The sequence below is a fragment of the Crinia signifera genome, chromosome 7 (assembly GCF_055691185.1).
Source record: "Crinia signifera chromosome 7, ASM5569118v1, whole genome shotgun sequence".
Classification (NCBI taxonomy): domain Eukaryota; kingdom Metazoa; phylum Chordata; class Amphibia; order Anura; family Myobatrachidae; genus Crinia; species Crinia signifera.
The window spans coordinates 71,431,514-72,008,229 of NC_139223.1; the positions used below are offsets into that span (position 1 = coordinate 71,431,514).

The following is a 576,716-nucleotide window of genomic DNA, read 5'->3' on the forward strand; positions in this document are numbered from 1 at the left end:
TTGCTATGGGCAACCAATCAGATTCTATATTTTATCTTCTAGAAGGTGCCAAATAATAAGAAGTAGATACTGATTGGTTGCCCATAGCAACATCCCATCTGAAAGAGAACTTCCATTTTAGTAAATTAACCCCTATATTTTTACGAAGTGGATATCTGCCACTGGTTGTGTTTTTCAAACATTGCCTTAGTTAATAATACCATATCCCACGACAGACATTTAGCACTCGCCAAGCTGAATCTAAATGGGTGTTCACATGGGGCGATTTTGCTCGGGATCGAATCAGGATGCAATTGAATAGCAAGCAAAATGCATTCAATTTAGACTATATAGTATAGATCTGTATTATAAAGTCTTGCCTGCACAGTCTATTTTCTGTTTGATTTCAATGCCATAGAGCCACGCATTGGGATTGAATCGGCATCGAATGCTGCTGAAAACCATTCAATGTCCATTCGATTTTGATTTGATTTTGCTTAAATATTATAAAAATATAATAATAAATTATTATAAAATTGAATAGAAATATAGACCAAATCGAACCGTGTGTACCGGGCTTAAATTTCATAGAATCTGGCACACGTGGCTACATTTTAAATATTTGAATGCTGCTGTTAGTTAATTGTGAACTATTTCCCACCTGGGAATACATTTTTTTAGAGAGTTTGTTGGCTCTTGGGTGATTTATGCAGGCTGTTCCATATGACTCTTGCCCAGGCTATATTGTAGTTATTGCAATATTTGGTTATATTCCCCATCATGATCTTTAATGTCCTGTAAGTCTATATAATAGTCCAGTGGTTCCTAAACTTTTTTGAATCATGGTACCCTGGAGTATCAGAATTGTTTTCATGACACCTCTAGGCCAATTGGGAAATGTAGGAAAAAAAAGTAAATTGTGTTTTTATGTCATCCTTAGGCTCAGTTACATGGCGAGGAAAAGGATTGCTTCTGTTTGTCCACAACCCGAGACACCCCTTGTCCGAAGACCCCCCATGGTGCTAAGGCACACAGTTTGGGAACCACTGTAATAGAATATTACAGTGTGAGGTGTCAATGACCTGCAACCCATAATAATTTATTGTTTACTTTTTAATGTTTTGTCCAAATTATGTTGTTACAAACAAATATTGTACTACAAGAAATTTGCACAGCAAATAGTAGTCTTATGTTTGTATTCAACTTCCTGTCCTGTTTGCAACAATGTTACCATACACTTTGCTTTATCCATGTTCTTCTCTTTGATTTCCTATTGTTTGTATGGTTTTGCAAAAGTGTGCCGACCCCTTCATCCAATCTCATAACTGCATTTTACATTTCATTTTGTTTTATTTCTTTATGTACAACATCAGGAAGATGATTTCCATTAGATTTAGGTGTATTATTATGGTTACAGTTTATTTTTATCTGTTGAAAATCTATGTAAGAGCCCTAGGAGGCCCTAGTTCTGAAAATATGAAACCAGTGCTTGCACTGTAATGTATCAGTTTACACTCAGAATAATTTATCTTGTTCTGCCAACTAGCAAATATCTGTTGATCTAGATTTGCAAAGCTATTGGGCCAGGAGCAATACATACAGTACAGTATATACCGTGTCAGTTAATATATTTTTTTAAATAGGCTGTGACTTCTAATCAGTGATGGAACTTCTGGGTTGTGGGCCCAGGTGCAAAAAAATATAATTTGGGTGTCCCCCCTCCTCCACCTCAACCCAACTTCATAATACGCAACATGACAGTGGGTGACAGGGACAGGGACAGGAAGAGGTTGTCAGGGAGCGGCAGGGGTATACAATAGGTAAATGAAAGAGGGTGACAGGGGCAGCAGGGGGCCCCTTAGTCCGTAGTTCCGCCTCTGCTCCTTATGGTCTTATAGTCAAAATAGAACTAATGGAAGATTTTCTACACTTTTATAGGCAAAGCTAATTGTCTGTGACATTGATGCCTTTATGTAAAAATATGTGATATTTGTATTTATGGAGGATAGCATTTTATTATTATAACTGTTTGAGCTTTGCCATAAAGTATTAATCCCCACTTTTTTTTGTAATGGTTAGCTTTACATTTTTTGTTCTCATCCGTTTATGTGTTAATGACAGCAAAACAATGTAGAAGTTTTGCGAGCACTTGTGATTTACTGGTTAATCTTCTATCATGAATGAATGGGTTGGATACATGGCCCTGACATACAAGATGCCGACAGTCTCAAAATACTGACAGCGGAATCCTGAATGAGAAAGTCAGAATATACAAAACCCCCATGTTTTTGGTTTACCAACTAATGTCTCTCTACACGGTAATTTATACATAGGTTCTCTGTCAGGTTCTTTTGAATCTTTTGCAACATTTAGCTCAAGATTATAGAGTATATTTACTAAACAGTGGGTTTTCATAACCACTGATTCTAATTAATGAATATAAAATGCCATTAGTGATAAATTCTAAAAAGGTCTTGTTTTGCATTGATTGCATTTAAAAGGGGGGTGGTTACAGCACTAAGGTATAGTGTGCGAAGGGGCTGCTTGGGTGGAGTTGTCTAGTCTCCTAAACTGGAATAATTAGTGGATGTGGCCACCATTCACCTTCTATATCAATGGATATTTCAAGCAGTAATTGTGTTGTAAAAAAAAATTTTGTACACATTTTTGTAATTTTTTTGACATTTTTGTTAAAATATTATTGAAATAATTAAAACATTGACAACACAATTACTGATTGAAATATCCATTGATATAGAAGGTGAGTGATGAGTAAATCCACAAATTATTGCATTTATTGCAGTTGGTGATTTAGATTAAGTGGATAATGGGTTTTAAAATCCGCTTTTTTACCCCTACAACTTTCCACCTTACCTTGCCTGAATTAGCCAGGCATAAAATATTTGAAAATCATTTTTATTTTGTAAAGAGGCATTTGCAATACTACTTACAGTATTTATTCAGCCCCTATAGAAAAAAAAATCCAGCAGCATTCTCTTCATAAATAGCCACATGCCCAATACATATACCTATGAGGCAGTTTCTAGGACTCATTAAGTTGTGTCATACAATTGTGAGACAGAAAGCCCCACTTTGGTTTATGTCCCCCTTTCAGCTTTCAACATACAGTGGTTGTCACTGCACTGCTTACACGATCTATTGATAATAATACAGTCCCATTTGGGACCAAGCTTTAGTCTATTCCAGTGCTTCCCAAACTGTGTACTGCAGCTCCCTGGGGTGCCGCAGCACTGTCACAGGGGTGCTGCGGCTGGTGGCTTTACCACGCAGCCTGACAGCCGCATATCTTCTCCTCTCATCATCTCCGGCATCCTTGTCCCCAGACCTCCAAGCTCCTGGTGCCCCCTGGCCCAACAGCTTAGGAGGCCCGGCCGTTGCCCAGCTATCCGACGTCCTGGCGTCCCAACAGGCGGCAATGCAGAGGTCTCCAGGCAAGATGCGGCCCAGCGGAGGCCCCCTCAGTCCGCGTCATCTCCAGCTTCCTGGTCCCCGGACCTCTGTGCTCCCAGCACCCCAAGGATGGCGCATCACCCTCTCTTTTCCCATGTGTCACTCTCTCTTTCCATGACTCTGTCTGTTCCCATGCCTTTCTTTCCATCCCCATGTCCCACTCTTATCTTCCCCATGCCTCTCCCTCCCTTAACATGTCTCTCCCCCTTCCCTTTTCTTTTTACATATGTGTATCTTTTTCTTATCCCATGTGTATCCTTCACCTCATGCCGCTCTCTTTCTGATTCCCCATGCATCTCTCTATTTTCCCATGTACCACTCTCTCCATTCCCAATCCATTATCTCTTCCCATGCCTCTCTCTCCTTCTTTTCTCTTCTTTCTAATGCCTATCTCTCTCCCTACCCCTCTCTCCCTACATGTGTCTTTCTATACCCATGCCTCTTTATTTTCTCTATGCTTCTCCTTCTCCTTCCCATATCTTTCCTACCCCATGCCCCCATGCCTCCCTCTCACTTCTAAGCCTTTATCTCTCTTCCCATGCCTCTGTTCTTACTCTCTCTCCTTCCCAATGCTTCTCTCTCCTTACATCTCTCTCCCCATGCCTCTTCATCTCATTCTCTATGCTTCTCCTTCCCATTTTTTCCTCGCCCATGCCTTGCTCTCTCTTTTAATGCATCCCTGTCTCATTCCCTATGCCATTCCCTCTCATACACTATTCTACCCCATGCCTCTCTCCCCATGCAACACCCTCTCCCCATGCATCTCTCTTTTTTACTGTGTGTCACTCTCTCTTCCAATGACTGTCTATTCTAATGCCTCTATTTCTATCCCCAACTCCTCCATTCCTCTGCCTCACTTCCCATGTCTCTATCTCCTTCTTACATGTGTGTCTCTCTTCCCACTGCCTCTCCCTCTACTACCCTCTACTGTGTCACTCTCTCCATTCCTTTCTTTCCATGCATCTCTCTCTCCTTCCCAATGCCTTTCTACCTCTATGTGCATTTCTCTTTAAAAATACCTCTTCATCCTCCATCTCTACGCCTCTCCTTCTTCTTTTTGTATCTCCATTACCTCATGTCTCCCTCTCTCTTCCCATGAAGGGGGGGGGGGGGGGGTTGCGACTATTTTCTTATTTGCCCTAGGCACCATCAGCCCAAGCTATGACTCTAGTCCATGGATCTTCAAACTGCGGCCCTCCAGATGTTGTGGAACTACATGTCCCAGCATGCCCTGACAGTTTTAGCATGCTCTTATAGGAAAAAATGTGGCAATGCATGTTGGAACATGTAGTTTCACAACATCTGGAGGGCCACAGTTTGAAGACCCATGCTCTAGTCATATATGCATATAGTGGTTATAATGGGTGCAGAGATTATTTTATTTATTAACAGTTATTTATACAGTATAACCCACACATATTACGCAGCACTTTACAGAGATAATATTTGAACATTCACATCAGTCCCTGCCAGTGGAGCTGACAATCTATATTCCTTACCACATGTACACGCACACAAAGACATTCTAGGGTTAATTTGTTGGGAGCCAATTAACCTAGCAGTATATTTTTGGATTGTGGGAGAAAACCAGAGTACCTGGAGAAATCCCACGGAAGCACGGGCAGAATATATAAACTCTGCACAGTTAGGGCCATGGTAGGAATTGATCTCATGACCTCAGCGCTGTGAGACAGTAACGCTAACCATTACACCATCCTTTCTGCCCGAGAGAGAACCTAACTATTTTTTTAAAATGACTAGAATTGGCTATATGTTCGGTACTTGTGTAGTATCACGGCGCCGATTGCATCGCAGACCATATGGTATGCGATGCAACGAGATTTCCCCCGATGTCATACAATGTTAAATGCACCCACACGCCACCCCCAGTATGAACGTGAACCCGAAGCATGGCGAGCGCAGCGAGCCCGCGAGGGGCGGCGGTACCCGTCCCCCTGACCTTTTCATACCCCCACTATCCACGTCGGCGTGGAGTTGACTTTATATAGTGCGGCGAGCGCAGCGAGCCACTGAGCCCGAATCGTGGCAATTGCAGTGAGCCCTGCGAGGGGACGCGGAATACATGTGAAGTAATGCGCGGCCCCTCGCGGGGCTCGCAGCGCTCGCCAAGCTTTGGGCACAGTGGCTCTCTGCACTCGCCGCACTATATAAAATCAACTCCACACCTAGTGGGGGTATGAAAAAGGTTGTGCGCTCGCCACGCTTCGGGTTGGCGTTCATACTGGGGGTGGCGTGTGGGTGCATTTAACATTGTAAGCACCCATTACGGTGCTTATAAGCACCCATTAGGGTGCTTATACAATTTAAAATCGTATAGGGGGCTTATACAATTTTAAATCTCATTGCATTGCATCGGTGTGTATGGGGTGTATGGCATGCGATGCGATTAAAAGTCGTGCGACTTAAAATGGGGGGCGCCATGATAATACACAAGTACCATATGCTCTGTTCTTGATGCTTAATGTATAGCTTATGTGCATGTACTCTTTTATAAAGTGCATAGACATTCTTTGAACAATAATAATAAAAATAAAAATCCTAACAATATTGAGTGAAAGTAAAACAAAATACTATTCACAGTTCAAGAATTTCTGGAAAATTAGCAGACCAACATGTACAATAAAGAAAATAACACGTTTCTCATCTAAAATGTCATTAAACGAGAGCCTGGTGGACCTAATTTAAACTAGGAATGCTAATGAAGCTCAATGGTATTTTTCCCTTTGGCGTGCTTAGTAATGACAGTATTTTACCTACGCAAAATAAATGGAAATAAAAGAACATTTACAAAAAGATAGAAACACTGCTATGCACATAATAATTTATGTTACAGTTTTATTTTCCACGGTGCAATAATGCATCTAAATGAATATTAATTTTTATAATTATGTAGATGGGTATAGTGTATTTTAATGCTTGGCTGGTCAAGGTTTATTTGAAATTCAAATCCACTTGGACTCATCTTTTCTTAGCCAGGAAAGATCATCCTGCTTCACCTTTGTGCTACTTTCTATTCCCACATGAGACATTTCATTAAAAAAAAGAAACTTTCTGAAAAAGTATCAGTGTGAAGTGCAGGCTTCATAGACGCTTAATGCAAGATACTGCAAGTATCAGTGCATAACTTAGAATTAGTGAATGGGTGAGTAGATGTGTTTACTTCAAAGCCAGTACCATAATTTTATGATATATTGGCAGCTATGTGTTACTGATATATTATATTTTTAGTGATAACATACAGTACAGTAAATGGCTTTTTACAATTTTTTATTTTTCAAGTCAAATAACTCCTTTATTCCCATGGGAAAATTTACCTGTATTCATTGCCAGGGGTTTTGCCAACAAGGTCCATACAGCTGCATTATAGCCCTCGTTAACGAGGTCCTCCCTTAACTGTACATGTTCAAATGAGGGAGGGAGTTGTTAATGATGCGCAGGAGCATGCATTATTGGTTAACCACAAGTCTCTGCATCTGGGGCATTAAAGGGCCCGCTGGGACTTGTAGTTCTACAACAAGATCTTTACACTCAGACACCGTACACAGTAAAATGTAATAACCTACATCAGGGCCGGTGCAAACCCTCTCTGCGCCCCAGGCAATCCCCCTCCGACACCCGCCCCCCCCTTTCCCCCTCCGCCCTCTGTGGGGGGGGGGTTCAGCTCAACACGCACTACACGCGGCACACGATACTGCGGCGGCGGGGTTTGGGGGGTGTCGGGTGCCTGATGCCCGCTGGCCCAGCCTCCACATCCCGCCAACCGCCGTACACGCCTCACCGCTACCTGCGGACATCCTCCTCTCCCGCCGGGTACCTCTGCTGCGTTCCCCGGACGTGACTTCCTGCTTCAGCCTTCATGTTGCCCGGCTCCCGCGTCATCCCTACACGCGCTCCGGGGGGGAACTCTGGGGGTGCGGTCGATACTGCGGCGGGCGCCCGCACCCCCAGTGTACAGGGGTGTGTTTTCTATGGTACCTCTGCGGTACTGAGCCGCCGAGGAGAGGTACCATACTCTCCTCGGCGTCTCAGTACCGCCCTCCAGTGGCCGGCGCCCTAGGCAAATGCCTAGAGCTGCCTAGTGGTGGCGCCGGCACTGACCTACATACATACAAAATACATATATACTTACTTATCTGGACACGTAGGTCTGTTTCCTTGTACATCATAATCCATTTGGTACTTGTGGAAAATAAAATCCAATACAACCTCCTTCCAGTGTAGATTATGTCCTCTTCGGTCCATGCATACAAGGGGTTAAAAAAAAAGCAAAACCCCCAAACCCAGCGGATCACTACTCTTTTTCCTCCCTGTATTTTTGGAACCAGTCCAAGAGCCTGGTGCTGGTTTTTGAAATATGGGGAACCCCTTTTTAATTTTCCCACCTTATTTCTGGAATCAGGACTGTCTAAAAAAAACTGGGGCTGATTATGCTCCTCGGGGGGCCACCCAAGACAGTAGGAAGGTCGACATACATTAGGTTGACCATTAAAGGTTGACGAGGCTTAGGTCGGCACATGGAATTGTTCGACAAGCCTACGGTTGACAGGGTCGGAAGTTCGAAACAAGCATTAGTTTGAAAATGAGAATTTCGACAGTCAAAAGGTTGACATGATTTTTTCATGTTTTTTTCTTGTCTATGACAACGTACGTCGACATGTACACCTTATAAGAAGACCGTGTTCCGTCACATGGCTTCCTGCGCTCGCCAGGCTTCGGGCTCACTATTTTATTCTCACGCCTTAGTGGAAGGTAGGGTATGAAATTCTGCTTGTCTTTGAAAAATGTCAAAGCCACGCCCCCAAACAGGTCAGTCCATCTGTGGCTCCGCCCCCTTTCGATCCTGGAGATGGTCCCACCTACCTGTCTCACTGAGCTGGCTGCCCTCTCCCGGAGAGGTAGTCAGAAGGTTGGCAAGTATGTTATAAACACAAAATACTCAAAATGACAATCAGAATGAAATCAATGCTAACTGAATACAAATCGATACATTCACCCTTAATTGTGCTACAGGCACATAGTACAGGGATACAATACAAGTGACAAGTATACAGAAATACATAATAAAACTTTAGTGTAGTGTTTATGAAAGCTGAAAGCTGCAATAAATTCAAGCTGCACTTCCACCTGATAAACAGACTCATGTACTGTGTCATTACAATCTACAAGATTATTTTGTTTTGTCTTGACATTTAAAGCTATTGCATATGGAAACTTATGCTCATATCAATGAATGCAAACACACAAATAGCAAAGGGGTACAATACAGGTGATGAAAATAAATAAATACATAATGGAACTCCGCTTTTATGAAAGTTAAAAGCTACAATTATCACAAGTTGCACTTTCACCTGATAGGAAGGCTGCTGTACTGTGTTATTACAGTCTACAAAAATAATTTAGTTAATGTTGGCCTTGATATGTGTATGGCAGTTCCTACCAATATTAGCGAATGCAAAATCGTTATTTTCTAGTATGAAACTGCAGTATTCAAGCAAAGTGGTTTTTCTGAACATACAGGGTGAGATTTAATGGGATGAGAGATTCAGAAAGAGAGAGATTTGGTGAGAAATCTCCAGTTTTTTTAAAGCGGCAATCATTTACACTGCAAAATCAAACTGGTTATTAAGTGGAAGGAGATAACGCACCAGCCAATCAGCAGTGTTTGAAATATGACAATTAGGAGTTAATTGGCTGGTGCTTTATCTCCTTCCACTTTATCTACTGTACAATTTATTTCCAGTTTATCTCTCCACCATGCTTAATACATCTACCTTAGTGAATCTGCTACTGACGAACCCCCTGCAGCCTCCTCCCCTACACTGTTCATTGAGCACAGTGAGGACTGTGCCACTTAGCCAGATAAAGAGCTGACAAGTGCCTGTGCTCACAGCCTGGCAGCAGATCAAGAGCAGCCACTGCGCTTGCTCCTGATTGGCTGCCAATCCACTAATTCCAATTGGCTAGAGGATTTTTTAAATTCTATCAACAAGGCTTCCTTCCGGTTAAGCAGCACGGTCCTCGATTGCTGTGCTTTACAGAACTGCGCAGCGTGACCTCTGACGTTATCACGCTGCGCAGAGCCACGCTGTCCGGGACGGGAGAAGCCGGGCAGCTGCTGAGCACCCGATCAGACGCTGCCCGGCATTAGACTGCGCATGCGCAGTCTAATCCCGAATCGCGGGATTGGCCACCCTAATTACTAGCATTGCACTGTGGAGGGTGGGGCTATGATGATGTGGTTCAGCATGAATCGTGTCATCTTGGGGGGTTTGCAGCACACTGTGTTCATTGTGGGAAACTTGCCTGCCTTTCCAGGAGTGTAGACAAGTATGACTTGGAAGCTTCTATAAGAAGTCACATAGGAATTCATCACTTCATCTTGCACTCATCTATGTCATCTGCTCCTAATGCTCTGGTGAGTATCAACAGCATTGGGGGGTGGGGGGTAGTGATGCGATGGTGGCAGCGGGGCATGTGCAATTCATCGATCACTTATTGCCAACACAGAGGATTTCATCATTCACTAACAACATAAGGAAACAAAATCTTTTTATCCTATATGATTTATTTCAGTGACTGGAACAAGGACATAACATTGTTAACAAGAGAAAAGCATAAGTCATTTGTTTCATACTAGACTGAACACAGAGGTTACATTTTGCTGCGCAAGAATGAAATGTAATGCACTGATTCAACGCCTCTATTAAAAACCTTCTTGGTAAATGTTGTACGTATCAAAATGTGTGAGATGGACTATGACAGCAGAAAACATAACGTATTATCATGGCGGAGACTATAAAACACAAATATTATTGGTGTTCCAAGAATGGTCTCTGACTGCTAGAACATGCAGTAAAAAATGCATTTATTTATTAACAGTTGTTTATATAGTGCACAAATACTACTCAGTCCATTTACAGCGAATAAAAGCCACAGGGAAATTTACTATTTTAAACTTTAGTGAAGAGCCTGGCACCGGTATTCATTCTTGGCCAAAAATGTGTCTTAGCCTCTGGGTGACTACGATGAACTCAGATTAGAACACCTGCATCTCTGTGTGTAACTGAGTCAGTATAGGAAGCACAATGGAATTTACCTTGTGAAAAAGCAGGGTCTGCTACATCATATCAGATTTAGACTCAGGCAGGGGTTAAAGTGAGGGGGAACGGGGTGGAACTTCCTCCACCTCTAATGGTAGGGGGAACTGAGTTCCCCCTCTACCACAGCCCTGAACAGTATTTCCAACAGAAAAGCCTGTGCCAGCGGCTTCTTTTCCTGGTGATTTTAATGGGTTAGTTTGGTCCGACTTGGATTCCCCATTTTTGGACACCTACCCTGCAAACTTGCTACTACTTGGGCCACCAGCTGAAACAACACTTTGGGATACCACCACCTGCATACTAAGGATTACAATTTTGCACAATCGTTGAGGATTCCCTATAATCCAACTGGGGCTAACACCCATCCTCCAGCATGATTACAATCCAGCAAGGTTTATGGACCCCTATATCATCCAGCTCTATGATGGACTAACCCAAGGAAACTAAATACGTGCAAGTGCTGTCAATAAAGGGACTCTAAATGGGACATCAGACCATATAAGTATAAAAACCCACACCTTTTAATATTTTTTTTTATTTTTTTTGTGTGTTATATACATTGCAATGACGTGTCCTATATATGTTTTTTAATACCTTACCAAGAGCATTATGCATATTATTAATTAATGAATACATTTTCTATATATTTCTTACCAATTTAACCAATTGATCCATTCTTATAGCGCTGCACCCTCACCTTTTGTTACAGCATATGTGAAGTCATGCCACCACCACCGCTGAAAAGAAAAAGAGCCACTAAGAGGAGCAGGCTCTGTGCATGCCAAAGATAGGGTGAGAGGGGGCTGGAGGGACCCAGAGTTGGGGAAACTGCTGGAGCGACACAGGGCATGTAACTGCTGAGTGAAATGGACAGTGCAAATTCCCTGGCACTGGTCTAGGCTCTGTCTATAAGGAGTGTGTGTGTGTGTGTGTGTGTGTGTGTGTGTGTGGGGGGGGGGGGGGGGGAGGAAGCGGTGGAAGGGAAGGAGTTCTACCACCTCTCCAGGACTACGTTAAGCCCTGAACTCAGGGGTAGATGTATGACAATACGGAGGAAAAGCAGGAAGCAATTCCATCAAGATGTATTGGTCATAGGAGGATGGGGCGAAAACTCCCTGGCTAGGCAATACATGTTAGTCCACACCAAGCATCAGCCTAGTCTTTTCTGTTGGCCATCTTGAGTGCTCAGGTCACTAGCAGTCTGAACATTGTATTATTCAGCTCTCCCACCAGATTCACTATTATAGACACTGCTCATCAGTGTAAGGCTCCAGCAGGCAGTAATAATGTGCAAGTATAAACACATGCCGTCTATTGATTTTTCGCTGGCCGACACAACAGTCATCCTTATTATCTGTACTTGCACCAACACCAAGATAAACACCAGGAACAAGTTTACCTTCCCCATTTGCTTGACTCAGAATTTCATGATGCTTTTGACACAAGTCAGGGCCATCACATTGTCTCCGCCCATTTCCAGCCTTGGAACTCCATATTTAACAAAAAAGACTAAGCCTACTAAATTCCATTCTGTGGTTCATAATATAATAGACATAAGCAAAAATGCAACAAAAGAACATCTATCTGAAAGACCGTATACAGTATAAAGATTTTTATAATTATATCTCTGTTACTCCCCAATTATTCATAATCATTATTATATTCCCGGATTCATTTCAAGCATGTATAGTATTTTGTGGTGGAATTATAAGAACTGTTTGATTATAAGACATATATACTGTATATACTGGATATGCTAACTGGAGATGCTCATAATTTTACCTTTGATCTCTTAGAAACATTCAAACAAACCATAGTTGATTAAACGCACCAAGGACTTCATGGATTTCTTCTCTGGCCAATTCATTATTTTCCCCATTCACATGCTTCACTCGCTCAGAAGGAAAGAACCTTGATGGAAATGAATTGAATGTGGTGTCAGCATTCCTGCATCTGAACTCATCAGTAGAGTGGTGAGTTACCTTATTGCAGTTCATGGGTATCTAGCTTCAGTATCAATTATGGTGATCAAAAACATGATCTATGTTTCAAATACATGAACCTAGATCATCTTGTCAACAGAAAACTATTTAGGCTGTATTTTTAAAGTTATCCAAATAAAATACACTGCTCCGAGTACAACTTAACTTTCCACAAACCTATGCACTGTAACTAATGCCCCTTTCCCACTGCAGCTAAAAAACGGTAAATTGCCGATTTTCAGTGCAATTTACCGTTTAAGGCTGCAGTGGGAAAGTGCCAGAGTTGAAATACCGTTTAAAGCTAAATGGTATTTCAACCCGTTTTAAAGCAGAGTCCTACACGGCTAAATAACGTTTAAGAGGCAGTGGGAATGCCTCTTAAACGTTATTTAGCCTCCAGGCAGTCCCATTGCCTGATTAGACCTAGTAGTTCTCACTTTGTGCATGTGTAATGAGTGCACGTGCATAATAAAGAGCCGCTCATTACATATGCGCATATGTAATGAGTGGCTCATTAGTATGCACGTGCATTCATTACATATGCGCAAAGTGAGAACTATTAGTTCTCATCAGGCACAGGGACTGCCAGTAGCCTGCATGGACCCCCGCTGCCTCCCCACTGCCCTTCATCCCCGTGCAGGTAAGTACAAGGGGAGGGGAGGTGGGGGCACAGGGCAGGTACGGGGGTTAGGCACTCTTTACACTTGGGGTGGGGGGGGAGGGATTAGGCACTCTTTACACTGGGGGGGGGGGTTAGGCACTCCACATTTTACACGGTTCACTGCAATGGGAATGGTACTTAAATGGTATTTAAAACAGTAATCTGCTGCAGTGGGAATGCTAATACCGTTTTAAATACCATTTAAGATTACCAGTACTTTAAACTGGTCTGCAGTGGGAAGGCAGCAAAATCTACCTATAAAAACATAAATATAAACCATGTCGTTAAAAATATAGAAAAATAAAAAATAAATATCAAATAAAATAGAAGATACAAATAAAAATGAAACGAATTGCACATATTATACAAATATACAGTATGATAGTGTTAGTGTATGTAAACCCAAAGTCAAAAGTGAATGCCAATTGGTCTGATTTAGCGTTGCATGCAAAGGCACTCTGTGGGTGGACTTTACTACTTTTAACAACTGTACAAGTGTTTGTACCTTCATACACAATGCTGAGCAACTACAGGTGATTTATGGTGATACGCATCTCAGCTGCATCTCTACTGGAATGTAACCGGCTGGCAAATGATCATTTGCATATAGGGCCCAATTCAGGTTGGCTCGCAAAAGCAAAATCGTTTTCTAATGGGCAGAATAATGTACACTTCAGGTGGAGCAGATGAAACATGCAGATATTTGGTGGGAAATCTATATTTCAGAGTAAAAATAAAGTAGCCAGTATTTACTCTGCACAGAAACAAATGATCTAACCCAAATGTAACTCTCTCTTCACATGTTACATAATCCCCACCTGCAGTGCACATACAGTAGTTTTGTCCAACAACAAAACCAACCTGAATCACCCCCATAATAGTATGAGTGTGTTGTGTACATGTCGCAGGTGTTCATGTGGAGTTCTAGGCTATTCCGAGGCGGAACGTGGGGCAGATGCAGAGATTCATCTGATTTCAGAGTAATCACTTGCACATAGCATAGGGTTGGAGTAATTTGGCAGAGATTCTGGTTGACTCGCTAAGCAGCATTATTTCACTGCTTAGCGAGCCATGTAATGATGCCTGCTGGGAGTGCGTATGCCCGGCCCTCGCCACCCAGTGAATTTTCTTGCTGAACAAACATCCATTCGCAGGGTAGCCTGCAGACCCGGAATCATTTGATGACCATGGAATGATTTCTACAGTGCTTGCAAATCATAGTCAGTCTGGGCTGACTTAGATTTGCAGAGTCCTGGTCCAAGAACTGGGCAGGTGAGCCGCCCGACCCCAAAAGGCAGACGCTTAGCATTTTTTTAGGTGCACCCATAGTTTTGGTGGGTATGCCCAGGAAATGCAGGACGTTCGCATGCCCTGCCCACCTACAACCTACCCCCCATAAGTGAATATGCGCGTGTCGACAAAAATGAGGGCCCAAGAGTATGGCGGTTATTCAATCTGTGCCAATATTTCCTGACTGGGAAAATATTGGTACTCCACTATTCAATGCTGCCGTTAATGTTAGCATTGAAGGCTGTCAGATCCGATTTTTTTTAAAGTCGGATCTGTTTTGTTGGAAACAGATAAGGACTGTCGAATTCACAGCTGTTTTCTTGCAATCCACGACCGTTTCCAACAAATTACAGACTTTCCGACATTCGATAGTCATAACATTGAATTCCAACTGTCGAGTTAAGGGACATACACATGGAGCGATGTTGTGCTCTTTTCTAAGCGATCTAACTAGATCCCTTAGAAAGTAAGCACAGATCGCTCTGTGGGTATGCGATGGCGATGTGCTGCCCCGCATGTCGCTATTGCTGCTAGTTAAGTCAGTGCATGTAGTCAATATCGAGTCAAATTACTTAGCAGGTGACTGCAAATCACTCTGTGTGTACAGGATAAGCGATAGCAATCTAGTTTATCCTGAAACACTACCCTGCCTTTTTCTCTCTCTCTCATAATTACATTGTGTTTTGATTAATACTGATTTAATCTGTATGTGAATGTTACTCAGTAAATTTGAATATACTCTGAGGCCTACACAGGGAGATTTCAGGGCATTTTCTAGATAGATTGCTTAGAAAATGCCCCCCATCACTCCGTGTGTAGGGATTATACAGTAAAAAATGCGCGACCCTGCATGGTGCTATCTCACCAGAGAACACTGGCCCTGACAGATCACTCAGCACTGACACATCACTGTGTGCTGAGCAATCTTGCTGAGCGTCTCAAAACGCTAAATAAATCTCCCTGTGTGTAGGCCTCTTTACTTTCCACATAATGCGTGCAGTGTTTCTTGACAGGAATATACCAAATAAATATATAAACATATTATAACTGGGCTGATTATTAAAATGTTTACAAGCTTTTAATTATAATATGGTTTTAAATGATTAGACTAATAGTACATTTGCTTATGGAATATGAGAGGTCAATAATATGATATTAGAAGGAGGGTACTTATGTAGTATCTGGGCTGCCGATTTTTTGATTGTATGCCTTAAGTTAAGGCATACAATCAGATGCGATGCGATGCGATATCGCATCGCATCGCATCCGATATCGCATCCGATATCGGATGCGATGACCCGATTTTTCCATAGGAATCAATGTTAAAATGATTCCTATGGAAAAATGGGTCCTTTTCATACCCCTACTATCCAAGTGGGCATGGAGTTGGATATAAACCTGTGGCGAGCGTAGCGAGCCACCGAGCCCGAAGCGTGGCGAGCGAAGCGAGCCCCGCGAGGGGACGGTATTCGTCCCCTCGCGGGGCTCGCTTCGCTCGCCACGCTTCGGGCTCGGTGGCTCGCTACGCTCGCCACAGGTTTATATCCAACTCCATGCCCACTTGGATAGTAGGGGTATGAAAAGGACCCATTTTTCCCATTGAATTCCATGTTAAAATGGACTCAGTCCATTTTAACATTGATTCCTATGGAAAAATCGGGTCATCGCATCGCATCGCATCGAATCGCATGGTCGCATGCGATGCGATGCGATCTCCCGATCCGACCCGATTTAGAAATCGGCAGCCCAGATACTACATAAGTACCAGAAGGAGTAGTGAGTGAAATACTGTACAGTATATACTCCAAAGAATAAGGAAGAGGAAAGAAACATTTCTCTTTTACAGCTGTGGACCGGTAGGGGGTACTTGAAAATAATATTGGTAATGGCAGAAGAAGGAGTCTCCAGATAAAGGTAGAAGCCTCCGGTTGCCATGGAGATAAACCATGATTTGTCACTTCCGGTTCCATCTGCAGTGTCATCAGCATCTCATTGTGCTTTTGTCCAACCAGCAATCCACTGGGGCCTACAAGTGCTGCTCTCAGACATTAGCGTTTATCTGCCCCGCACTGACATGGGTGGAGGAAGCAGCAGCATGCGTTAGCGGGAACCACAGAGACAGTACACAGCCAGCGGCCAGACACAGAGGGACCCGTTTCCTGAGCTCACACTACTCCTCTGCTACTCCTTAAAATAAGGACATGCCTAAGGATACGCATAGGGCTCACTTCCAATCCGTAATTACTGTGGATATTTTAAATTTGAGTCGAGGGGGTACTCATAAATGAAAGGCCAAATCAAGGGGTACAGGAGAGAAAAAAGGTTGGGAATCGCTACTATACATAATCATAATAAATCTTAAGCTGGTTGTAGATGGAGATGATCTGGGTTTATTTTGGAGAATGGACCAACAAGCTTGTTCTAGTTTCAGAGATGGACACCCCAGATGGAGATTGCGGAAATCCATATTTGTGGTCCTACTATGCAGTATGTACAATATGACTTAGTAGGCTGGCACTTATACTTGTCTTAGGGGTTCAGTATGAGTTACCAACAACTGAATTACCAAAAACCACATGGCCGACAATGTTATACAGACAATGTGTAAATACTGATGGTCAATATCCCAACAGGTACATCATGCTGACAGTTAAAATACCGACATACAATATACTGACATAATCAGAATTCCGAACACGTTAAAATGCTGACACAGTTATAATGTCGACATGGATACCATATAAGAAAACCACGTTCCCTCGCATGGCTCGCTGTGCTCCCATGCTACAGGCACTATTACAGTATATGCCCACTGGGATGGTAAATGATGAACATGATGGTTTTTGTTAAAAATCATGAAAAACTGAATTCGGTATTATTTGTGTCTCTATTTTGGCTGTCAGCTTTGTGGTTCATCTGTGCTTTATACCTGTTGTGTCAGTATTTTGATGTTGTCGGCATTTCGATTGTCTGTGCTTAGTACCTGTCGGTAGTCTGTCTGTTGGCATTTGGTTGTGGGGACTCTATCAATGGGTATTTCACCTGTCGGTAAATTAGCTACATACCTCTTTTAGATAGCTATATTTACTAATGTGCAGGATTTCTCTAATGGAGATGTTTGCCATAGCAACCAATCAGATTCTACTTAACATTTAACTAGCATCTTCTAGAATGTAATAGCTAACATCTGATTGGTTGATATGTGCAACATCTTTACTTCCAAAAATGCACACTTTAGTAAATATACCACATAGTATTCAGAGTAAGTGCACTGAGCCTTACAAAAGCTACACGAATATGAGAATGAATAGGAAACAACGGAGCTGTCTGTGGTCCTGAAGGTAACATTACATTGAGACAAATAATGAGCCATTTTATTAATCCAATCATCTCTGTAGATTTTAAGAACTCAGCAGCAAATGCAGGCATCTGACATCCGCTGACACCAGCTGCCCGCCCCCCTCACCCTCGCCGGTTATGGTATAAAACATAGACTGACTCATGATAGACAGTCATATGGTCGACCACTAATTGTCGACGGTCAAAAGGTCGACAGGGTCTAAAAGTCAACATGAAAAGGTCGACATGGAAAAAGGTCGACATGTGTTTTCATGTTTTTAGGGTGTCTATATCGACATAGGTCGACATGGACACTGTCTAAGTGTACCGCGTCCCCTCACATGGCTCTTTGCGCTCGCCATGCTTCGGGCTCGGTGCCACGCTGCGCTCGGCACACTATTTTATTCTCCCTCCATGCCCTAGTGGATGGTAGGGCATGAAATACCGCCTGTCGGCACATGTCGGCTGAAAATTTTGTATAAAAGGCATGTCTATCCTTTTCATGTCGACCATTTCCATGTCGACATTTGACCATGTCGACCTTTAGACCCTGTCAACCTATTGTATGTCAACATTTTAACCCTGTCGACCTTTTGAATGTCGACCATTAGTGGTCGACCATATGACTGTCTATCATGAGTCAGTGTATGATCAGTCCGGATACCACCCTCGCCACGGGCGCGTTTTCATGGGAACGCTCAGTGTTTACATGGGACTCCCATGAAATGCTGGGTGTTCCCATGGATGCAGCCCCGTGCCGCCGCCCCACGCTCCCACCCACACTGCTAGGTGTGAACGGGATGGCAAATTAGTACTTTGCTGCGCCCGCTCGCACAAAGCGGCTGCACAAGCGCATAAAAGTTTATGCGCAGTCGCTCATCATAACTCCCCTGTGCGAACACGCAGGGGAGCGTGGGGATCAGAATAACCTCCCATGTCCGAAAGCCTAGGTCACTCCTGGGTTTTTGTTGAAAAAATAGTATAAGTTTTCATTTGTATGTGATGATGGTGCTGATTCATACCTGCTCGTAGCGACCGCTGCCAATGAACCAGAATACAGTACAGTACGTACTTCCGTTTGCGTTGTTGTTGCCTTGTTTCCTATTCTTGTGTTTCTGAGGAATGGTACTTGTACAGTGCTCAGTCTCACACTACATTGAAGTGCTTGTCTGCAACATTGAATTGGCCACTATAATTACAAATTAGAAGTCAGCATTGTGCAACACATGCCATCAGCTATATATAATGTGTGAGACCGACCATATATCAGCTCATCAGTATCATTAACTGCGGTCTACTTGCAGCTCAGTCAATGCCATAGTAACTAATTGCAATGGCTGTTACTGAGCTGTGGCCAGGCTATTTTAACTCATAACTAACAAGACTGATTTTGTTATTCCATGAACAGTGACATGCAGTGAGGCAGAGCAGAAGCGGCAATGAGTGTGGTGACACTCTGTGGGCATCTGCATAAGAAAAGGGGGTGTGATCCCATTTAAAAGAACATGGCTTCACTGGGGACCCTTTCCAGCACTCCAGGACGCTATCCAGCATCCATGGAAATGCTGGCTGCCCTCTGAGATGGGGCAGTCTGTAGTTTCTGGCTCTCCATCTGTGACAGAAGCCAAGTGCTGCAGGAGAATATCACACTGCAGCATCCAACTCCTGTCACTGCAGAAGAGCATACAATTTGGTGTCACCCATTCCAAGGGTGTCACCTGGGTGCTGGCCACACCCACGCGGCAGGCTTGTGATGCTACTGAGGAAGAGCCTTTCCTGTCATACTGAAGAATATTCAATAATTTTGACTGTAAAAAGTATATGAAAACTGAACAGAATATATTATAAATATCTTCTTTGTAATGAATTGTTCTAATCATTTTTATAGACAAAACTCTGGAGTAAAAAGTCTATGGGCGGTATTTAATGTGAATACCGGCGAGGTGCAGCGAATCCTGTTTAGGATTTGCTGCACATTCGCCACGTTCCGGAGCCTCGCCGGCTCCGGTATTCAACGAGTCAGGGGCTCGCTGCCCCTGACCGGCGAATATGAGCTCCTGCGGCGAATGCCGCAGGGAGCCTGAGGACGGTGGCAGGCAGGGAGATGGAGGACTCCCTGCCTGCCCCAGAGCTTATGTGGGGGGGAGGTGGGCTCCCCGGGTGCCAGGGAGCACAGGCTGCCCCCCGGGGGTGCCAGCAGGGGACCGGGTATATTCACTACACCCGATCGTGCATATGTAACGATCGGGTGCAGTGAATATATGAATATCTAATGAGCGGCTCGGCTCCGGTGCCCCCTGCTGGCTGCTGTGTAAAAAAAAAAAATATATATATATATTTTTTTAAATTAAATATATATTCATGTGCTTACAGCACATGAATAAAAATAGCATGCCCCTCCTCAGAATAAAATTCCTGATACCAAATGTAAAAAACAAAACACTTTATTTTAAAAGTTCACATTCCACTTCACCATAAAAAGATAGCGATTGCTACTCGGTGAATCATGGCAAAAAAAAAACCTTCAAATGTATTCGCCATCTGGTCATTGAATAGGGTGATTCACCGTTTTAGTCAAAAATTCGCCAAACAGCACAAATTTGCCATAAAAACATGGCGAATCAGGCTCATTGAATACAGCCCTATGACAGGTGAGGCAGTTTCTCCACTGCCTACCTTTTACTTATACCTCTGATCAAAACTCAACAAACTTATACTGTAGTGCTGCACCTGTGTATAATAATCAACCCAAGCTCACATATTGGGCCTGATTTGTTGGCTTGGTAAGCAGTGAAAATCACTGCTTCCCGAACAACGAGACGCCAATGTAGCATGGCAGAACACCCGAACATCCGTTAAGGTGGTGGTACAGTACCAATAGCGCTCTCTCTTTTCATTCATATATATATATTTATATATATACACATATATATTTATATATATATATATATACAGGTTGAGTATCCCGTATCCAAAATGCTCGGGACCAGGAGAATTTTGGATAACGGATTATTCCGTATTTCGGAATATTTTAATATTTCAATGATGTATTTTGAAGTATCTTGCATTTATGCTGTATAAACACATAATATACACACAAATATATTTTATTACCACATAAAATACACACAAACATATTTTAATTGTTCAAAAAACAAGGTTTCAAAACGTGAAACAAAATGTGTGTACTATCTCAGCACTGAATTTGAATGCCAAGCAATCATTGTCTTGCACATATATAGTGCCAGTTACATATCATGTCCCCAGTGATGCTGTTACATATGTCCCCAGTGAGTTTTTAGCAAAAAAATTTTTTTTCACTTTCTGGAATGTCCGTATTTCGGAATAATTCGGATAACGGATATTCGGATACGGGATACTCGACCTGTATATATATATATATATATATATATATATATATATATATATATATATATATATATAGGGCAATACGGTCCGGCACTCGCTCCTCTCTGTCAGCTGCCCCGGTGCCCGACAAGCGGAGATTGTGTAGAAGTAAAGAATCAGGCTGGCACTCGAGGGTCTTGGGTAGAAATACAGTGTATTCACAGCAAATAAGCTCCAACGTTTCGGGGGCTGCGCCCCTTTGTCAAGGTGTGTGATTAACAAATAACACTAAGATCTTACCTTAAATAAGAAGTGGTGTGAGAGAGAGGCAGCGTGGGACGCTGTTCTCCGGCTGCCGTGGCGTGGGGGTGGAAGCGGAAGTGACACGCCGGATAGCTGACGCTGCCGGATGTGTCAGAAAGTCGGAGCTTGGAACGCAAGCTCTGGCGTAGTCATGGAGACCACAATCAACTAACCTGGAAATTCCAGCGGCACCATCGCTACTAGCGGCTCACGCTGCCTGTGAACAAAAAATGCATACATGAGTGACACGTATTACAACGCATAATCAACAATTACAAATCTCGTGCACAGAATTAAATATACTGGAAGTGTCAGCGGGGACCGCTGTCTAAAATAGTGACAATGTGCGTTATAAAAAGTCTGCAAACTGATTCACTGGTTGACCACCACATCTACCTCCAAGTCAGCTCTATATGAGCGGTCTGGGTCAGGAGTGGTCCAGAACGCAACGGGGATGTGGGCGGTCAGGGTAAATTGGCTCTGATACCGTGCTCAGAGGGTCATGAGGGGGGGTTACAATCGACACACATTCTTAAGTGTCACGGGTCCCTGCTTGCAAGGATGGGGAAGCAATGGGGAGTCGACTGGCGTTATAGTCAATGTCATCAAAATGTAGTCAGGGAGTTATCCTGTCTGGTTAAGGGGCACACCCCATCACAGTAAAAAAGTCTCCACGATGGAGAAAAGGAAACATAATTGGTTAAAGATAAACTGACACTAGTGGGCTAAGGGGCTAAGGAATGCCCATGCGCCAACTGGCCGTAGGACTCCCTAGGATATCCTGCGTCTGTGTTGCGTGAGATGCCTAGGTCAGGGCCTATTGGGTGGTCTCCGGAGCACTAAACCGAGGGTACTACTGGGGGTGCTGGACCAGATCCCCTGTGCATATCTAGTGGCACAAAGGATGCATGCTACATAGTCAGAACACGTTAATACACAATCGGAAGAAATTTTAAAGGGACAGAAAGAATGAGCGGAGAGAAGAAAAAGCACACAAATGGCCCTCATATGAGGGATGGGCCTAGGTTAGAGATTGGAGAAATTAGAGGTCGGGGACTATATCGGCCCGATACTCCTGTATAGGTTTAGAATCAAGATTCCATAATGTACAGCACCAGAAACAGTTACAAGGACAACCCAAGGTGGTAAAGAGAAGAAGAGGCCCACTGATAGAGTCTATACAGGCCCTGGGTAAGTGTGTCCACTAGGGATGTGAGTGCCACATATTGTTATATATTAAGAGGCACATTTATAAGAACAGTAGGGGTAAGTGGGGAAGATCCCTGTGAGTTTCTAGATAGGCTTAAATACACCTTCTACATAATAATATACATAAGAAAAAAAGTGAAAGGGACAGTGAGATTCAAGCGGAGAAGAAGAGAAAAGCACACAATGATAGGGAATTCCCTGTTGGAACTCTGCTGATGATTATACAGATTGATGTAATGCACTTGGTGTTAAAGACGCGGGAGTCCCAATTGGCTATCTTCAGCGTATTATTTACGTCCTATAGATGTTGCCTCTTCGTGATTATTTTTACAGAAAGACGCTTAGTGGAAGCCTATCATTGAGTCCCATTGGCTTCACTGAGTCCAGGCGGTGGATCCATCTTGTTTCCAGACGTAACAGTTTCCCCTCTCTGTCTCCTCTGCGTAGGCCCTCAGGTATGTGGTCTATCGCCATATGTTTCAAGTCGCTGAGTTTGTGCTTTTTTTGGGCGAAATGCTTCGCCACGGGTTGCTCGTTCCCTTTGCCGGTGAGGGCCTGGCTTATGGCTGAGCGGTGTAGCGCCATCCTCTCTTTCATTGACCTTATTGTCTTTCCCACGTAGGTGAGTTTGCAGGGGCAGGTGATGACGTACACAATGTGTGTAGAGGTGCATGACAGGACATGCCTTATGGGGAACTGCTTCTCCGTCCTTGGGTGCACAAAGTGGGTGCCAGTGATCATGTGTTGGCACGTGGTGCATTTGATGCACCTGTAGCATCCCGTTGCTCGGCTTAAGAAGTTGCTGGTGGTACTGTTGGCTGCTTGGAAGCCCGTGATGTCATTGTGTACTAAAGTATCCTTTATGCTCTTGCCTTTGGTATAGCACAGCATTGGTCTTTTGTTTTGGAACCCAGGTAAGCTTTTGTCCGTCTTTACAATGGGCCATAATTGTTATGATATCCGGGAGTCCTCGCCAACCCTAACTCCGTTGTCATCGAATGGGATTGATGGCTGCGTGCTGGTGCTAGGCTTCGCCTATAATAGCCGCGTTCGACAGAGCCCGTTAGTCAGGCTCCGCCCCCGATGCCACCAGGTCTTGAGAGTTGACAACGCTGCCACCAATGTCAAAGATGAACAAGGGGATGACTAACTAACCCAAGAAGGCGAGGTCACCCTTGCTCTATAGCAAACTGGGTAAACGTAACAATACGTAGAGATGTAACACAAACCTAAACCAAACAGGTGTAACAATACACAGAGGTGTTTCATAAGAATCAGATACAAGTAAGGGGTAGTCTGGGGATAAACCCCACTTATCTGTGCTCCGAGGAGACAACGGCAGCGGGAACCAGGGTACGGACAGCTAGGACAACACACGGACACCAGGAGGACAAGAGGCAGAACGGAGGACACGGCTGGGAATGAACGACAGGACACAGGACGACTGGACACAGGAACCAGGAGCAGTGAGTAAGCGGGAACCAGGAACACTTGAGACCCTGAGGTGCAAAAGCTATAACCGGCGTCTGTCCTGGGCAGACGCCGGCTCTTTATTCAAAATCCCCGCTGACGCTGACGTGCGCCGCACTGCCGGGCGCATGACCTCAGCGCGCCGGCACGCCGACGGAGACGCTCGGGGACGTTGCCTGGCAACGCCCCGATGCCTGCTGACGATGCCGTGGGGACGGAAGCCAGGGGCGTTGCTGTGCGACGCCGCTAACGTCTCCCCCGGCACTCGTCTACACTGTCTGTCCCGGCCGGTCCGGGACAGAAGTGTAACAGTACCCCCCCCTTGAGGAGGGGTCACCGAACCCTTAGAACCCGGTTTCCAGGGAAATTTTCTAAAGAACTCCGCTCTTAGTCGGGGCGCATGCAAAAACTTTTCTGGGACCCAAGATCTTTCCTCATCTCCAAACCCCTTCCAGTGGACAAGAAACTTGAGCTGACCCCTGACTACCTTGGAATCCAAGATATGTTCCACCACATACTCCTTATGCCCTCGAACCAAGACAGGTCTTTGAGTACGTGTAGAGCTGGATGGAAGGGTTCCGATGACAGGTTTGAGCAGGGAACAATGAAAGACATTATTGATGCGCAGAGACCTGGGAAGCTGAAGTCTGAATGCCACCGGGTTAATTTGTCCGATAATCGGAAATGGACCGATAAACCTGGGACCCAACTTGGGACATTGCTGTCGAAGTCTAATATGACGTGTGGATAACCATACTCTCTGACCCACTTTAAAGAGACACGGTCTCCTGTGCCTATCAAAGAAAATCTTAGACCGGGCTGAGGATTGTCTAAGGGCTATGTATACATTCTTCCAGGCTTTCCTAAAAAACGAGACAGTGGACGAGGATCTTGACGGATCAACCGGGGGCATGAATGAACTACATTTGGGGTGCAAACCTGAGTTGCAGAAAAAAGGAGAGCTCTTGATGGCTGAATGATAAGAGTTATTGTATGCGAACTCTGCTAATGGAATAAGCTCAGCCCAATTGTCCTGGCACTTAGAAACGAAACAGCGGAGGTATTGTTCCAAAGCCTGGTTGACCCTCTCGGTCTGTCCATTCGATTGCGGGTGATAGCCAGAGGAGAGACTGACCTGAATCCCTAAGGCTGCACAAAACTGTCTCCAAAACCTGGCGACGAACTGGGAACCTCTATCTGAGACAATATCGACCGGGAGTCCGTGAAGCCTAAAGATGTTGGTGATGAATAAATTTGCTAGGATTTTAGCAGTAGGAAGCCCATGTAATGGAGTAAAGTGAGCCATTTTGGAAAATCTATCCACAGTAACCCAGATGGTGGTGAACTTGCTAGACGGAGGCAGGTCAACTATAAAGTCCATAGAAATATGGGACCATGGTTTCTTGGGAATGGACAAGGGGAACAGCGGCCCAATAGGAGACTGTCGAGACGATTTGTGTCGCGCACAGACCAGACATGAGGCCACAAATTTGTCGACATCTTGCCTCATAGAGGGCCACCAAACAGTCCTGGCTAACTGTTCAAAAGTTTTGGCAATACCCGGATGCCCGGAGCTCTTTGCCGAGTGAAAGTCCCTGAGAACCGCCTGCCGTAATTTCTGGGGAATAAATAAACGGTCCTGTGGGGTCTGTTGAGGAGCCGACGCTTGAGCAGCAATGACTAAGGTGGCTAAATCTTGGGTCAGGCCCGCCATGATTACTGAGCAAGGGACAATGGGAGATGCTTTCACCTCAGACCCCTGGAAAGTCTCAAAACTGCGGGAGAGGGCATCCGCCTTCACGTTCTTAGATCCCGGCCTAAAGGTGATGATAAACCGGAATCTGGTGAAGAACAGTGCCCACCGAGCCTGTCGTGGGTTGAGGCGTTTGGCGGACTCAATATAAGAGAGATTCTTGTGATCGGTGATCACGGTGATGGTATGCTGAGCTCCCTCAAGCCAGTGACGCCACTCCTCAAACGCCCATTTGATGGCCAATAACTCACGATTGCCTACATCATAATTTCTCTCGGCTGGAGAGAATTTGCGGGAGAAGTAAGCGCATGGATGAATCTTTAGATCCAATGGACCCTTCTGAGACAGGACTGCTCCAGCACCCACATCAGAGGCGTCGACTTCGATTAAAAAGGGAAGCCTGGGGTCTGGGTGGTGCAGAATTGGAGCTGAGCAAAACGCTTTCTTTAATTTTATGAAAGAATCCATCGCCCGTTGAGACCATTGTCCTGGGTCAGCCCCTTTCCGAGTCAAGTCCACTATGGGTGCCACGATGTCCGAAAAGGAGCGGATAAATTTGCGATAGTAGTTAGAAAAACCAAGAAATCGCTGAATGGCCTTGAGCGTGGTTGGGCGAGCCCAGGATTGAATGGCCTGAACCTTCGATGGATCCATGGAGAAACCTTGAGGGGAAATAATATACCCTAAAAAAGTCACTTGTGACACTTCGAATTACAAATTTTTCAACTTGGCATATAGATGATTCTCCCGTAGCTTCTGCAACACCAGGCGGACGTGCTGCCGATGCTCAGGAAGAGATTTGGAAAAAATGAGAATGTCGTCCAAGTAAACTACGGCAAAACCCCCTAAAAACGGTCGAAGGACTTCGTTGATAAAGTCTTGGAAGACTGCCGGGGCGTTAGCTAGACCAAAAGGCATCACAAGATACTCAAAATGCCCCGAGTGGGTATTAAACGCGGTCTTCCATTCATCACCACTTTTAATTCTGATTAAGTTGTAGGCCCCCCTGAGGTCTATTTTGGAAAAAATCACTGCCTCCCGAATCTGGTCAAATAATACGGAGATGAGGGGTAATGGGTAGGAATTTTTTACCGTAATCTTGTTAAGGGCTCTGTAATCAATACAGGGCCGTAAAGACCCATCTTTCTTCTCAACAAAGAAAAACCCCGCCCCCACCGGTGACTTAGAGGGCCGAATGAACCCCTTTTCAAGGCTTTCTTTAATGTAGAGGTCCACGGCTTGGGACTCAGGTGCGGATAACGCATATAAACGACCCTTAGGAAGTCTGGCATTAGGCACTAAATCAATGGCACAATCAAAGGGAGGCAAGGTGTTGGCTTCTTTTTTAGAAAAAACATCTGAAAAATCACGGTACTGAAGAGGGAGAGCTTGAAAATCGGGGTGCATCACACAGAGAGGGAGAGTGAGACAAACATCCGAACAGGACCCTCCCCACCGAGTGATCTCACCAGTTTCCCAATTAAATTCAGGGTTGTGTCTTTTCAACCAGGGCAGCCCCAGGACTATAGGAGTGAGAGGACAGTGAAAAATAAGAAAGGTGATATCTTCGGAGTGAAGGGCCCCCACCGACAGCCGAAGGGAGGGAGTCCTAAAAGATATACCGCCTTTAGACAGTGGACAGCCATCTAACCCACAAACAGAAACGGGATTTTCCAGGGGTATGGGCATAAGGCCCAATTGTTGCACCAGGCCTTCATCAATAAAGTTACCGGCCGCCCCACAATCCACAAAGGCAGATCCGTTCCAAGAACGGTCGGTAACAGAGACTGATACCTGAATTAATACAGAATCTGAGGGAGAAAAGCTCGACAGGCCCAAGTGAACCCCCCAAGTATCACTTAGGCCCTGTCTTTTCCCGCCTTCAGCGGACAAGCAACAGCAAGATGACCGGGACCCCCACAATACAAACAGAGGCCCTTGAGACGTCGGCGGTTTTTTTCGGATGAAGATAGTCGAGTGGCCCCCAACTGCATAGGCTCGTCTCCGGGTACCTCGGTAGACTCGTCTACAGATGAGGAAGGCAACACTCCAGACCGTCTTTCTCTCTGCCGCTCCCGAAATCTCCTATCCACTTTAATGGCTAACTGCATGATCCCATCAATATCTTTGGGAGTGGGGTACTGTACTAATGCATCCTTAAGGGATTCGGATAACCCAATCCGAAACTGACTACGAAGCGCTGGGTCGTTCCAGCCAGAATCAATAGCCCAACGTCTGAACTTAGTACAGTATGCCTCAGCTGTGTCCTGCCCCTGACGCAGGGCCCTAAGATTAGACTCGGCCGAGGCCGCCCGGTCCGGGTCATCATATAATAACCCCATTGCTGAGAAGAATGCATCCACAGAAGAGAGAGCCTCAGCACCATCTGGAAGGCCGAAGGCCACAGACTGAGGATCTCCCTGCAGGAGTGAAATAACCATTCCAACCCGTTGAGCCTCAGAACCAGAAGATCCTGGGCGCAATTTGAAATAAAGCCTACATGACTGTTTAAAATTAAAAAACAAAGACCGGTCACCTGAAAAACGGTCAGGGAGATTTAACCTGGGCTCCAGACTCCCACCGGAGGAGGAGCTAGACTGAGACCGTTGCTCATGTGAGTTTACCCGTAGGGTGAGCTCTTGCAATTTCTGCGTCAGTGTGTGCATCTGTCCTGCAAGAGAGTGGGCAGCAGCCTGCTGTGACAGATCCATGATTGGGTTTCCCCACGACTACCGAACCTCTGAGCTGTAGGGGCAACAACAGTCTCAGAGTATGGTCTGGCCGGTTATAATGTTATGATATCCGGGAGTCCTCGCCAACCCTAACTCCGTTGTCATCGAATGGGATTGATGGCTGCGTGCTAGTGCTAGGCTTCGCCTATAATAGCCGCGTTCGACAGAGCCCGTTAGTCAGGCTCCGCCCCCGATGCCACCAGGTCTTGAGAGTTGACAACGCTGCCACCAATGTCAAAGATGAACAAGGGGATGACTAACTAACCCAAGAAGGCGAGGTCACCCTTGCTCTATAGCAAACTGGGTAAACGTAACAATACGTAGAGATGTAACACAAACCTAAACCAAACAGGTGTAACAATACACAGAGGTGTTTCATAAGAATCAGATACAAGTAAGGGGTAGTCTGGGGATAAACCCCACTTATCTGTGCTCCGAGGAGACAACGGCAGCGGGAACCAGGGTACGGACAGCTAGGACAACACACGGATACCAGGAGGACAAGAGGCAGAACGGAGGACACGGCTGGGAATGAACGACAGGACACAGGACGACTGGACACAGGAACCAGGAGCAGTGAGTAAGCGGGAACCAGGAACACTTGAGACCCTGAGGTGCAAAAGCTATAACCGGCGTCTGTCCTGGGCAGACGCCGGCTCTTTATTCAAAATCCCCGCTGACGTGCGCCGCACTGCCGGGCGCATGACCTCAGCGCGCCGGCACGCCGACGGAGACGCTCGGGGACGTTGCCTGGCAACGCCCCGATGCCTGCTGACGATGCCGTGGGGACGGAAGCCAGGGGCGTTGCTGTGCGACGCCGCTAACGTCTCCCCCGGCACTCGTCTACACTGTCTGTCCCGGCCGGTCCGGGACAGAAGTGTAACAATAATGCACGAGTGGCCCTTGGCAAAATGGCACTGGATAAATTGTACCTGGTGACAAAGGGTAGAACTTCTTGTTGGGTTGTATCTTTGTGGCGTTTACCTTCCAAAAGATCTTTGCGTTCTAGACCCAGCACCTCCAGCTTTTGTTGCTTCAGGACCTTGGGGTCGTACCCTCTCTGCTGAAATTTGTCAATAAAGTCATCCAGCACGGCAGGTAAAGTTGCTCTATCACTGGTGATCCTGGCCGCTCTCACCATTTGGGACTTGGGAAGCCCCCTCTTTAGGGACCTGGGGTGGAAACTATTCGCCCTCAACAGAGTGTTTCTGTCCGTCGGTTTCGTGTAGACTGTTGTGGATAACACTCCATTGTCGTTATTAATCAGGACGTCAAGATAGCTAATTTTCTTATCGGAAACCGCGTACGTGAGCTTGATAGGGGACTCTCGAGCATTGATGTCATCAATGAGCTTCATCAGGATTGTCTCTCCCCCCGTCCAGATCATAAATAAGTCATCTATGTATCTGGTAAACATGACCACATGTTTCTTGATGTTGGGGTCACTCTGGAACATTGTTCTTTCTTGCTCGAACATATAAACGTTGGCGAACGATGGAGACACACAGCTCCCCATCGCACACCAGGTCAAGGGTATCCATGTTGTTTTGGGTTAAGAACTCGCGCAAAACCTCCAGACCCTCCTGTTGCGGGATGCTGGTGTAGAGGCTGGTGACATCCATGGTCACCAGCAGAGCCCCTCCAGGAAGGTGGGGGACCAGGTTGAGCCTGTTCAGAAAGTCCGTGGTGTCCCTGATGTGGGAGGGCTGTTTTATGATGAGGGGTTGTACAATGCTATCCAGGAATTGTGATATCGGTTGATATATGGATTGATATGCACTGATGATGGGGCGTCCAGGGGGGTTTTGCAGGGATTTGTGGATTTTGGGGACCATAAAAAAGATGGGAACTGCCGGATGGGGTTGTGTGAGGGAGGCCCTGAGTTTGTCAGAAATCAGGCCGGCTTGGTTTGCTTCTTTCAGGATATCATCCAGTTCCTTCTTGAAGGAGGTGGTGGGGTCACTGTGCAGTTTGACATATACAGCTTGGTCTTCTAATTGTCTGTAGGCTTCTTGGATGTAATCAGCCGTGTTGAGGACCACCACTCCACCCCCCTTATCCGCCGTGCGGAAGACCACATCCCTGTAAAGACCCATGTTTTTTAACGCCTTGAATTCCTCTCTGGTGAGGTTGCAATGAGTCGGGGTTGCAGGGGCCGTGTATCGGCTGACTGATTCTCCCATGAGTCGTAAGTATGCGTTAATGGAGGGGTTAACTGATATAGGGTCAAAGGTAGATTTGGAGTGGGTTTGTATGAAGTCCTGATGTGGATCTGTGCTGGATACTCTGGGGGTGTGTTGAAAATGTTCTTGGAGACGTAATTTTCTCCCGAATCTGTGCAGATCGCCCTTCCAGGTCAAATCATCGTAGGGAGTGGTGGGTACAAATGAAAGACCCATGTTCAGGACTTTCAGTTCAGTGTCCGTGAAGGTTCGGTTGGAAAGATTATATACTAGCGATTCTGTTTGCCCCTTACTCTTGGCGATTCTCGCGTTTTGGCCCCCCCTGCGGGTGGTCGACCTCCCCTTTTGATACCTGTGGTGGTGTTGACTGTTGCGGGGGTCCCTAAAGGGACGGCAGTATCCGGGGTGTCTGGGGTATCAGAGTCTATCTGAAAGTCACTGTCACTTTGGGATCTGTTGGGTTGCTTACGGGAACTGGCGCTTCTGGAGCGCCTAAACGGCCCACCTCTGCCTTGTTGGAAGGGCTGAGTGTTCGTGGAACCGCCTGACAGCCACCTATATACAGAGTTGTGCTCATAATCCTCCTTGACTGTGGTGAGTTTGTTCCTCTTGAATTTTATGAGGTCTCGTTGGTAATCGGCACACTGTTCTTGCAGTTTGGATAACCAGTCGGTGCTGGTGTCTGACAGGAGGGTGTTTTTGTGCTCCATCTCATACAAATTGAGGCGCTCTTTGGTACGCTTGAGCTCATGTCCTGCCTGCCTCCGAGCAACCCGTGGCGAAGCATTTCGCCCAAAAAAAGCACAAACTCAGCGACTTGAAACATATGGCGATAGACCACATACCTGAGGGCCTACGCAGAGGAGACAGAGAGGGGAAACTGTTACGTCTGGAAACAAGATGGATCCACCGCCTGGACTCAGTGAAGCCAATGGGACTCAATGATAGGCTTCCACTAAGCGTCTTTCTGTAAAAATAATCACGAAGAGGCAACATCTATAGGACGTAAATAATACGCTGAAGATAGCCAATTGGGACTCCCGCGTCTTTAACACCAAGTGCATTACATCAATCTGTATAATCATCAGCAGAGTTCCAACAGGGAATTCCCTATCATTGTGTGCTTTTCTCTTCTTCTCCGCTTGAATCTCACTGTCCCTTTCACTTTTTTTCTTATGTATATTATTATGTAGAAGGTGTATTTAAGCCTATCTAGAAACTCACAGGGATCTTCCCCACTTACCCCTACTGTTCTTATAAATGTGCCTCTTAATATATAACAATATGTGGCACTCACATCCCTAGTGGACACACTTACCCAGGGCCTGTATAGACTCTATCAGTGGGCCTCTTCTTCTCTTTACCACCTTGGGTTGTCCTTGTAACTGTTTCTGGTGCTGTACATTATGGAATCTTGATTCTAAACCTATACAGGAGTATCGGGCCGATATAGTCCCCGACCTCTAATTTCTCCAATCTCTAACCTAGGCCCATCCCTCATATGAGGGCCATTTGTGTGCTTTTTCTTCTCTCCGCTCATTCTTTCTGTCCCTTTAAAATTTCTTCCGATTGTGTATTAACGTGTTCTGACTATGTAGCATGCATCCTTTGTGCCACTAGATATGCACAGGGGATCTGGTCCAGCACCCCCAGTAGTACCCTCGGTTTAGTGCTCCGGAGACCACCCAATAGGCCCTGACCTAGGCATCTCACGCAACACAGACGCAGGATATCCTAGGGAGTCCTACGGCCAGTTGGCGCATGGGCATTCCTTAGCCCCTTAGCCCACTAGTGTCAGTTTATCTTTAACCAATTATGTTTCCTTTTCTCCATCGTGGAGACTTTTTTACTGTGATGGGGTGTGCCCCTTAACCAGACAGGATAACTCCCTGACTACATTTTGATGACATTGACTATAACGCCAGTCGACTCCCCATTGCTTCCCCATCCTTGCAAGCAGGGACCCGTGACACTTAAGAATGTGTGTCGATTGTAACCCCCCCTCATGACCCTCTGAGCACGGTATCAGAGCCAATTTACCCTGACCGCCCACATCCCCGTTGCCATCTGGACCACTCCTGACCCAGACCGCTCATATAGAGCTGACTTGGAGGTAGATGTGGTGGTCAACCAGTGAATCAGTTTGCAGACTTTTTATAACGCACATTGTCACTATTTTAGACAGCGGTCCCCGCTGACACTTCCAGTATATTTAATTCTGTGCACGAGATTTGTAATTGTTGATTATGCGTTGTAATACGTGTCACTCATGTATGCATTTTTTGTTCACAGGCAGCGTGAGCCGCTAGTAGCGATGGTGCCGCTGGAATTTCCAGGTTAGTTGATTGTGGTCTCCATGACTACGCCAGAGCTTGCGTTCCAAGCTCCGACTTTCTGACACATCCGGCAGCGTCAGCTATCCGGCGTGTCACTTCCGCTTCCACCCCCACGCCACGGCAGCCGGAGAACAGCGTCCCACGCTGCCTCTCTCTCACACCACTTCTTATTTAAGGTAAGATCTTAGTGTTATTTGTTAATCACACACCTTGACAAAGGGGCGCAGCCCCCGAAACGTTGGAGCTTATTTGCTGTGAATACACTGTTTTTCTACCCAAGACCCTCGAGTGCCAGCCTGATTCTTTACTTCTATATATATATATATATATATATATATATATATATATATATATATATATATATATATATATATATATATATATATATATATATGTCTGTTACTCTATTGGAAAGACCAAAATCCTGTTGGACTATAAATATAAACATTTTATTGTGTTCATTATATTGCCCATGGGGCATTCTTTTATTAAAGTATGTTTTTTATTTAATTGTGTGTAATCACTCTTAGCGCACTCTGAATTTGTTCTTTCTATTTCTAATACTCTTTCGGGTTCTGTCTAACAGGGGATCCTCATACTGTGTGCGCAGTTTGGGTCATTGTGTGTTTGCTCATATATATATATAAAGGAACGCATCAACGCATCAATATGCATAGGTCTTCAATTAACAAAGCCTTGATCAAAGTGGACAACAGTACACCCCCCGTTGCGAGGCATTTTGCTCAGATGGGGCATTGTATTAAGGACTTCCGCTTTTTGCCATTTGATTACATTCCCCCATTGAGACGTGGTGGGGATAGGCATGCCCTATTGCTACAAAGAGAAAGTTACTGGACTTACACATTGCAGTCTATGGCGCCATTAGGTTTGAATGAAGAGCTCAATCTAGCTATATTTTTATAGTTTTGGTCCCAGCTGTCGCACACTGTCCATACATGACCTGGCAAATTTTTGCAAATTTTTGTATGTTTTTGTATATATATGTGTATCTATATTCCTGCTGCCCTGTTATTCTGATTTTCTAATCTGTTTCTTATAATTTCTTTTTTTTTTTGGTGTAGTGTTATGTGTTTTTGATTAGTTGTTACATGATATTATAGATAATGCCATTGATCCTGTACTTTTGAGTTAACCAGTGGCGTTGATTGCTCAATTTTTGGATATTATACCATAGGTCTGGCCATGATACTTATAGCGCTATTTGTTTACCATGCAAGTCGCGCTGTCATGGGAACACATGACGCGCTTCCGGCATCAGGGAACTTTCCTGCAGTCCCTGGGCGCGCGGCAGCTAAACATTGGTTCCGCCTGAGAAGGTTACTTCCGGGACGCCGATGTAAGGCAGCAGCGTGGAGCGGGATGGCAGGGGGAGGACTCTGATGCCGGTCTTGATTGCTACATGTAACACAGGTGAGATTGCATTACTTATAAGGTACCTAGATTCATTGCTGGTTTGTGCCCTCTGAGAAAGGTTGATTACCGAAACGGCCCGTCAGGGCTACACTGTGAATTGAAGTGTCTGCTGTCTTCAGCTACTGCCACATTCATGATGAGTATATGAATCTTATCCTCATGTTTCAATAAAAAGGAACTGTTTTTTGCATAGTATTTGCAAGGGTGTGCTGGCCCTGTCTGTCAAAGGATTGGTGAATTGCCTAACCGATGATTGATACATGCTATTGGATTTATGCCTTGCACCCCGGTTATCACACTACCAAGAGAGTGCGTTTCCCTTCTACACCCCATATATATATATATATATATATATATATATATATATATATATGTATATATATATATATATATATATATGTGTGTGTGGACAGAATAACCCTTTCACTGCGCTAAAAAGCAACAGGCTGCACCTCTATAATTCCCACTGTTAGTGGGGGAAGAGAAACCAAATGCAAAGAGAATGTATAGAGTGCGCCAATACAAACGCTACCACCAGCCTAAGGTACAGTTAATAGACAGCTGGAATAGTTTTAAACCATTTTTACCTGATCTGGAGTGTCTGCCTGCTGCCTTTTGTCTGCACATGAGGATTTTCTTTCCCGAGAGAGTGCAAGAAAATAGATAACAAAACCAGTTGAATATATACTTTATACCCCCTTGTATAACTATCTACATTCATTATGTGTTTTCATTCCCATAGCATGTCTCTGCAAACCCCATACTGTTTGAGCCCTAATATTGGCTATATAAGAGATGGTGTTACGTTATCTGTTACTCTGTATGTGGCAATTCCTTTTACCAATAAAGCTTTCCTATTGTTTACTTATGCCAAGGGAATAGTCTTTCTGTAATCTATATCTGTGGAAACCATACATCAGTAATTAGATTATCAGGACAGAAAAAGCAGAATGTTGTTCAATATAAGCAAACTTTTTTTTCCCACAAACCACAGGAGATCTAGTTAGGTGTAGTGTCCCCTCCTTTGTACCAAATCCGTCCAATCAGGGTGGATCGCTCGGTCTGATTTAATCATCTTGATTTGGAAATATGTATTGAATTCCAATGCCTTAAGATCATAGGAAACAGAAGAAAGCAAAGCACACCACTACAGCCTGAGGCTGTTCTGGAGGCACAACATCACTAGAGCTACCCGGAGAGCTGAGGGAGAAGGTAATGACTTTTGGCTAAGTCAAGATAAAACTCTGCCAGAGGTTCTTGTGTAATACATTGCTTTGTATCCTTTGTTGACATATTTACATTCCATTTACTGTGTGGATTGCATTATTTCCTGTGTAGAGATATCAGTACTGCCCTGTGTGGGCTCATCAACCCTCCTTTGTGGATCTCTTGTGGGCAGATGCCAAGGACTATTTACATGAGCCCAGTGTATCGTCTTTTTTTGATCATCAGAATCTCCACAGAGGCTGGGTAAGTATACTTACCCTCTCCCTATACCTCCCTACTCGAGGCCTAATCCTAGCTCTCTCCGTCAGTGCCTAACTCTAACAATCCCCCCACTTGCAGCCTACTCCTGACCCTTCACCCTTAGTGCCTGACACTAATCCCCCTTTTTAGTGCCTATCTCTTACCCTCCTTCCCCACAAACAACTCCACCCCCATGGCCTAATCTTAACAGTCCCCTGCATTATTACGATTGGAGTGCTGATTGGGTTGCCGACTGTTGGGATGACAGCTGTCGGGATTCCAGCATCGGCATATACAGTGTTGTGGGGATTCCACTGACAGTGTCATGGCTGCCAATCTGGAGTTCCGCTCCAGGATTTTCCCTTGGAGCATCCTGATCACAGTATGATAACTTTATCACTCTGCCAGTAATTTTTTGTGTGGGCTCCACAACCATCCAGTGTGAATCTCCTGCATGGAGCGGCCAGTACTGCCCTGTGTACACAACCATATAGGGCCTTATTCTAGTTCAATCTAAAGCCCCGTACACACGGGGGAGATATATTGCTAGCAATATATTGCTGAGCAATATATGTGTACACACCTTTAGAGGCAAATTCCTTCTCAAATGGACAAAAACCATGTGCACTGCAAGTGGAGCAGATATAACATGTGCAGATAGAATTAGATTTAGGTGGGGTTTTTCTTCAAAGTGAGATCTATATTGCAGTGTAGAAATAAAGCAGCCAGTATTTTCCCATCCAGTGTGGATCATTTGCGGGGTGCTGTCAGTACTGCCCTGTGTGGGCTCCACAACCATCCAGGGTGGATCGCCTGTGTGAAGCGGCCAGTACTGCCCTGTGTGGGCTCTACAACCATCCAGTGTGGATCTCCTGCATGGAGTGGCGGCTGCCCTATGTTGGCTCCACAACCATCCAGTGTGTATCTCCTGCATGGAGCGGCCAGTACTACACTATGTGGGCTCCACAACCATCCAGTGTGCATATCCTATGTGGAGCAACCATTACTGCCCTGTATGGGCTCCACAACCATCCAGTGGGCATATCATGCATTGAGCAGTCAGTAAGGCCCTGTGTGGGCTCCACAACCATCCAGTGGGCATAGCATGCATTGAGCAGTCAGTACTGCCCTGTGTGGGCTCCACAACCATCCAGTGGGCATATCCTGCGTGGAGCAGCCAGTACTGCCCTGTGTGGGCTCCTCAACCATCCAGTGTGCATATCCTGCGTGGAGTAGCTAGTTCTGCCAGAGCTGGCTTAAAGGTGCCCCGGGAAACTACTGTAAATTGTGATGTCATCCCCCAATAAAATTGATGCACTAAGTGACCTTATATAAATCAGTTTGATATCCAAATCATGTCCAATCAACTGAACCACAGGTGGACTCCAATTAAGCTGTAGGAACATCTTGAGGATGATCAGTGGAAACAGGATGCACCTGAGCTAAATTTTGACCTTAATGACAAAGCCTGTGAATACTTATGTACATGTGATTTCTTCGTCTTTTATTTTTAATAAATTAGCAAAAATCGCAAAACAACTTTTGTCTTGTTGTGATTATGGGGCATTGGGGCAGATGTACAGATGGGTCAGGTCCACTCTTGGCAGGGGATGGCGCTGGCGTCGCCAGCCGCCATCCCCCGCCAGCGCCATGGCGATGGTGAGAAGGGGACGCGCGCGCACGAGAGGCGCGCGCGTCCCCTTCCGACGGCGCTTCCATCCGTTCCCCCGGGTCCCCGCCGGCTTGCCGGCGGTAACCCGGGGTCCCCGCCGCCTGCCCGCATCCCCCCCTAACCCCCCCTAACCCTGTCCGTCTCCCTGAGGCGGAGACGGACAGGGTTTCCGTCGCGCTGGCGACGGAGACTGAGACGCGCGTGAGCGAGCGCTCACGTGATCGGCCCTTGTTCTTGTGACGTACGTTTCGCAGGAGGCTTGTTCACACGGCAGCAGTATGCTCCAGTGCCCAGACTGGCAAACACAGAAAATTCTCGGGATTGCCGCTAACTGCGCTGCTTAGTGCTGGGCAGCACCATTGATCTTAGCACTGAACTCAGCTTTAGCCGCTGCCTGGCTCCGGCTGCCTGGCCCCGCCTTCTCCACCCCTGCTGTGTGCAATGTAACCTTGTAATGTCACGCCACACACAGCAGGGTTGCTGGGGGCAGGGCCGGACAGCAGCTGATATAGTGTTCAGCAGCGCTGCCCGTCCCGGAACACTTAGCGGTGGGGAGCGCTCCCTAAAAATAAAACCACCACCTAAGGGGTTAATAATATAATTAAATGTATCACAATTGGATTAAACAGTAGCACAGTTAGCAAACAGCTACATTTTCGTGAAATCCTTCTTTATAATAAATGCTTGTTTGTTCTTTCAATATTAGTTAATAGAAGTAACACATTATTCTTTTATTCTTTTTGAAGGAACCTCTTGAAGCAAACAGTCTATAATTTCTCTCTCCGTCAGTAATTCCTATGCATCTCTTAATAAATTTTCCATTGTTCACATGGTAACCTGGAGTTTTATTGTTGTCTGCTGTCACTCTGTCTTGATTAAACAGCTCACATTGCCTGCTAGCTTTGGGAAGAATTATCATTACAGCAATGGTAACTTCAGGGTGAAAAATCGTTCGTGCAGGGCCTGGATCCAGGAGTCAATTTATATGTGATTTCTGCAGATGGCTTCATTGGTCTTGGCTTGTTGCTCTATTTCTAGTATAGGACCATTTAGCAATGTATTACTATATACACAAGTATCTTACTAATGCAACAATAATTTCTAGTGCATGCAGATACAAGAATGACACACATTTGCTCTTTATCTCCTAAAATAATGTGAATCAGGGATAAAACACTCAATGCGCCCCATAGAGAAACTCTGTTGGAGCAGATATCAGTATGTCAGATCATGTTATGTTTTTCAATCTTTATCTGCCCAGTTTTTGCACCCATCTGGCCTCACTGTACTATAATATCAGTTTATTATCCTTAGCTGGGGATGCAGTTACGATCCTGATGGTCAGGATGCCATCAGCGGCTTCCCAATGGTCAGAATCCCAAAGGATCCCAACAATAAGTACTGGGGTTAGGGTTAGGAGCGATAGACTAAGTGAGCGGTGCTCTCTGATTGCTCCTCCTCTCTGGATCTGACCCTGGCACTGTGGCACATAAAACCTAATTTCTATACTTTTTTGTTAAAGGAGCGTGGCCACACCTCCATAACTAGTTTAAACCCCACCCTCTTTTATCTTTTCATTGCAGGGGCTTAGGAAAGCTCTGCTCTGGGGGTGGTGGGGGTGGGGGTGGTCATGTAATGTCAAGTGGTCCTGAATGTCACTTTGTTCCTAATTACAAAATGTCACCATTATCCATGTCAACATTATGAACAAATCAGTGTTTGAGTTGGGCTGTGGTGTGAATTAAATTGCATTGTCTAGATACACACTATCAACCAACAGACATGTTGTTGACATGTTGAGAATGTTGTCATTATGTCATGGTCGACTTTGTGACTGTTGACAAATAAAATGTCAACATTGAGACCACTGAAATGCTAATCTACAGTATTGCGCCCCTTCTGCATACCTCTGCTGCAACACATATTTGCTTATCACTATCTCCATCAGCATTGGTGAAAGCGAGATCACCTCCACCGACCAAACGCGCTGCCTCAGTGTCTTCATTGATTCCTCCCTCTCTTTCACCCCCCACATTCGTTCTCTCCCACAGTCTTGCCGCTTTCACCTCCGCAACATCTAGCGCATCAGACCATTCCTTTCCGCTGATGCAACCAAAATTCTCATTCACTCTCTTGTCATCTCCCGCCTTGACTACTGCAACATCCTTCTCTCCGGGCTACCTCTCGCCCGCCTCGCCCCTCTCCAATCCATTCTTAACGCCGCTGCTAGGCTCATCTTTCTCTCCCGCCGCTCTACCTCCACCTCCCCCCCTCTGTCTATCTCTTCACTGGCTCCCCATTCCTTTCCAAGTTCTCTTTAACCTCCTCACCACCACCTACAAGGCTCTCTCCTCCTCCACCGCTCCTTACCTCTCTTCGCTGATCTCTATCCACACTCCCTCCCGTCCTCTTCGCTCCGCCGCCAACCGCCGCCTGACCTCTCACCTAATCACCTCCTCCCACTCCCGTGTCCAACACTTCTCTTGCGCTGCCCCCCTGCACTGGAACAACCTCCCGCCACCCATCAGGCTTTCTGATTCCCTTACCTCCTTCAAGCGCTCCCTCAAAACCCACTTCTTCCGACTAGCCTATCCCTCCTCCTCCTAACCTCTTTCGCTCCTCCTATCCTGCCTACTCTACCCCTCCATCTGTTCCCATCCTTTCCTACTTATCCTATTGTTTTTTGTTCGTCCACCCACCTACTTTAGTCTGTTAACTCTTTAGGAGTAGGGCCCTCCTTCCTCACGTACTCACCCTATCTCTTTACCTCACCAGTGCTCCTGCCCTGTTCTTCCCTTCCTCTTCTTCATCTTCAATCTCCTCGACAATTTCAACACCTACTTCAGAACTGATGCTGATTTTAGTTCTACCAGCCATACACCTATTTATGCTGTATTTTATCAACAGACCCTGTACGTTACCTTGTCATTTGTTTTTTGTTTGCTATGTACGGCGCTGCGGACACTTTGTGGCGCCTTATAAATAAACAAACTACTACTACTACTATCTGTCACTCTACTGCAAGCTGGTCATTCTTGTTTGACCTCTATCATTAAAAAAACTTTTTCTACCGAAGAACTAACACTCACTGGATTTGTTTTCTGCACACAATTCTATGTGAAGAGGCTGCTGGGCCTAATTCAAACCTGGGGCCAAATATAAAGAGTGTAAGAATCAGAAAGTGAGAGATTTGGGGGGATTTTACCCATTTTTTTTAAAGTGGCAATCAGTTACATTGAAAAACTAGGTTGATTTTGTTGATTTCTCACACCCTATTACATTAGCCCCGTGATCACAGGGTAAATTTGATCTCAAAATGGGAAAACCATGTTGCACTGTAGGTGGAGCATATGTAACATGTGCAGAGACTTGGGTGGGGTGCAGGGCCGGATTAAGTATTATGTATATACACAGACACACAGACACACAGACACACACACACACACACACACACACACACACACACTGACTCACACTCACATACTCACCCACATACGGAGCAGCAGCCTTGCAGCAGCACACGCCGGCTGCTCAGTTAGTGTCTCACAGGGTAGTGAAGGGAAATCCCACGAGATACTGACTGAGCCGTCAACATGTGTTTCTGAGAGACACGTTAGGGCAGGGTTGGGCAATTGCGGCCCTCCAGATGTTGAGGAACTACATATCCCAGGATGCTTTGCATTCGTTTTGCTATGTGGCCATGCTGAAACTAATGCAAGGCATGCTGGGATGTGTAGTTCCTCAACATCTGGAGGGCCGCAATTGCCCAGCCCTGCGTTAGGGGCCAGGGCCTGATTAAGAGCTCCAGCCACCCTAGGCTAATACTGAAGTGGCTAAATAGAAGAAAAAAAAGCAACCTAATTAACCATTTAACTGACAATTACCCCCTAAAAATTTGTGAATTAGGTGAAGAGCATGAATTTAACCTTATCTGAAATGATTTTAGTTTTAAAAAAAACTTCGGTTGGGAACTTCGTGACCTTCGGAACATCACAACATCCATTTTTTACCAGCAGGGACAGCCCAGGTACACGGGGGTGGGTAGTGGTTGTTAATTTACACTTCCCCAGCGGCTGCAGGGGTCCTGCCCTGTTGACTGATCAGCAATGATTGGCAGCAAGACAAATGCTGGGGGAGGGCACAGGGAGGCAGAGGGACCTTCCGGTACCTCTGAGAGTGTGCTGCCTGTCCCTGGGGGACCCCACAGACTGCTTTTTATAAAGCAGTCTGTGGGGGCCCCTAATGTGAGGGGGCCCCCGGGACGACTGCCCCTGTCGCCCCTTGTATAATCCGGCCCTGGTGGACGGTGTTGAAACTGAAATCTAAATTGTACTGTAAAAATAAAGTAGCTAGTATTTACCCTGCACAGAAACAAAATAACCCACCCAAATCAGTATCCAGGGATTTACAAACCACCACATCTGACCCCAACAGTTGGTCAAAGTTACGTACAGATGGGGCAGGCCTCTTCTTTGCTGGCAGGTCACCAGAACGTCACCGCTGGCGATCCGCCAGCAGCCTGGCTCACCATCTGACTGAGACGTGTGTGCATCTCACGCGCGTCTCAATCTCCGCTTCAGGAAGGCGGACGGGGTTAGGGGTGGGGGTTGCGGGCAGGCTTCGGTGACCCGGGGGAAGCACTGGAAGCGCCGTCGGAAGGGGACGCACGCGTCCCCTTCTCGCTATAGATATGGCGCTGGCGGGGGATGGCGGCTGGAGTCGCCATCCCCTGCAAAGATGGGACCTGCCCCATCTGTATATAACATTCTATTTATCTGTGCGTAGGTTGTTATTGCTGTTTCCGTGTGTAAAAGTGGAACCGATTATTATTCTGCATTATTCTGCCTAAAAAGAATACAGTTAGCCAGGATTACCCTGAATGTGAGCCCCCTCTCAGACTAAGGTAAAGTCCACAGAAAAAAGACAACATTGCGTTTACAAATGAAGAAAACAAAACATAGATTCCGCAGTTAATGCCGATTTAGTGGGTTTATCCATTCCTGAATTCCAATTTTTCGGGTGCAGGAAAAAGGCCACTTAATTAAAGTCTTTATTTGCACTGCTGGGATTTTTGCAGATAATTAGTTGTGGGGAAAAACTATCTGTTTTAAAAAATCAGTTGCTGGCACTGCAGTTGAAAGATCCCAGCCATAATAGGAGGTTCTACCATGCTGACTTTTCTAGTGCTACAAATAACAAAGAGAAAATGTGGGGCCTACACATGTAGCGATTTAATTTCCTACGTGATCTGACGTAATTTGACTAGATCGCTTAGAAAATTGCTCCGTGTGTAAGAGCCAAAGCAATAGCGATGCATGGCCCCAGAGGACACTGGCCCTGACAGATTGCTCAGCACACATCGATGACACATTGCTGTGCAACGCTGTGTGCTGAGCGATTTGAGCTATTTAGCATTGCTCTGCAACATCGTTCCGTGTCTACTTCAGAACAATGATAATAAACTTATAAATAAACGTGTACAAAAATTTTGCCCAGAAAATATAGACCCTAACTCAAGCTCAGAGAGTTTCCGCATTCAGGTGTACACACATGTACAAAATACAGAATATAGTAGATTGCATACCCTAATTCTAAACATAATGGCCCTTATTCTGATCGGTGCGGCCGGATCCGATTATGCGGCCAGGACCGTGCGTGCGAAACCCCGCCTTCCCTACGGATCGCCAACTCCGTCCGTATGCGGTAAGAAGCTGGCCGAACGGACCGCACGTGTATTTTTCACGGAATACGCCTCCTCCATCTAAGGGAACCTCCCCCATCATTCGATGGTCGAATGCAGGACCGAGTGCTCCACCAGCTCCCGCAACCTCAGACCACACGGACATTTTTCCGTGCAAAAGCAGGGATCTGGGCAGGCAGCTGACATCCGGCGATGTCATATGTCCGCCCCCTACACGTGCGTCACGACCGCATTACCATACGTACGCCCAGCGTTTGCATGGGAACGCCCATGAAACGCGGGGCGTATGCATATGGTAATGAGCCCAAATAGCCCTTCGCGCCCCTCTCCACCCCCTGTTCGGAGTGTTCACTTATCATGCGGGATTTGGCCGTACGCCCCGCTCGCACATGCGCAGAGACGCCTCTGCACATGGGCAGACACAAAACATCGGCGGGCCAAACGCACGCGGATATATCCGCACCGACCAGAATATGGTGCAATTTTTTTAGACAATGTCGGAATTCGCATGCGAAAACAAGTGGGATATTTAGTAATGAAAATGTTTAATTTTTAGACGTGCAATTCTTAGTACTGATGTGAGATTTTTTTAGACATGAAAGTGTGCAGTATTTAGTAAAACAAAAAATGGTGTGGAGTTCCCCTCCTGAGCATAACCAGTCGAAGGCTCATTGAGCCAGACCTGGTTCCAAAATACGGGGGACGAAAAGCTTAGGGGTCCCCCATATTTATTAAACCAGCCCTGGACTTGGACTGTTACTGGTTCAAACAATACGGGGGAACAAAAAACTGGGGTTCCCCCCTATTTTGGAATCAGCACCAGGCTCCAACAGCCCGCGGTGTCATATCACAGCCGGGTACAGTTTTACGTAAGGTTCCCCCAGCCGTACCATGTGCACTGTGGACATTATTTTTGAACATTATTTTAACAGGTGAACTACAAGTCCAAGGGGGCCCATTAATTCCCTGCTAGCTAGGACTTGTGGTTCGCCAAGTCCCAGCATGCAGGGGAGGCCTGTTGGGACTTGTAGTTTGATTGTAAAAAGCATTGGTTTTTAATGTAATTTTACACTTATCAGCCAGGCGTCTACTGCCTTGGGACGCCGGGGACAGCCCCGGGCTTCAGCCCTGGACAGGTGAAGCCTGGGGGGGACTCCTTTATTGGGGTGTCCCCACTTTCCCAGGTACCCCATCCAGGGCTGACTAGCCACGGTGCGCATGGTACAGCCGGGAGAACTTATGTAAAAAGTGTCCCCCGGATGTGGCATGACACCACTGTCTGTTGCTGGTTCCAAAATACAAGGGACCCCCAGTTTTTTGTCCATCGGATTTTGAGTCTGGGGCTGGTTTCAGAAATACGGGTGACGCCTACGCTTTTTGTCCCCCCGTATTTTTGGAACTAGGTCTGACTCAATGAGCTCGGGACTGGCTCTGTAAGACAGAACCATGCACAGATCTCACAGATCTGTGCATGGTTCTGTCAAATTTGCCTGTCAGAACTACTTAAAAAGTGAAGAAATGGAATGGTGCACTAAGCAGCTCTGAGATACTTCCAAAATAAAATGTGACACCTCACACTTCCACGTACAATACCAAAAACTGAACTTGGTGTGTCTCTGAGCGCTGATACTCTAGCAGTTGGATGTTTTCCAATTTTCGGGATAGTTAGACCCAAAAAGAGAGAAAAAGATACAAAAGGATAGTGAAGTATTGTTAAAACATTAAATCTACAATTCCAGTATATCATAAGGTAACCCGTACCCTTGAAGGTGGTCTACAAGGAAAGTAGAATATTGAAGCATTTGGAATAACACTGATGTCATCATAGGCAACAGCTCACATGCTCCCAATGTGTAAATAAAATAAATCACATAATAGTGCAGCATATTTTTTAATAAAAATAAAATATTAAAAACATCAAGGTCTCAATGCAGACCGGACTCTCACCAAGTGGGGTGGTCCACTTAAGAAGTAGACATAAAGGCACAAGATGTAGATGTTACAAACACAGGCGTCCCCGCAGTCCTTATGGTCCCTCAAGGTGGAGTACCTCTTCTGCATCAACTGACCGACCGATCGACCGACCGAACAGTTTCGATGGTGCAATTTTTACGGCAATGTGCATCCTTTTAAATGTGCGATTTTTGGAAAACATGCAAATTTTGCTGGGTTTTTATTGCGAAAAATTAGCAAAAGTTGAAAATTCGCACTCTATTACATCTCGCCCCTTATATCTTCTTCAAACCTGACATCTTCCACTTTAATGATCACTTGATTCAAGGATTCTCCAGACTATGCTATTCACTTTGCAGCCCCTTCATATACTTTACCTCAGTAAAAAAGGTGGGAATGTTACCCTCTTCCCCATCCTACATTTTATATCCACTTTGAGCAATGGTTATTATATGTAATCAGTCGAGACTTTGGGGTTTAATTACTAATATGGGCGTTCTATTGAAGATGGGATGTTGCCATGGGCAACTAAACAGATTATATCTATTATCTTCTAAATAAGAAGTAGATTCTGATTGGTTGCTATGGGCAACATCCTATCTTCAACAGAACTCCCATTTTAGTAAATGAACCCCTCTCAATCACTTACTATCTATATCAGTGGTCCTCAAACTATTTTGCTCTGGAACCCCAGCAGACAATAAAAATAAGATGACATGGGACATGGGACAGGGGGTGACACAGGGGGCATGAGTCGGGTTGAACCTCTGTTGTATGATGATAACATTGATAACATTGGTTAGAGGGTTTCCTAGATACCCTGAATACATTTCTTCAGAGGTTTCCTTTTGCAGAGAAATGACCATACAGGTAAAAAAGCCTGATTGTGGTGAAACGCGTCCTAGGACAGGTTCAAAGAGCTCCAAATCTCACTGACTAGATGCTGACACATGCAGGTAATTGATCAGTGCCAGTAAGCAGTTGCGACTGACTGTAAGCCCTTCAGTAGAGCTGTCTCTAGAAACCATCCACCGATCAGCTGCCCTTGTCCACCCCGGGAGCAGAACATATATTGATTCATACGCTGATTTATGCCACATGCTGCATAGCGCACACCAGTAGTTGGTAGAGGCACTAAGCCTGCTTTTAGAGCTGATTCTGCAAGCTCCCAGTGAGATGGAGATCACCCACTTGTAGAAACAACCCTGTACCGGTGGAGCTGCTTCAGTCCGGGCCCCCCACCGAGAGCAGAGAGATCCTATCAGCCATCCACTACACAGGACCCAGGTACACAGCACACCTCTATTAATGCCCCAGCATGCATGAAACAAATGTCAGGGAAAAGACAGGTGTGCCAAGCCCAGAGGCGTAGGGAGGGCGGAGCCACCGGAGCTCATGCTCCGGGCGCAGATTGGTGGAATGGCGCCGCCGGCCCGCCCCCCCTCCGCAAATGATCCCCTGCAAGTATAACTTACTACACTAATGGCGGGCAGTGTGTGCCGGCAGCTGCCCTGCCCGGCGCCTAGCTGCTGGTCCTACTCAGCGTACCTACAGCCTGATGTCTGTTGCTGGACGCTGCTTGAGATCAGACAGGGCTGCAGGTCCGAGCACAGCACACAGACACAGGCATGACGCTGGTGGTGCAGGCTGCTTGTGTTCTCCGGGGCTGCAGACAGAGGATCAGAGGCTCACAGTCCCGGGGAAGCAGCTCGCATCTGGCACTTCTAACCTGCCAGCTCCGACAGCCAGCGTCTCCCTCCGTAACTGTAAAGTATTAACTTTAACCTTTGACTTGTGCACACACATCAGCGGACCCCCGTTATTGCCGCTGATGAGTGCACACGGATGGGAGGGAGGAGGGGGAGTGAGGGGAGGAAGCTACAAATCTCTGTCCCTTAATTAAAGTAAGCATTCCCCCAAATACAGAAGTAAGAGACACAGGATAATGTGGTGGTGTTATCATCACTAGGCTGCCTAGACATTACAGTGTCTTATATAGCGCAGTAGATTGCGTTACAGTGTCTTATATTGTGCAGCAGATTCTGTTACAGTGTCTTATATAGCGCAGCAGATTCCGTTACAGTGTCTTATATAGAGCAGCAGATTCCTTCAGTGTCTTATATAGCGCAGCAGATTCCGTTACAGCGTCTTATATAGCGCAGCAGATTCCGTTACAGTGTCTTATATAGCGCAGCAGATTCCGTTACAGCGTCTTATATAGCGCAGCAGATTCCATTTCAGCGTCTTATATAGCGCAGCAGATTCCGTTACAGTGTCTTATATAGCGCAGCAGATTCCGTTACAGTGTCTTATATAGCGCAGCAGATTCCGTTAGTGTCTTATATAGCGCAGCAGATTCCGTTACAGTGTCTTATATAGCACAGCAGATTCCGTTACAGTGTCTTATATAGCACAGCAGATTCCGTTACAGTGTCTTATACAGCGCAGCAGATTCCGTTACAGCATATTATATAGCGCAGCAGATTCCGTTACAGTGTCTTATATAGCGCAGCAGATTCCGTTACAGTGTCTTATATAGCGCAGCAGATTCCGTTACAGTGTCTTATATAGTGCAGCAGATTCCGTTACAGCGTCTTATATATTTCAAATGTAACATGTCACCACATGTTAGCCACGCCCCCAATTAATTACCGGGAGGAGAGGGGGGGGGCACGAAATATGCCCTTGCTCCGGGCACCATGGCACCTAGCTACACCGCTGGCCAAGCCACCTTGCTGGAGTGTTTTTTGACGTCAGCCCGGATGTGCCTGTTATTCTATGCAGTGCTGAGTAAGCCTGCGATGACTTGTGCCCTATCATTCGATGAGACTGGTATGAAGGATTTCGGACATATTAGCACAAGTGCGAACATATGTGCACTTGTACACATCCATTCGCATAGTGTGCACTTTAATTCGCCTCCTCTAGCATCCTCAAAAACTGTCTTTCATATGGGGGCAGCCATTTTCCGAATGTCACTTTTTTTTATAAGCAGCAGGAGCCGGGAGAGCCAGGACCCACAAGACAGAATCGCCGGCGGCAGGGGCAGATGGCAGCGGCTAATTATAGCCCCGCAGCCCCCCCCGGCGCCCACACCTTCTCAGCGCCTCACTTTCACCACGGGGGCACTGCTTGGGCATTATTTTGGTTCACTCGCAGAGGCAAATTCCTTTCAAATGGACAAAACCATGTGCACTGCAGGTGGGCTAGATGTAACATGTGCAGAGAGAATTAGATTTGGGTGAGTTATATTGTTTCTGTATAGGGAAAATACTGACGGCTTTATTTCTACACTGCAATATACCCCACCCAAATCTAATTCTATCGGCCCATGTTACATCTGGCCCCCTGCAGTGCACATGGTTTTGTCCATTTGAGAAGGAATTTGCCTCTGCGAGTGAACGAGAATAAGGCCCTTTGTCTCAACAGCTTCTCACTTTCCAGAGTGCTACAAAACAATAGGTAGCTGCTTCATCACTTCTCAATCATTACTATTTACCTGACTGTTTTGTTTATTACCTATGTGATCTTAATACCTATTCTTAATAAACACTTGGGCAATGCTGGCCCCATATGCTGAGGCTATTGTAAGTGATATTGGCTGACTCTACAGTATATGACAATCGGAAAAGTATGCCATAAATCTATCACCATTACAGTACCGAAGTGTCCCTTAATGTTGCCTTTCAGTCTTCCTCTTTACAAGTTCAAAATGTTTTCAAGAACTTCTTTTTGAAATGCTGCCATCTCCAACTCTATTCATGTCTGTGCTATTTGACTGTTTCTATCAGATCATCTCTGTCCCTTCTGTCCTCCAAGTCTTGCCTGAGCAATTTTGTTATGCAGCGCATATACTATTTTAAAATCTCTTCTTTGATTTGATCCTATTTTATGAATGTATTTTTCCATATACAGTCTCCAGAACTGTTCAGAGTGTTCAAGGTGCAGTCACACATAAAGTGGAATTATAAACCGCCCCATCCTGCTATCAGGGCAGTCTCAACTAGGAATCAAGGTGGGATCTACCTCTGTGCAGCTGCATGAAAGGCCTGACAGCTGGGAGAAGATGCTCAGAAGAGGCTCACTGGCAGCTATGATTGTGCTATCAGGGGGGGGGGGGGTATCCAGAACAAAATGACATTGGGGCACCATAAAAAGTTATTTTGAAAGTACTGTAGCTGTGGCCTACAACAAGGGGTAGGATCTGGTAGGTGATAATGAGTGTCTGTGAGCAGAGGTTAAATTGGGGGTATGGGACGGGGTGGAATTGAGGGGCAGATTTATTAAGCTCGGTGAAGTGATATACTGTCTGGTTTTTATCACCGGCCAATCAGCTCCTACCTGTGAAGTTACAGGGTTGGTTTGAAAAATTACAGGAACGAACCGATTGCCCGGTAATAAAAACCAGACACTTTATCACTTCACCGAGCTTAATAAATCTACCCCTGAGTTCCACCATCTGTAATGCAATGTGGAACTAGTCCCATCTCCATCACGGCCCTGTAGATGATGGCTCTGCTCATCCTCCAATCACAGCAGTGGAATGGCTCCAAACACTGATTAGTCAATCTGAAGCTTTCCACTAATCAATGTTAAGGAGGCTACAAAGAGAGATGTGTAGGGGCAAATGGTAGTGTAAGTAATATTGCTGGGGTCTGATTTATAAAGGTAGGAAGGATGTTTTCAGAACTGGGGCATGAGGACAATAGAAGATGGAGATTTGGGGTATGTGAGAGAGAGTGAGGTGTCAAATCTGGGTATTATTTTAAGTAAGGAGTAATAGTAGGTTTGGGACATGAATTTCAAAGAGGGAGTGAGAAGGCAGATTTGCGGCATTGAGTTTGCTGAAGGGTTCCAGATTGTTGAATTAAGGAGAATTGGGTCAGAGATCAGAGGAATATTTTTAATGATGTGTGTGTGTGTGTGTGTGTGTGTGTGTGTGTGTGTGGGGGGGGGGGGGTCCTATATGGTGTAATTTTTTTTTTTTTTTAACTGAATGATGGTTGAAATCTGAGGTCTTGCTTTTAATGGTGTGGGGGGGGGGGATTGGGTGATCAGACATTTAGTCTAATTTTACATCTGCTTATTACTATGTATTAAGATCACTGCTACTGTACTGTATGTTCTCTGTATTCAGCAGAGGTTACCAGAAAAGCCCCTGCTTTGTAATGGTGCCCAGACAATGATTGCATGTGTTTTGAACTTTTTAGCTCAAAACCCATTGCATGAAGTACAAATTGCACTATGTTCACTGTGGTTAGTGTTACCCGAACATCTCAAAGTACAGAAAAATCTGTGACGGTCCTTTTTGTACTACTGTAGATCACATCGCATTTCGTTCTAATCGCACGCGATGCAATGCAATGCAATCTAGTACGGAATGCATTCAGTACTAAACGTACTGTGTGTGGGCATCATACGATGGACTGGAGGTGGCTTTATTTGTTTAAAGCTCTATGATAAATAGCTTTTGATATATTTCAATGGCTAATGAAATCCAAGCCTATGTGATCAACCAATGCCTGCAAGCTTTGTGTCATTTTTCTGTTTCAGTTTGCTGGTACAAAAGCCTTGGGCCACTGGTATGTGGTTGAAAGGTCGACAGGCCAAATGCGGCCCCATGAAAAAGGTCGACATGATTTGGCTTGACATGTTCAAAAAGTTGACACAACTAAAAAATAGTTGATACAACTAAAAGGTCGAGATGGGAAAGGGTCGACATGAGTTTTCATGATTTATTTTCAAAAACTGACATGATCATACCTTACTATCCCAGTGGGCATAGAGGGAGAATATAACAGTGTTCTGAGCGCAGCGAGGCAATGCTCCTGAAGCATAGTGATAGCAGCAAGTCATGCAAGGGGTGTGGTAGACTAACATGGTGTCCATGTAGACATCTGTCGACATAGACACAAATACATTTCAAACACTCATGTTGACCTTTTCCCATGTCGACCTTTTCGATGCAGACCTTTTGCCTGTGTCAACTTTTTAAAGATGTCAACCGAAACCAAGTTGACTTTTGGCCTGTCGACCAATAGTGTTCGACCTGTTTACTGTCGACCTAAATACTGTTGAGAAAACGATCCATGCCCATGCCACTTGCTTGTGTTTGCAACCCAGGCTGAAAGTTACAGACCCGGATATGTCTGCTGCTAATACCTTTGGCTATGCAACCAAACAGAATGCTAGTTGTAAACATATGCACAGCAGAGCATTGCGCTAATGCTGAGCAGCACATCCCATCTAATTAAGTTGCCCCATAAGAGCCCTTCCTTTTGATATACTGTAACATTCTTCCCTGCTGCCTCTTTACTGAGTGAGTGAACTACCTCTGCTATTCTCCAATTAACAATGTTTAGTTAATGGCACTGCAGGCACGGCTCTTCTGGGCTTTTAATGTGTTTTTGCTATCTATACCCAATGTCTGATATACTTTTATTTTGAGAGTTCAATGAATGCGAGTTTGACTGGGCAATCTTTTATTAAGTATATTATCTTTACATATGTTGCTCTGTTGCTACTCTCCTTTACTCTTTACATGTTTATTTTATTCACCTCTGATTCTATTTTTCTAGTGGTTTCAGGTTGTACGCAGGATGATTCTTAAGCTGCACACTACACAATGGGGTTATTCTAATGTAATTGGTCGTTGGCACGGGGGACCGATTGTTCGCATGGGCATAGGTTTTTATGCGCATGTGCAGCTGCTGTGTGCCAACTCCCACATGCTCACACACAGAAGTCTGTCTGTGTGGGGGGCGTGGGGGGGCATGGAGGGGAGCGGGGAGGTGGGCCGGGGAATTTGCCTCTGGGAACACCCCCATGGCAATTCCCCAATGACGCGGGTGTGTGTGTGGGGGGGGGGGGAGGGGCAGCTGAGGTCACTGGATGTCAGCTGCCTGCCTTGTCCTCGCACATGGCGCTGCAAATCAGAGACAACATAGAGGTGTCTCAGATCGGCGAGCGCTGAAGAAATCATTCGATGATCGCCAACCATCGAATGATTTCCCCCCTGCACCCAAGGCTGCAGATGTATGATTATGCAAATCCAGGAGATTTCTACGCTGCTCGCTAAGCAGTGAATGAATGCTGCTTAGTGAGCGGTACTGAATCAGGCCCTCTCATAGTAGTGAAGTACCTGCAGGATATAGAGATGTAAGTTTTCTGTTTTCTCTCATTTGTACAATGCCCTATATGTGTAGTAATAATAATAATAACACTGGTTTCACTTATCTTTCCACCAACTGCCGGTACATGTGTGACTGAGCCTCAGATAAAAGGCTTCCTGCATCAGCAACAGGCCCTTCCTGAATTGTATTGACACGCAGTCGCTTGTTGTGACCCAAATGATAATAACTGACACAAGCCTAGGGAATATGCTTCCTCGTGCCACCAAATCCAATCCTCCTGCTGCATGTAAATATTTCCTAACATTGCTGTGATATGACAAGGTGCCTCTGGTGATACTGCTCTGAGCATACTACTCCATCTTTATTTGGTTTAATCAGGCCTCCTCCTATCCTAAAATAAACCGGTCCGTCCTTATGTCTTTCCGAAATGAGAGAAAAATAGAATCTGTTCCCCCAGTCACTCCTATACCAGATTTTCTCCATTTTCCTTCCATTCTTCAGTTTAAATTTAGAAATGATGAAACACTTGGTGGTGAATCACATGTATCTGTGCAGATATTTATATTCTCATTGGAATAAGAGTTTGCATTTTGGTTCCTGGCAAATGTCTGTTTATTCTAAATGCTCAGCTTTGTGTGCAATCATGTGACCCTTGCTTGTTGTGCATGATCTTCACAGCTGGTAGCTTACTAGTGGGCACCAGCCAAATGGCTGTCAGAGGGCTAATCATATCTACATGAGAAATATGCAACCTGTATCTCTGAGACCAGCACTCATTCCACAGACTCAATGAACTACAATGACAATCAGCTCTTCCGTGTGCATGCTGAGAGTTGTAGTCCACTAACAGCTTGCCAAAATATGCTCTGATGTCACGCTCCTCGGAATTATTTAAGGTTCAAGAGGAATGCAATGAGATAAAGACAATTTAGTTAATTGGTTTCTAATGTATGTATTTAAATGAAATGCATGGGTCATTATTTCTATATATTAAAGATTTATTTATCACTTGAAGCATGATTGTGTGTGTGTGTCCATTTATAGAAGTGTACATGAGATGCAGAAGGTCATGCTGAGATTTGTAGTTCCACAGCAGAGAAGTCAGGTTAACTGTATCATGCACAGCCTAAGTTGTGGACTCATCAGTCTGACAGCAACAGAACAGCCTCTGCACAAAAGCAGTAGAGTGAATTTGCTATTTGTTTTTCTGAACACAGTATCTTTCCATTTAAAACTTTTTAGATCAGTGTTTGCCTGACTGGCTGCATGCAGCACCGAGCCTCAGAATAACGGGATCACCTTGCACTCATTTCTAACACATCCCTCCTCATCTCTTGCAAGCACTCCCTCCTTACTCACAGTCCATGTCATCCCTCCCTCAGTCTGTACTCCTCCTATATCTCCTTCTCCCCCTCCCTCCTCCTCCCTCTCCCTCCATCCCTCTCTCTCCCTCTCTCCCTCTCTTTACACTACTCTAACAATCCAGAAACCCCTCTGCTTTCCTCGATTCCACAAGTGCACATCAGTTAGTGCTGCACAGCTACAGGGAGAAAAGATCACTGCCAGGGGGGAGAGGAGACCTCTGCCAGGGGGGAGAGGAGACCTCTGCCAGGGGGGATAGGAGACCTCTGCCAGGGGGGAGAGGGCTGGCACACCTCGCAGGTGAGGACTGCACTCAACAGCTGCAGCACTGATGACGGACCTGGGCTGATGGGCTGAGGGATCCTGTCTCTTACTCCTCATGGTTCTCTTTGGATCTTCCATACCAAGCTAAAGGAAGGCAGCCCCTTATCATGAGAGGAATGAGGGTAATATTCTATTACTTCCTAGCGGATCTCTTTACTTTGCTGTGTTGCGCACAAGGGAAAAGTGGAGCTCACTTTGGAAGCACTGAAGTGGTTTCCGACGTCAACCTGTCCAACCATGGAGATCTGGAGACCTCAGAGCCTCCTCAGACTGCTGAAGGCTGCAGGGGCTATTTTGATGTCATGGGGCAATGGGACCCTCCGTTCAACTGCAGTTCGGGGGATTTTCTGTACTGCTGTGGTACTTGTGGCTTTAGGTACTGCTGTAAGTTCAAGCAGGCAAAGCTGGATCAGAGTGTCTGCACAAACTATGACAGACCCATTTGGCTACTACCTGGAAAGACTCCCCCAAAGATTGATGACCCCATGCACGACCCCACCAGGGACAAAACGAATTTGATTGTCTACATCATATGTGGAGTAGTAGCTGTAATGGTCCTTGTTGGGATATTCACCAAACTTGGGCTGGAAAAAGCGCACAGACCTCAGAGGGAAAACATGTCAAGGTAGGTCAGCCCTGAGGAGGTAACCTATATTGAAAATAAAATATGTCATATATTGTACATAACCAACAGGTGTACCACCCCCGACACGAGGCAACACCAGCTCTGTGACCAGCTCTATAACCACAGTCCATCACTAGCTCTATGACATACTCTAGGTATCTCAATCACTATACCCTAGACAAATAGCTTAATGTCTATACTACATCACTACCTCCGTGACCATATTCCATCACAAGGTCCTTGCCCATACTCCAGCACAGTGTCTCCATGACAAAGGATACTCCACCACTACCTCTATGACCTTACTCCATCCCTTGTTACCATCCTTCATCACTAGCTCCTCGACCAAACTCCTTCACTACTTCCATGACAATCCTCCAGCACTGGCGTCTAGACAAAGGCTACTCCATCACTAGCTCTATGACCTCAATCCATCACAACTCCTGTAACCATTCTTCATCACTAGCTCCAAACTCCATCACTACTCCCATCACCATCCTTCAGCACTGGCTCCCATGAAAAATGCTACTCCCACACTATCTCTATGACCTTACTCCATCACTACCTCCATGACCATTTTCATCTCTAGCTCCTCAACCAAACTCCATCACTACTTTCATGACCACCCTCGAGCACTGGCTTCACGATGCTACTCCATCAATATCTCTATGACCTTACTTCATCACTACCTCCGTGATCATACCTAATTACTAGCTCCTTGGTCAAACTCCATCACTACTTTCATGACCATACTCCACCACTGGCTGGCTCCATGACATTGGCTACGCCATCATCAACTCTATAACCATACCCCGTCACTACCTCCATGATCATACCTTATCACTAGCTCCGTGACCAAATCCACCACTAGTTCCCTGGCCATGGTCCATCACTGGCTCCATGATATAAGCTACTCCATCACTACCTGTATGACCCATGTTCAATTGATGCGTATATCGCCTGTGCTGTCACCAATTACAGGAACACCAGATAAGCGCAATCGCAGCGAGCAAATCCACATATTTCATTTGTATATCCTGCGTATAAGAGGTCACAGTAGGATGGAGCTATGACCTGTACATAGAATACCTGTCTGATGCCAGGTGTGGTAATGTCATGTTCCCATCACTACTACTGTACCGATGCATTAGCCTCATAGCACAGCTGTGATATACACATTTATATCACCCACACAGTGGCAACCTGCATTTCATGATCTACTGAATCTTCTACAGAGCGCATCTTGGAATGTTTGTGTGGAGTCAGGAAGGTGCCTTGTGCTTGGAGGTGGGAGGTGCAGGATGCACCTGCTCGGAGTGTACAGTATGTATGTATGTAGGTTACCCAGCCGTTCTGTCACTGCGCAGCGAGACTGTCTTCTCTCTCATGGGGTTAATCCTCTGTCCCTTCAGTGGCTTCATTACAATAATAAAGGATTTATAAAGAAAGAGTCATTGTAGGAGATGGAGATGGTACCCTGGCATTTATACGTGCTGCTGGCTGGCTTATGGTTTCTAGGTTATCGTTCTGCAGGGTGATGAGGAGGGGGAGAGAAGGGCGAGAGACCGCTGAGCAGGTGGCACCGGGCATTAATAAATCGCATGCAAGCGATCTAGTCCAGCAGTGACAAAATGATAACGGGAATAGGTGAGCTGCATAATGGAGAGAAAGCTGAAATAAAAAGAAATCACACTGGGGAAAAGGAACTACAAGCCCAAAGTGAGCCTGTCTGTTCCGGCGTTCCGGCGTCCGGCCGTTCCGGTATTTACCCAATCCCCGGAGACTGAGGGAAGAGATAGAGAAAGAGATTTGCGTGGGCAGTGTGGGCAGGTTGTCAGTTTGGGACAAAAGCCCATTTTTTCGCCATCATTTCAACATTCAGATCGTGTCAGCTTTTGTGTGAAGACATAACATATTTTTAACTTCTGTGTTCTCTGTGATTCATTATGCTAATCTCAGCCACATGATAGCAGATGGAATCATGGATGGAGATAAATACCTTTTACTTTTCTTATTGATTATCTATCTATCTATCTATCTATCTATCTATCTATCTATCTATCTATCTATCTATCTATCTATCTATCTAACTATCTATACCTATCTACAGTATATATCTATCTATCTATACCTATCTACAGTATATATCTATCTATCTATATCTATCTATCTATCTATCTATCTATCTATCTATCTATCTATCTATCTATCTATCTATCTATCATCTATTAACATGAACATATATAAAACATTTATTAAATAGACATTCATAGGACAGATGTGTTCTATAATAGCAGCTGAAAGCTAGCACCACACTAGAACTATAAATCATACACCATATACTGTATATAGCCATCCTGCACTGGAGATTGTAGTGGTGTATCTGTCACACATGTGACTACAGCAGATCAGCATACAGTACACAGCTACAGTATACTCCTACTGTATGCTAGTGCATTGCTCCATATAATTAGCTGTCCTGTCATCTACAAATAAGTAACACTGTTTCCTGAGCTATAGGTGTCTGTAGTAAACTGTAATTGAATTATTTATTGCATTGCAGGTGTGGATTATCTACAAGATGTTTTTTCTCATTCTTTCCACATCAATTAAAATATTGATTTCGCTTTCAGATTGTTTATGTTTATCCTCTGGGAATCGTTTCCTTTCAGACATTTTGATAAATGCCCTTTCTTTCCAGCGTGGATGTTGCCATTCAGTGGTTGCAACTGGAGAGGAGAGGAATATGTTTGGTGTGAGTGGTTCTCTGTGGAATAGGAAAAGAAAAACGTTTATATAGATGTGAAGTGCATGGAGTGAGATTTTCTATCCATAATTCCCCTTTCCATGCAACGTAGTGCTTCCATGTACTGTGCATTCCATTTAGGAAAGTATGAAAAGTACTATACAGATGGAACAGCTCTCATTTGAGCTGCTCCTGGCGATTCTATTGCCAATCGCCATCCGCCGTCATCTGTCAGATGGGGGCCCGCGCATGAGACACTCACGCGCCCCGTTCTGTCAGAGCCCTTCGCCCATGTCCCCTGCTCCTTGCCTGTCCACAGCAGCCTGCCTCCGCTCCCTGCCCATCTCCCTGAGGCAGAGACGCAAGGGAAGCTGTTGATCGCCGCTCCCGTTTTGCTGACAGGAAAGCGTGAGCGAGTGATACACCCATGCGTCCCAGTCAGTCCGCTGACGGCAGCTCCATCTGTAAGCAGGTTTGCAATTACATTTTATGGAATCATGAATGCCAACAAATGTGGTGTTACAAGGAGGTAGGGCGACCAATTGGATTAGGCATGTCCAAACTCTCGCCCTCCAGCTGTTGTGAAACTACAAGTCCCATCATGCCTTACCACAGTTTTGCAATTAGGGAATGCTAAAACAATTGCAAGGCATGATGGGAAGTGTAGTTTCACAACAGCTGGAGGGCCATAGTTTGGACATGCCTGCATTAGGTTGACCACTAAAGGTCGCCAGGGGCAGAAGGTCGACACAAGCATTAGGTCTACAATTGAAAGGTTGACAGTCCAAAGGTCGTCATGAGTTTTTCACGTTTTTTTCTTTTGAGCCGACTTGTATCGACAGGTGGTAATTCATACCCTTCCATCCACTAGGTCAGGCATGTCCAAACTATGGCCCTCCAGCTGTTGTGAAACTACAAGTCCCATCATGCCTTGCCATGCCACAGTTTTGCTAATAGGGAATGCTAAAACTATGGCAAGGCATGCTGGGATGTGTAGTTTCACAACAGCTGGAGGGCCACAATTTGGACATGCCTGCACTAGGGCATGGAGGGAGAGAATAGAAAAGTGTGCCAAGTACAGCAAGGCACCGTACCCAAGGCATGGTGGGCACAGCGAGCCATGCAAGGGGATGCAATACACTGATGCGGTGTCCATGTCTACTTATGTCGAAAGTCGGAACAATTAAAAAAAAAACCTCATGTCGACCTTTTCACTGAGGACCTTCAAACCCTGTCGACCTATTTCATGTGTCGACCTAAGCCCTGTAGACCTTTAGTGGTTGACCTAATGTTTGTCGACCTTCATAGTGTCGATCCTAAGATCCATACTCTAATACAGGATTAACTGCAATCTATTGGTAAGAGCTGCAGGTAAGAAGTCCTTATTGTGGCTACGTAATGGAAATCAGTCATTAGAGAAACTCCTGATAAACTCAGCAGTATATAATCCGTGGCTTCTACCAGCAGGTGTGCTACTTCCCCATTCATGTTCACTGGTGGGGCAGCTGAGGTTGTTGGCATCATTAATGACCAGACATTGTAACAGAACACATTTATATAGTATTGACGCACTTATTTTTGAGCCAATATTGCAATTTGTTTTTACAAGTAAAATATGTCTCATGGTTTCAGATTTTTGTGAAAAATAATGTGCGTACTTAGCCATTTAACTGACTGAATGGTGATTGCAGATAGTATAGATTTCATGTGTTTATATGTAGCAAATGTAGTTATATATAATAAATAAAGGCTATAAAACTATAACAACAGTCACAGTAGATATAATGACTGTACAACTTTTCTAAGTTTACTTTAACATACGTGTATCCTGAACAAGAAATAAAGTACTGTGCATAGTTGCCTGCCCTCCTGCATTCTGCAGTAGACTCCATGAAATAACAGCAATCTCCCTCTCTGCCTCATTAGTCTAGCAATCTCCCTCATTTCACCTAGCCCACATTACACTGTTACGTTTTTAGGGAAAAAAGGAGTGAGAGATAGATACATTTACATTGAATAGTCAGCACCATTTGCCAGCTCTTAATAACTGCTTTGGGGCTCATATACATTTGGATATAAGTAATTTTAAATTGCAGTCCCATGATTCTAGGTGCCACGTTCAGAATCTCTTTTCACAATCTCTCCATATATGGAAATAGACACACCCTTAGGGTGAAGCATGACACGCCCCCTCAATGGGGCACTTTGCAAAAATTCTATTACCAACTACAATCTCCCTGAAATTAGTTTTCAAATTTAGGCAAGTATGGTACTGTATACTACAGCATTCTAAAGCCAGTAATATGATCACCTAAATCCCATTTAGTGGCAGGTGTATTATCAGATATTATAATACAGACGTTTAACAGGTTCATCTAAAGCCCCTTTCACATTGCAGTTTTAACACGGCATGTTGCCGATTTTTAACTGCTTTAAAACGGTACCAGCTGCTATATGAAAGCTCCACAATCAATTTATCGGTTACAAAATACCGGTATTTTGAAACGTGTTAAAAGCAGGATCCTACACGTTTCTGAGCCGTTTTCCCTGCAGTCTGAACAGTTCAGAAACTGTATTTGCTACAAATGATAACCACACATGATCCCCGCCCATAAGCAGGAAAAAAAACATTTAAAATTACATTGTATGGCTTTCTATGGGTGAATCAGGTTGAATCTGAAGGTACAAAAATGGTATTGAAACTGCAATATACCTTTACAACATGCAATATGAAAGGGGTTTAACTGGCTTTTGACCAGTTTTAAGACACGTTTGCAAAAACGGGTTGAAAGCAGGTTTTTGCAATGTGAAACCAGCTTAAGATATTGTACCATGTAGACACATGTAAGATATTGTACTATGTAGACACCCATGTAGACACTCACTGATCTGTTTTATCAGACGCTGCCTCTTTTAGTATTTTGCTAAATGTGAAGATTGTTACCTGTCTAACCTATCTCTACATTGTTCCCATTACAAGTTGATAGTGAAATTCTGAATGTGAAATATCTTAAAGTAAAAAACCAGAAGAGGATACAAATGACCTCTTAATTTGAAACATCCATTGTTTTTAAGATGTTAAGACATCATTTGCTAACACATACATCATTCAATGTTACCGGTCTGTATCCAAACAGTTAATGAATATACTATTTTAAGAGCAGGCAAATGAATCTAAATGTCCACTAAGTAAATAGTAATATTTTAAATAATTTGTCATAAGCAATAAAGGAAAAATGAACTCTGTCCGCAAAACATCTGAAAAATTGCAGCAAGTATATATAAAATTGAAGGGGTAAAATGCAATAATTGAATAAATTATACTCACTAAGAATATAGCATATTGTTAATTAAGTAAATAAATACATTTAGCCAAACTGCTGTGGGTGTCTCCATAACATCTAGCTGTACTGTGTGTTATAGGATCAGATCGTGGTCAGATGTTTGGTAAGCTGTGGGTTATAAAAGGACACGCTGATGGAAAGTCTACTAGAATTAGTTCATTTATATGTGTAAGAGATAGTTAAAGGAGATTCTAAAATCAATAGACATTCCCACAGACATGTCTCTCCATAAGCCACATTTAGTGGTGCTTTTATGTTCGTGATGAAGTTCCCTAGGTGCCTTTATTACAGTTTTTCAGAAACAGACGCCCACTTATACCATGAACTGCTACTATAGAGCTAAACAATCTTGTCTGCATTAATGAATAGTGTTTTTTTTTTTTAATGAAATCTCTTTATAAAACATGTTCAGGTATAACACATTGCCATGTTTATACATAGTTACTGATGTGCAGTTGAAGAACAATTATTAAATGTTTGGTAAACAAAAGAAAAAGGTAGGAAATGCAGCGGGGCATACCACTGTTATTACTGCATTACCACTTATGATAATATCTTCTTACCATGCTCCCCCTCGACCTTAGCCAGAGCCCTCTGGACCTTTCAGAAGCCATTTGACCCAAGGCTTTTCTATCAGAATTTCAGAATCCTCATTGCTACTTGAGATTGTTTAGCTCCTTTCCTCCCTATTCCTCAGCTTTTGACTTGGGCTGTGAGGCAAACAACAAAGAAGCCACAGGAACAATTGTTGCATGTAGAAAACACTGGTGCTCTCACTAAGGGGCAGATGGGTTGTTGGGAAAATATGTTCATGCGTGGTGAAGCTCTTAGGGCTATAGGGCTTGTTGGCAAAAAACGTTTATGTATGGTGGAGCTCTCACTAGGTGTAGAGGGCTTGTTAGGAAAATACATTTATGTATAGTGGAGCTCTCACTAAGGATAGAGGACCTGTTAGGAAAATACATTTATGTATGGTGGAGCTCTCACTAGGGGTAGAGGAGCTGTTAGGAAAATACATTGATGTATGGTGGAGCTCTCACTAAGGATAGAGGACCTGTTAGGGAAATACAGTATGTTATGTATGGTGTAGCTCACACTAGGGGTAGAGGGCTTGTTGGGAAAATATGTTTATGTATGGTGGAGCTCACACTAGGGGTAGAGGGCTTGTTGGGAAAAAATGTTTATATATGGTGGAGCTCACACTAGGGGTAGAGGACTTGTTGGGAAAATACTTTTATGTATGGTGGAGCTCTCACTAAGGGTAGAGAACTTGTTGGGAAAATACTTTTATGTATGGTGGAGCTCTCACTAGGGGTAGAGGAGCTGTTAGGAAAATACATTGATGTATGGTGGAGCTCTCACTAAGGATAGAGGACCTGTTAGGAAAATACAGTATGTTATGTATGGTGTAGCTCACACTAGGGGTAGAGGGCTTGTTGGGAAAATATGTTTATGTATGGTGGAGCTCACACTAGGGGTAGAGGGCTTGTTGGGAAAAAATGTTTATATATGGTGGAGCTCACACTAGGGGTAGAGGACTTGTTGGGAAAATACTTTTATGTATGGTGGAGCTCTCACTAAGGGTAGAGAACTTGTTGGGAAAATACTTTTATGTATGGTGGAGCTCTCACTAGGGGTAGAGGACTTGTTGGGAAAATACGTTTATGTATGGTGAAGCTCTCACTAGGGGTAGAAGACCTGTTAGGAAAGTATGTTTATGTATGGTGGAGCTCACAATAGGGGTAGAGGACCTGTTAGTAAAATACATTTATGTATGGTGGAGCTCTCACCAGGGGTAGAGGACCTGTTAGGAAAATACATTTATGTATGGTGGAGCTCTCACTAAGGGTAGAGGACCTGTTAGGAAAATACATTTATGTATGGTGGAGCTCTCATTAAGGGTAGAGGACCTGTTAGGAAAATACATTTATGTATGGTGGAGCTCTCACTAGGGGTAGAGGACCTGTTAGAAAAATACATTTATGTATGGTGGAGCTCTCACTAGGGGTAGAGGACCTGTTAGGAAAATACGTTTATGTATGGTGGAGCTCTCAGTAGGGGTAGAGGGCTTGTTAGGAAAATACGTTTATGCATGGTGGAGCTCACACTAGGGCTATAGGGCTTGTTGGCAAAATACGTTTATGTATGGTGGATCTCTCACTAAGGGTAGAGGACCTGTTAGGAAAATACGTTTATGTTTGGTGGAGCTCTCATTAGGGGTAGAGGGCTTTTTAGGAATATACGTTTATGTATGGTGGAGCTCTCACTAAGGGTAGAGGACCTGTTAGGAAAATACATTTATGTATGATGGAGCTCTCACTAGGGGTAGAGGACCTGTTAGGAAAATACATTTATGTATGGTGGAGCTCTCATTAGGGGTAGAGGGCTTGTTAGGAAAATACGTTTATGCATGGTGGAGTTCTCACTGGGGGTAGAGGCCTTGTTAGGAAAATATTTGTCTGCATAGTTGTGCTGCTTTAAGTACAGACTTATAAACTAAGCCAATGAGGCAGATGCCCATAGTATTACTATTGAGGGATCAGAAGGCAAAAACAGCTGATTTAATTTTTGTATATGTAGTGTACTGTATATTAGTAATGGTATCAGAATCCCAGCAGTCGGGATGCAGACAGACAGAAGGCTGACAGCAGCACCTGGATGTTAAGATTTGGATTACTGTTTTAACCCTAACTCTAACCCTCATCTTAATCTCAACCATCCCCTCCCACAGTGTAATCATAAATATCCCCTCACACAGCCTAACCCTAACCTTCCTTCTAGTGCTTTTCCCTAAACATAACCGAAACCCTAATAATTACTGTGGGGTTTCTGACCATCGGGATGCAGTTGTCAGCAAACTCTACAAGGATCCTTACGACATCACGTATATTGATTTTCACTGTTAAATCACTAACTTAAACAACTTTATCCTCTAAGAGCTTTAAATTACCAATTATTAATTATATGTTGGCAATATTGCCTTGTGCGAAAATACCAGCGTTCTACAACTAATCTTTTACCCTTGCTTTGCTTCAGTATTGACATTGCAGTGGTTTGTTGCTCAATATATTTGAAATGCTGGTTAATGCCAGTTTGGAAACCCATAGAAATATTACTTGGAGAATTGTAATTAGATAAAGCTGCTCTGAAGCCAGAATTGTCCTTGTTGCTCAGCCCAAGTGCTAAACAGACAAATATCCAAATGGGAACTCCTGTTACTATCCTCTGTCTTTATTCCCTAATTTATTTGCTGAATTGGCCGATATGTAGGCTGCCCTATGGTAATATATGGCCAAATCCTATAGGGCGCAACATGTAGGTTATGTTAATAACTTCCATGTATTTGTCTTTGAACACCCCAGTTGGTAAACCTGGGAAATTACAAGCCAATCATCATACTCTGGATTCTATGCTGACCCTGAATAATATTGAAATCATAAATAGAATTACCTAGCTGGTAATTAGTACTGTATACAGTATATTTCTTTCTATTATTTTATATGGTAATTGCTTAATTTAAATGTAATGGTTTACTGCAGCCAATGGATTCGACCAGAGCTATCCAATTGGCACTTAACGGGGATTATGCTTTGGGTGCTCTAAGCGTAATACATTATATGTATCCCTTGGAGCCGATGTAGCAAATGGGAACGGGATCCCAGGCACAGTAACAGGTCACTTTTCTCTCGATAAAAATGAGCTTTATTCGGATAGCCTGGGGGGAAGAAAAACTTAACTGGGCTAAAACCCTACCACTGGCCCTGGCTCTAATCGGGAGGGAGGGGAGTAGGGGGGGATTAGGTGGCAGAGAGAAATGAGTTTCATCACCTCTCCAGGACCACTTTAAGACGTGTTATCAATTATAACAATATTAAATTTATGGGGTGTATACGATAGAGGCTGTGCTATTTTTCAGCAGGAACCAGCAGGAACTCAATTCCTGAACCTCTAATTAAATATGACATCAACAGGAACTGGGTTCCTGAACCTGTTCTGAGCCAAAATGTTTTATCTTAGTCACCTGTGAGTACCTTTGTTTCTAAATACAATTTATACATCTCTCTCAATCTCTTTCTCTCTCTCTTTATTTATTTAATCAATCCAGCCCCAAACCTGGAGTTCCTGGACCTATTGTTCCAGAAAAATAGTACTGAGTAGAGGCGATAGGCGATTTTGATTATGCGAGTTCCCCTTAAGGTGCATGGAGTCAGTTTTGGCTGCATGCACTTTTGATTTTGACTATGTCCTATTTGGTGTATGGCCAAATACATTATAGACAACATAGTCAAAATTGCCATGCCTGCACAGTTTAATTTGTCGGCCAATAGCGACGCAGCGGGGCCTTACATCGCTATCGGCCATGGGAGAAACACGTGATTTTGGCTAACTACAAAAACTAGACAATTTTCACTATATAGTCAAAATTGTATGCCAAATCGCACTGTAGATGTAGATTGCACTTATACATTTTATTGACATTTTATTTTTACTTTTTAAAGTATTAACATTAATTAACATTAAAAGATTGATAGTTGAAATCACACACTTTTTTTATTATTTATTTCATTTATCATCTATCTTAATAAACTACTTCTGCATTCTTCAGGATTTCAGCGCAGTGCTTATGCAGCACATATACACAGTACACTGATATGTAGTCATGTAAATCACTAGGAAAAGTCCTTCAACACAGCTGTGTGTTCACTGACCCAGTGGGAATGTGCAGGTTCCATGTGCAATTTCCCAAATAGCATACATCAGCTGCATAGCAAATGTGTGCGTCTCTATCCCATTACTGTTATGTTTGATACGTGTAGCTGGCATAGATGCAGCCTGTTCTGTTTATATAGCGCCAGAAATTCTGCACAAAACAATGCATTATTAAACAAAAACCTTGCTTAATAGACCACATAAACCATAAATGTGATCTTTAATGTAGAAGCAGCGGGGAAGTCTGCCAGTCAGTGCATTGGTGAGCTCTTTAGCTGCCTCCATAGGGGTGACTAATTCACAAAGCTCAGCTTACTTCGTACATATATTAAATACAGTTTACGTACTGTATAATATACTGAACATACATTTCTCCCTAAAACAAGTCATAGAGAAATGAATGAAATAAAAGGGATTCTAAGATGCACTACAGAAAGCAGTTGTCATTTGGGACTTGCTTGGATCACTCTGATAATATCGATCTACTCACTCACAGTTGTTAGTGTGTTATCTGTGGCAAATTATATCACAGGGTTTCCGACTGAAATTCCAATTTAAGATGTCCTAAGAATGCTGATTAAGCCAGTGTCAATCAATGGCGAGTGCGTGTTTTCGTTACAGCATAAAAAGGGAAGTGTTTGTGTGTGTGTCTATATATATATATATATATATATATATATATATATATATATGGTAGAGGGGGTTTTGATCGGCACTCCACTCCTATGGTGTTTTTTGAGTCCTGGGTGCCTTCCTGGGTACAAATAGATACGTAGTAGCGGGGGTTTGGCGGCACTCGCAGGTTTTTGAAAAGAAGACACAACGCCTGTTGTTCGCTTAACGTTTCAATTCACCAATAGAATTTTCATCAGAAGCAATAAACATAAGACATGAACATACCTTTATAGACACCCATCACCGTCACCCTCTGTGCAAACAAATCCATGTGCACTGCAGGTGAAGCAGGTGTAAAACCCCACCAAAATCTAATTATCTCTGCACAAGTAACACCTGCCTCACCTGCAGTGCACATGGTTTTGTCCATCTAAGAAATATTTTGTCAGAAAGACTGAACTAGAATAAGGGCCTCAGTTCCTGCTGGAGCCTGCTGAAAAATAGCCCTGTATATATATATATATATATATATATATATATATATATATATATATATATATATATACATGTAGTATTGCCCGGCACAGCCTCCTTCTTGTTTAGCGTCCTGGGTGCCTGCACTGAGTGTTAGATGCAGAATCCAAGTTAGAGCGCGGCACTCCAAATAAACTGAATGGCGGTGGGTAAAAGATAGCTCTTTAATATGGCATAATATGGCGCTCTAACTCGGATTCTATATATATATATATATATATATATATATATATATATATATATATCTATATCAGATCATGATGACGATTTTTTAATAACATTGAAAACGTTTGATCTCGAAAACTACCTGCGTTCTTCATTATTAATGACTCCGAGTGCCGCTACTCCCTCGCTGCACATTCAGGACCTCCGAGTCCTTACTTGAGGGCATCGGGGCACGGTAAACCAACAGAAAGGAGTGCTGTCCTTTTGCTACCAGTCTATATATATATATATATATATATATATATATATATATATATATATATAGTCCAAATAATGCACGTCACTCCAGGTCTTGTTCAGTCAAAAAACGTAGTTTACTGGTTTGCCTACGGCGTTTCGGGCTAGGCCCGTCTTCAGGACATACTCAGGACGAGTATGTCCTGAAGACGGGCCTAGCCCGAAACGCCGTAGGCAAACCAGTAAACTACGTTTTTTGACTGAACAAGACCTGGAGTGACGTGCATTATTTGGACTGTACATGTGGCTGAGGGGTAACCCTTAGCAACTGGACGGGCACCCGGGCAAGGTGTTACACACTATTTTGGTGGGCAGTGCCGGATCTTTTGGATTGTTATATATATATATATATGGAATAAGAAAAATAGAGTGCAAGTCCTTAGCTGTTATACAGTATGATGTCTTCATACGGAACCAATCAGTCCCAAAAGGTGATAAAATCAAATGCAGTTAAGATCACTGTTCTGTGACGGCAGCTCTCAACAAACACCTGGATTCGTGGGTCAATGGCAGATCTAATAAAACAAATAGGAGTGCTCCATAGTGTGTGTATCGGAATGAAACAATCTTTATTCTTTTAAAACCACTCACAATAAAGGGTAGTGCATCACGTACCAATAAAAGCGGTTCACACAACAGACTATATCACAGACACGGCGGTCCGGTTGGAGCGGTTACACTCCACACACTAGGCTCCTATGCTTTCGTCCCCAAGAGTAAAAGATTCCTGTCAAGGGGATATTCGAAAGAAATGGTCCAACATTGTTTGCAGAAGGCAACACTGAAATATTGGAACCCTCATGAGATCAGAGATAATGACCTACAAAGCCCCAGAATGGACCATGTTAGCTCAGTTTATCATACATCCAACTCTACTCAAGCTATGTATAAACGACACCAGAGCGGCACGTCCGGCGATTAAAACACATGGTCATGCTAGCTCTGTTGTGATGTAGAGGGGAGTGCGCGGATACTGCAAGGGTTCACACACACCTTAGTGACATTTCCGGGAGTTGGCACGCATCATGCTTGCTCAGTACCTTCTGATCCTTGGTGGTTGTTGGTTATTTGTGTCTTGACATCGGCCGAAACGTCGACTGGTGATGTATAAATAAACCTTTTTAATTTTTCGATAAATACAGATGGAATTCAGATATTAGGCGTTCCTCATATGGGCATAGAAAGGATCTGAAGGTGATGGGGAAGAAATAGTGTACAAAAAGCTACTTCCCTTAGTGGTCGAATGATATTCTTTTATGGCGATGTTCCTCAGTTCTCCGCCAGGTTTTATTTGAATATATGGAAAATAGTATATACAGAAAATGTGTTATATCCTTGCCTCTTAAAACCTAGATATATCTGACAGCTCTTTAAGTGATTCTCACGCGTACCAAACTCACTATGAATAGTGGTTAAACAAACGTATCAAGGTATCTTTCTACTGGGTGACACGCACCCGTACTCACGATGTTGTCTGCTTGTGTAACGCTCATAAAGGTTTCTTTTCTCTCTTAATTCTCCAAAAAACTTTTTATTGGTACACACAAAAATGCAGACACAATTAAAAATATTCCTCCAAATATAAGACTGTTTGAACCACAAAATTTGAGCAGATGGTGATAATGCACAATCAACACTCAGATGGTATTCCGGTCCCAAATGGCAGTGGACTCGCACATATACACTCACCTGATATCAGTTGTGGTCCTCCAGTCCTTGCACACTGAAATCTGCGACTCAGATTTGAGTGTGCAAGGACTAATATCTGAATTCTATCTGTATTTATCGTTCTTGTATTTAGTGGGGTACTTTAGGGTAAGACCCCAAGGAATTCAGAAGGGTGAACTTCAAACTCACCAGGCGCTACGTTTACCTTCATTCCCATTTTTTCACTTTTTAATTTTTCATCCAATGGTGAGGGCCCTGATTGGACCTTAATTGGCCCGGCTTGGATATATATATGTTTATTTATTTACAGTTTCTTATACAGCACAGCATATTCCGTTGCGCTTTACAATTGGAAACAACAGTGATTCAACAAACTGGGTAGAAACAAACCGACATGGAGGTAGGAGGGCTCTGTTCATATATATAGACAAAGTATAGGGGTTCAGCGACTAAAGGTGTTTTCACAGTGTATGCCATTATAAGGGAATATTATGTCCATAGACCAGATAAAAGTGTGGACAATACATTGTAAAATGTAAAACAAGGCATTTGTTTATCAGAAATATTAAAAAAAGACATAAAAAGAGACTTGTTTAGCAGGAAGCAGGAGATCACCCAACGTGTTTTGTCTACGGACGTCTTCCTGCCTTTAGACTTAAGGAGGGCTGCAGTTTCCTGGGTACTGCTCGTCATAAATTATTTGCAGGTTATTAGTTTGACTTGCACTGTACAAGTGTTTGTGTACAATTACTGTAAATAAATGATGTACTCATAAGCACACAAACACAGGTACAGAGCAAAATACACACCTTTTCATAACTTTAATATTAAAGTACACAAAAGGATCTCTTAATAAAGATCTACACACAAATATTATTAAAATAAAATAAACTTCCATGCACCTCTCTGGTGCAATGCATACCTTCCTTCAGCTGCATCACACTGAGTGACTGACTGAAGTCTGGGCATGCTCACTGCAGAGTATTGCTTCTGGGCTGCACAGACAGCAGCCCATAGAAGCACTGTAGCTCTGGCGATTTGCACAGAATAGCAGCCCAAGAAGGGTGGAGTTTCCAGCTCTTGGCTCTGTGTATGATGAGCAGCAGCATCTTCCAATAGTAGGAATCTACTACATGCTGAACTCCTTCCCCACAGGGTTGGGCTGTTGCTGTGTCTGTCTTGCCGCTACATGGAGCCTGGGGAGAGGAGGTTACCAGTGTGACAGAGACACAGACAGACAGCACCAGAGCTCCTGAGGTGTGTGTGTGTGTGGGGGTGCCCACGGGGGGAAGCACCAGAGCTCTGGTGCTGCCTGTCTGTGTCACTGGTGTTGGGATTTTGACTGGAGGGCCTGTGTATGTAGATAATTGGGCATGACAGAAAACATAATAGTTTGTTTTAACACTTGTCATTGTTGGAAGTGCGGCACTTCTGCCACATTTACGGCATCCCTGAGTCCAGAGTGGGTGGAAGGGCGGGGCACACACTAAAAATGCTGCACCCATCTTTTTAATACTTACACCTCTGGAGTCCCGTGGCAGTGCTCAAAACAAGGCATGATGGGACTTGTAGTTTCACAACAGCTGGAGGGCAATAGTTTGAACATGACTGATGTAAGGCATCCTTTGGTAGTAGGCATGCTAATTTAAATCTGGCAGCATGCAAACAGCAGCAAGCCTAAAAGCATCACATTTTTTCACATAGGATGGATTATAGGATGGCATTACTATCCCCATGTACAGGACAATTAAAACTAATTATGCTTGACTGAGTACAATAATTTTGTGTTCAGCTAAAAATGTTAAATACTCTTTTCAATTACACTTAAGAAAGAATATTTTTATATTGTAATTTCTAATTTTAAACCTAATACTGGACTGATTTTATTTATTTATTTTGTTAGCGATATTAATATTAACAAAGTTTTCATGTACTGTATCCCGGATAGGTTTCAGTGTATCTGGTTGTAAGTATACTTGACATTAACATATACTGCATTTGCAGAGCTATTTGCTATTTTAGATGCATCCATTTCAGCATGTACAGTAGGTATAAATATGGTATAGTAAGAGCTTATTTATTACACACATATTTGTTTAACTCAGCTACAGCCCCCTTGGGTCTGGCTGCTCAATGCTGAATGACACATCTCTGCTTTGCAGCTGCAAGGCTTTATAACTAAATGACAAACATTTCCTTTTAATGTGTGCAATCAAACTCTATACTGCGATATGATCATCTCCAAATATTTGATGTACAAAGGCCCCAATTAAATGAAAATACAATTACTGTATAATATAATTAAATGTCAAACATATTAAATCTTAAACGTAGACAGTCTGATGTTCTAGTGTTGTTAATATATAACTTCCTGGCAGTGGCGTAACTAGCAATTTTGCTCTCCCCAGCCAAGAAAATTTCTGGTGCCCCTCCACCCCCATACATTTATTATAATTTTTTTTACCAAAATTCTCGTTGCCAGGGGGTTCGTCCTCATTGACAGGAGTTACAACATATGCTAACCAGTAGGATCTCCATTTGTCCAGTATGGACTCCAAGGTGGCAGTCATTTTTGGAGGGACCTTTTCAGAAGATTTCATATGGACATTCGGACCCATAGGAATCTGCAGAGACCATGTGCACTCACAGCGCCGGCTCCCCCATGCCCCCGCTTGGGCTGCAGCACCATTGTTATGCCACTGCTCCCTTGATTTTCCAGGAGTCCCCTACAAGGCATGTAGGCTAGGTAATGAATGTCTGTAATTCATATGGAAAATACATTGTGCCTGTATTTTTGCAATGCATCAGTGTTAAATGACAGGTCAACAAGTTTTGGGGTTTATTCTAATCCATACGTCGTTTTACCCATGGAAACGTCAGCGGCTATCAGCTGCCCGCCCGCTTCCCACACAGGGTGCTCGCAGATCTAAGACACCAGAGAGGTGTCGTAGATCTGCGTGCGCTTGCAAAATCATTTGATGGTCGACGACAATGGAATGTTTTTGTCACCGCATGCAAGGCTGCAAATGGATGTTTACGCTAAATATCCATTCGCATGCATGCAGGGAAATCGACATGCAGGGGGAGGAGAGCGGGCGTTCATGCGGGCCGCGCACAAATGACACGCAAAGCTGTGAATTTCGCAGCTTTGAATGTCAACCAGAATGACCTCCTTTGTTTCAACAGGTAACATCTGTTCTTAATTTTCAAGCAATCATTCCTTCTGACTGATAGGATAGGCTGCATGCCATGTATCATTCTTGCCTACTTTTGAAAACTATGAAGGAGATAACAGTAAGTTGTGCCGTGCGAAGTGCGGCGTGGCATTGAGGGTGTGTGTCGCATTCTGCTTAAAGGGTGTGTGTCTAGCCCCACATACTGTCTATACTTAAATGCTTGTTAGTGTGAGATATTTCTATATAACATTAGTAACAATATATTTTTGGGAAGGTTTGCAACTTTTGATACTAACACTGTCTGCAATATGGGGTTTCTTATTTGCAACTATATATTTGCTGTGATATTCATTTTGACCTTGTGTGGATTCATCCCTAAGCATATACGTATGTTTTCAGTGTATTCAACATTGTTTTATTGAGAAAACTTGACTGCATCTTGTAAGCATTACCTGTATTTATTGGATGTGCTGTTTTCCATACCATGATAGCATTATCCAAGTCAGTATGGCCACCAGATACTCTAATTAAACAATTAAAGTATCTAGAGTTAAATACAGAAAAATGACTAGCAAAGAAAAAAAACCTTACCCTTACAGCTAACAGCAGCATGCTATGAGTAAGTGCAAACCAGAGCTGATACCAAAGACCCGGTGTGATCATGTGCTGTCTCTCTCTCCTGTCAGGGGTTTACACAAGGGGTGATAATGAGAGACAATAGCTGGGACTCTGGAGCAGCTACAGAAAATTACAGTGATCACAGCAAATCACTCTGGTTGTAAAGAATTTCCATAGTGGCATCCCTGACAGAATCTGATGATTCTGTGAAATTAGGAGGTCTATGCAGCAGGAGATTTATGACAAAAATGGAAGCCTACTGCAAGATGTGGGAGGGTAATATATAAGATGTGAAAAACAATAAAAAAAGGTATATGCAAAGAGAACTCACAGTGATATTACATATGCGCACATGCGCATAAGGGTCTGTTGGCCTTGATACATACAGAAAAGGCTTTGTAAAATGAGCAGGGGGGAGGGAGAGAGGCACTTAGCAGGGAGAGTTAGGGTTCCTGGTACAAAGGTTAGATTAGGCACTTATGGGGAGGGTTAGGCTGCAGAAACTGAGTTTTAGGCATATGCTGCAGTATGGGAGTGTTAGGGTAAGGGGGGCAGGTGGATGGTACTGTAAGTGTATGCAGTCATTGTGGCAAGTTGATGCTCTACAGTACATTGGACAAATATGTTGGTAATGCTTGATAAATAGACTGCAATGATACAAGCTTTGTAGCTAATTAAAAATGTACTTTATTAGTTTAAAACTGCTATGAAAATGTAATAACTAATCATATGGTGGACACAGCTCTTCAAAAATGACCAGAAGAATAGTAATACTGTTAGCCCAATGATCTAGTACGGGACATATAGAGATTGAGAGACAATATGACACCAATGCTTGTATGATCACTATACGAAAAATATTCAAAGGACATTTTTGCCTTAAAAACTTGTCATCACAGTAGCGGCAGACAATAGTAAGCTTTGGAAACAAAGTGTGAGACCTTTGAGGAAATCCTATAACAAGCCACAGTCAGGAAAAAAAGATTGTATGTTTCATATGTAGTTAGCAATGACTCATTGTTTGTTTGCTCTGACACTGGAACAGCTCCAGATTTCCAGGTCCTCAGTAGATAGAATTTATTTGCAAACTGCATTTACCAAGCATGACTTTTTGAACATTTAAACAAGGCCCAATTAGGGCTGAATATGTTTTATTTATTTATATAATACAAATACAGTGAGAGCCAGGATCATGGAGAGCTGCTGTAGGTTGCCAGTGGGAGACGAGCTGAGCACAGAGGAGATGTGATTTCTTTATAGAACTGAGAGTCAGGGATTTATATTATATTCGAGTTTGCTATTATTTGATTATGATTGCATGCAAGACTTTACAGAAGGTGGGGAAAATACAATACGGCCGGAATAGTTATTGCAAAACCAGGGTGTTATTAACCGTTGCATCCATGAAACTTCTATAAATGTCCAAATTCTGCAGATTAGTTATATCATTCAGTCAGCACTAGGGATGCCAATCCCGGGACATTTTTTCAATCCTGGGATACGGGATTGAAAAATGCTCAATCCCGGGATTCCCGGGATTGGCATCCCTATCTGGGATTATAATCCCATAGACATCCCCACACCGGCCGACCTGCACAATTACTTACATTAGCGAGCGAGCGGGCTGGCGGCCGGAAATGGGTTTGGAGGTGCACGGTGCCTCCCAGCAAGTGCACCTCCTCAGCAGACAGCAGGTGGGCGGGCGGACGGACGGAAGAGAAGAAGAGGCGGGCAGAAGAGAAGAGTGGGCGGCGAGTGATGACGGTGTGGCCTACGCAGCGTGACCTCTACTGGCACGCTACGCAGGCCGCACGCCGGGGTCGGCATTCAGGAACAGCCGGGCAGCATCTGAGCGGGTGCTCAGACGCTGCCCGGCATTAGACTGCGCATGCGCAGTCTAATTCCGAAATCCCGGGATTGGATACTCCAATCCCGGGATTGAAATCCCGGACTTTTTGAGGCCAAATCCCGGGATCCCGCCGATCCCGGGATTGGCCACCCTAGTCAGCACGTCATGCCTCTGTATAAAAAAATACATATTTTCTATTATAAGTAGATTGTAAAAAATGTTTTAGCAGCATGGGTGTCAAGAGGGGGGCAGAGTACAAGGGCCACTGCCAAAGTGGATGCCACCAGTTCAGCAGTTCTGTATAGTACATCTACAAAGAAGGATTGAATCTTCAGGCTTTACCACACCTTCAAATACTTGGCCACACCCTCTCACGGCAGCAAGATTTACTAAAACAAATTCTATAAAGTTCTCAAAGACCGCAATGACAGCTAACATACTGCAGTTAAAGATATCATGAAATCAAGTCAAGGTACAGTAAAAAGTGGGCACACATGCTTAATGTAATACTGTGATAAATGAACTTATATTGGTGACGGCTGCGGCAGCAGCAGCAGCATCAGCCATGAAGACTGTTTGTCCCCTTGTGGTCCCCATCCCTGCGCGCCTCATCAGTTAGACACAGAGCACATTGGCTGGGTGCCAGACTGTGGGGCAGATATATTAAGCTCGTGGAATGATAAAGTGTCTAGTTTTTAATCACCGGCCAATCAGCTCCTAACTGTGAAGTTACAGGCTTGGTTTGAAAAATGGCAGGTAGAAACTGATTGGCCGGGGATAAAAACCAGACACTTTATCACTTCAAGAGCTTAATAAATCTACCCCTGAGTGAGGGAAGCCTACGGCCTGCTATATTGTGGAGACAACAAGTGTGTGCGTCCCGTGCTGTAGTGAGAAAACCGAGCTCCGCAGTGTAGTCACAGGACAGCGCTATAAGACACGCGTCATGAGCTCCAACTTCAACCCAGTGGGGGGAGAGCTGTCAATCACCGCCGAGAGTTCCCTGCGTATAGCGCGCCACAGGGCTAGCCCTGCTGTGCTGCCCTCACAGACTCCAGCTCCAGTCAGCACAGCTGTGTAGACTTCAAAACTACTTCAAAGAGACCTCCATTACCCTTCAGCATCCACTGCAGCTACAAGGATATTATAAGTACCATACACCTGTGCCTGTAATTATCTCTTACATCTGTACCTGAATACTATATACTACATACCATACAAAGCACATGCCCATTCTCACAAGCCTTCCCAATGATTCAAATCTCTTCTAATTTCCTACCAAAAAGACCATGCACTTCAGTGTAGACTCCACACCCATCACAGTAATCCGGGCAGTCTGTCTTCTTTTCTTCTCTACTTTATGTGTAAAATAAAAAAATATACAATGAAGAACAAAAACCCTAACAGAAATAAATATATAAGGTTGGAAATTGGATGACCTTTACAATATATTTAATAATAGTTAAGAAATACACATAAATGACACATAAATAAAAAATTGCAATAAAAACAATATAAGGTATTAAGAGCCCACTTCCACACTAGAGCAGCATTAGTGTGAGAGTCCGTTCCTAGTAAAGCCCAGAGAAATATGTTAGGATGAAGACATAGGGCCTTTTTGGTTCATTCTTTCTGACAAAATCCTTCTTAGATGGACAAAACCATATGCACTGCAGGTGAGGCAGATGTAACATGTGCAGAGAGAATTAGATTTGGGTGGGGTTTTACTTCAAAGTGAGATCTATATTGCAGTGTAAAAATAAAGCAGTCAGTATTTTCCCTGCACAGAAACAAAATTACTCACCCAAATCTAATTCTCTCTGCACATGTTACATCTGCCCCCCCTGCAGTGCACATGGTTTTGTCCATCTAAGAAGGATTTTGTCAGAAAGAATGAACCAAAATAAGGCCCATAGTTACCGCTCCTGCTTAAATTTGGTGGATACGATGGTAGGAGTGTCCATATGGTCGGTCCAATGATGGCAGAAATTATCGGAATCCACTGGAGATGGATATAGGACAACTGATTTAAGTCCTGAGTATCCAAAGGATGGTATTTGGTGAGCTGTGGTTTAGAAAGTTGTTGTTGTCCCAATGGTGGAATGAGGGACCAAGTATAGCTGGATCCTGTTGGGCTGGTTCGGACTGTACTCCAAGGTAGTTGGTGATGGCAAGTGGGTTACAGCACCTCTGATGCGTCTCGCTGCGCTCGGCAGCTTTATCAAAGGTATATTAAATATTGTCAGTAGTTGCGAGTGAGGCTGGAATTTTAGCGGATATTTTGCACATCTCTTACAGCAACGTTGGCACTCAAAGGTTTATATAGCAATTTAATTGATGATGTTTTGGGTCTGCATTTGCACATACTGAACATTGTAAATACATTTTATTTAGAGTGTATGAATACATATATATCATCAGCGGCCAATGATTTGGTGCATCAAACATATATTTTACCTATTCATTTTCTAAGAAATATATAGATCAGTTAGGTAAGGCAAAACATGGCTGCCTCCAATGTGTAGAGATTGTAGGTACAAGTCTAAAATAAGAGAATTTTCTTTAAGCATCGCCTTCGTTTATTTTCTATAAATACAATTATTTCAAAGTAGCTGAAAAATTTGCAGAGGAAATATTTGTTCTATGAAAAGCCATCACTTGATTTTCTTGTGCAAATTTCAGAGAAACGAGTCTGACCTTTATGCAAACACAAATAATGGGCTTTCTTAAAGTAGATTCAGAATGCACCTTCTGTACTATGCTATAGCATAGAACTGCGTATCCAGTAGTACAACATGTTACTGCCCATTGTGTACTATAAACTAAATAGTCCAGTTTTTACATGACTGTGGATAGTGATATGTTTATGTGCATTATCTTATGATATGGATCACATAATGTTATAATCCTTTGTGTTCACTAGTAATATTTCTATTAGCTATATGACCGGCCATTGACCCTTGACATGTAGGGGGAAATTTACTAAGCTGTGTATTCTACTTCACATGTGATGTTGCCATGGACAACCAATCAGAATCTACTTCTTATTTATTTAGCACCCTCTAGAAGATAGTAGACAGGAACTGATTGGTTGCCCATAGCAACATCACATGTTGTATATGTATATACCAGTGGTTCTCAAACTCAGGACCGTACATGGTTCACATTTTCTAGATCACTTAGCTGGGGCACAGGTGCTCTAATTACTGACTGACACATTGTGAAAGTTCCACAGGTGGAGCTAATTATTTCACTTGTGATTCTTTGAGGAGACCTGCAAATCATGCACTGTGTGGGGTCTTGAGGACTGAGTTTGAGAACCTGTGGTATATACCATTAGAACTGCCAGGAAATGATCTAACAGACAGGTAAAGGTACAATTATGGGTTCTTATACATTCCAGGCTCTCCCTTCTCACCAACATGAAGTTGGCCTCGAAAGTGTCACCCCTCTCTCCTAACACAAACACCTTAAAAGTATGTTGTGTTGACAAGCAGGATCTTGGCTAACTTGCATTGAAACAGAAAGATAGAGAAGGTGAGCCAATCTAACACTCAGATAGGGATAAATACCATATCCCACATACCACTGGTGTAACTTGTAAGTGGTTGGCCCAGGAGCAAAAATATAATTCGGGCCTCCCTCCCTCCTCCACTCCAACTCTTGTTCACAATATGCAACACAGCAGTGGGTGACAGGGAGAGGCAGATGGTGACAGTATAATGCAGGGGGATGCAGAGGGTGACAGTGGAAAGCAGCAGTGTAAGAAGGTCTGAGGGAACTGGTGGTTGAGAGGGAGAGGCAAAAAATGACAGCATAAGGCAATGGGAAGCAGAGGTTGACTGCAGAAAGCAGGGGAAAGGCCAGACAGAGGTTAATAGTGGCAGGCATGGGGAGGGAAATGGGGATGGGAAGCAGTGGGTTACAGGGAGAGGATAACAAGGAGAGGCAGTGGGTGGCAGAGGTACAAGCACAATGTCCTCCATGGTGCAGAGAACAGGGGGCCTGTACCTTGGTGGGAGCAGGAACACAGTGGTCTCTACTCTGTGTGTGACCCTTTGTGCTTTCCAAGTATGAGCTGCCATTAATGTACATACAGCAATGAATGGGAAAATAAAATGTTTATGAACTAGAGGCAGTAGATGTCTGACACAGAAATGGTCAGGCCTGCAGCCCTAATGTAAGGGGCAGGTCTCTCAGGCAGTGAGATCCACCCTGCTCTCTGCACTGGGTCATTCATCTCACATTGCTCAAAATGGTCTGCTGGGGGCCCAGGGGATAACTCATTGCTTGTCTGGGCAGAAGTGGGCCCCTTAGTCCTCAAGGGCCCTGGTGCACCTGCTGTACCAATGGTAGTTCCTCCTCTGCCACATACAGTTGTACAGTTTGTACAATTGTTGGGTGCCAATCTGGAATTGGGTAGTGCTCCACCTTCTTGTGTCTGCCTGCAAACTAGATTGTTGATGACACTGCAGAACAATATATAATTGAAATAAGCCTCAAGAAACAAACCAAGGAAAATGTTTTTTTTAAGGCTGCCACAGTAATTAAAAAAAAAATATATATATATATATATATTATTGTGCTTTAATTGCTACTTCATGGACAGAAATATAATATTCCAAGAAGTATCCCAGGTACAGTAATATATATATATATATATATATATATATATATATATATATATATATATATAAATATACAGGACCTGCACTCTCACCCACATATATGGTAACCGCTAGGGTGCCGTATAAATAGCAGTGTCCCAATGGACAGTACTATGTAAATACAGTAGCTCCCGTGAGGGAAAACAGCACTCACCAGACTTCAAACAATAACGGTGTAAAGGAACACGTGGTCCCAGGTTTAATAATTCTTACTTGGAGCCTGCCGACGTTTCGGTCCAACACGGACCATTATCAAGGCAGAAGGTGTCCAAACATGTCAACATCAAGCAGCAGTGCATCAGCAAGGGGTAACAGGGACAGGGAGCCTCTGACCGGGTCCCTGTTATATAGGGGAGTGAGTGTACTCCCACCGCTAATTGCGCTCCATTGCGTGGAGCGCATGACGTCACTTCCGGTTAAAACCGGAAGTGCGCGGCCGCAATGTATTGCGGCAATACGGTGCCGTTCTAAGGCACTAGGGATAGCGGTCAGCTATAGTACAGCTGCCGCTGGAGTGGTAAAGGCTGGCCAGGACAACTGGGACTAAGAGAATGAGTCCGGTGGTAATGCATCATCCGGACACGTGACACTCTAGCACCAATCAGCAGCCGCGATTGTGCAGAGGTCACATGTCCGGATGATGCATTACCACCGGACTCATTCTCTTAGTCCCAGTTGTCCTGGCCAGCCTTTACCACTCCAGCGGCAGCTGTACTATAGCTGACCGCTATCCCTAGTGCCTTAGAACGGCACCGTATTGCCGCAATACATTGCGGCCGCGCACTTCCGGTTTTAACCGGAAGTGACGTCATGCGCTCCACGCAATGGAGCGCAATTAGCGGTGGGAGTACACTCACTCCCCTATATAACAGGGACCCGGTCAGAGGCTCCCTGTCCCTGTTACCCCTTGCTGATGCACTGCTGCTTGATGTTGACATGTTTGGACACCTTCTGCCTTGATAATGGTCCGTGTTGGACCGAAACGTCGGCAGGCTCCAAGTAAGAATTATTAAACCTGGGACCACGTGTTCCTTTACACCGTTATTGTTTGAAGTCTGGTGAGTGCTGTTTTCCCTCACGGGAGCTACTGTATATATATATATATATATATATATACAGATGCAAGTCGGCGGCACCCGGAGGCAATGAAGACAAGACACTGCAGTTAGTGATCAAACGTTTTCGATGTATTGATTTCACATCGTCATCACCCTGATGACGATGTGAAATCAATACATCAAAAACATTTGATCACTAACTGCAGTGTCTTGTTTTCATTGCCTCCGGGTGCCGCCGACTTGCATCTGTACATGGGGAGACTCATTCTAGTCTCTTAGGACGGGCACCGGAGCCCAGTATCTGAACTTACGAGGTGTGCTACTCCCCTCCTGCAACATATATATATATATATATATGTCTAATGTTCGTGAGTCTCTGAAACACTGCCATCTGCTGGCAGAGAGTGAAAGTACATCTCTTTATCACACAGGCATAAACACAGAAGCTGGCAGACTAGCTTTCAAAGCTTTTGCTTCGAGGGGGCTTACTATTGTTTAATTTTACCGGGCATGTCCAAACTGTGGCCCTCCAGCTGTTGTGAAACTACACATCCCAGCATGCATTCCCATAGTTTTAGCATTCCCTAATAGCAAAACTGTGGCGAGGCATGGTGGGACTTGTAGTTTCATAACAGCTGGAGGGCCATAGTTTGGATAGGCCTGGTTTATACTATTGTTAAATTGTTTGCTAAACCACTACAACATACTGCACCTTAGATACCTTACAGTAAAAGAAAAATGCGTAGTCTTCCATAAAAATACAGATGGAGCCCCTCTCATTCAATGTCCCCACTGGCGAATGCTGGCTGAGAGGGACATTAGACTGGGTTGCGCAAGCGTCTCACACGCACGCGTGTCCCAGTCACTTGGCGGCTGGGTCGTGGGACCCTGCCCATCTCTGCTTCAGGGAGACGGGCAGGGTTAGGGGGTGCGGGGGTGGGGGCAACCGACGGGGACCAGCGGCGAGGCGGCACGGACTGACGGATGGTGGGGCCTGGCTTCTGTCACCAGTCCCCACAAGCATGAGGCCGGCTCCATCTGTATTTGCTATAATAATGTAACCTATTCAGCTATATGTAGTTAAAACATTCTTCAGTCAAGCTAAAAAAGGCTCCAAAAGGACAAATATTGGTCAAGGGGCAAGATGTTTTAAGCCTAGTGAAGTGATAAAGTGGAAGGTGAAGGCCCATACAGTACACACTAGAAGATTATCTTTCCAGTCTGGCTGATTGGAATGAAAATGACAATCAACCATTTGCTCCCAAATGCTGGAAAATGTTCAAAGCAGTCTTCTGCATTAACTGATTTAAACATTTTTTTCTGAATGACCATTTTTGTCTGTTTTCCATGATTAGGAGCAAATGCTCAATTGTCATAATTGTCATTTGCAGTACTCCCCAAAATATCCAGATTTTCATTCCAACCAGCCAGATTGGAAACATAAACTTCTGGTGTGCTTGGGGCTTAATAATGCACCAGCCAATCAGCTCCTAATTGTCTTATTTTTTAACCCAGCCTGTAACACAAAAATTTTGAACTGATTGGCTGGTGCGTTATCGCCTTCCACTTTATCCCCTACAAATCGTTAATGTTTTTATTGCAACAATTTGTAGTTACATTTTAGTTAAATAAAATGCACTTTATGTTGCTGCTTCCCTTGGAAAGTCCATGCACATAGATTTCCACAGCTATGCTTACTATGTTACTATGAACAAAACCTTAGTTACCCTGACCAAGCACATTTTCAGTTAATACTGTCACCTGATGTAAAGGTTAAGCTGGCTATACAGCTAGAGATTTATTGTCCGATCTGGCTGGTCGAAAAAAAAATATGGTAATGGATAAGAGCAAATGACAGTTGACCATTTGCTTCGAAATTCTGTTTTTTGTTCCAACCAGCCAGATATGACAATAAATCTGTAGATGTATGGCCACCTTTAGTTGATAAATCTTTATAAATTCCACATACAGTACTATGCTCTCACTCTAGGTTGCTAGGGAACTATGTGGACACAAATGTATGTGAAAATAAAAGATTTATATACTATCTAGCGAAACCAAAGCAAAGCAAAAGCCTTGTCCTTGTTGTGATGTGATGGTGGCTTACATGAATTTAAAGGCCAACAGCAAGCAGTAGAAAGAAAATACATACCGGTATTTGGAACATTATCTGCAATAGTTACATACAGTGCTTTCAATAGATATTGATAATGATTATGGAGAATAAAGCAGGGGCAAATTTAATGCAACAGATTAGGGGCCAGCTTCTCTACGCTTCAATAGTGATAAAATGGAGAGTGATAAACAGCCAGCCAATCAGCTCCTACAGTACCTGCCATGTCACAGAGTGTTTGAAAAATGTCAGACAGGAGCTGATATGCTGGCTGTTTATCACTCTCCATTTTATCACTTTTGAAGCTTAGAGAATCTGGCCCTAGGACCTTAACATGCCTCTGGATCACATGACTCAAAAAGGGTTGTGGTCTTAGATTTGTTTGTGTGAGTTAAGTGGGCGTGACTTGGTTGCACAACCCTATTTTATTCATTTTGGGGAAGTGTCCAGTACTCCCTGGGCAGCTGGGAAGTCCCCGGCTCAACTCCCTGCACTTCACAGAGCATTAGCAGCGGGAGGGGTTACCACCACCTGTCCAGCATTACTGAGGACAGTCCGGGAATTTAGACCAGAGTCTGGAGGTGTGGCGTTCCCGGACCATACAATGTCCTAGAATTGACAACTAGTAACTGCCTATTCCCGGACATCGCATAGTCCAAGAATGCTATCCCTCTAGACCAGTGGTTCCAAACCCTGGTCCTCAAATACCCCCAACAGTGCAAGTTTTGCAGGTCTCCACACAGAATCAGTGAAATAATTAGCTCCACCTGTGGATCTTTTAAAATGTGCCTGAACAATCTGTGCACCTGCTGGGTGACATGGAAAACGTGCACTGTTGGGGGTACTTGAGGACCAGAGTTGGGAACCACTGCTCTAGACTCTTGACACCGTTCTTAATTACTGGACTGTCCGGAGTAATGCCGGATGGGTGGTAACTCTCCCCACCCACAGGACAATGTCCAAATAGCGGGACTGTTCCACTGCAATCAGGACAGCTGGGGGTATGGATGATGCTTTTTAAATTCTGACTGCTACAAGGTGCTTCAAATATACAATATCTACCAAAACATATTTAATCTACAAAGACCAAAAGGCCTGATTTGGAGTACAGCACATGAGAGGGGCTGCACGCAAGCTCTTCTTGTGGGAAAAGAAAATAATGTATTTGCAGAAGCGCTTCAATGAGGGAGCAACGTCAGCCCCTCAGACAGGGGCATGTGCAGGGAGGGTGATCAGTAAGCTCACTCACCCCCTGCTCAGGCTGAATTGACTACTTCTTATGCAGTGGCCTCACTGGCCCCACTGCTGCTAAATTAGGGAGAGAGGCCGCAGTTTGTTTGTCGAAGATAGGAACTTTTCTCTCCGTAACAGTATCCAGTGGAATAGCTGAGAATAATACACAATAACGTGTTTGAATAGCTGTAGCTGCATTCAGCTGGGAATCCTGGTAACACTTATATTATGCCAAATAATATATGTTCCTTATACTGTATATTTAAAATAAATGGAGTCAGTAAGCTATTGCTTACATATACTGTCCTAGGCATACTGTAGGCAAACAAGGCAAATGCCTAGGACATTTACATTAAAAAGGGGCTGGTAGTAATATAAATGGCCACCTTCCCTGGAGGAGGGCTGCTGTGCATGCCCATCCACAGCAGCCCCTCCCATGCGTCTTTGCCAAGAGAATGAGCTTGCAATGAAATCCTACATCCAGCTCAGTCTTTAATATCTGCAGAGTCCAAGGCTGGGTGAGGGCATTAAATGCACAGTGGTTAGATTGGTTTGAAATAATATGTGGCATTATGTGTATAATAATATATAATAATAATAATAATAATAATAATAATAATAATAATAAGCAAAACAGTATGTTGTAATTTCTGGAAGTGACCTCATGTGGGGGCACCAAATCAACAATGGGCAAAGCCGGGAAATAACAGTAGGCGGGATTCTTACATCACTATACCTAAACACACCAGTTACAGGCAAGCCAAAAGCATCGGAAGGCTGGCAACGAACACACATGGGGGAGTGCGATGCTGTGTTCAGTGGATAGATCATTGATTAATCCAGCAGTTCTCAAACTGTGGGTCCTGACCCCAAAGTGGGTCCCGACCTTCTCAGCATGGGGTCACGACTCCATGTTGCTGACCATCAGGCTGATGACTTTTCTAATCTCAGTCAGTGATTCAAGCAGTCTGAAAAGTCTTTTGAATTGTCTGTTATTTTAGACTCCTCACACATCATTTTGTGCCTCCACCATGCTGCCATGTATGTGCTGTCTGCTGATACGTGTGATGTGATGAGCTCCTGCAGTCACTTTCTGGGGTCCTGTAATTAATTGTAATGTCTTATGGGGTCCCAGAGAAAAATAGTTTGAGGACCCTTGGATTAATCCAGTGGCCTTTGTTAATACCATCATCACCATCAGTTATGGCAGCCAAGCAATAAAGCAACATGGCACTTACCAAGCAGTGAAAATCTAAGCTTCATGTAAATTGTCACCTAACACATATGTAGCATATGTGGACACTAACCAGTCTTGCAAAGACCTATGGTCACCTACCAGTCCTGCCAGGTCCTATGGCCACATACCAGAACTGTTAGGCCCTATGGCCACATACCAGAACTGCAAGGCCCTATTGTCACTTACTACTTCTGCCAGGTCCTATGGTTACCTAACAGTCCTGCCAGGCCCTTTGGTCACATACCAGAACTGCAAGGCCGTATGGTCACTTACTAGTCCTGCCAGGCCCTATGGTCACTCACTAGTCCTAGCAGGCCGTATAGTCACTTACTAGTGCTGCCAGTCCCTATGGTCATTTACCAATGCTGCCAGGCCCTATGGTCACTTACTAGTCCTGCCAGGCCCTACAGTCACTTACCAGTCCTGCCAGGCCCTATGGTCACTGACTATTTATCAGAGGACTGCACATGCAAATAGTTCACAGTGCGCATGTGCGAGCCCTCCATGCGGCCACAGCTAATGACGGCTTGTGATCATAGGCCATACACTGGCTGATTGGTCAGCTGGCCGATGTTTGTGGGTGGCACCCCAGCGTTTTCTGGGAGTGCTGCATAAAAACAAACATCCGCCCGCAAGTTGGGAGGTGAGGACCAGTGATGTAGGGAAACTATCTGGTTCTCCCCCACCGATGACAAATAAAACATTCCACAAAAAATCAATGATCATGAATCATTGTCCATAATAAAGCTCCCAAGGAAGCAGCACACATATGAATCAGGCCCACTGTGCTCTGACTTTAGTCAATAAAACTTTTTTTTTGAAAAAAAGTTTTGGATGTGTTACATAACTCAACCAATAGAGTAACCCATAAAAAATCTTAAAAGCTCCAATGTCATTCCCTTGTACCAGATTTTTACTGCATCATTACCATAGAAACGAGCTGTGCAGCAATAAGTTTTAAATGAACCTTATATAAATGCTTACTTTTTATTCTATTGGGGAAAGAACAATTGCACATGTCTTCATTTAAGTTAAGTGCCATGTATAGTATCTAGTTATAGTAAGGAACAAACTACTTTAAAGTAAATGGTCTGATTAAAACAACATCCCTATCAATGTTCAGGCATCAGTGGGGAAACTTGGGCTGAAATGTAATAGGTGGCGATTTTTGGTCACGTTTAAAAATTGCAACAAATCACACCTTTGAAAATCAAATTTTTTGCTGCGAATGTAATGAGATGCGAATTCATGGCAAAAAAGTGCGATATGGTGCAATTTAGTGTGATTTTTAGACTTGAAAATGTGCGCATTTTCAGTCATGAAAAAGTGTGCATTTTCCAACATGCGATTTTGTGTAGAAAAAAAATTCTGGTGCGAATGGGGAGCGCTGTGTCTCTGTCAAGCAGGGGGAAAGTCTCCGGCACGTAGAGGGGAGCACTGTGTCTCCGGCGGGTGGGGGGTGGCAGGAGTCACTCATCTGCTGTACGGATCAACACAAATTCTGTGGTGACATCCTCCCACTGCAAGCAAACAGGGGAACGTCTGTGTTTTCTGGGGCCCACCCAGCATTTTCTATGGGCATGCCCACTATTTTATAAACAATTATACTGTATATATATATATATATATATATATATATATATATATATATATATATATAACAAAAGAATGACCCCACGTGCGCCCTTAGATATAAGCAGCTACTCTATAAACCCCCCCTGTTAGTGGGAGGCAAAAATGGGAAATAGACACAGGAAATATAGAGCGCTATCACCACCTTGTACAATTCACACCAATATTACTGGTATATAATACAGTGACCCAATACAATTAAAACCAGAATGCTTTATTAGAAGATCGACATCTGGACATTGTTTCCATTTCGGAATACGACATCAATAACCCGACGCGTTTCGTCTTGAAAAAGACTTCATCAGGGGTTTTACACTAAGTATAATATAGGAACGTTTCAAATGCGTATGCACTGTCCGAAACCTTCTATTAAACACCTGCAGGGTGTAATAGGTAGAAAGCTGTTGGCTGTCGCAACTTGCCCAACCTTTGGGTAAATTCTGGATCTCAGAAATCCAATAATAAGATGGAAGTGTCCACGAATATATAGGGTGCCTGCGGCCTTCTTGGTGCACCTATTTTTGGTGTGTATATATGATGTCTTAATCAATACAGGACCATCCCATTTCTGAAGTGCTGACGACCAAATCTGAGTTGTACTGACATTCAAATCCACAATATCGGATGCTCAGTCGAGAGGTAGATAAAATGCGTGTGGGTGTAAGCTGTGAACAGCTCAGTTTCTGGTAGTGGCAGAAAAGTGCAAACTGAACTGGCTGCAGGTCTATATATATATATATATATATATATATATATATATATATATATATTAGTTTACATTTGTATCCTGTAGAGGTTTGTGGAGAAGAAACACAAAATGCCTACAATAATGCATACATTTTCTTATACTAAACCTAGATTATAATCACATGTTTAATTACGATTCTTACATTTGTTTTCAAAACTATCCCCATGAAAACAGCAGTTACGGTCTTCAGATAAACTGGCTTGGAGTAAGGGACACCTTTATTTCAACACAGCAATATAATGGCAGCAACCAACGTCATATTTATAACACTTTAATCTAAAAGAGCATGGGCTATATACTGAAGATCTGAAGCGGAACTTCGATCATCATCATTGGTGCTCCGCCTCATGACCTGAGCTCAGAACTCTATTGGTGGATGTCACGTTACATCTGGCCACAACCCTGAGCATGACAGAGGAGCATGGACTTCTGTACTCTGGTGTGCAAAGAGTAGAATGTGAGGAGATGGGTTAGGATGGGGCTTAGTTTTAATTTGAGGATGCCAAAGACCAGCAAGCAGGCAGAGCATTAGAAGGCTGGACACCCACAGCGCCAGAAAAAGCTGGCAATCCATAAGGAACTAAGCCCCACGTCACCGGATAATACATCAGGCAAAATATATAAAATATAGCAGCTTCGATAACCCTCCTGCCCCGTAACGCCGCCACTCTAGTACCCGCATCACGACTGTCATACATGAAAAGAAGCGCCATCCCCTGCCATAACACATGAGGATAATGCATATTCCCCTGATTTCCGCTTCATTCATCTACCCCTGAATGTGGGAACAATGTATTTTAAACTTGCGCATTTCATCCTTACAGACTTGTTCAGGGGTAAATCAATATGTAAGGTCGGCTTTAACAGACTGTTCATACATCCGTTTGTGAATAGACTGAAGTCAAATACAATCAAATTATGAGAAGGCAAGAATAATCACATGGTGATGTTAAACTTCCTATCCTTATGGATCTTCAGAATAGTGTACAGGATAGGATTAATGGGGAATTTTTGAAAAAGTACCTCATATACCTGTTAGTCCAAAACTCATGAGAGATCTAAGTGAGTGTGATTGCTAGCTTGGGTACATTTACTAACTGAGTTATTCAATAAATGAGTGACGGTTTTAATGCATGCAGTAGTCAAAGGAGGGTAAAATTTGGATTCAATCTGAGGATGGCATAAATAACTGACAACATTGTCATTATTATTACAAGCATGATGCTACAAATGTTCACCTAATCGCAATTTGTGGTTCATTTTGAGTAAATCAATTTGCCATTGAAATAGTGTGGTAGGAAAGAAGGATGTTCGTTTTCTGAGGTTCTTCAAATGCAAACAATGGATGAGATGAGAGACTAAAAATACATTTTTCTTTTTGGCATCAATTTGCCTTTCAGCTTAACTGCTCCATCTAGTCCAGGCATGTCCAACGTTGGCCCTCCAGATGTTGTGAAACTACACATCCCAGCATGCTTTGCCACAGTTTTGCTATTAGAGAATGCTAAAACTAGTGCAAAGCATGCTGGGATGTGTAGTTTCAAAACATCTGGAGGGCCAACGTTGGACATGCCTGATCTAGTCCTTGTTGTTCTTCACAAAGTTGTACAAAAAGGACTAGGTGTGTGATTAACCCTAAAGGAGATGTAGTGCGCTACTGCGCTCATCTGAGTCCATGATAGCAAAGTAACTGTCACTCTGGGGGTTATTCTAGTCCATTCTTTCTGACAAAATCCTTCTTAGATGGACAAAACCATGTGCACTGCGGGTGGGGCAGATGTAACTTGTGCAGAGAGAATTAGATTTGGGTGGGGTTTTTCTTCAAAGTGAGATCTATATTGAAGTGTAAAATCATGCAGTCAGTATTTTCCCTGCACAGAAACAAAATAACTCACCCAAATCTAATTCTCTCTGCACATGTTACATCTGCCCCCCTGCAGTGCACATGGTTTTGTCCATCTAAGAAGGATTTTGTCAGAAAGAATGAACTAGAATAAACCCCTCTATGACAAAATGATTGTCAGACATGTCTCTTTTCCTTCACCAACCACTGTGTCTATGGTCCTCTATATTTTGTGTTTATTTGTGCTTCTTAAAAAGAGATGAACAGCACATCTTAAGACTCCATTGTGCTTTGAAATCTTTGCCTGAAAGAAACCATGCGGATAGATTAGAACTGCCTTGTGTCTTGTTGATGTGCTCAGTCTTGCCATGGTGTCTTGTCTTCCATAACCTCACCATTGTAACAGAGTTTAGTTGCTCACTAAGTTTATGCTTCCTACACATCTGTTTCCACGATACCCATAGAGGGAGAATAAATTAGTGTGCCAAGCGTAATGAGGTACCGGGCCCGCTACATGGCGAGCGCAGTGAGCCTGCAGGGGGGAGGGGGGGCGATCCATGCCCCCCCCTAGTCGGGATTTTGGCGGTCGGTATTCCGGCGTCGGGGTTTTGAATGCCGGGATTCTGACTGCCGGGATTTCGTATGTATTCCCCTGGAAGAATTGATGCTGTTTTGACGGCAATGGGTGGTCTCACCAAATATTGCTATGATCTAGATTTCTCTTCTGTTTATTCCCTTTGCATTTTGTTAGTTTTGTGTGTACACACACTTTTGTATGTGTGTGTATGTATATATATATATATATATATTTTGACGAGAATAAATCTCGAAAGAGCTTGATGAAACCTGCGTGCTGCCTGTGATACATACTGTATACTTATGCCGCCCTGGACACAGGTTTGAGCTGAGGAAGGCACCAGGTGCAGATACCTTTATTCAAGCAAAGGAGTGCCGGCTATTTTCCTATATATATATATATATATATATATATATATATATATATATATATATATATATATATATATATATATATATATATATATATATATATATATAAGTTGTAACACTGTAGGGCAGGGGTGGCCAGATTTTTGTGTCCCGGAATCTACTTTTAGTTCACATATTTAGCGGAGATCTACTATTGTCAATGGGCCTGATTCGGAGGTGTCCATATACTGATATTTTGTTTTGCTATTCCGCATGCATGAAAGTGCCGGAAACCCTTACTGCAGACCCGTAAATCTAACTGTACGATGGCGGGCACAGTTGCACATGGCATTGCTGCCAGTAGAGATGGTAACTGTATATTTTTGCAGATATGAATATAAAAGTATCAACAACTATACATACATACATATATACGTATGTACATATGTAGCATCCACCTCTGAACCAGGCTCACAGGCCCGATGCTTCTTATGTTTTCTACAACAGGTTTTGTTTTGCTGACCGCTCTTACACACATACAGTAGGCCCTTATTGTAATCGCCACCTTCCTCTGCATGTTCGCGCTGGGAATCGATGGTGAGCGACTGCGCATGCACATATACCAATATGCGCACGTACAGCCACTCGGTGAGAGTGGGCTCGGCGAACTACTTGTTTGCCGTTCCATTGGCACCTAGCAGTGCGGGCAGTGGGCATATCAAACTTCCCCCCAACATCAGTTACATCTCTGACAGCTGAGACGGAATACCCATCTTGCTATATTCCCCTATTCATTCTGGTCCTGCTCCTTCCCCCATGCTCTTAGTGTGTATCTACCATTTAAATTTTTTATTGTCAATTAATTGTTATTAAATATCTTGTATACTCTATCATCAAACAAGCGCCACTTCTCTTTTCTTGTTGCTCTTGTTTCATTGGGATTGACAACCCTATTGTCAAGTGGCAGCTCTTAGCGGAACACCCCCGGTAGCGCCTGTCTGTGCACCTTAGGGAGCACACACCGAACCCTTTCCGGGCAGGAGCACTGTCTGCGGCCTTGTCTAAGATCCATCTGGCTGCAGCCCTGGCTGTGATGGCAGAGATTTCCGGCCGAGGACTGCTGGAGCCCGCCCCCACTCCCCTATCGATGTTGCTGCCCCAAGGAAACTTAATGGTGCCCCCCAAGAGGACCCTCAAGGGAGGAGGTAACTGCTCTCGTAATGGGGGTTGGGGGGGGGGGCAGCAGATATGGACCTCAGCCCAAAGTTGGCCCAACAACAGGTTTTGTTTTGCTGGCCGTTCATACACACATACAGAGTTGCTTCAAATCTGCAACCTCTTAAACCCCCCTGCCCCCCCCCAAAAAAAATACAGTAAACTTGTGTATTATATATATATACTGCACAAGAATACAAGCAATTGTTTTATTTAAAACCATAAATGAGGGGGGATTTTATTAATGACAACTCGCCTTCTGTGATAGATAAATCATCATTGGCTGATGACCAGGAGAGGAGCATTTAAAAGTCGGCAACCCTGACATACATACATACATACATACATACACAAACATACATACATACATACATATATATATATATATATACATACATACATACATACATAGGCGTGCGCACGGGGGGTGCCGGGGGGTGCACAGGCACCTAGTAATGACCGGAATCCACCGTGCGATTGCAGTACCTCCTAGTGACAGACAGCCACAGCCTGCGCACCTCGCTCCAGTTCCCCCTGCCCTGTCTTGCTGAGTGACAGCTGAGACGCCCGGCGCCGCATAGCAAGGCAGCCAAGGGACGACTCAGCTCTCCAGTGTGGTATTAGGAAGGAGCCTGCGGCTCAGTGATTGGCTGAGCCGCAGGTTGTGCAGGGTTCAAAGAGGCGGGATCCCAGGGCCCTGCATGCAGAGTGTTGCTGTGGAGCCTGCTGGCTGGGGGCTGCTTGCAGGATAGACAAAGGGTTTCTGCTCTCCTGCTGTTTATTTGTCAGCCTGCCACCTGCACAAGTAAGGCAGACTTTCTTCAATATACTGTATATGGTTATATTTATTTTTATGTATATATATATATATATATGTATATATATATATATATATATATATATATATAAATATAATGTGTGTTCACATATATGTAGAATGTGTGTGTGTATGTGTGTGTTTATATGTATGTATGTATGTATGTATGTATGTGTGTGTATACGTATATGTGTGTGTATATATATATATTTTATTCTTATGGTGTTTTAGATCTGCGGGTGCCCTGTGCGGGAAGCTGCCTGCATGTGCATCACAGGAGCATTAGCATGGGAATGCCCATGAAATGCTGGGCATTCCAATGGGTGCAGGCCACCAACCCCATGCCCGTTCTCCTAGGTGTGAACGTGCCTGCTCACACCAAGTGTCTGCACATGCACATAAATGTGCGTGTGCAGATGCTAAACATCGCTTGTATTGCAAAAAAAACTAAATTACCCCCAAAGTCTGATGCCTCCAGGCAAAGCAAGTCCTGTAACAGTGGTGGCTTCCCTGAGTGGTGGATGGTGTGCAAATCCGCAACAAGAGGACATTGCGGTTCTCCCCTTAAGCAGCTATCCATCTGCAGTGTATAAGATGCTAACCTCCAGTGTACCCACCAACGTCATAGGGGTATGGGCCAATGAAGGTAACAGGCCTTAGGTTGACAAATTCGACAGTCAAAAGGTCAACATGAGGTTATTATTTTTTTTCTTTTGTCCCGAATGTTGACAGTCGCCATGGACGCCGTCAAAGTGTACCATGTCCCCTCATGTGGCTTGCTGCACTTGGAAGACTTTTATATCCTCCACCCTGTAGTGAGAGGCAGGGTATAAAATGCCTCCTGTCGGCTCAAAAAAAAAAGTTAAACCTAATGATTGTCGACCTTCCGACCCTGTCAACCTTAGCCATGTTGACCTAATTCAGGTGTTGACCCAAGGCCTGTCTAGCTTCAGGGATCAACCTAATGTATTTTAACAAGAAGAGAGAAATCCCGCACCAGATTTTAGTAGATAGGTCTTGGACTGTCTGTTCTCCAAAGAGATATATTCTTTTTGTTCTTATGGGATTGATACCCTTTAATAGTATTTGCTCATGGAGGTGCTACCCTTAACTTTGAATGAACTAAACAATCACACAAGAAAAAGTATTGCTGGGTGCACTAAGACATCAATTTTTTTGATAATTATAAAATAAAACTTTTAATGATTTTGCTAATAAGGTGAAATATTAAAATGTTAGCGACAGATGTGAGAAAGATAAAGAAATTGGAATAAGTGTATTAAAACAGTATATATATATATATATATATATATATATATATATATAAACAGACCATAAGTCTAGGCTGCACACACAGGTCAATACCAGGAGTGCTGAAGCTCTTATTATTAGGCATATAAAGTGCATATCGGATAAAGTAGCAAAAAGACTTTAAAAATAAAGGATGACACGTCTACTTAGCATGACTGTGACAAGACATCTTCACCACGTAAGTCCTCCCACAACCAGTCATGACACCCGACAGGCTGTTTCGGTGTTCACTGCACCTTAGTCATGGGTTAACCCTCTGCACCTTGAGGACGGGGAGTATCCCCGAAACGTTGGCATATCTTGCACATTTTATGATGTTTGCATAAAAAAGTTTTTAACCACAGCCTACGAGTGCCGCCTTTCTACCTGCTTTCTATATATATATATATATATATATATATATATATATATATACAGACGGGTGCTCACAGGGGAGCGATGGCCGGCACTCACGGAGTCTCTTCAAGGAAATCAATCGGCAACACAGCAGTGTTATGTCAACGTTTCGGAGGTTTTATTATACCTCTTTCGTCAGGTATAATAAAACCTCAGAAACGTTGACATAACACTGCTGTGTTGCCGATTGATTTCCTTGAAGAGACTCCGTTAGTGCCGGCCATCGCTCCCCTGTGAGCACCCGTCTGTATACATTCCTCGGCAGGGTCACCTGGAGCAATTGCCTTTTGTTTGTGCTGAGTGCCGGATCATACCCCCCCTCGATATATATATATAAATATATATATATATACACACACACACACACATACTACATATATGTGAACACACATTATATTTATATTGATCTGTGCAGTTTAGTTTGCATTGCTGCCCAATAGGCAGTGATGGACACGCCCAGTAGGCGGTGATGGACACGCCCAGTAGGCGGTGATGGACACGCCCATCAAATAGGGCACCCCCTAAGAAAATAGGCTGCGCACGCCTATGCATACATAGCATCCACCTCTGAACCAGGCTCATGGGCCCTATGCTTCCCACAATAGATTTTGTTTTGCTGACCGCTCTTACACACATAGGGCCATATTCTGCTTGCCTCGCTCGGACACCAATTAATTTGCAGAGTGTATCTTAGCCCACTGCGCATGCGTACCATTCGCAAGGCGCATGTGTAGGTTTGGACAACCGTGCACACTCGCGACCTTACGAGTAGAAATACGCTAGTGAACAAACTCGTGCAGAGTAGTCGTAATGTGGGCGTATGGATTGGCGTGGTCACAAAACTGGGCACAACTGGGCGGTAACTGGGGCATATATAGTGGGGTGGTGACTACATGTGCTGGTCAATGGGTTTGCTCCACTGTGAGAGCGCTAGGACTGATTGAGCTTAAAATCATTCGCTCTGTAAAAGTAAGTTTCACGCCTCGCAGGCCAGCCGCTTCTCTGCCCCACATTCGCAGGGACAATTGCTAAAACACCTGCACACAATATGCACCCATGCAGCATACAAGTTTCTCTACTATTAGTTATATAATCACATATATAAGAATGGTAGATGCTATATGTGATTTGATTACTAATAGTATTACTAATACTGGCCATAGTTACCTTCAAATTAATTGGTTATTGGTTTCATATTGATAGATGTTATTTTGTATTTGAATTGCTTTGATACCTTTATGTTTATTTTTGGATTACATTTGATTTCTATTTTAGCACAGTCTGTCTTTTTCTCTCTTTGTGTTCCTTCTATATGTGGCCCAAGTACCCGCATCTGACTGCTGCCTGAACAGAATATTTGTGATTGCTCATAATTTGTTACACTGTAGTCCGACAGCGCGCAGCCATTTTCTTCTGTTATAGGATCTATTAGTCAGCCAGAAACTGATAACCAGGACACAAGCACGGAACCACTCGGGTATTGTATCATATTAACGGAGCCGGCGGCGGCTGTACTCCAGCAGCATCAGCCTGCAGCCACTGTACCACCCATATCAGACAATTGCACCCCACACACTACATCCAGGAGTCGCTCAGGATGTACTTGGTGCTGTGAGGAGCCTCTGTGCTGGTACAGAGTGGTAAGCCCAGCATTACAATCTGTGGGTGTGGGGCCAGACTGATATATAGCAGCTGCAGAGGGCTCTTCACAGCACTCCGGCGACGTCATGACATCAGGGGCACTACCGGGAGCTGGCGTTCTGAAACGTCAGATGTTCAAGTTCACGTGTATTTTGTTAATTTGGCCGTGATCTACCAGCGGATGCCCCAAGATCTACTGGTAGATCAGGATCTGCCTTTTGGCCAGGTCTGCTGTAGGGGAATTTGGATGCCTTTTCCTGGGGTAGAAGGCAGCCAACAGCAGCTGAGTAATCACACAAGTCCAGTCTTTGTGGTACAACTGGCCGCAACCAGTTTTATTTCAGCAGAAAACAAAATAAACATAAAAGAAAATACCTTGCCTGTCCGGCACTAACTATACACAGGGTGCTCCTAACTGCCACTAAAGAAAAATACAAAGTTTCCCAGTCAACACTGGGTGGCTCACTTGTAAAAGGCAGGTTTGCTTCTCACACAGAGACTCTGCAATCTCCCAGGCAATCCTCTCACACTGTTCACTCTGGCAGCCTTTTTACAGCTTGCTTGCTGATTAACCCTCTGTGAGGCAAAACACCTGTTTCTAAAAGGTGTAGGACAAGAACCTGGGACAAATATACCTGCCCTCAAACACTACTCCAGTGTTCTTGTCACAATATATATATATATATATATATATATATATATATATATATATATATATATATATATATATATATATTGGAATATACATTTATTATTTATTTATTATTTATTTATTAACAGTTTCTTATGTAGCGCATACATATTCTGCAGCGCTTTACAGATGTTATAGTACATGTTGAGTATACCTAATCCGAAATGATCGGGACCACGAGCACTTTGGATAGGGGATATTAACAGTTTTTGGATATTTTTTTTTAAACATACTTACCTGGTCCCCTGGGGTCCACGGTGGCCTTCAGGATCTTCTTCAACGGTCCCAGGGGTGCATTGCGCAAGTTTGCAGGCGCGCCCATGCACTCGAGCAATGCACCCCTGGGAGAGGAGATGCCGCAGTAGAGGTTCTTGAAGCCTGCCGTGGATACTGGTGGATGTGGTAAAGAGCAAAAAAAAAAGGGGGGGGGGAGAGAACAAACAAAAATAGAAATATTCTGAAAAAATACACTTTTTGGAATATTTCGGTTATTGGATATTCGTATACAGGATATTTTTATTTATTCCAGTGTTGTGTTATAAGTCAGTATTGTCCAATTGTATTACATGTGTGCGGATAGTGTATCAGTAACATTTTCAGTTGTTTCTGTTGCCATATTTAGGAACTGGGCACAATATGAATCCACATGTCATAAAACTCTTACAGCAGATAATCCAAAACTGGCCACATATCATTCCAAGAGAACGTTGACCTCAGCTGGAAAGGCCTTTGCTGTGGCAGCTTTGCATTACTCCATAAATTGCCATGCTCAGAACAGCCAGGCATTGATGTGTTAAAAATAGCATTTTCCAGCAGAACCGTTTCCATAGTGTTATCTTTTTCAGCGACCACACAGTGGAAGACGTAAAACAACCCCTCTCACTATGCTCTTGTTTCCATTGTTCCTTTTTCTGCCAGACTCTGTCTTGCCAATCTCAACTGTTTTGCCATTTAGCTAGCACGTACTGGGAATTGTTCATAATACAGTTGCAGGTCCAAATAAAGGTTAGAATAAAGCCCATACAAATAACAGGAATCCCGCAGGAGGACTGGCAGATTCTTCTTGTTTCTAGCCTTGTTTTAAATGCATCTATTTTCCTGCCCATGGGATTAAATGTAGAATTAAAACAGCACCTAAATATCTGAAAAGTGTGCAATATACACATAACAAATGTTCGTGGAACTCAGGGGCAGATGCTTTAAAACCAGTAAAGTGATGAAGTGGTGATAAAGTGGAAGGTGATAATGCACCAGCCAATCAGCTGTATTTGAAAAATGTCAGTTAGTAGTTGATTGGCAGGTGCTATATCACTTTCCACTTTATCACCACTTTATTACCACTTCATCACTTTACCAGACTTAATACATCGGCCCCAGCATTCAGAAGACTAGACGAGGAGCATGAATGTATTCTTGATCAACATATAAGGTCCCAAGCCTTAAAAAAGCAATAACTAACAGGCTTTAAATAGATTCAGAATCCTCATTTAAAGTGCACAAGTCCTGGAAGAGTGGACAAGAGCACTGATCGTATACCCTGCACTTTGATTCCAGAGGTCCTCATCATCAGTACCTACAACCTAAGTAGGTTACCTGTAGACACAAGTTTCCCAGGTCAAGTGTCTAGCTAAAAATGCCCCTAACTAACCCCATGTACACATATCTTGCATGCCATGGGGTTTGGTACTTAGTGAACATAATCCTAAATAACTAGTACCTTATAAGAACAGCAACACCCATCATTCAGGGAAAGTAGCATAATGATGCATTAGGAAGCAAAGCTGAGGAAAAAATTGCATCAAAGAAATTGTGCCGTATGCAGCAAAAGACTGAGAGCCCAGATACAATTTCCAAAAAATGCTCAAAATTCTTTTAAATGTCAAGTGTGCAATGGCCTGGTTATACTTTCAGTACGCATACTTTTACTGGAGGGAACTATAATTGTACATAATATCTTTTATGTTTTTGTTGCATTCACATGTTATTGACATCAACAAGTCACTCAGGTATTTTCCCTATTGTGGCGTGACAAGCGCAATAAAGCAGTCTGTATCTTTCTGTATGAATAAGTATTGATCGGTAAAGCAGCTACTGAACACCCGAGAGAAAATCAAGGAATTTGTGCTTCTCCATTTTATATTGCAAATGTTTGGAGAATGGAAAGTTACAATACAGTATGCCTCCTGCCATTGCTGGATTGGGGGGGTAAAGGGGTTGCTTTTTTCTCTCAGGGTGCCCCCAGCCAGAGCACTGTTGCAGCTGACTGGCTGGTGGAGGAGGCTGGAGACAAGCAGCACCAGAGCCAGGGAGGAGCAGCAGTTGCTCCGGTCACAGGGCCCCGCTGGCCATCCTGCCAGAACACCACCATCAGAAATGACCAGGCATAAAAACAGAGATAACACGCAGAGCTGTGTGTGCTGTGGGTCCCTGATGAGCTTTCATAAGACAGAAGGTGATATGCTTCGAACACTCTCCGGTATCTGTCCTGGGAAGACAATGATGGCCTGGTTCTGTGCATGGAGCATGATGTGGCTGGTTCCTGATTTTGCTGTACTAAGTGTTGATTTTCAGCCTTTGGACATATTGTCATATTCATCTGTGCAGTGCTGCCACTCTATTCATCTGTGCATACTGTCATGCCTTACCCCCACCACACTACTATGCACCAGAAACACAGTGCTCTCCACCTAATTCGCATTTTAGTTTACATAAAACCCATATCATTTTGTATCAGGCATGGTGGACTGTACTGCCAGTAGCGTATTTATCATGGGTGAAGGGTGTGTGGTGTACACAAGCCCCTGGATCCATGGTGGCACCACACTGCACACTCTGCACCCATCTTTTCAATACTTACCCCTCTGGAGTCCTGCATCGGTGGCAGTAGCGCTGCACAAATCACTACTTGTGTGTCTGATTAACATCCTGATGTGCATAAGATGCATTTAACAGGAACAAATATAAAAATGACATGTACTGTACATGAGATATTTTGACAGATCACAGTATATTTTTATTTGTTACAAATGTGCTCTCATTTTGCACTTGTTAGTGAATTGCCAAACAGAACTCACAGAAAAAAAACCCAGCCCTAACTGTGTAAGACTTCATAGAGATGTTTTGAGTGAGACTTGTGTGTCTAATTGGGCTACCACTACATCCTGGGCTGCTATTGTTATACTATAGGATGCATTCTGGTTGGTTTGAAAAAATATGATGCTTCCTGTTCTAAAAATACAATGAGAAGTCGGATCCGATTTGCATTTGGGGCTTTAAAGATGCACACCATTACATTGGTGAGTTTCGCCAAAAAGGCAGACATTCTAATGTCTGACTTCGAGCAACTTTTTCTTGGTTGCTAAAATCGTCTCCCATTACATCCCGGTCAATGTATAAAAGTATGCTGGGTAAAAAAAAAAACGAATACCAAAAAGCAATTAGATTTCTTTCCAGACTGTCACCTCACACGTGTTTAAATTACAATGATGTAAACCTGTGTGTCCTTTAATAAAAAAAAGTATCCAACCATTTCTTGAAAATATTAACTTTATCTTCAAATACAGCCTCCCGTGGTAATGGATTCCATATCTGTACTCTATTTAATGCAAAAGACCATTCTTTCTTATGATCTCAAAGGAGTGTTTTTTATGATCTATACAGACAGTGGGCTTAAAAGATCCCCTGCCATTTCTTTGTACTGACCTTGAATTTATACATAGTAATCAGTCACCCCAGATGTCCACACAAAATACAAGGCAACTTAATTTATCCATTTGCAATTATAGCTGAAATAATAATGGCACACATTAAATGTGGGCACATTCATCCAATTACGTACATTTCTACATCACATTTTTCTAACATATTCGTTATTTTTGTGAATTTTTTACGTAAAACTAAATTGATTATAGTTATACCACATTATAGTTATGATGGTTTTTTTTCTGTATGACACTGGCGCTAAATTGAGTATCTTCTGACTGGCCATGTAGCCAACATTGACAATTCTATATAAAAGAAAGGAAGAGAGGGAAGGGAATAACACTCTGCTGTTAGCACATGTCAAACCAAAGAAAATCCACCAAAGTATTCCTTATATCCAGGTATAATAAAAAATAAGGGTATTCATTATAATGTGTATAGTGTAGTTATTTCACCTGTAATAGAATTCGTTAGTAAAAATCAGTGATCATGTCACATATCCACACCTCAAAATAAAGGAAGAATAATACGAAATGAAAACCTCTAAAATTCCTAAAACTATTTGAGTTAAAAATCAATATAAACTTGTGGGGACCAATCTTTTAAAGAAAATACTACTTGTCTGATAAAGACTTCCATTCTGTAAAGGCAATTGACATAGGGGGGTTTCCACCCCAATTCTTAAAGTGTGTGTGCTATCACTATGATAGCTTCGCAGACTGGAGAAGCGCCCTAGAGAAAGCAGCAATTTAATAGATAAGAACCAGCAGAGTGCTGAAAGGTATCAAGTGACAATATATGTCTGGCCAGACTTAAAAAAAATTGGACCCCTGTGGCCCCACTAACACTGCATTAAGTTATTGTTTGCTTACAACTATACTGTGAACTGACACTATTAATGGACCACTGACTATTGTGTTACTAACTTACCAACAATTAAAACTAACTTTTGTACTGAGGTGAAGTACTAATTATATGTTAAAACCCAGGAACTAACAATAACTCTAAAAGGAAGTTTAACAACTAATTTGATGCTACAGCTGAAGGGCCTAACGACATAATATTAGTCATCGTCCCTCAATATATAAGATTTTATACATGTATTTTTAATTGATCGGATATTATTTATCTATACTGGCCAGTATACAGTAAATACATTTCAGTGATTAAAAATTGTTTTGGACGCCTATTCTTTTGTTTATTGTATCTGCTAGGGCTGAGCATCACTTAATAAACAGCTACAGGAGACATAGGCGTGGTCATTTTATTTCTTTGAAGTTTTGCATTAAATAGTTGATTGAGCACCTGATCACCTTTATCCCATTACTAGCATCTCTGAAGTAACAATTTTTAATGATTTATTGAATTCATTCTTTAGCAATCTTTAAATATTGCTAGGTCAATAATTCAGCGTTCCATTAATTTTAATGTATGCACCACATGTGTATGTGCCAATGATCATAACAGACTCATTTAATTGATTAAAAAAGCACAGTATGTGGAGTTTTGCATTTCTAGACCAATGGACTAAATATATATATATTTATTTATTATTATTATTATTATTTATTACCAGTTTCTTATATAGCGCATACATATTATATTCCGCAGCGCTTTACAGAGACTATTTGAACATTCACATCAGTCCCTGCCCCAGTGGAGCTTACAATCTATATTCCCTACCACATGTACATGCACACACAGACATTCTAGGGTTAAATTGATGGGAGCCCATTAGCCTACCAGTATATTTTTGAATTGTGGGAGGAAACCGGAGTACCCGGAGGAAACCCACGCAAGTATCGGGAGAATATACAAACTCCGCACAGTTAGGTTCATGGTGGGAATCAAACCCATGAACTCCGTGCTGTGAGGCAGTAATGCTAACCATTACACCATCCGTACTGTATTACATTGGCACCTCTTGCAATGGGAAAACATTTGTGTGTGTATTTCCATGTGTCCGTAGTCCCCAGCAATGTTAATTGCTTTTAATTATACTGATAGAAATTTGGAAGTCTTTAATTTAATGGTCAATTTATTTGTTAATACTGTGCAACTATGTTGAACACTGAAATAAAAGCTTCCATTTCAATTACTTTAAAACAATAGCTATCCACTTTCAATATAAAACCATAGTCTTAGTTAGCAAATAAATTAACTCCTTGATTAAAGACTTCAAATGTCTATTGATGCTGGGAGAAAAACAATTAGCACTCTTATGGAGCTTTACTTGCATGGACATAAAGTATAGGATCATTTGTAAGTCATATGACAAATGCAGAAGGGTTTCCTCTGTGTGACACTATACTATAGCTATACTGTGTAGTTATTAATGGAAAGGACCAAAGAATAAAAGTTTCACATGCATTTTAATTTGCCAAATGGAGCTATTAGAACTATGGAAAACACATTGAAATGAATGGGCCGATTATTTTCAACATACAGTACTTTACAGGTACATACTTATTTTTTATCTGATTGGTGTTGAACTCATCTTAAGTGTATGGAAACAATGGAATTTTTTTTTTTGCCAATTTCCAATATCACTAAACTAAGCTACATTATACTAATGCTGATTTGAGTAAATATGGAAGATTTTCCAAGATAAATTGGTGGTGTATAGGTCAATCAGCTTTTAATATAGTCAGTAATTATATAATCAGTCTATGTTAACTAATGATTTATATAATTGTTTCTGAAAATAGACTTTTAGCAGATGTTCCATCCCCATTCCTTTCTTATATCCCTTTCACATCATAAATACCAGGTAGCACCCACGATATGGACACAGGTCTGTACCGGGAGAGACCCAGAATTTGCAATGTTAGTCCCCCACAGCAACATCAAAAACATTGCATTACGGAGCAGCAGAACCTCAAGGGGGCTGGGTAGGAGGCAGCACTTGGAGCTGACACTGTCTCCAAGCTTTGCCGCCTCCATAATTTCAATGGCACCCAGTTCGCTCGACCCGGATTACCAATTCAAAATGCATAGAAACCTGGGATAAACCCTAATTTCATCCTGGGTCGGAATGCCGGGTTGCTGGACCCAGGAGATTAAAAAAAAAAAACACCTTTCACACCGCACAGAGTCTCAGGTCGACTCAGCAACAGCCTGGGATTGACCCGGGTTATTTTTGAGATGTGAAAGGACTATTAGTGTGGATGATACCAATAATTGACCTTTTTCTTGATTTTATATTGTGAATTTTTTTAATGAGATTGTAAAATTATCTAGGGTTTCTTCACACATGGAAAAAGGTGCTGTGTATGCATTTAAGCAGAGTAGCTCTTGCTGTATAAAAAATGTGAACAAATAGCTGTTGTGCTTGACAGCTAAGGGATTTGCCCTGCGTTCAAGTAAAGTTGTAAGAGTTGTTATTGTCATTTGGGAAAAAACATAAAAATGCGGAAAGGCTATATATGATAACTGATGAGATAATGCTGTAGCCTTACCTGGAGTTCAACCATGCAGTGTCATTTTTTTAAACTCACTGAAGATGGCATAACTGGAATAATATTAGCTGAATACTGTATGTCTATACAAAGACACAGAAAAACAGTGTCTTCACTTGGAGACAGAAGTTTCATGGATTAGATTCCAAACAGACCCCTACTGTATCTGTCTGGGAATTGTATAATCTTCCTAGATACAGTATGTATGGGTTTTCTGTATGTACTCCCGTGTTCTCCCCTAGTCCAAAAACTAACTGGAAGAACAAATGTGTCCTCTTGCACTGTGCTGTAATGGGGCCAAACAGCCCTTTCAGCCCACCAGATCCCTTTGCAGCTTTTCAACCCGCAAATTCGTCATAGATGTACTGCGATGCAACTAAGATGCATCAGGAAACTGCACAGATTAATTTGAAATGCGGTACTTGTGTATACAACTTTAATATCGTGTCACATCGCATGCCATTATAATGGCATGTGATGTGATGCGACGTGATCATGCCCGATTTGGGCTTATTCCCATGTTAAATGCCCCCCCAGACCCAATTTTTAATTGTATACCCACCCTGATGGGTAATGACTATGTTAAATGCCCCCCCATTGTTAACGCCATCCCACTATCAACGCCAACCCGAAGCATGGCGAGCGCAGTGAGTCCGCGAGGGGCCGTGGTATGCGTCCTCCGACCTTTTCATACCCCACTATCCACGTTGGTGTGGAGTTGATTTCATATAGTGTGGCAAGCATAGCGAGCCACCGAGACTGAAGCATGGCGAGCGCAGCGAGCCCCTCAAGGGGACACAGAATATATGTGAAGTCATCTGCGCTCGCCACCCTTCGGGCTCGGTGGCTCGCTGCGCTCGCCACACTATATAAAATCAGCTCCACACTGACATACAGTAGTTACATAGTAGGTGAGGCTGAATAAAGACTTGAGTCCATTTAGTTCAACCTATGTTTATAGTAGCTAATCCTTTGTTGTATCGTATGTTCTGATATTTTAAAGTCAGATTATTACTTATTCATACCCGTGGATGTTTTTAACCAATAAATGTTTATCCAACCTTATTTTAAACGTATTTATAGTGTCTGCCGACACCACTTCTTCAGGAAGAGAGTTCCAAAGTTTGACTGTTCTGACTGTAAAGAATTTTTTTCTTCTAGATGAACAAAATCTTTTTTCTTCTAATCTAAACTTGTGCCCTCTCGTCCTAGATTCCTGTCTAGCAGAAAAAAGGGTGTTTGACAGTTCCTTATATTGGCCCCTGAGCATGTCCCCCCTTAAACGTCTCTTCTCTAGTGTAAATAGTCCTAGCTTGCTTAATCTCTCCTCGTAGCTTAAAGTCTCCATTCCCCTAATAAGCTTAGTTGCTCTTCTTTGGATTTTTTCTAATTCTATGATGTCCTTTTTATAGTGTGGGACCCAAAATTGTACTCCGTATTCGAGGTGCGGTCTAACCAATGATTTGTACAGAGGCATAATTACTTTTGAATCCCTAGTTTCCATGCCCCTTTTAATACATTCTAGAGTTTTATTGGCCTTTTTAGTTGCTATATTACATGGATAGTGGGGGTATGAAAAGGTCGGAGGACACATACCGCGGCCCCTTGCGGACTCGCTGCGCTCGCCACTCTTCGGGTTGACGTTGATAGTGGGGTGGCGTTAACAATGGGGGGGCATTTAACATAGTCATTACCCATCAGGGTGGGTGTACAATCAAAAATCGGATCTGGGGGGGCATTTAACATAGGAATCAGGCATCTGGGTGCCTGTACGATTAAAAATCGGGTCCAATCGCGTTGCATCGCATGCGATGCGACATGATTTTTTGGTTGTACAATGCCCTACGATGGAAAATGTGGGCGCCGTGATAATACACAAGTACCGAAATGCAATACTTAAATATCTGTGTGCAACTGAGTCTGAGAGACAGATGCACTAAGCCTTGTAGAGAGATTAAGTACAAGCCAATCATCTCCTAACTGCCATGTTAAAGGATGTGTTTGAAGATCTGATTGGTTTGTAGTTTATATATCGCTACTTTATCACTCTTCAAGACTTAGTACATCTGCCCCTCAGACTCAGTCGCACATAGGGGTTTCCTTGTAGCTGTTTCAGGGACCCAAGCAGCTGCACTTGTGGACCATGTCCCCTTTAGCAGATGACCTGCACCAGGCCCCTTTAACGAACCTGTGCCCATGTAATTAGTACTCCCCATCTCAGTGCTCCGGGAGAAAGCATGTATCTGGGTTCTGCTAGGATGGGGTTGGTAGTAAATATGAGCTGAGGGGGGCACCAACAAATATCTCGCCTAGGGGCTCCTGGTATGATCTTAAGCCCCTAGTTACTTGCCTCCTAACTGCAAGATTTGGAACTGAGACTAGACATGTAGTTTTGTGGTTTGCAAGCCATTGTACTAAACAAAATCTCTTTGTATAAATGGGCACATTGCGCTCTCTCATGCATTAGTTAAACATTTATAAGACTAGATTGCATTATGCCTTGTAAAAAAAATAAAATGGAAGTGTATAATAAAGTGATTGGTGCATTGTGGCTGATCAGTGTGTCTATATGGATTTAAGAGGTTACACGTCTTAGGAAGTTCATTATAAAGTTTTATTAATTTTCAATTGTGCACAAAAACTTATTTAGATAAGAAAATAGTGAGGTAATGAGTACGTTTCTGGAATCAGGAAAATAACCTTTTTTAAAATTAGCATTTTGGATATTTAATACATAAAATGATATTCTTTATTTAGTACTGTTTGCACTGAATGGTCTGAAAGACAAGTCCCAAAAATATTGATGATGATTATCAGTTTGAATTGTTCCATTTGGTTGCGCGGAGAACGTATTGTGTGAAGGTAGCAAATAAAGGGTCATTGAACACGTTCCCAAAATAAAGTAGACTTCAGAAAAAGACACATTTACACCTAGACTAAGCTCAGCGGGAATGAGGAGTATATTTAATTGGTTTTAAATTTTAATTGATGTAACCTCATTGTATATAAATGAGATGCATTTCTTAGTAATGATGATGTTTAAATAGGACCCTTTTAATATCAGACAATTACTGACTTTTAATTAATGTATGCTTGGATATGCTTTACCTGATGTCGTTTATTTTCTAGAAATGTTGACATAAAGGGATAGAAATAGATCCACGCATCTCAAATAGGAGTACAATAGTCATGATTGTTACTGAATCCTGCGATTCTTTGATTTATATTTTCTCTTTTTGAAAGCACAAACATATACAGTAGTATATGTATTTTAGTGACGGGCAGAGGACAGACATAATAACTTATGGTTGGCGTCAGTATGCTGAGATTGAAAAATGTCCACAGTATAACCCGAAAAGTATTTTGTTTTTCGAGAATTCTATAATCAGGTGTATTGGTTGGTTGGGGGGGGGGGGGGGGGGGACTGATTACAAGTTGGAGTTTGAGGAATGCTAACCATCTGTATGTGCTAAATATTTTGTGACCATGCCCTCTTGTATAGCCATGCCCCCTCTAGAGCCAAAGCACACAATCCCTTTTTGCAGCACTGCCTATGGTTTGAAAAACGTAACTCTCCCAAAAGAAGCTTCTAGAATAGATCTATTTCATAGATGTTACAAAAAAACAGTACTGTAGTGTACCATTGTTAAACTGGTACTGTATGTGCAGTGTGTGGGTGACTCTCTCTCTGTGCCAGTGATTGATGCAAATTAGTAAAAAAAAAAAAAAAGATATAATAATAGGATTTACACCGTGTGTATTATAGATTTCTCTTTTTGGGGAAATTGGGATCAATCGGTGGCATAGAGTATCGGTACATTCCTTCAAGCAGCACATTCTGTAACACGTTTTTAAATAAGTGCATTTAATCACATTTTTATTTCAATAGTTTATCTGAGATATAGACTTCATTATCCTTTACTTTTTATTCTTTATATTTTATGTTTTGTAAAAACTACATTTTAAATAAATCTATCATCAAGATGGGGATAATGATTGGCATATTAAAAGCATGATAATACACTGTATGGCATGCAGGGTCAGACAGAGGCTGTCCAACAGTCCTGGCATTAAACTGTGCACAAGGATGAAAAGGATGTGTGGTCCCGGCTTACAGGGTACAACCCCATGTCTCTATATGTACAGCAGAAAGCTGGAATGTGGGGCTACTCAGTCAGTCACTGTCTTTGTGATCTAGGCTACTGCCATCTACTGCCATCCCAGTCTAGTCCATCAGGCCATTGGCCATTCTGGCATTTGTCAGAAAGGCCAGATGGGCAGTCCAGCACTGATAGCATGTCATCATGTTCTAAATGTGATTGTTTTGCCCATATGATGATAAGCACAACATCATGGCAAATCATTATATGGGTGGTGAAATTATATTTTTGCTTGTTTCTTTATTTACCTTAAATTACGCTGAGTTTGCCATTAAATCAGCATTAGGCCCATTAACTATATCACACATTTAATTTACATTGTTCCCTTTCCAATCATCTAATACACAGGTTCTCAAACTCAGACCCCCCACAGTGCAAGTTTGACAGGTCTCCTCACAGAATCACAAGTAAAATAATTACCTCCACATGTGTCAATGGGTAGTGAATGCACCTGTGCACCTGCCGGGTAACCAGGGAAACGTGAACTGCGTGGGGTCCTGAGGACCGAGTTTTAGAACCTCTGAACTTAAGGGTGCCATTTAAAAGAAATAATGGTACTTTATCTATACATTTTGTATATGATTAAATTCCTGAATAGGCAACAAAATCCATAAATACTATTACAGTAGATAATTTCTTACAAACAACATATTTTAAGATGTAAATCTGTGGGGTACACTCAAAAGATGAGACGTTGGACACACTGATTGATTGGTAATAGGGAACAAGATGAGACGTTGGACACACTGAATGATTGGTAATAGGTAACAAGATGAGACGTTGGACACACTGAATGACTGGTAATAGGGAACAAGCTGAGATGTTGGACACACTGAATGATTAGTAATAGGGAACAAGCTGAGATGTTGGACACACCGAATGATTGGTAATAGGGAACAAGATGAGACGTTGGACACACTGAATGAATGGTAATAGGGAACAAGATGAGACGTTGAACACACTAAATGATTGGTAATAGGGAACAAGATGAGACGTTGGACACACTGAATGATTGGTAATAGGGAACAAGATGAGACGTTGTACACACTGAATGATTAGTAATAGGGAACAAGATGAGACGTTGTACACACTGATTGATTGGTAATAGGGAACAAGATGAGATGTTGGACACACTGAATGATTGGTAATAAGGAACAAGATGAGACGTTGGACACACTGAATAAATGGTAATAGGTAACAAGATGAGACGTTGGACACACTGAATGATTGGTAATAGGGAACAAGATGAGACGTTGGACACACTGAATGATTGGTAATAGGGAACAAGATGAGACGTTTTACACACCGAATGATTGGTAATAGGGAACAAGATGAGACGTTGGACACACTGAATGATTAGTAATAGGGAACAAGATGAGACGTTGGACACACTGAATGACTGGTAATAGGGAACAAGATGAGACGTTGGACACACTGATTGATTGGTAATAGGGAACAAGATGAGACGTTGGACACACTGATTGGTAATAGGGAACAAGATGAGACGTTGGACACACTGAATGACTGGTAATAGGGAACAAGATGAGACGTTGGACACACTGAATGATTGGTAATAGGGAACAAGATGAGACGTTGGACACACTGAATGATTGGTAATAGGGAACAAGATAAGACATTGGACACACTGAATGATTGGTAATAGGGAACAAGATGAGACGTTGGACACACTGAATGATTAGTAATAGGGAACAAGATGAGATGTTGGACACACGGAATGAATGGTAATAGGGAACAAGATGAGACATTGGACACACTGAACGAATAGTAATAGGCAACAAGCTGAGATGTTGGACACACTGAATGATTGGTAATAGGGAACAAGATGAGATGTTGGACACACTGAATGACTGGTAATAGGGAACAAGATGAGACGTTGGACACACTTAATGACTGGTAATAGGGAACAAGATGAGACGTTGGACACACTGAATGATTGGTAATAGGGAACAAGATGAGACATTGGACACACTGAATGATTAGTAATAGGGAACAAGCTGAGATGTTGGACACACTGAATGACTGGTAATAGGGAACAAGATGAGACATTGGACACACTGAATGAGTGGTAATAGGGAACAAGCTGAGATGTTGGACACACTGAATGACTGGTAATAGGGAACAAGATGAGATGTTGGACACACTGAATGACTGGTAATAGGGAACAAGCTGAGATGTTGGACACACTGAATCATAGGGAACAAGCTGAATAACTTTTTTAACTGCTGCTTTTTTATTTTGAAACACTGCACAAATTAAGATCCTTTGTGGATATTACTTTAACTTCTTATTGAAAAGTGCTATCATTTAGTCTCATTCTGAATGATTGACTCTCAATCGCAATATATTCATTTTTTCAAATGAATTTAGGGCCCGGTTCAGACCAGCTTGATAGGCTAAGAATATTCGTATGAATGCCTCCCCGCCAAACACACGGCCACCGCCTGAATCCCTACGCTGCGCTGCGAGCGGATGGGTACGTTTACTGCGCAGTGGAACGATCATTTGATGGTTACTCACCATTGAATGATTTTTCCTTTGTTCGTTGTGAAAATTACCCCAGGACTTACCTTTCATGCAAACGCTTTCTGACGAATTGGGGGCAAGCGATGATGTAATGAGACATTATCGGCCCACCCTGAGCCTGCCTGCATCTGGTGGGGTCCGCCTAGTGTTTCTATGGGCATGCCCACCCTTTTTGTGGGCATACCTATGAAATGCCGGTTGGCCACCGAATACCCCCTGCCTGTCAATCAGACAGTAACACCCCGGCGAATGAAAAATTCACCGAAGGTGCTCGCTGCGTGGGTTTGCACATGTGCACTGATAACTGGCATTTCTTTCTTTCCTTCTTTCTTTCCTAAAATTCGATCTGATCTTAGTTATTGTCAGCATGTTTTTTTTGCTCTGTGCAAACAATTGAACCACTTCAAAAGAAAGTTGTTTCCATTTTCCAGTTAATTCATAAAAGACGTGCACCTTGCATTGGGCACGGAGACAATGCTTTTCTTCTGTAAATGAATAACTTGTCATCTTCTCCCTCTCAAATGGTTTTATTTACAGTGTTACAACCTACTCTACATCTAACTGCGCACTGATTAGGCATGCATAATGGCAAAACTGCTCTGATTGGGCTTTCTCTGTATATTTCTCACAGGTAGTTAGTACTGAATGAATAGAGACAACTTCCTTTTTTCAGTTAATGAGAGACAAAGCGTTCTTGTTTTTAATGTTTGATTCTAGTTCAGTACTTACAGTTTTACCTACTTATTATAAATCTATCTATCTATCTATCTATCTATCTATCTATCTATCTATCTATCTATCTATCTATCTATCTATCTATCTATCCCACTCTAGATCTGGACACCTGTAGAACTATGATTGTCTGAACTTTACACTGAAAATTTATCTGAAATTTCTCTTTTAAAGCATAATTTTGGGTAAATTAGGGTTATGACTTTAAATACAATGATGTCTATTAGTTATATTAGTATTTTCAGAAGGTATGTTATATATGTAGCATTGTATGTATGTATGTACTGTATGCACACTGTTCCCTTAGAGCTATGAGGAGTAGGTCACAAAATGTATAGTTTTTAAGGGGCACAGCAGGGGCAAACACAGGATTTTCAGAAGGGGGTTTCCAGAGAGGGGCGGAGCAAAGCACAGAGATGGGCACTTAGGTGACCCAGTATATGCCGGGTCATATTTATTATATAAATAATAATAATAATATACATACATTATACACAGGGGGCATTGGGCTGAATGAAGGGGTCCTGATACATAACATCCAGGGTGGTAGAGGATGTGTAATACGCAGAGGAGGGGTGTATAGTGGGAGTGGGCTTATTATTCATAATTTTCTGGTGGGAGGACAGCTTGCTTGACTGCAGAAATCTCCAGTTCCTGGAACTAGATTTCTTAGCTTTTAATGGAATTAAAAACTAGAGAATTCCTCCTACCAAATGGTATTGGGGACTAGGGGATCAGATTTCAGGAGGCAGAGCAATCAGACAACGAGTATATAAAACTACATACCAGGTGTGTTGAGCTGGAGCAGTAACCAGCTGCTGGAAGACTGATATCTCTGGTTCTGGAAACAGTAGAGACAAGTTACTAGTGTCCATCAAAGGGGGAGAGTCCCAGCTTTTGGAATATATCCTCAGAAAAACTCTAAGTCAGACAGAACCTGAAATATCTGACTGGGAAGAGCAATTAACAGGCTTGGATGGGGACCACTGCTTTGAAGTCAGATATCTCCGGTTCCCCAGGGCCGATTTTTAAAATTCTTGTACCCATGGAAAGAGGGGACCATCAGCTTTCAGAGTAAGTCCCTTAGATTCCTAGTAGGGTTTCTGGGTACTCAGAAACCCTCCCTGCATTCACTACTGCACAAAACTAGCCCTGTCTCTGCATAATGATAGTTGTGGTAGGTGATTTGGGAAATGAGTTCCACCATCTCTCCAAGACCACTTTAAGCACTGAATATACCTAATATAATTAATGATATGATCTAATTTAATTTAATTAATACAGTATCTAATATACCTTTCCTGATGAACAAGCTGTGATGATAACAAGCATCATCACTGTGATGAGATAAGTGCCAGCATTTAACAGTGGGTGGGATAAAAGGTATTGGCGACAGCTTTTAAATGTTTTACTTAACTTTTCTGTTGGGTCACTGATAAAAGTTTGATCTCTGAATGCATATTTAACAAATAAAGCAGGAGGGGGGGGCACATGCAATTGGCTTTTACAGACCCCCTCCTCACAAGTAGGTTGCTTGGTTCCTCACCTCAACAAGCTGCTGAACATACAAATTTCTTTTGCCAACGTGGTATCTGCACAGAAAATAGCAAATACTCTTTCATGGTAGAATATTTACTTACATCTGTGCTGGTGCCTTGTTTCTGTAGACATTGCCATATTAATCGAGTCACTATCAGCTTGGGGACCTAGAAGAGTCAGTAGTGGGAGCAGTATATGTGATACAGGGCACTCTGTGACTCATGAGCCCATGTGCAATGCATACACTGTATCTATTGTATATAGCTACTGTCTCTAGGTTACATACCCACCACAATAAAAATTGTTCCAAATTGCCAATGCACTCAATCTATCTAATATGAACCCCTTTATCTCAAACACTCTACTTAGCAACAGATTCACATGTAGTGTGTCAACATCTCATTCTGTGATACAACACCTCTTTTGAAATTGTCTACAGTTGTGGTTGCATCCTCTCTCCCGTCAATCGTCACTTCCTGCATTCTCTCTCACTAGAAGTCTCGGGAATTGGTACCTCCGAAATGCCAGAACTAGTTAATAGTTTTGAGAAAATATTAATTGTTGATACTTGAATTATATCATAAGATGATCAAAAATGATGTATTTCATGTCTGCCACACTGATCAGTATTACATGGTATTACAGTATTACAGTTATGCTCTCTGTATAATGTATTGATTACTGAAGCTCTCTCTCTTTATTATATAGGGGTCACCGATTTCCTCTGTATTATATGAAGGGCACTGATGCTGTCTGTAAAATATAGGGGTCACAGATGATGTCTGTATTATATGACAGTTACTGATACTCTCTTATATGGCAGTCACTGATAGGCTCTTATATGGCAGTCACTGATATGCTCTTATATGGCAGTCACTGATATGCTCTTATATGGCAGTCACTGATGCTCTCTGTATTATATGGCAGTCCCTGATGCTGTCTTTGTTATATGGCAGTCACTGATACTCTCTTATATGGAAGTCACTGATGCTGTCTGTATTAAATGGTAGTCACTGATGCTACCTGTATTATATGGCAGTCACTGATGCTCTCTGTAGTATATAGGGGTCACTGATGCTCTCTGTATTATATTGCTGAAACTGATTCTCTCTTATTTGGCAAGCACTGGTGCTCCCTGTATTATATGGCCACACTGATGCACTCTTCTATGGCAAGTACAGATGCTTTCTCTACTATATGACAAGTACTGATGATATCTGTGTTAAATGGTAGTCACTGATGCACTCTTATATGGCAAGCACTGATGCTCCCTGTATTATATGGTAGTCCCTGAAGAAACAGCTGCCCACCGTGTGACCAGCCCAGCTAGGATACTTACATCAGTTAAAAGTAAGTAGCCTCTCCCCCACGTGACTCCACTCAACCAGCCCTCACCAACAGATTCTGCTCTAACCTCCACTGCGGTCTTCCCCAGCTCCTATCCTGTTGGGTGAGTGCCGCTGCTGCCTTACACTGACACCGGCTTCAGCAGCTGTCCATCCGCCCGTACACCCGGCTGCCTGTCCGCCTGTACACCTGCCCGCCTGTGCCAAACATCCCAGACACTGACACCGGCAGCTTCCACTGCCTTTCAGCCAGTGCCAACCTTCCCAGTCACTGATGCTCTCTGTATTACATGGTGTCACTGATGCTCCCTGTACTATATGGCAGTCACTGATGCTCCCTGTATTATATGATGTCATTGATGCTCCCTGTATTATACAGCAGTCATTGATGCTCCCTGTATTATATGATGTCACTGATACTCCCTGTATTATATGGTGTCACTGATACTCCCTGTTTTATATGGCAGTCACTGATGCTCCCTGTATTTTATGGTAGTCACTGATGCTCCCTTTATTGTATGGCAGTCACTGATGCTCCCTGTACTATATGGCAGTCACTGATGCTCCCTGTATTATATGATGTCATTGATGCTACCTGTATTATATGGCAATCATTGATGCTCCCTGTATTATATGATGTCACTGATACTCCCTGTATTATATGGTGTCACTGATACTCCCTGTATTATATGGCAGTCACTGATGCTCCCTGTATTATATGGTGTCACTGATGCTCCCTGTATTATATGGTAGTCACTGATGCTCCCTGTATTGTATGGCAGTCACTGATGCTCCCTGTACTGTATGGCAGTCACTGATGCTCCCTGTATTATATGGAGTAACTGATGCTCCCTGTATTATATGGTGTCACTGATGCTCCCTGTATTATATGGTGTCACTGATGCTCCCTGTATTATATGGCAGTCACTGATGCTCCCTGTACTATATGGCAGTCACTGATACTCCCTGTATTATATGGCAGTCACTGATGCTACCTGTATTATACGGCAGTCATTGATGATCCCTGTATTATATGATGTCATTGATGCTCTCTGTATTATATGGCAGTCACTGATGCTCCCTGTATTATATGGTAGTCACTGATGCTCCCTGTATTATATGATGTCATTGATGCTCTCTGTATTATATGACAGTCACTGATGCTCCCTGTATTATATGATGTCATTAATGCTCTCTGTATTATATGACAGTCACTGATGCTCCCTGTATCATATGTTCACAATGATGCACTCATGTTTGACAAGCACTGATGCTCCCTGTATTGTATGGTAGTCACTGATACTCTCTGTATTATACAGTATGTCTGTCATTGATGCTCTGTTTTACAAGGTGGTCACTGATGCTCTCTGTATTATGTGTCAGTTACTGATGCTCTCTGTATTATTTAGTAGTCACTGATGCTCTCTGTATTTTATATGGGTCACAGATGCCCTCTGTATTATATGGTGTGCGCTCTCTGTATTATATGGCAGTCACTGATGCTCCCTGTATTATATGATGTCATTAATGCTCTCTGTATTATATGACAGTCACTGATGCTCCCTGTATCATATGTTCACAATGATGCACTCATGTTTGACAAGCACTGATGCTCCCTGTATTGTATGGTAGTCACTGATACTCTCTGTATTATACAGTATGTCTGTCATTGATGCTCTGTTTTACAAGGTGGTCACTGATGCTCTCTGTATTATGTGTCAGTTACTGATGCTCTCTGTATTATTTAGTAGTCACTGATGCTCTCTGTATTTTATATGGGTCACAGATGCCCTCTGTATTATATGGTGTGCGCTCTCTGTATTATATGGCAGTCACTGATGCTCCCTGTATTATATGGCTGCCACTGATGCACTCTTACATGGCAAGTATTGATGTTCCCTGTATTATATGGCCACACTAATGCACTCTTATAAGGCAAGACTAATGCTCTCTGTATTATATGGTCACGCTGATGCACTCTTATATTGCAAGCACTGATGCTCCATGTTGTAAATGCTAGTTATTGGTGCTTTCTGTTTCATGTGATGGTAACTGATGCACTCTGTGCTAAATTGTGGGCACTATGATGTTTGCTAGAGTATATGGCAGTCACCCTGATATTCTCTGTATTTTATAGTGGTCCCTGATGTGACCAACTCCTGGAACAGGAGGTTGGCTGAGGTGGTATACCTGTCAGACCATAGCACGGTGTCCTAAAACAAGCTGCTGTGTTATATCACTGATGCTCTCTGTATTATGTAGCCACTGTGGTGCTGTCATTTTGTCTGCATTGTACGGTGGCCACTGTGATGTTCTCTGTGATGTTGTCTGAATTATTGCAATTCTCCCTGCAATGCTTTATGTATTGTATTGTGGGCACCATGACTCCTGCATTATATGCATAAAAGTAGAAGATGACTTGACGACTATGGATTGAGGTGGGGAGTGTTAGGCTGAGATGAGGCTTTGCAAAGCGTAGTTTCGCCTCTCGTCACACCAGTGATAATGTCCTGCTTTTGTCACAGCACTGCATTAGGAATTTGTGTCAAATGCATCTCTTCCTAACTCAAAGTTCATAAATCCATCTTGTATTCTATTATCTGTTTCTTCATGCCTGGGAGATCAAAAACAGATTGTTTATGCATTTATTTCATTTTATACAGTAGCATATTTTAACCACTAGTCAATTGATTTAATACATTCTGTAATGTAGCAATTCATGATTGACAAATAGATTTGTGAATTGGATGAGATTTTCCAAATTATATATTTACAAAGGAGAATCAAGGTGCATAAAGGGATTCGGTATGAAAACCCGATGGTCAAAATCCCGACGGTCAAAATCTTGACAGCTATTAACAGACGGTCAAAATCCCGAAATTTAAAATCCCGACAAGGTCAAAATGCCGACATAAAGAATGTAGACAGGTGAAAAAGTCAACATAATTTTCGGTCGACAGGTCGCGAGGTCGACATGAGTTTTTCACAGGTTTTTTTACCCGAATGTGGACACAGTCGACATGGACACAGTTGGAAGTGAACCGCAGCCCCTCGCATCGCTCGCTTCGCTCGCCATGCTTCGGACACACTATTTTTTTTCCCCACCCCAGTGGATGGTAGGGCATGAAATACTGCCTGTCGGCACATGTCGGGTAAAAAAACAGTGAAAAAACCCTTGTCGACCTCGCGACCTGTCGACCGAAAGTCATGTTGACTTTTTCACCTGTCTACATTCTATATGTCGGTATTTTGACCTTGTCGGGATTTTGACCGTCGGTCCATGGTTGTCGGTATTTTGACCGTCGGTATTTTGACCATCGGGATTTTGACTGCATCCCGCATAAAGAACACGTCCAAATAAGTAAGGACCAACTTATTCACATATCTATAGCCTTATAAATGATATTACAGCAATTTTGTACATATACCTCCAGATTGTTCTATGGGAATCTGTGTACTTTTGTGATTGTAATGTTGTCACAAATTGGACTTACTGTACAAACCTGTATGTGCACTAAGTGATTCCACTTCATAGCTGGACATAACAAATAGTTATTGGACATGTTTTCTAGCTACAAGAAGTACTTAGCCAGGGCTAGTGCAAGGGTTCTTGGCACCCTAGGCATACTTCTGCCCCCCCCCCCCAATTACCCCTTTCCCGGTCAGTCAGATGAAAGTGCTCCAGCCATCTACCAATCAGCTTACTGAAAACTATTCACTGTCTGGCTGCAGGCTGGGAAGCAGGAAGAGAATGCTGCCTGTTTGCTCTGATTGTATGTGATTCACAATCAGAGCGACCAGTCACCATTCTCTACTGCCTCCCAAAAGCTCACAACCCAATCTGCCCAAATTTAAAGGGTCCTAGAATTGGGGGGCCCTAGGGCTTCTACCCTTTGAGCCCATACATTAAGATGGCTCTGAGAATGTATCAGGAATGCTGATATCGCTGAGGATGCAATGCGGGCAATCCAATTAGCAGCATCTCTAGCGTAAATATGAGGGGTGTGCTCATGTTTGTCTTGTGGGGGAGGGGAGCGGAGAAGTTACATTTAGGCATTAGGGGTGTACTTAGGTTTAGGCTGGGGGGAGGTTAGGATAAGGTGGTGGGCAATGCGAGCTAGGGGGGAGGGTTAGGATAAGGAGAGGGAGTGTTAGGCTGGGAGAAGGTAGATGTACATACTGGACCACTGTCGGGATACCCTCCTTCAGGATGCTGGTCATCAGTATATATTCCATAGACACTGATAAAAGAAAAGTATGGTTCCATGGGTTTAGGAGGCAGCATCGGCTAAACAGTGTTGGAAAAACAAATTAATTTATACAGAAATATATATAGAAATAAAACACTATATAATGTAGCTCAGTGTCCTAACATAAATCATTACACATGCCATTTTCTTAGTGTTCTAGATATCCAAAGAACCCAAGCCTACTATACGCATGCAGTTTAGTATGCGTCAGGCATAGGCGCAATACAGCACCAGTGGGCTGGGCAATATAATTGGATTTGCATCAGAAAATGAGAGCGGCTGGTGAGGGACTTATGGGTGGGTGGCTGCAGCCTGATTGATGCACTCAATTACTCCACCCCCGCCCACCTCCTGAAATCCGTGGCAACTGGAAAGGTCTTTATAACATGCCGGTGGAAAAGTGGGACCCGCGACTCTGCTTCATTCAGATATTAAATAAATAAGGGGTGCCCTCTAGCAGCCGGCGCTTCAGGCAGCTGCCTAAAGCTGCCTAGTGTTAGCACCGGCCCTGTAAGTAGCGTGTTTTGGAATTGGTGCCGCTGGGACATGGGTGCCACCATCTTGCCCAGAGTAAGCGGATCACATCCAATTCCAGCACTGAATTTGAGCACATGACTCTGAGCAGAATCTCTAGCAGGCTCCAATCTCAGGCTATCCCTGCTCATCTCTCATTGCCTGGGCAACTTCTGCCGAAACTTACCGCAGATTTTAGAGTTTGGCTCCACAGTATTGCTACCATCTGCTACTGTGTCTCTTTAAATTCTAGCATGTCCTGATGTGTTCTTTATTCATCCCTGTATTTAATAGCTGTGCACTTCAATCCCAGCCTGTCCCTGTTGTAGTCAGTGGCGTGTGGTGAGGTGAGGCAGGTGAGGCACAGCCTTTCCTTTCCTCTCATACTAACATACATGTATATGCTGGAGTTTTGAATTGACCTGCTCCTGTTATTATTCAATCTGAGTCTCTTGTACTATACAACTGCCTCTCAGCTGAGAGCTATCCACAGCTATTACCTGAGCATTACATTTAATTTCACTCAGTGGCGGCTCTTACCATTTAGGAGGACGGGGGCTGCCGCAATGCAAGCCCCCTCCTCCGCTGTCGCTGCCAATGCCCCCGTTGCGATTCCCACGCCGCCCCGGCCGCCAGTCCTCTGCACGGGGCCAGTGGATGCACAGTAACTTCATACATGCTGAGCATGCGCTGGCTCAAGCCTCCATGAGGCTTAATCCAGTTCCCGGGTATGGCGCCTGTGTAGTATCGTCTGTGGTACTGCGCATGCGCAGAGCCCGATTTAGGGGCTACCACACATTTGTGCAGAGAGAGGCATCCTGGAGGGAGGGCACACCTCCCAATGGGACTGCCTTGAGTGACTGGCAGGTCAGACTTCCAATAGGAAGTCACTGCCAGTCACATTGAAGCCACATTGGCTTCACTTTAGGCAGAGACAGTGGAGGATTTTGCCTGAGGGGGCTGCAGCCCTGCTTTCACTTATTCAACTATGTATTGCTTTTTAAAATATAATGCAGTCTTCAATACCTGCAGTATCCAGTCTCCCTTGTTGTATTCTTCCTATTGGGCTGTACTTCCCTCCGTGCTACATCTGGACGTACTCACCAGTCTTCTAAGAACTGTTCATACTCCTGGGCATTCTACATTACTATTATGTGATCCACTCCAGTGCTACAGCCTGAATGCCCACAAGCACCCATGCTCTCTTCTGTATACCAGATGTTCTACTAGAGGCGGATTTAGATCCCATGGGGTCCTAAGAAAGATAATGTTTCAGGGACCCCCTAGAGGATCTATATACATATATTACAAAAATCTGCTTTTGTAAGCATCTGCTTCCACATGCCCCATTTGCTTCTGCAATGCCCTATAGAAGCCTATGGGCTTCTTCTGCAACCCACCGCTGCCCCACCCCCACAGACCCCCACTGCCCCCCCCCCCCTCCACACCTGTCTCTGGGCTCATGGTGGAGCTAGCCAATGGCAGTATGGGGCAGGCTGAGAAAGCCACTAACCGACTTTTCAGGCACAGAAATTTGGAGCGTATTTGGAGCCCCATACAGCCCGGTCACTGCCAGCTTAATAGCGTATCTGTCTCGGAATCTGGGCTAATTGCTATTGCCATCGTGGACACCCAGCACCTGGAGCGCACTGCCAAAATAAGGGAGATTGCACCCTGATAAGGAGGGTAACCATACATGCTCTGAAAAAGGGATTGTGTCCATTTATATCCAGAGGAGACATATTCTGTGACTTGTAACTATGGCCCTTATTCTGCTCGGTGCGGCCGGATCCGATTATGCGGCCAGGACCGTGCGTGCGAAACCCCGCCTTCCATACGGATCGCCAACTCCGTCCGTACGCGGTAAGAAGCTGGCCGAACGGACCGCACATGTATTTTTCATGGAATACGCCTCCCCCATTCGATGGTCCACCAGCTCCCGCAACCTCAGACCACACGTACATTTTTCCGTGCAAAAGCAGGGATCTGGGCGGGCAGCTGACATCCGGCGATGTCATATGTCCGCCCCCTACACGTGCGTCACGGCCGCATTACCATACGTACGCCCAGCGTTTGCATGGGAACGCCCATGAAACGCGGGGCGTATGCATATGGTAATGAGCCCAAATAGCCCTTCACGCCCCTCTCCACCCCCTGTTCGGAGTGTTCACATTTCATGCGGGATTTGGCCGTACACCCCGCTCGCACATGCGCAGAGACGCCTCTGCACATGCGCAGACACAAAACATCGGCGGCACGAATGCACGCGGATATTACCGCACCGATCAGATTAAGAGCCTATATTACTACTGCCTCATTACAAATCAAGCAATAAGAGACATTGAATATAAGCCGTATAAGCCTCACAAAGAGATATCATATCATTGCCTCTTTATTTTAACTATTTGTGTTATATTTTGTATGTCCATTTGATTGAAGTGCACTTCTGTAATTAAGAATTATTTGTTAAAAATCTCTTTATTAAAAAGAGAGAAATTATTATCTTATAAAGTGTTGTAATTATTATTAGAGTAAAGCTGCGACTTCCAAGATCTTTATTGTCACCATCCTCTACATATTTCTAAACAAAAGAGGTAAACAATTCCTCTGGATAGATTGCTGCAACTAAACTGTAAACAAATAAACCAAATTATTGCCACCAGTGATAGAGCCAGCGCTACTGTGTGACCTAGAGGGCGAGATTCACAAAACTAAAAATGCCGTAAAAAAAACAGTTTTCGGGTTTTTTACCACATTTTCATATGCAGCAAAGCCCCGCTGGGGGTTCGCTGTGACGGGTTATGCCAGTTCTTTGTGGCATAACCCCATGGAAGCTTATGGGCTTCCTTTTGCGTCCCCCGCCGCGCCCCCCCCCCCCCCACTGCCGATCCGCGCTGCCCTCCCTCACCTGTGTCCAGGCAGCCTCCTGCTGTGCTGCCCGGAACAGTGATCTCCTCCTCCCTGCACAGCTTCCGGGTGCAGGGAGGAGGAAATGAGCCCTCACACAGCCGGGTAAGGGTTCATGGAGGGAGGGGGACCCGCAGCACATCTCCGGCCATCGCTTTTGCATTAATAATCGCATATGTTACTGCATATGCGATTATTAAAAAAGCGAATGCCGGCGATGTGCTGCGGGAGTTATTAGAGAATCCCGCCCAATGTCACTTGCTTTTTTCAGGCATAGAGAGAGTGTGTGAATACTTATGGTGATTGCCGGGCCCTGCCTGCACCTGTTATATTAAATACATGATAACATGTATTGTATGTTTGTATGTGTTTAGTGATCCCCTGCACTAGATGGTTGTCACCATGGTTTTGTACAGTATAAAGCACTATATAGTATAGAATACAACGGACACATGTAACCCCAGCTGGTTGCCTGGGATGGTTCCTCTGCAGCAAGATGTGCTTCACATGGATTTTCCATACACTGTACAGAATATTATACTACTAAACAAGCATCTAATTTCCCATATCTGCATTGGGTCCTTATATGGCTCGTCTCCCACAATGTAACCTTCGTAGTGCGCCCAACATGGCTGCCTCACCTGGTACACTTGTGGATTGGATGAAAAATACTCTACACTGTAATCACCCCATTTTGTGTAATTTCTGCTAGGGATAACCTATTCAAAGCAGAATAATCTTCGTAGTGCGCCCAAGATGGCTGACTCACCTGGCACCTTGTTAGGGTAGAATACACAACTTATATTATAAAATTATTATTATTATTATCCAAAATGACTGCATATTCACTGCATTGTACCCATACTTGCGTACGCTCCCGGAATGGCCGGGAAGCTCCCGATAATCGGGTCCCCCTCCCAGCCCCCTGGAAAGTGGGCAATTCTATCGCATCACCCTGCATCCCCCGCACTCTCCTTGCCCAGTGCACCAAATACTGCGGTTCATAGGTCTGCGGCAAGGGGGTGGGGCTAAAATGACATGAATTGCGCCATTATAGCCCCTCCCTCAATCTGGAGAGCCGCAAATTGCTGCCTTTGACTGCCAAGGGGGCGGGCTTGGTGATGTCAACCTTGACCCGCCCCCCTGACATGTACTTTCTGATCCCCTCTCTGGCCTGAGAGGCGAATAAAGAAGTAGGCAAGTATGATTGTGCCTATTGTGCTCTCAAGGCTTTCTTTCTGTCTGTGTGACTTATCTATTGCTGTACTACCCCACATTGAGTCCTGTTGGAGAAAGTGCACTATATAAATAATCCTACTAATTGCTCATATTGCTGTTTCTAATATCCTTTGTGCATGAGAACACACCTATATTTAGCACTATAGTTACAATCTACTGGAGTCCAATAGATATTTATAAGCTTAATTGGTTATATTGCTGATTCTATATCATTTAATACTGTAATAAATCTTAAACCCATTGTTTCTCTACATTAACATTAATCCAACATAGCATCACATTACAGAACAGCATTACACAACATGCTCCACACGGTCAATGACTGAGATTAGCAGCGTGTTCTGGGAAATTTATACTTGCACCATCTGTGGTACTGAGAGCATTTAAAGTAAAATGACTGAACAAAAATGATTATACACCAAGTGAACATATTATCATGGTTCTAACAAATATATCATGTTCTAGCACGAACATAGCTAATAATGTTTTCTACATAGCTTCTGGTTTAATATGTATATTGGCCCTGATTCATAGATATACTGAATGCCATTTTTTTCATACTGTAGTTGAGCAATTATCTTCAGTCTGCTCCTGCATCTAAGTTGCACAGCGCATGTGCAGCAATGGTCTTGTGATGCTGGTCGCAAAGTGATTGACAGGCAGGGACTATATGTCAGAGACAGTCTGCACTTTTGGGCAATGGTGGCAAAAGTGCAGACATGCTGTGACCATATTGAGGACTGGAGCTTATTTGAGGCTGGGACTCGATCCCGTACGCTCTTGCAATGTGTCTGGTGTCTCACTTCCTGCAGCCATACTGCATGACAGCAGAGATACACCTCTGAAGCAAGACTCGTTTCATTTGATACACAGGACAAATATTGTGACACATCAAAAGTGTACTTAGGCACAAATATATTAAAAACCTAATGCGACTAAACCATTAATTGATTACCATGGACAGAGCAATATTAAGGGTTCCATCCTAGGCTGATACATTTGTACCGCTTACCACCCCCCTTCCTCCCCAATTCACCATCCTTCCTTTCTCAACCCCAACCTTGGGGGTTTCAGTGTTACACTAAATCCTGTATATACAGAAGGAGTGCCTCTCATACAGCGCCGGGAATCACCAGAATGCCCCTGCTGGCGATCGCCGGTGGAGAGGCGCTCCATCTGACTGGGACGCATAAGTCTCACTCGCAAGCGAGTCCCAGTCACTTGCCAGCGGGGAGAGCGGAAACCCTGCCCATTTCATCTTCAGGGAGATTGCAGGGTTAGAGGGGGGTGTGGGGAGGCGGCGGGGACTAGCAGGGACCGGCGGGGAGTTGGCGGGAGGTGGCGGAGAGCTCTGTCGGAACGGGGCACACGAGCGTCTCATGCACGCACACCCCCTTCCGACAGATGGGGGGGCTGGCGGAGGCTGGCAGCTGGCGATTCTATCCCGCTCCATAAGTGGCAGTAACACATTTTGAGTAATAATGAACAATGGTCATCAATGGATGATATCCTCCCTGTACCCTCCAGTGGCCCTTGTTGCAATATAATTACAGAATTAAGTGCAAATCACCACTTTAAAGAGACATGCTTGGAGTCTGAGAAAGCAACTGTGAGCAAATGATAGTAAGTGCAGCCCAGTCGTATACAGCTCCTGTGGTGCAAGAGGCTCATCCTCCTCCTCCAAGTGGAGGATATCACAGAGGAAATGAGATTCATCAGTTTCTGTAGAGGGCTCACACCAAACTACTGGGACAATTCAACTAGTAACTACACTCCAAATTTTTGATTATTATGGCTTTGCACGTTCCCAGTTCTTATGCTATGTCATTGAAATAAATTGGGTGTAATTATTTTTGGCTCTTGTGTAGTTTTCCGGGTTGAGTACGCTCGTTAAACTATCTAAAATAAACTAACTTAACTCCATGCCAACGTGGATAGTTCATACCCCCACTATCCACGTTGGCATGGAGTTGATTTTAGATAGCTGGCGCCGTGAAACTACACAAGTACCTTATTTTTTTTAGGAGTATTTAAAAAAAATACACAAATCATATAGTACCCTAAAAAAAAATCTTCAAATACATACTTTAAAAGAGTATAGATATCTATGATTGTCCCAAAAAAAATGATAGAACAACTTTTTTTTTGTAAAATAAATGTATTTTTAGTCATTTAAAGCCACCCATAACTCTGTTATACCTGTCTGGCATATTTCAATATATTATAATAACCAAATAATGATGTGTTATTATTGGCCCTATTCCGCTAAGGAAAAACTACCTATTTCATCATTTTAGGGGTGTTTCTGAACCTAGCACCCAATTTAGAGTTGATCGCTAATGTTAGAATTTGAAGTGGACTGCGAGGACTAAGCCAACATCCAGACAGAAACGCATTTGGTAAAAATTATGAGAATTGTGTAAGGAATTCACAAACCATTGGAAGAATTTTCTGTCTGTGCAAATGTAAGTAAGTCTGAGGATTCCACTAATGTGAGACTGAGACAGGCTGTAAGTGGTCATGGCTGACACCACAGACCCTCTTTAAAAAATTACTGGGCACGCCTTCTTTTTTTCCACCACACCTAAAAAAAAGTCATGTTATCACCCCTAAATGTCGGCTTTCTGTCAGTCAAATTGCAAGAGGATAAATATTACAATCCAAAGGCAATTTTTGTTGCTAATTTTGATTAAATCAGTACACATGCAGTGCACATGGTTTTGCCCATTTTCCAAACAAATTTGTACTGCAATCAGATCTGAATAAGGGCCATAGTGCAAATCTCACCGTGCTATGCCGCTCCTGGTCCCGATTCGATCCAGATGCGCAGCCCCTCTGCATCGGAATCCAATGCAGAAATAGACTGTGCAGAAAAGTCTATTTCTACTATCTCGGTACAAGGACCATGCAGCTCACTATAGCATAGCACCCGCCACCACCCTGCCACGCCATTCCTCCCTCCCAGCTGAAGCCTGCACTCCACTGCCAATATTTGGATTGACCCGTGTGGCAACAGCATTAGCCAGCAAGCAGCCCACTTTCTAAACTTCACTTCTACCCACTGATATCCATGATAGCATTGAGTCCACAGTAATGTGTGCAAAGTAATCATTTTGGAACAGGGGAAACCTTTTTTTTATGTCTTTATCTGTCACTAAATATTCATTAAAACTGTCACCTTTTGTAATAAACTCTAGAACTTTGCAAACTCTTTCCATTAGTAAATAACAAATCTGAATATTGTGAGAGAAGCAGGGATTTACTGCTGCTAATCAGCTAGCAGAGGTCTTAAATTACAGATGTTACACTGCAGATAATGATCACCGCCTTGACTATTAGCCACAAAGGGGTTTGATCTCCCCCTGGAGAATTATTGTGGGATTTTTAAGCAGCAATTATTTATTTCACTTTGGCAGCTGGAAATGTGTAAATCCGGTTTATGAACATGTTACATTTAATAGACATCATTTTGATGTTTTTAAAATGTCAAGGGATATTACTGTAGGATAATTCTGTGGGGTAGAGGAGTTTGGCATTCTGAACCAGTAATAACACAGGAATACAATGTGAGTTACCTTATGTTTCTTAGCAGAGTGACTTATTTTTAGTGTATAACTACATTTACTATACAACTGTGCTGATTACTGGTTCCGGATGATAGATCTACAGTGTCTAGATAGACAGTCAATTGGTCTACCCCCAAAAGGTGGACATGCAATAGGTTGACAGGGTGAAAAGGTCGACCTGAAAACGGTAAACACATAACAAGGTCTACATGAGTTTTTCATGATTTTTTTTAAACCTACTTCTTCTTACTTCACCATCAATGTCGGGATATAGGGAGAATAAAATAGAGCCTGATGTATGGCTAGCCACGCGAGGGTATACATTAAACAAATTGGGGGTCCATGTCGACAGCTGTTTACATTGACACAAAAAATTCAGTTGAAATCATGTTGAGCTTTCATATGTTTAACTTTTTCATGTCGACACACACAACCTTTGACCATGTCGACCTTTCCCATACCAACCGTTCCTATTTTGACATTTTGACCCTATTGACCTTTTGCATATAAATTTTTAAGGATAGACCTATGGACTGTATCTAGACACTGTCTATCTAATAATCCACACACCTGTGTCAGGATTCTTGGTTTTGAGGACCCAGTTGTGACCAAGTGACTTGGAGACTTACTATACTGATTCCGGAGAAGCTGGAATCAACTCTGGATGATGTCTTTGGACGAGAGCAATAAAGAATGTCTCTTGGCAAAGCAACTGACAAATGCCTTCTTGGCTATTTAACAATTCATATTTTGGGTAGGTAATCACGCTCAAATTCAATCTGTACTAAATGACTATGTGCGGTAAGGAGCAGCTTAGTATCGGGGTTCTCCAGTCCCCAATGGGGCTTACAATTTGAAATGTGATAATACTAAGGGCTCTACTTTTGTTCTAATGGGTATGATGGGTGGAGAGAGGTATAAAAGGAAAGGAGATGCATGTGTGGTAAAAATAGAAAGTTTTTATTCTAAATGAGTAAGATTATGTTATAGCACATCCTGGGTTTGTCAACAGGAATAGGCCAGCGGGGTATCACTCTAGCGCACCCCTCTAAAAGGGGCTTAAGGGTGTCTTTTAGGGATCCCTTTAAGCAAAGGCCCCTTACCTGGGACCTATGTTGCGGTACTGGTCACTGAGGCTGGGCATTTGGACCATCATGCTTAGCTATTTTTGGATGTGGTAACAATGTATTTTTCCATCCTCAAATTATGCTGCATTCTGTTACACTTGTATTCCAACATTGGTGTGTCCATGCTCTTTTCCCTTTGATGGGACTTTGAACTATGCTGCTTATAAAGACTTTGATTTTTTGGAATCTTTGAAAATTGGATATGCAGGCTTCTTTTTTTACATATATATATATATATATATATATATATATATATATTTATAAATACAGAAAAGATCAGGGTGCGCTAAGGTAAATTGTACAACTTTCTTATTAAAACATAAATATTTAATAAAAAGCCTCTGTATGTATCTAGTAAAATTGAGGGGGCACTATACCATCTCATTGATCACAGCAAAGTTCCACAGCTTACCAGGTTAACCAAATGAATGTTCTCCCAGTTGTGAGATTGTCCCATCACCTAGATCAGTAGTAGCCAACTCCAGTCCTCGAGAGCTATCAACAGTTCACTTTTTTTAGAGCATCTTGCTGTGGCACAGGTGCACCCAAAGGTGGAGCTAATTCCTTCACTTATGTTTCTGTGTGGATACCTGGAAAACGTTAACTGTTGGTAGCTCTCGAGGAATGGAGTTGGCTATCCCTGACCTAGATTAACTTCTGTGTGTTTTCTCTCCATCGCAAATTGGAGCTTTCCTTGTATTTTACCTTTAACCACCCATCAATGAGGTCATTATGATACATGTGGCTATTTAATATTTACTTCATATGCCAATTGTCCTGATGAAGTCTCAGTTCTGTATATAAATTGTGAATTTACTCCAGAAATTGAGAATGGAAAAAAACTAAACTGTGAATTAACCTGTATGTAATACTGAAACATGTTTTAATAAAACGGTATTATGCTTTTTTATACAAGAAGTATTATGTGGGGAAAAAATATATATAGGGGCCCAGCACTCTCTAATGCAAAGTCTTACTGCTCCTCCTACTGCTGCCAGCCTGTGTCACTGCAAAGCTGAGTACCATTATTAACTTTCAGCAACACAATAACAGAATGTTTGTTATCTTTACCCTTGTATAAATTACATAATGTGAATTTTTGACAGAGGTAGGTGATAGATGAAAAAACCATGACACATTATAATAATTTGCTTTATTTTAGTGGATAAACTGAGGTGTTATAGGCCCTTATTTAGATCTGATCGCCGTACAAATTTGTTCTCAAAATGGGCAAAACCATGTGCACTGCAGGTGGGGCAGATGTAACATGTGCAGACAGAGTTAGATTTGGGGGGCGGGGGGTTATCTTGTTTCTGTGCAGGATAAATACTGGCTGCATTATTTTTACACTGCAATTTAGAATTCAGTTTCAACACACCCCACCCAAATGTAACTCTCTCTGCACGTTGCATCTGCCCCACCTGCAGTGCACATTGTTTTGCCCACTTTGAGAACAAATTTGTACTGCGATCAGATCTGAATAAGGGCCATAGTGTAATTAGCTATTTGATGGTCACAAATACCCTAATGCTTAACAATAAAAAATCCTCTCCTGGGACTCTGATATTAGGAAGGTTTGAAGGTATGCAGTGTTTGAGTGTTTTGGTGTTTTAAATGAAGATTTCTTCTAGAGATAAATGAGATTGTGGTGAGATTTCAGGCATATTAGGTTTTGCAGTGATCCAGGCATTTTGCAGAGGTACATATTTTCCACAATACAACCTGAGTTCCACTTTCTCTTCTTGCACATTTGCATCTTGAGGAATTTATTGCCTATAAATAGAACTGGGAGAAAGTCGGTCAGTTCCTTCTGCTGTGAGGTGTCATTGAGGTAGCCCTAAAGCATTAAAGGAAAAATTCTGATATTGGAATGTGAAACAGTTTTGCTCATCTTCCTACCATCGTCCCGGTTCCTTATTAATGTTTGACTGCATAGTGCCATTTCTATTGTTCTGTGTGATGGATGCAATTATCAGTATATTTTCTTACTAGTATGCCCGCTCAAAGCAAAAGCTTCGAAAGCTAGTCTGCTATCTTCTGTGTTTGTGCATGTGTGAGAAAGAGATGCAGTTTCACTCTCTGCCAGCAGATGGCAGTGTTTTGGAGACTCATGGACACTAGACATATATAGATGATTTTGTCTACAATGTAATAGAACATGCTTCAATATGATTATAAACCCTTTGAGTGCCAAGTGAATTTGTCAAAATGGGTGTGAACATTGCCAAATAAACATTTTTATTGATCAAAATGACCTGTAATGTTTACCTTATATATAGGGAAAATAATCTTTTTTTACACAACATTTTTTATTTGAATTTATATAACAAATGTGAGCATCGCTGTCATTTTTAGTGGATATTATGTACATCGCTCATAGAGATGTTGGCACTCAAAGGGTTAAAAATTATGGTAAATACAGTAGCATAGATACTGTGCTCATAAATGCATATGTCAAGCTGCCTTATATATTTTACTCCATTATTGTCTACAAATGTTCTGTAAAATAAAAATGTCAAGAATATTTATCTATTGTGACCTCAGATTTTGCTTTTAGGCTAGTGAAAGCAGTTTTCTGATTGATTGTTGCTTGTAATACTTGTTATGGAACTGATGGATACTTCCTGTTGAATAAAATAATTTAACACAATCAGCTGAGAGATCGGCAACAGTATGCTGCACATAGGCCCCTTATTCAGATCTGATCGCAGTACAAATTTGTTCTCAAAATGGGCAAAACCATGTGCACTGCAGGTGGGGCAGATGTAACATGTATAGAGAGAGATAGATTTGTGTGAATTATTTTGTTTCTGTGAAGGGTAAATACTGGCTGCATAATTTTTACACTGCAATTTAGATTTCAGTTTCAACACACCCCACCCAAATTATTATTATTATTATTATTATTATTATTATTATTATTATTAACAGTTTATTATATAGCGCATACATATTCCGCAGCACTTTACAGAGAATATTTGAACATTCACATCAGTCCCTGCCCTAGTGGAGCTTACAATCTATATTCCCTACCACATATACATGCACACAGACATTCTAGGGTTAATTTTGTTGGGAGCCACTTAGCCTACCAGTATATGTATTTTTGATTGTGGGAGGTAACCAGAGTACCCGGAGGAAACCCAGGCAAGTACAGGGAGAATATACGAACTCCGCACAGTTAGGGCCATGGTGGGAATAGAACCCATGACCACAGCACTGTGAGGCAGTAATGCTAACCATTACACCATCCGCACTGCAACAAATGTAACACTCTGCACATGTTACATTGTTTTGCCAATTTTGAGAACAAATGTGTACTGCGATGAGATCTGAATAAGGGCCATAGTCCAAGTGAACATGATATAAGTGTGTTTGAATAGTTGATCATGTGACTTACAGCCACCCATGTGATGACCTCTCTAGTCATGTACGCCCCACTGCAAAATTTGATTGTGTTAATTCATGAACTTCTTGCCAAGTAAATATATCTCCAAGGCTGATATTCTATTTACTTTGTGATGAAAATTGTCTGATATTATATGTAATGTCACTGTCACGCATCCTATAAACTTAGTGTTTGGGGATTAAAGGCCATTTGCAAAATTCAGATAAGTGCAGAATCTTGAGTGCCTGGGGTGGATGCTACTAACCCCTAAAAGACCAGTCCTTTCTATAAAATGGTCTGATTCATTGTGACTCATGTGTCAAGTTGCGTTCAGTTTTATTAAATCATGAAATGTGGCTTATTGAAATAACTTAATACAATATGACAGATGCATTGTTTTTATGTCAGAAGTACAAAAAAAATCCAACTTGTTTCCCTATAAAATTGGGTCAGGACAAATTACTAGAATCATTGCACAAGTAATAATCATTAGACAATGCTTACATGTCAGTACAAGAAAACTATCTCCACTGTTGTTGCCAGTGATTTACACTTTTTAAATATCAGTATTTGGGGGAGATCTACTAAGCCTTGAAAAGGGACAATGTGTAGAGAGATAAAGGGCTGATTCAGTCCTGATAGCATGGCTGCAATTTTTGCAGATGGACAAAACCATGCTGCTCTGCAAGTGGGACAAATATAATATGTGCAGAGACATCTGGAGATTTTAGGGAGTTATTTTGTTTTTGTGCAGGGTAAATACTGCCTGCTTTATTCTTACTCTGCAGTTTAGTTTTCAGTTTGAACACCCCCACCCAAATCTCTGCACCTGTTACATTTACCCTATTTACAGTGCAACAGGTCTGCATTAGGCCTAAAGTACCAGCCAATCAGCTTTGAAATGCCACACTACAGGCTGTGCTTGATAAACGACAGGTGCTGATTGGATGGTATGTTTATCCTTTCCAGTTTGTAAGGCTTAGTATACTACATTTGCAATCACTTATATAAAATATTGGTACCCTAAGTGGATGATCCAATATACAAGAGAAAAACTGTGGCACTCTAAGGTCTTGTATGAAGATGTATTGAATATTAAGGTAACAATTACCAGGACCACCAAGAGAAATCCTGGGTACTACAACTTCCTGGGGCCCCCACGGACGGAGCTCCCTGCACACTCTGTTGACCCTTGTAATTTCTACTTACCTAAATGCTCATTGCTATGGGCTTCATGCTTGATGCCAGGGGTTAACATGCTCTACCGGGGGTTAACATGCTCGTAGCCATGGGTTTACATGCTCTGCCTGGAGTTACATGCTCTGCCAGGGGTTAACATGCTCGTTGCCATGGGTTTACATGCTCTGCCTGGAGTTACAGGCTCTGCCAGGGGTTAACATGCTCGTTGCCATGGGTTTACATGCTCTGCCTGTAGTAACATGCTCTGCCAGGGGTTAACATGCTCGTTGCCATGGGTTTCCATGCTCTGCCTGGAGTTACAGGCTCTGCCAGGGGTTAACATTCTCTACCAGGGGTTAACATGCTCTTTGTCATGGGTTACATGCTCTGTCATGGGTTACATGCTCTGCCAGGGATTAACCTGCTCTGCCATGGGTTACATGTTCTGTCCGGGGTTACATGCTCTGCCAGGGGTTAACATGCTCTTTGCCATGGACCAGCAATGGGGACCGGGGAGGTGGCGGATGGCAGCGGGGAGCGAGCATCTTGTGCACGCACGTCCCTTTCCAACAGATGGCGGGGCCTGGCAGCTGATGGGGGATGGCAATTCTATTGCCAGTCCCTCCAAGCATGAGGCGGCTCCATCTGTATGTGATATGATTATTACCTTTCCATGCTTCTATAAGACAAAAATTACAGCTTGGACTTCTCAATTATTAGGACCTGTGCCTTAAAAATGTATTGCTAATGTAGCTAGCATAGTTACACTTTGGAGGAAAAAGAAAGTAGACAGGCAAATATAGGTGAATACAATTATTATAAATGTGTGTGTGTGTGGAATGGGAGGGGGGGGGGAAATCTTTTTTTGGTAGGGGGTGCAACATTTCTATTTACGCCACTGATACCACTGTGTAGTCACAGTTTGAATTTATTATCCACTCCAATTATGTGTGTGTGTGTGTGTGTGTGTGTGTGTGTGTGTGTGTGTCTCATATTATACTAGATAGGTATACAAGGAGAATAAAATCTAAAAATGAGCAGAATTTGCTTTCAAACCACAGTTCATCACCTTTGTTAAGATGAAACCAAGGCAAAACTGTAAGATGTGTTTAGTTGTCCACTAAAAGGCAGTCAAAAAGTTAACAATGATTTTCAAATCACCTAGTATACCGTGACATTGCAGTTGCTATGTAATGTGTCCATTGCTTTTGGCTTGATATTTTCACAACAATACTAATATGAGTGTACATCTTACTCCTGTCCACAGGGCTCTTGCTGATGTGATGCGACAACCGGGCCATTGCTCGGGAGACCACATGGAGAGAGATGCAAACCTCGTGGTTCATATGCAGCACTATGACACCATGCAGTCTCGACCATCTGCAAATAACTTACGTGAGTTTTATTACATGGCTATAAAGACGCAGCTGGATGTGTAATCAGATAACCACTTTTGGAAAGTTTGTCATGTGGTTTAATTTCTCTCTAATTGGCAATTATCTAATTGCATGGTCAGAATTGCACTTGGGCTTCTGCGACGCAATGCTATTTTGTCACTTTTACCCTGTTGGCTTTGTGGCCATAGAGTTGACTGAGGTCACCTTCACGTTGAGACTTGTTGTCAGGTTTTTGGGCTCTTTACTCTTGAATGGATTTTTTACACATCTGTATGTTTTCTTCTTGTGCCTTTTAACCTTGCCAGCTTTTTAAAGTCCTGCTGGGTTTGTATTCAATTAGGAATTGTAGCTGGTAGTTACTCTACAAGCTGCTTTTTCTGTTTGTTGAAGGTGAAGCACTATGAATAGCAATGAGTTTAACCCTACTTGGTTTTCTTGCTGTTATTTAGTTGACATTGGTGATTTTAAATTTTATTTACCAATCATTCACCCTTCTTTTATTCTTAAGATTATTTTAAATGTATACATTTTAGTGAATCAGTAATTGCTTGCAAAAAAACAACAACCCATCACCATGAATGATTGTTTTACTTATTTAAGATGACGTCAATATATCATCCCCAACAGTTATTACAGTCATTATTTTCAGTCATTTACCTCTTTCATTCTGTTTGCTTTTCTCGCTTAAAGTATTTACCTAATACCAGAAGCTTACCCACTCTGCCTTATTTCCCAGGGCACTGTTTTGAAGAAGACGGACCATAATTGTTTTTATTTATTTTTTAATTCAGTAAAAACCTGAATGGGTGTAACCCATATGCTCTTAAAGTATTATGTCTTACTGAAAGGGATTATGGGATACATACAATAGGGGGAATTTACTAAGATGAGCGTTCTAGTTCACATGAGATGTTGCTTTGGCAACCAATGGGATACTACCTATTTTCTTCTAGAAGGTGCTAAATGAATAAGAAGTTGATTCTGATTGGTTGCCCATGGCAACTTCCCATGTGAAATACAACTCCCATCTTAGTAATTTCTTCCCAGTATTGTTTCATAGTAAGTGAAGAGTGAAATGATTTGGAGTATGGCTCGTTCTAGATTTCAGAGCTAGGACATGGTTGTATTGTGAACATTGCACTATAAGGGTTTGTATGTTCTCCTTGTGGTTGTTTGTTTCCATTCACAGCCCAAAAACATTACCATTAGGCTAATTGGAATTGATGAAATAGACCCTCATGTCTGTGTAATTAATAGAGAATTCACTTAGGGGGTATTCAATGTTGGGTCATGGCTGTCGAGCTGGCCCGATAGCCATGACCCTGTCCCGTTCTCGGTCTGCTCGACCGAGAATTTGCAGGCGGGTATCAATGTCTCGCCTGCCACATGACGAGAAGGGGGCGTGGCTGCGAGTTGTGACTGGAAAGAGGCGAGCTGCAGCCGGGAGCTTGTGACTTCCTGGCCGTTCATGGGATCTCAGCAGAACGAGCCTGACTGCTTGTGAAGTCGGGCTCGTTCTGCCGAGATCCCATGTTGAATGCTGTCGGGGAAGACAGCATTGAGTAGGGCCGCACAGCCATATCCCCTGTTGGGAAATGGCTGAGGGAGATTGAATATCCCCCTTAAACTCCACAAATGGCAATAAATCATCATGTACTGTACAGTATTTAAAGTTCTGCATCTTCAATGTTTCAAATAAATGGCTTTCTATATATACTGTATATAGTGTTTTCTTCTGTTCTGTGTAGTTCTGTATTACATGTAAAACTAATTTATGACTTAAACATCAGTCTTTCACTTATCCTGGCATTTGATTATTGGATGGATGAATGAATGATTGAAAGAGTTGATGTTGCCTATAGCAATTAATGAGATTCTGTCTATTATTTTCTAAATGCAGTACAGAAAATATAGACAGAATCTCATTGGTTGATATGGGCAACATCACCTCATTTCATTTGTGGAAGCTAAAGTAAATTTACCCCTTAGGGGTTATTTACTTAAAATGGCAGTTCTATTAAAGTTAGGATGTTGTTATGGGCAACCAATCCGAATTAACTTTTTATTTATTAGCACCTTCTTGAAGATAATAGAGATAATCTTATTGGTTGCACATAGCAACATCACATCTTCAATCAAACTCCCATATTTTGGGATTTAAAACAATAATCTTCAATTTGTTTAAAGGTGAAGCGAAATGTGTGTGTGTGTATATATATACAGTATGTGTATATATATATATATATATATATATATATATATATATATATATAGAGGAATGGAAGAGGCGGCACTCAAATGGGATTTTTCAAAAGTGTATTGTGGCAAAAGAAAGGACCAACGTTTCGGGGTCTTAATCACCCCTTTATCAAGGTGCAAGTGGGTGCACCTTGACAAAGGGGTGATTAAGACCCCAAAACGTTGGTCCTTTCTTTTGCCACAATACACTTTTGAAAAATCCCATTTGAGTGCCGCCTCTTCCATTCCTCTACCTACCTGTCCTGGAAGGCATCGGGGTATTCGGACCCAGCTGCGGGAGTGCCAGGCCTTCTCCATTATCTATCTATCTATCTATCTATCTATCTATCTATCTATCTATCTATATATATATATCCTTTTTACTGACTGAAATTAATATACAGATGAAAATGATGTTTTATTATAATTTTTAAATCATTTGTATTAAATATTCCTGTTACAGAATCATTACTGTATTCTATTATTGGTCTGGTGGAGGACACTCTTACGTAGGGCGCACTGGGAAAATTTCTTTGTTCTATCTGTCCTTATCCCCTACTAACAGAGGGGACTTCCCTAGTTGCTGCCCATTCCAACCTATAAATCTATAGCGCATTGAAGGGGTACTTTTCTTGTATACCTGTATATATGTATGTGATGAGAGGGGGTATCTTTAGGGTGCGATTTGCAATTCGCCACGCCCACTCGCACAAAGCGGTTGCACATACGCATAAAAGTTATGTGCATACGCAGTTGCTAAACATCGCTCCCCTGTGTGAGTGTGCAGAGGAGTGAATGAATTAGAATGAGGGCTAAAGTGAAGGATGAATTGTTCTGTATAAAATACTGAATCTACAAGTTTTTTTATGAAACAGAGACTTTTAAAATAAATACTATTTTTATGAGCTTTTTATCTGCTTACTTGACTCATAAACCTGGACTACATACTAAGGCAGGGGTTCCCAATCTTTTTTGATTCACGGCACCCTAGAGAATCCAAATTTTTTCCACGGCACCCCTAGGTCCAAAAAAAATTAATTAGATTGGGTTTATATGCGATTCTTAGCGGCAGTTATGTGGTAAAGGGCAGGATTTGCTTCTGTTTGTACACATTCTATGATTGGCAGCCACCAGCACTGGTTTTGCTCATAAATAATTAACCATTAATAATTTGAGTTGGTCCTGGACCACCAACCCGCGGCACCCCTGCATGTGTCCCGAGGCACCCCTGGGAGCCACGGCACACAGTTTGAGAACCACTGTACTAAGGCATTGTATGTCTAATTAACAGACCCTTACATGCGCACAGAATCTATACCCTGGTGGGACTCCCGACTGGTGGCCCTGGGCAGGATGCAGGAAGTCCCCAAAAATTGGAACGTTCCAACGGAAAGCGGGATAAAAGAATATTGAAAACAGGCGCTCCATAGTGCATGTAAATGTTTTTTAAACAAGTTTATTGGATGCACAAACAAACAGGAAAGGATAGGATTACGTACCAGAATGGGCAGTATAAAAACCGCACACATACAACCTGAAAGTTGTTGGAGCCGGTTACACTCGGAGCTCCTTTGTTATAGTGATGTCGCTAGGCCACGCCCCGACGAGCTTCGTCATTGGCTTCATCAGATGGCTATCAGGGGGCTCCACTATGGTCTGTGACTAACCTGATTATTGATTTTACACACAGTCAAGGATATTGAAAATCACAAGAGGATATTTGCAATATTGGAGTAATACATTAACCAAAAAGTATATATTTTCGCAAAACTCAAAAAGATCATTTATCTGTCAGTTGCTCCAAAACCGCCCAATATTTATAAAGAGTGGCGATTATAATTTTTGTTTCATGTATTTGTATGTCACTGTATATGTGCTGTAAGTTATTTTTATTCTTTATCTAAGATATAATTAAAAGTTACATTTTAAAGAAATTCTGAATAAGTTGTGCCCCCAAAACCAGAGAGTACTTTTCTGTCTGTCCTTGTACGGCTCCACTATGGAGCCTGTTTTCAATATTCTTCTAGATTAGTGGTTCCCAACCTGGGGTACTAGTACCCCTGGGGGTACACTGCAGACCAGTTGGGGGTACTTGAAAATAACATTGGTAATGGCGGAAGAAGGAAAAGTCTTTTGATGGTGGCAGAAGACTCCCATTGCCATGGAGATGAACCACGTTGTGTCACTTTTGGTTCTGTCTGCAGCATCATTAGTGTCTCCTTGTACTTTTGCCTGACCAGCAATCCACTAGGAGCTACCTACGCTGCCCTCAAACATCAGCAATCATCTGCCCTGTGTCAGGTGTCGAGAAAGCAGTGGCATTAATCCTACAGGCATTAGTGGGAACCCTGATTGACAGTACACAGCCAGCGGCCAGACACAGAGGATTCCTGACTGAATACTTCTTAATATAAGGACACGCATTAGTACACACATACTGCCCACTTCCACTACACTCGTAAGTACTGTGGATATTTCAAATTGAGATGAGGGGGTACTCATAAATTAAAAGTCTAATCAAGGGGTACGGGAGATAAAAAAGGTTGGGAACCACTGTTCTAGATTACACACTGAAAGGTGGAAAACAGAGCTGCCGGATCAAATAAAGGAGATCTGAGCACGGAATGGGATCATTCGTCAGACTGCATTTAGGTCTACAGTCATTAGGTCGACCCCACTAGGTCGACTGGCAGGAAGGTCGACCTGACTTAAGGTCGACATGGGCCAACGTCGACATGACTTGAGGTCGAATTTGCATAAAGGTCGACATGATGAAGGTCGACTGGTCATAAGGTCGACATGGGTTTTTCACTGATTTTTGATCCGAATGTCGACACAGTCGACATGGACACAGTTGGCAATGAGAAACGGACCCTCGCATCGCTCGCTTCGCTCGCGATGCTTCGGGCACGGTGCCTCGCTGCGCTCGGCACACTATTTTATTCTCCCACCACGCCCTAGTGGATGGTAGGGCATGAAATACCGCCTGTCGGCACATGTCGGCTCAAAAAACAGTGAAAAACCCATGTCGACCTTATGACCAGTCGACCTTCCTCATGTCGACCTTTATGCAAATTCGACCTTACGTCATGTCGACCTTGGCCCATATCGACCTTAAGTCAGGTCGACCTTCCTGCCAGTCGACCTAGTGGGGTCGACCTAATGACTGTAGACCTAAGTTCATTCTAATAGATGACCGCATCCCCTGAGCACTGGAACTTTGACACAGGTTATTGAACTGTGATTGCACAATTGGGGACGTTAGCTCCTATTTTATTGATATTTACATTTATTGCGCACCGTATACTTTATATATATATATATATATATATATATATATATATATATATATATATATATATATATATAGTCTGTTGGATGCGCGGCACTGGGGTCATAGATCAAATAAGACAAAGCGTAGCCCGATAAAAGGTTGACGTTTCAGCCACTTTATTGTGGCTTTTTTCAAAACAGCTTACATATAAAAACCGTGTACACTCACCTCTATATGTAGAGTTCTATCAATGCTCTGTGCAACGACAGCCGCCATGTTTAAACGCCCATTCTTGGCGCGTCTGTGTGACGTCACTGTCAGGGAGGCGTGTTGTCTAGGTAACGCGTCCTCTGTGGACAATCATGTTAATAAAGTTAATTTAAAAGTGTCAGAAAAAAAAGGTTCAAAAATTACATTTAAAACTTGCTGGAAAGTGGTAAAAAAATGCTGAAAAAATCATATGCCCGCTGTCGTTCCAAGATCAGTGATGCGTGTAAAACATATTAACTACAATCTGGTGATAAACAGTGAAACAAAACATTCCAGCGGGTGAACTCATAATCTAATACTGTGCATTAAAGAAACAATACTCGTGATACTTGTACATTAATGTTAATTGATTTTTCTGTGTGACATATCAATGCTACTCTATCCAGCCTATTGAACTCGGCTACTGAATAGATGTGAACAACATGATAATGGACCGGTCTCTGTGTCTCTTGTCAGGATATCCCCGTTATTTTTTATTTTTTATTTTTATTTCTTATTTAATTTCAGGGGACCGGCCATGGCAAACAAACAGTTACTGCACAGTTCTAAATGCTAATTATTATTCAACCGCAGTGCATTGGATGGATTTTACAGGAAACTATGTAGTCCTAATTGTTCATTTAGACCCTTAGGTGTCAGGGTATCTAATCTAAAGATCCACCGTGTCTCCAACTGCATTAATTTTCTACCCCGATCCCCTCCTCTAGTTAGCGGTGGGATGTGGTCTATGATGATGTGTCTCAAAGTCGCCAGTGGGTGGTTGGCACGGGCGAAATGGCGAGCCACCGGTTGGTCACTTGTGCCCTTCTTGATGGCGGCCCTTATGGCCGACCGGTGGTTCGCCATCCTCTCTTTGAACTGGGTCTCCGTTTTCCCTATATATACCAGTGAGCACGGGCACATTATGGCATATATGACATATCTCGATGTACATGAAAGATGGTGTCTAATGGGAATTCTCACCCCCGAGTGTGGGTGAGGGAAGGACGTCCCCGTCTGCATGAAACCACATGTCGTGCAGTTGGGGCATTTGTAGCAACCCTTTTTACTTTTACCCAAAAATGTAGTTGGAGTATTCTTGCCTAATTCCGAGATGTCTCTCTTTACTAGGAAGTCATTTAAATTCCTTCCTCTTCTGTAGGCTGGTAAAAGAGTTGTGTTCTCTAAGTTAAGGGCTGGGTCCGACTGTACTATGGGCCAAGCTTTTTTAACCTTTTTAATCCTACCAGAAGATTCGTTGGTGTAAAGGTTTACCCATATTAATTTGTTCTTCTTGCTAGAGGGGCCTTTGGGGCGGAGCAATTCTTCCCTTGATTTAAGTGCTGCCTTTTGGCGCTGTTTCTGTAAATTGGCTGGGTCGTACCCTCTGTCTAAGAACTTATTGGTCACTGACTATTCTCAATACTCTAAGAAACTGACTGTAAGGTAACGACATTTTACAGTGTGCTGGGTGGGCACTAGAAGCCATGACCAGGTTATTACGGTCAGTCGATTTTCTGAATAGCCCTGTTTGGATGGTATCTTGGTTCTTGGTAATCTTCACGTCCAGGAAGTTAATAGAGTTATGTTCTATTTGGTAGGTGAATTTGATAGGACTTGTTGTGCCATTATGTGTGTCCACTAGGTTTCTAAAGAGGTCCTCTGGCCCGGTCCAGAAGATCAAGATATCGTCAATGAACCTGTGGTACCGTAGAATATGGCATTCAATCGAGGGATCGCTAAAAAATAGGTCCTTCTCGACTTCAAACATATAGGCGTTTGCCAACGAAGGGGCCACATTGGACCCCATGGCCACGCCCTCTACTTGTAAGTAATATTCACCGTCACAAAAAAAATAGTTCTTACTCAAGACTAACTCCAGTAGTTCCATAAAAAAGTCCAAATCCGGTCCTGTGTACTTAATGTGGTTTGTGAGTAGCCTGCGGATAGCCTGCAACCCCGCCTGATGCGGGATGCAGGTATACAGGCTACTCACGTCCACGGTAATAAGCAGGCATTCCGGTGGCAGCTGTCCCAGTTCTTGTAAGGAGACCAGCAGGGAGGACGTATCTTTGAGAAATGTGGGGGCAGATTGAATGATAGGCTGTAGAAATCCATCCAGGTAGACCGAAATCGGCTGGAATATTGATCCCCTTGCCGAAATAATCGGTCTACCTGGTGGTCTGGTAGGGTGCTTGTGCACTTTCGGTATAGTATAGAGTAGTGGCTTTATGGGGAAATCCACCGTCAGATGTGATTTACACAATTCTGTGATGTGTCCCTCTTGGACTCCTCTCTTGAGTGTCTCGTCCAGTGCTTTTTTAAAGGCAGGCGTGGGGTCTCTTTGTAATTTAAGGTACGTCTTGGGATCTGCCAACTGGCGATGCAGTTCTTCTCGGTAGTCCGTCAGATTCTGTACCACTATTGAACCTCCTTTGTCAGACTGACGTATAACGATATCATCGTAGGAGGCTAGTTTCTTCAGTGCTTCATGTTCGCTTCTGGACATGTTATTGTACATCCCTTTAGTTTCCCCTCTAGGGGTCTGGATCTCTGTTTCTATAATACGTGAGAATGTTTTCAGAGAAGCATTTGTACTGGGCGGATCGAAGGTGGAGCGCGGCTTGAATTTGGCCATGTGTGTTGGGACCATAGCAGGATTAGTTTTTTGAGCTTCTTCCTTGAAGTGCTCTCTAAGTCTGAGCTTCCTGTTTAATTGATATAGTTCGACTTTATTCTGGAGTGGGTCAGCGGTGAGGGAAGGTATGAAGGCTAGGCCCTTTTGAAGGACTTTGGTTTCTGTAAGTTGACGTGACGACAGGTTAAATATTATATCCTCGACTGTCTCGGAGGTCTTCTTGATTGCCGAAAGTGCGAACATGAAGCACTGAAGAAACTAGCCTCCTACGATGATATCGTTATACGTCAGTCTGACAAAGGAGGTTCAATAGTGGTACAGAATCTGACGGACTACCGAGAAGAACTGCATCGCCAGTTGGCAGATCCCAAGACGTACCTTAAATTACAAAGAGACCCCACGCCTGCCTTTAAAAAAGCACTGGACGAGACACTCAAGAGAGGAGTCCAAGAGGGACACATCACAGAATTGTGTAAATCACATCTGACGGTGGATTTCCCCATAAAGCCACTACTCTATACTATACCGAAAGTGCACAAGCACCCTACCAGACCACCAGGTAGACCGATTATTTCGGCAAGGGGATCAATATTCCAGCCGATTTCGGTCTACCTGGATGGGTTTCTACAGCCTATCATTCAATCTGCCCCCACATTTCTCAAAGATACGACCTCCCTGCTGGTCTCCTTACAAGAACTGGGACAGCTGCCACCGGAATGCCTGCTTATTACCGTGGACGTGAGTAGCCTGTATACCTGCATCCCGCATCAGGCGGGGTTGCAGGCTATCCGCAGGCTACTCACAAACCACATTAAGTACACAGGACCGGATTTGGACTTTTTTATGGAACTACTGGAGTTAGTCTTGAGTAAACTCTATTTTTTTTGTGACGGTGAATATTACTTACAAGTAGAGGGCGTGGCCATGGGGTCCAATGTGGCCCCTTCGTTGGCAAACGCCTATATGTTTGAAGTCGAGAAGGACCTATTTTTTAGCGATCCCTCGATTGAATGCCATATTCTACGGTACCACAGGTTCATTGACGATATCTTGATCTTCTGGACCGGGCCAGAGGACCTCTTTAGAAACCTAGTGGACACACATAATGGCACAACAAGTCCTATCAAATTCACCTACCAAATAGAACATAACTCTATTAACTTCCTGGACGTTAAGATTACCAAGAACCAAGATACCATCCAAACAGGGCTATTCAGAAAATCGACTGACCGTAATAACCTGGTCATGGCTTCTAGTGCCCACCCAGCACACTGTAAAATGTCGTTACCTTACAGTCAGTTTCTTAGAGTATTGAGAATAGTCAGTGACCCTATAGAGGCCGCTGAAGAACTCAAGCTAATGACCAATAAGTTCTTAGACAGAGGGTACGACCCAGCCAATTTACAGAAACAGCGCCAAAAGGCAGCACTTAAATCAAGGGAAGAATTGCTCCGCCCCAAAGGCCCCTCTAGCAAGAAGAACAAATTAATATGGGTAAACCTTTACACCAACGAATCTTCTGGTAGGATTAAAAAGGTTAAAAAAGCTTGGCCCATAGTACAGTCGGACCCAGCCCTTAACTTAGAGAACACAACTCTTTTACCAGCCTACAGAAGAGGAAGGAATTTAAATGACTTCCTAGTAAAGAGAGACATCTCGGAATTAGGCAAGAATACTCCAACTACATTTTTGGGTAAAAGTAAAAAGGGTTGCTACAAATGCCCCAACTGCACGACATGTGGTTTCATGCAGACGGGGACGTCCTTCCCTCACCCACACTCGGGGGTGAGAATTCCCATTAGACACCATCTTTCATGTACATCAAGATATGTCATATATGCCATAATGTGCCCGTGCTCACTGGTATATATAGGGAAAACGGAGACCCAGTTCAAAGAGAGGATGGCGAACCACCGGTCGGCCATAAGGGCCGCCATCAAGAAGGGCACAAGTGACCAACCGGTGGCTCGCCATTTCGCCCGTGCCAACCACCCACTGGCGACTTTGAGACACATCATCATAGACCACATCCCACCGCTAACTAGAGGAGGGGATCGGGGTAGAAAATTAATGCAGTTGGAGACACGGTGGATCTTTAGATTAGATACCCTGACACCTAAGGGTCTAAATGAACAATTAGGACTACATAGTTTCCTGTAAAATCCATCCAATGCACTGCGGTTGAATAATAATTAGCATTTAGAACTGTGCAGTAACTGTTTGTTTGCCATGGCCGGTCCCCTGAAATTAAATAAGAAATAAAAATAAAAAATAAAAAATAACGGGGATATCCTGACAAGAGACACAGAGACCGGTCCATTATCATGTTGTTCACATCCATTCAGTAGCAGAGTTCAATAGGCTGGATAGAGTAGCATTGATATGTCACACAGAAAAATCAATTAACATTAATGTACAAGTATCACGAGTATTGTTTCTTTAATGCACAGTATTAGATAATGAGTTCACCCGCTGGAATGTTTTGTTTCACTGTTTATCACCAGATTGTAGTTAATATGTTTTACACGCATCACTGATCTTGGAACGACAGCGGGCATATGATTTTTTCAGCATTTTTTTACCACTTTCCAGCAAGTTTTAAATGTAATTTTTGAACCTTTTTTTTCTGACACTTTTAAATTAACTTTATTAACATGATTGTCCACAGAGGACGCGTTACCTAGACAACACGCCTCCCTGACAGTGACGTCACACCGACGCGCCAAGAATGGGCGTTTAAACATGGCGGCTGTCGTTGCACAGAGCATTGATAGAACTCTACATATAGAGGTGAGTGTACACGGTTTTTATATGTAAGCTGTTTTGAAAAAAGCCACAATAAAGTGGCTGAAACGTCAACCTTTTATCGGGCTACGCTTTGTCTTATTTGATCTATGACCCCAGTGCCGCGCATCCAACAGACTATATGCCGCGGTGTCATTTGGACACCTTACAGCGAGGACACGGGGCACGTTACAGCCAGTAAGGAGTTGAGTGCCGGTATCCATCTGTTTCATTATATATATATATATATATATATATATATATATATATATTTATATAGACACACACAAATACAGGGGACCCAGCACTCTCAGCACAACAAACTAACTCACCTTAACATTCAAATTCTATATATATATATATATATATTTTTATATATATATATATATATATATATATATATATATATGTGTATATATATTGTATATATTGTATATAATATTGGGTCCTGATCTGTACAGAAATGATTAAAATGCTACTTTTGTGTCTAACAATAGCGTAATAGTACACCGGCAGGAGAGAATTGTTTTAAAAGGCATTGTGCAGATCATTTATTACACAGACAGAGGTCATACATTATGTCCGGCTTTACTGAAAATGACTTGAGACAGGAAATGCATCTAACAGCCTCATTTCATTAAGCCTTTTCCTGACTGATATATATATATGGCTTACAGCAAGTGATAAACATAGCAAGGCGCTGCTTGGATTTATTATAAATCGCATGCTTCTCTGCTACAGGCACTGACTTCTTACCTGTTATCTGCAGTGAAACAATCTGCTAAAACTGAATTTGGGTAAATGTCAGTTTGAACAGATCAGTGTCCCTTGTAAGAGGTGTTATTAACAATTCACTACAGAACACCGAGAAAGAGATAACTACAATATATTCATGACTTATATCTGTAACTCCCAGCCTCCCAAGTCTGTGATTATTGTCAATTGTTCTACTCAGAAGATTCACTCCATTGCTGTACAGGCTGTGAACACTGGAGGCTCTTGTGAAACAAACTCATGACATGTCTCAACTAGAAAATGTAGAGTATAATAAAATGCACTATGATGGGAAGTCTAGGCAAAGTGTGAAAGTGAAGTCTCCCTTGTACTCATATGGCAAACTTCCATTTATATCATAGGTTATGCAAAAAGCAATATTATTATATTCATAAATTAAAGACTGGTAATGGACTATTTAGGACAAAATAATTCTGTTAAAATGTTCTTTACACACAGTATGGAAAAGGCCTCTTACTCTCAGATTATTTAACTTGTCAGTTTTGGAAGTAATAACTTTAGTACTTAATATTGAGACATATGGATTAAGCCAGGAAAAGTGATAATGTGGTGATAATACGATGATAAAGTGGACGGTGATAACGCACCAGCCAATCAACTCCACAACTGTCACACATCTGATTGGCTGGTGCGTTATCACTTCCACTTTACAGTATCACTGTTTTATCACCTCTTTATCACCTTACCAGGCTCCATTAGTTTATTTTACAACTGGAATCCATGTATTAATATCAAGGTTGCCTACTTTTAAAGTGTCCTCTCCAAGAGAAGCTCGGAGAGGATACGGGCAGCACTTTGGGGGCGGGACCGTAATGTATTTATAATCAAGGGGCGGGATTAAATGGTACAATTTGCATTAGCCCCACCCCCTCATGGAAAATACACAAATTACTGGAAATTAACGCGGCCACGGGTGAGATGCGGGGGGCTGCCGGTATTTGGGAGGGTAAGCCCTGATTAATATATGGGGCATATGTAATAGAGCCGATCCCGGACATTTTTATCAAACCGACCTGGTTAAAAAATTTCCCAGATTGTCCGGTATATCACCCCTTCAACAAATTTGCACCCTATTATATATACACTATTCATACTATTTGTACACAAGTGTTATATGCACAAGTTATTAATAATAGTCACATTGCCATATAAAAAAAAAACAAAAATAAACCCTCAAATAGATATATTTTTAATTCATTAAACGTGACCAAATAGGAATTTCAATTGAATAGATAGCTGGTACATCAGATAGTATAGAAAAAAATCGCAACATAGTAGTACACAAAATCTTTATGCATGAGCTTAGCCCCATTAGGTAATACCACATTTACCGGCTCTGTCCCTATTGAGAAAGCATCCCTTGAGAGGGATTCTGTGTTTCCTCCCTGCAGTGTCCATAGTTACAAAATTCACGGCTATAAGCAGTTTAAAAAACTGAAGTTAAGTTATAGACTAAATACCTCTTTGCTGTATATATACCAATAGGCGCCGATTCTGTGGGTGCTCAAGGGCTTGAGCACCCATGGAAATTCATGAGCACCCACTGGCTGCCCCCTTCCCCCCCACCGAGTCCCGCTGATAGCCTTAGTACTACTACTGCAGCTGCTGAATTTGATCAATGAATCATCATTCTATAGAACAAAAATATCTTTAGCAACAACTATATGTGCAATATTTCTCATCCTGAGCCTCAGGATGAGAAATGATGCACAGATAACTGTTGCTAAAAATATTTTTGTTCTATGGAATCTGGCTTTATGACTAATAACAGGAATTATTTTGTGGCCATGCCCCCCCCCCCCCCCATTACGCCATTCCCCTATAGTTTTAGCTTGAACACCCACCAGCAAAAACATAAATTGTCACCTATGTATATACCCAGAGGCGTAACTCTGGGAGGCAATGGAGTCATGTGCCGCCGGGCTCCTGCTCCCAAGGGGGCACCTCTTATGCCCTGCAAGTTTGAATTAGTTAATTGAAAGCTGTTGATATCACTTCTGTGGCTGACTCCCCCTCCAAACATCATTTTTGCAAGTGTCACATCTTGTATTAGAACGGTCACCTGTCTTACTGGTGACAGACACCTTACTGATTGAGGTATTTGGGGGGCACCAATATTTATCGTGCCTCCGGGCAACTGGGACAAACTTATGCCACTGTATATACCTGCTGTATATATACCCCTGCAACTTGCAGCAGTAAGAAATAATACATTTTCTCTGGCCAAGATCCTGACGGTCAGAAACCAGGTGGATCGGACGATAAGCTGTGGGAGTAGCGGGGTTATGGTGTGTACACACGGTGAGTTTCCCTTGCTATTCGACTTACTGTAAGATTCAAGTACTATGCAATCTTTGCTATCTCTGTAATTTTTACATACAATTCATACAATCTACATTCGATTTGCACTATATAGTCATTGCTGCCCTGTCTATCTGGGTTTCGATTTGTGCTGTCACGGGAGCGCGCATCGGGATCGAAAGGTAAAAAACCTGTGCGATCTGCATACGATCCCAATGTGATTTGGACTATATAGTCAAAATCTCATGCTGATTGTACCCATGTGTATACACTTTTAGTCTGTGAAATAGAGAATTCCTGCACCAGGATACTTTTTTTTATTGTAATAACAAGGGGGTTTATTCTAGTTCATTCTTTCTGACAAAATCCTTCTTAGATGGACAAAACCATGTGCACTACAGGGGGGCAGATGTAACATGTGCAGATAGAATTAGATTTGGGTGAGTTATTTTGTTTCTGTGCAGGGAAAATACTGACTGCTTTATTTTACACTGCAATATAGATCTCACTTTGAAGAAAAACCCCACCCAAATCTAATTCTCTCTGCACAAGTTGCATCTGCCCCACCTGCAGTGCACATGGTTTTGTCCATCTAAGAAGGATTTTGTCAGAAAGAATGAACTAGAATAACCCCCTAGGACAGATAAATATTTTGTGTGTGTGTATATATATATATATATATATATATATATATATATATATATATATTCATGGTGTTCCCCATTTCAGAGAAACGACATCTGCACACCAATGGGAAAGATTTAAGAATATATTTCAAAAGTCCAGTTTCAGACAGTTCTTAAAACACATGGCAACATATTTGCAAAAAAATGAGTAAAGCAGTGGGTCACTTATCCTTAGCGGGACAACAGCATGCTACCCGTGGACCTCCACGCTGGTCTCATAACCAACCGGCTCGACAGCCTGTTTCGGTGTGTTACCACCTTCTTCAAGAGCAAGGTGCTCTTGAAACAGGCTGTCGAGCCGGTTGGTTATAACACACCGAAACAGGCTGTCGAGCCGGTTGGTTATGAGACCAGCGTGGAGGTCCACGGGTAGCATGCTGTTGTCCCGCTAAGGATAAGTGACCCACTGCTTTACTCATTTTTTTGCAAATATGTTGCCATGTGTTTTAAGAACTGTCTGAAACTGGACTTTTGAAATATATTCTTAAATCTTTCCCATTGGTGTGCAGATGTCGTTTCTCTGAAATGGGGAACACCATGAATATTTACTTATTATGAGATCTGGCACCCAGCCAATTAATTTGAAAGTGGAGTGCGGTTTTTCTCTGTGCATCTGTCTATATATATATATATATATATATATATATATATATATATATACACAGGCAGAAGGTGCGGCACTTGGGTACAAAAGATGCTGGAGACGTAGAGAGTCTGGCAACGTTTCAGTTTATAACTGTTTTCAAGCAATGAGACATGACTGAAACATACATTTAAATACCTGTATCGACGCCGCCTCATGCCGTGTGGGAACGCCAGCCTCCGTGCAGTGACACCCCAGTGGACGCTGTCGCGCTGCCGATGACGGATTCAGTATTGAATCCCGGCGGTCGGGATCCCGGCGTTCAGAATCCCGACGCCGGAATCCCGACAGCCGAAATGCCGACAAGGGGGGGACGTGGATCGCCCCCCCTTGCGGGCTCGCTGCACTCGCCACGCAGCGGGCCCGCTGCGCTCGCCACGCAGCGGGCCCGGTGCCTCGCTACGCTCGGCACACTAATTTATTCTCCCTCCAGGGGTGTCGTGGACACCCCAGGAGGGAGAATGTGTCGGCATTTCGGCGGTCGGGATTCCGGCGTCGGGATTCTGAACGCCGGTATCCCAACCTCCGGGATTTTAACTGCATCCCCCGATGACGTCATGTCGTCAGCGTGCTCACCTCCTCAGGAGGCGCGTCAGAGTTGCTAAGCAACGGCTGATGTACAAGTGGACATACTAAAAGATAAAGAAAAATACAACATAAACACTGTGCATTAAAGTGTCATATAAAAATACACCAATAAAAACATAGACAAATCACATACTGTACATAGCAGCTGTCCCAATAGGGACTATACTATATGAAACTGTTCACAAAGCTGACCGGCATCCCTGTGGTTAATGAAAACAACTATAAGATATATAATCATTAAGCCCTTTTGGCTGAATAACATCTAACCTGGCTATCCACCGGTTTTCACATTGGATTAATTTGAGCCCTCGATTACCTCCTCTGATGGAGGGAAAACACATTTACTAAATATAATGTTAGTAGCAGTAGCCTATTACTATAAGGAACATCACTGTTCAGAAATTGCAACTTAAATAACCAACAAAAGGAATATGATGAATTCACCTAAATAAATTGAAACACTTGTGTCAAAGTGCACTAAAGGCCCATACACACGGGGCGATTTTGAGCTGAAAGCCGCTCAAAACACCAAGTTAGAGCAGATTTCAGTTCAAAGCCGCCCAGTGTGTACAGCCCGGCGGTGAGCATTGATGCGTGCTTTAGTATGACCATCGGGAAAGCCGCTCATCTACTGATACGCTGCTTTAGGAAGGCTTTGCATAGTGCTGCACTATAGAAAGCCGTACGCCCCCCCCCCCCCCCCCCCCGCACGCGCTGACCGTGCCAGGCAGGGAGAAAGCTGCTCAGTGTGTATATATTGAGCTGCTTTCCCCCCAGCGATAACAGTGGTCATCGCTGTCCAAATACGCTGAGCATAATCGCCCAGTGTGTATGGACCTTTAGAAGTGAAATAACATAATCTTTCTTATTTATTCAAATAAACTCTCAGTGAATGGTATAATAAACTAATAACACCTTACCAGCGCCTGGTGTGTGTATAATAATAATGCACCTTCATTTTGTGTGTAAAAGAGCATTGTGGTTTGTTTGTGTAATCAACACCTTAAACCATACCTCCCAACTTTGGCTGAGCTGGAGGCGGGACGTAGTTGCTGTGGGGGCGTGGCCTATTTTTGGGGTGTGGCCTATACTTGCAGCTCTCCCGTGAGGCCACACCCCCATTTTGCCGCTATGGGGGCATGACCCAGAGGCTCTTTGAGCCTCTAGCCATGCCCCCAGCCCCCTGGCTGCGGGAATAGACGCTGTGCAGCCCAACAGCCCCCCCTCACCACGGGACACTGTCGGCCGCGGGAGAGACAGCGGGACAGGCCCTGATAATCGGGACTGTCCTGCTGAAATCGGGACTGTTGGGAGGTATGCCTTAAACCATAGAGAACATTATTTAGCATATTTAAACAATCAATAGTTTATAGATACATATATATTATAACATATTAAGGGACAGAGTACAGTACTGCTATATACAGTATATGCAAAATCTGACATCCAAAAACATAAAATATACAGTCTCATTACAAGTGGGACTTGGCAACACCATCATATTCTAATCTGCAAATTGAATTGATCATCCCTAAGGGAAATAATCTACCAACAATAAATAACACACAGAGATTGGTTTTAAATATTTATCATTATAATATCTTTTTTCTTACTTTATTGTATGTGATTTTATTATATATTTCGCTTGATCAGCCCTAATATAGGGCACTTTCTGAAGAATAAAAGAAAGGATAACACATCCCTAAATCTACTACATTATGGCCCTTATTCAGATCCGATCGCAGTACAAATTTGTTTGGAAAATGGGCAAAACCATGTGCACTGCAGGTGGGGCAGATGTAACATGTGCCGAGAGAGTTAAATTTGGGTGGAGTGTGTTGAAACTGAAATCTAAATTGCAGTGTAAAAATAATGCAGCCAGTATTTACCCTGCACAGAAACAAAACAACTCACCCAAATCTAACTCTCTCTGCACATGTTACATCTGTCCCACCAGCAGTGTACATGGTTTTGCCCATATTCCAAACAAATTTGTACTGCGAACAGATCTGAATAAAGGCCAATATGTGATATGAAACTCAAGGATTCATTTTAATAATCTATAAATAAAGAATATATATTTTAATATATTTTAATAAAAGATTTAAGAAATATACTTTTTCTGTGGAGGGAGAAGTGCATCCCCTTCGATTATGGTTAGCCTAAGGGAAGAGGAGATTTAGGTTCAGCTGTAGGATGGGTGGGTAAGGGTCAGTATAAGGTGTAGGGTTAAAATACTTAACGCAATCCATCGGGATCCCCATGTCAGTATTCCGACTAGGATTTTTTACATAGAAATACTGTGTAAAATAAAAAAAATTCTCTACAATTGTATCACACTAAGTAAATCTTTGCAGTAGCATCCTCAGCAAATAAAAAAAGTAGTAAAATCAGCAGGAAAAGCATTATGATTGAATACATTATCACATGAATTTGTCATTTAATAAAGAATGATGCCGAAGAAGGGACAGTTAACATGTATCAATTCTGTAATGCTAAATTGAGTATTTAGGTTTTTGCAATGATAAAAACAACTGCACATGTTCATTAGTTTCTTAATGTCATAATGTTTACAAAACACCAAGCAAAATGTTCTACACCATATTACAAACAAAAAGACTGTTGTCTGCATAAACTGCCACAGACACAGTATAATAACTCATGTGACGGTGGCCCTTTTTCCTGTATTATTGCATGTATAAACATTATTTTTAGTTGTAATATATAAATGTTAGGCAACAAAAAATATAAAATAATGTTTATTTGTTTTCCAGTATCTTATTGTTAAAATACATTACATAATTGCCAACACATGTATTTGTCCAAAGAGGGATGTATTTTATTTTACACAATTAAGAATTTATTGGGGGGGGGGGGGGGGGGGGGGGGGGGGGATTTACTAAGATGTGTATTCTACGTCACATGTGATGTTGCTATTTAAAAAATAAATAAGTAGATTCTGATTGGTTGCCCTTAGCAACATCACATGTGAAGTAGAATACACATCTTGGTAAATTTCCCCATTGTCTCAAACAGATTTATTACAAAGACCTTATTTAAACTCTTACATCTACTCTCCACTGCACAGCTAATGTGAGTAGCTGGTTTTTAGGTAAATATATTTCACCCAAATGCTAGCTGGAAAATATAAACATTGTCAAAACTACAAGCGGTCTTGTTGGACAGCACTCTTTAACAAATAACTGTAACAGTAAATATTAAGTATCACTTGGATGTATATATGGGGGATAGCAGTAGAAACTGTTGATATAACACTAAGATTAATTAAAATTAAATTAAAATAATGCTAATGTTTTGTGCATATAGTAATGCAACATATTACAGGGTACTTAGAAAGTGTGTGCCTTATGTATTCAGGGAAGTGGTCCTGGAGAGGTGCTGGAACTCATTTCCCTCTGCCACCTAATTTCTCCCCACTCCTCCCCGATTAGCAGAGCCGAATTTCCCATTAGGCACGTGAGGCACCGGCCTAGGGGCGGCACATGTTTGGGGGCGGCACTTGGATGCCTGTGATAGTACTGTCAGCCCAAAATGTACCAATAACTGCAAAATATCCACTGTACTGTACTATATTCCATCTTAAATAGAGTGTAAATGGATAGGACATGCAGATACTGCCCCCTATAAACTGTCCTACTTAGTAAACATTATTGTTGTGCCTAGGGGCGCCCTCATCCCTAAATCCGCCCCTGCGATTAGGCAGAGCCAGGGCCAGTGGTAGGGTTTTTGGCACCCCCTCTGCGAACTATAATGCTTTTCTGCTAAAATTACTGTGCAGGTCTGTGGGGGATGTGGAACTAGTTCTACCTCACCAATACAGTTGGTGGAACTCAGTTCCACCCCGTTCCCCACACACACACTTTAACCCCCCTATTTGTTGTAAAGTACTGTGTTCCTTACACCTGGGGCAAATAGATGATTTAAAAGTTAGTCAGGTGTTTTGGAAAATCAAAACTCCAGTGTATTCCATGGAAGGAATTAACAAGATTGATTAAAGGAGTTTAGTGGATATAACTAGACCTAGGAAGATTAAGTGCTTGAGAGATACGTCCAATTAAAGTTATTATTTTCTGTTTGAGTCATCTCCCAGGACTGAACATAATGGACTACATGATGTACTACTGTATGTTTCACAAGTACAGCAAAGTATTGTATTATATTGAAGGAAGATATTATTTTTAGCTTTATATATCTTATTATACAAGAGTTTTATGTATTTTGGCATTAAAAATAAAACAAATACAATATCTAGAGCAAAACATCACCCTCTTGCACTTGTGCCATGTATCTGTTGACCTTATGTTGTTGATTTAGACATTCTCTGTATACCACATAGCATTTCCTTCCTTAGGAGCATTTCATCTTCCCTTTAATATGTAAGTAACCCTTGGGTAAAGCAGAGCAGACTTTAAAAATGACTTGCCTACCTTGCATAAACATCAATTCGCAGCCTTGGGTGCGGGGGCTAAATCATTCAATGGTCACTGACCAACAAATGATTTGGAAGGTACATGCAAAACTAAGACACTCACGTGAACGTGCGCGGGAGAGTATAAACCAGGATAAGGGCCTATATGTGTGACACAATTTAGCCATATTATTAGTTTTATGGCTAAACAGCAATGTTGATTAGGCTGAATGGTCTTTGCTTCTTTTTCACTAATGATTTGCTACTGTTTGGTTAATTTTGTCGTACTTTCTAATAATTTTGTGCAATTTTATCCATTTTATTGCATATCTTACAAAAATGAACATGCATGTTTAGATAGAACTCACACTTCAGGAATGGCCTATAGCGGTACTCAGTAGTGCGCCACCAGACAGTGGGATCTTTTGCACGGTTTTAGCAAAGCTTAGTAAGGACACATCTGTATACCAACACTCCTCCATTAATGTTAACAGTCATGGCATAATTAACACCAAATAGCATCCAACTACTACCAGCTGAATACTTATGAGGCAGGGAAACAAAAATAAGGTAGATGCCTGGGAGTGCGACTAGAACAGGGTCAGACTAGGACTAAAAGTGAGTCTTGGTATTTAAAGCACACAGACTCACCACAGCGGCAGTAGAATGGTCAATCTAAAAATATCACACCCCTGATTATAATGATAGTTGTGGAGAGAAGTACAGTGGGTGATGAATTACCATGAAAACAGGTGGGTACTCTCATGAATTATCGGATAGCTTTAGCCTAAACTAGTAAGTCTGGCCACTGTGGTCTCCTGCTATGGTCTGTGATGTAAATCCTAGTGCTGCTCTCCAAAAGCCACACTTGCCAACTTCCTCCCTCAAAAAGGGATTAGCCAGGTCGGCACAGCAGGGGGGAATGGTTCAGGGTTAGGGGGCGGTCTTGGGAAATGGAGATGCAATTGTATAATCACTGCTACCGCTGCCCACTATACAATGCCACCATCAATTGCATTGCAAAGGCGTAGCTATAATAATGCAATTAAGCTCAAATCACATCATCACCCCAACCCCTAATCCTCCATCAGCATGTAGCTGCAGGGGTGAGTAGAGGTTAGTAGGGAGTGCAGTATGGACAATCAAGATGCAGGAGACTTGCTCAGTTTTCTGGGCGGCCGGGAGTGCCACCCTTTCTTCAGAAACCTTCTGACCATTCATGGAGTGTAGGAAGGATAGTCCAAGCTATACATTGCTGACCAGTCGACTTGAATGTGCCCTTGATTTTATGAAATGTATTTCCTTTTAATACAGTTTTTCTGTTTAAAGACACTTGCAAACATTGTGATTCAATATTTATTGAGCAGTAATATATTAAGATGTAAACAGCATTTGTATATGTTTAGTGATGTGGAGATTAAGTCTATAATGAGATATTTCTAGGTGTATTGATGCATACTGGAAAGATTATTATGTGGAAATGATATGTCAGTTTATTTACTTGGAAATTAAAGCAAGCAAAGTTTCTGTTGTTGTGGTAGAGTGTGAATTACTTATTTCTCAAAGTGTTTAATAAAACCATTTTGCTGCTCAGTGTGTATAATATCATTGACTTGGTTAAATAGATTTGGTCTAGCGTATATATTATATATAATCGTTTGCATTGACAGATACCAAATGAAATAGTTGATTTTAAAAATAGCAATTTGATCAATTATTTATTTCCGATCGGGTTATTACATTTAGAAAATAAGGGGCAGACAGTTGACCAATATCAACATCATCAATTATTTAGATCCATCTACTTTATTGCATTTTGGAAATATGTGGGGAATAGTTGAATGCATGATCAAATCAACGTAAGTTTTCATTTTGGAAGCTATGCATTGTGCTTATTCATTGGAAAAATAGATTTATCACAGACGTCAATACAATATAATATCACATTATCACATATAATGGTCATTTCCCGTCAATAGATATAATACTTGTTTAGCAGTAACCTTTAAACAATGCATCTCTCTCTCTCTCTAGCACAACATGTATTCCTATAATTTTCTACAAGAAATTTTAGTTATTAGATTTTCTAAGTATTCATGCAATGCAATAAAAAGATCTTAATATATTAAAGATACATTTACACTGTAATAATCTTTTTCAATCCTATTCTGTGTTTGGTGAGCATTACAGCGCACTTACACGAAGAGGAGGTGTACAGTGATTAATCAGTAAATGATACATTTATTGTGAGCCTTCTCTTGCATCCTCTCTCTGTCCTTATATCCTCTGTCCTCAGCAATGCTCTCTTCAACACAATTAAGGAAGAGCAGATGTTGACAAATGAGTGGTCATCTATAATGTACAGTCTTGGGTTGAGTTCACTGACAACAGTCTGAAACACTGGTCACAGTAGAGTCTTCACTTTACCTATTGTCTCCCAACACAATCTTTATTTATTCTCAGTACATCTTGTTTATAGCAACGCACTCCTCAGTGCATTGATACACTTGGGTTTGAAGGTGGAAGTGCAGTTACCAGCATTTTATATATAAAGAAATGGAGTGTCTAATTGGTTCTTTCGGTTGAATAGACCTTCAAAGGGAATCAGGGTTATAACAAAGCATTGTTCTTATTATCCCTATGGACACAGGATCCAAGGTAAATATAAGACCATTTTTCGCTTTTGGGAAGATTCATTTCAGCATAGAGGTCATGAAACTGCACATACTAACTGACCATTCCCATTGAATCCAGCATTTTACTGCAGAAGGATCTGTTCCTGGAGGGAAGTCTGGATTAAACTTAAGGGAAGGTGAAGGGAAATGAATGTGGATATAAATGCAGTAACTCTCAGTATATCTGTCGAGAAAGGTGGTGAGATAGAGATGAGAGAATCTGGGAAAAGTAAATATATTTTTATAATGTTAATCATGCCTATCCATGAAAAATGACTGCAAAACCATTGCACTGGTGAATTGTTTAATGGCGGCAGTTGTTAACGCTATACAGAGTGGATTAGCAGACAAATAACTGGGGGCCTTATTTTGGTTCATTCTTTCTGACAAAATCCTTCTTAGATGGGCAAAACCATGTGCACTGCAGGGGGGCAGATGTAACATGTGCAGAGAGAATTAGATTTGGGTGAGTAATTTTGTTTCTGTGCAGGGAAAATACTGGCTGCTTTATTTTTACACTGCAATATAGATCTCACTTTGAAGTAAAACCCCACCCAAATCTAATTCTCTCTGCACATGTTACATCTGTCCCACCTGCAGTGCACATGGTTTGCCCATCTAAGAAGGATTTTGTCAGAAAGAATGAACCAAAATAAGGCCCTGGGTCTGAGCACAAAGCCTGTGGTGGTACTAGTTCTAGATGCTCACGAGTGGAACGTTGAATGGGCAGACTTGTTCAGTCCCACAGATGGCCGATAGTGGACTAAATGCCATATACTCTGAAAAAAGGACAGATTCTCTTTGTCTCTCAATGTACAGTATGCTGCACGTCACATAGTACAGGCTACAGAAGCAGAAAGCCTGTTGATACCCCAATTTTATCTGCTGAGAACATGGACAAGCACCTGCAGCTTTCCCAGGAACCCAAAGACGGAACAGTAAATTAATGGCAATGGGTCAGGTGGTCTGATGAATCACGTTTCAGTGACACCCTGCAGATGATATGGAGACAACAGGAAAAAAGCACAGCTCCTTCTGGGTCTACCATAAAATCCTCAGCTACTGGAAAAGGCAGTTAGTTGCATTTAGCATAATGTGCTCACAAATTTATGCCTAGAGGTATTTAAGAGATATTTAGGGCAAAAGGGTGGTTAACAAAGTACTAACCTAGTGGTGATAATAATTTAGCCACTCAGTGTACATTCTTTGGTGCCCGATTGAACACACCAATATCTGGATTGGCCCATAAAGCCCTTGCCAAAGCTTCCTTGCAAGGTATGAAAGTAAGAGAGGTACAGTAGCATTTCTTAATACACTGATCCAGCTTCACTGAGGCACCTCAGAATCATTGTTTCATTACTGAGGGCAGAGAAATCACAAGGGGGGGGGGGGGGTCAGGCTGCACCTGGGTGTTACCCTTTCAGGTAGTGGCACCAAAATGCAGACTCTTCCACAATGATTGGCAACTGTGACATTATCAGGGCTGCACATCTGGCACCGCATGAAACGCCAGGGGGGCTGATAAACTCGTGGGCTGAATCCGATTGGGGCACAAAGAGAGCCGCTGGACTCATGCATCCAGGAGAGATGGGGGCATAACACTTGGCCATGCTCCTCACTCCTGCACACCAGGATCAGCATGTCCCCGGCATGTGTGCATGTCCCCGGCATGTGCTCCACAGGATCAGCATGTCCCTGGCATTTGGGCATGTCTCCGGTGTGCGGGTGTGCATGCCCGGTGTCTGCACACATGCGACTTCAGTGTGCACATGCACAAGTTCAGCGTATGCCTACCAGGGCTGATTCCCTGGCCAAGTCCGTGCCTGCTCTGGGGGCACCTCACGCAACCCCAGGAGGAAGTAATCACAGGCTTTCTGTGAGAATATGCCCCTTTTTGTGATATCAGCGGGCCTTCCACAAGGCCACTCCTCCTGCTTGGAAACCTACACCCCCTTTTTTAACATGCAGAGTGTATCTTGGCTGGACCAGGTATCACTGACCCCAGTGCCACTACTGACTGGGGAATACACTTAATATTGTAATATATTGGAATTGCTTATTTAAAGTGGAATATAGGAGGGAAATGTAATAGGATGGGAGATTCAGAAAGTAAGAGATTTGGTAAGAAATCTGCTCTTTTTTTAAAGCGGCAAAACCAGTTTGATTTTGCAGTGTAAATGATTGCCGCTTTAAAAAAAAATGGAGATTTCTTACCAAATCTCTCACTTTCTGAATCTCTCATCCTATTAAATTTCACCCCAAGAAAGTAAAAGAAAAAAAAATAACATTTAATAAGATTTTATTGAAATATATTATTATAATAGTATATATACATAGTAGGACCATGAGTCTGAAGCTGCACGCACAGTACCAAAGATAGGGGAGTGCTGAAGCTCACAAAAATGGTATAATACAAAAATGCATTAAAGAGCCAGCAGCATCAAAGTGAAAAAGCGTTTTTATTTAGGCATATAAAGTGCAAATCGGTTCATTAAAAAGGGAGCGTCTACTTAGCATAATGATGGGGTCACAGACATCCTCAGAACGCAATCCCTTAGAAAGTCAGTCATGCCGCTCGACAGGCTGTTTCGGTGCCAGAATGCACCTTAGTCATGAGCAAATGACAGAATGCAGACAAGCACTAATATACCCCCATGGACAATCAGAATAAACAAGCTCACCTGTAAGAAGCCGCGAAGTAGCACACCAACATGCCGCCCAGCCGGAAGTAACTGACGGTCGTCATGGCAACGCCAGACGCACAATCGACAGATGGAACTTCCGTCCAGTTACCCCAGCAACCTCAGACGCCGGCGGGCAGGCAGAAGGCGGCTAGCCGCGCTTAGGATGACGTAAGCGCACTGTATCATGGCAACATAGGATACAAATTGTGCCATGTACATAGCGCAAAAGTCATAAATAAGTACATGCATCCAGTGCCCGGTAACCACATACCATAGTGTCCTAATAGAAACCTTAGACAGCACTAATTTACTTGTGATGCTAATACGAAAAAATGACAACTATAAAGAGTCTAAAACAGGATCGAGTTTTTTTGGAAAAAGAGACTGATAGTCCAACAGCAGGGGCATATTAAGCGCGTGTCAAGCATATATAAAAGAAAAAGAAAAGAAGCAGACAAAGACATACATAAAAAGGACAAAGACCAGCAAAGAAAAAAATATAGCAATACAATTTCACATACACAAAGACAATACCAGTACAGGAGAAACATGTAAAGACAGCATGTATAGAAGTCATACTAAAAATGACAAAACTAGGAATGAACCACCACAATCAGGTATAAATTGCTACAAAAAGCAATGGAGTGATTGATATTCATTGAGCCCGTTAGGAGTAGTACATTTAAGGCGGTGTATCCACAAGCACTCTCGCTGGAGAAGAAGTTTATCCCGGTCCCCTCCACGTCTAAGGGGCGGGATATGGTCAATTGGCATCAGTCGCAGGTCACGCATTGAATGTTTCATAAGAGCAAAATGTCGGGCAACTGGAGGTGTATTGCAGTCTATTTTCAAGAACGCCTTCTTAATTGATGACCGATGTACGGCAACACGTTCCTTTAGTAATCTAATGGTTTTGCCCACATAAACCATCTGGCAGGGGCAGACGATGGCATAGATCACATAGCGACTGTCGCAGTTTAAATGATGTCTGATCTCATATGCCTGTCCAGTTTTGGGATCTGCAAATTTGTCACCCAACATTAGAAACTGACAGTTCACACAACCATGACATTTTGTGACCCCATTTTTTGTTTGTAACCAGGTACGATGTTTAATAGGTCCAATATCTGATGGAGCCAATACATCTCTCAAATTTCGACTCCTCTTGTAGCAGAAGAGTGGAGCTTGTGAGCAACAATGTCCAATGACTGTATCCGATTGCACAATATGCCAATGTTTCATAACGGTTTTTCGGATGTGTGCTGAGGCAATTGAGTATGTACTCGAAAAAATGAGTCTATTATTATTCAAACTCTTAGCACGTTTGTCAAATGCTTGGTCCCGCGAAGTCTCCAAACACTGTGCCACCGCCTCAGAAACTTCTTTGGCATCATAACCACGCTGTAAAAACCGTGTACTCATCTCTGAAAGGGCTTGTGGAAGGGTCTCAATGTCCGAGGTAATACGTACCACTCTTAACAGTTGGGATAGTGGTAGACCCCTTTTAAGGGGTAAGGGGTGAAAGGAATCAGCCGCTAATAGGGAATTTTTGTCTGTAGCTTTCCTAAAGATGGAAGTCTTTATCCCCTCTGTAGTACGCGTCACACATACGTCTAAGTAGCTGATGTTGGTTTCGCTAAACGAAACCGTAAACCTGATTGTGGTGTTCAAAGCATTCAGGACGTCAATGAACTCAGTCAGAGCCTGCTCACCCCCAGTCCACACCAAAAACAGATCATCAATATAACGAACGTAAAAGTGTATAAATTTTGAATAAGTGGAATTTGCCATGATATGTTGTTTCTCATATAAACTCATAAATAAATTAGCATAAGAGGGCGCCATGTTTGAACCCATAGCGGTCCCTCTTAGCTGTAAATAAAAAGAATTCTGAAAAAGAAAATAATTCTTCTTCAAAATCATATCCATAAGCAATAACAAAAATTCAATAGGTGGACCAGTGTAGTGTGGACTGGAGGCAAGCAAGGCCCGGACAGAGTCCATCCCGTCCTCGTGTGCAATATTGGTATATAAGCTTGCTATATCCAGAGTCACCAGCAGGCTAGACTCTGGGAAAGTGCCAAGTGCTTCAAGTTTTTTTATAAAATCATTGGAGTCCTTCAAAAAATAATCAATGTTTTGAACAACAGGCTGTAACCAAAAATCAACAAACTGTGACAGAGGCTGAAATAAGGAACCAACTGAAGAAATAATGGGTCTACCCGGTGGTTTAACTAAAGTTTTATGAACCTTGGGTAGAACATAAATCAAAGGGGTCCTAGGATGGGTCTGAGTCAAAAATTCTGATGTCGATTGGTCAATATAACCATTAGTAAGGCCTAATTTAATGGCCGCATCGATCTCTTTTTTGTAAGAGTAGGTGGGATCATATGTTAATAACCTATAACATCCCGTGTCAGCTAATTGTCTTTCAATCTCGGTGACATAGTCACATCTATTCAATAGTACGATACCGCCCCCTTTATCAGAGGGACGGATCACTAAAGAGATATTATCTCTTAGAGCATTGACCGCCATGTTCTCCTCTTTAGACAAATTGGAAAAAGATATTTTTTGAGTGTCGATGTAATTAGACACATCCCTCCTGACCAATCGTATAAAAGTTTCAATCGAAGGGTTAATACCCGGAGGATCGAAAGTACTGACTGGTTTAAATCTCTTAGGTGGCAACTCAGATTCCGGTTTTTTAGAAAAATAATCCCTTAGTTTGAGTAAACGATGGAATTTAAATAATTCTGTTTCAAATTCAAATGAGGATTGTCTGTAAGTTCTTACAAAAGACAACCCTTTTGATAAAACAGTCATCTCTATGGGCGTGGGATTATAATCTGACAAATTAAATATGATTAAATCCTTATTTTCCGCGTGGGGTTTCTTCGGACGCCGTTTGGCTCCTCCCCTTCTGCACGGTTTTGTGATTTTTTTGAGCCTGAGTTCTTTTTCTTTGCAGTGCCTTTCCCTAAAAAAGAATTGGCACGAGAGTAATCAGAATCACTCGCCGATGTTTCAATCTCAGAAAAATCCTGATTGGCACGGCCCCGTCTAGCTCTGCTGGTGTTCCGCCAGGGTGGTCTAGAATCACCACCCTGTAACCAACTATACACACGCTGCTCTTTATAGTCTTCCTTAACGGTCTTGTATTTGCCCTTTTTAAAGGCTAAGAGTTCTGAGTGAAAAAGGGTCAGGTTGTTCTCAATCTTAGACACCCAATCCGTGTCTGTATCAGACTTAAGGACATCCAGACCCGTTGTCTCACAAGTTGAAATTTCTCTATCCAAGGATTCCAAATCGTTGTTAACTTGTTCAATGACCAAAATCATAAGTTGTAGCGAACAGTCATTCAATATCTGACACCATTTTTTGCAGAAGCCAGGATCTGACCTGCCGATCGTCGGCTGGTTCCTAATGCGAAAACCCCTAGGCACTAATTTCTCTTTAAAATATTGCGATAGTGTCAATCCATGGAGATGCAACTCCACACGTCGCCTTTTTAATTTGATTAGATCAGAAAAAACTTCTGTAGGGCTGTCGACATCAAAGGCCAATGCAGAGGTGTCATCAAACAGTATTCGTGTGATTTCCTTGGCATCAAAACGTTTAGTTTCCGTGAGATCACTATTGATGCTAGTCAAATCCTCCATAAGTATAGTCAGAGTCCACAGCAACCAAAAAAAAAATTTCAACAAATGAAAAAAAATACAAAAACATGAAATACAAAAAATGGTGGTGCCAGCCAACATAAGGGTTAATGTAGTAGGACCATGAGTCTGAAGCTGCACGCACAGTACCAAAGATAGGGGAGTGCTGAAGCTCACAAAAATGGTATAATACAAAAATGCATTAAAGAGCCAGCAGCATCAAAGTGAAAAAGCGTTTTTATTTAGGCATATAAAGTGCAAATCGGTTCATTAAAAAGGGAGCGTCTACTTAGCATAATGATGGGGTCACAGACATCCTCAGAACGCAATCCCTTAGAAAGTCAGTCATGCCGCTCGACAGGCTGTTTCGGTGCCAGAATGCACCTTAGTCATGAGCAAATGACAGAATGCAGACAAGCACTAATATACCCCCATGGACAATCAGAATAAACAAGCTCACCTGTAAGAAGCCGCGAAGTAGCACACCAACATGCCGCCCAGCCGGAAGTAACTGACGGTCGTCATGGCAACGCCAGACGCACAATCGACAGATGGAACTTCCGTCCAGTTACCCCAGCAACCTCAGACGCCGGCGGGCAGGCAGAAGGCGGCTAGCCGCGCTTAGGATGACGTAAGCGCACTGTATCATGGCAACATAGGATACAAATTGTGCCATGTACATAGCGCAAAAGTCATAAATAAGTACATGCATCCAGTGCCCGGTAACCACATACCATAGTGTCCTAATAGAAACCTTAGACAGCACTAATTTACTTGTGATGCTAATACGAAAAAATGACAACTATAAAGAGTCTAAAACAGGATCGAGTTTTTTTGGAAAAAGAGACTGATAGTCCAACAGCAGGGGCATATTAAGCGCGTGTCAAGCATATATAAAAGAAAAAGAAAAGAAGCAGACAAAGACATACATAAAAAGGACAAAGACCAGCAAAGAAAAAAATATAGCAATACAATTTCACATACACAAAGACAATACCAGTACAGGAGAAACATGTAAAGACAGCATGTATAGAAGTCATACTAAAAATGACAAAACTAGGAATGAACCACCACAATCAGGTATAAATTGCTACAAAAAGCAATGGAGTGATTGATATTCATTGAGCCCGTTAGGAGTAGTACATTTAAGGCGGTGTATCCACAAGCACTCTCGCTGGAGAAGAAGTTTATCCCGGTCCCCTCCACGTCTAAGGGGCGGGATATGGTCAATTGGCATCAGTCGCAGGTCACGCATTGAATGTTTCATAAGAGCAAAATGTCGGGCAACTGGAGGTGTATTGCAGTCTATTTTCAAGAACGCCTTCTTAATTGATGACCGATGTACGGCAACACGTTCCTTTAGTAATCTAATGGTTTTGCCCACATAAACCATCTGGCAGGGGCAGACGATGGCATAGATCACATAGCGACTGTCGCAGTTTAAATGATGTCTGATCTCATATGCCTGTCCAGTTTTGGGATCTGCAAATTTGTCACCCAACATTAGAAACTGACAGTTCACACAACCATGACATTTTGTGACCCCATTTTTTGTTTGTAACCAGGTACGATGTTTAATAGGTCCAATATCTGATGGAGCCAATACATCTCTCAAATTTCGACTCCTCTTGTAGCAGAAGAGTGGAGCTTGTGAGCAACAATGTCCAATGACTGTATCCGATTGCACAATATGCCAATGTTTCATAACGGTTTTTCGGATGTGTGCTGAGGCAATTGAGTATGTACTCGAAAAAATGAGTCTATTATTATTCAAACTCTTAGCACGTTTGTCAAATGCTTGGTCCCGCGAAGTCTCCAAACACTGTGCCACCGCCTCAGAAACTTCTTTGGCATCATAACCACGCTGTAAAAACCGTGTACTCATCTCTGAAAGGGCTTGTGGAAGGGTCTCAATGTCCGAGGTAATACGTACCACTCTTAACAGTTGGGATAGTGGTAGACCCCTTTTAAGGGGTAAGGGGTGAAAGGAATCAGCCGCTAATAGGGAATTTTTGTCTGTAGCTTTCCTAAAGATGGAAGTCTTTATCCCCTCTGTAGTACGCGTCACACATACGTCTAAGTAGCTGATGTTGGTTTCGCTAAACGAAACCGTAAACCTGATTGTGGTGTTCAAAGCATCAGGACGTCAATGAACTCAGTCAGAGCCTGCTCACCCCCAGTCCACACCAAAAACAGATCATCAATATAACGAACGTAAAAGTGTATAAATTTTGAATAAGTGGAATTTGCCATGATATGTTGTTTCTCATATAAACTCATAAATAAATTAGCATAAGAGGGCGCCATGTTTGAACCCATAGCGGTCCCTCTTAGCTGTAAATAAAAAGAATTCTGAAAAAGAAAAAGAAAAAGAAAAAGAAAAGAAAAGGAAAGAAAAGAGAAAGAAAAGAAGAAAAAGAAAAAGAAATATATGAGAAACAACATATCATGGCAAATTCCACTTATTCAAAATTTATACACTTTTACGGGACCAAGCATTTGACAAACGTGCTAAGAGTTTGAATAATAATAGACTCATTTTTTCGAGTACATACTCAATTGCCTCAGCACACATCCGAAAAACCGTTATGAAACATTGGCATATTGTGCAATCGGATACAGTCATTGGACATTGTTGCTCACAAGCTCCACTCTTCTGCTACAAGAGGAGTCGAAATTTGAGAGATGTATTGGCTCCATCAGATATTGGACCTATTAAACATCGTACCTGGTTACAAACAAAAAATGGGGTCACAAAATGTCATGGTTGTGTGAACTGTCAGTTTCTAATGTTGGGTGACAAATTTGCAGATCCCAAAACTGGACAGGCATATGAGATCAGACATCATTTAAACTGCGACAGTCGCTATGTGATCTATGCCATCGTCTGCCCCTGCCAGATGGTTTATGTGGGCAAAACCATTAGATTACTAAAGGAACGTGTTGCCGTACATCGGTCATCAATTAAGAAGGCGTTCTTGAAAATAGACTGCAATACACCTCCAGTTGCCCGACATTTTGCTCTTATGAAACATTCAATGCGTGACCTGCGACTGATGCCAATTGACCATATCCCGCCCCTTAGACGTGGAGGGGACCGGGATAAACTTCTTCTCCAGCGAGAGTGCTTGTGGATACACCGCCTTAAATGTACTACTCCTAACGGGCTCAATGAATATCAATCACTCCATTGCTTTTTGTAGCAATTTATACCTGATTGTGGTGGTTCATTCCTAGTTTTGTCATTTTTAGTATGACTTCTATACATGCTGTCTTTACATGTTTCTCCTGTACTGGTATTGTCTTTGTGTATGTGAAATTGTATTGCTATATTTTTTTCTTTGCTGGTCTTTGTCCTTTTTATGTATGTCTTTGTCTGCTTCTTTTCTTTTTCTTTTATATATGCTTGACACGCGCTTAATATGCCCCTGCTGTTGGACTATCAGTCTCTTTTTCCAAAAAAACTCGATCCTGTTTTAGACTCTTTATAGTTGTCATTTTTTCGTATTAGCATCACAAGTAAATTAGTGCTGTCTAAGGTTTCTATTAGGACACTATGGTATGTGGTTACCGGGCACTGGATGCATGTACTTATTTATGACTTTTGCGCTATGTACATGGCACAATTTGTATCCTATGTTGCCATGATACAGTGCGCTTACGTCATCCTAAGCGCGGCTAGCCGCCTTCTGCCTGCCCGCCGGCGTCTGAGGTTGCTGGGGTAACTGGACGGAAGTTCCATCTGTCGATTGTGCGTCTGGCGTTGCCATGACGACCGTCAGTTACTTCCGGCTGGGCGGCATGTTGGTGTGCTACTTCGCGGCTTCTTACAGGTGAGCTTGTTTATTCTGATTGTCCATGGGGGTATATTAGTGCTTGTCTGCATTCTGTCATTTGCTCATGACTAAGGTGCATTCTGGCACCGAAACAGCCTGTCGAGCGGCATGACTGACTTTCTAAGGGATTGCGTTCTGAGGATGTCTGTGACCCCATCATTATGCTAAGTAGACGCTCCCTTTTTAATGAACCGATTTGCACTTTATATGCCTAAATAAAAACGCTTTTTCACTTTGATGCTGCTGGCTCTTTAATGCATTTTTGTATTATACCATTTTTGTGAGCTTCAGCACTCCCCTATCTTTGGTACTGTGCGTGCAGCTTCAGACTCATGGTCCTACTACATTAACCCTTATGTTGGCTGGCACCACCATTTTTTGTATTTCATGTTTTTGTATTTTTTTTCATTTGTTGAAATTTTTTTTTGGTTGCTGTGGACTCTGACTATACTTATGGAGGATTTGACTAGCATCAATAGTGATCTCACGGAAACTAAACGTTTTGATGCCAAGGAAATCACACGAATACTGTTTGATGACACCTCTGCATTGGCCTTTGATGTCGACAGCCCTACAGAAGTTTTTTCTGATCTAATCAAATTAAAAAGGCGACGTGTGGAGTTGCATCTCCATGGATTGACACTATCGCAATATTTTAAAGAGAAATTAGTGCCTAGGGGTTTTCGCATTAGGAACCAGCCGACGATCGGCAGGTCAGATCCTGGCTTCTGCAAAAAATGGTGTCAGATATTGAATGACTGTTCGCTACAACTTATGATTTTGGTCATTGAACAAGTTAACAACGATTTGGAATCCTTGGATAGAGAAATTTCAACTTGTGAGACAACGGGTCTGGATGTCCTTAAGTCTGATACAGACACGGATTGGGTGTCTAAGATTGAGAACAACCTGACCCTTTTTCACTCAGAACTCTTAGCCTTTAAAAAGGGCAAATACAAGACCGTTAAGGAAGACTATAAAGAGCAGCGTGTGTATAGTTGGTTACAGGGTGGTGATTCTAGACCACCCTGGCGGAACACCAGCAGAGCTAGACGGGGCCGTGCCAATCAGGATTTTTCTGAGATTGAAACATCGGCGAGTGATTCTGATTACTCTCGTGCCAATTCTTTTTTAGGGAAAGGCACTGCAAAGAAAAAGAACTCAGGCTCAAAAAAATCACAAAACCGTGCAGAAGGGGAGGAGCCAAACGGCGTCCGAAGAAACCCCACGCGGAAAATAAGGATTTAATCATATTTAATTTGTCAGATTATAATCCCACGCCCATAGAGATGACTGTTTTATCAAAAGGGTTGTCTTTTGTAAGAACTTACAGACAATCCTCATTTGAATTTGAAACAGAATTATTTAAATTCCATCGTTTACTCAAACTAAGGGATTATTTTTCTAAAAAACCGGAATCTGAGTTGCCACCTAAGAGATTTAAACCAGTCAGTACTTTCGATCCTCCGGGTATTAACCCTTCGATTGAAACTTTTATACGATTGGTCAGGAGGGATGTGTCTAATTACATCGACACTCAAAAAATATCTTTTTCCAATTTGTCTAAAGAGGAGAACATGGCGGTCAATGCTCTAAGAGATAATATCTCTTTAGTGATCCGTCCCTCTGATAAAGGGGGCGGTATCGTACTATTGAATAGATGTGACTATGTCACCGAGATTGAAAGACAATTAGCTGACACGGGATGTTATAGGTTATTAACATATGATCCCACCTACTCTTACAAAAAAGAGATCGATGCGGCCATTAAATTAGGCCTTACTAATGGTTATATTGACCAATCGACATCAGAATTTTTGACTCAGACCCATCCTAGGACCCCTTTGATTTATGTTCTACCCAAGGTTCATAAAACTTTAGTTAAACCACCGGGTAGACCCATTATTTCTTCAGTTGGTTCCTTATTTCAGCCTCTGTCACAGTTTGTTGATTTTTGGTTACAGCCTGTTGTTCAAAACATTGATTATTTTTTGAAGGACTCCAATGATTTTATAAAAAAACTTGAAGCACTTGGCACTTTCCCAGAGTCTAGCCTGCTGGTGACTCTGGATATAGCAAGCTTATATACCAATATTGCACACGAGGACGGGATGGACTCTGTCCGGGCCTTGCTTGCCTCCAGTCCACACTACACTGGTCCACCTATTGAATTTTTGTTATTGCTTATGGATATGATTTTGAAGAAGAATTATTTTCTTTTTCAGAATTCTTTTTATTTACAGCTAAGAGGGACCGCTATGGGTTCAAACATGGCGCCCTCTTATGCTAATTTATTTATGAGTTTATATGAGAAACAACATATCATGGCAAATTCCACTTATTCAAAATTTATACACTTTTACGTTCGTTATATTGATGATCTGTTTTTGGTGTGGACTGGGGGTGAGCAGGCTCTGACTGAGTTCATTGACGTCCTGAATGCTTTGAACACCACAATCAGGTTTACGGTTTCGTTTAGCGAAACCAACATCAGCTACTTAGACGTATGTGTGACGCGTACTACAGAGGGGATAAAGACTTCCATCTTTAGGAAAGCTACAGACAAAAATTCCCTATTAGCGGCTGATTCCTTTCACCCCTTACCCCTTAAAAGGGGTCTACCACTATCCCAACTGTTAAGAGTGGTACGTATTACCTCGGACATTGAGACCCTTCCACAAGCCCTTTCAGAGATGAGTACACGGTTTTTACAGCGTGGTTATGATGCCAAAGAAGTTTCTGAGGCGGTGGCACAGTGTTTGGAGACTTCGCGGGACCAAGCATTTGACAAACGTGCTAAGAGTTTGAATAATAATAGACTCATTTTTTCGAGTACATACTCAATTGCCTCAGCACACATCCGAAAAACCGTTATGAAACATTGGCATATTGTGCAATCGGATACAGTCATTGGACATTGTTGCTCACAAGCTCCACTCTTCTGCTACAAGAGGAGTCGAAATTTGAGAGATGTATTGGCTCCATCAGATATTGGACCTATTAAACATCGTACCTGGTTACAAACAAAAAATGGGGTCACAAAATGTCATGGTTGTGTGAACTGTCAGTTTCTAATGTTGGGTGACAAATTTGCAGATCCCAAAACTGGACAGGCATATGAGATCAGACATCATTTAAACTGCGACAGTCGCTATGTGATCTATGCCATCGTCTGCCCCTGCCAGATGGTTTATGTGGGCAAAACCATTAGATTACTAAAGGAACGTGTTGCCGTACATCGGTCATCAATTAAGAAGGCGTTCTTGAAAATAGACTGCAATACACCTCCAGTTGCCCGACATTTTGCTCTTATGAAACATTCAATGCGTGACCTGCGACTGATGCCAATTGACCATATCCCGCCCCTTAGACGTGGAGGGGACCGGGATAAACTTCTTCTCCAGCGAGAGTGCTTGTGGATACACCGCCTTAAATGTACTACTCCTAACGGGCTCAATGAATATCAATCACTCCATTGCTTTTTGTAGCAATTTATACCTGATTGTGGTGGTTCATTCCTAGTTTTGTCATTTTTAGTATGACTTCTATACATGCTGTCTTTACATGTTTCTCCTGTACTGGTATTGTCTTTGTGTATGTGAAATTGTATTGCTATATTTTTTTCTTTGCTGGTCTTTGTCCTTTTTATGTATGTCTTTGTCTGCTTCTTTTCTTTTTCTTTTATATATGCTTGACACGCGCTTAATATGCCCCTGCTGTTGGACTATCAGTCTCTTTTTCCAAAAAAACTCGATCCTGTTTTAGACTCTTTATAGTTGTCATTTTTTCGTATTAGCATCACAAGTAAATTAGTGCTGTCTAAGGTTTCTATTAGGACACTATGGTATGTGGTTACCGGGCACTGGATGCATGTACTTATTTATGACTTTTGCGCTATGTACATGGCACAATTTGTATCCTATGTTGCCATGATACAGTGCGCTTACGTCATCCTAAGCGCGGCTAGCCGCCTTCTGCCTGCCCGCCGGCGTCTGAGGTTGCTGGGGTAACTGGACGGAAGTTCCATCTGTCGATTGTGCGTCTGGCGTTGCCATGACGACCGTCAGTTACTTCCGGCTGGGCGGCATGTTGGTGTGCTACTTCGCGGCTTCTTACAGGTGAGCTTGTTTATTCTGATTGTCCATGGGGGTATATTAGTGCTTGTCTGCATTCTGTCATTTGCTCATGACTAAGGTGCATTCTGGCACCGAAACAGCCTGTCGAGCGGCATGACTGACTTTCTAAGGGATTGCGTTCTGAGGATGTCTGTGACCCCATCATTATGCTAAGTAGACGCTCCCTTTTTAATGAACCGATTTGCACTTTATATGCCTAAATAAAAACGCTTTTTCACTTTGATGCTGCTGGCTCTTTAATGCATTTTAGTATATATACATACATACATTGCCATCTCACAGAACTACTGTATAAAAAGATTTCTAGATACTTTTTTATTCTTACTTTGTAATACACAATTTTTCCTGTTGAACACTGCTGTAGTGACATTTTAACTTACAGATTATATATGACATATATGACTTATCACCGTTTATGTGAATATTAACCATTTAACAACATTATGTGTTTATTGTGATAACAAATATCATATAAATCTAAAACTGGTACAGTTCAAAAAATGTGACGTAACCTAAAGCAACCAATCAGGTTCAACCTCTATTTTTCATACGTGTTTGTTACAGTAGTATATATTTCTGCTGACAAGGCAGTTTGTGCATGTTGCTGCGTCAGTGATTTGTGTAATGAGATGGATAGACTTCAGCAGCATCGAGTGAACAGCAGTTTTGGCATGCAAGCAAAGGTAAAATAGTATATATGCCCTATACAATTAACCCAAAATATAGTCTCTACAGTAGCGTCACATTTTCTTTATGTAGCATTTTGACAGGGCAATCACTTTGGTATGACAAGCCCATTTACTGTGCTTTTGTGATTCACCAATCTTCAGAATCCCACAGTGTCCTGGCTAGCACTCACAATATCCTGAAATCCCTTACAGACACTGCCCTAAGCTACTCGTCAGTCTCTAGCTACAGTTACAACTTGAAATGAAACCTGTATAATATTTTCCTATATATTAAAAGGCTAAAGCACATCCTTACCTCTATGGGGGGAATTCAAGTATTATGAACACTGGTGACCACTTGATGGCGCCTGACAAAGCAATTAATGTGTTGCTTCGTTAGGACATGCATGTCCACCATAGCTGACATTCCTGTTAAGTTGTTCTGACATTTTGATAAGGTGGTACTGTAGATGTTGATAAATTAATTACATGAGCATCAAAATGTGATTAAAATGTATTCATATATTCATACAGATGTGTCGTCACAAACCTGTCCTCAAGTATTTCTGTTTGGCGCACCACAATAAATGTGTCTAAGCCACGCAGTACATATATCCTGTATATTACCAGTGGATTTGCATGCTATAGCATGCAGAGATCAAGGACTGATATGACTGAAGCCTCATGCACACACTAGAGGATACAGGTTGAGTATCCCGTATCCGAATATCCGTTATCTGAATTATTCCGATAACCATACATTCCAGAAAGTGAAAAATATTTTTTTTCTTTTGTTAAAAACTCACTGGGGACATTTGTAACAGCACTACTGAGGAGATGATATGTAACTGGCACTACTGGGGACATCTGTAACAGCACTACTGAGGACATGATATGTAACTGGCACTACTGGGGACATCTGTAACAGCACTACTGAGGACATGATATGTAACTGGCACTACTGGGGACATCTGTAACAGCACTACTGAGGACATGATATGTAACTGGCACTACTGGGGACATTTGTAACAGCACTACTGGGGACATGATATGTAACTGGCACTACTGGGGACATTTGTAACAGCACTACTGGGGACATGATATGTAACTGGCACTATATATGTACAAGAAAATGATTGCAAATTCAATATCTGAGAAAGTACACAAATTTTGTTTCATGTTTTGAAACCTTGTTTTTTGATCAAATAATATATATTTGTGTGTATTTCGTGTGGTTGATGTATTTATACAACATAATTGCAAGATACTTCAAAATACATCATTGAAATATTAAAATATTCCGAAATATGGAATAATCCATTACCTAAAATTCTCCTGTCCCGAGCATTTTGGATACGGGATACTCAACCTGTATTGTGAAATGATATCGCTCAGAAAGGGGCTTCTGGGTAATATCTTTTACTATATCGTCTACTTTGTACACACAATATCGGTAAGGATGAGTGCTCCCGTGCATCGTTAATGACCGTTGATGCCTGCTGAACATGCAGGTTAATTTGGCTATATAGCCAAACAACCTGCATGTTTAGTGGGTCCCGGTGATGTCTGAACAATATCGTTTACCAATATCATTCAGTGTGTACCCTCTATATCGGCCACCAGAAAACACAGCTGATATTGTTAACTATATCAGCCATGGCCAGGGTTGTCTAGTGTGTATGGGGCTTGAGACAAGCAATGAGTATTACCAAGATTGGAGAAAATTTGAGCTGCCATGATTATAAGAATTTTTGGACCCTCAGTAGACTATAATCCTTTTTTGTACAGTATGTGTCTGTAATGGGAAAATAAAATGCTATGCCACATAAAAATATGCCTAACCCTTTGATTTCCAAGGGAATTTGTCAAAATATTTGTGAAAATTGCCACGGAAATTTTTTTTATTCATAATGACCTGTATTGTTTACCTTATATGGGAAATATCATTTTTTTTTACCCATTTTTCATTTAATGGCATATTTAATGGATATTTTGCGCATCTCTCACAGAGATGTTGGCACTCAAAGGGTTAACTCCAACAGTACAAAACCAGATATCCATAGCGCAGCGTCTAAGTGACCCCATGCCCCTCACACAATATAGCACATAAATGCAAAGCGAATAAGGAGACATACTTTATGTATACAATTATATAAGGACATCATTTAATAAAGGCAGCACGGACAGTGTTAATGGTTAGCATTACTGCCTTACAGCAAACATCAATGGTGCAGTCCCTATCTGTGCGGAGTCTGTACATTCTTTCCGTGCTGGCGTTTGTTTCCTCCGGGTACTTGGGTTTCCTACAACAATCCAAAAAAATACTGGTAGGCTAATTGGCTCCCAACAAAAAATAAACCCTTGAATGAATATGTTTTGTTTGCATTTGGTAAGGAATATAGATTATAAGCTCCTCGGGGCAGGGACTGATGTGACTGTTCAAATATTCTCTGTAAATCGCTGCGGAATATGTGTACTGTATGCTATATAAATAACTGGTAATAAATAATAATAATAATTTCAATACTAAATGATCAAACTGAGTATTCAAAATATTTTTTTTTTCTTTATTTACAGTTTTCTTCTGCAGCACTTTACAGAGAATATTTAAACATTTACATCAGTCCCTGCCCCAATAGAGCTTACAATCTATATTCCCTACCACATGTACATGCAGATATATTCTAGGTTTAATTTTGTTAGAAGCCACATATATTTTTGGATTGTGGGAGGAAACAGGAGTGCCCAGAGGAAACCCACGCATTTATGGGGAGAATATAAAAACTCTGCACAGTTAGGGCCATAGCTGGAATTGAACCCATGACTTCAGTGCTGTGAGGCAATATAATACAATGGGAAATTCATAAAAGGATAACTCATATATAAACAGTAATATAAGTTCAGATTCTGAACTAAAATACAAAATGTTCTCAATGTGCGCAAACCTGTAGGAAAATACAACATGGCATTTTTCTTATCTTGCAGGAAATACATTTCTTAATATTTGATGCAGTGATGAAAACATAGTACAGAATTAGATTTGAAATATCTAAAATCGTGTTTGCTAAGCTTTTGTCTTTTGTGTACACAATCAATAGATCAAAGGCATTTCATTTTGAAACAGCTCAACAAATTGATGGAATATATTTAAATCAGAATCATCCAGCTTATACACGAAAATAATTAGGTCTCCGTAAAGAGTTCAGCTAAAGGTGACACATTAGTGCTGAAGTCGCTCTCCTTGGTGCTGAAATACGTCTGTCACTTTTGATTAATTCTTCAAGCTCACTAGTAATTTAGAGAAAGTGATATTACCAAAGCAATTGTAGCTTTGTGTGCTCAACAATTGCATAATTATTACAGAACAATCTTAAATGACTTTAAATATGTCAAACCTGTCATGCTTAGATAATAGGATATACTTTTGTGGAAAATAGCTTTAACTTTCTGGCTCTTTAGGCCAACACCATCCAGTTTGTCAGTGGATATCCATTACTCTTCTACAAATTGGATGCTTGGGTCCATAGTTCACACCACTGTGCAGTGATATATAGAATCCATCAAGATATCTAGATCCAGAGTATTAATGATTAGGCTTGTTGGATCTGACTCCTCAAAATGAACCTTGGATTCACCAAAGTTGGTCTGTGTTATATAAGGAACTATAAATTGACAAGCTTTAAGGGTAGGATAAGAAATATAAATGAATACAGTCCTTAACCCTGGCGTCCGATGACTTATTTGCAAACTGTTTTATTAATGGAAACCTAACTAAGAAATAAAGTTTTATATCTAAATTGGTCCCAATTGAAAATTGAATTCTGATGTCAAACAGACTCTGAGGCAGATGTGAAGAGAGTTAGAAATGGGAAAGCGCTATCCTGATGGTGTTGGAAAGAGGCTAAGTGTTGTAAAGAAAAAAGAATTAGTCAAATACTGAAAGGTAAAAATGAAATAAATATTTATTAATTAATGGGTTTAAAGATATTATGTGTGAGCCAGACTTTGTAATACCGACAGGTGGGGGGGGGGGGTTGTTTTGCTGCGGGGGATACTGGTCGGCAGTACTGGGTGGTGTTGCAGCCTTGTTACCCTAGGGGTAATGGGTACCCTTGGTGGGTGTAAGTGGTGTTTCTACACACCTATTAGGGGTCCCCAATTGATGGGAATCTTCCTACACAGGTGTCGCCCGGGGAGAGTTCCCAATGGGTTTTCAGTTAGTCTGTACTAGACTACTTTAGCTACCGTGGGTCCTGAGCCCAGGACCTACGGCCTCCCCTGACGATCTGTGTGGGAAGTGAGCAGTTTGAATGTGGCAGTCTGGCTGGGTGTAATGCGCAGAGAGGTGCCTCAGACGGGCTTCAGGCGATTCCAGCTGGAACCCCCTTACAATCACATAGGTGGATGACCTATGCCCTCTCTGCTTCTACACTTGAAGCAGTGTCCGTGGTGTGTCCTCACCGTGTAACGCTGGCGGCGTCCCGCATGTCAGCGTGTGTGCGCAATCACTCACGGTTTGCTGGGCGTCTGTGGAGGATGACTGTCTGGGGTTTTCTCCGTCCGGAGCGGGTCCCAGGGCTCTCCTCGCACCCTCTGTGTTAGGATGTCTTCCGGGTCTCCGCTCTCGCGAGACTACGGGTGTGTGATGCTCGTGTGATTGTAAGGGGGTTCCAGCTGGAATCGCCTGAAGCCTGTCTGAGGCACCTCTCTGCGCATTACACCCAGCCAGACTGCCACATTCAAACTGCTCACTTCCCACACAGATCGTCAGGGGAGGCCGTAGGTCCTGGGCTCAGGACCCACGGTAGCTAAAGTAGTCTAGTACAGACTAACTGAAAACCCATTGGGAACTCTCCCCGGGCGACACCTGTGTAGGAAGATTCCCATCAATTGGGGACCCCTAATAGGTGTGTAGAAACACCACTTACACCCACCAAGGGTACCCATTACCCCTAGGGTAACAAGGCTGCAACACCACCCAGTACTGCCGACCAGTATCCCCCGCAGCAAAACAACCCCCCCCCCACCTGTCGGTATTACAAAGTCTGGCTCACACATAATATCTTTAAACCCATTAATTAATAAATATTTATTTCATTTTTACCTTTCAGTATTTGACTAATTCTTTTTTCTTCAGAACACTCAGCCTCTTTCCAACACCATCAGGATAGCGCTTTCCCATTTCTAACTCTCTTCACTATAAGCTATAAGGGACAGGGATACCCTTAGGGATAAGCAGCACCTGAGTCTAGCATAGGACACCACACAGGCAGAGCGCAGTGTTAAAAACCATTTTCCATCTGAGGCAGATGTATTAAGCCTGGTAAAGTGATAAAGAGGTGATAAAGCGGTGATAAAGTGGAAGGTGATAACGCACCTGCTAATCAACTCCTAACAGTAATTTTTCAAACACAGCAGATTGGCTTGTGCGTTATCACCTTCCACTGTATCAACACTTTATCACCACTTTATCACTCTGCCACAGAATAATGGAAGTTTAGTTACTGATAAAGAGGATCTGTTGTCTAACATTATTTTAAAGGGTACAGATTGTACCTTATGAGATTGCAAAGTGTTTTATTGTCCATGTTGCTTTTATCAAAATGCATAACAAATGTTAGTTAAAATGGATATGGGTCATTAGGTTGAACCACTTAAGGTTTCTTTGTCACGAATGTCAACATAGTCAACATGGACACTGTCAAAGTGTATTGCTGCGCTCAACACACTATTCTATTCTCCCTCCAATCCCTAGTAGATGATAGGGCATGAAATACTGTCTGTTGGCACGTCGGGTCAAAAAAAACGTGAAAAACTCATGCCGACCTTTTGACTGTTGACTTTGCCATTGGCGATCTAATGCTTGTGTCATCCTTCCAACCCCGTCGACCTATTTCTGGTGTCGACCTAAGCCCTGTCAACCATCAGTGGTCAACCCAATGCATGTCGACCTAAAGTGGTTCAACCTAGCAATGGCGTGCGGTGGAGTGAGGCAGGTGAGGCACAGCCTTTCCTGTCATACTAACAGAGTTTTGAGTTTATAAAGTATGTCAAAAATACAAAGATTCCACAAAATAAATCTTATTTTTATTATTCTAATAATTTTTATAGTCAAAACGCTGGAGTAAAAAGTCTATGGCAGGTGAGGCAGTGCCTCATCTGGCTACCTTTTCTGCACCTCTCTTATCAAAACTCAGCGAATCTCCAGCAGTATATACTGTTTATAGTGCCGGAATGTACCCCATGGCTCATATATTGTGTGCAAATCTGATTCTGGTACTTGCCAGGACCAACTTATCCATTTACTTCACCGCACGTCCCTGCAACCTAGTGACCGTATCATGTTAAAATTGCCACTTTCACATACATTATATTATATCTTAGTAGTATAGGTACCATATACCAGTATAAGTAAATCCAGTAGGGTCAGGATGGCCTTTAGGTTTCTAAATGAATACACAATTGCCGGCATACTGTAGTTTAGAAATTTATTTAATCTTCACTGGGATTGCAATAAAGAGAATGCTTAGTAAATATCTTACATAGAATCTATATTCTTTCTGCATCCATGCACATATTCAAATTTATTTTATTTCATTTCATTTGGCCTGAAAAGTGCATTTTAAAAAGTGGATTTTCATTGTTAAATTACATTACTTGATTTATTTTTATTTGTAGAACTACTGTGATGTATTATATACTGCAGGCCATGTTTCTCGAACTTCCACCCCATACTTAAGGATTTTAATAAGGGTTTAAAATAAGCAGAGTAATTAAAAAGAGTTAGTTTACAGGCTTTACAAATATTAAAAAAGTTTCCCGCAGAACAGAGCACAACCAGTTTCAAGCCATGTAAAAGGAATAATTTTAAATATTTTAGAGACAATTTCGGATTACATAATCAATATATAATATAACTTATGTTATTCTGCATCATTTGTTTCTATGTTGACCTATGTTATGAAATGTTTTCTGCCAGCAAAACTCATAGCACCACCTACAGGTTGCTAAAAGTTATTGCAGACAAATTACTATGCTTTTTTGTTATTTAAACTTTTTGTAAAAATATAAAACACATACTAATTAATATACCCAAAGCTTAAATTAAAAACAACATTACTTTGCTGACGTTATAAGATTATTTACACCCAGCCTCCAATAATTAAAACTTGTTTCTATGAAGTCCCTGGAAAATAGTGCAATTTTTTTATATTCTTATCGTATCAGATTATCTCATAAATAGATAATAGCTTATACCATTTTCAGACTGCAAATGCTGGGTCGCACCTGGGATTAGTACATGGGTCCCATCCCCGGAGCGACACGGCATTTGCTGTTCGAAAGCTCCGCGTCCAACCCGGATTATAGTGGGTGGAGCTGAGCGGTGCCACGTCACAGGAGGCTTGGGAGGAGGCAGCACTTGGAGCTGACAGCACTGCCTCCTACATACAGTGAACGGGACCCGGGTCGCTCACCCCAGGCACCCGTTTACACTGCACTTGACATGCATCAGAGTCGTGTTCAACCCTGGTCATACCTGGTCATGTTGCTCAACCCGAGGTGGCCCTTTCAGACCGCACCTCAACCCATGTTGGGGCTGCAAGGAGACGGCAATAATCCGAGTCTAGAGTGCGGTCTGAAAGCGGTATAAATGTCCAAGATGGAAAATTAAATCAAAATTGATTATTGAGTTTTCTCAGTTTATATATATATATATATATATATATATATATATATATATATATATATATATATATATATATGAAGGAAAAGAGGGGTTTCAGAGGGCGCTTCAAAACCAATACCAAGGTATAGGACACTTATAGTGATTATTCGATTGCATTTTCGCCCCTGATGAAGTCATGACCATGACGAAACGCGTTGGGACTTGTCATCATTCAAACTGAACAATTAATATGAGCTGTATTCATTATTCATCACATGTATTTGTATGATACCTGATTACAGGTTTTTATGTCTGTACATTTTATTAAATATTAATTAGCAATTTTAAATTATTTTATCTTCTGAAGCGCCCTCTGAAACCCCTCTTTTCCTTCCTATCTATCTTTCGGGTCCTGTCTAACAGAGGACCCCTCAGAGGAGCTGCTCGCACATTCTGAGCACAGGAAGGGGATCCCCCATTGTTATATATATAATGTACTCCTCCCTTTGTGGTATACCAAACATTCGTTCCATTTTGGTTATATTAAAATAAATTTAATATAAAGTAATGCTTTATTCATAATGCAACTTGGTTGTCAAGGACACCATAACATAATAACACTGAACACTTGTGGATTATTGGTGCTGCTGTGAGTAGTGTGTAATTATCACATCATTATTGTTACTAACATACTATTTGGTACATTATTAAACTATTAAATAACATTTTCAAATACAAAAATAACACAGAATAGATACAAACATAAGTATTATGTTAGTAATTAGAAAAATGGGAGCATCATATAATTAACTGTGATTTGCAATTCATAATTGTGTTTTCTTCACCCCAGGATTGGAAAAGTGTTGAGAGTACTATAATATTTGCTATTGTTTTGTTGCTTAGCAAGAAATAGCATTTTATTTATAATTATTTATCAAAAGAAAGAACCGACTGTATTTAATACAGTTTTTTTTAAAGCTCAGCACTGATTATAGATGTAGATACTATAAGCATTGCTTGCAGAATATGAGAATATAAAGTGGATTTTTTAATTTTCTATCTCAAAACACAGCACTATTGGACAGATCTCTCTAATACCACTTTCACACATGCGACCTAACAATTACCCAGCATTTAGAGTGTCGGGTCATTTTGCCGGGAACAGTCTCATCCCCTTTCACACTGGGCAGCAAATTACCGGGTTAAACATCAACTCGGTAATTTGCTGAATTACACAGGTATTTCTTAAGTGTGAAAAGGTCAACCTTGGTCACAAATCCCGGGTCGCCAATCCTGGTAAAGATTAAGGCCGGCAACCCGGGATTTAAGACCAGGGTTGACCCTTTTTACACTGAACAAATTACCGGGTAACTGCTTTACCCGGTAATTTGATGTTCAGTGTGAAAGGGGTATTACAAGAAAATTTCAAAGTGTATTTTGGTTTAAATTAGTCTGAAATGCTGACTGGGAGCTAATTGTGGTTTGTACAGCCTACAGCTTCTGAGTATATTTTAAATGGTAAAAACATTCAACTTCATTTCTGTCAATAGTCTCAGCTCAGGTGGTCCTATGGTACATGATAATACCAACCACTTGGGGCATATATTTATGTATTTCTAAATTGAGAGCCAACTCACCTTGAGGGGCAAATTTATTAAGCTCAGTGAAGTGATAAAGTGTCTGGTTTTTATCACCGGCCAATCAGATCCTAACTGTGAAGTTACAGGCTTGGTTTGAAAAATAACAGATATGAGCTGATTGGCCGGTGATAAAAACGAGACACTTTATCACTTCACTGAGCTTAATAAATCGACCCCTGATTTACCTCTATTATGGCACTACAATAATCAGCAACTACTGTACAGAGAATGGTAGTTGCTCAAATCAACACATCATCACATGTGCATGAGGTTAATCTAGTCCAGAAAAAACTAATAATAAACACCATAAATATCCACACTGTATACTATGTATTGCCTGGGCTGATATAATTATAGGGCATAGTGAGAGGTGATTTGTTCTCCCCATCTAATGTCATGTGTTTATTAAATACAGGAGTGGACATACAGTACTGAAGCTGAAAAGACCCATTTGCGTTGGCTGTTCATTTTAAGTTCATTTGATTGGCTGCCAAGGTGCATTTAATGCAGAGAACGTTTAGCTTCTGTCATTCAAAAGATTCTCCTATTGTACTCAATAAATGCAGTGTCAGTAGATCAATGTACCTTACCAGCAATTACTTTTAATTACATGTTGGCCTATTAAACCTATTTCCTTTGAGTATGAACTGTATGATGTATTTCTTCTGGTATACTAAAGGCCACATATAGACGTAGAATACAGTAGCTTTACAATTCCATGTAATTACTTTTAATTTAATAATAACCTGGAGATGTTGACCCTTATTGATGTAGGTGAAAACCTACAGTATATATAAACTCCTTTGTGGTTTCTAAGCTGCCAATTGCTGAGCTATATATTTATTTAGATATGGATTGCATTATTTGTTATCTGAGACTCAGCCTATTTTTCAACACTCCATTATTCCTAAATTACTTTGAAATATTAGAGCAACTGTCCATCTCCCTACAATTCTAGGGGCATTTAAGCAGGGATGGGTGGTGGTCACATAAGCAGAGCAGACAGTCGGAATTCTCTTCCTGCCTCCCAGCATGCAGCGAGACAGTGGATGACTGTCAGCATGCTGATTGCTGGATGGCTGAAGCTATCCACCAATTAGCGTTCTCACAGTCATTTACTTTATGGAATCATGTGGAGAGATGGCACAAGGCTTTAGGAGGGGAATATTATGGTTTTAAATCGTTTTTTTATGAATGGGTGTGTAGAAGCCTCAGGACATTGCTTTGCCCAGTTCCTACAATGCTGCTAAGTGCCCTAAATTAGGTGTAAGTAAGGTGCCGGAGGTCATAATACTGGTGACGGAATCCCAATATCAGTGGAGATACCTATGCTGGAATCCTGGCACCCACTTTCCCGATCATAAGTACTCAGGGTTTTGTAGCACCCTACCCTGTGGGATGGGGGAAGGTAAGCCAGGAGTGGCTGCGCCAGGGGTGGGGTTGGGTTAGACTGCAGGTAGGGAGGGTTAGAATTAGGCAGAAAGGGTAAGTATACTTGCCTAGCCATTTGCTGGCCATGCATAGTGATCTCCTCTCAATATAGTACTGTACATTTCTGAATGGATGTAACATCCCAATGAAGCAGTAAACTGATATTAAATATATATATATATATATATATATATATATATATATATATATATATATATATATATATATACAGTATATATATATCAGTGTTTGAAAGCCATGCAGAACCTCTATAGAGTTCTGCATTTAGAAAGATTTGCTGGGTGGCTTTGAAACATTGTCTATTTTACTTTTTATTTTTTATTTGATTTTAAACTTATCTCTGCATCCTAAAGGCTGGCTACAAAGGCTACACTATGTGATTTGGGCACGATTTCACCGATTCGGATGAATCGGGCCGTGAAATCGGCCCAAATCGCACTTGCAGACACCCCGTCCGATCCGATGCACGGTCCCGTGCGCATCGGATCGGGGTCGGGAGGTCGGACGAGCTGCACATAAGATTTGCTAAATCTTATGTGCAGCCCAGCCCCGGAGCCGTGCGGGGGATGACAGCGGGCGAGGGGATGCCGGCTATAGAGAGCCGAGCAGGAGGAGGCTGCATAGGAAGCCAGGGCAGGAGGAGGGTGACAGCGGGAGCAGCGCGCTGGGCAGGGAGGATGATGCTGGCTGCCGGGCAGCAGCGGGAGCCGGGAGGAACACACTAACTTGAAAAAAAAAAAAAGCCCATACAGATGACTAGCAAGCCATTGATTGGCTGAGACCTCTCTCAGCCAATCAGCGATTGGCTGAGAGAGGTCTCAGCCAATCAATGGCTTGCTAGTCATTCTGTATGGGCTTTTTTTTTCAAGTTATCTGTGTTCCTCCCAGCTCCCGCCACTGCCCGGCAGCCAGCGTCATCCTCCCTGCCCAGCGCGCTGCTCCCGCTGTCACCCTGCTCCTGCCCTGCTCCCTATGCAGCCTCCCCCTGCTCGGCTCTCTATTAGCCGGCATCCCCCGCCCGCTGATGACCCCCCCGCACGGCTCCCTCCTCCTGCAGCTCCCCGGGGACCGCATATGATAAATCCATGCGATTTATCATATGCAAACCTTGGCACATCAAGTGCCTAATCGTGTGTCCCCGTCCCGGGGAGCTGCAGGGTGAAATCAGGTCTGACTTGTCCTTAGGACAAGTCGGACTAATGTATGGGGGCCTTTAGAAGACAAGTGTTGTAGTTTTTCATAGAGTTCAGAAAAAAACTTTAATCTTGCAGCTGTCTCATGCACTCCAATATACTGTAGAACAATCTCATCAATCTCAGCAATGATGAATTTAACAATGTAATCCTGTATACTGTCAGCAAAACTCTCTCCCATGGAGAAAAGATGTCTATTAACAACCACCAGCACCCAAGTTTCTGTTCCCGGTGCTTGATTTGTGTTACATGATAGTAAGGGAACATGGCCTCACAACCCACATCTCCAATTTTATTACTTTGGGGATCCTGGAGATGTGGACTGTTTGTGTGCAGTGCCGGCTCCTACACTGTGACAGTGCAGTTCTCGGAAGGTGACATCCGGGTGCAGTCGGTACCCGCATTGTGATGAGAACTACTGTAGAATATCTGAGATTCTGCAAAATGCAAATATGCTATTTTTGTAATAATATTTTATTTTTCAAGAAGAACCCTTTTGAGATATGTTGACCAAGCATTTTTTAATTAGCCATTGATTTATCAAGGTTTGAAAAGCTGTCTCTAATATGAAATTATTTTGTAATCTGGGCTGGTTGAAATTTGATTTACTGATCAGGATAGGTAAATTTGAGAACGACAACAATTTGCCTTTTGAAACACAAATTTTTAAAATCCGGCATGATTAAGAAACTGGCAGCCAATTTCTGCTACAAAATTCTAAGGAGAAATAATCAGATGCATGGCCTATGTGATTCCAAAACCAGTGCTCACTGCTGAAAATGCAATAGTTGTAAACTTTATTGCCTTGCCACTTTAATAATGGTGAAGTAGTTGCCGCAGGAAGTATTTTTGGGGCTAGCTTGGAGCTAATATATAGAGGAATATGTATTGGTTGTTTTGGTTATTAAAATGAAAGCTGTGTACTGTACAGTATATGTGTGCTGATATTACTACATCTTATAGTGTGTATACATGGTAAGATTTGGCTTCCGATGTTCCCGATATAGTGAACATCGGAAGCTATATCGCATGCACATCGCATGCTTTTTTAGAGCTTGCGAGCCCGATGCGCTACCGATGCACGCTCCCGTGTGAGTGCAAATCGGCAGCCAGATAGAGAGGGCAGGCAAGACTATATAGTGCAGATCTGCACTATATAGTCTAAATTGTGCCACTCATTTATGCCGTGCAATGCGAGTCCCGATACAATCTGATTGCATCGGGACTCGCATCTCACGGCAGGATCTGCCGTGTGTACACAACATTAGTTACAACCAGCGGAGGCTCCAGAGGGGGGTGGGGGGCTGCAGTACAGTTCAAAATTCAAATAGGGGAGCCACACCAACTGCCAAGGGGCAGTTAGAGGGGGAAGAGGATAAGATGAGGGTCATTGAACCTGAAAGTGTAGTTGCAGTAGCGGTGTCAGCGTTGTGTGGCTGATGGGTGCAGCCTGATTGCGCTTGGACCTTGCCACATACAGTAGTTGTTGAGATCCACTCTCCTATTGTCCACCTGTCTATCTGTGCCCCACTTTGTACCCTGCCCATTTATGCCCCCATCCATCTCTGCCCACTCTCTGTCTGCCTACTCTCTGTCCCTCTATCTGACTATTCCCCCTCTGCCATCTGTACATCTATCCTTTTATGCCCCATATGATTCTATGTCTTTCCATGCTCCCTTCCTCTAATCCATCCATTTATTCCCCCATATGGTTCTCGGTCAGTGGGTCTGTCCATCTGCCCAAATATGCCCCCATATGGTGCTCTGTACATCCGCCTGTCTATGCCCCCTGTCTCTCCTGCTCACTCCTCCTTCCTTTCTGTTTCCCCTCTCTTTCCCTTACACTGTGGGGGTGATTCAGTCCCACTCATAGGGGGCTGAATTCAGTCCCCCTCCCCCCGGCCAATGGTGGGGGTCTGCACATGCCCAAATATGCACATGTGTAAACCCCCTGAGAGAGCACCTTCCACAAGTTTCTTACTCGCCGAGGAGATCGCTCTTGGTTGGGTAGGAAAGGGCAGGCGGGGAGAGTAAACAGGGGAAAATTCAGCATTTTATGGTCCCGCCCACAGAAACACAGGTATGTTGATGCCTGCTTGGCCAGGATCAAAGTCAGCTTAGACTGACTTCTATCTGCAACTATCAAATTATTTTTCTCCTATGCGGCCGCATGTGAGTGGATGGTAATAGGGTGGTGGGCACCACTTACCTGCTTGCAAGGCTGCGTATATACGGCCTAACATACAGGTATGAATCAGGCTCTATATCTCTTGCTTCTCTTTCTCTCTCCATGACACTGTCTCTCTCTACCCCTCCCTCTGACATGGTCTCTCTCCCTGACACCCTGTCTCTTGTGGACACCCTTGACTCCTTTTTCACTCTCTGAAACTCTCTCTTGCTCCCCTCTTTCACTTTTCCTCCCTCCCTGACACTCTCATTCCCAGCTCATACCCCTCTCTCTCTTTTGCTCCCCTCCCTTCTGACTTCCTCTCTCTGTCTTCCTGATGCCCTCTCGCTCTTTCTCTCCTCTCATTACTTTATCTTGTTTTCTCCCTGACACCTCTCTCTCATTACCCATTTTTCCATGAAACCCTCTCTATTTCTCTCTAACTCCTCTCTCTTTATCTATCTCTCATCCCATGACACCCTCTTTATCTTTCTTTTCTGTCTTTCTCCTGCCCCCCTAAGGGGCATTGTAGTGACAAAGGGATGGGGGGCACCCTTTATACATTTTGATAAAGTGCTTTAGTTACGCTCCTTCATATATACTTACTTTTAAATTGTCCTCTCTTGGAGAAGCATGGAGAGGACAAGTACAGAAGGGGGCAGTGAAGGGAGCAGGACTGGAGCACGTACATCATTACACCCCACCTACCCATGACAAAGTGTCTAAATAAGACAAGTAACATAGAATCATGTCACTAATCCCCTTCCCCTCTGCATTTCATCTCTCCAGGTTCCATGGAGGGACATAATGGGGATTCCAGCCAGGAGGTCTTGCCCCTTACCCACATGGGCATGCCCCATTACCCAGGAGGACAAGCCCCTCTTTAATGCCATGCAGACATCAAATACAACTTGCATTAGTGGTCACTATTACTAGTGATGCCTCTGGAAGTTGTGTCTACCATATTATTCCCAATTCTGCTCAAGCTAGTTTTGCCCCCACTGTTCAAGCAAGAAATGACATTCAAATTGCACAGGTTCTATTATTATACATGTCTTCACTGTTTACTCAGAGCCCAAAACTTTCATTTTCCTTTTGTCTGCTACTGTATGTCAAGGAAGTTTCTACAGACAAGTCTGTTCACCTAAACAGTTACCATTGTGCACCTAAACTGGGCACCTAAACAGTTATCATTGTGCACCTAAACAGTTATCATTGTGCACCTAAACTGTTCACCTAAACAGTTATCATTGTGCACCTAAACTGTGCACCTAAACAGTTATCATTGGGAGTACATTATTTCGGAAGTCTATAAATCTATACCTGGATCTGTTTTACAGTATATGCCCCCTGTCTATGAATGTGGAAGCAGTCCTTTTTTCTCGCTGAGCCAATCATGATGGTAGTATCATGGTTGCAAAGCGATGTGAAGAATCAAGCAGCCTTTTACTATTGTTTGTAGGTTGTGTAGTTTTTGTTTTATTGATGTCTAATTTCAAATGCATGTTTTTAAACAAAACAAAAAAGCTATAGGCCTACGTATGTATGCCGGAAAAGTGGTCAGAACCAACCTAGGGGTATCTTGACATACTTGCAACTTTGCAAATCAGGCCTTATGCTTTCAGTCACAAATATCTATAATCTTCTGGTACAATAGTTGATTGTTACTACACTAAATACCTTATTCAGCTTCTTATCAATGTCAATTGTTTATTGTAAATCTATTCAATCTGTAACTGGTAGAAGTTTATTCATACCTGTAAATTTCCCTGGCTCATATTTTCTATTGCAATCAAGTTGAGAATGACTGAGCATGCACAAGGACATTCATCTTGCATTGTTTAGTTACTCTAGTTTACCTTTTATTCTTTCAACAGTATTTTTTGTAATAAAAGTGGATTGTTATTATTATATTTGTTATATAGGATACAATTGGCCTGATTCATAGATCATGGTAAATGCATTTGCTGCAAAGATTAGTTTAAACTTTTTGAAGCTCTATAACACAACTGTATGAACCGGAAACTGTTAAAAGCGTTAAATTGATGTCTAGCCTATGTTCTTTAGTTATCATCAAATCTTTGGAGTAAGACAGTGGCCAAGCTCACCTTTTGAATTCACTGACAGAACACATTTTCAGTAAGATATCAAAGAATTTACCAACATGCAATATGATGAACAGGGACAGCTTTTCAGGAGTGACACCATCAGGGGCAGAATTTTGGGAGGCAATGGAGTCACCTGCCTCCAACCTCCTGCTCCCAAGGGGGCACCTCCCCTCCCCTGCTGGTTCAAATCAGTTAATTGAAAGCTTCCTTCTGTAGTTGAGTTTTGAAATATATATGTGTTCTCTCTCTATATCTATCTATCTATCTATCTATCTATCTATCTATCTATCTATCTATCTATCTATCTATCTATCTATCTATCTATCTATCTATCTATGTGTGTGTATAAAACACATTTTTCAGAACAGACACATGTTGTATTATATAAGGTTGTGTGTGTGTGTGTGTGTGGGGGGGGGCACCAATATATAGCTTTCCTCCGGGCAACTGTGACAAACTTACGCCACTGGACACCACTGTCATCACACGGGACATCAAGCTACAGTGTGGTCCCATATGTAGTATTGTAGCTCCACTGGTCTCATCTTTCCTAGAGTACTACATATATTATGGAAATACTGCAGAACTGCTGTAGAGAAAAGGCATGACTGTTCCTTTAGACATTGCAGCAATATTACGGTGGGGATTATTAGATAGACAGTGTCTAAGCTGACGATTGGGCGACAGGCAGAAGGTCAACAAATGAGAGGGTCATCAAAATGTTGACATAGGGAAAAGGTCAACATGTTAAATGTCGACACAAGATTACATTTTTGGGTGTCTATGTTGATATAGGTCAACATGGACACCATATTAATGTACCACATCCCCTCGCATACCTTGTTGTGCTCACTATACTTTGGCACAGTGCCTTGCTGCACTCGGCACACTCATAGGCGTGCGCACGGGGGTGCCAGGGGTGCACAGGCACCTCCTGTGACCCCCACACGTATGCTGCAAGGTCCGACATCACAGAAAACCTTTTTTTTTTCCGGGAGCCGGCTGCACGGGAGACGTGTGAGGACCCTGGCTGCCTGTAGGGAGAGCTGAAGTGCACAGAGCAGACAGCTCCTCTCAGGCATTACATACTGAGCAGCGCTGGCCGAGTGGCCGGGTGAGGAGGAGTGAGGGCTTCCTGGTGACTGGTGTTTGAAATGTGTTTGAAATGTTCTGCAGGTGAGCTGGAAGAGGGGGGTTTGTATGTTATACAGTATGAGCAGGCTATGACTTTGTTTTAGAGGGGGAGGGGGATGGTACAAAACGATGTAACTATATTGGCCTAATAATGATGGCTGCTTTTTTTGTTATGTCATAAAGGTGTGTGTTTATCAGCTTTTTGTAAGTATACTGTGTGTGTGTGCATAGGGGGATGTGTATATATATACTATGTGTGTGGGAGGAGGCTCTGTACTACAGTACATTGTGTGTGTGTATGTGTGCATGCTGTGCCTGTATGTATACTATGTGTGTATATATGTGTGGGCTGTGTATATCTGTATATGTATACTGTGTGTGTGTGTGTGTGTGTGTGTATATATTTTGTGTGCATACTGTAGGGGGCTATATCTATATATATCTATATATATATCTATATCTATATATATATATATATATATATATATATATATATATGTATATATATATATATATATATATATATATATATATATGTATACTGTGTGTGTGTGTGTGTGTGTGTGTGTGTGTGTGTGGGGGGCTCTGTATAGGTATACCACATCTGTATGTGTGCTGGCTGTGTGTGTATGTGGGTGCGCAAAGGGGGGCTGTGCATATGTATTTAGTTAGCCCAATATGAATTAGTAAGCTGGCGGTTTCTGTATTAGCCTGTAAATGGCCAGTTAGTCCAATTAACAATAGGTAGCTCTCTCACAACTCCTATAGGTAAATGGATGTTCACATGCAATAGCCAGTTAATAGTGTTTAGTACTTGAAGACTTTTTGTAACTTGCCAAGCTCCAGATGTAGCTCCCGGGTTTCAGCTGCAGATACTTCTGAGGAAGCCGCTGAATCAAAAGGCAGGGAAATGCGTAAAGGAGCCACTCATCGGTAACGGTACCCTTCATTGCTACAAGTAAGCCTCTGACTGACTGCCATAACCGCGGGAGTGTGGACGAGTCCGCCTGGCTGCACTGCACTGCGAATCTGCAGCTGAAACCCGGGAGCTACATCTGGAGCTTGGCAAGTTACAAAAAGTCTTCAAGTACTAAACACTATTAACTGGCTATTGCATGTGAACATCCATTTACCTATAGGAGTTGTGAAAGAGCTACCTATTGTAAATTGGACTAACTGGCCATTTACAGGCTAATACAAAAAGTCCTCAAGTACTAACACTACTAACTGGCTATTGCATGTGAAACATCCATTAACCTATAGGAGTTGTGAGAGAGCTACCTATTGTTAATTGGACTAACTGGCCATTTACAGGCTAATACAGAAACCGCCAGCTTACTAATTCATATTGGGCTAAGTAAATACATTCAGTACCCCTAAAGGAACCTTTCCTTAAACACATTACCCCCTTTTTTTAGTTTTATTTTAAAACTGTATGATTGTATTTTGTGTACCACCGGCCGGTGATTAAATGTCATATTATAAACTATACTAATTTTTTAATAAATTTTGTTATATTCATAAAATACTTGGATCAGCGCTGTCGCTAATTTTCTCTAGTTGTCTTTCTTGCATTTCAAGGGGAGGAGTATCCCCTTGATAGTGACAGCCGCAGATCCAAGATTGTTATATATTACAGACTTGCGCTCTGACAAATTGTTTTTTTTCTAGGGCTGTGCATATGTATACTATGTGTGGGGGGTGGCTCTATATGTGTGTGTGTGCGTGCGCATGCATATTGGGCTGTGTATATGTATACTATGTGTGGGGGAGCTCTGTATGTATGTGTGTGTGTGCGCATGCATAGAGGGCTGTGTATATGTATGCTATGTGTGGGGGGCTCTGTATGTATGTGTGTGTGTGTGTGTGCATGCATAGAGGGCTGTGTATATGTATACTATGTGTGCGGGCGGGCATTTGCCCCTGGGTACTTGGGGTACAAGTGCCCCGGGCCCCCCGCAGCCTCCTTCCCTTTTGAGCCGCTGACCGGATGCTGCCTGCCGCTGACAAGTAAAGTAGCTTCAGTGTGCGGCGTGCAGCATCCGGCCAGCGGCTCAAAAGGGAAGGCTGTGGCTCCGGTGGGCATCCTATAAGAAGAGCACCCAGCGCTACCCGGAATCGAAGATTCACGGGAGCGCTGGTGTGCAGTGCGCACCCCCAGCAATGAGCATGAAATTTCCCTTGTCAATGAGAATTTAACCACCCCCTTCCCAGGGAGCATGAAACCCATGGTAAGGAACATGTGACTCCTGGCAAAGAACATTTCACACCCCTTCTCCCCCATAGCATAATCTGTAATGGCCATCACAGTCTGAGGCGTAACGTGTAAGGGGCATCACAGTGTGAGGCGTAATGGACAGCACAGTGTGAGGCGTAACGTGTAATGGGAATTACATGTACAATGTGTAATGGGCATTATGGAATGTGATATACTATGTAATGGCTGTAATATGCATTACGGTGTAAATTTTTGCCACGCGTCTTCAACATGCACAGTCCCTATTATCCCTGTTTTACTAACATTTTTTATGCCCTGACATAATGTGGAATGGGCATTACTGCGTGTGGTATGTGTGATGGGCATTATTGTGCGTGGCATTATGTTTAATGGGCATTAGTGTGTTACATTATGTGTAACACACTTATGATGGACACGCCCAGTAGGTAGTGATGGACATGCCCCTCCAATGGTGCACCCCCTAAGAAAACAAGCTGCGCACGCCTATGGGCACACTATTCTTTTCTCCCTCTATACCCACCGGGATAGTAAAGTATAAACATGTCAATTTTGTGGTAAAAGTGGAGAGAAAACTACTATCCACAATAAGGAAAATATAAAAGCAAAAAAACAAAACAGAACAGCCAGCCTGTGTTGTTTTAAGTAAATTATGTAAAAAATACTATATATATATATATATATATATATATATATATATATATATATATATATATATCATAATGCCCCTGCCCTCAAACACGGTTTACCGTGATCACAAATGCTTAGCGCTGCGCTCACTTATTCCATACAACTATAAAACCGAAACGTTATATTATACTGGTCTCATTTAGTCAGTTGTATGGAATAAGTGAGTGCCGCCAATAGATGCCTGTTTTATCAATTAATATACTAACTGTATATGCTGTATATAATTTTTTTTTCAAAATGTCACATTCACGCCTTTGCAGAAAATGTACTGATAAAAAAAGCATAACTAAAAACCTCAATGTTAAATGGAATATGTTTCCAGTAACAAATTATATATATCTTTTTTACATAATGCTGAAAAGCTATTTATTTGGATATACTGTATTTATAAAACATAACAAGCACAATTATTGTAAAAGTGTATAACAGTATAACTGCTTATATTCTACATTTCAGCGTCGTGCTGCTCTGTAATCATTCCCATGGAAATTATCAATTTGAGTTCAGTAAAAATAAATACAGTAGTTGCTGACTTTAGGTGAAAGCTTATCAAATATTTATATTAAATATTCAATTTTCTGACAATTAATATTTATTGTTAAATATAAATATCGTGTTATAGGGACTTTGGCCCTTATTTTGGTTCACTCACAAAGACATTCCTTCTTAAATGGACAAAACCATGTGCACTGCAGGGGGGCAGATGTAACATATGCAGAGATATTTAGATTTTGGTGAGATATTTTGTTTCTGTACAGGGTAAATACTGGCTGCTGTATTTTTACACTGCAATATAGATCTCACTTTGAAGTAAAACCCCACCCAAATCTAATTCTCTCTGCACAAGTTACATCTGCCCCACCTGCAGCGCACATGGTTTTGTCCATTTGAGAAGGAATTTGCCTTTGCGAGTGAATCAGAATAAGGGCCTTTATCTCCAAAATACAAGGAATCATTCCTCTTTCCAATAAATATGCATGAATACAAGGGCGGTTTAGGGGTAGAGCAGTTTAGGTGAAAGATGGGTACACACTGTGCCAACACAATGGTTGACAGAACCAAGGGGCCAATCCAGGTAAGCATATACCCTTACCAATTGGTAACATGTGGGAGGTTATTTGAATTTGCCCATCCAGCTTTGAATTCAATCCTTGCAGCAAGTGTATGACCTGCCCGTACACACAGCCATATTACCTGATATAGCTTTAGTTGCATCGTCCATCAGCTTGATGCACATGATATGTCTGCAAACCACATTATTCACAGACATATTCGCTGATATATCACTTAGTGTGTACCCAGCTTTACAGTTAGGCCACCCTTAGCTTTCGGAGTACTGTTCGGGCTGTAATAGTGAAAATGCCATTGTGTTTGTCAATGTAACGGACATATGGACATTCCGCTGTTGATATTTTCAATATATACCTTACATATCATATGAAATCCTAAAGCACCCCAGTCCTGTGGTATCGGACTCACTATGAGTAACACTTTTGGATACCATATTTAATATTACAGTACTTCAGTATTGGAGCAGTTGCTCTGATATAAAGCTTTCTCCACAATTCCTATGACTAACAATTCTGCTGCTAATTATTAGTAGTGGAATTTTACATACACTGGCGAAACAACAAAGGCCATGACTGTGCCCAGTCACTGTCTGCCTGCGAGCCCCGCAGCTTCCATTCACCCTTGCTAAGAATGGCCACTGATAACATAACTACCCCCTCTTCCCACTAGGCTTCATAAGGGAAGATGTAAGGGGGGGGGGGCTACCTAACCCACTCTCAGTGCAGCTATTTGTGAGTATTAGGGGGCAGATGCCAATGCTGGGAAGTGAATATCCCATCAGTGACCTTTGATGGAGTCAGGTAGTGCGTATCCCCCTCTTTCCCTGACACTCTATCTTCCTCTTCTCCCTCACTGATGACACTGTCTTTCCCTGACACCATCTCTCCCTTCCTCTCTCTCTCTCAGTCTCGCTATATCTTTATCCCTGCCAATCTCTCTCTCTCTTTCTCTGGGCCAGATGTACAAAGCTTGAAAAGTGATAAAATATAGAGAGTGATAAACCACCAACCAATCAGCTCATAAATGTCACAGACTGTGTTTGAAAAATGACAGGTAGAAGCAGATTGGTTAATCGATTATCACTCTCCATTTTATCACTTTTCAAGGCTTAGTACATCTCACCCACTGACACATGCAAACTCTATTTCTCTATCTCCCTTTCTTTCCTTCTTACTCTCTTGCTTCCCTCTCTTCTCTGATACTTTCCTGTCACTCTTTCTCTACCTCTCTCTTGCTCCTCTGCCTTCTCTCTCTGTGACACCCTCTTTCCTGTTCTTCCCTCTCCTCCCTATTTTTTCTTTCCCTCCAACACTCTCTCTCATGCCCCTCTCTCTTTTTCTCATTCTTTCATTTTCCATGAAACTCTTTCTCTCTTTTTCTCACCCTGATGCCCCCTCTATCTTCTTGTTCTTCTCTTTCTCTTCCCCTCTCTACACTGACACCATTTGTCTCTTATACCCCTTTTACACCAAGGAATAACCCAGGTTGGACCCAGGTCGGACCCAGGTCAGCGTTGGTGTAAAAGGGGTCAACCCAGGTCCAGTAACACTGGTCTCCTACCCAGGTCCTGACCAGGGTTGAACACTGGTTGGACCTGGGTCGTGGGCGGTGTAAATGGTCTATGAAGCTGGGTCCAACCCTGGAAACTCCCATGTTCAAAGACCAGGGTCCGACCAGGGATTTTGGTGTAAAAGGGGTATTACTCTCCTCAATCTATCTCTCCTGCTCTCCTAAAGAGCATTGTAGTGACAAAAGCAGTGGGGGCATTGAAATTTGATTATGGAGACCCTCAAATTCTAGTTCTAGTTACTTAGTGTGCATGCATGTTTGGAGTTCACATAAGTGTGTAGTGTCATGTAGTGGATCTCTCTGTGTAACTCAAACCTCCTTCCCATAGGAATAGGAGAGCATATGGGATTACAATGCTCTTTGAAAATGGCATACTGTAGATTCCTACAGGAAACTTTTTTGATTTAGACATTTGATGGATACTAGGCAGCCACATCTGGTTGCTAATAATCAATGGGCCCATTACTGAAAATATTTGGAAACTAGTGTTTCTGCATTTACAATGGGCCCATTAGTGATGAATAAGTCCGTTAGTAACCTGTGAATGATTAGTGGAATCTTAACAACATAAACTGTAGGGGGTACTTTTGACCCAGATTTGGGAGACTGCCCAACATAAAAAATAAATAAAAAAAAAACAATACTTAGGAATTTATTTGCATATTTGCACCTGATTGATAAGAAAATTGCAAATAGGGACACATACTGTACCTGTAGGTCTATAATGCCCAAACTGAATTCCAAATCTTTCTTCTTGTGAGTAATTACGTCTCTCTCTCTATTTATGACATGGCTACACAGTTATTTTTACATAGATATTATTGATTATATATACACACAGTAAAATTCACATTTTCAGTATTTAAGCATTTTTATTTCTCCTCACTAACTGTATTTGTACTGTTGAATATATGATTTTTTTTCTTAGCCTCGTTAAATAGTTCCATTTATCAGAGTTTATCTCTGAGATATATTTCCATTTTCTCATAGTTTGCTGTTTTTACATGTTCTGACAGGGAAAATACTTTCTACTAATGTTTAATGTTGCCATGGAAACCACTCAAATACTTATTTTAATGGCACAAGTCTAAACATCCCCAAACTAACATAAAGTATAGCTAGATAATGCATTTCCTGTTGCTAGGGAAATTTTCTTTTGGGGAAAAGAGACTAAATAAAATTAGATTTAAAAACAAAACACTTATTAATTCTATGACTACTTTGTGTGTCAGATTGTCAATAACAGGATTTATGTATACTGTATTGACAAATTAGGGTAAATCAGTAATTTTAATTGAATATAGATTAAGTAATGTGGTTAGGTGCATACTTGCCTATTCTGCCCAGGTGGTTTAGTGGTGGCATAGTCAGCAGGTACAGTAGATGGACAGATCAAGAGTGTAGTTGGTAGGTAGATGGATTAATTGGGGGCATGTCCACATGAGTACATTATCGGGACTCCGCCCAGCCATACACAGTGCAAACAGACACTGTATCATGGAGCTACAATGTCTTAGTTCCATGTTAATCACATCATTAGGTTCCCCATGGTCTGGGAAGTTGCAGGGGCGGGGGGGGGGGGGGGGGGGAATGGGGGGGGGGTCAGGGGGACTTGTTCCTGGGTTTGAGAAGGGCTCCTGATTTTTGGGAGACTCTCGATCTTGATCCGAGAGAGTAGGCAAACTACTGTCCCTGTCTAGGGCCTCCTGTGTATACGCCTCTCTGCCCTCATGAGTTATTTTCTAATGCAACCCTTTGGAGGTACAGGCTTGTGGACAGAACTTACTGTGCATTTATGGACACATATAAATCAGCTTCACATTTTTTATGGCATTGGGATATTACAGGGAATACCTGTAAAGTAGTATCATCAAAGTAAGTATTGGATATTGAGTTTTACTTATGTGCGACCACCCGCAGTGCACTTGGTTTTGTCCATCTAAGAAGGATTTTGTCAGAAAAAGCGAACCCCCAAAGTGCCCATTGGTGTTACACCAAACACTTCTAAACCTTTATTTTGATGTCATTATTCCAGCACATACAGATAGTATCCACTTCCATCAAAGACCCCTCTCTTCTTGCCCCCTGGAGTCTTTGGAGTGTAGGTTCCACAATTTTTGGACTATTTTACTTACCTGGGGTTTCAGATTCCTTATAATATGGCATCCTAGCACACATAATTTTACCCCTGCTATTCAAGCTACTGTATATCTGCTGTGCTGGAAGGCTGGAGACATCTCTCTCTATTATATACGAGGAAGGATATGTTATCTGACAGACTTTACAGCTCAGATTTATACACCAAACTTCCTGGGAATGGTAGTTGCAGAGGTCTACATCAGCTATATCAATCCCTATCCACTAAGATAAAAGGCCAAGTTCATAGATGTTTAAATTGATGTGAGTGACTGATGCTCCTTCTATGTTGCCATAATGTGGTTGGTGGTATTGATTAATGCAGGGGGTTCTCTGTGGGGCAAATCCGAAATAAGATGAAAAACAAGAAGTTTTTTGTGTATTTAGGGCCTGATTCATGGGCAGTGGGCAGCATTAAGCCACTCGCTGCTTAACGATTGGCTTAACGCCGCCCACCGCCCAGCCTAATGTCTGCCCTCCGCTACCGAATCCCCTTGGTACTATGCGAGGGTATGTACACAACATATATCCTTACATGACGCCGAAGGGGAGAGAAATCATTTGATGAACTGAACTGACTTTTATTTCCATTGTAGTCTGCCGAAGATGGTGCAGGCAGTGATGCCATGTGACAACAGCCGCCCACCCCGAGCAGGGAACACCATGCCTTCATTCCCAGGGGAATGCCCAGGGTTTTCATGGGGACAACCATAATAAGCTGGGCACTCCCCTGCAGCTGACCCCTGCCTGCCTCCTTCCCCTACCCGTGCGAACGCATCGGCAAGTGTCATACTTGCCGAAGGCGTTCGCACAGGGGGTATGTGCATATGCAGACCCCCCACCATCGGAAAGTGGTCGAATTCGTCCCCTTCGGAGCCATACTGAATCACCCCATCAGTTTTAACATACTCCAGTCTCAACATAACATTTCTGATGGTATTGCATGCTCTATCTGATGACTATTTGACAGATATTTTGTTCGTTTTGTTGCGCTCTCATCATGTATCATTGTGTTGCATATATATATATATATATATATATATATATATATATATATATATATATATATATATATATATATATATATATATAGCGATGTAGATGGCGCGGCACTCGTGACTGTTTCAAAGGAAACCAGATAGGAGCCAATAGCTTATCAACGTTTCAAATTTTATTTGTCATCCTGATGACAAATAAAATTTGAAACGTTGATAAGCTATTGGCTCCTATCTGGTTTCCTTTGAAACAGTCACGAGTGCCGCGCCATCTACATCGCTATACTGCAAACTTCTGCCGCGGGGGCACCGACGTCTCTACTACCTGTTGTTGGGAGTGCCGGACCACATATGCATAACCCCTGCTGACTGGTTGTTATATCCTGAGCTCTCTAATAATTTTTGCATATCTGGCAATTTTCTTGGCATTTCTATTGGAATCATCCTACCTTTATGACTGCTGAAATCACATTGGAATGTTTCTAAGACATCACAATGAGAATTGTATATAGAACTTGCATAGATTCCACCTGTTTCTACACGATCGCTGATATCACATCGGAATAGACTCTGGAATACTGAGTGGCAAATTATTGTTTCTATGACATATATGGTCATTGCTGATTACAATATCCGCCCCTGATGAAGTCATGTTTTGACGAAACGCGTTGGGCTAACTGTGATCAAGACCTCTTGAATTAAACAACAATCATCCCTGTTCATCAATTGTATTCTTGAGATACCCTTAACAAAAGGGCTCTTTTTTATACTTGTACTTTTTATATTTTATATTAAATACTGATTGTTGGAATCTACTTCTGTTGTATTCTAGCGCACTCTGATACCCCCTTGTTTTTCCATATATATATATATATATATATATATATATATATATATATATATATATATATATATATATATATATATATATATATATATATATATTTATATATATATATATATATATGTGTGATGTTTCAATAAAAAACAGTATTAAAATATATTTTATATAGAAAACCATGCACAAATGAATGATGCTCTTGTATGCCTCTTTTTCAGTACATTACATAAACAGACAAAACTCCGTAGGGAATATACACATACAAAGGTCAAACGCTTTCCAAATCAGTCATATTAGATGGAGATAGAAAGCATCCTACAGTGCACGGTCTATTATGTAACTAAGAATCCCAGTATAGGCATTTGGCTGTACACTGATGATGAACCATACCTGTCTGCCCATATGACTGTTCTACAGCTGCTCTTGCTGAACAGATGCTTTCACTACCCTGGTTATTGACTAGGGCCAATTCATCCTTCTGACTGTCCCTGCACATGAAAACCTTATTGCTCCCAACGCCATATTGCATATAAGCTTACTGTCTTAGGTGCACTAAAATATCCTAGCAATGTCAATTATTCAAGTAAATGACATAAGAGATGTTCCTGTAGCCAGGTATAAAAGATAACAATGGTTGGAAAATAGAAAGGTTATACAGAAAGGCTATTGTAGTAGTGTTTTATTATCTCGTATCTACAGTATATTTCATTCTAAAAATTTACAGAGTTATGGGCTTATAACTGGCTTATTGCTCTGCAGCCGCTAGATGGCTCCCAACTGAGGAATTAAATTGTTGCTCCATTCTGGGGCAAACAGCAGCCAGTGCCAGAATTTCAGCTCGCAGCTCCAGGTGTTGCAAACTAGAATGAGTGAAAAGGGACCCGTTGGGGCACCCAACTGGCACTTTTTCACATTACACTCAGAACTTTTGTTAGGTTTAGCTGTTTAATGCAACTGGCACTTTTTCACATTACACTCAGAACTTTTGTTAGGTTTAGCTGTTTAATGCAACTGAACCCGGTCGTTTGAATTGGCCTTGTAATCTCCCATCACTTTAAGTGGAAGAGGGGACGAGCAGCCAGCGCAATCAACAATATAATCTCACAATAGAGTTATTTAGAGTGCCAGAGAGAAGAACAAACTACAGTTTGCCAGCATACAACATGCAAATATTACTGATCAACTCATCTGTACAGTGTAGTTACATTTCATAGGTTTGATACTGCATTACACGGAAAGTGGCTGTACAGTAGTTGTGGGCAGCCACAGAAGCCAAATTTGCTACCTTCTTCTAATGCAAGATTCACTTCTGTCCATATGTGAGGGTATGCAAGAGGAAAGCCATGGTGCCCAGTGCTCTTAGGCCAACCTTCACAATTGTCACCAATAGTATTGGCAATTGCACCAATCCCATGCTAGGTCAGATACAAACAAGTAACTATGACTAGAAACATTATCTACACAGTGCTTCCTAGCCATTTGATCTAAAACAATTAAATAGGTACAGTAGTACATTACCATACTTACCTACTCGCCTGTAAGAGCTAGGAGACAATAGATTTTCCAGGCAGTAATCACGGAAGAGAGGCCAGATCTCCGGTATCCTGCCTGCTTCCCAATATAGTGGGCAGGATGAGTAATTTGGCATATTGGTGCGGCATAGTGGGGGTGGACTTAATGATGTAAATTTCATAATTAAGCCCCGTCCCCTCATTGCTGGCCCACAAATCACTACATTTTGAGGGTGGGGCCTAATGATTGATAGCTCTGCCCCCTAACCTCCCACCCCACAAAGGTGCAAGGCAGCGTCTCCTTCCCAGGCTTCTCCAAGAAAGGAGACTGTAAAAGTAGCAATTATGTATTAACTAACCAATTAAATCAGTGGTGTCTATTGATTGCAATGTAAAGCCACCATCCAGTGTTCCATTATTGTTTTGATCATTTGCAGTTATGCTTAGTAAGTATATATGCATTGGTAGCAACCAGTTGGCCATGCCTGACTTTAGCAGCAGTACCCTTCCAAGTTGACACAGAAAGGGTTTACAGACTTCTTGCTCATCCAAAAGTTTGTGCACATTGCTGCATTCAGTAATTGTTTTCAAAGGCAATTTTCCAGGCACAAAGGCTTGAGATTTCCAGTGTAATTATTTTCATTGTGTTCTTTTTAATTGAGTAATATTCCCTTATGCTAAATTTTTATACTGTATTGACATTTTTATACAGTAATTTACCATTTTACTGAGTGGTAAAATTTATACTTCATTATCATAGGGATAAAATGTATTATATATCATAAAGCACTTACATTTTACCTTTTATATTGCAACAAAAGGGTAATGGACAAGAACTTGGAGAGCGGGTGGTTTAGTGAGTTACAAATGGCGACAGTCCAGACACGGGATACACACAGTTCAGCTGCTGGGGGAGATGTGCAAAGAAGGCCTTTGCAAAAATGTGAACCTCTGTGTGTGGATGTTATACTTTTTGTTTATATATATGTGTGCGTGTGTCTAGCGTCTGTTTGTGTCTCTGAAACGCTTGGCAGCGAGTGAAACTACATCTCTTTCTCTCTCACGCATGCACAAACACAGAGGCAATCACAAGGTAGTAGACTAGCTTAAAAGCATTTGCTTCAAGCGGACTTACTAGTTTAAGATATACATCCTAAGGGGATTTAAGTAAAATACATTCTTAAAAAAACCAGGGGAGGCACCCTTTGTACCTTGACAACTAATGTAATAAGGTATTGTAGAGGGATGTAGTTAATATGACAACAGTCGGGATCTGGGTGGTCAGGATGCCAACGCCAAGATCCCGACTTCCGACATTACTGCCAGCCAGAATCTTGGGGAGTATTCTTCCCCATAGAGGGTGAATAGAACCTTGTGTCAAGCAAAGTCAACCACCATGACCGCAGCATGGTGAATGCAGCAACCCCGCAAGTGGCCCTGTTGCGTTCCCCTGCTGCCAGCATTCCAGTGGCCAGGATCCTGCTGTTGGGATTCTGCCAGCCAGGATCCCAACTGCTGGGAAATCATACTGAACCCATTGTGGGACCATATATTTATTAAGTGAGATTTTTTCCCAATCTTTGGTGTAGTATTGCAGGTCAACGATGTCTAGTTCGACCCCCAAAAGGTCAACATGTATAAGATTGACATCTGAAAAGAGTCAATTCAAGAAAAAGGTCAACATAGAATAGATTGACACATAACAAGTTAACATGAGTTTTTCAAAGAATTTTGTGTCAATATTGACACTTGACCATGTGGACCCACAATTAGTGTTCCACGTTACTGGACTCTACATACTTTACAAATCCCACTCGGAGTACACGTGGATGAGTATGAAAACGTTCCCCCAAAAATTATCTAAACCTGTTGGAGTTTAGTATTCTTTATTGGATTGATTGTCTCGAGAGTGCTGTCCAGCCACCACTATATATTTATATATTTTCCTAGCGGAAGTTTAGAGGGCGCTCTAAGGAATCAATAATTGTTTAAGAAACAAATTTAAGAAAATATGGTATTCCCCTACATATAAAAATCCTCAATGCGTACATACATTTATTTCATAATGCTCAATTCAATATTATGAAATGCATGTATGCACGCATTGAGCGATAATTTTGATGTGTTGCATTATGTTTTCCTAATGTTGGCAACCTCTGCTGCCAGTACAGGCAGGTCATCGGTCATCGGAGATCGCGGTCGGAGGAAGGTGCTGCATGGTAGGTCTTCTGTTTGTATGTAACACTATTTAGATCACAAATGTTTTTTGTCACATTGTTGTGCTTGGTCCTGACCAAGGGCGGATGCCCGAAACGGCATAGACCGTTAAGCACATAATAAACCCACGTTTGTTTGCTAGGCAAAACCCGGAATGACGCCTATTATTCTGCTGCTATCTATGGGTGAAACATTTCTTACCAAGGAGGGCACCCAGGCAAGGTATCAAGTGAGTGCGAGGAGTACCGGACATACAGTGAATATGTGTGCATATATATATATATATATATATATATATATATTGACCATATGCTGTCAACATATATTTTTGGGTAGTCCGCCACACCAATGTTACAGTGAGCAGATCTCCTGTATCCCGCCCACTTCCTGGTGAAGAACATTTTACGGGGAATTGTGGTGCATTATGGAGGAGGGGAGGGGGGGGGGGGGGGCTAAGGATGCAAATTAATTATTGGACCATTTTTCATCTGCCAAGTAACACAGTGGCATGTTTTTGGGCTGAGGAGCAGCCTGGGAGAGCATATGCTGTATACACTATATAATTACTGGGTCTTGTTTGGAGAAGATCACATGATTCCATTTGTTTGAGGCAGCAGCAGCCTACATTATAGTAATACCCAGCAACCAATCATCAAATAGATACGATTATTCAATGAAAGTTAGACAAAGAAAATTAAATGTCTCTGCTGAGGTGTTGCATATACTGTGTATTCTTCTCATTTCTACATCACACATGCTATATAGTTAAAAACAGAAACCCTGGTCTACCTACAGCATGTTATAATAATACTAATTATATATAAATATATATATATATATATATATATATAAATATATATTCAGATACATACACACACGCACTTGAACATTTATAATCTTACCGAGTGCTGTTCATACTAGCAGAGTGCTCTGGGTTACCTTATACGCCTGCAGTGTTGTTGCAAGTGGATGTCTACTTTCTGTGGATTTCAGCCAATGCAGTCTGGGCACCAATCCAGGCGTCATTTAAATAGTGTGAAGTTACTTTTATTCCTCTATCATTTTGCTTTTGCGAACTAGTTTGTCCCCTGGAGAAGAATCTGACTTGTCTGTGTTGCTCTTTTCTGGGAACTTAGCTAATTGCTATGTGTCATCACTATTACCACTGGTGACTTATCCCCTGTGTGTGATTCAAGCCACAGTGCAAATTATTAATATATGAATAACTCTTACTTAAGCACTAACTAAATTGAGCAGTATGTTTCTTTTTTAACAGTCTACTGTAGCACTCCATTATGCCAAGCAGTATAATGTGGCTGTGGGAATAAATGCAAATAGCGGCAGGTACTGTAGTATAAAAATACAGCCTTTTTATTTTTTGCCTCTTTTAATAATTAAACAGATTTAACCAACTTGACTGAACAACCGCTTTTATCTGTTTTCTGTCATTTGGGAACAAATTGCTGATTGTCATTTGCTCAACATGGACAATGGGGTGATTCAGGTTGATTTTTTTAAAACCAAACTCCTTCTTAAATGGACAAAACCATGTGCACTGCAGGGGGGCTGATGTAACATGGGCAGAGAGAGTTACATTTGGGTGAATTATTTTATTTCTGTGCAGAGTAAATACTGGCTACTAATTTTACACTGTATTTTAGATTTCAGTTTGAACATAGCCCACCCAAATGTAACTCTCTCTGCACATATTACATCTGCCCCACCTGCAGTGCATATGGTTTTGTCCATTTGAGAAGGAATTTGCCTTTTAAAATGAACCAGAATAAGGGCCTAAGCCCATTGTTCTAATAGGTGATATAGATCAATTGGCAAGTAATTTGTATATTGCCTGTCAGAAAGGAAAGAAAATCCCCATTGTGAACCATAAATATGATGAATATGATGATCTACAGAGCTGCCATATAAATGAAATAAACAGTGCCCCATTATAAATATAAATCAATAGCACTCCTATAGTAAATTAATATATCAGAATTAGGGCTTTATTCTTTCACCGCTCCCCCGCGCGTTTGCACCAGGGATCGATGTTTTGCGTCTGCGCATGCATATTTATGCTCATGTGCAGGCGCTGGGTGTGAGTGGTGCTAGTGCTTGTCGTCCCGTTTGCACCTTCCAGTGCGGGCATGGGGTGGCAGTGATGGGCTACGCCCATAGAAACGCCCAGTGTTTCATCGACATTCCCATGCAAATGGTGCCGTGATGCAGGTGCCAGGGGCAGTCAACTGCCTGCCCTCTTCCAGTACAGGGAAGATGCAAAGCTAAGACACCAGAGATTCTTAATTTTGCGTGCACCTTCCAAATAATTCAGTGGTCAACGACCATCAAATAATATGGCCCCTGCACCCAAGGCTGCGAATGGGTGTTTATGCAAAACATCCATTCCCAGCCGTGCGGCGGAACTCGGCGAGCAAGGGGGGGCAGGCGGCAGGTTACATCCACATGCAACACAGCATTGCGTGTGGACCAGAATAAAGCCCATTGTCTGTTTTTTGAGGCTTCAAATTATAGGGGGTAAGTGTGAGCAACTATTATTTCACAGCATCTTCCTAACTATAATATATTATATTACTTTACCAAGGGAATGGTTGTATATTACTGTATACTTTAGTCTCTAGGAAATGGACTTAGAACCTGATTCAATTGTAAAGCGCAACGGAATTTGCTGCGCTAAATAAGAAACTGTTAATAATAATAATAATTCAGACCTGCTCGCTACACTGCATATATTCACTGCCTATTGAGCAGGTTAACATCACCCTGCCAAACGCATGCCCCCCCACGAGCAAATCCCCGCACTAGCATGTGAGTGGGTGTGTACGCTTACACATCCAAACGCATGTGGACGCATGGAGGAAAAATCATTCAATGGCCGCACACTATAAAACTAAGTCTAGACCTTATCCTTTATCCTGGATGGAGATGGGGGTGGGTGGATGCTGCCCACATCAAGAAGGCATTAACACATTTGCGTTTGCAGGGGTACGCCCAGCATATCTATGGGCATCAGTGGCGTAAGTTCATCCCAGTTACCCGGAGGCAAGATAAATATTGATGCCCCCCATGTGCATGTGTATGTATGTATGTATGTATGTATGTATGTATGTGTGATATCTATATTATGTTTAAATGTGATGTCTATGGTCCTGCTAGGAGAGGGAGTCAGCCACAGAACCGATATTGACAGCTTTCAATTAACTGATTCAAACTTGCAAGGGAGGAGAGGTGCCACCTTGGGAGCAGGAGCCCGGCGGCAGATGACTCCATTGCCTCCCAGAGTTACGCCTCTGATGGGCATGCCAATAAAACACTAGGCGTTCCCCTGCCTGCCCCCTGCCTGAAACTCGCAAAAGGCATTTGCTACCAAACATGGGCTGGGGTAGCATATCCAGACCTGAATCCAATTAGCCCCCTTTGTAATGTACAATACTTCCCAGACAATGACCTTTTATGCAAGGGCATAACTACCATAGGTGCAGGGGTTGCAGCTGCTATGGGGCCCAGAGCTGAAGGGGGCCCATCTTTACTGTGTGAGTAATATGTTTTACATACATTTATCACCATTAGTTGCTAAATAGGGGCCCTTACAAACTTTTGCTATGGGGCCTATGAATATATATATACACCTCTGCTTTTATGCATTATAGTCATCAGCCAGGAGTCTCTATTTTATTTATTAGTAATTATGCTATTAAATCAGCATTGAATAGAAAAAAATACTTTCTATACTTAACGCTACTGTTAACTAGCCACTAGAATTGTCAATATAATAACTGCTGGAGAATTTGGTCTGTACTGTATGGTTGACAAAGGCTTCTGTGGTGACTGTACTAATATAATACTGTATGTGGCATCACTGTTCATGTGTGCAGTGACTGGTAGATTCCCTGAAATTGAATAAAAAATTCTAGAATTGGATATCCCATTTTTGCGATGTGGTAAATGGAAAACCGCCAATTTTATACCGGCTTTTTAAGTCTCCTTTTAACTACAGAATAGACCCTGGGCCAAATTCTCTAAGCTTTAAAAATGATAAAATGGAGAGTGATAAACAGCCAGCCAATCAGCTCCAGTCTGACATTTTTCAAACACAGTCTGTGACATGGCAGGTAGGAGCTGATTGGCTGGTGGTTTATCACTCTCCATTTTATCACTTTTGAAGCTTAGAGAATTTCGCCCCTAGTGAGTTGATAAAACCATATCAGTTGTACCAACTGTTTATTACTCTGAATTTATTCTGTTATATTGTTTATTCTTTGAAATGCTTTTTCAAAAAAACTAAAATAAGGACTAGTAAAACATGTTCCATTAATTAAGGGATGTGAAAATAATAGTTTTGTTTGAAGACCAAACACATATCTTCAACAGTGTAATACAGTATATCCGTATAGCATACTGCTTACAATGGAATGGCAGTGATGATACAAACTAGAGAATAATGGTTCAACATATTTTTCAGCTTCCAAAATCTCTGTTAATTAGTTTACATCACAAATTGCCTTTTTTTTTCCAAATAAAATGTCACATGTTAGAAAAACAGCATGAGTTCTGTAAGTGTTCACTTCTTCTATCATTTCCTCTTGTCAAACAAATTATATTTTGAGCCCGTGTGCCGGCTTAATATGGAACGTGACATTCTCAGTATCTCTGTATAATTTTCAAAATGAAGGTTTGTGAAGTAAATTATCTCAGACGGAACGCAAAGGGCAAGCAGGACGATATTTATTGCTTCAAGCCGAAGGCTACAAACCTGCATGCTGATAACAGTAGTAAAGCCAATCTTTCTGTAGTAAGTGTCGAGGGCTGTCAAGCAGTGTGTACTTAACTTATTACTGATAAGTTTGGCTAAAATTGTATTAAAGGGATTTTCAGCCATTCAAAGCTATCAAGATCATATTTGTATTCCAGCACAGGCCACAATGCAAGATTGCACAGAAGGTTTTTCTCACAGATTCCCGTCTGTGTAAGGTGTTGGACACATAATACAGGGCATTACTGAAAAGTTGCAAATACATAAAGGTAAGGTGACCAATGTTTTGACAATGAAAAGGAGGACACAGATCAATTATCTCCCACTTGACAGTCTGGGGACCAGCTGGAACCGAAGCAGCAGTACTGTGATAGGTCCGTGTAAGAAATGTTAAGGGCAATATCAAAAAGGGGGACATAACGGAGGATACTTTACGAGGGAGGACAGAACTTACAAAAGGAGGATTGTACTCCCTAAAAGAGGACGGTTGGTCACCTTAATAAAGGGAACATGAGGAGCATCATGTCTAACTCTTAGGGCTAAAAATGTGTGTCTCCTTCCCAATGACAGCCCCAGGATTTATAGGCTGCATTTACCAATAAAAGGATGGTTGATATGTATTTAAAATGGAATAATGAATAATACAATCAATACATAAACAGCGGCTGTCTTAATTATAGTGAGTAGCAGCATTTCGCTCCCCCTTGGCAACAAGCAATTCACTCCCCCTTGGCAATGAGCACTTAACTCCCCCTTGGCAATGAGCATGTATTCCCCCTTGGCAACAAGAATAAAAAACTCTTGGCATTAAGAATGAAGCACCTGGCATCAAGCAAGCACCCCCTAGCAAAAAAACATGTAGGTAAGTGGCACTTATATGGCAAATATGCAATGGGCATCATGGTGTGTGGTATAATGTCTAATGGGCATTATGATGTGTGGCACTATGTGTAATGTGTAGCATGTCTAAGGGACACTACTGTATGGTGTAATGTGAATTGGTACTATTATGTGGCCATGCCCTAAACAGTGGCAGCCTTGTGGGGGCATATATAATGGATTAAGGGGAAAATGCAGTAAAACAGCACCGATTTCGTCGGCCAGAGTATCGTCACCCTTTGGGTGGTGATACCCTATAGAATTCTATGGGCTTCTTTTCACCGCCCGCCGCAACCCCGCCGCCTCCCCATCCCCCCTCCCCCTCCCTTGGGCTTACCTTCTTGCAGCTCCTCCTGGACCTCGGAAGGTAAGCCTTCCTCCCCCTAGCAACGCAGCCGAACGTCCTTCCGGCTGCAGGGGGGAGGAAGGAGGTGCCGGGGATAGCCTGTTTAGCTGTCCCCGGTGTAAAGGCAGCAGGAGACGTCAGGGAGGAGATGGAGACCCCCCGCACACTACAGTACAGGTATCGCGGGGGGTCTCCGTTACCACACCGCAATGCCAGCCGCATATGTTAGTACATATGCGCTGGCATTGCGGAGGGCGGTGAAGGACGGTGATGTATTTGAATACATCTTGCCCAGTATGTGTAACTGGCAGAACAGCGGGTGCATACAGTATATCTAACTGGCAGCACTGTGGGAGCATATCTGTAACTGGCACCATGGGGGCATACAGTATGTGTTAGAAAGGCCACACCTACTTTTCCAAGAACTCGCACACAGTAGTAGGCCTGGAGCCCTGTCCTGTATCTCTTATTAACACGCAGCTCCCCTTTACTTATTGTATTGTCCCATGACAAGCATAGTGAGTTTATTTAACAAGCTGCATTATTATTGCACTTGGATGAATAGATGATTGCAGTGTATTCTGCTCATCTTCAGATTAGTGTTTGCATGGACAACTGCATACAACCACTTCCAGTGGAATTGTCATTACTAATGTTATTGTGTAGGTTTGAACCAAATGCAGCCATGTACATTGTGCACACAGTGATTTACATGAATTGTACACATGCCTTCTGCTACTAAAACCAAAAACTTACCGCTAGTGACGACCGAAGGCATATATATAAAGTTATAAACACACATATAGTTTTCACTGCTATGTATCCTTTGGGTCGTGTTAACAGCACATGTTCATATCTTTCACAGGTTTACTGACTGACTGATTTTTTTCTTAAATAACCCTTCCTACATACATTATGTATCATTTGTATTGGAATGTACTTACCCCCACTGGAAAACAAATGTAATAGATTTACCATGTCTGGAACACAAAACGAATAGATTTACTCCCTCTATTGCATAATTCGATTGCATTTGATGTACCCCTTCTGGAGTACATATTAACCCTTTGAGTGCCAACATCTCTGTTAGAGATGTGCAAAATATGTTCTAAAAAATGCCAGCGTCGCTCACATTTGTCCTATAAATTAAAATAAAAGGATACATTACAGGTCTATGGCCCTTATTCTGATTGACGCGTACTTTACCGCATACTTTCGGATGGCGTCTTTACGGCGTCTGCGCATGCGTGGAGAACGCAACGCGCATGTGCCAGGCCTTGACTCCGTACCAGTTCGGCCAAATCCCGTCCCAAACTGTTCCCCGCAATCAGTCGGGAAATATGGGCGTATTATGGGCGTCATGCGGAATGACACATAGGCGTAGATTCAAAGTGGGCAAAACGGGGCGGAAACATGGGCGGACACGGGGGAGTACACTTATGTTGGGGGGCGTACATTCGGATACCACTCCGAATGCACGCGATCAAAAAGGGAAGAAATGTGCGGTGTCCACAAGTGTACTATTGCTTTGCGGACACCACTCGTTCATGCGGTTGGCGAACGGACCGCCTAATGACTACAAGCATTAACACCTGAACCCAATAGAATCGACTCCTTTACTCATTACTCACTAATAGGACGCTTGTCAGTGCTTTAATTGAAACCATTGCTGCTTCAAGGAAACCGTACTAATCCCCCACATATGCTGTACTTGTCACACACTTTAAAACTGCTAACAATGGACATGACTGAATATTAATACTAGCAATACACATGTGTATTCGACATGTACTCATGAAACCACACATTTTTGGTAAAGTAAACAAATTTATTTCTATACATGTCACAGTCAATGCCACTGTGATGCAATGACCAAAAAATAAAAAATCCCAAACAAAAACAACATGGCAGGAATGTACAAAAATAAATAAGAATACAAAACAAATATAATTGCACACAGATGGACTCCAGCACCTCCTATGTGCCACTGCACATGCAGCCAGTGGGAAATGAGGAGGCTGCTGGCCCTTCGACAGCAGGCCAACCTGCACCTGACCATTCTACAGCAGGGCAACCTACACCTGGCCCTTCTGCAGCAGGCCAACCTGCAGCTGGCTCATATGCACCATCAGCAGAATCATTTGGAACATAACCGGGGACTTCACAAGATAGTACCATGGCCATCACTTCAAGTACAGCTGACAGTAATGGCAGGCAAAAGAGGGCAACAGGGGCACCAAAAAGGACATATGAAGCAAGGGCTCATCTGGTTACCCTCAGCACGTGATTGGACACAAGAAGCTGACACACACAGCACAATGGAAGATTTGGGACCACATAACGGTGGAGATTAATGCAGCCACAAGTTCATTTGCGACCACGTTTGGCCTTGGGAGGCTCCTTGGCCTGTGCAGCAGCTCTTCTGGCACGGGCAGATGCTGGGGCAGGTGGAGCAGATGATGTTGAGGGGTTGGCTGGTCTACCCCTCCTGCCAGCAGGGAGTGTTGCCGGTGGTAATGCACCAGAAACGGATGACATTAGGACCCTGTTGCTGGTAACCAGCTCCACCATAAGCTCATTATGGTGGAGGAGGAGATCATTTTGGCGGGTGGCTTGCTCGGCCAGCACCTGAGCACTTGCAGCCATGGCCTGATGTGACTCAGCCATGGCCTGCATGCTCGCAGCGATGGCCTGCTGGGTGCTGACCAAGCTTGCCAGGATCTCCTCGGTCCTATGCATCCGTTCTGATGCCAACTCTCCCTGCTGGTTGATGTCCCCAAGCATGTTGGCCAAGGCGGCCAAATCGGCTTGGGCCGATGGCTGCTGCTGCACAGGCCTACCCCTGGGGCCAGGTGGCACGGACTCCTCCACCTCCTGAGCAGAGTCGTCACCAAGCGGTGGGTTGTCTGTGGAAAAAGATAAACAAAATTAGGACACATTCTAAGATAATTACTTGCACAAGTTTATGGCATGACCAATATTTACCTTCAATAAAAGACGCAAACACTTCAGCTGGGGCCTCGCTATCCATCGTGCTCACCCCCCTGATCTCCTCAACTGATATACAGCTCTCGGCCATCAACTCCAGGGGGGTGAGCTCTAGCCCTGATGGCATGGGCCCGGCCCCAGATGTCTGGCTGTGTTCCCACCGCTTGGTCATCTTCCTCTTCAGGTTGGTTTTGAAGTCCTGCCACCTGCAATGTAAGTTGACATATTAATACATGTCACTCCAGATGTTAGCTGTTGCAGCCATTGCTCTGTGCTACATATTACGACATGTGATTAATGTCCAATAGATAATATTACATGCAACTATGATATCAACCGTTACAATACACATTCACAATCACCCTACTCTAACTCTCAACGAAATAACATGTCAATAATGTCTGTGTATCGTAACAACCTCACGGGCCATTTGCAAAATCCATCTAAGCATGAATTCAATCATTACTTGCCTATTACTGGGCACATGTATCACAAAACAACTTGCCTCTTCTTCACATGGTCCGTCTCACGAACTTGTGGCGCAACTTCATTAATCTCTGCCGTTATCTGTTCCCAAATCTTCCATCTGCGTGTGTGTGTCAGCTTCTCCGATGGACACTCAATCCAATCACGTGCTCGGGGAACCAGGATGGCAAGCTCCTGTGCTTCATATGCCTTATTTCTTGTAGTTGGTTCCTCTGTTGCCCTCGCTGTCCCCTTGCCACGTCCATGGCCACGCCCCCTGGCACGTGTCGCTGCACTTGAAGTGCTGGCCATGGTACTACCTTGTGAAGTCCCCGGTTGTGTTCCAAACGATTCTGCTGATGGTGCATATGAGCCAGCTGCAGGTTGGCCTGCTGCAGAAGGGCCAGGTGTAGGTTGCCCTGCTGTAGAATGGTCAGGTGCAGGTTGCCCTGCTGTAGAAGGGCCAGCAGCCTCCTCATTACCCACTGGCCGCATGTGCAGTGGCACATAGGTGGTGCTGGAGTCCATCTGGTCAAATAGTTGCTGCAGGTCTGGGTCCACCTCTGGTTGTGATCCAGACATGTTAGCAACAACATTGTCACCTTCTAATACACCTTTATATACTGTTTGTGTATCCTGTTTGGCGGACATCAGCGGCAGCTGCGTTCCGTGCGTGTGCGTACGTCGCTGTTTTTTCGCGCCGCATACGGTGGCGGAAATTCCATTGTGTAAAACCTGGCGAAACTTCGACATGAAATACTGGTCACCAATTCTAACATTGCATAGAATCTTCTGATACACCTGTGACTATTGCACAATACACATGCTATTTGCTAGCATGACATGACATTTGGTTCATGACTACTGTGGTATTGTGGAGTTTGATTGCAAGCTAAAAGTAGCCCAATCCCTTAGAAAATCCAGCCCACAAATCATGCAATACTCATCACTACTGTTATAGACCACACATGTGAGAGGCCTATAAATAGTGAGTTGCTGCTAGAATCATTTGTCAGCAGATCTGGACTTGTCAGGGTCTAAGGTAAGCTCTTCCATGGTACAGCTATGCGTTGCTAAGCTATAGCACGCGTTGCTTGGCGGAGCGAGGCGTCATTGGATTTGCTAAGTGCATACACACTGTGTTTTATATATATCAGATTTGTTCATTGCCATACATCAGCACTACTGTTTTGAAGGCATGCGAATTTGTCACCATTTGTGTTGGCGCAGAGACGCTGTTCATGTCAAGATGAACAATAAAGTTATTAACACAAATAACTGTGATAAACCAATGCCACCACCTGATTGGTTGATAGATCCCATTGTTAACATGGCGGAGACAAGAAGGGCAGACCCCTTTACACATGCGGAGCTGAGGGTTCTGGTCTCCGTCATGGAGACAAGGCTGGGCCGTGCGGGGCCCTTTATCACTAACCGCCATAAGCGGAGGGCCTATGCTGCGGCAGGGCGCCGTATTTACGCCCGCACTCGGGTGCGGAGGTCCCTCGGGCAGCTCGAGAGGCGGTGGTCGGACCTCCGCAGGCGCCAGCCCCAGCTGTTGCAGCAAATCAGGGGCGAAATTGCTGATTGTGAGTATTTTAGCTATGAAATTTCGCACTTACAACATAGCATATATAAACAATAACAGGTGTCTCATGATAAGTGGGTGTCCATGGGTTTAAAAGTCCATAGACTGTTATGTGTGCTTCTTCCTGGTTAACATGCAGTCATGTGGCTTTTATATGTAATGACATAGCATTGAGGATTCTGATGCATACAATGTGCCAGATCTAATATGTGTTACACATTGATAAATGCCAGGGTTGTAATGTTTGAACAAATTACTAACAATCACATAATAATTTAAATGTCACATTTTTGAGTCCATTAACAGTAAGGAGCTACTTGCCTGCATCGTTTGCCATCATTATCACCCTTCCATGTATGTCTTGTTATGGATTTATACATGTGCCCCAATGACCCGACATTGACCATGATTTTTTTTTCTACCACACAGCACGAGCCCGAGCACGACAGGCCCGTGAAGAGGCCGAGGCAGCCCTGGCCCAGGAGGAGGCCCAAGACCCTGAGGAGGAGGTGGCGGCAAGGGTGGAGGAGGAGGAAGTGGAGGAGAAGGAAATGTTGGAGGAGATGGTGGAGGAGATGGTGGAGGAGGTGGTGGAGGAGGAGGAGGTGCCTGAGGAGGTGGTGGTGGAGGAGGTGGAAGAGGAGTTGGTGGCAGAGGAGGAGGTGTTGGTGGCGGAGGAGGAGGTGGAGGAGGAGGTGGTGGTGGTGGAGGAGGAGGTGGAGGAGGAGGAGGTGGAGGAGGAGGAGGAGGTGGAGGAGGTGCTTGTGGCGGAGGAGGTGGACGTGGTCATGGTGGCAGAGGAGCTGGCGGAGGAGGGGGCTGAGGAGGCCACGGTTGCCCCAGAGGATTCCGATTCCGAGGGGGAGGAGGCGTGCCAAGCCCCGGAGTCCCAGCAGATCGGTATGTTTACATAATGCATCATTCTTGAAGTAGTTGTACTGGTATTTGTTATGTAGCACTGGTGATTAAAAATTTTGTTCCAATACTATTCATATAGACCCCAAAGTGGGTAGCTACAGATACAGGTACGGGTTAGATGGGGTGTCCAAGGCATCCCTTTCATCCAGGACACCTCTCAATTACACAGGTTTGTGGGATGGGTTGGAGCTCCATTTTGACTGCCACATAACCGTTGTAGTTAAACAGGATCCTGGAGTAAAGGGATGAGTGGATCATTTGTGGATTAAATTCACCTGCTGCAATCGTAGATTATGACCCATCAAATAGTGGAATCTATATTGTTGGTGAATGTTATTTATAAACTCTAGGATGTATGCTATAAATGGAGTATGGCCCGGCCTACCTTGGAATGGAGTCAGAAGTTGCCAGTGTCCCAGGAGCCTCCTCTACCTAAACACCCCCTGTAGTTCAGATTGTTTTTTTGCCCTCACAGAATTGTAGGTTGGTTTAGACTGAATTATGATTTTGAGGATGTGTACTGTGCATTCCTGACATTTGCATAACTCCCATGCCACGAACCATCACTGAACTTAGACTGAGCAGATTGTGACAAGTTCTTATTGACGGAGGCCATGACATGCTTGTCATTGGTTAGTCATGGGTGGGTTGTGACTGAGAAGAAACACTATGACTGTTATGTCTTCTGCAGAGTAAAGGGTAGAGGCAAAAAAAGACAGTATGTAGTAAATAAGTTTGCATGTATGTATATATGTATGTGTCATATCTATTTATCTATGTGTGTCTCTATCTCTCTACATAGATAGATATATATATATATATATATATATATATATATATATATATATATATACACACACATGTCACCTAGCATTTGTGCAATTTATGTCGCAGTATGTGAAATGTATGCATGAATAACATGACTAATTTTTGCCCCTTTGACATGCCCACAGATGACACCACACCGGCAGATGAGGGGGTGCGTGGGGCCCTCCTGCGGGCGGAGCACCATTTGAGGCTACTGCTAGCCGACCTGCAGGACCTCAGAGATCTCCTGATTTAATTTATTATTTGATATTTTTTTATTTATATGTTAATTGTGTTTTCAAATAAATTGTTTATGCAAGTTCACAGTTGTTGGTTTTCTTTGCACATTAAACAGTATATGTGTAGATTGTTTATAATCTTTTACACAGGGTCTAATACAAACCATTGCACTTAAATTGCTGTAAGGGTTAATGTGTGCAATGCATGTGTTAGGCATGCTTGTAAGGATATATTGGAATCTAATTGATTCCAATTCCAAATAAGCAGTTTTTTATGAGGATAGGTAATTGAATAAGTGGGTCATGTGATGTATTGCAGAAGATACTTAATAGTGGGTTGTTTGGCGTAAATACTCCGCTTACGGGCGGTAGCACCGCTTGGCTCCCGGTCGGATGCGGTATTTCCGAGCATACTCTGTAATACTCTGTAATACCGTGCAGAATCGGAGTGTTTCTCCCGCACACGCATGGTTTGTATGTCGTCCGTAAACACGCCCTGTTCTTAAAGAGTGAGTCCGTCCGAATGCGGAGGACACGTGGGCGTTTCTACGGACGATGGCCGCATGCGGCAAAACACCGTGGCGTGCGGACCGCTCCGTAAGAATGCGGGAATATCCGCACCGATCAGAATAAGGGCCATTGTGATGATTCAAAATATTTGCTTGGCAATTTTCCACTTGGCACTTAAAGGGTTAGTTAGTGGACATAAAACTTTTAACCCATTAGTAACACTTCTGATGATTCATCGGTACTCTTTACCTAGAAGGGCGCCCATCGCGACCATCGAATGCACTAAAAATCGGGTGCGACGCGATGCCCGCGATGGCCGCGATTTCCCATAGGGACCAATGTTAAAAATGAGATTGGACCCGATTTTAGTGTTCAATGCCTCAATGCCCGCGATTTTTACATAGGAAACAATGTTAAATGGGCCACAGAGCCCTAATAGTCACCGTGAAGTCTGAAATGGCCCCCACAATTGTTAACGCCACCCCACGATCAACGTGAACCCGAAGCGTGGCGAGCGCAGCGAGCCCGCGAGGGGCGGCGGTACGCGTCCTCCGACCTTTTCATGCCCTACTATCCACGTCGGCGTGGAGTTGAGAATAGAATAGTGTGGCGAGCGCAGCGAGCCACCGAGGCCCGAAGCGTGGCGAGCGCAGCGAGCCCCGCGAGGGGACGCAGATACCTTCACAGTTATACACGTCCCCTCGCGGGCTTCACAGGTGTCCGTGGCGAAAAGCGGACACCTGTGAAGCCCGCGAGGGGACGCGTTTACCTGTGAAGGTATCCGCGTCCCCTCGCGGGGCTCGCTGCCCTCGCCACGCTTCGGGCTCGGTGGCTCGCTGCGCTCGCCACACTATTCTATTCTCAACTCCACGCCGACGTGGATAGTAGTGCATGAAAAGGTCGGAGGACGCGTACCGCCGCCCCTCGCGGGCTCGCTGCGCTCGCCACGCTTCGGGTTCACGTTGATCGTGGGGTGACGTTAACAATTGTGGGGGCCATTTCAGAGTTCACGGTGACTATTAGGGCTCTGTGGCCCATTTAACATTGATTCCTATGGGCAAATCGCGGGCATTGAGGCATTTAACATAAAAATCGCGGTCAATCACCGTTTTTAACATTGATCCCTATGGGAAAATCGCGGTCATCGCGGGCACCCGTTTTTAATGTACCCGCGATTTACCCGTGATGGCCGCGATTTTTTACCCCCGACGCCCGCGATTCCAATCGCGGGCGCCCTTCTAGGTAAAGAGTACCGATTCATCCTGTGTATTTCATGTGCTAAAATAATATATACTGTATTGCTCTGAAGATCTCAACTGTATTCCATCTGTCAACAAAGCTTCCCATGTTTTACTCTCACATCTCTACATTAGTGTCCTTGATGTTAGATCCTTTCTTTGCTGAGAGACAACTTTATTGTAGTGTCAAGGGATGGCCTTGAATCTCTGTGTACATCATGAATTAAAAGCTTCCACTGTTAGTGTGCATTGACCTTGGTTACTTTTGCACACAGAGGAATTCTGTGAACTCTGCTGCAGGTAAAGCAATATAATTAACACTGTAATCCCACTTAGACATCCTACATAAACAGGAAAATGAATCCAAGCCCCACCCTTTTGTTGCGGATTAATTACAACCGCAGTTATCTGCTGACTGACCAATAACTGCCAATGTCACTGAAGGTGCAGTATCTAAATATGTTACACATATGTAAATTGCAATATTTTACATCCAGTTAGGATGTAGTCTTCTCTGTGCTCCCCTATGCATGCTATCCTAAAATATGAATCAGAAGCATAAATTGTATTTAATTAAGTTATTTTTCACCTTGATCAGCAAAAGTCAGCAATGCACTTGTTCAATAACTCATTATCCTCACATGGGACCAGCATAGGCGAATCTAGAATTATGGTAATGTGTGGTCCCAGATCTAGACATAACAGCAGGGGGACCTTTGCGCGGCATAGCCGCACTGCAAAAAGGGGTGCGGCCTCATGGGAAGGAGGCATGGCATCACAAAAGGGGTGTGGTATTACACTTTAGACCATACACAGTAATGCCCATTACACATTTTAGCAAACTCTGTAATACCCATTACACATAAAGCCACAAGCCATAATGCCAATTACACATTGTGCCACTCACCATAATGCCCATTACACATTGTGCCACACATCATGATGCCCATTACATACTATATAACAAACTGTAATGCCCATTACATATTTGCCACATAAGTGCTGCTTACCTACGTGCTCATTGCTAGGGGATTCTTGCTTGATGACACCATACTACCCATTACACATGATGCCGCACACCATAGTACCCATTACACATGATGCCGCACACCATAGTACCCATTGCACATGATGCCGCGCACGATAGTACCCATTACACATGATGCTGCATACATAATGTCCCTTACACATGATACTGCACACATAATGCCGCTTACACATGATGCTGCACACCTTAATGCCCCTTACACATTAAGCCACACATTATGCATAATGCCCCCACATACCGCCACTTGTAGCGTCCCTTAAGCAATGCCCCCAAAAGTGCCACTTACTGTAAATTTTTATATGAGCCTTCGCTGCTGCTGCTGCAGGGAGAGATGGAGAGCGGTGCAGCTGCTTCTATGGGGAGAGGAGCAAAGCGCAGTGCAGAGCACGCTCCCCCTCCCCTCCTGGTGTCCCCTCTAGCTGAGTGGACATTTGAAATATTGTGCACGCTGTTGTTGTGCGTGACGTTTGGGGAGCGCGCCGGCACCACATGATTAAAGGGGGGGGGGGGGGGGCTGAGGTGAAAGCGGGGAGAAGAATTGGAGTGGAAGCTGCAGGGGTGACAGTCATTGACAGCTGGGCAGAGAGCAGGGGGCTGCCCGGGTGTATTCAGAGCACTGCAGGTCACGGCTGTTTGAAATAATACCCCTTTCACAAAAGAAAATGCAGGGATTTACCCGGGAATATGGTCCCAGGATCATGCAGGGACATTCCCAGGCTGACCCCTTATACACCAGCCTAGTCACTGCATTTTCAGGTGTGAGGGGGAGAGACAACCACTCCCCTCTCCCTACCCCCCTTTAACCAACCAGCTATATCTTCGTAACCAACTGACCCATTTACATGAGACCAGTATCATATTAAAGAACTTTTGAGTTGGCTTCGACTGATTTTGGTCCCGTGAAACTGGGCTGTTTGGTTCCAGAGAAATCTGCCCTCAAAAAACATAAACAGTCATAAAATTACATTTAAGAAATGAAAAAAAAAAAAAAAAACGGTTTAACCTCAATATCCCTGGAACCAATTAACCCATATGGATCCAGCCTGGTATCAGATTGAAGGCCCAGCGATTTGGGTTCGACTGAGATCAACCTCGAGCTTCAGTGATGCGGAAGGGGGAACTGGCAGCCGTTGAACTGGGTGGGGGTCGGAATTAGCGGGTCCCATGTTATCCTATAGGGAAAACGTTCCAGCTTTGCCTGGCAGTATCTCCGGTTTCCAGGGGGCTAGAGACACGGGGCTGGGCTCGTTGGTCCTGTACACCCCCGGACTACCCCCTAGATTCGCCTATGGGGACCAGATTCTCTAAGCTTGAAAAGTGATAAAATAGAGATTGATAAACCACCAACCAATCAGCTGTCATGGTGCAGGCTTTGTTTGAAAAATTACAGGTAGGAGCTGATTGGCTGGTTAGAATGTGAAGGCAGATAAGAACCACTTGGCCCATCTAGTCTGCCCCTTTTTTTAAACATGTTACCTCAAACCATATTTGATCCTTATTTTTTTGTAAGGATATCAATATGCTTATCCCAAGCATGTTTAAATTGTACTACTGTATTTGCGTCTACCACCTCTGTTGGGAGGCTATTCCACTTATCTACTACTCTTTCTGTGAAAAAATTCCTCTGAATCTTCCTCCCTCTAGTTTCAGTGCATGTCCTCATGTTCTGTTGCTCCTCTTCCTGTGAAGAATGTCTCCCACCTGTACCTTGTTAAAGCCCTTAATATATTTGAACGTTTCTATCATGTCCCCCCTTTCCCTTCTCTGCTCTAAAGTATACATATTAAGATCTTTTAGTCTTTCCTGGTACGTTTTGTGATGTAGGCCATGCACCATTTTAGTTGCTCTTCTTTGTACAGTCTCTAATGTATTTATATCCTTCTGGAGATATGGCCTCCAGAACTGAACACAATACTCTAGGTGAGGTCGTACCAATGACCTATACAGTGGCATTATTACTTCTTTCTTTCTACTGCTGATACCTCTCCCTATGCAACCAAGCATCTGACTTGCCTTCTTCATTGCTTTGTTACATTGCCTACCTGCTTTTAAGTCCCCTGAAATAGTGACACCTAGATCCCTCTCTTCCTCAGTAGTTTCCATTATAGTGCCATTTATACTATATTGAGTCTTTGGATTTCTGAGACCCAAGTGCATGATTTTGCATTTTTTGGCATTAAACTGTAGTTGCCGTTCTCTTGACCATTTCTCTAATCTGCCTAGATCCTCAATCATTTGATGTGGTTGTTCATCACTCTCCGCTTTATCACTTTTTGCAGCTTATTACATCTCGCCCATGGAACTGTACAGTACTTGTGCTTTAAAGCATTTAACAAAGTTGTCTGTTTATAATGTACACATGGAGTTCCTCTGAGCTGGTGCAGGCTGGTGGAGACCTGACGGGGACCAGAATCCCTGCATATGTCCTCTTCAGGAAGATGGACAGGGTTAATGGGGAGTGTGGGCAGCTACGGGGAGGACGGGGGAGCAGCAGGCACTGTTATAATAGGGCATGTGAGCGTTTTGAGCGCGCGGCCCCCTTCTGGCAAATGGTGGCTATTGTTGATAGAATCACCAGGGGCAGCTTTAATGAGAGCTGCTTCATCTGTAGTAAAAAGTTCCCATTCTGGAATCTCCAGGAGGAGAGGAACAACATCTCCATTAATTATCCTTCTAAGATGCAGTCTGAAACTCCCTTACATGTAAACAGTAATCATATTTATTTGACATGGTCCGCCCTACGTGAAATCATGTTAGACACTTTATCATCAATTTATTCAGGATCAGTATGCCTTTCAGATATTGTAACATCTGCTAAAGCCAGGATCTCATATGAACAATTTCCTAATTCTAAACATTTATTTGATTTAGTTAATTTTGTAACACATGTGCTTTCTATCAGCTTTGTCCTGGTTATCAGCGAGTCCCTGAATATTATATGTACTGTACAAAATAGTGGTCTATTAACAAATAAGGGCCTGATTTGAATGTATATGCAAAAGGCACAGCTCTTTAGACGCAGCTTCTATTTAAAAATAATGCCAACTGCACATGCGCCGCAGTCTTGAACACATTGGGGCAGATCTATTAAGCTCTAAGAAGAGATAAACGCGAGGGTGATAAAAAGTAATAATTGCAATGCCCCGAAATTAGGGGGCGTGGCTTGCCGTGGGAGGGGTCGTGGCCTATAATCGCATCGTGCTACAAGGCCACGCCCCCATTTTATGCTGTGGGGGCATGGGCAAGCCCCCAGCCCCTCTGGATGCGGGGGATAGACACTGTGCGCACAGCGTCTATTTTCCGCTCGCCAGAGCCGAATTTCCCATTAGGCTCGTGAGGCACGTGCCTAGGGGCAGCACGTGTTTGGGGGCGGCACTTGGATGCCTCTGATGGTACTTTTAGCCAAAAATGTACCAATAACTGCAAAATATCCACTGTACTGTACCATATTCCATCTTAAATAGAGTGTAAATGGATAGGACCTGCAGATACTGCCCCTGTAAACTGTTCTACTTAGTAATTATGTATTCATAATAAAAGAACATGTCACAGTTAGTTTTTTTTTTATAAATCCATTATATTGGCTATTATCAAATGAGGGATTATAAGTAATCAATAAACATAATACAATTAGGCGGGGGGGGGAACATTATTGTTGTGCCTAGGGGCGTCCTCATCCCTAAATTCGCCCCTGCCGCTCGCCAGCAACTTACGGGGGACTCCCAACTGCCCCCCCACCCGCGGGACACTGCCGGTGGCGGGAGGGATGCGGGAACGTCCCCGAAAACCAGGGTTGAATCAGTCCCAATTAGAACACTTGGTTGGTCACTAATGATAATTATCATAAATAACCAAAGCAAGCATCTGCTGACTTTATGTAAAGTGCACATTTAAAATAATATCTTCATGGCATCTCAGCATGGTTAGATCACACACTTTTCACAAGACTAAGCCTTTTATCAGTACATAAACTAATTTAAATGAAAAGCTGCAGTGAATTTTCAGTAACTTCACAATGTTCCCAATTCAAACCAGAAGAGGAACCGACGACAAATTCATATCTGCACTTGTCAAATATGTTTACATTCTGTTATAAATCAACGGGAGTGTTTACTTTCTGATTTGGGAGCCACTCCACAGGTAAATGTAATTTGAATGGCCTCCTGTCTAAAGCACACGGACAAAATACCATTTTAGCTGCACAGCTGTCAGCCACCTGATAAATTAATCTGACATTACTGTCACACCAATGTGCTATGGCTGAGATTAAACCTCTTCATCCCTTCTAAATGTTACAAGAAGTTACTAGGAGTGTTTGCTAAGAGATTAGAACAGTTGAAACCAATATGAATTATTACACGGCCAACAGTGTAATCAGATCTTCCTATTATTACTTTCAAACTGGCATGTTAGTGTGTATGTATGTATGTATGTATGTATGTATATATAGATAGATAGATAGATAGATAGTATATATATATATATATATATATATATATATATATACAGTATAGATATAAAATATGGTTTACAAGAGCATATGCGTCTATTGTACATTATGTTCTCTCTCTCTCTCTCTCTCTCTCTCTCTCTCTCTCTCTCTCTGTATGTCTGGTAAAGAACAGCCCTTAATGCAGTCACAAATGAAAAGCATGAATAAAGTGAGAAAAGCAGAAAGCAGCGACATTCTGTAGTTGTCCAAAAAAGTCAGCAAATGTATTTAAAGCGACATGTACGATGCTGTCAGTGTTTCAGAGCCAACCGGCTTCTTTTTCAAGACATACAGGTTCAATTGAGGCATACACATTGTAGCTATTGACCTGTACGTCTTGAGAAAAAGCCAGTTGGCTCTGAAACGTCAACAGCATTTATTGTACATGTCGCTTTATATACATTTTGCTGACTTTCTGAAAACTACTGAATGTCCCTGCTTTCTTGTGATTTATTATACAGATGGGACCATTCTCTCCCTAGCTGGCAGCGCCAGATTTCAGGGGATACGGTCATTAGGTCTACAGCGACAAGGTCGACAAGCATTGGGTAGACACCAATAGGTCCACAGGCAACAAGGTCGACATGGGTCAAGGTCGACATGTGTCTAGGTCGACATGGGTCTAGGTCAACAGGTCATTAGGTTGACACAAGCATTAGGTCGACATGGGCAAGGTCAACAATCAAAAGGTCGACATGGGGTTTGTCACTGTTATTTGAGCCGACATGTGCCGTCAGGCAGTATTTCATGCCCTACCATCCACTAGGGCGTGGTGGGAGAATAAAATAGTGTGCCCGAAGCATCATGAGTGAAGCGAGCGATGCGAGGGGATGCGGTGCACTTCAAATTGTGTCCATGTCGACTGTGTTGACATCCGGGTAAAAAAAACAGTGAAAAACCCCATGTCGACCTTGCCCAAGTCGACCTAATGCTTGTGTCGACCTGATGCCCTGTCGACCTAGACCCAAGTCAACCTTGCTGCCTGTTGACCTAGTAGTGTCGACCCAATGCTTGTCGACCTAGTTGTTGTAGACCTAACAACCCACACCCGATTTCAGTATCTGGTGGCTGCTGGCAAAGGGTAGGCCGGTGGACGTGCGAGCATCTCAAATCCAAGCCGGCGGATGGTGCATGCTTGCGTCGGAGATGCTCGCGCCCCCCATTCTCGGCAATCCCATTCGGGGGCATCCCATCTCACAGTACATAAAGTCTCTGCAGGTCTCTGAACTAGATCCCGATCGCATTGCACGCAAATCGGACAGAAATCGCACGCGATTTGAATGCATGCGATGCAATGTGATCTAGTTCAAAACACATGCTAATAATTGTACCGTGTATGGGCACCTTAAGATTAGTCATCAGCCTTATGGTCAGAAACATGGAGTCGTGACCCCATGCTGAGATGGTTGGGACCCACTTTGGGGTCAGGACCCACAGTTTGAGAACCGCTGGTCTAGTGCAATGATTCCCAGGCTTTCATGAATCCTGATAACCTATAGTATCAGCATTTAATTTCATGGTGCCCATAGATCAAAAGTTTTTAATTGAGAAGTTCAGCAAAAATGATTAAATTACAGTATGTTTACGTTACATATAATATGAATTATCTGGTGGTGGAAAGGTTTGCGCATAGTTTTATATTGACCGCTAGCAGCACTGGATTTTGCTTATCATATGGACCAGAAATAATGTGATTTGGTCTTGGACCACCAATCCAGATGCACCCCCTACAAGTGCCATGCAGCACTACAGGGTATGAGAGCATGTCAGGTGTCACAGCACCCAGTTAGGAAACCATTAGTCTACAACTCTTTTCAAGTATTTACATCCCATTTAACTTGAGAGTGTAAATACTCCTTTGCAATATTTAGAACTGTAGTAAAATCAACCGCGTTACCTATTCAAAAGGGGCACGGCTCCAAAACACAACTTTTTTTCATCACTCCAGGGGCGTGTCCAGCATACCCGGACATGCCCGCTGCCACCAGAGATTGGGTTGTCTGCAGTGCCAGCTCATCATCTGCGACAGGAGCCAAGTGCTGCAGGAGAATATCACACTGTAGCACCTGGCTCCTCTCACCACAGAAGAACCGGCACCTTGATGTCACTGCTTGAGACTAGTGATGTCACTGATTGGTCCCAGAGTCTTAAAGATGTGTTGGGCACTCATTATACTAGTACAATTATAAATTCAAATTCAAATGTTCCATATGGTAATTGTTTTCAAATTGCCATAAATATATATATTTTTTTGAACAATTACTTGCTTCTGGAATAGTGAATGCACAGTAGGATAAACCTCTTGATTTAATTGAACACTAAACAACTTGTGGCATTATAGCTGTCATTGTCTGGCTAGCAGGGCATGCTGGGATTTATAGTTATATACAACAGGCAACTGACTGATTGTGTAATGCTTACAACATTATGTATAAAAAAGATGTGATTGTTTTAATAGTACTTCGGTAACAGAAAGGACACAGTTACAGTGCTAAGAATTTTATGTAAAATTTAGAGCAGGCACGATTACAACTGTGCATAATTACCGTATCATTATTTTTGACATCTTAAAACCCTTGGGCGACTGTTGGTAATAAAGTTTAACTAATAATAGCATTGAAATTCATTGATGACATTTGTACTAGGAGCAGCCAATGAACTTACTAGTGTAGGTTTCAACAAATCCCTAAGCATTGACTAAGCATTGACTTAGCATTGATTTCATTAATAAACCTAGAAATAAATAATTAAGGGGGCGGACTAACAATGACATTAGGCTGTGTCATAAAATCACTATTTTATCTTATTGTCTAAATTGATGCCCACCGTGATTCCACAATTATGCAAATGGTTTCGCAGAGCATCTGTCCAGAGGCAAACTGTTAAATGAGATTGGACCAATGTGGTTGCAATGCTACATGCAATACATACAGTATCGGATTATAATACATGAGACTTATAAGTCCCGGTGCATCATCATGATACTTCATGTCTAGAGGCGCCAATATACATCTTGCCTCCGGGCAACTGGGACGAACTTACGCCACTGGCACATGGGCTCAGCAAACACAAGTTCTGCCACTTAGACAATGCAATGCAACATAGACATAGTTACAGAAACTAGAGGTTTTCCTTTTAAAATATGTCTGATTTAAAAGTACTGTCTAAGGGGCAGATTTATTAAGCTTGGAGAAGAGATAAACTGGAGATAAAGCGGAGAAAAGGTAAAAGGAGATAAAGCACCAGCCAATCAGCTGTGTTTGAAAAAGACAGTTGGGAGTTGATTGGCTGGTGCTTTATCTCCTTTTAGCTTTTCTCTGCTTTATCTCCAGTTTATCTCTTCTCCAAGCTTAATAAATCTGCCCCTAAATCACCTAATTGCACTGGTTCCTGAATGTTACAATGTAAAATACCACTAATGCTGTGTACACACGGGTCTATATGATTGCTGGGGATATATTGCTAGCAATATATCCCCAGCAATCATATTACTAGTGTCTCCTTTTCATCAGCGATGAAAAGGAGACACTGCTACGGGGCGGAGGCGGAGCGCAGCAGCAGGTGACGGGAGGAGGGAGGGAGCAGCGTTGCAGGGCATGGGAGAACAGCGCTGATTTCTCCGGTGCTGACCTCCTGCCCGGCGATCGCTGGGGGAAGCCGCTGGTCGCAGGAGCATGCTCCTGCGACCAGCGACCATGAAGGGCTGGCCGCAGGAGCGCGCTCCCAGCCATCTATCGCTGGCTGCACATGAAATCACTGGCAATATGGTCGCTGAGTGACCATTTTGCCAGTGATTTCATACATAATTGCACCCGTGTGTATGCACCTTAAGTGCTTGATCTTAATTAGCATTGAATCGATCAAGCTGGAGAAACTGTATGCAAATGGTGACAATAGGCGTAAAATAATGCATACGCTTCCACTGCGGAATCAGGCATATCGAGGTACATAGGGATGTGCAGATGGGTGGGAATAACGCTATTCTTCACAGGTTCTTATTAAGTGAATTATACCCATGTTGAGGACAAGTTAACTCTGTACCAGCCTAGAAAACTCTGCACTTCAGATGAACCAGCTGCTTATAGATCACAGCATTTTATATTAGACACTTGCATTGCAGAACTTGGCTCAACCCAGCCTAGTAACAGATTTATTTGTGAGAGCTCTTCTCTTTTATCTCAACAGAAAAAAAATTGCACTTACTCACTATGGTGACTGAGAATTAGCATTTTGAATAAATGTTTTAGTGTCTCCATAAAATTATCTATGTAAATGTAATTTTTTTTTTGCACCCTGGTATACAACACTCCTTTCCAGTTCTCCGTGCTGAAATATCTGCCAGCGGACAGTAACAATTGATGCATAAAAAGAAATAAAGGTGTCCAATAGATTTTCTTTTCAGGTGATTTAAATTAAATGGTTGGTACAAAGCAGAATATCTGTATCATTAGAATGGCATCTTCACTGTAATCATCTACAAAGGCTTCTTGATTGTTATTTCTTTAAAATTAAAATGAATTATTTCTAAACTGTGTGTCTCTTGCCAAGCACTTGATAGCACAATGCTCATTTCTCTGCATACATTAGTGGTAAACACAAAGTACTAGCAGATCACAGCGCTAATACTGGCTCTAGATCACTTGTAACAGGATGGGTGTTATTATGATTCAATCTACAATGTCATCATCTCATTCCAGCACTAAGCTTTACAAATGTACCTGCCTGAAATAGATATTGTATCTATCTGTATAAACAGCATACGGTACATGCATTGCTATAGCCTGTCAAGACTCTGAGATTTTTTGCAGGTCTTAATGCTGTTATTTCTTGGGCAACACATGTTTTTTGAGCAGCTTTGGGGTGTTTGCCGGGCCTGATTAAAGGTTTAACCCCTTCCTGACAGAGCTAGTTTTGGCGTTCCTGACAGAGCCATTTTTTTCAAATCTGACATGTCTCACTTAAGTGGGGATAACTTTTTTTTGCTTTTACTTATCCCAGTGATTTTGAGATTGTTTTTTCGTGACACATTGTACTTCAAATTAGTGGTAAATTTGGGTCGATACAGTCTGTGTTTTTTTGTGAAAAATACCAAAATGTCGTGAAAAAATGGAAAATTTAGCGATTTGCAAATTGTTAAATTTTCTGCTTGTGAGACAAATAATCATACCACTCAAAATAGTTAATAACTAACATAGACCATATGTCTACTTTATATTTCCATCATTATTTCAACTTCCTTTTAATTTTTTTGGACACTAGGAGGCTTACAATATGAATAGCAAATTCTCAAATTTTCAAGAAAATTTCAAACACTGATTTTTTTAGGGACCAGTTCAGTTCTGATGTGACTTTGAGGGACTTGTATGTGAGACACCCCCATAAATGATGCCATTTCAAAAACTGCACCCCTCACAGTATTCAAAACAGCATTTTGGAAGTTTGTTAACCCTTTAGGTGTTTCACAGGAATTAAAACAAAGTGTAGGTGAAATTTCAAAATTTCTTTTTTTTTGCAGATTTGCAATTTTAATACATTTTTCTAAGGAACACAGTACATTTTACTAGAGAAATGTGACTAAAAATTGATTCCCCCAATTCTTTTGTTTTCATAAATATCCTATATGTGGCCCTAGTGTGCACGTTGACCAAACCACAGGCTTCATAATAGAAGGAGCACCTACTTGATTTTGGAGACTCCTTTTTCTGAGATTATTTTTTAGGCACCATGTAGGTTTCTAGGCACCATAAGATGCTAAAATTTAGGAACCCCCCCACAAGTGACCCCATTTTGCAAACTACACCCCTCAGGGAATTCATCTAGGGGTATAGTGTACATTTCAAACCCCCAGGGGTTTCACCAATTGTGGTACAACTGGGCATTGAAAATGAAAAATTAAATTTTTTACACAAAAATGCAGTTCTGGCTCAAAATTTTTAATTTTCACAAGGAATGAAGGAGAAAAAGCACCCCAAAATCTGTGCCCCAATTTCTCCCGAGTACGGCAATGCCTCACATGTGACCAAAAAATACCAGTTGGGTGCATGGCAGGACTCCGAAGGGAAGGAGTGATTTTTGGATTTTGCAGCTCAGATTCTGGTGGAATTTTGGTGGGTGCTATGTCGCATTAGCAAGACCCCCCAAGCACCAATACAGTGGAACCCCCCCACAAGTCACCCCATTTTGCAAACTACACCCCTCAGGGAATTCATCTAGGGGTATAGTGTACATTTCAAACCCCCAGGGGTTTCACCAATTTTGATACAAGTGGGCATTGAAAATGAAAAATTAAATTTTTTTACACAAAAATGCAGTTCTGGCTCAAAATTTTTAATTTTCAGAAGGTATGAAGGAGAAAAAGCACCCCAAAATCTGTGCCCCAATTTCTCCTGAGTACGGCAATGCCTCACATGTGACCAAAAAATACCAGTTGGGTGCATGGCAGGACTCAGAAGGGAAGGAGTGATTTTTGGATTTTGCAGCACAGATTTTGGTGGAATGAATGGTGGGTGCTATGTTGCACCAATACAGTGGAACCCCCCCACAAGTCACCCCATTTTGCAAAGTACACCCCTCAGGGAATTCATCTAGGGGTATAGTGTACATTTCAAACCCCCAGGGGTTTCACCAATTTTGATACAAGTGGGCAGTGAACATGAAAAATTACATTTTTTTACACAAAAATGCAGTTCTGGCTCAAAATTTTTCATTTTCAGAAGGTATGAAGGAGAAAAAACACCCCAAAATCTGTGCCCCAATTTCTCCCGAGTACGGCAATGCCTGACATGTGACCAAAAAATACCAGTTGGGTGCATGGCAGGACTCAGAAGGGAAGGAGTGATTTTTGGATTTTGCAGCTCAGATTCTGGTGGAATTTTGGTGGGTGCTATGTGGCATTAGCAAGACCCCCCAAGCACCAATACAGTGGAACCCCCCCACAAGTCACCCCATTTTGCAAACTACACCCCTCAGGGAATTCATCTAGGGGTAGAGTGTACATTTCAAACCCCCAGGGGTTTCACCAATTTTGATACAAGTGGGCAGTGAACATGAAAAATTACATTTTTTTACACAAAAATGCAGTTCTGGCTCAAAATTTTTCATTTTCAGAAGGTATGAAGGAGAAAAAGCACCCCAAAATCTGTGCCCCAATTTCTCCCGAGTACGGCAATGCCTGACATGTGACCAAAAAATACCAGTTGGGTGCATGGCAGGACTCAGAAGGGAAGGAGTGATTTTTGGATTTTGCAGCTCAGATTCTGGTGGAATTTTGGTGGGTGCTATGTGGCATTAGCAAGACCCCCCAAGCACCAATACAGTGGAACCCCCCCACAAGTCACCCCATTTTGCAAACTACACCCCTCAGGGAATTCATCTAGGGGTAGAGTGTACATTTCAAACCCCCAGGGGTTTCACCAATTTTGATACAAGTGGGCAGTGAACATGAAAAATTACATTTTTTTACACAAAAATGCAGTTCTGGCTCAAAATTTTTCATTTTCAGAAGGTATGAAGGAGAAAAAGCACCCCAAAATCTGTGCCCCAATTTCTCCCGAGTACGGCAATGCCTGACATGTGACCAAAAAATACCAGTTGGGTGCATGGCAGGACTCAGAAGGGAAGGAGTGATTTTTTGGATTTTGCAGCTCAGATTCTGGTGGAATTTTGGTGGGTGCTATGTGGCATTAGCAAGACCCCCCAAGCACCAATACAGTGGAACCCCCCCACAAGTCACCCCATTTTGCAAACTACACCCCTCAGGGAATTCATCTAGGGGTAGAGTGTACATTTCAAACCCCCAGGGGTTTCACCAATTTTGATACAAGTGGGCAGTGAACATGAAAAATTACATTTTTTTACACAAAAATGCAGTTCTGGCTCAAAATTTTTCATTTTCAGAAGGTATGAAGGAGAAAAAGCACCCCAAAATCTGTGCCCCAATTTCTCCCGAGTACGGCAATGCCTGACATGTGACCAAAAAATACCAGTTGGGTGCATGGCAGGACTCAGAAGGGAAGGAGTGATTTTTGGATTTTGCAGCTCAGATTCTGGTGGAATTTTGGTGGGTGCTATGTGGCATTAGCAAGACCCCCCAAGCACCAATACAGTGGAACCCCCCCACAAGTCACCCCATTTTGCAAACTACACCCCTCAGGGAATTCATCTAGGGGTAGAGTGTACATTTCAAACCCCCAGGGGTTTCACCAATTTTGATACAAGTGGGCAGTGAACATGAAAAATTACATTTTTTTACACAAAAATGCAGTTCTGGCTCAAAATTTTTAATTTTCAGAAGGTATGAAGGAGAAAAAGCACCCCAAAATCTGTGCCCCAATTTCTCCCGAGTACGGCAATGCCTGACATGTGACCAAAAAATACCAGTTGGGTGCATGGCAGGACTCAGAACGGAAGGAGTGATTTTTTGGATTTTGCAGCTCAGATTCTGGTGGAATGAATGGTGGGTGCTATGTTGCACCAATACAGTGGAACCCCCCCACAAGTCACCCCATTTTGCGAAGTACACCCCTCAGGGAATTCATCTAGGGGTAGAGTGTACATTTCAAACCCCCAGGGGTTTCACCAATTTTGATACAAGTGGGCAGTGAACATGAAAAATTACATTTTTTTACACAAAAATGCAGTTCTGGCTCAAAATTTTTAATTTTCAGAAGGTATGAAGGAGAAAAAGCACCCCAAAATCTGTGCCCCAATTTCTCCCGAGTACGGCAATGCCTGACATGTGACCAAAAAATACCAGTTGGGTGCATGGCAGGACTCAGAACGGAAGGAGTGATTTTTTGGATTTTGCAGCTCAGATTCTGGTGGAATGAATGGTGGGTGCTATGTTGCACCAATACAGTGGAACCCCCCCACAAGTCACCCCATTTTGCGAAGTACACCCCTCAGGGAATTCATCTAGGGGTAGAGTGTACATTTCAAACCCCCAGGGGTTTCACCAATTTTGATACAAGTGGGCAGTGAACATGAAAAATTACATTTTTTTACACAAAAATGCAGTTCTGGCTCAAAATTTTTAATTTTCAGAAGGTATGAAGGAGAAAAAGCACCCCAAAATCTGTGCCCCAATTTCTCCCGAGTACGGCAATGCCTGACATGTGACCAAAAAATACCAGTTGGGTGCATGGCAGGACTCAGAACGGAAGGAGTGATTTTTTGGATTTTGCAGCTCAGATTCTGGTGGAATGAATGGTGGGTGCTATGTTGCACCAATACAGTGGAACCCCCCCACAAGTCACCCCATTTTGCGAAGTACACCCCTCAGGGAATTCATCTAGGGGTAGAGTGTACATTTCAAACCCCCAGGGGTTTCACCAATTTTGATACAAGTGGGCAGTGAACATGAAAAATTACATTTTTTTACACAAAAATGCAGTTCTGGCTCAAAATTTTTAATTTTCAGAAGGTATGAAGGAGAAAAAGCACCCCAAAATCTGTGCCCCAATTTCTCCCGAGTACGGCAATGCCTGACATGTGACCAAAAAATACCAGTTGGGTGCATGGCAGGACTCAGAAGGGAAGGAGTGATTTTTGGATTTTGCGGCTCAGATTCTGGTGGAATGAATGGTGGGTGCTATGTGGCATTAGCAAGACCCCCGAAGCACGGTGAAATTATGAACCTAATATTCCATAGATGTGTGGTATAATTTAAAACACTCCTTTATACATAGGCCGGGTTTGTCGGGGCAAGTGTCACACTGGAAAATAGTTTGCTTTCTTATTCCCTTTTTATAGCAAACTTTGCACCTTTTTTGTGTCCTGCCCTTTTTTCCAGTGGAGGGGATTTCATCAGGAAAATGCTGCCCTGGTACAATACGGGGGCCAGTACTAGAAGTACTGGGGCCCTCTGCCTGCTGGTTCCCAAATATTAGGCCCTTTATGACTTCCTCTTGAAAGTGCATAAATGTCCCCCTCTGGCCGGTAGAACGGAATAGCACGTAAGCGTTATACAGTGCCATCTGGATGATATACACGGCCACCTTCTTGTACCAGATTTTTGTTTTCCGCAGGGCACTGTACGGCTTCAGTACCTGATCTGAAAGATCCACTCCGCCCATGTACCTATTGTAATCCAGGATACAATTAGGTTTTGAGGTGTGGGTACTGGTACCTCGTACAGGGACGGAGGTGGTACTGTCTCCGTGAATTGTTGTCAGTATAAGGACATCCCTCTTGTCCTTATATTTGACCAACAACATATTTTCGTTGCATATTCCCCTGCTTTCACCCCTTCTCATTACTTGGGCAATGTGCGTTTTTGGGAGGCCTCTTTGGTTCTTGCGCACAGTACCGCAAGCTGCTGTACCTCTTGAACCAAGGGCCTTAAACAGGGGGATGCTAGTGTAAAAGTTATCCACATAGAGGTGATAACCTTTATCCAGGAAGGGGTGCACTAAATCCCAGACAATTTTCCCACTAACACCTACGAGGGAGGGGGGGCATTCTGGCGGTTCAATTCTTGAATCCTTCCCTTCATAAACCCTAAACCTGTGGGTGTACCCTGAGGTGCTTTCACACAGTTTATACATTTTTATGCCATACCTTGCCCTCTTACTGGGAAGGTACTGGCGGAATTTAACCCTTCCTTTAAAATGTATAAGGGACTCGTCGATACAAATAAATTTTTCAGGGATGTACACCTCTTCAAATTTGGCACTGAAATGATCAATGACCGGCCTGACTTTGAATAGCCGGTCAAAGGTGGGATCATCTCTGGGTGGGCACTGTGCATTATCGGTGTAATGTATGAATTTAAGAATTGTCTCAAATCGAGTCCGGGGCATGGCCATACGGTAAAATGGAGTACTGTACAGAACATCTGTACTCCAATATTGCCTAATTTCTGGCTTTTTTACTATGCCCATATGAAACACCAGACCCCAAAACGTCATCATCTCTACTGCATCTACAGGGGTCCACCTAGCAAATGATGACGTGGGGTTTTGAGCAATAAACTGCTGGGCATATAAATTAGTTTGGTCCACCATTAAATTTATAAAATCATCAGAGAAAAATAATTTGAAAAAGTCAATTTCTCTGAGACCTGTGGAATCAAATTGGATTCCTGGCATGGCCAAAAACTCAGGAACCTGGGGCTCAAAATTGTCTGGTGGTGGGGTCCATACTAGATCAATTATTGGGGGGGGAATCTCAGCTGATCTACGGGGGCGTCTTTGAGGGGGTCCCTCATCAGCAGAGGAGGAAGAGGAGCTTAAGGCAAATCCTTCAAATTCCCCGCTTGCATCACTGGCTGTGTCAGAGTCAAAAGCAAGCATGGCATATGCCTCCTCCACTGAATACATTCTCCTGGATGATTGGGAGGACATTTGGGAGGACATTTGGGAGGACATTTGGGATGCCATTTTTATTTTTGTGTTACCGGTAGTGAAATGTTTCAACACGTGTATAGTGTAGGGGGGGGCACAAACTTTATTTCAATCCGGGGGGTATGTAGTGTGTAGTGTGTATGTAGTGCAGAAAAAAAAAAAAATACTTTATACCAATAAAAAAAAAAAAAAATGAAGGTGTTAAAAAAAAAAAAAATGAAGGGGTTAAAAAAAAAAAAAAGGAAGGGGTTAAAAAAAAAAAAGGTCCTGCGCCAAAAATTGAGCACAGATGTTGGTCAGTAACGTCTGTCACTGAACAGCGCTCAAAGGCAACAGGAATTTGATCAAAAAAAAAAAAAAAAATAGATCAACCCTGTGCCGAAAAAGATGATCAGTGATGTACGTCACTGATCAGCGCACAGCGGCCACAGGACACCCACAAAATCACAGTGTGTGTAAAAAAAAAAATTAAAAAAATACCCCACAGCACACACACAAAAAAAAAAGGTGATCAGTGATGCGACACTGATTACCAGTGAGGTGCAGCAGGTGCACAACCTTTGGTGCAACTGACAGGTATATATAAAAAAAAAAAAACCTCTGTACCCCCAAAAAAGTTGCTGATCACCTCAGATATAGTGATCAGCACAAAAGGCGGGGACAGCAGACACAAAATTTAGCACTCTCTATCACTATCTCTCTCTATCTCTCTATCTCTCACTATCTATCACTATCTATCACTCTATGACACTGCAGCAGCAGCACTGACAGGTATATCTATATATTAAAAAAAACCTGCGCCCCCAAAAAGTTGCTGATCAGTTAATTTATACTGATCAGCACAAAAGGAGGGGGCAGCAGTCAGTTATATAAAAAATATATAGCACAATCTGTCACTATCTCTCTCTATCTCTCTCTATCTCTCTCTCTCTATCTCTCTCTATCTCTCTATAACTATCACACTGCAGCAGCACAAAATATAGCACTCTGTCAGTAGGCCTCTCTCTCTATCTCTCTCTCTCTCTCTCTCTCTCTCTATCTATAACTATATCACACTGCAGCAGCACAAAATATAGCACTCTCTGACACTATCTCTCTCTCTATCTCTCTCTATCTCTCTCTATCTCTCTCTATCTCTCTCTCTCTATCTCTCTCTATCTCTCTCTATCTATCTCTCTATCTCTCTATCTCTCTATCTATCTAGCTAGTACACTGCAGCAGCACAATTTCACAGGAAGGCACAATTATTGAACAGGATCCAGGAAGCAATCAGCAGCGATCAGGTAAGTATTGCAGCAAGTATTCTGGTCAGTATGGCGGCAGGGGGGTACGGTGACCGCACTGCACGCTTTCCAGACCGGAATGGCGTCTGCAGTGCAGTCACCGTTAGTTTAAATCCCCCTCCTTGGCTGTGATTGGTCCGTCGGACCGACGGACCAATCACGGCCTTTGGGGGCGGGCGGGGTGAGGTGGGGTGACACCAGTGTCACCCTTACACCCCGCGGTGATTGGTGCTGTACTTTACAGCACCAATCACCTCTGATCCCGTGTCACCGGCGAACGTTATTCGCCGGTGACACAGGAAAACGCTGTGAATGGCTGTTCACACTGAACAGCCAATCACAGCGATCGCCGACGGGGGGGCGGCATCGCAGCCCCCCCGGGGCATGCACGGACATGTCTGCTGTCAGGGACAGCAGACATGTTGAAACTGTCACCGCGTCTATAGACGCGGTGACAGTTTAAATCCATGACGTACATTTACGCCATGTGTCGGGAAGTGCTTCCCGACCATGACGTAAATGTACGTCAAATGTCGGGAAGGGGTTAAGGTACCGTAGGTTAATACACATAGGCAAATGCAGGGGGGTTTCTGGTTGCACAGAAACCCCCCTCCTCTTGGCAAGTGCCTTAAATTGTGACAACAATAGCACTGGTATATAATATGATCAATAGAGCTGCCACCACATCATGCAGTGTAAGGGACAAAGCAGAGCTGCTGCACATGCCCTGTGGGAGCAGCTTCTTCTACCAAGTTTGCTATGAGGGTGTGTGTGTGTGTGTGTGTGTGTATGTGCATCTGAGCTTTCAAAAATTGCAATAGACCAGAGAGTAGCTGCCAGGAGGAAGAGACAGGAGCCTTAACGGTACTTATGTAATATCTGGGCTCCCGTTTTTCTTATGAGGCCGCGTCCCCTCGCGGGGCTCGCTGCGCTCGCCACGCTTCGGGCACGGTGGCTCGCTGCGCTCGCCACACTATATAAAATCAACTCCATGCGTAGTTGGATAGTAGGGGTATGAAAAAATGGGGTGCATTTAACATGGGAGCCTAGATAATACATAAGTACCGCCTTAACATGAGGTGGGAGAATATGAGCTTGGAAAGTGCAGTACTGGTTCTTTTACTGTATGTCTCTGTGTGTATTTATTTATTATATGTTTAACCACTTATCTTATTTAAATGTTTGAAACAGCCTATACTATAGACCATCTGTTCTGTTAAATATTAATACTGTATCCAGTGTATAAAAAGTCTAATTTTCAGGGCTGTTACCACTCCCTCAGACTCCCGTACTTACTCCAATGTGCTGAAGATTTGGATTACATTTGGAAACCCTCTAAAAATCCTGTGTTTGTCACTGAGCTCCCCTTGTAATGCTGCTAAAAACATGTGTCTGGCTGTCACTTTAAGAACAATTGGTTCCATATAAGTGGCCACGAGAAATCTTTAAAATTTTAAATTGAATATTCCATTTACATCATCTAAGAACCAAAAAGGGTGTTATACTTTTTTTAAACCAAGTTTACATTAAATAGATCTCAACTAGTGACAGAAGGGGGCTTCAATGTGGCCCCTGATTGGAAAAAAAAGCAGCCATTTTTTTACTTGCTTAAATAAACCTTGCCAGCAAAGCCTTCTTTGTTTAGTAAGTTACAATGCAGTATCTAATGTTTATCTATCTTATTTACACATTTAACTTATCTGTTACAAAGTTAGTGAGACTATGCACGCAAATAAATAAAAATAAACCCTTCAATCTAGGAATGGCCATTGGTCATCAAAGGATTTGCAACTATTGGTGGTCCAGGGTCAATTGCAAGTGGGTTACCGACAATGGAAGTGCCAGATGTGTTAGATCTGTACATGTGCAGCACTAAGGGGGGTATTCAATCTCCGCCGCTATTTCCAATGGGGAAATAGCCGTGGGCGCCTATTCAATGCTGTCTTGTCCGATACAGCATTGAAGAGGCAGATCGACAGAATGGGTCCGACTTTAAAAGCTGTCGGGCCCGTTTTGTCGATTGCGGCCGTGCATTGTCGTGATCACAGCCAAATCTCGACAATCCACGGCCATTTATGGGGACATGCCCCCTTTCGCCGATCCCAAAGTGGGTCATTGAATCCCACCTGGCAATATGCTGTCGAGCAAAATAAAAATGGGCCAGGGTCACGGCTGTTGGGACAGATCGACAGTAGTGACCCGGGATTGAATACTCCCATAAGCTGGCCCATAAGTGATGACGCAACCATCAATGGTAGAGCCACAAATAACCATCAATACTTCAATCTCATTCCCCTGCAGTGCCCTCTACAGGACTCTGCCTTTTGTTTTGTTCCTGTTTTGATGTAAGATGCACCCCTCACATATCCTGGATACAGGTTGTCCTTGACTCACTGGTTTGCTTGCTCCACACATCGTGCATCGAAGACACATATGCCACTGGCATCTGTGCAATCATATTGATCTCTATTCTGGTTGACTCGCAAGGCTGCAAATTTTGCCCAATTTGCATACTTTAACCCCTTTGTTTCCCATATTATATAATACTGCAAAAGATGCTGCTATTGATACTGCAATTTACCATTATCTTGATCCTCAAACTTATTAAGGTGATGCAGTGTTTAAAAACTAGTTTAAATATATTTAGAGGGATCTATCCATGTGTGATAATCACATCTACCTTCACTCTGTTTGCTGTTTATGCTTTAACCAATGCAATTGAACATTTATAACCTGAATTATCCATGCCTGGTTTATGCTTTGCCTTGAGCCATGTTTTGAAGAGCAGAAGCATTTTAAAAACCTGATGTCCAATGCAAGTCAGAATGTGGCCGCATCACAGGATATTTAGCAATCTGAGGGTGTGCCACATCTGACATAAGCCGCCAAGAGCATCTACAACTTATTCTGCATAGTGTGCATCTTGGTCACCAACAGTGGAATGGGCGTTTCTTGGTGGAAATTGGAGAAGCATCACATAAGTGTATCATAGTGTGTAGACAAAGTTGCGAACAGGACCAGACTGACCATCTGATACTTTTAGTAAATGTCAGCAGGACTGATGGCCAGGAGGACTAATGAAGCTGTGAGAAGGTTTGACTGAACAGCTCCACCTTCCATTGCTCTGCTTGGCTGGCATGGGTACACGGTTGGTTCGTTCACTGTTAAGTGAAAAAGCTGCACCTTACTAAGCAGTGAAACACATAAGTTGACTACACCCCAGGATCAGCAATCTAACCTGCTACTAAACAGTGACTGAACCAGCCCACTGCCATCTGCTCCACCAGCCTTGCACCACCTGATCTATCACTGGCCAGCGGACAATACCTCCACCTTTGCAAAGCCTACCAGAACCTAAGCTCCATTCATCAGGTATTTCAACTACCTACTGGTGTTATTTACCCCACAAATTATAGGGAACTTTCATGAGCAAATTACCGGATTAAAAACCATAAAGGAAGTTGGGAATGCTTACTACTTTGCTCCAGATACTTACAGGGGAGCAACATAAGGGCAAAATAGGAATGGACACTAGTCTAACATTCACTTTATTTTGGACTCTGACCATATGGCTGAATATTAATGTTATTAATTGAATTTGATATTATTATTATTATTATTAATAAATTGTTATTTTTTATCTGAATGATACCGAGTATTTATGCCAATATTAATCGCAGTTACCTATTTTTTTTCTGTGTCCAATATATGAGGAGTCCCCCCCCCTTCCCACACACACACACACACACTTATGTATTTCTTGTAACAGCAGCTTGGCACACAGCTCCACACACTGAGCGCACTTTTATGATATCTTGATATAATTTTCCTAGCAGTTTTAGCTACCCTGCCTGTCTAAATCACAATATTGTCTTTTTTAGATACTAATAAGCAACAATATATGTAAATTAAAAGCTTTTATATGATAATTTAGAGTACAGGTGTTTCCCTGAAAATATTATCTGATGACAAGTTGCACACATTAATTTAGCAGTGTGTGTGGGGTTATTTAGGGCCTTATTCTGGTTGGTGCGGCCGGGCCGTACGCGTACGTTCCGGGGTTTTTCATGATCTGCGCATGCGTACAATCGCCAATGCGCAGGCGCGAACACTCCACAACGCTTACGGACGGGTCTCTCCGTGCGAAAAAACCTGTACGCGAGAGTACGGGCATTGGGGGCGGCATAGGGGCGTGTTGAGGGGAGCGGCCGAAATAATGAGGGAAAATGGGCGTAAATATGGGCGCACACGGGGGTGTGCACCAAAAATGAACGGTGCTACTACCGCACGATCGGCTAAAGCACCGTTCATTTCGGACACAAAACAGGCGCCCGCCAACCGCCAGCTCAGACCACCCCTACAGATACCGCATGCCTGCGTGCGCCTGGGTTTGCTAATTAACGCTGATTACTACTCAAACACAAACACCTGAATGTAATAAGCAATGCTGCAGTCTATTAAGTCCAAACCATGATTTCACTACCTGCAAGCCACACACAGCACTCAAACACATTGGAAGCTTATCTTTCTATACTTCTCTACATTTAAAGGTTTGTTTAATTTAAGGTAAGAATCTTTTTAAGACCTGCTTATATATGCTAAGGTAGGTATTTGTTAAACAGTTATACACATTCACTACGTGCTTTCATAGACTTTACACAGTAGCACACTCAATCTACACAAGTCGACATGTGTCAACGTGTTCACTCTAATACAAACATAGGTTTTGTATTTACTGTATGATACAATAACATAAACCACATCTAACACCTACAAAGGATGTTTCAGCAATGTTTTAAGCCCATGCCCACTATTTTGCACATTAATTAATTCAATCAATTAATTAATTTTCATAATTATAGTTGAAAGGCAAGATTTGCAGGTCCATACATGTGAAGGGTATGCCAGCGTACACGGACGTACACTCACTCTCACGAGCGGTGACAAGCTGAGTTTTCCATTGAAAACAATAGCGACCCGTCCGTGCAAGCTGGCGTACGCTCAGATTTCCGCAAGAAGTCGGCGGGAAGACGGACGAGAGACGTCCGTAAACGGTGGCGTACGCTCTGTTGTACGCCAGTTGTCGGAGTCTAAGGGCTGATCCGTCCGTGTACGTTGGCGTACGCTCAATTGTACGCCACTCCCCTTCGACGTTGTTTCTGGCCGTACGTATGCGGCTGAGTTGTGGGTGGACTTAACCTCAACGGCCGCGTACGGAGAGCGTACGCTAATATGGAACGTACGCACGTTTGGCCGCACCGATCAGAATAACCTCCTTAATGTGTGCCGACGATCAGAAATACCGGCGCACATCTATTAAATTTGTCAATTTTTCGACCACATTAATGCCCGTGTAGATTCACCTTTTTTAAAATCTGCATTGTCAAACTGTTTTTGCCAAAATACACGTGGATACGACAATCTGCCGGAATTAAATTCCGACTGTCGAATTAACATTGAATCGGGCGATATTCCAGCTGTTAGAAACGTTCCGCCAGTCGGAACCAACATTGAAAATGTACAACAGTTTCTAAAAGTGAAAATATGTGATGTTGCCCATAGCAACCAATCAGATTCTGTCTATCATTTTCTAGGACAGTGATGGTTAACCTTGACACGCCAGCTGTTGTTGAACTACACATACCAGCAAACCCTACATCATTTTTAGCATGGCCAAATAGCAAAACTGTAGCAGAGCATGCTGGGATGTGTAGTTCAACAACAGCTGGAGTGCCAAGGTTAGCCATAACTGTTCTAGGATCTAATAGAAAAGAATATAACAGAATACCGTGGCACTCTGGATGAATTAGCAGCACCTGGGGTGCCCTGCTGTCAATAATATTATCTAATGGGCTTCACATGAAGAACTCAGATGGCACGCTATGGTTTTTTTAGTAATACTTGTAATAAATTAGTAAAGCATATATTATATGAGACATTAAAGAGCAACGTTTCATGGCCCCAATGTCCATTTCATCAGGATATAGGGTGCATGGAAAAAAGTGCAAGTTCATTGAAAGTGACAAACAAGTGCTGGCTTACCTGATATAAATAGTGAGAGGATGTATGCGAGCGCAGGGGGAACGCCAATATTGCCACGCGACAGGCTGTTCGTGTGTTCGCCACTTCTAAGTCCCGTGGTGTAGGCATTACTCTGTCCTACGGCTCACAGCTGCTTCCAGGTTCTGTGACAAGCACGTCCATCCGTCATGCATTGTGATACGCCCCCCCCCCCCCACCGCTAGGGATCGCACGGTTTACTGAAAAACTGTGCCACGCTGTCTAATTTTTTCGTGTGAACCCCATTGGATAGAAAAATAATAGATGGAATCTATTGGAATCCGATTTTTTGCTATTGGCAACATCACCTCTTTCGGTTATTTCTGTGGAAACTTATTATATAATCAAATGACCTTTAGCATAAAACTCTTACAGGCTCAGAGCTTATGTGGATACCTTAGTACTGTATGTAACTTGTAACATAGTATTAATTATAATGAAGTTATGTATGCATTAGTATTAAATAATGTACAGATGGAGCAGCTCCCGTTGGAGCTGTTCCTGGTGATCGAATCGCCAATTGTCAGCAACCGTCAGCCGCCGGAGGGGAGGGGGGGTGCGCGTATGAGGCGCTTGCGTGCCCTGTTCCGATGTTCCTGCTCATTAAATATTCACTGCGCTGATAACCAGCTCAGTGCTCACTGCTACCTGAGTCCTATATACCAGTTCAGAGCCATTCACATTGCTTAAAAAACGTCTCTGAACCATGTAGGACTCTGCTTTTTACCTGTTTGCAAGTACCGGTTATTTGTAACCGGTAAATGCAGACTGGCATTTTCACCCTGCAGCTCTAACCATTTTAAAAGGCTAAAAAATCATCAATATACCGGTTAAGAGCTGCAATGTGAAAGGGGTATAACTTATTGTGTAAGGGTTGAGGCTGTGATGGTGACTTAAATATGCCCTCTGTCCTTGACAATATGAAAGTACTGATGTGTTTTTGCTGTGGGACAAGCTCTTGCCAGTTGAGTGCGATGACATATGTAATCTTACTCTTGCTGCATATTATATTCAATATTCATAGAACTGCCATTGCAGATACAAAATGTTAAGAACATTTTTTATTATTTTTGTTTGAACTGTTATCTGTAGAGAATTTACCAATATTTTTCCTTTACAATTGCTGAGGAACTTAGCAGGCCCTGTCCATCAATGAATTGTGATACCATACTCTATTTGACCTTAAGGAAGGGTACCCACAGGCAACATGCTTGCATTTTTTAATGCTAGTAAAAATTTGAGGGAATCTGCATGTCAAATGCAAAAGTGTTTGACATGTGTTCGCTACTAGCCTTTTTTCTAGCAGAAGGTCACTATAGATTTCTCCAACGTGTCTACTCATGATAAGCATTGACTAGAATATGATGCTGTCAGAAAATCTAAGTGCAATGAAACTGACTTCTGGTTAGACACACACACTATAGTTATAAAATAAAAAATAGTTCTAATTATAGCATAATACACAGATATTTTTATTTTGGTGTAAAAAAGAATATTAAATTGTTCCAGAAAATAAATCACAAAATTTTCTAAGCAACCTATTTGCTCTCTGTGGGGTATATTTACTGAAGGTCAATGATGGTCAATTTTAGGTCGGTGTTGGTCAATTTAAAATCAACCTTAATAGATTTGCCAACATTTAAAAATTTAAAAAAATGTATCTGTTTGTAAATGTGGGTTTTAGCCCTAGAAACTCAACATTAATTGGGGCGGGGTTGTATTTAATTAGGTGCCTGACTTTTTTACAGTCAAAAAATCGTTGTTTTTTAGTTCAAATTTACATTCGACCCTTTCAATTAAAGTGCCTAATTTTTGACTGTAAAAAAAATGGTTAACCAATGTAAAAACATTTAGAAACAAAACACACTAAAAATGTAAAATACACCAACTACAAAATATATACTCTAATAACTACATGTAAACTATCCCCATACTAACTGCAAGGCCTCAAAAAAGCTGGAGGTAGCGTTAGTAAAAAAGAACAAAGCAGTTGTTCTTGTATCATTTACAGTATAATAAACCACAAGAACAAAGTTCAACAAAAAGCACAGAAATTTGAGCAGGTCTTTACCTATGAAGGGAAAATCTCCAACTGACTGGAAATTACAATTATATAAAATATGGTACAGGGAATCACAACATTCTTAATGCATAGCAAATACAGTATCCTCAAAAGGATATCTACATTTGAGTCAACAGAAGGGATGTCAAATCAATGTTATAGAAATTGCAAAGAGATTGGGCACTTTCCTCCATATATTGATAGTTGAAGCTTACAAGCTTAGACTTCATTGAGTGAGCAGATCACTTAAATGGATGTTTCTGATAATCCTTTGTTTACGTGCTGCTGAACAAATCATTAAACTCCCAGAGTAAACCAATAGGAAGATGAAGGACACATCTGTGTTTTTTTTTTTAGCTATCGACCTAGTGGCGCTTAAACCTGGGGTCTTAACAGGGATGGTTGTAGGCCCTGGTCAAATCAATACTCTGGGGAACCTAACCCCCCACACCTGGGAATAAATAAATAAAAATCATAACTTACCCCTGTGATCGGAAGGAGATAATGCACCAGCCAATGAAATCTCAACTCATTTTTCAAACACAGCTGTTTGACTAGTGCGTTATGTCCTTCCACATTATCTCCACTTTATCTCTTCACCAGGCTTAATTCATCTGCCCCAATGTTCTCTAACTGCCTTTCAAGAAGCTTTGGAGGTACTAGCCCACTGCTGTTAGAAGGGGCCCCTAGAATTGGGGTGTCCTACTGAACAGCTGCCCAGTGTACCTATACATTAAGATGGCCTTGTGAGGAGTGAGCTGTACTGGCCATAGCTAGTCGGAGCTGATGCATAAGATAAAGGGGTCTTTATATACTTGTCTTCATTTTCTTTACTCCTTCTAAGTCAGCTTTAATAAATAAGAAGTTTATGGGGCTGAATTTAAAGGCCCCCATCCCATAGTGGGAGATATCGCATTCGGTACTGTGCATGCGGTTCTGGAGCACATTCAATACATCATCTGTGGCCCTTTTGTATATGATGTATGGCATTTAATTACAGCAAGAGCTGTGGGCTGCCAAATACAGTATATTCATGGAAGTCAGTCTCACCAATGATTGCGAGGCTCACGGGAACATGCCTTGCATTGCAATTGCAGGAAAAGGACCTATGATATGACACTTTTCATGCAATCCATTTTTTCCATGTTTTTTAGGGGTTAACAAACAGATGTCACATTTTTGCCGGCCACCTTTGGGTGGCGATACCCTATAGAAGCCTATGGGCTTCTTATCACCGTCCGCTGCAGACGCCGACCCCACTCTAACGAGTCCCCGGCATACAGTACCTCTGTCAAACTCATCCTCCCCCTAGCAACACAGCTAGAGGTCCTTCCAGCTGCAGGTAGAAGGAGGAGGTGGCCAGGATACCGTGACCTGCTTTCCTGCCCAAGGATGTGATGGAGACACACCACATCACAGGTATCGCAGGGGGCCTCTGTCACCGCTTTGCGATGCTAGTCGCATATGTTAGCACATATGCCATAGCATCGCTGCGGTGGTGCGGCGAGGGGCGGCAATGTATTTTAATACATCCTGCCCACTGTCTGGCTGCAGGCTGGGAAGCAGGAAGAGAATGCTGCCTGGTCGCTATGATTGTGTGTAATTCATAATCAGGGAGACCAGGCAGCATTCTCTACTGCCTCCCATGAAGCTCAGGAGGCAGATGCCCACAACCCAATCCGCCACAGCTCGCAGGCCCCTAGAATCGAGGGGCCCTTGGGCAGCTGCCCATTAAACCTGTACATTAAGATGGCCCTGCCTTATCCCTGCGTTTCTGCCTAGTCAGCTGGTTAATACCACCCTGGAAGTGCACCAGTTTGTATTGGCAGTAAACTAAGTTGTAGACAACTACAGATATTTTCACCATCATCCTGCCTGTGATATTTCTCAATTGGGAGCCGTATGCCACAATTTGTATGCACATTTGTGGGTGTGTATGAATAGTCACACAATCCATAAGGAACATTTTTAACAGTTATGATTATTAGCAATTTCTTATATCAAAATCAGAATCAGCATTATGGGTCAGGTATACTCCTGTATGCTAGGAACTTGCTTTCAGCCAAGAATCGACATAAAATGGTAAACACACAAAATACATACATCTCAAGTACACAGTGCAATAAAAAAAAAACTAAAACTCTCTTTTTCAGTCACAAAAAGAGAGATATATCTGCCTTCCGGCAGCCGTATAATACATCACAATTACTTAGTCCGGATATTCTAACCAATGTTTAACAGATGAACCACTTGAGAAAGAAAGCATTTTAGACTTCTAGTAAAGCATATTTTGTTGTGCTTTATAATTCAAAAACATTAAGCATTCACACAGATGACTACAGGTGACTGGGTGTAAATAGTCACTGCCATGATATGTGTGCAATGTTGGGAGAAACCTCATCTGTATATGACCTGGGTGCAGGTGAGCTGGCCCCCTATGCCTCTGGGTCCCATAGTAATGGCACGCCCTGCATTCACTACTGTATACCAAATCAACCTACTTTATCAATTCCTTTGGAACCAGTGCTATCATCATAGTTGCCTACCCTCCTGCATTTTGCAGGAGACTCCCTGAAATAACAGCAATCTCCCTATCTCCCTCATTAGTCTAACAATCTTCCTCATTTCACCTAGCCCACATTACACTGTTACATTTTTTTGGGAAAAAAGAATGAGAGATAGATACATTTACATTGAATCATCAGCACCATTCCCCAGCACTATAACAAGTATAGTATCTCCTACTAACTGCTTTGGGGCTCATCTACATTTGGACATAAGTCATTTTAAAAGATTTCTCTCAGATGTAGCAGTACACATCTACGTTTCTAGGTGCCACGTTCACAAGCTCTTTTCACAATCTCTCCGTATATGGAACTAGACACACCTTTTGGGTGGAACATGACGAGCCCCTTCAATGGGGCGCCGTGCAAAATTCTACTACCAACTATTATTTTCCTAAAACTAGTTTTCAAAAGTATGGATATCATGGACACATGAATGTTAAGTTTGAAGCAGTTGAAGATTTTTTGATATCATATAATAGTGTTGTTAAACAGTGTGCCATACTCCTGCTATAGATGCCATAGCACTGTATGATGGCGCTGCACAAACCTGTCCCTTATCCAGTCATGCACATCCGTTATCATTTCACAGGATGTTACTCTAATTAATGGGTGATTTTTTGATTAAATCCACTTTGTTTGAGCTGTGAAGGTGAAAGCTATTTTAATTATAACCATGATTAATGCAGATTAACCTAGAGGGATTCAAAAGAACCAAATTAGGTGAACCTCATCTCAAGAAAACACACAAATAAACACACAAGACACAAACATACACTTATACACATTTCCTTCATTCCCATTAACATTACTCCAGCTGTTTTTATGTACGATTAAATGAAAAGATTGTAAGGTATGACTCATGTTTCTGCCATGCTAGGAAACGTTGCTATTCCACATTTATCTGGATCTTTAGAAACAATGACTAAACTGTACACTTTGTCTGTGTTTATGTGACATTATGCTCTTTTGTAAAAAGACTTTAAATATCAGTGGCATCTCATTAATATCCCCTGACTGTTGTGACACACTGATGATTAAGGCAAGCTGGGTCTCCTTGGTGGCTTTTGCAAGTCACTTGAGTCTCATAGCTGCATGTAGGAGGCACGCAGGTTGCTAAATGTATTCATTAGCAGTTATGTTATGTCATTTATACCTGGATAAGGACTAAATGAAATGACAACAGACTTGCACCATTTCTAAAACTATGATTCACAAAGGGGCAGGGTCGGATTGGTCCACAGGGGTACAAGGGAAACCCTGGGTGGGCTCCACTGCCTGGAGGTCAACTTAGGGCCTGATTCTAGTTTACTTGCAAAAGCAAATTCTCTCTATATCTATATTGCAGTGTAAAAATAAAGCAGCTAGTATATTTGCCTATGGGCTTCCCTGGTAAAATCCATCACTGTGCTAAAGAAGCCAGATGCAGTCTGTGAGACTGGATTGGCTTTACTGTGACTGGCAGTGACTTCTTATTTGAAGTCCTACCTGTCAGTCGACCACATATCAGGCAGTCCCATTAGAAGTTGTTCCCTTTCTCCGGGACTGCCAATTCAGGCTGCTATAGGCAGAGAGCTGGTTTCCTGTAGGATGCCTCTCCCTGCCTTGCAGTCCAATTTGGCTTTTATGGGCTGCAGCCGAAGCAGCCCATAGTAGCTGGGGGCATGCACCAGGCCTGATTCCTGTCATCTGATATTGGACTATTAGGACCCCCTAAGTGGGGTTATAGCATGCAGAAGCGCAGAAAGAGGGCATCACCTGACTTGCACATTCATGCCCAAGCTAGTATTCACGGGAAAGACTACAACTAGCACCCCCATCTGCAATTTTACAGGCCATTTTGAAAAATTATAGCCATGAGCTTATTGGTTGGTACTTTATCTCCCTTCACGGCTTACATCTGATCTTTTGAGAGGAAAACAGACATTCTATAGCCACAGACAATATCTGAGTTCCTGAGTTCCCACACTATGGGCTAAAGCAGCAGTGAGGAAGTTGAAAAAGCATTGCTACAAGCTACCCCGTCTGCTGCTGCTGCTCCAGCTTTCACCTCTATTTCCTACACAGCGCTGACCACTGCCTCCCCAGCCCTGAGCAGAAGCCAAGTTTACAATAGGTCCTGATGTAGTCTTCTGCTTTTGTCTATAGATGCTCTATGACCCAGAACAATTATATGAAGAACTAAGGTAGGCCATACTATCTAGTCAATAGGTTAACAAATGCTGTAAAGTCTACAGTATGTTTATAATATATTTATTTGAGAACCAGGTGTGGAGGGTGCGGGGCACATCAGATGACATGATCTGAAAGGTTGACAGAGCTTCTTTACCTCCTTGTGGACGACAGAGCCTTGTTCTCTAGATCCTGGAGCGATGGGGCAAACGCTATTGTGTCGAATCTAGTGTTCTATTATAGTAACAATCGCACATAGTCAAAATCACACACTGGGCCTTATTCAGATCTGAGCTCAGTACAAATTTGTTTGGAAAATGGATAAAAATGGATAAAACCATGTGCACTGCAGGTGGGGCAGATGTAACATGTATATAGAGAGTTAAATTTGGATGGGGTGTGCTGAAACTGAAATCTTAATTGCAGTGTAAAAATAATGCAGCCAGTAATTACCCTGCACAGAAACAAAATAACTCACACAAATCTAACTCTCTCTATACATGTTACATCTGCCCCACCTGTAGTGCACCTAGTTTTGCCCATTTTCCAAACAAATTTGTACTGAGCTCAGATCTGAATAAGGCCCAGTGTGTATAGTCAATATCGGTGGTTTCTAGACTTCAAGGGAAATGGCATTGTCAAAATCGTACATAGCCAAAATCTCACTGCATGTATGCACCTTTTGCATGGCAATATGACATACTTGGGGGTGGGGGGCAAGGGGTGTCATGGGTTTGTAGACACATGACAATGCCCCTTCCAACTTCCCAGCACCCCCAGAGTGACACCAGTAATGAAAACGATGAAATGGACAAGTAATATTTGTGGCTAAATCCCCCAAAACACCAGTTTTCGGGGGTTAACCGCAAATATTAAGTATCACCTAAATGTATTAAAGGGGAACCGCAGCAGGAATCTCCGATCCCTGCTGCTATCTCCCTTGCAGCACCGCCGGCCGCATCCTCCATAGGTTCAGGCAGCCCGGCTTCGCACCCCTGGGCTATCGCCATTCTGGGATGGCGATAGCCCGTTGTAGCCTATGGCTACACATTGCACTGCCCGAGCGGCAGTGCGGTCAGTGGGGTCGTCCAGCGCACTACCGCGCATGCGCAGACCCCCCCCCCGGCTTCCGGGTCAGGGCTTCGCAGGGACGGGCTCCTTTCGGAGCCCTGTCCCTGCGCCCTTATAATGATACATCCCAGTGGTATAGCTCGACACTGCAATGCAATGTCCGGCGATGTAATCGCGCTGGCATCGCTCTATATTGATAAATGCGCCCCAAATCTATAGTAAAAGGTATTGCTGGTATTGCTAGAGGCAGGGAGGTGTGGTCATAAAGGTGGGCACAGCATTAGGCTGTTAAGTTACGAAGCGCGTTGACGTCATTCATTTCTTCCGTGGAGTCTCCAGTCTGTCTCCAGCCGGCATGCATCTAACACGCTGAAAAGCTGCGCTGATCCAGACCAGCCAAAATACCGACTAGCAGTACGGACGCTCCCCTCCATTTGCGGTGACTACACTCTGACCGGCTTCCATCCTCCGGCTCCCCGCTCCTAACAACCAAGTGGGTGAAATATATGCCGGCATCAGTGGGTGCGCACAAAAGCACACCAGCCAGCCATTTGTCATATGACGGGGCACACTCTGTGAGTATAAAAGGATCTACTTACCATACTTGCTTCATCCGGTGATTGATTTCCTGGCCACCAAAACTGTTTTTTGCGTGTCAGCATACATGCTAAAAGAACTGGCTACAAATATATACCGGCTTAAATTGTACTAACACAGAGACTTCAACCGCTTATTCCACTGCTATTATAAAGAAAGCTTACCGTACACTGGTACATTTAAACCTATCTGCTACTGGAGACTCCATACCTTTAAGTGCTATTCTTAATATTAAAGCGCTATTAAGAGCTCTACAATTTATTTTATTTTATTTTATTGTATGTACTATGTATTATTGGTGTAAAATGTCATTATATTTTTGCTACCTTTTATAAAAATGTTATAATATACAGTGTGTCCGGCTTCATCATTTTTGATTGGCAGATCCTAACCACATAACTCTACAGCAGCGCAAAGCATCAAATTCTGTTTCTAGTTTTCTTGTCTTTTTTGGTGAGCTCAGGTGAACTCACTAGATGCTTGCAGCGGAAGCGGTACATCTGTCAGAATTAACTTAGGTCTACAGTCATTAGGTCGACCCCACTAGGTCGACTTGCAGGAAGGTCGACCTAACTTAAGGTCGACATGGGCCAAGGTCGATATGACTTAAGGTAGCATTTGGATAAAGGTCGACATGAGGAAGGTCGACTGGTCATAAGGTCGACATGGGTTTTTCACTGGTTTTTTATCCGAATGTCGACACAGTCGACATGGACACAGTTGGCAATGAGAATCGGACCCTCGCATCGCTCGCTTCGCTCGCAATGCTTCAGGCACGGTGCCTCGCTGCGCTCGGCACACTATTTTATTCTCCCGCCACGCCCTAGTGGATGGTAGGGCATGAAATACCGCCTGTCGGCACATGTCGGCTCAAAAAACAGTGAAAAACCCATGTCGAGCTTATGACCAGTCGACCTTCCTTATGTCTACCTTTATGCAAATTCGACCTTAAGTCATGTCGACCTTGGCCTATGTCGACCTTAAGTCAGGTCGACCTTCCTGCCAGTCGACCTAGTGGGGTCGACCTAATGACTGTAGACCTAAGTTCATTCTAATAGATGACCGCTTCCCCTTGCAGCAGCTGGTTTTAATTTATACTAGTATACCACTATTGGTGTTTTACCATTCAATGTATAAAGCGCCAGGATTGTGTGGCTCGGGAGTGGCTCATAACCTCTCCTGAACTACACACCTCCCCACAGCATTAGGGTGTGCCTGTGCACCCCTAACACTCAATGTGCGCACACCTATGTGTGTACATTACATACGAGTTGGGATCATTTGGTCTACAGCATGATGGTCGACAGTCATTAGGTCGACACCATTATGTCGACATGGGGAAAGGTTGACATGGGTCTAGGTCGATATGGGAAAAGGTCAACATGATTCTAGGTTGAAAGGTCATTAGTTCGACAGGTCATTAGTTCAACAGGTCATTAGTTCGACATGGACACAGTTTAAAGTGCACTGCATCCTCTCGTATCGCTCGCTGTGCTCGCAATGCATCGGGCACGGTGCCTCGCTACGCTCCGCACACTATTTTATTCTCCCACCACGCCCTAGTGGATGGTTGGGCATGAACTACCGCCTGTCGGCACATGTCAGCTCAAAAGATAGTGAAAAACCCCATGTTGACCTTTTGACTGTCAGTGTCGACCTAGACACTGTCGAACTAATGACCTGTCGAACTAATGAGATTTTGACCTAGAACCATGTCGACCTTTTCCTTTGTCAACCTAGACACATGTCGACCCTTTCCTATGTCGACCTAATGGTGTCGACCTAATGACTGTCAACCATCATGCTGTAGACCAAATGACCGCATACTGTATGTGAATCTAGAAATCAATGTTGATGCCGCTGACAGTAAAACATTATATTATGAAGATACCTTTAAATGGATCTGGAGCAACATAAAAGTATATAGGATAACTGAATAGTTAATGTGTAGCTACAGTATTTGTTCCAAAATTATCTGCAGTGAAATGTTATTACACAACTGCTGGAATAGGTTATTCATCTTCTTCCAGATTATGTGCTAGAACAATCAAAGCAAAGGAACAGCATAATATAAGTAGAAGTTGGTAATGATTCACTTAATGAGTGACCTTCTTTTTACAGAAGAGAACAAACTATATTTTTTGAATATTATTATGTGGAAAATCCTAATATAAAGCAGAAAATATTATCCTATCAAATAAAAGGCCAATGCTGCTCCTCAACTCTATAGGGGGATTCAAGTGAATTTAATAGATGGCACCCGAAGGAGCAATTTAGGTGTTTGGCCATGCTCTGCCGCCGATGCTGACATTACTGTGATGCTGTTCCGTCATATTGAAATGTAATGCTTAGAGCAGTTTCCATTCTGAATCCTTTTTTCTTTAGCTGCATATTATTCATTTTGTCCTATGGATAGTGTGATGTCACTACATATAACATCAGCTATGCAAATTGTATGTGCTGGAGTCTATGCCTCTAAACACTGCTCTAACATAAACTGACTGGTAATGGAACCCACCAATTTTGGATTACAATCAGAGCAGCCCTGAGCAATGTACAAATATTTTAAATGATGGCCCCTAAATTGCAGCCAATCATGTGAGCGAGAATTTTGTTGACACTCTGGGTACCTACCTGGAGCAATGACAGGTTAGACATTAGCCTATATGACCTTTGCCAAAGGCTAGTTCAGGTTGAGTATCCCTTATCTAAATATCCATTATCCAAATAATTCCAAAAACCATAGTTTCCATAATGTACTTTTTGTTGTTGCTAAAAGCACTACTGGGGACATCTGTAACTGGCCCTACTGGGGACATGATGTGTAACTGGCACTACTGGGGACATGATATGTAACTGCGCACTGCTGGGGACATGATATATTACTGGCACTGCTGGGGACATGATATGTAACTGGCACTACTGGGGACATGATATGTAACTGGCACTCCTGGGGACATGATATGTAACTGGCACTCCTGGGGACATGATATGTAACTGGCACTACTGAGGACATGATATGTAACTGGCACTGCTGGGGACATGATATGTAACTGGCACTGCTGGGGACATGATATGTAACTGGCACTACTGGGGACATCTGTAACTGGCACTACTGGGGACATGATATGTAACTGGCACTGCTGGGGACATGATATGTAACTGGTACTGCTGGGGACATGATATGAAACTGGCACTGCTGGGGACATAATATGTAACTGCATCTACTGGGGACATGATATGTAACTGGCACTACTAGAGACATGATATGTAACTGGCACTACTGGGGACATGGTATGTAACTGGCACAGCTAGGGGCATGATAAGTAACTGGCACTACTGAGGACATGATATATAACTGGCACTACTAGGGAGATGATATGTACCTGGCACTACTAGGGACATGATATGTAACTGGCACTACTAGGGACATGATATGCAACTGGCACGACTGGGGACATGATATGCAACTGGCACGACTGGGGACATGATATGTAAGTGGCACTGCTAGTGACATGATATGTAACTGGCACTACTGGGGAGATGATATGTAACTGGCACTACTAGGGACATGATATGTAACTGGCACTACTAGGGACATGATATGCAACTGGCACGACTGGGGACATGATATGTAAGTGGCACTACTAGTGACATAATATGTAACTGGCATTCATATTCAGTACCTGAGATAGTACACAAACTTTGTTTCATGTTTTGAAACCTTGTTTCATGCACAATTAAAATATATGTGTGTGTATTTCATGTGTTTTATACGTTTATACAATATAAATGCAAGATACCTCATTGAAATATAAAAATATTCTGAAATACGGAATAATTAATTATCTTCTGCTCCTAAATATTTTGGATAAGGGATACTCAACCTTTACTGATTACAGATGTTACATTTTATGTCTTGAGATCATTTATTGGTATTGGTAACTTTGGAAAGCTGATTAACATGTACCAGTATAGCACCCAATTAGACAGCTTCAAAACTGAACTAGAAATGTGAAAGTTAGAATGTGATTGATTGTTGTTGCCAATTTATCATTAAAATCATCTTATTGTAGTATTTTCTCATATAGCAGCAGCAGATATACTAAGCATTGGAGAGAGATAAAGTAAAGAAATATAAAGTACCATCTAGTTAGCTCATAACTGTCTTGTTATAGGTTGTGCTTGAAAAATGACAGTTAAGAGTAGATTGGCTGGTACTAGGGTGGCCAATCCTGGGATCGGCAGGATCCTAGCTGGGATCCGAGCCGCAGGGTTGCTTCCCAGTTCCCGCCCGTACCTCCTGCCGTGCTGATGCTGCTGCCGCCACCCGCCTGGAGGCACCGGACCCCAGCACCGCTGCTCTCTGCCACGCTCCTGTCTGACCATGAAAGTAAATATGTGGGTCGGCTGGTATGGGGGTGACGGGGCAGGTTTTTTTAGGTATGACAATCCCGGGAACCCGGGAATCCTGGGATTGAGCATTTTTCAATCCCAGGTCCCACGATTGAAAAAATGCATCCCTAGCTGGTACTACAGTATGGGCCCGATTCTGGATCACACGCAGTGATCCTAATTTGGCCCCTGCCCCGATGGTCAAGGTTTGGTTATGCGCATTTATGCGCATGTGCAAACCCTGACTGCAAACAGCCACGGCAAGTTACTTTGCGGGGCGGGCTCTCTGACGCTCGGTAAGTTATGATCTTCGCAGTTTACAGAGCCAACCAGAATCAGTCTCTATATTACTCTACAAGGCTTAGTACATCTCCCTGTAAAAGTCTTTTGAGATGTCAGAGAGAGAACAGATAATAATGTGCTACTGCAATGTTTGTCAAATCTTTCTCGTTCCTTTGCATGGTGAAGGATATTTATGACGAACTAGTGGTGAGGATACCAGCAATGACTCCCTGATGAATAATACAATGGGCCTTATTCTGGTTGACTTTCAAAGCTGCACATTTGGCAGCTTTGCAAGTCATTGAAATGCCGCCCACATGGCTGCCTGCCCCCACGCATGCCGAGTTCCCCAACATGAATGCAAAAGCATCCATTCACAGCTTGTGTGCAGGGAGGAAACCATTCGATGGTCACCGACCATCGATTGATTTCTATAGCGTTTGCAGATTAAATTTGCTTCAAGAATTGGTATTAGATTAGCCTTGTCTATCTGCTCGGCATATCATCTGTTCTGCCTGTAGTGCTGACAGGAACCGTGGAAGGAAAAAAGAGGAAATATTTATTTTATTTTATCAAGAAGAGTTGTTTTGATTAATGCTGCAGATGGCTTCAGTAATTGACAGCTGGGACCATGGTCCCTTATGTATAACAGAAAGTCCACCACAAGTTAAGAAATAATTGTTTAGTTGTGAAATAATGTTTGGGAGGTTCACTGACTCGATGACAAAGATTATAACATCAAACCCATCTTCCACTATTACTCCTCATTCCAACGGTCCCATACCACCAGAAGCTACCAGAAGCCAATGGCTGCTTTAGTATCGATTAATATTACTTCTGCCTTACAAGACCATAACTTACTTTCCCAGTAACCATCTATAGTTATTATTCTATTACCATATTATGTATCAGTTTCCCCACACTTAGATAGTAAGTTTCTTATTGCAAACCCATCTGTATCATCTATTTGATTTGGTGCCAGATGGCACTTTGACAGTTGGAATTCCAGCTAGTACACCGATATCGGAATCCCGACTGTAAAATGCCCAACAGTCAGGATCCCGACTTACAGGGCTATTCTCCCTTGTGGTGGTCCACCAAGCCCACAGTGTGGGGAGCACGGCAAGCTCACAAGGAGCTTCTCTGCCCTCACCCCCTGGTCCGATCCTAACTATTGGAGCCGAATACCACACCCATTTCATGTTCCTGTAGTTAATGTATTTATATTACAAAACTCAATTTTGAATGCTGTGTAATATACTGTACAATTATTTTTAAATTAATTCTAATATTTTACTAATTTTTCTATACCTAAGGCCAAAGGGAAACAAACAAATGTTTCCTTAGAAAATGGTGACATTCATTTAACGAATCCATGCATAATACACAGGTTGTGACTCACTAGTTTACAATGGTGAAAAGCATAAAACTATAAAAAAAAAGTCAGTTGGCAGAAGCTGCATACTGTATTTAGTGTCACTTTTTCCTAGAACACTAAGAGGCTAATGGCAAGGATTAGTAACACCAGTAATACGCCAGTTTGTGTAGCATAGCTTTCATATAGTTGGCTACACATGCTCAGAAAGCAACCACAGATCGGCATACACTTTGTATGTACATTTACTGATGATCAGAGTGGCAGAGGAGGGGAGTGAAAGAACGATTGCAAGAACTCAAGCAAATGTCATTAAGGGTTTGCTCACTCAAGTGTTGGTCATGCAGACCATATAATACCCTTTTCAGACCGCCAAAGCAACCCGGTTTTATACCGCCTCAACCTGGGTTGACCAAAATTGTCCATTGCTGTGCAGGGTGAAAGGGTAACGCAGGCCAAGTGACCTGGGTACCATTCACAGCTCCACGCGCTGCCTCCTATCCACACCTCCAATGATGCGCCGCTGCTCTGATCCACCCATGCCTGACGTCAGCCACCCAACTTATTAACAGGTCACTGTGGTAGCTAAAACATCGCAAATGCTGGGTCGCTCCTGGGACGGATCAGTGTCTAAATCCCAGATGTCACCTGGCATTTGCAGTGTGAAAGGGGTATAACTGACTGTGCATGATGAGGGTGGGGCTGGATTTTCAGGAAACTAGGCTCTCTGGTGGCTGCATATTTGGATGGGGAACTCCAGGTAGGGGTTAAATTGTGGGGGGGGGGGAAGTGGTGGAAAGACATTCCACCACCTGTGATAATGAGATGAAAATAGATTATCCTCCACCTTGGCCCTGCACAGTAACAGAAATTCTTTGGTGCCAAAAATGCAAGCGCTGTCCCTGGCTCTGCCTGAAGCGGGAAATGAGGGGGAGGGAGAGGAATTAGGTGGCATATGGATATGAGTTCAACCACCTCTCCAGGACCACTTTATGCTCTGTCTCCAGTGACATGTAGTCGGTGCCATTATGCCTTCTGTCCTCTTCATTTCACTAGGAAGTGTTAGGTACTGTAAGTGTCAGGACATTTTACTATTCTATCAGTCTGACAGCCTGAAAATGTGTAAGTCTTTCAGATGTTCTAGAAGAGTAAATAAGTATGACTAGTATGGGGCAGTAATTAGTAATCTAATGTAGAGGCAAACACATCTCAAGATATTGTATGTACAGCTTTTCATACTGTATTTGCTGAAATATCCTAGAGCTGCTAATGCCATCTGAAGATACATAGAGATTTCTACAGTATATTGTTTAATTGACCGATGTTCCTAAACAGGACTATGGTACATGCCTGTAAAATAATATATTCCTATATTAAATACCCTTGCTACATACTGTAATTGTGAGTTATGCATGCAATAGTAGTACTTAACACATGTATATATTGGGTGCAAGGGGATTAGAAAAGTTGGGAGTAGGACAGGGATTGGAGGTAGAGGGGCATATAGGGACAGGCTTTTAACTAGTCCCTTTATAATAGGGATGTGCGATTTCAGATTGAGGGAATACGGACACGCCCCAATCGGAACTGCTTTCCGAGCCTGTCTGGGAATTCCCGCCCAGACTCAGAGTGCGAGATCCCGGCGTCAGATCCTTGCGAAATCTGGACCCTTTAAGGGGTGGGGGGGGGGGGGGGGTGTGCGAACGCCATCTTCACTCCAGGCATGGAGAGTGAAGAGGCAGCGCTATCTGGCCACCTGTCTGATTGATTGACTGCCTGCATGCCTGCCTGCCCGCTGTCCCGCCATCCTGCTGTCCAGTCCAGTGATTCTGCTATATAGTCCAGTCCAGTGATACCGCTGTATAGTCCAGTCCAGTGATAATGCTGTATATAGTCCAGTTATAAAGCTGTATATAGTCCAGTCCAGTGATAGTGCTGTATATAGTCCAGTGATAGTGCTGTATATAGTCCAGTCCAGTGATAGTACTGTATATAGTCCAGTTATAGTGCTGTATATAGTCCAGTCCAGTGATAGTGCTATATATGGTATAGCCCAGTGAAAGTGATATATAGTCCAGTGCAGTGATAGTGCTGTATAGTCCAGTCCAGTGATAGTGCTGCAGCATTAGTCCAGTCCAGTGGTACTGTGGCATAAGTCCAGTCCAGTGATATTGCTGTCAAAGTCTAGTGGCACTGCCATTAAAGTCTATTGGTACTGCCGATAAAGTCCAGTGGTACTGCTGCATATGTCTAGTCCAGTGATAATGCTGCATAAGCACAGTCCAGAAACATTGCCGTTAAAGTCTATTGCTACTGCTGCATAAGTCCAGTCCAGTGGTACTGTTGCATAAGTCCAGTCCAGTGATACTGCTGTCAAAGTCTAGTGGCACTGCCATTAAAGTGTATTGGTACTGCCGATAAAGTCCAGTAGTACTGCTGCATAAGTCCAGTCCAGTGATAATGCTGCATATGTCCAGTCCAGAAACATTGCCGTTAAAGTCCATTGGTACTGCTGCATAAGTCCAATCCAGTGATTTTGCTGCATAAGTCCAGTCCATTGGCACTGCCGTTAAAGTCCATTGGTACTTTGCATAAGTCCAGGCCAGTGATACTGCTGCATAAGTCCAGTCCAGTGGTACTGTGGCATAAGTCCAGTCCAGTGGTACTGCCGTCAAAGTCCAGTGGTACTGCTGATAAAGGCCATTGGTACTGCTGCATAAGTCCAGTCCAGTGAATCTGCTGCATAAGGCAAGTCTAGTGATACTGCCATCAAAGTCCAGTGGCACTGCTGTTAAAGTCTATTGGTACTGCTGATTATGTCCAGTGGTAATGCTGCATAAGTCCAGTCCATTGGCACTGCCATTAAAGTACATTGGTACTGCTGCATAAGTCCAGTCCAGTGATACTGCTGCATAAGTACAGTCCAGATACACTGCTGTTAATGTCCATTGCTACTGCTGCATAAATCCAGTCCAGTGATATTACTACACAAGTCCAGTCCATTGGCACTGCTGTTAAAGTCCAATGCTACTGCTGCATAAGTCCAGTCCAGTGATACTGCAGCATAAATCCAGTCCAGTGGATACTGCTGCATAAGTCTAGTCCAGTGGTACTGCTGTCAAAGTCCAGTGGTACTGCTGTTAAAGTTTAGTGATACTGCTGATAAAGTCCATTGGTACTGCTGCATAAGTCCAGTCCAGTGATACTGCTGCATAAGAACTCCACTCTCTATGTGATGCAGAGGATAGAGAAGAGCAGCAAAAGGCCATTCAAGCATACACAGCCACCTATTGCATAGGCAAAGGAGCAGGGATGCACCTGACTCAAGCACAGTGGAGGCTGATTTACGTGTTGTGCAAGGTTCTCCAGCTATTTGAACTTGTTACATGTGAAGTTAGTTCCGACACTGCCAGCTTGAGTCAGGTGAGTTCCCTGATCAGGCTGTCGCAGAAGCAGCTGGAGAATGTAAAGGAGGAGCTAAAGCATTGCGATTCCACAAAGTATGTAGCTCTTGTAGATGAAGCCCTTCATACGCATTGCCAGGATACAAGGGTGGTCAGTCTATTAAAGTCAGAGGAATACATTCTGGCCACTGTGCTCGATCCTTGGTTTAAAGCGTATATTGTGTCTCTGTTTCCAGCAGACACAAATCTACAGTGGTGCAAAGACCTACTGGTCTGGAGATTGTCATATGAAGCGGACCATAACACGGCAACAGCTCCTCCTTCATTTTCTCCCACACCTGTGGCTGCGAGAAAACAGCACAAATTTCCTACCCGACCATCTGGCGGTGATGCAGGGCAGGCAAGAGAGAGTTTGGACATCTGGTCCGGACTGTAGGACCTGCCAACGATTGCTGACATGTCTACTGTTGCTGCATATGATGCTGTCACCATTGAAAAAATGGTGGAGGTTTACATTGGTGACAGCATCCAAGTAGGCATGTCAGACAGTCTGTACCTGTACTGGCAGGAAAAATGAAGACCAGCAATGGCCTCCAGAGACTACATTCTGCCTCTGTAGAGCCGGTTTGTACAGGAAGAGAGATGAACTGCTTCTTTTTTTTGTGGGGGCCCAAACAAACCAATCATTTCAGCGGCAGTCGTGTAGCAGACCTGTCACTGAAATGATTGGTTTGTTAAAGACAGTGTGCATGTCCTATTTACGCCACATAAGTGTGGATGGGAGGGCCTAAAGAAAATTCCATCTTGCACCTCTTTTCTTTGCATTATGTGCTCTTTGGGGCCTAGTTTCTCAAACTGCCATCTTGTCTGCTGCAGTGCCACTCCTAGATGGGCCATGTGTTTGTGCTGCCCACTTGTGTCCCTTAGCATAGTTATCCAGCTACCTCTGTGCAACCTTTTGGCCTAAAAACAACATTGTGAGGTGTTCAGGATAGACTGGAAATGAGTGGAAATTAATGTTATTGAGGTTAATAATAGCGTAGGAGCAAAAAAAAAAACTTTTTAGTGTTTTTTTTTATGTTAAAAGAAAAAAACAGATCCAAAACACAAAACACGAAACACAGAAGGGTGGTGATTTGGAACAGACCCAAAACCAAAAACACAAAACACAAAAAGTGCCCTGCGCACTAGAGCACACTGTCCAAACTATGACCCTTCAGCTGTTGTAAAACTACAAGTCCCATCATGCCTTGGCACAGTTTTGCTCTTAGTGAATGCTAGAACTATGGCAAGGCATGCTGAGATGTGTAGTTTCACAACAGCTAGAGGGCCACAGTTTGGACATGTCTGCTTTAAACAGAAAGTATTATCTATCCCCACCTCTGTGTTCTTATTTTATAAAAAGATTTTAAAATTCCTCATTGATAACCGCAATGTATTGTCATATAGATATGTGTATGGCCCTGTATAACTAGGTGCATAACCCTGAAACGCTGACTGCCATTTGCAGGTATGATATACTCTAGGTCCATCTCTACATTAACCCCACGGTTACTAACAAGGATTTCATTATGTAGCAAGTATAACTCAGCTTCTCACATTTCCTAACCTTATAGCGACCCTGGGAGATATTCATCTGTCAATGCAGGCATGATGCGTGACATCTCACAGTTAGGAGGAACAAGCCGAGGCACCGTCAAAAATATATTTTAAAAACACCACAGCCGACAGACGTAGAAATCTGAAGGTCTTTTGGGTCTTTTATACGAGCTAACCCGTAAAGAAGAAATATTATCAGGCTCTCGACTGTTTTTGATTAGGATACTTACCCTACTAACAGTATCTGCCACCTGCGTCTTCATTTATAATTCATTTGGCATTTTACTATGTTAGCAAATAAATGCAGACAAGGCAAAGCAAATGATTTGATTATTCACAAAAGACAGTGGTGTGTTTTAAAAGAAAGAAAACAGATATTAAAGCCATTACACGAATAAACACAACAGATCAGGAATACATGGCTCATTAACGTGTAAGTAACATACCATGCATAATCCACTCCAACAACAGCCCTCGGGCTTGATGATTTTTGGGGGGATTGATTGGAAATTGTGGTCTGTTTGTCATTATCTTTAATTATATTAAATATGTTTATTGGTGCATTAGAATGATGTTACACCTGTATTTTAGAAGCAGGACACTCTATTAATGTACCTCAGAGAAGCATAGGAGCATTTGCAGGTGCATTTTTTTATGCTTTTTTGAATAGGAAAACATTAACTTGCTATATCTATTGCACAGGCAGGCAGACTTGTGGGCTCGGGGATCTACTCAAAAAGCTTTTATTGCTTGCCAATAGGCACATTTATGCGCACTCACTTATGGGCGTGGTGTGCCAAAATGAGCGTGGCCTTGCTGCATGGGGTGTGGGGGCTTGTCTCACTGAATTGACATATTTTCCTCCACACATTGGACATATTTATAATGGATGCAGAGTATTTAGTACACACATCCCCCTGGGTCTAGAGGGCCCCACACCATTAAACTCTACTCCCATATAATTATGCTTATCCCTGTAGTCCCAGGGCAGAAAGTGCTGCAGACAGAAATTAGTGGGAAAATGTTGAGGTGGCCATTGTTCTGGTGATTTGCGCATGCACAGCACAAATATCCCTGGGAGTAAGGTGCAAAGAGCCTGTGGCCACTGCCAGAGTAGGGGGAGCTGTATGGAGCCTGCATACTGGGGATATCCTTAATGTGACCCCCTGCATCCACAGGTAAAAAACATACACAATGTCCCCTACATGAAAAACCCAAACATATTATTCGCCACAGGAAAAAAACATACACATTACAGTAAAAAAAAAACAAAAAAACACACACATTCTCTCCCACAGAAAAAACCTTTCCATTACAGAAAGAAAAAAACTGTCCACCACAAAATAATTAAACATAGAGTACATTGCCCCACCACATAAAATCTGATCTGACCTGTCAGAGAGAGGAGCTCACTGCCAGTGCCTACCCTCAGCCATGGCTGTCAGCAGCCTCATTATAGACTCCAGAGCATGGCTGCCATCAAGCCTGCCAGTCTTGATCCATCCAGGGTCCTGGAATCACTTATAATACTGCTCCTAGCTGCCTTGCATGGCTCTTAATTTGACTATGGCATCAGCAGAATGGAGGCTGTCACATGTGACAGCTTCAGCCCAATAAAAATTTGCCTAATTTCTATTGGCTATTTCTGTCACAGTGACAGCCTACAGAGACAGACACAGCTTCAGTCTGGCACAAGTAGCATTCATGTCCTATTCTTATTGGCTGCTGTAGAATATCCATTGAAATCGACTGGTTGAGTGTCCTCTTTAACCAGCCAATTATTATTGACACTTTGGCAGTCATATTCTTATTGGCTGCTGTAAAATATCCATCACAATTGACTGTCTGAGTGTCCTCTGTTAATAAGCCAATAATGATTGACATTATTGGCTCGGCTTGTTCCTCCTAACTGTGAGATGTCACGCATCATGCCTGCATTGTTATATTGCCAGAATATGCCCTTTCTCTACTTAAACTGCCACAGTAATCACACTCAGCATCTCTAGCCTTGACCTCTTTAATACATTGCAAGACTCAGCTTACTCTCTATGTCCACACTGCATCTGTGGCACCACTTGGTAAATTAATCAAAAAGGATTGTAGAATTTGGAGTGCAATAAATTTAGGAAGGTGCTGCCCACTATAACATGTATGAAAGGGGGTACACCACCTCCCAGAAGATGAACAAGAACAGCAAATGATGTTAAGTGTGGTGCACCCTTCCTAAAAGATGATCACAAAAACAAACAATGTAAATTTAACAGAGGTTATTTCTTACATTAAAAACAGTTAAGCAGAAGAAATGATGCAATACTTCTATGGAACGTTTCTTCAAGTCCTGGGTACAAACAATAAATATAAGATGGATATCTCACCATTTACAAGTCTGCAGCACCACCGCAGTAAGCTTGTTCTAGTCTGCTCCCAGGATCAGAAAGTGCAAGTGCGTCCCAAAGAAATGCGTCCAGTAAAAGTGTCCAAGTGCCAAAGTGCCTTGTATGAGAAGTGCAGTGACGTGGATGTTAGCAGCAACGCATTTCGGAGATCCAAACTGTCTCCTTTTTCAAGCTGAGTGTACATAGGAAAGACCACCAGGAATCTGAAACTAAGATCAGCAGAACATGTGTACAATGTACGGAAGGGATTGTTGACACATCCCCTTTCGGAACACTTCACCAAAAAACATCAAAAATGCGAAGGAGCACTAATAAGATTCTTGGGAATTCAGCATATAACCACCAATTGGAAGAACAGAGATCTAGAAATAAAGATAGAAATTGAAATTGAAATTAATTTTATTTTAATTTTTTTAATCCTAAATCCACCTACGGTATACAAGTACAGACATTAAATCGCAGGGTTAGAAGGGATAGATAGATAGATAGATAGATAGGAAGTATGTTTTGGTGTCTGTCTGTCTCTCTCTCTCTCTCTATCTATCTATCTATCTATCTGTCTGTCTGTCTGTCTGTCTGTCTGTCTGTCTGTCTATCTATCTATCTATCTAGGAAGTTTATCTATCATCTCTCTCTAGGGGTTTTTTATCTCTCACTCTCTCTCTTTAAGGAGTGTCTCTAACAATCAATATATCTAGTATTTGGTATTACAAATTAAAACAGGACTGAGTCAGAAATTGTGTAACAATTACTTTAGTTTTACTACTTAAAAAACATTACTTAGCTGAGTGTCCTCACATAAGGCTTTATTCTAGTTCACTCTTTCTGACGAAATCCTTCTTAGATGGACAAAACCATGTGCACTGCAGGTGGGGCAGATGTTACTTGTGCAGAGAGAATTAGATTTGTGTGCGGTTTAACTTCATAGTGAGATCTATATTGCAGTGTAAAAATAAAGGGTACTTGTGTAATATCTGGGCGCCCGATGCGATTGATTATATGCCTTAACTTAAGGCATACAATCAGATGCGATGGACGCGATTTTTGTGGTAAAATCGTGTCGATCGCATCGCATCACGACCAAATCGCATGCGATGCGATCAACGCGATTTTCCATAGGATTCAATGTTAAAATGGTCCTGTTCATTTCCCCACTATCCAAGTGGGCATAGAGTTGATTTTATATAGCGTGGCGAGCGAAGCGAGCCACCGAGCCCAGAGCGGATTACTTAAAATGTATTCCGCGTCCTCTCATGATTTTTCCGACCCGATCAAAAATCGGGCGCCCAGATATTACACAAGTACCAAATAAAGCAGCCAGTATTTACCCTGCACAGAAACAAAGTGTACAGATGACATTAACTGCAGTTGTGTGTAAATGTAAATATTTCAATGCCCTTTATAAAAGGAGTACTGCACCACTTAAGTCATACACACACACACACACACACACACACATATATATCATATAGTGTCACTGGCTTTGATTCCTGTGATACACAGTATTCTGATTTCTGAGAGAATCTACATCTCTGTTGCTGTAAAATGATATATATGAATTCACCATCTGAATGACATCCAGTCACTAACGAATATTTTAGAGACCAGCTGTTATCCTAGACCCTTTGTGAACTAGATGTATTTCTGCCCCTGATGAAGTCCTGAAGGATGAAACGCGTAGGGTAACGGAGTGTTTCTATATGTGGCATGAATAATGGAAAAATACACTTGAAGAAATCAATAAGCTGTTTTACTGAATAAACGTATTTGTTTTTATGATTGATGTATAATATATATATATATATATATATATATATATACATATATATATATATATATATATAATAAAACCACTAAAAAGAGGATATTGGAGATAGAATCTGTAGCGCACCTCTATTCTATATCTATCCATCTTCTCTTTTTAGTACCTTTGTTAACAATAAGGTTCTGCAGAGGTGCTGCTTCATCTAGAAAGCGCAATATTAAAAGGCCACACCATATATATATATATATATATATATATATATATATATATATATATATATACATATATATATATATATATATATATATCTTGCTCATAATATACTAGTTTAATTCTCATAAGGGTACATTTTCTAAGATGGGAGTTCTATTAAATATGTCATTTTGCGAAAAGCAACAAATTGGAATCTACTTGTTATTTATTTAGCACCTTATATAAGATAATAAATACAATCTGATTGGTTACACATAGCAACATCTCATCTTCAATAGAACTCGTATCTTATAAAATGTACCCATTTGTCATATATAGGGGCCTTTTAAACCTTTGTTATCATGTCAGTAATTGTTTTTGTCTAAGTTGTATGTTTCAGTTTTATGTGTGTTATGTTTTAACTATTGGCTGGTATTAACTTACTGTACTTATCTTTCTAGATTGTCAGGCTGATAGCTCTGATAGTTGTATTGTACATCATTTAAACTTATTATTAAAAATAGATTCCTAACTGTGATAGATACAAGTTAGAGTCAAATTCCCACCGTCAAATAGGTGATAAAAAGGCCAAAATCAGATGTGAAGGAACAACGTATAACGTTATTAACATGCATGTGGAGTTTATAGAAAATGTAATGTTTTAATGAGCATCGTCATGTAAAGAGCTAGGAGTTTAAAGTTATGATAGTCCGTTTCTAACACATTCAAGATATTAATAACAGAATAAAGTCGGGATATATTAATATACATCGCAGCGATGCCGCCACGATGCCCTTTGGCCCATATTCAATGCAATGGTTAAATAGCTGGGATCACCAAATACAAGCGATCCTCGCTGTTTAACCCTACACGCTGGCCGCTCACCTTGTTCTACTTTCTGGGGGAATCCTCGCTGTAAGTGGACGTTGAGGATTCCCCCAAACAGCGAGGCTCGTGGCTAATGAAGGGAGCCCACTGCATTTAGCCACAAGTCTCGCTGATTTAGCGGCTGCATACGCCGATTCCCCCTCGCTCCAAAAAATAGAGTATGTATGTATGCCAGGGGTCAGTTGAATACTGACCCTGGGAGCTATGACAGCGAGCAGGCAGCCCTGCAAGCTGTGACTTTGAGCAAGCAAGCAAGCTGTGACAGTGAGCAGGAAGCCCTGCGAGCTGTCACAGCTCGTCCGCAGCATTGAATACTGGCCTTTTAGTGCCAGTGTTGCTGTGAGAGATCCTCTAAATATCTGCTAAAAATGCTAGCGTCACTCACAGCGACAGTTCTTTATTTGGGTGCAATATTTGACTAATTGATTGACTTTGATTTATTTGTATTTATTTATACTAAAAGAACAGTCGCTGTGAGCGGCGCTGGCATTTTTAGCAGATATTTAGAGGATCTCTCACAGCAACATTGGCACTCAGAGGGTTAAATATGTCATAAAGAACTGATACTGTAGCAGCATAGGGCATACAGTATATTGATACCGCGACCCACAACCAGTATCTGATCTTATAGGATCCCTTTATAATCATATTATTCCATTCATATATATTCTTCATCGCAGGACTTGATCTTACTTGGAATACATCATGAATGCATCTGCAAGGCTAATCTTACCCTGTAATTGCTCCTAACACACCATGCCAGTCTGCAAATAACCGTACTGGTTCCTTATTCCCTCCAGAATTCCATTCAACCTCCACATTCTCACATACAGGGCCTGATTCAGAGTTGAATGGGAATGCTAAATCTTTCTCAAATAAACAAAACTATGTGCACTGCAGGTGGGGCAGATGTAATGTGCACATAGAGTTACAATCGGGTGAGTTATTTTGTTTCTGTGCAGGGTAAGTACTGGTTGCTTTATTTTTACACTGCAATTTAGATTGCAATTTGAACACACCCCACCCAAATCTAACTTTCTCTGCACATGGTTTTGCCCATTTGAGATTTGTATATACAACCTATCCATAGCTCTCTGATCCACACCCAACCTATGCCTCTCCTCTCCACTCTTTACAACTTATCACGTCTGCCTCCAGGACTTCTCAGATGTTAGTCAAGCTATGCAATTCCTAATGCCCATCCCATTCCCTGATAGATCCAATCATTGACCACTATCTCTGCTTCCCCTTCTTGGTACCATGATCTAACTTAAATGTGGGATTCAGTTACAATCCCGACAGCTGAAATCCCGAAACTTTCTCCCTCTATGGGTGTCCACATGCCCCCCCCTCCCCCCCCCTTGTCGGGATTCCGGCGGTCGGGATTCCGGCGTCAGGATTTTGAACGCTGGGATTCCGACCGCCGGGATACTAATCCCCTTAAATGTTACTTACTATTTTATACCAGTATATGTGCTACTTGCAATTGCACTTATCTGATTTGTTATAATAACATGGTCTTATATGTTATTACATGTTTTACTTATATACATGTGATTTTTACTGTATATAAACTACCTTCCTCTGCAGAATTTAAGGTACAAGTAAGTGTGCATGTGACTGTTGTGCATATTAATGGCATATACTAAGCACAATACTTGCCAGCAGTGGTGGATATTGCCTATGTGAGGCAGAACTGCAGCCCTCAGTAAAATCCACCAACTTGCTCAGCCCTAGTGAAGCCGGAGCATACTCCATGAGAATGCACTGGCTCACTGTAACTTCCTATTGGAAGTTCAACCTGCCAGTCCCCAGAAGTAAAGGCAATTCCATTGGGAGATGTTTCCTCCATTCTGGAAATTCTATTCCAGACTGTGATAAGCAATAGGACACCACTCCCTCTGTTCTGTGCAGCCCAAGCCATCTTATATGGGCTTCACTCGTGGTTTTTACGCAGGCGCAGTACCGTCACTGCTACTTCCTGTTAACCAAGTTGTACAGGTGCCAGGACCATAGCTGGTGGTGGAAACCCACTGATATGGTCAGCGACAGTGCAGCCAGAGGTAGCCCCTCTTTTACATCCAGGTAAGTGCCGCTGCTGCTAGCCGGTACTACATATGTCCTTATTAGTGAGTTTAATTTCTTTTGGATATGTCTACAATGTTATATGTATTAAGTTTAGGTTAGATATCTAGTAAAAGAATGAACAACAAATATTTCAGCACTTGTGGTCAATACTGCCTTGATTACCACTTCTATAGTACATTTGTAATCTATATTGCTAATGTAGTAAGAAATACATGCTCTACAAAATTATATGCAACACTGTACCAGATGCTTCAGTGCAAGGCAAAGTCTGCTGGATAATTCAGGCGTTTCTTCCCAGACAAATCTGTGTAGCGCCAGAGGTATTTCAAATATGAAAACATTTTTTAAATATGTCGGCAAAGAACCTATGCTATAAATTTGAACAATCATCCATTTCTAATCCAAATAATCCAGAGTTCCAGTTAAGACTATCTGTAAATATATTGCAGGTGGGGCAGCCAGGAATAAATGTAATATTTAAGAACAGAGGGAAAGAAAAAAGTATTCTTATATGGGGCACTCACTGGATTCATCTGTAATACTGGATCTCTATCTATCTGGGCCGCCATATTAACTTGCTAGTTTGTGGCCACCTGGGAAACAGTATGCCAGGAAGAGTGTATTCTGTCCGCGGAGTACCTGCACTGTGGGGGCACTTATGTACCTGCACTGTGGGGGCATTTATGTACCTATATTATGAGGGCATTTATGTACCTGCACTGTAGGGGCATTTGTGTACCTGCATTATAAGGGCATTTATGTACCTGCACTGTGGGGGCATTTATGTACCTGCACTGCGGGGGCATTTATGTATGTGGAACTCAGTTGCCCTAATTTGAATATTAGAGACAACTGTGCTCCGTAATATAAATTGATATTATTTTGTGGCCACACCCCTTCCCCATGAAGCCACTCTTCTATATTTTTGGCTTGAGCACCCACCAGCAAAAACATAAATCGGCACCTATTTATCTATCTGTCTATCCTGTAATTGATTCAATTTAGTGTTTTTGCTAACTTGATGCAGTCTATGTTGGACATTATAGTGGCAACCCATTTTCAAGATCTTTAATAAATGAAATTATCTGTAGAAGTTTTCTCTTCTGGGACAGAACATAAATTAGTTTTCTCTATTTTTCTTTTTCTTTTGATTATTTGATTATTTTTTGTTTCTTCATTTTACATTTATTAATTTTGATGATACTCTAAAGGTAGATTATATTATGAATCATCAGAGTATTCTGTTTCATATTGTTTAATTATTCTTAGAACATTAAGTATTTGATGATTAGTGTGAGATTTAAAATATAAAACATATAATAATGGATGATATTACTAAATAACAATGCAATATACTCATTAAGTTTTAAAGATGATATTTTTGAAATATCAGACATTTTCAAAGTTATTTTAAAAAGTTTCTATGCTTCCATGGTAACTGTTGCTCAGGTAAGTTTTATGTCTCAGTAACTTTTATTGTAATTGCCTAAAATGATATTTTTAAACATTTGATTGATGTAATTTGCAGTCTTTTGTATATTACTAATGTGATTGGTTAATTAATACATTTAGAGGAAAATAAACATAAAATGTATATTCTACATGAATAAAATAAGGCTTATTTTGTGTCGGAAAGATGCTTGATTTAAAGCTTTCTTGTTAAAATAGATGATGTGTTTTACCCATTCGATGGCACTTGGATGGTGTTAATTGACATACTGTATAGATTGATGGGCAATAGCTTATTAAGATTACCCTCCTTTTCTGGACACAAGCTACTTAGGGCCACATGTACTAAGATTTAAAAGTGATAAAATGGAGAGTGAAAAATGATGAGCTGATTGGTTGTTGGTTTATCAAACACAGCCTGTGACATGGCAGCAAGGAGCTGATTGGCTGGTGGTTTATCACTCTCCATTTTAGCACATTTCCAGTTTAGTACATCTGGCCCTTATGGTGAGTGATTTGAAAGTATTATTTGGGATCATTAGTATAATTATATTAAGTGACTAATCTAACTTGCTCATCATAGTGAAATCTGGAAAATACAGAGGCTGTTAGAAACTTTGTGAGCCCTATTATCAAAAGTAAATCCAGTATGTATTGAATAATTAACCCCAATGTAAATAATATTGATATTAGAAGTCAGAGACTTATTTTGAAACCATATAAAGGGTTGTTGGTCTCTCTTTACATAAGACCACACATCAGGAACATGTAAGTCATTAATCAACAAGAACTTTGAGACATTACAACTATATTCTGTTCCTATTACATGTTATATTCTTTTGTGTTTAAGGGCCAGATGTATTAAGCTTAAAAAAATGTTAAAATAGAGAGTGATAAACCACCAACCAATCAGCTCCTACCTGCCATGTCACAGGCTGGGTTTGAAAAATGGCAGGTAGGAGCTGATCGGCTGATGGTTTATTACTCTCCATTTTATTACTTTTCAAGGCTTAGTACATCTCGCCCTAAACAACACCAATGTTACAAATTTCCAAAATATGTTACAATCTTGCTAGTAAGGACAGAATATGATAACAGCTAGCAGTGTTCCGAAACCTTTATTGTGTGTCTGGGATGTTTTAGTTTGTTTGGGAGACAGAGGGGTACATTTACTAAGGTGGGTATAATTGAAGATGGGATGTTGCCCATAGCAACCAATTAGATTCTATCTATTATCTTCTAGAAGGTGTTATATTAAATTAGAAGTAGAATCAGATTTGTTGCCCATAGCAACATCTCAACTTTAATAGAATTCCCAATTTAGTAAATTTACTCCAGAGACGTTAATGATATGGGATATAAGAATATGTTTTTTTAACAACCTTCAATATATAGTGCTTCTGTATATGTGATATACAGTAGTGTTCATTCTAGCACCCACCATCTTTGAAAACCCATGCAGTTCCTCTTGCCTGCCTGGAGTGTCGCTGTCTGCTGTAGTTCTTTTAGCACAGTGTCGTGTGTATGTCAGCACTGATATGCAAACCAGACCTGTGCTAGAAACACCACACCAGAAAGCGACACCCCAGGCAGACAACAGGAACGGCATGAGTTTTCAAAGATGGCGGTGCTAGAATGAACACTATGTGATTAGTACCTAACAGACTTTTCCTTTTACTGTATTAATTATCTGTATAAATGACCAGTTCAGATAGTTTCTCCTATGGACTGTTTTAGATTTATTGATATGGATATCCTATGCTCTTTGCTTTGCAATGCATGTACAGTACCTGTTAGATAACCTGTAGTTAGCTTTGTCTCTTTTTGTATATTTGACCTCCCTGTCTGTTGTCATTGCTTCTTTGTGACAAGATGTTATGATTGTAACGCCATGAAGCCAAACCTGAGTAATTAAAACACTCATTTCATACAGCAGGTTGGCCCTTGGATCAAACCAATCCCATTTTCTTCAGCGACCTTGGAGTACAACGTCATCATCCCTATGCTAATCTGTCCTTGTATGTTGGTATGTAAGAAACAATTGCTACATGTAAGCTCTAACAAGCAGGGCCCTCTCTACTATCAAAATCAGGTCTGCACCTTATCTGTTTTCTTTTTTTCTAGATGATTTGTTATACAGAATGTCTAATGCCGCAGAGCTATGTAGTCTGCAGAAGAGAGTTTAGCTTCATCTATACATTAATATTTGCTTATTGCTGTCATATTTGCAAAAGCTACAGTTAATGGAATATTAAGGAAGAATCTTACGGATTCTCTTCAGAAGCAAATGTCACCTTAAGTGCTCTGGAAGTACCACATTGTGATGCTGAATTTGTTATCATTTCTCATCAAAGTAATCTGTCAGCTATTATCACAAGGGCATGATGACAAGCTTTCATATTAAACATCCAATGCCTTTGTTGTATCTAGTAAGAACTTTACTCATTAAATGTTACATGACAAGTATTATTTTTAAATTATTAATTTGAATTTAAATTGCCTGTCTTTAATTGTTAACGACTGCAGATTTACAAAGTGGATCACTTTATTAAATGCTAAACTCTTGTTACCCTCATGCATGCATAGGGCATAGTTTACCTATTACTCAGGGGAGTCATGTGCGTATTTTCTATGGCTCCGGGTCATGGTGTGTTTATTGTTTCTTATGTCGGGCTTTTATCAATGCCTGATATAGATGTTTGATCTACTGTATGGGTAAATTAGTCTTCAGCAGTGGTACCCAAACCTTCTTCATTCATGGCACCCTAAAGCATCAGCATTTAAATCACTGCACCCTAAGGAGAAAAGTTCTTCAAATAAAATATTACATTAAGTATGTTGTGCCTAACTGTCATCATTGATTACATATCTCCCAACATAACCCATCCCAGGAGGGACAAAAAGTTTAGGAATTTGAATTAGATTGTCTGTTCTCATAAACAAAGCCCTCTTCCCTGCTGTGCTTTATTTCCTTCACTTACTGTATACCATCATCTCCTTACTATTAACAGTACCAAACCTTTGGGTTTGGCCACCTCATTTGGGTCTGATGCAACAATGTTTATAAAGCTTGTCCTTGTTCTGCAATTGTTTTGTACTTCGTTTTTTGTGTGTATGTGTTTATACTGTTCCTATTTATGTATGTTCTAATGTGCTATTTACCACTTGTGATGCCATACAAGCAGTACTTATTAAATGACTAAGCAGGATATTGAAATGTATAATTTATGCTCAGTATATTGGTTGATTTTATTTAAGAAAGTCTTAATAGTTGCAAACTCATACCTCCCAACTTTCAAACCCCCCTGAAATTTGGGTGTGTGGCCTAGTGACAAGGGGGTGTGGCATTCAAATTACATCACTCCAGAGAGGCCACGCCCCTGTTTTTCTGCTGTGGGGGCATGGCCATCAGTTTCATGAGCTGCTGGCCATGCCCCTAGCCCCTCCGCGTCTATTAACAGCTGCCCGACAGGTTGTACAGGGACTCCCACCTGCCTCCCCCCTGCTGTGGGACACTGCTGGCCCCAGACAGGATGTGAAAAACGTCCCCAAAAAATGTGACGTTCCCTGCAGAAAGCCGGACAGTTGGGAGGTATGGCACACTTCACATAGTATGAACTGAGATGTAAAGGCAGTTCATAGAGATAACAAAAATGTAACTAAAATGTTGTTCATTATTATGCCACTTTTTTTAAAGCAAATTAGCTTTACTTCAGATGGGAGATCTATTTCACTTGGGATGTTGTTATGGGCAACCGCAACCAATCAGATACTATCTATTATCTACTAAATAAATAAGACGATTGGTTGCCCATAGCAACATCCCATGTAAAATAGACTTCCCATCTTAGTAAATTTCCCACTCAGTTTCTTAGCACCAAGTAAGTTTGGGATATGCTCATGGGCGTATTATTCTGAAAATAAACATATTACAAATTCCTAGAAAACACACACACACGCCTACACAAACACACACATCTTAATAGACCTTAAGCACTTATATATATATATATATATATATATAATATATATATATATATATATATATATATATATATAAAAAAATAAATGCACTCCAGATATAATATTTTAAGTACTACACATACTGTATGTGAGATTCTGATATATTACTTCTTGTTGAGAGAGGATAATAATTGAGCAAGATAATGGTCATTTCAGGACACAATTTAGCATATTCAAATATGATTCTCGGTTTTTGAAACTGTTACCTAATTTAAACAGTAAGACTGCATGCCCTAAAATTGCAACAGATGTGACGTAAATGCTCTTTTAGATAATATAAGCCAAGAAAAGTAAATGTACTGTAACCATGGCAAGATGTAAATTCACTTGGAAGTGCTATCACAAAATTGCAAGCATTTGCATGACGAGCTTTCCCTGATAGAAATACGTGTTTAACACATATGTTTTAAGGTTTGAGGATTACATTCAGCTCGTCTAACTTTTCTGTTAAATCTGATGATCAAAAAAAAAAAACCCATACTACCTTATTACTCACAGTAGGGTACCCTTTATCTTTGTATGATTTTTGTAGGGGAACCTTTGGGTTGCCACTATGTGTTTGTGTCATCTTGCACTTTCAAGCTACTGACATTCTGCTAAGAGGATCAAGTAAGTATGTTCACTATGGGATGGGTCACTGCTTGAGGTATGCCACATATAATATCAGCAACTGCTTGTACTGTACATCCTATTCGCACTATTTTGTGAATAAGATACACTGTAATGTAAAAAAGATGCAAGCAAAGACACGCTATTGAGTCACACAGAGCTCACACATTATGTGTAACTTGTAGTACATGGAGAATAGATACATGTGGACACATCTGTGTGGATGTGGCATACAGGTCTCAATATGGTCCTGCTTCACCAAAAATGTATACATACCCACACAAAAATCCACATAACTCATGAAGATAAAAAGCAAATATAGCTGAAACTGGTTTGAAGCAAGCAACTTATTTGGATTAGTTCTTTTGTATGGCCAATATGTTGAAGGAACCATGTAAATTGCAGAGACTTGTCTTCAGGTGTACAGTCCAACAGTCCAGTGTGTCCAGTAAAGGCAATTAATAATGTATGTAAGCAATGTACTGTAATAGTGTTTGAACCAATCTCCCGTTTAACCTTTCAAGTGCATGCTTAGCTGAAAAAGAAAATCTGTCCGGCGCTGTCTGGTTGGCAAATTTAGTAATTAACACAGTTTAAGTACTGGACCAAAAATTAAACAGTTTTACTCAGTCTTTACTTTAACCAACTGCTGCTGTTTTGTGAGGGGTTGCTCAGACTCCTCAGAGAAAAAAGTTAAGAATCAAACATAACAAACCAAAACTGCACATAGGTTAAAGTTTGTTAAACAATAAAAAACATTAATTATCAATTTAGAATCTGGATAACTGGAAAGTACAATACATGCATATTGTCAAAAATAGGCCTTAGTAGTACAATTAAAAAATAAAATAAAAATAAATAAAACTGAACACAGAATACTAATTAAACCAAATGGCTCCATCGAATTATGAAAGGTTAGTACTGCTTTAAGCGAAGTTAGTAAACAATGTTACTTGTTAAAGTTATCATAAGCAAGCGGAGAATCAACTTGATGTATCCATATTAGTTATTTGTTAAGATGAAGTCCTGCGACAACAGGTATAAGACTATAAGCTGTTGTTTAGATCTTTGGTCACTTTTCAGACCATGCGCAGACGGAAATAATGAAATGATTAGTCCCAATAGTATGGTATGTGGTTAGATAACAGTTTAAACATGTCCAGATAATATGTCTGGCCAGACAATAAATAGAACAGTACCTTACAGCTTGACACAGAGTGGTTAGTCCCAAATCTCCCAGTTGCTGGTGCTTATTAACCCGGAACTGCAACTTTATCCAGAGTTGAAATTATGGGTGTCCACTGTAGGTAAGAAAGTAATATTTTCCTGTGTAAAATCTAAAAGATATTGTAGTCTCTCAAGCAATTTACTGTAATAGTGTTTGACCCAATCTCCTGTTTAACCTTTCAAGTGCATGCTTATCTTACTAAAGCCCTTTATGTAGCTGTGAAAACACAATCTCAAGAGCAGGTGTGGGTTCCCCCTATGTCTTCATGTTATACACAAGGGGATAATAAACGCCTTTAAGTGGCTAATGGCTAATGTAAGATGTTGCTCTTACTGTAGCTGGCAAGATGTCTCTTGACAAACCCATTTCTTAGTCTAGCAAGAAGAAAACTTTTCCAGATGGTGAAGGCCAACAGCTCTGTACTCTTGAAAGAATCATGGTCCCTACCAAAATTTTTTGTCTCACTGGAATTCAGTTTGCTTTAGAGTTCCTTCTAATTACATGTTCTGTGCTACTTTTTGGCAAATAAGCTTTTTGATTTGCTCCATCTCAAGTTTTTAAAGAGGGGCTCTCTTCTAGACAAAGATGCTTGCCTGCATCTTTTCTCTCCCTTTTCATGAATACCTATCTTGAACCTGTCTCCTATTTAGACGCTGATTGTAATTACTAATTGGTTAATTGCTCTAATTAACAGATTTGAATTCCCCTCTGGTTGCCTAGCAAAATATTAATTATTTTCTTATTTTCTTTGATATTCTGTGTGCTATTTTGTCTTTAGTATTGGGTCACTCAATAATGTTGCCCACTATTTGTTCATAATCCTCCCAATGCCATTACAACTTGGACCAAATTGATTATTCCATATTATATCGTTTTGTGATTAAAGCCTATTGTTTCATTATATTTTCTTTATATTTATTCACTATCCTTTGTGTGTGATTTTGAACAATTGAGATTGTGGCTTCAAAACGTAATATATTGGAGTTATTCCTGTGGGCTCTATATAAATAGCTTTTTGGGATTTTAATGAGATATTTGTAGCATTAATTACTCACAATCACCAAATAACAATTAACATTCAAAGCCTTATGATATTTTAGCAGAGATTTGATTATCCTCATTAATATACATAGTTAAAACGCTTCCCTACCTTACTCTAACCAGATACAAAGTTGAGCTGATTATCTTTCAAATAGTTAGAAAACTTCATAAATCATACGTTACTTTTTTCCCATATTATTAAAAGTGTCAATAATAAACCTTAAACAAAATTCCAAATTATCTTCCCTATTGAAAAATATATCACAACTAAGCAATAAGATACGACTGGGCAAGAAATCAGCACATTTCATTATTTTTAGGTCAAATTTTGAATCGACCTGTTCAGGTAAAGTGCCGATTTTTCACTTAAGCAAAAAATTCAGCATGGACAAAAAACACATGGATTAGCAAATTACTTGCCAATCCATGTGTTTTCAGAGAAAAAAGCTGCAGGTGTCCCGACAGGGGGGGTGAGCGCAAACAAGCCCCTTGCATGCTCGGTGGCTCGCTTCGCTTGCCACAGGTTATTTTCTTCCTCTATGGGGTCGTGGACCCCAAAGAGGGAGAATAGCCCCTGTCAGTCGGGATTCCGCCGTCGGAGTACTGATCGTCGGAATCCTGACTGTCGGCAAGTCATCCGGCACCCCAGGAGATTAAATGTGTTCTTTATACAGTATTATCATTATAGCACCAGGTTGTAAATATTTGAATAATAATCTGCGTATTCAGACAGGTTACTAGTCAAAACTGTAATATTGTCTTTAGCCTTCCATTTAGAAAATTGATTAGTTGTACATTTATCAAATGCATGCAGTTCAACTTGAATATTTACTATGTTTGGTCTGGGGTTAATTAAATAGTTCAAACCCCTCAAGAGCAATACAGTACAATATGCTAATTTTCTGTTAACTCACAGTGAAAAAAAATTACATATTTGGCATTTGTACATTTAAGAATCTCTTCAGTTACCCCTGCTGTTTTTCCTTACCTGAGAATAGATTATTTACTTTTTAATATCAGTCTCACGTCTCTGGTCTCATTTTTATTTGTAATTGTTATTTTTTACATGTAATGATTCTGCTGTATAGTATTTACAGGATGCGGTAGACTTCCTGGCAGTCAGGATGCAGGCGTTCATACCGACACCAGCATCCCGTCTGCCGTCCAAACCCCTGTGCCAGACCTCAGTATAGATCGGATGCCAATGTCATAATATCGGATAAAATTTTAGGCTGGGGGGAGTGGAAGGTTAGGGTTAAGCTATGGGGAGCAGGGGTTAGGTCTAGGCACCAAGAAGAGTTTTTTTTTTACATTTAATGATTCTGCTTTGTATTTCTATGTGTATGAAGACTATATTTACTTTCTATGATGTACAATATGGGCCTTCTAATCAGCACAAAGTCAGTTTTGTTGGTTGTTGAATATCTGATGACTGGAGAGAATTTTGTCCTTGGCATTCTGTAGCTTTTGAGAGAAAATAGAACAAAATATGTATTGAACCTTGTTCTTATTTTCATGTTCTCATCATCCTCACATGACAATTTTGAACCAATTTTTATTCCTGATTTTTCCTTTCGACTTTGAACTTCTCTTCAGTATTGGATCATGTACAGTATAGTAAATGGTTGCTTTGGTGTCTCTCTACAATGACACCTATTGGTCATTTTAGAAGTTGCATTTGAAATGTGTTTATCCTACAGTAAATACCATTTTTTCCCTCAATAAACATGCACCTTTGTATGTGTGCCATATCATTTGAGCATTGTACTTATCGCTTTCAATATTTTTTGGACTTCATCCATCATTTTGAGCCTTCCAAGTTACTTTAATGTTCTTGACAATTTTCACTATATTTTAAAATACTGGAAAAACAAAAATATATTTATTTCTGCAATTCTATTAATCCATTTATCTAATTATCTAAGTTTTCATCATTTTAAAGTATCGTGTACCTAGAATCTATTCCCATTCAATATTTAGAGGCCCCTTTCTAAGATACCATGTGAATTTATGTAAATTTCTTAACCTCATAGAAGAGTTGATGATATTGAACATATTTCTATATATTTTTATATTAAGAACATTTTTTTAAAGAACAGCTGTGCCATATTCAGCTTCTGTCGGGATTGTTCTAAGCCATTATTGCTAGTTTAAAATCCTTTTCATGCATGTGTTTTATAATTGAACTGAGCAATTTACATGTTGTCTTGAGAATCTACAAGATATAAAAATGCATTTTAAGATAATTAAGATTTTAATTATTACTGAACTTGCTAGTTGTTTTCCTTTGTTCTTTTTAGAGATTGAGGATGAATATGAACTGAGTTTAGATTTGAGTTTGGACACACCTCTTTCTAAAATCTAAATCTCTAATCTCTGCATATTAAAATTGCCGTACCTGCAGAAACAAAGTTACTTACTATTCTTTTTTGCTTTGCACCCAACTCTGCATTATGCCCTTGTACACTTCAATTTTGCATTTTACTGTTAGTCCATAAATAGAGCTAGAATTATAGATGTTGTCATGCTTATCATTGCTGCAATTTCATACTCATTGCGGCATGCTATATTATTCACTGCATAAGCCCGGTGACTGCCCATACAAATTAATGAAGTGCTCATATGCAGGCCTACATCTCACTTATGGGGACACATGTTGCGCTATCCATGCTATGATGTGGAGTGTGGCTACATATGTATGACAATGTCAATTTCTTTCTGTATGACAAGGTCAATTTCTTTCTAAACAATCTCATTATGTATAGTATAGTGAGTGCAGAGAAGGGAAAGGGGGTGGGGGCATGATAGAAACTTTCAAATGTATCAAAGGTTTTAATAAGTTCCAGGAGGGAGACATTTCTCCTGAATTGCTCATGAGAATGACATACAACTGCAAAGTGAAGGTAAGCCAATGGAGAGGTTCTATGAGAAAGGATGACAGTAGGAATAGAACCCATCATACATTAGCATATCCTAATAGCTGTTTCTTGGACTTATGGCACCTGGAGTATCTTACATATATGATTATTATAATTAACTTGATTTCCAACCTTCATTATTACTGATTCCAGAGAAGTACAATGATTTACATTGTGTTTAGCTAAATATTTGTAGTAAAGCAATATATTTATTCCAGTAGACACAGCAGATGTATGAAGTTTACTTCAAGAAGTAATACATTTGAGTCCCAAATCTTCCCATACCAGTTTGACATGAACCTCATATTATTACCCTTTATTATTGGAAGACTCTGTATAATCTTAAAACACTTTATTATTATTATTATTATTATTATTAAACATAATAATAGGATTGTCCTGAGATAAAGATTTTCTAGTGCTGCTATAGGAAATCTTTTATCTAAGCAATTTACTAGTAAACCTCCACGTTGGTGAACATAAGTATAACCCATGGTTGTGCTTCCACTTCCCAGAAAAAGAAAAAGAAAGAAAATTAAGAAAATAAAATGTATTTGCTGGAATTCAGAGTAGTAAAAGGTATAAAAAAACAATTATATGAGTATTCTCTGCTAGTGCCATCCTGATATGGTAAATGACATATGTATTGCGCCAATTCTTATTAACCAGACTCTCCCATGCTTTGTGGAAGCTTTCGAGAGAGAAAAAGGAAATTTCTTTGGTGGCAGCAGATGGCCTTAATTGATATGAACTTAGGGTTTTTCACTAAATAATAAACAACATACCCATTGGTCTATTTGTGGCTCTTAATCTAACTGTGGCTTCTACTTTTTTTTATATAATAATGCAGCATCATTAACATGAGGTACAGTAGTGTCAGGTCACCAAAGCTATAGTATTTCTATAGGACACACTGTAAATACTACCACTGCCAATTAATGTACAGGTTAATTATCACAGGTCCTTGCATTTCAGTCTACATATCAGAGTAGGCATGATTATAGGTAAGTCTTTGATAAATATATATAATGCGTTAGTATTAGGGATGACAGGGACCATATGTGATGAGGCTCATATTGATATGTTAGATGGACAAACATGGCCAAAAATATTCTAAGTGGCCTATAATATTTATCAACATTATTTTTACTAATATAAAGTGAAAATGGGTGTTTATTTTACTAAAATATAGTAAATTAATTTTTCATGAAAAACTGCTTCAAACCCTTTTTTAAATTCACATATATTCTGTAATCAGATCAATGTTACCATGCTTGTAATGGGAAATGCGATCTGGAGGAATTTACAGAAAAGAAAAATGTAAAAAAAAACCCCACTGCAATGAGCCCTGTGATAATATCACTATCTTCAGATAGTGTCATCAAGGGGGTCACTGCAGTTCCCCTATGTCTGTGAGCGCTTCCAGCCATTGGGCTTCTGCATGACCCCCCGGTGCACTAAAACAGGGGTCCTTAAACTATTTCGCTCTGGGACCCCATCCGACAATAAAAATAATGACAGGACCCCAGCAAGTTACTGCAGAAGGTCATCACATCACATGTGTAGTCAGCAGACGGCACATACATGGCAGCATTGTGGAGGCACAAAATGATGGGAGGAGTAACAGACAATCCAACAGATATTTCAGACACCTTTAATCACTGACTGAGATTAGAAAAGTCAACAGCCTGATGGTCAGCAACATGGAGTCGCGACCCCATGATGAGAAGGTTGGGACCCACTTTGTGGTCAGGACCCACAGTTTGAGAACCGCTGCACTAAAGTGATGCTGCAAAGCACACAGGAGTGATGAGGCAAATGGGATGTGGAGTACACAGGGATGGTGAGTTGTATAAACAAACTGGGAAATAGGAGGCGGTGGTGTACATATTTTGGAAGATATAGACACAGTAAGTAAAAATATTATGAGAGAACGCCCCAATCAACATTTTTGTGGATCAGGCAATATTATTCAATGTGGAAAAAAGAGCCATACTCCTGACACCTCCAACAAAGAAGGGTGTGTTTGTGTGTGTAGAATATATCCTATGTACTGTAGGTAGCTTGGTTGGAACTGAACAGCAGTGCTAGCAATAAAGTGCATTCCTATACTAATGGAAGATGGGGCAGTTCCCAAAGAGATCTTCATCCATGTATGTGTTTTTAGTTACAATAATTACATTTAACTGACAATTATGTCTGGAAGAGATATAAATCTATTGAGGTTTTCATGATTTACGTAGAGAAATGTATGGCCTAGCCGCACCCAATCTTGCTGCCCCAAGTCTCAAGGCAAAGGGGCATCTGATTTATTTGACCTTACACCAAAACAATATTCTGCAAGCTTCTATGAGTACTGACCCTCATTGCTTCAGCAAGTTCATTACCCTGATTTCCTGAAGCGTGCTACAGTGCAAATAATAATAATGATAATAATAAAATTATTATTAATAATAATAATTATAATAATGATAATCATCATCAAAATATAAAACATTAAATTGGATAGTTTCTTTCTTTTCTCTATTAGATTTGTTTTATAGTTAAACATTTGAAAACTGATTTATGTGATTGAGTTTATTGTTTCTTCTTGAGTTGTATAGTGTTTCTGCCACACACCTGCTGATATCTTAAATTTCCAATCTTTATAGATAATCATTTATAAGGCCATTAACGGTAGGAACAATCTTGTGCTATACCGTGCTTGGTTTCCCGGCAGTAACTGAATTTTTACAACTTATTAGTCACGGAACATACTGGGAAAGGAGAGAACAGCCTAATTTCCTATTGTAAACCACTTTGTAAAATATGTGAATAGCCTTATTGGATTTATATAAAACCTCAGGTGTTCCTTTCTAATCTCAGTCTGTGTTTTGTCAACAGCATTAATTCACTGTTTAATGAAACTGTCAACTCTAATTACAATTTTAAAATTATGATTGTAACTCTTTAATTCTACAATGCTTTAGGAGAATAACAAATCATCCATCTGACCGCAGTAAAGCACCTGCTTCTCTCATTGGTTAATTGAGGTGGTTTTCTTCACTGTTGACAGTAGAGCATAAATGCATCTTCTGAAATGCATTATTAGACTTCACATCTTTTATTTCATTAAGATGTGTCTTTAGATTACAGTATTTTTTGTTGGGTGAAGAATTTGAATTGGTCATTCAAGGACAATGAAATCATATCCAGCTGAAGATTAGTGCTGCATGTCACATCTTATTACATCCAGTGGTTCTCTTGTTTGATAATCATCCTTCTTTGAGTGCATTGTCTTCACTGGCTACTTCTAGGAAATAAGACACACATTATGTAATGCATTATTAGAGACTTGTTTCTGTGCATCTGCCTGACAACAAATTAATGATTGACATTGCAGCTCATTAAATTTGTCTCTCTTTCATTCTGGTTTTGATAGGTGCATAGAGGGAAGATTACATAAATATCATTCATCTATATGGGAAAAAAGCCATGTTAGCAAATGTCAGTACAGGTGCAGAGATATTCAAGCACAAGCTTTGCTTAGTGAGTGTTCCTTCGTCCATTGGACAGGTGTGTTCATTGCACCATAGAGATGAATGATCTTTTGGTCCTATTCTGATTGACATGCTCCCCTGCGCATATGCAGCCACGGCGAATAGATTATTTGCTGGTCACTCACACACAACAGTGCGGGTGGGCGGCATGGGGCGTCGGGCCGGGGGATTCAACCCTTGGGACCAACCAGCACTGGGTGTTCTAATGGTAATTCCCCGTTGACGGGGGTGCGGGGGGCGGGCAGCTGAAGTCAGCGGATGTGAACTGCCCGCTTCCCACACAGGGTGACCACAGAGGCTGCAAATGGATGTTTTATGCAATATTTTTTTTAAATTTGCATGCCTGCGGATGGTGGCATGCGGGGAGGGGGAAGGGGGTTTCACAGCCTTATGAGTCAACTGGAATAACCTCCTTTGTGTGACAATTCATCTCTCTCATATGTACTTATATCAGTAATACAGCAGGTCAGACCAATATATAGAATACTCAGGCCCACATACCATTATTGCTAAATACTGAGCAGCAAAACATAACTATAGTAGACTTTTGCCATATCTAAAAAATGGTAATTTTATGTTTTAGATAGTTCAGTGTGATGTCTTTACACAGCAGCTGATTGGTTGTGTGGTACATACAGCTTGGCTATGCAGATTAGTAGGTCTGTGGGATACCATGCCTTCAATGTGCGTTTTTTCTATAGCTACGCCTTATGTATCTGTATAACCTGCTATAATGATGAATCTATCCCTTCTCTCTACATAGAAAATGGCAAAGGGCTTTTTAGTGACCAAATGATAACTGAAATAATAATGTTTGACCTGACAGTAATATACTGTAGTAACTTGAATTGTAGCTTCCAATAGTGGCTACCAATAAATTCTGCTATTATTGTCCCACTGGAATTTATGTGTGAGCTGCTCTCTGTAAATTGAACACACAGGGGTACAGTGTGCGAAATATCAACGATTCTAAAAAAATAACAATGTAGTGCCAATTGGATGAAAGAAATCTGAAATATTTATTAAAAAACCATAAAAAGTCAAAGATCCCTTTCTTCCCCAAATGAAGGGGGAGAGGGGGGTGGGGTATTTAAAAAGAAGAGGAATAAATGGTGTAGTCCAGTTCATACAGTACCATATTAAGTAGAAGCAATACATCGATGGGTCCGTTCCTATGTTGTCTCCAAAATGAAAAGCTGTTTATTTGTAACCACCAGAGTGGTTATGGGACAAGATTTTTGTGGAGTAGCAATCTCCTGGTGTAACACCTGTATCCTAATTCAGGGCAAATGGAGGCCCCAGATGGGGGGCACCTGATGGTTGCCGGTGGTCACAAATGGACTGCAAAAAAAAAAGGGAGTCTGGTCCGGATCCAAATAGTGGAATGCAAATATGTTTGGGAACTGGATATGGGTATTCCTCTGGTCCACCAACGCGTTTTGCCAGGTCTCTGGCTTTATCAAGGTGATCTTTGACTTTTTATGTTTTTTTAATAAATATTTCATATGTCTTTCATCCAATTGGCACTACATTGTTATTTATTTAGAATTGTTGATATTTAGCGCAGAGTACCCCTGTGTTTTCTTTGTATTCTAACGGGGGCTGACTACCCCCTTTTCCACACTGCAGTTTGGCAGAGCACCTCTTATCCATTGCGCCCCCTACACCATTGGCTAACTTGTTACCCACTACCTTCCCAGCTCACTGTAAATTAGCTGTATTGCTTCATTGAAATGAAAGTGGGTACTGCTCCCTGCATACTATCTGTATTGTTCCATGGGAATGTACTGTATGTGTGCTCTGCTTTCTGTATACTTTCTTTATTGTTTCATTAGAATGTACGTGTTTTGACCTCTGTATACTGTCTATGTTGTCCCATTGGATAGATGGAATCTATGTGTGTTGATCTCTATAATGTCTGCATTAATCTATTAAAAGGCATGTGTGTCAATCTATGTATACTATCTGTATTGTCCTATCATCTATATATATATATTTGTAGTGTCCATTTGTGTGTCTCCAAAACACTGTCATCTGTTGGCAATGAGTGAAACTACATCTCTTTCTCTCTCTCACACATGCACAAACACAGAGGCAATCACAAGGCAGACTAGCTTTCAGAGCATTTGATTCAAGTGGTCTTACAAGTTGGCATATATGAGTATTTTGAGTGGGCTTGGAATGATTTTGGTCCCGTGACACTGGGCCGTTTGGTTCCAGTGTTATCTGCTCTCAAAGAACATGAACAGTCATGAAATTACATTTCAGAAATAAAAAATCGGTTGGTACTCTTTACCTAGAACGGCGCCCATCGCGGTGATCGCGACATCGCGGGCAGTACATAAACGGCCGCGACGCGATGCCCGCGATCACCGCGATTTTCCCATAGGGAACAATGTTAAAAAGCCTGATTGACCGCGATTTTGCATTCAATGCCTCAATGCCCGCGATTTTCACATAGGAATCAATGTTAAATGGGCTACAGAGCCCAAATAGGCACAATTAACCCTTAAATGTCCCCCCAATTTTTGTACGCCACCCCACGATCCACGCCAACCCGAAGCGTGGCGAGCGCAGCGAGCCCGCGAGGGGCGGCGGTACGCGTCCTCCGACCTTTTCATGCCCTACTATCCACGTCGGCGTGGAGTTGAGAATAGAATAGTGTGGCGAGCGTAGCGAGCCACCGAGCCCGAAGCGTGGCGAGCGCAGCGAGCCCCGCGAGGGGACGCGGATACCTTCACAGGTAAACGCGTCCCCTCGCGGGCTTCACAGGTGTCTGCTTTTCGCCACGGATACCTGTGAAGCCCGCGAGGGGACGCGTATAACTGTGAAGGTATCCGCGTCCCCTCGCGGGGCTCGCTGCGCTCGCCACGCTTCGGGCTCGGTGGCTCGCTGCGCTCGCCACACTATTCTATTCTCAACTCCACGCCGACGTGGATAGTAGGGCATGAGAAGGTCGGAGGACGCGTACCGCCGCCCCTCGCGGGCTCGCTGCGCTCGCCACGCTTCGGGTTGGCGTGGATCGTGGGGTGGCGTACAAAAATTGGGGTGACATTTAAGGGTTAATTGTGACTATTTGGGCTCTGTAGCCCATTTAACATTGATTCCTATGTGAAAATCGCGGGCATTGAGGCATTTGAAAGTAAAATCGCGGTCAATCAGGCTTTTTAACATTGTTCCCTATGGGAAAATCGCGGTGATCGCGGGTACACGATTTTTATGTACCCGCGATTTACCCGCGATGCCCGCGATTTTTTACCCCCGACGCCCGCGATTCTAATCGCGGGCGCCGTTCTAGGTAAAGAGTACCAATCGGTTTACCCACAATATCTCTGGAACCAAATGAGGGGGGGAGGGGGTGATAAAGAGAAATGAACGTCCAGCCAAACACCTGCTAACTGCCATGTTACAGGCTGTGTTTGAAAAAAGTCAGTAAGGAGCTGATCGGCTGGATGTTTATCTCTCTTTATCACCCTTGCATTTATCTCTTGTTAAGGCTTAATATATATGCCCCTATGTGTGCTGTCATCTCTGTAACCTATCTGTATTGTCCAATTGGAATGTATGTGTGCTCTGATCTCTGTATGCTATATCTGTATTTTCCTTTTGGAATGTTGTGTGCTGATCTTTGTGTGAGAGGGGTGTTGTGCGGATATGGTGTGGTGCCTGCTGCTGTGCAGATGTCTCCTGACCACTTACCTGTGCTGCACCCTCTCACCTTCAGGCCATGACAAACCATGGCCCTGGTAAACCTGGGCACCTGGATACGAAAACTTAGGAGGAAGGAGAGGTGATTCAGTACGGTTCTTCCTGGTTGCAGACCGATGCGCCCTCTGTCCCGCGACGTCTCTACAAAAGGAAGCTCCAGGGAGTGTCATCATAGGCACGTGGCCTCAGAACCCGGAGCGTTACCTATTGCACTTGTGCACCTAGGTGAAGACCTGACCCTGCACAGGAGCACAAGGTCCACGTACACCCTGAATGAAGAAGGAAGGGAGATAGGCAGAGACGGACACACAGAGGGACAAGATGACACTCACCGCCCTCACTGTTGTACTGGACCCCTCGGGTATCCTCACAGGTCCCTATAAGGAGACAAGAACACCAGACACGTGCAGAGCCTAACTCAACCTAAACATGGCACAACTACTATAACTATAACACAAAGCCCTAGAACTGACTAATACCATGTCCTCACTGCCAGTGAGAAATACACGTTTTTTCCCCGGCATTAAAATACTGATATATATATTTTAAAACCTTCTAAATTACCACAGTAACTGAACTATCAGTGGGCATGCCCAAGTTCAGGATTGGTGGATTCAAGAATCAGGTATATCCCACCTGTCCATCTGCTGCTGCTGCCCCCCCTGCTGGGTCAGGCTCCAAAGAGTCTACTAGAGTCCAGAGATATGAAAGGAGTGTCAATAAGGAGGAACAACCACAAGCTGATTACGTTATATGCTGATCACCCCCTGCGATGCCCGGTTCCACTAAGTCTGGTATTGACCAGCGTTACACAAAGGAACTGAAGATAGAGACACAATCACAGTCTGATTGCATTATGTCTTGATCACCCCCTGTGGACATTTCCTGTCTGATCATATTAGGCAATATACAGTCTAATACTATGGTACACACAGATATGGGGAATAGAAACATCTGCAGAGAATAAGAGGGTACAGATGGACTAAAAAGTACATTAATCACTACACCTAATAAAATATAATAATTACAGTCTTACAGTGAGTCTGATAACTTCACATTCCTTCCCCTACTATTTTAGTCCCTGTACCAAGTTGTTCAGGAACCAATAACAACCTGTAGTGGGATGCAGAGCAGAGAATCTGAGGTTTGGATGTACCACCTGAGTCCCACAGAGTGACATCATACCAAACCCATCTTGTAAGAGGCGGCTGGTTTGCAGAACCAGCAAGTGCAATATTACAATATAAATTATGCATGTTAACTAACAAGTGAGTTAGCAATTCCCCGTCTTCAAATGTTGGGTACCCCCCCCCCTCTGGAACATCATAAACTTTTACACCGGGCACACCTATAGGGTGTGCTAATACTTTTGCCTCTGGCACAATGGGGCAGGGAGCAGTTTCCACCTCCCCCTCTTGCCCAAGGAACATCTGCCAAATGGCAGCCCAATATCGGGGCTCTGGCCCTGGCACTTCCGCCCCTCTGTCAAGTCCTTCCTCCCTCAAACCCAAACTAGGGGCATGGCAAATTTCAGTACAGCATTTGGTCTCAATGCCCAGGGCTGAGGAGGGACCCTCCATCAGGAACAATTCCGCTGGTGGCTGCAGGATGGGCTGTATCAGCTCTATCCCCTTAAAAGCCAGTTGCTCACCTGCAGCCACTTCTGCGCACACCTCCTTCTCCTGGATAACCTCCTTCCCCAGCTGAATATGCTGGACAGCCTGAAACAAGACGTCATCTGTGACTGGTATTCTTGTGGCCTGGATGTTGGCGAATACTCCTCTACCTACGGTGATCTCTTCTTGGACGCAGTCCTCATAGATCCCCTGGCAGCAGGATAATAGCTCTTCATCTTCCATCTCAGCAAAAGGGAAGCTGTAGTGCAGCTCCCCCTGGGGTGCCTGGCTCAGAGGCCCCACTTCCTTCACTTTGGGGATAACCTCCCCCTGCAGAGAACACTGAGCAGCTTCCTCCCTAGGATGGGGGAGAAGCAGTTGCAAACGGTGCCTTTCATCACGCCCCCTGCGACACTGATCTTGCCATGCTGGGGTATCCAAGAGCCCGCGATCAATTGCCTCTTCCTCTGCCACCACGAAGCACTCCTCCAGACACTGCAATTGTTCCCACACACTCGACTGAGCACCAAAATGGAGGATCCATGCCCGATAATCAGCAAATTCATTTGTAGGATCTCCCTGATCTTGAAGGATCTGCGGAAGGATTTCCCCGCGAGTGCAGGATCGGATGGGTATACCTCGCAGCTGACATTCTGCTATCAGCTCCTCCATGCTCATTTCTTCAAGGGCAGTTAGGGGCCCCCCTGACAACAACCCTTCTCTTGTGGTAACAAATAATTCTGTGGCAGACCCCTCGGTTGTCTGCCCAGATTGCAGTAGCCCCCTTCTGAACCTTTCCTCTGGTTCTATCTGGGGCATCAATTTATTCTGGACTTGTCCTTCAGCCTCAGAATATTGTCCTCTTTGTAGCATCTGGGTAACTGTAGCAATCACTTCCTCTGTAAATTCTACAAACTCTGGCTCCCCCAGCAGATTCCACGAGGTGGCCTCACCTTTACAGTGCAGGAATGCATCCCCCAGGTAACACAATTTGTCCTCTATGCTGGATACTCTCCACCCGCTGATCATCTGCTGAGCTTCTTCCCAGTACTCCCAGATATACTGCATTTTTCTGACAATAAATAACAGATCCGGCTTCCCAGCCTGCCGATACACTGAAGAACCTCCATCCCTGAGCTCCTCTGCTCCAGGGGTCTTGAGGCATCGATTTTCTTTCCTTGGAAACATTTTCCCTTTCACAGGAATGACACCTGCTCACTTGCTAAACTTCACCTTAGTGCATTTTCCATTTCCTTACATATGGTCTGATCCTCTGTTCTCTATGCTTTCTGTGCTCGATGGTTGGTGTCTGAATGATCCCACTGTCGCTGCCGCCAAATGTGAAGATACGAGTTCTTCAATCACTCAGACACCGAGCAGATGAAACCAAAATATGATTTATTTTTATCACAGCACACACAGGTAGACAAACACAGGAACAAGAGGCAAATGTAGCATATAAACGTTATCGGGTAGCAGTCCAAAATGGTAGTCCTTGTAGCAGCAGTTCCAAAATGGCAAAACTATCACTTATTCCACACAGCAGTGATAGCCGAAACCTGTGTAAATCCACACAGCACAGACGCTCCACACCAGAGCTTGGTAGGATGCCCCCTTCCCGGGCAAACAATGTATTACACAAGATCCAGTGGAGGGTATGACCCCTGAGCCAGGATTGCGACTAACATAAGGAGCTGGCATGTGTACAAGTCATTTTAAAACCTTCTAAATTCCCACGGTACCTGAACTATCAGTGGACATGCCCAAGTTCAGGATTGGTGGATTCAAGAATCAGGTATATCCCACCTGTCCATCTGCTTCTGCTGCCCCCCCTGCTGGGTCAGGCTCCAAAGAGTCTACTAGAGTCCAGAGATATGCAAAGGAGTGTCAATAAGGAGGAACAACCACAAGCTGATTACGTTATATGCTGATCACCCCCTGCGATGCCCGGTTCCACTAAGTCTGGTATTGACCAGCATTACACAAAGGAACTAAAGATAGAGACACAATCACAGTCTGATTGCATTATGTCTTGATCACCCCCTGTGGACATTTCCTGTCTGATCATATTGGGCAATATACAGTCTAATACTATGGTACACACAGATATGGGGAATAGAAACATCTGCAGAGAACAAGAGGGTACAGACGGACTAAAAAGTACATTAATCACTACACCTAATAAAATATAATAATTACAGTCTTACAGTGAGTCTGATAACTTCACAGTATAATTTGCATTTTTTTGCATTTAATGACACAGAATGAAACCTAAAGTTATGGGTGCCTTTACTATGTGAGAACATATTGTTGCAGAATGATACATACTGTATACAGGTAAACCTGGTCAGTGCTCTGTTCTGTACCATTTGGGTTAATGGAGTGCAGCTGTGCAGGGCTGAAATGTGTACATGGTGTTTGTTTGTTTGTTTGTATAGTCCCTGTGGCTTTTGTGACTTTTTATTGACCTATTTCTACCATTTCCTATAGCTAGTGCTAATGTCATAGGAAAAATATTGCTCAAAACTGCAAATTTGTACTGAAAATCATTGCAAGCAGGGCCGGTGCTAGGCACCGAAGCGCCCCAGGCGGGAGGGGTGCCCCGGCGCTCAACTGCTGGGGGGGTGTGTGCGCGCTGTCTCTGCCCTGCCGCCAGGGGGGGGGGTGTTTTGCAGTGTCTCTGCCCGGCTGCCGGGAGGGTGCGCGCTGTCTCTGCCTGGCCGCCGGGGGGGGTGTGCACGCTGTCTCTGCCGGCCGCCGGGGGGGGGGGTTTGTGGTGTCTCTGCCCGGCCGCCGGGGGGATGCGCGGTGTGTCTGCTTGGCCTCGGGGGGTGTGTGTGTGCACGCAGTGTGTCTTCCCGGCCGCCGGGGGGAAGGGGGAGTGGGTGGATGGGTGCTATGATATGGCCGCTGTACTGCTAGGGGAGGGGGAAGTGTTTACTCACCGAACACTTGCTCCTTTCCTCCGGCTCCTGCGGTAGTAGAGCTTTCCAGCTCACTACCGCCCTCCAGTGGCCGGCGCCCTAGGCAAATGCCTAGACCTGCCTAGTGGTGGCGCCGGCCCTGATTGTAAGTAATCAGCAAGTAAGTCAGACACTGTCTGTTTGGGAGTTACAGTTTGCATATAGTGCAGCTTTGCATCTTTGTACAATCCTATTTAATAAATATAATTCAGCAGGTAATTAAGTGACAGAAAAGAGCCCTTGTCACAAGTTGCAGAGAGAAAGAGAGAGAGAGAGAGAGAGAGAGAGAGAGAGAGAGAGAGAGAGAGAACTAAAACATAAATTACAAAACTTAATAGCTACTTTAAAACAAAGAGAACTATATAAATTATCATAATGATAATGTGACAGCACCATGTGTGAGGTAGCAGGCTCCCTTTTATAGTCCTAATCATAATGGACAGATACATTTAAAACTGTTCATCTATGAAGCGTGAAGGTAAGATAGCCACACACTGCTCAGGCTAAGGGTTCATGAACACGAGTGCCATTGTGTTATGATCCACTGACACTGATTTTCCTGAATGTGTACAACAATAATTTAAAGTAATCCAAAACTGAAAAACACCTTTGGGATATATCAGACATACACTGATTTTTTTTCTTTCTATTTTTTGTCTGGTTTATTGTCCATTTATTCATACGGTTATGAAAATTACTTTATTTTTGCACTTATTGGAAGCTAGAGGACAACGAAATTGAGTTAGTATCTTGGACAGCTAAGTTTAGCTTTATGCCACTAAAATGCACAGAAGAAAAATAAATAGTTGCAGGGGTATGTACAAGCCATGCCAGTAAAGAAAAAAAAAGGTGTTTATCAGGTGCACATATAAGGGTGTATTCAATGAAATCGGCAAGTATTCAATGCCCTCCCCTTCACCCGAGGTTTCCACCTTGCTGTTTCTTTTCAGCGAGGTGGAAACGCAAGAGTGGCCATCAAAACTGTGGGGCTTGCCACAAAATTTGCAACGAACCTCGTCATTTATTAATTTATTTAACAGTTTCTTATATAGTGCATACATATTTTGCAGTGCTTTACACTGTTGAACATATAGTTGAACATCCACATCAGTCTCTGCCCCAGTGGAGCACACAATCTGTATTCCCTACCACATGTATATGCACAGACAGGCATTCTAGGGTTATGATTTGTTCGGAGCCAATTAACCTACCAGTATATTTTTGGATTGTGGGAGGAAACCGGAGTACCCGGAGGAAACCCATGCAAGTACGGGGATAATATACAAACTCCACACAGTTAGAGCCATGGTGGGAATCGAACCCATGACCTCAGTGCTGTGAGGCAGTAATGCTAACTATTACACCATCCGTACTGCCCCATTTAAGGGGATCCTAACTGTACTTTGATGGCAAGGATTTCTCCCAAACATTGAATACGGCGAGGGGAGTTGGATGTCGAGGATGACTTTTCCTCACCAAAAATACATTGAATACACCCTACAGATGTACTGTAGATCCAGTATATAAAGCAAAAAAAAATAAAGCAGGTAATATAGGTAACTTATTTTCTCCTTTTTCCCAAAAGTGGAGCAGGACACCTGAACACAAACTACTCCCAAAATGATTTTGGGTGTAACAATGGGTCCAGAAAAAAGGTGGTATAGCTTGTGAAGGAGAGGCTGTCCTTGACTTCTCCTCTGCCCCCTCGTCCCAAGATAGGGCCTTCTTAATGGCATGGGTGGGCCCTAGGCAAAGCCATGCACTGGGGCCCTTACTTAAGTATAAAAAAAATCATAACTTCCTGTTACTTGTAGTTTCACAGCAGGAACAATACAAATATAAACACAAAAACACGGTGTAAATATAACTTTAATAACATACTAGGGTACCCCATAGGTTGGTCCTCTTCTCCAGTAGAAATCCCATTGGTACCTGTGAAAAAAAAATTATACTCCCCTAGTCCAGTGTAGATCCAGTCTTTACTCATGCGGCTCCACCTGGAGAATGAAGGGAATCCCATTAACATCAGTACCTGAAAGACTGTTCACGTCTCCATAGACAACCATGTTATTAAGTTAATATAGGTTACTGTGGTTGGTTCTCACCATAGACGCCCATGTTAAGATTTTAACATTGGTGCCTATGATGTGAACCAGCACATTTATTTTATTATTTATTTACACATCACCTTGAACGGAAAGTTAATTAGGGTAACCACTTATGTACCGTTGATGTGATAGATAGTGTGATAGAGTGGTTGTCATTTTCTTGTAGCACGTATTGTCCTTTTTCTTCTTACCAGTGTTTCCATCATGATAGGTGAAGAGCGGTGACAAAACTATGCACACCAGGCGCATCTCCATATAGATTACTTGACTCAAAAGGAAGTTTGGGGGATCATATACTATTGAGGGAGCCTCCCTGTCATTCAGGGAAAGTCAGAATTATGCTATAAATTCAGTATATTAGGCTAAAGCCCTAAATAATCAATTAGGTTCTTGTAATGGCTATGCAGTTATGTCCTATGGAACCAGATGTGTATGCACGTTCCCGCAGACATTTTATTCTCAGCAAATGTGCCACAAACAGCCACTGCTGGATAGAAGATGAAGACATAACCATGTTTTAGAAGAAAGGGTTGAACGTTGATTTGCAAACTGGTTTATTCAAAATTAGTACACTCTTGAATGCAGTAAGACTTATATATGTCAATGACTACTTTGCTTAGATAGGGGTTACAGTCTAGAATGCGACTATGCTTTTTTAAGTGCCCAGAGCAGAGCCCCACCACAAGTATAGTACCACCAGATTAAAAGTGGATTAAAACTATTTTTGCCCAAACTGAATGTAATTAATAGATGGAACAATTTTATTACCTCCTTAATTTCTTCACATTCTGTTTTCTTTAAGCACAGTCCCCACTCCAAATGTTCCTAATTAAATAATCTCTGTGTTTACATTCAATAATTATGAAAACTAAGAAACATAGGAAATATTCTTTAAAAAACTGTGATTTTCATCCTTAATGACTGCTTCCTTAATACATTTCAATACAAACAGGTTCTGGTTACTGCAAATATTTTTCGAACGATGTACTGTACATGTGACTAAATGTATGAATTTTTTGTAAAAAATGAAAACAGATGAAAGAAATAAGGACATTTACCTCCTACTACTGTGAATTGAACCAGCATTACCACTTCAGCATTGTGGATTCCCCTCTACAACTATCTACACTTCCTCCACACAACCTGTTTAGGGTAGAATGCTGGATTTTGTTGGCAATGGCTGAATATACAAATAAATGGAGTAACACAAGAGCATAAGCAGTCAATTAATATAGCGATGGATATGAGCTGTTGACTTTCATCTGTAGTGCCCCAACCAGTCCCTAATAGTGAAGATCCCACAGTGGCGGAACTTGTGAGTGGTGGGCCCAGGTGCAAAAGTACAATTTGGGCACCACAACAGAGGGTGACAGAGGTACAAGCTGCTGGTCTAGGCAGTAGTGGGCCCCTTAGTCCTCAGGGGCCCCGGTGCAATGCACCTGCTGCACCAATGGTAGTTCCGCCTCTGAGATCCCATACATTTTACAATTCTAAAAGCCAATTAAGATCCAATTTATAATTTACACCAATACTAACCCTTTCACATTGCAAACCCGAGCTGGACCTGGGTCACCCTTTATACAGAGGGAGTTTAAATCCTCTTATATCCCATGTCTAAATGCCGGGATGGTTGACCCAGGTTATTTGGTGTGGTGCATTCACACCACACCTCGACCCGGGTCAACAAGTCACCAACCCAAGTCCAACCCAAGTTATTTTTCCGATGTGAAAGGGGTATAAGATATATTCGATAAAAATGTAAGTGATTTATGATTGATATATCATCATGTAAAAACAAGGCACAAAATATATTTTTCCTTATTGGCTAAACAAATTTTATTGTGAGAGTAACAAATATGCAATGGCAACACCAATTTTGATGGTCCAGGTTTCATTTGATAGGGTGTGCAATGTAAATGTGCAGTCAGGTTCCATAATTTTTCCCCACGGGTGTTTTAAGAGTGGATAAGGCCTATGTGCAGCCTCAGCCAACCGGCCCCCTCCTCTCTGCTGGTAGCAGTGCATCGTTGTAGAGTCTGAGCACCAGAGGGCTCAGACTCTAATGCGCATGAACAGATCTCTGGGAAAATGGTGCGGAGGACAATTTTTTAGTGCTTTCCACTGCCATCGTTGTGGGATTTTGGAAGGGTAAGTATTAAAAAAATGGGTGAAGCGTGTGCGGTGTGGGCCCTCCTGGACTCAGGGGCTGTGTCCTTTGCACACACTGCTCCTGTTATAAATACCCCACTATTTTTCCCTTTGGGTTGTAAATTACAGCAAAGCCCTTGCCAATTTTTATCTGCCGTAATTTCAGTTTATATACTGAAGGCTTTCTAACACTTTTGGTATACATTACAATTTCGGGATATAGTAACAATTAAGGATACAGTCAATGAAATTTAGAAAACAACACATTTTGTTTTGATTAATGTCAGACAAAGCTTTATATTAAAATACAATAATTGATCCAATTTCAGCTGATGTGGGAATGTCTATGCACCTTTCCACATTGTAAAAAAAATCCCTAAATCATGGGATAAATCAGGCCTCACCTCTTTATCTTTTCTCACTGATCTCACTGTGAATGAAATCTCATTTTATGTACAGAACTATTGGCATCAGTGGGCATAGGCCAATCTTCAATGAAGTCTTCCTATTGGCTAATGCATATTTCTGCTTATTTTCAAACATCATTATTTTATTCCCAAAAACATTTTTCTTTATCAAAAATCTAGACCAACTTGCATAGAATGAAAGCATATGTGTTCTGCCATGGTGATCTTTTGCTTGGTAAATGAGGCCAATTATTTTGTGAACAACATAAAAAGTATTCATTTCTTCAAAAAGAGAAATGTAAAGTCTGCTTAGACAGAAAAATCGTTCCATTCATCTAATGTTAAAAAGTTGTACGTTTGTCAACTTAAAAGTCAATAGTTTCAGTGGGCATGTTTTTCTCAAATTTCCTTGCAGTACTGTACGTACTGTCTTTCTCCTATGAACATTGAAAGAAAGAGAAAGAACATTGATAGATGTTACTACGTATATAAGGTTGCTGAGAATAATTATGTACTAATAGCTGACATGCACGAAATACAGAAAACAGCACAGAATTTATTTTGGGCTTTAGAAAATATTTTATATGAAAGAAAATTACATTACAAATTGTTTTCAAATTGTGATGGAAGCATTATTAAATATAGTTATATGGAAAAATTTATGGCAGAACCACTTGGCCCATCTAGTCTACCCCTTATATTTAACCTTTATGTAACCTAAACAGCATTTGATACTTTGCTCTTTGATGCTTGCTTACTTTAATGTTACTACTCTTTTTTATGTCTAGCTCTTGCAGTTTAGTTTCTTTTTTTTTTATAAATAATATATTTATAAACTCTTTAGATATGCGAAACGGCACTCTACCTGCTGACTTACACAAGAAAGAACACTATAGGCTACCTTAGCCAGAGAATGATACTAAGGCGTTTGTAGATAATTTATTTAAATACCATTTACCTTTTACTTTATACTAGGTGATTCATCGCGCCCTACGGGCGCTCTTCACACCGTCGTAAGGGGCTGCGCCCCCTTAATTTGTGAACGTTTGTATATGAGAAATATGGTTAGAATTGTATGAAAGATGCCCTGTATTGCAACTTAGGTGTCCGCGAATCGCGGGAGGGGGGGTCGCGGAGGGTGCCGCGAATTGCAGGAGGGGGGGTCGCGGGGGGTGCCGCGAATTGCAGGAGGGGGGGTTGTGGGGGGGTGGATGCTGCGAATCGCGGGAGGGGAGGGATTGCAGAGAATCGCGGGAGGGGGGTCGCGGGGTGGGTTGCCGCAAATCACGGGAGGGGGGTTACGGGGGCGGGGGTTGCGGCGAATCATGGTAGGGGGGGTCGCGGGGGGTGTGCCGTGAATCACGGGAGGGGGGGTGACGGGGTGGGGTGCCAAGAATCGCGGGGGGGGTGTGTGTGTGCCGTGAATCGCGGGAGTGGGGGTTGCGGGGGGGGTGGGGGGGTGTGACGCGAATCGCCACAAGAAAAAATCAACACAGAAAGGTCAACACATGTAAATGTTGACATAAGTGTGGCACTTCATTGGTGTCCATGTCGACACATGAGAATGAATATGAAAACATTAAAAAAATGAAAAACAAAACTTCAAAAACTCATGTCAACCTTTTTCATTGTCGACCATAGCCATGTCAGTGTTTTCCATGTGCAATTTAATTCTGGAGCTGCCGCGAATCGCGGGGGGGTGCCGCGAATTGCGGGAGGGGGGGTCGTGGGGGTGGGTGCCGCGAATCGCGGGAGGGGGGTTACGGGGCGGGGGTTGCGGCGAATCATGGGAGGGGGGGTCGCGGGGGTGTGCCGTGAATCACGGGAGGGGGGGTCACGGGGTGGGGTGCCGAGAATCGCGGGGGAGGTGTGTGTGTGTGCCGTGAATCGCGGGAGTGGGGGTTGTGAGGGGGGTGGGGAAGGTGTGACGCAAATCGCCACAAGATAAAATCAACACAGAAAGGTCAACACATGTAAATGTTGACATAAGTGTGGCACTTCATTGGTGTCCATGTCGACACATGAGAATGAATATGAAAATATAAAAAAAATGAAAAAAAAAAATGAAAAAACTCATGTCAACCTTTTTCATTGTCGACCATAGCCATGTCAGTGTTTTCCATGTGCAATTTAATTCTGGAGCTGCCGCGAATCACGGGGGGGGGGGGGGGGGTGCCGCGAATTGCAGGAGGGGGGGGGGGTCGCGGGGGTGGGTGCCGCGAATCGTGGGAGGGCGGGGTTCACAGGGGTTCCGGTGGGGGGGTTGCCGCGATTTGCGGGCGGTGGGGGGTCACGGTGGGTGCCGTGAATCGCGGGAGGGGGGGTTGTGGGGGGGTGTGACGCGAATCGCCACAAGTAAAAATCAACACAGAAAGGTCAACACATGTAAATGTTGACATAAGTGTGCCATTTCATTGGTGTCCATGTCGACACATGACAATGAATATGAAAAAATTAAAAAAATTAAAAATAAATCTTCAAAAACTCATGTCAACCTTTTTCATTGTCGACCATAGCCATGTCAGTGTTTTGCATGTGCCATTTAATCCTGGGGCTGCTGCGAATTGCGGGGGGGGGGGCCGCGAATCGCGGGAGGGGGGTCGCAGGGGGGGTGCCGCCAATCGTGCAAGGGGGGGGTTGCGGTGGGGTTCTTTTTGCCGCGAATCGCGGGAGGGAGGTCGCGGGGGGGGGTTTCCGCGAATCGGGGGGGATCACGGGGGAGGGTTTGCCGCGATTCGCGGGAGGGGGGGGTCGCGGGGTGGTGGTTATGCCGCGAATTGCGGGAGGGGTCGTGGGGGGGTCCTTTTTGCAGCGAATCGCGGGAGGGGGGGTCGCGGGGGTGTTTTTGCTGCGAATCGCGGTAGGGGGGGTCGCGGGGGAGCGGGTGTTTTTGCCGCGAATCGCGGGAGGGGGGGGCGCGCGGGGGGGAGGTTTTGCCGCAAATCGCGGGAGGGGGGCGCTCACCTGGTGGCTGTGGAGTAGCAGTGCTGGGCAACATGGGAAGGCAGTGGGTGTCTGGCACTGTCTGTGGGCTCACTGGGCTGGTTCTCTGTCACATACCTCCCAACATGACCCTCTCCAGGAGGGACACAATGCTCTGTTTCTAGACTTCCCCTTAATGTATGATTGCCATCACCTGTTTTAAACAGGTTAATTTCTCAGAAAGGTGTTCAGCACAGATGAAGGCAATCACACATTAAGAGAAAAGTCCAGGAACAGAGCGTTATAGACACAGACACCCACTTTGAGTGACAGATGTAGCCAAATATATAGGAGATTTTTACATCTCTGCCTGATAATTACAGACAGCAGGATCTAGGAGGTGCAGTCAATGAATGCCATCGCCTTCACTGACAGATGCTGAATAAGTGTGAAGTGTTGTAACTACAACCTAGGTTTTAAGCTGCTCTTCTGTTTCACAAGAGGGTGAATTTTTTCATAATTTTAGGGGGTTTGTTGCATTTCAATACCTATCAATTGTTTTTCGAATGTTTTTATAAAAGTCTGATTGATTTTTTGCCATTTAACAGAACAGAAGTACATTAGCACCACTTAGGGCAGTATCCAATTACCAGTGCTAATATTTTGGTTGATGAAAAATAATCAGCCTGTTATCGTGATTTTAGACCGATGGGCATTATTGAGCTGTCCAATTATAGCCCATTTTTTTCAACTGAAAATAATAATAATAATAATGGGCACTTACCGCTAACCCAGATTTCTTACAGTGGATACAGTGTCAATCAGTCACTTCTTTCCAATGTTTCAATAGCATGTGCTGCTTTCAAGGCCTGTGAGACATATGGATTAGCGGTAATTGCCCATTATTGCCGGCCCCAGGTGCCTTATGTTCTTTGTATTTTATGTTCACTTTTTATCATTATTATTAAAACTAAACTTTTACTAAGTGGTCCTTTCCCTTCCTTTCATTTATGCCCCACACCTCCATGATCGAGGTAGACATAAAAAGAATTGATTTGTAGGATCAAAAAGACACCCTTATAAGAGGACCACAGTGATTGGCTGTGTGAGTATGGTAGACACTTTTAGAAGAGATCTATATCTTTGGTACTATATTTTTGGCTTCCTTATGAGGTGATCCTTCGGAAGTTTAAAGAAACCACTATAGACACATTTTTTTTAGTCTTTTTTGAGTAGGGTACATTCCTTCTATCTATAGCAAACCCTGAGCGCACTATTTATATAGATATACCCATGCTCTTACACCCATTTAATTTATATTTCATATTAAAACTACTCTGGTTTGAGGACCACCATCGGTCTAACTGAAGGAAACTGGACATAGGGAGGCTGCCAGGAGGAAGAGACAGGAGCCTTTCTATGAGGTGGGAGATTGTGAGCTTAGAAAGGGCAGTACTGGATCTATTATGTGTATTTATTTATTATATGTTTAAACATATCCTGACCACTTTAAATGTTTGAAACAGCCTATATCTGGGGTAGCCAACTCCAGTCCTCGAGAGCTAACAACAGTGCATGTTTTCCAGATCTCCTCACAGAATCACAAGTGAAGTAATTAGCTCCACCTGTGGATCATTTAAATGTGTCAGTGAGTAATGATTACACCTTTGCAGCAGCTTGGTTGTCTGGAAACGTGAACTGTTGGTAGCTCTCAAGGACTGGAGTTGGCTACCTCTGGCCTATACTATAGAAAATAACTGCGTTGTTATTAGGATTATTTTTTCATTGTGCTGATGCTGATTATAAGTTAGAAAAGGATTTGCATTTTTAATTACTTTACTGTAAGTCAGTGGTGACACCAGAGGGAGAGCAGAGGGAGAGCTGCAGCACAGTCCAAAATTCAAATTGGGGAGCCACACCAACTGCCAGTGAGTCAGTTTGGAATGGCAGTTGGCTGCAGTTGCTGTGCCTCCCCTATCTGTATTTTGAACTGTACTGTAGCCCCTCCTCTGGAACCTCCTCCTGCAATAAGTATTATATACTGTAGGTATGCATGTAGCCTTTTCTTTGGTACCAGTTATGTATGTATCTCATTCTGTATGATCTATGTTGTGTACTGCTGCTAGCATTGTTTAATAATCTCCCTATACACTGCATGGGGAAGCTTTCAATGGAGGTACAGACAACAAAAGCTATCAGTGGTCTGGGGGCTCCTTAAATATGGAGAAACACCCATTTTTGATAGATGTAGGGCTTTTCTTCATATCACAAATATATTGCTTTATGGAACTATAATGCTAAATATAGCATTATTTATATGCCACGCTGATATTAGCTGATATTTGTATGCCACGTTTATTTATATATGGTAGAATATAGTAGAATAAGATGATTTTGTCAGTAGTATTGAGAAAAATGTAATTTCAGTTTGGAGTCTTTTTCTGAAGGGCTCCTGTTATTAAATGTGTGCAACAGACAATAGTGCAAAGATTAATAATTAACTTGGAATGAGAATAATTTACTGCTATTGTTAATAAATTTAAATGTCATCTTTTTGCTGTGCTTGTAATTGTTCATTGTTTAATAGAAAGTAGGGTTTAAATTAAAATAAATTATAATGAAGAAGAATTACTCACAGTACACAGTAAAAAGACATGGAGCTTATTTGATTTGAAAGGGTACATTTTCTTGTTTTATTTGCTTTTCAGTGGGATTCATGAAGCCGTAATCCTGCAGGAATCTTTCAAGTGAAATGTCAATTAATGCACAAGATATGACATCTGTGTAAAACTTTTTTTTAAAGGTTACTAGGAGATAACTTTTGTACAGAACCAAAAATATTTGAAGTGGATCATCATAAATTGCCAAAATATGCCCGTATCCTGTGAATCCACTTTTAGCCTAGCTTGACTGGATAAGATTTTATTATACCATAACAAGAAAGAATGCTTGGATATGTCCAATTAGAGGGAATGGGGGGAAAGTGTTTGATATGGTACAGTATATAACTGCTAGCTAATCTTTAATTGGTTGTCAGAACATCTCTTTTTGTAGTTCTTATAATAGGATAAAGTTATATATTTAAGCAAATACATAGCTACTTATTTTCTCTCTGCATGCAATGTCATGCTTCTGAGAACATCTATTTCATGTGGATCATTATCTTCAGCAAAGTAGAGAAGTTGGTGTATTAGCATGTTCATTAAACAGTGTGCTTTGTATACTCTAAGACAGAGATTTTCAACCTTTTTACCTTGCGGCACACTAAATAAGATTTTAAAATTGGCAAGGCACACCATGAGATCCCCACAGGGCAAAACACATTGGCCCCCACAGGGAAAAAAAACAAACCTATTGGCCCCCATATAAAAAAAATTACACAGGTCCCCACAGGTAACACAAATAAAATACATTGGCCCTTTACATGAAAAGAGGAGACCAGTAAATAACAGTTGAACTGGTGGTGGCTGTAAACTGGTTTGGGCATCTCTAGATCTGGTGGCACACTTGAGAACAGCTCAAGGCACACTAGTGTGGTTGAAAAACACTGCTCTAAGAGGTGGGGATGGTGGAAGAACAGAGCAAAAGAGAAGCACATTTGGTACTTGTGTAATATCTGGGCGCCCGATTTTGACATTGGGTCGGCAAAATCAGTCGCATCGCATCGCATGCAATCCGACCGATTTGACCCGATTTTTCATTGTACAGCCACCCTGATGGCTGATTACAATGTTAAATGCCCCCCCCCCCCAGACCCTGAATTTTAATTGTATACCCACCCTAAAGGGTAATTACTAGGTCAAATGCCCCCTCATTGTTAACACCACCCCATCGGGTCTTGGGGGCATTTAACATTGGGTCCAATGTTAAATCGGGTCGGTCGCGTCGCATCGCATGCCATTATAATGGATATAATGTATATATATATATATTTATATTATTATATATTTATTATATTATATTATATTATACATAATTATAATATAAAGCCATTATAAACAGTGGAGATGCCAGGAAGGAAGCAGAACAGCCTGCCTGTGCCGATACTCACACGGCACCCTACTTCCTACTTCTGGCCGGCTTGTGTGTGCACAAGACACGGAGGGATCTGATTCCTGACTGCACACTACTCCTCAACTACTCCTTAATATATGGACATTCATATGGTAACACATACCGCTCACTTCCACTCCACTCATAACTACTGTGGATATTAGAAATTCACAGCAGGGGGTACTCCTAATCAAGGGGTACAGGAGAGAAAAAAGATTGGGAACCACTGATCTAGGATATAAAAGCAATGCGATTTTGTTCATTTTTTGATGAATACATTAAAGCTTGCATCCCATTGTCAAGGGACCCTAAACGTTGCTTAGTGCACCACTTTATTGCAATGTACTCACCGCAAAAATACATAGGGGACATCTATACAGGTAGGAGATATTTTTCAGTCCTCACATTGGTGGTATTAAAGAGATGACTTGAGCCAGGCTGTGTATGAATCGTCACAGCGGTCAGGTGGAGTGGTGCACAACACTGTAAATCCTACAGCCACAGAGTGGACACTAGCAGTGTCTACAGCTGATGCCAGCTGTTACGCCTTCTGATGAAACCGCCAGCCCAGTGATGCAGAGAAACACGTTAAGGTGCAATTGACCAGATCTGACACACACGTTTGGGGACCTTATCCTGCTACCTGCAAATTCCTCTGGTAGCACCGTTATATAAAATATTGGTGGTACGTTAGACTTATTAGTGTGCCGATACAGCATCTACTTTGTGATACAGCATCTACTATAGTGTTTGTGATTGTATATGCATAATAAATATTTGTGTGTTCTTTACTTTGAAAAATGAGTTTCCCGGGCCCTTCCCTCTCTTGTCTCAATGATAATTTTAAACACTAGGCTTAAAAGTATGTTTAAATATATGTGCAAATAGTGGAAACAAGGAAACTGTGACAGATAATGCAGTTATGATCTCACTAAGGAGTACACCATGTAATCAATGTGCCGAGCTAAATTAATTCACCATTGGTGCATATTACATGTAAGGATTATATATAACGCATGGGAATAGAAAGGGAAATAAAATACATGATTGTCCCCGTATGATCGATGATAATGTTTACAGATGGCTAGAAGAAATTAGAGTTAAAAAAATATATATTTTTTCCTCCCTAGATGTAATGGCATCAAAAATAGCACATTTGTTTCTAAATCCGCTATAAAAGGACACTTTAATTGAACATATGTTCATGGCAGTCACTTTGAGAATAATGATCCTCGTTCAAATCTATTAGCTCAAATTCCATATAAAAGATTTTCTCCTCCCTCCACTTCTGTATTTATAGCACCTTAATGACATGTTATCTCTATAATCCTTTTTTTTTTCTTCTTAAATGCCAATCTGCATTGCATAGATGTAGATTGTGTATACCCAAAGGCCTTACTAAGCTCCATATTATATAGCTGTTGTTTAGGCAAACCAGTCTTAACAAGCTAAATCTGTTGTTTATCTCTTAGCATACTGAATGTATTCCACAGAATGACCCTAGCAGTATCCCAGTCATTTAAGCTATACAGAATAGTACTAATGTTTTCAGGGTATGTGATAATATGATATAGTCATAAGGGAACCATTGTGCCCAAAACTAATAGTAGTGTATTGTATTATCCTTGTGTAGTGTGTAATGCTGTTATCTGTCCTACAGTATATGCTTAATTGCTTTAATTGAATGTTTTCTTTAGGTGTTTTACTCACGGTGGTGCTGGAGGGTTAGTAATTATCAGTGAATCAATATTTGTGTCATTGAAGTATATACCTACAGTAGATTGTATAGGTTATTTTTGGAATCCCATACTGTATTTCCCATAAAGTGATATAAGGTAAAACCTCTGGCAGTCTGGGATATGATAAGCGGGCTCAATGTATTTTGAATTAATTTGTACAGTTGCAGGGGGACAAGGCAGCAGGGACCACAGTGTACTGTGTATGTACTTTCTTGGGGATTACAGTTGATCAACTCCTTTGCACTAGGCTGCAAGGCTAAAGTTTTACAGGGATGCAGTTTAAATCCCGGCGGGAGAATAAATGAGTGTGCCGAACGTAGCGAGGCACCGGCCCGCTGCGTGGCGAGCGCAGCGAGCACGCAAGGGGGGCGATTCGCGTCCCCCCCTTGTCGGGATTTCGGTGTCGGGATTTTGAACGCCGGGATCCCGACCGCCGGCTTTTCATGCCGAATCCGTTATACAGGTTGGTGCAAGGTATTATGTATGCATCAACATGGCATATGGCTAGTGTTCTGTTGCTATCTTTTTATCTCTATATTTAGGATTTCCCATGTCTGGGCTGAGTTTAAAGAGTTTGAGAATATCTTTATAATCCATCACCTTTATAAGAGAACCCGAAGCTTACTTAGACTGACCGCCAGGTCCGGACAGCTGAGAATAGGGAAGACTGCATCCGATAATGAAAACCCTTAGCCCGGGACACCTACAAAATGGAGCCAGACACCCCCATTTTGTAAAACACAAATGGTCATCATGCAGAATGTCAATCATGCTGCAGGCAGTGGGGTGCTATGTGCGATATTGAAAAACCAATTCCGTGCTTGCACATTCAAAAACCCCAAACCACCAGATCTGTATAGAAATCATTGGGCATGTGGGTATGAATCAGGCCCATAGTCTGGTGTACGTTACATTTTTTTCTGCAGAGCCCATGGCTCACAGCACTGCCATAATGCATAGCATGGTCTCCCACAGCCTCCTACAGCTGCCGCCTATCTCATTCAAAGCTTTGGATCATGGAAGCACACACACACAACCACTCACACTCTCCTATTCAAGTCTATGTATAGTGCTTCCTTTACATGTTACTTTTAAAAGTTTGACAGCTCTCCCAACATGCGCAGTCTATTGCTGGGCAGCGTCTGTGCACCCGCTCATATGCTGCCCGGCTGTTCCCAACCCCGGCGTGCAGCCTGCACAGTGTGATCTCTGACTGTCACGCTGTGCAGGCCACACTGTCATATAACCGCTCCCAGCCACACTGTAACAGCTCCACTCCTGGCCTCACCTCCTGCCCAGCTGATGCTACAGCCACCCGCCTGCAGCCCACAGCACTGCCCTCTGCCCAGCTCCCTGGCCGCCCGCCCATGTAAGTAATCCTGCGGGGCGGCTGGTGTGGGGTGGACGGGGTGTGTTTTTTTGGGGATGCCAATCCCAGGAATCCCTGTATTGAGCATTTTTCGATTCCAGATCTCAGGATTTATTTATTTTTTTACTAACAGTTTCTTATAAAATGCCCTGAGATTTTTATCCAGAGTGGTTGCCCAGTATCATCTGATGTTCTCATTCAGCCCTGAACATGCTTCCCATGCTCATGGTACCCGGCTTACACTTCTCTGTGGTCAGCTCCTGGATCTGATCATATTTTTTTCTTAAACCCCATGTCCCCTACTCCCTCCATATTATGCATCCTGGCCATATCTTGCTTACCTAACCCACTTTGTGTAGTGGCTGGACCGGGGGTTGAGAATTGAGGTCTTAGTTGCAGGGCCGTCTTAACATTGTCAGGGGCCCCTGGGCAGAACAGTAGTGTGGGCCCCCCTCACATACGGCACCCCTCACATACAACCCCCCACATACCTATGGGCAGCAGGGTCTGAGCAGCGGCGTCTGGGAGTTGTAGCGCTATTTGCTGGGTCGGTGGGAAGCGCTGCTGATTTTGAAAAGACTGGCCCGGATGCTGATTGGGTGAGAGAATTTAGCCAATCAGTGTCCACTGGACACTGCATCCGGCCAGTTTCAGTGTCCCACCGACCCGGCAAATAGCGGGACACTGTCCAGCTGCTGTCAGGCAGATGGAGCACAGTACACCACTCCGCTATGCCCGTTTGTCAGGCAGCCTGCGCACAGGATGCCCCCCCATATCCCAGCTAGCCGGAGCACCACTTCCCCCAGGTACCCGGGAGGCTGCAATGCTGTGATTGGCCGGAGCGCGCACCCGTCAGCTGATGCAGCCTATCCAGCGGAGAGGGGGTGTGCGGGTGGGCACTGCTGGAGGCTGCACCGGGCTTGACGGAGAGCAGGCGGATGACTGACAGGACTGCCCCTAGCTGCCACCTCCAGCTGGTGTGGGTGTTCGTGCAGTGCTGTCTTCCCCATTGGGGTGGGCCCTTAGGTCAAAGGGCCCCTGGGCAACTGCCCATTCAGCCCAATGGGAAAGACGGCCCTGCTTAGTTGCTGTTAACCTAATATGGACCCAAATGAGCCACCTCACATGGTTTTGTCCAAATCGGTCCAACAGTGTCCGAATGAATACCAGGCAAACAGACAAATATCAGATGACAAATATGTTAGCGATTTATGCATGACATAGCTAATGAACGGCTTAAGAAGTGCCATAAAACATGTCAGGTTTCCACATAAAGGATTCATGTTATATTGCGTCAGATTTATTTCAAATTAATGAATACAAACTATGCTTAGGGAATTTGCTGATGTAATGCACCCAGGACATTTATGTACTATAATATGTTAGTACACACTGAACGCACTTGGGTTGATGATCTGAATGCACATTGTATTAGTGTAGGTCCAAATGAAAGTGAACTGAACAAATGAACAAACTGATTATATTAAAAATATAGTCATGAAGATTGATGCACATTTCATACTCGATTACATAGAATTTTGAGAAACCTGCCAAGGATGTTAATGTTAGTGCTGTTGATATTCTGCAGAAGGGGAGGGTGTAACTGTTACCATAACAACCCTGGAATCCCTGGTGACACCCACACTTTGTTCCTGGTCCAGTACTTGTAACAAAATTGGACACAATCTACAGTATATCAAAGACTCCCTTCTAATTTCAATCTTACAACTCTACTGTACTGTAAATTCATAAAATAAGACGCAATATGTAACCTTTTTAAACAATTCCTTTAACCCTTTTGAACTATTGTTTCCCAATCTCCATCCCACACAACAGGGTGCAGGTATCTGAATGGTAATAGGAACAGCTTTTCATATCATTGATTCTTGCAAACTGTAGCCATATGTTAGTTTATTATGTACCACTGTCTGCCTTCAAAATCACATTAACATTTGAAAAGCTGGCGTTCAACATTTTAAATAAGAAATAGAGTTTTTCCAATCTGTAACAGGATGCATTGTGGTATCTATTTATCAAACATTGGGGCAGATGTATTAAGACTTAACAAGAGATAAATGCAAGGCTGATAAGGAGAGATAAACGTCCAGCCAATCAGCTCCTTACTGACTTTTTTCAAACACAGCCTGTAACATGGCAGTTGGCAGGTGATTGGCTGGACGTTAATCTCTCCTTATCACACTTGCATTTATCTCTTGTTAAGTCTTAATACATCTGGCCCATGGTAATACTTTTACTGTACATGTCTAACTGGGTCTATACATGGGGCGATTTTAATGCATTTTCTAAGCGATCTCACTATATTGCTTAAAAAATGCCCCTCTATCGCTCCGTGTGTATGGGGCCACACCGATCGTGATGCGTGGCCCTGCATGTCACTATCGCCTTGTGATTAATATCCATCATGCTGGATAAATCTACTTAATCGCGCTGATCAATGTGTGCTGAGCGATTTTGCTGACCGTTCTGAGTGATTTAGCATCGCTCAGAATGCTCAGCACAAGTCCCCGTGAGTAGGCCTCTTAACACAGATGTGCAAATAGAATTTACACGGGTACACAGGTAACAGTTTCTGGTTGGTTTGCAAAAGCAAACTCCTTAAATGGACAAAAACCATGTGCACCAGGGGCGGATTGGCCTGGCGGGAAACCGGGCTGTTTCCCGGTCGGCCGGTCCTTAAGACCCCAGAACCGGCTGCTCTCCCCCCTGTCTGGGCCGCGGACCACTTATCCGCGACCACAGCATTTTGCCCTGATCAAAGATGGCCGCGGGAGGGCTGCTGCGCATGCGCGGCCGCAAGCAGCTCCTCCCGCGGTGCTTTGTTAGTGTGCCCCAGATCCCCAGCAGCAGAGCCGGCCTAGGGGGGAGCTGGTAAACGGTACCTGCTCCTGGGCTCCGGCTGCACGCTGCAGCAAGACGTTTTCCGAAAGGGGGCGTGGTCACGGGGGGTTCCGTGATTAGGCCACGCCCCCAACTTTCCCTGGCTCTGCAGTAGCTGGCTGCTGTGTGGTCCTGTCCAGATTGGAAGCCAGGTAATGTGTGTGATTGTGTTTGCATGGACTGGGGACCATGTCACCACACTCTGACACTGTGTGGGGATATACAGCGTGTGTACTAACATGAGGGAGAGGGGCACGGGAGCAATTTCATACTACCCACCCACCCCCCCCTCCCCCCAGCAAAAACACCACAAAAAGTAAATTTTTCATATATGTTGGCTATTGAAAGTAATTACAATTATCCTAGCACTACAAGTCCTAGCATGACCAGTCAATTTCTTTTAGTACACAGATTTGAACATTCATGTATACATACATGCTGAGGATCAGATAGCCTGTGGTCCTCTGGCAGCTGCTGATAGACTTCTAGTAGAAACTGACACATCATGCTGTACTTGTAGTGCAAGGATAACTATCTATTATATCCCTGGCAGTCTGTCCCTGGCTTGCTGCATGGCTTACTGCACTGCTTTGTCTTAAGACGTGTGCAGCGTGGCCTCCCTGTGTCCCTCTCTGACCTCTCTGCACCTTCTCCGCCCTGCCAGCTCTTCCTCCCTCCCACATCACACGCATGTGCGGTCAATGGTGTCATGATGTCATCCGCACTGCGCAACAGGAGGAAGGGAACCGCAAATCCCCCCAGGTACAAAGAGGAACCTCGGGCAGGGCCGGGATTTATATAGCATCAGTTGGGCGTTGAGTTGGGCGGTGGCAGTGGCGTAACTAGAATTTACGCTCCCTCCTGCCCAAACAAAAATCTGGCGCCCCCCCTCCTCCTCCCCCACCCGGACTGCGGAGGGTACTTGCAGGCTCCGCAATATTCTGTGATTATTATTATATATTTTTTTTCAAATGCCAGCAACTAGCTGGCGGAGCAAGCAGCGCCACACGGGATCAGGGGACGCCCCCCCCCTCCTTTTTACCGTGTCCTGCCCCTGTTTTTCACCTGCCGCGCTGCTCCTGGCCACAGTGATCAGACAGTTTATCTGATCACTGTGGCTAGGAACGGCATGGCAGGCAGAAAGACAGTAAATTCTGCACTCCCGCAATCTCGCTAACTGCCCTCCCCGTCCGCCCTCCCGTACTGCACCTTACGCTGATGCCAGCGTATAGCAGGCAGCCCTACTCACCCAGCCAGCCACAGCCCGACTGGCTACAGGGAGCCTGGAATAGATAGACAGCAGCGCGGCGTGCAAGCTGTAAGGGCAGGGTGGAAGGGGAAGCGCTCTGACACTGCATCCTTACACAGACAGCCCGAAAGCGCTCCCTCTTCCACCCTGCCCGTTGCCCTTCCAGTTTTCACGCTGCGCTGCTGTCTGTCTATTCCAGGCTTCCTGTAGCCAGATGTAAGGTGCAGTGTAGTGGTCAGAGGTGGAGAGAGTATCCTCACCTCTGGCGTCGTCAACCTGCGCCCCAGTTGCACCTGCTCCCCCCCGCCACTGCTGGGGCTGCGGAGCCTTCTTTACGCCACTGGGTGGTGGTCAGCAGTCAGCCAAGAGTACTGTAAATTTTATTTTGTTCCCCCCTAATCCAGCACCCAGGTCGAGTGACCCCTTAGCCCCCCCTCCTAGTTATGGCCCTGATATAGGCCCTCTCCATCATGTCAGCACTAACACAAGGGTTAAGTGAGCTGGAATTGCATTCCGATTGGAGCCAGAACCGATTTATTTTAGAACATGAATATGGATCAATGCATGCTGTGTAATGTTAATATGGGTCACTACATGCTGTGTAATGTCAATATGGGTCACTACGTGCTGTGTAATGTCAATATGGGTCACTACGTGCTGTGTAATGTCAATATGGGTCACTACGTGCTGTGTAATGTCACTACGTGCTGTGTAATGTGAATACTGGTCACTACGTGCTGTGTAATGTGACTATAGGTCACTAGGTGCTGTGTAATGTCAATATGGGTCGCTACGTGCTGTGTAATGTGAATACTGGTCACTACGTGCTGCGTAATGTCAATATGGGTCACTACGTGCTGTGTAATGTCAATATGGGTCACTACGTGCTGTGTAATGTCAATATGGGTCACTACGTGCAGTGTAATGTGACTATGGGTCACTACGTGCAGTGTAATGTGACTATGGGTCACTATGTGCTGTGTAATGTAACTATGGGTCACTGCGCTATGTAATGTCAATATGGGTCACTACTTGTGTAAGGTGAATATGGGTCACTACTTGTGTAAGGTGAATAGGATTGTTCTACTCTAGCATAATAATTTGAACTGGGGGTACTACTCTGTGATGACACTAATTTCTTGTGATACTCCACCCTTTTTATTTGGTGTGCACCTTCAGCGTGCACTATTCCTTTCTAACATTGGGGTAGGGCACAGTTTATAATTTGTAGGGGGCACTAAACACACGAGCACCAGCACTTCGGGGGGGGGGGGGGGAGGGGAGCGCGTTGGAAGGGAAGGTAAGTTCAACCACCTCTTCACGACCATATTAAGCCCTGCCGCTGCTGGTGGTGGAGCCTTAATATAGGCAGAGTCATCCCCGTGCAGCAGCTCTTGCCGTTGGGCTCTCTTAAAAAGTAGGGCCCTAGGGTACTTACCCGCTATTCTCCCCCTTAATCTGGCACTGCCTTTGCTTGGAGAAGGGTTTTGAGACAAAGGTGAAACTAGCAGTAGGGCTAGGGGGCACCAGCCAAATTTTTGCCTAGGTCACCCAATTGGCTAGGGCCGGATCTACCCAGCAGGCAATGCAGGAGTTTTTCACGCGGCTCAGGATCATCAACAACAGTAATAATTAATATATGATGCAGTGTAGCCTGGCTCTGTGTGGCTGGAAGCAGTGGTACAAATATATATTCCTCTCAAGTCATCCCCTATTCCTCCTCCTCTCTCATCTCCCCCTGTTCCTCCTCCTTTCATGTCTACCCCTGTTCCTCTCTTCTCATGTCTACCCATTTCTCTCCCTCTCTTACATCTCCCCCTGTTCTCTCCTCTCACATCTCCCCGTCCTCTCCCTCTCTTACATCTCCCCCTGTCCTCTCCTCCTCTCACATCTCCCCCTGTCCTCTCCCTCTCTTACATCTCCCCCTGTCCTCTCCTCTCACATCTCCCCCTGTTTCTCTCCCTCTTTCATCTCCATGTTTATCTCCTCCTCTCAAGTCTCCCCCTGTTCCTCCCCTCCTCCCACGTCTCCCCGTTCCTCTCCTCCTCTCACATCTCCCCCTATTACTCTTACATCTTGTCCTCTCACGTCTTCCCCGTTCCTCCTTTCAAATCTACCCCTGATCCTCCTCCTTTCATGTCACCCCCTGTTCCTCCTCCTTTCACCACTCCCCCTGTTCCTTCTCTCATGTCTCTTCCATGTTCTTTCTTCTGTCATGTCTCCCCCTGTTCCCCTCTCATGTCTAACCCTCTTATGTCTCCCCCTGTTCCCCTCTCACGTCTTCCCCTGTTACTCTCCTCCTCTCACGTCTCCCCCTGTTACTCTCATGTCTCCCCCTGTTCATTTCCTCCTCTCAGGCCTCCCCCTGTTCCTTCTCCTCTCTCATCTCTCCCTGCTCCTCATCTGAAGTGTCTCTGTTCCTCCTCTCATGTCTCTACCTGTTACTCCTCCTTTTAAGTCTCCCCCTTTTCTTCCTCTTGCGTCTCCCTTTGTTCCTCCTCCCACATTTTCCTCTGTTCCTGTTCTCACTCTCACATCTCCCCAGGGAAGAGTTTATGCCTGGAGCCAGATGCTGATGCCATGTGTGCTGTAAATGGCAGTGTCTATTCTTAGTCCCAGTACAGTCCTGGAGTGCAGGAGGGAGCTGTTGCTTTCTTGCCTTTCCCTCTTTAAAAGACTCCACCCCCTTCATTGACTCCACCCCTTTTGTAGGGCTGCTTTTAGAAATTTCCTGGGCTGGTTTTTCATCCCAATCCGCCCCTGATGTGCACTGCAGGTGGGACTGATGTAACGTGTGCAGAGACAGTTACATTTGGGAGAGTTATTTTGTTTCTGTGCAGAATGAATACTGGCAGTTTTATTTTTGCACTGCAATTTAGATTTCAGTTTGAACACACCCCACCCAAATGTAACTCGCTCTGCACATGTCACATCAGCCCCACCTGCAGTGCACATAGATTTGCCTATTAACCAAAATGAATCAAACCCATTATCCAAAACAAATAGATAAAACACCATAAGAACATTTTCAGGTGACTTGGGGAAAGTTGCTGTCACTGAATGAACTGACTGCAGTCAATGATCCGGACACCCAAACAAAAGCAGAAAGGGAGAGGCAGGAAATGACACAGATGCTGAAACAGCTTGCTGTTTATTTGTTAGGAACCGAAAGTGCTTCTCTCTATTATTGTCTATTCCCTTGCAGCAACCACACATGTAAGAAACTGCTGTTTGCTTTTCCTGGTACTTGCAGACTTTTTTTTTATTTTTGACCACCCAAGAGATGCTAGAGGACTGTTAATTTACAGGCAATTACGCATTTTGTGCAATGCAACCTGCTTATACTGGTGCTGTCAAGCCGTGTCACTAAATTACTGCTAAATTACTGCTACGGCCGGTATCCAATTATGTGGAATCTTTTATCTGCTAATAAAAACAAAAATTTATGAACACTGGTCATTATCTCGCTATCTAATTAGGGGCTGCTTTTTCCTTCCGAAAAAAGACCTGCGATTGTGCTATAACTCAAGAATCCAGGATAAGTTTTTCCGATTCCCATGTGTTATCATGGCTCCGGTGGCTGCTTATCGCAAATTATGGTTCAGGAACCTTAGGCACCTGGAGCATAATCCCTAATAAGTGCCACGTATCAAGGCTAATTAGATACTCCTGTCCGAATCCATTATCGTTGGTAAATTATTCAGAGCCGATCACTGATCTACAAAGTTCAGACATAGACAGCCACTGCGAATAGACAGCCACCACCCTAACAGAAAGAAAACCCGCCCTGTGTAGACAAATACGAGTGGATCACTATTTACTGTCCACCTTCAAATCCATACCATCAAATGATTTTTCCAGTCCGTGCAAATGTGAGTTATACCCCTTTTACACCCAAATCCAACCCGGTATTTGAAACATGGTTCCAAGCCATGTGGGATCAGGGATTTGCACCGTTTACACTGTGGAGACGACCCGCAGTATAAATGGGGCTGTGATTTGGAGATTACATAATCTCCAAGCGATGGGACCGCCGACCAGCACACCGAGACTCCCGATTGTCACGCTGGGGGCAAGCCCAGCACCAAGGTAAGCTGCTGGGCTGCCCCCAGCCCCCATGCATCCCAGCCCCCATCTGCGAGGTTAATGGATGCCACACACAGGCATCCATTCACCTCCTCCCTGCCTCCGCTGCTGTCTGCAGAGTACAGCAGTGGAAGCTGTGTGCGCCCCCCACCCAACCTCCATGTTGACCGCAGGACACTGTGGTCCGGAGGTTGGGCTTCCCTCATTGCTTTTAATGGGAGCCGAGTCAGATGACTTGGTGTACCCATTTACACTGCCCTCTACCCAGGTCCTGCCCTTGTTTTACCCTGGTCAGGACCTGGGTAGAAGTCCTGTGTAAAGGGACATGGGTTAACCCCTTTTACAGCACCGCTGAGCCGGGTCAATGAGGGAAAAACCAAGGTTTTTGAGGCGGTTTAAAGGGGGTATAAGTCTGACACTTCCACTGAGACAGGCTGATCAAGCCCATCGCTGATGTCACAGACCCTCTCTGAAAACACCTGGACACACCAGCGTTTTCAACCCCAAAATGGCGACATTCTGTAAGTCAAGCTCTGGACACATTGCTTTTACTACAAACAAAAGAAAAAGTCCCAAGGCACTACCTAGCACCTTCTGCCAAGTCTTCAAATTAGGACCACCACACAGTCCTCTCCAAAGACAATTTTCCAAGAAATCAGGCACACGGCGATGATGCTTGTTCCTACACCAATATTCTCTTTTTGATAGAGATCTCGTTCTCTCGTGACCAGGTTTATATGTCAAGGAGAAAAATAAAATACAATTCTAGTACGTCTAGATCCCAAAAAATATAAATAAAAATAAGGAATAATATGGAGGACCCCAGAATGCGCACCCTCACTCACATAGAGAGAAGTGAGAACCTGTGCATAAAGGTATCTTTAACATGGATCACACTCCGTGATAGCAGCAATGGTTCCCTCCACCGGTATGGTTACAGATGAACGTACCATACTCACATAAATACACTCAGATAACTCCTATAAAGGTATCTTTTGGGTACTGGAATACTTCCTGGAAGCCGTATTAGTTTCCCAAGAACATGGACTCCAATGCACGTTTCAAAAATACAAAGAGAGGATCTCTCTCAGTTTAAAATATTTATTATAGGTGCATAAAACATTGGGCCTTATTCTGGTTGATGTGTAAATTTCCGAATTCTTTCGGATTGTGTTTTTTAGCCATCTGCGCATGCGTGGGCAACGCAATGCGCATGTGCCACGCAACGTCTCCGTACTCGTTCTCACTAATACCGTACAGAAAAGTGCACTGCATTCACTTGGGTAATATGGGCATCATTCGGAACTATACAGGGGCGTAGTTTCAAAGTGGGCTAAACTGGGCGTAAACATGGGCGTAAACATGGGCATACACGAGGGAGTGCACTAATTCTGGTAGGCATGCATTTGGACAGAACACCGACTGCAAACGAACCAAAAGGCAGAAAATATGCGGTCTCCATAAGCAAGTATTGCTTTGCAGACACCACTCGGTCATGCGCTAGGCATTCGGAACGCCCAATTAGTACGGCCGCACCTGAACCAATGTCAGCTGAACACAATACAATCCACTCCTCTACTCATTACTCATTAATTACACTCTTGTCATTGCTTCAATTGGAACCATTGCAGCTTAAATGGACCATTACAAAACACACAAATATATGCTCAAAGCACGGCTGCATTTTTTACACACATTTACACTGCAAGCAATGGACAGAACTTGCTATCACTAATATAAATATACATGTCACTTTTACATTCACCAATAACAGCACACATTTGGGGATAAAAAGAAAAATTTATTACATTTAGGGACAAAAATAAAATTTTGAGAGCATGTTATTTGGCACATGCCAAAAATTAAAGGTTTTTGGGGTGACAATGAATAAATAGCACTTCACATGATGTAAGGGTTAATGTCTGTAATGAATGTGGTAGTAATGTGTTTAAGTATCTATTAGGATTTAATTGATTCCAATTCCAAATAAACACTTTTTAATGAGGTTGCCTAATTGCATAAGTGGGTCATGTGACCGATTTCTGAGTTCAGATAATAGTGGTGAGTTTTGCGATAATACACCGCATCGGTGCGTACGGGCAGGTTCCTGTCCGTTCTGACGCGGTAAGACCGTGCTGAACATGTGTGTGCCCACCGCACACGCAAGGTTTGGATGTCGTCCGTAAACACGCCCTGTTCTTAAAGTGTGAGTCCGTCCGAATGCGGAGGACTTGTGGGCGTTTCTTCGTACGATGTCCGCACAGCGTGGCGTGCAGACCGCTCCGAAAGAATTCGGAAATTTACGCACCAACCAGAATAACCTCCATTGTTTTATGCACCTATAATAAATATTTTAAACTGAGAAAGATCCTCTCTCTGTATTTCTTAAACGTGCATTGGAGTCCATGTTCTTGGGAAACTAATACGGCTTCCAGGAAGTATTCCAGTACCCAAAAGATACCTTTATAGGAGTTATCTGAGTGTATTTATGTGAGTACGTTACGTTAATCTGTAACCATACCGGTGGAGGGAACCATTGCTGCTATCACGGAGTGTGATCCATGTTAAAGATACCTTTATGCACAGGTTCTCACTTCTCTTTATGTGAGTGAGGGTGCGCATTCTGGGGCCCTCCATATTATTCCTTATTTTTATTTATATTTTTTTGGATCTAGACGTACTAGAATTGTATTTTATTTTTCTCCTTGACATATAAACCTGGTCACGAGAGAACGAGATCTCTATCAAAAAGAGAATATTGGTGTAGGAACAAGCATCATCGCCGTGTGCCTGATTTCTTTGAACATTGCTCTTACTATCCATGCAAATTTTTTGATGTTTGGGGTCATGCATGCGCGCTGTGTACGGTACTCATGCGCAGTCATATGATAAACAGTGCTGACAATTATTATCACTTAGGAGGACAGGAGCTTTTTTTAAATTAAGCATGGCCTTCATTTGTAAAGTCCCCTTTTTAAGTTCAGCTAAACTGCCAACACTAGGCTATAGGCTTCTGGTTCAAGATGGTAGAGTTCTCATTGAGACTTTCCACACAATGGCCCTTATTCTGGTTGGTGCGGTAATATCCGCGTGCATTCGTGCCGCCGATGTTTTGTGTCTGCGCATGTGCAGAGGCGTCTCTGCGCATGTGCGAGCGGGACGCACGGCCACATTCCGCATGAAATCTGTACACTACGAACAGGGGGTGGAGAGGGGCATGAAGGGCTATTTGGGCTCATTACCATATGTTTACACCCCACGTTTCATGGGCGTTCCCATGCAAACGCTGGGCGTACGTATGGTAATGCGGCCGTGATGCACGTGTAGGGGGCGGACATATGACATTGCCGGATGTCAGCTACCCGCCCAGATCCCTGCTTTTGCACAGAGAAATGCCCGTGTGGTCTGAGGTTGCGGGAGCTGGCGGACCACTCGGCCCTGCATTCGATGTTCTGTGACCATCGAATGATGGGGGAGGTTCCCTGAGATGGAGGAGGTGTATTCATGAGAAATACACGTGCGGTCCGTTCGGACAACTTCTTACCGCGTACGGACGGAGTTGGCGATCCGTATGGAAGGCGGGGTTTAGGACGCACGGTGCTGGCCGCATATTCGGATCCGGCTGCACCGATCAGAATAAGGGCCAATGTCATTTATGAAAGAGCAGCCATTTTGTGAGATGAAGCCTATATTCATGATAATGCAGCCTCTGAGTTCACTAGGAACCTAATGAAAAAAACTGCTTATTACAAGATGGTGGCTATAAGTACACTTTCATTAATCTACGGTTTACCAAAATCATTTCCAGTTACAAAGCTATTCTAATTATAAACTATAAATAATTAAGCCAATTTCTAATGTTGCCTTTATTGCTAGAATTCCTATCCATTGTAACAATTAAAATATTATGCATTATGTATAGATTCCTTTCCACGACAGCCATTACCTTTTATTTACCCCCTGAGGAAAATAAAGTTTCTATCACTGAGAATCCAAAAGCACCCAGAATGATCATTGTTCTTATAGATTAGGCATATGACCTTGGATATTAGTCTCTAAGCACTCATTTACACAGTAAAGTTAATGTGAAAGCGTTTTCTTTGGGTGAGTCTATATATAACAGCATCTATAGCTAATGTAAACATAATTAAAACTTACTAGAGTCAGTGACTTTAAATATTGAGTACATGTTTTGCAGTGTGCAGTTGCATTTATTTGCTGTGACTTTATAGAAGGATACATATATACCTCCCAACTGTCCCGCTTACTGCGGGAACATCCTGGTATTTGGGGATGTTCCCGCATCCTGCCCAGGGCCACCATTGTCCGACGGTGGTGGTGGTGGTGGGGGGGGGGGCATTTGGGAGTCGTCGTCCCCCCCACAGCATAAAGAGAATAGATGCTGTGAGCATGCGCACAGCGTCTATTCAGCAAAACAGAGCGGCAGTAAACGGGGCTGCGGCCTTAGGACACATCATTCCACGAGGCCACGCCCCCTTTTCGGGTGCACACGCAGCTTCTCCGGGCACGGGTCCTGATCCAGGGGGGTGCAAAGTTGGGAGGTATGATACATACAGTAAGAATTGTCATATGTTTCTGACCAGCAGCTGCTGGTGACATAGAGCATATCATCGCTGCAGCACCATTTACCACAGGTTCTTCATGCTTTATTAGTTCAGAAATATAAATGGAAGGATCATGATATAGCTTTATTAACATGATATATGGATATTGTAGAGCTTGTTCCAACAGGGCAGGCAGGAGAATGCCAGCATAGGGGATACAGTATATGGTATAGCTTCTAGTTATCACCTAACACATGCAGAATGTTTTTGAGTACTGTGCACCTGAGGCAGCATGTTCGCCACTCACACACAGCTATTCCAAATCATTTCAACAGAGAAAAGGAATCATTATAAATTTTAATAACTTCATTTTGTAATGATGATTATAAGATTTGACCTCATATTTAAAAATATGGAAACCACCATGTGATATCATTCAAATGGCTGTCGAGTAAATTTTTTTTCAACCAACGGCGTGTGTGTACAGTACATGAGATACATCTTTAAACGACTGCTTCCTCTGGCCAGATATATTGGATGGTAAGTGTGAACTAACAGGCTTATACTGTATTTACTAAATCTGTCAGTCCGACAGCCAAGTGAACTTTAAATAAATGTATTATTTATGAATCTGAGCGATAAAGAGGCAAAAATATCACATGAGCAGCTGAACTCTACTCAGTTATGTTGGTATGTGTAATTTGCTGCTTTGCCTGGCCAGCAATGTTTGCAGTGATATGATTACAGTACATACCATTAAGGCCTCACTGAGGGGTGAATTTATGAAGCTTGGAGAAGTGTTATCTATCCCCATAAAGAACGTTATGAGCAAGGTGATAATGGTTCAGCCAATCAGCTCTTACCTGTCAATTTACATATTGTAGCTGATTGGCTGAACCATGATCACCTTGCTCATAACGTTCTTTATGGGGATAGATAACACTTCTCCAAGCTTCATAAATTCACCCCTGAGGCAGCTATGTGATCCTGTATCTACAGTAGCTAAAGTTCTTCAAAGATACTCTCATGTTAATTGTTAATTGATTTATTGAGGTCTTCCACTTCAAGTCCTTTCTTGTTCTTTTTCTTCATAAAAAATATATTTTTTTTATATATCCCTAGAAAATACGTTTTTGTCTTTATCCATCTCTCATTATTGTTGTGAGCTATTGATATATTGGGTATAATTTAGAGCAAATTATTCCTGTGGAAACTGTTTTGTGGCTTTCTGGATTATGTAATCATATGTAGAGTATGCATGCCCAGAATTGTCTGGACATTTCAAATAATGAGGTATGTCATGTTAATTGATGTGTGTATTTGTAGGTTTATCAGGAACAATATTTATTTTTTGACGTATATTGTTTAAACTATAAGTAAAAGTACAGACTAGAATTTACAGTAAATGTATGTGGCGTACGTTCTTATGTGTTTTTACTTTTTGTGAATCCTCTCCATGGTAAATAAGAACATGTAACGGCGATGACTATAGATCCATATATGGGTGTGTACAGTGGTCGAAGTGGGGCGGTATACGGGGGTATGCCATACCGCCACTTTAATCTGAAGATAAAAAAAAAACCTTTCCCCCCCCCCTCAGGATGCTCTCTGATCACTCAGCAGCGCATATTGTGCTTTTGTAATACCCCTGTACAACGGGGCAGTCTGGCAGGGGACGTTGATGGACAGGGGGGTGTCCGAAGGTGCGCACTATATTCACTCTTTACTTTTCTATACCCCCACTTCAAAATTTCCATACCCCCACTTCAAAATTTCCACTTCGACCACTGGGTGTGTAAGAAACATGGTTAATAAGTATTGCATTGTTATACCAGTACACATGTAACTACAAAAGAAGATAAACCATTACTTACTGTACGATACATAGATGTTGACACTGCTAAAGCATACTTGCATAGATTCTGCCGGAAGAAGCCTGGAAAGGAGATGATACACAGCATTTTAGGGAGTGGGAGCGATCTAGCACTTCATTAGACACAGCCCCAACTTTGGTAGAATCCTGCAATTTGCAGGTCTGTGCTGAGGTGACAAAGCTCAAATGACACATCTTGGCTGTGGATCCTTTATATTGACTAGGAATTTCCTGTTTTATCTCACCATCCTGCCAACTTTAATTTATCCTGCCAACCTCTTCTAGGGGTGCCAGGGACTCCCAAAATCATGAGGCTCCCGCGACTTCCAGGAGAGTAGGTAAGTATGTATTAAAGAGACTTGGTGCATGTTGCTCAGGCTAGCCCTATGACAAATTCCTTGAGAAAATGCATTAGGGCATGGCTTGGTGACGTAGAGATGCTGCCCCGGTCTGTGGGTGATGTGGTTCTGGCACATCGTGACTCATTCTGATAGTTGGTTTGACCTCCTGCTTGGTGCCGGTGCTACATTGGTGGAGTGTGCATTCTGGTAGAGAAATATTGAACCATGTGGTGTTAAGTCCACAGTGTGTGTCTCTATGGTACAAGCACTACCTGCAATCAGGTTGCTTAAACAGTAGAGATATTATTATAAACCTTTATGCATGTTTTCATATATTTACATATGTAAAATTCTAATTATTCTCACTGATAAATATTTTATTCAAGCAAATAGAGTATGTTTCATTGAATATCTCATTAGCCTGAGAATGGCAGAATACTTGTGGGGGGATCTGTTAAACAGGTTCTAGGATATTTCCTAAATAGGCCCTTAGGATGGGAACACACTTAAATTACATCGGAGCAATTTGTCGTTTACAGGCAAATCGGAAAGATAAATCATGCTTATTGTTAAGTGTATATGCCCATTTGCACGCTTCCGCGGTTCGCATGTGGTAACCTCCTGTTGGCCATTCTGCATGGCCACTCAGAAACTTTCAATGTTCAATGCCTTGTTGACGAATGCAGCATGGCATCCTACATTGTACTATCGTCCCTTGCATAGTGCAAGTGCTGCCTCTTCATATATGACTTCTTTCTGCCTTGGCAGAGTTTTCTTCATTGCTATTATTTTTTACAGTATACTGATAATGATGAAAGCATGTAATTTGGATTAACTATGCTAATATAATACTTCAAAATAAGACCAACAAGTAAACAAGGAAAAAAAAATGCATGCTTTACTTGTGTTATAATCAACTTCACTTTTTCAATCAAAACACCAGACAGCTCTGCCAAAATCAAAACCAAACCAGATGGTGTGGACCAATTCCTTTATATATATATATATATATATATATATATATATATATATATATATATATATATATATATATATATATAAACACACAGTGCTATTTTTCAGCAGGAACTGAAAATCTACTTTTCCATAAGATAAGTTTTATTTTAAAGAGTGCCTTTGTCTTTGTTTGTAAATACAATATATACATCAATCACTCCCTCCCTCTCTTTATAATATATATATTTTTTATTTAATTGATCCGCCCCCAGACCTGGAGTTCCTGGACCTATTTTTCCAGAAAAATAGTACTGTACATATATATATATATATATATATATATATATATATATATACTTTAAAAGAAATTATATATATATATATATATATATATATATATATATATATATATATAATTTCTTTTAAAGTAGGCTAGAATTAATGTCTGCTATTATTTATTGTATTTCAGTTAGGAATACCATTATTAATATTTATATATCTGAGCTGTACTGTGTTTCTTCTCTAAAGCACTTTCCCCTGATGCGTTTATTAATAACGAAAGGCTGTCTTATCCTCTACTGGCAGTATGAAGCAAGCCTACATTGCTTTGTCTGTCCTGAACTAAGGTCACCTTTAACATGCCTCAGGTCTGCATGTAAAATACAGAAGTTATGGATACTGGTGTGTCAAACATGATCTTATTCCTAATTGAAAAAAGTAATAATGATTTGGGTCAAAACACATTTGTTAGTTGCAAGCTGCATGAAAGGGTCACCGTGTCATTTTGAAAAAAAAATGTATTTACACATTCCTACAATTTATTATATCATACAGCACACATGACTGTTGTTTTATGTTCTCTTAATGACCAATATGATATATAGATATTACATTACTTTAGGTTTATTAATATTTAATGTTGGTTAAATGTTGCATTGAAATGCTTTATATCAGCGGTTCTCAAACTGTGGGTCCTGACCCAAAGTGGGTCCCGACCTTCTCAGCATGGGGTCGCAACTCCATGTTACTGACCAACAGGCTGATGACTTTTTAAATCTCAGTCAGTGGTTTAAGGAGTCTGAAAGGTCTGTTGAATTGTCTGTTATGTTAGACTCCTCCCATCATGTTGAGCCTCCACAATGCTGCCATGTATGTGCTCTCTGCTGACTACACATGTGATGTGATGGCCTTTTGCAGTAACTTGCTGGGGTCCTGTAATTATTTTTATGGTCTGAGGGGGTCCCAGATCAAAATAGTTTGAGGACCCCTGCTTTATATGAATAGTTAATTAACAATATGGTAAGATAAGCACAGAATAGTCGGTAAAATACAAGTACATTGTAATCATCATTATTCTTTAGAGAAAAAATATATTCTGGAATTTTGTGAAAATACAATTAGGGTGACTTCTCCCCTCTGAGAAGTCGCCCGCAGACTTCTCTTGAGCAGCCCTATATCGCATGCGATCCCAGCCAAGTCTGCCTGTCTCGGAAGCAATCCAACATATTACTTCTGCAGTCGGTGCGACTTGCTCCAGCGCACTATTGAGGACAATTGGAGCAGGGCTGTCGAGAGTGACCTTGGGTACTAAGGTATGCGGGGTGTAACAAAAGTTAGGAAGACATGGACATGATCCTTCACAAGGGATACAAGGAGGGTACCGGAGAACCCAGGCTGCACTACAGAGAGACATTGTTCCCATTAGCAACAGGCCCAGGTCCCTTCAACAAGCCCAAGCTTGGGTAATTATTACTCGCCCCCCCCCCCCCCCCCCTTGGGACCACTTAATTGGCAAAGTCATGATTCAGGAGCTTGATAGTTGTGTAACTTGAGGTAAGACCACAGGTATGTAAACAGGTTAGGTTTAGGTCTATTATACTACAGGTTCTATACATCAGTATATATATATATATATATATATATATATATATATATATATATATATATATATATATATATATATATATATATATATATATATATAGGGGAGGTACAGAGAGAAAACAGGTGCCTAACCTTACTTATAAAATATGACTATTAAGATATCACGAATTGTTTTAAAAGGATAACATTTATTATAAAAAGAAATATAAAAAATATAAAACATACATAGGTATATTCGGTGAGGAACACAAGTGGGAGAGGTGTGGGATGGGGGAACAGAAGCAAAAAGATAACTGGCTCAATAATCTATTTGGCATAAAAGTTTTAGCATTCAATTTAAAAAACCATAAATAGTACTTAGCTCACCAAAAAAAAAGTTTTTCAAAGTCCTTTCCCGGATTAGGAACTATAGAACAGAACATCAGTCCAGAGGCTTAATAACATGGATGATTGGAGGATATATATATAACACAAACAAGCAGTGAATCAATTAGCGCTAATTGGGTACTTGTTTGCAACCAGTGGAGTGTCCAAAAAAGAAACTCTTTGATGGAAATAGACACCAAGTCCCTGCTATCCGGACTTCAGCTCCTTCCAATATATTCCCAGGACTCATTGGGAGTGTAGAAATCTGATCAAAATAGAATAGAGAAGGAGCGCTCCATAGTGTAAAACTGTAGAAAATTTATTGGACAAACAATGCACTAAACAAAGGCACCAGATGGGACTCGTACCAAAGAAACGTCAGCAGTGGACTGATTACCACATGATACACATTGTATAGCCTGGCAATTCTCCTACCACCGTCCGGAACTCTGTTGTAGGCACACAAACCCCCACTGCAGCGCAGCGTATCGGGACCACACTCAGGAACAGACATCGGAGGGAACAGCTCACGTCAGCAACGGCTCGTGTCATCAGGCCACGCCCTAATGCGTTTCCTCACAGACTTATATATATATGTATATATGGGAAACAATTGTAAGATGGCGCCCTTTAAGGTGACCTTACAGATTAGGTCAAACAAGCCTTCAAGTAATCCTTAAACTTTCTATAAGTAAATAAAGTAAAGTCCATGAATTTTCAAGCGTTTATTAAAAGTCTCTTTTTTTCCACTCTGTATTGGTGGTTGGTTCAGACCATTAAAAGGTTCAGATATTTCAAGATAGCAAACAAATATTTCCCAGGGAATATTTGTTTGCTATCTTGAAATATCTGAACCTTTTAATGGTCTGAACCAATACCGAGTGGAAAAAAAGAGACTTTTAATAAACGCTTGAAAATTCATGGACTTTACTTTATTTACAATTCATGGACTTTACTTTATTTACTTTTAGAAAGTTTAAGGATTACTTGAAGGCTTGTTTGACCTAATCTGTAAGGTCAAAAAATAATTAGGATCACCCTCGGGCGCAGCTGCTTATGGGTCTCAATACACTTATTGAGGAGTCACCACTCCTCACAACATAGAAATACAAGACAATTTTATTAGTGGAAACCCTCTAGCGCTTAAACATGAATGATAGCCTTCCCTTTGTTGGCGTGGATGCTTCTTTACAGACAGGTGTGTGGAATAAAACGTCCTTGTAGTGTAGCTCTCATAGATTATTACAGTCCATGTAAAGAAATAGAGAACAAAGACATCAATAATCCACACTGTACGATAATGTTCTACACCCGTGCGGATAGTTGGAGACTGTGAAATGTTCTTTCTTCCACCCGACACAAGGGACAGACAGATGTAAAATGGTATTGCGTACCCAGACTCACATAGAGATGTGGCTGGTTACACACATCAAGGTATCTTTTGATCTTAGGTGCGTACCCGACTCACAATTAAGAAGTGTGGTATCCTCATATAAAGGTATCTTTAAACCCAACAGACAGAAATATTTGCCAAGGGGATGCGTACCCCAACTCACTGGTGCAAATGCTGTGGTAATCGTATCAAGGTATCTTTTCAGGACACTCAGTTGATAAATCAGAAAAGTGCTTTTAATAACTTCCACATCCAGAAGTGATAATATAAAACGAAATCAAACAGAGTAATCACTGTGACTGCCGTATACAATAGAACAATGGTGCAAACTTGGAGTCTACAACCTGGGAGGTCTTCCGGACGATCCAGCCAGGGAGTAGGTCAGTCAAAGTTCCAAGGTCCAGCAGTCATCCAGGGATCACCTTCCTCTAAGTACACACGACGCGTTTCGATCCGCTCTGGGATCTTTTTCAAGTGTATAGAGGATAGATTTGGGTGGGTTTATATACCCATAAACAGGAAGTAACAGGACTTCCTGTTTCCTGTGATCCGCATAATTATACAAAGATTCACATTGATAAAAAAGAATGTAATACATATTTTCATATACCAAAATATAGTAACATTAGCCCCAGGTCAGTTCTTCCACCCGACACAAGGGACAGACAGATGTAAAATGGTATTGCGTACCCAGACTCAAATAGAGATGTGGCTGGTTACACACATCAAGGTATCTTTTGATCTTAGGTGCGTACCCGACTCACAATTAAGAAGTGTGGTATCCTCATATAAAGGTAGCGCTTGGACCAATGAGGATTACAATAAAAAAGTTAACATTTATTGGTACACATACATCTTATAATACATTAAAAATTGAAATATTAAAAACAAATTCAAAATCAAAATTCACTGCCCACAGAGCCACTAATGTCAATAGGTTTTCCAGGGGGAGAAAAAAACAAAAATGGGGATCCGCTCCTATTTGTGCCGCCAGATGAAAGAACAGGGGACCAGTTGGTATAAGCGGGGAGTATTGTACTTCCCTTATCCAAAATATAATTGAGATGAGGTATAGTTACCAGTGCAGTCCTTAAGATACGTAGCTTTGGGAGATCTTTAATCCTTTTGTGGATAGCGTGTATGCTGTGTCTTCCCTTGATGCTGGAACGTGAAGAAGGACCAAATGTAGCACTGTAAAGAGGTAGTCCGGTCCACTGGTAGGGGCGGCTGGTTGGATCCCAACAAGTAAAGTGCAAGTGCGTGAAGTGGCAGTTGGGGGCAGGAGAATAGAGCAGCTCCTGATGCGTTTCGCTGTCACACAGGGACAGCTTTTTCAAAGGTATACCTTTGAAAAAGCTGTCCCTGTGTGACAGCCAAACGCGTCAGAGCTGCTCTATTTTCCTGCCCCCAACTGCCACTTCACGCACTTGCACTTTACTTGTTGGGATCCAACCAGCCGCCCCTACCAGTGGACCGGACTACCTCTTTACAGTGCTACATTTGGTCCTTCTTCACGTTCCAGCATCAAGGGAAGACACAGCATACACGCTATCCACAAAAGGATTAAAGATCTCCCAAAGCTACGTATCTTAAGGACTTCACTGGTAACTATACCTCATCTCAATTATATTTTGGATAAGGGAAGTACAATACTCCCCGCTTATACCAACTGGTCCCCTGTTCTTTCATCTGGCGGCACAAATAGGAGCGGATCCCCATTTTTGTTTTTTTCTCCCTCTGGAAAACCTATTGACATTAGTGGCTCTGTGGGCAGTGAACTTTGATTTTGAATTTGTTTTTAATATTTCAATTTTTAATGTATTATAAGATGTACGTGTACCAATAAATGTTAACTTTTTTATTGTAATCCTCATTGGTCCAAGCGCTACCTTTTTCTTTGTCTTTTCTCCATTTTTTGGGACCTACTCAGTCCCAGTGGTAGCAGCTTTACAAAGCATCCTCTGTCAGCGCCCATCTAGCTACCTGGTAGCTTTTTGTCTGTCTTCCTCATATAAAGGTATCTTTAAACCCAACAGACAGAAATATTTGCCAAGGGGATGCGTACCCCAACTCACTGGTGCAAATGCTGTGGTAATCGTATCAAGGTATCTTTTCAGGACACTCAGTTGATAAATCAGAAAAGTGCTTTTAATAACTTCCACATCCAGAAGTGATAATATAAAACGAAATCAAACAGAGTAATCACTGTGACTGCCGTATACAACAGAACAATGGTGCAAACTTGGAGTCTACAACCTGGGAGGTCTTCCGGACGATCCAGCCAGGGAGTAGGTCAGTCAAAGTTCCAAGGTCCAGCAGTCATCCAGGGATCACCTTCCTCTAAGTACACACAACGCGTTTCGATCCGCTCTGGGATCTTTTTCAAGTGTATAGAGGATAGATTTGGGTGGGTTTATATACCCATAAACAGGAAGTAACAGGACTTCCTGTTTCCTGTGATCCGCATAATTATACAAAGATTCACAGTGATAAAAAAGAATGTAATACATATTTTCATATACCAAAATATAGTAACATTAGCCCCAGGTCAGTTTTCCCTATGGAAAGTGTTATGTGAAACAGCGTTATATAAAACAACGTTGAGACTGGGACGCTAAAAGCCGCGATACCGGAAGTATAGTGCGTTCCACCGAACATACTTCCGCGTGTCAATGCGGCCGGAAGTCCAGCTGCCGCGATCCCAGAGCCGGCAACGTAAAGGCTCTGTGTTGGGTGGATGCGCGGCGCTCACTAATGATGTATGCGTTCCATCATACCAGGAAAAGGGCTGTGTGTGCGGTTCAGAGATTTTAGAGCCGGCCGCGTCATCTAGACGTGCCGCGCCTGCTGATGATATATGCGTTCCAGCACATCAGAAACTAGCCCATATATGCGGTCCAAAGCCAGCAATGGGAAGTATGAGCACTTATTCAGACGCAATGCTTCCTGATAAAAAGTGCAGTTGAAAGTGCACAGGAGGTTAGAAAAATATTTAGCAATACAATTTAAAAACTGTAGGTAAAAATCTAAAAATCCTTTGGGAGAAATGACCATGGGCTGTACAAAAATACAATAAAAACATCAAATCAATATTTAAAGTGCGTTGGTGTAGTTCATTTGTTGCTTCCAGATAAATTAGATGATATACTATGGAGAAAAAAAATATTTGTCTCAGAATACATATAATAAACACATAAAAAAGCTACTCATAAAAACCACTTTAATTCAAAGTCACTGTTGTGGCCGCCTGGAGATAGTGTATTAAATTTAAAAATATATTCCATCTCCGCCTTTGCTAATTTGCTTGCCACATCTTTATCTCTTAAATCCGAATTCACTGTTTTTAACCCAAAGAAACCTGATATAAAGGTAGGGGAACAGTTATGTGTAGTTTTAAAATGGGCGGACAGTGCATGCGTTTCAACTCCTTTTTTTATATTACGCACATGCTCGGCGATACAGACTTTTAAAGCCCTTGAAGTGCGGCCGATATAAAACTTGTTGCATGTACATCTAATAGCATACACTACATTTTGGCTGTTACAAGTGATAAAATCACAAATTTTTGCCTCTTTCCCATTTATTGAAATCTCGGTAATTTTATTTTTTCCTTCCCCTTTTATATTTCTGCATGGTAAACACAGGCCGCATCTATAAAAGCCCATTGATCTGATCCTCCCTGCACGAACTGGAGGTTTTAATTGACTGGATGTCAATTTATTTTTCAGATTTGGTGCTTTTCTGTAAATGCAGACTGGTTTATCAGGAATCAAATTTTTCAATATGGGGTCCTTATGTAACACAGGCCAATGTTTTTTGATAGATTTGTCAATTTCCCTGTGTCTAGGGTTATAACCTGTTACAAATGCAAATTCGAATTTATTATCTTTTGGTAACTGCCGACGTGTCATCTCTTTATACCATCATAGATCACAGTCATGGCATTGAGGCAGTTACAAAGGCCTTATCAGAGTCGGATCTCAGTTCCACACTACAGGAATTTATTGTGGAAGGCATTACCTTTATTTTAAAAAATATTTTTTTTCTGTTTAAAGACGAATTCTATGTTCAAAATACAGGAACGGCGATGGGCACGAGGTTCGCTCCCAGCTATGCCAACCTCTTTATGGGGGATTGGGAGGCCAACACCATCTGGGCAAATACAAGCTGGGGGGCGAACCTCGTGTCCTACGTCAGATACATAGACGACATCTTTTTCATTTGGCATGGAAGTGATGTCGATTTGGATCTCTTCTGTACGGCATTAAATAGTAATGATAAAAACATTAATTTATGTTTTGAAAAAAGTCAGGAGACTATCAATTTTCTCGACATTACGGTATACATCAAACAAAACTGTATCTATACCAAAAATTTCATGAAACCCACGGACTCAGGTTCCTATATACAGGCAACCAGTTGTCATCACAACAACTGGTTAAAATCTATACCAAGCGGGCAGTTCAAGAGGCTCAAAAGAAATTGTGCAGAACCAGAGATATTAGAGGTACAAACAAAAGAAATGCAAGAGAGGTTTCTGGCCTGTGGATATGAACCTCATTTATTGGAGACCACTATTCAAAGTGTTAAGGACATAGATCGGAGCACCCTTATAACAGTGAAAAATAAAACACAAAAAACAAAAGATAATAAATTCGAATTTGCATTTGTAACAGGTTATAACCCTAGACACAGGGAAATTGAAAAATCTATCAAAAAACATTGGCCCCATATTGAAAAATTTGATTCCTGATAAACCAGTCTGCATTTACAGAAAAGCACCAAATCTGAAAAATAAATTGACATCCAGTCAATTAAAACCTCCAGTTCGTGCAGGGAGGATCAGATGAATGGGCTTTTATAGATGCGGCCTGTGTTTACCATGCAGAAATATAAAAGGGGAAGGAAAAAATAAAATTACCGAGATTTCAATAAATGGGAAAGAGGCAAAAATTTGTGATTTTATCACTTGTAACAGCCAAAATGTAGTGTATGCTATTAAATGTACATGCAACAAGTTTTATATCGGCCGCACTTCAAGGGCTTTAAAAGTCTGTATCGCCGAGTATGTGCGTGATATAAAAAAAGGAGTTGAAACGCATGCACTGTCCGCCCATTTTAAAACTACACATAACTGTTCCCCTACCTTTATATCAGGTTTCTTTGGGTTAAAAACAGTGAATTCGGATTTAAGAGATAAAGATGTGGCAAGCAAATTAGCAAAGGCGGAGATGGAATATATTTTTAAATTTAATACACTATCTCCAGGCGGCCACAACAGTGACTTTGAATTAAAGTGGTTTTTATGAGTAGCTTTTTTATGTGTTTATTATATGTATTCTGAGACAAATATTTTTTTTCTCCATAGTATATCATCTAATTTATCTGGAAGCAACAAATGAACTACACCAACGCACTTTAAATATTGATTTGATGTTTTTATTGTATTTTTGTACAGCCCATGGTCATTTCTCCCAAAGGATTTTTAGATTTTTACCTACAGTTTTTAAATTGTATTGCTAAATATTTTTTTAACCTCCTGTGCACTTTCAACTGCACTTTTTATCAGGAAGCATTGCGTCTGAATAACTGCGCATACTTCCCATTGCTGGCTTTGGACCGCATATATGGGCTAGTTTCTGATGTGCTGGAACGCATATATCATCAGCGGGCGCGGCACGTCTAGATGATGCGGCCGGCTCTAAAATCTCTGAACCGCACATACAGCCCTTTTCCTGGTATGATGGAACGCATACATCATTAGTGAGCGCCGCGCATCCACCCAACACAGATCCTTTACGTTGCCGGCTCTGGGATCGCGGCAGCTGGACTTCCGGCCGCATTGACACGCGGAAGTATGTGCGGTGGAACGCACTATACTTCCGGTATCGCGGCTTTTAGCATCCCAGTCTCAACGTTGTTTTATATAACGCTGTTTTATATAACACTTTCCATAGGGAAAACTGACCTGGGGCTAATGTTACTATATTTTGGTATATGAAAATATGTATTACATTCTTTTTTATCAATGTGAATCTTTGTATAATTATGCGGATCACAGGAAACAGGAAGTCCTGTTACTTCCTGTTTATGGGTATATAAACCCACCCAAATCTATCCTCTATACACTTGAAAAAGATCCCAGAGCGGATCGAAACGCGTCGTGTGTACTTAGAGGAAGGTGATCCCTGGATGACTGCTGGACCTTGGAACTTTGACTGACCTACTCCCTGGCTGGATCGTCCGGAAGACCTCCCAGGTTGTAGACTCCAAGTTTGCACCATTGTTCTATTGTATACGGCAGTCACAGTGATTACTCTGTTTGATTTCGTTTTATATTATCACTTCTGGATGTGGAAGTTATTAAAAGCACTTTTCTGATTTATCAACTGAGTGTCCTGAAAAGATACCTTGATACGATTACCACAGCATTTGCACCAGTGAGTTGGGGTACGCATCCCCTTGGCAAATATTTCTGTCTGTTGGGTTTAAAGATACCTTTATATGAGGATACCACACTTCTTAATTGTGAGTCGGGTACGCACCTAAGATCAAAAGATACCTTGATGTGTGTAACCAGCCACATCTCTATGTGAGTCTGGGTACGCAATACCATTTTACATCTGTCTGTCCCTTGTGTCGGGTGGAAGAAAGAACATTTCACAGTCTCCAACTATCCGCACGGGTGTAGAACATTATCGTACAGTGTGGATTATTGATGTCTTTGTTCTCTATTTCTTTACATGGACTGTAATAATCTATGAGAGCTACACTACAAGGACGTTTTATTCCACACACCTGTCTGTAAAGAAGCATCCACGCCAACAAAGGGAAGTCTAATCTGTAAGGTCACCTTAAAGGGCGCCATCTTACAATTGTTTCCCAGATCCTATTCATCCCCCATCCAACAGGGGAATTTGTAAGCCAGGCAGCCCAACTAAAATATCCAAAGTTCTGTGGCGCGAAACTAGAGTCTGTTCTCTATATATGTATTTATATTAGGCCTTGAAAGTACACCGAAAACTGAAATATAGTAGACCACTGTCAGTGGAGGCTATAGCCAAATATCACTTTTTTAACAAGAACATTGGATATATCTACAATAAGTATCACTGGATGGGATGAGAAGTGTTGTAAAATAGAAAATCTTTCTTAATAAACCAAAGCCTTTTATTTAAATAAATGTAGATTGGTAGATATTTTACTAATATATTTGTTTTCCATTTCTCTTTAATTTAATATGTCTATAATTAAAAGCCGAAGTCCACAAGAGGTGCCAAAATCTTTGTTATCACGTTATAGTGATATTTGAGCCCTAGAATATTTTGTTTTTCTTAGACCCTACAGGCTGAGAGCCAGATGCACTAAGCTTCAAAAATGATAAAATGTAAAGTGATAAACAGCCAGCCAATCAGCTCCTACCTGCCATGTCAGCAGCTGATTGGCTGGTTGTTTATCACTCTCTATTTGATCAATTTTGAAGCTTAGTGCATCTGACCCAGAGAGATATATTCCATTTGGGAAAGGAACAACAACAGGGCAACTGTGTGACCCATTCATACTGGGGGGCCAACATAAGCTACATCACTAATTGTCGGGTACTGTGGCATATATGAACTGAGTTTCTGTGTGGCCTAATATGAAATGGGGGCTCTACAGTGTGTTTTATTACTTGTGTGGTGCTGCATATCTTTTCTTACTGATAATGTTATTGGAGGGGTCCAAACAAGTTAGTTTAATTTGACATATGTTAATATATCTTGTTAAATGCATGCTTTTAAAACCTGGAAAAATGTGCTTAACCCTGATTTTCCAATAGATAATTGCAGTCAGCCTTGTGCACACATGTTTTTGTGAAGTATTAGTTTTAATAAAATTGAAATAAAAATTCAACAATGATTAGTGTTTGCAAGCACCAGTCCATATAACAATATAGTGGAATGCTCTTTTAGTACATAGGGCATGATTCAGACCCATTTGCAGAAATGTGGAAATTGGCAAACAGCAATTTCCACATTTCCATGTACGCATGCGCACCTGACCGAGCATGCGTGAGCCCTGAAACTGCGATCACAGAATGCAGTTTCATTGCTGGTCAAGTTCGGTGTCAAGGTGGTGACGGCGCATCAGGGAGCAGCATCCGACCATTTTGTGGGTGCGGTATGGAAAATGCAGGCATGTCTGGAAGGTCCCAGGGGAGGGGGACTGTGACGACTGCGTGACATCATGGCCAGCCTGCGTCTTACTTTGAAGATGTGCGAGCGCTTTGCTGTTTAGTGAACACATCTCAAGGAGTGACCAGGTGAATGGGACATCCTTGCCCTGTGCTGGGCAGCGCGCCACAGTCTACCGCCGCTATATATAATTTTGTGAAATTTCTCAAAATTTACAACTAAGTCGTAATCATGCCCATAGTACAGAGTAATGCAGGGAGAATTTGAGAACATACTTTGATTGTTCTCATGGATTTTTCTGTGCTTTTACCAGGAGTATCTATTTTCCACACATTGTTTAAAGGAAATCCTCCTTATCATGGTGTGTTAGGCTCCAAACAAATCTTTGCTTGTTCAGTTTAAGTAACATATTAGTTCCCATTGATCTTCAATTAACCAAAACAGTTGTATTGGGTTTCCTTATTGACCTGGAAGCTGAGATAGATTTTTATTAAAGGTGCTCCAGGATGTTTATATGATGACTGGATAATTGGGTGTCTCCTAGGTTCCCAAGAGGGCAGGCTAAGCTAACAAATGGATACAGTGCTAACCGGCTTGCAAAAGGTGATGTGTTACGATATTGAACTTTTTTAAAATCAATTTTATTTCTTTATCTATTAAAAAAACATATATACATATACATACATAGAGGAGAGAGACAAAGACAATGACATCTCTTCCTCTTACAAGAAGAATAATTCAAAAAGTAATTTTTGCAAAGATGCATTTATGTATAATAAAAATACATAATACAGGAAACAATAATAAATGACAATACAATACTTATGAAAAAAAACATACATTATACACCCCTGAGCTGTATCGCTCCTTTCATACCTACATCCATCTCTTCCTTAGTATGTTGTTGTTAATATCTTTTAGATTAAAGAGTTTAAATAGCTAAGTTATAACCTCCATAATATAGGCCAGTTTAGGAATACCACTTTTGTTTTATACTGTAGCTTGGCAGAAGGGTTCTCTATCTTAATTTCATCAATTATCTCAGATGTTTCTGAATAGTGCCCATAATTTCCATTTTTAACCAATTTTTTACTATGGCTCCCACTCTCCATTTTATTTATTTATTTTATTTACAGTTTCTTATATAGCACAGCATATTCCGTAGGCGATATTGAACATTTTATACCTGGTCTCCTTATATCTTATATATCTTAGATGGCCCAATTTGATGGGCTCCTGGCAAGTGCTATCTTTGCCCCTTTGTTGTCATACAGTACTTCCCTCCTTGTTTTAAAAGGGTATACACAGGCCATTGAGATATCCATATGTTCTGGGTACTAAGGACTAAGGGGACATGGACAAATCTGGTAAATGTAGCCTTGCACCATCTGAAAAATCAATGCAAAAAATGACTATGCAAAGCGGGTTGTACACAACACAATATTTTTAACAGTAGTATTAATTATAAAGTCATGTTCCATATATTATTATTATTACTATTATTATTATCAATATTTTTATAACTTTTGGTACTTGTGTACAATCACGGCTCCCACGATGTCCATCGCATAGCAAAAAAATCGCATGCGATCGCGTGCGATTTTTAACAGAAATGCATCCAAATGCATTGAAATTAGTATCAAACATGTTCAATGGCCCCAAATGTCATTTTTGAGGCTGTACCACCCCCACTATCAACGCGAACCCGAAGCGTGGCGAGCGCAGCGAGCCCGTGAGGGGCGGCGGTACACGTCCTACGACCTTTTCATACCCCCACTATCCACGACGGCGTGGAGTTGAGAATAGAAAGTGTGGCGAGCGCAGCGAGCCACCGAGCCCAAAGCGTGGTGAGCGCAGCGAGCCCCGCGAGGGGACACGGATACCTTAACAGGTATACGCGTCCCCTCGCGGGCTTCACATGTGTCCGCTTCCCCTCGCGGGGCTCGCTGCGCTCGCCACTCTTCGGGCTTGGTGGGTCGCTGCGCTCGCCACACTTTCTATTCTCAACTCCACGCCGGCGTGGATAGTGGGGGTATGAAAAAGTCGTAGGACGCGTACCGCCGCCCCTCGCGGGCTCGATGCGCTCGCCACGCTTCGGGTTCGCGTTGATAGTGGGGGTGGTACAGCCTGAAAAATGACATTTGGGGGCCATTGAACATGTTTGATACCAATTTCAATGCATTTAGATGCATTTCTGTTAAAAATCGCATGCAATTTTAAAAAAATGCTTAAAAACTGCAAAAATCGCATCCCATCGCATGCGATGGGAGCCGTGAAAGTACACAAGTACCTAACTTTTTTTAACGTTTAAAAAAAAAAAAAAAACCCCAACATTATACTCACATTTTCCCCATCTACAGCTTATACTGTGGACAAAAGTGTAGCACTGGTTTCAATGAAGCAATGATTCAGCATTGAACTTTAGTTGTAATAGTGGATTATTATACTGTATATTCAGCATCTGCAGTGGCAGTCTCCATGTGCCCAGCTAAGGTTAAGAAGAAATAAATATCTGTATACAACCTTTGCACTACAGATTAATCTCCTTTCATTGCATCTTAACATTTATATTCAATTTTTTTAATCTTGGATTAGCAATAATTGTGGGACTTAAATTTGGCCTAGTCATAATAACATACTTACAGAATATTTAAATAATCAATTTACATTAGTTACTTAAACTTTAATTATGCTGTTTGCTGTAAGAAATTTGTATCTGAACTGTAATATTTAAAACCAGACCAGTGAAGTGTTTATGCAACCCAACACATTGTGAGTGTTCTGACCTGTTAGCTTGTGTTGGACCTTAATCACTTTACTCGTACTCGGGGCATTGAGTGGAGTATAATGTGTGTCGTAATATTATATGGGCATTATGGTGTGCGCTATATTGTGTAAGGAGCATTACGCTGTGTGGCATAATACATAATGGACATTACAATTTTATTAGTATTTTTATATGACCACGCCCCTTCTGCATGAAGCAGCGCTCCTACATTTTGTTGCGTGCCTTCGGCGCGCACTCTTCTTCGGCGCGCACTCCCCTTCGGCGCGCACTCTCCTTTTTTATGTGTGGTGGTGGGGCCCTTACCAATTCCCTTTCTGGCACAGGGTACCAAATGGCTAGTTACGCCATGGAGGCATTACTTTTCAATCCAGCCTCGTACTACTATGACCCCATTGAGTCTATATATCTAATAATAGTTGCATTTTCCCTTTTCATAATGCCTTATGTGCAAAAATTAAGTAAATTTTTATCTTTCCCATTCAATCATTTTTTTCCGCTCTTGTAGGATTGCAGTATTGGACTTTTCATGCACTTATTACTTTCACTCACATGCAATGGATTGTTCTTGCCTGGACCCTGATAAGTGTAATGTTTCAAAACACAAATAATGTGAAGTGCTGGATGTTTCCATACACATTGGGATAAATGTATTTAACTGCACTTCAATGTCACCGTGTCTTCAGGGGCTTTGACCACTGAATTTTAAGGAGTGACATTAAATACAAAGACATGTTTTGTGCTTAATACCGTTTGTTTGACCCTTAATTCCAATGGGCAAAAACACTGAAGATATAACAGCTTTGAGAAGCTCCAGTGCTTGAGTAATATCATTTGGAAAAAAAAATATCCTTTCTCCGTCAAAGCTCTGCCTATAATTTTCTTATTTCATTTACTTTTATGTACTTGCAGTACATCTTTTGGTTTTACCTGTAATTATAGAAGTGATCTGTTCTGATTATCACAATACTCGATTGGCTCATTTTGGAACAAAACAGGAAATCCAGTTGACGCTGAGCATTTTGTATTGATGTATTCTCTCTGTGGGTCAGGCTGCCCTAATATCTGAAGCACTGCTTCTGGTCCTGTCAGAACTTATTATATGAACACAGGGCTCCGGTAATGCAGCTGCAGCACCTGTTACAATACCTTTTTCAATTGTCAGGACTGATATGATTACTAAAAGCTAATATTGAAGCAGCCTTCCATCCTAGATTACAAATCAAACCTTAGCACAAAATGTGTCTGGAGAAAACCAGCTCATATTACTTGCCATATTTTCCATTTTCTTCATTTGAAGGAACGCAGATCTTATGCTGGAATGCAATAGAGTCCTGATAACTTCCTGATCTCCCACGACATCTCAGCCCACTCTTTGATTTATATGTTTTGTAGCAGGCAGATTTATTTTGTTTTTGATATATATATTCTCAAGGAAAGCTTAATATGGCCATCTTCAACGATGAGGGGAACACACGCCATTACAATTTTTTCCATCTGATGTTTGGGAGCAATTAATCAAATGATCCAAGGTATTTGGAGGCATACATTGTTCATGGCCTGATTAAAGGTTCAAGGTGCCCTAGGCTTATGGGCCCTACACACATGCCGATGTGTGTAGGGCGACCTAGCTATGCTAGGTCGGGCTGTGCTGCGCCGCTATCGCCTAGCACACAGAGCTGACAGCCCACACACAGAGCGAGCTGTCAGCTCTGTGTGCTAAGCGAGCAGACAGCGCCAGTGTTCTCCGGTGGGAGAACACTGCCGATGCCGAGATTGATGGACACTGTCCATCAATCTCGGCCAGCGATAAAGACGCGCGGGGACGCGCACGGATGCCGATACAGCCCCCACACATACACCGATGTGAGGGCATTTGCTAAGCGACTTTGCCAAACTAAGCAAAATCGCTTAGAAAATGCCTTAATATCGGCAAGTGTGTAGGCCGTATAACACACATGTAGCTCCCTTTGTAAATGCAGAGAAATACATGTATTGGTTCTGAGGGACTCACCAGTCATACTGCCCATGTGCATGTAACTAATGTTATTTAACTGACATGTGGAATTTGATGCTTTCTGGCGCATGAAGGAGGCTTTGGCTTTAGGCAGTCTAGCTGGCGCTGTAGAACAATGTACATAAAGTAATGGTTGCATCAGCAAGCTACATTGGCACAACCATCTGACAGTCACCTTAAGAGCTTTACCCCCACAGTACCTCAGGGCAGGTGATAGCTGACAAGTATGGAATAAATTAGGCATTGATTTGACTCCTTGGCTGTTACCTGCAAGCCCCTCTCCTCAGCACTTGTGCCATGGACTGCAGCCTATTCAGCCTAGCCTATTCTGTAATAAGGCACTGACAGCGTTTATCAATCCCAGCAATTTAGGCCTGATAACTAAGCATCACATTTTGCAGAGACTGCATGGAACTTAGGGTGACAAGGCCACCCAGTACATTTGGTCCCACCCGATGATGGGCTACACAGCAAAGCAATCCCATATTTCCAGCTGCCTCCTGGCAGCACAGCCTAGCTCTCTCTCTTGCTCCACTAAAGGCACTGTAGTAACAAGGCCCTTTTAAAAAATTTCTATGGGGCCCAAAAAGTTCTAGTTATGCACCTGCAGACCAGACAAAAGAGACAAAGGTTTTCTAGTGTTTATGATTTACTTTGTTAGTTTATGAAAAGCACATTCTGGATAAAATAAGGCATACAGCAGTGCCAACATCTCTGTGAGAGATGCGCAAAATATCTGCTAAAACTGCCAGTGTCGCTTATATTTGTTATATAAATTCAAATAACTAATGTTGTGTAAAAAAAGATTATATTTCCTATATAAGGTAAACATTACAGGTCATTATGATGAATAAAAATGTTTGCTTGGCAATTTTCACACCAATTTTGACAAATTCACTTGGCACTCAAATGGACAGCTGATCTCATAACTTTTGTAGAGGTTATACATTTAATGGATTGCTATAATAGTGGGAGCAGATGAGTTTTATTTTTAATGTGGTGATACGAGTATAATTTGTCAAGCCTCTTGCACCTCCAAGATTGTGTGCTCTTGGCCATTTTGGTTTGGCCCAAAGCAGGTTAATAGCAAATACCTTTCTTTCCTTAGGCCATAAACCTTCTTGCTATGGGTATGCTGTGTTATTACTACTGAAAGATGGCAGTTTGTTATCATCGTGTTGTTCTAGTTTGTTGTGTGTTTCCTCCAAACCTACATTTAATCATCAACGTAATAGTGAGAGAGAAAAAGCTGATAATTGTAACAATGAAGGTTGTCTATGTTAATAATTTATTATCAAAATGGAAAACTTTTCTCCATGTTCTAAAATAAATGCTTAATGGATTACCAGATATGATTATTAGCCCAGGGCTACTGTAAATCAAACACAATGGAGAATAACTGAATCAAATAGATTTTAGATTTTGATTTTAGATTTTGATTGCACAGCTGAGAATTCGCAGTGCGAGGTCTTATCAGTAAACTGTGCGTGCATACTGATCGTAGCGCACATAAACAAGGCCGTAATGCGAAAAAATCCTGCTACTTTTTTATCGCTGGCCATTTTTATGATTGACGGGAAATTGGCATTTGTGGGTGGTAAACGGCCGTTCTTTGGTAGTGTCCGGGAAAATGCAGGCGAGCTTAGGCTTTTGAGGGGAAGTTGTGTGCCATCAGCTGCGGCCCAGATCCAACTGCTGATTAAGTCCTGGGCTACGCACAGACTACACACTGTGGAAAAAGCATTCAATGTTCAGCGGCTTGCGAATAGATTTGCAGCAAATTGCCGGTCCAGCTGATATTTGCAAAACTTGCTATGTGATTGTCAGGCTTGCACGGGGCGGGGTTTTACTGAGACTGGGCAGTGGCTATCTGCAGTGGACAGGTCTTAATAACCCCAATGGAGTTATGTTGACCTAAATATATTTGAAGATTTGGGTATTTATATGTTAGTTGGGCGCCCACTAACCTATTTGCTTAGTTTTCCAGGCAATTCCCCCTCTCCTAACACTTGCACCAATGTGTACAGCCTGCAGAGGGCATGAGACACCACAGAAAAGAAAAACAAATATACTGCAATAGGTTATCTTATCTCATACATGGTACTGTACTAGCTGCATGTCATTGGCAATACAAATGCCCTATAGAGATACAAAACAAACAGACAGATGATGACAGTGCTTGTTTTCACTTTTGCAAATCTGTGTATACCATATCTGTATCTTACAAAATTAAAGTATGAGGTGTTACTTCATATTTTGATCAGATATATACAGATTTACAAAAGTGTGGACAAGCACTGACAGCAACTCTCTTTATGTTTTGTATTCAGGAAATAAAAACACACCACACTATAGCTACTTTATATTACATTACTTCATTTTGTGCTCTTTTTAAAAATTGAAGACCAGAATTTGAGACTCTCCTTATTTATCAACACCTGCAGGATGAGATGACCATAGCTGAGTAGCACCAATGGTGAACATCGCAAGAGTGATGATGTGATAGCCTGCAAAGGTTGATAACGCATTAATCTCTGAGAGAGATGCGCAAGATATCCGCTAATAATGTCAGCGTTGCTCATATTTGTTATATAAATTCAAATAAAACATGTTGTATAAAAAAGGATTATCTCTTATATATTTAGCCAGATCTGTCACTCAACCCCTGTGGAGAACGTTCCTGTGTAGAACAGTTTCACTTTCATGTGTCTGACGTTCCACCCCCTTGACATCACCTCCCCCCGCCCAGCCAGGGCTACAGTACACGCCCACCATCCACCATTACTCCACAGCCACCATCCACCATTACTCCTGCACATCCCTACCCTCTGCCAGGACCCCCGCGACCCCCCTCCCGCGATTCGCGGGACCCCCCGCGACCCCCCCTCCCGCCATTCGCGGGACCCCGCACCCCCCCTCCCGCGATTCGCGGGACCCCCGCTTACCACCCTCCCGCGAGTCTCGGGACCCCCGCGACCCCCCTCCCGCGATTCGCGGGACCCCCGCGACCACCCCGGTATCCGGACTATTGTTAGACAGCACTTACATCGACAGCCATTACAGCGACACCATTAGTTCAACAGCTCAATAGGTCGACATGGTTTTAGGTCGACATACCATTAGGTCGACATGTCATTAGGTCGACAGCTCATTAGGTCGACAGCTAATTAGGTCGACAGCTAATTAGGTCGACAGCTCATTAGGTCGACATGTTTTTAGGTCGACACTGCCATTAGGTCGACAGTGTCTATGTCGACAGTCAGAAGGTCGACATGGGTTTTTTCACTGTTTATTGAGCCGACATGTGCCGACAGGCGGTATTTCATGCCCTACTATCCACTAGGGCGTGGTGGGAGAATAAAATAGTGTGCCGAGCGCAGCAAGGCCCGTGCCCGAAGCATAGCGAGCGGCTGCGGTACACTTCAAACTGTGTCCATGTCGACTGTGTCGACATTTCGGCCAAAAAAACAGTGAAAAAACCCATGTCGACCTTTTGACTGTCCCTCCCGCTAACCGCGGATCCCCACACACCACCCCCCCTCCCGCAATTTGCAGACCCCCCAGACCCCCTTCCGGCAATTCCACCCCCCAGCGGACCACCGTGGCCCCCGCATTTCACGTAGCCCCCTGACAATGGGGGATCCTGTACCACCACAAGCAGGTACCGCCCCTAGGTGGGAAATCCGGCCCTGGCTGCCGCACTGCAGGTTTCCCCACTGCCCTCTGCACCAGCGCCACAACTTTTATCAATGTCTTGCCCACATACCACTATTATACAGCCTCCTGCTCTCATGCACGCTCACTCCCTCCCAGTGGGAGGAGACGCTCACCCACTGCCGGGAGCTGCATACTGTCCCCCACCCTCCTCCAGTTCTAGGGATGCCCATCGACCATCAATGATTTTCAAATAATCGATGGTTTATGGCCGATGTTGAATACTTTTGCCATCAATGTGGGAGGACACTGCCCTGCCTCCTGTTCTCCTGCCCCGTAACTTCCGCCAGTGGAGACCCGCTCACCCTGTGTTGCCCACATTCCCCTATCATGCTTTACCGCCCAGCCTCCTGCTCTCATGCACCCTAACTCCCACCCAGTCGGAGGAGACACTGACTCCTGTATTTCTGTGCTGCCACGCTGGACCCTCACCCACTGGCAAAAGCTGCACAAATTAAGGGGCGTAGCCCCTTACGCCGGTGTGAAGAGCGCCCGTAGGGCGCGATGAATCACCTAGTATTTCCTATATAAGGTAAACATTACAGGTCATTATGATCAATATATTTTGACAGATTCACTTGGCACTCAAAGAGTTAAAAATGGATACAATGGTACCTGTACTGAAGGGTGTCCTAAGAAATACTTGCAAACTCTCCAGGAATGTGCAAGAGGCTCCCAAAAATCAGGTGGCACTTCTAACCACCCGGAAAAGTGGGCAAGTCTCTAGCACCTTGCTTACCCCCACACCCTCCACTCACCACCCCGCTCATGGATGAAAGAAAGGGCAAGGATGCTATTAGTGCAGAATTCACTATAGCCCTGCCCCCGCTTTACACTGCTGGTAATATGGGCATTGTAAAGGAATGGAGTGGCCATGATGACATAATTGCTTCCCCACGCTGCTGGACTACCCCTGTTCCGGATCAATGCCCCCTTGTTGTGGGACTTGGCTGCTGCCTCCCGCAGAGGGCAACAATAAAATTAGCATATATGTCCTAAGGTATTGCCATCACAGGATGGTGAGAGCAGATGCAGTAGAGAAAAACACCTTATTATTTAAAAAAAAAAAAAAACATTTCTAGTTAGGATGTATACTTTTTTTTAATTTTTTTTTAATATTTTTATTTAGATTTTGAAAAAACTTGGAAGCCTGACACTATGGCCCTTACTCTAGTTGAATCGGAGGGATGCATATTTCGGAAAGGAACTGAGTGTTCTTAGCCCCGCCTATCATACTGATCGCACGGATCGCTCACACCATCTGAATGCGGTAAAACACCGTCCGAACGGACTGCGAGTGGATGTTTCATGTGAACACCTCCTCCATCTGTGGGAACCTCCCCCATCCTCCGATGGTCGCCGACCATCGAATGATGGACCGAGTGGTCCGACAGTGCTCCAGACCACTCTGACATTTTCCGTATGGAAGTAGGCATATAGGCGGGCAGCAGACATCCGGCTATGTCAGCTTTCCGATCCCCACACGTGCGTCACAGCCGCATTACCATACGTACGCCCAGCGTTTTCATGGGAACGCCCATGAAACGCGGGGTGTACGCATATGGTAATGAGCCCAAACAGCCCTTCAAGCCCCTCTCCACCCCTGCTCGGATGTTTCCGTACGATCATTTTCTGCACCAACCTCACGCCGTGTTCGTACGTGTGATGCTTTCGCACATGCGCAGATACGCCTCTGCACATGTGCAAACACCAACCATCGGTTGTCCGTCCGCACTCGGAGTCATCCGACGCAATCAGAATAAGGGCCTATGTGTGACCTGGTAGGGAATCTTGCAAGAGGATGTGGGATGCAAAGTCATGTAGGAGCAGTCCATAGGATGGTTGCAGTAGAAATTGGGGCAGAATTTTATTTTATTTGGTCTTTACCAACAAGTGAGCATACACTCAATCTCGCTTGTTCTAGGCTCAAGGGAAATTGTCAGTAAAGTCAGAACAATTGCTGGTTGTTCCAGTATGTAAAGGGGCGGAGCTACGGAGAAACATCCAGTTTGGTGTCATGGCCAACATAATTGCGTCATCGTGACCATGCCCCTGCTACGCAATGCCGGTACTTCAGGCATTGTATAGCAGTGGGCGGGGCTACAATTACACAATTTGCATCGTTTGGACACACTGAACCCCCACCAAGGTTGGGGGAGACTTCCAGCATTCTGGGAGACTTGCCTCCCTTTACAGACACGATTTCCAGGATCCTCCGTGCCATTTCGGGAAGGTAGAAAACCCTGCTCTATATTGTTTTCCAACAAATATACTGTATGTATCCCATAATATTTAAAAGGCAAAAACTATTATTCTGTTTGAATGGTGCTAGACAATGCAACTGTAATCATAGCTATCTATCCTAGAAGTAAAACCCCACCCAAATCCAATTTTCTCTGCGCAAGTAACATCTGCCCCACCTGCAGTGCACATGGTTTTGTCCATCTAAAGGTGCCCACACACGCACCGATCCCGGCGGTGCGATGCTATACGATGAGGTGCACGCTCCCGCGGCACCTCATCGCACAGTACAAAAAGTATGTGCTGCACATACTTTTTGTACTAGCTTTTTCTAGCATAGCATCGCATCGCATGCACATCGTATGCGCAAGGCATACGATGCGATGCTATGTGTGCTAGTTAAGCCCACAACGCACGCCGGGATCGGTGCATGTGTGGGCACCTTAAGAAGGAATTTGTCAGAAAGAGTGAACCAAAATAACCCCCATAGTGCCTATAACAATGGCAGCCAAATACCATCAGACATTCTGAGCAACCATAGGGTATATCTACTGGATGGTATTCCTTTTAGCACATAACAGCAATTTAGAGCAGCAGCCAATGAGCATCTCAATAGACAGTCTACAGTATATGCTGCAGCATTAACATTATTTTGCTTAATCCACCTCTGAATCACCCCATTGTTAGGCAGTAGAGAGCCTGGCCCAGTTACATTTCAGGGGGCCTAATTGTGGAGGCATGGACATGCATAAGTACACTAAAATACAGAAAAAAAAGTAGCACTTTAGCCGCTGCAGGTAATGGGGTGCCCCACTGCACTCCTCCATCAGACCTGGGCAGAGGTAGTTAGTAGCCCCTCTCTCTGCACCACTGTTGTTATTTTATGAATTTTCACATTACATGGGAACAGTGACCGGATTGTGAGTTTTCTGTAACAAATTGCAGAATATAGAGATGACAAATAACCAGAGGCGTAACTAGATATTCACAGGCCCCATTGCAAAAGTTTGTAAGGGCCCCCTATTTAGCAACTGATGGTGATAAATATATATAAAACATATTACTTAAACAGCAAAGATGGGGCCCCTGCAGCTCTGGGCCCCATAGCAGCTGCACCCCTTGCACCAATGGTAGTTACGCCCTTGCAGATAAGGCATTCCCACAAATTGTGACTATACAATTTTTGAGTTTTCATCAGTGGTGGAACTTTTGAGCGGCAGGCCCAGGTGCAAAAATATAATTTGAGCCCCCTCCCCTAACCCAACCCAAGAAGTCATTGCTTGTCTGGGCAGCGATGGGCTCCTTAGTGCTAAGGGGCCCCGGTGCAATGCACCTGCTGCACCAATGGTAGTTCAACCTCTTCACACTATGTAGTATTTGTTTGCATACTACAGTCTGTAGGGTTTATCAATTTATAAATACATCTGGGACTGTCATTAGATTAGTGGTGCAGTGATGTGGAGTTAAGAGTTCCTCATGGACCAATAGGAAGGCCAAAATCTACAAGAGAACCTTAAGAAATCTTCCATTCCCCTTTTTGCTTTTGTAGATCTGAATAATAAACCTTGTGGGGGTAGTACTTATAATATATATATATATTTTTAATTAGACATGGGAGTAATATTGTTTTACTATCATTTGTTCAGTATTTTCCCTAAACAATATCCCCTTAATTAATTATGCATAATTAAATTACTATAATTAAATTATTATCGCTAGTTTCATTTTTATGACATATAAGTGAAATGTACATAATTGCACAAGTAGGCTGAAAAATGCCTGGCAAACTAGCACTCTGGTAATTAATGTGAACATTTAGAAATGGGTGACTAGAATTTCCTTCTTGAAATGAATGGATTTTTTTTCATTGCTAATGTAATTCCTCATATACTGGCCTATTTATAATTTATTATGCTTACTATGCTATGCATGCTACCTAAATGTAATGAGAGAGCCCATTTGATAAGAAATGTCGCAATGCATGTAGTACCACTCTCCTAAAAACCCTATAGAAAAAGTTACCAGCAAAAAAAAGTTTATATTTTTATTTATTTTATTTAAAAAATTAAGTGGAACTGGAATCTGGGCTTCAAGTTTCCAAGGGAAACTTGATGGAAATGAATACAACTTCTCTATTAATTATATTACAGAAACAACGTCATCTGATTGTTAATTGCTATTTAAAAATGTATTTTTTTTTTTATGATGGGGAAACGGGATGCAGTTATAAACCCGGCATCCCCATCATAAAAAAATAAAAAAAAAACATTTTTAATTGGCAATTAACAATCAAATGATGTTTTATCTGTAATATGATTAATAAATAACGTTACTCTTTTAATAAAACTATATTAGAATTTTCCGACTAAATATACAGTATAAATAAACAGTATAATTGTAAGTGTATTGTATCTCTTCACCTTCTGATTAGCCAGATAGTTTGGATGCTTTTTTACTGCAGTTTGGTGAGAACCACAGAAAAAAATACCCCAACATTAAACAGGTGGACATTTGAAGGCAGTTTACAATAACCCATTAAAATAGATCAATTCAATTGTTTGCTATTTCATTTGTAAGGACAATCTCTGATTAATACATTTGTTATACCTCTCCATAATCTCATAAGATTTGAAGGTTGAAAAAGTTATTTTAAAATGTTGTGCAGATATATGATTTGCAAAAATGAATATACATTAACTATTCAATTTTAATATTGAATTGCGATTATCTAGAAAGAAAACAAAGTGTGAAAAGTACAAGTGTTTTTCTATCTGGCAGTTACAATATATTTGAAATAAAATTGGAAATATTTGGAAGCCTGCTCAAAGGCTTGCCTGCTATCTAAGCCTCCATCGTAAGCATGTCATCAGAAGAGTTTGATTGGCGTTTGGACTGGATTTGGACTTACACCTGCACATTGCATCATTTTATTTTTATTTTTCACCAATTACCATCTCTCTCAGCCTCTAAGCCAGGGGTGGGGAACCTTTTTTCTACCGAGGGCCATTTGGAAAATTTGAAAACCCTTCGGGGGCCATATAAATATTATCAATTATCGGCATATACGCGTGGGCATTATACACAGGGCAGTGGCATATACATGTGGGCATTATACACAGGGCAGTGGCATAGACATGTGGGCATTATACACACTGGCAGCGGCATATACATGTGGGCATTATACACAAGGGCAGCGCAATATACATGTGGGCATTATACACACTGGCAGCGGCATATACATGTGGGCATTATACACAGGGCACCGGCATATACATGTGGGCATAATACACAAGGGCAGCGGCATATATACGTGTGGGCATTACACACACTGGCAGCGGCATATACATGGGGGCATTATACACAGGGCACCGGCATATACATGTGGGCATAATACACAAGGGCAGCGGCATATACATGTGGGCATTATACACAGGGCAGCGGCATATACATGGGGCAGCGGCATATACATGTGGGCATTATACATAGGGCAGCGGCATATACATGTGGGCATAATACACAAGTTCAGCGGCATATACGTGTGGGCATTATACACAGGGCAGCGGCATATACGTGTGGGCATTATACACAGGGCAGCGGCATATACATGTGGCATTATACACACGGGCAGCGGCATATACATGTGGGCATTATACACAGGGCAGCGGCATATACATGTGGGCATTAAACACACGGGCAGCGGCATATACATGTGGGCATTATACACACGGGCAGCGGCATATACATGTGGGCTTATACACACTGGCAGCGGCATATACATGTGGGCATTATACACAGGGCAGCGGCATATACATGTGGGCATTATACACACGGGCAGCGGCATATACATGTGGGCATTATACACACGGGCAGCGACATATACATGTGCGCAGAGACACCATAAAAAGTGACAGTGTGGAGGAAGGGGGGGTGTCACCCCCAAACAGGTTAATGTGATTATGTCTGATTATGAGAATCAGATATAATCACATTAACCTGTTTGGGGGTGAATCCAGGGGTAAATGACAACCCCTGGATGTGTCAGTCACTGGGGAAGGGAGGGTGAGAGAAGCAGCATTGGCGGGCGCGTCTTCTGCACATCTCCCCCGCCACCCGCCCGGCTATATTACCGATTAATCAGCTGCCCGCCTATATAACTGATGTATCAGCCGCCCGCCCGCCGGAGGTTCCCCACCCCTGCTCTAAGCTGATGAAAGCTATGTATTACTTTTTTATTTACTGTTTGTACCATGATTTGTAACAAGTACCTCCGTACCCCGACTCGTTTCACACTCTGCCAGCAACAAGCTGGCAGAGTGTGCCAGCTATGGAAGAAAAGTGCTTTTTTAAATAAAATTATTATTATTACTGCTGCCTTTGAGCAGCAGGAGCAAGATGGCGCCACAAATGGCTGCTTAGGAACTGTGGCACTCAGCCATATGTACCCCTGTGTCTCCCCTGTCTCGCACACTGCATAGCAACCTAAAACTGTACTGTCCCTGCTTAACTGTTACCTACCTGGCTGTTTGCAATGACCAGTGGCGCCGCTGTTGGCTGCCTAGGCACTGTGCAGCTCGGCGGGTAGGTGTTCCCTGCGTCTACAATCCCCAGAGCACATTGAGCGTATACCTGTATGTGTTATGTATATCTGTACTGTCACTGTTTAACTGTTACCTAAACGGCTGTTGCACAGCAGTCCAAATCAATTCCTAGTATAGACAAGTATACCTGGCCAATAAAGCTGATTCTGATTTATGTGTACTGTGATCAAGGACTGTATGTGGACAAAAGGTGGAGCTAACATGTGAAGTTTATTGGGCAGTACAGACGGTGTAATGTGCAGAATTTGTATATTATCCCTGTGCTTGTGTGGGATTCCTCTGGGTACTCTGTTCTCCTCCCACAATCCAAAATATACTGGTAGGTTAATTGGCTCCCAACAAAATGAGCCCTAGAATGAATGTGTCTGCATGTACATGTGGTAGTTAATATAGATTTTAGTTCCACTGGGGCCTGGACTGATGTGAATGTTCAAATATTCTCCATAAAGCACTTATATAGCGCTATATAAATAATTGGTAATTAATCCCAAATTTCTAGGATTAGCGGAAACACTAGCTAGTCTGAACATGGCTACAAGATTTAATATTAATGCGAAGGTCTAGAAGCTGGTCTACTCTCATTTTTCTGTGAGACTAAGTAAAATGAATCCAGATGTGTCTGACAGATTTAAAAATTGTGGTTCTATCGCAGGTCTATTCTTACACATCTGTTATGTCTGCTTGAGGCTCTAACTTCTGGCTGGTCATCAAAGATCTTACATCTAAAGTTATACATAGGGAAGCATCTCTTTCTACAGAGTACTTCCTCACACTCAGCTTTCTGTCCACCTCAAAACAAATTAGTTCAGAATATTATTGCAGCTGCCACCTGTCAGCTAATAGGGGAAGTTGCCTACGGCTCTTGCAAGACAAGCTATTATTAACTAAATTGGGCATACATACTAAATTGTGTGGATTTCAAGACTAACATAAAACACAAAACATTAACATATGCAATTACTGTAGTATTGTAAAGTACAACTCTCACAATAAGATCTGTTATTTGCAATCAGTCGTTTGCACCCCAGCAGCTATCACCGGGGCTCAGCCACTGCAGTCTTGGGGGTGGGAGCGTAGGGACCTGTTTGTAAGGGCTGTTCCTCCCTGCAGCCGGAAGGGGAGGAGGAGATCTGGGGGTCAACAAGAACTGTGCAATGCAGCATCAGTATATAACCAGCAGAGGGCAGTGGGTCACAGTAAGTGTGGTGGGATGTGGTTAGAACCTCATAGGCTCCATATTGTAAACCTGGTGGCCAGGCCCTAATACATTCATGAAATACAGGAAAACCACAAAAATTGGGTTTTACAGCATTTTCCCAGTATTACATCTCACCCAAAATGAGAACAAAAAATTCTGTCATACTGTAATTTCACAACATAGTAATACTTTAAATATGCACTTTAAATCAGATCACCTTCTTTTAGGGCTGGTGCTAGGGTGTCTGGCGCCTTTCTGCAAACCAAAAATTTGCTCCCTCCCGCAATACTATTGTAAATCACCCAGCAAAGGGTGATTGCAATAGTATTCACCATTCCACTTTAATGTATTGCACTTACTGTAAGATATACTGTACATGTATGTGAGTATATATTTAGCATCCGGGCAGCAGTGCAGCACAGGTCTTATCACCACCAATATCATTGTTTACTTAACCTTCCTGTTTTCCCCTTTTCTTAAATAACTGAGCTCTATTGCCACCCGTACACGGTGCAATGGGGTGGTGCGATGAGATGCGTGTTCCCGCACACATCACATGGCACATCACATGAAGTATGTGCTGCAGGTACTTTTTGAACTAGATTGCATCGCATCTAGTTCAAAATGCACAGTGGAAGAGCTCATCGTATGTGTTTTGAAATAAATGCAATGCAATCTAGTTTAAAATGCATGGTGCACATCGCACCGTGTATGGGCGGCATATGAGGGGGTTAATCAGATAGGGGACTATGTAAAAACTGGACCCAGACAAGACTCCGCACAGGAAATCAAAATCTGCAGTCCTGAGCTTGTAGGGTCCGGTCCGGGGGGGTGCCCTGTCCGAGGGGGTGTCTTGTCCGGGGGGGTCCCTGTGATAGCTATCACCAGGGACATGGGGGAGGGGAGATTACAGCCTCCCCGTGTGGTCTGGACTGTCCGGTTTTTGCTACATGCCCGGACCATACAGGGAGACTGTATTCTACCCCTCCTCCTCTACCTGGTTACAGGTGTCACAGTCAGCCTCCCCGGACAGTACACCCCTGGACAGGACACCCCCCAGACCGGACGCTACAAGCTCCAAAATGCAGTGTTTGATGTCTGGTCCGGCGGTCCGGGGGTTTTGTCCTAGCCTGGTTTTTACCCATACCCATCAGATAGCTAGATAAATAGACAGACAGACAGATATTGGGCAGATAGACAGACAGAGATAAATTTTAGACAGAGAGAGAGATGATAGATAGATAGATAGATAGATAGATAGATAGATACAGATGGAGCGGGTCTCGCTCTTGCAGGGGATGGCAGAAGATTCGCCAGCCGCCATCCCCCGCCAGCCACTGTAAGGTGACACGCGAACATGAGATGCGCATGTGTCGCCTTACAACGGGGCTCCCCCCGGGTCCCCGCCACCTCATCGAGGTTCGCCCAGGGTCCCCGCCGCCTTGCCGCGTCCCCCCTAACCCTGTCAGTCTCCCTGAAGCGGAGACGGACAGGGTTCCCGTCCCCCCGCCGACGGGAAACTGAGACGCGCGTCTAAGTCAGATGGGTGCCTCGTCGCCAGATTCTGGCGCAGCGCTAACAAAAAAGAGGCCAGCTCGATCTGTAGATAGAGAGAGAGAGAGAGACAGGTAATAGATTAATCGATAGATTAATAAATCGATAGATAGATAAAAACAGAGAGAGATATAGACAGACACAGACAAATAAAAACAAACTCACACAGCCAGCTCCTCTGTAGGCCATGTCTCTTGTGCAGAGCTCCACAATGAGATGGGGGCATCTAGTGGCTCCTGCAAGTACTGCAGTTAGCAGTAACTCCGGAGCTTTAGTTTCCTCTGCCTCCTCCGACACTCAGCTCACCCTTCTCCCGCATGCAGGTGGGTGCTTCATGTTGCCAATGCCGAAACAGCGTCTCACAGGCAGTGGCAGCCGACAGGAGCAGGGTGCAGAGCAGGGACAGCACCTCTGCTGGCTGGCGCCTCCCTGCTTTGCATCTCTCGCTGAGCGGGTTCCGCCGGCCCTGCCTTCTTTAGGTGATTAACAGGAATTACGGGATTTTAGGTCTTTGAACTGTAGTTGCTGTTCTCGACTCAATATCTCCCATGTAGTAAAAAACAGTCAGCAATCTTTAGGAGGGCACATTAATATGATCCTTTTTGTCCTATATCAGTAAAAGATCCAAAAAACTACAAAAGTTTACCAACACTAATCATATATGTACATATATATGTACATATCATATATGTACATATATATATATATACGTGGATATGATGAGGCTGAGAGACAAAAACATAATGAGGCTGAGAGACACAGGGAGATGAGCCAGTGTGAGACACAGGAGGATAGTGAGGCTGAAACACACAGATGGTGAGGCGGAGAGATGGGTTGTTAAGGCTGATAGAAGAGGGGAGGTTGAAAGACACAGGGTTGGGATTCAGTCTTAGAGACATGAGGTTGAGAGAGACAGGTGAGATGACTGGATGGCTGGAGATGAAGAGTCACATGTGGGATGAGACTGGAGGCACAGAAATGGTGCTGGACAGACACAGGAAAGGATGAGGCTGAAGTGATACAGGTGAGGAGTGGCTGGAGAGACAGGCTGATGCTGGAGAAAGACAGAGAAGACAAGCCAATCGTCACCAGGAATGTATCTACCAGGGATGAATGGAGGGAAAATTTATGTTAACAGCCCTGTGCGCCAGATGCACTATGCTTCATAAAGTGATAAAGTGGAGATAAACAACCAGCCAATCAGTTAACTGCCATATTACAGGCTGGGTTTCAAAATGACTGGTAGGAACTGATTGGCTGGTTGTTTATTGCTCTCAACTTTATCATTTTATGGCCCCCAGTCTTTCTTAGACTTCCAGCTTATTGACACTTCTGAGCAGGGCCGGCGCCACCACTAGGCAGCTCTAGGCATTTGCTGGATGGCGCCACTGGATGGTGGTAATGAGCTGCCTGGAGGAGCAGCAGCAGCAGGAAGGGTCAGGACTCCTGCCAGCAGCGAGGAGAGCAGGAGGAAAGCACTGTCCTGGAAACAGGTGATTGAGCCTACCCCTGCCCCTGTAGCCCGCACTGACCCCCCTGGAGCTGGGTCATTGCCGCATCTCTAACCGCCCCCCCCCCCCAATCTGGAGGCAGATGCGGCCGCATGTAGGGCCAGTAATGCACATACTGTATGTATTGTAGTGGTCAATAGAGGTTTTTTATTCTGTTTTTTTAAGTAACTGCAGTGAAGTTTTCTGAATCGAGTTCATTTCCAAAAAAAGAAACTTTAATCATCTTGTTATAGACAGTTCAAAACTAATCCGTTCTCTTTAATCATGTACTACAGAATTATAAAGAGAACACACAGTCTAGGATAATACCATAGTCTGTCCAGGAACAATTTTATTGTCACATAAGAGCTTCCTTCCCTTTATCCTTGACTAATATGATGCTGCCTCATTATCAGCTGCAAAGTCTTTGTCTTTTTTTTTTAATTTTAGTAATTAAATTAAATTTGCATCACCAATATAGCTGAGCACATAGCAAAAGTAATGATTTTTTTTCCTATCCCTTAGTCCCTAAATGTCTGTAGAAAACAACTGTATCAACGAAACGCTTAGTGTCATTTTTTGTCCATGAATATTTTTTGGGATAATGTTTTCATGGGAATTATGAATGTCGCTCCGGGGCACGTTGTTCTGCTGAGACCCTAATACTTATCACTATCAATCTGTGGAGGAGCATTAAGCGTGAGTTAATGATTTTATTCACGTTACTCCTTTGTGAAATACTGTTTTGTAACATCAGAAATTGATAATTATAATATAGAAGTCCTTGAAGATGATAATTCTTGTCATTTTGTAACAATCGCTTCCATTTAGAGAATATAGGGCACAGAAGACATATTTGCATGGTAATGCCTTTAAAAAAAAAAACACATGATGCCAAAAAGTTGTATTCATTTATATGGAGTGGGAATACAAACTAGCATCTGGGTGGAATGTCTGTCAGTTGAATAATAATCAAACTCTTATCCCTTAAAATATGCAAATCTTAGATTGAAGTTTTTCAAATCAACATGATAATTTGATCTTCCTTATCCCCCACCCCCTTTATAATCACATCCACAGGAAATTGCTAATTTCTCAACACTTTGCAGTGTGAGAGTGTTATAGACCCTGTGTCAGACGCCGCCGCCGTGCAGTCGCCTCCCCGTCCTCCGGGGTGCACGGCGAGCGGTCCTCTGACGATCAGGACGTTGCTCAGCAACGCCCCGAGCGTCGGCAACGTCCCGAGCGTCGGTGACGTCACGCCCGGCGTCCGAGCATCGGGGCGTTGCCTGGCAACCACGTCCTGCTGCCCGGCGTCCTTCCCCGCCGCGTCATCACCTCGCGCGCGCACAGTCTGCTGCACGCACACTTCTCCTATAAATGGAGATTACACAGTCCAGCAAGCCGCTGGTTATAAGATTGCTTAGGCACCCTGGGGTGCCCTTCGTGTTTTCTTCAGCCCATACTGCAGTTCCTTCCCTGCATAATACCCGTGGTTTCTCCAGCTCCTATACCCGGATTTCTTCCCTGCCTTTGGTCGGTGGATTCTGCTACTCAGAAGTTCCCAGCAGATTTCTCCTGGCTTCCGGCTTCCTGCAGTCTCCTTGGAGACATTCCGGTCTTCTGCCTTGGGTCCTGAGTGGTATCGTTACGCACTCCTCATTTTCATTTCTTCCTGCTGTATCGTGGTTTATTATTTTGTGTATTCTTATCAGTGCTAGGTTCAGTGGGCAGGGGTTACCAGGGCTCCCGTCCATTCCTGTGTCCATTTCCCTGCCACCTGTCTCGGCCACCGGGGTCATTTAGTTAGCTCTCCCCTTGTCCACTTCGTTCCTCCAACGGTAGGTTGTGGCCACCACCTAAAACGCTTTGGAGGGCACCGGAGTTGTACAGGCTTAACCCGTGCTTCAAACGTGGCTGCCGTGCGAGAAGATTTAGGGCCTCCGCACCTACCGTGGGACGTACTGGGTGACAACGGAGTTAGGGGCCGAGACAGTTTCCTTCCTACCAGTGCTGATCATCTCCACCTCTGGGTCAGTCACCTGCCCTCACTACTACCCCATGGGCCTCTAGGGCTATTGCCCTCCATTACCCTGTTGATTCCTCTGTGGCCCATGTCGACCGGTGATGATTACCAGCTAGGACCCATTTAGCTTCACAGTTACCGGGTCTCCTAGCACGTCTGAGCCGTCTCGATACCTCCACTTTGGGGTTCCCGGCACCTTGTGCCTAACAGTATAACCAGCCTATAGTGTTGTGGGCCATCCACCTCCGCAGTGAACGGTCCATATTCCCTCACCGCGATTTTTTCATTTTTTATTGCTTGGTCGTCATGGATCCCAACGCGGCCCAAGCTCTGGCCAATCAGGTTTCGCTCCTGACCAAACAGCTACAGGATTTGTCTATTAAGGTGGACACCAAACTCTCAGCTCAGCCACCAGCGGGTTCTCACCAGGAACCCAAAGTTAATTTCCCTGATAGGTTTTCAGGTCATAGGCCCCATTTCGTAAATTTTAGAGAGAGTTGTAGATTGTTTTTCCAGTTAAAACCACACTCCTCAGGTTCTGAGCAACAGAGAGTGGGTCTTGTGATTTCCCTTCTCCAGGGGGACCCCCAGTCTTGGGCCTTTAGTCTGGCTCCAGACAATCCTGCTCTCCGCTCGGTAGATGCCTTTTTTCAGGCATTAGGAGTCCTTTATGACGATCCTGACAGATCAGCCTCCGCTGAGGCTTATCTTAGAGCCCTGAAACAGGGTCATCTTTCTGCCGAGGAGTACAGCGCCAAGTTCAGACGTTATGCCGCCGACTCTGGGTGGAATGATCCAGCCCTACGGAGTCAGTTTCGCCTAGGCCTGGCGGATAACGTCAAGGATGGCTTGGTACAATATCCCTCTCCTCCTTCTTTGGATAAATTAATCCTTTTAGCCATACGAATCGATCGGAGGATTAGGGAGAGGCGGTGCGAAAAAGAGGCTCAAGCATTACCCAGTTGTGAGCTCCCAGAGGAGGCTCCCCCAGACCTGGGTGAACCCATGCAGCTTGGGGCTACCAGGTTATTTTCTAGGCTCACTCCCAAGGAGAAGGCCCGACGACGTTCCCTGGGGTTATGTATGTACTGTGGATCTAAGGATCATATCCTGAACAAATGTTCCCTGTTACAGGGAAACGGCAGAGCCCAGAAGTAATGGGGAGTATCTTCTCGGGCCTTTCATTGTTTTCCCCATCTGATTCGTTGTTTATCCCAGTTAGTTTCAGTTCCTGGGAGGGTAAGGCGTTAGTGGATTCTGGCGCCGCAGCCAATTTTTTGGATTGTAAAATTGTCTATGATTTGGGTTTACCGCTGCAACTGTTGACGTCCCAGCTCACCGTTTGCGGATTAGACGGTAATACCCTGCTTGGTGGAGCAATCACTCATTTTGTGGAGTTATTAGATTTTCGAGTTGGACTTTCCCATTCGGAGAGCACAAAGTTTTTTGTTTTTCAGTGTCCCATTACACCCATTGTGCTTGGCCTTCCCTGGCTTAAGAGACATAACCCGGTCTTTGATTGGCGTTCTGGGGAATTGATACGGTGGGGCAAGGAGTGTTTTGAGCAGTGTATCAGTCTTCCAGCTCTTCTCACCACTACCATTCCTGCCGGGTTGCCAGCCCAGTATGCTGAATTCGCTGATGTTTTTTCTAAAAAAGAGGCGGACTCTCTTCCTCCGCATCGTCCGTATGACTGCGCCATTAATTTGTTACCTGACTCTAAATTACCCAAGGGTAGATTATACTCTTTGTCTTTGCCTGAAGAGAAGGCAATGCAGGAGTACGTGGAGGAGAGCTTAAAAAAAGGCTTCATCAGAGCCTCTAAATCTCCTGTGGGAGCAGGTTTTTTTTTTGTTAAAAAAAAAGACGGGACCTTACGGCCCTGCATTGATTTTCGTCAATTAAACGACATCACGGTAAAAAATTCTTATCCCTTGCCGTTGATCTCTGTTCTTTTTGATCAGTTGCGTGCAGCTGTGGTTTTTTCTAAGATTGATTTACGCGGAGCGTATAATCTCATCCGCATCAAGGCCGGAGATGAGTGGAAGACGGCGTTTAACACTCACTCGGGCCATTATGAGTACTTAGTCATGCCGTTCGGCCTTGCCAACGCACCCGCTGTGTTCCAGGACCTCATCAATGATGTTCTCAGGGAGTTTTTAGGTATCTTTGTTGTGGTGTATCTTGACGATATTTTAATTTATTCTTCTTCTTTGGATCTTCATCGCCAGCATGTCAGGGCTGTGCTTCAGAAGCTTAGGGAGAATAATCTTTTTGCCAAGCTCGAGAAATGCGAGTTCGAGGTAGATTCCATTTCGTTCCTTGGTTACATTATCTCTCCCAAGGGTTTCGCCATGGATCCTGTCAAGCTTAAGGCCATTCGGGAGTGGGTGCAACCTTCGAATTTGAAGGCGGTTCAAAGATTTTTGGGCTTCGCGAACTACTACAGGAGGTTTATTTCCCACTTCTCAGATATTGTCTCCCCCATTGTGGCCCTCACCAGGAAGGGAGCCGATCCCACATCCTGGCCGGTGTCTGCCATTGAGGCTTTTAAGGAGCTCAAACGGGCATTTTCTTCTGCTCCCATTCTTCGACACCCCGATCCCGAATTCCCTTTTATTCTCGAGGTAGACGCATCAGAGATTGGCGTAGGTGCGGTTCTTTCTCAAATGGACAAACTGGATGGCTTGCTACATCCTTGTGCTTTCTACTCCAGGAAATTCTCAGAGGCCGAAGGCAACTACGATGTCGGCAATAGGGAGTTGCTGGCCATTAAATGTGCCTTAGAAGAATGGAGGCATTGGTTGGAAGGGGCCAAATATCAGGTCACGATCTTTACCGATCATAAAAATTTGGCATATTTACGCTCAGCCAAGAGATTGAACTCGCGGCAGGCGAGGTGGGCGTTGTTTTTTGCCAGGTTTAATTTCTTAATTACTTATCGACCTGGCGCAAAAAACGTTTTAGCAGACGCCTTGTCCAGGAGTTTTTCGGCCATACAAGATCCAGTCTCTCGTCCCGATCCCATTATTCCCCCTTCATGCATTTTGGCCGGACTCACGCAAGGGCTACTGGATTCGGTACTGCTGGCCCAAAGTTCGGTCCCTGCCACCACTCCCGAGGGTAAATTATTTATTCCCCAGAAGCTCCGGGAAAAGGTCTTTTCGGAATTCCATTCATGTAAATCCGCCGGCCATCCGGGGGTTTCCAAGACACTTTCTTTAATGTCACGTGCGGTCTGGTGGCCCAACATGAGGACAGAAGTAGAGCAGTTGGTGTCCAGATGTAACACATGTGCTCAGAACAAATCTTCCCGTCTTTCTCCCATAGGGCAGCTGGTGCCGTTACCTGTGCCTGATCAACCTTGGACGCACATCTCCATGGATTTTGTTACGGACTTTCCACCATCATTGGGTTTTAATACCATTTGGGTTGTGGTCGACAGATTTAGTAAAATGGCACATTTCGTACCCCTCAAAGGCTTACCCTCGGCTAAAACGTTAGCCTCTTTATTCATCTCCCATATCTTTCGTGCCCATGGCCTGCCCTCTGACATCGTTTCGGATAGAGGTGTCCAGTTCGTTGCCAGTTTTTGGAAAGCAGTCTGTGTAGCCCTGCAGGTTAGACTCAGTCCTTCGACGGCCTTTCACCCACAGTCGAATGGTCAGACGGAACGGGTTAACCAATCCTTGGAACAATTCCTACGGTGTTACGTTTCCAAGACCCAAAGGGACTGAGTGGAGAATCTGCCTTTCGCGGAGTTTTCTTATAATAATGCTTGGCATGCCGCTACCAGGATGTCCCCGTTTTTCTGCAATTACGGTTTCCACCCTAGAGCTAATTCTTTCTTTCCCACGGATGCCAAAGTGGGTAATTCTAGGTGGGTGGCTTCGAAGAGAAAGGTTTGGCGCATGGTTCGGGGAGCGCTCCTCTCTGCTGCCAGGTCAGCCAAACACTTCTCTGACCGCCACAGGAGACCGTGCCAGTTCAAAGTTGGGGACTGGGTCTGGCTTTCTACCAAGAATATCAAGCTCCGGCAATTCTCACACAAATTGGGCCCACGTTTCATCGGTCCCTACAGGATTATCAAAAAGGTTAACCCGGTCGCTTTTAGATTAGGGCTGCCCCGCTCTCTCAGGATCTACAACACTTTCCATTGCTCTCTTCTCAAACCTGCTCTTCAGCCGGTTGTCCGCAGGCCAGTGCCCATCTTACGTCAGGGCCAAAAGGAGTATGTGGTTGATTCCATCCTGGATTCCAAGACTTCCAGAGGGAGGGTCTTCTTTTTAGTACATTGGAAAGGTTTTGGACCGGAAGAGAGGTCGTGGGTCGCTGATCTAGATCTCCATGCTCCTTCACTCAAAAGGAGGTTTTTTCAGTCGTTTCCGGACAAGCCCGGGTTCAGAGGTCGGTTGACCTCTCCTCGAGGGGGGGGTACTGTCAGACGCCGCCGCCGTGCAGTCGCCTCCCCGTCCTCCGGGGTGCACGGCGAGCGGTCCTCTGACGATCAGGACGTTGCTCAGCAACGCCCCGAGCGTCGGCAACGTCCCGAGCGTCGGTGACGTCACGCCCGGCGTCCGAGCATCGGGGCGTTGCCTGGCAACCACGTCCTGCTGCCCGGCGTCCTTCCCCGCCGCGTCATCACCTCGCGCGCGCACAGTCTGCTGCACGCACACTTCTCCTATAAATGGAGATTACACAGTCCAGCAAGCCGCTGGTTATAAGATTGCTTAGGCACCCTGGGGTGCCCTTCGTGTTTTCTTCAGCCCATACTGCAGTTCCTTCCCTGCATAATACCCGTGGTTTCTCCAGCTCCTATACCCGGATTTCTTCCCTGCCTTTGGTCGGTGGATTCTGCTACTCAGAAGTTCCCAGCAGATTTCTCCTGGCTTCCGGCTTCCTGCAGTCTCCTTGGAGACATTCCGGTCTTCTGCCTTGGGTCCTGAGTGGTATCGTTACGCACTCCTCATTTTCATTTCTTCCTGCTGTATCGTGGTTTATTATTTTGTGTATTCTTATCAGTGCTAGGTTCAGTGGGCAGGGGTTACCAGGGCTCCCGTCCATTCCTGTGTCCATTTCCCTGCCACCTGTCTCGGCCACCGGGGTCATTTAGTTAGCTCTCCCCTTGTCCACTTCGTTCCTCCAACGGTAGGTTGTGGCCACCACCTAAAACGCTTTGGAGGGCACCGGAGTTGTACAGGCTTAACCCGTGCTTCAAACGTGGCTGCCGTGCGAGAAGATTTAGGGCCTCCGCACCTACCGTGGGACGTACTGGGTGACAACGGAGTTAGGGGCCGAGACAGTTTCCTTCCTACCAGTGCTGATCATCTCCACCTCTGGGTCAGTCACCTGCCCTCACTACTACCCCATGGGCCTCTAGGGCTATTGCCCTCCATTACCCTGTTGATTCCTCTGTGGCCCATGTCGACCGGTGATGATTACCAGCTAGGACCCATTTAGCTTCACAGTTACCGGGTCTCCTAGCACGTCTGAGCCGTCTCGATACCTCCACTTTGGGGTTCCCGGCACCTTGTGCCTAACACCCTGGCAGTAGTAGCAAATGGTATTATGTCCTCATGTTTTTAGATAACCTTTTCAGCTGTGCCCAAAGCAACAATTTGTTTTTGGTGAAGTTTTTCTTTCAATTCTGTCCACTTTTTAATAGAAAACTTCCACCAATGAGGTTTCAATACTAAACACATTCACTTTAATGTATATGGTTCTACAAGGCTACTGTAGTGCGGGAACCGGAATTACCATTGGTGCTACAGGTGCATTGCACTGAGGGCCTCTGATGGCTCCTGGGCCAACCACTTACAACTTCGTAGTGCAGTAAATATTGGATGGAACCAGGCCCAAGTTAACATCAATGTAGGATCTAGGAAAAGGGGCCTTGCCCACCCATTCACTGACTGTGATTGACTGCTGCTCCTCCTTCCTGACAGTGTGTATACATGCTGCTCGCCTCCCTCCCTTTCCCACCTGTGTGCATACTGTAGCTGCTGCTCTCTCCCACCCTCCCTCTCTAAGGGCCTTATTCTAGTTCACTCTTTCGGACAAAATCCTTCTTAGATGGAAGAACCCATGTGCACTGCAGGGGGGCAGATGTAAAATGTGCAGAGAGAATTATATTTGGGTGAGTTATTTTGTTTCTGTGCAGGATAAATACTGGCTGCTTTATTTTGACACTGCAAAATAGATCTTACTTTGAAGTAAAACCCCACCCAAATCTAATTCTCTCTGCACAAGTAACATCTGCCCCACCTGCAGTGCACATGGTTTTGTCCATCTAAGAAGGATTTTGTCAGAAAGAGTGAACTAGAATAAGGCCCAGAGTGCTGCATGGCTGCTACTAGGAGCCCTATAGCTCACTCACTTGTTTGTTTCTGGGAATTTAATAATGGAACCAATACAAGTGGTTCCAAAGAAATGGCAATGAGAATTTAAAAAATAAAATAAAATACATGTTGCCATAGGGATCATTGTGTCTTATAAGCAATACATGGAATTTTTCATAGTACAGTGATCAGTTGACCACCTCCCACCAGAGAGAAAACACGCCCCTGTGCAGGGCTGTGAATGGCATTGCAGCCATGCGCATTGGGGTAAATCCATTCACAATCACTCACCACCGAATGTTTGCAGTGGCTAAGAGGCCATATACTTACTCGGTGCTGGGATGATCCAGGTTGAAATGCTGTAGCTGGATTTGATCGCACAGAGGGCTCGTGCATGCACACTACAATCCATGCACATGCACAGTCTTTTCATAATCGCTTGATCTGCAAATTCACATCTCAGCGAATGCGGCTGAATTAGCCCTTATGAGGGAGAGTTAGCAAGTATAAAATTACCTCTCTCAAATCTCTGCACAGTTTGAAGCTAGCCAACCAACATCAGAGTTTGGCCAAGATCCTAAGTTACCTGCATCTAATCATACTTGCCTACTTTTGAAAACTAGTTTCATGGAGACTATAGTTGGTAGCAGAATTGGTACTTGTGTAGTATCACGGCTCCCATCGCATGCCATATGTTGTGGCATGAGATGGCATGCGATGCGATTTTTCCAGTTTTTATGCATTTTTTAAAAAATCGCATGCAATCGCATCGCATGCAATCGCATCGCATGCAACCGCATGCAATCACATGCGATTTTGATCATAAATGCATCCAAATGCATTTAAATTAGTAGGAAACATGTTAAATGCACCCAAATGCCATTTTTCACACTGTACCACCCCCACTATCAACGCCAACCCGAAGCGTGGCGAGCGCAGCGGTACGCGTCCTACGACCTTTTCATACCCCCACTATCCACGTCGGCGTGGAATTGAGAATAGAAAGTGTGGCGAGCATAGCGAGCCTCCGAGCCCGAAGCGTGGCGATTGCAGCGAGCCCCGCGAGGGGACGCCGATACCTTCCTAGGTATACGCGTCCCCTAGTGTGCTTCACAGGTGTCCGCGTCCCCTTGGGGGGCTCGCTGCGCTCGCCACGCTTCGGGCTCGGAGGCTCGCTGCGCTCGCCACAATTCAGGTTGATAGTGGGGGTGGTACAGTGTGAAAAATGGCATTTGGGGTGCATTTAACATGTTTCCTACTAATTTAAATGCATTTGGATGCATTTGTGATCAAAATCGCATGCGATCGCATGCAATGCGATTTTTTACTATACGATGCCCATCATAGGAGCCGTGATACTACACAAGTACCGCAGAATTTTGCACAGAGAGTGTCAACGTGGCACCTAGAAGTGTGGGTTTGTATTGCTACATCTGAGAGGAACCCTTTCAAATGACTTATATCCAAATGTAGATGAGCCCCAAAGCAGTCAGTAAGAGCTACTGTACTTGCTAACTGCTGGGAAATGATTCAATGTAAATCTATCTATCTCTCATTCTTTTTCCCCCCAAAATGTAACAATGTAATGTGCGCTAGGTGAAATGGGTTGGTATCATTTGGTCTACAGCATGATGGTCAACAGTCATTAGGTCAATACCATTAGGTCGACATGGGGAAAGGTCAACATGGGTCTAGATCGACATGGTTCTAGGTCGAAAGGTCATTAGTTCAACAGGTCATTAGTTTGACAGGTCATTAGTTTGACAGTGTCTAGGTCGACATGGGTTTTTTTACTATTTTTTTTATACCTGAATGTCAACACATTCGACACGGACATGTACACAGTTACCACCATGCCCTAGTGGATGGTGGGGCATGAAATATCGCTTGTCGGCACAACAAAAAACAGTGAAAACCCCCAATGTCGACCTTTTGACTATCGACCTAAACACTGTCGAACTAATGACCTGTAGAACTAATGACCTTTCGACCTAGAACCATGTCGACCTTTTCCCATGTTGACCTAGACCCAGGTCGACCTAATGACTGTCAACCATCATGCTGTAGACCAAATGACTGCATCCCAGTGAAATGAGGGAGATTGGTAGACTAATGAGGGAGAGAGGGAGATTGCTGCTATTTCAGAATGCAGGAGGGAAGGCAACTATGATATAATTTAACTCAATAAAAGTTTTCTATAGAATGCATTATATAATACACAAAATGTAATGCCTTAAATATACACATTTCTATTGAAAGCTGTAAAGCAAAAGCAGGAGTGTGAGAAACTGTGACTTTATACAAGGGTGAGAACAAGCAAAATCATGTTTTTGAGCAATGTCATTAGGAACTACACAATACTTGTTCTGTGACAACACTTCTGATTCTTCTCGTCAGGCATGCTGATGTTTTGCTAATTAGGTGTAAAGCACAGCTTTAAGTTGTTCTTGATGTACAGCTGTGTTGTTGGAGTTATGTTTCTGCTGCTATTACAGATCAATTGCTTAACAAATCTCTAGTCAAGTATACAACAACAATCCCTCTTGCAAAATCTATTAAGCATGAGAGGAAAAGGTTGTGCATCTGGAATGAGTAATCAATAATGTATGAAAACATATGAGAATAGCACAAATACAGTAGAACTATATACATGTAGCAAAGCTTCCGGATCATGCTAAGGGTGTGAAAAAAGGTAGTAACCTGGGGCTTTAACGCCAGGGGCAATTCAATTAGAGCCCTTTTTCTCACCTGTTAAATTAACTGTTAAAACAGGATCCTACAACTGAATTGCTTGACCAACACTGTTATACCGGCATGGTGTAAATAACTATGGTCAATATCCCAACAAATAGATAATACCGAATGTTGAAATGCCTAGAATCAATTTATTGACATGATCATAATGCCGAACACGTTAAAATACCGTCACAGTTATAATGTCAACATGGTCAACGTAATAGTGAAACGCTTCCCCTCGCATTGTCTCGCTGCACTCGGCACACTGTTATATTCTCCCTCTATGCCCACTGGGATGGTAAAGTATGAGCAAGTCGGTTTTTGAGAAAAAAATCATAAAAAATTCTATTCGGTATTATCTGTGTCATTATTTTGGCTGTCAGCACTGTGGTTCTGTCTGTGTTTTCTCTCCTGTCAGTGTTTTAATTGTCGATATTTAAATGTTGTATTTAGATTGTCCATGGTGTGTGTATGACAGGATATTCTCCAATGGCATTTTGTTGTGGGGAATACTTAGAATCCAGGATACATTCCTGTACGTACTGTTAAATATTTGTAGGCTAGCAGCTATTTTTTTTCTCCTTTCAGGAACGCCCCTACCCCCCCCAAAAAAAAATCTTCACCCTGTGGGCTGCATACTGTAAATGGCCAATTGAGTTACTTAGTCATTTTCTGGGATCAATTAGGGGGTTATTCTAGTTCAATCGCAAAGGCACAATCTCTAATGGACAAAACCATATGCACTACAGGTGGGGCTGATGTAAGATGTGCAGAGAGAGTTAGATTTGGGTGGGGTTTGTGATTAAAACTGATATCTATGTTGCAGTGTAAAAATAAAGCAGCCAGTATTTACCCTACACAGATACAATAAAACACCTAAATCTAAAATCGGTACTTGTTTCCTAGCACAGCGCCCATCGCATACCATACATAGAGGTGTGCGATGCGTGCGATGCGATGCAATGCGATATTCATGTTAAATTAACAGGAGAGCTTGTAAAATGAAATATCGCATAGCACTGCATGCCAGCAAATGGCATGCAATGCGATTTTTAATTGTACAAGCACCCTGATCGGTGTTTAGAATGTTAAATGCACCCCCATTGTCAATGCCACCCTCACTTTCAACGCCAACCCGAAGCGTGGCGAGCGCAGCGAGCCCACGTGGGGTGGCGGTTCACGTCCTCTGACCTTTTCATATCTCCACTATCCATGGCGGCATGGAGTTGATTTTAGATAGTGTGGCAAGCGGACGCATAATAAATGTAAAGTAATCCGTGTTCCCTCGCGGGGCTCGCTGCGCTCGTCACACTATCTAAAATCAACTCCACGCCGACGTGGATAGTGGGGGTATGAAAAAGTCGGAGGACGCGTACCGCTGCCCCTCGCCACGCTTGGGGTTGACATTGATATTGGGGGTGGCGTTGCCAGTGGGGGTGCATTTAACATTGAAAGCACCCATCAGGGTGCTTGTACAATTAAAAATCGCATCACATCGCATGCCGCTATATTGCATGCGATGCAATTGTATAAGATGTAATACGATCAAAATCGTGGGCGCCGTGCTAGGAAACAAGTTCCCTAAAATCTAACTCACTCTGCACATGTTACATCAGCCCCACCTGCAGTGCATATGGTTTTGTCCATAAGAGAGTTATTGTGCCTTTGCGAGTGAACTAGAATAACCCCCCTAGTCCACAGTATAATACAGCTGCTAATTTAATTCCACTCTAAGACTTTTTTACAGAGTAGTTTTGAATAAAACTAATAACTTATCAAAACGTAAAATGGCACAAAGTTATTCAGCATAATCACAGGCATAACATTCAGTGTATGCAGAGATAACACAGTAGCATTTGCCCCTTGGTAACAAAAACAAGTAAAGTGTTTGTTGCAATAGATGTTATTCATATTAAAGTCAACTTTTTAGTAAAGAATGCTTTGCTTCTATAATGCACGTTCCGTTGGCCTTGGGTGCTTTTTGTATGCTATTCGTTGACTTATTTATTTAGAGTTATAGCTTTAAATGTTTTGATAAAACCTGTGTAATGGATCAAAAGTTATAGGCTGAATACATGGCTTTAAACTGACGTTGATTTAAATAAATATTTGTATGAAAATCTCTACATGATTCAGTTTTTAAAAGGACTGATTTTAATGTATATTTTATGTTGAACCTTAGCTTACTGACTTTATGGCTGGGGGGTGGAGCTATGATGACATGACTCACATTTTTGGCATCCCCAGACCTCACACTTTCAAGGATGGCCGTGGAGAGGTCCGGAGGTTGTGGCGGGTGATGCTGGTTGTGCAAGACTTGCATGCACTTCTGATATTCAGGAGCGCCAATCAACTTTCAGTAGACTCCTGGCCAATCCGATAGAGTAGGCAAGTATGCTTGAACCACTTTAACAAAAGCAGGAATAATAACCTATACTTAGTAAGCCAGCTGACCAAAAGTTGGACTAAGCCTTTCCCATTTGAACATTGTTCTATTATTGTAAGGGAAGGAAGAAATAAGAGATCAAGGACTAGAAGGACTAGAAGATGCACATATAACAGGCCTATATATCTTGCAAACTTAGGGCACATTTGAAAAGTAATAAAACTTTTTAGGCTTTTTTTGTTCAGATTTTGGCAGTGCTGGACTTGGGCATAAATGTCCTGGAGAAATACACAGGAAGAACTGAGCAGTATCACTCTGGGGGATCCATTAGGGGCAGTAGGGTGTGTTGATGTGAACAACCAGAAGGAGTACCGCTACACTTCAGCAACTGTGAGCATAAGTCCCAAATAAGGGATCTATAGCATACAGGGGTCCCTCAAAAATGCCCCTTAAGTGTCCCCCAGAGTGATACTGCTCAGGTCTTCCTTTCTCCAGGACATTTATTAATATTTTGCACATGAAAAAATATTTTCAATGATACACATTTGTCATTATGATTCATAAAGGTAACAATACCCAGACACTCATACTATCAATATATGGCTATTGTGGTGTACACCTATACCGTACATACAGCATCTGCACAACACTAAAAAGATGAGTGCTTAGAACTGTAATTACCTATTTAGCAGTTTCTCTATAGGGTTTAGACCACCCTTTAATCAGCAGTCCCTTTTGAACCAGAAGTCAAATATATAATTCTCTTCAATTGATTAATTAGTGCGCTGTTGCCATCCTCTATTCTCACTACTAATTGAAAAGATAATAGTAATAATGTACATAAAACTACAGTAGGTACACACATAGACTGTGATATCTACGGTCGGACCGACTGACTGTGTGACCGATTTTGGTAAGAATTCACACTTATCAATGAGCAGCACAATATGTCTGACCAGATAGTATAACTACACAGTAATTTAAATATCCCAGCGCAGTTGTAATGTCATTGTCGGCGGTCTGGCATAATGGGTTGGTCAGCCAGTCAGTCACCCACCCATATACAGTTCACAGGCAGATATACCTATATATCTGCAAGATATATCATAATCTTCAGTGCTATATCAGTGATCTATCATTTGCCAGCTGTACGAACAATATATCACACTAGTTAAAAAGCCCGTAAAAATGAAGGCTTCTGCAATGTACTTTCACTTTGATCTGTGACATTTTGTAGCCCACAAACTGTCCACCCCATCCCCATTCTCTAACTGCTCCTACCTCTAATCTCTGTCTTCACAGCTCCCTCCCTCTATATCCAAAAAGTTTAAAACAGATCAGTGTCCCTGCAAAAACTGCTTTCACTTTCTGTTAGAACATATTTTAGCACACAGAGGAGTCATTTGGTCCGTCGAGTGGCCTCTAGTGATCACTGGCGGTACTTCATCTCATAGAAGTGAGGAGTAGTTAGCCTTTTATATACATAGTATGTACCCAATGTTAAACCATTAAAAGTTGGTTATAGAACTGTCACAGCTCGCTTGCATGACTTTGTCAAATCTTTTATATAAATTATAGGGCTGACGTACAGGTGGAACTACAATAGGAGTAAATTAATTCCAAGAAAATATTTTGGCTTTGCCATCATTTATTAAGAAAAAGATGCAAACTCCGCACATCAACTGACTAACAAGGGATACAAAATAAAATAAAAGTTAAATAAAAATAATAAAATAAACATATATCATATTGCTTAAATAAATCACAGTACAGCTAAGTGCCCAAGGTCACTATCAAGGCAGAAATGCATCATTTTGTGCTTTTTATGTTACTTTAGACACTCAATCATTCTGTTCATTTAGCATGACATTCCTAGGTATTCATGCGTGAGGTTTGTCATCCACAATCCTGATCATATAGTATGCTTGGCCTGAGATGTGCATTGTTCTAGAATAACAGAAAATTACATTACATTTAACTGACATAAATTTACATTGCGTTATATCTGCATTGCATAATTACTGCATGGGGCTACACCTATATTTCTGAGGCATCTGTAAAATAGATCTGGTTAAATTAGCATTTTGGTAATATCTACAGTATCTATTGTATTGATCTATTAGAAGTTAATGTTGTTAAATATTATTCCATTTAGGTATTTTTTTTTTTTAAATAATGCATTGTTTAGAAATCCATTGTTCTGTTTATACTGTACTTGCAGTATTAAGGATTATGCTTTTAGAGGCATCTATCCATAAAATGTTATGTGTTCACCTGAATTGGTTTTCCTTATGATTGAAACTTGATGTACAGTATGAGTAACGTATCAAGTGCTGTTTCAGAAAAGTACAAAACTATTTAATATCTTATGAATGACAATAGTTTCTCACCATAGGACCAGATGATTATGTAAAGAATGTAATCCAAACCATAAACAGTGTACAAAGGGCAGCAGACTCAGGTATCATAGCAGTGGCCAACCCATGTAGAACAGACTACAGTAGGTGTATCGTAGTTGTCTATCTTCCAGTATCCTGCAGGATGCTTCAGTTGCAGCCATAAATCTCCTGCTGTCTGGCATTGTAATACTGATCTGTTGGATTCTTCATATTCTGCCAGGTGTGCCACTAAGGAATTGTCTTTGCAATGACGCTTCATGCTGACAACTCTCATTATCCCTCATTATGGGAAGTCCTAACAGGAGAGATAATGATTGATCACACAGACAGGGTCCCCTTATCTGTGCTGGTGTGCACTCATCCATAGCATGCTGCTGCAAGTAATGTGTCACTTATGGTAAGAAGCTAAGGTCATTATGGTGCTGAGATTGTTTAGGTTGTGCACTTACACAGAGACGTAAATCTGGGAGGCAATGGAGTCATCTGTCGCCGGACTCCTGCTCCCAAGGGGGCATCTCTCCTCCCCTCCAGTTTGAATCAGTTAATTGAAAGCCGTGGCTGACTCTCCCTTCTGACATATTTTTTGCAAGTGTCACACCCTGTATTAGAACCCATGACCTGTCTTACTGGAGACAGACAACTTACTGATTGAGCAATTTGGGGGTGCACCAATATTTATCTTGCCTCCGTTCCACTGGGATGAACTATCACCACTGCACTTACCTATTGTTACGTAGGTTGACATTCTAGGCCGGATGACACATCCAGTGGTCTAGTATGTACCCAGCATAATAGCTATTCATTAAATTGGTGGGATTACAGTAAGTGGCCCTATTTACAATTCATACAACCCTGTCAGCTTTAGTTTCAGCAGCCTTTTAAATGGTGATTGTAGGATCCATTTTTACTTTGAGGAAACCAAGATGGCAGAATTATCCTCACGTCATGTCTGTACGTCATGGTTTACTTATTAATAAATGTGTAGTGTATATACTGTAAATAGTAAATAAGATGGAAATCCCATTTGAAGTAGTCATGTGACATTACATTTTGCAAAACATTTAAAATAAGTAGAGACATGTTCATTTTCTTACACATTTATTTAAATCTATTCAGAAAATTTCACCAAGGGGCTCCCAATGCATTTCAAGAAAGCACATAAAAATGGTTTAGAAAATCATCATTTTAGCTATTTAAAGTATGTTTGTGCTTGGCAGATAATTCATGTGGAAAAATGCACTGCCAGAGTAACAAGTGAACTCCATAAAAAAAGGAGACATGTCCTTAAGAAATCGTTTCCAGCAACGTCAACCGTCAAAAAGTTTACCAAGACAATCAATCAGCACCAAATATGCATGTCCTACTTTCCCACCTCCTTTGTCTTACAAGAAATTAAAGAATATTAATTCATTATACTTTAATTTATTTAAATGCGAAACTACTTTACAGGGTTGTGCTTTTGGCAAGCAGAGAGCATTGACAATTTCACAGCACATCCAATGTAATCACATTTGCAAAGAATGTATTCATCAAGGGATTCATTTGATATCGTTCATAAGTGCGTTGTTTTTGCCGTATTAAATTTCACTCAGCAGAACCGCAGACTTTTCATTAGCCCATGTAGAACATTTAATGATACAAAAATATATTGAAATGTTGCTGTCAATGAAAGAGTAAAAGCTTGATCAAGACCTCCTGCATCTGAGGCAGTCATTTTAGCTAAATCCGTTATCATTTACTTTTTGAGCGTTGACTCTGCTTTACAGTTAGATGGCATTCCAATGCTTCTGTGACTGTAACTATAGAAGAGTAGCCAAAGTCCAGGATTACAGCTTGAGTCATGCTATATTTGAACTGAATGGGGCAGGCAGTTTTTTCTTATACTTATAGTAGGACTGCGGAACTGTAGCTGCATCTGTTTCTATGACATAACCACCATTTGACAAGCAGCTTGTGAATTGCATAACGTCATTTTGTTTGGTAGCAATATCACCAGAACATACAGTACCTCACTACATTTCAAAAAAGCATTTTATAGCTATTGTGAAAACCACCCATATGCATGCAGAACTAAAGAGGGGGTATACAACAGCATAACTACCATAGGTGCAGGGAGCGCAACTGCTATGGGGCCCACCATGTCCAAGAAACATGTGCCATATATATTTTTCACCATTGGGTGAAACAAACATACTTCCAATCTCTCATCTCTTCTCATGCCTCCAACTCTAAGTGACTTTGTAACACATTTAAGTCTCTTCTGTACTCTCCCCCTCCTCCCCTTCCTCCCCCACCAGCTACCATCAGTACACAAGAATTTGCCTACTACTTTAAGGACAAGATTGTTAACATCCATAAAAACAGTACTGTACCCGCTAAATCGGTACAGTTGGGGGGTATGCAGTAATTTGTGACTACTGGAGGTATCTCTTACTTTAATAGCATCTTAACAAATACAATCTGAGAAAAATGTATTGTTTTGAATTACAACCAAACAAATGTGACTCATGAGCTTCTTCAAACCTAGTAGCCAAATTCAAATGCTCTACTCTAAAACATCCTTCCGCTACAACTTTATTCTTCTTTGATAATAAGAACATGTTATAACTACTGTTAATTTGATGCTAAATTTGTCAGTAATAAGTGTCCTGTTTTCCATTTTTACCTTAATAACCCCAGAATGATAGTGGCTTATGTAAAGGTAATTGAAGAAGAAAATTCATGCATGCTTGAGACAAGTGTGCTCTTTGTGGATCATCGGGATATGTAATTATTGTACTCCACGCTGTGCTATGGCTAATTTTGGTGTCAGTAATTTGCATTGATACTTTTCAATGTGATTATGACTGGAAAGTTTAAGCATATTGAAGACATATTTTTTTTGTACTGTATGTACAGTACAGTATGTTACAGTATAAATTCTGATCTGTTTAAAGTCCAGGAGAGCTTGCAGTTATTTGGAACAGAATAATGAGGTTCTGCAAGCGTAAGAGATACTCACATATTTAAGCAAAAGCTGGAGTAAGTACTGTGTATTGTGCACAATTTAACAGTACAGTTCTTAGGTATGATTTGCGCATTCATTATTTAAAATCAATATATTTATTAATAAAGTGGAATTTTTGTTAAGAATACAAAAAAACAGTACTGTTTCAATATGTATAAACATACTCACATAGTAGTTGAGGTTGAAAAAAGACCTGTGTCCATCAAGTTCAGCCATACACAGGATCCATTAGGTCAGTGGTCAGCAAACTCGGTCCTCATTACTCCACGCAGTGCATGTTTTGCAGGTCTCCTCACAGAATCACAAGTGAAAAAATTAACTCCACCTGCGGACCTTAAAATATGTGTTATATATGAATTGCACTATATATGAATTGCACTTCAAATTCCAGGTGAATTCTAACCAGGTCCTTGTAGAGTGGTACATAGTTTCCATACCATATTTATACATGAAAGTATCGTGTTGGCCTTAGTGGCTGCACCATGACAGTGAGCACTGCACTCCAGTTTGTGGTCAATTTGGACTACTAGGTCCTTATTCAATTCTACTCCGTATATTGTAGAAGGTGCACACTGGTCATTTTCCATTTACTAGACCATATATCAAGTCCCTATGTAGAATGTTGACATCCTCAACCATTTTAACCATCCTACACATTTTTGTGTCATCAGCAAAAATTGAGATACTGCTTACTATCCCATCATCTATATCAGTGGTAGCCAAAACCAGTCCTCGAGAGCTGCCAACAGTTCACAGTTTCCAGACACCCTAGCTGCTGCAAAGGTGCACTCATTACTCACTAACACATTTTAAAAGATCCACAAGTGGAGCTAATTACTTCACTTGTGATTTTGTGAGGAGATCTGGAAAACATTAACTGTTGGTAGCTCTCAAGGACTGGATTTGGCTAACCCAGCTCTATAACATTAATGAATATGTTAAATGGAAGGAATACATTTATTAGGTCGACCACTGAAGGTCGACAGGCCTTACGTTGACACCCTCAAAATGTTGACATGGCTTTATGTCGACAGGGTCATTATACAAACAAGTTTGATCAAACTATCCCACTTGGGATCTAAATGTCCATTTGATCAGTGCATTCTTCCACAGTGATAGTACCAAACTAGTAATCAATGTACCTCAAACAAAGCACAGACAGATTGCACTTTTCATAGTGTAGAGCAGGCATTCCCAACCACAGTCCTCAAGGCACACCAACAATGCAGGTTTTGTAGATATCCAGGCTTGAGCACAGGTGACTTAATTAGTATCTGAGGGATTCTGATTAAACCATCTGTGCTGAAGCCTGGATATCACTAAAACCTGCACTGTTGGTGTGCCTTGAGGACCGTGGTTGGGAATGCCTGGTGTAGAGAATCCAAAGTGTAACCCCAAAAACCATGGTATGTACATACTCCGTACCAGATGTGAGCCTTCACTTAGGCCATAAGATATAGGGTATTGTATCCTCCAATATTTCCACAGGCGTTCCACTGTTAAGAATACTTCATATACCTCCAAAAAAGATAGAATGCTCCATATAGTGTAAATAAGTATATATTCGTAAAATATTACCTCTTAATTAAAATAAATTAATCAAATTGCACCTGAAACATGGCAAGTGCAGCGAATTTAAACCCCTAGGCCATGATGCATTAAACAGAAAATGCGGTAAATACACAGTTTTCTGGATTTTCAGATGTATCAATGTGGGGCCGCTGCGTTTCTGCCACAGATGGTAATACCAGATTTTTCTGGCGTTACCCTATAGAAGCCTATGGGCTTCTTTTCACATTTCCTGCAGCCGTGCACTGGTGACTGCCGCCCTTGCCACCCCCTGCTGTCTTGGTTACATCCTGCTGTGCTGCCTGGACCCAGTGACCTCCTCCCTAGTAGCAGTACTTCCCCTTTCCAGGTGAAGGAAGAAGGAGAACAGTAGTCCCTGCAGCCGTCTGCAGCATGAGGCTCTCGTAGGAGGTAATAGGAACCACTGGGACCCTTTCACCTGGCACCAGTGGCTTCGCAAAGGACAGCTCTTTTCGCAAGAGCTGTCCTTTGTGATAATAACATATGTTAGCACAATGCGATGTGTGGCGGGATGTACCGCACTTGCTTAGTCCCAAATTCTCCATTTTTTTTAACCAGCCCCTTTGCAAAATCCATTTATGATTATAATACATGTTTATTTTCCCTGCTATAGGGCTGCCATCTTGTTACAATTTACAGTAACATTAGTGACAATAAATACTAAGGAACTAAGCTTACTATGGGCTCAGAAGTGTACTAAGGGCCTTATTCTGGATGGTTCGGATGGATGCGTATTTGCGGACTGCAACCGAGTGTTCTTAGCCCGGCCTTCCGTACTGATCACTCACACCGTCCGAATGCGGTAAGATGCCGACCGAACGGACCGCGAGTGGATTTTCCATGTGAACACCTACTCCATCTGTGAGAACCTCCCCCATCATGCGATGGTTGCCAACCATCGAATGCTGGACTGAGTGGTCAGGCAGCACCGAGTGCTCCAGACCACTCGGGCATTTCTCCATGCAAAAGCAGGGATATGGGCGGGCAGCTGACATCCGGATAGCCATATCTCTGCCCTCAACATGTGCATCACAGCCGCATTACCATACGTACGCCCAGCTTTTTCATGGGAATGCCCATGAAACGCGGGGTGTACGCATATAGTAATGAGCCCAAACAGCCCTTTACGCTCCTCTCCACCCCCTGTTCGGATTGTACAAAATTCACGATGTGCGTGGCATTCAGACATGCGCAGATACGCCTCTGCACATGCGCAGACACCAACCATCGGCCGTCCGTACGCATTCGGAGCCATCCAAACCAACCAGAATAAGGCCCTAAGTGCAAGAAAATTAATACCAAATAGTTACAATAATACATTCATCTTGTGTGACATGTGATTATCAATACTGTCCTGTTTAATGGTGAAGTTCCTTCAATTAACACCTCTTTGACTATAAGGACAACACTTAGGGACTCATTTGATATATGTAGAGTACTTGTCTGGACCTACTACACTTATTATTGTTTATTTTTCTTTGTACAATGTTTTGAGAATACCGAAGTATGGAAGAATTCCTGTCATATGATCTGAATACGTGACATTTGGACAGCAAAGTATTTACATATACCATATTTCAGTGTGAATCTCTCAAACTCAATGTTAAATTGCAGAAATGGCTTGTCATATTTTGCAGTGAAGGCTCATTTTACAGACGTTCAGAGCTGTGATGATGCAATCTTTGCGTTTTGCTTTTGTTCTGTAATCATGCAAAATGCTTGTGTTCTCTATTTGTAATGTTGCATTTTACAATATATAAATAATACCAGGCCAGTTCATTTTGATGAGTGGGTGGTTGGGCTCCGACTGGGAACACTGTTATGTCACTGTTGTTAACTTGAAAACTCATGGGCAAATTCGATGTGTGCCTGATATTACATTCAACCATTTAGAATTGTTATATATATATCTCCTGCTGCCATTTAGTCAATAGTAGCAAAATATATATTTTTTCTCTAACATGCTAGTACAGTATATAGCCTTTATGCCCAATTTAGCCACATATGCCACGAGAAAGATAGCATGACACCCGTATTACAGTCATACAGTGTGCCCAGTGGCCTCGAGGAGGAGGGGGTACTTTTTACTTGGGCCCCGGTCTGATTGAGGGTTCCGGGTCACGCGCACCTCTCTTCTGCTGCAGGAAGTGGGAGTAGAGAGGACAGGCTGCTACTGCAGCACAGCCTCTCTCCCCTGTTCAGTGCCATGTGCTGAGCTGGGGAGAGAGGCAGGTGCAGCCTGTTAAGAAAAAGGGGGGGTTCAGTTACCGAAGTAACTGGAGGGGCGCCTGTATGAGTGGTCTCTACCAGCAGCTGTCAAAAAAGGGATTGTCAGTCCCTACAGAAAAACAGAAAAAAGGGTGGGTAGACTGCGCTTATTGATGACAGAGTGAGAATGTTTTAAAGCATAATGAATTTAATACTACAATAACATGTATAAAAAATACAATGTAAATACACAGTAAAATCAGGGAGGGATAGGGAAGGGGAATAAAAGAATAGGCTGCATCCACTGTAGGTAATATCACCTTTTGGTATGTCCACAGTTCAATGGGAACCCAAATGCTGGTTAGATCCTGTAATGCTCGGATACAGCGGTGCTCTGTAAAACTTGATCCAGATATGGTGTGGGGGTAGCGAGCCTCCCAATTGGAAAGTTAGGTCGAGACGTCCGCTGGGTGACACTGGGTGGGTGTTAGATAGGCGGCTTGCCTTCAGAAGGAGAGTGCCTCACTCCAGGTCAGATTAGCCGATGGTGTTTCGCAGCTTTAGGATCTCCAGTGATGATGGGTGGTGGATGGTGGTGGTGAGGAGCAGCGTATTCAGGGGGCCAAATTGCAGCCTGGGCCGAACACAAACACTGTATCTTTATTGTTGCTTTGTAAAAGGCAGGTTTGCTTCTCCCACAGAGACTCTGCAATCTCCCAGGCAGATTGCAGAGTCTCTGTGGGAGAAGCAAACCTGCCTTTTACAAAGCAACAATAAAGATACAGTGTTTGTGTTCGGCCCAGGCTGCAATTTGGCCCCCTGAATACGCTGCTCCTCACCACCACCATCCACCACCCATCATCACTGGAGATCCTAAAGCTGCGAAACACCATCGGCTAATCTGACCTGGAGTGAGGCACTCTCCTTCTGAAGGCAAGCCGCCTATCTAACACCCACCCAGTGTCACCCAGCGGACGTCTCGACCTAACTTTCCAATTGGGAGGCTCGCTACCCCCACACCATATCTGGATCAAGTTTTACAGAGCACCGCTGTATCCGAGCATTACAGGATCTAACCAGCATTTGGGTTCCCATTGAACTGTGGACATACCAAAAGGTGATATTACCTACAGTGGATGCAGCCTATTCTTTTATTCCCCTTCCCTATCCCTCCCTGATTTTACTGTGTATTTACATTGTATTTTTTATACATGTTATTGTAGTATTAAATTCATTATGCTTTAAAAGGTGCAGCCTGTTCTCTATCTCCCTGAGTGGGGGTCCCACCTGCCAGATGGTCAGTCGCTCGCACCCCCTGCTTATTTTTTTTAACAGAGCCCGGCAGTGCTGTCGGCTGTCCTGAGTATGCCGTATGCCTCTATATAATATCTTACATCCTTTTGTACGCCCCAACGTGGTTCAATTTATTCACTCCAATTGTATGCATTCCAACAGACCCTTACCTTCTCTAAATATTTCTCAGTATATTTAATTATGTTAATTTTGTTGTTCTTCGGTATTACTTAGGGTTAGATATACTGCAATGCATTTTAAACTAAGCATGGCTCTGGTCATGCTACATTTTCCATGACTAGAAATATTTCTCATTCTGTTCTGAGCGCCTATTGAAAATTTATGGGCCATACACACGTACCAACGTGTTTAGGGAGAGCGTTCTGAGCAATGTTGCATCACTCAGTATGCTCAGGTCTCTCAGCACACAGTGCTGCACAGCGATGTGTGCTGAGTGATCTGTCAGGGGCAGTGTTCTACTGATAAATAATCTGCATGCAGGTTAGTATTCAGTGGGAAGATTCACTTAGATCGCTATGTGGTCTACACACACAGCGATATTTAGGCATTTTCTGAACAATTTAGTAAAATTATTTAAAATTGCTCAGAAAATGCCTGAATATTGCTTCATGTGTAGGGCTTATTACATATACAGATGGAGCCGGGCTTATTATTGCTGGCGGAGCGCCAGGACCGTGTCCCTGGCGATCCGCCAGCAATCTGGCGCTCTGACTGAATGAGACGCTCGTGCGTTTCCCACGCACGAGCGTCTCAATAGCCGGGCGGCGAGGCGGCGCGGCGGGTGCAGTCCTGCCCGTCTAAAGCTTCAGGGAGACGGGCAGGGCTGCGGGGGGCTGCGGGGGGGCGGTGTGGACCGGCGGGGACCCCGGGAAGCCGGCGGGGGACCCGGGGAAAAGCACCGTCGGAACGGGACGCGCGTGCACCTCGTGCACGCGCGTCCCCTTCCGACATACAGATGGCGAGGGGCGGGGGATGGCGGGTGGCGAGTCCTCCGCCATCCCCAGCAACGACAAGCCCTGCGCTATCTGTATACATATTTTATTATTAATATAATTTCTTTGTATAGTACAGGTTGAGTATCCCTTATCCAAATATCTGTTATCCAAATTATTCCAAAAACATTAGATTCCAGAAAGTGAAACAAAAATTCTTGCTAAAAGCACTACTGGGAACATATGTAACAGCACTACTGGGGACATCTGTAACAGCACTACTGAGGACATCTGTAACAGCACTACTGAGGGCATGATATTTAACTGGCACTATGAATGTACAAGAAAATGATTGCTTAACATTTAAATTCAGTGACTGATAGTACACAAACGTTGTTTCATGTGAAACCTTGTTTTATGCACAAATAAAATATATTTGTGTGTATTTCATATGTTTGATGGGTTTGTACAACATAAATGCTAGATACCTCAAGATAAATCATTGAAATATAAACATTTTTTGAAATACGGAATCATCCGTTATCCAAAATTCTTCTGGTCCCGAGCATTTTGGATAAGGTATACTCAACCTGTACTGCAATATTAGGCATCACTTTTTATATATTAGTTGTTATTAAAATGTACTTATGTAGTACCTACCGGCTTATTATTTTGCTATTACATTGGAACATAATACAACAAGACTTTTGAGACATTCACATCAGTTCCTGCCCCATTGCAGCTTACCATCAAAATGTCATTACCACTACAACAAACATTAATTCCTTATAATGTAAATTGTTAATATAAAGCAGATTGTTTTTGTAATTTAGGGATAGATTTATTAAGCTTGTTGAAGTGATAAAGTTGGCCAGTGATAAAAAACAGACACTTTATCACTTCACTGAGCTTAATAAATCTGCCCCTTAGCTCTTTATCATTTTACATTAAAGGCCCCCATACACTAGGGCGACTTGTCCTTAGGACTTCCCCCTGAGCTTCCCCGGCTGCTCCCCGGGGGAGCTTGATTAGATTGGCACTTGATGTGCCATTTTTTACATGTGATAAATCGTCTCGATTTATCACATGTAAAAAACCCGGGGAGCAGGGGGGGGGGCTACAGAGCAGGGCTGCTGGTGGGAGCAGGGGAGGCTGGGGACGCTGCGGGGGACACGGGCGGCATAGAGCCGGGCAGAGGGAGCCGGGAGCTGTCAGTGCTAGAAAAAAAAGCCTATACAATGAATGGGCAGCCTGTGATTGGCTGAGCGCTCTCTCAGCCAATTGCTGACTAGCTGAGAGAGTGCTCAGCCAATCACAGGCCGCCCATTCATTGTATGGGCTTTTTTTTTTAATTCAGTACTGACAGCTCCCGGCTCCCCCTGCCCGGCTCTATGCCGCCTGTGTCCCCCGCAGCGTCCCCAGCCCCCCCTGCTCCCTCCACCGCCGCGCCGCCCCACTAGGTCCCAAGTCGGGTGGTCGGACGTGCAGCAGGTCCGACCACCCGACACAGATCTGATGCGCACGGGACCGCGCATCGGATCTGAGGGGACATCAAAAATAGCCGATTTTGTTACGATTTCGGCCAGATCCGACTGATCTGGCCGAAATCTGACCAAAATCGGCTAGTGTATGGGGGCCTTAAGTTATAGAGCCTTTCTGTGTTTGTTGAACTGACTGCTATAGGTGTAGTCTCAACCTATAAATGTCCAAATATATCTATTGATTTGATTTACTTTGTGATTTTAATGCCTTCAAGATTACAATGCTACTGATTATTTTAGCAATGTGCTATAAAAGTTCTAATATCCTGGTTGGTTACAGGTTGGTTTGTCCCTGTGAGTGTTCTAGTACTGTAAATAGTTACAGGTTGTTCTAGTCTTTTAAATGTTTCAAAGCCCTAATTGGCTCAAGGTTGGTCTAGCCTTATAAATGTTTAATGCACTTGCTGGCAATAGGATTGTTAGTATTGTGTTTATTCTATTGTACTCTATATTTTTTAGATGTATTAACCTGCCCTTAATGTTTGTAGAATAACACACTCTGAAAAACTTTAAAATTAATTAAAGTACAGAAAATAATGCTCCTAATAAAGATCTACACACAAACAATAGTTTAAATATTATTCACAGAGGCTCAAATATTAAACAATTAAAAAAAAAACTTCTATTTACCTCTCTAGTGCAATGCATACCTTCCTTCAGCTGCATCACACTGACTCACTGAAGTCTGGGCATGCTCACTGCAGAGGATTTGCTTCTGCTGGGCGGCACTGGTGGCAGCCCATGGAAGCACTGTAGCTCTGGTGATGTGCACAGAATGGCTTCCTGCTGGAAAGCTATTGCTGTAATCGCTCCATGTACTGGCAGCCCGAGTGGGGGAGGAGTTTTCAGTCCTCTGTATGATGGGCAGTAGGAAGTTACTACATGCTGAACTCCTCCCCACATGAGAAGAGGTCACACATGGAGCATGGTGTTGTGACTCCTGACAGGAAAGACATGTGATCATGTGACATGAGGACTGGTAGAGACACAGCATAGAGCTCCAGAGGTAGCACCCGCAACTCGCCTCCCCCCGCTGGTAGAATGTGTACCCCCCTCTTGCATGACCACGCGCACACAAAACTGTGAATGTATGCGCACACCAGAGCTCTGATGCTGGCTGTCTGTATTACACTGGAAACCTCCTGGATTTCACTGGAGGGGCTGCAGTCCTGCAGCCCAATAGCAAGAGCCGCCAATGCCTGTTATTGCCTGATGTATTAAACACCCCCCCTTGCTGATAAAGAGAGACGTTATCCACAGCGTTAACGGCTCTGCTTATCAGTGCCCCCACAGCGATATGCATGCTCATTTTAAAAAAAACCTTGTCTCCCCCCGGCCGGCTCTCTGGGTATGCGTGACATCTCGGTATTATCGCAAGATCTCCAGCGCAGCCCGGAGCCAGCAGCAGGGCTAGCGCAGTCCCTGTAGTGGGTATAGGACAACACTAGCCCTGAGCCGCCTAGACGGCTGTTAATACATCGCCCCAGTCACTAATTATTGGGGGGGATTGCAGGGGACAGCCCTTCCAAGTGTTACTCGGCAGGCTGTCCCTAGCACACGTTAGGTGCGCTATTAATACATTTCCGAAAACTTAATCTCCCCAATTAACTAGCGTTAAGTGCAGATATGCACTTAACGCTAGTTCATACATCTGCCCCAATATTTGTTAAAAAATAGTTAACCACAGTTTGACAAATAAAATACATACAGTATATTCTAAAGCTTGTGTAAAAGTCTCAAAATACGTTTAATCTTAATATATAAGTGTTATATTCACACTTTCAAGAGAAAGCCTTATTAACTTGATCTTGAAAATAGCATCTATTTAGCATATAATAACCAGAATATAAATGGTAGCATTTGTTGACCCTTGATTCCCCAGACTGTGCCTATATCGTTAGTATGTTTCTTGTAATTACGTCATTGGGAAAGCAAAAGAGAACAGTGTTCAGTATGTACAATGCACTCTAATGTATATAAAGTGCTTTATGGATGGTCTATCACCTAAAAAAAACACTTGTATTAAATTGCAACTAATGCACAATTACCAGAGGCTATCAATGACAGCCCAAAGTTCTCATGGTAACATCACTCAGAACATTGTACCACCCTGACGGAACCATGGTACACATGTATACCCTGGTACACTAGTCACAGGAGAGCAAGACCTACATTTAAACCCAGATGAATATTCGGGTTAATATCTTACTACTGTAATTATTCGGTTTGCAGTCTATTTTCCTGCTTGCAGCTATCTGTGTGTACCTTATAGATCTTTTTATCTGCTCTTAAAATATTCATGTAAAAGTTCCACTTTAAATTGTATCTACTTGCTGAAGCAATGTATGTCATTTTGACCTAAAATTTTACTGAAATATGTAGAAGCATTGGCAACTATTTTGAAGCTTAATAAATTATTAGTCAGAAAACCAAAACAAAACAATCTCTGAAGCCAGAGGCTTTCCTCTAAGAAAGTTTAAATCCTCTGTACTGCAGAAACTCCAAGTTGCAAATCTCTCTAGAGAGTCCCCGGTTTAAAAAAAGGAATTAATCACATTTTATTTTCTTTGACTGGAGAAAAAAAACTGAATTTAAACTTTAATAAATTCTCTTTTACTACCAAAATATTAAACTCTTTTAGTTTAAAAAATAACTGTGAGTTCCATAAAGTGTTTTTAGCTGTATACCATTTTCACATATTAAATTTGAAGGGTGTGGATCATTTAGTATAAAACAACTAGGTCGGCATGCATTGGGTCGACACCACTAGGTCAACATGGGTCTAGGCCGACAGGGTCATTAGGTTGACACAAGCAATAGGTCGACATGGGCGAGGTCGACAGTCAAAAGGTCGGCATGGGGTTTTTCAGGTTTTTTTTACCCTAATGTCGACACTGTTGACATGGACACAGTTTGAAGTGCACCGCATGCCCTCAGATTGCTCGCTGCACTCCCAATACTTTAGACACGGTGCCTTGCTACGCTTGGCACACTGTTTTATTCTCCCACCATGCCATAGTGGATGGTAGGGCATGAAATATCGTGTGTCGGCACATGTCGGCTCAAAAACCAGTGAAAACCCCCATATCGACCTTTTGAATGTTGACCTTGCCCATGTCAACCTAATCATTGTGTCGACCTAATGACCTGTTGACCTAAACCCATGTCGACCTAGACCCATGTCAACCTAGACCCATGTTGACCTTGCTTCATTTCGACCTAGTGGTGTTGACCCAATGCTTGTTGACCTAGTTGTTGTAGACCAAATGACCGTACCCCAATTTGAAATAAGCAATACAGTATATTATATGGTAACATATAGAAGTCCCTCTCCAATGCCACTACTTTCTACCTCATCTCCATACACCCTCTCTGGTCACCCAATGACTGCCATCTTTCCTACTCTCTGGTTACCACATCTCAATCCAGAATCCAAGATTTTTGTTCAGCTCTTTACCATTGGGATGATCGTTCCAACAGACTATCCCCCAACCTGCACTGCTTCAATCGGGCAATGAAAAACCCACCTGCTAATAAAATCATATCCATCCACCACTTAAGTATATCACAACATAGTCTACCTCATCCCACCCCCGTTGTCTGTAGACTTGATAATAATCTCATTATTTTCCTGTATTTAAAAAAAAAAAAAAATCCTTTGACTACTGAAAAAAAAGGTTATACTTACTCTTCTTGTGTTAATTATATCTATATAATTTTGGAAATGTTTCCACAAATGGGCCTTTAAGATGATTTGGGAAGAATCTAGACTCAGGGCACTATTCTATAAGCCCCGACAAAATAGAGCGATATCTTAATTAATGGTGATGGTCATTTTTGAGGTATTACCGTATATACTTGAGTATAAGTCGACCCGAATATAAGCCGAGGCACCTAATTTTACAACAAAAAAACTGGGAAAACTTATTGACTCAAGTGGGACCCTCACTCGAGTATAAGCATAAAAAATGTTCTGAAAAAGTAGGCTTATACTCGAGTATATATGGTAAATATGGGTTCATTTTCCTCAGCTGAAAAATGACTTAGAATCAGGCAGAAACACATGGGAGTGGGGATAAGGTATTCTGTTTATATTTATATGCAGTTATTTCCTTTTTTGTGTACAATTTGTTTTCAAGATATGCTTTCTATGAACAATGTATGTAATGAATTTATTGATTCTTTTACAGGGAGCACATTTTAATTCTCTGCCTATTAACAGATCCCTGTTATTTATCTTTCTTTTTAGTGTAGTTTGTTTTAATTCATCAACTCCATCCTCTTAGTCTGTACTGCCTTATGTATAAAAACTGACTGGACTAAATGATTGCTTACATTTGAAAATTGTAGTACCATATTTATATGTCTTTATACGTGATATATAGAAAATACTCATTTTAATATATTATTTCGTGCCTGGTTATCCAGACATTGTAGTTCTACTCTCTTTTTTTTCATTTATTTGGACTACCTAGACCTATTATCTGCACCCATGGTAATAGGTATAAATGCTTATACGCATGCACAGTCACTAAACATCGCTCCCCCATGCGAATACATGAGAAAATCAGAATAACCTTCTACATACCTCCTACAGATGGAGCGCCTGTCAGGACAGGAGCCCCATCTGACGGGGGCGCGCCGCGCGTGAGACACACACTCACGTGTCGCCGTCAGTAGGGAGCGGCTTCCCTGCCCATCTCGGCTTCAGGGAGACAGGCAAGGCGAGTGGGGGCTGCGGGGGGCAATAGGGGAGAAGCAGGGAGCATTGGGGCTCCGACAGAACGGGGCGTGCAAGCATCTCATGTGCGCACACATCCCCTCACATTGTACCTACGGGATTTTCGGGGTTTTTATAATGGGAATTATTTAATAAAGCGTGGAATAGTACAGTTTTAATATAATTTTTACAAACTAAAGTTCACCTTTAGAACCCAGCAACAGTTTCTAAATTGTTGGAGAGAGAGAGTTGAATAATGTATATACAAGCCACCAATTTTATGCATGTGTAATGTATGTGTACTATGTGTGTATACAAGATACACAGTGAAATACAATTTATCTTGGTATATACAAAAAATAATTTATTGAAATAATGGTCTGTGGAGATAGTCCCATAAGAGTGTTCTGATTGGCAATAGCTGCTATCTTTGAGTGTAGTGCATTGGTCCAATATGTGTAATGCAGGCAAAGGGCTGATTTATTGTTAGCATGTGTCCTAATGCTGGCAATCCCCTAAATATTTGTGAATGCAAGGCATTTAGTTATGTTTAAGAAACTGTATTGCAAATCTGCAGAAGGTATGTTTAAATACAGAATCTAAGCAACAGTCATGTTATAGTTGTGTACTTGTGTTCTTGTTGTGTTCCCCCCTGGTATAGGAAGTTAATCAGATCAAAGACGGTTAACTTCATGCACACAAGGAGATCTCACTTACAGTAGGACCTGGAATGGTCTTCATGCAGCTCCAGGGTTAAACTACATGACACAGTTTCCACGAATGCATGGGGCAAAAATCATGGGTGACCCTATTTTATTTATAACCATTTTGGCATGTGTGATGCAGAGTTATGGAAGAGTTAATAAAAAAAGGAAACCTCTTAATCTGGTTGAAAATTAATATAATTTCCCTAAAGTTTATTTCTACCTATTAACCAAAGTCTTGCCACTGTTAACATTTAATTCCAGAGTTGACATATTGAAGTCTTCAGACTGATTCCAAAATCACACACTAATTTAATGAGTAACTGGAAATAAAACAATTTACTATAAATGCAGGATCACAAAAACCAAGCCTATTAGAAGCATGAATTCTTTAAAAAACAGAAGTAACACATTATTTTCTTGATTAAGATATAGAATGTGAATAAATCCCGTAGCTGTCATAAAAGTTATCTTTAACTTTCTGTATTATTGCTACCATGATCCATCTTATACTAATTGCATTTGATTCAATTCTGCTACATTGTTTGCTGTTATGAGCTATTTTTTTCAAAACAATTATTTTACAAGAAAAAGAAGAGTCACAATAATTATAAAAAAGGTGATAACAAACCAGGATTTTCATAAGCAGAACTAATAAACACACTAATAAAGGTTGATATTGAAATAGATAAATTCCTCTAAACAAATAAAAACTTGTTAATAAAAAAAACACGTGACAATAGTAGTTGGGTTCAAATAAGATTCAATTTAATTTGATCTAATTAAATTTATTTGTTTTTTAAAGTTATGGTGGAAGATAAATGGACAATATAAAACAAGACAGTCATTCAAAAAAAAAAACCCCCACTATCACTGGTGTACAATGCTGCAATATTAGACACACCCAGATGGGCAATGGGAAGTATTCTTATAAATCATTGTTTGAGCAGAGCGCACCCACTAAGCAAATCACTAATAATTTGTCTAAAAGTCATTTTTAAAGCCACTTGAAAAAGAAATATAAAAAAGTATAAGAAAATGGGAAGGGTTTCCTTAAGCCAAGTAAATCAAAATGGACATAAAGTACTGCTATAAACTTTGCAAAACCACAAGCTTAGTATTGTGATTGGGCACATACAGTATACAAGGGCAATTTCACTAGCATCTTAATCAACTGTACGGTTTACTTTTGCTTCTACCTACAGTATTCAGCCGTATCTTGTCATTGAAGTAATAAGCTTAGCATTCTGGGACAGCTGAGAATTGCCAAGATGTCTCTAGAATACATTTTCCATAAATGCGGATGATCAGGTTTACAATAAATATTCACCTTAATCTTGTAATTAGGGTCATACTAATTAGTGTGCGAAGGATCTTTAAAGGACTAGATTGAGATTTCAGTTTTTGATTTCCAAATATGTATTTTCCCGTATTAGATTTTCCACATCTTGACTTCATTATCTGGTTCCAAGTACAGTATGTGGTACTGTATATAATGTACCTGTGCAAAGGCCTGTGTTAATACTGAGTTAATACCTTAGCTGACCATTCCTTAAATTTTTATTCAAAACTGTGTATCTAAACATGGAGGAAAAAGTATTTTTTTCTTAAAAACCTTTTCTTGGTTTTATTAGACGATCTGCAAACTTAAATGCTATTTCTGTGCAAAATTGCTTCCATTTGGTAACTGAGAGACCTTGACATACAGTACCGTGATTATAAATTGCCTGTTTATAGCAGGGCTCCATCAGTTACATTATTTTGTATTTGTTTCACATGCTGTGACTCATTTGTACATAACAGTTAACACTTCGTACTGTATTTTGCAAGCCATGCTGCATGATTTGTTTCATTTGCTGCAAATTTGTAAATGTGTAAGGGTGTTATTTACAGCATACTGTATATCAAATAATTAGTGACCCCGCTGATGCAAATGTGTCTTCTACATACTAAATTTCTTGTAATGGGTAATGCTGCTGATAGGAAATGAGTGGTTACTCTAAAATGTTATTCTTGCCTCATTAGCAGACTGCTCTATGGAGATTTGCTTATTGTGCTGTGAGCTCACACTTAAAGCACTTTGTAGCTGAGAAATATAAAGGTTTATATATCTAACTAAATATTTACATCTTGATGAAGGACTTCAACATTAAGGGGAGAGGTTGAAATAACAATGGACATGGTGGTCATAAATAAAATACTATACTGCATGAATCTTATCACCAAACTTAAGAAAATAAATGTGCCTTAAAATGGCCACTTCAAGATCCCTTGTGATCCCTTGGGTTTCCGGATGGTAGGTCAACAATGTCTAGCCTGGCAGCCATGCATATGGTATATATGGTCAAAATGTCGACGCAAGTAAACGGTTGACATAGCTATGGTGAACCATGAAAATGTTGACGCGTTTTGCAGATTTTTTTAATTTTTTGTACTATTTCATACTTTTCCATTTAGTACCGATAGCCCACACTCACTAAAGATTATGCTTTGTGTACCTCATGCATCAATTACACATGGGTCTGGATACTTTTCCTGGATTTCATGTGTTATTGTACAAACAAAAATATACATATATAATTGAATAGCCAGATAATGACCATTTATTATAAAATGCACTGAATATTATTGCAGCCAATTTAGCTATAGAGAGAGATAAATGGACGTATACAAAGTACTAACTAACCAGCTCCCAACTATCATTTTTAAAACAGCCTGTAAGAAGACAGTTAGGAGCTGATAGTTGTTAATGCATCTGTCCATTTTATCTATTTTCAAGGCTTAAGGCCAATACACACTAGATGATATTGGTCACAATATGGCTCAGCAAGCACTTTTTGACTGATATTGTGAACAATATCGCCTAGTCGTTAACTACCCACTCCTTTGTCCAAACATGTTCGGACAAGGGAGACCTCGTTAACCCTCACGTGCGGCATCGGCAATTGTGCATGCACTTGCCTATGTTTGCCCCGCGCCGCGTGTCTATGGGCCTTTAGTACCAAAGCCCTCTGCCAGGCTCCTCCAACAATGCCAGGCCTGGGTAAACAGTACCTACACCCCACTTAGGGTATCGATGTGGTTACAAATGTGACATACAACTTTGAATTTGTAACCCTTTAAGTCATCAGGAAAACAAGAGCTCTACAAAACTATTTTTTTCTACATGAATAGTAGAAGGGAAATTTGCTAATTTATTGATTTATGAAGACTAAAAGGCAGCTCTTTTGAAGCACTCTGTATTTTATCTGCAATTATACATCATTATCTGCTTCCATTACTTGCTTTTCTTCTTACTCTTCTAGAACATTATGTAGTATATAAATGTCAATTCAAAGCAAAGGAATTTTCTAAAATTCCCATGCCATAGATGTAATATATCTCTATTTGTCCTTTTACTGTAATCTCTTTTGTGCAGTAATCTTTTTGATGTGTGCTTCAGTAAAATGAACCACTTAATGTCCTTTGCTGTCATTTATGCTTTATTGTGAATGAGATAATGGCAAGCGCGTTAAATTGCATAAAAACAAATGTAGTCACCACTACAGGAATATCTATTAAAAAAAGTAACTTAGACTAAAATTCTGATTCTGTTTAAAAATATCAGCCAAAATTCAAGTGGAATTTGCACTAACAAAGCAGGAGATTAGTTATCAAAACTAAAGAAAAAATATTTTCCTTTATTCCTATCTATCAAGAATTAATGGGGGGTATTCAATCCCCTGCCGCTATTTCTGATAGGGGAAATATTCAATGCTGCCTTTCCTGACAGCATTGAACAGGCATCTCGGTAAAACAAGCCTGACTTTAAAAGCAGGCATTTTGCCGAGAACGGCCGTGAATTGTCGAGCTCATGGCTGGATCTCGACGATCCATGGACGTTTAACCACGTGTAACCACGCCCCCTTTCGACATTGGATACCGCCTGCCGAGATGCAGATGAGCAGGCCAAGAATGGGACTGGGTCAAGACTGTTGGGCCGGCCCGACAGTCATGACCCAGGACTGAATACCCCCAATGTCTTTAGAACCCTTTGAATGTGTTTTCTCTAGCAATAGCTTTTATAATAATGATAGTGGTAGTAGCGCTCCAAACCATTTCTGATGGCAACAACAAAAAAGTATCTAAAATAAATATAATTTATTTCCACTAAACATTTTCATTGATTGAAATTATTTATTTGTTGAAATATATTGGTATTGTTTAACAAATATATTCATTTTTGTTTTTAAAGTGGAATTAAAAGCCCAAATCTGCAAATGGGATCACTTTACTTGTGCTACTGTACATGTGCCGTTAATAGACCACGTACAGATGGAGCACCTGTCATTCAGCGCCAGCTCTCGTCAGATCCGAGAGCCAGCGGACAGGCAATCCATCTGACAGGGATGCGCCTTACACTCAGGGTTTTGGGGGGTGCAGGGAGGTGGCATGGACCAGTGGGGACTGTCAGGGGGATGCAGCGGAGAGCTCAGTCGGAACAGGGCGTGCAAGCGTCTCGTGCACGCGTGCTCCCTTCTGGGGGATATCGATTCTATCGTCAACCCCCAGCTGAATGACAGGCACTACATCTGTGTAAGCAAGAGGCAGATCACCTGGTAATATGTGTGATCTGTATACTATAGGCTACAGTAACTAACTCCATCCAAAGATGGTGTTGACTACTGAGGCCAATTTTACAACTATCAGCCCCACAGAACCCTATTTATACCTTTTGATAAATAGGCCCCAAAACTGGGGCCTATTTATCAAAATGTATCTAATAATTGTTGACGATAAGCCTGATTTTTTTTTTTGGTAGTAATAAAGAAAACACCACTTTGTTTCAATTTTACAAAGAAAGATGCCTGTTACGTCCATTTGTAAAGAGTGTGAGTCTGATCTTCAGCTCCTAAAGATTGGGTAGCTTCTAGTGGCTAGTGTACAGTGAATACCCAAACTGATGGCTATGGGTGTGGATCATAGGGATGATATTCAATAGCTAGACCCCAAAAGTTGGAAAGGCGCAAGGTCAACATGGAACAGATCAACATTGACAAAGGGTTGATACAAGCAAAAGGTTGACAGAAAAAGAGTGAGAAACATGACAAAGGTTGACATGGGTTTTTCACATTTTTTCGGGTGTCAATCTTGACACTTGTCGACATGGACCCCCCAAATAGAGTAGCGAGTACCCTCACATGGCTTGCTTCAATAGCCATGCTTTGGGCATGGTGCCTTACTTTGCTACTGTTGGGTTCAGAGCATTTTGCCTTTCCCAATCAAAGTTCATGAGGAATGTAAAGCATGAAAAATCTTTTCATGTGTCAACCATGTCAACCTTTTACTTGTGTCAACCCTTTGTTTATGATTACATAGATAACTAGGGATTTTGTGAACAGTTATACCCACTATGGAGCCAATTCAGACCTGTTGATTATCTGCCAAATACAGCCATGTCCCCGATGTTCGTGGTTTGCACATGAGCAACCCCGGGAGCGACCAGCTTCAGCAAGTTTCACACTCAATGGGCCTGCTTGGGGCGAGCAGCTGATGTCACATGATGTCAGCGCCATCTCCGGCCAAAATCAAAGTCAGTCTTGACTGACTTTTATTAGCGAACTCGAAGAGAAATCATTCGACCATCAAATGATTTCTCTTCCATTCGGCCACATGCGAGTGGATATGTATGTGATCACATCCACTTGCATGCTAGTGAGCGGACTCTGGGACGGCGGGAGAGGGGGGGTCATTCGGAGCAGTGGCGGCATTTCCCTGTTTGCTAGGCTGTGAGTATACGCAGCCTAGGGAACAGGTCTGAATCAGGCCCTATCTTGGCAAAGAAGATGTAATTCTGGTGACCAGTTTCTAAGCTGTATTATCCACACCTGATAATGTGTATGTTAGCTATCATATTAAATGGAATGATGCTATAAAGAACTAGCTATGCCACAGCATACTTCTATACCATGGGTCTAATAGAGAATTAGATTTCGGTGCGGTTTGTACTTTACTCTGCACAGAAACATATTCTGACTCTCTTTGCACATCTGCCCCCCCCCCCCCTCCCCACTTCCCTGCAGTGCACTTGGTTTTGTCCAACCAATAGAGAGAATTTGCTTTTGCGAGGGAACCAGAATCAGGACCCAGGTCCACAGGAACGACTGTAATTCTGATTTCATGGAAACAATATTTTTGTTATATGAAGTCAGCATGACAGCAGTATATATATATATATATATATATATATATATAAATACATACTATAACTGTACTAGTATGAATGTCAGCAGTTGTATTGGTGTTTTCTTATAATTGTAACTAGAAGGTAATATTGTTGTACAGTAAGATCATGAAGTGCTTTGTTCACTGGTTGGCAGGTTGTATCCATACTTGCCTACTTTTGAAAACAAGTTTCAGTGAGATTATAGTTGGTAGTAGAATTTTGCAAAGCGCCTCACTGAGGGGGCATGTCATGCTCCACCCAAAGGGCGTGTATAGTTCCATATATGGAGAGATTGTGAAAAGAGATTGTGAACATGGCACCTGGGCGTGGGTGTGTACTGCTACATCTGAGAGGAATCTTGTAAAATGACTTATATCCAAATGTAGATGAACCCCAAAGCAGTTAGTAAGAGGACTATACTTGCTAAAGTGCTGGTAAATGGTGCTGATGATTCAATGTAAATGTATCTATCTCTAATTCCTTTTTTTTTCCCAAAGATGTAACAGTGTAATGTGGGCTATGTGACATGAGGGAAATTGCTAGACTAATGAGGGAGAGAGGGAGATTGCTAGACTAATGAGGGAGAGAGGGAGATTGCTGCTATATCAGGGAGTCTCCTGCAGAATGCAGGAGGGGAGGCAGCTATGGTTGTATCACAGTATTTTACATAACTGAATGTCTTTCTATAATGTAAACCAATTGCTTCTTTTGATTGGTGAAGATGTTTTTTTTCAGTTTGCTTTTAGGGCTACCCTCCCATGGAGCTGAGTGTAGAGCTTATAGAAATACTGATTTATGTACGTTATTCAGTCATGCTTTAAAATGACCTACAGTATGACAAACCTGTCTAATCACACTAAGAATGTATCAAGCTTCAAAAAGTGATAAAGTGGAGAGTGATAAACAGCCAGCCAATCAGCTCCTACCTGCCATATTACAGGCTGAGCTTCAGACATGACAGGTAGAAGCTGATTGTTTATCATTCTCCACTTTATCGCTTTTGAAGTTTGATACATCTGGCCCTTAATGACTTGCGAGTGTCCTTCTGTATGTGATGTATCACATGCAACCCCGTTCCCCGCCGCCGGGAAGGTGTCCAAGTCGGAGGTCGGATGTTCAGGCTGGTACACAACATATTTAGATGTACAGGTGAGTACATGGTGGATGGTGTACGGTTTTCCAGAAAACGGGTGCATAAATTTGTCACCGCTATCATTTAATTACATGTAACACACCGTGTGCATTTAGAACGTCCGTCTTTGCGTGCTCTTCTCTCCAAATATATGGGCCCAACTATGGCCTTAATTGGTACTGGAGATTAAATGGCTCCTAAAGAAAATGACTCCAGGTGCGTAATGGGCAGACTAGATGGACCAAGTGGTTCTTATCTGACGTCACATTCTAGGGGGTTTATTTACTAAGATGGGAGTACTATGAAGATGGGATGTTACCCATAGCAACCAATCCTATTCTATCTATCGTCTTCTATAAAGTGCTAAATAAATAATAAGTATATTCTGATTGGTTGCCCCTGTAATTTCCCATCTGAAACAGAACTCCCATCTTAGTAAATAAACCCTTATATTCTATACTTGTTCTAATATTGCTCAGGGAACCATTTTTTTCACGTATATTTTATAGAATTAACATTAACCATCTCAATATCTTAAAGAAAGAGATCTGTATAACACTATTACCTTTCCCCTTTTCTACTGGTTTGGATTTTTTTTTTTTAATGTTCTAGATGTATTTGGATTAAAAAAAAAAAATGGTGACTCAAAACCTAAATTTAAACCTGCTGGGTTTAGTTTTTAGATCAAACATACATTTCATCTCATCTGTTTTTGTAAAGGTTCCGTCTGTTACTTGTTCTACCACTTTAAAACTTGCCAGATGATCAATAGAGCAGCCGTGTTTCTCTTTAAAGTGCTTAGACATACTATGATTTTCACATCCATCTTTTATAGGTCTTATCATAAAACTTTTTCCCGAACAGCGAGAAGAAATTATATTTTTGTTTCTCTACAGTTATAATGTCATGATTATAGAGAGTCTGCTGAATGATAAGATCACTGCTAAACAATTTAATGAGGAAAAAATGGAGACCCAAAGAGTCTTTCGATCACAACATCCTTGTTGTACTTAATACAGATGGTGGATGTGGAACTTCTAAGATGCTACCTCCACAGTGTCACTTAAGGGGGGAGAAAGTGGGCATTAGTGGTAGTGTGCGCTTTTGGGGGCACTAGATTGAAGTTTTGCCCAATAAAAACATATTCTACCTTAAAACGTGGAAGCAGCGTGTGTCTTCAGCCACTGTAGCCCTGCTTTTGGTTAACAGGGCTAATAAAATAGCCCTGGGGGCAATTGTATTTTTTTGTAAGACATATGTTGTTTTGCTTGTTCCTAATAATGTGGCAGATAATATGGTATCCAGTTGAATGTCAATGTCTAGGTTGACAATCAAAAGGTCAATCCATTAGGTCAACATTGACAAAAGTTTGACTTATTTAAAATGTCAACAAGGAAATGGTCAACGCTTGTTTTTGCAACCTTTTTAGAGTTAGGCACTAGTGAGGGGGTTAAGGAAAGACTTCTTAATAATGGTTAGGGCACCAATGGGGATGGTTTTGGTTAATCTATAGAATGTGGTGTTTAGATATAGGCACCAGTAACAGGGGCAAACGCAGGATTTTCAGAAGGGGTTTCCAGAGAGGGGTGGAGCAAAGCATGGAGATGGACACTTAGGTGACCCAGTATATGCCGAGTCAGTTAAAGTATTATAGATAGACCAAATGTATATAAATAATAATATATATAAATATATATATATATATATAGAGAGAGAGAAGAAGGTGTAGAGGTGCACTCAGAAGGTGATATCACCAATCCACAATTGTAAAAATACAAAATTTATTTCGTACAATAAAATGGTTTAAAATACATTTGTTATGAATGGTTTACAGAGATAGTTGGTGGATCGTTGTAATTCATAATGATTCCGAACAAAGGTGTAGATTGATCATGCAAAATAACCCATGTTTTGGAAAAAGCATACATCTAACTCCTGTGGGTGTGCAGCGACTGCACTGCACACTGCGCTGCACACCCACAGGAGTTGATTGTATGCTTTTTCCAAAACGTGTATATAACAGCACATACGTGGAAGAGACCCCTGTCTTTGAGCAGTTTTGTGCTATTCCAAGCAATCACCGGCAGAAATTTGGGCTTATTGAAGTCCTACACCTCTGCAGGACAGAGGTTTTATTAAGACTGACGGGGTCAGCAATCTTTTTAATCAACTACTGTTAGAAGAAATCTAGTCTTATGGTACTATTCAGATTGGATCCCTATTTACCCCTGATGAAGACGAAACGCGTAGGTTTTTTTTTTTTAAAAAGAAGTTTGCTCTTTGAAGTCGGATCTATTGATATTCACTCGAATGAAGTGTGTCTGAATGGGGGTCAACCCATTGAATTTTGTTCGAATTTGCTTTTATTGAATCTTTGTCTTTGTAAAAAAACAGAATAAATACAAATTGTATGTACCACTGTATGATTATTAATGTACAGAAGTGGTGAAATATACATAACGCACCTCTATCTTCTCTTCTTTCCATATTCTCCACCTGGTACCTATATTAACAGCTAGGTACAGTAGAAGTGCAGCTCACACACCAGCGCAGACAAAGGACCACACTCCCCCCACTTTCGAAATATACAGTATATATATATTTAACAGCAGTGTAGACCCCTGGGCATAGCAATGAATTGGGGCCCCTACCGATCCTCCAGCACTAGGGGGTGCTATGAGCGGAAGCTTTGATGTCCCGCAACCGCTCAGCGTGTAGGGCCTGGATCAGTAATTTCCACTAATTATCCCTTTACTGCACAGATGGTGGGAGATGGGGTGGGAGAAGGGGGCATTGGGCTGAATGAAGGGACCCTGATGCGTAACTTCCAGGGTGGTAGAGGAAGTTTAATGTGCAGAGGAGGGGTGTATAGTGGAGTGAGATTTTTTAATTTCTTGTACCCATGGAAAGAGGGGACCCTCAGCTTTCAGACTAGGGCCATTAGATTCTTGGGAGAGGGGGGGGGGGTGTTTCTGGGTACTCAGAACCCCCCCCCCCCCCTGCGTTAGGCTTAAACACACCAACATTTCTGTGTTGGCCATTTACACCTATCAACATTGAGCACTTTCAACCTTCTATTTATTGACCTTTTTTCACTGACTAGACATTGTGGGGTCAATTTAGTAAGATGGGAGTTCTACTGAAGGTGTGATGTTGCCCGTAGCACCCAATTAGATTCTATATTATCTTCTAGATAGGACGACATGGACACCGTATAAGTTTACCCCTTCCCCTTGCCTGCTTCGGGCACAGTGCCTCACTTCTCATGGCACACTATTATATTCCCACTCCTTGTCCACTGGGATGGTAAAGTATGAACAAGTTGGTTTCAAAAATAAAATCATGAAAAACTCATTTGTACATTTTGACCTATCGTCATTTAAACCATTTCAACATTTCGACCATGTCGGCATAATGCATGTCAGTGTTTTAACAATAACGATTTTGACTGTCGGTAATTTGACTGCACCCCCTTCTGTCCTCTGTACATGCAGCTTAATCTGAGGATATCATCAACAACAGCATATTACTGCATGTGGCCATTGGCACTATATAGCTTGTCCTACAGTTCCATGGGGTTCATGGGAAGTCGTGAACAACATTGTATTAGTATTTGCACACATCTAGTGTGTATCTGCCAATAGTCACAGGAAGCCACCATAAATAAACGCCACCACCATGAGGATCATCAATACAAATAGTACCTTACAGGTGCTAAAAGAATTATCAGCTGCTGCTAGCAAGAGAGTCTCACCCGTGCCCATCGGATCTGATTCTGTAGATTATACATGGGATCGGACCCAGCAGCAGCACATGGCGGATGCTTTTTAGCACCAGCGATGTATCGCATCCGATCAGGGCCTATAGTCTGCAGAGTAGGAGAGGCGCTTGCCGATCTGTGCACCTCTTTCACTGCAGAGTGGCTATGTTTGGCTGTTTTTTCTTTTTGTTTGATTCTTCTGCATTGCTATTGTATAGAATTACTGCTTGATGCTTTATACATTAGAGAATACTGTAATATCCAGCCAGATATTTTTACATATTCCCTGTATAATCAGTACATGACAGTGTTCCTGCATAATTACTTTGAAGTCTGTTCTGTAACTTTTCTTATGTGAGTACTCTGATTATTGCTGTCAACTGTGTTATTTGGTTAAGTATTTCTATATATCCTCTATATAATCATTTTATGACACGCTTCTTGTACGTATAATTACCCAGATGTATGTATGAAATCTGATTTCTTTTGTTATGTCAGTATTATCAAGTACACATGGGCCCTTATTCTGGTTCACTCGCAAAGGCAAATTGGGGCAGAAGTAACTGGTGCAGAGAGAATTAGATTTAGGTGGGGCTTTACTTCAAAGTGAGATCTACAGTATATTGCAGTGTAAAAATAAAGCAGCCAGTATTTTCCCTGCACAGAAACAAAATAACTCACCCAATCAAAATCTCTCTGCACATGTTACATCTGCCCCCTGCAGTGCACATGGTTTGTTTTGAGAAAGAATTTGCCTCTGCAAGTGAACCAGAATAAGGGCCATGGTACATCAATAAAAATATTTTGGATAAAAGGGCAAATGCGTTAAGAAGGTATCCCAGCACTGATCAAAATGGCATAATATGTCATATATTATTAAGTATGTATCATAAATGAGTTTCAATAAATACCAATCTCATCAAAACTGTTAAAACATAGTTTTTATATAGTATACACATTTTTAGTGTGCAAATAACATGTGGATTAACTCTACCTGATCATGTTTTCCATACTCCATGTCCTACTTGCTTTTTTTCCCCTATCCCCCCCCCCTTCCATTTTACAATACAAACTTTTGCCAGAAGGGCAACTCATGCCATCATTAAATTAGTACCCCCCCCCCCCCCCCCCCACGGCTCCCAAGAGTGCTGCAGAGGTAGGCTCCCCTGTCTGCCAGTCTTACTGGTTGCATAAGGCCGGGTACACATTAGTATGATACTAGCACAATACATTACTAGGCAAATCGGGACGACATATTGTGCAAATCATGTGTATGGCCAATTAAATGCTCCTGTGGGTCATGTGGGTCATTTACAATATCTTCTGGCTGTCTGTGCTGCATGGTCAATTAGAAGATAAGGTGTACAATGTGGTGCAGTTAAATGAAGGACAGGACAAGATATTGTTCCATCATTCATAGAATTTCACAGTGTGTATGGCCAATCTCGCTTGGTCCGAGGCAAAGGGAATCCATCCCAATCATGGTGCCGATTGTCCGTCATTCTAGTCTGTACTCGGCCTAAGTAGCAGAGCAGGATAAAGAGGTCTCTGGTTGGGGGCGTCAGTAGAGAGAGAAATCTATCAACAGGATTCACAGCTGCATAGAGTACAATGGCTGGTCCTGGTGGAGGGACCAGCCAGCAGTAAAAATACAGTGATCCAGTCCAGGAATGGGTGAACAATGGATTTTCTGGCCAACCCCTGTAAGTGGTCTTCTGGTTTGCCACATGCTACTGTATATACTATGCTATTATACTGGTGCCAGGTCCTCTTTAAGAAATAGCAAATTATGTCCCTACAATAGGAGATCTGAAAAAGCATCTAATGATCTGTATGGGTAATCTGCTTTTTAGTGAAATCCGCTTCTTTGATATTATATTACAGAACTGTTATTTGTAAAGTAGTTAAAGTACAGTACTATATTTTTGAAGTTACAGGAGGCTAGGTGTCTAATTAAACTATTTATTTTTCTCTGCAGATACTTCAAAGATGAATAATACTGTTCCAACATCCCCACACCTTCCACAGATGGCACATCCACATTCCTTTCCAACTATGGGACAGATTTCCAACCCATATGAGCAGCAACAGCCTCCTGGAAAAGAGCTTAACAAGTATGCTTCTCTCAAAGCTGTTGGTAAGTAACGGTCCTGCGGTACTCCATAACAGTTATCACATGAGGTACTGCATGGGAATCCAGACACATTTGTGTGCGTGTTATTTAATAGCATGAAAACTTATTGCAATGAAGATATGCAGTAAGTGTATTCCATATGTGTTCTGATTTTTCTTTCTCATAATCCTTGGCAAGTTACAGTGGGGCCGATGTATTAAGCCTTAAAACTAGATAAATGAGAGGGTGAGAAAGAGTGATAAATATCCAGCCAATCAGCTTGTCATGCTAGAGGCTGTATTTGAAAAATGACAGTTATGTGCTGATTGGCTGGACATTTATCACTCTTTATCACCCTCACATTTATCTATTTTTAAGGCTTAATATATGCCCCAGTGTCTTCTAGTACAAAGCTGTCTCTGAAAGCACCCACCAGTGATGATCATATTAAAAATTATAATAGTAGTAATAATAATAATAATAATAATAATAATAATAATAATAATAATAATAATATTGATATGGAAATGCTGCTCCCACAAGGCTGCTTTGCAAATCCCAGTGGCTAAATATAATGACAGATCAGTTGATTATCAACATTTCTGAGCAGCCCTGGTGAGATGCTGGAGCCACTGTTACTGCATTTGAGATCTCAAACACAGGCTGAGAACACACCCCAAAAACCACCTGCATTTTTGCCACCACACCCCATTACCTCCCCCAAGTGTTCCCTGACTATCAATCACTTTGTTAATAAATCCTACAAATACTACAAATAGCAGCGCTAGTCCACATAATGATTGAATTGACTTTACAAAAGCAATGATAATTGAAAGGTATTATTCATTTATTATACCACTACAACATTATTGGATAATAATAATAATAATAATAATAATAATAATAATAATAATAATAATAATAATAATAATAATTATTATTATTATAATTATTATTATTATTATTATTGGATTGACTTTACAAAAGCAATGATAATTGAAAGGTATTATTTCATTTATTGTACTACTAGATGTAAAATAGCACTGGATAAAATTAAGCAATATATAAAATGACATGCAGACTTAGTACATTTAAAAAAGAAAAAAAAATTCAGTACAGCTAAATCATCCCACTGTCCATTCCTATGTACGCCTGGAAAGGTAGGAGTGTCTCAGGTTAGTATAGTTACCATCTGCCTCTCTTGGACATGGAGCTCAAAGTCCTTGGCAAATTATTAAAGTGGCAATCATTTACACTGCAAAACCAGTGTAAATGATTGCCGCTTTAAAAAAACCTGGAGATTTCTTACCAAATCTCTCACTTTCTGAACCGCTCATTGTATTAAATTTCACCCTGGATTTGTGTACAACTCCGAATTGGATCCAGACACATAAAGACATTGGATGGAAACCATCAGTTGGTTAATATAAAGTGCAAATTCATCATCAATGGAAAAAGCATCACCTTTGTAAGCAAGGCACAGAATGTTTCATCAATTGATGTCCACCTTTACTACCAGCTCTCCCTGGTATTATAACATAACAGCACATAAAGAATATACAAAAGTATAAAAAAAACAACAACAATAGAACATACTGTAAATGCATACAAACTAAAATTACAAAAGTAATAGTAAAAAACGATATATATTGACAATAACTATACCTTAAAGCTAAAAAAGGGTAACTAGGCAACTAGCGCCATTTATACTCCAGTGCATAGGTAAGGCAGACTGGTTGGTAAAGGAACAAAATTCATAATGATTACATAAATCAAACCTAATTTACTTGGCAATAGAAGGTTTGGGGTAACTTTGTGGTGCTAATTCTGAATAAGACATCAGTTTTACGAAATTGGCTTTTAATTTTCTACATACTTGGCTATAGAAAATAACAAACAAAATGCAAATTACTCATCTGCCAACTGACAGTGGTCAATCCCTTATATATGAAAGGGGAACATTCTAGACTGATTACAGATAAAACAATTGAGGGTATTCTTTACAGATGTGTCCACATAGATTTCTTCGTGCACTATGTTGCGTTAAACATTTTGTAATGCATGTATATGAAATGTAGCCTAGTATTTTGTATGCTTATACAGTATTGCCAGCGTCGCACACAGAATATAAGCACGTGGATCCTATAGGTTCCAGAAGGCTGACAGATCATTATATTACAATATATATAGTGGAAACAGGACCGAATCCCTAGGACTGCAGCTACAGGAAACTCTCAAAGAAATACCAGTTCTTTACACATAAGCAACCTTTACCTTTACAAATAAGCAATTTTCCACCGTACATCTTTCAGGTGGTGCCTAATTAATTTATTACTGTACATCTTTTTGGTGGGGCCTAATTAATTTTCTACCGTATATCTTTCTGGTGGTGCCTAATTAATTTACTACTGTACATCTTTCTGGTGGAGCCTAATTAATTTACTACCATATATCTTTCTGGTGGTGCATAATTAATTTACTACCGTCCATCTTTCTGGTGGTGCATAATTAATTTACTACCATACATCTTTCTGGTGGGGCCTAATTAATTTACTACCATATATCTTTCTTGTGGTGCATAATTAATTTACTACCATACATCTTTCTGGTGGTGCCTAATTAATTTATTACTGTATATCTTTCTGGTGGTGCATAATTAATTTACTACCGTACATCTTTCTGGTGGGGCCTAATTAATTTATTATCGTATATCTTTCTGGTGGTGCCTAATTAGTTTACTACCATATATATAATATCTTTCTGGTGGTGCCTAATTAATTTACTACCGTATATATAATATCTTTTTGGTGATGCCAAATTAATTTACTACCGTATATATAATATCTTTCTGGTGGGGCATAATTTACTGTCGTATATATAATACCTCTTTATTAATGCATCTACTGCCGTATATACTAGCACTCCAGTGGTGCTGTCCGATGGTGTAATATATTGCTTAACTCCACAAAAATAATGGAGATCTAAGATATGGAAAACCAATTAGGGAAAGATGAAGGGCCGCTTCCTCTTACTTCGGAATCTGCTGCAAATGCAAGTAGTAATGATGACATAGACGATGATATGCATCAAATGTCGTCTGCCAAGGCTGATGTTCAGTGTTAAAGTATGGGGCATGTAAAATCCGAAAAGCCAAATTTGAGTAAAATGTGGACCAAAAAAAAATTTTTTTTTCAAATCATTGGAGGAGAAACGTAAAATTGCCAATGTTCTATTTACAACACAGATTTGCAAGGAACGGTTAAGGCCCTGGCCTGTATTCATGACTAGTGGTTCAACTACACATGACCATGCAAGCCCTACTACTCCCCCCTTTAGAAATTTAAAGTTGGTCATCATCCCAGAGGGAAAGTCATAAGACAGCTACGTCTTTCACTAAGCAATTAACCATCCAACAGTCGCTTGCCATGAGGACAAAATACGACAGCATTCATCCTATGGCAAAGCGGATAACTGCGGCCTTGACAGCTATGTTGGTGTTAGACGTGCTTCCGGTATCCGCTATCAGTGGAGTGGGATTTGGATGGTTGATGGAGGTATTGTTTCCCTGGTACCAAATTCCATCTAGATCCCACTTCACTAGGGAGGCGATACCCAGGATGTACAGGGACGTCAGAAAAAAGTGTCCTCAGTGCCCTGAAAATGTGGCTGTACCCACTGTCCACTTAACTATGGACATGTGGACAAGTGGATCAGGGCAAACTAAGGACTATATGACTGTGACAGCCCACTGGGTAGATGCATCATCTTACATAGCAGCAGCATCTCCTACATGCCAGCTACTTCCAAGACAGGCTACGCTGTGTATCAACAGTTTCAGGAAGAAGCACAACGCCGACAACCTCTTAGAGAAACACCAGTAACATTGTAAGGGCGTTACACATTGGCAATTTCCAGCACGTGCCATGTTTTGCCCACACAATAAATTTGGTGGTGCAGCATTTCATTCAGCGTCAAGGAGATGCTTGCGGTGGCCTGCAAAATTTGCGGACACTTTTGGCATTCTGCCACTGCCTGCCGAAGGCTGGAGTGGGAGCACAAACTCCTCAACTTGCCCTGCCATCAGCTTAAACAAGGAGGTGGTGACGCGCTGGATCTCCACCCTCTATATGCTGCAGAGGCTGGAGGAGCAGTAAAAGGACATTCAAGCCTACATGGCCACCTACGACATAGGCAGAGGAGCAGGGCTGAACCTGATTCAAGCACAGTGGAGACTGATTTCCGTGTTGTGCAAGGTTCTCCAGCCGTTTGAACTAGCCACACATGAAGTCAGTTCCGACACTGCCAGCATTAATCAGGTGATTCCCCTGATCAGGCTGTTGCAGAAGCAGCTGGAGAAAGTAAAGGAGGAGCTAAAGCATTGCGATTCCGCAAAGCATGTCTCTCTTGTGGATGAAGCCCTCCATATGCTTTGCCAGTATACAAGGGTGGTCAGCCTGTTAAAGTCAGAGGAATACATTCTGGCCACCGTGCTCGATCCTCGGTTTAAAGCTTATGTTGTGTCTCTGTTTCCGGTGGACACAAGTCTACAAAGGTGCAAAGATCTGCTGGTCAGCAGACTGTCATCTGAAGGGGACCGTAACACTCGCTGCATTGGATGCTGTCACCATTGAAAAAGTGGTGGAGGATTACTTTGGTGACAGCATCCAAGTAGACATGTCAGACAGTCCTTACCTGTACTGGCAGGAAAAAAGGCAGTTTTTAAGCCCCTGTACAAACTGTCCCTATTTTACGTTATGTGTTACGATCTAGGGAGTAACTGAGGTAACTGAACGTCTCCCAGACTGTATGGTGGAGCTGCACACTCTTTTAGACCTCCCTGACAGGTGGTCATGGACTGCGGGATACTAGGCTTCGCCTGTAGCCCCACATCTGAATGGGTGAGTTAGGCCCGCCCAAGCTCCAGTGCAGCCAGGTGTTAGGTGGTGACAAGCCCACGATGACCACCAAGGATAGGTCCAAGAGGACAATCTGACTAAAGTAATAACCCAGACTAAAGAGGATAATGCAGAAGTACAAGTCCCTGAAGTGACACAAGTATGGAAAATAATAATGAAAATACTGCGACTCTGTCGCAACCAAAACAACAGTAAAGCGACCCTGTCGCAACCAAACACCAGGCGACCTTGTCACACACAGACAAGTTGTTCCTAGCACAACTTAAAGGGGAACAACCCCACATAAATAAACTGGAGGAATAATGCCCAACCTCCTCTTGGGCAACTGACATGCACCACTGTGCGACCTAACCGTAGCCTAAGACTACTCATGACACCGGGCATAAGATGGAAGGTAGTGGTTCCCAGATGCTTGAGAGTCAGCAGGCTCACAAAGGAAAGGTAGCAGCAGCACGTCCCAGGAAGAATCCTGCATAAGGCACAGGATGACTGGACCCAGACTGCAGTAGGATAAGATTATTGGCAGAACAAGACAATCCAGCCCAGGAAATTGCAAACCAGGAAACAGGAAGCTATCACCGGCTCTGCATTGCTGGGGAGAATGCCTTAAGAAGGACTCAGGTGATTAGCACACCTGTGACATCTCCAGCCAACCTGCCAGCAGGAATAATGAGCTCATTATCAATCAGCCTTGTGAATAAATCAAGACTCCAGAAGATTTGAGCTGAAATGGCACAGACTGACCATCTACTGCCTTAGATAGGGTGTTGCAGGTGTCTCCCAGAAGCCATTCTGCAGTGTAGTTAATGCAGGCACTGTACCTTAAGCACAGATAACACGTACATGACTGTCACATTCACAAACACTGTAATGCAGATGCTTATATTCCCTATATTATTCTGGGAGTCCTCTGCTGCCGCTCTCACTCTGCATCACACAACCAGATGCTGTCGGAAGATGACCTAAGTGACAGGAGTGTTTCTGTCACTGCCTGCAGAAGGCTGCAGAGTCGCCCACTGCTCCTCGCCTGGTGGTAAACACGATCAAGCCAGATAGTGGTCTTATTAAATATTCAACTGGTAAAAACAGATACACAGCACAGCACACTTGCAGACCAACTCAGTGCTGCACCAACCGCCCACTGCTCCTTGGCTGGTCGCCGCCCGCGGTCAGAAGGTTCCACCCCTTTGCCGCTATTGCATTGCTGCACCAACCACCCACTGCTCCTTGGCTGGTCACCGCCTGTGATCAGAAGGTTCCACTCCTTTGCAGCTATTGCATTGCTGCACCAATCACCCACTGCTCCTCGGCTGGTCGTCGCCTGTGGTCAGAAGGTTCCACCCCTTTGCAGCTATTGCATTGCTGCACGAATCGCCCACTGCCCCTCGGCTGGTCACTACATATAATACCTCTCTGCTGGTGCATCTACTGCCTTAGATAGGGTGTTACAGGTGTCTCCAGGAAGCCATTCTGCAGTGTTGTTAATGTAGGCACTGTAACTTAAGCACAGATAACACGTACATGACTGTCACATTCACAGACACTGTAATGCAGATAAGTATATTCCCTATATTATTCCGGGAGTCCGCTGCTGCCGCTCTCACCCTGCTTCACACAACCAGATGCCGTCGGAAGATGGCCTAAGTGACAGGTGCATTTCTGCCACTGCCTGCAGAAGGCTGCCGAATCTCCCACTGCTCCTTGGCTGGTGGTAAAAACGATCAAGCCAGATAGTGGTCTTATTGGATATTAAACTGATAAAAACAGATACACAGCACACTCGCAGACCAACGTAGTGCTGCACCAATCGCCCACTGCTCTTCGGCTGGTCGCCGCTTGTGGTCAGACGGTTCCAATCCTTTGCAGCTATTGCATTGCTGCACCAATCGCCACTGCTCCTCGGCTGGTAATTGCCTGTGGTCAGAAGGTTCCACTCCTTTGCAGCTATTGCATTGCTGCACCAATTGTCCACTGCTTCTTGGGTGGTGGTAAACATGATTACCCAGATAGGGGCTTTTTTGGGGCCTAGGTTTTCAATCTGCCATCCTGTCTGCCGCTGCAGTACCACTCCTAGATGAGCCACGTGTTTGTGCCGCACACTTGTGTGGCTTAGCATAGTTATCCAGCTACCTCAGTGCAACCTTTGTCCCTAAAAACAATATTGTGAGATGTGAGTTGTTCAGACTTAACTGGAAATGAGTGAAAATTAATGTTACTGGGGTTAATAATAGCATAGGAGCAAAACAAAAATATTCTGCGATTTTAGCAGTTTTTATGCTTTTAAAACAAAAACCCCAAGGGGTGTTTTGGCAAAACCCATTAGAACCCAAAACCTGAAGGTAATCAGAACCCAAAACCCAAAATGTGAAAAGTGGCCGATGCACATCCTAGGTCCTTCTGACTGTCTGTGAGCTATACCACACCTGAATCCTATATGTATTACTTTGCGAATAAGTAAAAATGGAAAAATGGAAATGGAAAAAGTCACATGGAAAGATGCCCAGCATTAATGAATCATGCCACAGCATGGCATGACATGAAGGGCTGTTTAACATGCTAGCTGTATGTGGAAAAATCCGTATCTCAAGCACTAGAGCCAATGTGAATAAAAAATACTTTCATTTTTTAATTCAAAATACCCAAGCCTGTTTGGCTGTTCAATTTATTTATTGCAGAAGTAATAAAACAACAAAAAAATTAACAAGATGTATAATGAGTTAAGTTGATGAATCACTTGGTTATTTCCTGTTGTTGAATTCTACGTATCTTCGGATGTTTAACCATAAGATTCATTGTGCTACAAAATAAATGGTTATAAGATGAAAGACATTGGCAACGCAGTTGATCAAGTTAATGTTTTGTTTATTCAGAACAGGGATGGAGACAATCTGCAAACTTTGTATGTAACCTTGGCAAAATCATCCTGCACTTTATAAACTAAATGTAAACACGGAACAATCAAAACATGTAATAGGTGGAAATATTGCCCTTGTCATTGTTCCACAATTTATACATACAGTACAAATGGATGCAAAAAAATACAGTAATTATATGCACTTAAAAAGCTGGTTACAAGGTCAGATTCCAGTCCCAAGTATATTTTTTTATTATTGATGTGAAGTATTTCATTGTATATTCTATTTGTCTGGATTGAAAGACAATGCACTTACTTTGTGTTGTGTTCAACAAAAATCTAGCAATAACTTTCATTCCTGTTTTTAACTACCAGGATAGCATATTCCAAACAATGTTAATGTACATGGCAGCTTCAACAATAGGGCTTAACAGGGTACCTTATCTGCTGGGTCATGTATAGCTGTTACCTGTATCTGTAGGCAGGGGTGTAACAAGAACTTCATGGGCCCCATAGCAAAATACTAAAATCCCCCCTGGGACAATGTTAGGGAGATAAAGGAGACACAGCATTGGGAAGAGAAAGAAGAAGGAAAAATGATAGGGAGAAAGGGAGGGAGGGCCAGCAATGGGGAGAGAAGTGACAGTGATGGGGAGAGAGAAAGAGGGACAGGGATTGGGAGAGAGGAGGGACAACGACAGGGAGAGAAGGTGACAGCAATGGGAAATAGAGAGTGATGCAATGGGGAGAGGATGTCAGCTATGGGGAGAGAAAGAGAAAGGGACAGAGACAGGAGAGAGGGTGACAGTGATGGGGAGAGAAAGAGGGTCAATGATGCTGAGGGAAGGTGACAGTTATGGAGACAGTTATGGAAAGAGAGGAGCAGCAGTGGTGGGTAGAGAGAGGAGAGACAGTGATGGGTTGAGAAAGGAAAGACAGCAATGGGAAAAGTGATGGGGAGAGATGGAGGGACAGCAGCGGGGAGAGAGAGAGAGAAGGAGGTTCAGCGAATGGGAGAATGAGAGATAGGAGGGAAAGCAATGGAGAGAGAGAGAAGGTGGGACAGTGATGGGGAGAGAGGGAAGGGGGGACATCTATGGGGAGAAAGGGAAGTGGGACAGCAATAGGGAGAGAGATAGAAGGAGGGACAGCAATGGGGAGAGAGAAAAGGGAATACAGTGAAGGGGAGAATGAGAGATAGGAAGGAAAGCAACAGGGAGAGAGAGAGAGAGAAGGTTGGACAGCGACGTTAGAGAGATATAAAGGGACAGTGATGGGGAGAGAGGGAATGGCGCACAGTGATGGGGAGAGAGAAGGAGGGACAGCAACAGGGACAGAGAGGAGGAACAGCAATAGGAAGAGAGGGAAGGGGGGACATCAAAGGGGAGAGAGGGAAGGAGGGACAATGATGGGGAGAGAAAGAAGGAGGGACAAGTACATGGAGAGAGGAGGAACAGCAACAAGAAGAGATATAAGGACAAAAGAATGATGGGGAGAGAGAGAAGGGACAGTTTTGGGGAGAGAGACAGACAGTGAGTGATAGAGACAGAGAGACATAAAATACAGAATTGTGCAATACTGTAATAATTACAAAATAAAGACATCTTGCACTTCCTTAAGCTCTTATGTGCCCCCTGTCTGGGCTGATACTGCAGGGATGAAAAATGGTTTGCTGCATTATCAGGGGATATAAAAAGCAGGGATTTGAGGATAATTGTTACAATATCAATGCAGCAGCACAGACATGACTCCAGCACCCAACGATAGAGGCCGTGTCCACTGAATGCATGTCCGCTTTACTACTCTCACCCGTCTGGCTTCTCTTGGCAGCCCTGCTGCTGCTTTGGGCCATATCATCCTTCCTGCAATACCCCCTCCCAATCCAGTGCATAACTGAAGGACCTCTGCATTATTTGTTCCCTTATTACAACATACACTGTGTCCCCCAGATTCATAAACAACATAAATGACAGAATCTTATGGGAATGCCTTCTTGTGCATGTACCCTGTATTATTTATGTAAGCAAAAAGGAGCAGGAACCCTTGGAGTTGGGAGATGTGAGTGGGGCTGTGGTGTGGGTAATTTGGGCAGAGCTACAGCAGAAGAGGCATACATATGTGCATGAACTAATTTAAAAAATAAGTAAAAATAATAAAACTGGACACTGTGTCCCCAAGACTTCCACGGCATTTTGCATTGTCTTCACCTGGTGGGCTGTGGTATTTAAGCTCTTTTTCATGGCTGCCGCCCATCCAGGACTTCCGCAGCATCTTGGATTTTCTTCACCCGGTGCATGTTGACCTTTAAGCTCTTTTGAATGGATACCGCCCATCCAGGACTTCTATGGTGTCTTGTTTCTTCAGGAACTCTTCACATCTACGGACTACCTACCCAGCCTTGTGCATTGTAAATGGTCTATTCATTATTAAAGCACAACTAACCATGCTATTAATGATTACTGTTAATTTAAATTATTTAAGACATACTGTATGTGATCTTGTACAATCTTCAGTGCAACTAACTTCCGCTCCCTCCTCAGGAAAATATCAATGCATGAGCACTATGATGTGCTTTAGAAATACATAGTGGGAGGACCAATACACACATGTGATATGTTAGTCTGTAATTTCCCAGCTCAGTGGCGTAACTATTAAATATGCACCCCCCTGCCAAAACATGTTTGCAGCCCCCCCAAGTAGAGTTACTCCCCCCCCCTTTCCCTTTCTCAATCATGTCTCTGCTGTCAGTTTTGTCTGCGTCCCGGCCCGGCTCTCCTGGCTCCTGCTGCTAATGAAAAGTGACAGTCATAAAATGGCTGACCCCATACAGCAGATCATTTTTAAGGATGCTAGAGAAGGCCTTGCAGACTCCCCGGTGCCCACACTTTCTCAGCATCTCCCCACCACCGCGGGGTCTGCGGGGCTATTGCTATGCCACTGATCCCAGCTGATTTACATGAAGGGAGCTGAAGACAGGCTTCAGCTTTGTAACATACTATATGGTGCATTTCTCTTATTGCTGCCTTGAAATGTTCGGCTGTCCTCATCTACAGCACAATAAACATGAACTGATGTGTGCGCTGATATGTACAGGATTAGTGTAATGTAATAAGTGTAGAGAATACACAAGTAATGTTTCCATTTTCTATTAGACGGAACCTGGTTAGTAATCACATATAAGACAACTGTAAAATCTATTAGAAATATGCCGTCCATAAAGTACTGTAAGTCAGTGCAGTGGTTAGCTATGGAAGGGATGTGAGTTCCTCATTATCCGAGGGTAATGTTTACCACTCTATCTCTATGACTCAGCAGTCCTTATTAAGAAAGTACATTACTTGAATTATTGGTATCCAACATCAAGTATTTTTCAAGCATATCTTATTTGTTGAACTCAGAAATCATTTTGCAGTCATTATATATACAGTAGTTTACTTCTTGTAGAACATGTTATTCATTAGGATGGATTATTTTTTAACCTTCTAGTTGCCAGTGTGAATATAAAACCATTTGTAACAAGAAGCAGCTAAATTTGAGAAATTACAGATCTTACTTTGGTCCATTCGTAGCGGCTCGTTCACACGGGGGACCACTGTTATGCGTATTCACAGCCGCATTTCTGTGCATGTGCATACGCCAGGTGTGTGCAGCCACGGCAAACAGACTTTTCGCCGGGTGCAGGCACCAAAGGTTGTGGGCGTGGGGAGTGGAGCAGTGGCGCATAGTCGCACCCATGGGAAAGCCCAGCATTTCATGGGCATTTCCATGAAAATGCTGGGCATTCCCATGGAAATCACCCAGTGATGCAGGCGCCGGGGGCGGGCGGCTTTCATCACTGGATGTCAGCTGTCCACCCACTTCCTTCTGAATGTCCATGCAGATCTAAGGTTACCTCAGAGTAACCTTAGATCTGTATGGACCTTCCACATTATTCGATGGTGTGCGACCATGAAATAATGTTGGTGTTCCCCAACAGCCTGCAAATGGATGTTTATGTTCAACATCCATTCACAGCCCCTGCATACGGACACGGCATGCAAGGGGGGGCGTGTGTATCAGCATTCGCAGGGTGGCGTCTGGTGGACTCACAAGGCTGCGAATTCGCAGCTTTGCGAATCAACCAGAATAACCCCCTATATGTATGCAACCATAGGCATGGGCCCATAATTAGAGATTCAGAAAGTGAGAAATTTGATAAAAATCTCCAGATTTTTTAAAGCGGCAATCATTTACACTACATAACCAGTTTGATTTTGAAGCGTAAATGATTGCCTTTTTTAAATTTAGATTTCTTACCAGATCTCTTACTTTCTGAATCTCTCATCCTATTAAAATTCACCCCTAGAGTCATACTTGTGGTACACTGCCAGACCCACCCAGGAGACCATGTTTTTTATTTTAATAAAGCAGCCAGTTTTTACCCTTCACAGATACAAAATAACTCACCCAAATCTAACTCTCCTCATGTTACATTTTCCCCACCTTTTGTCTATTAGAGAAAAAAGGTGATTCGCGATCGATTCTGAATTAAGCCCTATACTGTATCATAGTTTTTGCTATAACTGGCCAATATGGGCACTGCTGTCAACATAATGATCCACAGTGGCGCATCACTAGCAACTTTACTAAGCCTTGGACAGAGATAAAGTGGACAGAGATAAAGGGGAAATTTACTAAGATGTGTATTCTCCTTCTCATGTGATGTTGCTATGGGCAACCAATCAGAATCTACTTATTATTATTTAGCACACTCTAGAAGCTAGTAGACAGGATCTGATTGGTTGCCCATAGCAACATCACATGTGAAGTAGAATACACATCTTTCCCCAAAAATTTCCCCCAAAGGACCTTATTCAGGTCCATAAAGGACCTTATTCAGGTTTATTCGGATCCCCCATGCATTCTCATGGGGGACCAATGGTGTGCATCTGTGAATGCGTGGGGGAGTTGTACAGGTAAGTGGAGGCGAAGCCAACACGTACTGCACAGTTTATCTGGCGCTGTTAAAAAGATTGAATAATGTATATACTGGATAATAGGCTGTTGTATATAAAGGACAATATTTAGCCGGTCCACTGCTGCTGCAGATGGTTTATATGAGTTGGCTAAAACTCATAAAGGTACAAAATGGAGTGTGGGGTTCTTTTAAACCACTTTGCGCTGCTAGTGGATACGTTATAATTAATATACCACTGGACAGAATAACACTGGACACACTGGTGGAAAATTAGAAATATTTTATATATAAAATCAAAAGTACACAGAAACATACATACATGACAATAATTAAAATATATATGGGCAGCAAGCAATAATTAATAATGCTTAAATGGCCATGAGGGGGGTCACGTTTGCAAACTTATTGTGGGAGCTCCGGAGTATATAATTAATGGTTAGTAACAGTCATTAGGATAATGAAATGATGAAGCGGAATGAAATGAAGGATGAGATGAATTAAGGCAAATAGCCAACAACACTGTCAATCAGCTCAATGCAGGGTTAGTACAACAATAAGGTGCCGTGAATGGGTACTGAGTGCAGAAATTTGTTTGGATATCTCACCCTCCGTTTGTAGGATGATTTAGGGAGCTTCTGATGATCTGCAGGCTCTACCCGGTTGTAGGTTGATGGTGAGACGGGGAGCGAATGCAGGCTCTACCCAGTGGTAGAATGATGGTGAAGTGGGGAGCAAAGCTCTACCCGTGGTGCCGTTAGCAGGGATGGAAGATGTAACGTCCAACAGATGATCGGCTTAGTTGTACGCCGTGCAGCGGGAGTCAGGTCTCGACCGCTGACTTGTATCCAGCGGCTGCTGCCAGATGACGGTGGATTGGATGTAATTGACCACAGCAGACCAGCCCGTATGGAGAGCAGTGTAGAGGAGAATCACGTGGGTTTGCAGACGTGACCTGTGAATGCGCATGTGCAGACGTAGGATGCATGGGGCCATGGCGAACAGTGTCTTTGCCGGGCACATGCACCCAAGATTGTGGGCGGGGGGGGGGGGCAGGGGCGGCGGGCTGAGAGATCCCAGCATTTCATGGGCGTTCCCATAAGAATGCTGAGCGTTCCCATGCAAATGGCCCAGAAGTAGGCGGGCAACTGATCACCAGATGCATACCATCCAACAATACCCATTCCATTAGGTACAAAATGCTCTGTTCCTGGACTTCCCTGCCAGTGGCAGTTACAGAGGTGGGAAAATTTTAAAAGGGAGGTCACATCAACTGTCAGTGAGTCCAGAACAGTGATGTTTGGTGTGGCTCTCCTTTTTGAATATTGGACTGTGCTGCATGCTCACATCTGCAACTGTCACAAGCAAGGAAGTCCAGCAACAGAGCATTTTGTACCTAATGGAATGGGTCATGTTGGAGGGCATGCAGATGTCAGCGGCCCGCCACTTCCTGCCGAGCGTGCACGTATATCTAAATGACCTTAGAGTCACTTAGATATGTGTGCACCTTTGACATTATTCGCATCATTCGATGTTTATGTTAAACATTCATTTGCAGGCAGTGTGGGAGAACCCTCAGAGCGAAGAGGGGGCAGGTGGCCTGGCATCTGCCGGGCAGGGTTTGGTGGACTCGCAAGGCTGTGAATTTGTAGCCTTGCAAATAAACCTGAATAGCCCCCAAAGTACCAACAAGCATGTACAGTAACATGGAAGTTAGGAACTGATTGGCATATTATAAATTATGATTCTTGCTTTTCGGTTATTTGTGGATTCTGAGTGCACAGCTCTATACATGTAAAGTCTACAAGTTGGACAAACTCCTAGCTTCCAGTCCTTACCCCAACTCCCAACAACATTTGCATAGTTTTTGCTAATAAAGTATATTTGGAACCATGAATCAGGTCAGTGCCTTATGTTTAGACCTATTGGACTTAATTTCAGTGTTAAGATTTCTTGGGGAGTGTGACTTGACGAAGGCGATCTTACAGGTGATCTGCACATGCGCAAATACACATATGCGCAGATCCCCCACCATTGGAATGGGGACTAATTCGGCCCCTTCAGAGCCAATCAGAATTGGCCTCTTAGTTAGCAAGGTATTTGTCTCACACTTCATAGTTAGAAAGATAATTAGTCTGCCACCATGTTTATTTCTATTAACCCATAATGTTGAGTGCATGTGCTTCAATTGTGGAGACAGGTGTACAGTATGCACTAAACAAAATATGTCAGCTAGCAAACTGAGACATACAGTAGGAGCTGTATAAGCATATGTTACATATTGTGTGGTTGAACACAAACATTGCACACAACAAACAACTTGAAAAATAAAATGTTAGAACCTGTTCAATTCAAATTTGCATTCATTATCTTCCATTCATAGTAATAGGTAGCAACTGTTTGCAGGTGGAAGTTAATATAAAAGAAAAACTGTAATGGGCAGCTGCTTCCTACAGACAAGTGTTTGAAGTCGTCTGTATGATTTTCAGGAGCTACAGAAGGACTTGCTTGTAACTATGTGGTGCTGACAGAGACTTTGTAGATTTGTTTTATCTTATTATTCCTGGTCACAGAAAATAGAATTTGACAGCAGTCAAGATCCATTTGGTCCATGTAGTCTACTCATTTTGTATCCTTGATATCCAGGATATTTTGGCCTCCCATTTTCATATTTTATACAACAGACTTTACTGTACTAATTTATGCCTCGGAGCCAATCGTGTAAATAAAAAAGTGAACAGCATTTTAAATCCCTGACCTTCATGCTTGCTGTATAAAAGAGGAAACATTACTTCTAAATAACAAATGCTTAATGAATAATAGTCCAGTGTGGGCAGCTATTTGGTGTTTCTCTTAATCTTCTTGTTGTACCATTTAACTTACTGCCTAGTACATTACAGAAATTGCCAAATTACTTAAGAACAAAAAGGGTGGGTACCAGTGGCAGCCACACCCACTTCCCTTGAATCAGTGTGGAATAACAATTTGTGGCAGTTGCTGTGCCTTCCCTGTTTAAATTTGAACTTCGCTGCAGCTCCTCCTCTGGTGGGTACACATTAGGGCAACTGACAAACATGGTGATTTCCCTTCTCCCCAGCACAATGCCAGATTGCCAGAACAGCCTTATGTAACGAACGAAGGAACAAATGTTGCTCCAACTTTTATTACACTGTATCAGGTGATCTGCGACCCATAGGAGTGCACAACAGTGCATATACTTTACATGATGTAAATGATTTGTTTTGCTAATACTGCAAATCATTCCGACATCATGCAACTGCGTACCCACCCTTAGTATGCCTTCATCCAAATATTATGTACAAGTGTGTCATTATGTACAGTAGCTATTTGTGAACCTTTTCTTTTATAAGAATAGACGGAATTTTAAGTTCACTCTATCAGCGTTTTCACCCCTTTCTTTCTGCATGTTGCAGCTATTTCCCACCTGGGCTTTCCAAACAACAATTTCTGGAAGATTTCTATGTCTGGCTCCCTCACCTCTTGTCTTCTGACATCTCTACCATCATTATAGGTGATTTCAATATTGCTATTGACTGCCCACTTTCTCCTCATGCTTCCAAACTCTTCTCTCTAACCACCTCTCTTGGCCTCACCCAATTGTCTGACTCCTCTACTTACAAGGATGGCCACTGCCTTGATCCTGTATTCACCAGGCTATGCTCGGTTTCTGAACACTCTATTCCCTCTCTCTGATCACAACCTTATCACCTCCGCAACCTCCTCCATTTCTCCAAACTCTATGATACTAAAATCATGCAAGCCTCCTCAAACCCGCAGAAATACTAAAGCTATTAACTTTCAACAACTTTCTACCTCTCTGGAACAACTGCACTAAACAAATTCTATACTTACCTGTATTACCTGTATAGCTATATATACCATATTAGCTTTATCCCACCTGAACCAGACTCTACAAACAGCCCTTGATAAAGTTGCTCCAGCTACTACTCACAATCCACGTAGGCTGAGATGTCAACCTAAATTAACAAGACACCTACAAAATGGTCAGGTAGACTAGAAAGTCAGTGGTGTAAATCTCAGTACCACTACTATCGGCTAGCTCTGGACACTGCCAATCAAACAGAATTCAAATCTCTCATCTCTTCTCATGCCACTGGCCCTCAATGACTTTAATAAATTTAAATAACTTCTTTACCTACCCACTAGCTACTATCAGGCACAATAACTTGCTTCCTTCAATTCACCAGACGATTACAGTAAAAAAAAACATATTTTATATAACAGTAATCAATGTATGGTCATGTTAGAATAAATTTAGAGTATACAGTATGCTATTTAATATACAAGAACTAGAGGTAATTACAGTATTATTAGAAATATATTAGAACTATGGGCCTTATTCTGGTCTGTGCGGCCGGAGCCGAATATGCGGCCAGGACCGTGCGTCCTAAACCCTGCCTTCCGTACGGATCGCTCACTCCGTCCGAATGCGGTAAGCCGCTGACCGCACGGAGCACGAGTGGATTTCTCATGTATACACCTCCTCCATCTCTGGGAACCTCCCCCATCATTCGATGGTCGCAGACCATCGAATGCAGGACCAAGTGGTCAGGCAGCTCCCGCGAGCTCAGACCACACGGGCATTTCTCCGTGCAAAAGCAGGGATCTGGGCGGGCAGCTGACATCCGGGAATGGCATATGTCCGCCCCCTACACGTGCGTCACGGCCGCATTACCATACGTATGCCCAGCGTTTTCATGGGAACGCCCATGAAACGCGGGGCGTATGCATATGTTTATGAGGCCAAACAGCCCTTCACGCCCCTCTCCTCCCCCTGTTCATAGTGTAAACAATTCATGCGGAATTTGGACGTATGTCCCTTTCGCACATGCGCAGATATGCCTCTGCACATGCGCAAACACAAAACATTGGCGGAACGAACGCACGCGGACTTATCCTCACCAACCAGAATAAGGGCCTATATGTGGTCACATAGCGCTGTAACAAGATTCAAATATGCCCTGTGCCGGCCCGCTCCCTGAGTGCCTGACATCATGATATTGCACACATGACATCATCACGCTGCACACAGGGGAATAGGCTGGCAGCACCACTAAAAGCTGCCCTGAACCTAGTGACCTGAAGCTCCGATAGGTTTTAATGGCTGCTATGTACCTGCATAGCGCATTTTAAGGAAGCTCCAGACATACTGCTGCATAGATCCTGGCTGAAGGGGCCAGTTAGGGGCAATGGGGTTATGACAAGTTATAATTGATCAGTGGCACTGACCGTTCCATCTGCAGATTTCTTCCATTTTTTTTCTGTTCCGGCTGGTGCTACTGTACATCCCTGGCGGATGGAATGTGCAACCAGGGCTTGTGCCCACAATTATTAATAAGGGTTTTTCTTGTGTCATTATTAATGTTGACATAGCTCCCCTATGTTACACGTGTGCACTACACCCCATTCGCCGGATGAGAGTGGCTCCATCTGTACAGTATGTGCACCATCCAAAATTTTTGTGATCTCATTGAAGCCTGTAGTACTCATCTAAACCACAGCACATGTTGTTAATATGCCTGCAGTACATCTAGACATTTAAGACAATCCTACAGTGTGACCTGGTGGTATATTCGGTTTATGATATAGCACTTTATAATTGACACCGTACGAGCAGCCAGTAAATGCTAGCCTTCGCTGGCTGTCTTTGACTGTTGTTTTTTTTTTGCATCTTTATTAATGATGGCATAGCTCCCCTAAGTCACATGTGCACGCTACAGTTTATTGTTCATGGGTGCTGCTGTGTAAGAAAATCCCATGCAAAATATACTGTACCTTCATGCGACAGTCAGGATCACTGATATCAGCAGAGCAGGAATTGCCTAAGAAGCTCTTCTGCTAAAGCTTTTTAAAATACATGTATTCAACAGTTGGCCATGCTTTGCCTTGATAAGGTTTGAAGCAGGATCTGTATCAAATGATCTTTACGCTCCCAGATACATTTCCTTGTATAAATCCTATTCATCCAGCTAAACTGGACATGCTCGATAATTGGATCATATCCCCTCTATGTTCATAAATTAAAATGGAAGGCATATGCAATGCACTACCAAGGCAATTTACTTTTTCTTTATTATTTTGAACATCAGGGCATCCCGGAACAATGATTACAAGTCACTTACCTAGTGATGAATCAAGGATTCTAAACAGGGCCGGTGCAAGGAACCAGAGCGCCCCAGGCAAGTCGGGGTGGGGGCGCCCCGGTGTCTGGAGCCCGGGTACCTGTCCTGCGGCACTGTAAAGCTGGCGGCGGCGGCAGCGGGGGGTCCCTGCAGTCAATAAGAAATAACGAGCGCTATCCGCTGGGCTATGCGGAAGCGCTTCTGTTTGGAAACACTGGCCGCACGGCGCATGCTGATTGGCTGAATCTCAGCCAATCAGCGTGCAGCCAGTGTTTCCAAAACAGAAGCGCTTCCGCATAGCCCGGCGGATAGCGCTCGTTATTTCTTATTGACTGCAGGGACCCCCGCTGCCGCCACCAGCTTTTACGCCGCAGGACAGGTACCCGGGCGGCAAGGGGGGGCGAAATACCGCCCTCCAGTGGCCGGCGCCCTAGGTAAATGCCTAGATTTGCCTAGTGGTGGCGCCGGCCTTGATTCTAAGTCACTCAACTATTGCTTTTCCCTAACTGCATGCACTGCACCTAACATATGCATCATAGAGCAGCTCTGTGCAATTCAGAGTACTGTATATCCCAGTCACTTCTCACCAACACCTGAAATGGCAAAACTGGTGGTAACTAGTCATTTACAGATGGAGGGCATAGAGAGGGGAGATAGATGCTTTGCAGAGAGGGGGGCAGATGTTGGGCAGATAGAGGGGGACAGATGTTGGGCAGGAGAGAGGGGTACAGATGGTGATCATAGAGAGGGGAGATAGATGATGGGCAGAAAGGGGGACAGATGCTGGGCAGAGACAGGGGGGACAGATGCTGGTTGCAGAATATAGAGAAGAAATATGAAATATGTAGAAGAGAAAGAGAGAGAGAGAAGCTCCGTATAGAAAGGTTGGCATAGATGAGGCAGGGGGCATTCTCACAGGCCGGGTCCATTATTGGAGATCCTTGGTGTTCCAGGGGTAAGAGGAGCTTGTCAGAGAATCACGTGACAAGCTCCTCCAATCACAGCTCAGCACATGCTCTTCTGACCTTGATTCTGAGATCAGGGGGAAGGGGCCAGGCACCGCAGTAAAGGAGGTGAAGGGACATCAGGAACAAACCATGTAACCATGCAAGGGACACAAATACATATAATTTTTTTCTGTGCAGAGTAAATACTGGCTGCTTTTGCATGTAGCTCACAAATCAACACAATCTACCCAAATCTAAACCTCCCAGCAATGTACATCTGCCTCACATGCAGTTCAACATGGTTTTGTCCAGTTGCTTGCTGTTTTGCTTTACTTATAAACATAAAACATGCCCTACTGTATGTTCCTTTATGAGACTGTGCTACATTACCATCTGTTGCAGTCTCTGAGTTCAAAATGTTGTGGGTATTAGCTGAGTTCCTGTTACCAGAAACCAGCTGCATATTGCATATTTATTTTATTATTATTTGTTTATTACCAGTTATATATATATATATATATATATATATATATACACACACTTGTGGTATGGCGCCTAAATTATGTTAATTTCAAGTCCATAAATGGTGTTTATCCGAAATGACATTCAGTGAAACTGTTGTTATTCTCCAGGTATTGTTTTATTGTTTCTCAGAAGTTCACAGGAAACAGGTAAAAAAAGGGGTACTTATGTAGTATCTGGGCGTCCGATTTAGAAATCGGAGCGGATCGCATCGCATCGCATGCGACCAAATCGTATGCGATGCGATGGTCAAGATTTTTCCATAGGATTCAATGTTAAAATGGTCTGAGTCCATTTTAACATAGAATTCAATGGGAAAAAGGGGTCCTTTTCCTTTCCCCACTATCCAAGTGGGCATGGAGTTGGATATAAACCTGTGGCGAGCGTAGCGAGCCACCGAGCCCGAAGCGTGGCGAGCCCCGCGAGGGGACACCGAATACTTTTTAAGAAATATGCGTTCGCTCGCCACGCTTCGGGCTCGGTGGCTCGCTGCGCTCGCCACGCTATATAAAATCAACTCTATGCCTACTTGGATAGTGGGGAAATGAACAGGACCTTCTTAACATTGAATCCTATGCAAAATCGCATCGAATCGCATCGCATCGCATCTGATTGTATGCCTTAAGGTAAGGCATACAATCACAAAATCGGCAGCCCAGATACTACATAAGTACCAAAAAAGGTTTTTTACCTGTTTCCTGTGAACTTCTGAGAAACAATAAAACAATACCTGGAGAATAACAACAGTTTCACTGAATATCATTTCGGATAAACACCATTTATGGACTTGAAATTAACATAATTTAGGCGCCATACCACAAGTGTGTGTTTAGATTGTTGTATTTGTCCCCTAACCCTCTAGGGACATTGTGGTAAGGCTGCCAAGAGTGTAAATCTTTTTGTATTTAGCGCGATTGGATTATTGGTCTGTATATATATATATATATATATATATATATATATATATAGTGCACACATAGGACCTTACTCTGATTGACTCGCGAGTCCATCGCATGCTACCAGCTGTCCACAGTGCCGGCCACCCCCCCCCCCCCTCCATCCATTCGCAGGTGGGGAGAAATCATTCAATGGTTTGCCAACCATCGAATGATTTCTCCAGCGCTCGCAGTTCAGAGACACCTATATAGTGACTCTAAACTGCGAACGCCCTGTGCGAGGACAGGCCGGGCAGCTGACATCTGGTTATGTCAGTTACCCCCCCCCCCCGTATGTCCATCACAGCCTAATTAGCCTGAGAACGCCTAGCGTTCTCATGGAAGCACATAGGAAACGTTGGGCATTCCCATATGCTAATGCCCCCGCCCTCCTCTGCCCCCTGCCCGCTATGTAGGGTGCGTGCACCTGGCTAATGTTTGCAGTAGATGCACGCACACTGTGTCTGCACATGCGAAGACATGGATGGATCTGAATTAGGTCCATATTCTGCAGCGCTTTGCAGAGAAAATTTTAACTTTCACATCAGTCCCTGCCCCAGTGGAGCTTACAATCTATATTCCACATGTACATGCACACACAGACATTCTAGGGGTAATTTTTTTGGGGGGAGGAGGGGGGCAATTAACCTACCAGTATGTTTTTGAATTGTGGGGGGAAACCGATGTATCCGATGGAAAACCATGCAAGCATGGGGAGAATATATATACAAACTCTGCATACAGATGGAGCAGCTCTTAATGGAGCTGCTCCTGGCGATAGAGTCACTGTGCGCCATCCACCAGAAGGGGGATCCCCGCTGCTCCCCCGTAGCCCCCTGCAGCCCCCAATTACCCTGCGCATCTCCTTGAAGCGGAGATGGCTGGGAATCGCGTGTCCCTGTCAGATGGAACGCCTGACCGCCAGCCTGCACCAACTCAAGGGATTTGGCGATGCCACAGGCTGGCTGAGAGGTGCTCCATTTATAGTTATCTAATCAATGATCTCAGTGCTGTGAGGCAGTAATGCTGGTATCGACATACACGATCAAGGTAAAAAACTAGATCAAAAGGTGGTCAACATGGGTTTTTCAAGTTTATTTTAGCCGACAAGCGGTATTTCATACCCTACCATCCACTAGAGTATGGATAGAGAACATAATAGTGTGACCAGCGTAGCACAAACTTGACTACTTTTTAAAACTAGTTTCAGGGAGATTATAGTTGGTAGTAGAATTGTGCACAGGGCCCCATTGAGGGGGCGTGTCATGCTCCTCCCAAAGGGCGTGTCTAGTTCCATATATGGAGAGATTGTGAAAAGACAATGTGAACGTGGCACCTAGATGCGTGGGTGTGCACTGCTGAATTTGAGAGGAATGTTGTAAAATTACTTATATCCAAATGTAGGTGAGTCCCAAAGCAGTTAGTAAGAGCTATTATACTTGGTAAGGTGCTGGGAAATGGCGCTGATGATTCAATGTAAATGCATCTGTCTCTCATTTCTATTTTCCCCAAAAATGTAACAGTGTAATGTGGGCTAGGTGACATGAGGGAGATTGGTAGACTAATGAGGGAGAGAGGGAGATTGCTACTATTTCAGGGAATCAATAATAAAGAAAAAAAGGGGTTCAAACTACGCTAAGCTCATAAACATGCAACAGGTGTAGAAAAGTAACAAATTTATTAAGTAAAAGACACTTGGTATTAAAAGGCCAATATTCAATTGCTTAGTGCAGTGGTTCCCAAACTTTTTCAGTCCAAGGCACCCTTTGGGTCTAGAAACTTTTTCAAGGCACCCCAAAGCCAAAATAATTATCGAGCGGTTCCATTTTTAAAGTAGTTGGGTCAAAATAATCCACTTAGTATATAGGTCAGGAAAAAAATGCACAGAAATCCAAGAAAAAAATGTATTTGTTACGGTTAGGTGGCAGGGAGTGAGTGCTAGGCACTAATAAGGGTGGTTAGGCTGCTGGGAGGGTTGTTAGGGGTGTAAGGTTGTGGTGGTGGTGGTGGATGGGTTAGGGTTGGGCTGCAGAAAAGGAGGACTGAGGGGTGGACAGGTAGAAGGTAAGTATACTGTACTTAGTGGAACTCTGTCAGGATTCTCTGTCGGGTTGCCAGCATTGGTATTCTGACCTATGGCAATCCCGTCCATTGGTCTTCCATATGTTTTCCATATAGAGCACTGGCTGTGTGGCACTCAACACAAACCGACAAACTATAGCAGTAAAGGCGCTGCCAATGTTTCAGCTGTGTGCCACACCTTTTGTCAAGGATCCTTCCACCTGCAACGTTGGCATAAGAATAAACAGCCCTTTCTTCTTATGTTAATTGCCATGGAGTGCAGCGCCTTTCTCTCTCTCTCTCTCTCTCTATAGATACACACACAGTATGAAGTGCGGGAATATTACTCCAGGCAGTTAACCTCCCAGTGGTTAGGATACTGGCGTTCAGAATACATACATCGATCCGACTACCATTACAATACCAGTGAGGGAGGACTGAATAGATCAGGATTCCGATGCCAAAATACTGGAGAGTGGGGGGATGGACACGCATATACACACAGGCAGGGCTGGTCTGGCCACGCAGCACTTCTGGCATATGCCAGGTGGGCCGATTTGTCACTCCAATGTGGATCCACTGCCTCCCAATTGCAGCACAGAGAGAGCCGCTGGACTCGTGGCAGGTCTGGTGCACCGATTGAGTTCAGGAAAGAGGAGTGCATGACTTGCAGCTTTTTCTCTATCTCCTGCATACCCATAGCGTGCAACCTTACACTGTGTGCATGCACAAATGCCAGGGATGATTCAGCGGCCCAGTCTGTCCCTGCAAGTAAGGTAAGCTGAAGACACAGGGGGTAAGCCATAAGCTACAGAGTGGAGAGGGGGAAATAACTTACTGTGGGTAGCAGCTGCATGCTCCTCATCACTGAGAGCCCTCAAACAGCAGCAGCAGCACTGATATTATGCATTAGCATCAGCTCCTCTGTGTATTTTGGGGCGGAGCTTATTACTGCATGCAGGGCCGCCAAGAGAAATCCTGGGCCCCGGTACAACAACTTTCTGGGGCCCCCACAGACAGAGCTCCTCTGCAGACCTGTTGTTACGCCACTGCTTCCAAGGTGGATACAGGGACAAAAATATACACCGTAATGTCTATTACACGTCACACACCCATTACATATTATACCACATGCCATAATGCTCATTAGATGTTATGCCACACACTGTAGTGGGAAGTACACATTATGCCATACACCGTAATACCTATTACATATTTTACCACATGCCATAATGCCCATTACACATTATTCCACACACCGTAATGCTCATCGCATATTAGGGGGTTAATATGCTCATTGCTATTGGATTAACCTGCTCTGCCAGGTGTTACATGCTCTGCCAGGGGTTAACATGCTTGTTGCCATGGATTTACATGCTCTGCCATGGGTTAACATGCTCGTTGCCATGGATTTATATGCTTTCCAGGGGTTAACATGCTTGCTGTCATGGAGTTACAGTACATGCTCTGTCAGGGGTTACATGCTGACTTCCAGAGTCGGATCTCAGCCCCAGCAGCATGCAGGGAGGCAGCAGACACAGAGCAACCAGCCACCCACCTTCCACCTTGGAACACAGTGACCTAGACATGGGTGGGGAACCAGGTCTGGGACTGCTGGGCTGGAGACATGGCATTGGCACCCGCTGCTGCTGGTGGTGGCTGGGATGGGAATGTGAGGAGCGGGGAACAGCTGACTCCGGCGCACTCAAACCTGGCGTACTCGACACCTAATTATTATTTTTTTCAAACTGTGTGTCCAGACCAGGGCCCCCCTGACAGGCCCGGGCCCAGGTAAACTGTACCTGCTCCCCCCCTCTCTCGGCACCCCTGACTGCATGCTGATTGGAGTGGAAAGGAAGTTTGCCTGCACCTAACAGTCAGTTAGGCATTGCTTAGTGCTGCTCATCACATGCTGGGAAGGGGAACACCCTAGCTTTCATCTTCACGGCATTTTCCGCTAAGCCCCGCCCACTGCAGCTCGTTAAACCATGCCCACCACACCTTAATTGTGTCCCTTTCTTTATGTGAGCACCAGGCACAGCATTCAGCAGCAGCCGCAGCCTGACCCTGAAAGCCTGGAGGCAGACGGAGACTCTTTCCCTGCAGTCGGGTATATGCTGCTACTATAAATCAACCACTGGGGGCAGAGGGAGTGCTCTAGCAGGCAGCTTGTGCTGCACTGGTACCACCCTCCGTAAGCCCCTCAGCCTCTCCGTGTGCACTTGTGCATTCGCAGGGTCACCTCCTCCCCCGGCTCTCTCTGTAACTCTGCATCTCTACCCTGCCTCAGGGCCGGTGCAAGGCACCGGAGCGCCCCAGGCGAGTCGGGGTGGGGGCGCCCCGGTGCCGGGGGAGGGGGGGTACCTGTCCTGCGGCGCTGTGTATTTAAAGCTGTCGGCGGTGGCAGAGAGGGGTCCCTGCAGTCAACGAGCGCTATCCGCCGGGCTATGCGGAAGCGCTCCTGTTGTGAGAACACTGGCCGCACGGCGCACGCTGATTGGCTGAATCTCAGCCAATCAGCGTGCGGACAGTGTTTTCACAACAGAAGCGCTTCCGCATAGCCCGGCGGATAGCGCTCGTTATTTCTTATTGACTGCAGGGACCCCTCGCTGCCTCCGCCGCCAGCTTTAAATACACAGCGCCGCAGGACAGGTACCCCTGCATCACGGGGGGCAAAATGCCGCCCTCCAGTGGCCGGCGCCCTAGGCAAATGCCTAAATTTGCCTAGTGGTGGCGCCGGCCCTGCCCTGTCTCCCGTTGCTGGCTCCGCTCAACATAAAACAGCCTCCTTAGCACTGCCAGCCGCGGCACCCCAGTGACAGCGCTGCGGCACCCCAGGGAGCCGCGGCGCACAGTTTGGGAACCGCTGGCTTAGTGGTAAAAAGGTACTGCTATTAGTGAGCAGGTTCCATTGTATAAAAGGTATATAGTCACCCACTGTCCAGTGTTGTTGTCCGGTCCTGTGTCCATTCCTAGTACGCTTCCCTTTTGTGTCCCAATAAATGAGGCAAAATTGTTTCTCCAAACCAGAGACTCTGTTTGTAGGGAGGCTGTGCTCTCCTGCCGTAGTATTGCTGGCTATAGGTAGTCCCAATAAGGTTGACTGCTGTAGTAGTGCGGGAGCTGGTCTGGTCACAGAATATCTTTGGTGGGCAGGGTGGCAGTGGGTGGATTGGTTTGCTGTAGGTTCCCAACGCGTTTCGCTGTGAAGCCTTTTCAAGGTGATGTCTGCAGTACCTCCTGTCAGTTTATTTATACCCTCAGTAATGGGGCGGATAATGAACACCTGTTGCATGTTAGATTGCTGGATTCTATCTTAGTACTAATAACGTTTATAGGCTGGTACTCATATGAATAGGAGACAAAATCTTACAGTTTTATATAGAAATATTTCAAAAACGAGTGCTAAAAAGCATTAGATGAGTTAAAAGAAATTCTACTATCTATGGAGTCTGTTTATTTCAGGGAATATCCTGCAGAATGCAGGAGAGTAGGCAGCTATGGGGTAGCAGTTTTTCGGTATCCATGTTGACTGTGTTGACATTCAGGTAAAAAAACTTGAAAAAAAAACACATGTTGACATAATACATGTGTCGACATTATAGTATTGATTTAACGACCCATACCCGTAATGCTAGCCATTACACCGTCCGTGCTGCACATTGTAAGCGATGCTCATGTATAATAGCTGGAAGTCTCCTGTTATTATAATGTTGTTCATGTGAAGTTGGCAATCACCTATTTTCTACTGCTGCAGTTATATCCAGTATATACCCTACCTAGAGATCTACTGTATCATGTCAAATCAGGTGCTTGCTGATTACTGTAGTTACTCATTTCTACTTACTGTAAAGTTGTATTACAAATACATTTACACCCTTTTGCATCAAGTAAAGCTAGTGAAATCATATGCACGATTGAACTGAATAATAACTTTTATGTGAAGCTAAACAAGTAATGACTGACAGATAACTTCTGTGTTTTTTATCTCTAACAGAAGAAAGGTAACATTTTGTATGTAATGATAAAGCACTATACTTTACTAAAGTCTGTGGGTGGACAAACCTTCCAAATAATGCCTGGAAAGAACGGTGGTTATGCAATTTCTATGTGTGAGCAAATGCTTTTTGTATCAGATACACTGAGGATAAAATACAACAAAAGTAGGAGGCAGAGACCGTGAAGACAGAAAAACAGCAATTTATTATTCTCCTTTTAGGTTTTACAAGTGTTGGATTAAAGCAGAACCCACCAGGCAACAGTGTTCTTGTCTGTGCTCTTTAATGTAGAGCCATGCACTGCAGGACTCTGCACCTGTGTTCAGCACTACCTGTTATTCATCTGTTGCTGTAAAAGGAGGAGGATGCTGGGGATCTCATCAAGTCAGCAAATATGTATGCAGCGCATTTGAATGAATTCCCTGTGGATTATATCTCCCTTAAGTCCACTAATGCTCTGGTTTTCAGTAAATGAACACAGTTTCATAATGTTTGACTTTGATGTTAATGGAGGAATATATGGGCTATTTCCTGTACTATATTAAGCTTATATGGCAAATGATGTTGTTGCCACAATAATTAGTTTTTATATTTGCAACACAGGATTTATACACTTACTTTCAAACTGCTTCTCTTTTTGTTCCAAATTTCCTGAACTTCTTCCTATTCTTGTGTGATCACAACTTCACAGTATCCCTGACCACACAGAAAGTAGCGTTTTGCAAACATAAGGCCTGATCCAGATCCTTTTCAAACCCTTTTTTTTTATAAAAAAAATGGTACTCTTTACCTAGATGGGCGCCCGCGATTGAAATCGCGGGCGTCGGGGGTAAAAATCGCGGCCATCGCGGGTAAATCGCGGGTACATAAAAATCTGCTACCCGCGATGACCGCGATTTTCCCATAGGGAACAATGTTAAAAAAGCTGATTGAGCGCGATTTTCATGTAAAATGCCTCAATGCCCGCGATTTGGCCATAGGAATCAATGTTAAATGGGCTACAGAGCCCAAATAGCCACAATTAACCCTTAAATGACCCCCCAAATTTTTAACGCCACCCCACGATCCACGCCAACCCGAAGCGTGGCGAGCGCAGCGAGCCCGCGAGGGGCGGCGGTACGCGTCCTCCGACCTTTTCATGCCCTACTATCCACTAGGGTGTGGAGTGAGAATAGAATAGTGTGGCGAGCGCAGCGAGCCACCGAGCCCGAAGCGTGGCGAGCGCAGCGAGCGCAGCGAGCCCCGCGAGGGGACGCGGATACCTTCACAGGTAGACGCGTCCCCTCGCGGGCTTCACAGGTGTCCGCGTCGCCACGGACACCTGTGAAGCCCGCGAGGGGACGCGTATAACTGTGAAGGTATCCGCGTCCCCTCGCTGCGCTCGCCACACTATTCTATTCTCACTCCACGCCCTAGTGGATAGTAGGGCATGAAAAGGTCGGAGGACGCGTACCGCTGCGCTCGCCACGCTTCGGGTTGGCGTGGATCGTGGGGTGGCGCTAAAAATTTGGGGGGACATTTAAGGGTTAATTGTGCTTATTTGGGCTCTGTGGCCCATTTAACATTGATTCCTATGGCCAAATCGGGTCCATTGAGTCATTTAACAGTAAAATCGTGTCCATCGGGCCTTTTAATATTGATTCCTATGGCAAATCGGGAGCATCGCGTCGCGGGCATCGCGGGTACATTTATGGCCGTGTGATTGCCTTCATCTGTGCTGAACACCTTTCTGAGAAATTAACCTGTTTAAAACAGGTGATGGCAATCATACATTAAGGGGAAGTCTAGAAACAGAGCATTGTGTCCCTCCTGGAGAGGGTCATGTTGGGAGGTATGTGACAGAGAACCAGCCCAGTGAGCCCACAGACAGTGCCAGACACCCACTGCCTTCCCATGTTGCCCAGCACTGCTACTCCACAGCCACCAGGTGAGCGCCCCCCTCCCGCGATTTGCGGCAAAACCTCCCCTCCCACGCGCCCCCCCTCCAGCGATTCGCAGCAAAAACACCCGCTCCCCCGCGACCCCCCCTACCGCGATTCGCAGCAAAAACACCCCCGCGACCCCCCCTCCCGCGATTCGCTGCAAAAAGAACCCCCCACGACCCCTCCCGCAATTCGCGGCATAACCACCACCCCGCGACCCCCCCCCCTCCCGCGAATTGCGGCAAACCCTCCCCCGTGACCCCCCCTGATTCGCGGAAAAAACACCCCCCCCGCGACCTCCCTCCCGCGATTCGCGGCAAAAAGAACCCCCCCGCGACCCCCCCTTGCACGATTGGCGGCACCCCCCCTGCGACCCCCCTCCCGCGATTCGCGGCACACACCCCCCCCCCGCAATTCGCAGCAGCCCCAGGATTAAATGGCACATGCAAAACACTGACATGGCTATGGTCGACAATGAAAGAGGTTGACATGAGTTTTTGAAGATTTATTTTTTATTTTTTTAATTTTTTCATATTCATTGTCATGTGTCGACATGGACACCAATGAAGTGGCACACTTATGTCAACATTTACATGTGTTGACCTTTCTGATTTTTTCTTGTGGCGATTCGCGTCACACCCCCCCGCAACCCCCCCTCCCGCGATTCGCGGCACCCCCTGTGACCCCCCACCTCCCGCAATTCGCGGCAACCCCCCGCCGGAACCCCCATGAACCCCGCTCTCCCGCGATTCGCGGCACCCACCCCCCGCAACCCCCCCTCCCGCAAATCGCGGCACCCCCCGCGATTAGCGGCAGCCCCAGGATTAAATGGCACATGCAAAACACTGGCACGGCTATGGTCGACAATGAAAAAGGTTGACATGAGTTTTTGAAGATTTATTTCATTTTTTGAATGTTTTCATATTCATTGTCATGTGTCAACATGGACACCAATGAAGTGGCACACTTATGTCAACATTTACATGTGTTGACCTTTCTGTGTTGATTTTTTCTTGTGGCGATTCGCGTCACACCCCCCCGCAACCCCCCCCCGCGATTCGCGGCACCCCCCGTGACCCCCCACCTCCCGCAATTCGCGGCAACCCCCCACCGGAACCCCTGTGAACCCCGCCCTCCCGCGATTCGCGGCACCCAACCCCGCGACCCCCCCCTCCCGCAATTCGCGGCACCCCCCGTGATTCGCGGCAGCTCCAGAATTAAATTGCACATGGAAAACACTGACATGGCTATGGTCGACAATGAAAAAGGTTGACATGAGTTTTTGAAGTTTTTTTTTTTCATTTTTTGAATATTTTCATATTCATTCTCATGTGTCGACATGGACACAAATGAAGTGCCACACTTATGTCAACATTTACATGTGTTGACCTTTCTGTGTTGATTTTTTCTTGTGGCGATTTGCGTCACACCCCCCCCACCCCCCCCCCACAACCCCCACTCCCGCGATTCACGGCACACACACACACACACCTCCCCCGCGATTCTCGGCACCCCACCCCGTGACCCCCCCTCCCGTGATTCACGGCACACCCCCGCGACCCCCCCTCCCATGATTCGCCGCAACCCCCGCCCCGTAACCCCCCCTCCCGCGATTCGCGGCACCCACCCCCGCGACCCCCCCCTCCCGCAATTCGCGGCACCCCCCCCCCCCTGCGATTCGCGGCAGCTCCAGAATTAAATTGCACATGGAAAACACTGACATGGCTATGGTCGACAATGAAAAAGGTTGACATGAGTTTTTGAAGTGTTTTTTTTTTATTTTTTGAATGTTTTCATATTCATTCTCATGTGTCGACATGGACACCAATGAAGTGCCACACTTATGTCAACATTTACATGTGTTGACCTTTCTGTGTTGATTTTTTCTTGTGGCGATTCGCGTGAAACCCCCCCACCCCCCCGCAACCCCCACTCCCGCGATTCACGGCACACACACACCCCCCGCGATTCTCGGCACCCCACCCGTGACCCCCCCTCCCGTGATTCACGGCACACCCCCTGCGACCCCCCCTACCATGATTCGCCGCAACCCCCACCCCCGTAACCCCCCTCCCGCGATTTGCGGCAACCCACCCCGCGACTCCCCTCCCGCGATTCTCTGCAATCCCTCCCCTCCCGCGATTCGCAGCATCCACCCCCCCACAACCCCCCCTCCTGCAATTCGCGGCACCCCCCGCGACCCCCCCTCCTGCAATTCGCGGCACCCTCCGCGACCCCCCCTCCCGCGATTCGCGGACACCTAAGTTGCAATACAGGGCATCTTTCATACAATTCTAACCATATTTCTCATATACAAACGTTCACAAATTAAGGGGGCGCAGCCCCTTACGACGGTGTGAAGAGCGCCCGTAGGGCGCGATGAATCACCTAGTATATATATATTTGATCAAATAAAACATTTATTTAAAGTGTTTACTTTAACACATATCTTGTAAACAAGGCTCTTCACTCAATACCCTCTGGCACTGGCACACTTCTCTGCACTGTGTTCTGTGTTCCTCTCATGTGTGGCATCTGTCCCTCGCTGGCATCATGTGACCCTTCCTAGCCAATTAAAAGATTTTTCAAGTAGCCAGAGAGCAAATTCCCATATCATACCTTTCATACTTAACCCGAGTCACCAATCCTGGAAGAAAGACCCAGGACAAACCCAGGTAAATTCCAAAAGGTCTTTAAAGAAAGTTTAGGTGTGAATCCGCACATAACATCATATAGATGTATAATGATTTTAAACCAACATCATTGTCATCGTAAGATGATCTTCCAGAATAACCTGTTGGTGGTGCTCCCAGAACAAGTTTCAGTGAACTCAAATAGGAAGGGGGTCTTGCAGTAGGATGCAAGGAAAGACTGATTAAGTCTTACCTGGGGCACACTTTGATTTGATGTATTTAGTGTTATTGTATTACTTTAAAACGTAACATTTATTTTAGATTCTTAAAAGGAGGGTGACTATTGTCACTTTTCGGGAATATTGATAGTGTTTCTTATATCCCAAATATTTATCTGCACCTTTTCATTAGGGTGCAGATGCTTATTCTCAAATATTTATCTGCACCTTTCACTCAGTATGCAAATATTCAAATTAAGACACAGAAAAATGATAATAATTAAAAACAATTATTCTCCATTCGCGAAGATTTTGTAACCATATGTCAAATGTTCACAGGAAAAAGCCTTTTCAGGTTTGTAATAATTCAAAACCTCTTAACATTATTGTACATAATTAACATATCAGGCCATTCCTGTTTGCTCCTCACATCCATTCATGAACTGCTGCTTGTACAAAAGAAAAAGTAGTCGGTAGGGGCTGAGATAGAGGTGTTTTTTGTGTCACTACTTCCCTCCTCTGCTTTCCAGCATCCCACTTTGTTGTCCAATGCTAGATGAGAGAGAGGTAATGTAGTGTTTCCATACACTATTTACAGATAAGAGCACAGGGTTGGCTTCTGCTTGTCAGTTGCAATTGCTTAAGAGCGACCTTGTTGCTATACTAGCAGTGCAAGGTACCCACTCGGTTTTCTGACTGAGAGTGCCTTGCTGTGGAAATTTTTAAAGAGAAAAGGGTTGCCTATATCCCTTTCTTTTAAGAAAATGTAAAGAGTAAAAACTGACTATTTCCGGTACCGGCTCTCACACATGGAGTGAGAAGCCGTCACCCTCAGATGTTCACTGCGGCCTCACATCTCCTCCGGCTGCACAGAACGCCGCTTGAAGCGGTTTGTGAGTAAACCAGCGGCAAATGCCGCTAAACAATAATTAAGCTACCAGCACCAAATATTTGGGATATAAGAAACACTATCAATATTCCCGAAAAGTGACAATAGTCACCCTCCTTTTAAGAATCTAAAATAAATGTTACGTTTTAAAGTAATACAATAACACTAAATACATCAAATCAAAGTGTGCCCCAGGTAAGACTTAATCAGTCTTTCCTTGCATCCTACTGCAAGACCCCCTTCCAAATTCCAAAAGGTCGACATGGGGTTTTTCACTGGTTTTTGACCCGAATGTCAACACAGTCGGCATGGACACTGAAACGTAGCACTGCGTACCCTCACATCGTTTTCTGCACTCACCATGCTTCAGGCATGGTACATCACTACGCTCAGCACACTATTTTATTCTCCCACCATGGACTAGTGGATGGTAGGGCATGATATTCCGCCTGTTGGCACATGTTGGCTAAAAAAACAGTGACCTTTTGACTGTCGACCTTGCCCATGTTGACCTAATGCTTGTGTCGACCTAATGACCTGTCAACCTTGTCCCATGTCGACCTATAAGCATGTCGACCTAGTGGTGTCGACCTAATGACTGTCCACTAACATGCTGTCGACCGACCCACCATATCCCATTTGGTTTGTGATATAACACTTTATGAATAAAGTGAATCATTAACATTTAAAGCCAATTTGAACTCACATTGGCCATTACTAGCAGTCAATTTTGGATTCTGAGAGACATTTTATATACGTATGAATATTAATTTTTCTGACTTATGTTGTGATAGAAATCTGGGTATTTCCTTATTAGAATTGTATTAATATTTACAGTCATTAAAGATATATATATTTAAGAGATATGTAAGTAAGCAATCCCACACTTATGTAAAGCAGAATGGAATTCGCTAATATGAAAGAGTACACATTAAAACACAATAATAGTCCAATGGGCAGTTATGCCGTGTTCTCACTGCGAGTGAGAAAGACACGGCTTTGACGCGCTGGACCCCCGTTCTCACTGCAAGGCAAATTCCCAGGTGAAGAAGTTCTACCCAGGAATTTGCCTTTAAACACAGGTTTTTCGGCAGTGTGAACGGGTCAACCCGTGTCTGCATATCCGGATCTCAGACACGGGTAAAAAGAAGGGTTTTACCCGTGTATGAAATCCGGATATGCCACCCGTTCACACTGCCAAAAATCCCATGTTAAAAGGAAAATTCCCGGGTCTACATGCTAGACCCGGGAATTTGGCTGCAGTCAGAACGGGGTATTATTATAAACAGAGAATAGTTCAGATACAGATAGTTTACAACAATGAAGTTAACCTTCAGGCATAGGGCTAAGGTTCAAAATGGTAAATTTGGCAATGATTATGTTATCGGAAATAAATGGCAGAATTGTCATATCTAAAGCAAGAGCAATAACACAACTGGTGTAAATGATATTAATGGCAAGAAAGGTGTTGCCCAAAATAAGAATATAAATCATTTGTGACAAATCTCACTGTCTTAATAGAATCCAGCTGCAAAAGTTAGAAACAAAATGCTGCATTGGGGAATGAACATACTGTATGATGTAATATCAATAGTAGTAATATTACTTTGATTCCTGAGTCTAAAGGTCCATACACACTGGGTGATTTTGCCCAGCGTGTATGCACAGCTATGATGGGGAAAACTTCTGGGCTGAAAATCGCTCAGTGCATACACACTGAACGATTTTCACCCTTCCAATCGATTTTCCCGGGAATGGACAGTTTCCATAACAGGACAATAGGGAAAGCCATCCACCCCCTTGCTCATGAATATTCATTTGCGTGCACATGCCACTAAATTGTGGTTGCATTCTGGTATATCTCAGTCTAAGGACTTTTGTGAGATTGTCACAGGGTGGCAATGGGGCAACATGGTTCTGCTCGGTTGTCAACACTTCCATTGTGGGGTGCGTTCCGGACAACGCAGGCATGTCCGGACCACTTGCTGGGAAGGGGGGGGGGGGCATGGTGGCTACATAACATCACATGCAGCCACTGAGACCCTAAACATGATGGCCCTTTGCTGGACAACCCCCTGCATGCTAGCATGGGAGTTGTAGTTCTAAATCCAGCCCATTATTTCTCTACAAGTATTAGTAAATAGACCCCTTATTCTTGTGATCAGAGCCTCACTGATGTGCATCCTTTTATCAGCTATTCTTCTTTATCTGCCTGCTTGTTACAGTCACTTCACTCCCATCTATTACTTCTACCTTCTCCAACCCATTAACTTCATATTTGTCCTTCAGGACCAACAAGAGCTTTGTGTGTGTTTTGTGTCTGATTGCTACTGCAGCTGAGGAACAACAATTATTATTACAAATTCAATAACAACTCAAACAGCAATAATTGCCAAATATATCCTCAAGCCAGTATGTTTAAATAGCGAAAGATTGGACACTTTACAGCTGTTTGTTACAGGCTGTTTGTTGCCCATTAGATTCATTTTGATAATTTGTTGCTTTTAAAAATAATGTGTGTTAATAACATTATATGGTACTTGTGTATTATCATGGTGCCCATGCCCGAGGATCGCATCATATGAAAATCATATGCAAATACTCCATTGCGTATTATTTGCATATGATGCTATTTAGCACACCACCGCTAGCCACGTCAGCCCGAAGCGTGGCGAGCTTAGCAAGCCCCGCGAGGGGACACTGTACGCGTCCTCCTGACCTGTTTATACCCCCACTATGCACATCGGCATGGAGTTGATTTTATAAAGTGTGGCGAGCGGCGAGCACAGTGAGCTACAGGAAGGGACGTGGAACACATGTCAAGTAATCCGTGTCCCCTCGTGGGGCTCGCTGCGCTCTTGGGCTCATTTTAAGCATCCCCTTGCAGGGCTCGCTGTGCTCGCCACGATTCGGGCTCGGTGGCCCGTTGCGCTCGCCACACTTTATAGGATCAACTCCGCGCCGAAGTGGATAGTGGGGGTATGAACAGGTCGGGAGGACGCGTACCTCGTCCCCTCGCGGGGCTCGCTAAGCTTGCCACACTTTGGCTAACATGGCTAGTGGTGGTGGGCTAAATCGCATTGGATGCAAATCGTATGCAAATCGTATGCGATATCGCATGTGATATGGCATGCGATAAGGCATGCAATCTGCAGGCATGGGTGTAAAATGAGTCTGAAGCTTGGCAAGCGTAGTGAGCTACAGGAAGGGACTTGGAACACATGTCAAGTAATCCGTGTCCCCTCGCGGGGCTCGCTGCGCTCTTGGGCTCATTTTAAGCATCCCCTTGCAGGGCTCGCTGTGCTCGCCACGCTTCAGGCTCGGTGGCTCGTTGCGCTCGCCACACTTTATAGGATCAACTCCGCGCCGAAGTGGATAGTGGGGGTATGAACAGGTCGGGAGGACGCGTACCTCGTCCCCTTGCGGGGCTCGCTAAGCCTGCCACACTTTGGCTAACATGGCTAGTGGTGGTGGGCTAAATCGCATTGGATGCAAATCGTATGCAAATCGTATGCGATATCGCATGTGATATGGCATGCGATAAGGCATGCAATCTGCGGACATGGGCGCCGTGATAATACACAAGTACCCATTATACTGTATGCTACATTCCAGTAATGACAACAATGACAAATTGCTTTATATTAAGAAGGGAAGTCAGTAGGACTTCCCTTCTTAATATAAAGCAATTTGTCTCTCAACCAATTTGGGCAACCCGCATCCCCCACCAGCCGCCGGAAGGGGACGCGTTCTTGCACAAGTTGCTCATGCGTCCCCTTCCAACGGAGCTCCCTATCAGTCCTTGCCGCCTCCTCGCCATTCTCCAACGGTCCCCACCGCCTGGGAAAAAATGGTGGTGGAGTTGTGCGCTATCAATAGCCGCTGGCACTGGGTAGTCAAGCCCAAATGGTATATAGTATAAAAGCAAATGAATGTGCCAGCACTAGCTGTTTCCAATAATGTAACAAGACGGTTCTCAGGAGTTAATATTTAATTAATAACTCAGAATAGGAGTCTTACGTCGATAGGATCAGAACAGGTCACAAGTAGGATGGAGAACCCAGATTTTGGATAAGCTCAACGCGTTTCCCCGGATGTTTGCGTCCGCCTACCTGCACCCCCCTATCCCTGCCCATCTCTTTGAAGGGGAGACGGGCAGTGTTCCCATCCCCCGCCGTCGAAAAACTGGGACGCGCGCCTCCCAGTCAGATGGAGCACTTCTTCACCGGCGACATTCTGGCGATCCCCAGTACTGAACGAGAGGCGCTTCATCTGTATGCAGTGGTAGTATTTTCTGATAGTGCTAGTTCTCCATTTATCTTCAAAAATTATCTTACTGTAGGTGACTTTTTAGACACCAGTAAGTCACTGCCAAGATATTGACAATGTTAAAATAGAACTTACAGAATTTCAAACATGTGGGCACTATACATTTAAATGTGCTCCAACAGTGGTATGTTTAAAGTTAAATGTCTTTTCAGTTAAAATGTTGTAAGTAGCATTTTAAGCAAGTCAGGATTGCTGTGACAGCATTCAGGTGTCTACAAATTCACTGTCAACTCACCCTAGACAGGAGCAGAACTTTCATTAGACCAGCCCATGCAGCTGCTATGAGTTCAATCAGTGAACTTTGTTGATGCTTGTTCTGTCACTCTAGAGGTTCTTTCATTGCTATTCTGAGCATGTGCAGCGGGGCAGCCCAGTTTTGGCTTTCAGTTGTTCTGTTACAATTATCATAATGGAGTTGAAATCCCAAACTTTGCTACACTGATCCCATGCTTAACCAGTAAAGCAGGGTAAGGGCTTTTAAAACCTGGCAATTGATTGTAACTGGACTGGTACTGTACATCTTTATCTGGACTTGAAATCACAACAGTCTGACTGTCAAAGATGCATTTACACCCTGGTACAATTAAGGTTTTATTGTGTTTCCTGTGGCCAAATAAACTAACTTTTTGACAATTCACGTATTGTGTACTGTTTTTAATCAACATTTATTGTACACTTATAATTAAAATTTGCTAACCATATTTATTTATGATTTTTGCAGCGGAAAAGGGCAATGATGACTTCTATTCGAAAAGACGACACCTTGCAGAGCTTGCAGCAAAGGGAAGCCTTCCTTTACACCCTGTCCGAATGGAGCAGGAAAGATCATACAGTCCTGAAGGTGGCAGCATGGGTGGCACAATGAGTGGCACTATAGGTGGCACAATGGGAGGAACTCTTGGTGGTACCATTGGTGGCACTCTAGGTGGTGGTACACTGGGTGGCACATTGAAATTAAATGGACAGAAATCCAAAGTAAACAAAATACATACTCATCCACATACTCATCCACTGGCCTCATCGTACAACCCTGACTACAAAACGTGGGACCACACCGAGCATTCCCTGCGGCGGCAGGCCTATGCAACTAAGAAGCATTGCCCGGTGGAGTCAGTAAATGAACAGATGCCAGCTCAAAATCAGCACTATGTTTCTCAACAGCCATACTTTGTAACAAACAGCAAAACAGAAGTAACTGTCTGAAATATACAAGATGCACCCTACTGGAATGATGCACCATTGAGGGTACAAAAACAGAAGTCCTTGTAAGCCACAGATCGAAAAAGCAGATTTGGTTTCAAGTGTCCAGCAATACAGTACAGAAAGGCAATTAGGAACTCCATTTTTTACTTCACAATGAAGATTATGAGAAAAAATACTTTTGCTACACTTTTTATAAAGCAAAAATAAACTAAATTTAAATTTTATGATACAAAGTAGCACAACAGAGCCTTCATCTCTGCAAATATCAACATGTGTGTTATTATTACCTGGCGAGAAGGACAAGTTAAAATGGAAGTTAATAGGGGCCAATATTTTTGTAAGAAAATAATAAAAGGGAAAAAATGTTATGAGAATGATTATTTTAATAATCATTACTTTGCACATCTGTGAAAATCCATCAGAATCAGGGCCTTTCCATTTGTAAGAAGTACAGTATATAAAAAAGAAAAAAGATAAAAAATGGTCAAGAATTTTAATAAGACTGTTAAGATGAAAAAAGCGAATGGAGCCTTTTTATTGGTGGAAAATTATTTAACTAAAACAAGATTTTTTTTTTGAACAAAAAAAAAAGAGAAACTTCAGCAAAAAATTTAAAAACAAGGATTTCTCATTTGAGAAAAGATTTTGGAAGATTTAAAAAAAAATCCACATGTTCTTCCTTATGGAGTTCCACATATAAGCAGTTGGGAAAATTGTTCTGCACTGTCTGTTATAACTTCTTAATCAGTCAATGTTTTGCCTATTTTCACTTGCTAATGACTGGAAAAACTACAAAGTGGGCGGTGCCTTTAATGTATTTCTATTGTTTAATGAGAAGTCTTGTTCAATTTTTTTATGTTTTTGCTTAGTTCCTTACATCTTGCTGAGTACTAGTCTTTTCTTTGTAATATTGTTTAAAATTTGTTTAAGAGGAAAAAAATAATTCAGTTGTTTTACATATCTGCTAAATATATTTGCAGTGTGTTAGATTCATGTTTTATTTTACTGTTAGGTAAAAAGTATGTTTGCCTAAATGCCTTTCAATTTTTTTTCTTTATAATCAGCAAAAAAAAAAAAAGAAAACGAACTACAACAAAAAAAAAAAATTACCTCTTTCGGTCATTTCGTGAATGTTTTGCTTCAAATTGCATGGGGACTGCCACAACTGACATATTCAGTGTACAGTTATCCCTTAAATATTCAGCCGTATGATAAAATAAACCTATAAACCATAACAAAAAATCATATTTACTATATTTGCCAATGTAATTAAAGAGGAAATATATCTTTTGTCAAGTATTTCTAATGTTGTTGCCCTTGTTACTATCACGAACAAGTTTTCTCATTAGCAAGAGATGAAAATATATTTCTCATGTTAATGAAGAAACACTAAATGGCTTGCTTAATATTGGTGTGCAAATTACGTAACTGTACCTTACATTATATGAAAACTTATGGGGTGCCCATGCAGTCACAACATAGATAAGGCCATGTTTTTTTTTAGTGCACATTTAACATTACGAAAGTTCAGACCAAGTGTGAATTCACCATCCAACCACACTGGCGTTACAAAACTATACAAGTGTTTAGGAGGGACCTGTCTGTGTGTATGAACAAAATTAGTAATTTTCTTTCATACATTGGGGGAAATTTACTAAGATGGAAATTAGACTTCATATGTGATGTTGCTATGGGCAACCTATCAGAATATACTTATTATTTATTTAGCACCCTCTAGAAGATAGTAGACAGGATCTGATTGGTTGCCCATAGCAAAATCATATGTGAAGCCTAATTCCCATCTTAGTAAATTTCCCCCAGTAAGTCTATCTTGCACTCATATGTAGATGACTAGAGTTGTGGTCAGATTGTGCAGACCTAATCATGGACTGATTGACATAGATAATTATACTTTGAAGCTGGATACATACTAGACGACATTAAAAAAATTCTGATAACGATAATTCATTACGATAAATTCCTACAATCGCAACATTCTGTTGTCTGTCTACATCTCGGTCTAAGGATATAGTCAATGACAGCATACTACTGGATGCGGCCACTCTGCAATATTGCACAGTGTGTACGCACTATGGGCCATATTCAGTAAAGCAAAAAAGGAAGTAAGTTTATGTCTGTGACCCACCATGTTGCAATGCAAGGGTAAATACTGGGTGCTTCTGCATGTACTATAGCCCACAAATGTTAGACATCTTTATTTTTAAAGTGCAAATGATATAGTATTTAAATTTGAATACACCCCGCCCAAATCCTAACTCTCTTGTCACATTTTACATCTGACCCACCGGTAGTACAACATTGTTTTGCCAATTTGTACGCATTTTTGCCTTGCTAATGAGCTGAATCAGGCCCTATATTGTTTGCCATGGAGTTCAAGGGAAATATTGAGAAACATTGTATCGTTTGCATGTTGTTTAGTGTGTACCCAGCGTAAGTCACAACATGCTTCCTGCAATACCAATTAAAACAAATCATTTTGATTAGAAAGGATGTCTTTTTGCAATCTACATTCCCTTTTTTTTAAGGTTAGCTTGGTCAGGAATGACCAAACTAGCTATTTGCGTCTCTATGTGTGGGTTCGGCTATAGGGAGGTACTCAATCGGGGAAATAGCGATGGGGCCCTATTCAATGTTGTCTTCCCCGACAGCATTGAACAGGGATCTCGGCAGAACGGGACAGACTTTATAAGCAGTCGGCCCGTTCTGCCGAGAATGCCTGGGAATTGTAGAGCTCCCGGCCGCAGCTCGCCGATTTACTTCTGTATCCCTCTTTTAAATCCCGCCTGCCGAGCTGCAGTCGAGCTGGCTGAGAACGGAACTGGGTCACGGATGTCGGGCCAGCCCGACAGTCATAACCCGGGATTGAATATCCCCCTTAGACTTAGCACAACTAATTTCACTTTGGTTTCTATGGGTTCAAATAGCAGCACAATGCATTTGTAGACTACAGCCAGTATCCCAAGATGCATTCGTTTTTTGTCTGAAAAAAATGTGCAATTATAATAATTTTCATCCAGTGGTCATTACCAAGCAATACAATTTTTCAGGGTGATAACACAAGGGATCCGTTATAAGATCATGAGGTACCCCAAGCATGATCCCTGATAAGTGTCAGTTATCACTGCTAATTGGATAGCCCCCTAAATTACAGCTGCCAGTAGGATACTGTTATAGGTCCTATATTAAAAAATAAAATAAATAATCAGTAAATAAAAGTACCATACATTTTACATTTGCATTCTTTTTATTTAGATAAGCTATAATACAAATACATTTCCCATTACTAAATCATTTTAATTTCTAAAACAAATGCAGTTATAATAACATTTGGCAATACTTATTTGCTTTTCAGTGTATTTTCAATGTACAACTAGGTCATACGTGTCAGACCACTAAATTGCAGGTCAAATCCAACGGTGAATTTTCCTCCAACATAATGTTAGAGTGCTTGAAAAATGGAAACACAAAATTTGTATCTTTTGTTACAGTATATTCAAATTGTTTTAGCAATCTGAAAAATTATCCAGTGCAGTATCACTGTAAAACTCTGCTCTGATGTTTACAATACATATTAGAAATATCACTTACAGAAAACCAACCTATTACACCATGCTTGTTTCTGTCTTTGTATGTTAATTTGAATATTAAATGAAAACTCTGAAATGTGCATCCTTTCAGTTATATCTATATATTATATATATGATGTTGTCAGTGAGTTAGGAGCTAATATCCAATACACTTTAATAAACCTGTGTGGCATTGCTGAGGATTTTGCAGCTTTGACATTATTATGTGAGGGCATGTCATTCAATGTCTTATGTTTTTTCAATGTCTATACACAGATACAGTGCAAGAGTGGTCATTGTATGACTTTACGTCTCAGATGTCAAGCGCAGTCATTATGAATCTCTCTGACATGCAGGAGCCGGTTACTTAACACATACTGTATAGTAGTTAAATTACTTTGAGATCATAGCCTAAAATAGTGATGAAATTGTTGCATATAAAGTCTTAACCAGTGGAAAACTTAAAAAATAATAACAAAAAAAGGTAACACTTTGGGTGGTATTCAATTAACCCAATTTATCCCTCCCCCCCTCCAAAAAAAAAAGAAAAGAAAAGAAAGAAAAATTTCCTATTTTCGTGCGATAACATGGCATTCTGGGCATGTAGCCCAATCCCATTTGTTATCGTGGCTGCAATGGCTGCTTATCGCATAGTATGCTTCAAGTGTCTGTGGAATAATCCCCGATAAGTGTCGCATATCAGGGCTAATTGGATAGCTTGGCTGAATTTATTACCTGCAGTAAGTTACTGCACCTAATTAGACATTTATTTTAAGCACTAACCATATAGCTTATTATATCCACTAATATGCTTAAATATCCCATTGTTGATTGAGATGAAACAAAAATACTCAATACAAACCATATTCAATTTTTCATTTTCCATTAGGCATGTGTCTATGAGTGTTACTTGCTTTGGGGTGGCAATTGGACACTTGTTTTAGTGCTGTCAATCTGAAATTTAACAGTAACTGCAAACTATTTAAATGCCATTGTCAGTGGAGTGTGGCAGGTAGGACTTGTTCAGTCTGCCCTTTAAAGCCACCATACAGTATAAAGTATACAGTATATAGGGAAAAACAGCATGTATTCATAATAAAAAATACAATTTATTATTATTATTATTATTATTATTATATTAAAATGCCAAGGGCTAAAAAAAAAAAGCAATGAAAATAATAAAATTGGGAAGTAGGGGGTGGCAATTACTGTTGTGCCTGTGTGCATCCTGACCCATAAATCCGCCTCTGTTCTGGAGGCAAACTACTGTACTTCATAAGTTTAACACCAGCAATCAGAATTTGTTCCACATTTAATTATTTTTTGTGTTATTTTGAAAAACATTTTTTTTCCAAAAACATGAAAACGAATAAAAGAGTTGGCAGTACATAGCAAGATGTAATGAGCCAACAACACAGTGATAACACATTTCACTTTTATTTAATCTCTTTACTGGAAAAAAACAAACACCTTTATTGTGGCACGGATTGAGTTTCTTTTCCTCTAGACCTGTATGATGCACAATATATACAAAGTGTACAAGGATGTTTTGTTTTATCAATCTTTAAAATTAAATATACAGTAATATTAACTATCTTAATAAAAGTTTGCAGGATGCAACTTAATACATCAATAGTAACATTAGTTAATTCACTTATTTTTTTGTACCCTAGTGTTGCTATTTCTTTGATATTGGTATTGGCAGAGGTGGTATGATTATGAAAGTGACATTTAGTTAATTTATTTGGGAAAATATGCCCAACAGGGCAAATCTATCTATAAAATAATATTTAGTGGGACAAAGTCAACCTAATATTGGGGTTTATTCTGGTTCACTCGCAAACACAAAATCCTTCTCAAATCAACAGAACCATGTGCACTGCAGGTGGGGCAGATGTAAATTGTGCGGAGAGAATTAGATTTGGGTGAGTTATTTTGTTTCTGTGCAGGGGAAATACTTAGGGCCTTATTTTGGTTCATTCTTTCTGATAAAATCCTTCTTAGATGGGCAAAACCATGTGCACTGCAGGTGGGGCAGATGTAACATGTGCAGAGAGAATTAGATTTGGGTGGGGTTTTACTTCAAAGGGAGATTTATATTGCAGTGTAAAAATAAAGCAGTCAGTATTTTCCCTGCACAGAAACAAAATTACTCACCCAAATCTAATTCTCTCTGCACATGTTACATCTGCCCCCCCCTGCAGTGCACATGGTTTTGTCCATCTAAGAAGGATTTTGTCAGAAAGAAGGAACCAAAATAAGGCCCTGAATGCTTTATTTTTACACTGCAATTTAGATTTCAGTTTCAACACACCCCACCCAAATGTAACTCTCTCTGTACATGTTACATCTGCCCCACCTGCAATGCACATGTTTTTTTTTTCCATTTGCGTTTGCAAGTGAACCAGAATAAGGGCCATTTAGAAGTGAGTTTAAATGTCATTAGTGAACCAATTTTTCAAACTCGTGCTTTGTTTGTCAACAATTGAACTTTGTCAACAAGTTCATGCACAAAAGGTTTTTGATCCTCAGATCAAAGATAAGGTAAGACACTATGTAAGACACGCTTGCATTCATACTTTAATTTCTCTAGGCATGCCATATTCTCAATTTAGGTTTTACCACTCATTGACCAGTTACCCAAATTCAATATTTACTAGAAAAAACTTGTCCGTCTCATTAAAACATATAATGATATCTTCATATTAAGTGTGTTATATTATGTAACAATAATATAATTTATAAAATAATTAATATATTCAGCATGAACGTAAATACCTTTACAATATTCTTCTATCCCAATATCACTTTACTTCTTCAAAGTGTATATTTTGTAATTGTGATGGAAATGGTCTAGATATTCCCATCTAGAGTTCCTATATAGCTGTTTCTGAACTTGATGCGGTATTAGGACTCATGATAGATTGACACTAGGTCGACAGTCATAAGGTGGACCACTATTGGTTGACAGTCAAAAGGTCGACAGGGTCTAAAGGTCGACAGTCAAAGGGTTGATATGGTCAAAAGTTTGACAGTCAAAAGGTCAACATGACCAAAAGGCCAACAGTCACAAGGTCAACAGGGTCAAAAGATTGACATGGTCAAAAGGTCAACATGTAAAAGGTCAGCATGAGCGTTTAAAAAAAAATTGAGCCGACATGTGCCGACAGGCGGTATTTCATGCCCTACCATCCACTACCGCGTGGAGGGAGAATATAATAGTGCACAGCAAGGGACCATGCCCAAAGCGATGGGACACTTAGATGGTGTTAATACCGACCTATGTCGACAGAGACACCCCAAAAAATAAAAAAATGCATGTCGACCTTTTTCATGTTGACCTTTTGACCCTGTTGACCCTGTTGACCTTTTGACTGTCGACCTTTTGACCATGTCAACCTTTTTGACTGTTGACCTATAGGGGTTGACCTTAGGACTGTAGACCTAGACATAGTAGATCTAAAATACCATAACCACTTGATGCAACCTACTGTACTTTGACCAAAGCTATTTATTAACTTTGGCAATTTAATCACCATTCTCCAGTATTCAGACTTAAGGTCAGCAGTCAAGAAGTTGACCACTATTGATCGACATATATGGTCAAAAAGTCAACACGGTTAAAAAATAGATATGACAGTGATCTACCCAGAATTTGGGCTTTGGGATGTTTTCAATAATTCTTTTAGTTTTTTTGAGCTTTTCCATAATTTTCAATCAATGTGGCCTATCATTGGACACGATAATCTGTACCAAGCACAGTGATAGCAAAGCAAGGCATCTTGCCCGAAACATGTTGAGTGAAGTGAGCCATGCAAGGGGATGGGTACACCAATTGGGTGTCATGTGCTACAACCCCCCAAACATAAAAATAAACACATCTCGGCCTTTTCATGTGTCAACCATTTTCATGTTGACATTTTGCTTATGTCAACCTTAAGCATGTCAACCTTTTGGGGTCAATCTGGACACATTCACCCTTTTACTGTCATCTTAATGAACCACAACCAATTTTTTACTATGTCATTTTATGTTAGTTTAATATGTGCAAACCTGTAACATTGAGACTAATAAACTAATTATGGAAAGAATATGCATCTATGTATAAATACTGTAGGTCTGTTTTCATTTACACTCTAATACATTATAAAAAAACATATCAATTGTATGATATATCATATTATGGCAGCACAGAAACACTTTAGCTGATCTCTACTGTATAGAGATCAGCTAAAGTGTAAATATTTACAGCCATCTACATTATTGTGCCTCTTTCTTATGTTATCACATAATTTCCAGGCATATTAAAAATATCAATTGTTCATACATACCAGCAAAGATGGAACAAACCCATCTATGGGTTTATTAGCATTTGTCGGATTTTGGGACACACTTTTTTGTTTATCTGGGGAATTTTTTTAATGTCAATTTCATGCCACTTTTTAACAAAAATGCAATTAATTGCTTCTCTGGCCTTAAAAGGAACTGTATTTCTGAAATAAGTGTACTTTTTGGAATTTTAGTTAATAGTGAACATATGTTAGAGAATTTTTTTGCCCTGGTTATTTTGTTAATTTTTATTTTCCTTGAATACTGTCTACAACAGATGACCTTAAGGTTGATCATTTGACATGATTATATCTTAATGGCATCCAGTATCAGTAGTGATATTGAAGGTCAACAAACAAAAAGTTAGCTTGAACAATTGGCCTAATTCAGCATGGATCACACAATCTGGTTGATTATCAATAAAATGCACGTGCACAGCATTCGCATTATGCATTTATGCCCACAATTTGTGATTTCTTTTACCCAACCCATTTTGCTTCATAGCAATCACAATTTGATTGCCAGGAAGCCAGCGTTTACGGGAGGAAACAGCATTTAGTGGGTGTGTTTGTCAAAATGCAGACGAGCCAAGGTGTTTTTTGAGTGGGTCTTTGATGGCAGTGATGACCACTTACAGCCTGTTGCTTTGGCAGAATTGTGCCTGTCACTGGCACAGATGGAAGATACTTTTCGGTATTCTGGGGATTTTTTGCAAAAGGATCTATGTATGCATTGCATTTTTTGTAATTAGCATTTTTATCATTCTTTCTTGGCGGTAACAATTTGATTGCAGCAACTGCTTTTTCTTAACATAGTGATCCATGCTAAGATAAGCCCAATATGCCACAACGGTCCCCTTTATGTTTTCTTTTATAGATTTATATTACACCATAGTAAAATCGGCATACAGTAAGATTTTTAGACTACTATAATTGAAGTAAGTCCAGAAAGAAAAAAATATTTCAATACTGTAGTAGATTGCTCGCTTCCATAAACTGCAGCCAGCCCTTTTGTGTTCTACACCAATATTGTGCCTGTCAATTTATGCACTTTGATAGGCGGCATTCTCATATTGTTTCAGTGTACAAAATGGCTGTCTCCTCTATGTGTAGGCTATTTTAATCGTAAAATGCATTCTCTGGATTACTCTTCCTCCTGAACAAAAGTGTCTAACATCAACATGTGTGTGTGTTTCTTAATGATTATTTTAAGTTTCCAGGATTTTTTAAAATATGATTTTAATGCAAATGATTGAATATTTGGTAAATATACAGCTATAGAAAGCGTCATCCAACCTTTGCAATGTCGCAGGAGTGATATGTGAGGCTGCATGCGTGCACAAAATATAAATATATATACAGGTTGAGCATCCCGTATCCGAATATCCATTATCCGAATTATTCTGAAAACCATACTTTCCAGAAAGTGAAAAAAATTATTTTTTTTTGCTAAAAACTCACTGGGGACATTTGTAACAGCACTACTGGGGACATGATATGTAACTGGCACTATATATGTACAAGACAATGATTGCTTGGCATTCAAATTCAATATCTGAGATAGAACACAAATTTTGTTTCATGTTTTGAAACCTTGTTTTTTGAACAAATAAAATATATATGTGTGTATTTTATGTGGTAATAAAATATATTTGTGTTTATGTTATGTGTTTATACAGCATAAATGCAAGAAACTTCAAAATACATCATTGAAATATTAAAATATTCCGAAATACGGAATAATCCGTTATCCAAAATTCTCCTGGTCCCGAGCATTTTGGATACGGGATACTCAACCTATATATATATATATATATATATATATATATATATATATATATATATATATATATATATATATATATATATATATATATAGTAACACAATTTTTACTTCATATGAAACCTGCAATACAATAATCCTAAAAATAAATGTTAAAAGTAGGATGTTTGGTCACTTAGTATAGAATCCTTTTCTATATGGGACAATGGACCATAGGATTGTAGGTTAGTTGGGGCTGGAGTTGGCATTAAAACTTAAAGTAGCTTTGAAACATAAGGTCCTCCCCCTGCAACCCCAAAATACTGGTACTACTTTAAGAGTCCGCTAAGGATTAGCAGCAACCGATTGAAACTGTTAGAACAATAAAACAAAACAGCAGGCAAAAAGACTGTCAGGAACCAAAACCCTACCAGCTCAGTGTGATAAAGCAAATGCAGTGTACCCCAGCCTGATTCAGAGAAAAGGTTTCAATAGCGAGTGACCAAAAATCCTCTATTCTCTGTCAAGGCTGGGGGATACTGGACAATGGGATATTCAACAGCTGGCTCAAAGAGGCATGCTCTGATCTGAGACATGACTGACCAAAGAACTGTATTCCCAAACTGGGGATAGCATGTGGCAAAAATATTAAAAGGGTAAAAATTAGCAAATGTGTGCACAGAGGGCCACTTGGCTGCACAACAGACTTGTACTGCCAAAGTCCAATGCTCCACTACAGAATATGTTGCCATCACCATAGTGGAATGTGCTGATATAGTATGTGGTCTGGTGACATTTGCCTTGCACTAGAATAGGCTCAAGTGATGTCCAAGCAGATCCAATGTGCAGTTGTCTTCTTTGTGGTTGGCCAACTGTGTTAATGTGCAGTGCTGTAAAGAGCTATGTCAGGCCCAGGTTATTCTGTGATGCTGTGGCCTGTTTGTGTGAGCCCCTCCTATGCATAATTATAATTTAAAAATGCTCTTCTGAGCAGATTTGGGGGTAACTATGTGAACCCTCAGTCAGTGACAAATCCAGAGGGGGCACAATCAGTGTGATCACCCCCCTCTCCAGGCAGAATACACTACTGCTAAGTGGCAGGAGCCTTCTTGCACTTTCAAAGCCCAGTCAAAACACAGCAGTGTGTGCTGGCTGGAGAAGGAAGCTGCTGCTGACAGGTAAGGGGGTGGGGTGGAATGAACCAGGACCCTCTCTGGCCCCATTCTTAAGGCTTGGATAATTATTACCTGCTCCACTACACTCGGCAGCAGTATTGTTGTGCATTGCAAAAGACAAACAGAGGATCTGTCTGGTGGACAAAAATAAATTTACAGAGCTTGACCTACTGTACATTTAGCAGATGTCACTGAAAGAGGGAACAATAAAAAAAGGAACTGTACGGAGAACCTCTCTATTGTGATGGAATACAATAAAGGGAAGGTTGCAAGTTGAAGCCCACAACTTAAATGCACACCTAGTTGAGGCAATAGCATTTATGAAGAACAGATTCCAAATAATGAAATGAAAATCCACTGAATGTAAAGTCTCAAATGGAGCCTGTGCGAGAGGTGATAGGACCAAAAATGGTGTTTAAATAAACACTATTCCCTAAAAAAAGGTTTTATAATTGCATGAAGAAATGAGCGAGGAAAAGCTTTAGCTTTCAAAAGCTTGGTCTCAAAACTCAAGCCCTTAAAGCCAACTGAGGAAGGTGAAGTACAGTAGTAATGGGTCTTTTTCAGCAGGTCTTGATGTTACAGAAGATACCATTTGAGACTGACATTTTGAAAATGTTGGCATAGCCTGATGTGCGTGGCCAGAAAGGATTACTGTCACATGTTGATCTTTAATGTGCCCGAGTACTGAGGGCAAAATTGGAATCAGGGTAAATTGATACACTAGAGGAATAATACATTACATTACACATACATTTGACACCTGAAGGGAGGCACCCTCACATGCAGCCTAGTGCGCATGCAGAGGGACTTACACAACTCTTTGACACTAAGATCTTCGTGAAATCGCATGGAGACGTGGCTATACCAAATGGTAGGGCTTGTAACCGAAAGTGATAGAATCCCAATTCCCAAATTGGAACATTAATAAATGCACTTCCATCGAGTATAAAAATGGACTATTGGTAATAGAGATTCCATTAAAAAATGATCTACCCACAACCAAATACCTAGTTGTATTCTTGTGTTGGAACTGGAGCAATGATGGAATCCGAAAGGGGATAATTGAAAGCCTGATCCAATGCCACCCTTTTGTTTGTCCCATGGAAAAAATGGTGGTAAAGAAACTGGTATGGTTGGCCACTGAAGTTGATAATGTAACCTTTGGAAATAAGATCAGCACCCAGGTGTCTGAAGATGAGTCCTCCCAATAGTCTATGTTCTACAGCTGAGATATCTCCCTGCAGTCACTGAACTCATGCTGTGCACTCACTAAAAGGCTAGAAATAAGCAGAATCTTACAAAAAGAAGACAAAATAAAGCTAAGCTACAACAAACCAATATGCATACTCCATAGACACCTAAAGTAAACTGGCATCCTGGGGTTGCCTGGGAAAGGAGCTTCAATTTTAAAGCTATAGTTTTAGTTTAAGTGCCAGCTCCATCACCAACTTACAATTCCATGGATCATTGCCCCCAGCCTTTATGCTAGAGAAATTACATGTTGTGTCATTCCTCTGGATAACCATTAAAAGGACATAACTATGATCTGTAAATTTCCTCACAGTGGATACAAACTCAACTTTGGTACTTCTGTGTTGATTAGTAACTCTACCCATATTGCCACATAAGCTAGTGTTAGTTTACATATTTCATAGGTATCTTCAGAGAACTATATTTCAGCAAGTGACACTAAAATTTTATTTATTGTTAACATAATAAACAGGAAGTTAGCAACTATGTGTGTTTATGGAAACCAGTGGCTGATGAGTACACTTCTATTACTTAAAATAATATTCATGAAAATAATTCTTTAAGATCACATCAAGGTCTGTAACTAAATGTTTTAATGTGTATTAATCAGAAAACAGATTACTTATAATAATTACATAGGGACGCATTGAAATTATTATTGAATTTAGAGCTGCATTCTATGTCATTGTTGAAATTAGATTTAACCTTGTACTTCAACATTTTATAATGAAGTACTATATGCAAATAAGTTCACTGGTTGTATTTTTTAGAAATTGCTTTAGACACATTTAAAATTACATTCATATATTTATTTTATAGAATCACCCATATTTCATGATTAAAATTGGGCTAATTGATAGGATTGTGTATTTTATTTACAAGCAGTAATTGCACATAACCATTTGTTTTCATGAACTGCAATGTGTATCCTAACGTTTTTCAGTTGGTTTGCCCTCTTATACAATGTTGCTTTGTTCCCTGTTTTCTTTTTATGCTTTTCTTACAAATGTTGTGAAAATATTTTCTGTGGATATACTTTCGTAAATGTATGTTCTATTAGTAGACTGGTGTTCTTAACAACAAAAGTCTAATACACCAGTAATTAACATATTTGTGTTTTGTTTTAATATTTTTTTTTATATAAAGAATGTTTGTTTTGTTTACATATGTACTCATTCTATATGATATGAATTTCTTACCTGGCAATAAAAAGGATTATATGTCAGTCTAACGTTCTGCTTTATGACTCATGATAATCACCTGTGATTTTTTATGTTTTTTTTGCTTTACTAGTAATGGTATTAAGAGAATGGAACAAATTCCAGTTTTACCTACACAAAAAGCTTGGCAAACATATATTATAAAAGGCTTCTCCTTACCTCTTAGGCAGGAATTCAAGTGTTATGCATGCCAGCTGCCACTAGATGGTCTCCAACAGTGGTGTAACTACTGCTCTGCAGCCCTAGCAGTGGCAGGGGGGAGCAGGTGCCACCGGGGCGCAGAGTCACAGAGTCTGCCCATCGCCATGCCAGGAGTCCCTGTGTCAGGAGTCTGCAGGAGTCCTGTGTCATAAGATATGCATGCAGACTTCTCTCTCTGGCTGTCTGTGTAAGGACGCTCAGTGACCAGCCCCATGAACAGCTCATGGGGTGGGTCACTGAGTGTCCTCACACAGACAGTCAGAGAGCTCCCCTTCCACCCTGCCCGCTGCTCCCACTTCCACCGTGGCTGGCCATCACTCCCCCTTACTCACTGCTTCTTGTAGAGAGCAGGATGCTCTCCTTCCGGACAGCAGCACAGGTACTGTTTATTCTGTACTTGCACTGCCCCTGTGTGGGGGGGCGCCAAATTTTTTGGCAGGGGGAGCTATATTTCTAGTTACGCTGCTGGTCTCCAATAGAGCAATTCAGGTGGTGCTCTGTTCGGAACCACTGGAGTGACATTAGTGTTATGTTCTTCTGACATTGGGCTGGTATCTAAGATTTTAATACAGACATTTTTCTCCTGCTGGACAGATGCATCTAAGCAATACAATATATTTATGGAAATACTGAACATAAGCATGGTTTAATTGAACTAATTACTTATTTTAAAATAAGTTATGTAGCATGAAAATAACATGCAATAATGAGAAGGACATACAATACAGCGCAAAGGGGCAAATGAGAACTACAGTATTGCTGCAAACCAATTACCAGGAGAAGAGACTAATGTGTGCAGGGAGGCAGAACCCCTCCTTTATCTTCTGCCATATTTTGGAAGACAAATTCAAACATAAAGAATCAAAAGTTACAGCTCTTTTGGAATCGGTAAAAACTTTTATTATACTCAGCAGCATTACAATTTGCACCGACTGGTATCAAGAATTATTTTTACATAACCTTAAAACTTTAGGATTTCAATTGAAATTAATATTTCTTCTAAACAGTTCATATTAATTTTGATTTTCCTTTACAATGCACAATAGCAGATTCAAATATAACAGCCATTTATATGCAACAGAGTCCCAATCCTAAGCCTCTTATGGCAGATGACAATTACTATCAAACCTTCCAATGTCAGTCTGAACAGGTATATTGCATTCCAAACTGATGTTAATTAAGCACAGATTTAGGACACTTGTTACGAAGCTTTCAATCAATGCACAGATGTTAATAAATTCTTGCATACAATTATGTTAGTAAAAATAAATGTACTTATACTTAATCGGTTGCTCATGAAGTTTCTCCAATCTTAACAAATTATTGTGGCATTAATAGTATCCTCTATCCTACACCTGAGTGCTCCTGACTGCTGGCGCCTCCCCCTTAATGCAGCCTTTACAAGAGTTCTCCTCACGGGAAACCAACCAGCATATATTGAGTGCAGGTTCTCCTTAATGCATTTCCCCACCTGTATATTGTCAGCCGCTTCCTCAAGTTGACAGTGCCAGCACAGAATTTTTTTCTTCACATATTTTAAAATAGTAACATCATTACAGTCAATACATGTATTTTGGTTGTCTGTTTATGTCACATTTAGTTTAATGGAAAAGTCCCACATTAAAAAAGCTAGAGATGTAATATAGCTATATATCACATTGAATCTGTCCCAATTGACAGAAGGATTCAGCAATATGACAGCAGGCGTGTTGGTAGGATGATTTCACAATCAGACACTAGGAACAAAACTGATAATCAAAAGAGCTGTATTTTTTTTTAAATTAACCCTTGTGTGGAAAACCAGTTCCAAAATCCATTACTGTAAAAGGTGACTGCAATGCTGTTTGTGATTTTAACAACATAGCAGAAGTATACCATGAAGATACGGTACCATGAAGATATGATCACAGCTCCTCAAGTATAGAAAGAGTTTCTAGCCTGAGAATTATCATTAATTATCAATTACCTATCTTAGATATCCTATTGTTCAACTTTGATCATTGCCTGCAGAAGAAGTTTGGAGTCATAATTGGATTCATGAAGAAGGCCCACCTGGAAAACTTTAAGAGGCATGAAAATATGTTCCTGGTACAGTACACTGAGATCTATAAACATCATTATACATCAATCTACCGGCAATATATTTACAGTCATTCTAACTTTGACTTCTATAAGTCTATATATTAACGATCTATCTATATTTATCTATATCTAATTATCTACCACTATATCTGAAAAATATACCGCACATACTCGAGTATAAGTCGACCCGAATATAAGCCGAGGGACCTAAGTTTACAACAAAAAAAACTGGGAAAACTTATTGACTCAAGTGGGACCCTCACTCGAGTATAAGCCGAGGGGAGCATTTTCAGCATTAAAAATGTTCTGAAAAGGTAGGCTTATACTCGAGTATATAGGGTATGTGGTGGGGCACTACAGACCAAACCTGTTACACAATAAAATGCAATATAAATTGTCATTATTATTGTTGCTGTTATCATTAATATTATTACTTTTAAATTCAAGTGTACTCAACCTCACAAAGAAAAGAAACACAACAGATGAGACTGAGCTTGAATGAAATTATTCTTTATATGATCTAATATCATCTAATATATCCAGCTAATTACAATATTAAAGTACACTATAAATCACAATAAATCAATTGCTTCAGAAAATATATAGCAAAATAAATGTCTAATTATGGCCATCAAAAAAAATGTTGCATGCAACTCTTAATATCAGTATTTGCATCATTAGTCGCCTTTCCAGATATTAACTGTTGTTAATAAGCATCAGGTGGGGTTAGGTTAGCCTATGATGTTAATAATCAAGCAGTCAATATATCCCTATGAAAAGGATTAGTATTAGAAGGTGTTTGGTCTTAATCACACAGTCAGTACATCCAGATGTAAATCGGTCAATGATATTTACCACTGTACATAGAGCGCTGGCATATTTATTGCAAGTCTTGATAGCCTGTATGAGCCTCCACCACATATAGGCCCTTCAAGGTACGTAGGCACTTCAGCCTTATCAAGAGTCTGTCCTTGCTAACTTAGGTGCAGAGCTCTGGTGGTGCTGCTCACAAACGATACTGGTTCTCTAATGTGTTTCTATATAAAATTATTGTATCTATGACTTAACTATTAATCTCCAATTTTTTCATTTATCTATATTTATATCTATGTATGACTTGTTTATTATTATATAATCTTATCACATATGTATCTGATCTATCTATCCATGGCTTACATTTTCTTAAATATATTTATGATCTATCCTTCTTTCTATCTACATATATAGGTTAATGTGTTCCATGAAGATATTATCATGCCTCTTCAGGTCTTGAGCTTTTTGCTTGAGAATTATCAGTAATTAATATTAATTAACTGTTTCAGGTCTTCCATTGCTATTGCTCAGCTTTGTTCATTGCATGTAGAAGAAGTTTGGACACAAGGTGATCTCACAATACTTACTGTACTTAGTTACTGGCCCCATAATTGGCTTCAAAAAGAAGGCCCACCTGGAAAAAAGAGGCATGATAATATGTTATTGGCATACATTGACATATATAAACAACAATACACATTCATCTACAAATCTATCTATCTATCTATCTATCTATCTATCTATCTATCTATCTATCTATCTATATATATCATCAATATATATATATATATATATATATATATATATATATATATATATATATATAGGTATATATATATATATATATATATATAGATCTATATATATATATCTATATATGTCTATATATCTATAGATGTATATCTATAGATATATATCTATTTATCACAAGAAATAAACAGACCAAGGCTGTGTGGTAATAGCCGATGTTTTAAGGCCGTCCGGCCCTTTTATCAAGGTGCAAAAAGAGAGACAAGTGTACAGATAACAAGGACAAAATAAATACCTGCAGGATCCATTCACGTCTCCGGCTCCGTCAGTCAGGGCGCCGAAACATGACGTCACCATCTCCGCACGACGCCGGAGGCGCGAACTTTAACCTGTGTAATGTGATACAGAGAAAACATATAGTAACCAAGGTGATAATATATACAAATGCAACAATACATAAAACCGAAAGTGCAATAACGCTGGACTTAATAAACATGTAAAAAGGCTGCCGCAATGCATGAAACACCAGTGCCATATTTAGGCATGCTATGTTATATAATGTGCCGCTTACTCCTTTTGCTAGAACGGCATGAAAATAGAAACGCAACATGATACAACAAGAGATTGCGGGAGGCTATGCATAAACAGCTTGATGATCACAAATTAGCATGTTAAGCATAGAAGAATATACATAAAACATTTGCATAAAACCTTGTTCACATAAAACAAGCATAACCCGCGTGTTCATTGAGCCCCTTGGGAGCTAACATTTCCAATCGATGTATCCACCTGCACTCTGCACGTAAAAGCATCAGTGACCTGTCACCACCCCGTTTAAGGGGGGGTACATGGTCAATGATGCGATACCGCAGCGATGCAAGTGAATGCCGGGCTTGCGCGAAATGTCGCGCTACGGGCTGCTCACTGTGACCCGTGGTGATGGCCGACTTGATGGCTGACCTATGTGCTGCTGCCCTTTCTTTAAAAGTACAATCCGTTTTGCCCACATAGTTACGGCCACACGGACAGGTAATCAAATAAATGACATTGTATTGTTGCATTTGTAAATATTATCACCTTGGTTACTATATGTTTTTCTCTGTATCACATGACACAGGTTAAAGTTCGCGCCTCCGGCGTCGTGTGGAGATGCTGACGTCATGTTTCGGCGCCCTGACTGACGGAGCCGGAGACGTGAATGGATCCTGTAGGTATTTATTTTGTCCTTGTTATCTGTACACTTGTCTCTCTTTTTGCACCTTGATAAAAGGGCCGGACGGCCTTGAAACATCGGCTATTACCACACAGCCTTGGTGTGTTTATTTCTTGTGGGAGTGCCGCCGCCGCCGGGGATTGTATGTATGAGCAGCTCCTAGGACTGCTCTCGGAAGGCACCCTGGTCCTGTGACCCTAGCTTTATGCAGCCATCGCCACAGCTTTACCCGCAGAGTGCCGCCTTTATATAGATATATATATATATTCCAAAATTGGCCAGCTCTCCTCCCCAACAACTAGTACACTGATACCTGGGTGCCCCCTCTGTAGCTGCAGCAGTACGCCGAAGTCCAACAATGGCCCTTATTCTGGTTGGTGCGGTCAGAGCCGCACACGGGGCTCCGACCGCACAAACCAAGGGCCGCCCACCGGACGGATCGCCACGGCCGTCCGTACACGGACGGCTGGCGATCCGCACAAAAATGGTGGAGGCTACGCCTCCACCATGGTGGGAGCTGCCCCCTGCCTTCGATGGTCGACGACCATCGAAGGCAGGCCCGCACGCCGCGGCAGCTCCCGCAAGCTCAGACCACACGGACAATCGTCCGTGTGGGAGCTTGTAAGGGGGCTGAAAGCTGACATCCGGCGACGTCAGCTTTCCGCCCCCATGTCATGGTAATGAGGGCGTCATGCCCTCATTACCATGCATACGCCCCGCGTTTTCATGGGAACGCCCATGAAACGCGGGGCGTACACATAGGGAAATGAGGGGCTGAAGCCCCTCACGCCCCTATACGCCCCCTTTGCGGCGGACGAAATCCGTCTGCGGCGAAGGGGGCTGCACATGCGCAGAATGACCTCTGCGCATGTGCAGACAAAAAACATCGGCGGTACGGCCGCACGCGGGCCGTACCGCACGATTCTGAATAAGGGCCAATATCACCAATCTTAGAGAGGCACTCCCCGTTTTAAAAAATAGGACACAGAGACATTATGTAATATCAACGTTTCAATTGCTATATTAATAAATGAACACTGACTTGCCCGCTCACCCGCCGATGCCTGCTGCGGGACGCTGTGGAATGACGTCCTTTCACATTGCCAATGCAACAAGCTGCAGCCCGATTGTGGGAGCGTATGCAACATCCGATCCTATGGAGGATCTCGGGTGCATGTACATGTATGCATACACCATCTCAGTGCTGTGTCTGCAAAATGTTGCAGGTACTAAAGGTGTCCATACACGCTGCGAGAATCGCATACGTTATGGGCTAGATCACATCGCAATGCATGGCATGCATGCAATGTGTGTGTGATGCGATCTGAAAGCAGTACAAAAAGTATGCGCAGCACATACTTTTTGTACTGTGCGATGCAATGCCCACAGGAGCGCACATCGCATCGCACGCTGTTATTGCAGCGTGTATGGCCACCTTTAGGCACATAACCCAGCCCATTATTTAAAAAGTACAAAAGACAAAGATTTTGGGATAAATCCGCTTTCAGCGCCACTACTGAGGAAGGGTATTATAAAAGGAGATATATACGTTCCTTATAATGTCCCTCCTGCTGGTAGTCGTGGCAATGTCCCTCCTGCTGGTAGTCGTGGCCTCCGTTCTCCTCAGTGCCTCCACAGTCCCGTACACCAACGCATTGGTGTACGGGACTGTGGAGGCACTGAGGAGAACGGAGGCCTGCGGAGGCACTGAGGAGAACGGAGGCCACGACTACCAGCAGGAGGGACATTGCACTGGACTGAATCCGGACAGGACAGGACGCTATCCCTTCAATCCATGCTACATTTGAGAATTTCCCCAAAAGGAATTCTCAACTTGATCTGGTAATTACAGACCACCTTTTCTCTCACAGCTCTCCCTCCACTACCCATTTGTGTATTGTCCATGTATATGTTAGTTTTGTGTTACATTTAAATAAAAAAGGGTCATTGCACTATATGCATTTCCTTTGCACATTCTTTTGCATATATACTGGACGAAATACCCCGGGGACAGGAATATAGCCTAAAGGATACATTGAAAATTGCCTGTCATTTCGATTGAATCCTCGAGTGACACATACGGAGAAGAGGAACGGTATTTAATTATAAGGAACGTATATCTCCTTTTATAATACCCTTCCTCAGTAGTGGCGCTGAAAGCGGATTTATCCCAAAATCTTTGTCTTTTGTATTTTGTACAGGTGGGAGGGCACCTGAAGGGATAGACCACATTGGCAGCCTAGTGCGCACTAGCAGAGTCACATACACCAGTCTTTTTTTACATTATTTAAAAAGTGTCTAAATTAAAACAAAAAAATATACAATTATTGAAAAATTTGTTATAAACATGTATAATAAAAGACTCACTGTTCTTTTGCTGTTTAACTCTTGTGCAGTCCCTCCTCTTCTATCTGCATAGGCAGGACGAAGAGGATGCCATTACACCCCTCTTGTGACTGAGGGGGAAAAGAGGGGAGAGAAGGAGGAGATGGAAGAAGAGGGGACTAGATAGAGGGGGTGGAGTGTTGAGGACTGGCAGTGGCACTGGCACAGCACACTGAGAATAGGGAAGGAAGGGGAGGCGGCGCTGCTGCCTGTTCGTCATTTGATTGACAGCTGACAAGCTTAGCGAGCAATGGGTAGGGGGCGGATCCGGACATGACATGTCATCCAGGCATTCACAGACAGCACTACATGCCTCAGCGCAAGTGTCCGTGAGGAAGAGGGGGGCAGGTCGCAGGAGGAGGAGGACCGTGTGTGCGCGGTGCAGGGAGCTGCTCAGCCTCTCCATACTGCCACCCGCTGTGAGACAGGCACTGTGGGCGGCATAGGGGGAGGGGCCCTAAACTGCACACCCTGGACATATGAGGTGCTACCTGCTGAGACTTGTAGTGCAGCAAGCAGGAGGAGGAGTTTGCAGGTGCACACTAAATATATATGCTAGACCTTTTAATATCTTGCTATATTGCATTTGAGGTTATTAGCATAGTAATGGCCATTAGTATCGGCTTGTCCACCGCGTCCAGGTTACCTCAATAGGACAAGTCCCTAACACTACTCTGGGACAGGTCCAGGGCACAGGGCCCCCCAGGCCAGCCCAGCAGAACCACCCCATGGCATCACATTAGTGTGAAATTAAAGTGATAGTAAAAGGGATAGGGGAAATTATATGTGATAGGACTTACCAAGGTAAGAAGTAATAATAAATGTGAAGGGTGCTACATATATATTAAACAAACTAAAGGGGTGATTGAAAGTATACGATATGATGCCATGGAGCAGCCCAGCAACAGCAGCCCAGAGAGCCCTGCGCCCCAAACACAGTCCCACAGACTAACACTCAGCATATATGTATAGTAGGACTTACCCTCATAGTGCCAAGCTGAGGTGTGCAGTCTTGAATGTTGGGACTCCAACCTAGTTAAAATCAATTTGGGACAGGTGGGTGGGGTGCAAGTTAAGGAGGAAGGCGTCTCTAGTTCCTTCCAGTGTGTATGAATACACAATATATAGTACATAGGGGGAGGGGCCCTAAACTGCACACCCTGGACATATGAGGTGCTACCTGCTGAGACTTGTAGTGCAGCAAGCAGGAGGAGGAGTTTGCAGGTGCACACTAAATATATATGCTAGACCTTTTAATATCTTGCTATATTGCATTTGAGGTTATTAGCATAGTAATGGCCATTAGTATCGGCTTGTCCACCGCGTCCAGGTTACCTCAATAGGACAAGTCCCTAACACTACTCTGGGACAGGTCCAGGGCACAGGGCCCCCCAGGCCAGCCCAGCAGAACCACCCCATGGCATCACATTAGTGTGAAATTAAAGTGATAGTAAAAGGGATAGGATGCGGTGGACAAGCCGATACTAATGAAACCTGGACGCGGTGGACAAGCCGATACTAATGGCCATTACTATGCTAATAACCTCAAATGCAATATAGCAAGATATTAAAAGGTCTAGCATATATATTTAGTGTGCACCTGCAAACTCCTCCTCCTGCTTGCTGCACTACAAGTCTCAGCAGGTAGCACCTCATATGTCCAGGGTGTGCAGTTTAGGGCCCCTCCCCCTATGTACTATATATTGTGTATTCATACACACTGGAAGGAACTAGAGACGCCTTCCTCCTTAACTTGCACCCCACCCACCTGTCCCAAATTGATTTTAACTAGGTTGGAGTCCCAACATTTAAGACTGCACACCTCAGCTTGGCACTATGAGGGTAAGTCCTACTATACATATATGCTGAGTGTTAGTCTGTGGGACTGTGTTTGGGGCGCAGGGCTCTCTGGGCTGCTGTTGCTGGGCTGCTCCATGGCATCATATCGTATACTTTCAATCACCCCTTTAGTTTGTTTAATATATATGTAGCACCCTTCACATTTATTATTACTTCTTACCTTGGTAAGTCCTATCACATATAATTTCCCCTATCCCTTTTACTATCACTTTAATTTCACACTAATGTGATGCCATGGGGTGGTTCTGCTGGGCTGGCCTGGGGGGCCCTGTGCCCTGGACCTGTCCCAGAGTAGTGTTAGGGACTTGTCCTATTGAGGTAACCTGGACGCGGTGGACAAGCCGATACTAATGGCCATTACTATGCTAATAACCTCAAATGCAATATAGCAAGATATTAAAAGGTCTAGCATATATATTTAGTGTGCACCTGCAAACTCCTCCTCCTGCTTGCTGCACTACAAGTCTCAGCAGGTAGCACCTCATATGTCCAGGGTGTGCAGTTTAGGGCCCCTCCCCCTATGTACTATATATTGTGTATTCATACACACTGGAAGGAACTAGAGACGCCTTCCTCCTTAACTTGCACCCCACCCACCTGTCCCAAATTGATTTTAACTAGGTTGGAGTCCCAACATTCAAGACTGCACACCTCAGCTTGGCACTATGAGGGTAAGTCCTACTATACATATATGCTGAGTGTTAGTCTGTGGGACTGTGTTTGGGGCGCAGGGCTCTCTGGGCTGCTGTTGCTGGGCTGCTCCATGGCATCATATCGTATACTTTCAATCACCCCTTTAGTTTGTTTAATATATATGTAGCACCCTTCACATTTATTATTACTTCTTACCTTGGTAAGTCCTATCACATATAATTTCCCCTATCCCTTTTACTATCACTTTAATTTCACACTAATGTGATGCCATGGGGTGGTTCTGCTGGGCTGGCCTGGGGGGCCCTGTGCCCTGGACCTGTCCCAGAGTAGTGTTAGGGACTTGTCCTATTGAGGTAACCTGGACGCGGTGGACAAGCCGATACTAATGGCCATTACTATGCTAATAACCTCAAATGCAATATAGCAAGATATTAAAAGGTCTAGCATATATATTTAGTGTGCACCTGCAAACTCCTCCTCCTGCTTGCTGCACTACAAGTCTCAGCAGGTAGCACCTCATATGTCCAGGGTGTGCAGTTTAGGGCCCCTCCCCCTATGTACTATATATTGTGTATTCATACACACTGGAAGGAACTAGAGACGCCTTCCTCCTTAACTTGCACCCCACCCACCTGTCCCAAATTGATTTTAACTAGGTTGGAGTCCCAACATTCAAGACTGCACACCTCAGCTTGGCACTATGAGGGTAAGTCCTACTATACATATATGCTGAGTGTTAGTCTGTGGGACTGTGTTTGGGGCGCAGGGCTCTCTGGGCTGCTGTTGCTGGGCTGCTCCATGGCATCATATCGTATACTTTCAATCACCCCTTTAGTTTGTTTAATATATATGTAGCACCCTTCACATTTATTATTACTTCTTACCTTGGTAAGTCCTATCACATATAATTTCCCCTATCCCTTTTACTATCACTTTAATTTCACACTAATGTGATGCCATGGGGTGGTTCTGCTGGGCTGGCCTGGGGGGCCCTGTGCCCTGGACCTGTCCCAGAGTAGTGTTAGGGACTTGTCCTATTGAGGTAACCTGGACGCGGTGGACAAGCCGATACTAATGGCCATTACTATGCTAATAACCTCAAATGCAATATAGCAAGATATTAAAAGGTCTAGCATATATATTTAGTGTGCACCTGCAAACTCCTCCTCCTGCTTACTGTGGGCGGCATGCAGGCTGTGTGCACTCGCAGTGCAGGGAGCTCTTTATACTGCCGCCCTCCCGCTGTCAGACAGGCGCTGTGGGCGGCGTGCAGGAGGCAGTGACAGTGAGGGTTGAGGCAGCTTTAGCAGAGCAGGAAGGGAGACAGCGCCTTTTCAGCATGAAGCCTCCCTGTTTTGCAGGAGCTGCTAAGTGGGTAGCGCCGGCCCTGAAACCTATAAACAAATGCGTGCAACAGGGCAGACATTATTGGTACTGTAAAAACAGTGGACGTGCATATATCTAACAGTGTGACTGTACTCTATCGTAGTAAATCCTCAAACGTACTTGACAAGAGTGTCTAGTAACGAATAAGAAGAAGACTGTAGAATCTGTACTTCCTTTGGTTACTACATATAACACTGCTAGTAACATAATTTCTACTACCTCCAAAAAGTTCTGGCCTTTAATCAAGACCGACAAAAATCTGAAGTGTCTAAAGGACACGCGGCTGCTTACAGTACATGCTTTAAAAGGGGCAGGAATCTCAAAGACTGGCTTGTCAGAAATGACATTTCCATCCCCAGTAACCCTCATAAAGAGGGGTTTCTGAGTAGAAAACCCAGGTACTTACAAGTAAACCGACTGTACGTCATGCCGGTACATGATCACTGGCAACTACATCGTACACCCGCATTCGGGTATTAAAATCACGTTAAAATATACTCTGACGTGTGGCAGTAAGTATGTCATTTATCTCATACGGTGTCCTTATGGCCTTCTTTATATTGGCAATACTTTCTTTACTTTTAAAGAAAGAGCTAACCAACATCGCTCCAGAGAGAGACTGCGACCAACCGGTCGCCAGACATTTTAAAATGGCCCACCACACATTGGCAACTCTGAGATAGCAGCCGTTTGATTGTGTCCCCCCTCTTAAAAGAGGGGGTGATCACAACAGATTACTGCTACAGTTAGAGGCCAGGTGGATCCATCGGTTGAACACTGGGGCTCCGTCTTGCCTCAATGAATCTTTAACCTTGAGTTGCCTTTTGTGACATTTTTGCTGTGCCACTGTTGGAATAGAGTTAAAGCCTCTGTTGTTATTTAAAACATTTGCTGATTGATGTATTTATGCGTATGAGAACATTGATTAGTACTTTTGATATACACCCTGATGGGTATGTTTTGTAGAAAGTGGTACACCCTTCATGCTGTACATTTTTCAGCTTCCTAGTTTTAAACTTGTATGTGTGTACTTTTATTGTTGTGATATTTGTGCCATGTTGATTTGCCTGCTCACTCTGCCCCGGTCCCGATTCCGATTTACTACGATAGAGTACAGTCACACTGTTAGATATATGCACATCCACTGTTTTTACAGTACCAATAATGTTTCAACGTGTGTATTAGTAGAAAAGCAAACCAATGTTTCATGGTCTTTATCACCCCTTTGTCAAGGTACAAGTGCAGTCAAAAGTGTAATAAAATGTGCTTACCATAAATAGCAAGGTGAAACAGTGCTAGGTCGCGTCATGCTGTCAGGGCACGCTGACGTCGGAGAGCCAGAAGTTCTCAGATGGAGGGAAGTCCCCCCTGGCGGATTTCCTGTCTGTGTACCGCATATTGGGACGCAAGCCAAATCAGGGCTATGGTAACATCGGTAGCATGTATAGTGTGGGTGGACTCATTATCGGCCAGTGGCCAGTTCTTGCGTGACACGCAGGGCTGCCAAGAGAAATCCTGGGCCCCGGTACAACAACTTCCCAGGGCCCCCATTTCACATACCAATACCGCTATGATAAACTGCAGAAAACATAGAGGGACACATCTGTACACACAAACATACTCACATAGGGCCCAATTCAGACCTAATCGCATGGCTGCAAATTTGCACAGTGGACGATTATCGATGTACTGTGCATGCCTATGGGCTTCAATGTGTGTGTGTGCAATACCATCCAGTGATTAAGTCAGTAATTTTTCTATTAGCAATCCATTGAAAAGGCGATTCATAGGAAGCTTGCTTCTGGGGCTGGTAGCCGACCATTAATTAGAAAGTGCTAGCCGTGCCCAAAAAAACATTGGGGGTGTCAGAGATAGCACACAAGTGCCCAAGCCTGTTAGGGAAAGGTTTTTGATGTCAGCTCCAGCCACGATCAAGCTGATTTTATCGCAGCCGCCGAGTAAATCCCTGGCTACTCAGAGCTTGCAATCGGTGGTGACCAGTGAAAAAAATCATTTCATAGTGAGCGTCTCACAAATGGATTTACTGTAGACATTTTTGCTCCGCTACGAAAAGATTAGCAGCAGTACACAGCATGCACATTAATTCGCAAGGTGGGATTTCACTAGCTATAGTATAGACATACAAATATAGTACTCACTCCCAAGGCTTAGATGGAAGGGTACTTGGAATAGCTGACCTGTCGATCTCAGCAGAACACCAGTCACAGCCTCAATGCAGAAAAATACAAGACAATTGTTTACATTTAAACATCTATAATATGTATCATAATTTCAGGCTGCTAGATTAATCTGTTTGTGCCTGATAAACAGGCGTATTACTGACAGCATGCACAAAGCTGTCATCAGTGGGCATGGAGTGCGTGTGTACTATGCAGAGGTGGAAGTAGATATTTTTTCTTAGTGGCCACATCATGTCACTGAATAATGCCCCCTGTAGTGCCTCTGCTTGATGCCCCCTGTAGTGCCTCTGCTTGATGCCCCCTGTAGTGCCTCTGCTTGATGCCCCCTGTAGTGCAGACTCACCCCGGTAGTCTGGGTCTGGCCTCCCCCTCCACCACTGTAGGAGAGCAGATAGCAGCGCCACAGGCTTCCCTCACCAATCTGGCGGCTCTCATCCATTTCAAATATGGTGCGCTGACTAGTGAGCCAATCGGAGCTCGCGGCCCAGCAGCCAATCACTGCAGCTGCCGCTACACAAGCTATGATTGGCTCAGGAGTAGCACAGCATTTGAAATGGCCGAGAGCCACCAGAGGGGTGGGGGAAGTTTGCGGCGCTGCGCTTCGCTCTCATATACTTGCAGCTGCAGTGGCGCCGGGGAACACCAGAGGACTGAGAGGGGCAGGCCTTTCATCACAGTGGCAGCAGGAAGAGCTGCAGATAACAAAGTCCTGTCAGCGCGGTGGGGGGTTGTGTAAGGGTGCACATTACCGCAACAAAATAAGGGCAGGGTGCATTCACAAGTTAGAAAAATGCGCAGGGCGCGGCCTACAAACCTAGTGTGAACACTACAAATATATGCACCCACAAGGCCACAATGAGATATTGAATTGAAGTGTGTTTTTATAAAAAAAAAACTTCAATTTGGACACAACCATTGAATTAATTTTCTATAGCTCAAGGTCCTATAGTTTGTAGTCAGCACCATTTAGAGCACGTATGCCTTGACAAAAATGTCCTAGAAGCCCTGAAACTGAAATCAGCTTATTGTACGGTGTATGTATATATATCTATATATTTATATATAGATATCTATCTAGATATCTATATATAGAGATATATATCTATATATATATAAATATATCTATATATAGAGATATATATATATATATATCTCTATATATAGATATATATATAGCTCACTCCCACGGCGGCACTCCAAGGACGAAATAAAGAGTCGACACACACTGTATGTGTTCAACGTTTCAGTGCTGTGCACTTTTATCAAGAACAGTGTTACACTGTTCTTGATAAAAGTGCACAGCACTGAAACGTTGAACACATACAGTGTGTGTCGACTCTTTATTTCGTCCTTGGAGTGCCGCCGTGGGAGTGAGCTATGGATACCTGACTTCAGGTTTTTTCTGGAAGGCACCAGGCAAGATAAAGCACAAAGCACTTTGGAGTGCCGGCCAGACGCCCGGTAGATATATATATATATATATATATAAACGATGCAGTGGGGGGGGGGGCGGCACTGCCTGGCTTTATATATAACATATAGGTTCTGTCTATAAATGATCTGTATATATATATATATATATATATATATATATATCGGGGGAGATTGTGGTGGCACTCCGTAATGTCACCACTGTCCGTGGTGAGTACAACAAGTTCTGGTGCCCTCCTGAATGAGCGTTTCAAAAGCCCTTGGGCTTTTTTTATCAAGGTGCTGTAGAGGTGAAGAACCTCTACAGCACCTTGATAAAAAAAAGCCCAAGGGCTTTTGAAACGTCGGTCACAAGAGCTGCCGTCTCCTGTCGTTTTTTCTGAGTGCCGCCCCCCCCCACTGCATCGTTTGTACAGAGCGTCCCTGCACGCTCATTCAGGAGGGCACCAGAACTTGTTGTACTCACCACGGACAGTGGTGACATTACTGAGTGCCACCACAATCTCCCCCGATATATATATATATATATATATATATATATATATATATATATATATACAGATCATTTATAGACAGAACCTATATGTTATATATAAAGCCAGGCAGGTCAGACAAATGTACTTACAAGAAGCACGCACTGCAGCGTTTTTAGAATTTACTGGGTCAGTGCACAGTGACCTCAGGCTCTCAGCTCCTCCGGATTCACCGCACCTTCCCCTCCCTCACCCACGTGCAGGCTGTAGTAGTACTAGCATCCGTTCCGTTCCCAAGCAGCAGATACACAGTCAGAGACCTGCGAGATGTTGAAATAATCATCTCGTGAGAGTCTCTCTCTCTCTGCACGGAAGCTCCGCAGCGGTGGACCGGACGCCTCTGCCACTGTCCTTGCACACTCACTGACAGTGACAGATAGATAGAGACAGTAAGGGCTGTTTCACACAGTACGGTTCCTGCCGCACGGTGAAATCCCGTACGGCCAGGGAGCCGTGCCGCACTCAGCAGTTGTGAATGGACACTATTGTGTCCATTCACACGGGACGGCCACGGCCCGGCCGCACGGCTGCAGCCGGATCCCCCCACTGGAAGGGACGGCTGCCGGGCTGTGGCCATCCCTGCCATTATAAAATTCTGAGTGCGGCGCGGCTCCCTGACCGTACGGGATTTCACCGTGCGGCAGGAACCGTACTGTGTGAAACAGCCCTAAGCAGCCGCTCTCCTCTCCTCCATTAATGTACTGTCGCCCGCGCTCCCGAGTCCCGCTACACAGAACCGCGCGGTGTGCACGCAGCAATTGACTTTAAAAAACAGTGTGTGTGTGTGTCCTCGGACCCGGGCCCCCTGATAGGCCCAGGCCCAGGTAAAATGTACCCGCCCCCCCTGCCTCTCGGCGGCCCTGGTGACACGGCCTATTGGACAAATGCAAATATGTAATAAAGATACATGAGCAGAAACATAATAATAATGTTGCAATGTCATTTGTATAATATATTCAAATGCGCCCTTCCCAGCAGCTTGTTTCCTCCCTCCTGCTAGTTCATTCCTCTAGCCAAGCAATACAGAAAAAAAGTGGGTATATGGATTGGGGATCACAGGCGCTCGGTCTGATGTATGAGTATTTAGAATCCAAGTGAAAGTGAAAAATATATATTTATTGTTATCACAATTATGAACGGTCATTAGCATAAAATAAAAATAAAACAGCATAAAAAAATTGGTCTCCTTTGAAAACAGAAACTGTCTCTTTAAGGATACGTTTAATAGTTGCACAGTCCTGATACAAAGTAGCATCCCAACCTATGGCATAACATGTAAGGTTTTTACTGTACTAAAAGAGGAAACATGGGGTGGGAAAAGGAGTATTAAAAGTTCGTACCTCCACTCCCGTGTTCTTAGTGTCCCAGTGTACTTGTTGAGGATAGTAGCTGGCCGCAAAGTAGGAGAAGAGTCTCTTCACCGCCGCAGCAGTGGATCCGGCTTCCAGCGGTAGTAGGAGATGTGTCCTTCACCGGCTTCTGAGGTGTATCCTGCCTTAGCCCCAGTCGATACTGGGGCTATGGCAGTATATCCGTTACCTTATACATGAAGGGACAGATTTAATAAGTGGGAAAAAGTCACTTTGTATGAATGACAAGCACACTGTCATTCAGTGTGGGGTGCCTTGGCTCCTGGGAACATAGCTACATCCAATGTTTTAGAGATTGGGGTCAGCCTGGCACTCCATCAATAGGGTCCAACTCACCCTGGTGCCCTCTGGGTCAGAATTGTAGAAGCGGATTGAATCAAACAGCGGCACTCAAAAGGGATTTTTCAACGTGTGTATTAGTAGAATAGTCCTCGAGTATGGTCTCTCCTTTGTCCCCACTACACCCTTTGATGAACTCTCATGGAAAATTGATTTACACTGACATACTAAAAACTTGAGACTTAAGGAGTACTTCCAATATAAAACAGCCATCCCAAGTACTGAGCGACACAAAGAGTTCATCAAACGTAAGGTCAAATCTTCGTTTGACCCACAATCCCAGAATCCTTCCATTGCCAATTACTCACGTATACTGGATACTTCAGTCAACAAATGTAATAATGCCACATACCCGGTCCATACCAATTTGATGAGAAAGGAACAATGTGCTCTAACCCAGCTGAGCAAATACCGGGATGTAATCTTTAGAGCCACCGATAAAGGCGTCGGCCTAGTTATCCAGGACCTCTCCAAATATACAGCTGAGTGAGAGACAATTACAGGATCAGGCCATCTATGAACTGCTCCCCAAAGATCCAACTGATGATTACAAAAGAGAATTGGACCTGGTACTTTCAGAGGCACAGAAAACCAGACTAATCACTGCTAAATTACACAGAGCACTGGAACAACTTAACCCCACGGTCTTCTTCACCTTGCCTAAAATTCATAAGAACCTCCTTAATTCCCCTTGACGCCTCATTATATCAGCACAAAATTCCATATTCCAACCCATCTCCCAATTTTTAGACAGCATCCTACATAAAGGACACAACGGACTTCCTCAACATCCTTAACCAGTTTATTTTGGTACCTCCTGAGACTTTACTGTGCGTCATGGACATCAACAGTTTATATACCTGTATCCCCATAATGAGGGCCTCAGTACCATGGATGAATTTCTAAACACCATGAATATGCAGGCACTGGACCACAACTTATCCATGGAGCTGCTAAGACTAATGCTCACGAAGAACTATTTTCTCTTCAATTGGAAGTTCTATAAACAACTATCTGGCTGCTCAATGGGGAGCAACGTCTCCCCATCATTCGCTAATGTCTCTATGTTTAAAGAAGTTCAATCGATGTTCTTTGAAAATGGCGAAGCAAAAGATAAAGTCATTATGCTGACACGCTACATAGATGACTTATGTATGTTGTGGAACGGCAGTAAGGAAGAGTTTGGAAATATGATGGATAACATCAACTTGAGAGACTCTCCCATCAAGTTTACTTACCAGTCTTCCAACAGTACCATCAATTACCTAGACATCCAAATCAATCTAATAGGAGGCAGGATCAGTACTGGCCTGTTTATCAAGCTGACTGACAAGAACAATGTACTCAAGGGCAACAGTTTTCATCCAGTTGCACTGAAGAAGGCACTCCCGAGGTCACAAATGATGAGAGCTGCCAGAATTGTGAGTGAAAGTAACGATCTACCCTCAGTCTTAGATGATATGATTGTGAAGTTTGAAGAAAGGGGCTATAAGAGCAGCCTCCTTCAAAGTCAAAAACAAGAAGTATTAAAAATGCCAAGGGAATCCCTGCTGATTACACAAAGCATTACTGCAGAGATAAGATCAAAACAGGAGAATGCACTACTGTTTGTTTCTAAATATAATACCTCCAGCTATGTTCTTCCCAGAGCATCCAGGGCCTTATGGCCAATCATCAAGACTGATGTCAACCTTCCAGGATTGAAGGACAAGACTACACTGATATGCCACACTCGTGGGAGAAACATCTGTGACAGGATCGTACATAAGTGCATTAATTGCACAATGTGCCAACATATGCTGACAGGCACAAAGTTTACACACCCTACAGATGGGAGGACTGTACCACCACACATGTAATTTATGTCATACAGTGTCCCTGCAAAATGCTATATGTAGGCAAGACCATCAGATCGTTACGCACTTAAAGCCCTAAGTGGGAAGGACAATGAGCAACCGGTGGCGAAACACTTTGCCCTTATGAAACAAGCTATCAGAGCTCAAACATATGATTATTGATCACATCCCAGAAACTTTACGCAGAGGAGACAGAATTGGCAATTTGCTAAGAAGAGAAGCAACTTGGATACACAAACTTAACAGCACCAAACCCCATGGATTGAATGACAAACTCACCTTGGGAATATTCCTTTGATTTAAAACATTTGATGAAGCCAGACAATACATTTTGTGCTTTTTCTTCCTCTCTGCTTCTCTTACTGTCCCTTTAATAACTTTCTATTAGTGTTTTGTTGTCTCCTTATCATTCTGTTTATCCAGACACCTACAGTGGTTGACATTTATGATATGACCATTACCAGTTAGGGTTTACATACGTCAATGGATCTTTAATCGGCCTCATTAATGTATTTGGCCATTATACTGTGTGCTTTCGTTTCCTCTGGGTGACTCTCACTATCCCTTTACACTTTCTGAGAATGATCATTTTCCATGGTGACAGGAAAACTGCTGGATGCAATTGACAAGGTAAGCGACACCTTTGTTGTGTTTCAGGATGTCTAGACATCGTATTGTGTCCTTTTTTTCCTCCGCTTATACTCTTTCTATCCCTTTATATTTCATGTCCTGGACCAGTCCATACTAGACCGTATTATGAAAAAATATGTACAGTTATTAGTTATAGCATGTGGTTCCATGACACCCAACTAGAAGTATGCCGACTGATGATCCCAGGTTGTTGGCTGAACTGAGAATAGGACTACTGTCCTTTTATGCCTAGTACTAGTTGCTATCAGGCCTGATTAAGTTATGATCTTGTCCGCTATGAACCAGTTGGGTGATACACTGTGGTTTTTGACAGTAACACTCGTTACCCTTTTATTACATCTTCTCATCATGTTCACATATTTTATTGTATCACTTTTAGACTATACAATTCTTTATAATTAGTTTTTAATAACGCATCTTTCTTATAACACCAGTATTATGCACTTTATATATGGTGAACATTATGTTTATGCTCATGTATCATTATTACATATTTGCGTTTGTCCAATAGGACGTGTCACGCAAGAACTGGCCACTGGCAGCCGGAGGCCGATAATGAGTCCACCCACACTATCCATGCTAGCGACATTACCATAGCACTGATTTGGCTTGCGTTCCAATATGCGGTGCACAGACAGGAAATCCGCCAGGGGGGACTTCCTTCCATCTGAGAACTTCCGGCTCTCCGGCGTCAGCGTGCCCTGACAGCGTGACGCGACCTAGCACTGTTTCACTTTGCTATTTAAGGTAAGCAAATTTTATTACACTTTTGATTGCACTTGTACCTTGACAAAGAGGTGATAAAGACCATGAAACATTGGTTTGCTTTTCTACTAATACACACGTTGAAAAATCCCTTTTGAGTGCCGCTGTTTGATTCAATCCGCTTCTACAATTCTGACCCGGAGGGCACCAGGGTGAGTTGGACCCTATCGAGGGAGTGCCAGGCCGACCCCGATCTCTCTCTCTCTCTCTCTCTCTCTCTCTCTCTATATATATATATATATATATATATAGATAGATAGATATATATATACACTGTATATATAGGTTTCCAGGTTTGGATTTCACCCAGTGCACATCACTTTGTTAAGGATTAAGTCTGATTGCTGGCTAAGATTAATTCTTAGTACATTTGAACGTATCCAGCCCCTATAAAGTGGACCCTACATTAGTGATCCTTTTTTAGGTGTACAACAGTTCTTTCTCTGAAAATTCGATAATCCCCAGTTTAGGAATATCTATGCCCTTATAAAGTGGACCCTATATTAGTGGTGAACAACAGTAATTTCTTTGAATTTCAATAAACCCCAGTTCGGGAATACTTGTGAATAAGCAACATTTCCCACTAAGAAGGTGTTTTTATTGCCCCATTGGACTGCATGCATCCATTTGTTGATTTTGACATCCAATACCTGTGAACGATTGAATTGTATCGTACTATTGAACTTTTATAATTTGATCAATATTTTATTAAATTTGTATATTTTTAAGTAAATTGTTGATTTATTCAGAGCGCCCTCTGAACCTTTCTCTGCATATATATATTTCCCCCTTCAGATAGATGAACTGGAGGTGGGGCTTGAGGATGGAAGCCGCTGACGGGGATACGCATAGCAAAGGCGTTGCTAGGATACGGGGAAGCCGGAAGACTACACTGATCTCAGCAAGCTGGACGCATGAGGCTTGTGGCCGCAAGCTGATGCGCGCTCTGTCCCTCTGATGCACACCAGAAGTCAAAGCTGACGGGGGTCATCCTGCACTGATTCGGTAATGTATAAATACCGTCCTCTTGTAATGTTTGTTACACCCTGATGAAAAATGTTGGAATAACATTTGAAACGTTGGCTCACAACTTCTGACTTCTGTATTTATTTCTAGAGTGCCACCCTCGCTGTGCCTTTGTATTGGAGCAAGCTCACCCTTTCTCCTGGGAGGGCACCCGGCTGTTTGTGCATTGATTTATGGAGTGCCGGCCATTCCCTGGATCCGTTGTATTTGGACGCATGTCCCTGGCAAGGCACCCATTGCAAGTTTACTTTTCATCAGTGGCTGGATGTTTTTAAAACTTCTTGTCTTAACACCATATTTGCACAGCACTTTGCACTTTCTGCACCAAATTGAACTTGCTACGTTTTTTCACAGCAGCGTCTTTCTAGACAGAATCCCACTAAATGGCAGCACTTTCCACTCAGTGGTGATGCACCAAAGCACTTTATGATAAAAATACCCTAACAGTTGGCACAATTGGCATATTGATAACAAGCCGGTACAGACTGTGAGATCGCATCCACAAATTATTGCAGCACCATTGCACTTTATCAAGCACTAGAAAATCCATGGCACCTTACTTCTATGAAGCACCTGCACTTTAGCATCCCTCCTGTGTTCAAGGAATAAGCTTGTTGCATCTATTGACCGAGACTTCCCGACCTATCGTTCCCTAACGTACATCCGATATGATGTCACAAAATGCCATTGACCCCGCAATGCTACCCCTCCTGACTCTGAGAACTGGTGAGATCTTGAGATTCTCTGACTCCAATGCAGAAACAGTACTTACAAAAGAAACACTGAAAACCTTTTCAGGCAAGGATTCCCCTGAAGAACTATACAACATCATCTATAAATTAAAAAAGAAAGAGGTCGATTTTCAATTGCATGGAATTAGTCTCTCAGACTATTATAGATAAAGGAAAATACCGTGGGGATTCTGGATACAAAATGTCCCAACTATTGGCAGGAACAGCTCTGACTTTTGCCGCCACTGGGTGGCAATACTTAATAAGTGCTTGTTTTATTTAATCCCCCTAGTCATGGCAGAATCCACTAGAGTCTTGGAGGAAACCAAGGGTAAAATCAAAGACATGGAGACACTCTCAAGACCTACCCTATTGGAGGACACAAGCCAGGATTGGCTTAATAAACTAAATACCAGTATCAAGACTTATAAAAGGGAACTGATAAAATATAAAAAGAATAAACTTAACACGGTCAAGAAGGACAATCAGGAACAAATGGTATACCCGTGGGCTACTGGTCGCTTCCCTAATAGACGCTTCACGCGGCCTAGAACAAAATGGAACAGACGTACGAAATCTGACCTGGAAGGTGGGACGACAGATGGCAGTACCTCGCAGAGTGACACCGACAACAGTGCTGGACCCAGTAACACCAAGCCCCCTTTAGGGCCAAAGACCCGTGCCAAGGGCATGGAAGGAAAAGATCCCGTACAAGGAGAGGTGGTCAAAACATCAGGGGAAACTACCACCGGTAGATGTTGTCATTAACCTGTCTTCCCACCAATTGTCTGAAGTTGAGAAACAAGTGCTCAATAAGGGCCTATCCTTTGTTCCGGTAAATAACTTTAAGGATCTGGACTGGAGTGTTGAGGTGTCCAAACATCAATGGATACTTAAACTCAAAGAATACTACCATAACCAAGATGTACAAGTAGAGGCCCAAGTACCCAAACACCCATTCAAAAAGAAATCACATTTTGAACCCATGAGCTTGAATCCAGCAATAAAAAGCTACTCCAGATCCTTGGAGAAAATGGTCCTGGATGATGCTAAAAAAACACCACCCATCATAAATAATTTAACAAAAGCAGAAAAGACGGCTATCAAAGATCTAAAAAACAATGAAAAAAACACCATACGTATGGCTGATAAAGGAGGGGCCATCATAGTCCAAGACATGGACAAATACAAACACGAACTGCACAGACAATTGGGAGACTGCAAGGTTTATGAAAAATTTATGTGGGATCCAACGCCCAAGTACAAAAAGGAGATAGATAATATCCTACAAGAAGGAGTCAATAACAACATCATTGATAAAAAAAACAAGGAGGCACTACAAGTTGAATATCAGATTATGCCACTATTATATGCTTTACCAAAAGTTCATAAAGATCTAACATGCCCACCGGGCCGCCCTATAATTTCAGCCCGCGACTCCCTGTTGAATGTAATAGCTAAATACTCAGATCATTGGTTGCAACCAGTGATTACCAACCAACAGACCTTCTTGAAAGACACGACCGATCTACTCACAAAATTGGAGAGCATGACCCCCCTTAAAGAAAGATACCTTATGTGCTGTATAGACGCGGTCTCTCTATACACTTATATACCCCATGACAAGGGATTGCAGGCGGTCAAAAACCTAGTGACCGATAATCCACAGTACAAAGGGCCTGAGATCACCTTCTTTATTAAACTATTGGAACAAACCCTCAAGAAAAACTATTTCCTATTTGATGGCGCCTACTATAGACAAATACTTGGATGCGCAATGGGAAGCAATGTGCAGGCCTTCGCCAATGCGTACATGTTTGAAATTGAACGCCTCCTGTTCCTGGATAATCCAAGATTGAAACCAGGAATAGGATTATTTTGCCACTACATCGATGATATCCTATTGATGTGGGTGGGTGAGGAAAATGAGTTCCATAACATCATGGAGGAAATCAACATTAAGGACCCGACCATAAAATTCACATATACAGCAGCTTCACGAAGTACACTACCTAGATGTTCTAATCAAGCTAAAAGAAACACAATTGTCCACATCCATATACTATAAGCTGACTGACAAAAATACTTTTTTGCATGCCTCCTCCTTCCATCCAGTTGCTATGAAGCGGAGCCTCCCATTTTCACAATTTCTCCAAATTCGGAGAATTACAAGCGACAAATCGCTGGCATCTGCACAAATGGACGACCTCATGATCAAATTCCTACAACGAGGTTATAAGAAACCTGACTTGTAGGCTGCAAAAAAGAAAGCCATGTTAACCCCAAGAGCAGCATGTTTAAAACCCAAGGATAAGAAGATCAAGGAAGATGTCCTCCCCTTTGTAACCCAATTCACCACCTCCAGCCCCAAAATCTCTCAAGTAGCCAAAAAACTGTGGCCCATCATCCAAAACCTTTACAGAAGACAAGATTGTTAAACTGCCAGAAAAGAGGGAGGAACCTTAAAGACCTCCGCAAAAGATTAGCCATCAAACACATATTAAGTTGTCATGAAAAATTCGTAATATATGTAATTAAATGTCCCTGTGGACTTGCATACGTGGGCAAAACGGTCTGCAGCTTCCGTGAAAGGGCAGGCCAACACAGGTCAGCCATTCATTTGGCCCTGGCAGGAAGGGAAGAAGATCAACCAGTGGCCAGGCACTTCAGACAGGCAGGCCACTCCCTGGCGCAACTCCGCTACAAATTAGTGGTTAACGTCCCTCCCCTGAAAAGGGGTGGGGATAGAGGATGTCTCCTGCTCCAAAAGGAAATCCAATGGATAAGAAGGCTAGACACCCTTGCTCCCAAAGGGCTTAACGAGAGCTGCAGCCTTAGTTGCTTCTTATAAAATAGTGATACCAACTGTTATGCTGCACTCAGACTTTGTGATTCATACTATCAACTTATACATATAGCCACCATTTGGGCCGCCTCTTATTTAGTAATCTTTCTAGTTGCTTTGCTTGTGCCAGTTATGCTCTAGTGGGTTGTTATTAAATCCTATCAACACCACCTTAGAAATATAGAACCATAAATGTAACATGTGCATGCATAGGAAGCCTCTCATGGATCAGGTACCTGCAATTGAATCTTAGCATGCAAGCAGCAGCTTTGAATATATAAGCACTAGATTGAAATTTAATTATGCCTTTAATTATGCCTTTAATACAATTGCGGCTCAACCCTAGAGTAGCTTGTTCTATTTATTCAATATAATTCTTTGCATTTTCTGCACTTATTCACCTAGATGGTACCATGGATCAAGTCTCACGTATAGATGTGTTATTTTAGATGTGTTTTTTCCCCTTCAGATAGATGAACCGTAGGTGGGGCTTGAGGATGGAAGCCGCAGCTGACAGGGAGACGCATAGCAAAGGCGTTGCTAGGATACGGGGAAGCCGGAAGACTACACTGATCTCAACAAGCTGGATCACGTGACTGTTCTGAAAGCGCGCTGATGCATGACGTTTGTGGGCACAAGCTGATGCGCGCTCCGTCCCTCTGACGCACACCGGAAGTCACAGCTGACGGGGGTCATCCTGCACTGATTCGGTAATGTATAAATACCGTCCTCTTGTTATGTTTGTTACACCCTGATGAAAAATGTTGGAATAACATTTGTAACGTTGGCTCACAACTTCTGACTTCTGTATTTATTTCTGGAGTGCCACCCTCGCTGTACCTTTATATATATATTTACTATAATTAGTACGGTATGTACCTTCAAGTACTGATTACTACGTCGCTCACTTATTTTGGTGATCTGGGAACCCAGGTGTAGTTGTATTAATAATAATTATTCATGGTTTTACTCACATTAGTGGGGTGAAGTTAATATCACCTTAGTGAGTCTGTCCTCACCACCCGATAGCGGTAGGTGTAGATTTTTAGAACTGCTTGCTTTCCTCTCCTTTAATCATTTCTTGGTGTACAAATCATGTTTTATTGTATGTACATTTTTACAGAACTCTAATACATATGTTTGTTTGGTATAAAGACCCCTTGATTGTAAATCCTTATATCTGAATCTGTACTTTGGTATGTATTTTTTATATTATCATATATCATTATATATTTTGTGGAACATTCCTTGTGTGTATATTTATAGTTTCCCCTCCCTCATTTTTTTTCTGTACCACTTTAAGCATGGCCCCTGATGAAGTCGTGTTGACGAAACGCGTTGGTAATCTTTTAATAAAGAAAACACTTGTGTGAATGAAGTCTTCGTCTTATTGCTTAACTTCACAAACTGATCATGGAAAATTAATGATTGTTTGATCATTTCTTATGTTGATGTATGCTAGGTGCTACGATTTGAGCGCACTCGGATCTTCCCTTTGTTCTTGATATATATACTGTATATATATATATATAAAATCTATGAATCTATTTATCTATCTATCTAATCTAATCTTTCTATAGGTCAATGTATACCATGAAGATATTTTCATGTCTCTACAGGTCTAGAAATTTCGTCTAGCCTGAGGATTATCAGTAATTAATGTCCAATAATTACCTTTATTGGGGCTCCTAATGCTGTGGTTCAACTTAAATTTTTGCCTGCAGAAGAAAATTGGAGCCATCACCTCACAATAATCAGCTGTTGTCTGAATAAGTAGCATCGCTAGAGTGGGGACCCACTCAATAATATTCACTGCGAGTCGGGTCTTGCTCATGGCGGCAGGCAGAATGCTGTCAGGTGGAGTGATTTTCAGCCAGAATGCTTTCTGCTAGTAAAGCGATCTGGAATATCAAACTGGCTGAATATTTTCCACCAGACGAGCTGATGTAAATAATTAAATTGGCGGAATGTATTCCGCCTCTACCTGACAGTGAATATACGCCATAGTGGAGAAGTTAGTTACCCCCCACCAACCAATCAGCTTCTGTTGTGTCAATGGCTATGCTAGAAATATGACAGTTAAAGCTAATTGGTTGCTATGAACTTCTTCACCTAATATAATAGATGTACTTGATGAAATGGTCAAGTAATAGGTACTTAGAAATGTTACGATAATAAATACACCACATTTTATAAACAAAGACTGAAAACAATTCATATCACACTTATTGCAATACGCTACTTAGGCAAGTCAGCTTCAAGGAAATGAATTTGTGTCACAATAAGATTCATGCATTATATTTATTCTGAAAATAATTTCATTTTCTTGCACCTTGTCTAGTTTGTTGGGGATGATGTTTTCCTTCCTTGCTTAGCAGAATCGCTTTCACTTAAATTACATCGGAGCTTTGCATGTTAACAGGAGTTGACATTTCATTAGGAAATCTCATTTTCTGAAGTCACACAATACGCTGAGCAGATTCGTAGCAGTGAATAAAACCCAGAAAAGGGGAAAGTCATTGCTGTTGAGTGGAGTTTTAAAAAAACAAGAGCTGCTGTAACACTGAAATCACCACTCTCATCCTATAAGGAAAGGCTGAAGTATGTTCCCGTTCTGTAAAATCTTGACTGTACCTACGCACTCTTGAGGCAAAATGATCCATCCAAATACCGTCTAAATTGTTATAAACAGCTCAAAGTGGACATGTTGCTTCTTATTTTAAAATTCTGTTTTATATTTGTCATGGTGCTAGCTGCAATAGAAATCATGCAGGGATGATTGCCGAAATGCATTTTCTGATGGTAGAAGTTGGTTGGTACTATCTGCAAGTACCAGGATGTACAGATTCCACCTTCTCATGACACAATCAGCTTATAATTGCAATTTTGCAAGCTGTTTTTAAAAATTACAGTTGGGGCTGATTGGTTACTACTTTATTTCACTCTTTGGCCCAGATGTATGAAGCTTCAAAAGGTGATAAAATGTAAAGTGATAAACAAGCAGCCAATCAGCTTCTATCTGCCATGTTACAGGCTGGGTTTTTAAAAATGACAGGTACAGATGGGTCAGGTCCCATCTTTGCAGGGGATGGCGCTGGCGTCGCCAGCCGCCATCCCCCGCCAGCGCCATGGCGATGGTGAGAAGGGGACGCGCGCGCACGAGCGGCGCGCGCGTCCCCTTCCGACGGCGCTTCGATCCGTTCCCCCGGGTCCCCGCCGGCTTGCCGGCGGTAACCCGGGGTCCCCGCCGCCTGCCCGCACCCCCCCTAAGCCCCCCTAACCCTGTCCGTCTCCCTGAGGCGGAGACGGACAGGGTTTCCGTCGCGCTAGCGACGGAGACTGAGACGCGCGTGCGCGTGAGACGCACGTGCGTCTCAATCTCCTCGCTGGCGAGGCTGCTGGCGGGTCGCCAGTGCGTACATTCTGGCGACCCGCCAGCAAGGATGTAGACAGTAACATACTGTAGGAGCTGATTGGCTGGTTGTTTTTCCACTCTCCACTTTATTACTTTTTGAAGCTTGATACGACTGAATCTATCTCTCAATCTTTACTGTATCTCTCTACAGGGTTTGATACATATCCCTTAGTGCGCCCTAACATCTTTAATATATAATATAAATAGATCTCTATGACTACCTCTGAATTGTAACAAGTAAGACACTGACCAATGGGTAACTTCTGCACTGATCCTCCTCTCCAAACTTTTCACTGCTTGATACATAAACCCCTTATTCTTGTAAACTCCAACTGTATTAGTCATTCAGGGGTGAGTGAATTTATACAGAATATGATTTGGTGGTTTATTATAGTATTAGGCTTATTATAGTATGGCTCTACGTATTAGGCTCTATGTGTGTGTACAGTATAAGCAGGGGCGGCCAAAGCTGTCCTCAAGCTCTAACAACAGTTCATGTTTTTCAGGCAACTTGTGGATCTATAGTAGGAATGAATGCATCATGTTTGAAAATGTATTTAGGGTTTTTGAAAATGTGACAGTAATGACTACAGCTGTGCACCAGCTAGGTGATCTGATAAACGTGGAGTGTTGGTAGATGTAATTTTTGGCTGTCATTTTACTAAAAGGTACCTATTGTATTATGCTATTGTTTGCACTTTGAAACATTGGGCCTTATTCTGGTTGACTTGCAAAGCTACAAATTTTGCAGCTTTGCAAGTCATTGAAACACTGCCCACCACCTGAACGGCCACCCGCCCCCCCCCCCTCACATAGCACGTTCCCCCGCACATGTGCAAATTGATATTTAGCATAAAATCCATTCACAGCTTGCATGTGGGGAGGAAATCATTCGATGGTCAATGACCATCATATGATTTCTAGGTTCTTGTTTAGTTTCACGGCGGCAGCATAGCCACCCGCTACTTCCGGGTTCGGCGCTCAGCAAACTTTCTAAAATAAAGTCCATGCCAACGTGAATAGTTCATACCCCCACTATCCACGTTGGCATGGAGTTGATTTTAGATAGCGTGGCGAGTGCAGCGAGCCCGTAGCATGGCCGAGCGAAGCGAGCCCCAGAAGGGGACACAGACGCTGCTGCGACTGAGACGCTGCCGTGAAACTAAACAAGTACTGACTTCTACAGCACTCGCAGATGCGGGACACCTCTCTGGTGCCTTACATCTATGAGCTCCCTGTGCGGGAAGTGGGTGGACAGCTGCTGATGTCAGCTGCCCGCCCCCCCGCACCCGTGTCATTGGGGAAAAAACAATGGGAATGCCCAGCGTTTTAATGGGAATGCTTACAAAATACTGGGTGTTCCCATGGACGCAGCTCATTTCTGCTGCCCCACACCCACTGCCCACACTGCTGCTAGGTGCGAATGGGACAGCGGACACACACCCGCTCACACCAATTGGCTGCACATGCGCCATCACTCCCCTATGCAAACTCGCAGGTGAGTGGGGTGATTAGAATAAGGGCCATAATTTGTGACACTCCACATACGTACCCTAGCAGAATTTATGTTTTTCTGGCTATTTGTCAGAGAATATGAATGATAACTCACAAACTTTTCTTTCACTCATGGTTAGTGGTTGGGTGATAGCCATTTATTGTCATACAACTGTGTTTACTCATTTTAAATCATAATGACAACAGAAACTACCCAAATGACCCTGATCAAAAGTTTACATACCCCAGCTCCCAATACTGTGTATTGCCCCTTTAAACATCAATGGGGCTCTTGAATTTCTCAGATGGTAAAGCTGCCCATTCTTCTTGGCAAAAAGCCTCCAGTTCCTGTAAATTCTTGGGCTGTCTTGCATAAACTGCACATTTGAGATCTCCCCAGAGTGGCTCAATGATATTGAGGTCAGGAGACTGAGATGGCCACTCCAGAACCTTCAATTTATTCTGCTGTAGACAATGACAGGTTGACGTGTTTTGGATCATTGTCATGTTGGAATGTCCAAGTCCCATGCTTAGCTTCTGGGCTGATGAGTGCAAATTTTCCTCTAGTATTTTCTGATAACATGCATTCATCTTGTCATCAATTTTGACCAAGTTTCCATTGCCTTTGTAGCTCACACATCCCCAAATCATCAGTGATCCACCTCTGCGTTTCACAGTAGGAATCATGTACCTTTCATCATAGGCCTTGTTGACTCCTCTCCAAATGTAACATTTATGGTTGTGGCCAAAAAGTTCAATTTTGGTCTCATCACCCCAAATGATTTTGTTTTAGAAGTTTTAAAGCTTGTCTCTGTGCTGTTTAGAGTATTGTAAGAGGGATGCTTTGTGGCATTTGCATAGTAATGGCGACTTCTGAATTACTTGGATTTCTTTTTATATCCCTTTCCTGTTTTATGCAGTTCAATTACCTTTTCCCACACTTACTTTGACAATTCATTTGCTTTCCCCATGACTCAGAATCCAGACACGTCAGTGCAGCACTGCATGAAAGATGCAAGGGTCTTTCAGGAGACCAGAAACTCACTGACCTTTTATACACACATACTGATTATAATCAAACAGATCACCAGTGAGGATGGTTACCTTTAGTAGCCATTAAAACCCATTTGTGTCAACTTGTGTGCATGTTATCAGACCAAAATCTCCAGAGTATGTAAACTTTTGATCACGGTCATTTGGGTAGTTTCTGTTTTCTTTATGATTTAAAAAGAGTAAACACAGTTGTTTGACAATAAATGGCTTCACCCAAACACTAACCATGAGTGATAGAAAATTGTTATCATTCATATTCTCTGACAATTGGCCAGAAAATCACAAATTCTGCTAGGGTATGTAAACTTATGAACACAACTGTAAGTATAATTAGGGAGGCCAATCCCGAGATCGCCCAGAATATAGGCCCAAAATTCTGGAGTTTCAATTGTAGAATTGCAGCCTCCAATTCATGGATTTTGGGATCAATTTGCGCATACGCATTTTACTTATTTATGCCGGTCAGTGCTAAACCCCAGTAGCTCTCAGTTCTGAGGCTGCCCGGCTGCGCATCCATGCACCTGCCTGCCCCTTCATCTGTACCCGCCCATTTAAGGACTGCTGCCCAGTCCATTGTGTCTGGAGGCTAATTCCAGGAATCCCGTGATTAAGAGTTTTACAACCCGATTCCCAGGAATGAAAATATTTCTTGTGTATAAGTGAGATAAATACAGTGTTGCAAGAGAGAATTATTTGGCTCCATTGAGAAGCTGCTACGTGAAGAGGTCTACAGTGTGATTTAAGCTGCACAGGTTTCACACTGTTGGTGGTGTGTTTTTCTTCCATGCCATTGTACTAATATATCTCTTTACTGATTATTTCTTGTGTTTGGGATCCATGTTTAATTGACTACTTGGGTTTCTGTTATTATCCTGTATATGTCTCTCTGTGCTTGTGAAGGGTATTCAGTTGGTGGTGAAGTGCTGGAATTGCAACTGCAGTGGACTTTAAATGCCTGCAATGGTTCCCCAACTTTAACAGCCCAAATACTCAGAAAAGTGATTGCTACTGTACCTTATAGAGCAGCAAACACTTGTGTAAGATTTGGCTTCTGTAAAGCATGGCTATTGAGGTGATCATTTTTTGTTGATATGTCAACCTACTGTGCGTCGATCAATAGTGGTCAACTTAATGACTGCATACCTCTGTATTAGTGTTACCTTTGTAATAAGTGAACATAATACAACTTATATATTAGGAAAGGGACTGAGATGTGGACTGGAATATATTTGATTGATATATTGATGTGTTTTGCTGTTTGTTTTATCAAATAGTCCTATGATTTTAGTTACAGGTAGAGTGTGATAAAATATAACCAGAGGCAGCCCTGAGTGAGGGTCCATGTAAGAGAGAAATGTGCTCCTGTGCTGTGTCTCTGACCCTAGAGTCAGTGGCTCCTGTTGGGAAGACATCACGGCACATGTGTGATTCTATGCAACCCAAGTAGTTGTGCTGTACTTAACTCCTCTGGGTGAGACTACTTACAAGTCTGGTTCAGGATCATTGTGTGGCCTAAACTACATTTCTCTTTCTGCTGTTGCTTATTGCAAACCATCAGAATTTGGCAAACTCTAGAGTGCAAAGCATTACAGAGCTTGACCCTAGTAGCTAGCTAACCTAATCTTCAGATGGTATTGGCCACTATAGCTCAGGGATTGCATATACAGTAATACAAGTTTTCCTCCTTAGTGAGGTAAGCTTGAACATGCAGATGTTAGTGCATATGCAGTATCGCAGTGTGTACCAGAAAAGTAAAGAAATGGCATATGCAATTGCTTTACTTCTTACTGATCTGCAGGATGGTCTTGTTTTGGGGATGTGGTATGCAGTTCCGACAGTTGGCATACTGAAGGTCTTTATACTGACAACAGAATACCGACCGCCGGCACTCCGACAGGGAGGCAAGCGCAGAGAAGCCCATTCGACCATCACAAGAGAGACTAGCCCTGACAGTCAGGATATTAGCTGTTAGGCATTTAAACAGCCAGGATTTCTATGTCAGGAAGCAGGGCCGGCACAGAGGAGTCTGCGGCTGCCAAACCCTGAATTTATCTTATGCACGGTCATGACACAATGTACTGGGGTGCTGTACACCATGATCGTGAACTCCAGTGGATCAGGTCCGGACTGATACCCCTGAATCTGAAGCGAACTACGTGCAGCAGTTGAATGACTACCAAGGACCCCACAACTCTCCACCAACTTGCTTCAACCTATGGAGGTCTTCCTCAGGGTGTCCGCACCTGATTCCCTGGAACAAGTTAAGTATATTTTTTCACCTTTCCCCTGTAGAAGTTGTTTATTTGAATTTAAATCCCCGCTTTAACTTTCCTTTATTGTATAGGTTGAGTATCCCTTATCCTAATATTCGTTATACAAATTATTCTGAAAACCATATTCTCCAAAATGTACTTTTATTTTTTATTTTTTGCTAAAACCGTACTGACTACATCTGTAACTGGTACTAGTGGGGAAATAACGTGTACAGTAACTGGCACTATATGTGCAAGGACATGATTGCTTGGCATTCAAATTCAGTACCTGAGATAGGACACAAACTTTGTTTCCAGTTTTAAAATCTTGTTTTATGCATTTCGTGTGTTTCATGTGTTTCATGTGTTTGATGTGGTTATACAACATAAATGCAAGATACCTCAAGATACATCATTAAATTATAAAAATATTCCAAATTACAAAATAATCCATTATCCAAAATTATTCTGGTCCCAATCATTTTGGAAAAGGGATACTCAACCTGTATTTTAAATAAAAAATTTTTTTTATAAAATTAAAAAACAGTTACTTTTTTCTGTCATGTTATGATCAACTAGCATTGGAAAGGATCCTGGGTCAGGTGACACCCTAAAAGAAAGATTTGTACATTTGGCAAATTTGTGTATTTTGGAAGTGGGGTACATCCCCCTCTTTTCAATTGCTTACCCCTCACAGCTTCGGGGGGGGGGGGTTCACTTGGTGAAGATGGGCATCCTGATGGGCATCCCGGTGCGTCCTGGTGCAAAGATACCTTGATGTGAGGATTAAACTTAATTTTCACGTGTGTTCCAGTACGCCACCTTGCACATATAAAAGAAACTTTTATAAGAGGATCCCACTCCTGTTTTGGGTGTGAGTAGAGTACACCACCCCTCCATATTTTATACACTCACCGGTTGATATTGGGTTAATCCCCTTATTGTATGAATTTATTGCACTATATATGGTACTCTTTATTTTTCCTCCATGTTGGAATATAGGAAAAAAGAGAGACAACTGGATTTGAGAATTAATCCAAAGAAGAAAAGGGATCTCCTTGACAGCCATTAACCCCACTTCTTATTTGTATTTAGTTTGTGAGCGCAGTATGTGATAGTCAATTTTGTGTTTACAGTATGTATGATACATACGGCAAACTGCTGCTCTAAGCATTCTTTGATCAAAATACTTAGGGCAGTATTCAATGAGGCCAATTCGCCATGTTTCATGGCAAATTTGTGCTATTTTCCCTTTGGAAGGTGATTTTTTGTGTCAGAAATTTAATCACCCTATTCAACGTCCACTTTTCACCGTCTGCGAACAGTGAATGATGGACAATTCGCCGTCTGATACTCTCCGCAATCCGCTGTGGTTTTTCAATGGGTTTTTCAATGTGATTCGCCGTGAGTGTATTCAATGAGAAGATGGCAAATTGCTTTCTAAGTGATCTTCGCCATGTGTCACTGTGTAGCAATCACCATCTTTTCATGGTGAAGTGGAATGTGAACTTTTAAAATAATGTTTTTTTTTTTTTTGGTATAAAAAAATTAGGAATTTTATTCTGTGAAGGGTCATGCTATTTTTATTCATATGCTTACAGCACATGAATATATATTTAATTAAAATATATATTTTTTACACATAACAGCCAGCAGGGGGCCGGGAGCCGAGAGCTGCTCATTACATATTCATATATTAACTGCTCCCGATCATTCCATATGCACGATCGGGAGCAGTGCTAGCCGCTCCCTACCCGGTCCCCTGCTGGCTCTTCCAGGGGGCAGCTTGTGCTGCCTGGCTCCCGGGGAGCCCACCTCCCCCCCACATACGTTCTGGGGCAGGCAGGGAGACTTCCATCTCCCTGCCTGCCGCCGTTCCCCGGCTCCCTGCGGCGTCCACCACAGGGGTTAACATTCGCCATCAGGGGCAGCGAGCCACTGCGGCATTGAGTACTGTGTCAGCGAGGGCTGGCAGTGAAGGCTCCAGCCCTCCGGAACACGGAGACTGTGCAGCAAATCCTAAACAGGATTCGCTGCACATCGCGATTTGGCTCATTGAATACTGCCCAAAGTCTTGGTCAGATATTTGATGAACATTATAATTTTTGTGCGTATTGTAGATCTGTAAAATGAATTAATTACCTTTTCCTAACTTTCTCTGTTAACATTTATTCGCATCGCCAAATATTTGCAGTGGATACTTTTTATTCATGAAATTCCTAATTCCTTCCAAGTATGCTTAAATCTCAATAATATTCAACAGCAACTTTCTTGTATGCAGTTATGAATATTTACTTCTCAGACTGCCTGCTAGTTTTTTATAGGAAAGACATTAGGGATTTCCCTTATTCTTGGTAGTGACAGGGGACTACATAAAATCGCATAATGCATATTATTTGTATAGTATTTTTTGCAACTGTTTTGCAGAACTTAATATATACTTCCCTGCAGTGTCAGCATTGAGACTGAAGGAGTTTAGCTCAGTATACATATTATTACATTTAACCAGTCAGACTGTCATTCTACATTGTTAACTTGAAATTCTGTCATTAACACTACCAAAAAGTTTGGGGTCACTTAGAAATGTCCTTATTTTTTTTAAAGAAAAGCATTGTTTTTCTAATGAAGATAACATAAAATTAATCATAAATACACTCTCTACATTGTTAATGTGATAAATGACTTAACTAGCTGCAAATGTCTGGTTTTTAAAGGAATATGTACATAGGAGTATAGAGGCCCATTTCCATCAACCATCACTCTAGTGTTCTAATAGTACATTGTTTTTTCTTATCACGTTAGAAGACTAATGGATGATTAGAAAACCATTGAAAACCCTTGTGTACTTATGTTAGCAGAGCTGGAAATGGGTTTGCTAATTAGAGAAGCTATAAAACTGGCCTTCTTTTGAGCTAGTTGAGTAGCTGGAGCATCACATTTGTGGGTTCGATTATACTCATGTGAAACTCAACAGTCTATTCTTGTTCTTCGAAATGAAGGCTATTCCATGTGAGAAGGCAAGAAACTGAAAATGTAATACACCTTGTGCACTACTCCATTCAAAAAACAGCACAAACAGGCTCTAACCAGAATATAAAGAGAAGTGGGAGAACCCGAGACACAACTGAGCAAGAAGACAAGTACATTAGAGTCTCTAGTTTGACAAATTGATGCCTTACAGGTCCTCAACTGGCAGCTTCAGTAAATAGTTCCCACAAAACACCAGTGTCAACATCTACAGTGAAGAGGCAACTCCGGGATTCTGTCCTTCTTGGCAGAGTCTAGGCAGAGTGGCAAAGAAAAAGCCATATTTGAGACTGGCCAATAAAATGAAAATATTAATATTGGCAAAAGAACACAGACATTGGACAGTGAAAGATTGGAAAAAAATGTTATAGACAAATTGAAGTTTGAGGTGTTTGGATCACACTGAAGAGCATTTATGATACACAGAACAAGTGAAAAGATGCTCTAAGAGTGCCTAACACCATCTATCAAGCATGGCGAAGGTAATGTGATGGTCTGGGGCTGCGTTGGTGCTGGTAAATTGGGAGATTTGTACAAGGTTAGCTGAGCGGGCTCTGTTTTGGCTGTCAGGTGGGGGGACAGAGACTGCACACCTATCTGGTAGCAGCACTGGCGGTAATGTACCAGAGCATTTAACTTCGATTTTTAAACACACTATACAATATGCTATTATATACTTTCACATTGCAAACCTGCTTTCCACCCATTTTTGTAAACGTTTCTTAAAACGGGTCTAAAGCCAGTTAAACCCATTTCACATTGCATGTTGTAACTGGTATATTACCATTTCAATACCGTTTTTGTACCATTCACATTCAACCCATTTCACCCATAGAAAACAGTGGATGTCATTTTTAAATGGACATTTCTGGGACACGGGCTCTCATATGATGTTTTTTCAAACGCATAACGTTGAGTATAACATTGTGTTTTGCAGCATATGAATTACCCAAATACACAGCTGATTTTATCTTTTTATCTGCATTTACAAAAATTCTGAAGACTGCGTCCCTTTTTGTTTATATACATGAACTCTTCACAAAGTTCTGGATTACACCCTGGGAGCTGCATCTTGGTTGGATGGAGTGCGATCTTGTACTGTACAATTATATATATGTGTATATATATATATATATATATAATTGATGTTGGTTGCCTGGCACTCTGGATGGTAATGATATTGCCGGGGTGCCTTCCAAGGTAGTATTAAAGATAACTTTGGAAGTCCCCACAGCCGCCGCAGCTTGTGTGTGACAGAGGCGGCACTCCGCGGTCTTAAGAAGCGGTGATTTATTTAGTGAAAAAAGCACATGAAGATTGACAATGTTTCAAGACTGGCACGGTCTTTTCATCAGGTCAAATATAAAGTAGATACAATAGGTGAAGAGTATATAACAGTTTCTTACTTCCTAGGAGACTCTTATAGCAGTGCATGCACAAGAAGCCGGTGTACGGAGCATGGAACTTCGGGGGTCCAAGATGTCAGAGTACCACACACTAAGGGGGTGTGAGTTCAGAACTCCCCAGCCGGCCCATCTCCATAGCACACTGTGTAAACTAAAGTGAAAAAAGTTAAACATGTGGAAACAACTCACTATAAAACTAATCATGCATAATTAAAGTGCCAGCAAACAAAAGTGAAACTCGTGTGTAAATACATTAAAATAGAGCAGTTAAAAAGAGGGACCATTTGTATATATTTAAATTAACCTATATATAAGTAACATTTTTATGTCTTGCATCAATATTGACAAATACTTTTCAAATAGGTCTATTAAAAACCCACCAGCGAAACACTATATCACTTCATATATGGTGGCAGCGGCATACCAATCTATGTCCTTATTAATTTATGAGCAACCATCACTACATCAATTATAAACTGGGACACGGTCTCAATATTAATAACCCTTTACAATGACTATGGCTACCGCTGCAGTCATATAGCACACCTCCATTGAAGTTATAAGTGTGTCACCCAAGAAGGGCCCTTACCCTGCTTGCGTCAAGATATCATATGATACAATCATCACCTGCATCAAATAATCGAATCCTACCACGCCATATACAGTTATCACAGAAATACATCCCAAGAGAACTTTTCACTTAAGCCTTTTGGGGCAATGCTATTTAAAGTGTAAATCCACTTGGATTCACATTGGGTATGTTTTTTCATGCGGTCCTCACCCCGTGGCATTGGGTGGACACTGTCTATAATTTTTGCATCGCAAGCTATAAAGTGAATGCCAATGTTTTGCAACGGGTTGATCCATTGATTTTCCATCCAGTGCTGCCCGAATTGCTGAACACTGAAGGGCCATTCTGTCCTGATAGTTACGGATAGTTTGTCCCACATATATTAACCCACAAGGGCATATAATGATATAAACAATATATGCAGTGGTGTATGTTAGCGCATACTTTATCTCATATTTATGTCCTGTATGAGGATTTTCAAAATATGGGTCCGCCTCCATATAATTACAAGTATTGCAGGACAAGCATTTAATACTCCCCAATTTTTGAGGGATATTTGATTCCTGCCATGTAGGGGTTAAGTTGGTTTTAACCAGCATATCTATTATGCTGCGACCGCATTTAAATGCAGGCATCAGCCGGGTATTTATAAAGCAGCTCAACTCTTTGCCATTAGACACAATAGGCCATAGAGTACGCATGGTTTTAGAAAGGGACTGACTTGTCGGGGTGTAATAGGTTATGAACGGAATTTTTTGAAGTATCGGTTTCTTTTCCACGCATTGCAGCAATTCCTCTTGAGGGATTTCCATTATCTCCTGCTTGTTTTTTAATAGTGATTTATAAGGGTACCCGCAAGCAATGTGGCCAAAAGTATTTATTTTGTACTCGATATTCGCGCCGCACGAAGCATCTATGATCATGGCAGTCCCCTCTTTAAGGCCGGTGGATGGCAACTGTTGTTTAATAGGAACGTATTCCTGTCGGTCTCCTTGGTATGCACAGCCATGACAATATGATTATCCACAATTTTTATGGATACGTCTAGGTAATTAATGTTTGTTGTACTCATGCAGGAAGTGAATTTAATGGGAGAATCTCGAGCGTTAATGTCCAGAATAGCATAGGTCAGGGGTGGCCAACCGGTCAGAGGTAAAGAGCCGAAAAATATCGTCGGTCAAGCCAAAGAGCCAACATAAAAAAGGGGCGTGATCGGGGGAGTGGTCAGGGGCGTGGTCATATGACACAAGGGGAGTGGCCACATGACAAAACTTTATGCCCCCAGGGCCAGATATGCCCCCCACAGTGCCAAACATCATATGCCCCCCCACAGTGCCAAACATCTTATGCCCCCCACAGTGCCAAACATCATATGCCCCCCACAGTGCCAAACATCATATGCCCCCCACAGTGCCAAACATCATATGCCCCCCACAGTGCCAAACATCATATGCCCCCCCCACAGTGCCAAACATCATATGCCCCCCACAGTGCCAAACATCATATGCCCCCCACAGTGCCAAACATCATATGCCCCCACAGTGCCAAACATCATATGCCCCCCACAGTGCCAAACATCATATGCCTTCCACAGTGCCAAACATCATATGCCCCCACAGTGCCAAACATCATATGCCCCCACTGTTAGGAAGCTGGGCCCTCCAGCACAGGTGTTGCCCACAGTGCAACACCTATGCTGGAGGGCCCAGCTTCCTAACTAAAGGGCCCACCTAGAGGGCCAGGAGGGCCCAACAAACAAATGAGCCACGGGCCAAGAGGGCCCGACTAATGCGCCCACAGGCCGGAAGGGCCTGAATGTGCCCACGGGCCTAGTGCCAGACACCCGGCCAAAGGCCCCAACCTGGTGTTGGGAGAGGCCGCTGGGGGGAGCTTCATCAGCTCTTTTGCTTCCCACCCCCGCTGGCCTCTACGGGAGCCATCTTCTTTCTTCTTGCAGAAATGGAAGATAAAAAGTTATCACAGGAATAGAAATACCATATATACTCGAATATAAGCCTACTTTTTCAGAACATTGTTTATGCTGAAAAAGCCCCCCTCGGCTTATACTCGAGTGATGGTCCCACTTAAATCAATACGTTTTCCTAGTTTTTTGTTGTAAAATTAGGTGCCTAGGCTTATATTCAGGTCAACTTATACTCGAGTATATACGGTACCAAATATTGGGGCTGGGAGTATTATGAAATGATTATATATATATATATATATATATATATATAACTTTTTAATAACATAGGAATACACAAAAGTAAAAGTAGTAGAAAATTATAATGCACTGAAGAGTTTTTCTTCTCTTTTTGATTATATATCATCTTTCTAAATCATTTCTCATAGCTTAAAACTTAATACGAAATATAGAAAATACAGTATGTTCCTATTCCCATCCTTGCTGGCGGGTCGCCAGAACGTATGCGCTGGTGACCCGCCAGCAGCCACGCCAGCGAGGAGACTGAGACGCGCGTGCGTCTCACGCGCACGCACGTCTCAGTCTCCGTCGCTAGCGCGACGGAAACCCTGTCCGTCTCCGCCTCAGGGAGACGGACAGGGTTAGGGGGGGGGGTTAGGGGGGGTGCGGGCAGTCGGCGGGGACCCCGGGTTACCGCCGGCAAGCCGGCGGGGACCCGGGGAAACGTATGGAAGCGCCGTCGGAAGGGGACGCGCGCGCCTCTCGTGCGCTCGCGTCCCCTTCTCACGATCGCCATGGCGCTGGCGGGGGATGGCGGCTGGCGACGCCAGCGCCATCCCCTGCCAAGATGGGAAAAGACCCATCTGTATCTTACAACTCGTTTTGATTTATCACAAATAGAATTAGAGAAATCACTTAAGAATACACAAGGGAAGAAAGGAGTGTTTAGACATTTCAGGTATAATGGTATATTAGGTACAATAAATTTTAAAAAAATTGCATATTCTATGCTATAAGGGATTTTTTTCCACTTCTCTTCTCGCTTGTCGCTCTATGAATTATATATGCCTTTTAGTAAAATAGGGCCCTAAAACAAGAACAAAGACTAATAGAAAAGTAGTAGTAATATGGCATTTTATTTAACAGACACGGTCTTGTACAGAGGATTAATGAAGCTTTATTAAATATAGAATGTAGGAGAGGGGGAAGGGGGAGGTTGGGGTGAGAGAGAGGGAGGGAAAAGGATAAAAAAAGAAATAGATACTATTGGTGGGGGCAATTGACCCCTACTTTAAGATAGAAATCTCATTAATCTCTCTCCGGATATATCTCAGGATTATGCGAAAAAGAAAAAAAAATTAGACCATGAATTAAGAAGGTAGCTTAAATATCTCTTTAAAAATCTCTACCTTTCCCTCCCCCTTGTTAATCCGCACCTTGAGGAGATCTACCTAATGTGGTTTATTTCCAAGAAAGGTGTGGATAACCGTTTATATTAAAATCTACGGTCATATTAAGATACAAAGATGTGTAGAGGTACATCCTTTTATATGTTTTTCGGTGTGAGTAAGTCTTTAGGTTTAGTTTTTTGGTTTTCATGTAATTTTTGTTTATCCCCAGGGTGTTTTCAGAGTAGAACTATACAAATGTACATACATCTCACATATTAGAATTTATTATCAACATATTCCATGACGTTAAATATAATGTCTTTGAACATAAATGGATTAAACTCACCATGTAAAAGAGCGATGGCATTACAGTTTTTTCAAGAAACAAAATATAAAGATTTTATTATTACAAGAAACACACTTTAAAGATGAACATCCATCACTGACCTCACGGTATTTGCTAATTCTTACTACTCAACTTTTGAAAAAAAAAAGAAAAGGAACAGCAATATTGTTACATAATTCACTAATAAACAAAGAAGAACAGTCCTACTCAGACCCAAAAGGGCAATTTAATATCCTGGTAATTTCTTTAGCCAACAGCCTCTTAACGGTGGCATCAGTATATGTCCCAAATATGGAATAAAAAATCTTCCATGTAGATTTTTTTAAATAACTCAAAAATCCAAAAATATAATGGTAGGTTAATTGGCTCCTAAAAAAATTACCCTAGAATGTCTGTGTGCGCATGTACATGTGGTAGGTAATATAGATTGTAAGCTCCACTGGGGCAGGGACTGATGTGAATGTTCAAATATTCTCTGTAAAGCGCTTCGGAATATGTATGCGCTATATAAGAAACTGTTAATAAATAATAAATAAATAAATAAACAACTAAATAAAATAGCAAAAGGAAAAATAATCATGGGGGAGTTTTTAACGCAATCCCAGACCTTAAGTGGGATAGAGAAGCAACAATGCCCCCCCCCCAGCTTGATAACAGTTAAAGAATCAAAAAGGCTTAAAGAAATTAAGACCTCAAATAATTTGTATGATGCATGGAGGGACTATATCCAAAAGAACGTACTTATACACATTATTCAATCCCTCATAAAGTTTATTCTAGACTGGACCTTTTTCTCATAGACGCAAACTCAACCCCGGATTTAGTCAAAGCCTGTGTGTCACCAGTGGTCTGGTCAGACCATCTGGCAGTCTCAATATCGGTCCAGTCAAAAAATACAAGTCCCACGGAATTTCGCTGGACAGTCAACTCCACGATTCTTTCAAAAATAGACCATACAATGGAGATAGAAAAAATGCTGCAGGAATATTTTGAAATAAATAACACAGCAGATATGTCTCCTGCAATAATTTGGGAAGCACATAAGGCTGTAATTAGAGGTCAAATAATAAAATTAACTAGAGTTCAAAAAATAAAAGACAATAAAATTTGTAAAGATCTTGAACAGCAAATAAATATCTTAACAACTAGTCACCACAAAAACCCTAAACGCTGTATATATAGTAAACTCTTGACATTAAAAAAGTCAACTGTACCAGGTGGACTTTATACCAACTAGGCAAGCTTTTGAAAATATTAGGAGGGTAGTAAATACAATACAGTTTGTGAATGGCTCGGGGATGCCAGCTTTGATTATGGTGAGTTTGGTCCCCGAAAAGGCATTCAATAGAGTGTCTTGGTTATACATGAATCAAATATTATCTAGATATGGAATTGGAGGACACTTTATGACAGGAATTCAATCTTTATACAATTTTCCAGTGGCGTCAGTCAGGATTAATGGATTTAAATCCCCTTTTTTTACAATAAAAAATGGTACTAGACAGGGATGTCCCTTATCCCCTCTAATATTTGCACTCATGATAGAACCCCTTGCATCTAAAATAAGAAATGATCAGGAAATTGGGGGAGTAAAAATAGGCGCTGAGGAATATAAAACAGCAATGTATGCAGATGATATACTTCTCACATTGTCAGATCCAATTCCCTTCCTAAAAACACTATTTGAGATAATTCACGAATTCAGTATAATATCAAATTTTACACGTAACACGGCAAAAACGGAAGTACTAGATTTCCATATGTCTCCCATAATGAAGGATAGTATATCATCTACCTTCACATTTAACTGGAAAAAATCCCAATTAAAGTATTTAGGCATAAATATTACAAAATATTATCATCAACTATATGAAGCTAACTATCCTATATTAATAATTGAAATGACTAATGATTTAACTGGTTGGTCTGGGCAATATATTTCATGGACAGGCAGAGTAAATGTTCTGAAAATGAATGTATTGCCCAGGTTCCTTTATCTATTCCAATCATTAGCAATAAGGAAACCAGCACACACTTTTAAAAACTTACAAAATCTGTTTACACGATTCCTATGGTCAGGAAAGAGACTAAGGGTTCGGCTGAAAACTCTACAAAATGGTACAAGAGAGGGAGGACTCAGAGTACCAAACTTGAAATTTTACTATTATGCAGTACATATTGCACAGGCTGTTCTCTGGCCCTCAAATACATCTATTCGTAGATGGGTGCAAATGAAATCAGAATTTGTACATCTTTACTCCATATCAACATTACTTTGGTTGCCAAAAAGTCATAGACCAAGTATGGTAAAGAGTTTTTCAGTAATCGCATTTACACTAGCTTTATGGGATAAATTAAATAAAGGTTACAAGTTGATATCTTCTCCTCCAGCCCTGACCCTATTAGTAAAGAAAGGCAATTTTTTAAGCACTGGGAAAAAATGGATATATTATTTATTTATTAATGATTTAGAGTTGGTTGGTAATTTTCCCATGTTTGCAGATCTGCAATCAAAATATGATATTCCAACTAAATGTTTGGTACTTGTTCACCAGCACGGCGCCCACAATATTAAGTTGTATGACATCGCATGGCATCGCATGCCATATGCCCACATGCGATGCGACTTAAAATTGTATAAGCCCCTATACGATTTTTTATTGTATAAGCACCCTAATGTTACAATGTTAAATGCACCTCCACGCCACCCCCACTATCAATGCCAACCCAAAGCATGGTGAGCGCAGCGAGTCCGCGAGGGGCGGCGGAACACGTCTTCCGACCTTTTCATACCCCACTATCCACGTCGGCGTTCTGGAGTTGATTTTATATAGTGGGGCGTGTGCAGCGAGCCACCGAGCCCGAAGCGTGGTGAGCGCAGCGAGCCCCGCGAGGGGGCGTGTATTAATTTACATGTATTCCGCGTCCCCTCGCCACGCTTTGGACACTATATAAAGTCAACTCCATGCCGACGTGGATAGTGGGGGTATGAATAGGTTAGAGGACGCGTAACGCCGCCCCTCACGGGCTCGCTGCGCTCACCACGCTTCGGGATGGCGTTGATAGTGGGGGTGGCATGGGGGTGCTTTTAACATTGTAAGCACCCATTACGGTGCTTATACAATTAATTATCTTATAGGTGGCACTTTTAACATTGAAAACACCCATTAGGGTGCTTATACAATTTTAAATCGTATACCATTATATATGGCATACAATGCGATGGTATACAATTTAAAATTGTATAACATCGGCTGCCATCGCGTAACATCACATTGCATACCATCGTATGCCCTATGGTATGCGATGCGATGGGTGCCGTGCTAGGAAACAAGTACCAAATGTTTCTATCAGTATTTGCAGATTCGCAGCTATTATTTTTCAGTTCAACAGGTACACAAGGTACAGGTTAAAACAAAAGTGGAAGGTCTATATCAGAAAAGGGTAAATTTTAAAGGTTTCATTTCAATAGTTTACCAATTATTGCTAAATTATGGGAAACAGACTCGAACTACATATGAATAGACCTTGGGAAACAATTAGATCTAGAGACATGGGATCGGATTAAACAAAAATCTGATCTCAGTATCTCAATCAATTTGTTTCAGAGAGAATGCTTATAAGTTATACACTTGTTTGTATCTGACACCCAGTAGGTTAGCACATATTTACCCAGATGCCACAGATCAATGTTGGCGGACTTGTGGAGGAAAAGGTACGTTAATTCATTCTTTTGGGAATGCCCCCGAATACAAGAAATTTGGAAATATACACATAATCTAATACAGCAAATTACAGGGATTAAAAGTTTGTTCAATTGGGAAATTGGCAGTCCATTTTTCAGGTTAGTAGGATGGTAGATCGTGTAGTGCAAAAGCAAATTTCGATCAGATGGCTTCTTATAGAGCTTAGTACCGATTTTCATGCCCTCCTTATAGATCGCCACATCGAAGAAATCAATCGATGTCAAACTCGATGAGTGAGTAAATCGAATCGGCGATATATTTACTAAAGTGTCCATGTGGTCTAACTTATGTTGGAAAGGCCATCTGCATCTTTAAGGAACGGATGGCGAACCATCGCTCCAACATAAGGGCAGCTTTGATGACCAAGACAAGTGATAAACCAGTGGCATGTCATTTTCTTGAAAAACAACAAGCTATTTCCACCCTAAGGTAAGATCAGGTAGGTACCTACCCTGATTCGAGGAGGAGACCGTGCCAAAATATTATTACAAAAGGAGGCCAGGTGGATATATTCCCTTGATACCATCAGCCCTAGGGGCTTAAATGAGTATAACTCATTTAAATGTATTTTGTGATTTTTTCTGATAAGAAATAGACATCCATGGATGGAGCTGATATACAATGAGGCGCAACAGAAAATACTTGGAGATATAGTAGAGTACAGTCCTCCTTTCTTGATATTATCTCTCTTAGTGATGTTAGGATCTGGTCCAATGTGTCCGTTTCAAACACCAGGAACCCTTACATTGCTTTTAAAAAGTCCCAAAGTGACATTGATTCACCCCTATAAATGGAGGCAGGAAATGTTTCCATGGCAACGGATCCAAACATCAATAAAACCGCTATTCTGTTGGTAATTTGTTATGCTTTTGCCTGTAAGATGATTTTAATTAATGGGATTGTTTTTACTATTCTGAATTTTTTAAGCATGATATGTAATCAAATCTACCTCACTTCCTGTTAACTGTGGATTGGCTGTTCACCAGTTAAATATCGGCTTCTCACTCCACTCCAGTACATCTTGAGAAAGGTCCCCAGACCGAAATGCGTTGATGCCACTGGAGAGGAGTGAACAGCCATCACACCTTGGATGTATGTATCGTTTTTGTTTTTAATCGTGCTGTTTTCTACACCATATGGTGTTTTTTGGACTTGTTTTTATATTGTTTAGAGCCCTTGTTGGGTCTCATGTTTTTTTATGGATGTCCTGGATTAAAAGTTTTTTCTACATTTTCAATACCTGACTGGCCTAAAAAATTCTGTTTTTTGAATAACTATTAAAGAAACCGCTACAGGCTTTGTACCGCCACCTAAAGTGGTGAGTAAGGTATGCCATTGCCCTTTGGCCCATTCCCCATTTAATCTTAAAAAAAAGATATCTACATATTGGGTATATCCTTTCTTGTATGTATTCTGGATGAAATATGGTGAGAATTCCTGAGGTTCCACGTCTCTAAAGTAGAGAAACCTTGATGAGTGGACTGTCCAACACACAAGTGTGAGTTGGGGTACGCCCACTTTTTTTATCTTAAAACATCTTAAAAAATTATTTAGGGGTGAGTGAGACAATATTATCATATATTGTACACATCTCACCCATTATTCTCTAAAAACCTAAGTAATATCTGACTTATGGTACACCAATTTTCTTCCGAGGTAAACTGGGAGCACACCACGTCAACCCATGAGGAGAAAAAACGTACAAAAGAAACCTTTATGAGTTTAACATCATCTTTATTACCTTGAGTTGGGGTACGCCCATATTTCAAAAAGATACCTTTATATATGTATTACTATTATACTCTTGGTGAGTGAGGTATGCTGGTCCAGCTCCTCACATATTATTTATACACTTGGTGTATGATAAATCTACACATATTGTATTTTTTCTTCTTTTTTTCGGAGTTCATGTAAGAAGTCACATCTCTTTTCAAGCAACTATAGACACAATACTAAAGAGTGAGTCTGGTACGCTTACCTTAATTTCGTTCACTTTATTTGTACCAACACAGCAACAATAGAAATATTCACAAACATAAGAAATAATTCTTTATTTTTAACTTATTTTTTTCATCACGGACACAAACTGGTGTTTGAAACGGACACATTGGACCAGATCCTAACATCACTAAGAGAGATAATATCAAGAAAGGAGGACTGTACTCTACTATATCTCCAAGTATTTTCTGTTGCGCCTCATTGTATATCAGCTCCAAATTTTCTCTTGTTTGCATGTTTGTAAAGTGTGGGTGACACTTGTGGGAGCTGTAACACCAGGGCTGTATAGCGCCATATATAATTCTGTCATCCCAAAATCCTAATCCATGGATGGACACAGGTGCGGAGAGAAAAAACTGAAATTGAGAAATTCAAAATTGGCTAGTGTGGGAAAGTTGTGACTTGACCTGAATAAGAAACGTGCAAAAGCTTTTTGATCTGAGTCAACATCTTCTGTTCTGGCAAGAGGCCTAATGTTTCACTTTTTTTGGTGAAAATGACGAAAATTGTGAAGATGCTCCGATCTAGATAAAATTATGTCATGATGTCTTAGAGTAGTTTATTAATATACTTTACATTAGTAAAAGAGAGTACAAGCTTGTCCTAGTGCAAAGTGACTGACTTTGGTGGGAGAAAAAATCTCTAATAAATGACCCATTTTTATGGTTTCAATTGTGAATATGGTGTTTTCTCTGGAACATTTTTTTTTGGGAGAGGATGCTCTGTAATTGATGTGATCAAGAAAAGAAACTTGGTGAAAAAAAACAGGGTAAATCCCTTTTGTTTGCCTTTAATAGAATAGTGTACCTATGTGTCTTCTAATGTCCAACAAACTCTTTACTGAATGCTCCATTAAGTTCAGTTACAATGCATTGCACTCTGTTCTTTAAGTGCAGGATTTAAAACACTTCTGTTTATAATGTTTAGTGATATTTAAAATGATACATTAGACAGTTTACACTGTTACTTGTAATACTTATTGTAACAGTTACTGTTTTTCAATAACAGACTGCAACAGTTATTTCTTATTAGCAAGATCTGACCACCAGACACTCTTATTGATAAGACACAATGCGGCAGATGTATGAAAGATCGTTATGTGGGAGAAGGGGTATCAGCGCACGTTATGTTCACTGATGCTGCTTCTCCCCCATGTATGATGGAGCCAGCATGCGGTAAAGGACAGGGGCGCTATGCGCCCCTGTCCATATCGGTGCTGCTATGTAAATGTTAGAAGGCAGAATGTGTGAACGGTCAGCATCATTACTCGTGAAAAGGTAATGAGGCTTCTCTGTGAACTGTTGTATCACTGCCTTTTAGCCCTTATTCAAACCTGATCGCAGAAAAAAAATGTTCTCAAAATGGAAAAGACAATGCTGCACTGCAGGGGGGGGGGCAGATGTAACAAATGCAGAGTGATTTAGATATGGGTGGGGTGTGTTGAAACTGAAATCTAAATTGCAGTGTAAAAATAAAGCAGCCAGAATTTACCCTGCACAGAAACAAAATAACACAAATTTAAATCTCTCTGCACATGTTACATCTGCCCCCCCTGCAGTGCAGCATTTTTTTGCCCATTTGTGAGAACAATTTTTACTCCGATCAGGTTTGAATAAGGGCCAAAAGGCAGTGATACAACAGTTCACAGAAAAGCCTCATAACCTTTTCACTAGTAATGATGCTGACCGTTCATACATTTGGCCTGCTATCATTTAGATAGCAGCACCGATATGGACAGGGGGCGCATAGCCCCCCTGTCCTTTAGCGCACGCTAGCTCCATCATACATGGGGAGAAGCGGCATCAGTGCACATAATGTGTGCTGATACCCCTTCTCCCCTATAACGATTTTTCATACATCTGCCCCATTGTCTCTTATCAATGAAGCCCTGTACACACGCTTAGATTTGCTTTAGATTTGATGTTAGATTCGATTTTCTATTAGATCTGGCATTAGATCATCCCATTCCATTTTGGCATTAGATCTGTACTTTTGCATTCGATTCGATTTCACAATGTAGGCACAATGTACTCATTCGATTTACTGGATCCAATTTGAGATTTCCTTGGCTGCACAGTAGATTTTTCTATTCGATTTTGAGAAAACGGGAGCACGCATCGAAACGAATGCAGATCTAAAGTGTCCTAAAAACCATTCGACGTGGATTCGATTTTGCTTCTATAAGCAAAATTGAATCGAAAACAGGGAAAAATCTAAGCATGTGTACACAGCTTAAGAGTGTCTGGTTGTCAGATCTTTGCTAATAAGAAATAACTGTTTCAGTCTGTTATTGAAAACAGTAACTGTTACAATAAGTATTACAAGTAACAGTGTAAACTGTTTAATGTATCATTTTAAATATCACTTAACATTATAAACAGAAGTGTTTTAAATCCTGCACTTAAAGAACAGAGTGCAATGCATTGTAACTGAACTTAATGGAGCATTCAGTAAAGAGTTTGTTGGACATTAGAAGACACATAGGTACACTATTCTATTAAAGGCAAACAAAAGGGATTTACCCTGTTTTTTTCACCAAGTTTCTTTTCTTGATCACATCAATTACAGAGCATTCTCTCCAAAAAAAAAAAAAAAATGTTCCGGAGAATGGTCATTTATCAGGGATTTTTTTCTCCCACCAAAGTCAGTCACTTTGCACTAGGACAAGCTCATACTCTCTTTTACTAAGCTAAAGTATATTAATAAACCACTCTAAGACATCATGACATAATTTTAACTAGATCGGAGCATCTTCACAGTTTTCGGAATTTTCACTAAAAAAGTGAAACTTTAGGCCTCTTGCCAGAACAGAAGATGTTGACTCATATCAAAAAGCTTTTGCACGTTTCTTATTCAGGTGAAGTCACAACTTTCTCATACTAGCCGATTTTGAATTTCTCAATTTCAGTTTTTTCACTCCGCCCTAATGGACACACAACACTGGCTCTAACAGTGATAAGAGGGGGATCCATGGTTGCATACTATATCAGTGATCACTTCTATCTAGATATGAATTAATTTGCCTATGATTAACCTCATCCCTGCCCCTTTTAGTCATTATAAGTCATTCATGTTGTATATATTATGTGTAGTGTGTATTTGTCTATGTGTTTAAATGTTGTTCTATTATCAGCTGATCTCATGTCACAATTATATCACCCACTTTCTACAAAAATTTGGGTAATTTAGGTAATATAACGCTAAACACTGGCTAAATATTATGATTGTGCAGGTCTACAACATCAGAATACTAATTTGGGTATTTGATGTGTCCCGCCTCCATTTGAAGGATGGAGCTGTGATGTGTGAGTCATTGTCGCTATGACAACGCAGCAGGTCAGACATACAGTGACGCGCACCATGTGGGTAACGCGCTCTGTGTCCGGCACACGTGACTATGCGCCGTATTGATAGGATGCGCGTCATGTTACCCTTTAGTGCATGAACAGCGGGGATGCACATGATGACGGGTCTCATGAATGGGCCCGCATCATGTTGCTAATGCTCCTCCCCTTCCGGATAGTGGAACGCACAGGGGTGCGCCTACAGGAAGCAATATGCGTTCCACTGTGCTTGAGATTGGTGAGTTGTGCTGTACACTCACAGTTCATTTTTTTTTTTTTTTATATAAACTGAGATCTGTTTCTAAATATGTGGTTATGCACAGTTATATTTGGTCATATGTGATTTATTGCTACAGTGTGCAATTGTGTGGGGCATTTCCTGGTTGACCATATGTAACATATCAACTTGATTAGAGCCCTATTTAAGTGTGTGACTTGTGAGATGAGATCAGTTGCATTTTTATGTGGGAGTTGGACTGCCATGATTAAGGGCCTGGACAGGTCCGAAGCATCGGCTTACTACCAACTACTGTGATGGAATAAAAAGCATTGATCTACTGCTGTTTGGTGAGTGCCCTGATTCCACCAACATGCATTTTAGCATGTATAGATGTTGTATCACTGTAGCTGTTGTATCTCTGTATACAAATATACCCCACGACCATTGGTTGATTGCTACTGGTAAACTGCTGGAAGATAATTCAAAATACACAGGCACAGCTATTCTCTTCTTCCTTCAGCTTCTCAAGAAGACTTTGAGTAACAATTATTTTATATTCAACGACAAGTTTTACATCCAGTTTTTTGGGAAGTGCCATGGGCTCTAACGTGGATCCAAGTTTTGCCACTGTTCTTGAAAAAAGTAATTGAAGACTGAAACATTGAACAAGATACCCCATGTGGGAGTGATTTCTTTAATACACGTCCTGTGAGTGCCGCCGATACTACCTCTATACCCATGATTCTTTAAATCAACCTGGAAGGCACCTGGCAAAGTAGCCCAGAACAGCCTTGCGGATTGCCAGCCTAAAATTTGTATTATATATATATATATATATATATATACACATACACACACACAATATCTTCCCTGCCTCTCCGGTGTCCCAAATCTGGGTTACCCCCTTAGGGGTGAGTCCATTCTAAACGGCCGCAAGAAAGTAGACAGCGCACATAAGGCTGCACATTTATTAAGAAATATGATGGTGCAGTTTAATGCATATATACAAATTCCAACACTCACAGAATGCAGGGAGATAAATTGCCAGGTGCCCTTTAAAGGTGCACCCACAGGTTGCCGATGTCCTTAGATACTTGTGGGGTGAAGAGACATTCAAGTCATAAAAAAAAAACTGAAAGCCAAAATTTGGTAGACAACATTTAAGCAACTTTTATGTGGTCACCTAAGTTTACCACACCATATACCCCTTACACAAATCATGCAACACAACAATAACCAACTTATACAGTACTTGCCTCTTGCACATAATGGCAAAATTCACAGGACTGAGCCAAAATTCACACTATGGCACACGGATTGAGTCAAAAATTCATATTATGCCACATGAATTGAGCCAAAATACACACTATACCAAACAGATTGAGCCAAAATTCACAATATGCATCACAAACAGGGACATTGCACGTGGCGTGCAATGTCCCTGTTTGTGATGTCCCTGTTTGTGATGCATATTGTGAATTTCGGCTCAATCTGTTTGGTATAGTGTGTACTGATCAATGTTTCTTTAGGATTTTGATATTTGTATAGAATTATTATTGTGCAGAATATTAGTACAGTAACCATGCCTCTTTGACAAGGCAACACTTATACTATAGTTTTTTTTTTAAGTTTAAACTAACAATATCACTATTAAAAAAAATGCATTTTCTATTCCAGTGCTTCTCTTTTTTCTTAGATACCTTCTATGACTGAACAGTGGTCGATCTAGACTGCAATAGCGATGATCCATTTTTACATCAGGACAACACATCAGCTCCAACCTTTTATTCCAAAAATATATATTTTTTTGATTGTTCCCAGATTTTCTCTCTCCCTGGAAACAGTATGCTCAATTGTATTATTCTTTTCATTGTCGCAGACCTGTGATTGTTGTAAACACACTAAAGTAATTTTATCTGATATATTTTATTTCTTGATGTGTGAATGACCAAAGCGTTTTTATGTTTCTTGACAGAAAGAAACTATGCCTGTTGTCCAAGAGACATTTTAATAAATAAGGGAGCTGATGCACACATCTTTTGCAGGGTCCCTCCCTATCTGATAATATGGTGGTGGCAATACATGTTACTGAAGCCAGCACTTTGAAATAATGGCAGACCGTTTTACTATCATCTGTGCATGACCAATATTTACAGCAATATCTTTGGAAATATGCCTCAGAAAACAAGTGTATTGTGATTGGTTAATGCTTTTTTATGAATGGAAATGCTGAACTATAACTACTGGTGTGTGAGTAGGGTTGTGTAGACAGCACTGTCATTGACCCATGGTCCCTAACTTTGGCCAGCAGGGTGCCTAGGATTCGTACCTACAAGCTCACAGCTTACAGCATATACACACCTCAATGATGACATGACACACATTTTCCAACCACTCACCATAAACTCCCAGTTAACACCACAAATGGTCACTTCCTGTCAATTCTTATTGTGAGCAGGATCGCGGTGGTACCTTGACACATGTGCTTTGTGATCGCAGTACACGCACAGTCTACCGATAATCATTCCATTACATCAGGGATGGGGAACCTTTGGCCCTCCAGCGGTTGAACTACACATCCCAGCATGCCCTGCAACAGTTTTAGTATGGCTAAACAGCAAAACCGAAGCAGGGCATGCTGGTATGTGCAGTTCAATGTAAGTAAGAAATCGATGGTTTCATCCAGCTCATAAGCTAGAAAGCCCAGAGCGGCACACCAAGTGAAAGGGAAGGTACGGGTGTGGGTGTACCGCGGGTGTGGGAGGAGTGAGTGTGGTGTTTTACAGGTGGATATGGGGGTGCTGCAGGGGTGGTGGAGTGGCGGGTGCTGTGCTGTGGCTGGTGAGTGTGGCAGTGGTGTGAGTGGTTGTATAACGGGTGTGTGCAAGGGTAGTGTGGATGGAAGAGTGATGGGTGAGGGGGTACTGCAGTTGTGTTTGTTTTAGGTGTGGGGTGGGGGAAAGGTGTGGTCCCTGGTATGTACACAGCCCCCCCACCAGGATACATTGTGGCACACACTGCCTATTGTTCTAAGGGGAAGGAATAACATCAAGCCTTAGTGTGAAAGCATCACATACCCAATAGTAGGAGCAGGGGCAGTGCCCAGGGCACGGACATCCTCCATCCAGCCATGGTAGGTGCAGAGCCACTAAGCACCCAGGGGTGGTCTTCTTGCAGGGGGCTGGTGGTGATAGGGATGGCTGATGGTGGTGATGGAGCTCCCCTCCTCATACATAGTGACTGCTGCCATGTTCCCCAGCTGCAGACCCCACTGGGTGGCATGGATGGGTTTAGCACCTTGAGAGGACAGCGGACGGGTGTGTGGGGTGCAGTGGCATGCGGTTGGATGAGGCAGGTGATGCACATCCTTTCCTGTCATACTAACGTATACACCAGAGTTTTGATTTATAAAGTATGTCAAAAATATAAACAATATATTTAAAAAATATTATTTTTATAATTCTAATGCTTTTTATAGTCAAAACTCTGGAGTAAATAGTCTATGGCAGGTGAGGCCATTTACCTCACCACACATCCCTGGTGGGGTGGTGAGTAGGGCTCTGGGTGATGCTGCTTTGGGTGATGCTGCATGCATACTGAAGGATAGTGAGGGGCTGGCAGGAGGTGCTGGTGGGCAGGAAGCGCACCACATGTGGGTGATGGATGCAGGCCCACATGTGGGTGATGGATGCAGGCGTGGTGGTGATGGAGCTCCCCTGGAGGAAGTGCTGCGGTGCCAGCTCTGCCTGTCACCATGGACCTCCATGTGTCATTGCCGCTGGGGTGTACCCGGTGGTGCACGTACTCAGCAGCATGCACCTTGCACACGCCAGGTGTGAAGTGTCCCGGGCCTTGGGTGGTCATTGCCCACAACTTGGCTGCCGGTGCCCCACTGAGCTTCTAGTCGGAGCATGAGGTGAGCGAGTGGGCGGCTGAGACCTGTCCCTTCCCTGCCCCGGCCGTCCAATGACAGTGTGGGGGAACTGCCCCCTCCCTGCCCCCTGTCAGCAGCAGAAGCCTAATCTCGGGCAACGGGCTGAGCACACAGCAGCCCCTATGTACTGCTGCTGTGCCCCACTGCCCCCTATATCTCTCCTACAGTATATATTAGCCCAGATCTCTGTGTATAACGCTGGTCGGGGGCGGAGTTCACTGTCTGACTCCACCCAGCATCATACACAGTGTCACAGATTGACAGATCTGGCTAAAAATATAAGAGATAGTGTTAGTGAAAAAAAAATACTGACCTCAGTCTAAATGAACATTTTAAGAATTAATTATTCCATTAACTGTAACCTAGGTGCCTTATCTCCAGAGTTTTATGTATTGAGGTATCCCAATCTACTGGAACTGAATTGAAAGCAATTAATAATTATAAACATTTTTTTTTATTATGTAATTCATATTTTATCATTATCATCATTGCAAGGGGTAGTTATATGCTATATATTTATTTATTTATTTACAGTTTTTTATATAGCGCAGCAGATTCCGTTGCGCTTTACAATAGTAGACAGTGATAAAATAAACTGGGTAACAACAGATTTTGGGGTTAGAGGGCCCTGCTACAAGCTTACAATCTATATATATATGCTAGTTGCCAGGGAGAGTTACTAGTTTGTTGCCAATGGGGCTTACATGCTCATTGCCAGGGGGGTGTTACTGTACATGCTAGTTGGTCGTTCCATCCACAGTGTGCCAGCGGTCCTGGAATCCACACTACTGGGTTATGCAGAGTGCGCTGCACTCCTCTGACAGACACCAGAGGTGTTATGCAAAAACACTGTTTGGTAGTTATGCATCTTCTCCTCTACCGTCTCGATGTTGGCATTGGTCAACCAGAATCATCCCTATGTAAGGATGTGTGTGTGTATATATATATATATATGTGCATGTGTGTTTGTGTGAAATTGTTTAATGTAATCTGTTACAGTATATTGATGACATATGATGTTTTGTTGGCAGGTGGGGAGTTTGACTTTGGCGGTACAACTGTCAAACCGTAACGCAGGTTTGCTGAGACAAGCTCAGGGAGGACTGAAACCTCCCGTGGAGCAGTACTAAAAGTACTTTTAATACTGTGACAATAAATCACATACACTGGATAAAGAAGAAGTCTGGGTCTTCATTTTGTAGCAAATAAACAGCATACCAGATTAACAGCCCAGCAAACAAGGTTTTTGAACAGGGCTTTGAACAGATTTCACAGTCAGGGTACATGCTAAAGCATCTAAAGTAATATTACATTACTGGCCTATCACCCAGCTGCTTTTAAGCATTGGGTGCAATGTCCTCCTGCCATGGACACACAAGCAACAGTAAGCCACAGGTGCTGCTAATCGGCCAAACTTTGATTGGATCAGTAAAGAAAACTTAGACTGTATCTAATTTTCCTGCTGCTCTAAAACCTGGACTGAATCTTCCACATTACCCTTATGTCCCCGCCACAATACATAATATATTGCTGTAAGGCATCATTGTAAGTACCTGGACCTACCCATACTATGGACCACTTACACTGTTTATCATATATTGTTATGACATTGATCTACTGTATGATGCCTCAATAAAAAAAATGTTTAAAACTAAAAACCAGAAAGCGGCAGGGAGGCAGTAACCAAGGGTAGGTAGTATGGAGTAGATAATAATTTAGGGAAGGCAAATCACATAAGGAATGAGGACCCAAATTGCAAAAGCTTACTTTCTACAAAAATAAATATCAGGTTTTTGATTGCTCATTGGGCCTGATTCTGGTTCACTTGCAAAAGCAAACTCATTCTTTAATGGACAAAACCATGTGCACTGCAGGTGGGGCAGATGTAACATGTGCAGGTAAGGTGAGCCACCACCCTCTGATCTGATTGCAAAGCAAGTAGTTTACACCTACATCAACCTTCAAATGACACACAAAACAGGATCTACAGATGTGTCCACCAGTGGCGTAGCTATAGCTCCGCAGTCCCCACGGTGATGGGGAGGCGCAGAGAACCTGTGGGCGCCAGGGGTCTGCGGTATAGCTACCACTTACCCGCTGCTGTTCAGCCGCATCTGCCTGTCATGGTCACGTATCTCCCGGCGCCTGCTCCTGCTGCTATAATGAAAACGGGCTCTTAGAAAATGGCTGCGCCCATACTGCAGACAGTTTTCTGTCTGCAGTATGGGGGCAGCCATTTTCTAAGAGTCCGTTTTCATTATAGCAGCAGGAGCCGGAGCCGGGAGATACGGGACCGTGGCAGGCAGATGCGGCCGGGCAGGTACGTCGAGGGGAGGGAGGGATGGAGGGGGCCGAGGGGAGGGGGCGCCGAATAATATGCGGCGGGGGGGGGGGGGGGGGGCGACAATTAAGTAGTTACGCCACTGGTGTCCACATACATCTTGACTTTTTTTTCTCAATTTGTCACAACATATAAAATACGGCTTAGCTGTTTTTCCAAATGTAGCAAGTACTGTAGATGGATTCTAAACATTTTTTGCAGCAGTAGAATTTGTATATAAAGTAGTAGAATAGAGAAGCAAATTTTAATCCATAAGCATTTACAAGTATTAAACCAATTTTTATAGTGTATGGCATCATAAGGAGGATGTTGACATTAAACGTACATAACCAAACTTACAGTACAAGACATTTTAGAGCATAGAATGCAATATATAGTATGCAATATATAGGCTATATAAACATTGCTGAAAATAAAGTAATTGGACCCACAATAGCAGCTTCAGGTAACCCCAAAGAATTTAAGACACTCATGGCAATGAGATAAATGATTGTATAAGTGAGGGACAGAAAAGCACATCAGTGAAGATGCCCCTGCTAACAGTTGCAACAGTTGCCACTTTTTGTGCCCCCCCCCCCGTAGAATATCGGTACCCCCCCTAAATTTAACCCTGCCTCCCACGCCCTGTCTTACCCTGCCTCCCCCACCGCATCTGTATTCGGCCGGGAGTCGGGACCGCAGATCTACAAATCTGCGTCCTGGTGCTCTTCCTGGCTCCTTATGAGTCAAATGTCCATCACAAAATGGCCGCCCCCTTACAGCAGATCGTTTGTAAGGATGCTAGAAGAGGCAGCCGCTAACTCCTCCTCTAGCATCTTAAAAAACTGTCTGCTCTCTGGGGGGGGGGGGGGGGCATTTTGTGATGAACATTTGACTCATAAGGAGCCAGGAGGAGCGTCGGTATGCAGATTAGTAGATCCACTGTCCCGACTCCCGGGCAAATACTGACGCAGCGGCGGCGGGATAAGGCAGGTAGAGCTAGCGTAACAATATCCCCGCAGACCCTGGTGCACACTAACTTGGTGCCTCCCCTCCACTGCAGGGTCTGCGGTGCTATTGTAACGCCACGAGATCTTCCATCCACAGAATTGCCTTCACCACTACTGTATGTCATGCTTTGCTGCACGAAACCGTGGGTGCCCTGGGGCCCGAGCACCCACGGAAAGTGGATAGCACCCACAGCAGCGGAGTCTCAGCAGCGGATATGCCATCAGCAGCGGGGTCCCTACGGCAGATGGGAACTAGTAGCGGTAGTAATACCGCTGCTAGTTCCCATCTTCCGCAGGGACCCTGCTTCTAACAGCATATCCTCTGCTGGGACCCTGCTGCCAGGATCCCTGACGCGAGTAGCGGGTGAGTCCCGGAGGCGGTGGGGGGGGGGGGGGGGGTGGTAGTCCAGGGGGATGGTACTTCGGGGGGGGGTTCTGGAAATAATGTAAATCGGCGCCCCTGCTTTGCTGTATCAGTGCTTTGTTCTCTAAATATGTAGAAGCTAGAGAGCGGTACTGTGCAGTCTCCATAGTCCCTCCTTCAGAGACGTTTACTTCCTTAACCAATATGGCCACCCTCTGTACTTCTGGAGATGTAAGGCTCTCTCAGTGATATGTTACAGTTAGCTTTAGAGACTCGTTTGTTCCACCCTAGAGCGAAATGTAATAGAGGTCGATTTTTTAAACAAAAACCGAAATCGCACGTTTTCCAAAAATCGCACATGAAATATGGTGCGATTCTCTGCAAAAATTGCGATGTTTAAAGGTGCGATTTGGTGCGATTTTTTTTTTTTTTTTATATTCTTTATTAATTTTACAATTATAACAAACATAAAAAGGAAACACAATTACATACAATTACATACATACACTTTTTTTTTTCCCCTCTTCTCCCTTCTCTTGGTAGGCACTTGTTTTGACTAACTCTAAAAACAAAATATACATTATATTCACATATACTAATAAATTGGCCCGCTTCGCTACCTTTAACGATTATATTTTTTATTCGATCCCGCCCAATCTCTATATAATAATATCTTGATTCACTGCAACTCATCCATAGGCACCATGGGGGAATGTGGATGTTTCTTCCCTCTACTACTTGTGTTAACCTATAACATTTCTCCAGTGTCAACTTTACTGTTTAGTAACTCAATTTTAATCATATTTCTTATTAAAGTGCTAAGTGCCTGGAAAAAAAAAAAAAAAACTGCTTATCTATTGTGCTATTCCTTTACCAATTAACTTGTATCCAGTGATCCCAAATTAAGTGATATTTGTTTAATGTTTGATTTCTTTGTGCTAGACGTCTTTCTTGTTCTACAATAAAATTTACGCGTGCTTTCCAAGCTTCCACATCTGGTGCAATATTTGACATCCACATTCTCCCAATAATTACCTTTGCAATAGATAACACATTAATTATATAAGTTCTATCCTTATTGTCAACTCCTCCAGGGACTATACCTAATAAACAACATCTAGCCGATAAAGCTTCACTTGGAATTCCCGTTGTAGATATTACCCGTTTAACCTTGTCCCAATACTCAGCTACAAGATTACAGTCCCAGATTAGGTGTAGGAAGGTACCGGATGTGACTCTACATTTAGGGCAGGTAGTTGACCTACATCCCGCAAATTTCTCCAACCTTCTAGGGGTTATGTATGACCGGTGTAATATAAATAATTGAGTTTGTTGAATACGAAGTGAGTTTGTGGCCTTTGCCACTGCCGTTTTGGCTGCCGACCATTCTATATTGCTCAAGGCCCCTATATCACCCTCCCATTTTCCTCTCACTCGGACCAGATCCTTTCCCAATTTTTCTTCTTTTAACAAATTGTAGATCTTAGAAGTAAGGTTCTTAGTGTTAGTTGATTTAAGAATCATCTTTACTTCCATCTCACTAAACCTAGGTAAGGGTTGTTTAACCTGCGCTACCAAGGCATTTCTTAGTTGAAGATATCTAAAGAGATAGGATCTTGGGAGGTCATATTCTTCCTTTAACTGAGTAAATGATTTTATCCCATTTAAATCATATAATTGAGAAAGATAAACCACTGAATAGGGATGCCATACCTCCAAAATTTGAAGCGATTTTATTTCTGTTGGTGCTAATACATCAACTATCCTCAGTTTTTCATCTAAATAATCCACCTCTAATAGCTTATTAATCTCTTGCCATATTTTCACTGCCTGTATAACTAATGGTAAATCTGCAGGATGCCTCCTGCCTTGTATTAACCTATTCATTGGTGACACATCGGGCATGGATACCCCTACCAGGGCTTTAGCTATATAGTGACCCTCATCCGGCTCCCTAAACCATGCCTTTAATTGCATTGCTTGAGCAGCTAAATAATATCTACGGAAGTCAGGAAGACCAAGACCCCCGTTTGTTCGGTCTCTCATCAGATGGATCAGCTTAATCTTAGGACGAGAACCATTCCATATGAATGAGCTCAAGATACTATTTAATTTCCTAAAAAAGGAACTAGGCAAATATATCGGGGCCTGCTGAATTATATATAGTATTTTCGGCAGTACTGACATTTTTATTAGATTCACCCTCCCGGCAGTGATCAAAGGCAGCCTGCTCCAGGTTTTAACTTTCTTTTTGAGCCATTCCAATAAGGGATTTATATTTAATTCAATGTATTCTTTTGGGACACGAGATATTATAATTCCTAGGTATTTAAAGGAATTAACTTTTTTTAAAGGAAATAGTACATCTGGCGATAGGTTGTCTGGACCGCCTACCGGAAGGACGTTTGACTTGGCCCAGTTTACTCTGAAACCTGAGTAATCCCCGAATTCCCTGATCAATTGTAGGACCAACGGAAGCGAATGTCTATAATGATTTAAAAATATTAGCAGATCATCCGCGTATAAAGAGATTCTATCTATCCGATCTCTTATGGAAAAACCCAGATTACCAGGATATTGCCTTATTATTGCTGCCAAGGGCTCGATAGCCAAGGCGAATAGAATTGGGGACAGAGGGCACCCCTGCCGTGTACCTCTGGCAAGACCAAAGGCCGGTGAAGTCCACCCATTTACTGAAACTCTTGCTGAGGGATTAGTATATAAAAGCTGAATCCATCTGATGTAATTTGACCCAAGGCCGTAAGCTTGAAGGATCGCCCAGAGAAATGGCCACTCTACGGCATCGAAGGCTTTTATAGCATCTAGTGATACCACAGCGGCCTCATTATTTTTTGACCCACTCAATTGGAGGTGCGCATATAATTTCCGAATGTTTATGCTAGTGGACTTTTCTGGCATAAAGCCAGTTTGATCCGGATTGATCAATTTACTAATAAATTTATTCAATCTATTGGCCAAGATCTTTGCCACTACCTTGGCTTCCACCGATATTAAAGAGATAGGACGATATGAATCTAACTCTATCGGGTTCTTATCTGGTTTTAAGATTAATATAATATTAGCCTCTGAGAATGATTTAGGAAGGCACCCTTGATCAAAGCTATCCCTAAGAGTTTCATATAACATTGGAGCCAGTACTTTAACCCCTTCCCGCCGCAGCCTGTTTTTGCCTTCCTGACAGAGCCCTTTTTTTCAAATCTGACATGTATCACTTAAGTGGGGATAACTTTTTTTTGCTTTTACTTATCCCAGTGATTTTGAGATTGTTTTCTCGTGACACATTGTACTTCAAGTTAGAGGTAAATTTTCGTCGATACAGTCTGTGTTTTTTTGTGAAAAATACCAAAATGTCGTAAAAAAATGGAAAATTTAGCAATTTTCAAAATGTTAAATTTTCTGCTTGTGAGACAAATAATCATACCACTCAAAATAGTTAATAACTAACATAGACCATATGTCTACTTTATGTTGCCATCATTATTTCAACCTCCTTTTAATTTTTTTGGACACTAGGAGGCTTAAAATATGAATAGCAAATTCTCAAATTTTAGAGAAAATTTCAAACACTGATTTTTTTAGGGACCAGTTCAGTTCTGATGTGACTTTGAGGGACTTGTATGTGAGACACCCCCATAAATGATGCCATTTCAAAAACTGCACCCCTCACAGTATTCAAAACAGCATTTTGGAAGTTTGTTAACCCTTTAGGTGTTTCACAGGAATTAAAACAAAATGTAGGTGAAATTTCAAAATTTCATTTTTTTTGCAGATTTTCAATTTTAATACATTTTTCTAAGGAACACAGTACATTTTACTAGAGAAATGTGACTAAAAATTGATTCCCCCAATTCTTTTGTTTCATAAATATCCTATATGTGGCCCTAGTGTGCACGTTGACCAAACCACAGGCTTCATAATAGAAGGAGCACCTACTTGATTTTGGAGCCTCCTTTTTATGAGATTATTTTTAGGCACCATAAGATGCTAAAAGTTAGGAACCCCCCCACAAGTGACCCCATTTTGCAAACTACACCCCTCAGGGAATTCATCTAGGGGTATAATGTACATTTCAAACCCCCAGGGGTTTCACCAATTGTGGTACAACTGGGCAGTGAAAATGAAAAATTAAATTTTTTACACAAAAATGCAATTCTGGCTCAAAATTTTTCATTTTCACAAGGAATGAAGGAGACAAAGCACCCCAAAATCTGTGCCCCAATTTCTCCCGAGTACGGCAATGCCTCACATGTGACAAAAAAATACCATTTGGGTGCATGGCAGGACTCAGAAGGGAAGGAGTGATTTTTGTATTTTGCAGCTCAGATTCTGGTGGAATTTTGGTGGGTGCTATGTCGCATTAGCAAGACCCCCAAAGCACCAATACAGTGGAAGCCCCCCACAAGTGACCCCATTTTGCAAACTACACCCCTCAGGGAATTCATCTAGGGGTATAGTGTACATTTCAAACCCCCAGGGGTTTCACCAATTTTGATACAACTGGGCTGTGCAAATGAAAAATTACATTTTTTTACACAAAAATGCAGTTCTGGCTCAAAATTTTTCATTTTCACAAGGAATGAAGGAGACAAAGCACCCCAAAATCTGTGCCCCAATTTCTCCCGAGTACGGTAATGCCTCACATGTGACCAAAAAATACCATTTGGGTGCATGGCAGGACTCAGAAGGGAAGGAGTGATTTTTGTATTTTGCAGCTCAGATTCTGGTGGAATTTTGGTGGGTGCTATGTCGCATTAGCAAGACCCCCAAAGCACCAATACAGTGGAAGCCCCCCACAAATGACCCCATTTTGCAAACTACACCCCTCAGGGAATTCATCTAGGGGTAAATTGTACATTTCAAACCCCCAGGGGTTTCACCAATTTTGATACAACTGGGCTGTGCAAATGAAAAATTACATTTTTTTACACAAAAATGCAGTTCTGGCTCAAAATTTTTCATTTTCATAAGGTATGAAGGAGAAAAAGCACCCCAAAATCTGTGCACCAATTTCTCCCGAGTATGGCAATGCCTCACATGTGACCAAAAAATACCATTTGGGTGCATGGCAGGACTCAGAAGGGAAGGAGTGATTTTTGTATTTTGCAGCTCAGATTCTGGTGGAATTTTGGTGGGTGCTATGTCGCATTAGCAAGACCCCCAAAGCACCAATACAGTGGAAGCCCCCCACAAATGACCCCATTTTGCAAACTACACCCCTCAGGGAATTCATCTAGGGGTAAAGTGTACATTTCAAACCCCCAGGGGTTTCACCAATTTTGATACAACTGGGCTGTGCAAATGAAAAATTACATTTTTTTACACAAAAATGCAGTTCTGGCTCAAAATTTTTCATTTTCATAAGGTATGAAGGAGAAAAAGCACCCCAAAATCTGTGCACCAATTTCTCCCGAGTATGGCAATGCCTCACATGTGACCAAAAATACCATTTGGGTGCATGGCAGGACTCAGAAGGGAAGGAGTGATTTTTGTATTTTGCAGCTCAGATTCTGGTGGAATTTTGGTGGGTGCTATGTCGCATTAGCAAGACCCCCGAAGCACCAATACAGTGGAATCCCCCCACAAGTGACCCCATTTTGCAAACTACACCCCTCAGGGAATTCATCTAGGGGTATAGTGTATATTTCAAACCCCCAGGGGTTTCACCAATTTTGATACAACTGGGCTGTGCAAATGAAAAATTACATTTTTTTACACAAAAATGCAGTTCTGGCTCAAAATTTTTCATTTTCATAAGGTATGAAGGAGAAAAAGCACCCCAAAATCTGTGCACCAATTTCTCCCGAGTATGGCAATGCCTCACATGTGACCAAAAAATACCATTTGGGTGCATGGCAGGACTCAGAAAGGAAGGAGTGATTTTTGTATTTTGCAGCTCAGATTCTGGTGGAATTTTGGTGGGTGCTATGTCGCATTAGCAAGACCCCCGAAGCACCAATACAGTGGAATCCCCCCACAAGTGACCCCATTTTGCAAACTACACCCCTCAGGGAATTCATCTAGGGGTATAGTGTACATTTCAAACCCCAAGGGGTTTCACCAATTTTGATACAACTGGGCTGTGCAAATGAAAAATTACATTTTTTTACACAAAAATGCAGTTCTGGCTCAAAATTTTTCATTTTCATAAGGTATGAAGGAGAAAAAGCACCCCAAAATCTGTGCACCAACTACTCCCGAGTATGGCAATGCCTCACATGTGACCAAAAAATACCATTTGGGTGCATGGCAGGACTCAGAAGGGAAGGAGTGATTTTTGTATTTTGCAGCTCAGATTCTGGTGGAATTTTGGTGGGTGCTATGTCGCATTAGCAAGACCCCCAAAGCACCAATACAGTGGAAGCCCCCCACAAGTGACCCCATTTTGCAAACTACACCCCTCAGGGAATTCATCTAGGGGTATAGTGTACATTTCAAACCCCCAGGGGTTTCACCAATTTTGATACAACTGGGCTGTGCAAATGAAAAATTACATTTTTTTACACAAAAATGCAGTTCTGGCTCAAAATTTTTCATTTTCATAAGGTATGAAGGAGAAAAAGCACCGCAAAATCTGTGCACCAATTTCTCCCGAGTATGGCAATGCCTCACATGTGACCAAAAAATACCAGTTGGGTGCATGGCAGGACTCAGAAGGGAAGGAGTGATTTTTGGATTTTGCAGCTCAGATTCTGGTGGAATTTTGGTGGGTGCTATGTCGCATTAGCAAGACCCCCGAAGCACCAATACAGTGGAAGCCCCCCACAAGTGACCCCATTTTGCAAACTACACCCCTCTGGGAATTCATCTAGGGGTATAATGTACATTTCAAACCCCCAGGGGTTTCACCAATTGTGGTACAACTGGGCAGTGAAAATGAAAAATTAAATTTTTTACACAAAAATGCAGTTCTGGCTCAAAAATTTTCATTTTCACAAGGAATGAAGGAGACAAAGCACCCCAAAATCTGTGCCCCAATTTCTCCCGAGTACGGCAATGCTTCATGTGTGACCAAAAAATGGCAGGACTCAGAAGGGAAGGAGTGATATTTGGATTTTGCAGCACAGATTCTGGTGGAATGTTGGTGGGTGCTATGTCGCATTAGCAAGACCCCCAAAGCACCAATACAGTGGAACCCCCCCACAAGTGACCCCATTTTGCAAACTACACCCCTCAGGGAATTCATCTAGGGGTATAGTGTACATTTCAAACCCCCAGGGGTTTCACCAATTTTGATACAACTGGGCTGTGCAAATGAAAAATTACATTTTTTTACACAAAAATGCAGTTCTGGCTCAAAATTTTTCATTTTCACAAGGAATGAAGGAGACAAAGCACCCCAAAATCTGTGCCCCAATTTCTCCCGAGTATGGCAATGCTTTATGTGTGACCAAAAAATGGCAGGACTCAGAAGGGAAGGAGTGATATTTGGATTTTGCAGCACAGATTCTGGTGGAATGTTGGTGGGTGCTATGTCGCATTAGCAAGACCCCCAAAGCACCAATACAGTGGAACCCCCCACAAGTGACCCCATTTTGCAAACTACACCCCTCAGGGAATTCATCTAGGGGTATAGTGTACATTTCAAACCCCCAGGGGTTTCACCAATTTTGATACAACTGGGCTGTGCAAATGAAAAATTACATTTTTTTACACAAAAATGCAGTTCTGGCTCAAAATTTTTCATTTTCATAAGGTATGAAGGAGAAAAAGCACCCCAAAATCTGTGCCCCAATTTCTCACGAGTACGGCAATGCCTCACATGTGACCAAAAAATACCAGTTGGGTGCATGGCAGGACTCAGAAGGGAAGGAGTGATTTTTGGATTTTGCAGCTCAGATTCTGGTGGAATTTTGGTGGGTGCTATGTCGCATTAGCAAGACCCCCGAAGCACCAATACAGTGGAAGCCCCCCACAAGTGACCCCATTTTGCAAACTACACTCCTCTGGGAATTCATCTAGGGGTATAATGTACATTTCAAACCCCCAGGGGTTTCACCAATTGTGGTACAACTGGGCAGTGAAAATGAAAAATTAAATTTTTTACACAAAAATGCAGTTCTGGCTCAAAAATTTTCATTTTCACAAGGAATGAAGGAGACAAAGCACCCCAAAATCTGTGCCCCAATTTCTCCCGAGTACGGCAATGCTTCATGTGTGACCAAAAAATGGCAGGACTCAGAAGGGAAGGAGTGATATTTGGATTTTGCAGCACAGATTCTGGTGGAATGTTGGTGGGTGCTATGTCGCATTAGCAAGACCCCCAAAGCACCAATACAGTGGAACCCCCCCACAAGTGACCCCATTTTGCAAACTACACCCCTCAGGGAATTCATCTAGGGGTATAGTGTACATTTCAAACCCCCAGGGGTTTCACCAATTTTGATACAACTGGGCTGTGCAAATGAAAAATTACATTTTTTTACACAAAAATGCAGTTCTGGCTCAAAATTTTTCATTTTCACAAGGAATGAAGGAGACAAAGCACCCCAAAATCTGTGCCCCAATTTCTCCCGAGTATGGCAATGCTTTATGTGTGACCAAAAAATGGCAGGACTCAGAAGGGAAGGAGTGATATTTGGATTTTGCAGCACAGATTCTGGTGGAATGTTGGTGGGTGCTATGTCGCATTAGCAAGACCCCCAAAGCACCAATACAGTGGAACCCCCCACAAGTGACCCCATTTTGCAAACTACACCCCTCAGGGAATTCATCTAGGGGTATAGTGTACATTTCAAACCCCCAGGGGTTTCACCAATTTTGATACAACTGGGCTGTGCAAATGAAAAATTACATTTTTTTACACAAAAATGCAGTTCTGGCTCAAAATTTTTCATTTTCATAAGGTATGAAGGAGAAAAAGCACCCCAAAATCTGTGCCCCAATTTCTCACGAGTACGGCAATGCCTCACATGTGACCAAAAAATACCAGTTGGGTGCATGGCAGGACTCAGAAGGGAAGGAGTGATTTTTGGATTTTGCGGCTCAGATTCTGGTGGAATGAATGGTGGGTGCTATGTGGCATTAGCAAGACCCCCGAAGCACGGTGAAATGATGAACCTAATAATTCATAGATGTGTGGTATATTTTAAAACACTCCTTTATACATAGGCCGGGTTTGTCGGGGCAAGTGTAACACTGGAAAATAGTTTGCTTTCTTATTCCCTTTTTATAGCAAACTTTGCACCTTTTTTGTGTCCTTCCCTTTTTTCCAGTGGAGTGGATTTCATCAGGAAAATGCTGCCCTGGTACAATACGGGGGCCAGTACTAGAAGTACTGGGGCCCTCTGCCTGCTGGTTCCCAAATATTAGGCCCTTTATGACTTCCTCTTGAAAGTGCATAAATGTCCCCCTCTGGCTGGTAGAACGGAATAGCACGTAAGCGTTATACAGTGCCATCTGGATGATATACACGGCCAGCTTCTTGTACCAGATTTTTGTTTTCCGCAGGGCACTGTACGGCTTCAGTACCTGATCTGAAAGATCCACTCCGCCCATGTACTTATTGTAATCCAGGATACAATTAGGTTTTGAGGTGTGGGTACTGGTACCTCGTACAGGGACGGAGGTGGTACTGTCTCCGTGAATTGTTGTCAGTATAAGGACATCCCTCTTGTCCTTATATTTGACCAACAACATATTTTCGGTGGATTGTGCCCTGCTTTCACCCCTTCTCATTACTTGGGCAATGCGCGTTTTTGGGAGGCCTCTTTGGTTCTTGCGCACAGTACCGCAAGCTGCTGTACCTCTTGAACCAAGGGCCTTAAACAGGGGGATGCTAGTGTAAAAGTTATCCACATAGAGGTGATAACCTTTATCCAGGAAGGGGTGCACTAAATCCCAGACAATTTTTCCACTAACACCTACGAGGGAGGGGGGGCATTCTGGCGGTTCAATTCTTGAATCCTTCCCTTCATATACCCTAAACCTGTGAGTGTACCCTGAGGTGCTTTCACACAGCTTATACATTTTTATGCCATACCTTGCCCTCTTACTGGGAAGGTACTGGCGGAATTTAACCCTTCCTTTAAAATGTATAAGGGACTCGTCTATGCAAATGAATTTATCTGGGATGTACATCTCTTCAAATTTGGCACTGAAATGATCAATGACCGGCCTGACTTTGAATAGCCGGTCAAAGGTGGGATCATCTCTGGGTGGGCACTGTGCATTATCGTTGTAATGCAAAAATTTAAGGATTAACTCAAAACGAGTCCGGGTCATGGCCATACGGTAAAGTGGGGTGCTGTACAGAACATCTGTACTCCAATATTGCCTAATTTCTGGCTTTTTTACTATGCCCATATGAAACACCAGACCCCAAAACGTCATCATCTCTACTGCATCTACAGGGGTCCACCTAGCAAATGATGATGTGGGGTTTTGAGCAATAAACTGCTTGGCATATAAATTAGTTTGGTCCACCATTAAATTTATAAAATCATCAGAGAAAAATAATTTGAAAAAGTCAATTTCTCTGAGACCTGTGGAATCAAATTGGATTCCTGGGATGGCCAAAAACTCAGGAACCTGGGGCTCAAAATTGTCTGGTGGTGGGGTCCATACGAGATCAATTATTGGGGGGGGGTCTCAGCTGCTCTACGGGGGCGTCTTTGAGGGGGTCCCTCATCACTAGAGGAGGAAGAGGAGCTTAAGATGAATCCTTCAAATTCCCCGCTTGCATCACTGGCTGTGTCAGAGTCAGAGGCAAGCATGGCATATGCCTCCTCCGCTGAATACATTCTTCTGGATGACTGGGATTACAATTGGGATGACATTTGGGATGCCATTTTTATTATTGTGTTTCTGGTAGTGAAATGTTTCAACACGTGTATAGTGTAGGGGGGGTACAAACTTTTTTTCAACCCGGGGGGGTATGTAGTGTGTAGTGTGTATGTAGTGCAGAAAAAAAAAAAAAAAAAAAAGGTCCTGCGCCAAAAATTGAGCACAGATGTTGGTCAGTAACGTCCGTCACTGAACAGCGCTCAAAGGCAACAGGAATTTGATAAAAAAAAAAAAATAGATCAACCCTGTGCCGAAAAAGCTGATCAGTGATGTACGTCACTGATCAGCGCACAGTGGCCACAGGACACCCACAAAATCACAGTGTGTGTAAAAAAAAAATTAAAAAAAGACCCCACAGCACCCTCAAAAAAAAAAAAAGGTGATCACTGATGCGACACTGATTACCAGTGAGGGGCAGCAGGTGCACAACCTTTGGTGCAACTGACAGTGCAACTGGCAGCAACTGACAGGTATATATAAAAAAAAAAAAACCTGCACCCCCAAAAAGTTGCTGATCAGCACAGATATACTGATCAGCACAAAAGGGGGGGCAGCAGACACAAAATATAGCACTCTCTATCACTCTCTGTCACTATCTCTCTCTATCTCTCTATCTCTCACTATCTATCACTCTATGACACTGCAGCAGCAGCACTGACAGGTATATATATAAAAAAAAACTCTGCACCCCTAAAAAGTTGCTGATCAGCACAGATATACTGATCAGCACAAAAGGGGGGGCAGCAGACACAAAATATAGCACTCTCTATCACTCTCTGTCACTATCTCTCTCTATCTCTCTATCTCTCACTATCTATCACTCTATGACACTGCAGCAGCAGCACTGACAGGTATATATATATAAAAAAAAACCTCTGCACCCCCAAAAAGTTGCTGATCAGTTAATTTATACTGATCAGCACAAAAGGGGGGGCAGCAGTCAGTTGCACACGCAGCACAGCTGTATATATATATATAAAAAAAAAAACCAGCACCCCCAAAAAGTTGCTGATCAGCCCAGATATACTGATCAGCACAACAGGGGGGGGGCAGCAGACACAAATATAGCACTCTCTGTCACTATCTCTCTCTATCTCTCTCTATCTCTCTCTATCTCTCTATCTATAACTCTATCACACTGCAGCAGCACAACACAGGAAGTCACAAGAAGTCACAAGATCCAGGAAGCATCCAGCACGCTACAAGTAGTGATCAGGTAAGTATTTGCAAGGATCAGGTCAGTATATCATGGCAGATAGGCACGGTGACCGCACTGCACACAATTCCAGACCGGAATGGCGTCTACAGTGCAGTCACCGTTAGTTTAAATCACCCTCCATGGCTGTGATTGGTCTGTCGGTCCGACGAACCAATCACGGCCTTTGGGGGCGGGTGGGGTGAGGTGGGGTGACACCAGTGTCACCCTTACACCCCGTGGTGATTGGTGCTGTACTTTACAGCACCAATCACCACCGATCCCTGTGTCACCGGCGAACGTTATTCGCCGGTACACAGAAAACGCTGTAATTGGCTGTTCACATTTGAACAGCCAATCACAGCGATCGCCGACGGGGGGGAGGCATCGCCGCCCCCCCTGGACATGCTGGGACATGTCTGCTGTCAGGGACAGCAGACATCTCCAAACTGTCACCGCGTCTATAGACGCGGTGACAGTTTAAAGCCATGACGTACATTTATGTCATGCGTCGGGAAGTACATCCCGGCCATGACGTAAATGTACGTCAAATGTCGGGAAGGGGTTAATATGTTTTTTATTTGGTGCGATTTTTAAACATAAACAAAAATTGTCACCTATTATATTTCGCCCCTGATATCAGTACATTCAGCACTCTAACCACAAACACTCACTTACTAGTGACCTTTATAATACCTGATAAGACGCCCTCACAGCTGCAATAAATGATGACAAATTACATAGGATTGCAGCTTAACACTGAACATATGTATTTTTGCAAAAAACACTTTTTTTCCCTAGTAAAATTATTAACAACAACGCTGACTGCTATTTATCTGCAACATGCAAAGCCAAAAGTATTCTTACATTATGCAAAAAAATGCATTGCAACATGATTTTTCTAGGGGAAAGTGCTAATTGTTTGCTCCCTTTTTGTATTTGCTTCTAAGAACCAAGTAACTTATTCCATACAGGTTGATTGAATGTATGCATAGTAAAACTGAATCAAGCTTCTCTAGTGGACTGTGCCCAATTATTATTTCACAATCCACAGCACACAATGAAATGAATGCACTTACTCCAAATCAATATACTTTCTGAGTAAAATAACCTGCATGTACATTAGATGCACAATGTAGTGATTCCACTAAAATATGCATCTATAGACTGGGCCAATTGTTCCCAAACATTTTTTAATTAAGGCACCCCAGAGTATCAGAATGTATTTTCAAGGTACCCCTAAGATAAAAGTTTCTCACCACTTTCGCACTGCATCTTAAACCTGGGTAGAGGTGCAGTGTGAGAGCACCAAACTTAATAACCCAGGTTGACCCACCCAGCAATATGAATGGTTAAACCTGGGTCGCCCTGTGTATAATTGGCGACCCAGGTATAATGTGAAAGGGTCGGACCTGGGAACCAAATCTTGGGTCCAACCTGGCTTTGCGATCTGAAAGCGGTATTATTGAGAAATTTTGAAAAAATATTAAATTAAATAAATTGGGTTTACATGTCATCCCTAGATTCATGTGGTGGTGGACAGGACTCACTTCTTATTGACTAATAGCTTATGAATGACAGTTACCAGCACTGGTTTTGCCTAATACAATGACCATAAAATAATTGGACTAGGCAGTTAGTAATGACATCTAATAGATAGCTAAAAAGGTTGTCTTTGGTGCTAGGGACTAAGGTGGTGTAACTTGCCACCCTGCAGCCACCACGTATGAGGATTGCCAGACTCTACAAAAGAAAAAAATGGGGGGTGCTCAAAGGTGAACTAGATGAATGTACATTTTATTAAAAACCGCAACATCACTCCTATGGGCCCGGTGCAGTACTGCACATGAGCAAAACGGATTTCCATGAAACATCAATGGCAGAGCAGAATCACGGATGTATGGGATGTGACCTGGACAGGTAAAGCAATCCTGCCTGGGGCCACATCCCATGCATTATTGCCAAGTCCGTGATTAAAAAGACATCCCAACATATGAGTATAAATAAAACATACTTTTAAAAACATTTTCAACCTTACATATCATTTTCAATATAAAGGTATTAATAGTTTATCATGAAAGCAGAAATTTCTGGCTACATGACAACTATTGTATTTTATTGAGAGGACTCGCACAGCATGGTGTCAGCAAAACAAGCCAGGTAGGTGCTGCAGATTCCTAGCCATAAGCAAGCAAGCTGGCAGTTATCAGTTAGAGATGGCTGTTTTTTCCATTTAATTGTTTTCAGTGGTGAGAATGGTGACTCACAAAAGGTATGTGATTCCAAAAGTGCTGTCAACTACAATGCGCTTATCTTATGTTTTGCTATTTGTGCTTAACCAGTAGGTTTTAAGAGTTTCCCCCAGGTGTCCCTGGCTTTAATGCAGTTGTCATTTTGCAAAGTTATCATCTCATTGACACTGAGGATGAAATTTCCTTTGAAATGTCAGTGATATCAATGTGAACACAAATCAGGTTCAAGTCCTGCAAAGTCCTTGAAATGCCTGTCAAAGTTTGCTGTGCAATTCAGCATCTGTGCCACATATCTATCAATATCAAGCTACGCACACATTTCCTCTGAAGGTCTCGCTCGGACATTAGATTGCTGGTCATACTGCTGCACTTGCAAACCCAGCAAATTCAGGTTCTTTCTTAAATAGTTCGCATTCATTTCAACAGAAACTTTCCTATAGCTGCAGGTCAGGAAAATAAATTAGACTTAAGCTGAGTACCAATGTCTGATTAACCAATAGGATGATTTGGCTGCAGCCTAGGGTGCCAGGACTGTGGGGGGTGCCTTACAAGTGACAGCCGATAAATCAAATTAACCCTTTGAGTGCCAAGTGAATTTGGCAAAATAGGTGTGTAAATTGTCAAAAAATATTGTTTTATTCATCATAATGACCATGATCTCTCACAGAGATGTTGGCACTCAAAGGGTTAAGGACTAAAGCAGCCCATACATGCTGCTTTGTGGGCGTGCTTTCCGTGCTGTACTAGCACGGATTAAATCGCATTGCATTGCATGTGCACACGTTGTGCATGCAATGCGATGCGATTTGATGAGAACTAGGTACAAAAAGTATGTGCAAGCACATACTTTTTGTACTGTGCGATGAGGTGCGCGGGAGGTGCCTCTCCGTGGGAGGCCGCCATCTTCTTTCTTCTGCCGCTGGCCTGTCCTGGCCAGCAGTGGCGCCGCTTCCCCTCTTCTTCCAGGAGGTGCCGGAGATCTTCTGGCTTGATCCCGACGTCTTCTGGCCTCTTCAGCGGCCACCGGAGCTCTTCTCTCCGTCGCCGCTGTCTCCTTTCCCCTCCGGCGTCTTCTCTCTTCACGGGCGCTCCGCCGGTGTGGGATCCTTCTTCTTCGCCTCCCGGCGGCGTCTGATGTCAGACGCCGGGGGCGGGCTTGGGGACGGCGCGGCGAGAGCTGATTGGCTCGCCGTGGCCGTCTGCCATTGGCTCCCGAAGAGCGGGAGGTTCGAACAGCCGGGGGCGGCACTTCTTATTGGCGGCCATTAAGGCGCCAAATTCAAAATGCCGACGCTTTGCCGAACCCTGCCGCACTGGCAGCGCTGGGATCGGTGCATTGATCCCATCGCTGTTCCTCTCCCCCACCTGTACTGTGGGCGCAGGGATCATACAGCTGATCCCCGCGCCCAGGTCTATCCGACCCTGCTGCTGCTCCGGTGCTGGGAGCAGGGGAGCTGTCCCAGCCCCGGGGCACATTATTACAGAGCACAGGATGAGCTCAGCTCAGCTGCTTTCCACGCCCATTGAATACACAGCAGCCAATAGGCTGTGTGTATACAGTAGCCAATGGGCGCTGGAGGCAGTAGCCAATGGGCTCTGCCATGCTGCTATTTAAAAGAATGGCAGCCCGCTGGGCCGCCCTTCATTGGTGCCGCCCTGAGGCCCGTGCCTCACAGTCCTAGGCACAAATCTGGCCCTGCTTAAAGCCAAGGTCTCTGTCCCACACCGCACACATTAGATCTCACATGCAGGTTGTATAACCTTCATTACATGCACATGGACAGTATGACTGGTGAGTCCCTGAGCTCCAATGCAGGAGTGTTTAGCAACATGACAAGGGGAGCTGCATGTGTATTAGCCTAGGGCACCTTGAACCCTAATCGGGCCCTGCTGAGTACACATTACACGGCATGTATCATGAACGATGGGTCCCAGTGAGGCAGCCGGCATTGGCAAATGCATGCACACTTGCCAATGCCGGGCACAACAAGCAATGGATCTCGCTAAAGAAATCTTTGCATGGATCTCGCTAACAAAATCGCACAGCATGTACAGGACCCAGAGGACACCACTTATGACCAGGGGGCATTGTTAATTATGCAGTGCATACACACACTAGATGTTATGCATGAAACTATGGCTAATATTGTGTATATTGTTTAATATATTGCCTAGTGTGTACTAGTGCGCACCTTTAGTAGCCATGCTTCAACGTGCAGTTGCTTATAACCCTTAGAGAAGAACTCCTTAATGTGAGCCAGTAAATCCCTAGAGCAGTGGCCTAACTAAAATTTGTGCAGCCCCCCCACCCCAAAAAATGTCAAAGCCCCCCTCTCACTGTTATCCGGTCTGCTGCCATCTCCTGGTCTGTTGTTGCTCTGCTGCCAGCCTGCTGGAATTAACAGATCTACCTGTCTGCGGTTCTGGTGCTCCTCCTGATACAATGAATTAATTTCCCTTGCAAAATGGCTGCTGCCTCACAACAGACAGTTATTAAGGATACAAGAGAAGGCTGCCTCCTCCTCTTCCATCCTTAGTAACTGTCTGCAGTGAGGGAGCAGCCATTTGTGAGGGGCATTTATAATGACAACAGGAGCATTGTGTCCGGAAACAAGAAGATCTGCTGGTCCCAGTGGTCTGGCAGGTGAGAAATAACACACCCAGCAATGGTACCATTAGCAGAGCAGTAATAGCCCATGCAGACCACCTGTGCCCAAACTTACCAAGCGCCTCCAAGCCACCACTAAGTCTGTGGAGCTATTATTATGCCACTGCCCTAAAGTGTTGAAAACATCCATTGGACAACATTGGGGTTTATTCTAGTTCATTCTTTCTGACAAAATCCTTCTTAGATGGACAAAACCATGTGCACTGCAGGGGGGCAGATGTAACATGTGCAGAGAGAATTAGATTTGGGTGAGTTATTTTGTTTCTGTGCAGGGAAAATACTGACTGCATGATTTTACACTTCAATATAGATCTCACTTTGAAGAAAACCCCCACCCAAATCTAATTCTCTCTGCACAAGTTACATCTGCCCCACCCGCAGTGCACATGGTTTTGTCCATCTAAGAAGGATTTTGTCAGAAAGAATGGACTAGAATAACCCCCATTGTTCGGAAAAAGGTTTGCATGCTACACTGTTATTTCTATGTAACTGTACATCTAAAGACTTGCGGCATGAATTGACATTAATACCATCAGTATATATATATATATATATATATATATATATATATATATATATATATATATATATATATATATATATATATATATATATATATATATATATATATATATATATATATATATATATATAGTAGTTACTTGATGAAAAAGGCAAAGATAATTTATAAACATCTGCAACAGTATCTTCATTTTTGCACAGAGGAATGAACCCATTGTTCCTGCACAGTTGTTGCTCCATCAGCAGTTCTGAATACATGTTTGTAAATTTCACATGTCCTTTATTGCAAGAAATATTTTCCCTTTATTTTCTGCCTTTGGAAATATGTTTTTGACCTTTACCTCTTTAGAAGACATATCTACAAATACCATATTAACAAGAATGCATAGCTGTGATGTGTGGGTCAGGATTCCTGAGTCATGGAATTGACTGGAAAAAAACAGCAAACAGTCTCGTTTCACATTTTAACTTTCACATAATCTGACCCCCGACTATTGAATTGTGTCTATTTTAGCTGCTGTTGAAGAAATTTTTTTAGCCAATGTCTTTTCCCTATTTATTTTTTTTTTGAGCGAAAAGACTGGCAAAAAATGCTTCAAAAAGCAGCGAACACAGCTGCAATTTCACAGGCAATGTGGCAAAAACACGTTGATCTACAGTATTTTCTACAATCCAATAGAATGGGGTGAAAAGTAAAGAAGAGTACTTTTGGCCCAACTACAGTAAATGAAAACAATTTTGTGAGCTGTGAAGTGATCAAAATTGACTAGAAATGAGTGGAAACTAATGTTATTGAGGTTAAAAATACTTTAGGGGCAAAAACAGGCCCAAATTCTGTTATTTTAGCCATTTTTAGCATTTTTTTCATAAAAATCCAGATCCAAAACCAAAACCCGCAAGGGTGGTTTTGCCAAAACCAATCCAGATCCAAAACACGAAGGGAGATCCAAAACCAAAACCCGAAAAAGTGGCCGCCGTACATCTCTAGTGATTAGTATGTAGCTCATCGTGTGACATGCAGTTGTAGCTGCCTTTGATTTACACTTGATCTTATAGCTGCTAATTGATGTATATGTATAGAAGACGTAAGTAGCACCACACTGTATAGTCTATCTTACACGCAATTTCGTAAGTCCTCAGTCCTAAGATGACACTCCCTATGAGTGGCAGATTTCACCTATGGCTGCAGCAGCCCCCCTAATAAAATCCATCACCGTGCTGAACATAAGTGAATCCAGGTGCAGTCTGTGAGACTGTTTATACAGTAGTTATGAGAGTCAGTATAATAGAAATGGACAGTGGTGAACAGCCTACAGTATATAAAAAATTGGTTTAACAGAACAGGTGAATAGGGACCCCTGGTGTCATAAATATATAAAATTATGATTGGAAAACATGTTGAAAACATATAACATCTTTTTTTTTTTAAATGCAATTAGAACCCAAATAATAAGATAATATGGAGTCACTGTCAACACCCTAACTGCAGGAAATAAAATATTGGGGAGTCAAAAGGTGATGCAGGTATATGGAGGGGGGGAGGGGCAGAGCTGGTATTCATACCTTTCCTAATTGATTAAGTTATGATGATAGAAATAAAAAAAAAGAAGGCAGACAACTCTATGAAGCACAGGACTGCAGACAATGTGCCTGATTCTAGTTTTGTTGTTCCCCAGCATATTCGCACCAGGGACCGATGTTTAGGCTCTGCGCATGCATATATTCTCATATGCAGAAGTGCAGGGCCGCTATGTACACGCCTTCAGCAACTTGCAGTCACCGAGGCGTTCGTCCGGAGGGGGGGGGGAGGGGCAAGATGGAGGCGGGCAGGGGGCTGTCTCATGGCTATACCCAGCATGTCGTCAGCGTGCCAATTTTAAAATAAAATCCTATAGGTATTCTGAGGAGGTCCCGACCAGTACCAGCACTGCTTAGCTAATAAACCAATGAGCTGGGGCGTAGCCACAGTGATATGGCTGTAGTTACTGGAAGTGTAATGTAGGTAGAAGGCGTAAATTGATCATATTAATACAGCACCAAAGAAATATAGGATAAATGTCATAAACTTCTTTAAATCTGTGTGGATGCAAAGTTTTTAACTATTAGAGAACCAGTACTTTTCTCCCAGGGAAAGTAAATTGAAGTGTTCACAACCGTGTTCACCAAGAGTCTCTAGTTCAATTTCCTTAAAAGACAGTTCCTCCGAGTCAGAAATGTGGAAGTAACTGATGATTTCAGGGGTTTAAATTGCTTTTCTTCTGTAGTTTGCTGTAACAAGTCACTATTAAATTTTTAGGATGCTTCCAAGCACTTCACCAAATTTGGTTTATTTTTGTGACAGCAACATTACAATAGGAAAGCATTATATTTCTATAATGGACATATAAAAAATAGATATTCCTCCCCCTACTTAGTTTGGAAGTATTGTAGATCTAGTTTATTGGTGCATCACTTATACATAATTTAACATACAGTATACACCATTTCAGATGAAGACACAGCAGATGTCCAGGCAACATGTGTGTTCTGTTCTACCAGTCCTATGATGGAAATCTAAACCTAGAATTCTGATTATTCCATGTTATTTTCTCATATACTTCATGTACTTTTGCTGTCAATGTTAAATCTAAAAATTCTATACTAAGTATTGAATTTGTATGTAAAACTTAGATTATACCCATTTATATGTATATAATCCACAAACTCCAAATATTGAGCTTCAGACCCTGACCAAATGATCTATATAACGTTTAAACAGTGTAAAATACATTGAAAAAGGATTATTTGCATAAGTATGTTCTTGTTCCCAATCCCCAAGATACAAGTTGGCGAATCCTCGAGCACAATTCGTGCCCATCGCCGCCCCACATGCTTTGATGTAGAACTGTCCAAGAAACGTAAAATAATTATATTGTAGTACAAATCTTAAACACTCTACAATAAAATCAGCTTTCTCTTTTGAAAGGGTAGCATCTCAATATAGTACAGAGTAGGTACATTACAGTCCCTTTCTATGGGGGATTGACGTGTACAAAGAATTAATATCAACTGTGGCCCAATTAAAACCCGGCATCGATTGTAACTCCTCTGTCAGTTGTAATACAGACATTGAGTCTTTCACATAGGACTCCAATTTGGGTAAATATTTGTTCAAGTATATATCGACAAACTCAGACAATATCGACGTGAGCGAATCAATACCCGATACTAACGGGCGACCTGGGGGAGCAGTCTGGTTCTTATGAATCTTCAGGAGATGATATATGGTGGCTATTCTAGGTTGATTGTTACATAGATAATCAAATTAGTTCTGGTTGATGTTCCCATCTTTCCATCCTATTAACAAGAGGTTTTTTAGATTTATTTGAAAGTCTTTGGTTTGATCACTGGGCAAGATTTTATAAGACACTGGGTCCTCCAGTAATCTTAGCATTTCCTTTATATAGTTTTCCCTCTTCATAAGAATCAGCCTGGTCTGCTTGCTTTAACACCAAATTTTTATTATCTATAATTTCATTTAATGCCAGACTTTCATGATATGTAAGATTTTTATCTATCATTTTTATATCCTCTGGTAACTCATCGAATTCTTTCTTTACCAACTGGAAGAAAAGATCCAAATTTGGACCCCTCAATTCCACGGGATAAAAGGTATTCTGCACAAGTAACATCTGCCCCACCTGTAGTGCACATGGTTTTGTCCATCGAAGAAGGATTTTGTCAGAAAGAGTGAACTAGAATAAGGCCCAATATGTGTGGACATGCAATTTAGAATGTGTCTAATTCTATATGTTTTTTTCCAGCTGTATCTTGAGAAAAAAAAAATTCCTGTGATCATATGTTGCCAGCTGGTGCAGTGCCGGCATTTATAGCACCCCATAGGTTTACTTAGGAAGTGTTTTTGTGGTTTGTTGGTCCCAAATTCTGTTATGTCTGTATGCACAACATAGTTTTTGATGTTCCTTCATCTTTTGAAGACTGCCATGGGTTTAACATCTTTAAGCTTCGTAAGTACCTTGTCTGTAGCTACTATGGGCCATAATGCCCGTTTGGCTCTGTTACCACTCTGCTGGGTGTGGTGTAGTTAGAGATCCAGGGGATGGTTTCTCCTTTTTGCTTTAAACTGGATGTTAATAATTCAGTTCTTGGTATACACAGTACTTCTCTTTTATGTATCAACAATTCAGTTTTATTGTACCCTCTCTCAAGGAACTTTTGAATGACTTTGTCCAATTCCTCTGATAATTTGGTATAATCACTTGTAATACGGGCAATGCGGATCATTTGTGATCTTGGAAGGCCTTTCTTTAGAGATGTTGGATGGAAACTATTTGCCTTTAATAGTGTATTTTTATTGGTGCTTTTAGTATACACCATTGTACTTAATTTGCCTTGCTCTACTGATATCCGCACGTCCAAGTAACGTACCATCTCCATGGAGTATTCACGTGTAATCCTAATTGAGTGTGGTCTCTGGTTGAACTCTTGCAGTAATTTTACTTAAGTTTTTCTTCACCACCTGTCCATATAATACAGAGCTCATTGATGTATCATGAATATGATAGTATGTATTGTGATGTTTCATTATCTCTGAAAAACATATCATACTGTACTCTTCTGCAAACATGAAAATGTTAGCATAAGACAGTGAAATGTTACTGCCCATAGAGTATCCGGCTAGTTGGAGATAAAAAGTCCCATCAAATAGAAAATAGTTTTTTGTTAGTATCATTTCAAGCAATTGCATAAATAGCTCTAAATTGATGTCCTCCATTTTTTCTTTAATTAGGAAAGCCCTCATGGCAGATGAGTATGTTTGTATAGAGGCTAAAAATATTGATGGTGCACAATATCGTGCTTTCTAGTAGTGCCTTCATTTTATTAAGGAAGCTGGTCGTGTCCTTTATATATGTATGTAAATGCCATCCAGAAATTTTGAGATTGGTTGTAGGAGTGAGTTGTTAGCCGATATTATTGGCCTTCCCGGGGGTTGGGACAGATATTTGTGTATCTTGGGGATGGTATAGGGGATTGGAACCATTGGGTAATCCTGAGTTAATGCAGTTTGTAACTTTGACGATATTAATTTTGTTACCACTGCTTGTTTCAATATCCTGTCAATCTCCTTTTTGAAGACTTCTGTTGGATCATTGCTTGATATAATTCAAAGAAAGAATTGCTATGCATAAGTCGAGCATCAGAGCGACACTATTTGGCAAGGGATGGGATCAGCCTGTGGCTAGACATTGGAAAGAAAAAATGCATTCCATGGCCAGGATACGATATAAGATGATTGCATCCCTGAAAATATCAGAGGAGGAAATCGGGACCGTGCACTCTTACAACTAGAGGCACGATGGATATATCGACTACAGACCATGCAACCGCATGGATTAAAAAAGATATTGCCACTTTCATGTTTTCTTTAACATGCCTTTTTTTTCATTTAGGCTGCTTTCCGTTGGACTTTCATGAACATGCTGTTTCTTATTACCTGCTTTAATCTATTTGATTGCTTTATTACCTGCTTTAATCTATTTGATTGCTTTACACCAGTCTCCATGTACTATGATGCTTGCTTCCTAGTAAGCTCAGTTGCTGTACCCACTCTAATCCTTCGTTCTTTGTTGTCTTCACATCACCTAGGTGACGGTTCACAGGAATACTACCACGCCCCCTGGAGATGCTGGATGCGCCGACGCTGTCGCGTCTATGACGTCGTCAGATCTCCGCCGGGGGAGCTGGCAGTGGGATGGGTGCACTGGGTGTTTTCTCACTTCATCATCTATTTATGTAAGTATGTTTTATTTTGACTACATGTCTTGATAAAGGGATTAAAATCCTGAAACGTTGACTGCTTCTCATCTGAGTCGAGTGTGTTCTTTCACCCATTGATTCAAGTCTGCAGAGTGCCGCTGTATTATCTTGGTATATTACTCTCCTGTGGCACGGAGACAGAAGGCAACTGCAGCAGCTGCATTTGTGTTCAACCCCGCTAGTGCCGGTTCCACAGACTAATATATATATATATATATATATATATATATATATATATATATAAAATCTTCGGCACTTAAACAGTTGTCAAGTTATGAAGATGTAATCATCAGGCCCGCCGACAAAGACGGTGCCATTGTGATCCTAAATTCAAATGATTATTGAGCTGAGACTAACCAGCAAATCTCTGATGATCAAATCTACCGTAAATTACCTGGGTAACCCCACCATTAAATACCAACAAGAGTTATCGAGACGTTTGGCATCAGCAGTTGAATCAGGCATGTTAACGCCGAATATATGTGATCGCATCTTTCCATAATCACCTGTAATGCCTGCTCTTTATACCCTGCCCAAATTACATAAGGATGCCAGGCATCGTCCTGGGTGTCCTATCATTGCTGCCTGTGGTTCCTTATACTAGCCAGTGGCACAGATGTTGGATTTTTTGCTACAACCTCTTTTATGTTGTAAATCTTCTTTTTTGAAGGGAACTACTAGCTTTTTGAAGTTATTGAGTGAATTTGGGCAGGTACCGGATGGTACACTGATGTGCTGCCTTGTTGCTGTCAGTTTGTATACTTCTATCCCCCATGTGGGTGGTTTTGAAGCAGTTTGGTTATTTTTACTGCAATATCTTTAGAACACTGTACCTAACCATGATTTATTCCTTAAACTAATAGTTTAAGGAATAAATCATGGTTAAGTACAGTGTTATAAAGTCTTACGTTAAAACGGAACTACTTCCTCTTCGATGGTAGTTACTACTTACAACTGCATGGATGCACAATGAGATCGGCCATTGAGCCATCCTACGCAAACATCTATATTTATAGATTTATATCTTGTGGGGTTTTAGCATCAAACGGGTAGGCACAGGTGAGGATTTGGCACAGACTTAGACAGTAACATCACGGCTTGGGTCCAAAACAGGGCTTGCCTGAGTTTTATTGCAGCACTCAGAGCAAGAAACTAAAAAACAGCCTTTACACTTCAGGCAAAACAGAAAATAAAACCTGCTCGTCTGAGCTCTAACTAAACAGAATAAACGTCCCTCTCTATACCAGGGCCACACTATGTGACACTGGACACACACAGCAGATATAGATCAAGTAGTGCAGTACTTACAGCCTTGTCTCTCTCTAGCAGCAGCTTACTGCCTCCAACACCCAGGGAGAGAGAGAGAGAGAGCTCTATGGAGAGGGCTGACTCCTTTTTAAAGAATCAGGTGCTCTCCTGATTACCAGCCCAGGACAGAACACCCTTTGTAAGCCGGAGCTTACCACACAGATTGAAATAGCCTGCAGTCTATATGCCATAAGACAGGATTCTAGGGGAAAGGTACCTGCCGTCTATGACTTTCCCTGTCACTGTCTTACATACCCTCCCCCTCTGTTCGAACCTGTGGGGTCGGACACTGTCTGCCAACTGGCAGTATGTTCGGGATAGGGCATCGGCATTACCCTGAAGCCTTCCTGCTCTGTGTTCCACTGTAAATTTGAAATTTTGCAAATTGAGAAACCATCTCATGACCCTTGCATTTCTCTCTTTGGCTTGGTACATCCATGTAAGTGGGGAGTGGTCAGTGATTAATCTAAAGGAGCGTCCTAAGAGATAGTACTTTAGGGATTCAAGGGCCCACTTGATTGCTAAGCACTCCCGCTCGACTATACTGTAGTTTCTCTCCGTAGGTGTGAGCTTCCTGCTCAAATATGTTACCGGGTGTTCCTCTCCACCAACTTCTTGGGAGAGGACAGCACCTAGTCCCACATCAGAAGCATCAGTCTGTACGACAAACTCTTTTTTAAAATCTGGAGTGATCAGGACTGGTTGATTACAAAGGGCCACTTTTAATTCTTGGAATGCCCTTTCAGCCTCTGGGTTCCAGCTGACCATAACTGCCCTACCTCCTTTGGTAAGATCGGTTAGGGGCGCTGCCATGGTTGCAAACTGGGGAATGAACCTACGGTAATACCCCAGAATTCCCAAAAAAGCCCTGACTTGTTTTTTTGTCGAAGGACGAGGCCAGTCTTGGATAGCCTCCACTTTATTTATTTGAGGCTTTATTATACCTCTCCCGATAACATACCCCAGGTAACGTGCCTCCTCGAGGCCTAAAGTACACTTTTTTGGGTTCGCTGTCAACCCCGCCTCTCTGAGGGAATTCAACACCGCCTGGACTTTGGGTAAATGACTCTTCCAGTCATCACTAAAAATTATGATGTCGTCTAGATATGCCGAGGCATACTGACGATGGGGTTTAAGAACAATGTCCATTAACCTTTGAAAAGTTGCTGGAGCCCCATGCAACCCAAAAGGCAAACAGAGATATTGAAACAGACCATCGGGGGTGACAAACGCTGTTTTCTCTTTGGCACTATCGGTAAGAGGTACTTGCCAGTAACCTTTAGTTAAGTCGAGGGTAGAGAAATATCTAGCATGACCAAGTCTTTCAATTAACTCATCAACTCTTGGCATTGGGTAGGCATCAAATTTTGATACCTCGTTCAGCTTCCGGAAGTCATTACAGAAGCGCAATGAGCCATCTGGTTTTGGAATTAACACAATCGGGCTTGACCACTCACTTTTAGACTCCTCGATAACCCCGAGGTCTAACATTTTCTGGACCTCCCCAGATATGGCCTGTCTACGCGCTTCTGGTACTCTATAGGGTTTTAAGCGTACCCGAACTCCAGGTTCGGTGACAATGTCATGTTTTATGGCTGTGGTGCGCCCTGGAAGTTCTGAGAACACATCATAATTCCTTTGTACTAACTCTTTAGTTTCCTGCTTCTGGGATTTGGACAGGGTCTCTGACACCCGCACCTCTGGGCTATCACTAGAGGGGGCACTTACAGCTGTCAGAGTCTCTCTGTCTTTCCAGGGTTTAATTAAGTTCACATGGTACAACTGTTCTGGCTTCCGTTTACCTGGTTGATACACTTTATAATTTACACTTCCCACTTTTTTATCTACCCGATACAGTAGATCCTGGTTAATGGCCATATATGGGAACTCTTTGTCAGCATTGGGGTATTGGGGCTCACCATTTATGACTTTAGGATTTTCCCTAGCTCTTAATAAGGTGGGATCTCTAAGTTGAGCAGTCCCAAAATTATCACGTGACATCTCTAGTTCAGGCATGTCACACGCTTCTTCCTGCTCCTCAGCTTCACCTGCAAGAACAGCTAGGGGAAAACGGTCAGATTCAATAGTGGTCACCCCTACCGTTTGAACCTCAGTATCCTGATCAAAAGGCTCAGGACTAATCACAGGGCACACATTCTCATTATTAACAGCATTTCTAGTGCAGTGTACATTCTGTTTCCACAAGTCCCAGAACAATGGGAAGTCTCTTCCCAGGATCACACTATGCATCAGGGTCTCTACCACGCCCACTTCATGGGACACAGTTCCACAAGTACTCTTTAGCTGGACTAAAGCTGTGGGATACTCCTTGGTGTCCCCATGTATGCACAAGACCCCTATGTAACGTCCTGTGAGTGTCCCAGGGTCTACCAAGCTGGCATGGATGAGAGTAACTAAACTCCCAGAGTCCAGTAGAGCCCTCCCGGGATAACCATCCACCTTTACATGACATATTTGCTGTCCAGTTTCTGACACAGTCTCAGCAGAGAAAACAGAACGTGCATATAAAGAGCTTCGCCTGGCTGTATCACACTCCATTGGCTCAGAAGTAAGGGGGCAATTGGCAGCAATATGCCCAGGTCCATGACAACGCCAACACTGTATGCGGCCCCAGTCTTTTTGCGACCCAGATTTGGACCCTACTGTCCCTTGGGAACGCCTCTCCACTGTTTGTTCCCCATCTAGGCCACCTCCCTTTACAACATTATTCACCCCTCTAGTAAACGGAACAGTCTTACCAGATGATCCGGCCACTTTGCTGTTCTTGAGGGTGGAATGTCCAGGAGGCACTTCTTGGATTAGATTTTCAGTAGCTCTGTACCTCTCAACCAAGTTGACAAGCCCCTCGGCATCATTAGGGTCGCCCTGACCGACCCAGCGCTGAACCTTTGGAGGTAAGGAACAACGATACTTGTCCAGCACGACTCTCTCCACGATCTGCGCTGGTGTAGACTCCTCTGACTGTAGCCATTTCCTTACCAGGTGGACCAGGTCATACATTTGGGACCGCGCAGGTAACTGTTCAGAAAAAGTCCAGTTATGCACCTTCCGGGCACGCACACTCATGTTTACGCCTAAGCGAGCAAGGATCTCTCCCTTGAGTTTCGCGTAGACCTTAGCATCCTGCTCACTCAGATCAAAATACGCCTTTTGTGGTTCTCCAGTTAGAAAAGGCGCTACCACACCTGCCCATTGATCCACGGGTAACTGTTCACGCTCTGCTACACGTTCAAACACCGCAAGAAAGGCCTCTACATCATCCGTGAGAGTCATCTTTTGCAGAGATTTCTGTACTGCAGCCCGTGTGGTTGGAAGCAAGGGTTGGGGTGTTTGCACACTCTGCGCCACACTCTTAGCCACATTCTGTATTTGCTCTTGTAATTGCAGATTAGTTTGCTGCTGTTCCTTTAAGGCTTGTCTGTTGGATTCAAGCAGCAAAACATTGGTTTCAGCCTGGGCACGCATGGCCTCCTCATGCACCTTTTGCTGATGTGCGTTGGCCTGCCGCTGCAGCTCATTTGCCTGCACCAAGTGTTTTAAAAGGTCCTCCATTTTAACAGTCTCCTGTTGCAGTGTTACAGCAGCCTTCAGCCAGGACATACAAGTATCAGCGCACTCCAGACACTCACTTGTGGCTGGTTGCCTTTAGCAACAACTTCCAGCTTGCTGTAGCAAAAGTCCTATAGTTCGATGTATGTCTCTTTAAGTGAGATGCCTGCTCGCATTCTCCACCATATGTGGGGTTTTAGCATCAAACGGGTAGGCACAGGTGAGGATTTGGCACAGACTTAGACAGTGACATCACGGCTTGGGTCCAAAACAGGGCTTGCCTGAGTTTTATTGCAGCACTCAGAGCAAGAAACTAAAAAACAGCCTTTACACTTCAGGCAAAACAGAAAATAAAACCTGCTCGTCTGAGCTCTAACTAAACAGAATAAACGTCCCTCTCTATACCAGGGCCACACTATGTGACACTGGACACACACAGCAGATATAGATCAAGTAGTGCAGTACTTACAGCCTTGTCTCTCTCTAGCAGCAGCTTACTGCCTCCAACACCCAGGGAGAGAGAGAGAGAGAGCTCTATGGAGAGGGCTGACTCCTTTTTAAAGAATCAGGTGCTCTCCTGATTACCAGCCCAGGACAGAACACCCTTTGTAAGCCGGAGCTTACCACACAGATTGAAATAGCCTGCAGTCTATATGCCATAAGACAGGATTCTAGGGGTAAGGTACCTGCCGTCTATGACTTTCCCTGTCACTGTCTTACAATCTATATAGTTTAATGAAGAAGAGGAGGTATTTCTGAATCGACCTGAGGTCAAAAAGCATTTGCTCCTGTACACCCGGTACATACAGATGGGGCAGGTCCCATCTTTGCAGGGGATAGTGATGGCGAAGCCATCCCCCTGCCAGCGCCATAGCTATAGCTAGAAGGGGACGCGCCCGCACGCTAGGCACGCGCGTCCCCTTCCACGGCGCTTCCAGCGCTTCCCCCGGGTCACCGCCGGCTTGTCGGCGGTGACCCGGGGTCCCCGCCGCCTGCCCACACCCCCCTAACCCTCCCTGAAGCGGAGACGGACAGGGTTACCGTCACCCCGCCAACGGAGATTGAGACGCGCGTGTGCGTGAGACGCACGCGCGTCTCAGTCAGATGGTGAGGCAGGCCGCTGGCGGATCGCCAGCGCTGACATTCTGGCAATTCGCCAGCAAAGAAGAGGCCTGCCCCATCTGTAGATGATGTGTTCATATTGTGGGCGGGTGGACAGGAGCTGTTTGATGCATTGATTCTGAAGGTGAATGCTAGGCCATCATATATTAGATACACATTTTCTTGTAGTGATACCATGGCACATTTTCTTGATGTGGCCGTGTCAACTGAAAACAATACCATTTCAACAGACTTCTTTTATAAGGACGTTGACAGAAATACGTTTTTTTTTTTTTTTAATGTCATCCATCATCAGCCTGTGGTGGCCCTTCTCTGTCTTCACTCAAATATTTTATTAATCACACCAAGATCTCAACTCGGAATGGTGATAGGGTTAAATGCTTAATTACTAATGGAATCCGGTTGGATTTTCAGATCAAACACTATTTACCCTAAAGGGTCAATCGACAAAATTAACTAGAACTTCCTTATGTGAGTTCTCAGTGTTCTTGTTAATACCCGGATGTGTTAAATCTGGTGTGCTGATTCAGTCATACTCTTTATGTAAATTTCTTTCTTATGTACTGTATATCAAGTTTATATCTGTTATATATTATGAATGTAATTTACTTTTGTGTTTTGTTTTATAATTATCCTTTTGATGTATATGTCTTTTGCATCCCTCCCGAAGGCTGCTGCCGATGTCACCGGAAAGGGGGCTGGGGAGCCAGATCATCCAGGAGGAATGCAAGCCGGGCATTTCTAACCGGCAGCGAGTACCCGGAAGTGAGCCTGTGACCACTTTCGGCGGCGGCAGGGAGGCAGTCTCAGCAGCAGGGCACGGTGACCGTGGTGGGGATAAAGGTGGTGAGTAAATGTCACTAGGTTGCTGTAGGAATTGTGTCCTGATGAAGGGGGTTACACCCCGAAAGCTTGACTTTCTTAATACAATTTCTGGTGAACACATGCCTCTGGAGTGCCATTACTTGGATGTCTGCATTGTTTTCTCAATGGGCACTGGGGCTAGTTGCTGGTGAAACTAAGAGAGTGCCGGCTGACTTGGATATATATATATATATATATATATATAGAGAGAGAGAGAGAGAGAGAGAGAGAGAGAGAGAGATATATACCGGCACTCCAGGATTCTCGTTATGGAATAGCTGCCAGGGTGCTACACTCATGGGGATAGTATAGGTGTCAAAAGAGAGGCACTCCACTGGACTTGAATAAAGATAACAGACGTTGTTTGATCAAACACGTCTGTTGTCCTATTTCAAGTCCAGTGGAGTGCCTCTCTTCTGACACACATATATATATAATTAGAACAAAGAAGGCATTTTATACTGGAATAGGCTTTGTAAATAACAAAAAGATCTGTAGGTAGACTAGTAAAATTGTAATGTATCTCTAGAACGAACCCAATACCTCTTAAATATGTCATAGCACAGGGATACTGTTTCAGCTGATTAAAATGTATGCATCTACTATGTACTGATGGTACAGTAAGTCCAATGTACATGCTTTAGAAGTCATAGTTAGGGGCTGTTGATTCAGTAAGCTCTCATGAACCTGCAGCATGGTCTCTAGCTTATGGCTGATGCCATATACAGTATGAATTGGTTTGTACTCTCACTTGCTGTGGCTCTCATCCAAAACTAATAACCAGTCCCTGAGACTCATTCAGCAACAATAATATTATAAATGTCAATGAATAATTGGATAACATCAGCCTGATAACTATCAAACCTCTAAATATATGAGTGGATCACTGATCTGGAATACCTATTATTGCTGGTTACTGTGTTTTACAATTTCCACATACTGGGACATTTCATGAGGTCACTGTAAAAAAAATATCAATTAGGTTTTGTTAAAACACAAATATGTAATGCTAATTATAAAAGATAACATTTTATACACATTTCATAAGATTCTGAAAATACTACATCATTTTAAAAATCTAAACTTGCTTTTGCTCAATGCTAAGGTTGTTTAAGATATTAATATCTACTCTTTAAAGACATCTAAGGGGGTATTCAATATGGGATTTTGACTGTTGGAATGTCCCAACAGTCAGAATCCAAGGCTGTTTTTGTCTGATCTGACAGTAACTCGACAGTAAGAATTCAATTTTCTGACTGTCGATCTGAAAGTTCGTGGATCGGCGAAAAAAAATCAACAACCCATGTCCGTTAACAACAGCATTGAATAGGCGAGTGCCATTTTTTCCCCCTGTCTGGAAATATTCGCACAGATTAAATACTTCCCTTAATCTTTAATTACTGTTTAATTTTGCAGCATTATAAAATGAAAAAAATGGCTGTGACTGCATGTGACAGCATGGAGCTGTGAGGGGAAGCACCAGGGCCAGCCTATTTAGCATCACTTCCCCCATACCTGAATGTGCTCCCCAGTTTCTGATAACCATAGAAACATAGAAACATGGAATTTGACGGCAGATAATAACCACTTGGCCCATCTAGTCTGCCCCTTTTTAAACATGTTACCTCAAACCATATTTGATCCTTATTTTTTTGTAAGGATATCAATATGCTTATCCCAAGCATGTTTAAATTGTACTACTGTATTTGCGTCTACCACCTCTGATGGTAGGCTATTCCACTTATCTACTACTCTTTCTGTGAAGTAATTCTTCCTCACATTTCCCCTGAATCTTCCTCCCTCTAGTTTCAGTGCATGTCCTCGTGTTCTGTTGCTCCTCTTCCTGTGAAGAATGTCTCCCACATGTTCCTTGTTAAAACCCTTGATATATTTGAAAGTTTCTATCATGTCCCCCCTTTCCCTTCTCTGCTCTAAAGTATACATATTAAGATCTTTTAGTCTTTCCTGGTACGTTTTGTGATGTAGGCCATGCACCATTTTAGTTGCCCTTCTTTGTACAGTCTCTAATGTATTTATATCCTTCTGGAGATATGGCCTCCAGAACTGAACACAATACTCTAGGTGAGGTCGTACCAATGACCTATACAGTGGCATTATTACTTCTTTCTTTCTACTGCTGATACCTCTCCCTAGGCAACCAAGCATCTGACTTGCCTTCTTCATTGCTTTGTTACATTGCCTACCTGCTTTTAAGTCCCCTGAAATAGTGACACCTAGATCCCTCTCTTCCTCAGTAGTTTCCATTATAGTGACATTTATACTATATTTAGTCTTTGGATTTCTGAGACCCAAGTGCATGATTTTGCATTTTTTGGCATTAAACTGTAGTTGCCATGCTCTTGACCATTCCTCTAATCTACCTAGATCTTCAATCATTTGTTTTACCCCTCCTGGTGTGTCTACCCTGTTGCATACCTTTGTGTCATCTGCAAAAAGGCACATTTTACCCACAATTCCATTTGCAATATCACCAATAAAGATATTAAAAAGCACCGGTCCAAGTACAGATCCCTGGGGTACTCCACTTGTAACCTTTCCCTCCTTTGACTGTACTCCGTTTACCACAACTCTCTGTTTTCTGTCCTGCAACCACGCTCTTATCCATTCAACTATCTTAGAATCCAATCCCAAGCTTTCAAGTTTATTTAACAGTCTGCGATGTGGGACAGTGTCAAAAGCTTTACCAAAGTCTAGATAAGCTATATCTACAGCCCCACCTTGATCTATTACTTTAGTCACCCAGTCAAAAAAGTCAATAAGATCTGTTTGACATGATCTTCCCCCAGTAAACCCATGCTGTTTTGGATAAATTGCTGGTTTTGAGATATTCTACAACTTTTTGTTTTAAGGGTGTTTCCATCAATTTCCCTACTACTGATGTAAGACTCACTGGTCGATAGTTGCTTACCTCTTCCTTGCTTCCATTTTTGTGCAGTGGGACTACATTCGCTGTTTTCCAGTCCTCTGGGATTACTCCAGTAGCTTGTGACTGGTTGAATAATTCTGTTATTGGTTTTACCAGCTCCCCTTTAAGCTCTTTTAGTATCCTTGGATGTATCCCATCTGGCCCCATTGATTTATCCACTTTCAGTTTTGAGAGTTCTGTGAGGACTTTCTCCACTGTAAATGTACTTGACTCTCCCTCAGTTTTCTGACTATACTTGCAACTTAACTGTGGCCCCTTTCCCTCTCTTTCAGCAGTGAATACTGAGCAGAAATAATTATTATTATTATCTGCTATTACAATGTCCTCCTCCTCATGTTTTCTCCTTTCACTTATATACCTAAAAAAAGTTGTCCCCCCTTTACCCACTGACTGGGCCATTTTCTCTTCAGCCTGTGCTTTTGCACATCTGATTACCTTCTTACAACCACCTGTACTGCTCTCATGAGACCAGGACATTGATGACTCTATGAACGTCATTTCTAAATATTTCCTTTTCGTCTGTCCCCTGCAAAGGTGTGTTCATGTCTTTCCTCTCTCCCCCCCCCCACCCCTGCAGCATACATCTACCCCAACATGTGCTATTCCTGTAATGTGTACCACCACAGATTGCTCTCCTTGCCAGCGCTGACCTATGCAGTGCACCCAGATGGTTGCCTCAGATGGCTTCTCTGTTAGGTAGGATGTGGGTCATGTGGATGTTTCTCTGCAGGGTTTATCATACTACTACACAAGTATTTGCTTTCCAATATCTGCATTGGGTCCTGGTATGGCTCGCCTCCTACAGTGTAACCTTCGTAGTGTGCCCACCATGGCTGCCTCTTCTGGTGCACTTGTGGATGGGATGAAAAATACATGGACCTGAGTATGCACTGAAATTACCCATTTTGCGTGATTTATTTTAGGGGTAATCTATCACACCCAGGGTAATCCTACATAGAGCGCCTAAAATGGCTGCCCTGGTACCTTGTCAGGGTGGAGTACACAACCCATGGAAGTTATTATCCAAAATGCCTGCACCAATCCTGCATTATGCTTACTGTGTGCTCAAGGGTCTGTGACTTGTCTTTTACTGTACTATCTACATCCTCTGTATTATGTGCATTATTTTTTTTTTAATGTCTGTAAAGTGCTTGAGTCCTGTTGGATAAAGTGCTCTATATAAATTAAACTTACCTTCTTACTTAATTTATATTACAATTGAGGTTACTATCTGAAAGGTGCATGCCAAGAATACTCATGTGTATTTAGTTCCATTGTATAAAATATATGTTCTATATAGCCAAGATCTTGCAAGAAGTTGACAGAGGGATGATGATGTTCAGCCTCTCTTTGGATCTGGAAAATGGCATGGAAGATTGGGCATTTGGATCAGGTAAGTTCTGGGAGGTTCGGATCTATAGTAACCGGATCCACTTATCCCTAGTAATGTTATTCTTTCCTCTAACTCAGCCTAGATGTTACAATATACCTGTACAACACAGAGAGAAAACAAGTTTTGTTTTGAATGGATCTTCTCCTTTCCAAGACTTGGGGTCATATGGGAATGAACCAGTGAGTGGAATAACCCCATTTGTCTTGGTACTGTACCTACGCCTTTGGATGCTTTAAGATTCTGTAATGACTTTCATAAGTTAAATAAAGCTTCTTGCTATGGTTCTTACCATATGCCCACGGGTTGATGAGCTAGTGGAAAATTTAGCACAGTTAGTATCTTACCACTCTTGATTTAACAAAAGGGTATTGGCAGATTCCTTTGACTGAAGCTGCTAAAGCAAAACAGCCTTCTCTACCCTAGAGGGGTTATTTCAGTATAAAGTGCTGCCATTTGGTTGACAATGTGCCCCAGAAACCTTCCAAAGAGCTATTAACAAATTGCTGTGGTGCCAGAGGGAAAATGTAGCTGCATATTTAGCTTTGACTGAGAGTCACACCTACCGAAGGTAGTGGCCATGTTAAATCCCTTTGGGCATATCGGTTTACCACCAACCCTGAGAAGTGTGCCATTGGTATGGTAGAGGCAAAGTAGTTTGGGTACATTGTAGGCAGAGGACAAGAAACCTCAGCCTAGTAAGATAGATGCAGTCCTCAAATGGTCTAAACTCAGGACACTTCTTGGTCTGGTGGGATATTACCATAGGTTCATATAAGATTTTGCCACTAGAGCTGCTCTATTAATTAATGTCTTAAGAAACAGTCCCCAGACAAGATAATGTGGTCTAGTGGAAACTGCTTGGCAGGATTTGAGACAAGCTTTATGTACAGATCCTGTCTGGCAAGCTCTTGACTTTAAAAGACAGTTTGTGTTGCAGACGGATGCCTCTGGTACATGATTAGGGGCATGCCTTTCCGAAGAGGTAGATGGGGAGGAGAAGCCTATCCTCTTCCTTAGCTGCAAATTACTCCCTGTAATGTCCAGAGAGCGCAAATACTCAACTGTAGAGCAGGAGTGCTTGGCAATTAAGTGGGCAGTGGAGTTCTTAAAATATTATTTGTTAGGAGCAGAGTTTGTGTTTGTCAAAGGACATGCTCCCTTGAAATGGATGCAAACAAACAAAGAGGTGAATGCTGGATAGGTTTGGATTGTTTTTTGGCTTTACAGCCATTTAACTTTGAGCTGCGGCATTGCCAGGCAAAGCAGCCCCTTAATGCATGTACCCTTTCCAGGAGGTTTGTAGGTTCCTATCCTCCAAGCAACCCTATGGTTTAGCTAGAGGAGAAGGAAGAGGGAAAGGTGGGTGGCCTTTGGAAAGTGGTGGAGGGCTGTGTATCTAGACGGATGACATGATTCGAGGTGGGCGAGACAGAGAGCTTGCCTGAAAATTTACTAGATTTACCATGTTGGTAGAAGCTAAGGGGGGTGGAGCAGTGTTGAATTTCCCATTAGGCACATGCCTAGGGGCAGCACCTAGTTGGGTGCGGCACTTGAATGCTTGTATTGGTACTGTCAGCTAGGAATATACCAGAAATTGCTAAATATTTCCACTGTACTGTACCATATTTCACCTTAAATGGAATATACAGTAAATGGTTAGAATATGCACATACATTAGTGCTTCTGTAAGCTGTAAAACGTGACTATCTAATTGTGCATTTAAAACTATCTTCGCCAGTCACGTTCATTATACATATAGTGGCGCTGTATGTATAATGAACGTGACTGGCGAAGATAGTTTTAAATGCACAATTAGATAGTCAAGTTTTTTTTTCGGGCGACTGGGCTGTCTGCCGGGAGGACGGAAGGGGAATATCGATGTGACCAGCACGGGACCTGGGCTCCTTCATATATGGTGAGTGTTTTTATCTGTAAAGTTGTTCTTGATAAAAGCGCTACGGGCGCTGAAACATTGTAGAAAAGACACGTGTATTGTGCTTTTTTATTGATCCGAGTGCCGCCACCTCTATCCACTATACATTGCTGACTACTTCGGTAGCAGCACCAGGCGCAGTAACCTTCCTTATGTTGAGTGCCGGGGACCATACCCACTTTATTTATATATATATATATATATATATATATATATATATATATATACTCATGTCGACCTTTTCACCTGTTGACAATTAATCCATTGACTTTTTCTTGTGTTGACCTTTTATCAATGTTGATCTAGACCAGTGGTAGCCAACCCTAGCCCTCGAGAGCTACCAACAGTTCACATTTTCCAGACAACCTAGCTGCTGCACAGCTGCACTCATTAATCACTGACACATTTTAAAAGATCCACAGATGGAGCTAATTAGCTCACTTGTGATTCTGTTAAGAGACCTGCAAAACATGCACTGTTGGTAGCTCTCGAGGACTAGGGTTGGCTACCCCAGATCTAGACCATGTCGACCTTTTCCATGTTTCGACATAGTGCCTCTTGACCAATAGTGGTGACCCTATCGATTGTCATCCTAATAACTGTGAACCTAATTATCTACACCAGGACTATACAGCACTATCATTGGACTGGACTTCTGTAGCAGTATCACTGGACTTTAACAGCAGTATTACTGGAGTTATGCAGCAGTACCAATGGACGTTAACGGCAGTGCCACTGGACTGGACTTATGTAGCAGTGTCACTGGACTTTAACGGCAGACTTACTGGACTTATGCAGCAGTACCAATGGACTTGAACATCAGTGCCTCTGGCCTGGATTTATGCAGGAATATCACTGGACTTGGCTATACACACAGTTTCACTGGACTGGACTATAGAGCACTTACACTGGACAAAACTATACACACAGTATCACTGGACTGGAGTATACAGCACTTTCACTGGACTGGACTATACAGCAGCATCACTGGCACTGGACTATACAGCACCTTCACTGGACTGTACTAGTACAGCAGACAGCACTATCACTGGACTGCACAAGTCAGCACTACTGGAGTCACTGGACAAGACAGCACTATCACTGGACTGCATACCTCCCAACAGTCCCTATTTTAGTGGGACAGTCCCGATTATAAGGCCTGTCCTGCTGTCCCACCCGCGGGCGGCAGTGTCCCTTGGTAACGGGGGGCTGTTGGGAGTCCCCCCTGTCTGCTGCTAAGCAGCGGGGAATAAACGCTGTGCACATGCGCACAGCGTCTATTCCCGCAGCCAGGGGGCATGGCTAGAGGCTCACAGAGCCTCTGGGTCATGCCCCCATAGCGGCAAAATGGAGGCGTGGCCTCGCAAGAGAGCCGCACGTATAGGCCATGCCCCTAAATTAGGCCACACCCCTGAATTTCTGACACGCCTCCAGAGCGCATCAGCAGTGTCCACATGAAAGTTGGGAGGTATGGGACTGGACAGTGGGCAGGAAAGCAGACAGGCAGTCAGGCAGATGGCCAGGACATGCTGCCACTGTACTCTCCTAGACTGAAGTGAAGATGCCATCTGGCTGCCTGGCCCTTTAAAAGGTCCAGATCTCACAAGATCTGATGGCGGGATCTCAGAAGATTGGGGGTGTCTGGATTCCCCCAATCCCAACTCGAACATCCCTAATATAGTCACACAAATTGCACACATTCATACAGTCAAAAATATTTAGTGGTTACAAACACACACATACAGTGCCTCTGCCATGAGTCACACTCACCATTTAGGGTAACTCAGACTGGTGTTAGAGGTCTCTTCTCCTGCTCCTGCTCATGGCTGGCCTGTTGGCATTGACTGTACACTGTACTGTGTAGCTCCACCCTGTTTTCAGACCTTTGGCTGCACTGTAGTGAGGAAACTGAAAGTAAACTGAATCTCACTGCAGCAAGGGCTGCTGAGAATTGTAGTTTATTTTCTGTTTCTTCACTATAGTGCACCCAGCTCCTCGACAAGGGGAAGCTACGCTGGACACATTACAAGACAAGCCCGCTGCTGCAGATGGTTTTTACTCCTCGCCGCTTATTGTTTTATTCAGTAGTAATCCACCGGGATTTTGACCGCATCCTGATGAGAGTCCTATTGAAGATGGAATGTTCTATTGAAGATGAAATGTTGCCCATAGTAACTATGGGGCAAATGTACCCCATATTTTTAAAAAGCCAAGATGGAGAAGATCTGGGCATTACACAATAAATTCCCAACATAGCTGCTTGGTATTTTCTATGTCAAAGGGTGTTATTGACTGGTAGTTGATCATCTTTTGGACTCAAAGGGTTTATATCCATATTTCCACCTCTTGAACTCTCAGTGTATATCCAAAATGCCCAAATCACTGCAGATCCCTGGTATTGGTCATATTCAAATCTATTGGCAGATAGGCATATCAGTGAATGTAAACTGACAAACAAGTAATCGAAAAAGTCATCTTCAGGTATTGGTGGTTGCACAAACGCAACAGATGTGATCAAAACAATTACTTATCTTTCTTATGAAATTAACAAATCTCCATGTCTATGCAACTCCTAAAGTTGGTCTTCAACTAATAACTGTATGTTACCTATAGTAGATCATTGTGTGTATACATATATATATATATATATATATATATATATATATACATAGCTAATGCACAGTTATGTAAGTTAGTGATAAACATTATCAAACTTTTGATCTAAATCAAGCTCATTCAAAAATCCAAATACCCACATGTTACTCTACAATTAATGATGTATTTCTAACTAGGTTATTCTACACTACATCAAATACTTTTTAATGTTAATTATGTCCTAAATGGGAAAGTCCTCAAACTTTACAAAAATAAGATCAGTTAATTAAAACACGCATTCAAATAAACTTTTTACCCAGGAGAGAAGTGGAGATTGTATTTTTAATTATATAAAGTTACCTATATTTGATGTTTGAGTAGTTTCAAAGACATGTAAAATTTTTTGCAAAAATACAAAATAATTGGCAGGAGCTGGTCCGCGTGATATTCATACTCTGTGATCTAAACCCTGGGAGAACGTTGGTGAGCTGGATTTTCTTGTTTAAAAGTTTATGTAGGTCATTTCCTATAATTCAATTGATGTACGTAGGACTCAAGAACAAATGACATTTCGTGATACAATATGACTTTTTTGTTGGAATTCGCCCACTTATAAGAAGAACAATCTGGTTTAAAGGTGGCATTTTTTAGATGAAAATGTGGAACCGACTTATAGAAGTAGTTTGAGAAGATGAGAAAGTTCCTTGCCCAAAGTGAAAAACACTTACATGTGCTAACCCTAGAATATATATTAGATATAGCTATGAATATTAAACATTAATTCCACTGTAACTCTGTTATAAGGTATTACTTTCCTGTCTAAAGCCACTGCTATAGCTTAAAGACAATTCTATATCGTCTGCTACAGAATTTTAAACTGAGACTGATGAGGGGAAGATGCCCTCTGAAGAAATTTGTGAAGTGCAGAAGTTGACCCTAGCAGCCAATCCACTTCTACAGAATGTGGCTGCTCATGCCTATTTTGCAAACAAAGTGGCATCCACAACTCGGAGACATACTGGCTAAGGTATTTTCAATGAGTTGCAGTTGTGAGATCAATGCGTGTGTGCGGTGGTGGGTGCCTGTTTTATGGATATTGCACCTGCGGAAGACAGATGAGCGTGGCATTTGGTTCTTCCCCATTGATGGCAAAACTATTCTACATCGACCAAAAACCAGATTTGGAATCATCTGTGTTCGATAGCCATTGCTAGTCTGTGCACATCTCTAATAGAAATCCATATTTGCAATTCGATTATTTCATTTTCTTTCTATATTCAGGTGCTGAGTTAAATAAATAGATGAATAGACTACACACATTTCAGGATGCTGACATGCAATTCGCTATAGATGGTGTGCTGCCATGTTAACCCCGAGACACGTTCTCTATTTCACACATATTCTCACTAATGAGAGAAACCCTAAACCTAGAATCTATAAAAGGACAGATGGCTAAATGGGGAGATGTATTTCCCATCTTATATTTTTAGCTATATTGAAAGCATGTGTATAGATGAACCGGAGTGTAAAGTTTCTACACAGAAATAAACTATATCATTCTGCAGTATCTGTTAGTCCAAAATAAACACCTTTTTTAATGGAGACTCACCAAATTCCAATTGTTATAAATGTAATAAAGCCAAGGCTGACTTACTACGGTGCTTATGGCCAAGCTGCAAATGAAATGATATTTGAACAGCTGTACATCGTTATCTCCTATATATTTGGCTACATCTGTCACTCAAAGTGGGTGTCTGTGTCTATAACGCTCTGTTCCTGGACTTTCCTCTTAATGTGTGATTGCCTTCATCTGTGCTGAACACCTTTCTGAGAAATTAACCTGTTTAAAACAGGTGATGGCAATCATACATTAAGGGGAAGTCTAGAAACAGAGCATTGTGTCCCTCCTGGAGAGGGTCATGTTGGGAGGTATGTGACAGAGAACCAGCCCAGTGAGCCCACAGACAGTGCCAGACACCCACTGCATGTTGCCCAGCACTGCTACTCCACAGCCACCAGGTGAGCTCCCCCCTCCCGCGATTTGCGGCAAAACCTCCCCCCCGCGCTCCTCCTGCGATTCGCGGCAAAAACACCCGCTCCCCCGTGCCCCCCCCACCGCGATTCGCAGCAAAAACACCCCCGCGACCCCCCCTCCCGCGATTCGCTGCAAAAAGACCCCCCCACGACCCCTCCCGCAATTCGCGGCATAACCACCACCCGCGACCCCCCCCCCTCCCGCGAATCGCGGCAAACCCTCCCCCGTGACCCCCCCCCCCCTGATTCGCGGAAAAAACACCCCCCCACAACCTCCCTCCCGCGATTCGCGGCAAAAAGAACCCCCCCGCGACCCCAACTTGCACGATTGGCGGCACCCCCCCTGCGACCCCCCTCCCGCGATTCGCGGCAACCCCCCCACCCGCAATTCGCAGCAGCCCCAGGATTAAATGGCACATGCAAAACACTGACATGGCTATGGTCGACAATGAAAAAGGTTGACATGAGTTTTTGAAGATTTATTTTTAATTTTTTAAATTTTTTCATATTCATTGTCATGTGTCGACATGGACACCAATGAAGTGGCACACTTATGTCAACATTTACATGTGTTGACCTTTCTGTGTTGATTTTTTTCTTGTGGCGATTCGCGTCACACCCCCCGCAACCCCCCCTCCGGCGATTCGCGGCACCCCCCCGCGACCCCACCCCCCCCTCCCGCAATTCGCGGCAACCCCCCACCAGAACCCCCATGAACCCCGCTCTCCCGCGATTCGCGGCACCCACCCCCCGCAAACCCCCCCCCTCCCGCAAATCGCGGCACCCCCCGCGATTCGCGGCAGCCCCAGGATTAAATGGCACATGCAAAACACTGGCACGGCTATGGTCGACAATGAAAAAGGTTGACATGAGTTTTTGAAGATTTATTTCATTTTTTGAATGTTTTCATATTCATTGTCATGTGTCAACATGGACACCAATGAAGTGGCACACTTATGTCAACATTTACATGTGTTGACCTTTCTGTGTTGATTTTTTCTTGTGGCGATTCGCGTCACACCCCCCCGCAACCCCCCCTCCCGCGATTTGCGGCACCCCCCGTGACCCCCCACCTCCCGCAATTCGCGGCAACCCCCCACCGGAACCCCTGTGAACCCCGCCCTCCCGCGATTCCCGGCAGCCAACCCCGCGACCCCCCCTCCCGCAATCGCGGCACCCCCCGTGATTCGCGGCAGCTCCAGAATTAAATTGCACATGGAAAACACTGACATGCCTATGGTCGACAATGAAAAAGGTTGACATGAGTTTTTGAAGTTTTTTTTTTCATTTTTTGAATGTTTTCATATTCATTCTCATGTGTCGACATGGACACCAATGAAGTGCCACACTTATGTCAACATTTACATGTGTTGACCTTTCTGTGTTGATTTTTTCTTGTGGCGATTTGCGTCACACCCCTAGCCCCACCCCCCACCCCCCCCAACCCCCACTCCCGCGATTCACGGCACACACACACACACACCTCCCCCGCGATTCTCGGCACCCCACCCCGTGACCCCCCCCTCCCGTGATTCATGGCACACCCCCGCGACCCCCCCTCCCATGATTCGCCGCAACCCCCGCCCCGTAACCCCCCCTCCCGCAATTCGCGGCACCCCCCCACGATTCGCGGCAGCTCCAGAATTAAATTGCACATGGAAAACACTGACATGGCTATGGTCGACAATGAAAAAGGTTGACATGAGTTTTTGAATTTTTTTTTTTCATTTTTTGAATGTTTTCATATTCATTCTCATGTGTCGACATGGACACCAATGAAGTGCCACACTTATGTCAACATTTACATGTGTTGACCTTTCTGTGTTGATTTTTTCTTGTGGCGATTCGCGTCACACCCCCCCCACCCCCCCGCAACCCCCATTCACGGCACACACACACCCCCCCGCGATTCTCGGCACCCCACCCCGTGACCCCTCCTCCCGTGATTCACGGCACGCCCCCCGCGACCCCCCCTACCATGATTCGCCGCAACCCCCGCCCCCGTAACCCCCCTCCCGCGATTTGCGGCAACCCACCCCGCAACCCCCTCCCGCGATTCTCTGCAATCCCTCCCTTCCCGCGATTCGCAGCATCCACCCCCCCACAACCCCCCCTCCTGCAATTCGCGGCACCCCCCGCGACCCCCCCTCCTGCAATTCGCGGCGACCCCCCCTCCTGCAATTCGCGGCACCCTCCGCGACCCCCCCTCTCGCGATTCGCGGACACCTAAGTTGCAATACAGGGCATCTTTCATACAATTCTAACCATATTTCTCATATACAAACGTTCACAAATTAAGGGGGCGCAGCCCCTTACGACGGTGTGAAGAGCGCCCGTAGGGCGCGATGAATCACCTAGTATTATATATTCACTTATAATGCAATGCTCCATCACTTGCATCTGCAAAAAAAAAAAAAAAAAACAACAAAACATTGGCTATTACTAGACATTCCTAATATCAGTCTATTGTGCTCCAGAATAACCTTTGATCTATATGTACTAGGTTGCATTGTCCAATAACCACTTCGGTGGTATGCCCACAAATGTTCCGGGATGAGCTGCGCTGCCACAGCGGGCTGTTCCGGACAATTTCTGAGTATTCCACGATATGTAGGTGCGCGACAGTGGTGCCGCACCAGCTGTGCACCACTGGTGCACAACCATCTGGGAGCACACTCCCCTGTCTCTCACTTTCCCACCTCTCCACTGCCGCTGTTCCTCCCACACGCCATTCAAAAAAGCCCTATTCGGGAAAGTTCGGTGCTGCTCTGGAGTCTTTGTGAGTTCGGCTGCCCAAACACATGAACATGGGAATTGGGATTGAAAAATAGTCAATCCCGGGAACCCATAAAAGAAAAACACCCCTGCCCCTCCCAATTAACTTACTTTAGGGAATGGGGAAGGCAGCAGTGGTGGGGCAGGTAGAGGCAGTCGCAGTGGCAGGAAACTGTACTGATTATTTTGATATGCAACATTTGTTGCACATATTTGCACATGTGCAGACCCTGGGAGCAAACGGCATTAACTAGTTTCACACTCGCCAAGTCATTTGCTCCAGAGGAGGTGGGCAAGGGCAGACAACAGGCCAGAGCAGGGGGACACCCAGAATTTTATGGGTGTCCCCATGAAAATGCTGGGCGTTCCCCTGAGAACGCAGGTGAGTCAATGCCTGCTCAGGGCGGGCGCTTGATATCACAAGCCATCAGCTTTAATGAATAATCCTTATCTGACACATGGACACATGACAGAGTCAGAAGAGAAGCACCTCTGGTACGAAGCAGAACTGCAGCTCACAATACAGGAGACCTAACCATCTCCGGTGACTTGGAATACATACTACCGTTACCTGACAAAACATGGTTTACATACATCCATACCATACCATGTAAAAGATGCCATTCAAAACAGTTTCAGCCAACACACTGGTGTAATATTAAATGACTCGCCTTTTTGATTCCCTAAAATTCTGTTATGTACTAGGAAGCATCTTAAACATGCATAAGTCTATATTATGAATAATGTCGATTCTGATAGATCAGGACTTAAAATCATGCACATAGGGGGTTATTCTGGTTGATTCGTAAGGCTGCAAATTCTCAGCCTTGCAAGTCCACCATACGCCGCTAACCGGTACTCCTGCCTCCCCTTGCATACCGCGTATGCTCGCGTGGGATGCAAATGGATGTTTAACATAAACATCCATTCGCAGGCAGTGGGGAAACACCCACATCATTCGATGGCCGCCGAGCATCGAATGATGTGGAAGGCTTACGCACATTTAAGGTTACTATCAGGTAACCTTAGATATGCGTGGACATTCGGCAGGAAGTGGGCGGGCAGCTGACATCCACTTCACTGGGCGATTTCCTTGAGATCGCCCATGAGATGCTGGACATTTCCATGGGCACGACTATCTGCCACCGCCCCCTGCCCCAAGTTGTTTAAAGCATCATCAAATTGGTTCTACATGAAGCTAAATCTGATGATATTGCTAGCGACGAATGCAGCATGGTCCCCACCATTGTTCTGTCTTTGCATCAGCAGGTCTGTAGGCACTTGCGGATGACAGATCACTGACGCTTCCCTGTCACATGTGATGTCGTGCTGAGTTCATATCATCTAAGTGTGCTTTACACTCATGCTCATGCAGATATATTGTATGCTTTTAAGATGTACAGTTATTGGAGTATTTAATATTGTGATTAGCATAGAGACATAGCTGTTGCTAATTATGGTTTATTTGGTGCGTGAAGGTGTCATATTATAAAGATACACATTTCCTCTGTAAATGCAGTAATATACTATGCTTTGATGTAGGTTGCCTCTGTGATTGATTTGGTTACATATGTTCTGATATCTCAGTATGTTAATTTAAATGGTGAAATATAAAATATATGTTCAAATAAATAAACAACATCTAGTGTTAATAATTAAATTAGATAGGCTTCAGTCATTCCAAAGGAGTGATCCAAAGCAATCACATAACAAATAAAGGTTTGTTAGTATTCTTTCATAAGTGCTAATCTGCATGACAATGTCAATCGGAAAATAGAAATACATCATCGCTTGTTAACTGTTCTGAAATAAATATGGAAAAATAAAGTACTATACCTCTACATCCAATAAAATCATGAATAAATACTGTAATTATTACTAACTGAGATAAAAGGTGGTGTATGGATATTACTGATAATGGTCAATCACTGAATTGGCTGAGCTGAACACATCAAGGGGGACATTTACTAAAATGGGATTTCACATGGGATGTTGCTATGGGCAACCAATCAAAATCTACTTCTTATTTATTAAGAACCCTCTAAAACAGTGATGGATAACCTTAACACTCCAGCTGTTGTTGAACTACACATCTCAGCATGCCCTGCATCAGTTTTAGCATGATAAAACTGTATTAGGGCATGCTGGGATGTGTAGTTCAACAACAGCTGTATTTGGTTGGTTGCCCATAACAATGTCCATGGCTGTTCTCCTTTGCTGCTCTCCCAGCTCAATTCTCTTTGCAACACCATAGCTCGCTCCACAATTGGGGCAAGGGCACAGTCATGATGGATTCAATCACCTGTCTGCATGCAGCCACTCAACACACGACTTCTGCTCTTGTGACCTCAACAGCCAATAGGTGGAGAGCTCTCCCTATGAAGAGAACTCATTGGACACTCCTAAACTTTGAGTACAACTATGCTTCTTGAGAAGTAACAATTCTGTGCTAATCTCCCCTGTTTCCTCTATGCTCCCAGTTGAGTTACCAATCCAGTTCCAGTCTGATTCTGTATCTGCTTCCAGTCTGGTCTCCTATCCAGTTCCAGTCCCCCAATTTGAGGGGAGCTTTCAGTCTTATTAGCCAACTCTGTAACTGCTACTGGGCTGTAACAATCTGATGCTTGGACAAACTGGGGTTAATTTACTAAGATGGGAGTTCTATTGAAGATGGGATGTTGATATGGGCATTGTATAAGATTATATTATCTTCTAAAAGGTGCTAAATAAATAAGTAGATTCTGATTGGTTTCTATGGGCAACATCCCATCTTCAATAGAATTCACATCTTATCAAATAAACCACATTGTGAGCAGTGGGCAATTCAGTGAAGGAGCCTGATGGTAATGTCTTAATGCCTCTCTGTGCTTACTGCACTTTCATCAGGTGCTTATTTGTCCACTAAGGAAGTTGAATATATAAGATAATGATTTTTTTTTAACTCTATTGTAACTGTTAACATTTGCAGCAAAGTGCTATATACTTCTGACATGAAATAAGACCATTTTAAAAAAATGCAGATTTGTATCTGTTGGGAATATAATGAAAAACATTGCAAACTGTTGGAAATATGTATATACAGACTTGAAGATGTAGCAGAGTTTCTGTACCTCCATTGAATGACTTACTATGAACAGCTCAGTTACTTATTTAGTGCAAAGGTTTTGATACAGATAAAACAAGTAAAGCTGAATGCACTATGTATAGCCACCGCTAGGTGAAGCAGAGTTTCAGTTGAGTTGGATATCATACAGCTCATCAGCCAATAAGTGTATGCAGGTATTAGGTATCAATTTAGGATGCTGGATAGAAAATACAGTATATTGTAGAGAAACATGGGTCTCTCTGGCATTCCAACACAGTCTCTGGCATAGCTCTGCGCATGCAAAGTAGTAGCTTCAACAGCCATCTTGGTACAGGGAATGAAGCTTCCCTTGAATACAAGCTTCTCTATGCTACATAAACATTCAAATAAAGCTTTCTTGTAGTGACCTGAAAAGAAAACCAAGTTAGACACATGATAAAACATAATAATATCACAGGACTTCAATCCATTCTTTTTTATATACACATTAATATGAGGCCCTCATTAACAGCATGTACCACCACAACAGTCTCTTAACCCATTAACTCAAAACTATTGTCACTCTCATTATTTTGGTTGTCTACCTCATTTGTCACCATAAATCTTGCAAAGCCCCATTGCATATTTTGAACTTCCACTAACACTGATAAAATTTAAAATTTTTACTTCTGGGTGTATCAAGGTTCACTGACTGCAATATTTGATATTTATTCTAGCAGAAGACCTTGTCTTTTGCCTAACTGGTTAAGATGCACTTCCAGCAGCTGACATGTCCGGTGACACATGCTTGTTCTGCATATCAAATTGCAGCTTTACCGTGGCTTGTGCTTTTTCTCTGAATATGGCATCTCTAGACTTGACAAGCTTTTCAGTACTTGGATTCTGTAACCTTTACTTTCATGGCGGTAGCCAAACATTATGCATGTCACTGATTTTTTTTTTTTTTTATATGTATACTTTATTTAGTTTTCATGTCACTGATTTTTAATCCAGCTTGCATATATCTTCTTTCTTTAGATATGTGCATGTAGGCCATACTTTCAAAAGTTCTAAGATGGTTTTCTCTTTGACCATAGTTCAATAGGTTTAATGGCATTTAGGAAATTGTAGAATTTTATTTTAAATAAAATACTCCTCATTGCAGCATTGTTGCACTAGAATTGATGCAGCAGATTTTTTTTTCTGTGGCTGATGTTTGACTTAACTTTAACATTTTATTTCTTTCTTTACATAGGATATTCAGTGTTTGCCTGCACTCAAATGAATTGTGATCTATCTTGTGAGAATTGTAGAACTTGAATTTTTTTTTTTTTTTTAAAGCCTTTAGCTTTTTCTCACAGGACACATGTTATTGGAACTAAAGTAACTTTTCTCTGTGTCTGTAGTTAGTTTTGCTGTATTAGCTTCCATCCCACAATGTGGATGTTTAGTAAAACTAAGGAATAAAGTTTTGTAGCATTGCTGTAGCAATCTCTTTATCATCTACAGTATTTATACTCCAACTGATATTAGTTGCAGAGAAACAGACACAAATTTGTCAATATTGCAAGACTTTCTTCGGGCTGCACCCACTCTGTGGAATGCCCTCCCAAGCACACTAAGACTCTCCCTTAGTCTCCGACCTATAAACGTTCACTGAAAACTCATCTCTTCAGGCAAGCTTATCAAATTCCAAAACCAGTCACAGAACCTTGCATTCTGGTGGAATCAATGCAATAAAGAATACAGTATCTATCCTTATGTATCAATGCCTATTTCCCTATAGATTGTAAGCTTGCGAGCATGGCCCTCCTACCTTTTGACTGTCTGTAAATACCGTGTTTGTTGTATCACTGTCTCATTTTGTAAAGCGCAACGGAATATGCTGCGCTATATAGAAACTGTTAATAAATAAATATTGTCATTAATTCTGCTGGATTTACCTAACTTGCTGTTGTACAATACAAGTCTTAAATGTATTCTTCTTATGAGACCTCCATCCTGGGACCCTGCCGACAGTGCTGTCCAAGCGTGTTTAGCCAACATCTTTCTATATATTGTTGAGTACAAAATCAATAGTCCCCATGGTTTTCTATATTTCATCTGGATCTACTGTGACCTACCACTACCTAGTTACAGTATTTAATTCTCTGCACTTTTTAGCTTGATACACCCCATCTGTATGCAACATAATTGTGCAGCTTCTGTGCTCTAATCTGCTGCTTTGCTACTATACTGCAAACACTCATCTGTCTTCCCTCTCTATTCTGTAGGTGTGCTAAAGAGAGTGTGTCTGTATTTTTATATGTATTCTAGTAACTTGGGGCTTGTTTACTTAATCTGTGTGTGCCTGGACCCATAGCGTGTTGGAAAAAAAAACTATGTTCAGGCTTAAGGATTTTCTGTACACACCAAAGAATGCTTTACAGCTACGTATAGCCCAGATATTTAACTAATGAAGATAGTTTATTGAATCAAAAAATAGTTGTACTCACTGATATACACACTGGTAAAGGTAATTAGCTAATGAGAATATGTAGGTACTGGATATTGATTCAGGATGATGGAACAGCAGTTAATTAGCAGGTTTAGAAATGGGTCTCACTGGAGCTAACTGGAAAAATACTCTTTTCCACTGTGGCACTCTAACACAATCTCATACATACGCTCAATAGTAGCCCCAGTGGCCATCTTGGTACAAGGAAATAAGCTTCCTTTGAGGATTGGCAACTTGGAGCCTATGCAGTAGTGCACTCCACTTTCAATATAACACAAATATGAAATATTACTACTTTAGACTGGTTCTCAAATGTTGTACATATTATCAATACTAATACAGTGTAAAATAATGGAAAAGTTGGTACAGTATGTTTAGTGACTATTATATTGCCCACTCTGCTGGGCCATTGGAAAACCACCTTTATAGCAATATACAATAAAGCTGCTTCTAGTTAGAAGTTTATAAAGAACAATTTGAAACCATTTTATGGAGACACCAATCAACCTGATTATGCCATAAATATGTGATAAAAAAGAAATACATAAATTATACTTTAATTTCCAAAATACAAACATTTTAATTCAGTACCATAATTTTTATTTAATTGGTACTTATGCTGTATAGGGACAGTGGCTACCAGCTATGCTAAAAATTTTGCAAGGTGCCCCATTGAGGGGGCATGTCATGCTCCACCTAAAGGGAGTGTCTAGTTCTATATATGGAGAGATTGTGAAAAGGGATTGTGAACGTGGCACCTAGAAGTGTTGGTGTGTACTGCTACATCTGAGAGGCATTTTTTTAAATGACTTTTATCCAAATGTAGATGAGCCCCAAAGCAGTTAGTAAGAGCTACTATGCTTGGTAAAGTGCTGGGAAATAGTGTTGATGAATCAATGTAACTGTATCTATCTCTCATTCCTTTTTTCCCAAAAATGTAACAGTGTAATGTGGGCTAGGTGAAATGACGGAGATTGCTAGACTAATGAGGGAGAGAGGGAGATTTCTGCTATTTCAGGGAGTCTCCTGCAGAATGCAGGAGGGTAGGCAACTATGAGTTACAGCCTTTTAGTAGAAAGAGGAGATGAAATGCATACAACTATACATTACCATATCTCCCAATCTTGGTGGCAGTGGAGGCAGGACATGGGCCTTTAGCACGTGCCCAAAATTAGGGGGCATGGGTTCCAAGTCACGAGGCACACCCACAGTGCTCGCATGAGGCCATGCCCCATTTTCACCTCTGTTGGGGGCATGACCAGTGCTGTGAGAGCTGCTGGCCATGCCCCCATCCCCTTTTCTGCAGTGAATAGACACAATGTCTATTCTCCGCTGCTCTGCTAAGCAGCAGGGACTCCCAACTGCCCCCACCCACTGCGGGACACAGTCGACCCCAATCAGGACATGGGACCAAACCCAAAAAATTGGATGGTCCTGAGAAAATTGGGACAGTTGGGAGGAATGCATTACTCATTGCAGAAACATACTGTAGAAGGCATGCTCTGCTAATAGAGGGACATTAAGCTCGGCTTTTTGGGATATGTCCCACAGCAGAATTTTTGGAATACAGTATATAGGTATAAGCAGTATTTGTTCTATTAATATAAGTTCTGGATATAAATAGACTATACTGTATTTGGCTTCAGCTGAATTTTATTTTTTCTTCTGAATGTGATTCATACAGAAAATATGAATAGCACTGGCTATGTAACGGGGCAGGTAACAAGCTATTATACTATCTATAGTATGGTGAAAATGTATGCTTTAAATCTCTAAATAAAGATCATAGTGTGATATGAGCACAAATAAAAATGTACCAAATATTCTACTTGCCCTACAATTTCCTTCTCTACACAGGATCAGTCTCTTTAAATGAAAGAGGAATGACATACACTACAGGCAGTGAAGTCAAATTGATTATAATTGATCCCGCAGAATGATAAGGAAGTGATACTAAATTGATTTTTCTGACCCTCTGGGCAAGTCTCTGCAAACCATAATCCAATTTTGCCCGGTATTGCTTTTGTGGTCAGAAACTCATGGGATTTCCAGGCAAATGCTACTGATGTATCAGGCTGAGAATATTTTGTAGCTCAGTCTTTGTTCAGACAAAGGTTAATATATGAAGGCTTGAACAGATTACATAGATTTATTTAATAATTCAATCTGGAGGAGTTTACATGATATTAGCTAATGACTCAGCTTTTGTACATGAATTAGATCATATACCAGGCTTGTCTATGTGACTGTCTTTAGTAAGCTGTTGAATGCTGGGAAAGTGCCTGTCCTTTTCCACAATTACTGAAATAGATTGATTAATTAATATCAACTGGTGACTCAGATTTCATACATTTAGGCAAATTGATTGCAGTTTATTAGGAATCTTTATTTTTGGGGACATACTTTTGGGGGCAAATTCGGAAAGGGGGAGTGGCCACGGGGAAAAGGGAATGAGACCATGCCCCCTTTCCTATACTTTAATTGGGCAGTTGGAGACCCCAAAAACGGTACAGGCTATAAAAAAAACTGTACTGTGTCTGTCAAATTGGTACAGTTAGAGGGTATGGTGCTGTTTGCACTTTATGTCGAGAGGCATCAGGCTCAGTTCCCCTGCTCTTTAATTTTTTCCCCCAAACTGAAATGCATCTCTCTGCAGCATACTGTAGCATACTCCAAATGGAGCAACGATTAAATGTATTGCTCTGTTGGGCACCATCTAGCGGTGGCCACAGGGAAAAACAACTGAATTCCCCCCTTCAGCCTAAATTGAACTACTGTAGTCATAACATAGATTTCTTAGCCCCGAATATGTACACAGGTGAAATTTAATAGACCTTTTTGTAAGTGTTTTATTTTTGCCATAGTTGAAAAAAAAATCACATGTGATATGCAAATGAGTTTATAACTTTGCACTGAATTTTAAGGTGATAAAAAAGAGAAGAAATGAATTCTAGTGACATGTTGTAAATTAGGTTACACTATTCTTATACAGTTATATAAAGTTAAATGCAAGTGCAGCATTAAACAAATCGAAAGAAATGAATATCATATTACATCAAGTAATAATATCGTGACATACAGTAGGTGCAAGTATTAAACAAGTTTATTGCTCCTTCTGTTACTCCACCCCACCCCCATACACAAAAGTATCCTCTACAATTCCACAATTCGTTAATCTCAGCATCAAGCCCAAAACTGATACTTTTGCCTTTTGCATACATGCAAAATATCTCAGTATATATATATATATATATATATATATATATATATATATATATATATATACATACATATATATATATATATATATATATATATATATATATATATATATATATATATATATACACAGTGGTTGAAGTGGGCCAGTATGTAACGGTATAACATACCAGCACTCTTCGACCACTGATCCGGGAGTGATATTTTTTTACATTGTTCAACCAGGGCCGGTGCAAGGCACCGGAGCGCCCCAGGCGAGTCGGGGTGGGGGCGCCCCGGTGCCGGGCGGGGGGGGGTCTTGGTTGGTACCTGCGTAAAAAAAACTTCTGTCCCCGGCGTCCCTGCTGAGTGCTGGTGTAGGGGTGTCCGTGCCGCCGGGGGAGCCTGCGGCGCTGTTATCGTGTATACGCTTGTCGCGCCCGGCGGGGTCCCTACAGTGCATAGAAAATAACTAGCGCTATGCGCGCGGCGTTATTTTCTATGCTCTGTAGGGACCCCGCCGGGCGCGACAAGCGTATACACGATAACAGCGCCGCAGGCTCCCCCGGCGGCACGGACACCCCTACACCAGCACTCAGCAGGGACGCCGGGGACAGAAGTTTTTTTTACGCAGGTACCACAGTGCAGGGGGTGAGGGGCGAACTGCCGCCCTCCAGGTGCCGGCGCCCTAGGCAAATGCCTAGAGCTGCCTAGTGGTGGCGCCGGCCCTGTGTTCAACCTTCAGAGGCATCCCCATGCATCAAGAGGTGGGGGAGTGACAATTCTGCTGCACTTACAAGAGGCTACTCTGATAGGCAGTATGTTGCAGGTTCCTACTCTGATAGGCAGTATGTTGCAGGTTCCCTCCCATTTGGTATTGACGCCACTGTTTGTCCTGGCAGTGCACTCCCGTTTGTGCTGTCACTCTGCCAGCCTGCCACTGCGGTCCTGCCTCTGCTCCCGAGGCTCTCATACCTCAGCTCTGCCGCTTCTCCTTCCACCCGCTGATGGATCCCCGGCTGGTCTCCCCTGAAGTGGCTCTCCATGCTCCTCCAGGCCACCGCTGAGTCCCCTGCCCTTCTCCTGGCTGCCGCTGGGTCCCCCATGGGTGTCCATCAGGCGTCCGCCTCCCTCCTCCAAGTAGTCGCAAGGTCCTCCAGACCACCGCTGGGTGTACACAAGGCATCCGACGCCCTCCTCCAGGTCACTGCTGGGTCCTCCAGGCCACCGCTGGGTGTACTTCAGGTGTCCTCTGCCCTCCTCCTGGTCGCTGCTGGGTGGGTCCCCCTTCCTGGTGGTTCAGTAATCTTCCGGCTGCTGACGAGACTCTGCATCTCTGCAAGTAAGTGATGGTGCCTGCCTACACTGCCATGTGACTCACTGACTCTCTGCTCTCTCCCTGCATATGGTGCCTGTGCTACAGTGTCTAACTATGGGGGGGGAGGGGGGATGGTGCCTGCCCTGTGCTGTCTATCTATGGGGGGTGGTATGGTACCTGCCATGTGCTGCCTATCTATCTATGGGGGAGGTAGTATGGTGCCTATGCTGTCTATGGGAGGGGTGGGGATATGGTGCCTGTGCTGTCTATTTATGGGGAGGGGGTATGGTGCCTGTCCTGGTTATCTATGGGGGAGGAGGAGAGGGTATGGTGCCCGTGGTGTCTATCTATGGGGGGGGGGTATGGTGCCGGTTCTGTCTATCTATGGGGGGGGGATATGGTGCCTGCCAACACCAACCCCCTCTAGCCTTGTCTTCCCTCACCCTGCCACCCTGTGTCTTCCCTCACCCTGCATCCCCCCTGCCACCCTGTGTGCTCCCTCACCAGTCCCCTCTCACCCTGCGTTCTCTGCCCCCCTGCACCAAGCCCCTCTCATCCTGTTTCTTCCCTCACCCTGCAAACATCCCCTCTCACCCACGTCCTGTACCACCTTTACCAACACCCTCTGACCCTGTGTTACCACTCTCACCATGCGTTCCTCTCACCCCGCATCTTCTCTCGCCCTGTAACCCCCTCTTACCCTGCACCATCTCCCTCTCACTTTGCGTCCCCTCTCACCCTGCACCAACCCCCTCTCACCCTGCGTCCTCCCTCACTCTGCACCATCTTCCTCTCCCCCTGCGTCCTCTGTCACCCTGCACCACCCATCTTTAACCCTGCCTCCTATCTTACCCTGTGTCTGCCCTCTCTCAACTGTGCGTCCTCTCACCCTGCACCACTCCCCTCTCACCCTGCATCTTCTCTCACCCTGCACCACCTCCTCTTGCCCTGCTTCTTCTCTTACCCTGTGTCCCATCTACCAATCATCCCCCTCTTCCTCTGTCTTCCACTATTCCTCCTCATCTCCCACTATAAATCTTTTTGACTGATGTCCTAATTTTTGGGAATCAGTCAATTGGGAATTTTTGGATATGTGGTGTGGTACACCGCACTTAGACACGACCCTTTGTGTCCGTTTTGGGTTTCTGGACCTGAGGTTTAAGTAGATCATTCCGCTGTCTACCAAGTCCGTTTTGGGTTTCTGGACCTGAGGTTTAAGTAGATCATTCCGTTGTCTACCCATTGCCTTGGCCAAGGCAATGGGTAGACAGCGGAATGATCTACTTAAACCTCAGGTCCAGAAACCCAAAACGGACTTCCTCCCATGGGTTAACCATTATAATGACCAAAGTGGGCAGATTAACAACATTTCTAAGAGGTGGTGGCCTATCATCCAGGCTGACCCTAAAATTGGCCTCACCACTAGCCGCCTGATGCCCTGTTACCAACGTGGCAGGAATGTCTTTGATTGGGTGGTACGCACTGACATTACAGGAATGTCTAGTGGCCAGCTGTCCAGGGACGGCTTTCTGACACGACGTAATGGATGCTTCAGATGCCTTGGATGCATCACCTGTCGATCCATGATAGTATCCAATTCTTTTTGTCATCCCCTGTCCGGAAAGAAGTTTTATATTAAACACACCTTAACCTGTACAACCAAGTATGTAATATACCTGTTGACCTGCCCTTGTGGCTATAGCTACGTGGGCAAAACGGACTGCACTTTGAGGGAAAGAATGGCGAATCACCGCCAAGCCATTAAAAAAGCCCTTGAATCTGGGTCTAGTGACCAACCAGTGGCTCTGCACTTTTTACAGGCCGGTCATAGTGTATCATCCTTACGGTATATTTTAATTGATCATGTACCTCCCTCCATTAGAAGAGGTGACAGGTCCTTAAAACTCCTGCAGAGTGAAACAAAGTGGATACACCGCTTGGGCACTTTGGCCCCACGTGGCCTGAATGAACATCTTGGCTTGCGTTGTTTTTTTTTGAAGATTTTTCTGTCCCCATACACTGCACGTTCTTGCTCCAGATTCTCATGCTATCAGCGTATGCCATACTAGTGCTGCTATATAGTGGTACTGGTTATTATTATTACGTGTATTATATTTGTGATTCTCCTGATACACTTGCGCGCCTGTATCTGCATGTAATATAATGTCTGCTTTTATATCGTTTTTATTTTATATTTTTCTTCACGTTTTTAATAGATGTATTTTGTTTTTTTGTATATTGTCAATAAAGTTGTGTTTCTTCTGTGTTTACACAGGGTCCTTGGCAACGGAGCCGCCCGGCTGCTGTGACGTGACTACGTCTTCTGCATGTGGACGCAGGACGACGCAGAGGGATGACAGGAGCGGAAACCTCCGGGTGCTGCTCCCGCGCCGGATACCCGTGCTGATGGTGTTGTGAGTATAAATTGTCTTTACATGTTATATTCTGTGTCTGATGAAGAGGTATTAAACCTTGAAACGTTACCTTACACCTGTGCAGTGTGTGATTTATTTGGAGTGCCCCCGTCCACATCTTCTATATATATATATATAAATATATATATATATATATATATATATATAAGTACTGTATGAGCTGGCACTCCTTGTATGTGTGCTGATGCCCAGGTGCCTCCAAAGGAATAGGTACAAATTGCAAAGAGATGCGGCACTCAAAGGGTCTTGTTATAAACACTTTTTATATTTTCAAAGTAATATGCAGTAGTTATATACAATCCATGGGTATTAACCCCGACGTTTCAATGCCGTTTATGGCATTTTCCTCAAGGGCCCATGTGTCTGTTAAGCAATGTGAAAAAAAAAAACGCTTTTTTTTTTTTGCATTGCTTAACAGACACATGGGCCCTTGAGTAAAATGCCATAAACGGCATTGAAACGTCGGGGTTAATACCCATGGATTGTATATAACTACTGCATATTACTTTGAAAATACAAAAAGTGTTTATAACAAGACCCTTTGAGTGCTGCATCTCTTTGCAATTTATATATATATATATATATATATATATATATATATATATATATATATATATATATATATATATATAGTAGAAGATGTAAAGTGCGCTACCACCACCTCGATTGCAATTATAAACAACTGTTTCTTTAAAAATACAATTTGAAATAAAACATCCAATATGTCTATCTTTTACTGAGTTTGTTAAGTATATCACCACCTCTTTCGTCTAAATTAACTAATTCCAATGCCTTAAAAGTGAAGCAGTTTAAATCTGACTTGCAGCATTCCGCAAAATGTTTAGGCACACTATGTGATACAATTTTATTTTTGATACTACTAGTGTGTTCAAGTATGCATATTTTTAAAGCACGTTTTGTCTTCCCAATATACTTTTTGCCACATTTGCAGCTAATCATATAAACTGCATGAGTCGACAAACATGTAATGCGGTCCATAATATTCCATGATTTTGTATTGTCATGGTTTGAGAATTTCAGTCTATCTCTATCTGCATACTGACAAATATTGCATTTAGTATGGATATTTATTATGGATAAAAGCCATTGATATTTTTTGACCACTTATTCTCATTAGCTATATTAGACTTTTTAAGCATACTACTGTAGGTGCTAGTGTAGATTTTAACAAAGCTGCTTTTCTAAAAAATAATAAGGGTTTAGAAGGAAGAACCATACACAGCGAAGGATCCAAAATTAACACATCCCAATTTTTGTTCAAAATTTGGCGTATTTTATGACTCTCTGTATTAAACTGTACAAAATTGTTTTTCTTCTGTATTTTTCCTTTGTACTGCAATAATTCCGATCTATCTAGTTTCCTAGCTTTTTCTTTACAGTTATCAATCAAATCAACCGGATAATTTTTTTCTATAAATCTTTTATTATAAAAGTCCCCCTGTTCAGTGGCGTAACTATATAATTTGCGCCCCCCCGCCAAAAAATTTTCGGCGCCCCCGCCTCCCTACCTGACAGAGCCGCATCTGCGGTCACTGTCCCGTCCAGTCTCCCGCTGTTCCAGTCTTCGCTGCGCTGCTGCCCGGCCGCATCTGTCTGTGGTCACTCTACCGTCACTCGCTCCCGGCGCCGGCTCCTGCTGATAATGAAAAGTGACTCTTAGAAAATGGCTGCCAAAACTGTCTGCAATACGGGGGCAGCCATTTTCTAAGTGTCACTTTTCATTATCAGCAGGAGCCGGCGCCGGGAGCGAGTGACGGGACAGTGACCGAAGATACGGCCGGGCAGCAGCGCAGCGGGTAACTATAGCACCGCAGCCCCCCCGGCGCCCATAGTTACTCTGCGCCTCCCCGCCACGGCGGGGGCTTAGTTACGCCAGTGCCCCTGTTCCTCAAACTTATCAGAATTCTCACAGTTCCTACGGACAAATTGGTAACATGGTCTATTTCCTAACCATTTGTTGTAATGACAACTATCATAGTGAACATAGCTGTTACTGTCTACTTGTTTTATATACGTAGATGTCTCTATTATCTTGTTGTCATTTGTCCATTTGGTTTACTTGTACACCTCCATCCCACATGCTGGTGGCTTGGAGGCAGTACAAAGGTTCATTACTCAGTTTCTGGATCCCCAGATCTTTGATCACAAGCTTTTTGTTGAGTTACTTGCTTTAACCCTACAGAGAAATTATTTTTTGTTCGATGTTGGGTATTATCTACAGCTTAGAGGGTGTGCCATGGGGTCTCCCATAGCCCCCTCTTATGCAAACATTTTTATGTTCTTTGAGGAAGAAGTGAGATTTTTTTCTGATCCTGCCATCAGGGACCACTTGCTCCTGTTCACCCGCTACATCGATGATATTTTCATCCTGTGGACGGGTTGACAGGAGGCGTTAATTGGTCTCATCCATGACATCAATGGTGGTACTTCCACCATTAAGTATACGGCTACATACAGTAGTGTCACAGCACATTTCCTGGATGTTGCTGTCTCTATCAGCAACAACAAAATTAATACCGATGTTTTTTTCAAGGATGTGGATAGAAACACGTTTTTGATGGGGGCAAGTCATCATCCACCAGCCCTCAAACGTGGTCTACCACGTTCTCAGATGATGCGGGTTGCCCGCATCATCAGCAATCCCTCTGCAGTTGAACCCCAACTTGATTCACTTATCTCCAAATTCTTGGCCCGTGGTTACAATCTCAATATGCTTTTGTCCTAGAAGGAAGAAGTTCTTCAAATGTCCAGAAATGAGTTTCTTGCCCCTAAGGTCAGAAACCCGGCAGCTGTCCTGCCCTGGTCTAGTTCATTTTCTACGTCCAGTGCAGTGATCAGACATGCCACCAATGTTCTCTGGCCAATAGTCAAAACTGATCCAGATCTATCTGGATTGAAGTCAGTTAGACCTCTTGCAGCCTTTCGCAGGGGTCCCAATCTCAGGGATCACCTTGTGAAGGCTGACATTACTGGCAGAGGCATTCCGAGGCCTCCAAATACCTACACAAAGGCACCAGTGCTACAGTTGCGTTTCGTATGAAACTTGCAAACATCTCATTGTATGTAAACAATTTAAGCACCCACATGGGTCCAAAATGTATGACATCAGACAGGTACTCACCTGTAGGATGTCTCATGTGGTATACATTATTGTTTGTCCCTGTGGGCTTCACTATGTGGGGCAAACTACCCGCACATTCAGGGAAAGAATGGCTGCCCACCGGTCGGCCATCAATCTGTCACTGCATGGCAGAGAGGTAGACCAGCCGGTGGCCCGCCATTTTAAGAGATGTGGTCATTCCATCTCCGACCTTAAATATTTCATGATTGATCATATCGCTGAATCCCTACGGGGAGGCGATAGATCTAAAAAATTACTAGTACGTAAGTCGGAGTGGATTTTCAGATTGGGACCATCTTTCCTGATGGCCTCAACAAGAAAATCAACTGGAAATTCCCTGGGTTGAGGTTACTCATGTATATTTTCATTCTTGTTGTTGTATCATTTACCCTGTGTCTTTGCCATTCTGTATTTGAGCTAGTCTTGATTGCCACATTGTTTTTATATGTATTCTAATTTTTTGTTTATTTTTTTCAGACATGCTACCTATTCTGGATCAAGAAGCACTGACATCATCACCATGTCGACACTCGGGCATGTCGACTGGTCCTTTGGTAACCATGACTCGGGTGGCACGACACCATCAGATGACGTGCTACAGGGAATATTGGATCCGGGACTTCAGACATTAACGAGGGGTCCCATGATGTGCGGTGATTGGGAGCTGGATCTAGTTGGTGAGCTGTGTCTTTTTTATTTTTTTGTACCTGGCCTGGAGCAACCACTGACAGCCGCGGCCAGCGCTGGTCATGTCCGGTTAGGTGATACGCATCGGGCTCCTTGCTGTGGAACGCAAGCCTTCGGTTGCTTGGCAACCTGAAACTTGTGCCGCAGCCGGGAAGTTGAGTGCGGATCACTTCCGGCGGATGTAGGCACGCTGACGGTGCGTCTGAGGAGACTCCAGGACCAGGTGAGTATTTATTGTTTGTTTGTATCGCACTTTATTGCTGTAGGTTTGGGGCTGAGGACGGGGCTGATACCCCGAAACGTCCCCCATGCATCTGTATTCTTAATAAATTTATCCTGCATTTAAACAAGACTCCGTGAGTGCCGTTTATTCCCATCTTGGTGGGATTTTCTGGACTGTTATATATATATATATATATATATATATATATATATATATAATTTAGAACAGCGGACTGGCACTCTCCTTTCCGTGGCAGCTGCCCTGGTGCCTTGCTAAGCGATAAACAAATATAAACAAAGAAAGCAGGCACTCCGGGGGCTTGGTTAGATGCAAAAAATGTATTAGGCAAACATGCCAAAACGGCCAACGTTTCGGGGGCCCCTTTGTCAAGGCAATACAAAGTGAAAATAACAGCAAAATTATATATATATATATATATATATATATATATATATATATATATATATATATATATATATATATATATATATATATTTGAGCAGAGGGGGGATCCGGCAACTCCACTTAGACGATAACTTGGCGGGTGCCCGCTATCCACTGACGCAATGCCAGCGATACACACTTCCAAAATTCAGCCGCACTCCAGCCTTGAAAAAAACAAATCTTTTATTTTCAACACAGCAAACAGCAACGTTTCAATACTTGGTAGTATTTTCCTCAGGCTAATGATAAACTAAAACAACTGACCTTTTATGTGTAACACACAGCGTCTGTCTGGTGGCGTGGACGCCGGGACCCGTGACGCAACCCAGTGATGTCATTAGAATGCGGCCGGTGTACGGCGTACGCCGTCACTCACCATTGCTATAGTAACGTGTATACAACACACAGTGCTAATATAAACAAATCATTGCGTAATAATTACAAATGATATACAACTACATCAAACAAAATATATTTCCTTACACATACTAGCCACCAATTAGCAGCATATAATGGTTACATGAAACGTTCTAAAACTGCTGGGCGTTATAAAACAAATGTTCTCCACTCTTATTTTCAATATGGTACAGTTTTACTTTAAGTGAGAACACCTGTCACTGAAGCTTAATTTAACCCCCCTGGGGCCCAGGGTACCCAAGTACATGATCCACTTACTCTCTAGTTGCAGCAGGCGTAAACCCCTGTTGCCACCTCGTATCGAGGCCTCTACATGGTCGTTCATGCGGTACTTGATGCTAGTAGTGCTGTGGCTCATCTGTGCAAAGTGATGAGCCACAGGTTGCGGACTAGAGCCTGTTACTAGTGCGGCTTTGAAAGCTGAGCGATGTGCGCTCATGCGCTCTTTGAAAGTGCGCTCTGTCTTTCCTATATAGCTTTTGCCGCAAGGACACAGGATTTGATATATCACAAAATTAGAGTTACAGCTTAATGTGTGTCTGATGTCTAGAACTTTACCAGATTGCGGATGGTAGAATGTATTGCCGGGGATAAGAAATTTACATGTCACACATGTACACCTAATACACCCTAAAGCTTTTTTTCTCAGATTGGTTTTATCTGACTGGATGTAGGTTTTCACCAGCATATCACGTAGATTTTTGGATCGTTTATAGCAAGGTAACAATGTGCTGTTGGATAACTTTAAATCCGGATCTGATTTAATTAGAGGCCAGTGTCTCTTAACTGTTTTAGTGATCTCTGGGCTGGAATTGGTGTAGGTGCTAACCCAAGGCAATATACTCTGATTGTCAACTGTAACAGGTTTGGGCTTGGGGGTCAATAAAGATGTCCTATCTAATGCCTGTACCTGATTCTTAGCTATATTAAGGGCTTTTCTATTGTAGCCCCTTTCTGTGAATTTTTCTACCATCTCAGACATTTGGATTTCTTCCACTTCACTGCTAGAATTAATGCGCTTGACTCTCATCAGTTGTGATCTATGCGAAAGCACCGACAATACCCACTGTGCAATCCAATGTCCGAGACCAACTTGCTAAAATACTTCCCAAGTCATCCTTCGAACCACAATCCTTTAATCCATCAGTGAAGACATTTTTGCGGATGGTAAATCAAGATGTTGTCCCCCTTATATCAGCACCTAAACTTTATAGAAACAACTTCAGCAAAATAGAACATCAGATCGTGAAAAATCTGGCAGAGAATCCAGCATTAACTTTCCGTACGGCAGACAAGGATGGAGCACTTGTGATCCAGGACTCCCCCAAGTACCATTTACAAGTGATGAAACATCTAGAAGATAAAGATACACACTGCCAGTTACCAGCAGATCCGTCTGCCAGATTCCATAGAGAATTAAAAACCATTTTGCTACAAGCTACAGAAGACAAGAAAATCCCCAAAGATCTTATGGAGAAGTTGCTGCCCCCGTTCCCCGTAGTAGCCACATTTTACTGTATCCCGAAGATACATAAGTCGTTACAAGACCCCCCAGGACGGTCCATAGTGGCGGCTAGAGACTCATTGACACACTGTATATCAGTGTTTATAGACAGTCTTTTACAACCGTGCATAAGAGCCCACCCTAAGTATCTGTTAGATACTACATCTCTGTTGAACCGATTAAAAGACATTCCCAAATTAGAGGGTGAAAAGTGGCTGTTCACCATCGATGTGAGCAGCCTTTACACAGTGATCCTGCAAAAGGAAGGATTGGAGTCAGTGAGGAGGTTCATTAATGACAACAGTCTGTACACAGGCCCTGATGTGCCACTCATTATTGACTTATTGCAATTTGTGTTGGAATTTTTTTTTTTCATTTACAGAGATTTGTTTTTTCTTCAAAAAAACTGGATGCTCCATGGGGTCGGCGGTCTCGCCATCCCTAGCAAACATTTTTATGTTTGAGGTGGAGCAACAAATATTTTTTGATCAAATTGATGTAGCAGAGAGGATTGTTTTCTTCTCTCACTACATAGATGATCTGCTGCTGTTCTGGCAGGGGCCAGCAGCCATGTTAGAGCAGCTGCTGGAAGATCATAATAGGGGTTCTAGCCCCATTACATTTAGATATGAAAAAAGCAGGTCTACAATAAATTTTTTGGATGTGAAAATCTCTGTAAACGAGGGATTGTTAAGTACCAGCCTTTACTCAAAAGAAACTGATAGGAATAATCTCCTATATGCAACGAGTTGTCACCCCAAAGGGACAATTTGTGGACTACCAAGATCACAACTGATGAGAGTCAAGCGCATTAATTCTAGCAGTGAAGTGGCAGAAATCCAAATGTCTGAGATGGTAGAAAAATTCACAGAAAGGGGCTACAATATAAAAGCCCTTAATATAGCTAAGAATCAGGTACAGGCGTTAGATAGGACATCTTTATTGTCCCCCAAGCCCAAACCTGTTACAGTTGACAATCAGAGTATATTGCCTTGGGTAAGCACCTACACCAATTCCAGCCCAGAGATCACTAAAACAGTTAAGAGACACTGGCCTTTAATTAAATCAGATCCGGATTTAAAGTTATCCAACAGCACATTGTTACCTTGCTATAAACGATCCAAAAATCTATGTGATATGCTGGTGAAAACCTACATCCCGTCAGATAAAACCAATCTGAGAAAAAAAGCTTTAGGGTGTATTAGGTGTACATGTGTGACATGTAAATATCTTATCCCCGGAAATACATTCTACCATCCGCAATCTGGTAAAGTTCTAGACATCAGACACACATTAAGCTGTAACTCTAATTTTATATCAAATCATGTGTCCTTGCGGCAAAAGCTATATAGGAAAGACAGAGCACACTTTCAAAGAGCGCATGAGCGCACATCGCTCAGCTATCAAAGCCACACTAGTAACAGGCTCTAGTCCACAACCTGTGGCTCGTCAAATTGCACAGATGAGCCACAGCACTACTAGCATCAAGTACCGCATGATCGACCATGTAGAGGCCTCGATACGAGGTGGCAACAGGTGGAGAACATTTGTTTTATAACGCCCAGCAGTTTTAGAACGTTTCATGTAACCATTATATGCTGCTAATTGGTGGCTAGAATGTGTAAGGAAATATATTTTGTTTGATGTAGTTGTATATCATTTGTAATTATTACGCATTGATTTGTTTATATTAGCACTGTGTGTTGTATACACGTTACTATAGCAATGGTTATTTTAATGACATCACTGGGTTGCGTCACGGGTACCGGTGTCCACGCCGCCGGACAGACGCTGCATGTTACACATAAAAGGTGAGTTGTTTTAATTTATCACTAGCCTGAGGAAAATACTACCAAGTATTGAAAAGCTGCTGTTTGCTGTGTTGAAAATAAAAGATTCATTTTTTCAAGGCTGGAGTGCAGCTGAATTTTGGAATTGTGTATATATATATATATATATATATAGACTTCTTGGGATGGACACAGCACTCCAGACACGTGAATTCTCAAACGTATAAACTTTTATTGAAGATGGCAACGTTTCAATGCGGATGCATTATCGTCAGGCTCAATATACATACAAACATGCACTTGTTAAATACCTAATCCAGGTGAGTCACGTGGGTGGGCAGGTGTTTAGACTCCGCCTCTCCCATGTGTGAGTGTGCTTTCAGGTACTGGGTCAGCCCCAACACGCCCAAATGGACCTGTGTTGCTGCCCTCTGTACGTGAACCATTGTCCCTTGCTACAATGTGCTAGTGGTCGACATGATACTGTAGACTTTTAGTAAAACATGTGTAAAGATATCACATTCATATATAATTGCTATATAGTGTAGATAATATACATATGACACAATAAAAACACTGCAAAACTCAATAACAAAAATTTCTCTGCACTCCAGTAGAAAAAATGTGTCATAAAAATGTTAGGTGGATGTGAACTCTGTCGACTGACAGTGTCCACACTACGTCAATTTATAAATATAGTAAAAAGTGATATCACCAGACATATAATCCCTATCCGGGATAAGTGGATGTGAGTTTTCGCTACTCAGGAGTTACAACTACGGTGGTAATTTGGGAATACAGCCGCAAGACTTAATGTAGATTCTAATAGTAATTATAATAATACATTGATGCCCGAGTATTCGTTCAGCCCTTTGGGGGCCACAGTGCCCAATCTGGCAATCCAACATGCCTCACATTTGAGCAACTGTTGGCCCCTGTTGCCGCCCCGAATAGCTGCGGGAATGTGGTCTATCATGCGATACTTGATCGCCGATAGACTATGTTGCGCTAATACAAAATGTCTGGAGACTGGCTGATCCGAGGACCCCGTGGATAATGCTTTGCGTATCGATGACCTATGGGCCGTCATACGTTCCTTGAACGGTCTTTAGGTCTTTCCTATGTAGGAAAGACTGCAGGGACAAATTATTTGGTATACTGTGTAGGGCGTATTACAAGTTAGCAAGTGTCTGATCGATATAGATTTTCCTGTGTGTGGATGGTTAAACGTGGATCCCGGGATCAAGAAGCTACAAGTAATGCAGACACATCTGATGCATCCCACCCTGTTGGAAAGCCTAGTGGTGGTAAACATCGATGCGTCCGATTTAATAAATATGTCCCGAATATTTTTGGACCGTTTGTAACTAGGCAAAAGTGTGGTGTGAGACAGACCTAGTGCCGGGTCAGCCTGGACCAGTGGCCAGTGTTTACGTATGATTTGTGTAGACATCGGGCTATGACTGTTGTATGTAGTCACCCAGGGGAGTCTGGTGTTAGAAGTTTCCTCTGTCTTTTTAGACTGTAATAAGACCCCACGGTCTATGGCTAGCACCTTGGACTTAGTGGCTTCTAGTTCGTTGATGGGGTACCCCCGTTGTGCAAACCGGGCTACCATCTTGTCCATCTGGTCTGTGGCTTTTAGGGGGTCTGACTCAATTCTTTTGACTCTCAATAATTGAGAGTATGGGAGACTGCGGATGGTGCTTCTCGGGTTGCAGCTATTGTAAGCAAGAAGATTATTGCGATCCGATGGTTTTGAGTATAGGCTGGTGGAAATTATACCGTCCTCTATTCTAATCAGCACATCGAGGTAATGAACCTCCTTGGGGCTGTACGTATATGTAAATTTTATGGGGCTTCCACCTTTATTTACATTTTCTAACATGGTAATTAAGTCATCCGGAGGACCCCTCCACAGGACCAACAGGTCATCTATGTAGCGGTTAAAATGGACGATTCTACCTGCAATTGATGGGTTATCAAAAAATAGTTCCTGCTCTAACTCAAACATAAAAATATTCGCGTATGAGGGGGCTACCGCCGCCCCAATCGCTACCCCCATCAACTGCAGGTAGAATCGCTCCCCATAGACAAAGAAATTCTTGGTCAGAATTAAAGACATCAGCTCCACAATAAATCCTATATCAGGGCCCTGATATAGTGCATTGTTATTCAAAAAATGTCTCAGTGCTGACAACCCTATATATATATATATGCTGACAGTGCTGACAACCCTATATATATATATATATATATATATATATATCTATATATATATATCTATATATATATATATATATATATATATATATATATATATATATATATATATATATATATATATATGAAAAAGAACAAAAGTTTCAGAGGGCGCTAAGAATCAGTTCAATTTGTTCAAAATGGAAATTTAAACATAAATCTATCATAAAAACACATAAAAAATAGCCATTTTTTGGCAAACCAGAAGTGTATAGGAAACACATATATAATTTCACAGTGTATCAGTGTGGCATCCTTTAAAACAATTTGACGACATGTATCTTTCGGATAATGCAACGCGTTTCGTCATTCACATGACTTCATCAGGGGCAAGTGGATAACAATTCAACCATATGTTATCTGTAGTCAATCTCCAACGCAATATATTTAGAGCAATTCCATTGGAGAAAGATCCAAACGGAAAAAAAGGGGAAATCTGTATCCGCTGTTGAGTTTCTTTCAGAAACTCTTAGGCTCAGATAAGAGCTGAAAGTCAATTGCTTTAGACCACTGCCAATTCACGTATAGTGACTGTGGTGGTGTGATGCATACAGCTGTGATCCCAAATTAGGAGTCTCTCTCTCTCTCTCTCTCTCTCTCTTCTTAAAGAGAGACTCCTAATTTGGGATCACAGCTGTATGCATCACACCACCACAGTCACTATACGTGAATTGGCAGTGGTCTAAAGCAATTGACTTTCAGCTCTTATCTGAGCCTAAGAGTTTCTGAAAGAAACTCAACAGCGGATACAGATTTCCCCTTTTTTTCCGTTTGGATCTTTCTCCAATGGAATTGCTCTAAATATATTGCGTTGGAGATTGACTACAGATAACATATGGTTGAATTGTTATCCACTTGCCCCTGATGAAGTCATGTGAATGACGAAACGCGTTGCATTATCCGAAAGATACATGTCGTCAAATTGTTTTAAAGGATGCCACACTGATAC

At 42.5% G+C, this 576,716-nt stretch overlaps 1 protein-coding gene across 3 annotated transcripts; it reads left to right on the plus strand.

The window, feature by feature from the left end:
• Nucleotides 1-53,932: 53,932 nt before the first annotated feature.
• SHISA9 (shisa family member 9) lies at nucleotides 53,933-438,054 on the plus strand. Of its 3 annotated transcripts, none has more exons than XM_083153318.1 (5): nucleotides 53,933-54,848; nucleotides 133,017-133,144; nucleotides 271,259-271,351; nucleotides 398,076-398,234; nucleotides 436,274-438,054. In XM_083153318.1, exons 1-5 carry the CDS (start codon nucleotides 54,331-54,333, stop codon nucleotides 436,753-436,755), a joined length of 1,380 nt encoding a protein of 459 aa, XP_083009444.1. In that variant the 5' UTR covers nucleotides 53,933-54,330; the 3' UTR covers nucleotides 436,756-438,054. The 3 variants fall into 3 exon arrangements, with proteins under 3 accessions (XP_083009444.1, XP_083009445.1, XP_083009446.1); XM_083153319.1 differs by having other exon boundaries at nucleotides 53,934-54,848; nucleotides 271,262-271,351; XM_083153320.1 differs by lacking the exon at nucleotides 271,259-271,351 and having other exon boundaries at nucleotides 53,940-54,848.
• Nucleotides 438,055-576,716: the final 138,662 nt, after the last annotated feature.

Excerpts from the sequence above, each read along its gene's own strand:
- SHISA9 (XM_083153318.1), top strand. The coding sequence starts at position 54,331 with ATGAGAGGAATGAGGGTAATATTCTATTACTTCCTAGCGGATCTCTTT. Across the intron at positions 133,145-271,258 it reads ACCATCTGCAAATAACTTAC|CAGGTTGGCCCTTGGATCAA; the intron begins GTGAGTTTTATT and ends CATTTCATACAG. Across the intron at positions 271,352-398,075 it reads TAATCTGTCCTTGTATGTTG|ATACTTCAAAGATGAATAAT; the intron begins GTATGTAAGAAA and ends TTTTCTCTGCAG.